The 484,361-nt window shown below is 41.5% G+C and overlaps 41 protein-coding genes, 4 long non-coding RNA genes, 3 other non-coding genes and 3 pseudogenes across 77 annotated transcripts; 18 read left to right on the forward strand and 33 right to left on the reverse strand.

The window, feature by feature from the left end:
• Positions 1–4,129: 4,129 nt before the first annotated feature.
• nectin1a (nectin cell adhesion molecule 1a) lies at positions 4,130–34,751 on the reverse strand. Its single transcript, XM_004564072.5, has 10 exons — positions 34,321–34,751; positions 19,786–19,898; positions 12,277–12,535; positions 10,828–10,945; positions 10,088–10,269; positions 9,869–9,986; positions 8,857–9,008; positions 8,528–8,660; positions 8,364–8,424; positions 4,130–5,186 (listed from the first exon to the last, which is right to left on the reverse strand). The coding sequence occupies exons 1-10, from the start codon at positions 34,376–34,378 to the stop codon at positions 4,872–4,874; spliced, it is 1,509 nt and encodes a 502-aa protein (XP_004564129.3). The 5' UTR covers positions 34,379–34,751; the 3' UTR covers positions 4,130–4,871.
• Positions 34,752–37,723: 2,972 nt separating this feature from the next.
• On the forward strand, positions 37,724–39,490 carry LOC101487592 (uncharacterized). 2 transcript variants are annotated; one of them, XM_004564074.5, is made up of 4 exons: positions 37,724–37,870; positions 38,431–38,487; positions 38,597–38,923; positions 39,031–39,490. In XM_004564074.5, exons 2-4 carry the CDS (start codon positions 38,451–38,453, stop codon positions 39,126–39,128), a joined length of 462 nt encoding a protein of 153 aa, XP_004564131.1. In that variant the 5' UTR covers positions 37,724–37,870; positions 38,431–38,450; the 3' UTR covers positions 39,129–39,490. The 2 variants fall into 2 exon arrangements, with proteins under 2 accessions (XP_004564131.1, XP_004564130.1); XM_004564073.6 differs by having other exon boundaries at positions 37,725–37,870; positions 38,399–38,487.
• Positions 39,491–54,196: 14,706 nt separating this feature from the next.
• bud13 (BUD13 homolog) lies at positions 54,197–57,971 on the forward strand. Its single transcript, XM_024803960.2, has 10 exons — positions 54,197–54,372; positions 54,525–54,615; positions 55,026–55,110; positions 55,201–55,800; positions 55,997–56,301; positions 56,400–56,508; positions 56,677–56,815; positions 56,918–57,099; positions 57,251–57,332; positions 57,565–57,971. Exons 1-10 carry the CDS (start codon positions 54,230–54,232, stop codon positions 57,656–57,658), a joined length of 1,830 nt encoding a protein of 609 aa, XP_024659728.2. The 5' UTR covers positions 54,197–54,229; the 3' UTR covers positions 57,659–57,971.
• A 7,999-nt stretch (positions 57,972–65,970) lies between these two features.
• Positions 65,971–66,986, reverse strand: LOC143420818 (uncharacterized). Its single transcript, XR_013100557.1, has 2 exons — positions 66,274–66,986; positions 65,971–66,185 (listed from the first exon to the last, which is right to left on the reverse strand). It is a non-coding gene; the product is annotated as an uncharacterized LOC143420818 (long non-coding RNA).
• A 2,002-nt stretch (positions 66,987–68,988) lies between these two features.
• On the forward strand, positions 68,989–78,269 carry LOC112435433 (uncharacterized). Of its 2 annotated transcripts, none has more exons than XM_076889145.1 (17): positions 68,989–69,220; positions 69,806–70,012; positions 70,115–70,225; positions 70,460–70,559; positions 71,540–71,607; positions 71,707–71,777; positions 71,869–71,951; positions 72,037–72,148; positions 72,265–72,405; positions 72,620–72,720; positions 72,904–73,069; positions 75,495–75,579; positions 75,670–76,893; positions 77,090–77,394; positions 77,488–77,596; positions 77,765–77,903; positions 78,006–78,269. In XM_076889145.1, exons 1-17 carry the CDS (start codon positions 69,004–69,006, stop codon positions 78,175–78,177), a joined length of 3,411 nt encoding a protein of 1,136 aa, XP_076745260.1. In that variant the 5' UTR covers positions 68,989–69,003; the 3' UTR covers positions 78,178–78,269. The 2 variants fall into 2 exon arrangements, with proteins under 2 accessions (XP_076745260.1, XP_076745261.1); XM_076889146.1 differs by lacking the exon at positions 68,989–69,220 and adding an exon at positions 69,711–69,726.
• A 1,161-nt stretch (positions 78,270–79,430) lies between these two features.
• On the forward strand, positions 79,431–83,812 carry LOC112430032 (uncharacterized). The gene is made up of 9 exons (XM_076888827.1): positions 79,431–79,473; positions 79,699–79,997; positions 80,091–80,199; positions 80,699–81,670; positions 81,867–82,171; positions 82,265–82,373; positions 82,542–82,680; positions 82,783–83,178; positions 83,411–83,812. Exons 1-8 carry the CDS (start codon positions 79,431–79,433, stop codon positions 82,952–82,954), a joined length of 2,148 nt encoding a protein of 715 aa, XP_076744942.1. The 3' UTR covers positions 82,955–83,178; positions 83,411–83,812.
• Positions 83,813–86,583: 2,771 nt separating this feature from the next.
• Positions 86,584–88,226, forward strand: LOC143420819 (U11/U12 small nuclear ribonucleoprotein 35 kDa protein pseudogene; annotated as a pseudogene).
• A 3,544-nt stretch (positions 88,227–91,770) lies between these two features.
• On the forward strand, positions 91,771–109,718 carry LOC143420820 (uncharacterized). Its single transcript, XM_076889147.1, has 17 exons — positions 91,771–92,002; positions 92,588–92,794; positions 92,897–93,007; positions 93,242–93,341; positions 94,322–94,389; positions 94,489–94,559; positions 94,651–94,733; positions 94,819–94,930; positions 95,047–95,187; positions 95,402–95,502; positions 95,686–95,851; positions 106,842–106,926; positions 107,017–108,240; positions 108,437–108,741; positions 108,835–108,943; positions 109,112–109,250; positions 109,353–109,718. Exons 1-17 carry the CDS (start codon positions 91,786–91,788, stop codon positions 109,522–109,524), a joined length of 3,411 nt encoding a protein of 1,136 aa, XP_076745262.1. The 5' UTR covers positions 91,771–91,785; the 3' UTR covers positions 109,525–109,718.
• On the forward strand, positions 109,442–112,518 carry LOC143420821 (BUD13 homolog). The gene is made up of 7 exons (XM_076889149.1): positions 109,442–109,916; positions 110,151–110,375; positions 110,572–110,876; positions 110,970–111,078; positions 111,247–111,385; positions 111,488–111,883; positions 112,116–112,518. The coding sequence occupies exons 2-6, from the start codon at positions 110,363–110,365 to the stop codon at positions 111,657–111,659; spliced, it is 738 nt and encodes a 245-aa protein (XP_076745264.1). The 5' UTR covers positions 109,442–109,916; positions 110,151–110,362; the 3' UTR covers positions 111,660–111,883; positions 112,116–112,518.
• Positions 112,519–115,290: 2,772 nt separating this feature from the next.
• LOC143420825 (U11/U12 small nuclear ribonucleoprotein 35 kDa protein pseudogene) lies at positions 115,291–116,936 on the forward strand (annotated as a pseudogene).
• A 564-nt stretch (positions 116,937–117,500) lies between these two features.
• Positions 117,501–127,366, reverse strand: LOC143420826 (uncharacterized). Its single transcript, XR_013100558.1, has 4 exons — positions 127,268–127,366; positions 118,693–118,828; positions 117,804–118,014; positions 117,501–117,715 (listed from the first exon to the last, which is right to left on the reverse strand). It is a non-coding gene; the product is annotated as an uncharacterized LOC143420826 (long non-coding RNA).
• On the forward strand, positions 120,497–129,795 carry LOC112435435 (uncharacterized). Its single transcript, XM_076889150.1, has 17 exons — positions 120,497–120,728; positions 121,314–121,520; positions 121,623–121,733; positions 121,968–122,067; positions 123,048–123,115; positions 123,215–123,285; positions 123,377–123,459; positions 123,545–123,656; positions 123,773–123,913; positions 124,128–124,228; positions 124,412–124,577; positions 127,003–127,087; positions 127,178–128,401; positions 128,598–128,902; positions 128,996–129,104; positions 129,273–129,411; positions 129,514–129,795. The coding sequence occupies exons 1-17, from the start codon at positions 120,512–120,514 to the stop codon at positions 129,683–129,685; spliced, it is 3,411 nt and encodes a 1,136-aa protein (XP_076745265.1). The 5' UTR covers positions 120,497–120,511; the 3' UTR covers positions 129,686–129,795.
• A 4,074-nt stretch (positions 129,796–133,869) lies between these two features.
• snrnp35 (small nuclear ribonucleoprotein 35 (U11/U12)) lies at positions 133,870–135,599 on the forward strand. The gene has a single exon (XM_024803963.2). It carries the CDS (start codon positions 134,115–134,117, stop codon positions 134,817–134,819), a length of 705 nt encoding a protein of 234 aa, XP_024659731.1. The 5' UTR covers positions 133,870–134,114; the 3' UTR covers positions 134,820–135,599.
• Positions 135,600–136,163: 564 nt separating this feature from the next.
• On the reverse strand, positions 136,164–138,771 carry LOC143420824 (uncharacterized). 2 transcript variants are annotated; one of them, XM_076889152.1, is made up of 5 exons: positions 138,585–138,771; positions 138,289–138,447; positions 137,368–137,490; positions 136,467–136,677; positions 136,164–136,378 (listed from the first exon to the last, which is right to left on the reverse strand). In XM_076889152.1, the coding sequence occupies exons 2-5, from the start codon at positions 138,413–138,415 to the stop codon at positions 136,279–136,281; spliced, it is 561 nt and encodes a 186-aa protein (XP_076745267.1). In that variant the 5' UTR covers positions 138,416–138,447; positions 138,585–138,771; the 3' UTR covers positions 136,164–136,278. The 2 variants fall into 2 exon arrangements, with proteins under 2 accessions (XP_076745267.1, XP_076745269.1); XM_076889154.1 differs by having other exon boundaries at positions 137,395–137,490; positions 138,585–138,757.
• An 8,339-nt stretch (positions 138,772–147,110) lies between these two features.
• LOC112435438 (uncharacterized) lies at positions 147,111–153,822 on the reverse strand. The gene is made up of 12 exons (XM_076888828.1): positions 153,780–153,822; positions 153,256–153,554; positions 153,084–153,162; positions 152,747–152,885; positions 152,511–152,644; positions 151,004–151,302; positions 150,802–150,910; positions 149,253–150,302; positions 148,752–149,056; positions 148,550–148,658; positions 147,745–147,826; positions 147,111–147,512 (listed from the first exon to the last, which is right to left on the reverse strand). The coding sequence occupies exons 1-12, from the start codon at positions 153,820–153,822 to the stop codon at positions 147,419–147,421; spliced, it is 2,742 nt and encodes a 913-aa protein (XP_076744943.1). The 3' UTR covers positions 147,111–147,418.
• LOC143420718 (uncharacterized) lies at positions 151,969–157,434 on the reverse strand. The gene is made up of 9 exons (XM_076888829.1): positions 157,368–157,434; positions 155,970–157,175; positions 155,469–155,773; positions 155,267–155,375; positions 154,960–155,098; positions 153,757–154,857; positions 153,256–153,560; positions 152,747–153,162; positions 151,969–152,644 (listed from the first exon to the last, which is right to left on the reverse strand). Exons 1-6 carry the CDS (start codon positions 157,432–157,434, stop codon positions 154,686–154,688), a joined length of 1,998 nt encoding a protein of 665 aa, XP_076744944.1. The 3' UTR covers positions 151,969–152,644; positions 152,747–153,162; positions 153,256–153,560; positions 153,757–154,685.
• A 382-nt stretch (positions 157,435–157,816) lies between these two features.
• LOC143420823 (uncharacterized) lies at positions 157,817–165,825 on the reverse strand. The gene is made up of 14 exons (XM_076889151.1): positions 165,600–165,825; positions 164,808–165,014; positions 164,595–164,705; positions 164,261–164,360; positions 163,213–163,280; positions 163,043–163,113; positions 162,869–162,951; positions 162,672–162,783; positions 162,415–162,555; positions 162,100–162,200; positions 161,751–161,916; positions 159,380–159,464; positions 158,378–159,289; positions 157,817–158,181 (listed from the first exon to the last, which is right to left on the reverse strand). Exons 1-14 carry the CDS (start codon positions 165,814–165,816, stop codon positions 157,847–157,849), a joined length of 2,709 nt encoding a protein of 902 aa, XP_076745266.1. The 5' UTR covers positions 165,817–165,825; the 3' UTR covers positions 157,817–157,846.
• A 4,159-nt stretch (positions 165,826–169,984) lies between these two features.
• LOC143412444 (rho GTPase-activating protein 42-like) lies at positions 169,985–180,544 on the forward strand. 4 transcript variants are annotated; one of them, XM_076889156.1, is made up of 8 exons: positions 169,985–170,589; positions 173,182–173,277; positions 173,372–173,433; positions 177,574–177,645; positions 179,282–179,395; positions 179,498–179,678; positions 179,829–179,910; positions 180,143–180,544. In XM_076889156.1, exons 1-5 carry the CDS (start codon positions 170,436–170,438, stop codon positions 179,342–179,344), a joined length of 447 nt encoding a protein of 148 aa, XP_076745271.1. In that variant the 5' UTR covers positions 169,985–170,435; the 3' UTR covers positions 179,345–179,395; positions 179,498–179,678; positions 179,829–179,910; positions 180,143–180,544. The 4 variants fall into 4 exon arrangements, with proteins under 4 accessions (XP_076745271.1, XP_076745270.1, XP_076745273.1 ...); XM_076889155.1 differs by having other exon boundaries at positions 179,282–179,678; XM_076889158.1 differs by having other exon boundaries at positions 169,986–170,589; positions 177,574–179,395.
• Positions 179,597–184,960, forward strand: LOC112435436 (uncharacterized; annotated as a pseudogene). The gene is made up of 4 exons (XR_013100437.1): positions 179,597–179,678; positions 179,829–179,910; positions 180,143–180,232; positions 183,320–184,960. The product of XR_013100437.1 is annotated as an uncharacterized LOC112435436 (transcript).
• Positions 184,961–196,810: 11,850 nt separating this feature from the next.
• LOC143420828 (BUD13 homolog) lies at positions 196,811–198,577 on the reverse strand. The gene is made up of 4 exons (XM_076889160.1): positions 198,445–198,577; positions 198,243–198,351; positions 197,438–197,519; positions 196,811–197,205 (listed from the first exon to the last, which is right to left on the reverse strand). The coding sequence occupies exons 2-4, from the start codon at positions 198,340–198,342 to the stop codon at positions 197,082–197,084; spliced, it is 306 nt and encodes a 101-aa protein (XP_076745275.1). The 5' UTR covers positions 198,343–198,351; positions 198,445–198,577; the 3' UTR covers positions 196,811–197,081.
• Positions 198,578–198,610: 33 nt separating this feature from the next.
• Positions 198,611–201,380, reverse strand: LOC112435409 (uncharacterized). The gene is made up of 5 exons (XM_076888830.1): positions 201,338–201,380; positions 200,814–201,112; positions 200,642–200,720; positions 198,946–200,112; positions 198,611–198,749 (listed from the first exon to the last, which is right to left on the reverse strand). The coding sequence occupies exons 1-5, from the start codon at positions 201,378–201,380 to the stop codon at positions 198,655–198,657; spliced, it is 1,683 nt and encodes a 560-aa protein (XP_076744945.1). The 3' UTR covers positions 198,611–198,654.
• Positions 201,381–202,049: 669 nt separating this feature from the next.
• On the reverse strand, positions 202,050–206,825 carry LOC143420719 (uncharacterized). Its single transcript, XM_076888831.1, has 8 exons — positions 206,708–206,825; positions 205,318–205,616; positions 205,116–205,224; positions 203,528–204,616; positions 203,027–203,331; positions 202,825–202,933; positions 202,518–202,656; positions 202,050–202,415 (listed from the first exon to the last, which is right to left on the reverse strand). Exons 1-8 carry the CDS (start codon positions 206,823–206,825, stop codon positions 202,244–202,246), a joined length of 2,340 nt encoding a protein of 779 aa, XP_076744946.1. The 3' UTR covers positions 202,050–202,243.
• On the reverse strand, positions 204,613–209,334 carry LOC112435411 (uncharacterized). The gene is made up of 9 exons (XM_076888832.1): positions 209,196–209,334; positions 207,954–209,003; positions 207,453–207,757; positions 206,944–207,359; positions 205,819–206,841; positions 205,318–205,622; positions 205,116–205,224; positions 204,809–204,947; positions 204,613–204,706 (listed from the first exon to the last, which is right to left on the reverse strand). The coding sequence occupies exons 1-4, from the start codon at positions 209,332–209,334 to the stop codon at positions 207,207–207,209; spliced, it is 1,647 nt and encodes a 548-aa protein (XP_076744947.1). The 3' UTR covers positions 204,613–204,706; positions 204,809–204,947; positions 205,116–205,224; positions 205,318–205,622; positions 205,819–206,841; positions 206,944–207,206.
• On the reverse strand, positions 209,000–211,290 carry LOC143420720 (uncharacterized). Its single transcript, XM_076888833.1, has 5 exons — positions 211,260–211,290; positions 210,206–211,216; positions 209,705–210,009; positions 209,196–209,611; positions 209,000–209,093 (listed from the first exon to the last, which is right to left on the reverse strand). The coding sequence occupies exons 1-4, from the start codon at positions 211,288–211,290 to the stop codon at positions 209,459–209,461; spliced, it is 1,500 nt and encodes a 499-aa protein (XP_076744948.1). The 3' UTR covers positions 209,000–209,093; positions 209,196–209,458.
• Positions 211,291–211,404: 114 nt separating this feature from the next.
• LOC112435413 (uncharacterized) lies at positions 211,405–213,337 on the reverse strand (the record flags this gene model as incomplete). The annotated part of the gene is made up of 4 exons (XM_076888834.1): positions 211,405–211,547; positions 211,716–211,824; positions 211,918–212,222; positions 212,419–213,337. Coding segments are annotated over 4 exons (1,476 nt in total), but the record flags the coding sequence as incomplete, so codon positions are not given.
• Positions 213,193–222,361, reverse strand: LOC112435439 (uncharacterized). Its single transcript, XM_076889159.1, has 17 exons — positions 222,136–222,361; positions 221,344–221,550; positions 221,131–221,241; positions 220,797–220,896; positions 219,749–219,816; positions 219,579–219,649; positions 219,405–219,487; positions 219,208–219,319; positions 218,951–219,091; positions 218,636–218,736; positions 218,287–218,452; positions 215,907–215,991; positions 214,671–215,816; positions 214,170–214,474; positions 213,968–214,076; positions 213,661–213,799; positions 213,193–213,558 (listed from the first exon to the last, which is right to left on the reverse strand). Exons 1-17 carry the CDS (start codon positions 222,350–222,352, stop codon positions 213,387–213,389), a joined length of 3,333 nt encoding a protein of 1,110 aa, XP_076745274.1. The 5' UTR covers positions 222,353–222,361; the 3' UTR covers positions 213,193–213,386.
• A 4,162-nt stretch (positions 222,362–226,523) lies between these two features.
• LOC101483356 (rho GTPase-activating protein 42) lies at positions 226,524–246,396 on the forward strand. Its single transcript, XM_004549963.2, has 24 exons — positions 226,524–227,131; positions 229,722–229,817; positions 229,912–229,973; positions 234,171–234,242; positions 236,588–236,689; positions 236,781–236,891; positions 237,461–237,565; positions 238,125–238,254; positions 238,377–238,477; positions 239,129–239,238; positions 239,339–239,417; positions 239,544–239,583; positions 239,691–239,753; positions 239,838–239,912; positions 240,002–240,086; positions 240,165–240,223; positions 240,376–240,481; positions 240,581–240,740; positions 240,833–240,983; positions 241,745–242,440; positions 242,564–242,717; positions 243,816–243,887; positions 243,992–244,071; positions 245,278–246,396. The coding sequence occupies exons 1-24, from the start codon at positions 226,978–226,980 to the stop codon at positions 245,364–245,366; spliced, it is 2,952 nt and encodes a 983-aa protein (XP_004550020.1). The 5' UTR covers positions 226,524–226,977; the 3' UTR covers positions 245,367–246,396.
• A 1,129-nt stretch (positions 246,397–247,525) lies between these two features.
• trpc6a (transient receptor potential cation channel, subfamily C, member 6a) lies at positions 247,526–260,589 on the reverse strand. Its single transcript, XM_004549962.5, has 14 exons — positions 260,313–260,589; positions 259,116–259,444; positions 257,041–257,173; positions 255,649–255,949; positions 254,362–254,547; positions 252,502–252,666; positions 252,187–252,418; positions 251,857–252,084; positions 250,782–251,046; positions 249,792–249,987; positions 248,321–248,521; positions 248,086–248,142; positions 247,892–247,967; positions 247,526–247,802 (listed from the first exon to the last, which is right to left on the reverse strand). Exons 1-14 carry the CDS (start codon positions 260,450–260,452, stop codon positions 247,672–247,674), a joined length of 2,640 nt encoding a protein of 879 aa, XP_004550019.1. The 5' UTR covers positions 260,453–260,589; the 3' UTR covers positions 247,526–247,671.
• A 2,521-nt stretch (positions 260,590–263,110) lies between these two features.
• Positions 263,111–267,608, reverse strand: angptl5 (angiopoietin-like 5). 2 transcript variants are annotated; one of them, XM_024803965.2, is made up of 8 exons: positions 267,316–267,608; positions 266,202–266,373; positions 265,940–266,043; positions 265,764–265,857; positions 264,760–264,863; positions 264,555–264,675; positions 263,713–263,889; positions 263,111–263,558 (listed from the first exon to the last, which is right to left on the reverse strand). In XM_024803965.2, exons 1-8 carry the CDS (start codon positions 267,370–267,372, stop codon positions 263,239–263,241), a joined length of 1,149 nt encoding a protein of 382 aa, XP_024659733.2. In that variant the 5' UTR covers positions 267,373–267,608; the 3' UTR covers positions 263,111–263,238. The 2 variants fall into 2 exon arrangements, with proteins under 2 accessions (XP_024659733.2, XP_004550021.3); XM_004549964.4 differs by having other exon boundaries at positions 263,704–263,889; positions 267,316–267,606.
• A 3,318-nt stretch (positions 267,609–270,926) lies between these two features.
• Positions 270,927–276,123, forward strand: LOC143420830 (uncharacterized). Its single transcript, XR_013100560.1, has 3 exons — positions 270,927–271,368; positions 271,906–274,228; positions 274,647–276,123. It is a non-coding gene; the product is annotated as an uncharacterized LOC143420830 (long non-coding RNA).
• A 5,418-nt stretch (positions 276,124–281,541) lies between these two features.
• On the forward strand, positions 281,542–293,617 carry LOC101485529 (transcriptional coactivator YAP1). Of its 2 annotated transcripts, XM_004549972.3 has the most exons (9): positions 281,542–282,120; positions 282,450–282,679; positions 284,438–284,637; positions 285,380–285,534; positions 288,025–288,126; positions 288,366–288,469; positions 288,665–288,783; positions 289,152–289,252; positions 289,544–293,617. In XM_004549972.3, exons 2-9 carry the CDS (start codon positions 282,479–282,481, stop codon positions 289,720–289,722), a joined length of 1,161 nt encoding a protein of 386 aa, XP_004550029.1. In that variant the 5' UTR covers positions 281,542–282,120; positions 282,450–282,478; the 3' UTR covers positions 289,723–293,617. The 2 variants fall into 2 exon arrangements, with proteins under 2 accessions (XP_004550029.1, XP_004550030.1); XM_004549973.3 differs by lacking the exon at positions 288,025–288,126 and having other exon boundaries at positions 281,544–282,120.
• LOC105940891 (uncharacterized) lies at positions 282,696–299,806 on the reverse strand. The gene is made up of 3 exons (XR_013100561.1): positions 299,668–299,806; positions 285,384–285,498; positions 282,696–284,890 (listed from the first exon to the last, which is right to left on the reverse strand). It is a non-coding gene; the product is annotated as an uncharacterized LOC105940891 (long non-coding RNA).
• On the forward strand, positions 297,363–305,065 carry birc2 (baculoviral IAP repeat containing 2). Of its 4 annotated transcripts, none has more exons than XM_076889164.1 (13): positions 297,363–297,447; positions 298,811–299,623; positions 299,703–299,983; positions 301,000–301,302; positions 301,464–301,752; positions 302,410–302,509; positions 302,656–302,734; positions 302,831–302,879; positions 303,271–303,513; positions 303,624–303,722; positions 304,099–304,254; positions 304,361–304,402; positions 304,535–305,065. In XM_076889164.1, the coding sequence occupies exons 2-13, from the start codon at positions 299,530–299,532 to the stop codon at positions 304,726–304,728; spliced, it is 1,929 nt and encodes a 642-aa protein (XP_076745279.1). In that variant the 5' UTR covers positions 297,363–297,447; positions 298,811–299,529; the 3' UTR covers positions 304,729–305,065. The 4 variants fall into 4 exon arrangements, with proteins under 4 accessions (XP_076745279.1, XP_012774352.1, XP_076745277.1 ...); XM_012918898.5 differs by lacking the exon at positions 297,363–297,447 and adding an exon at positions 297,830–297,969; XM_076889162.1 differs by lacking the exon at positions 297,363–297,447 and adding an exon at positions 298,218–298,534.
• Positions 305,066–307,305: 2,240 nt separating this feature from the next.
• Positions 307,306–309,862, reverse strand: rpl23a (ribosomal protein L23a). Its single transcript, XM_004549975.2, has 5 exons — positions 309,759–309,862; positions 308,633–308,813; positions 308,210–308,386; positions 307,562–307,631; positions 307,306–307,370 (listed from the first exon to the last, which is right to left on the reverse strand). The coding sequence occupies exons 1-5, from the start codon at positions 309,826–309,828 to the stop codon at positions 307,356–307,358; spliced, it is 513 nt and encodes a 170-aa protein (XP_004550032.1). The 5' UTR covers positions 309,829–309,862; the 3' UTR covers positions 307,306–307,355.
• LOC111500888 (small nucleolar RNA SNORD42) lies at positions 307,447–307,515 on the reverse strand. The gene has a single exon (XR_002721292.3). It is a non-coding gene; the product is annotated as a small nucleolar RNA SNORD42 (small nucleolar RNA).
• Positions 307,704–307,775, reverse strand: LOC111500889 (small nucleolar RNA Z17). The gene has a single exon (XR_002721293.1). It is a non-coding gene; the product is annotated as a small nucleolar RNA Z17 (small nucleolar RNA).
• On the reverse strand, positions 308,518–308,590 carry LOC111500890 (small nucleolar RNA Z17). The gene has a single exon (XR_002721294.1). It is a non-coding gene; the product is annotated as a small nucleolar RNA Z17 (small nucleolar RNA).
• Positions 309,863–310,381: 519 nt separating the features above from the next.
• ddx52 (DEAD (Asp-Glu-Ala-Asp) box polypeptide 52) lies at positions 310,382–314,775 on the reverse strand. The gene is made up of 15 exons (XM_004549976.3): positions 314,616–314,775; positions 314,134–314,380; positions 313,853–313,992; positions 313,517–313,702; positions 313,275–313,418; positions 313,010–313,121; positions 312,858–312,930; positions 312,529–312,732; positions 312,347–312,437; positions 312,083–312,205; positions 311,839–311,989; positions 311,680–311,755; positions 311,324–311,395; positions 310,911–311,207; positions 310,382–310,621 (listed from the first exon to the last, which is right to left on the reverse strand). Exons 1-15 carry the CDS (start codon positions 314,700–314,702, stop codon positions 310,585–310,587), a joined length of 2,040 nt encoding a protein of 679 aa, XP_004550033.3. The 5' UTR covers positions 314,703–314,775; the 3' UTR covers positions 310,382–310,584.
• A 132-nt stretch (positions 314,776–314,907) lies between these two features.
• heatr6 (HEAT repeat containing 6) lies at positions 314,908–323,854 on the reverse strand. The gene is made up of 20 exons (XM_004549977.3): positions 323,539–323,854; positions 323,188–323,295; positions 322,311–322,451; positions 322,111–322,226; positions 321,798–321,912; positions 321,613–321,714; positions 321,353–321,517; positions 321,046–321,263; positions 320,753–320,927; positions 320,468–320,674; positions 319,590–319,689; positions 319,108–319,496; positions 318,904–319,026; positions 318,709–318,795; positions 317,960–318,094; positions 317,751–317,873; positions 317,512–317,636; positions 317,296–317,392; positions 316,975–317,179; positions 314,908–316,822 (listed from the first exon to the last, which is right to left on the reverse strand). The coding sequence occupies exons 1-20, from the start codon at positions 323,830–323,832 to the stop codon at positions 316,212–316,214; spliced, it is 3,636 nt and encodes a 1,211-aa protein (XP_004550034.1). The 5' UTR covers positions 323,833–323,854; the 3' UTR covers positions 314,908–316,211.
• A 775-nt stretch (positions 323,855–324,629) lies between these two features.
• dynll2b (dynein, light chain, LC8-type 2b) lies at positions 324,630–326,297 on the reverse strand. 2 transcript variants are annotated; one of them, XM_004549978.2, is made up of 3 exons: positions 326,142–326,297; positions 325,444–325,588; positions 324,630–325,350 (listed from the first exon to the last, which is right to left on the reverse strand). In XM_004549978.2, the coding sequence occupies exons 2-3, from the start codon at positions 325,573–325,575 to the stop codon at positions 325,213–325,215; spliced, it is 270 nt and encodes an 89-aa protein (XP_004550035.1). In that variant the 5' UTR covers positions 325,576–325,588; positions 326,142–326,297; the 3' UTR covers positions 324,630–325,212. The 2 variants fall into 2 exon arrangements, with proteins under 2 accessions (XP_004550035.1, XP_004550036.1); XM_004549979.4 differs by having other exon boundaries at positions 325,444–325,584; positions 326,142–326,281.
• A 1,664-nt stretch (positions 326,298–327,961) lies between these two features.
• Positions 327,962–334,505, reverse strand: LOC101466036 (serine/arginine-rich splicing factor 1). The gene is given in 6 exon segments (XM_014409914.4): positions 327,962–329,458; positions 329,460–329,533; positions 329,818–329,990; positions 330,081–330,256; positions 332,551–332,645; positions 334,455–334,505. Coding segments are annotated over 6 exon segments (783 nt in total). The 3' UTR covers positions 327,962–329,244.
• LOC101487543 (serine/arginine-rich splicing factor 1B) lies at positions 334,204–338,623 on the reverse strand. 4 transcript variants are annotated; one of them, XR_013100565.1, is made up of 6 exons: positions 338,187–338,623; positions 337,517–337,722; positions 337,241–337,413; positions 335,577–335,892; positions 335,165–335,253; positions 334,204–334,820 (listed from the first exon to the last, which is right to left on the reverse strand). XR_013100565.1 is itself a non-coding variant. In XM_076889165.1 (4 exons), exons 1-4 carry the CDS (start codon positions 338,375–338,377, stop codon positions 335,680–335,682), a joined length of 783 nt encoding a protein of 260 aa, XP_076745280.1. In that variant the 5' UTR covers positions 338,378–338,623; the 3' UTR covers positions 334,204–335,679. The 4 variants fall into 4 exon arrangements, 1 of the variants encoding a protein (XP_076745280.1); XR_013100564.1 differs by having other exon boundaries at positions 334,204–335,253; XR_013100563.1 differs by having other exon boundaries at positions 335,165–335,892.
• Positions 338,624–341,446: 2,823 nt separating this feature from the next.
• On the reverse strand, positions 341,447–347,361 carry pigs (phosphatidylinositol glycan anchor biosynthesis, class S). Its single transcript, XM_004549982.5, has 12 exons — positions 347,229–347,361; positions 345,872–346,011; positions 345,664–345,775; positions 345,490–345,579; positions 345,290–345,381; positions 344,839–345,079; positions 344,619–344,761; positions 344,420–344,534; positions 344,172–344,317; positions 343,979–344,079; positions 343,689–343,899; positions 341,447–341,967 (listed from the first exon to the last, which is right to left on the reverse strand). The coding sequence occupies exons 1-12, from the start codon at positions 347,245–347,247 to the stop codon at positions 341,689–341,691; spliced, it is 1,689 nt and encodes a 562-aa protein (XP_004550039.2). The 5' UTR covers positions 347,248–347,361; the 3' UTR covers positions 341,447–341,688.
• A 2,736-nt stretch (positions 347,362–350,097) lies between these two features.
• aldocb (aldolase C, fructose-bisphosphate, b) lies at positions 350,098–359,892 on the reverse strand. 3 transcript variants are annotated; one of them, XM_004549985.4, is made up of 9 exons: positions 359,772–359,892; positions 353,728–353,844; positions 353,207–353,418; positions 352,697–352,751; positions 352,438–352,598; positions 352,230–352,313; positions 351,960–352,134; positions 351,355–351,554; positions 350,098–351,244 (listed from the first exon to the last, which is right to left on the reverse strand). In XM_004549985.4, exons 2-9 carry the CDS (start codon positions 353,837–353,839, stop codon positions 351,152–351,154), a joined length of 1,092 nt encoding a protein of 363 aa, XP_004550042.3. In that variant the 5' UTR covers positions 353,840–353,844; positions 359,772–359,892; the 3' UTR covers positions 350,098–351,151. The 3 variants fall into 3 exon arrangements, with proteins under 3 accessions (XP_004550042.3, XP_076745281.1, XP_076745282.1); XM_076889166.1 differs by lacking the exon at positions 359,772–359,892 and adding an exon at positions 358,444–358,875; XM_076889167.1 differs by lacking the exon at positions 359,772–359,892 and adding an exon at positions 358,087–358,351.
• A 1,126-nt stretch (positions 359,893–361,018) lies between these two features.
• Positions 361,019–369,266, reverse strand: rskrb (ribosomal protein S6 kinase related b). Of its 2 annotated transcripts, XM_004549986.5 has the most exons (14): positions 369,004–369,266; positions 367,012–367,302; positions 366,785–366,868; positions 366,554–366,622; positions 366,122–366,191; positions 365,158–365,265; positions 364,843–364,883; positions 363,643–363,693; positions 363,541–363,568; positions 363,222–363,311; positions 362,976–363,064; positions 362,705–362,815; positions 362,513–362,626; positions 361,019–362,420 (listed from the first exon to the last, which is right to left on the reverse strand). In XM_004549986.5, the coding sequence occupies exons 1-14, from the start codon at positions 369,031–369,033 to the stop codon at positions 362,184–362,186; spliced, it is 1,413 nt and encodes a 470-aa protein (XP_004550043.4). In that variant the 5' UTR covers positions 369,034–369,266; the 3' UTR covers positions 361,019–362,183. The 2 variants fall into 2 exon arrangements, with proteins under 2 accessions (XP_004550043.4, XP_012774310.3); XM_012918856.4 differs by lacking the exon at positions 363,643–363,693.
• A 1,038-nt stretch (positions 369,267–370,304) lies between these two features.
• Positions 370,305–378,135, reverse strand: cct8 (chaperonin containing TCP1, subunit 8 (theta)). Of its 2 annotated transcripts, XM_004549988.5 has the most exons (16): positions 377,958–378,135; positions 377,363–377,453; positions 377,196–377,275; positions 376,952–377,101; positions 376,672–376,852; positions 376,513–376,574; positions 376,298–376,435; positions 376,031–376,209; positions 374,215–374,281; positions 374,043–374,130; positions 373,847–373,962; positions 373,356–373,427; positions 373,082–373,246; positions 371,934–372,053; positions 371,370–371,510; positions 370,305–370,586 (listed from the first exon to the last, which is right to left on the reverse strand). In XM_004549988.5, exons 1-15 carry the CDS (start codon positions 378,015–378,017, stop codon positions 371,403–371,405), a joined length of 1,677 nt encoding a protein of 558 aa, XP_004550045.1. In that variant the 5' UTR covers positions 378,018–378,135; the 3' UTR covers positions 370,305–370,586; positions 371,370–371,402. The 2 variants fall into 2 exon arrangements, with proteins under 2 accessions (XP_004550045.1, XP_004550047.1); XM_004549990.4 differs by lacking the exon at positions 371,370–371,510 and having other exon boundaries at positions 377,958–378,133.
• A 1,392-nt stretch (positions 378,136–379,527) lies between these two features.
• Positions 379,528–383,707, reverse strand: pimreg (PICALM interacting mitotic regulator). 2 transcript variants are annotated; one of them, XM_004549992.4, is made up of 6 exons: positions 383,568–383,707; positions 382,556–382,873; positions 382,107–382,408; positions 381,759–381,854; positions 381,050–381,088; positions 379,528–380,599 (listed from the first exon to the last, which is right to left on the reverse strand). In XM_004549992.4, exons 2-5 carry the CDS (start codon positions 382,847–382,849, stop codon positions 381,058–381,060), a joined length of 723 nt encoding a protein of 240 aa, XP_004550049.2. In that variant the 5' UTR covers positions 382,850–382,873; positions 383,568–383,707; the 3' UTR covers positions 379,528–380,599; positions 381,050–381,057. The 2 variants fall into 2 exon arrangements, with proteins under 2 accessions (XP_004550049.2, XP_004550048.2); XM_004549991.3 differs by lacking the exon at positions 381,050–381,088.
• A 1,772-nt stretch (positions 383,708–385,479) lies between these two features.
• Positions 385,480–405,285, reverse strand: tmigd1 (transmembrane and immunoglobulin domain containing 1). Of its 5 annotated transcripts, none has more exons than XM_076889169.1 (6): positions 405,262–405,285; positions 395,448–395,532; positions 395,040–395,318; positions 388,290–388,577; positions 388,054–388,157; positions 385,480–387,969 (listed from the first exon to the last, which is right to left on the reverse strand). In XM_076889169.1, the coding sequence occupies exons 2-6, from the start codon at positions 395,509–395,511 to the stop codon at positions 387,958–387,960; spliced, it is 747 nt and encodes a 248-aa protein (XP_076745284.1). In that variant the 5' UTR covers positions 395,512–395,532; positions 405,262–405,285; the 3' UTR covers positions 385,480–387,957. The 5 variants fall into 5 exon arrangements, with proteins under 5 accessions (XP_076745284.1, XP_004550051.1, XP_004550053.1 ...); XM_004549994.3 differs by lacking the exon at positions 405,262–405,285 and adding an exon at positions 396,278–396,363; XM_004549996.5 differs by lacking the exon at positions 405,262–405,285 and adding an exon at positions 395,879–395,920.
• Positions 398,437–420,150, forward strand: slc47a1 (solute carrier family 47 member 1). Its single transcript, XM_004549997.6, has 17 exons — positions 398,437–398,732; positions 399,088–399,189; positions 409,319–409,387; positions 409,505–409,653; positions 410,012–410,054; positions 410,304–410,348; positions 412,299–412,396; positions 412,959–413,056; positions 413,146–413,259; positions 414,245–414,312; positions 414,413–414,521; positions 414,616–414,691; positions 414,776–414,845; positions 414,975–415,107; positions 417,440–417,534; positions 418,870–418,974; positions 419,069–420,150. Exons 1-17 carry the CDS (start codon positions 398,520–398,522, stop codon positions 419,432–419,434), a joined length of 1,953 nt encoding a protein of 650 aa, XP_004550054.2. The 5' UTR covers positions 398,437–398,519; the 3' UTR covers positions 419,435–420,150.
• LOC101467276 (multidrug and toxin extrusion protein 1) lies at positions 417,952–438,265 on the reverse strand. Of its 4 annotated transcripts, none has more exons than XM_076889168.1 (18): positions 438,149–438,265; positions 437,917–438,047; positions 437,614–437,803; positions 432,837–432,938; positions 432,595–432,663; positions 432,317–432,465; positions 432,154–432,196; positions 432,000–432,044; positions 431,724–431,821; positions 431,459–431,556; positions 430,497–430,678; positions 429,874–429,982; positions 429,609–429,684; positions 428,430–428,499; positions 428,197–428,329; positions 428,006–428,100; positions 426,798–426,843; positions 417,952–418,080 (listed from the first exon to the last, which is right to left on the reverse strand). In XM_076889168.1, exons 3-18 carry the CDS (start codon positions 437,800–437,802, stop codon positions 418,025–418,027), a joined length of 1,560 nt encoding a protein of 519 aa, XP_076745283.1. In that variant the 5' UTR covers position 437,803; positions 437,917–438,047; positions 438,149–438,265; the 3' UTR covers positions 417,952–418,024. The 4 variants fall into 4 exon arrangements, with proteins under 4 accessions (XP_076745283.1, XP_023009250.2, XP_004550055.2 ...); XM_023153482.3 differs by lacking the exon at positions 417,952–418,080 and adding an exon at positions 424,517–426,655; XM_004550000.4 differs by lacking the exon at positions 417,952–418,080 and adding an exon at positions 426,551–426,724.
• A 38,066-nt stretch (positions 438,266–476,331) lies between these two features.
• Positions 476,332–482,480, forward strand: si:dkey-175g6.2 (uncharacterized). 2 transcript variants are annotated; one of them, XM_004550001.3, is made up of 2 exons: positions 476,332–476,582; positions 478,776–482,480. In XM_004550001.3, the coding sequence occupies exon 2, from the start codon at positions 478,805–478,807 to the stop codon at positions 480,833–480,835; it is 2,031 nt and encodes a 676-aa protein (XP_004550058.3). In that variant the 5' UTR covers positions 476,332–476,582; positions 478,776–478,804; the 3' UTR covers positions 480,836–482,480. The 2 variants fall into 2 exon arrangements, with proteins under 2 accessions (XP_004550058.3, XP_004550059.3); XM_004550002.3 differs by lacking the exon at positions 476,332–476,582 and adding an exon at positions 477,536–477,898.
• The last annotated feature ends 1,881 nt before the right edge of the window (positions 482,481–484,361 follow it).

Genomic DNA, 484,361 nt, shown 5'->3' on the forward strand with positions numbered 1-484,361 from the left:
AGATGGACATAGTAGTAGTAGACTTTGGCCTCCTGTGCTATGTCATAGAAGGCCTGGCAGGTGAATAAGCCATGTGATGCCAGAGGGAGCTTCTCGATCTTTAAAGCTGAGCTGTTTGAGATGACTGTTGGTTGGCCGAGTGTCTCAGCCAACTTCTGGGTCTTTATTCCTTGACCCACATTATACACCACAGCCTTTATTGCTTCAGTGCCGGGTTTGGTGAAGCTCCATATATACATGTCAGGCACGGTGGTACCACACTCCAGGGTCACCGCGTTGTCCACCACCCCATACACACTGGTGTCCTGGTACACCACCTCCCCTTTATGATTGATCTGCACATCTGGAGGAGGCAGAGGATACAATGGCCAATGTGTGTGGGTACAATGTGTGTGGGTCCATAAAATAATGGACCCACACACAAACACTTTGTTTGTGAGTGTCTATTAAGCAACAGGAGACGGTGGTGTCAAATGCCTGGTCAGTGTTCAGTTGCAGGATTGATTACACAGTCAGTTTCAGAGGCAGTGTAATGTTATAAAAAGCAATTCTAATATTTTTTTAATGCCAGATTCAGTTTTCAAACACATTTTCTTTCTTCTTTGTTTTTAATTTCATCTGCAAGGTTCTGTATATCATCATTTGATCCATGTGAGACAAATACAAACAGATTTATCCGTTTTTCTGTTTAAAAAACATTCCAAAATCTCAAATTTTTTTGAGCATAACGAATTTTGAAATGTGACAGAGAGTAAAAAATACCATAGAAATTGTAATAAGTCTTTACTAGTTTGTCTGTTATGCAATAATTCCAACAGAATTGCAGGTACTGAAGTACCTACTTAGGTGATGTTATAATAATCAGTGTCTGATGTTATGTAGACAATAACAATAAAAGTGTAAATTAATCCACGGACACTGGAAAACTCTTACCATTTGCCCCCAAAGTGACCAGACTGGTAGTTAGAAACAGAACAGCCAGTTCTAGCAGTGGTGCCACCATGGTATCATGATGATCTTGAGTCCAACAACTTCTTTACTCCAAAAAAATGTGTTTGAGATTGAAAGGTGAATATTTCGTGGCCCTGAAAATAGCACGTTATTGCCTGCCCTCAGGTGCCTGAGGCTTTCGTCGTTCTGTCTTTCTGATGCACGAGTTTCTCGGGGAATCCAGTTGCAGAGACTGACTTCACAAGACTGAGAGCAGGAAGGGACGGAGGATCGGTAAACTGATTTAGACCGAAGTATTAATGGGTTTTTCCTTTCTCTCTGTCCGTCTTTGTTTCTCCTGCTGGTTTAGAATATCAGTTATACCAAAATCATCTATTATGCAAGATATATGCATGAGTGGATGGGTTAGCCTTTCACGCAACTACTCATACAGCCAAGGCTGCACTGGATGAAGCTGACATTCCTCTACACGTCTTTCACATGTGAAAATCTCACAAAGGTTTTACTGTAATGAAATCCTTTTTTTTTCATATTCATAGAGTGCAGTTTTTCTTTTATTTTCTTACATCATCCTCTTCAAGCTGTGACCAAAGTGGGAATGCTGATCAATGTTATCAACAGTCATTTTCATATAGCCTCGCAGAGGATGCACTCAAAGCTCAGGGATAAAAAAAAAAAAGGGGGGGGGGATTAAAAGAGATTAATATCTTCTTATGTTTTCTTTGTCCTTTGTTTTTCTTTTAGTGTCAGCTTAAATACAAAAATATCTTGTGCAAAAAACAAGAGGTTTTAATGATTTAGTAGGTGAGGATCTCAGCAAAAATATTCATTTGTATAGTCAAAGTATGATCAAACAATGTTTTTTTTATTGTATCTTTGTTTTGTTAGGTAAACAGTGAAATCAAAGGCTTCAGATTTCTTCATCGGATCATATGAGGAGCAAATGGGAAGCTTAACCTGTACTGATGGGATTAGTGTTGAAATTGATTTAGATATCTGGCATCATGCAGTCATTTGCCGTGTTTCCTCGTAGCATGGTCTTTATCATTGCACATACTAAGATGTATATTTCCAGTTAATAAAAAACGGATCCTGCATGTATGCACGGTCTTGGGGTCCATTTTTCCTAATCCTTCTTTTTAAAGAAAGTTTTTATCTTTGTAGAGGAGCAGGAGGGACTTTTAGGTAGCATGTAATGTGAGATGAGATCAGTTTTAGCTTCAGTTCATCAAATCCCAACAAGATATTAAGGTTCATAATAAATCAGAAAATGAATCCAAAAGAAAATAATCTGAGCCTGGTGCCACTCGGAGCAGTTTTGTTTTATGGAAGTACAACGTATGCATTTATATACTTATTGTCTGAGAGCTTAATAGTAAATCTGATCAGATTTATGCAGAGGAACAAGGCGTTCCCTTGGTACAATCAGAAACTGATTACAATATTCATCAACTTTAAAGCCCAGCGGCAGCAGCAGCAGACTCAAGAGTGAGTCGATGCACTCGCTTTCACTATAAAAACTGCACATTTGAAAGTAGCAGCTGACAAGGAGAGAGAGGGAGCTATGAGCCAGACATAGAATCCATAATAGATCTGTTTTTTTAAACATCTAGATTGTAAATATAATGGCAATTATAATCTTCTGGGAAATAACATTAAATCAAAACACACAAATTAAGCATTAAAAATGTTTTAATTAACATGGTTTAGGTAGTCAGTCAGTTAATGATAGTTAATGATACCAGTGTCATAATGGTGAAGATTTAAGTGATTTAAGTATTCATGTTTAAAGCTGTAACATTGATGTTATTACTAAGCTAATATCCTCTTCCTTTCAGTGCTAAGCCTTGTTGGCCCAAATCCACATTTTAAATAAACAGGACTTCAGCATTAGGAAGCTAAAGTGTCATTTCTGGTTGTTCTTACAATTAGTGGGGCTGACACTTCTTGATCCCGCTGTTAATCTGCTTCTTTGAAATAATTAGCTAAATCCCTGAGGGATTTAAATCACAGAGTAAGTGTATAGTTGTGTACATGGGAGAGTTTGTTTGTGTGTGAAACTATCACACACAAACAAATTCAGTTACCCTTTCAGCATTGACAGGTTAAATTTTAATAACTTTTTATTCAGTCTCACTAGTTAAAAAGTAAATTGGTCACTAATGTTAGAGATTTTTTTTTTTATCCAAAATGAAAGAAAGCCATTGCAGACTTCAGTGTTTGTAACACAATTATTTAAATGGGCCGCCTACTTATAGAAACTTGATTAGGTAGATCTGTTCTATTGGTTAACTCAAAGATCTAATCAGCCAATCACATGGCAGCAACTCACTGTCGAGATGACCTGCATTACAATGGAGTTGTAGGGTGAATAAAGTGACTTTGAACTTGGCACGTTTATTGGCTAGATGGACTGTTCTAAATATTTTAAGAAACTGCTGATCTTCCCGCACAACCATCTTTCTGTTTTACAGAGAATGACTAGAAAAAGAGAAAACATCCAGTGAGCAGCTGTTCTCCGAATGAAAATGCCTTATTGACGCCAGAGGTCAGAGGAGAAAGGCCTGACTGGTTTGAGCTGTTAGGTAGGCAAGAGTAACTTTAATAACCACTTGTTACAGCCAAGGTATGCAGAAGAGCGTCTCAGACTCACCAAACAGGACAACTGAAAATTTGAAAGATGTTGCCCGGTCAGAAGGGTCTCAGATGGTAGGGTCAGAGTTTAGTGTAGATAACGTAAAAGCATGACTCCATCCTGGATTTTATTAATGACTCAGACTGGTGGTGTGATGGTGGGGGATTTTTCTTTTTTGGGCCCTTAAGTGCCAACTGAGCGTCCTTGAAACACCGCAGGTTGTCTTTATAACCACAGTGTATCCATCGTCTTGAGGCTCCTGATTCCAGCAGGATAACACACCATTATTAGATTAATTAATTAAATAGAGCAGCTTTGGGATGGGTTGGAACCGGATATTCCCATCCTGGACCTGCAGCAAATCTGCAGCAACTGTGTGATGCTGCCATGTCGGTATTAACCAAAATCTCTGAGGAGTGTTTACAGCACCTTGTTGAATCTGTGCCACGAAGATCTCAAACAGATCTGAATGTCAAAAGAGGGTCCTACCATCACAGCCATGTTGCGGTGAGTTTGTTTTACCCAGCTACTAGACTGTTGAAGCACATTTATGTGATCATTTTTATTTAACAAAATAACAACCAGTGTCAATGAATGCTAAAACCCACAGATACCACAAATAAAAACATCAACTTTACAAATCATCACATAATCTCCTCAGTAAATAAAAACATTTTTCTTTACATAGAAAAAAAGGTAGATTATACAAAATACAAGCACAGCAGTAGTATTACATTAAACCAAGAGGTAAAATCAAAAGGTAATATCTGTTGTTCCACGGGATGAAGACAATGGGAATCAAATATCAAGTAGGAAACTGTATTTTCTTTTTTCTTTTTGTTTCCATTTACTTTTTCCTCTTTTCTTTTCTTTATTTTTTTCCTTTTTTTTTCTTTTTTTTTCCTTTTTTTTTTTTTTTTTTTTTACAAAATGATGCTATAGAGGATAAAGTAAGTAATCAACCACATCAAGAGATAACCCCATCCATTCAGTTTGATATAATCAAAATCTAATACAACCATGAAATAGACATTTTTCAAAAGAAATTCAATTCACCTTTAAGGGTCACAGCCTTCCTTTTTTCATTGAACAAGTAGAGCACAATAAATCAGGACAAAGAGAGAAAATGTTTCCAAACTGGCCTTAATTCAAAGTCCAATAGCCAAACCTTTATTGTCCTTATCCTCAGTGGTGCAGAGACACTGCCCCATAGTCCAGTCAGGTTAAATATGTTTGGGGTTTTTTTTTGTTTTTTTTTCATTCGTGTCGTTTCGCTGATGTCGTTTCAGACATACTGCTCTTTGGGAAAAGTGTACGCTGCTACTCCTGGGGGAGGAGAGGACAGACCTGGTACAGAGGGGTATTTAAAGATGGCAGTGGTGTGTGAAGGAGGAGAGAAGGTGTTTCCTGATGCGGCGGTGCTGCTGATGGTCGTTGCAGGGTTTGGAGGAGTAGAGTGGTAGGGGTGCTGGGGAAGAAATGTAAGAGGAGGGTTGATTGGAGGGGAGTAGGGCTCTGGGTAATCCTCTTTGTTACAGGCCAGTCTGTAGCTCACATAGTCAGCTGTGCTTGGAAGCTCTTCGTAAAACCGTGCTGAATGCTGTGAAGAAAGGAGGCGTGTTTATTAAAGATCTACAGTATTGTGAGTCGTGAATCATCTGTGGGGGGGTTTAAATTTCACTACACTGAAAAAAAGGGATTGCCCATCTCTTGGATTTATGTAAGCATCTTGCGTGTATTCAACACAATTGCCTGATGCTTTAAAGTGAAGTGTAGATACAGTATAGTGTAGAAACTGCATTATATGCAGAGATGGTATATTAAATTGTTCATATCATGTTCGAGTGAGTAAGTAAGTCAATAATATAGCAATGTTAAATCTCGCGACACTGCATGTGATTTCATCTCGACGGCTTTGGATCGTCGTGGTTTGAGGAAGGCATCCATCTCAGTCAAGTCGAGCAGCCGCTGAAGGCTGGGTGATTGTTACATTTACAAAAGTCTAACTTGTAATTTGAACAAAATAATTTCATGTTTCTATGGTGAACGCAATTAAATCATGTAGGATTTGTATGAAATTCAACACCTTAATTTGTTCTTGTTGAGATGACATGATACAATCTAGTAAGAGTGGCTAGTTGCTGGACTTATGAAATTCACAAGATCACATGAGATTTCAAACTTTTGTCAATTTTGTTGTCTCACAGCAAGAAGGTCCTGGGTTCAAATCTGCAATCTGGCTAGTTTGCACTGGGTTCTCTCTGGGTATTCTGGTTTCCTCCCACAGTTAAAAATCATGCAATTATTAGAGTTAGGTTAATTCCAAATTGCCCATGAATGGTTGTTTGTCTCTACTTGATAGACTGGTGAGCTGTCCAAGGTGTACCCTGCCTCTTAATCTATCACTTCAGGGTTATGCCCCAGCCACCCCTCCAACTTGTATAAAGATAGGAGGAAGGTAATTGCTGTAAATCCATCCATCCATCCATCCATCCATCCATTCGCTTCCGCTTATCCTTTTCAGGGTCGCGGGGGGCGCTGGAGCCTATCCCAGCTGTCATAGGGCGAGAGGCAGGGTACACCCTGGACAGGTCGCCAGTCTGTCGCAGGGCCAACACACATTAAATCCATTTAATGTTTATGTTAACCAGACTCTAGACTTTGTTGAACATTATATAATATGAAGATAACATGTAGTATTTAAGTGACCACATAGTACTGGGGTAAAAGCTATTGAATAGTTTTGGAATAAAATGACAAAATTGTGAACGATTAAAATATTCCAGGAGTTCAACTTACTTCATCTACACATGTTTCAATCCTGTTTAATCAACACAAAATGCACAGGTTTATTGAATATGAATAAGTTATGTTGATTTAACTAAGTTGTTTAAGTTTCTGCCAAAGGAAAACAACTGTGTGCCACCAATGTCCACTATTGAATTAAGTAAATCCAACATGGTCTTTTTTTCAGTGAAGGAAGATGGGAAACAGGTACAAACTTACATGGAAATACATAAATAAGGCATATAAGGCAAAAACAGAGTTTGTACAATTCTAATAAGATTTACAGTCAGTATTTAGTATGACTGCCTTTACTCTTCAACATAGCCTGAACACTCTCAGTCAAACTTTATTGTAATTTCCTTAATTAGTCTTCAGGAATAATTCTTTAAGCTTCTTGAAGGGTACTCAAAGCTCTTCTTTGGATGTCGGCTGGCTTTTCCTCCGTTCTCTGTCAGGATGACCCCACGCGGCTAATGCTGATGTCCAGGGTCTGGGGAGGACAATCCATGACTGATAGTGCTCCGCTGTGTTTTTCTATCCAGGTATGCTTTTGATAGAATTGGAAGTGTGTTTGTGGTCATTTGCTATGTTCATGTTTTTCTATCTACTATAATCTATGTTCACCACTGGCTGAAATGCAGCTTTGAACCGTGACAGAACCTCCACAATGTTTTACAGATGGCTGAAGACAGTCACTGTACCTCTATCCTGACCTGATATCTAATGACATTTTTAAATTTGACACTGATTTTCAGGCCAGTTCTTGTGTAATGTGGCATACCGCCACCCTTTTCTCCCTGTTTCCCTTCATTAAGAATAGCTTCTTAACATCCACACTTCCACTGAGACCAATCCTGATGAGGCGTCAGTGAACAGAAAACTATTCAAGAGAGGGGCCAGATGCATCTCCCAGCTCCTGTGTCATGTTTTTGCTGGATTTTTCTTCCTGTTTCTTAAGAAAGCGGCGTCAGATACTGTTTATCTGCTGTAAATAGTTTTCAGGTCTTCTGTTGTCTTCCACTTGTCCAGTTACTTGAAATTTCCTGAGAACATACTGCACACCAATCAAAGTTTTTGGCTAAAACCTATTTGGGGATCATCTAGATGCCAAATTACTATTTTATGCCTGTCAAACTGTGTTAAGGTTGACATTCAAATAACTAAATTGAGGGGGGGCTGCTGGTAATAAAGTGTCTAACAGTACAATTTAAAATTGGTTCTTTCTTTTGAACCAGTGTGTACACTCAACACTGGTTTATCCCTTGAGTTAAGTGACTTTTTTTAAGCTTGAATGACTCAGTCGGTGTTAAGTGGTTTAACAAACAAACAAATAATTCCTCTAAAAATGGTCATGAACAGTGGAAAAAGCAGCAAAGAAAAGCTTTAAAAGGCCTTTATGAACCTGGAAAACTTGCTCAAGCCCACTGGCTGTGGAACAGTTTACCACTACAATTACGTTTGCTTGACTCTGTGGATTCTTTTAAAAAACAGTTAAAAACTCTTCTGTTCAAACAAGCCTTTTGTTGATCTACATATTTTATATTTTTTACATTTTTTACATTTGATCTTTTACATTGTATATAATGTCTATTGAATTTATTGTTTATTTTAATATTTGTGTACAGCGCTTTGTGATTGTCTGTCTGTGAAAAGCGCTTAATAAATAAAGTTTACTTACTTACTTACTTACTTACTTACTTACTTACTTACTTACTTACTTACTTACTTACTTAAAAAAACAAGTCTGTCTTCTTGGAAGGAAAACATGACGAAATAAGGGGTAATTGTATCTAAGCTAGTACAAATCCTGAACTATAGGTACATACTTCACGACATAAAAGTCCTCACTGAAGTTTCTGTCCTCTCAGTAGTGGCCCGGAACAATTTTATTTTTATTTCTATTTTATTAGTGGATTAGCCAAATCCCTGTGGACATTTTACAAACTTTTTAAATATGTGCTATCTAAATTCCACTCAGTGCAAACGTTACCTGGACGTCATCTGCTGGCCTTTTTCTTATTGGCTGGGACAATTTTCTGGATGGAGAGTCACTGATCAAGCAGAAAACAAAATAAGTGATGTATTAAAGGTTTTAAACCGTGTCGTAAAAAACAGGCACGTGTGAAGCAAAAAGATGGAGAGCTGTTTACGTACGAGGCGTCGTACTTTCTACTTCTTATTTTAAGCACCAGGACTGTGATAGTAATGCCCAGGAGCACTCCAGCAGCCAATAATAAGGCGATTACGCTGATGACATCACTCGTTGCGATCTGCGGTAATGGTTTTTCTGCAGAAAAAAAAACCCAACAACACACTTTTAAGGAAAAGCTCCAAAAACTGTGCAGCACGGAAAATTTGAGTGTAAAGCAGTAAGCAAAACCTTGTTTCTGAAGGAGTGTTATATATTACTATTATTAATAGTAAAGCATTAACAATATCAGAAGTAGCAATGTTGAATTTCAGACAAATTCATGTAATCTTACCTAAAACGCTGACCTCCACGGAGCCCGATCTTGTCCCAATGCTGTTCGTTGCATCGCACACGTAGATTCCCTGCAGGTTATATGTGACCGGCCCTTTAAAGGTAAGGACGTTGTCTCGGATCTCAGCATTGCTCGGGATGGTGCCATTAATCCTGAACAGTACACAGTGGTGTGAAATCAAAGTTTACAAACCCAGGAGTACACCACAAAACAGAAGCTACAAAAATATATAAAGCCGTTAGGAATAATAGACTCCTGTGTAACTGATAAAGTACGACCAGATATTACAATGTTTCTTAGACACTCAGCAGCAGCTGTTAGGCTTTAACTTTTTAATTATGAAGCGGATTCTGATCTCCCTATGTGGAAGCTAAATTATAAAAACACCTTCTGTTCTTATAAGCCTCACTACCACTATTTGCCACTGGATATGAAATCTCCCAGGAAAATGAAGACTTGTTGAATCAAAACAGGTTTCTCCTGGAGCTATCTGGAGCTAAAACGGTGACTAGTAGGACAACAGAGACCACTACGTAAACTCTCCCCAGAAAAGGAAGAAAGAATGCTTTTATCGTAGGAAGCTAAAAGGGAAAGAAATAAAACCAAGAGGGAACCTCACTTCAGGGCTCGCAAGAGTTTAAAAGTTACATTCAGTCTATATTATTTGAACTGGTTCTTTATATAAAAGCCTGCTTACATCGCTGTGGGACAGGGTTTCTGTGACAACTAAAAATATAGCTCTTGAATGAGCTGTTAGGTCGGCCATTACACCCAAGATGGCATAAAAATGAGCTAAACTGAATTAAATTGACACTATTGTAATTTGGTCAATAGTATAAAGAGTTTACATGGTGTTTGTGACTATTAATCAGTCAAATGGCAGTTTAATATAATGCATAAGCAGAAGCTGGAATCACACTCAGACACCACGCTGGTGAAGCCAGTGAAAATGATCTGCTCTCTGCTGCATGAGTGCTGAAAGTAAGAAAATAAATGTTAGAGCTATACTCACACTCTCCACTGATACAGAGAGACGGCCGGGTTGGCATCAGCTATGCAGCTCAGCTGAACATTGTCTCGGTTCAGGTACCAGTTTCCATCAAACCCATCCACTAAAACATCTGGCTCATCTGTCGCACACATGCACAAACATTTAGCTGGCAATACTATCACAACAAAAGCTCTCAGTGCCTGTACTGTCATGTGGTTGTTAGGTTTAAAAGAGGCCTACACTGAATATCGAGGGTGACGCTGTCAGTGTAGACTTCCTCGTTGTAGGTGGTGACGCAGGTGAGTGTCTCTTTGTGCGTTTCTTTGCTGGGCACCAAAATGTAGTCGCTCTGAACCGTGAATGTCCCGTCTGAGTTCCTGTACTCTCGGGTGGTCACTTCTCCAGGTACCCTGGTCTCCCACCTGCTCACATCAGTGAGGACTTAATGGAGATGCACAAATACATGTGTATGCAGTAAATGTAACCTAAATGTTTATTTTAGTGGACAAAAAGTAGAAGTTTTTAAAAAGAGGAAAGCATGGAGATGAGACAGATTTAGCAGTAACACTCTCATTATCTGGGGCGATCGTGGCTCAAGAGTTGGGAGTTCGCCTTGCAATCGGAAGGTTGCCGGTTTGAGCCCCGGCTTGGACAGTCTCGGTCGTTGTGTCCTTGGGCAAGACACTTCACCCGTTGCCTACTGGTGGTGGTCAGAGGGCCCGGTGGCGCCAGTGTCCGGCAGCCTCGCCTCTGTCAGTGCGCCCCAGGGTGGCTGTGGCTACAATGTAGCTTGCCATCACCAGTGTGCGAATGTGTGTGTGAATGGGTGGATGACTGGATATGTAAAGCGCTTTGGGGTCCTTAGGGACTAGTAAAGCGCTATATAAATACAGGCTATTTACCATTATCTGAAGATGACAAAGGCAAACCTTAATCAGAGGACAGCACGCTGTGAAAAGGAAAAGTGAATTCCCACACACCTGATTGTACCGGGTGGCTTTCCATTGGAAGAGACGCAGGTAGCCACTGGAGTTTTTAGGTTGGATGAACGAGCCACCAGTGTTGGTGTGGACAGACTCATCTGAGTTGTTGGGCGAACTGTGAAAATGTAATACAACACAATGTTTGATGAAAGTGCTGATAAGTAAAACTATGGCTTTGACCTTATATAAACTGTATAGACAAAAGTACCGGGCCACACGTTACATGTACAGGAGCCATGAAGCTCCCAGCACACAGTTTTTGTGCTGATGTCAATGTAAGAGGAGGTTTGGAGCTCTGGAGTTACTGAGTCAGCAACTTTTATGCACTATGGAGCTCAATACTCAGCGACTTGTGATTCTTTACGTCACAGGTGTCAAACTCCAGGCCTCGAGGGCCGGTGTCCTGCAGGTTTTAGATGTGGCCTTGATCCAACACAGCTGATTCAAATGGCTAAATGACCTCCTCAACATGTCTTGAAGTTCTCCAGATGCCTGCTAATGAATGAAGTAATCATTTGATTCAGGTGTGTTGACCCAGGGTGAGATCTAAAACCTGCAGGACACCGGCCCTCGAGGCCTGGAGTTCGACACCCCTGCTTTACGTGGTCTGGCTCTTTTTTTCCAGAGTTGCTGTGTTTCCTTAACACCTTAAGAACAACCGATTCTTTCACAAATGTTTGCAGAGGCTAAGTGTATGGATGAAAACACCTGAATTTAACGATTAAGCGAAAGCTTTTGTTCATATAGCGTATCGACAGCAGTCACCTGAAAGCTGGTTTACACTGTATATTTAGGAAAGTAACAAAATCAATCAAGAAAACTTCTGTTATATGAATGAAGAAATGAGTGCAACAGTGCATTCTCGACCTTGAAAAAAACTAAACTTGTTACAGATGAATAAAGAACCGCCTAGTAAAACAGGATTTTTTTTTTTTAAACGGTGCACTGATGATACTTTTTTTATTTTATTTAGGCCAAACAAAATTATGAAATAGTTGGGTTGTTTCTTGATTTGAATATGATGTCTTCAAATGTCCTGGCATGTCTGACTGTGAGTGTTCAGATAATCAAAAAACTCTGTAATAAGCAGCTTAAAGGACGGTGGGACTGTTGATATTTTTAAGAGAGCAATACACTGGCACTCTAAATATTCAAATAACCAAACACATCATCTCTGACATTCATATTGGTTTTCCTGCTGGCAGATAAATGATGACAGCGATTGATGTTGTCTGTTAAAATTAGAGAAATATGAGGAGTAGATGCATTTGAATATGGACCTCACGTTACAAGTTTTTGTTCATGAGTCTACAGTTTCTAAAGTCCTGAACCTTTTATGCTTATCATAACTCTAACAATTTTACGTCCAGCATCTCCTGTCAAGGAGGGAGGATGGCAATCCACCTGTGCTACACCGACAGATCATCCATCAAAGGTCTGCCTTACCGTAGACAGTCAGGTTCACTGTGTTCTCTCGGTTTCCTGCGGGGAAGGTGGTGTATTCGCAGATGTAGGTGGCCTCATCAGAGAGGCGAAGTGAAGAGAAAGTGATGGTGGTGTCTTCAAGAGTGGGAGTTCGTCGCCTCACCGCTGCGTTCTTGAAGGTAACGCGGTACCTGTAGGGCAGGGCCACAGACACACCCAGGGATGGATTTGCTATTGCCACGTTCTGCTTTGTGCCGTTCACCAGTTTCTGCCATGTTACCTAAAGAAAGAAGGATGATTCACGATGGAGAAAAGATGCCTGACATGACGGAGAACATCATACTGCTCAAGTTTGAAAGATCTTAGATGAGCCACAGATGTCACACAACAAATATGATTTGAGGCAACATTCCTATTGTAGGAAATGAGTTTATCCCACTTGGGTCAGGCCCATCATTTTTTAGACAGTGGCACAAGTTTTGTAATTGTATCCCTGTACATCATAACGTATTTAAAATTAAATCAAATCAGAAAAGATAGATTAAAAAATCTTTATTTGCCACATACTAGAGACATTGAGCAGCGATTAGAGTCAAAGCTAAATAAAACAAAGATCAATTAAGGGGCAATATTTCAAGTTATTCCAAGTTTAAGGAACAGCAAGTCACTGTAAATTACTATAAACACTTAAATAACTATAGTATGAAAACATATTGCATGCTATGGAAATGTTTATTACACTTGTGTGTATTTTAGTCAGTCCTTATTTTGTTTCTTGCCATCATTCTGATTGTGGCAGGAGCGAAGCTGTAGTGGAAGTGTGCTGTGTCTGCTGTGCTGCGTCTCAGGCTGTGTGCTGATTGTTTTTTTATTGTTATTAAGGATGGGGATGTCTCTGATGATATGAAGTGCTCTTATCTTACAGTGGTTTGTTTCATTGATGGAAGATGAAGCCTTATAATCCCTCTGCAGTCTTTATGACTCTCTGGAGAGCCTTCCTCTCGGCCTGGGTGGTGTTTCTGTACCAGACAGTAATGCCAGGAGTCAGGATGCTGTCCATCAGTTCTCTGTAAGCTTGAGTGAGGGCATGAATGCTCACTTCTGCCTTCCTGAGCAGCATGATGAAATAAAGCTGCTGCTGCTGGAGCTTTTTCACTGTTGCTGTGATGTTTACAGTCATAGTCAATGTCACATGAAAACCAAAGAACTTGTGGCTGTCGGCTCTCATTACCTCAGTCCTATTGATGGCTATAGAAGCGGGGGGTGTTTTCTGAAGTCTGCAATTATTTGATGTTTTTTTTATGTTAAGGAGGAGGAGGTTATTCTCCTCTCTGTAGACATTGTTTTTAACCAAGTCCCTATATGCAGACTCATCCCCCACCTTTTATGAGCCCGAGGATGGTGATGCCATTAGCGTACTTGATGATGACAGTGTTGTGAAGAGTTTAGTGCTGAGACAACAGCCCTGTGGTGATCCTGTGCTGATTGTTAGCTCAGAGGAGACTCTGCTCCCCATCCTCACCACGTGGTCAGTCTGTTAGGAGGTCCAAAATCCAGTTAATAATCTGGATCCAAATAATCAGGATGTGATCAAAATATTCAATAACATTACATTAACTGTTAACTAAACCCATTTTACATAGTGCCCCATTTTTCCAGGAACAACACCCACTGAACAACTTAGCGGTAAGAAGTAGGGCTGGGCGATATGACCCAAAATTCATATCTTGATATTTTTTTAAAGCCATAAAGTAAGAACAAAAAGAGAGTTCTTAGTCAAAGCTGTGTCCCAGATGTCACACGGGCACTTTTATTAACATACAGCATAGATGTGCATGAAAAGAATTACTCAAAAATAAATTGTGAGCATTTATTAAATAATAAGGCTCCATAAATAAAAGAAAACTATGTTGGTTTTGTGTATAACAAAGAGCTCACAATTGTGCAGTCAAAATATAAACTAAAAGACGCTGAGCATAATAACAAAGAGACAGATTTCACAGCTGCTCTGTTCCCAACTTCTACTGCATGACTGACAGCCTGGAGTTTGAAATCCGCTTCGTAAGCATGTCTCTTAACAGGTGCCATTTATGGTCCTTATACACACACAATACGGTAATATTACGTTGAAGCAGAGTACGTATTAGTGATGTGCGATGCCACTGATTTCCTTTCCGATCCGATACGAAGTAGAATTCAGGGTGGTATCGACGATACTGATCCGATACCGATACTTTGTACAAAAACTTATTTTATTTACTGTATCTCAAATTTAAGTGTCATAATGATTAAAGGACAACAGATTACTTGTTCTTATCACTTAATAATGCAGAGTTAATCATATAGAAATAAAAAAACTGAAGTTATGCGCTATTTGAACACCTTGCCTGCCTGCAGCACTAAAGGACTCCATGAGACGTCTGTCTCGCCCTAGCAGCACATGTCCCTCTCCTCCTCTTCAGTTCGCCTCAACATACGCTTGTCATATTCTGTGATATGATTTACTCTGAGGTGTTTGACAAGGTTAGTGGTGTTGCCACAACACCTCACTTTTTTGCCACATGTATCGCAAACCAGCTCAGCTGTTTGTGGAGGTAAAATAGTCCGCACATGACTCCAATTACGCTCAGCCATTGTTGTGAGTGCGCACGCCAAGGGGCTGCAGACATTTATGCACCCGTATTTTGCACATGACTATGAAAGGTGGAAGAGGAAGTAGTTCCTTCGAATGTAGACAATCTGAATGATATAGTTACTTTCCACTGTGTTCATGTTAATGGTAAACTACAAATTTACCCTAAATTACTAAAATATCGATATTTTAATGTGAGAATCGATTCTAAAACTGGTATCGGAGGAATCGATATTTCAGGATCGATCCGCACATCACTAGTTCGTATTACTACGCGAGGCTCCTCGGTAGCCATAATGCTCCGACAATCCATCAAGCGGTGCAGGTCCGTAGCTTACCAAAGTCGTACTAAAACATTTTTTGACAGATTGCTGAGCGCTGTGTACCACATAAAATCGGTTCGCGGTCATCAAGCACAACCAGAATTCATACAAAAGGCGCACTGTCAACTTTTAAAGAGAATGAAAGGATTTTAGGCCGTGCAGCCCCTGTGGGCTTCATGGCGTTAGCGTGGTTAGCTCGTTAACACGTTGACGCCGTCCAGCCCCACGCACGGAGCGATGCGCAGTAACTCGTTAAAACCCTCAGAGGTCCTTAGGGACATTTATTGTTTTTTGCATTTTTAATTTTAAACCATTTTCACTGTGTTGAGTGGAATATAGCCAAATTTGTCAAAGAATTTTCTTTTTAATTATATTTTATAATTGTGGTGTAAATTCATTGAATTAGCCTAAAATGGCTAAGCTACAGAAATGCATCCACCTTAGTCCCTTTGGACAAAAATGTCAACATTGAAACCCATTATAAACGCTATTTTTCACGCCAGAAAAATTACGGTCAAAGGGATCGTCAGGTTTCCAGCTTAGGTTTCGTTTTGGACTACAGGCCTTAGAGTTGTAATTTTTTTATTTGTCCACCGGGTGGCGCCCTTGCTTCACATTTGACCTCTGCTGGAAAACAGCCGGCTGCTTGGACAGACCTGCCGGAAATGAAGCCTCATCTCCGGCGTGCAGCAGCGGCTTCGCCCGCTGATCGGGCGGGACCATTTTTTGGTCCCTAGGACCATGAGAGGGTGCATTTTTTTTTTAGTCAACAGGAAATGACGTATTTGTTGTCACGTGGTATCGCACGTGTCTGCTGGAGAAAGGAGTCCCACGCAACATGCCCCGGTTCTTCGTCGCGACTTACCCCGGGAAGAAGCACTATTTTCGGCCTAGAAGAGCAGCATTGACCGCCTGGAGACCGTTTTGGGCTCCGGAAAAAAAAATTAAAAGTAGATCGAAATTAATTTTGGTGCCAATCTTTGGACCATCTAAAGGCCTAATTATAATAACAATCAAATATTACTTCAAATGTTTTTTGGGAAAATATTTAGTTTTTTAGTTTTTTTTTTAGTTTTTTTGTAATTTAAAGGGTTAAAACAACGAAAATATAATTAAAACTTTATATGAATATTTCAGGGAGAAGTAGTTTTAAAAGACTGACCAATTTAAAGTGAAAAAAAAATTAATATTTAATATTTTTATTGCACTTTTTGGGGAATTGTCCTTAGGCATGCATTTTTTAATGTGCTCCTGCAAAAAAAATAATGGCAGGTCAAAATGAATTTTGGTGCCAATCTTTGACCCATCTAAAGGCCTAATTATAATAACAATCAAATATTACTTCAAATGTTTTTTCTGGAAAATATTTAGTTTTTTTGTTTTTTGGGGCTAAAAAAACAGGGCGCTCATGTAATACAACTGGGATTTAAAGGGTTAAAACAACGAAAATATAATTAAAACTTTATATGAATATTTCAGGGAGAAGTAGTTTTAAAAGACTGACCAATTTAAAGTGGAAAAAAATATTAATACATAATATTTTTATTGCACTTTTTGGGGAATGGACATTTATGTCCATTAGGGACCAAGGTGGATGCATTTTTTAAGGATCTCCAAACGGAGATTTGCCGTGTCCATTTTGTCGCTGCCTGCAGGTGAAGCGATGGGGAAGGAGGGGGAGTTGTGTTCAGTGAAGGAGAGGCGAGGCCGAGTAACGTTGCGTAAAGACAAAAGTTGACGAAAGAGAGGCAAACTTGTGGCTCCACAACTATAATTATAACGTAACATAGACTATATCGATATAAAGGATATTGTCACATCTTATCTCGTATAAAAATATATCGATATTTTTAAACAACTCCCAGCCCTACTAAGAAGTACTAATAAATTCAGGAGACTAAAGGTCTGAAGTTAATTTCAATATGCTCTCAATATGAGGTCCAAAGAGACGCTAATGGGGTGAAATTAGGCAGGAAAGACAAAAGACAGGAGAGAAACTTAAGAAGTGTCTAAAATTAGCTATTTGAAAGACACTGGCCAATTCAGTAACACCAAACAGGAACACAAGTGACCTGGATGACTGTAGAGTTGTTTTCCTGTTTATTACAAAGTCAAGAACAATCTCAAGGTGGTATGCTTATTACAGTCAAACTCTATGAACTAGAGTCACCTTTCAGGATGTCTGCAACGCTCATTGGACAGATTAAACTAAGACTGGCTTTAACCAGAATAATGGGAAAAGAAAAGCAGGGAGAAGGAAAGAAAGAGCTCATTATCCGAAGCACACGAGATTCTCACACACCTGCTAGGTCAGTGTGTGAGGTTGTGGGCAGGTATGGCTGCCAAACGGACAGCTTCACTGGTGTTTATTTATAATGTGACTGCTGGCAGAAGTAGCAGGATGAATTTCGAAATGACACTTTCTGATTTAATCAAATGCAGTGCAAAAAGATAATGACCCCAAAATGACTGAGCCAATTAGCCCATATGGAAAAGAAATAGTAAAAACATATATGATTTGCTCATGAAAGTGGCCACTTTCATGAGTAAATCATATATAAATCATTTAAGGCTTACATGATTTACTCATGAAAGTGGCCACTTTCATGAGTAAATCATATATAAATCATTTAAGGCTTACATGATTTACTCATGAAAGTGGCCACTTTCTCATTACTTTCATATATTTTTTAGTAAGTATACAAAACATACAAGTTTCATTATATAATTTTTCAAGGGATCTTATATGTGTTTTCACTCTTGTATGCTTTTCATACAAGTTTCATACAAGACAGATAAAAACTTTATAAGATTTATATATATGTTTTCCATATGGGAGAAAAGATATATTGTTTTTAACCAAGATACGCTCCACTAAGCATGTCTGTCACTTACTAGCAATAAAACTGAATTTAGAAATACACATAAACAAGCAGCAACCTGATAAAGCATCTCAGAGGAAGAAAATCAGCATTTGGTTTCAGTCATGGGCTGCAAATGATTTACCTTCACGTGATTACAAAAATCCATCCATCCATCCGCTTATCCTTTTCAGGGTCACGGGGGGCACTGGAGCCTATCCCAGCTGTCATAGGGCAAAAGGCGGGGTACATCCTGGACAGGTCGCCAGTCTGTCGCAGGGCTAACACATAGGGACAGACAACCATTCACACTCCCACCTAGTGGCAATTTGGATTATCCAATTAACCTATCCCCACAAGCTGCATGTCTTTGGACGGTGGGAGGAAGCCGCGCAAACACGGGGAGAACATGCAAACTCTACACAGAAAGACCCCGGCCTGATGGTGGAATTGAACTCAGGACCTTCTTGCTGTGCGGCAACAGTGCTAACCACCGTGCCACCGTGCTGCCTTGATTACAAAAATCCATGAGCGTAATTATGACAGTTTGCTCAGTTAACTTTGAACGTGGGGTTAAAAAAATGTCTGTAATTCTTAACTGTACCTCAAATGCATCTTGACTTATTCATTTAAATATAACTATGATGGAGAAGAGACGGAAAGTTGTGAAAACTCCACCACTTTCCAAATACCTATGGAACAGACTGCATTTAGCAGTGTTTATTTATTTGTTTTATTCAACCAAATACAGATTTCAAATACAGATTTAGATTGACTTCTTACTACAGAGACAATGTTGTAAGGATAAAAAGCAGTTTACAAAACTGACATCTTATCTTATTGTTAAATGTTAGTGCATTTCTACTATTTGTGAAAACCACCACTGAGAAATCCATGTAAGAACCTGTTCTGTGTCGTAATAAATACTTGTACTGGTGAGTTTAAATTAGCTATAGGTGAGGATGTGAGAGTAAGTGGCTGACGAGGGTGTTACTTTGGTGCTTGCTTAATGTCAGCTGGAATAGACTCCAGCCTCTCATGACCCTGGTTGGATAACCGGTTTAGAAAATAGATCGAGGTTTACTATTATTATTATATCCACCACGCTTGCATGCAAAGGCGAATTACTCCAGGTTTTACTGGATTTGTGTCCCATTTACTAAAATGTTTAAGAGGCTGTTTCTAAAAACCTTATTTTAAGAGTTTATTATACCTCTGCTAACTCTACTTTTAGCCTTAGTTTTGCGAATATAGTTGTGGTTTTGTCATCTCAGTGATAATTATTATTTGTCTGTTATATCCATCCATCCATTTATCGATCCATTTTTAGTGTCACAGGGGGGACTGGAGCCAATCCCACCTGTCAAAGTCTTTAATTCAATTTTGAAGACTGCCAATAATAGTCATTTAATAGTCATTTAAAGGTGCTCTATTTGGAAGGTAAACACCCTCCAATAATAGAAGGAAAACGCTAACAACCAGACGATCAACACTGAGTAAGCATTTAGTGACAGCTGGAAGGAAAAAGTAGCTTTTCACCGGAAGAAACCTGCAGTAGAACCAGGCCCAAGTAGAGGCAGCCATCTGCCATCCTTGATGGGAGGGTGACAAATGAGGCACCCCCTGGACCAGATATACTGTGTTTTTGTGATTTAGTACGTTTTGGACCATATACACTTGGCATAGTACATTCATTTAGGTGAGCAATTAATACCTGGGAGATTTTGACAGGCGGAGAGCTGTTAATGAACCGGCACAGCAGATCCACCCTTGAGCCAACATACCCTGACTTCCCATCATCCATTTCCACAGTCTGTCCATTTATTCCTAGAGGAGAAGCAGAAGAGGTTAAAGACACACAAACACTCCCATGAACAAACACACAAACATACACGCTGACAGCGTTAGACTGGTGTGCTTTAAGTTGTTCACACTCAGAAAATATGCTGAGCTCATAAAGTGAGCTGAGCTGTGAGAGGTGATTTCAGCAGCGTAACGGGTCAGCTGAGGTCGAAGGTTGTGGATTAGAGAGAGATAAAAATAAGCGTGATTTGTTACTTTTCCCACTGACTTACTGATCTCCTTCAACAAATCCAACACAGAGCCACACCCACCACATACACAAGTACAAGTTAGTTAGTGGAACTTACTAACTAACCAAACCATCATTGTACATTAGACACCGTAGACATAATTTGCACATGGAGGGGTTTCCGTGTTTGAAATAATTAAAAGAAGAAGAAAACAAACAAGATCACGAGGTGCCATATTTCATTCTGCAGGCCATTATTTTCATGTTATGAATAGAGCCCATTAGATGCTTTAGTTTAATTTTTACCATAGAAAATAAATTAATTAATAAATCAGTTCTTGGAGTGTATACAGTACTGTATGAATATATGGTTATGGACTTGTAGTCTAAAGCACTTTGAGTAGTATCATTAGAAAAATAATTAGAACTTTAAATAAAATCTATCTTCATCAGTTCCCTGCCTTTGGTTATCTTAGTCTAGTTAGTTTTGGTTTCCTTATTTACTTTGGACGTATTATCAGCTTAGCTTGGTGACTCCTTAAGAATAACCATTTACAAATTCACCTAATAAGTGAAACATCCCCAGGCATGCAAAAATAGGCGTGCAGTGTAAAAATCCAAAATAAATATGCAGCGCTATCAGCTGCATATTTACCAGCTTTTGAATAAGGGAGCAGCGCAGAATAGGATCTAATAACTTTCGTATTTGCTTGTAAGTTCCTATCATTGTTTTATTAAAAGCTTACTTTCTGTTTGTTCTATTCTTGCCAGTCTCAGAGTGTGTGCATTTGGATCTATTGAAGTAGTAGAACTGAGGTTTAATTTCAACTGTCTGTTTATGATTAAAGAGGTGGCTGTGAATTAGGAAGTAGAGCTGTATCTCTAATTTAATTCCAGAGATCTTGCTGATGTAGACACAGTTCATTACCAACATAAAGTGAACTCCAGAGCATTGTTCAAAACTAAATTGCCTCAATCAGGACTGTTAAGAATCTTTTCAAATAGTTTTACCACTCTCTGAACTTTAAGCATCATGGGAAATCACTCACTTAGCACTGAAAATCTCCAGCAAAGCAAAATTGCAAGGGCTCAGATTTAAGGCCTAAGACCAAGATAACCAGAAAACTGATTTGCAAAACTTTTAACCCCTATAATTTGTTGGACATATCTTCATATGTATTAAAATGCTGCAACTGAATTTGTTGGGTTTTGAAAAGCACATACTAAGGACTGATTTTTTTAAAAATGGGATATGGAAAAAGTTGCTGGTATAAACCTCAGTTTGTTTGTTTTTTCATAGGCTGTTACATTATCCATCTATTCGCTTCCACTTATCCTTTTCAGGGATGCTGGGGGCGCTGGAGCCTATCCCAGCTGTCGTAGGGCAAGAGACAGGGTACACCCTGGACAGGTCGCCAGTCTGTTGCATGATAAAGTGTGTAACAAGACTAAAAAATATCAGAGCTGAGCGAAGCTGAGTCTTTCTGAAGTAAAGATGGGGAGGCGTTTCTACCACTCTGGGTAAGAGTTTGCGACCAAATGCTTCAACGACTGATGAATAGCATTTCTCAACATAACATCAGAGCTGGTTTGGGAATTTCATTTTACTGTGCATAAAATCATCAAAGGACTCAGAAAATCCAGAGATCACCAGAGTCTGCAATGGAAATCACTGCACAGACTCTTTAACGGCTCACAGTTCAAAAGCCAGCAAACGCGATGGTATGGAGGAACATGGTTGTTTGTTGGCTCACTGTCATCCAGTGAAAACATTTGGAGCATCATGAACAAGAAAATACAACGAAGGAGACAAACTGAGCAGCTACAATCCCACAGGCACTCACTGGATTTTGTTAGGCACACCTGTTCGTCTAACAGATGATTATGCAATACAAAGGGGAGAATTTGTAATTAAAGAATAGATAGTAGCATCTCTACTACATCTGGTTTCTGGCAAATCAAATGGTAACATTAAGGGCAATAATTCAATAATTCTGTTCTATTTATTTAATGCTAATTCACAACAACTGTCACCTAGTGGCACACAAAAGTCACTTTATTATGTACTGCTTGTTAACTCAAATATCTAACAGCCAATGAAATTGCAGCAGTTAAATACACTGACGTATGATTAAGACCACCCGAAGTTCAAATCGAGCATCAGAATGGGAATGAAATTTGATTGGTCTAAGTATTTCAAAAATATATTGGGATTTTCCCACGCCACCATCTCTAAGGATTATAGAGAATGGTCTAGAAAAAAGAAAATATCTAGTGGGAAAAGGCGTTGTTGATGTCAGAGGTCAGATGGGTCAGGAGAGTAGCCAGACTAACTTGAGGTGATAGAAAGATAAGATAAGATGACCTTTATTAGTCCCACAGGTGGGAAATTTGTTTTGTTACAGCAAAAGTGCAAAGTTATGTAGCAGAAATTAGAAAACACTGGAATGCAATAAAATACTATATACAATAGAATAAAATAGAATAGAATAGAATAGAATAGAATAATATATACAATAGAATAAAATAGAAATACAAATGCTATATACAACTGAGTAAGAAAAAACAAAAGTACAACTTTGTCAGAAGAAGAATTGTACAAGAATTGCACATATAGCAGTCTTATTGCACGTGTGAGGGTTTGATCAGCTGAAAAAGTCTTTGTTGTGGAGTCTGACAGCAGTGGGGAGGAAAGACCTGCGAAATCTCTCCGTCCCACACCGTGGGTGCCACAGTCTCCCACTGAAGTAGCTGCTCAGTGCTGTCAGAGTCTCCTGCATGGGGTGGGAGATGTCGTCCAACAGGGATGACAGCTTAGCCGCCATTCTCCTGTCACTCACCACCTCCACTGGGTCCAGAGGGCATCCTAGAACAGAGCTGGCCCTTCGGATCAGCCTGTTCAGTTTCTTCCTATCCCCAGCAGAGATGCTGCCGCCCCAGCAGACCACACCATAGAAGATGGCTGAGGCCACCACAGAGTCATAGAAGGTCTTCAGGAGTGGGCCCTCTACTCCAAACGACCTGAGTCTCCGCAGCAGGTACAGCCTGCTCTGCCCTTTCCTGTAGAGGGCTTCTGAATTATGAGTGCAGTCCAGTTTGTTGTTCAGATGAACACCAAGGTACCTGTAGCTGTCCACAGCCTCAATGTCCATACCTTGGATGTTCAGTGGTTGCAGTGGAGGATGCTTGTGCCTGCGGAAGTCTACCACCAGCTCCTTGGTTTTACTGGCATTGATCTGGAGGTAGTTCAGCTGGCACCAGTCCACAAAGTCCTGAGTCAGTCCTCTGTACTCCTTGTCGTCCCCATCAATGATGAGGCCGACTATTGCAGAGTCATCAGAGAACTTCTGCAGGAAGCACTGGGTGGAGTTGTGGGAGAAATCTGCAGTGTAGATGGTGAAGAGGAACGGAGCCAGAACCGTTCCCTGTGGGGCCCCCGTACTGCAGATGACCCTGTCCGACACACAGCCCTGAGTCCTCACATACTGTGGTCGGTCGGTGAGGTAGTCCAAAATCACAGTGCTCCCAGCAGTCTCCAGGTGAGCGAGGGAACGATGTAGGAGGTGGATGATGGCATCATCCACTCCAATGTCAGGTTGGTAGGCAAACTGAAGTGGGTCCAGTGATGAGCTCACCAGGCAACAGTAACTCAAATAAGCACTTGTTACAACTAAAGTATGCAGAAGAGCACCCCTGAATGCACATCAAGCCTTGATGCAGATGGGCTACAGCAGCTTTAGACCACATGGGATGCCACTCCTAACAGCTAAGAACAGGAAAATGAGGCCATAATTCTTGTGTGCTCACCAAAACTTGGATAATAGAACAAAAACGTTGTCTGGTCTCATGAATCCCAATCTCATCTGCAACATCTGGATATTAGCATCAAAAATTTTGCATAAATGAGCACCACATGAGTCATTTAAACACCCCAGCCTGCTTGAGTAATGTTGCTGACCATGTCATCCCTTTATGACCTCAGTGTAGCCATCTTCCAGCACCTTGCTGAATCAGTGCGATCAGGAACTAAGACAGTTGATAAAGCAAAGGTATTTTGCTGTCTAATTTCACCGTCCTCTCTTAGCTATTTAATCAGTACCTCATTCAAATGTTCAATTTCAGCCGTTGCCAGACTGAATTTTGATTGTGAACACTGATTTGTGGGACACAAAATCACACAGATTTACAGAGAAAAGGCTGTTGTCATTTTCCTGTCACGTTACAGAAACCAATTATGAAAAAGTGTATAAACTCAGTACTTGAATAGATTTGTTTGGTCTCATCATATACATCTGCAGAGAATTTAATAGGCTTTTGTGCATTTGCATGCAAACATGCACTCAAGAGCTTGGACAGATCTCTTAGGAGGACCCAACTGCACAATATGAACAGAATCTTTCCATGGTCAAACACAGCTGTGTGTTTTATGATATTAGCAAGTTTTGTATTAATGCTGGGGTTCACTGCGCTTTGCAAGGTCATTTTCATTAATGCATTGTGTGCTTTTGTGGGGGGTCTGTAGGAGGGGGGAAGGCCAGCAATGTCAGATTACAGCATTCAGGATATTAAAGTGCGTTTGCATTACATAATTTATGACCCATTTACTACTGTACATATAGACAGCTCATCTTTATAACCTGCTTTGGTTGAAGTAATGCATAGTTATTTTCAGAGTCTGCTCTAAACTAACCATTTAGTCAAGACAAGAGTTATCTGGATGGTTTTACAGTAACTGGAGTCTCACTTTTTATAAAAAAAAAACACCCAGCACGCCCATGCGGGCGGTTTATCCTTCAAGCTCGGGTCCTCTACCAGAGGCCTGGGAGCTTGAGGGTCCTGCGCAGTATCTTAGCTGTTCCCAGGACTGCGCTCTTCTGGACAGAGATCTCCGATGTTGTTCCCGGGATCTGCTGGAGCCACTCGCCTAGCTTGGGAGTCACCGCACCTAGTGCTCCGATTACCACGGGGACCACCGTTACCTTCACCCTCCACATCCTCTCCAGCTCTTCTCTGAGCCCTTGGTATTTCTCCAGCTTCTCGTGTTCCTTCTTCCTGATATTGCTGTCATTCGGAACCGCTACATCGATCACTACGGCCGTCTTCTTCTGTTTGTCTACCACCACTATGTCCGGTTGGTTAGCCACCACCATTTTGTCCGTCTGTATCTGGAAGTCCCACAGGATCTTAGCTCGGTCATTCTCCACCACCCTTGGGGGCATCTCCCATTTTGACCTCGGGACTTCCAGGTTATACTCGGCACAGATGTTCCTGTACACTATGCCGGCCACTTGGTTATGGCGTTCCATGTATGCCTTGCCTGCTAGCATCTTGCACCCTGCTGTTATGTGCTGGATTGTCTCTGGGGCATCTTTACACAGCCTGCACCTGGGGTCTTGCCTGGTGTGATAGACCCCAGCCTCTATGGATCTTGTGCTCAGAGCTTGTTCTTGTGCTGCCATGATTAGTGCCTCTGTGCTGTCTTTCAGTCCAGCTTTGTCCAGCCACTGGTAGGATTTCTGGATATCAGCCACCTCCTCTATCTGCCGGTGGTACATACCGTGCAGGGGCCTGTCCTTCCATGATGGTTCCTCGTCTCCCTCCTCTTTCTTGGGTTTCTGCTGCCTGAGGTATTCACTGAGCACTCGGTCAGTTGGGGCCATCTTCCCAATGTATTCTTGGATGTTCCTTGTCTCATCCTGGACTGTGGTGCTGACACTCACCAGTCCCCGGCCCCCTTCCTTCCGCTTAGCGTACAGCCTCAGGGTGCTGGACTTGGGGTGAAACCCTCCATGCATGGTAAGGAGCTTTCTTGTCTTTATGTCAGTGGCTTCTATCTCCTCCTTTGGCCAGCCTATTACCCCAGCAGGGTACCTGATCACGGGCAGGGCGTACGTGTTGATAGCCCGGATCTTGTTCTTACCATTCAGCTGACTCCTCAGGACTTGCCTGACCCTCTGCAGGTACTTGGTGGTTGCAGCCTTTCTAGCGGCCTCTTCATGGTTCCCATTTGCCTGCGGGATCCCCAGGTACTTGTAACTGTCCTCTATGTCTGCAATGTTGCCTTCTGGTAGTTCAATCCCCTCAGTTCTGACTACCTTCCCTCTCTTTGATACCATCCGACTACACTTCTCCAGTCCGAACGACATTCCAATGTCATTGCTGTATAGCCTGGTAGTGTGGATCAGTGAATCGATGTCTCGTTCACTCTTGGCATACAGCTTGATGTCATCCATGTACAGGAGGTGGCTGACAACTGCTCCTTCCGTAGTCGGTATCCGTAGCCAGTCTTGTTAATGATCTCACTGAGGGGGTTCAGGCCTATGCAGAACAGCAGTGGGGACAGAGCATCTCCTTGGTAGATCCCGCACTTGATGGTGACTTGTGCTATGGGCTTGGAGTTGGCTTCTAGTGTTGTACGCCACATCCCCATTGAGTTCCTGATGAAGGCTCTTAGGGTCCCATTGATCTTGTACAATTCTAGGCATTCCAGTATCCAGCTGTGGGGCATTGAGTCATAGGCCTTCTTATAATCAATCCAGGCAGTGCACAGGTTGGTCAGTCTGGTCTTGCAGTCTCGGCTGATTGTTCTGTCTACCAGTAGCTGGTGTTTTGCGCCTCTGGTATTCTTGCCAATTCCTTTCTGTGTCCCGCTCATGAATTGACCCATGTGCCTGTTCATCTTAGCCGATATGATGCCTGACAGGAGCTTCCATGTAGTACTGAGGCAGGTTATTGGTCGGTAGTTGGAGGGGACCGGTCCCTTCTTGGGGTCCTTGGGGATCAGGACCGTCCGGCCTTCAGTTAGCCATTCCGGGTGTCTCTCGTTAACTAGCAGCTGGTTCATTTGTGCTGCCAGACGCTCGTGGAGTGCAGTCAGCTTCTTCAGCCAGTAGGCGTGAACCATGTCGGGCCCTGGTGCTGTCCAACTCTTCATACTGGAGACCCTTTCTTGGATATCTGCCACTGTGATGGTTACTGGACCCTGTTCAGGGAGGTCGCTGTGGTCTGCCCTCAGATCCTCTAGCCACTGAGCATTGCCGTTATGGGTTGCATCCTTCTCCCATATGCTCTTCCAGTATTGCGCCGTCTCCAGCCTTGGTGGTGCTGTTCTCTTATTGTTCCCTTGCCACTGAGAGTACACCTTTGCTGGTTCTGTGGAGAACAGCTGGTTTATTCTCCTGCCTTCTATCTCTCTGGTGTACCTCCTCAGGCGGCTGGCCAAGGCTGTGAGTCTTTGCTTGGCAGTTTCCAAGGCCTCAGGTATGGACAGCTTGCTGTATTTCTTAGGCTCCTTATTTGTCGCACCTTTCTGCAACTCCGTTAGTTGGCTAACCTCCCTCCGTGCTACTTTGATCTTGCCCTCTAGCCTCCTTCTCCATGGAGGGTACTGCCCCTTGTCGCTGTTCAACTTGTGGCCAAGCATCTCACTGATCACTGCTGCCGTATTGTAGATCAGCTTGTTAGTGTCGGTAATCGTGGTTGTAGGTATTGCCCGTAGTGCTGCATTAACATCATCTAGCAGACCTTCTGAGGGTACTTCACGTAATCTTGGTAAGCGGCTACGGGGGATCCAGGTTTCAAGCTTGGCCATGATCCTATTTTTCAGGTCAGTTCCTCTCGCACTCAACGATCCTTCTCCTATCGCACTTGGGGCTATGTACCCAATCTCGGGTGGGGGTGATGATATCGCCCCCCTGACCTGGCGTCCTGACTCCTCCTCGCCGTAGCATTTGTGTTGTACCTCGTCAATCTCTAGCTGTGAGAGCAGTCCCTTCTTTCGAATGTTGGAACACTGAGCTACTAGTTGTTTCGCCGTCATTGTGGATGTTGGGTATCGAAGAATCCATAGGTCCCTCATCCTATTCATGTAGCCCCTTCCGCCGGGGTTACTTGCGTAGTAGCATTCCAACAATGCCCTGTTTTCATCTCTTGCCCACAGATGCCTTCTTGTTCCAGTAGCCCACTTATATATATATATATATATATATATATATATATATATATATATATATATATATATATATATATATATATATATATATATATAATTATTAACCTGAAGCATGATTCTTGTTCTAAATATGGAAATATGTAATATTTCAGCCATCACCTCCTATTCAATTTTAACAAAAGTGTTGCCAGTGAATGAATCAAGGTAATCAACATATTGAAACACAGCTGGTGGAAGATGAACATCAGAAATAAAGAAGCTGTGTGTTTGCAGAATGAAATATCTGTATCACTATGATACAACACTGGCTGTCCAGTTTTTAGGTAAATGAAAAACAAATCATTATTAGAACTGCTGTTTCTTTGATTTACTGTTGACAAGAATTTGATCATGACAATATTAAGAATGTGTCTACGACAGCCCTTAATTTTTATTTAATTTTTTTTGTGGCCTGACAGCACGACAAGAATAAGTACAGGTTATGGAGTACATTTACTTGATGTAATTCTATGATATAGCACCTCAGAAAGGTAACAATGGAGCATTTGTCTTCAACTTCAAGTCAAAGTTTTTTAAAAGTAACAAATAACAGCTTGTCGCAAAAAAAATGCCACTAATGGCTAAAGAATTATAAACAAATATGTAAATGGCATTTAAAAGGATCCTAAAGTGACTCACTAATGCCACAGCATTTATCTTTTGGTGTGCTCAATCATATGTTAGCGCTTTAAACTCACACTTAAAACTTTGAAAAAGCCTGCAAAATCATGAAGAATGAAATGTGTGGTGACATTTATGTGAGCCAGACAGTTCAGGAAATATACTGTACCATAACTACCAGTGGGGCTGGGAAGCCAGCTATATAAGCCAGGAAAACTCTTGCACCCTGTTTCCAGTCATTATGCTAAGGTATGCTAAATACATTTAGGACTGGAAACGAATGTGGCAGCGGAAACACATTTCGAGTAGCTGTGACAAGAAATTATTCATGCCAAAGATAACAAGGAGTCTTTGCCTTAACTATACACTGCTTAACACATTTATTAGACCAACTGTCAAAAAAACAAACAAATATTTTAGAAATCTGTCACAAACTTGACTTTTAAGAAAGCCGAATTATGAATAAAGCACTTGCTAATACCTTAATAGCACTTAATGGTGTGACACTATTATAAAGTTTTACCCAGTAATTCTATTTTAGCATTAAAAATATAATTTTGATTAAAGAGGTTGTGCATACTGGTAGGTTAACCTGTGGCATATACACTGGTGGTGGTGCCATGAAAAAGCCTGTGTCATGTCTGTGTGTAGACAGGCAGGAAGAGAGGACCCAAAATGCAGGACTCACTGAGGCGGAAGTAACTCAAAACACAGCTTTATTGCTGGTAAGAAGCAGAACAGAAAAACACTAACTAAACTGGAAGAACAGAATAACTAGGCAGGCAGGCAGGCAGGCAGGCAGGCAGGTAGGTAGGTAGGTAGGTAGGTAGGTAGGTAGGTAGGTAGGTAGGTAGGCTGGCTGGCTGGCTGGCTGGCTGGCTGGCTGGCTGGCTGGCTAACGGAACACACAGAGGAAGCGAGGGTGAACAGACGTTAACGACGCGACACCGAGTAGGGGAAGACAGACACTAAATACAAGAGGTGAACGAAGCGAAGAGGAAACAGCTGGGAGACACGGCTGACGCTGATTACACTGACGAGACAGGGAGAGCACAAAGCTGAACGCACTGACATAGGACACAGACCTACAAAATAAAACAGGAAGCACACGACAGACAGAGACACAGACTCGTAAACAGGCATAATGATGTCATGGACAGACAGAGGGACATACGGGCAGAGAAGACTAAGCACAGGCAACCTAAACCAAACATGAGGGCAAGATAACAAAACCTAAACCAGAAATAATCATCATCGTCATCATCAACATCATCATCATCGGATAACTAAAGAATCAGAATATAATTATAATCAAAACAGTATCACCAGAGAATAAGAACTAATCCATAATGCAAAAATAAACCAAAACATAAGAAACTCAAAATACTGGGTCGAACCGACATATAGTTTGCAGCTCCATGCATGAAAATGACTCCTTTTAGAGAAAAGGTTCCTGACCCCACAGATCTGCTTAATGTACCTATTATTCCTGCTTCTAACCCCAAAGATGTCGAGCAGTGAGTTTTAACCTGCTGCTTATCCCACCGCTTAAGATTTGCTCTTGCAGTTCACTTAACCGGGCAATTTTCTTTCACTGTTAATCAGATCTGGTTAATATGAGACAACACGGCGAGTAACACTGAAAAGTGTAATTGTAACTTCATCCATGGCGTGACCCACTTTCACTTATGTGGGGTTTTTTTTTAACACACACACCTCCCATTGATAGCACCCCCTACTGAGCTGAGCAGCTGAGCTCATTATGGGCTTAAGGTAAGAACCGATAGACCAACTTGACACACACACACACACACACACACACACACACACACACACACACACACACACACACACACACACACACACACACACACCACACTCATATCTCATTTGCCCTACATCTCTCCCACGTTCCTCTTTCCTATTGCGTCCATTCACATTCTTCCATTGTTTAGAGTATGGGAAATGACCTCACAGCTCCACATGGCAATACTCCATAAACAGCACTGCATGGGCAACAGAAGAGCATGGGAAAAGCACAAAACAATACCAATATTGTTTCACACTTGAATGTGCAACGTGCAGCCAGACCATGCTGGACCTTTCCCTCGCATCCTGAGTGGATATCCCCATCTTTCTGCGCCATTACGTGAGAGGCTAATTTGAACATTTTCTTGTATGTGTGACAATTCAAAATAGAGGTGCCTGCAGGTGTTGTAGAAGGCTTTTAAAAAATAAGGAAGAAAGGAAGAGTATTATCACGATCAATCTCTTAATTAACAGTTCAAGCATGAGTTTTATTATTGTACAAGTTGTTGCTGTAATTACTTTAAGTTCCTGTAAAAATGCTGATCTCTGTTTTCTTTAGAGCTGCCTTTTTTCCCCGTTGTTCCCTTGTCACAAGGGGTCGCCCAAACAGGTCGCTCTCCATGTTTGATCTGACAGCAGTTTAAACCGGATGCCCTTCCTGACACAACCCCAAAGGGGATTTGTGTCTCCGGCTGGAAGTGACCCACCAACCTTTTGTAAGCAACCAGTAAAATACAGCCCTAAAGAGATTGCTAATTATTGAAACTCTAATTAAAACAACTCCTAAAGTCTGTCTGAAACCACAAAACCAATGAAAAACAATGACCTAATGTGACAATACATTAAATTTAAAGTACCTCTGCAGCAACCAGTAGCCATAAATCTGTAGTTATGGTAGCAGTAAATTATTTTACAATTTTGGTCAAGTTAAACATTCAATTGCAGTTAAACAACTTTCTGACTTATGGTTAACTCATGAAATTATCTCTGTGAATGACTGGTTCACAGAGATCAAACTCAATACCAAAGAGATAAAGTAACTACAAACATGTGTCTGAGAGTTTAAAAAAAACTCAGACTGATCTCATCACCTGCCGTGGTTCTGTTAATAAAGATTTCTGCAGTAAGCTGCAGTGTTTTGCTACCCAGAAGAAAAAAACTGACCTGATGTGACAGAGGAAGAGGACAGATTAGCAGTTTAATCTTTAGGCCATCAAATCTGTGATTGATCGGGGATTATACACTCTATTTGTGTCTCTTTTTTATTATTGTATATTCACATTGTAAAATCATTTGACTGATTAAACTGGCAAAAGAGGAAAACCAAACTATTTCCCTCTCTCTTTTTGGGGGTTTGACTGACACTAAGTCCATTTTTTATGCCAAAATTTACTATAAAAAGTTCAAAATTTCAAGTCAATCAGATATTAAAAAACTAATATAGTGAGACTTTTAAAGAGGCCCTCTTTAAAAGGTAGAGTGCTCATGCACAAAAACACACAACACTCACACCGAAGCCTGCCTTGTGCATACTACAGGTGGCCTGACAGTAACATATATGATATGATATATGCCACTATATGTAAATTCACACAGCAGCACCAACAAAAAGGTTGCACAGCATCAAACTGACTTGTAGACCTCCATTTACTCCATTTACTAAACTGTGTGAGCTCCAGCCCATTTCTGTCTAATATGAAATGAAAAAACAACAACTTCTCTTTAATTTCCCCCCAGATCGATTATAAGCTCTCATTGTGTTTGTTTGGAATTTGTGTGCACGTGTGTTTGTGCGCGTGTAATACACACCCACACATGTTTGTGTCTATGCGAGTGTGTAATCCCTGTGGCAGCGCAGGAACGTGGAGAGTACGCTTGGCCGGTGTTCAGCGGGCAGTTCATGAAGGATTATGATGGCTGCTGCATCTGTGTTTGAGACATGAAAGGAGAACACAGAGCCAAGAGGGGGAGGTAGATGCTGAGAAATGAGGAAAATATCTGTGAAGGAAGAGCAAATGTTTGAGAGACAATGGGGGACGGCGGGGGGGAGCCGTAATATTTGCAGACTCTAATGAGAAAGGGGTACACAGAAGAGAAAGGAAAAAAAACTGGAGGGAACAGACGGGCTGTGTGTTTGTGATGGATTATTTTTGTGGGGTAGCGTCTGTGTGTTCCAGCTGTGGACAGTGGATTATGCTAGAATTCATGAGGATGTCTATTTGTTGGTCTCACTCAGCCTTTTTTTGTGTCAGTCCGCAGACACGGATTTCAAACTTTTATATTCCAAAAGGGGGGGACAGTGTGGCGACAGCACTCACATCAGCCTGGTGACACCCTACACCATCTGACAGACCTGCAGAGGTGCTCTGAGTCTGCATGAGCCCAGAGAAAAGACAGATACACTGCAGCAACAGTCAGCCGGCTGGGACTTGGCAGCAATCAACTTGTTACACCCTTCTGCTCCCTGCTCTAATCCACAGCTCTGGCCTTCAGCATGACAATCCTGCACACATGCACCAGCCTCATACTCACTAATAACACATGTATGCACACAGGCAAACTACTGCTCAGCTCACACAGGAGTTGGGGGGTTTATCACTGAACGAGCGAAAAAAGCAATCACAGTAGATGTCCAAGCAGCTCAGCGTCCATATGCAGCCACAATAGCTTTTGCCATTACGCAATATATATACCTCGGTCCCACCCACCCACCCTCTGCTTCAATATTACAAGACCACAACTCTTATGACAGCTGTATGTTTGGCCCTGGCTTAGTGTGATTACACCGCTGCACCTGTTACAGTAAAGCAAGAGTTACTCCATTCATCCAAACACATACACACATTTATATGTGGCACACTTTCTCCGCTGGCACCTGTGTTTTTAGTGTGATTGCAGCAGCGCACCTGCTGACATTGTGTACAACTTCCTGTGGAGTTGATCACTGCTGATTGTAGTTTGACAGATGAAAAGACTTAAACGGGCAGATGAGAGTGGAGTTTCAGGCTGTGAACGTGTCAATCACAGTGGGGAAAAAAAGATCTGCCTTTAATGCAACATGCAAACTCTTTATGATGCTAGAATTAATGGTAATGGGTATTAATATATCCACCTGGTGTATACGCATACAAAAATGCACTAATATTTAGCAGAAGTAATAACCATCCACAACCTGGCAACCCAAAATAAGAGTGCATTAATAAAACAACAGAGATGTGTTAATTCTCTGTTTTATAAAGGGTTTATAAATATCATAAAGCTCTGAAAATCATGTTAGTTCTCTATCTTTTGGGTTAACCTGTTTATATTAAATGAGTTTGTTTTTTTGACTTCATCCCATTCACTGGGATCGCCATAGAGCGGAGAAATCATGATTTTCACCTCGAGTTGGGCAGATCAATCCAAAAATCGGCAGTATCGAAACCAATGCTAGTATTGGTACTGAATTGATATTAGCATGATCAGTCCAGTACTTTATGAACCCTTTTATGTTGACTGTGATGTACATGAACCTGAAATGTGTGCTTTTATGCTGTTAACTAATTATCGTAGAAAGTAAAAATCACAGTGATTTAGTAGTCATTAAATTGTGTTCAGAATTAGCAAACTGACTGATTCATCTCTTAAATTACAGCTGCCTCTACAGGTTCAAAGTATAGGTTTTGGTGTCGGCAATACAGGTAGCGGATCGACATCAAAATTCGCATGATCACACAGCACTTCTTTCACCTGGTTGAGCAGAACCGGGCTCACATTAACATTAATTAACGGGCTTTTGTAAAAGCAGAGTAGCTCACCTGGATTAAAAAAAGCTGTTATCAGGAATATCCACACTCCAGCCTTTTCCATGCCCATGCCACCCTTGCCAGCGTCTGGCTGTGGCTATTAAATTCCCTCTGTTAACTTGTTTTACGCCTCCTGCCTCCCAGACAGCAGTAGGTTCGACTTCAGGAGCGTCTGTCTGAGTCCAGTCATGTATCCGAGCAAACAGCAGCGCACACTTCTGATTCACACAGTTATCCTGAAAAAAGAAAACGATTTCTCAAACTTGCTCCGCACCTTTGGTCACTTTTCCTTTCTCTGCCCCCCTCTTCTAATTGAGGCTGTGACTGCGAGCGGAGCTGCGGCGTCTCTGTCCGACCGAGGCTTGGCGGGGATAAAGCAGCTTAACGCGTGGGCAGATTATTTCCGAGAGAGCCTACCCCCAGTCCCGCCTGACAGATATCTGCCACTGTGTGAGGGCTGAGCAGCGTAAACTGTTAGTGTGTACATCCTATTTTAAATGAGCACTCTCAGTTGACGCAATTAAGCGCTCGGACAGAAGCAGAGCTTCAGCAATTGTGGTCCGGGGGGACTTACCCCTGCCAACCCTCCTTTAACAGTGAGCTGAAACCGCACACATTGATACAGCCACAGTTACATTTGTAGTCTATACTGTATGCTACCTTTTGAATTAAGCAATCAGTTAATAATAATGGAGCCTAGGTTTTGCAGGAAAAAAATGTTCCAACTGATTTGTGCTGTCTCTTTATTTTACTTTATATTTTCCTGTATGTATATAAATATATATTTATATTTTAAGAAGGCAGACTTCTTCTAAAGTCTTTCTTCTTTTTCACCCATTTTAATCCAGTCCGTGTACTGTACAATGAATCGTTCAACCATACAAAAGCACCTAACTCAGGGGATGAACCAGCGTTGTGTCCACACATAACAGGCAACTTAGCAAAGAACCAACTTTATGCATTTTGTTACTAACTGTCTGTCAAAAACACATCATTTGTTTCTCATTTCTTTAGTCAAGTCTACAAAAAAATGCCAAGATATCATAGTTTAACAGACACAAAATTGTATTTTCACATCAATAAGTTTAGACGAGCTATTAGCCAAAAACTTGGTACATCTCAACATGCAACGTGTCCTTACAAATTGGATGCATCTGGACCTTAAGCAGATCCATTTTCTGTTCACTGAAGCCTCGTCAGAAATGATCTTAAGGCAACTGTCAAGAAATCATTCTTAAAGAAGGGAAACAGGGAGAAAAAACAGGTGTGCTAAGTTCCACAAGGACTTATCTGAAAATCAGTGGTAGCAGGTCTTATTGAGTGATTAATCCAAATTTGAAACTCTCAGTTTAAATCATCATCAGTTACTGAGGAGGTCAGGAGGGAGGTACAACAGTGAATGTCTGCAGCCATCTGTAAAGCATAGTGGAGACTCTGTCATTGTTTGAGTCTGGATGTAGTGTTGGATATCATGTCAAAATTGGTGGAATTATCCATGTACAAAAGTACTCCTAGAGTTTGTGGGATCATCTTGACAGAGAAGAAGACAAAAGGAACCAAATATCCAAAGAAGCTTTGAATGTCCTTCAAGAAGTTTTTTAAAACTGTGCAATAATAAATAAATGATGGGTGGCTTAAGAGTTTTGCACAGCATTATATCAGACAAGATCAAAAAATAAACTGCTTTAAATCCTAGTAATTCATGGCGAGAATGTGAAAGACTAAATGACTCAATAGTTTCCTGTCATATGTGAATATGCTGAAATACCCATCCCTGCATTATAGAAAATGACATAAACTAATTTTAACAAATTTTATTTAATGATAACATTAATTGTATGAACGAGTCTGCATCACGGTGAAATGATTACAAAATGAAGTATTAAACCCTTGCCTGTATGTCCAGGGTGACTGCTGCAGAGGGCAGCTCCAGAAAGGCACCCGAAATTGAATCTACAACATTACAGCATATAAGGAAGCAAGACTGAGAATGCAATTGAAAATTTAAGGGAAAGAGGCAGCACTGTCCTGTGAGGTCAATGCTTTCAGCTCATGCAGCTGTAAGTGGACTATAGCTATAGTATGAATTTTAATAATCTGCCAGTGTTATCATCTGAGCAACAAGCAACCTGTCCAGATGTGTTCTTACAGCCTGGGAACTGCACAATCCCATGTGATCATGAAAACAGGCGAAGAGAGTAAAAAAGTATCGAAAAAAAAAATGTTCATATTAGAAGTTTGATTAGAAGTTTCCTTATGTTTTTACTCTCTGAATATCAGACTGTGGATGATGCAGATGGTTTCCATATTGTCATTTTTACACAGTACTTTTGATATTTGATATGTACACAGATGATTAAATGAACATGGGAACCAAAAACGACTGAGGACACCCACACTTAAAGAGTTATGTTTCACATTGTGTATTTGTTCACGTTTTGTGTAACCTTGGGATCATTTTACATCTCTTTAAACTTATTTTTGTACTCTAATATTAATTTGATGTCTTCGTAGTTACTTTGTTACTTGCTTTTAATTGCTTTCCATCTCTGCTCATTTTGCATCACAGTTTTTGTCTCACTTCGGTTATTCTGCATCTGTAACAAATCTTTGTAGCTTTGTGGTCATTTGCACCTATTTTTTGTCCCACTTTTATCACTTTTTGTTTCATTTGGATCATTTTTACTCTTTTCTTTGTTGTTTTGTGTGTTTTGCCAGTGTTTTGTATGACATTATGTGTCTAATATCAGTTGTTTTACATTTCTTTGTAGCTACTTTGTGGCAATTTAATATAGCGTGCCCAGCAGGGCCCTTCACAAATCAGTCTCTATATCAGTCCATATACAGGAAACCCAGCACAGTCACGTTAGAAGCGCACTATATAAAATCTGCATCAGTCTGTGCAATTCCTTGAATTGGCCTCTGGATGGAGACCCTGAGTCACTGTAACTGGTGCTAGAAATTTCTAGCCTGTGTGTGTGTGTGTGTGTGTGTGTGTGTGTGTGTGTGTGTGTGTGTGTGTGTGTGTGTGTGTGTGTGTTCTCTCTATACTGCAAAATAATTTGTGTCATACCTCTGATCAGTACAGTAAGGTTATAGTCATATTCTTGTTACATAAAACGCATTAAAAGAATTATTCATCATGTTGAAAGTCATTAATGTTGCAGAAGAGTAAATCAGACAGAGAGTACAAGATAACAAAATGAAGGACAAATTAGGAGGAGAGGACTCAGAATGTACGAGAAAAGTGAGATGACCAGAGGAGGAGACTCACTGTCTTCACACTGTGCTGGTAAAAATGATGACTGAGTTTTTCCTTTCCATGCATAGACAGCCTGCCCACTGATGTCCTTCGTCAGGCACTGCAGAGGAGAAAGACGAATCAGCACTCTCTCTTCAACCATCATCCCTCCCACTCTCCCTCCACATTTCTGTGCTGCTCCATCTCTTCTCAGACTTGTCGGGCTTTGCGGTGCAGCACATTGAGGTGACCTCCTGCAGCTCCACAGCCAGACGAGACCACGCAGGAAGAAGCTGCTGCATCATTCAGCCTTGGCAGGAGGTAAGACCCCAAGAAGATGTTCATCTGCACCTTCAGGGACTATATGTGAGGACTGGGTCACTGGATGGTACTAGATGAGCAAGACTGTGGAAATACCCAGATTATGATAGGAGGCAAAAGCTGCGAGCAGAGATAAACAGGCTTTAACCTTTAAGATTAAAATGATAATGCTTGTGATAATGATAAATATGAAGTGTTTCAATGTAATTGGAAAGGCATGAGAAACAGTTTAGCTAAACAAACAAGGGAAAACCAGAACCGTGTCATCCTCTTTTTATTCTGCATCATCATTAGATTTTGCCACAGGTGGATCAAGTTGTGGATGTAGGCAGAGGACAGAGCATTTTAACCTTGTTTTGTTTTTGTTTTTTAAATCAAAATCCATACTAGAAATATTGTTATGACCTCACCCAACCTGACCTCATATGTACCCAGAGAGCCCAACCCACAGAGATCATAATACAATTTGATGCGTCACTGCAAGCTTGTTTACAATTTATGTGTTGCTCTTTCTTTCTTTGTCCTCAGGTTTCCTCTTTCTTCTTTTTTTTTGTTTAAAGGTGGATGGGACTTTTTCAACATGCTTAAGTCTCTATTTGTATATGGAGTGTTGGGAGGTGAGAAACATTTTTAGGAAATATTACTGTCGAGGAGGGAAAAAAGCACTTGAATGCTTAGGTTTGAAACTGCTTCACAAAGTATGTAATTTTGTGTTTTTTGTCCCAGTGATGCTCATTCCAGTAAAATCTAAGCGTATGACCGTGTGCGTGGAAGATGATGAGGAACTGAGAGTAGACTGTCTGATCGAGCCCAAGCCTAATAAAATCAACACCTATCAGTTCTCGTGGTCTATCGGACCCAGGCAGGAGACCATTAACACCAATGTGTCCGGTGAATCAGCAAATAACTTGTTCAAAGACAAAAGCAGAGTGGAGGAGCTGGAGCCCGTCGGCTACAGAATGACGCTGTCCGACTTCAGAGATAAACTCTCAGACAACACCACCTTCCTGTGCAAAATATCTGGGCAGGGTGAAAACATCACTGTTCAGAAGGGTAAGTGTACTGGCAATTGCGCATGTATGGGTGGATCTGAAGCAGTGGGCATGAGGGGAAGACAAATATTAAGAGGTCTGTGTGAACCCACTTTTCTTCTTTGGCAGATAATATTCTCAGCTGCTCAGCTGTAAGCCTGCTTCTGAAGAACTCCTGGTCATGGATGGTCTACCTGCTGCTTTTCTTCTATCATACACACAGCTAAGAAAGCTATGTTACAGAAAACATACAGGCTAGTGCACGAGCACACACATCTAACCCATCTCTGCTTTTTGTCTACGTCCACAAACACCCCTTGCATAAAAAACGCTGAACAACATGCTGCACAGATGTAACCGTCTCTCTCTGTCTAATCTTTTCTTCCAAGAAGCACTGAAACAATATTGGAATGTTTCCGGTAATAATGATGACTCAGATATGGTTCAACATAAATATTTAGCGATTTGCTATTTGTATGCATAAACACAACTGTACTCTGGGTAAATATTAATATTATTGTAAATATTACTTTGGAAGATGCTGCATTTGTTTCCTGTGTTTTCAATAAAGATACAACTTAAAACCTGATTCTAATTTACTGTGAAGTCAGAGCTCACTGGACTGAGATAGAGTTTGAGATGAAGAAAATGGAACATGTGTGTGTGTGTGTGTGTGTGTGGGGGGGGGTTCTAATTATAAAATCAGTCTTACCTTCATCTTGACACTAAATAATGATTTAAAGGGGTCATGTCTTGGCATGATTTAAAAAGAGAAAAAAACCTCAAGTGGTGTCTTTAAAGACTCCTAAAAGAAAAAGCTAAGGATTCATAAGAAGCTTGTCTTTTTACTCTAAGGAGCTTGGAAAGAAAAGCGTCTGGACTTCTTTAAGTTCCTCGAAGACGTTTCACCTCTCATCTGAGAAGCTTCTTCAGTTCTAGGGTCCAATGGTGGAGAGTCCCAGATTTAAGATCTGTGGGAGTAACCCACCGAGAGGGACAATGGACCCCCTAATGATCCTCTACCTAATCACATGAGCCAAGGTGTGAAAATGGGTGTAGGTCACAATCAGCCAAGGTTTCGGGTGAGCTCATTGTGAAACCTAGCCCCACCCTATCATGTGATTTCCTGAGGTCAGATGGCCCAGGATGTGAGTGGGCGTTAAGGCGTCTGGGAAGGGATATCAAAACTGGATTATAGATGGCAGACGGTGTCGTAAACCACCGCCTCTATTAAAAAATGGTCGCTCACAGTGGACATACATGGCTTCTTTAACTCCTCTTTCAACCACCAATCTCTTAACAATAGCTGCTACCCTGAACTGTTCTCAGATCACTTGCAAAAGGTTTACTTTCTGCTCCAAGAGTCAAGACTAAACATACAGAAGTTACATTTGAATTTTATGCTCCACTTTTCTGCAACGCCCTTCCAGGTAATGTGAGCTTTGCTTCATACTGTAGTGATTTAAAATAAACAGAACAGAACCTTTCTGCTTGATCTGTTTTGCCACTGTTATTCTAAGCTGTTACTATTTATTTATTGATACTATTTATTGGTGTTCAGTACTGTGCTTCAACTGCAGTATACATTTGGCGATCCTGTTATTGTTATGTTGGGGCTTTGTTTGTTTGTTTCTATTTTTTGTGAATTTTCTGAGTCACATTTTTAGTAACTTTATGTTTGTAATGCGCTTTTCTGAATTAAAGGGCATGACTTTGGAAAATGTTTCATTGCTTTCTACACCAAAGCAAAGCAGATAAAATTGGGCTTTTTCCTAAATCAGACTTCAAAGCTTTGAAGGAGATATAGTGACAGAAAGAGGCCACAAGATGGCGCGTTTGTTCAGGTAGTGCAGGGGTGCCCAATCCCAGTCCTCGAGAGCTACTATCCTGCAGCTTTTAGATGCATCCCTACTCCAACACAGCTGAATCAAATGAATGGCTTGTTATCAGGCCTTTGCCAAACACGATGGCATGCTGAAGAGGTAATCAAACCATTTGATTCAGCTGTGTTGGGGTAGGGATGCATCTAAAAGCTACAGGACGGTAGCTCTCGAGGACCGGGATTGGGCACCCCTGAGGTAGTGGATACCATTTGTTGGCTGTTTGGTTTATGTCAGGATAGGCAACTCCAGGCCTCGAGTGCCGGTGTCCTGCAGGTTTTAGATGTGTCCTTGATCCAACACAGCTGATTCAAATGGCTAAATTACCTCTCCAACATGTCTTGAAGTTCTCCAGAGGCCTGGGAATGAACTAATCATCTGACTCAAGTGTGTTGACACCCCTGCTCTAGATGCTCAGGGATGGTGTAGGCAACTCTAGGCCTCGAGTGCCGGTCCTTGAGGCCTGGAGTTGGACACCCCTGATCTAGGGAAACACACTTCTACTCCCACAATATACCTCGATATAAAGGCCCAGCTCCAGCTCCAAAATGGTTCAATATTCCACTGGGGTACCACTGGGACGGAGTTGACCGGTAGAGTTTATGCATCGGTGTCAGAGGAAAACTACTGAGGACAGAGTTGCAGTTTAATATTCAATGTTTTTAATACACACATCAGTTTTTCATTCATTCTATTAAATCACATTTGGTGCCATTAACTCTAACTCAAACTATATTTTATGAATACATTCCTGCATTTCATGGCAAGGATCTATCCCTTCATTGAAGTCAGCAGAATCCAGACCAGATCAGTGGACCAAAAATCCATCTTAAACTGGCGCTGTAATGAGGTTCAAAACTTTGTGCACGGTGTACCCTTTCACTCTTTCCGTCTAACCATTTGTTTCCTGGATTTGTCCTTGCTGCTTTTATCAGATGCAAGCTCCTCTGGAGAAAGAAACAGAATGTATATTATATTCTAATAAACAGTGAATCAGTCTGAAACAAGTTATTACAATCATAGGTGATATCACTGTAAGGTATAATGATCAGTCAAAGCAACATACCTGAAGCTGGTTGCTGATGAGTTTGATTGACACTGATGAGTTCAGTGTCGGCTCCAGTGTGAGCCGTCCTCGTTCTTGGGTAATATTGAAAAGCTAATCCATTTGTATGCACAATCATATTGTGCCACGGGTAAAAAGGTCCCTGGTGGCAGGGAATTAAATCAGTGGGTCAGAGGAGGCCAGCCAAGATTCAGTCTCTTAGGAGTTACAAGACGGACAATGGGATTGGAAGATGGGGTGCAATGCTGAGTGTCCAGCAGCAAAATTCAGCATTTGAAATGTTTTCTGTCTCTCCCATCTTCCTCTTCATCATCCTCCTCTTCTCTTGGTCTCCTCCTGGAACCCCCCGGTACTGGGCTGGGGGGCAATAACACAGGGGCAGCCTGTCCACTGTCTGAGTCTTCATTGTCACTGTTATCAGGGTCACTGTCATCATTGTCATTTTCAGGGACACTTTCGTTGTCACTATCAGACCCTTCGTCTTCCCAGAACCATCTCATTTCTTCCACTATCGGATCTACTGCTTGCTGGGCCAGGTTTAATTCAATTTCTTCTGCTGGGATCTCTGCTATGATATTTTCCCAGGGTCCTTCTTCTTCCTGAGGTGGATTAATTTCAATTCCTCCTGCAAGAATATCAGCCTCTTCTTCATTGTTAGAAAGATTGTCGTCAATTTCATCTTGCGACACTTGAAGAATCACTTGACTCAAAACAACGAGGCTTTCTTCAGTCAAGACACCACGTGAAAGACCGACTTGCAGCCAGCGGATCATCGGGCGAATTGCAATTGCAACCCTAACAAACTGTCAGATAATCCATCTGAAAACTGAAAAGAGAAATCACGCTCTTACTTCGAATGGGGTCGTTATGCTCTCTGTCTCCTGTCTCCATTTGATTTATGAAAACAGTCTGAAGGAAACTGGTCGGTACAGTTGTCCAACTTTTAAGCTGACTGGTTTAAAACTTTCAGACTGTCGAAAGTCGTTTAAAATTGTCTGAAAACGTTTTAGCAAGCTTTTTAAAAACACGATGTAAATGTAGAGTAAGCCAAGTGAATGCTGTGAGGAACGCTGCTAAGTGTTAACTGATATTTCTCCACCAATTACATCCAAATATAATGATGCAGAGATGAACGTTATAGGTTTCCTTGCTAGTTTTGCGTTCTGACTCTCGTGTGACGTCATCGACTGAAGCCGCTCAACGTTCTGCAGGTGAACAAAACTGTCAGCGGGGACAGTTTTGTTCACAAAGCTTTGAAGGAATTACGGGGACAGATAGAGGCCACAAGATGGTGCCATTTTTCAGGTTGTGGACACCATTTGTTGGCTTTTTGGTTTATGTTCACACCACAGTGAATTTTTTTCCCTTTCTTGCTGAATTTAAATAAATTAACTCAGGTAAACTAGAGTGAGTCTTCCGTCATTAATTAATTATTTAAAACACTTTTCTACCTTTAGTGTATTTTTGCTGCGTTACATGTTTGCTGAACTGCTTCATGGGTTAAAAACCTTTTGATTAGTTAGACGCAGACTCTGTTGTTCAAATAAAATCTATACTTTGTATTTTCCATTTGGCTTTCCTGGATTGAAAAGTTTGAAAATAAAAGCATTCAACAGTCTGGGTGTCGAAATGTGCTGTGTAATGTATTTATAAATATTTTGATGGTAGGAAAACAGGTTAAAATGACTGTGTTTGGGCCTTGAGGTTAAATTTTAATTTTATCTAAAAATGAACTTGTATTCCATTTTTCTGGAGACTGTGGGTCCAGAGAGGGATACTTGTTCTCGGAGACCTGTATCAGGGGTAGGGATGGGTATCGAAAACCGGCTCTTGTTGAGAACCGGTTTCCACTGTTTCAATTCCTTGGAATTGTTTGCCATTTTTGCAAACGATTCCCTTATCGATTCCAGTCGCCCCGAATGACGTCACCATGTTGCGGAGCTTCATTTACCTGGCAGGAAACACGGCGCCTAAGCGGCTCAAACGCTCAAAAGTTTGTTTATACTTTACGAGAATGGATGACAACAGGGCGACTTGCAATACTTGAAAAGTAGATATTTCATTTAAGGGAGGAAACACTACGAATATGCAAAAGCATTTGCTCACAAAACACGTGATAACCTTAAATGAATGTCGTGTTTTTAATTCCGCTCCGGACTCGTGAATCTCAACCCAGAAGCAGCGGTAATGTTTGCCCATCCTCTCCCGTTAATGCGGCAGGTAAATAATCAACTAACAGTGCATATTAGCATATTAGCAGTGACTAAGTTTGTGGTCAAAGGCTTGCACCCATTTGCCACAGCATATGGCCCCGATTTTCGGTAAGTGAATGTGATTAATTGTAGGCAGGGACATTACTGGATATTCTTGTGTAATTGCTACAGAATAATTTATGTTACACTTTATATTTATTATATTATTTTACATTTACAATTTTTTTTCCTGGGGACCCTGTGACCCATTGAAGAGCCGTAGGCTGTGGATCTCTTAAGATCTCACTGTTGGGTTTGTAAGGCCATGTTACTCCTAAATTTCTATCTTGTTCAAAGAGAAGATATAAAACAAAGTTCTAAGCTAAGCGACCTTAGTGTTCTCTCTTTTTAAAAAGAATAAAGAATCGAATCGTTAAACAGAATCGAAAATGGAATCGGAATCGTGAAAATCTTATCAATACTCATCTCTAATCAGGGGAGAACTCTCAAGTCCTTCAACGACCTTAAAGAACAGTTTCAGTTGCCACAGAGTCAGTTTTGGAGGTACCTGCAGCTCCGGCACTTATTGCTGAAAACCTTTGGTTCCTCCTCCACACCACCTCCAACTATTGAATATCTCAGCTACATCAAAATAAATCTTTGGGGGAGGTCGTGAAGTCTCTAAATATTACTCAGTGCTTGTTAAGGGCACGAGTAAAGGGCTACCCACCCTCCGGTTAGCTTGGGAATCTGACCTTGATGTGGTTTTTACAGATCAGGAATGGACTACAATTTTGGAGAATAGTAAAAAGGTGTCCAGGGAACTTAGAACGAGACTAATCCAATTCATATTACTACACTGAATTTACTGGTCGCCACATAGACTGTATAGGACAAACCTCATGCAGTCCCCTGAATGCTGGAAATGTTAGACTGGGGTGGGCACATTGACCCATATGATTTGGCCCTTTCCTAAAACCCAAATCTTTTGGACTGAGATACATGACTTTATCAAATCAACCATACGATGGGATATTCCTTTTTCACCAAGACTATATTTGTTTTGGGGGACCCATCACTCCTTAAATATGCTCCGCCTAAAGCTGCTGAGTGGGTACAGACTGCATTGATGCTGGGGCGTAAACTCATTATCTCCCAGTGGAAGGCCCCTTCCACCCCACCTGTCTCTGTATGGCATATTCAACTAGGGAGACTCGCTGCACTAGAACAACTCTCATACAGGCTTCTGAACACAGTGGAGAGTTTCCATCTGAAGTGGGATCCATATCTGTCCAGAATAAAAGGATCAGACTAGAACTTAGAGTGGGACAGACATTGGAATTCTGACAAAGCACTCTCAGGGATGTCAGAGTGTGGCATGCAGTGAGACCCACATAGTCAAAGGCTGGCTGTTTTTGTTTCTTTTTTGTTGTTGTTTTTGTTGTTGTTTTTTTTGGTTTGTTTGTTGTTGTTTTTTTGTTTCTCTTGCTTTGTTTGTCCCCCCTCATTTTGGTTTTGTATTCTCTACTGTTCTGCTGCTATGCTGATGTTTTTTTTTATGTGATGTAACCTGTCTCTGCAGTGGACTGTAGTGTTCTAAAAGCACAATAAAATATTAATCACAAAAAAAATGAACTTGTAGAAGTCGGAAAAAGATACAAGCTTGAGTGCAGTACTCTGGTAGAACTTCGTAAAGGGGGTATTTAGACCCAACATCTTGGATGGTATCTACAGAATATATTTTAGTACATCCTTTGGGAACTTGGTTTTGTCTTGGAATAAGTAGTTGATCATAGATATCAATGACATACTGTTGTTGCAAAATGAAACACTCTCTGAACCTGCAGTTTGGTTCTTCCAAAAATGTAACAAAATAAAACAAGGACACAACCCCATTTAACAGAGTGACCAACACAGCACTTGGTCACACACTGGCTGAGTTGCAGTGTGTGGCCAACCTGGTGACCAGCATGAGGCTGAGATACCAGGCTGTTGTGGCTGCGTATTGTTCTTCCACATGTTATTGATGCCCCTATTTGTTAAAAGAATAAAATCTTAAATTGTGGATGTGGCTTGTTTTTTCAGAATTCTATAAATGACACCCAACAAGTGTCAATAGCAAAATAAACTGTTTGTTATTGGCAAATTTTTCATGGCCGCAACCCACATACTCAACTCTGGTGCTCAACTCACATTTTCCTTACAAATTTGACACCATTTAAGGGCAAAAGGTGATGCAAGTCTGTGTTACACAGGCTAGGACAGGTACCAGGGAGGTTAGACTAGAGCAGGGGTCTCAAACTCCAGTCCTCGAGGACCGGTGTCCGGAAACTTTTCCATGTGTCCCTGTTGCAATACGCCTGAATAAAATTAGTAGGTTATTAGCAAGAGTATAGAATTTCACTGCATGCTGAAGTGGCAACCCCTAACCCTACTCCAGTAAATTTAAGTACATGTAAGAGTTTGGAAAAATTTACTTTTAAAAGTACTTTTATTGCACCATGTTCATTCACTCATGAGTTGCTGTAACATGAATAAACAGTACCCTTGCACAATGACCGAAACTAACTGTTCTGGATGTAATGTTTAGAGTTGCCTACCAACGGGTTGAGGATCAAAGCCAGAAACTTTAAGGTGTTATAGGTGACTGAGTTTTAGGACAATTGGTCCTAAAGGTACACAATATAGACTGTCCCTGGGTATAGCCTGTGGTATGGACTTCAATCACATCTCGGTTGTTTTTTTTTGTTTGCTTTGTTTTTTAATTATATATCGTGCAGAGAGGGGAAATTTTAAAAGGTCTGTCATTGTCCAACAACTTGTTGACCTTACTGAAAATCTGCATGTCTGAAACTGCGAGGTGACAAAGCACACCACTTCATCTGTCAGACATGGTGGAGTCAGTGTTATGGCATGAGAATATATGGCTGCCAGTGGAACCGGTTCACTAGTGTTTATTAATGATGTGACTGCTGATAGAAGTAGCAGGATGAACTGTGAATTGTACAGCGCAATACTCTGCGCTCATATTCAGCCAAATGCTGTAAAATTGATCAAATGGTGGCTCACAGTGCAAATGTATAATGACCCAAAGCTTACTGTAAAAGCAACCCAAGAGTTTCTTGAGGTAAAGAAATGAGATATTTTTCACTAGCTAAGCCATTCACCTGATCTCAGCCCAACAGAACATGTGTTTACTGAAGTTACTGAGAAATATGAAGACAGAGAGAGACTTCAGTCATTGACTTTTCTTATATTTAATGCTAATTTGTTCAATTACTTCTAAGCCTCTGAAAATTTGTGTCTGTGTATAACAATGGCTGAAGCAGTTGTTCTAACTGCTTCAGACAATCTATCACCCTCTTCCTGTTACCACTTCCTGGGCTTGTTTCAGGGGCTCATAAGTATTTCTGTCACTGAGCAGTGACAGTCATAAATGGTTAATGATCAAGAAACTACCTCACAACCCACTGTTTGCCAGTGGTGCTAGTTTTAGTAATTCTGCAAAGGCACGGTTTTTGAGATTGAGGAAACCTGCAGACAGTTGAGACTGAAGAAGTCACTTGGATGAGTTACGAAGTGTTTCTCCCACTCAAAATGTTACATCCAAATGAACAGAATCCATTTTTTGGGATTTCATTACCTGGATGACTGAGCATGCATCAAGACAAAAGATCAGCAGTTTAGTAACTTAATCTGTAATCTATAATGTTGCACTGTGTGTTTATCACTCTCATGACAGAGGTATTTGTAAGAGGTATTGTCTTTTATGTTGAGGCCATGGCATGACTCTGGCATGCTGTTTTTCATGATGAGTGACAGTGTATCTGATGTCCTTGTGTTGGTGTTGCATCCGTATAATAATGCTAATCCAGGATCAACATTGGTACTGACCAATCATTTTGTTGTAATGTCATAACGTTGCAATGTCCTCAAATATGTGCTTGTTTATATAAAACTCTCTCCTAGAACAAATAGTCAGTATAAGTTTTTTCTTTATTAATTTATAGAATATAGTAAATACATTTTTAAGTTAGGTTTGCTATTTAGTTTAGCCAGATTAGTTTACAGTTTACTCACATTGGTTTGCCAGTGATAGTATTTAGTATTTAGTATTTATTTATTTATTGTCATTGTCAAGAACAATGAAATTGCGTTTGGGGCTTCCATACAACCCCCAAAAAAGAAGAAAATAATAAATACCCCTTAAAACCCAAGTGTACATATTTAACCCAGTGTGACTCCAATGCAATAAGACAATCCTTAGCAATAATGTTCGTAGAAATTCAGACAAAGACCTGAGAAACATGACAAAATACAACAATGCAACCCATTCAATATTATTGTACTGTGAGATATGATATCAGATATGATAGTTATCTATTTAAGAAAGAGGGGGGGGGGGGGGGGGGGCAGGAGGGGGAAGAGAATAAAGATATGATGCACCAATGCAGACCAGTTCATTGCTATTAAGAAGTTGGATATGGTTATTGTCCGTGAGAGGGGGGCAGAGAGTTCAGGAGCCTCACAGCCTGTGGATACAGGCTGTTGGCCAGTCTGGATGTTCTGGCCTGTATAGACCTGTACCTTCTCCCTGAGGGCAGCAGATGGAAAAGGTGGCGCGCAGGGTGATGTTGGTCCCGCAGGATACTGTGCACCCTCCTCAGACAGCGAGTGGGGAAGATATTACTGATCTCTGGCAGACTTGTTCCAATAATTCTGCCAGCTTCTTTCACCACCCGCTGGAGTGCTTGCTGATCGGCCTTGGTGCAGCTGGGGAACCACACTAGAAATCCATACGTCAGAACGCTGCTGATGGCACAGTTGTAGAAGTTCAACATCAGAGATCTGGGAATGTGTGCGCTCCGCAGTCTCCTCAGGTAGTAGAGGCGCTGTTGGGCCTTCCGTACAACTGAGGTGATATGGTTGCCCCAGGACAGGTCCTCGGTCACAGTTACCCCCAAGAATTTAAAACTGCTCACCCTCTCCACCGCCTCACTGCCAATGAAGAGAGGCAGATGGTTGTTATGACCCCTCTTCCGGAAATCTACAATGATCTCCTTGGTCTTTTTGGTGTTTAAGACCAAGTTATTGTCGTGGCACCATGACTCTAGTTGTTGCACCTCTGTCCTATAGTTTGTCTCATCATTGTTGGATATAAGTCCGAGCACTGTAGTGTCATCTGCAAACTTAACAATGAGATTGGACGCGCAGGAGGAAATACAGTCATGGGTGAAGAGAGTGTATAGCAGAGGGCTCAGAACACACCCCTGAGGGGCACCGGTGTTGACCACAAGGGTGGAAGAGGTGTTCTTACCCACTCTGACACTCTGTCTACGGTTAGTGAGGAAGTCCACAATCCAGTTGCACAGAGAAGAGTTAAGTCCCAGTTGGTGGAGTTTGGGACGGAGTTTGTATGGCTGGATGGTATTAAAAGCCGAGCTGTAGTCTACAAAGAGGAGCCGTGCATAGGTGTTCCTGTGTTCCAAGTGCTTCAGTAATGTGTGCAGCACTGTGGCGATCGCATCCTCGGTTGACCGGTTCTCCCTGTATGCAAACTGGTGCGAGTCCAGGGATGGTGGAAAAGCAGCTCTGATGTGTTTAATGAATTAGCCAACTTCTTGGATGCTCAGACATTATCACAGGTCAGTCGCAATGCTGATTCAAGGATCCAAGGAAGCTTTATTGTCATTTGCATCACAAGTTTACATGAGGTGGAATGAAAATTACGTACAGAGAGCGAAAAGCGAAAAGAAACAGAATAATGAAGAAACAGAATTAAAAAAAAAAAAAACAGATTTAAAAAACAGAATAACAAGTAATAAAGTAATACAAATAAATACAGTGCAACAACCTGGGTACCAGTATGGAGTATAGTAGGGGTGCAACGATACACAAAATTCACGGTTCGGTTTGATACTTTGGTGTCACGGTTCGATATTTTTTCGATACAAAAAAAAATGTTCATGCCTTTTTAATTTGTCATTTATTAAAATTATATATATATATATTTTAACTCAAAAGAACAGTTTCTTCTCCTCTGCTGTTGAACACATGAACAATAACCGTATGACTGTTCCCACCACTAATACATGACCCTACGCTGTGTTCACTGCATCATTCCATGTTTGGCACTGATCACCACCTGCACTCATGTATATATCATGTATATATCTATCTATCTACTTAGCACTTTTAATTCTTATTCCCATTTTTATTTTCATGTCTATTTAAGCTTAATTTATAACAATATGTCTGCACTGAAGCACCGCAGCAATTTCCTAATGTTGTAAACCCGCTCAACATTTGGCAATAAAACCCTTTCTGATTCTGATTCTGATTCTGAATGAGGGTGGGGAAGGTTCAATTTGCCATGTTGCAAGGAGAGTTTAACTTCTGTCTCGCTAGCTTGCCCTGCGCTCAGTGAATCTGCGTTCGACTACTCCGCCTAGGCTGCACTGTCGAGCGCAGATCCCCTGAGCGCTCAACACAGACAGCATCGTCAGAAGGAAAGTTGATAAAATAAATTAAAAATTGTGTATTGTTCGATACTGCCTGGGAGGGATGTGAGGTGGGCAAATGAACTGAATCATTTCTTCAACAGATTTGATTCAGCCATGAGGCAGTCTGCAACATCGGCTGCAGACTCACCCACCCCCACTGCTGCTGTTCCACCTCAGACACTTCACACCTCCTCTATTCACCCTGCTCACTCCCCCCCACCCCCAACTGCAGCATCCAATACACACTCAACACAAGGCTCCAGCCTGTCTCTCTCAACCACCCAGGTTAGGAGGGAACTGAGGAGGATTAATGGCAAGAAGGCAGCGGGTCCAGATGGCATCAGCTCGAGGGTCGTCAGGTCCTGCGCGGACCAACTGTGTGGGGTGATGGAGCACCTCTTCAACCTGAGCCTGAGGTTGGGAAGAGTCCCACAGCTCTGGAAAACCTCCTGTGTTGTACCAGTGCCAAAGACTTCACACCCCAAGGACCTCAACAGCTACAGGCCGGTGGCTCTGACATCCCACCTGATGAAGACCCTGGAGCGGTTGGTCCTGGCTCAGCTTCGGCGCCTAATAAGCTCATCACTGGACCCACTTCAGTTTGCCTACCAGCCTGGCATTGGAGCGGATGATGCCGTCATTCACCTCCTACATCGTTCCCTCGCTCACCTGGAGACCGCTGGAAGCACTGTGAGAATCATGTTCTTTGATTTCTCCAGTGCCTTCAACACCATTCTTCCCTCGGTTCTAAAGGACAAGCTGGAGAACTCTGGAGTGGACCATCACCTCACTACCTGGATCCTGGACTACCTCACCGACCGACCACAGTATGTGAGGACTCAGGGCTGTGTGTCGGACAGGGTCGTCTGCAGTACGGGGGCCCCACAGGGAACGGTTCTGGCTCCGTTCCTCTTCACCATCTACACTGCAGACTTCTCCCACAATTCCACCCAGTGCTTCCTGCAGAAGTTCTCTGATGACTCTGCAATAGTCGGCCTCATCACTGATGGGGACGACAAGGAGTACAGAGGTCTGACCCAAGACTTTGTGGACTGGTGCCAGCTGAACTACCTCCAGATCAACGCCAGTAAAACCAAGGAACTGGTGGTAGACTTCCGCAGGCACAAGCATTCTCCACTGCAACCACTGAACATCCAAGGTATGGACATTGAGGCTGTGGACAGCTACAGGTACCTTGGTGTTCATCTGAACAATAGACTGGACTGGACTCATAACTCAGTCTCATACAGGAAATCATATCTGATATCATATCTCACAGTACATACTCATACAGGAAAGGGCAGAGCAGGCTGTACCTGCTGCGGAGACTCAGGTCGTTTGGAGTGGAGGGCCCACTCCTGAAGACCTTCTATGACTCTGTTGTGGCTTCTGCTATCTTTTATGGTGTGGTCTGCTGGGGCGGCAGCATCTCTGCTGGGGACAGGAAGAGACTGAACAGGGTGATCCGAAGGGCCAGCTCTGTTCTAGGATGCCCTCTGAACCCAGTGGAGGTGGTGAGTGACAGGAGAACGGCGGCTAAGCTGTCATCCCTGTTGGACAACATCTCCCACCCCATGCAGCAGACTGTGACAGCACTGAGCAGCTCCTTCAGTGGGAGACTGCGGCACCCACGGTGTGGGACGGAGAGATTTCGCAGGTCTTTCCTCCCCACTGCTGTCAGACTCCATAATAAAGACTTTAACTGATTAAGCACACACATCCATACATATGCAATAATACTAAGTGCAATAATCCTTTCTGTCATCGTTGTATTTTTACTCAGTTGTATATAGTATTTGTATTTGTATTCTATTTTTATCTTATTGTATATTTATTTTATTTTATTCTACTGTATATAGTATTTTATTCTATTCTGTACAGTTGTGTACTGTATTTATTCTTATTGTATTCTAATTTTTGCCTCACAACTTTTGCACTGTCCACTTCCTGCTGTGACAAAACAAATTTCCCACGTGTGGGACTAATAAAAGTTATCTTATCTTATATGCGTACCGAACCAAAAGCACTGTATCGAACGGTTCAATATCGATACGAGTATCGTTGCACCCCTAGAGTATAGGTATAGAAAAGTAGGTGCTCGGACTTATATCCAACAATGATGAGACAAACTATAGGACAGAGGTGCAACAACTAGAGTCATGGTGCCACGACAATAACTTGGTCTTAAACACCAAAAAGACCAAGGAGATCATTGTAGATTTCCGGAAGAGGGGTCATAACAACCATCTGCCTCTCTTCATTGGCAGTGAGGCGGTGGAGAGGGTGAGCAGTTTTAAATTCTTGGGGGTAACTGTGACCGAGGACCTGTCCTGGGGCAACCATATCACCTCAGTTGTACGGAAGGCCCAACAGCGCCTCTACTACCTGAGGAGACTGCGGAGCGCACACATTCCCAGATCTCTGATGTTGAACTTCTACAACTGTGCCATCAGCAGCGTTCTGACGTATGGATTTCTAGTGTGGTTCCCCAGCTGCACCAAGGCCGATCAGCAAGCACTCCAGCGGGTGGTGAAAGAAGCTGGCAGAATTATTGGAACAAGTCTGCCAGAGATCAGTAATATCTTCCCCACTCGCTGTCTGAGGAGGGTGCACAGTATCCTGCGGGACCAACATCACCCTGCGCGCCACCTTTTCCATCTGCTGCCCTCAGGGAGAAGGTACAGGTCTATACAGGCCAGAACATCCAGACTGGCCAACAGCCTGTATCCACAGGCTGTGAGACTCCTGAACTCTCTGCCCCCCTCTCACGGACAATAACCATATCCAACTTCTTAATAGCAATGAACTGGTCTGCATTGGTGCATCATATCTTTATTCTCTTCCCCCTCCTGCCCACCCCCCCCCCCCCCCCCCTCTTTCTTAAATAGATAACTATCATATCTGATATCATATCTCACAGTACAATAATATTGAATGGGTTGCATTGTTGTATTTTGTCATGTTTCTCAGGTCTTTGTCTGAATTTCTACGAACATTATTGCTAAGGATTGTCTTATTGCATTGGAGTCACACTGGGTTAAATATGTACACTTGGGTTTTAAGGGGTATTTATTATTTTCTTCTTTTTTGGGGGGTTGTATGGAAGCCCCAAACGCAATTTCATTGTTCTTGACAATGACAATAAATAAATAAATACTAAATACTAAATACTAAATACTTTAGCAGCAAAAGGGCATGATGACCAGCATTGATAAAGTGATGGTGTCAGTAAGTGTCAGTAATCCTGGACCAACATTGTTTTGATGACATAGAAACAATACCAACACATGACTGACAATTTTTTGGTGATAGTTTAACTTCCTCTTACTGATATCAATTAAAACTATATAACTACACAGTTGGTGTTCACTTATTTCACTCTCGCTTTTGCACCTCAGCAAAAAATGTGGTTTATCACACAAATACTTTCACAGCACTGCACCTGGAGTGAAATTGGATTTAACAATGGTAAATTCCTCAAAACCCTTTCATGATTTATTTGTATTAATTTATTTGTATTATTATATTTGCTAACTATACTGCCCTTATTTCGAATTTATTAATAATATTATTGTTTACAATTTAGGCATGCTTGCTTGGCTGCCTCAATCTCAGTCTATCCTTTGCATCCTCTATCCGAACTGGCATTCTTGAACCTCAGCGCCACCCGTAGTTTCTAACAACACAATGATGGCTGCTTCCACATGCAGTAAGAAAGGACAGGAACTCTCCAAGGCTGAGTACCTAAAACGTTATTTATCAGCCGACGATGATTCCCTGAAATCTAAAGGAAAGGCAAAAAAGAAGCGGCGCAAGGTTCCCGAGAAGGGGTGAGCCGGTGGCGACGGTTTAGTCGACTTTTGCCGCAGATTTAGCTGTATTTGTTAGCCGTTAAGCTAGTTAACGACTCTGTTGTTGTGCAGCGCTGTTTTCCTCACTGCCTAATGTAATAACTTACTCGTGTTTACTTCTTTGATTCAAGACTTAAAATAGTGGACGATGACATAGATTGGAAACAGATGGTCACACAGCAGACGGAGATTGAGGAAGAGGATGAAGAAGAAGCTCCGGTGGTAAGATGACGTTAGCTAGCTACCTGGCTAACCTGTCCATTCATTCAGTTGAAATGATTACGGAAACATATGCTATATACGCTCCTGTATATGAAGGGTTCTTTTAAACAATAAAAATGCGCCTGATGATTTGGGACACCACTGGTCAGAGGGCCCGGTGGCGCCAGTGTCCGGCAGCCTCGCCTCTGTCAGTGCGCCCCAGGGCGGCTGTGGCTACAATTTAGCTTGTCATCACCAGTGTGTGTGTGAATGGGTGGATGACTGAACGTGTAAAGCGCTATACAAATACAGGCCGTTTACTTAATGCTGAAATCTAATCTATTGTATTAAATGGGTATGCTTGTAGTTTGGGTAATTTTGTTATGTCAACAAGTTCTGTTTTAAAACTTAATCTTTTGTTAACTGTTCAGATTGCTGAGGTGATTGATGATCGACCTGAGGAAGTGAAACAGATGGAAGTTTTTAGGACCAGCAACAGATGGAAAGTAATTGGAGGTAAATAAGAAGTCACAGAAGTAGGAGGGGATTTGTGCAATATTAAGTTAAGACTGTTGTTTACTATAGTTTTACTTCCTCTCCTAAAAGTGGACCAAAATGATGACACAGAGGAAGGAAATGGAAAAGAACATCAAAGTACAGAGGCTGGCTCATTAAGCAGAGGTCTACATGACTCACCCGAGTTGTCTTCAAAGAGAAGAGGACAGGATTCTCCTGTCAAAAAGACCCGGCATGACTCTCCAGATGTCTCACCTCTGAGGAGACGCCGGCATGACTCTCCAGACATCTCTCCACCAAAGAGAAGTCGGAAGTACTCTCCGGATGTCTCTCCTCACAGGACAAGACATCACGACTCTCCTGATGTCTCTCATCCCAGGAGAAGACATCATGACTCTCCAGATGTCTCTCCTCCCAAGAGAAGACATCACAACTCTCCAGATGTCTCTCCTCCCAAGAGAAGACGTCACGACTCTCCTGATGTCTCTCCTCCCAGGAGAAGACGTCACGACTCTCCTGATGTCTCTCCTCCCAGGAGAAGACGTCATGACTCTCCAGATGTCTCTCCTCCCAAGAGAAGACGTCACGACTCTCCAGATGTCTCTCCTCCCAGGAGAAGACGCCATGACTCCCCAGACTTGTCACCACCAAGACAGTGTTCAGGAAAGTCAGAAAAAATGCAAAGTAAAGGTGAGTGATCCATTTAAATTGTAAAGTGGAATCTGGTGTGGCATATGAATAAAAGTAAAAAGCAGAGACCCATTTAACATGAGTTTTGAATTGAAATTTATTTTAAAGACATAGCTTGATCTAATAATAAATCTTTAATTTTTGTTCAAAAGGCATTACAAAATGAAAATTAACAAATTAACTGTGTCTTTGTCAGATTCAGCCTCCAACAAAAGCAAGCTCAGCTCATCCTTGTTAAGTAAAAAACGCTCACCGGATCCTCATCGGTCAGCGGTGGCTAAGAAGGGTCAGAATAGACATGATTCAGACTCGGATCCGTCTCCCCCGAGGAAAAGGCCCCTGAAGGGAAACGCCTCAGACTCCGACCAATCTCCCCCAAGGAGGCCCTCAAAAACTAAACGGGGCTCAGACTCTGACCAGTCTCCACCCAGGGGGCAGCCACCGAGTGGAAGGGACTCGGATGGAGATTTGTCACCACCTCGTAGGCCAGGCCAGTCACAGGTAAGCAGACTGTGTTGGAACAAAGATTAATGTCAAATCTGATTTCACTCAAATGTTATTATATTTTTCAATTGTCTTTTTTTTTTTTTTATAACCAGGGCCAAAGGATGCTATCTGGTGGAAAGGCAGGCCTGGTTTCTGTGGACATTCTAAGGAAAGAGCAAGAGGAGAACAGACGCAGAGAAAAACACAATCAGCCACTTGAAGGTTTCATCAACTTTTCTCTCTTAAGATATTTTTACACCCATTGATTGAAGAGCTTCATACAGCTTTGCATCTCATTTCAGCTTATCATCTATATTGTTGTATTTTATTTAGTCCTAAAATTAAATAATGAAGTTTCTACATACTTACCCATTCATCCCCTTTGACCAGATGAATCGCGTAACGCTCAGACGATTTTCAGAGACAAAAGTGGCAAAAGGAGGGATCTGGATTCAGAGAGAAATGAACAGAAAAAGAAAGCTGGTGAAAAAGCGGCAAGAGACGAGAAATACGCTCAGTGGGGAAAAGGGTAAATGTGCATGATCATTTCAAATATCACAGTTTATGTGATTATATCCACATAAAAAATTATAAAAGTGGTTCAATGGTTTATGTTAAAATGTATGTATAGGTTGGCACAGAGCCAGATGCATCAGCAGAAACTTGAGGACGCGCTGCACGAAGCCCAGAAGCCACTGGCACGTCACCGTGACGATGAGGATCTTGACCGCATGTTGAGAGAACAGGAAAGAGAAGGCGATCCTATGGCTGCAATGCTCAGGCGTAAAAAGGACCGTGGCACAAAAACACAAGGTGTTTAACATTATATATTTTTTATTTTATTTATGACTTTATTTTATTTCACCAGGTCAATCCTTGTAAGAAGCTTTTAAATAGCAGCAGTTTTGCTTTTGCTACTGTTTGTATTTTTATTTATTTGTATGTTTGTTTTGATTTTTTGTAGAGAAACCTCGATATAAAGGCCCTGCTCCACCTCCAAACCGGTTCAATATTCCACCGGGGTACCGCTGGGACGGAGTTGACAGGTAGAGTTTGTGCATCGGTGACAGAGGAAAACTGTTGAGGACAGAACTGTAGTTTAATATTGAATGTTTTTAATACACACATCAGTTTGTCATTTTGCACATTAATGGTAAAGAAATTGTGATCATTTTTTTCCACGTCTATATTAAATTTGCGCCTAATTGAATGGATTGTCTTTGGCCTTTTAGCTTGTCGTATCATAATTAATAGGGTTATTTTATTTGTGTCTTGCAGGTCAAATGGTTTTGAACAGAAACGCTACCAGAGGATGGCAGATAAAAAGGCTGTGCAGGAAGCGGCCTATAAATGGAGTGTGGAGGATATGTAAAGGCTTTCAGAAAATGATGAATCTGGAGCAGAGCTAAAGAGCACACCTGCTCAACCTTTATGTATAATTGTTATGCTGTTAGAACAACAAGACTAGATGCATCTACGCAGCAAAAGTTCTTTTTTTAAATAAACTACATAGAAGAATTTGTTTCACCTTTCCAAACCCTTTTGATACTGTACCATGTGTATCAGATGGAACTGTACAGAAAAATGAAGTGAAGCATGTTCACAATTTTTGTAAGAAGTTATTCACCGTGGAGCAGAAGCTGTTGTGGTTTCAGCGTTTTATTAAAGAATGTTTTTGTAATGCATTGTCCCAAGAGTGTTCAGGCACCTGTAACTTGGATAGCATTTGACATTCAGTCTTTTTAGATAATTTTATACACTTACCACCCATTTTATTAGGCAACAGTAACTCAAATAACCGCTTGTTACAACCAACATATTTTGGTCCTGGACATAGAAATAGAGACATGTCCCTCATGACTCCAAAATGAAACGTAGTGCACAGCAACCAAATGCTGAAAGAGAGTGTCCACAGCTGACTGTCGATGGTATGGTATAGCTGTGAGGGTTTTGTGTACAAGATAAATGCACATTTGAGAGTTCTGTGGTGTAGCTAAAAAAGACTGACCTACAGAGATGTGAAAAAAGCGGCATTCAAATAAGTCATTCCTTGCCATATTAATCAGGGAGTGCATACACTGACAGGATGCTGTGACTCTCACAGTGAGGGAATCAGGTTGGGCTCTAATATTTTTTCTAGCAATGTCCGTGTTCTGAAGGCAGGACTGTGATGCAGTTTTCTGCCTCGCCACTAGAGGGCGCGGCCGTTTTGTGAGTAATGTTTGACTGGGATGGAAAATGGTGTTCATGAAGGCAGTGTGAATCACAAGTTATGCTCGGGAGCAGTTTATGTGGGTTCAATGAGAGTGTGCGTCCATAAGACTGAACCACACACACACACATACCCACACCCACGCTAAATCTGCCATTAAAGAGCTGAACGATCATCCCCTGTCCTCGTTAATTTCTGGAGGGTCATAGTGGCACTTGACCTGTGCACACCCTGCGATCACCACCGTAGAACTGAACCTCATATCAGAAATCATCATAACAAAATTGGTCCTTCGAGCCAGATAGGTGATTACAGAGTGAAGATGGATTATGACCCCCAGAGAGCAGGTGCACGTCCACGGAGGGCTGTGCGACCACCAGGATGGATGACTCAGTATGAAGGCTACACACTGCCACCCACTGCTACATTGGAGCAACAGCAGACTAGAGAGGGATACGCCAAGATGACGCCCCTCACCCAGACTCCTGGTTCTATTGGAGCTGCAGGACAGACTCCAGTGTCATCCAGCATCCCTCAGGAGTTCATGAACATTGTGCAGCAACTGCAGAAGGACAACAGGCAACTTCAGATGATGGTAGGAGACATGAGGAGGCAGATGGATCGTAATGTCAGCACGTTGGAATCCACCCGCTTACGTTCTGCCCAGCAACCAGGGGGCTACATTTCAGCTGATAACACTTGGGTCTCCACACCTCTAACTACACAGCCTTTTCCCCTGAGACCAGAGCAGCACAATATATCCTACACACAGGATGCAGCTGAAGAATGGCCAGTACCACCACCTCCAGTTTTTCTCCCAAGAGATCATCCTGATCTACCAGAGGTACAGTCTGTTCCACCTCCACCGCTACCAGCCATTGCACAAGAGCTTAGCCAACGCTTACAAGAGCTACAGTTACAGCAACCCTCAGCCACTGAAGCTCCTGAGTTTCAGCCTCGTGCGCCACAGTCCACCCCCTTATCTCAATCACTAGCTGGACCTAGTTTCGACGCGAACATGCTCCCCCCAGAACAAGTGCTGGCTCCCACTACAGCCATAGGTGTAAAGGAGAAGACCTACAGAGGACCATCGCCCTCCATCCCAGAGTTCACGCAGGGTGATCCCAGGCAGTTTGCTAGATTAAGGCTTGCCCTAGACAATATTCTCCCCTTTGATGCAACGGAGAGGTTCAAATATCAGGTCTTATGTGACCACCTTAAATTTGAGGAAGCTCTTTTAATTGCTGACTCCTACAGTAACTCACCTCACCCCTACTCTGACACGATGGCCTCGCTCATTAAACATTACGGTCAGCCGCACCAGCTGTCACTGCAGAGGATAGCAGAGCTTATGGATGAGCCCAGCATCCGCCCAGGTGACACAACTGGATTCAGAAGGTTTGCACTGAGAGTCCGTGCTCTGGTCGGCATGTTAGAGCAACTTGGGGAAGATGGACACATAGAGCTGCAATGCGGGTCTCATGTTGCTAGACTGACACGAAAGCTACCCCAAGACCTACGTGCTGCTTTCCGCCGCTACCTTTACCCACAGAAAGATGGAATACCATCATTGAGAGACTTTGCAGAGTGGCTGGAGTATGAGCTGGTCATTCAAGAGGGCGGAGATCACACAGAGAAGGTAGAGGAGAGCTCGAGAGCCAGGAGCAGCATGAAAAGAGATAAACGAGCCACCAAAAGGACTACCACCGTGCTGCATGGTGCAACACACAACACTGCCCCCCAAAGGTCCTCAGCCACAACCCCTTCCACTTCTGAGGTCCAAGACAAGCACACAGCTTATTGTCCATATTGTAATAACACTCTGCACTTCCTAGATCAATGTGTCAACTTCAAGATGCTGACTAAGGAGCAGAAATCAACTTGGATTAAGTCCAACAATCGCTGCTGGCGTTGTGGGCGGCACCACCAGGCCGCTCAGTGTCGACTTAAAGTGCAGTGTAAGACATGCAGGGGAAAACACCTAGAGGCCCTGCATGAAGTGAATCTCAGACCTGCTGCACCCAATCCACCAATGGAACACGTCGCTGAGCTGGGGAGTAAACCATCTACTGAGGTACTTTATCTAGACCGGCGTGCTGGCTGTAGCCAAGTACTTCTGAAGATAACCAAAGTGCTGCTGCAGAACGGTGAGCACACCCTGGAGACATTCGCCATATTGGATGATGGATCTGAGAGGACGATCCTTCTCCCTGAGGCCACTCAAAGACTGCAGTTACAGGGCACGGCAGAGAGTCTTACTCTACGTACGGTGAGACAAGGATTGAGAACCTTGCATGGCGCATCAGTGACAGTCAAAGTCTCCCCTGCCAGCCAACCATCCAGAACATTCACCATTGAGAGAGCCTTCACAGCAGATGACCTAGGCTTGGCTGAACATTCCTACCCTGTGAAGGCACTTCAACAGAAATATAGACACTTGAGAAGGCTTCCCTTGCAGCCCTTCACAAATGCCCAGCCACTCCTTCTGATCGGCTCTGACTGTCCTCACCTAGTAACGCCCATCAAACCTGTGCGCCTAGGCTTACCTGGAGGACCAGCTGCAGTCAAGACTAGACTTGGTTGGGTACTACAGGGACCAATCCCCTCCCTTAAGCACTCTGCTCAACCACAACAGTGCCTCTTCCTCTCAACTGCCTCTCCTCAATCAGAGCTTCATAGTCAAGTAGAGAGGCTTTGGCAACTTGACACTCTCCCATATCGAAGTGAGAAACTAGTGACACGGTCTCGGAGGGAAGAGCAAGCTATGAGGCTTTTGGAGGCAAAGACGACAAGACTGAATGTCGAGGGAGTAAACAGATGTTCAACTCCCCTTCTGCGTGTCAGTGATATGCCTACACTCCGGGTGCCACCTGAAGCAGTACTCCCCAATCTACGTGGCACGGAGAAGCGCCTCAGTCGAGACCCAGAGAAGGCTAAAGCTTATCAAGCGGAGATGGCAAAGTTGATAGCAGCAGGCTATGTCAGAGAAATCAGTGAGGAGGAAATGAGGGCCTCCACAGAATCATGGTTCATCCCCCACCACATGGTGACACACAACGGAAAGAACCGTGTGGTGTTTAATTGCTCATTCACCTATAGGGATCAGAACCTCAACGAGCTGCTTTTACCAGGCCCGAACCTGGGGGCCTCTCTTCTTGGTGTGCTGCTACGCTTCAGAGAACGCTCCATCGCAGTTAGCAGTGATATCAAGGGGATGTTCCACCAGGTGAGACTACTGCCTGAGGACCGGCCACTACTACGTTTCCTCTGGCGCGATCTGCAACGAGACACCCATCCCAAGGTGTATGAATGGCAGGTGCTCCCCTTTGGGACAACATGCTCACCGTGCTGTGCAATTTATGCACTCCAGCGACACGTCCATGACCCCAGTGACCAGGGAGATGACGTGCGTGACTCCATTGAGAAGAATTTTTATGTTGACAACTGGTTACAGAGCTTCTCTTCTCCAGATGTGGCCACAGAGGTTGTGGACAAACTACGGTCACTATTATCGGAGGGAGGATTTGAGCTCAGACAGTGGGCCAGCAGCACCCCAGATCTCATCAGCCATCTACCAAAGGAAATAAGATCAGAGAGCAGCGTACAGTGGCTGAATCAAACTGATATGGACCCTCAAGAACCTGCTCTAGGTTTGCGCTGGATGTGCTGCTCTGACACTCTGCACTACAAGTCCATGCAGTTGGAGAGGAATCCTCCTACCATGAGAAACATCTACCGGGTTCTGGCGAGTCAGTATGACCCACTAGGGTTTCTCGTCCCCTTCACAACGAGGGCGAAGGTACTAGTCCAGCAGCTGTGGGACAAAAAGCGTGAGTGGGATGACCCCCTGTTACCAAGTGACCTGCTCTCGGCATGGAACGAATGGGAGGGTGAGCTGCAACATCTGGACGACATTAGTCTACAACGTTGTTATGTAAGCCCAGAGCTGGACAAATCTGACAGTAGGCGTGAGTTGCACATCTTCTGCGATGCATCTCAACAAGCATATGGAAGCGTTGCCTACCTACGGACGGAAGATGCTGCTGGAAAGGTGGAAGTTGCTTTCCTGACTGCCCGCTCTAGGGTGGCCCCTAAACGGCAGATGTCCATGCCACGTCTGGAACTATGTGCAGCCTTGACTGGAGCTCAACTTGCTAGCCTGCTGACCAAAGAGCTCACCCTACCACTATGCAGAGTGGTGTTATGGACAGACTCCACCACTGTCCTAACATGGATCCAGTCAGAGTCCTGTCATTTCAAGGTGTTCGTGGGAACTCGGATAGCTGAAATCCAGGAACTGACAGACAGCCAGTCTTGGCGTTATGTGACAACATATGACAATCCGGCAGATGATCTAACTAGGGGTAAAAGGCTACAAGACCTCACAGTCCAGTCCCGGTGGGCATGTGGGCCCCCGTTTCTGCAGCTACATCGAGACCAGTGGCCAGAGCACCCAGCCACACCATGTACAGACTTTGCTGAGGAGCAGCGTAAACCAATAACTTGCTTAGCTGTGTCTACTGACTCTATCTCCCTGCCTGATGCACAGCAGTTTACCAGTTTTAGCAAGCTTTTGGAAGAAACAGCCAGGTGCCTTCACGGGGCGGCTGGTGACAATCTCACATCAGAGAACTACAAGGAGGCTGAGCTTATTCTGCTGAGAGCTGCTCAGAAAGACAGTTTCCCTGATGAGATCCAGTGCCTGACCACTGGGAAACCAGTTCTCTCATCCAGCCGTCTGTTTTGCCTAGACCCGGAATTTGATAAGTCGCTTCAACTCATAAGAGTAGGTGGTCGTCTCAGACGATGCCATGATTTGGAAGCTGCTGTGATACATCCAGTAGTATTGGACCCTAAACATCCAGTCACCAGACTACTCATCCGACAGGCTGACAGTGATTTGAAACACCCAGGAGCAGAGAGATTGTTTGCAGAGTTGAGAAGGAAATACTGGATTCTTCGCGGCCGTGAAGCCGTAAGAAGCGAACAGCGCTCCTGCCCTGAGTGCCAAAAATGGAGAGCCCAACCTGCCAACCCAAAGATGGCTGACCTTCCCCTTGCACGCCTACGATTACATCAGCCAGCCTTCTTCTCAACAGGCATCGACTGCTTTGGGCCAATGCAGGTGAAAGTTGGTCGGAGAAATGAAAAACGCTGGGGCCTGCTCTTCAAATGCTTGACGACTCGTGCCATTCATATTGAGGTGTTGTCTAGTATCAACACCGACTCATTTCTAATGGCATTAAGAAGATTTGTCTCTCGTCGTGGGAAACCAGCTGAGATACTGTGTGACCAGGGAACAAATTTCCGAGGTGGGGATCGGGAGCTCCAGGAAACTTTCAAAGCCCTGCATCCCTCTTTACAAGGCAAGTTAGCAGAGCAGCAGATCAAGTTTCGATTTAACCCTCCCAGTTCTCCCCACTTTGGAGGATCCTGGGAGCGAGAGATCAGGTCCATAAAGGCAGCTCTGGCCTCCACATTGGGCTCACAGGTTGTAAAAGAGGAAATACTCCAAACAGTGTTGATCGAGATCGAGGGAATACTCAACTCGAAACCTTTGGGGTACGTGTCATCAGACGTGGCTGACCCAGACCCCATTACCCCAAATTTGTTGCTGATGGGGCGGCTAGACCCTTCCCTACCCCAAGTGATATACCACGACTCAGAGCTCATTGGACGACGATCATGGAGGACCTGTCAGGTGTTATCCGATCGCTTCTGGACACAGTTCATACGCCACTACCTGCCTACACTGCAGACACGGTCAAAGTGGCAGAAAGACACTGCTCCGATCCAGCTGGGCACTGTGGTGATGATAGTGGATCCCCATCTTCCCAGAGCATCATGGCCTGTTGGGAAGATCAACAGGGTATTCCCCGGAGCTGATGGTTTGATCCGATCTGCAGAAGTGGACGTAAAGGACCGTACCTACGTACGCCCAGTGAGCCGCCTTATTCGACTACCTGCAGTACCAGAACAAAATGGACAGTAAATGACATTCTGCAAACTTGCGAGGGCAAGTTTGGGGGCGGCTGTTCTGAAGGCAGGACTGTGATGCAGTTTTCTGCCTCGCCACTAGAGGGCGCGGCCGTTTTGTGAGTAATGTTTGACTGGGATGGAAAATGGTGTTCATGAAGGCAGTGTGAATCACAAGTTATGCTCGGGAGCAGTTTATGTGGGTTCAATGAGAGTGTGCGTCCATAAGACTGAACCACACACACACACATACCCACACCCACGCTAAATCTGCCATTAAAGAGCTGAACGATCATCCCCTGTCCTCGTTAATTTCTGGAGGGTCATAGTGGCACTTGACCTGTGCACACCCTGCGATCACCACCGTAGAACTGAACCTCATATCAGAAATCATCATAACAGTCCGATTCAGTCTAACATCTGTAAAAGTTTTAAGGCACTTTCCACCAGCACTATCAAAACATGGGCCAGCAGCCAGAATCACTGCTTAAGAGTCCAATTGGATTGCTTTGGGAAATCGGAACTGTATTTTTATACAGTTATCATAAATATTATTACCCCACATATACAATTCAAATTTTATTTCTTGCAATTTAAGTCCCAACAGACTTTTTTCCCCATTTACTACAGAATGTTGTTTATCATTTAGATAAACTGAGACAAACAAAACTGCATTTCTTTTTCTGATATTAAGATATTCCAGGGATTAAATGTGTAGTTAAACTTCTTTTCACTGACAGAAAGGGAAGTTTCGCTGGTCCGGCCCACTCAAGGTCAAAGGCTATATGTGACTCACAATGTAAAATGAGTTTGCAGTTTTGTTTTGTTTTTAAAAAAGCATAAGTTTAAGAGCACATTGTCAGCCCCATTTCTTTTTAAAAAATGTAAATCAGATTATATCATAAACAATAAAATTCGTCATTGTTTTGAAATCTAAGGTGTTACTGTTTGTCAAAGTGTTGCAACATGTTTAAGATTTCCCAAGTTGGGTAGTTTTCCAGTGTAGCCTCATGTGACCCCTGTTTTCAGAGTTGGTAATGATGTGTTGTGCAAGATTTATACTTGAGGGAAGAAAACTCAGTATTCAAACACATTTACTCCTTTTTCCATATACATGCAACTCAGGAATTTGAATCAAATGCTTACTCAGCTCTTACTCAGCCATCTGATCCTCGGTCCTGCCCAGTGAGGTCAATCAGCTTTCGGTTATGGGTCACTGGGTGGATTCTTAAACTGTGCACAAGTATTTCTGAAGTCATCAATATGAAAGATGACGGGAAATGAATCTCTTATTTCATTAAAAGGTAATTCTCTAATGTACCAGAAAAAAACAAGAGGTAGAACTGACTTTTATTTCCAAGTATGTTCTGAGTAGTAAGCTGTCAATTGTAGTGTTATTTATACGAAGAGACAATGAAGTTAGTGCAAACACATATACGTCAAACACACTGAAAACTGAGGCTTTTTTCCACTGGTTTGTGTTTATTACTGTATGATTATTGGGAATACATGCTGGGACAAGACAAATTTCAAGCATTTGTTAAATATGACTTTGACATTTAATATTAATCATGCATGTATGCAAACATGCAAGATGATTTCCACTGCCGCTTAGAAGTCATGCTTAGCTGGTCTTTGCCTTCCACCGTACCCGACATTCACGATGGGCCAGCCTGGGTAAGTCTCTCTTTGGACCGTGCTGAAGTTGATCCTGTGAATCAGAAGAATCAGAGCACGCAGACACAGAGTAGCTGCTCCCTACATGAAGGACACTGTGATGATGATAAACCTGCTCTCACCTGAACGCAGGGTTAATGCCAATGTTGTCAGGCTGCGGGAAAGCAGGTGTCCGCCTCCTGTGGCAGGAGGATGGGGGAGGGAAGTCTTTCTGATACTGAGACTGCATCTGGGCTGTTTCCTGTTCGTTTTTTGCTGCTGCTGACATGTGATCACGGTTGCCTTCTTGCTCATTCCCTCTCACTTCTCTGTCCTCGCGTCTGTTTCCTCTTCCTGTTTATCATGAGGATGCAGGAGGAGAATGGTGAGATTCCTGTTGTGTGTTACAGCCTGCTGAAGGGTAATCAGAACTTTGCTAAAGGCAGAATTTCATCAACAGTAATCACACTTTCCATAAATAAACTTTCTTACTTTCTTGATCATACTACATGTATTACACTATTTGCTTTTTTCATTTTAATCTTGAGAGAATAATACTTTATACATAAATGAGATGAAATGTTCTTATGAATATAAATCATTTGCTTTGGATGTCGCAGAGCTGTGTGAAGGACACGGGAACACATACACAAATAATTACTGCTGAGGGCAATCCAATCCTGTGTCTGTGAGTAAGAGTGGCAGGAATTTCACTGCACAGCAGAGAAAACAATATCACTCCTCCAGATGCTCTGTGTCTATAACAGCATTTTCACATTTAACCTTATATGGTCTTTCTTATGTTCTATTTGAGGTATTAAATACTTTATTACAGTGTTTTTCAGTTTAATGGCAGTGTAGGTTTTTTTTTAATCTAAGCTTTAATCACAAAATCACCTTTATAATCTCTACCATCTCTGCCTTCTCACTCATAGCACACTGCCCAAACCATTTCCAAGACACACACATGCACTGAACAGAAAGCCACAGCCTTGCGTGCCATCATAAATGAGTCTTATCTTTATACAGACATGATGAGTTTACTCTCTAGGGTGAGCCAAGTCTGTTGACCTTTGCCTGGATCTTGGTCTGGGATAGGCCTGAAGCAGAAAGCCTCACGTGATGTGGTCTCCATCTTAGCAGGTGTGTCCGGGTAGAGGAGGAATCCTAAAAAGGGTGAAATGTAGACTGTTGACTCTTGTTCCCCTTTTTTAACCCACTACTTTGGAGTGATTCCAGTTAAATCAAATCAAATCAAATCAAATCACTTTTATTGTCACATCACATGTGCAGGTACATTGGTACAGCACATGTGAGTGAAATTCTTGTGTGCGAGCTTCACAAGCAACAGAGTTGTGCAAAATACAATAATGTAAACAAGCAAAACACAAGAATGGCTACATCTGAAACTAATAAATATATGTACAATATATAATAGTATATGCATTTCTGGATGTGTATACTAAATATTTTCCTACGTGTGTGTGTGTGTGTGTGTGTGTGTGTGTGTGTGTGTGTGTGTGTGTGTGTGTGTGTGTGTGTGTGTACACATATTTTACAAGTTTCACAGTTTCTGAAATCTTTCCAGTTAGGTCTCTTTTTCACAGCTTGTTTACTTTGCATATAAATTCTATAAAATATGCGTAATGGCAGTGACAATTAATCATTCACACAGACCTGATTTTTGTGACAACAAAACAAAGTTTTATTTCTGTCTGTTTATTTAGTGATGTGCACCGAGATTAAAGCGAGATCAGAAATAATGACGGTAATTTTGAATCCTTTTGTTATTTCTTGACTAGGACATTGTTTCTATTTCTGTTTTACTCTTTTCAGTGTTTATAACTTTTCAGTGTTTATAACAGTGTTTATAACAATTGTTGATTTGTTCTGTTCTCATTGTATGACGAATTATGATGGCTGTTTGGTAGCCGTTTGCATACTATGCATACTCTCTCTCTCTCTTCATATGTGTGTGTGTGTGTGTGTGCAACAGCTTTATGTTAATGTACAAATATGTTTATGTGGTTTCCATGGTTTTTGCATCTTCTTTAAGTGCGCGTCAGTCCATCTCGGAAATCGACAAGACTGGTAAGCTCTCAACTTGCTCTCCGTCTGATATGATCAGGGTTTTTTGTGTGTTTTCTTGAGGTTTTGCGACGCTGCGTGTTAAAGGCCTAGCAGCCGTCATTTAGCCAATGTGAGCCACTCTGTAAGAGCAGGTGGGAGGGAACAGCTGCTTCTGTTGTAAACGTGCTTCCGACTTAGAAATTTCCTCGGTCGAGTGGGTTATCTGGCATTTCCCCTCTTGAGTTTTCTAAACACTAATTTTTGTCGATATTTTAAGTTTGTTAGTTGGACAGAGTTAAATTAGATGTCGAAAGTTACTCTTGTCTACTGGTGTTTGTTATTTAAAAGGAATCTGACAAGATGATTCAAATAAAAACAAACGGTCAAAAACTAATATTTGGCTCTCACTTATGCTAGTCTGTTTTTGAATGTAAACAAATCATCCAATCTAACACAATTTCTGATACTTGTTTGCTGAAAGTTTAGGCGATGGTATGAGGGCAGTGTTTAATATAGCGTTATTTAACTATAAGCTATAAGAGACTTAGAGCTTTTTATTGTCATTGTGCAGTTTTTTGCACAACGAAATTGGGTATAATCTGTTAATGTGGCTTTTGTATTTAGTTGTTGTTGTCCAAACTCACTGTACTGCTACCTAACCAGTGTAGGATTGATGTAGTATTTAAGTTTTCTTTCCCTTTCCCTTTTTCCAAAATAACAATGAGTTGTTGTTGTTTTTTTTGTTTTGTTTTGTTTTCAGTTCATAAACGTATGTGTCTATGTTCCTAATGCAGCTATGAACAATGACCATAGTTGACAGATCTTCAGAAAAGTCTGACCACGAGTCAGCCGGACTCGGACCTGGAGCTGCTGTGTACAACAGTACACCCTCCTCTGAGGACCAGCCCAAGGACCAAGGGGCTGGTCCTCAGAGTACACCCTCCTCTGAGGACCAGCCCAAGGACCAAGGGGCTGGTCCTCAGAGTACACCCTCCTCTGAGGACCAGCCCAAGGACCAAGGTCAGAGCAAAGCCTGGCTTTTTTTCAAAATGTCTTTTTAAGCTGTTTGAAGATTTTTATTGTCAGACAGAATAGTTTTCCAACCAGTTTTAGCAAATATGGAACCACACTTTTTAGCCATTATTTACCCATATTTGTCAGAATTGGTTTTAGTAACGTACAGCTAATCTTTTTGCTTCTGCTTTCACACAAGTTTGACAACTGCTTTTGTGGGTGTTGTGTTGCTGCTTCCCTTCTCCGTTCATTCATCCAGTTATGTAATGCATCCAGCTTTGCATGATCAGTCACTTCAGCTCGTGATGCAATTGCTGTTTTTATATAAAGACCGGCAGCCCAACTTGTTTAGCAGAAACAAAGGAGAAGGCAAATTGTCCTATCTTTCTTCCTGAGGCTGTTTAGGAGTTTTTCACAGTGGCCAGAATCACATTATATAACTGTTAATAGTTGTAGCTATTACTGTGATGTCCTGACATGACTTTGCCATGTGCCAGTGTGTGGTTGTATAAGTAAGGTGGCATTAAATTATCTCCTTTTTAAAATGTATTGAAACAGATTTTTAGTAATAATTGTGGCTCTGTGTGTCAGTGATCAGCAGTGGCGATGGAATTGACTTGCCCCAGAAGGTGCTGTTCTCACCAGATCGGCTCAGCCTAAATTGGGCCCAGGTTCACCTCATTGGTGCAGGCCTCCAGAACATGGGGAACACCTGCTTCCTCAACTCAGCCCTGCAGTGTCTCAGCTACACCCCTCCTTTAGCAAACTACATGCTGACGCGGGAGCACTCCAAAACATGTACGTTTATTTCACCAACAGTGGTGTTACGCAGTCCTGCGCTGATTCTCACATTGTATCACTCCTTACTCACTCAGTATTTTGTCTCTGTCTCTGCTGCAGGTCATGAGCCAGGGTTCTGTATGATGTGTACCATGCAAAACCACATCATTCAGGTTTTTACCAACTCTGGGAATGTCATTAAGCCCATTGGTGTACTCAATGAGCTTGGGTGTAAGTGGATGACTGTTGTTGCTGTGCTCTGTGCAAAGTGTTTACCTATATTTTAATGATAGGAGGCGCTGTGTGACTGTTTACCTTTTGTAATTTTGGAGGGAAATAATCTGGAGGGATTTTGAATTCTGTTTTTAAATAAGTGTAAACTTGCATTTAACTGTGGTATCCTTTACAATAATTCACCTCCTGCTTTGTTTTTTGGTTCTGTTTTTCCTCGTTCCCCTCACACAGGGATTGCAAACCACTTCCGCTATGGAAGCCAGGAAGATGCTCATGAATTCCTGCGGTGCACAGTGGATGCTATGCAAAGGTCCTGCTTACCTGGAACCAAGTGAGTGTCATTTTACATTGCATGCATTCTAAACAAGTTAAACACACAAAAATATTTTTACTTGGGCTTGACAGTGTTTGCACTTTATTATGTAGTAAGATCCATAATTAGCTACGTAGAGGTAACACCGTGACAGTAGGAGAATATGAAATAAATCCTTTATCCTGTTTTTCAGGAAGTGCAGTTTATACTAGTTCCTTTTAACTATTAATGCTTCAATTGCTGAGAGTATTTTTCAGAAATGCAGATTCCTCAGTCTCTTGCCTGACTGACACCTCAGTTTACATACTAGGCAAGCCACTTGATATAATACCTCATTATTATATCAAGTTTTTTAATGAACTTGACTGCTCCAACACAGAAAGTATTCTTACACTGGGTGTGGTAGCTTGTTTTGGTAACAGGGCTTGAAAAGATCAGAAGCGGCTTAAACGTGTAGTAAAACAGGTGTCTGGGATTATGGCAGAGAGCTGCCAGACTTAGTGTCTAGTATAGATTTCTTCTGAGGCAACAGGGTAAGCAGTGTGAGCAGGAGCACTCAACCCCTCAGGTCATCTCTTATTCACCCTAATGGCATTAGTGCTATTATTGCAGCAGCAAAATTCAGAAAATCCAGGTTTTTCTATGTGTTACTATAGAGCTTCGAAGTCTATGTGCACTTTTAACCAAAACTACACGTTTAACAGATGCACTGGGCTGAGTGTTGTGCTTCTTGTTAGACTCCTAAAAATAATTTATTAATTCATTTCTTTTTTTAAGAACCTAAAGTGTCAATTCTCATCAAATCAATTCTTCCCGTGTAGCAGCAGATGGCCTCTTAAGTAATTAATCGTGCTCCAATTCCTCCTATTGTCTTTTCTGCTACTTGAATACTGTAAAGTGATTGTCTGGTTCCAAAATGCTAAAAAATAAATGGTCAGTCAGTTAATTGTTGCACTGTCCTTATTAGTTAACTTTTGTGCTTTATCTTTTTATTATAGATTGGACAGGCAAACGCAGGCAACCTCTTTCATCCATCAAGTGTTTGGCGGGTACCTAAGATCCAGAGGTAAGTCACTGTTTTTTAAGGTTTGATTTATTTTTCTTTTATTTGCCTTTTTATGTCTTACAGCTTGTGTGATACTCATAGCACTGATTTCTGTTTCAGTTAAATGTTTAAACTGCAAAGCTGTCTCAGATACATTTGACCCTTTTCTGGATGTCACTCTGGAAATTAAGGTAATTGGACAACATTCAAAGTGACGTTGCTACTATGTATTCTCTGCATTATGGAGTGTGAGGTTTTTCCTCTCTCTCTCTGTTCATATAGACTGCTCCAAATGTCTCCAAAGCTCTGGAGCAGTTTGTCAAGCCAGAACAGCTGGGTGGTGAAAATGCTTATAAATGCACCAAGTAAGTCAAAGAGATGCCAAACCATGATGAGTTTTAGTGTTTAGGTGTGATTTTTGTCAACAAGCTGAATGTTTGTTTCCTTCAGGTGCAACAAAATGGTAACGGCCTCAAAAAGATTTACAATCCATCGCAGCGCCAATGTGCTCACCATCTCACTCAAACGCTTTGCAGACTTCAGTGGAGGCAAAATCACAAAGGCAAATGGCCAATAGTGTCTGCTTAAGTCATAAAGATACATGACAGATGCTTTGTTTTATTATAAAACAGGATATTTGCATGTAATGTTTGAATTTTTTTGTTTGGTGGTCATCAGGATGTGAAGTATTTGGAGCATCTGGATCTGCGGCCCTTCATGTCGCAGTCCCACGGGGAGCCCCAGCTCTACAGGCTGTATGCTGTGCTGGTTCACTCTGGATTGAGTTGTCATACTGGACACTATTTCTGCTATATTAAGGTACTGGCTGTGCCCGAATCTGTTTGAATGCTGCTGTTGCGTAGTACAAACAAACAAACACCATAAACAACACATTTCAGCAGAAAACTACTTTGTATGCATTGAAAGAAAGAAAAAAAAGACCCCTATATAACCATAAGATTCTTCTTTTTAGCTCAAATTCAATTCAGAAACTGAATCTGCTGTGTCACATCTCTCTCATTCTGTCTCACAGGCCAGCAATGAGCAGTGGTTTCAGATGAATGACTCGTCCGTGTCAGTCAGTGACATTAGCACTGTTCTCAACCAGCAGGCCTATGTCCTCTTCTACATCAAGTGAGTAAACATCGGTATTTTTAAACATTCTAGGCTTATTCCTTCAGTAGAACTTTTCCCATCATTATTTAATAATGTAGACATGTTTATTCTCACTTTTCTTGTAGAAAATGTATTATTATAACCTAATGTTATAATGTTGATGCTTTGTCATGGTTAATATTCTTTTTTCCATGTCATCAGGTGCACAGATGTGGGAAAAACTGGGGACTACAGCCACTTGAACCATAACGCTGGCATATCTGGTCAGGCATCTCCCCAGCCGGTGGTGAGCCCAGGCACCATCGCCACCATGCCTCACAACAGTGTTGGCTTCATAGGTCCCCAGCTGCCACCACACATGAACAAGGTACTTCCTCACCTGAGGGTACTGATAATGTTGTTGTTTTTGTTAAACCCAGTGTTTCATGCAAAACACATTTGTACCTTTCAATTGTGTCTGTTTGAAAAGAATGAAATGATATCATATATTCCTTATTGGCCTACATTTGTACAAAATTCCAAATTATATACACAAAGTCATAGAAATCACTGCTCCAATTGGTCATCATGATTTTAATATTCTCTTTTTCCATAACAATGAAATACGCCTTGGACAAATATGACACGTCAATATTTCATTAGTGTTGTCACATCACATCCTGTAAGCATCGTCTGTCTGTGTCCTTTCTCTGGAAATTAATATTTCCAGCCAATATAGGCAATCCATCAACATGGCTGGAGAGTTGGTAGTTATATGCAGTCTGTATAAGTGTGGTTAATCCAATGAAGATTTGTAAGGAGATGGCAGTTACTGTGAATTTACAGCAGTTACACAGTGATTAGTAATAAACAGAGCCAGTGAGAGTGAGTGGATATAAGAAAGTCAGTGACTCAGGTGTGTCGATTGGTTCTGTTTGTGAGACTGGAGGAGACGTAGAAATCTTTTGTTTTAAATCTTAGTTAGGAAGATTCCTGTTTGAAAACAAGCACTTTTTGTGAGAAATACAAGAAGTACATCTGCAGAAAGCACACAGTTACATTCTGTCCATCATGTGGACAAAATCGAAAATGTTGAGCATTGAAAAACTGAGAACGTTGGGCAAGTTCAAAATACGTGTTTGTAAGAACGAAAAACCAAATTGTTCCTAAAATAGTTATGGAAAGTCACTGTTGTATGTCTGTGTTCTACATGTTTATCTGATGGAAAATAAAGGTGCTATTGTTTTATTGCAGTTTCTTGACAATTCTGAGTGGATTTACACAGTATGGGTCAAAATGACCCGCAACAAAATCAATGTCACTTTTTTGTTTTTCAACATAATACAAGGGTTAATTTCCAAAACTTCCATATGATCTTCAATTTGTAGCAGATCCACTATCACACAGCAGCTGGAGCAGTTTCAAATGGAGGTCAGTCCACTGCTGCCACCTGTGGCCAAATACCATAGCCCACTACTAGATTAACTTGCTATGATGACATTGAGTAGAGGCTGAGTGGCTGCACTTACCCCTGGTACATCCAAATCTACCCACAAACATGTTGAAAGATGCAATGGCAGCAATGTGGCTTGTCAACACTGAAAACAATCAGTAAGCAAAGACATCAGGGATCACTTTTTTCTGTTTATTTAACATGCACAACATTTGTAGTCGCCTTCTGCACAGGGGAAGTCCACACACACTGTGTGGTACCACTTTCCACAGAAGGTGCATTCAATCTACAAGACTGAATGAGAAAGTCAGGGTCATTGTCTGACTGTTTATTACTAATCACTGTGTAACTGCTGTACATTCACAGTAACTGCCATCTCCTTACAAATGTTTATTAGATTAACCACACTTATACAGACTGTATATAACAACCAACTCTAAAATGTTTGTTCGCAGAGAAAAGACACAGACTACGGTAACGACATGTGATGTTACAAAACTAGTGAAATATTAGTGTCATTTCATTCATTTCAAAGGTTTATTTGCATGACGCACAAACAGACACAATTGAAAGGTACAAATGTATTGTGCATGAAACGAATTCAGACGTGCTGCAGATGTGTGTCACAAGTTGATCTGGCTGTAGGCTGTGGCACTTGGCCAGTGGTGGCACTGGTTGACTCGAGTCCATGTTAGTGCACACAAAGTAAACTGCTCGCTTTAGTTGTGAAGCAAAAACGCTGAATTCGGAGAAACAAACCGTGTGAGGGGAACGATAACGACAACAAGAGTCTCCCGATCGTTTACTCTTGTTGTCCTGTGAACAACATCGGCATGGTGTTAATTGTTTGCTGTTTTCGCGATCGCGTCGCGCATGAGGATAACCCTAGGTAAACTCGCCACATTTTTAAACATTTTGTTGTTCAACAGCATCAAGACTGACGGAGTGTGTTTGAGATAACCTCACAAGTGTCACAGATGACACATTTGGCGTTTTTTTGCTAGTCTGTAGGTAGCAGCTCCTGAAACGGAAGTCTGCCACACATCTGTTCGACTAACGCCAGTTGATCTAAACGCCAGTAGATCTGGAACACCGGCAGCCTCGCCTCTGTCAGTGCGCCTCAGGGCGGCTGTGGCTACAATTTAGCTTGCCATCACCAGTGTGTGTGAATGGGTGGATGACTGAACGTGTAAAGTGCTTTGGGGTCCTTAGGGACTAAGTAAAGCGCTATACAAATACAGGCCATTTACTTAATGCTGAAATCTAATCTATTGTATTAAATGGGTATGCTTGTAGTTTGGGTAATTTTGTTATGTCAACAAGTTCTGTTTTAAAACTTAATCTCTTGTTAACTGTTCAGATTGCTGAGGTGATTGATGATCGACCTGAGGAAGTGAAACAGATGGAAGTTTTTAGGACCAGCAACAGATGGAAAGCAATTGGAGGTAAATAAGAAGTCACAGAAGTAGGGGGGGATTTGTGCAATATTAAGTTAAGACTGTTGTTTACTATAGTTTTACTTCCTCTCCTAAAAGTGGATCAAAATGATGACACAGATGAAGGAAATGGAAAAGAACATCAAAATACAGAGGCTGGCTCATTAAGCAGAGGTCGACATGACTCACCCGAGTTGTCTTCAAAGAGAAGAGGACAGGATTCTCCTGTCAAAAAGACCCGGCATGACTCTCCAGACATCTCTCCACCAAAGAGAAGTCGGAAGTACTCTCCGGATGTCTCTCCTCCCAGGACAAGACGTCACGACTCTCCAGATGTCTCTCCTCCCAGGACTAGACCTCACGACTCTCCAGATGTCTCTCCTCCCAGGAGAAGACGTCATGACTCTCCAGATGTGTCTCCTCCCAGGACTAGACCTCATGACTCTCCAGATGTCTCTCCTCCCAAGAGAAGACGCCACGACTCTCCAGATGTCTCTCCTCCCAGGAGAAGACGTCATGACTCTCCAGATGTCTCTCCTCCCAGGACTAGACCTCATGACTCTCCAGATGTCTCTCCTCCCAGGAGAAGACGTCATGACTCTCCAGATGTCTCTCCTCCCAGGACAAGACGTCACGACTCTCCTGATGTCTCTCCTCCCAGGACTAGACCTCACGACTCTCCAGATGTCTCTCCTCCCAAGAGAAGACGCCACGACTCTCCAGATGTCTCTCCTCCCAGGAGAAGACGTCATGACTCTCCAGATGTCTCTCCTCCCAGGACAAGACGTCACGACTCTCCTGATGTCTCTCCTCCCAGGACTAGACCTCATGACTCTCCAGATGTCTCTCCTCCCAAGAGAAGACGTCATGACTCTCCAGATGTCTCTCCTCACAGGACTAGACCTCACGACTCTCCAGATGTCTCTCCTCCCAGGAGAAGACGTCACGACTCTCCTGATGTCTCTCCTCACAGGACTAGACCTCACGACTCTCCAGATGTCTCTCCTCCCAGGAGAAGAAGTCATGACTCTCCAGATCTCTCTCCTCCCAGGACTAGACATCACAACTCTCCAGATGTCTCTCCTCCCAAGAGAAGACGTCACGACTCTCCTGATGTCTCTCCTCCCAGGAGAAGACGTCACGACTCTCCTGATGTCTCTCCTCCCAGGAGAAGACGTCATGACTCTCCAGATGTCTCTCCTCCCAAGAGAAGACGTCACGACTCTCCAGATGTCTCTCCTCCCAGGAGAAGACGCCATGACTCCCCAGACTTGTCACCACCAAGACAGTGTTCAGGAAAGTCAGAAAAAATGCAAAGTAAAGGTCAGTGATCCATTTAAATTGTAAAGTGGAATCTGGTGTGGCATATGAATAAAAGTAAAAAGCAGAGACCCATTTAACATGAGTTTTGAATTGAAATTTATTTTAAAGACATAGCTTGATCTAATAATAAATCTTTAATTTTTGTTCAAAAGGCATTACAAAATGAAAATTAACAAATTAACTGTGTCTTTGTCAGATTCAGCCTCCAACAAAAGCAAGCTCAGCTCATCCTTGTTAAGTAAAAAACGCTCACCGGATCCTCATCGGTCAGCGGTGGCTAAGAAGGGTCAGAATAGACATGATTCAGACTCGGATCCGTCTCCCCCGAGGAAAAGGCCCCTGAAGGGAAACGCCTCAGACTCCAACCAATCTCCCCCAAGGAGGCCCTCAAAAACTAAACGGGGCTCAGACTCTGACCAGTCTCCACCCAGGGGGCAGCCACCGAGTGGAAGGGACTCGGATGGAGATTTGTCACCACCTCGTAGGCCAGGCCAGTCACAGGTAAGCAGACTGTGTTGGAACAAAGATTAATGTCAAATCTGATTTCACTCAAATGTTATATTTTTCAATTGTCTTTTTTTTTTTTATAACCAGGGCCAAAGGATGCTATCTGGTGGAAAGGCAGGCCTGGTTTCTGTGGACATTCTAAGGAAAGAGCAAAAGGAGAACAGACGCAGAGAAAAACACAATCAGCCACTTGAAGGTTTCATCAACTTTTCTCTCTTAAGATTTTTTTACACCCATTGATTGAAGAGCTTCATACAGCTTTGCATCTCATTTCAGCTTATCATCTATATTGTCGTATTTTATTTAGTCCTAAAATTAAATAATGAAGTTTCTACATACTTACCCATTCATCCCCTTTGACCAGATGAATCGCGTAACGCTCAGGCGATTTTCAGAGACAAAAGTGGCAAAAGCAGGGATCTGAATTCAGAGAGAAATGAACAGAAAAAGAAAGCTGGTGAAAAAGCGGCAAGAGACGAGAAATACGCTCAGTGGGGAAAACGGTAAATGTGCATGATCATTTCAAATATCACAGTTTATGTGATTATATCCACATAAAAAATTATAAAAGTGGTTCAATGGTTTATGTTAAAATGTATGTATAGGTTGGCACAGATCCAGATGCATCACCAGAAACTTAAGGAAGCGCTGCGCGAAGCCCTTAAGCCACTTGAGGATCTTGACCGCATGTTGAGAGAACAGGAAAGAGAAGGCGATCCTATGGCTGCAATGCGCAGGCGTAAAAAGGACCGTGGCACAAAAACACAAGATATTTAACTCAAAGAGAAGAGGACAGGATTCTCCTGTCAAAAAGACCCGGCATGACTCTCCAGACATCTCTCCACCAAAGAGAAGTCGGAAGTACTCTCCGGATGACTCTCCTCCCAGGACAAGACGTCACGACTCTCCTGATGTCTCTCCTCCCAGGACTAGACCTCACGACTCTCCAGATGTCTCTCCTCCCAGGACTAGACCTCATGACTCTCCAGATGTCTCTCCTCCCAAGAGAAGACGCCACGACTCTCCAGATGTCTCTCCTCCCAGGAGAAGACGTCATGACTCTCCAGATGTCTCTCCTCCCAGGACAAGACGTCACGACTCTCCAGATGTCTCTCCTCCCAGGACTAGACCTCACGACTCTCCAGATGTCTCTCCTCCCAGGAGAAGACGTCATGACTCTCCAGATGTCTCTCCTCCCAGGACTAGACCTCATGACTCTCCAGATGTCTCTCCTCCCAAGAGAAGACGCCACGACTCTCCAGATGTCTCTCCTCCCAGGAGAAGACGTCATGACTCTCCAGATGTCTCTCCTCCCAGGACTAGACCTCATGACTCTCCAGATGTCTCTCCTCCCAGGAGAAGACGTCATGACTCTCCAGATGTCTCTCCTCCCAGGACAAGACGTCACGACTCTCCTGATGTCTCTCCTCCCAGGACTAGACCTCACGACTCTCCAGATGTCTCTCCTCCCAAGAGAAGACGCCACGACTCTCCAGATGTCTCTCCTCCCAGGAGAAGACGTCATGACTCTCCAGATGTCTCTCCTCCCAGGACAAGACGTCACGACTCTCCTGATGTCTCTCCTCCCAGGACTAGACCTCATGACTCTCCAGATGTCTCTCCTCCCAAGAGAAGACGTCATGACTCTCCAGATGTCTCTCCTCACAGGACTAGACCTCACGACTCTCCAGATGTCTCTCCTCCCAGGAGAAGACGTCACGACTCTCCTGATGTCTCTCCTCACAGGACTAGACCTCACGACTCTCCAGATGTCTCTCCTCCCAGGAGAAGAAGTCATGACTCTCCAGATCTCTCTCCTCCCAGGACTAGACATCACAACTCTCCAGATGTCTCTCCTCCCAAGAGAAGACGTCACGACTCTCCTGATGTCTCTCCTCCCAGGAGAAGACGTCACGACTCTCCTGATGTCTCTCCTCCCAGGAGAAGACGTCATGACTCTCCAGATGTCTCTCCTCCCAAGAGAAGACGTCACGACTCTCCAGATGTCTCTCCTCCCAGGAGAAGACGCCATGACTCCCCAGACTTGTCACCACCAAGACAGTGTTCAGGAAAGTCAGAAAAAATGCAAAGTAAAGGTGAGTGATCCATTTAAATTGTAAAGTGGAATCTGGTGTGGCATATGAATAAAAGTAAAAAGCAGAGACCCATTTAACATGAGTTTTGAATTGAAATTTATTTTAAAGACATAGCTTGATCTAATAATAAATCTTTAATTTTTGTTCAAAAGGCATTACAAAATGAAAATTAACAAATTAACTGTGTCTTTGTCAGATTCAGCCTCCAACAAAAGCAAGCTCAGCTCATCCTTGTTAAGTAAAAAACGCTCACCGGATCCTCATCGGTCAGCGGTGGCTAAGAAGGGTCAGAATAGACATGATTCAGACTCGGATCCGTCTCCCCCGAGGAAAAGGCCCCTGAAGGGAAACGCCTCAGACTCCGACCAATCTCCCCCAAGGAGGCCCTCAAAAACTAAACGGGGCTCAGACTCTGACCAGTCTCCACCCAGGGGGCAGCCACCGAGTGGAAGGGACTCGGATGGAGATTTGTCACCACCTCGTAGGCCAGGCCAGTCACAGGTAAGCAGACTGTGTTGGAACAAAGATTAATGTCAAATCTGATTTCACTCAAATGTTATATTTTTCAATTGTCTTTTTTTTTTTTATAACCAGTGCCAAAGGATGCTATCTGGTGGAAAGGCAGGCCTGGTTTCTGTGGACATTCTAAGGAAAGAGCAAAAGGAGAACAGACGCAGAGAAAAACACAATCAGCCACTTGAAGGTTTCATCAACTTTTCTCTCTTAAGATTTTTTTACACCCATTGATTGAAGAGCTTCATACAGCTTTGCATCTCATTTCAGCTTATCATCTATATTGTCGTATTTTATTTAGTCCTAAAATTAAATAATGAAGTTTCTACATACTTACCCATTCATCCCCTTTGACCAGATGAATCGCGTAACGCTCAGGCGATTTTCAGAGACAAAAGTGGCAAAAGCAGGGATCTGAATTCAGAGAGAAATGAACAGAAAAAGAAAGCTGGTGAAAAAGCGGCAACAGACGAGAAATACGCTCAGTGGGGAAAACGGTAAATGTGCATGATCATTTCAAATATCACAGTTTATGTGATTATATCCACATAAAAAATTATAAAAGTGGTTCAATGGTTTATGTTAAAATGTATGTATAGGTTGGCACAGATCCAGATGCATCACCAGAAACTTAAGGAAGCGCTGCGCGAAGCCCTTAAGCCACTTGAGGATCTTGACCGCATGTTGAGAGAACAGGAAAGAGAAGGCGATCCTATGGCTGCAATGCGCAGGCGTAAAAAGGACCGTGGCACAAAAACACAAGATATTTAACTCAAAGAGAAGAGGACAGGATTCTCCTGTCAAAAAGACCCGGCATGACTCTCCAGACATCTCTCCACCAAAGAGAAGTCGGAAGTACTCTCCGGATGTCTCTCCTCACAGGACAAGACGTCACGACTCTCCTGATGTCTCTCCTCCCAGGACTAGACCTCACGACTCTCCAGATGTCTCTCCTCCCAGGAGAAGACGTCATGACTCTCCAGATGTCTCTCCTCCCAGGACTAGACCTCACGACTCTCCAGATGTCTCTCCTCCCAGGAGAAGACGTCATGACTCTCCTGATGTCTCTCCTCCCAGGACTAGACCTCACGACTCTCCAGATGTCTCTCCTCCCAGGAGAAGACGTCATGACTCTCCAGATGTCTCTCCTCCCAGGACTAGACCTCATGACTCTCCAGATGTCTCTCCTCCCAAGAGAAGACGTCACGACTCTCCTGTTGTCTCTCCTCCCAAGAGAAGACGTCACGACTCTCCTGTTGTCTCTCCTCCCAAGAGAAGACGTCATGACTCTCCAGATGTCTCTCCTCACAGGACTAGACCTCACGACTCTCCAGATGTCTCTCCTCCCAGGAGAAGACGTCACGACTCTCCTGATGTCTCTCCTCACAGGACTAGACCTCACGACTCTCCAGATGTCTCTCCTCCCAGGACTAGACATCACAACTCTCCAGATGTCTCTCCTCCCAAGAGAAGACGTCACGACTCTCCTGATGTCTCTCCTCCCAGGAGAAGACGTCATGACTCTCCAGATGTCTCTCCTCCCAAGAGAAGACGTCACGACTCTCCAGATGTCTCTCCTCCCAGGAGAAGACGCCATGACTCCCCAGACTTGTCACCACCAAGACAGTGTTCAGGAAAGTCAGAAAAAATGCAAAGTAAAGGTGAGTGATCCATTTAAATTGTAAAGTGGAATCTGGTGTGGCATATGAATAAAAGTAAAAAGCAGAGACCCATTTAACATGAGTTTTGAATTGAAATTTATTTTAAAGACATAGCTTGATCTAATAATAAATCTTTAATTTTTGTTCAAAAGGCATTACAAAATGAAAATTAACAAATTAACTGTGTCTTTGTCAGATTCAGCCTCCAACAAAAGCAAGCTCAGCTCATCCTTGTTAAGTAAAAAACGCTCACCGGATCCTCATCGGTCAGCGGTGGCTAAGAAGGGTCAGAATAGACATGATTCAGACTCGGATCCGTCTCCCCCGAGGAAAAGGCCCCTGAAGGGAAACGCCTCAGACTCCGACCAATCTCCCCCAAGGAGGCCCTCAAAAACTAAACGGGGCTCAGACTCTGACCAGTCTCCACCCAGGGGGCAGCCACCGAGTGGAAGGGACTCGGATGGAGATTTGTCACCACCTCGTAGGCCAGGCCAGTCACAGGTAAGCAGACTGTGTTGGAACAAAGATTAATGTCAAATCTGATTTCACTCAAATGTTATATTTTTCAATTGTCTTTTTTTTTTTTATAACCAGGGCCAAAGGATGCTATCTGGTGGAAAGGCAGGCCTGGTTTCTGTGGACATTTTAAGGAAAGAGCAAAAGGAGAACAGACGCAGAGAAAAACACAATCAGCCACTTGAAGGTTTCATCAACTTTTCTCTCTTAAGATTTTTTTACACCCATTGATTGAAGAGCTTCATACAGCTTTGCATCTCATTTCAGCTTATCATCTATATTGTCGTATTTTATTTAGTCCTAAAATTAAATAATGAAGTTTCTACATACTTACCCATTCATCCCCTTTGACCAGATGAATCGCGTAACGCTCAGGCGATTTTCAGAGACAAAAGTGGCAAAAGCAGGGATCTGAATTCAGAGAGAAATGAACAGAAAAAGAAAGCTGGTGAAAAAGCGGCAACAGACGAGAAATACGCTCAGTGGGGAAAAGGGTAAATGTGCATGATCATTTCAAATATCACAGTTTATGTGATTATATCCACATAAAAAATTATAAAAGTGGTTCAATGGTTTATGTTAAAATGTATGTATAGGTTGGCACAGATCCAGATGCATCACCAGAAACTTAAGGAAGCGCTGCGCGAAGCCCTTAAGCCACTTGAGGATCTTGACCGCATGTTGAGAGAACAGGAAAGAGAAGGCGATCCTATGGCTGCAATGCGCAGGCGTAAAAAGGACCGTGGCACAAAAACACAAGATATTTAACATTACATATGTTTTATTTTATTTATGACTTTATTTTATTTCACCAGGTCAATCCTTGTAAGAAGCTTTTAAATAGCAGCAGTTTTGCTTTTGCTACTGTTTGTATTTTTATTTATTTGTATGTTTGTTTTGATTTTTGTAGAGAAACCTCGATATAAAGGCCCTGCTCCACCTCCAAACCGGTTCAATATTCCACCGGGGTACCGCTGGGACGGAGTTGACAGGTAGAGTTTGTGCATCGGTGACAGAGGAAAACTGTTGAGGACAGAACTGTAGTTTAATATTGAATGTTTTTAATACACACATCAGTTTGTCATTTTGCACATTAATGGTAAAGAAATTGTGATCATTTTTTTCCACGTCTATATTAAATTTGCGCCTAATTGAATGGATTGTCTTTGGCCTTTTAGCTTGTCGTATCATAATTAATAGGGTTATTTTATTTGTGTCTTGCAGGTCAAATGGTTTTGAACAGAAACGCTACCAGAGGATGGCAGATAAAAAGGCTGTGCAGGAAGCGGCCTATAAATGGAGTGTGGAGGATATGTAAAGGCTTTCAGAAAATGATGAATCTGGAGCAGAGCTAAAGAGCACACCTTCTCAACCTTTATGTATAATTGTTATGCTGTTAGAACAACAAGACTAGATGCATCTACGCAGCAAAAGTTCTTTTTTAAATAAACTACATAGAAGAATTTGTTTCACCTTTCCAAACCCTTTTGATACTGTACCATGTGTATCAGATGGAACTGTACAGAAAAATGAAGTGAAGCATGTTCACAATTTTTGTAAGAAGTTATTCACCGTGGAGCAGAAGCTGTTGTGGTTTCAGTGTTTTATTAAAGAATGTTTTTGTAATGCATTGTCCCAAGAGTGTTCAGGCACCTGTAACTTGGATAGCATTTGACATTCAGTCTTTTTAGATAATTTTATACACTTACCACCCATTTTATTAGGCAACAGTAACTCAAATAACCGCTTGTTACAACCAACATATTTTGGTCCTGGACATAGAAATAGAGACATGTCCCTCATGACTCCAAAATGAAACATAGTGCACAGCAACCAAATGCTGAAAGAGAGTGTCCACAGCTGACTGTCGATGGTATGGTATAGCTGTGAGGGTTTTGTGTACAAGATAAATGCACATTTGAGAGTTCTGTGGTGTAGCTAAAAAAGACTGACCTACAGAGATGTGAAAAAAGCGGCATTCAAATAAGTCATTCCTTGCCATATTAATCAGGGAGTACATACACTGACAGGATGCTGTGACTCTCACAGTGAGGGAATCAGGTTGGGCTCTAATATTTTTTCTAGCAATGTCCGATTCAGTCTAACATCTGTAAAAGTTTTAAGGCACTTTCCACCAGCACTGTCAAAAAGAATTATGGAAGAATGATTTGTAGAATCAAGGAATCGGTGTCCTGGTTGCACATGCTAGACCAATGGCTTAATAACACAACAATGCTATTGCCTTTAATCTGTCACTATCTATGCTATTGATTATGGTGTAACTATATAAAAAAAATTTTTTTTAAAGTGACAGTATTGTGCAATGAATAAAAAGTTTTATTTATAAACTTTTTATTTTTATAAAAAGTATTATTTATTATTAATAATAATTAACCTTACTTCATACTTGCAAATTTGTCGACTGATGCTATAATTAATCTACGTTATCTATTTTTAATTTAAGTTTTAAGTTGGTCTAAGTATCTTAGCACAGCGGAACTCTAGTATCCTTAGTCGGGCGAGTAGGGGGACTTTAAAATGTGACACACTGGACCCCGTTTCATTACGGAATGTTTTTGTTGATGCACTTGGAAGAGTGAATAGATTCAGCGGTACTGGTGTGGTTTAACGCGTAATTGGCGACTAATGCAGAGAAATATTAGCCCTGAAAACTGTTTGTAAAGCCCGCCAGTCTCCTGTGTAGTGATGGCCAAATGAAGCTTTCCGAAGCACTGAAGCTTGTATTGAAAAACGGTTCATTACTCGAAGCTTTTCAACACAGTCCTCTCCGGTGACATCTGGTGGTGAAAATTTTGAAGAGCAGCTTGAATCTGCAAAATAAAACGGACTGCTCAATTATCACTGCTCACTCAAGAGTGGAGTTCTCTCTGATATTGGGCCACCGTTCCGTTGCTTTGAACATGTAATTGGTTTTGTTTTCTCGATTGGGGGGCTGAAAAAAATGTAATGCGTATTTGCGTAATACATTTTGATCAATAAACTTTCCCTATTTAAACATGCACTATGGTGGCCTTTCTTTGCCCATAACTCCTTGATGTTGGTAAATACAATAAGTGAGCAATATATATAATATACATATGATAATGCACAGCACATTATGGAGTATGCCCCTGCTGTGAAGTCCTGCCTCCATCTACTTGTCGTTTAATCAGCTGGACAGGTTCATACAAAATATTAGATTAGGCCAATTCCTATACATATTTTTGACCTAGGGGTGGGATTGATTGTGAACTGGAAAGGGAAAATGCTTAGGAAGCTGAGTAGGGCTGCATCGTCACTGATTTGTAGAATCATTTTGATTCGATACAGGATCCGATTCAATTTGATTGGAATCTGGAAAGTTTTGCCTCAGTCAGAAATATTACAAGTCTGATCATTTAACAGTATATATCCATAATTTCGTATCTATTAAAAGAAAGCTGACACATGTGAGACTTAATTAGAGATGTAAACAGAGAGTTATGAAACCTGCAGCTGCAGAAGCCAGCGGGGAAAAAAAGAGGCAAACACAGCGCGGACCCGCCGACACATCAAAATCTGACTCTGACGCGTCGGGTCCGCGCTCTGTGTTCACGTTTGTATGCAGAATCCGTAAACCTGCTCCCAGTTACTGTTTTAGCTGCATGGTGTTTGACGACATGTTGTGAGGTTTAACCTGAGATGCTGGCGTTTCAGGCATAATAACGTTAATTTACAAATCGACACGGGATTTTAATGAATCAATATCACTTTATTCAATTTAGCATGGATTGTAATCAGAAAGGCGATAATCAAAACCCACCCCTAATCAAGAACTTGCAAAGTAAAAACATGATCAATGTAAGGTAGCCCTTTTGTTATTTACAGTTAACAAGAGGATTAGTGTTACTGTGCGCTGGCTGAGTCTGTTTCTTTTCTTAGAAATAGTTTCTCCTGCCCTGAAGAAAATCCACTTGCATGGAACAGAAGAGGCTGTGGAGTGCAGGAACTACACTGCAAGCTGGTAGATATGCAGGTATTCCTGGGTCCTGCAGACTATCACCTAAAAACAATAAACAAAATGATTTTCTAAACTGTGTAGCAATGTCATGTACGTATAGTGTCAAATACATTTTTGTAGTCTTCATCAGCTTTAATTCACATGGAAGTGTTCCTAAAGTCATATGCTGTAATGATATTTACATTATGAAAACATGATTTTGGACATTTCAAGTTTTTCACTTCGGCAGATAAAATGAATTGAGCAAAATCAACTCAAAATATTCCCACACGCCAGAATGTCCTCTCTTCCTCGCTGGCTCCATATCTGTCAGTGGAATGATCACCTCTTCGCTCTCTGTCACCATCAACACACTCCACGAATCCCGTGGATGATTCACTTCCTTATATCTGTTTGAATCAGGTACCGAAGCAGTTACGTGCGTAATGAAGCTTCGGACGTCACTGGTCACGTGACTTTTGCCAAACGAAGCAAGCCTCGACACGGTGCTTCTGAACCAGTGTGTTGTTTTTTTCGACACACGCTCCGGAGCGTCAGCTTCAAGCGGGCCATCACTACTGACTGGAGTCCGATAGCGAAGGTGTACGACCCGCTGAAAGCTGGTAGCATCGACGGCACAGACGTGGAACCCCATGATCGAGCGGTCTGGAGGGCCATGGGTGCCCGGTACAAGCCCAACAAAGGCGTCGTTGGAGACCCACTGCTCACGCTTTTGTGTCCCGCTTGAACCCACAGACCACCGAAGATAAACTACACAAAGTGTTCTCTAAGTACGGAGACATCCAGCGGCTCCGGCTGGTCCGGGACATTGTCACGGGTTTCTCCAAAGGATATGCCTTCATTGAGTACAAAGAGGAGCGATCTGTGGTCCGGGCCCGCCGGGACGCCAACAAGCTGGTGGTCGACCAGCATGAAGTGTTCGTGGATTTTGAGCAAGAGAGGACTCTTAAAGGATGGGTGCCGCGGCGGCTCGGCGGCGGGCTTGGAGGGAAAAAGGAATCCGGACAGCTGCGGTTCGGCGGCAGGGACAGGCCTTTCCGTAAACCCATCAATCTCGGGGTAGACCCGGTGCAGGAACGAGGTGGTGGTGGTGGTGGAGGGAGGGAGTGGGACAGACCAAGCGGGAGAGCCAGAGACGATCGGGACCGACACAGAACAGCAGAGTGGGGCAACAGAGGAAGGAGAGATGACCGGGACAGAGGCCGAGAGTGGGATGACCGCAGGCACGGAGACAGGAGCAGGCACCGGGACCGGAGATGAAGCATGTGGCTGCACTTCAGCACTTCAGCTTTCAAAGGAGGACAGTGAATGAGTGTGTGACTTGGATAACTGTTTGTGTGAAAGGTTACTTTTTTGTATGCTGATATTCTTCAGATTGTACTGTATGGTAATCAGGACTCTGCCTGTGGCTGTCATATTCAGTTCTTCTCAGGGAAGTCTCAGGAATGACAAAGTAGGGTTGTTGTGTTTTGTTGGGGTTTTTTTTTTTTACAAGTCTTTATTCTAGCGAAAAAATTACAATACGGGTGGTGTCCAGCCAAATGAGACTTACATCCATCATGTCAAACATGAGCGCCAGCAGCCAGAATCACTGCTTAAGAGTCCAATTGGATTGCTTTGGGAAATCGGAACTGTACTTTTATACAGTTATCATAAATATTATTACCCCACATATACAATTCAAATTTTATTTCTTGCAATTTAAGTCTCAACAGACTTTTTTCCCCATTTACTACAGAATGTTGTTTATCATTTAGATAAACTGAGACAAACAAAACTGCATTTCTTTTTCTGATATTAAGATATTCCAGGGATTAAATGCATAGTTAAACTTCTTTTCACTGACAGAAAGGGAAGTTTCGCTGGTCCGGCCCACTCAAGGTCAAAGGCTATATGTGACTCACAATGTAAAATGAGTTTGCAGTTTTGTTTTGTTTTTAAAAAAGCATAAGTTTAAGAGCACATTGTCAGCCCCATTTCTTTTTAAAAAATGTAAATCAGATTATATCATAAACAATAAAATTCGTCATTGTTTTGAAATCTAAGGTGTTACTGTTTGTCAAAGTGTTGCAACATGTTTAAGATTTCCCAAGTTGGGTAGTTTTCCAGTGTAGCCTCATGTGACCCCTGTTTTCAGAGTTGGTAATGATGTGTTGTGCAAGATTTATACTTGAGGGAAGAAAACTCAGTATTCAAACACATTTACTCCTTTTTCCATATACATGCAACTCAGGAATTTGAATCAAATGCTTACTCAGCTCTTACTCAGCCATCTGATCCTCGGTCCTGCCCAGTGAGGTCAATCAGCTTTCGGTTATGGGTCACTGGGTGGATTCTTAAACTGTGCACAAGTATTTCTGAAGTCATCAATATGAAAGATGACGGGAAATGAATCTCTTATTTCATTAAAAGGTAATTCTCTAATGTACCAGAAAAAAACAAGAGGCAGAACTGACTTTTATTTCCAAGTATGTTCTGAGTAGTAAGCTGTCAATTGTAGTGTTATTTATACAAAGAGACAATGAAGTTAGTGCAAACACATATACGTCAAACACACTGAAAACTGAGGCTTTTTTCCACTGGTTTGTGTTTATTACTGTATGATTATTGGGAATACATGCTGGGACAAGACAAATTTCAAGCATTTGTTAAATATGACTTTGACATTTAATATTAATCATGCATGTATGCAAACATGCAAGATGATTTCCACTGCCGCTTAGAAGTCATGCTTAGCTGGTCTTTGCCTTCCACCGTACCCGACATTCACGATGGGCCAGCCTGGGTAAGTCTCTCTTTGGACCGTGCTGAAGTTGATCCTGTGAATCAGAAGAATCAGAGCACGCAGACACAGAGTAGCTGCTCCCTACATGAAGGACACTGTGATGATGATAAACCTGCTCTCACCTGAACGCAGGGTTAATGCCAATGTTGTCAGGCTGCGGGAAAGCAGGTGTCCGCCTCCTGTGGCAGGAGGATGGGGGAGGGAAGTCTTTCTGATACTGAGACTGCATCTGGGCTGTTTCCTGTTCGTTTTTTGCTGCTGCTGACATGTGATCACGGTTGCCTTCTTGCTCATTCCCTCTCACTTCTCTGTCCTCGCGTCTGTTTCCTCTTCCTGTTTATCATGAGGATGCAGGAGGAGAATGGTGAGATTCCTGTTGTGTGTTACAGCCTGCTGAAGGGTAATCAGAACTTTGCTAAAGGCAGAATTTCATCAACAGTAATCACACTTTCCATAAATAAACTTTCTTACTTTCTTGATCATACTACATGTATTACACTATTTGCTTTTTTCATTTTAATCTTGAGAGAATAATACTTTATACATAAATGAGATGAAATGTTCTTATGAATATAAATCATTTGCTTTGGATGTCGCAGAGCTGTGTGAAGGACACGGGAACACATACACAAATAATTACTGCTGAGGGCAATCCAATCCTGTGTCTGTGAGTAAGAGTGGCAGGAATTTCACTGCACAGCAGAGAAAACAATATCACTCCTCCAGATGCTCTGTGTCTATAACAGCATTTTCACATTTAACCTTATATGGTCTTTCTTATGTTCTATTTGAGGTATTAAATACTTTATTACAGTGTTTTTCAGTTTAATGGCAGTGTAGGGTTTTTTTTTAATCTAAGCTTTAATCACAAAATCACCTTTATAATCTCTACCATCTCTGCCTTCTCACTCATAGCACACTGCCCAAACCATTTCCAAGACACACACATGCACTGAACAGAAAGCCACAGCCTTGCGTGCCATCATAAATGAGTCTTATCTTTATGCAGACATGATGAGTTTACTCTCTAGGGTGAGCCAAGTCTGTTGACCTTTGCCTGGATCTTGGTCTGGGATAGGCCTGAAGCAGAAAGCCTCACGTGATGTGGTCTCCATCTTAGCAGGTGTGTCCGGGTAGAGGAGGAATCCTAAAAAGGGTGAAATGTAGACTGTTGACTCTTGTTCCCCTTTTTTAACCCACTACTTTGGAGTGATTCCAGTTAAATCAAATCAAATCAAATCACTTTTATTGTCACATCACATGTGCAGGTACATTGGTACAGCACATGTGAGTGAAATTCTTGTGTGCGAGCTTCACAAGCAACAGAGTTGTGCAAAATTCAATAATGTAAACAAGCAAAACACAAGAATGGCTACATCTGAAACTAATAAATATATGTACAATATATAATAGTATATGCATTTCTGGATGTGTATACTAAATATTTTCCTACGTGTGTGTGTGTGTGTGTGTGTGTGTGTGTGTGTACACATATTTTACAAGTTTCACAGTTTCTGAAATCTTTCCAGTTAGGTCTCTTTTTCACAGCTTGTTTACTTTGCATATAAATTCTATAAAATATGCTTAATGACAGTGACAATTAATCATTCACACAGACCTGATTTTTGTGACAACAAAACAAAGTTTTATTTCTGTCTGTTTATTTAGAGATGTGCACCGAGATTAAAGCGAGATCAGAAATAATGACGGTAATTTTGAATCCTTTTGTTATTTCTTGACTAGGACATTGTTTCTATTTCTGTTTTACTCTTTTCAGTGTTTATAACTTTTCAGTGTTTATAACAGTGTTTATAACAATTGTTGATTTGTTCTGTTCTCATTGTATGACGAATTATGATGGCTGTTTGGTAGCCGTTTGCATACTATGCATACTCTCTCTCTCTCTTCATATGTGTGTGTGTGTGTGTGTACAACAGCTTTATGTTAATGTACAAATATGTTTATGTGGTTTCCATGGTTTTTGCATCTTCTTTAAGTGCGCGTCAGTCCATCTCGGAAATCGACAAGACTGGTAAGCTCTCAACTTGCTCTCCGTCTGATATGATCAGGGTTTTTTGTGTGTTTTCTTGAGGTTTTGCGACGCTGCGTGTTAAAGGCCTAGCAGCCGTCATTTAGCCAATGTGAGCCACTCTGTAAGAGCAGGTGGGAGGGAACAGCTGCTTCTGTTGTAAACGTGCTTCCGACTTGGAAATTTCCTCGGTCGAGTGGGTTATCTGGCATTTCCCCTCTTGAGTTTTCTAAACACTAATTTTTGTCGATATTTTAAGTTTGTTAGTTGGACAGAGTTAAATTAGATGTCGAAAGTTACTCTTGTCTACTGGTGTTTGTTATTTAAAAGGAATCTGACAAGATGATTCAAATAAAAACAAACGGTCAAAAACTAATATTTGGCTCTCACTTATGCTAGTCTGTTTTTGAATGTAAACAAATCATCCAATCTAACACAATTTCTGATACTTGTTTGCTGAAAGTTTAGGCGATGGTATGAGGGCAGTGTTTAATATAGCGTTATTTAACTATAAGCTATAAGAGACTTAGAGCTTTTTATTGTCATTGTGCAGTTTTTTGCACAGCGAAATTGGGTATAATCTGTTAATGTGGCTTTTGTATTTAGTTGTTGTTGTCCAAACTCACTGTACTGCTACCTAACCAGTGTAGGATTGATGTAGTATTTAAGTTTTCTTTCCCTTTCCCTTTTTCCAAAATAACAATGAGTTGTTGTTGATTTTTTTGTTTTGTTTTGTTTTCAGTTCATAAACGTATGTGTCTATGTTCCTAATGCAGCTATGAACAATGACCATAGTTGACAGATCTTCAGAAAAGTCTGACCACGAGTCAGCCGGACTCGGACCTGGAGCTGCTGTGTACAACAGTACACCCTCCTCTGAGGACCAGCCCAAGGACCAAGGGGCTGGTCCTCAGAGTACACCCTCCTCTGAGGACCAGCCCAAGGACCAAGGGGCTGGTCCTCAGAGTACACCCTCCTCTGAGGACCAGCCCAAGGACCAAGGTCAGAGCAAAGCCTGGCTTTTTTTCAAAATGTCTTTTTAAGCTGTTTGAAGATTTTTATTGTCAGACAGAATAGTTTTCCAACCAGTTTTAGCAAATATGGAACCACACTTTTTAGCCATTATTTACCCATATTTGTCAGAATTGGTTTTAGTAACGTACAGCTAATCTTTTTGCTTCTGCTTTCACACAAGTTTGACAACTGCTTTTGTGGGTGTTGTGTTGCTGCTTCCCTTCTCCGTTCATTCATCCAGTTATGTAATGCATCCAGCTTTGCATGATCAGTCACTTCAGCTCGTGATGCAATTGCTGTTTTTATATAAAGACCGGCAGCCCAACTTGTTTAGCAGAAACAAAGGAGAAGGCAAATTGTCCTATCTTTCTTCCTGAGGCTGTTTAGGAGTTTTTCACAGTGGCCAGAATCACATTATATAACTGTTAATAGTTGTAGCTATTACTGTGATGTCCTGACATGACTTTGCCATGTGCCAGTGTGTGGTTGTATAAGTAAGGTGGCATTAAATTATCTCCTTTTTAAAATGTATTGAAACAGATTTTTAGTAATAATTGTGGCTCTGTGTGTCAGTGATCAGCAGTGGCGATGGAATTGACTTGCCCCAGAAGGTGCTGTTCTCACCAGATCGGCTCAGCCTAAATTGGGCCCAGGTTCACCTCATTGGTGCAGGCCTCCAGAACATGGGGAACACCTGCTTCCTCAACTCAGCCCTGCAGTGTCTCAGCTACACCCCTCCTTTAGCAAACTACATGCTGACGCGGGAGCACTCCAAAACATGTACGTTTATTTCACCAACAGTGGTGTTACGCAGTCCTGCGCTGATTCTCACATTGTATCACTCCTTACTCACTCAGTATTTTGTCTCTGTCTCTGCTGCAGGTCATGAGCCAGGGTTCTGTATGATGTGTACCATGCAAAACCACATCATTCAGGTTTTTACCAACTCTGGGAATGTCATTAAGCCCATTGGTGTACTCAATGAGCTTGGGTGTAAGTGGATGACTGTTGTTGCTGTGCTCTGTGCAAAGTGTTTACCTATATTTTAATGATAGGAGGCGCTGTGTGACTGTTTACCTTTTGTAATTTTGGAGGGAAATAATCTGGAGGGATTTTGAATTCTGTTTTTAAATAAGTGTAAACTTGCATTTAACTGTGGTATCCTTTACAATAATTCACCTCCTGCTTTGTTTTTTGGTTCTGTTTTTCCTCGTTCCCCTCACACAGGGATTGCAAACCACTTCCGCTATGGAAGCCAGGAAGATGCTCATGAATTCCTGCGGTGCACAGTGGATGCTATGCAAAGGTCCTGCTTACCTGGAACCAAGTGAGTGTCATTTTACATTGCATGCATTCTAAACAAGTTAAACACACAAAAATATTTTTACTTGGGCTTGACAGTGTTTGCACTTTATTATGTAGTAAGATCCATAATTAGCTACGTAGAGGTAACACCGTGACAGTAGGAGAATATGAAATAAATCCTTTATCCTGTTTTTCAGGAAGTGCAGTTTATACTAGTTCCTTTTAACTATTAATGCTTCAATTGCTGAGAGTATTTTTCAGAAATGCAGATTCCTCAGTCTCTTGCCTGACTGACACCTCAGTTTACATACTAGGCAAGCCACTTGATATAATACCTCATTATTATATCAAGTTTTTTAATGAACTTGACTGCTCCAACACAGAAAGTATTCTTACACTGGGTGTGGTAGCTTGTTTTGGTAACAGGGCTTGAAAAGATCAGAAGCGGCTTAAACGTGTAGTAAAACAGGTGTCTGGGATTATGGCAGAGAGCTGCCAGACTTAGTGTCTAGTATAGATTTCTTCTGAGGCAACAGGGTAAGCAGTGTGAGCAGGAGCACTCAACCCCTCAGGTCATCTCTTATTCACCCTAATGGCATTAGTGCTATTATTGCAGCAGCAAAATTCAGAAAATCCAGGTTTTTCTATGTGTTACTATAGAGCTTCGAAGTCTATGTGCACATTTAACCAAAACTACACGTTTAACAGATGCACTGGGCTGAGTGTTGTGCTTCTTGTTAGACTCCTAAAAATAATTTATTAATTCATTTCTTTTTTTAAGAACCTAAAGTGTCAATTCTCATCAAATCAATTCTTCCCGTGTAGCAGCAGATGGCCTCTTAAGTAATTAATCGTGCTCCAATTCCTCCTATTGTCTTTTCTGCTACTTGAATACTGTAAAGTGATTGTCTGGTTCCAAAATGCTAAAAAATAAATGGTCAGTCAGTTAATTGTTGCACTGTCCTTATTAGTTAACTTTTGTGCTTTATCTTTTTATTATAGATTGGACAGGCAAACGCAGGCAACCTCTTTCATCCATCAAGTGTTTGGCGGGTACCTAAGATCCAGAGGTAAGTCACTGTTTTTTAAGGTTTGATTTATTTTTCTTTTATTTGCCTTTTTATGTCTTACAGCTTGTGCGATACTCATAGCACTGATTTCTGTTTCAGTTAAATGTTTAAACTGCAAAGCTGTCTCAGATACATTTGACCCTTTTCTGGATGTCACTCTGGAAATTAAGGTAATTGGACAACATTCAAAGTGACGTTGCTACTATGTATTCTCTGCATTATGGAGTGTGAGGTTTTTCCTCTCTCTCTCTGTTCATATAGACTGCTCCAAATGTCTCCAAAGCTCTGGAGCAGTTTGTCAAGCCAGAACAGCTGGGTGGTGAAAATGCTTATAAATGCACCAAGTAAGTCAAAGAGATGCCAAACCATGATGAGTTTTAGTGTTTAGGTGTGATTTTTGTCAACAAGCTGAATGTTTGTTTCCTTCAGGTGCAACAAAATGGTAACGGCCTCAAAAAGATTTACAATCCATCGCAGCGCCAATGTGCTCACCATCTCACTCAAACGCTTTGCAGACTTCAGTGGAGGCAAAATCACAAAGGCAAATGGCCAATAGTGTCTGCTTAAGTCATAAAGATACATGACAGATGCTTTGTTTTATTATAAAACAGGATATTTGCATGTAATGTTTGAATTTTTTTGTTTGGTGGTCATCAGGATGTGAAGTATTTGGAGCATCTGGATCTGCGGCCCTTCATGTCGCAGTCCCACGGGGAGCCCCAGCTCTACAGGCTGTATGCTGTGCTGGTTCACTCTGGATTGAGTTGTCATACTGGACACTATTTCTGCTATATTAAGGTACTGGCTGTGCCCGAATCTGTTTGAATGCTGCTGTTGCGTAGTACAAACAAACAAACACCATAAACAACACATTTCAGCAGAAAACTACTTTGTATGCATTGAAAGAAAGAAAAAAAAGACCCCTATATAACCATAAGATTCTTCTTTTTAGCTCAAATTCAATTCAGAAACTGAATCTGCTGTGTCACATCTCTCTCATTCTGTCTCACAGGCCAGCAATGAGCAGTGGTTTCAGATGAATGACTCGTCCGTGTCAGTCAGTGACATTAGCACTGTTCTCAACCAGCAGGCCTATGTCCTCTTCTACATCAAGTGAGTAAACATCGGTATTTTTAAACATTCTAGGCTTATTCCTTCAGTAGAACTTTTCCCATCATTATTTAATAATGTAGACATGTTTATTCTCACTTTTCTTGTAGAAAATGTATTATTATAACCTAATGTTATAATGTTGATGCTTTGTCATGGTTAATATTCTTTTTTCCATGTCATCAGGTGCACAGATGTGGGAAAAACTGGGGACTACAGCCACTTGAACCATAACGCTGGCATATCTGGTCAGGCATCTCCCCAGCCGGTGGTGAGCCCACGCACCATCACCACCATGCCTCACAACAGTGTTGGCTTCATAGGTCCCCAGCTGCCACCACACATGAACAAGGTACTTCCTCACCTGAGGGTACTGATAATGTTGTTGTTTTTGTTAAACCCAGTGTTTCATGCAAAACACATTTGTACCTTTCAATTGTGTCTGTTTGAAAAGAATGAAATGATATCATATATTCCTTATTGGCCTACATTTGTACAAAATTCCAAATTATATACACAAAGTCATAGAAATCACTGCTCCAATTGGTCATCATGATTTTAATATTCTCTTTTTCCATAACAATGAAATACGCCTTGGACAAATATGACACGTCAATATTTCATTAGTGTTGTCACATCACATCCTGTAAGCATCGTCTGTCTGTGTCCTTTCTCTGGAAATTAATATTTCCAGCCAATATAGGCAATCCATCAACATGGCTGGAGAGTTGGTAGTTATATGCAGTCTGTATAAGTGTGGTTAATCCAATGAAGATTTGTAAGGAGATGGCAGTTACTGTGAATTTACAGCAGTTACACAGTGATTAGTAATAAACAGAGCCAGTGAGAGTGAGTGGATATAAGAAAGTCAGTGACTCAGGTGTGTCGATTGGTTCTGTTTGTGAGACTGGAGGAGACGTAGAAATCTTTTGTTTTAAATCTTAGTTAGGAAGATTCCTGTTTGAAAACAAGCACTTTTTGTGAGAAATACAAGAAGTACATCTGCAGAAAGCACACAGTTACATTCTGTCCATCATGTGGACAAAATCGAAAATGTTGAGCATTGAAAAACTGAGAACGTTGGGCAAGTTCAAAATACGTGTTTGTAAGAACGAAAAACCAAATTGTTCCTAAAATAGTTATGGAAAGTCACTGTTGTATGTCTGTGTTCTACATATTTATCTGATGGAAAATAAAGGTGCTATTGTTTTATTGCAGTTTCTTGACAATTCTGAGTGGATTTACACAGTATGGGTCAAAATGACCCGCAACAAAATCAATGTCACTTTTTTGTTTTTCAACATAATACAAGGGTTAATTTCCAAAACTTCCATATGATCTTCAATTTGTAGCAGATCCACTATCACACAGCAGCTGGAGCAGTTTCAAATGGAGGTCAGTCCACTGCTGCCACCTGTGGCCAAATACCATAGCCCACTACTAGATTAACTTGCTATGATGACATTGAGTAGAGGCTGAGTGGCTGCACTTACCCCTGGTACATCCAAATCTACCCACAAACATGTTGAAAGATGCAATGGCAGCAATGTGGCTTGTCAACACTGAAAACAATCAGTAAGCAAAGACATCAGGGATCACTTTTTTCTGTTTATTTAACATGCACAACATTTGTAGTCGCCTTCTGCACAGGGGAAGTCCACACACACTGTGTGGTACCACTTTCCACAGAAGGTGCATTCAATCTACAAGACTGAATGAGAAAGTCAGGGTCATTGTCTGACTGTTTATTACTAATCACTGTGTAACTGCTGTACATTCACAGTAACTGCCATCTCCTTACAAATGTTTATTAGATTAACCACACTTATACAGACTGTATATAACAACCAACTCTAAAATGTTTGTTCGCAGAGAAAAGACACAGACTACGGTAACGACATGTGATGTTACAAAACTAGTGAAATATTAGTGTCATTTCATTCATTTCAAAGGTTTATTTGCATGACGCACAAACAGACACAATTGAAAGGTACAAATGTATTGTGCATGAAACGAATTCAGACGTGCTGCAGATGTGTGTCACAAGTTGATCTGGCTGTAGGCTGTGGCACTTGGCCAGTGGTGGTGTAACCCAGTGTTAATTTGGTTATCTAGCGGGAGGGGCTATGAGCTCACGTGGCTTGTAGCTGTGCCAGAGAGCAAGCTGGGGTGAGCTAGCGGGGAATATCGCCTTCTGCAGTAGCCTTGAAAAGGACTATTGTTCGTTCTCCTGCCAGGTAAAAATCTGTTTCGTATGTATATTATACTATTCCATGTGTTATCATGTGTTTGCTATGATGTGATGTGTAGTAATGGTTATTAAGGTGCTAATCGCTAATCGAGGCTAAGCTAGCAAGCTCGACAATTAGCCGCCATGCTAAGCGGACGTTGGTAGCCAAGTTCGTATGTCACTATAGGGTTATAAGCTCACGTGGCTTGTAGCTGTGCCAGAGAGCAAGCTGGGTGAGCTAGCGGGGAATATCGCCTTCTGCAGTAGCCTTGAAAAGGACTATTGTTCGTTCTCCTGCCAGACGCTTCGCTGCTGTGCTGCCTTACTGCTGTGCTGCCTCGCTGCTGTGCTGCCTTACTACTGTGCTGCCTTACTGGTGCCATTAAAGGACAAGCGGCCGCCATCCCTTCATCCATCCGGACCTTGATTATTTGGACCGAAGTACTCACACACACGCCCGCACTCAGTGCCATACACTCTCTTTATTTTGCTGGCCAGCTAATATCATTTGTTTTTTTTTGTTTTGTTTTGTTTGCATTCACAAAGACTATCCAAAGACATTTTGGTTATTGTCAAATAGACACTCTTTGATTACGGACTGAGGAGGTTGTGGCGTTACAACCCCAGGACTGAGAAAAAAGACTCTTTACATAATATATTCACTTGTCTCCTGGTTAGGAAAAGTGACTATTGATGGAAATATTTTTTTCTTCTTCTTGTCTTTGTTTACATTGTATCCCAGAGAAGTTTTAAGTTGTTCAGGTTGAAACATTTGCACTTAAAGTCGGTTAAGTTTCCTTTGATATATCAGTGTCAAGCTGATGTTTAAGAGGGTATGTTAAGGACAGATGTGCTCCAGTCCATCAATCCTTTAAAGTGCTGGACACCGATGGTAAATTGCCATCAGACCCTAAATAAATTGTCCTCTGCTGTTATCCATATTGCTTCACTCATTCTGTGAGTAGACGTATTGGTTACAACTAAGAGTAGTAGGAAAAAATTGGCGCCCGAACAGGGACTGGAGCGCATCACTAACTTTATCCTGAAGCACATGCTCAGACATCTGTGAATTCATCTACTGCTTTGCAGAGAGAGACAATGGAGTTTTGTGACAGGTATGGTTTTGATCCAGAGTACACTGTTTTGTTAAAAGGGGCTAAAGCCGGGATTAAACTGCAAGAGGTGCAAAGAGCATTCGCTTTGCTGGATCACGTTGTCAAAATTCAACAAATAGATAGTCTCCCTGACACTATTTTGTGTCAGTTCATGGAGTGCATTACCCCAATGCTCTTAGATGGAGAACATTCAGCAGATGGGGAGTGTTGGGAGGTTATTCAGATAGATGAGTACTGTCCTCAGGGACCTGACAGTTTTCACCTGGCGCATGATGTGGTCCCCCTCGCTCGAGCAATTGATGATGTGACTGCTAGTTTCAGAGAACAAGTAAACGAACTGGCATTAGCATATAATGTGAGCCCCATGACTTTAAATCAGGCTGCAGTGAGCCACATGTGTGGGAAAAATGATACATATAAGGGGTTAGCTACCTCAACTCCTGCCTTGGGAGTTAAAACTCAGTCCACACCAGGTCCCAGGTCAACTGCCGCCTGTGATGATGGCCATGTGCCCAAGGCTAAACAGGCACTTGATGCGGACTCCCTGCTTGTTGATCCTTTGCCAGCGGAGGTTCAGAGAGTCATTGTGGAGCACATTGTAAAACATGACTCGCCCATGCACACTCCCTCTGGTTTTGAGCTCCGCTCATTTTCAGGAAACTCTCCAAAACCCCCTAATGAGGTAGAGTACAGGGTATGGCGACTTAGAGCTAAACAGGTACTAAATGACTCTACCCTTTCCGAAGGGCAGCAGCGCCGTGTTTTCCTCGATAGCTTGGCTAGCCCTGCTTTGAATGTGGCCCTTTCTATTGGGTCTCAAGCATCACCAAAACACTATCTCGATGAGCTTGACAAGGCTTATGGCAATGTCACTGGAGGTGAAGAGCTGTATATCCAGTACCTAGAGACTCATCAGAATAGTGGAGAAAAGGCATCTGATTACTTGCGCCGACTCCAGACGTTGCTGCAGGAGGTAGTTGACGGTAATGGCATACCTAGAAGTGATTTTGATGTTCAGCTACTAAAGCAGTTCCTCAGAGGTTGCTGGGATGACTCTCTAATTGCCACTCTGCATCTAAAAGAAATAGTGGGATCTGCACATCATGCTATTCCCACTTTCTCAGAGCTGCTTTTTAAAATCAGAACGCATGAGAAAGAGAGTCAGTTAAAAGAAATGCGCAGGAGACGTTACATGAGCGGCACCTCAACTAAAGTGCAGGCTCGAACACTCGTAGCCACAGATGACGGCAGGCATTCTGGCACACCTCCCACAGCGCTGGATGCTTGTACCAGAGAGCAACTGGAGGAAAGAATCAGGCAGCTAGAAGCAGAGCTAATGAACAGCTCATCTGCAGCAAATTCTCAGTGTCCCAAAAGTGATAAAACTAGGCAGAAGCTATCGCACAGAACCAAAATCCACAATCCAGCTCCACCAACTCCTGCTAGGCTACCTGGTGATCATAAAAGGGTTGGGAAATTTTGCTATAATTGTGGGGAGGATTCACATATGTTGCCACAATGTTCAAACCCAACCAATGCCATATTAGTGCAAAAGAAATTGTGTGAGAGGCACAGTGCTGGGCAAAGCCAGTGTTCAATGGCTCAGCGACAGAATAGTCCACAGTCCAACTTGCCTTTAAACCAGTAGGAGCTCCTGCTGTGGAACGAGCAGGAGCTGATGGTCAGAGCAGTTCCAAGCCTTCAAGCCAGTGCATGTACGAAGCCCCAGCTCCAACGGTGCCTCCCCAGTTTCCTCAGGGTCTAATTGGGGAGCCTTGTGATGGTTTAGCATGGTTAGATCAAGTTCCATGTCGGTGTTTAATTGACACCGGGTCCCAAGTGTCAATAATATCAGAGTCATTCTATTCTCGCTATCTTTCTCATAGAGAACTGTTCTCTATAAAAGAGGTACTGGACATCGAAGGTGCGGCTGGACAAAAGGTACCATATGTGGGGTACATTGAGGCTAAAGTTCAGTTCCCTGAAAGTGCTTGTGGCACAGACAAGTGTTTCAACATCTTAGCATTAGTTAGTCCAGATCAATCGTACAATGATAAGTTTTCTCTTCTTGTGGGCACAAATGTGTTAGGTCCCATGCTACAAGACTGTCAAAAAAAGGGTGGAGCAAAGTTTCTGCAGACTCTACCCATTGACACTAACTGGGTCATGGCATATACCAAATGTTTCAAGCAGGCTGACCCCCAAGCAGACGAGGTCAAAGCCCTCCGTGTTGCACTCTCCAGCAAGGTACCGGTGCATTTGAAACCAGGTGAGGTGTATACTTTGAAAGCCATCTGCCACACTAAACCTGGGAGCGATAAATTTCAGGCTCTTGTGTGTAGCTCGGAGGACACACCTACACCAGGGGGGTTTATCATCTATGACCAGATAGTTGATATAAAACCTATGTCTCACTGTAAGTTTAAAGTTGCGGTCAAAAATGCCTCTCGGCGGGGCATCACACTGTATCCTGGAACAGCTATTGCTGAGTGCTCCCCCATTGATTGGGCGGTTCCTGTTGCACTCCCTGATCTGAACCCCCAGCCCGAAGATGCTCCTCTGCAGGCACAGTCCCTGCTAGCTTCTCATAGCGAGGACAGTAACCAATCTGCCGTGCTTCTTGGCCTTGATTTTGGGGACAGCCCGATATCACCACAATTCAAAGAGCACATACAGGCTAGAATTGTCAAAGAAGCATCAGATGCTTTCTCGAAACATGATCTTGACGTTGGTAGTGTGACGGGGGTCAGTCACCGCATTGAGTTAGAACCTCATGTCCCATTCAAAGAGCGGACAAGACGTGTTTCGCCCGCTGATTTCAATGATTTGAAAAGACACCTCCAAGACCTTTTGGCAACAGGCATTATAGAGGAGTCACATAGCCCCTATGCCTCTCCAGTAGTGCTTGTAAGGAAAAAGAATGGGGAACTGCGAATGGTTGTAGATTACCGGAGACTAAACAACCTCACCAAAAAGGACGCATACCCATTGCCTCGTATAGAGGAGACGTTCACTCTGCTCTCTGGTTCAAAATGGTTCACTGTTTTAGATCTCAAGAGCGGGTACTATCAACTTGAAGTTGAGCCATGTGATCGACCCAAGACAGCATTTACAACGCCGTTTGGAACATGGCAATTTCGGAGGATGCCTCAAGGCTTGACTAACTCCCCTGCCACGTTTCAACGGACAATGGAGAAAGTGATGGAGGGAATTAACCTCCAGGAGGTTGTTGCATTTCTAGATGACCTCATAATCTTCTCCAACTCACTGGAAGAGCATGAAGAGCGGGTGATGAAGGTCCTTAAGCGCATTGCTGAGTTTGGTCTGAAGTTATCCCCTTCTAAATGCAAGTTCTTCCAAACCTCCGTGAAATATCTGGGGCATGTAATATCTGCCCAGGGGATCCAGCCTGACCCAGACAAAATTACTGCTGTGAAAGACTGGCCATGCCCACAAACTGCCAAAGAGCTTCGGTCATTCCTAGGTTTCACGGGGTATTACAGGCGGTTTGTGAGGGATTATTCTTGCATTGTCAGGCCTCTCAATGACTTGTTAAAGGGAGAACTAGCCCCCAGGCATAAAGGCCAAAAACATTGGCCACGAACAAAGTCACCCTCACTTGGGGCAAAATGGACCCCTGCCTGCCAGGCTGCTTTTGACCTTATCGTTGAAAAACTGATTTCAGCACCTGTTCTGGCTTTCGCCAACTGGCAGCTCCCGTACGTAGTACACACAGATGCCAGTATGTCAGGCCTGGGAGCAGCGTTGTATCAGGTTCAAGACGGCCAGACTCGAGTAGTAGCTTATGCTAGTCGTGGCCTCTCCAAAAGCGAAAAGAATTATCCTGTACATAAATTAGAATTTCTCGCCCTCAAGTGGGCAGTAAGTGAGAAGTTCCATGATTATTTGTATGGGGCTAATTTCAAGGTGCTGACTGATAACAACCCTTTGACGTATGTGTTGACCAGTGCGAAGCTTGATGCTGCAAGTCACAGATGGCTTGCTTCTCTGTCGATTTACAACTTTGACATACACTACAAATCTGGCCAACATAACACTGATGCTGACGGGCTCTCTAGGAGGCCTCATGGACCCTCAGAGGAGGACGAGGAGTCCCTGGAGACAGACAGAAGAATCTCCAGCATGCTGGACTGTGCTAGTTTGTCCCCTGAGGAGTTTAAAGTTCTCGATGGGGAGGCAATGAGTACTGTGTGTAAGCGTCATAGTGTCAATGTCAACACGATCTTAGGTGAAGGCACACAGACAGTCGACACTGTAATCCCTGCCGTGGAAACACTCTTGTGCAATGACAGTGCGGTTCCTGATGACCTTGAGGATCCGGTCCCCCTACCTGGCCAGTCAGCCCTACCGGGAATGTCTATGGTGGACTGGTATCAGTTACAGAGAAATGACAGCTCTTTAGCCCGCATCATAGGCATTTTAGAGACTGGGGATGAGACTTTTGACAGAAAGTCTGAGGAACCTGAGGTGGTTCTGTTTTTACGGGAGAAATCAAAGTTACTTCTAGTTGATGGGGTGCTATACCGTAGAGTTTTTGATCAAAAGGGGAAGGCCTTCCATCAACTTGTCATCCCTAATAGCCATCGAGAGAGAGCTTTCCAAGGTGTTCATGACGAGACAGGTCACATGGGTATTGAGAGAACCTTAGAACTGGCTAGAGCGAGGTTTTACTGGCCAAAAATGGCTAGCTACATTGAGAACAAGTGTAAAACATGTGAGAGGTGTGTGAAACGAAAGGCACGAGTGCAGAAAGCCTCTAAACTTGTCAACATCAAAGTCAGTGGTCCCCTCGAGTTAGTGTGCATAGATTTTCTGACAATAGAACCCGATTCGAGAGACACCAGGAACATCCTAGTACTAACTGATCATTTTACAAAATATGCACAGGCATATCCCACGAGAGATCAGACAGCGAAAACGGTGTCCACAGTGTTATGGGAGAACTTCATCAGTCACTACGGGTTTCCTCGCAGAATCCATAGTGATCAAGGTGCTTGTTTTGAATCTGAAATAGTGGCAGAGCTTTGTAAACTAGCAGGGATTACAAAGTCCCGTACGACACCCTACCATCCACGTGGAAATCCAGTGGAAAGATTCAACAGGACTCTGTTGGACCTCCTCGGAACTCTGGAGGATAAGAAAAAAGAGGAGTGGAGGAAGTATGTTCGCCCCCTTGTACATGCTTATAACTGTACAAAACATGACGCAACTGGAGAAGCGCCCTTCCTTCTGATGTTTGGTAGAGAGCCACGCCTTCCGATTGATCTCTGTTTTGGACATAGTCCACGTGGCCACAGCACCAGAACACATATTCAGTATGTACGAGAACTAAAGAGTAGGCTGAAGTATGCATACGACCTAGCCTCAAGAAATGCTGAGAAGAGACAATTGTTGAACAAAAGACGCTGGGATGCTAAGGTTACTGCCCTTCCATTGGAAGTGGGTGACAGAGTCCTGGTAAGGAATCTGAGCCTAAGAAAGAAACACAAAATCTCTGATAAGTGGGAGCCTATTGTGCACATCGTTGTTAAGCAGACGGATGAGTCTATCCCGGTTTATGTGATTAGGCCAGAGGATGCAGAGGGCAGAGAGCGAGTTCTGCATCGTGACATGCTTCTTCCCTGTGGGTTCCTACCGGTTAACCTGCAATGTGACAGTCAGGATGTGCTAACCAGTTCGGTTCAACCTCTCATGAGAGTGGATGCAGGGAGCAACACAGAAGAAACTCGGCTGGAGGAGGAGTTTGGGCAAGACGAGGAAATAAACTTTACATCCAGCCAATTTCCTGACAATGACTTGTTGGCGGATCAAAGGGATGTTCTGGGAGAACAGGAGGCGTCCCAGCCACAGTATCCTCTGAATCCTGGGGCACCTGAATTCATTGTAGATCTGACAGGATCGGAGACAGCAAACGATGAGGAGGTGCTCAGCCCAGCCCCAACATGTGGTAGGCCACAAAGGAGGAGAGTGCCACCGGCTTATCTCAGTGACTATCAGGTCGGCTACAAAGTCGATTGTAAGCATCACAGTTCCAATGTGCCGATGACACTTGCATTGCTCAATAACTTTTTCCTGTCATTACAACAACAGATTGCTGGGTTAGTGCAATCTCTGTCGGGTGATAGTGACGGGGACGTCACACTTTAAGCAGGGGTGGATGTAACCCAGTGTTAATTTGGTTATCTAGCGGGAGGGGCTATGAGCTCACGTGGCTTGTAGCTGTGCCAGAGAGCAAGCTGGGGTGAGCTAGCGGGGAATATCGCCTTCTGCAGTAGCCTTGAAAAGGACTATTGTTCGTTCTCCTGCCAGGTAAAAATCTGTTTCGTATGTATATTATACTATTCCATGTGTTATCATGTGTTTGCTATGATGTGATGTGTAGTAATGGTTATTAAGGTGCTAATCGCTAATCGAGGCTAAGCTAGCAAGCTCGACAATTAGCCGCCATGCTAAGCGGACGTTGGTAGCCAAGTTCGTATGTCACTATAGGGTTATAAGCTCACGTGGCTTGTAGCTGTGCCAGAGAGCAAGCTGGGTGAGCTAGCGGGGAATATCGCCTTCTGCAGTAGCCTTGAAAAGGACTATTGTTCGTTCTCCTGCCAGACGCTTCGCTGCTGTGCTGCCTTACTGCTGTGCTGCCTCGCTGCTGTGCTGCCTTACTACTGTGCTGCCTTACTGGTGCCATTAAAGGACAAGCGGCCGCCATCCCTTCATCCATCCGGACCTTGATTATTTGGACCGAAGTACTCACACACACGCCCGCACTCAGTGCCATACACTCTCTTTATTTTGCTGGCCAGCTAATATCATTTGTTTTTTTTTGTTTTGTTTTGTTTGCATTCACAAAGACTATCCAAAGACATTTTGGTTATTGTCAAATAGACACTCTTTGATTACGGACTGAGGAGGTTGTGGCGTTACAACCCCAGGACTGAGAAAAAAGACTCTTTACATAATATATTCACTTGTCTCCTGGTTAGGAAAAGTGACTATTGATGGAAATATTTTTTTCTTCTTCTTGTCTTTGTTTACATTGTATCCCAGAGAAGTTTTAAGTTGTTCAGGTTGAAACATTTGCACTTAAAGTCGGTTAAGTTTCCTTTGATATATCAGTGTCAAGCTGATGTTTAAGAGGGTATGTTAAGGACAGATGTGCTCCAGTCCATCAATCCTTTAAAGTGCTGGACACCGATGGTAAATTGCCATCAGACCCTAAATAAATTGTCCTCTGCTGTTATCCATATTGCTTCACTCATTCTGTGAGTAGACGTATTGGTTACAGTGGCACTGGTTGACTCGAGTCCATGTTAGTGCACACAAAGTAAACTGCTCGCTTTAGTTGTGAAGCAAAAACGCTGAATTCGGAGAAACAAACCGTGTGAGGGGAACGATAACGACAACAAGAGTCTCCCGATCGTTTACTCTTGTTGTCCTGTGAACAACATCGGCATGGTGTTAATTGTTTGCTGTTTTCGCGATCGCGTCGCGCATGAGGATAACCCTAGGTAAACTCGCCACATTTTTAAACATTTTGTTGTTCAACAGCATCAAGACTGACGGAGTGTGTTTGAGATAACCTCACAAGTGTCACAGATGACACATTTGGCGTTTTTTTGCTAGTCTGTAGGTAGCAGCTCCTGAAACGGAAGTCTGCCACACATCTGTTCGACTAACGCCAGTTGATCTAAACGCCAGTAGATCTGGAACACCGGCAGCCTCGCCTCTGTCAGTGCGCCTCAGGGCGGCTGTGGCTACAATTTAGCTTGCCATCACCAGTGTGTGTGAATGGGTGGATGACTGAACGTGTAAAGTGCTTTGGGGTCCTTAGGGACTAAGTAAAGCGCTATACAAATACAGGCCATTTACTTAATGCTGAAATCTAATCTATTGTATTAAATGGGTATGCTTGTAGTTTGGGTAATTTTGTTATGTCAACAAGTTCTGTTTTAAAACTTAATCTCTTGTTAACTGTTCAGATTGCTGAGGTGATTGATGATCGACCTGAGGAAGTGAAACAGATGGAAGTTTTTAGGACCAGCAACAGATGGAAAGCAATTGGAGGTAAATAAGAAGTCACAGAAGTAGGGGGGGATTTGTGCAATATTAAGTTAAGACTGTTGTTTACTATAGTTTTACTTCCTCTCCTAAAAGTGGATCAAAATGATGACACAGAGGAAGGAAATGGAAAAGAACATCAAAATACAGAGGCTGGCTCATTAAGCAGAGGTCGACATGACTCACCCGAGTTGTCTTCAAAGAGAAGAGGACAGGATTCTCCTGTCAAAAAGACCCGGCATGACTCTCCAGACATCTCTCCACCAAAGAGAAGTCGGAAGTACTCTCCGGATGTCTCTCCTCCCAGGACAAGACGTCACGACTCTCCAGATGTCTCTCCTCCCAGGACTAGACCTCACGACTCTCCAGATGTCTCTCCTCCCAGGAGAAGACGTCATGACTCTCCAGATGTCTCTCCTCCCAGGACTAGACCTCATGACTCTCCAGATGTCTCTCCTCCCAAGAGAAGACGCCACGACTCTCCAGATGTCTCTCCTCCCAGGAGAAGACGTCATGACTCTCCAGATGTCTCTCCTCCCAGGACTAGACCTCATGACTCTCCAGATGTCTCTCCTCCCAGGAGAAGACGTCATGACTCTCCAGATGTCTCTCCTCCCAGGACAAGACGTCACGACTCTCCTGATGTCTCTCCTCCCAGGACTAGACCTCACGACTCTCCAGATGTCTCTCCTCCCAAGAGAAGACGCCACGACTCTCCAGATGTCTCTCCTCCCAGGAGAAGACGTCATGACTCTCCAGATGTCTCTCCTCCCAGGACAAGACGTCACGACTCTCCTGATGTCTCTCCTCCCAGGACTAGACCTCATGACTCTCCAGATGTCTCTCCTCCCAAGAGAAGACGTCATGACTCTCCAGATGTCTCTCCTCACAGGACTAGACCTCACGACTCTCCAGATGTCTCTCCTCCCAGGAGAAGACGTCACGACTCTCCTGATGTCTCTCCTCACAGGACTAGACCTCACGACTCTCCAGATGTCTCTCCTCCCAGGAGAAGAAGTCATGACTCTCCAGATCTCTCTCCTCCCAGGACTAGACATCACAACTCTCCAGATGTCTCTCCTCCCAAGAGAAGACGTCACGACTCTCCTGATGTCTCTCCTCCCAGGAGAAGACGTCACGACTCTCCTGATGTCTCTCCTCCCAGGAGAAGACGTCATGACTCTCCAGATGTCTCTCCTCCCAAGAGAAGACGTCACGACTCTCCAGATGTCTCTCCTCCCAGGAGAAGACGCCATGACTCCCCAGACTTGTCACCACCAAGACAGTGTTCAGGAAAGTCAGAAAAAATGCAAAGTAAAGGTGAGTGATCCATTTAAATTGTAAAGTGGAATCTGGTGTGGCATATGAATAAAAGTAAAAAGCAGAGACCCATTTAACATGAGTTTTGAATTGAAATTTATTTTAAAGACATAGCTTGATCTAATAATAAATCTTTAATTTTTGTTCAAAAGGCATTACAAAATGAAAATTAACAAATTAACTGTGTCTTTGTCAGATTCAGCCTCCAACAAAAGCAAGCTCAGCTCATCCTTGTTAAGTAAAAAACGCTCACCGGATCCTCATCGGTCAGCGGTGGCTAAGAAGGGTCAGAATAGACATGATTCAGACTCGGATCCGTCTCCCCCGAGGAAAAGGCCCCTGAAGGGAAACGCCTCAGACTCCGACCAATCTCCCCCAAGGAGGCCCTCAAAAACTAAACGGGGCTCAGACTCTGACCAGTCTCCACCCAGGGGGCAGCCACCGAGTGGAAGGGACTTGGATGGAGATTTGTCACCACCTCGTAGGCCAGGCCAGTCACAGGTAAGCAGACTGTGTTGGAACAAAGATTAATGTCAAATCTGATTTCACTCAAATGTTATATTTTTCAATTGTCTTTTTTTTTTTTATAACCAGGGCCAAAGGATGCTATCTGGTGGAAAGGCAGGCCTGGTTTCTGTGGACATTCTAAGGAAAGAGCAAAAGGAGAACAGACGCAGAGAAAAACACAATCAGCCACTTGAAGGTTTCATCAACTTTTCTCTCTTAAGATTTTTTTACACCCATTGATTGAAGAGCTTCATACAGCTTTGCATCTCATTTCAGCTTATCATCTATATTGTCGTATTTTATTTAGTCCTAAAATTAAATAATGAAGTTTCTACATACGTACCCATTCATCCCCTTTGACCAGATGAATCGCGTAACGCTCAGGCGATTTTCAGAGACAAAAGTGGCAAAAGCAGGGATCTGAATTCAGAGAGAAATGAACAGAAAAAGAAAGCTGGTGAAAAAGCGGCAACAGACGAGAAATACGCTCAGTGGGGAAAACGGTAAATGTGCATGATCATTTCAAATATCACAGTTTATGTGATTATATCCACATAAAAAATTATAAAAGTGGTTCAATGGTTTATGTTAAAATGTATGTATAGGTTGGCACAGATCCAGATGCATCACCAGAAACTTAAGGAAGCGCTGCGCGAAGCCCTTAAGCCACTTGAAGATCTTGACCGCATGTTGAGAGAACAGGAAAGAGAAGGCGATCCTATGGCTGCAATGCGCAGGCGTAAAAAGGACCGTGGCACAAAAACACAAGATATTTAACTCAAAGAGAAGAGGACAGGATTCTCCTGTCAAAAAGACCCGGCATGACTCTCCAGACATCTCTCCACCAAAGAGAAGTCGGAAGTACTCTCCGGATGTCTCTCCTCACAGGACAAGACGTCACGACTCTCCTGATGTCTCTCCTCCCAGGACTAGACCTCACGACTCTCCAGATGTCTCTCCTCCCAGGAGAAGACGTCATGACTCTCCAGATGTCTCTCCTCCCAGGACTAGACCTCACGACTCTCCAGATGTCTCTCCTCCCAGGAGAAGACGTCATGACTCTCCTGATGTCTCTCCTCCCAGGACTAGACCTCACGACTCTCCAGATGTCTCTCCTCCCAGGAGAAGACGTCATGACTCTCCAGATGTCTCTCCTCCCAGGACTAGACCTCATGACTCTCCAGATGTCTCTCCTCCCAAGAGAAGACGTCACGACTCTCCTGTTGTCTCTCCTCCCAAGAGAAGACGTCACGACTCTCCTGTTGTCTCTCCTCCCAAGAGAAGACCTCACGACTCTCCAGATGTCTCTCCTCCCAGGAGAAGACGTCACGACTCTCCTGATGTCTCTCCTCACAGGACTAGACCTCACGACTCTCCAGATGTCTCTCCTCCCAGGACTAGACATCACAACTCTCCAGATGTCTCTCCTCCCAAGAGAAGACGTCACGACTCTCCTGATGTCTCTCCTCCCAGGAGAAGACGTCATGACTCTCCAGATGTCTCTCCTCCCAAGAGAAGACGTCACGACTCTCCAGATGTCTCTCCTCCCAGGAGAAGACGCCATGACTCCCCAGACTTGTCACCACCAAGACAGTGTTCAGGAAAGTCAGAAAAAATGCAAAGTAAAGGTGAGTGATCCATTTAAATTGTAAAGTGGAATCTGGTGTGGCATATGAATAAAAGTAAAAAGCAGAGACCCATTTAACATGAGTTTTGAATTGAAATTTATTTTAAAGACATAGCTTGATCTAATAATAAATCTTTAATTTTTGTTCAAAAGGCATTACAAAATGAAAATTAACAAATTAACTGTGTCTTTGTCAGATTCAGCCTCCAACAAAAGCAAGCTCAGCTCATCCTTGTTAAGTAAAAAACGCTCACCGGATCCTCATCGGTCAGCGGTGGCTAAGAAGGGTCAGAATAGACATGATTCAGACTCGGATCCGTCTCCCCCGAGGAAAAGGCCCCTGAAGGGAAACGCCTCAGACTCCGACCAATCTCCCCCAAGGAGGCCCTCAAAAACTAAACGGGGCTCAGACTCTGACCAGTCTCCACCCAGGGGGCAGCCACCGAGTGGAAGGGACTCGGATGGAGATTTGTCACCACCTCGTAGGCCAGGCCAGTCACAGGTAAGCAGACTGTGTTGGAACAAAGATTAATGTCAAATCTGATTTCACTCAAATGTTATATTTTTCAATTGTCTTTTTTTTTTTTATAACCAGGGCCAAAGGATGCTATCTGGTGGAAAGGCAGGCCTGGTTTCTGTGGACATTTTAAGGAAAGAGCAAAAGGAGAACAGACGCAGAGAAAAACACAATCAGCCACTTGAAGGTTTCATCAACTTTTCTCTCTTAAGATTTTTTTACACCCATTGATTGAAGAGCTTCATACAGCTTTGCATCTCATTTCAGCTTATCATCTATATTGTCGTATTTTATTTAGTCCTAAAATTAAATAATGAAGTTTCTACATACTTACCCATTCATCCCCTTTGACCAGATGAATCGCGTAACGCTCAGGCGATTTTCAGAGACAAAAGTGGCAAAAGCAGGGATCTGAATTCAGAGAGAAATGAACAGAAAAAGAAAGCTGGTGAAAAAGCGGCAACAGACGAGAAATACGCTCAGTGGGGAAAACGGTAAATGTGCATGATCATTTCAAATATCACAGTTTATGTGATTATATCCACATAAAAAATTATAAAAGTGGTTCAATGGTTTATGTTAAAATGTATGTATAGGTTGGCACAGATCCAGATGCATCACCAGAAACTTAAGGAAGCGCTGCGCGAAGCCCTTAAGCCACTTGAGGATCTTGACCGCATGTTGAGAGAACAGGAAAGAGAAGGCGATCCTATGGCTGCAATGCGCAGGCGTAAAAAGGACCGTGGCACAAAAACACAAGATATTTAACATTACATATGTTTTATTTTATTTATGACTTTATTTTATTTCACCAGGTCAATCCTTGTAAGAAGCTTTTAAATAGCAGCAGTTTTGCTTTTGCTACTGTTTGTATTTTTATTTATTTGTATGTTTGTTTTGATTTTTGTAGAGAAACCTCGATATAAAGGCCCTGCTCCACCTCCAAACCGGTTCAATATTCCACCGGGGTACCGCTGGGACGGAGTTGACAGGTAGAGTTTGTGCATCGGTGACAGAGGAAAACTGTTGAGGACAGAACTGTAGTTTAATATTGAATGTTTTTAATACACACATCAGTTTGTCATTTTGCACATTAATGGTAAAGAAATTGTGATCATTTTTTTCCACGTCTATATTAAATTTGCGCCTAATTGAATGGATTGTCTTTGGCCTTTTAGCTTGTCGTATCATAATTAATAGGGTTATTTTATTTGTGTCTTGCAGGTCAAATGGTTTTGAACAGAAACGCTACCAGAGGATGGCAGATAAAAAGGCTGTGCAGGAAGCGGCCTATAAATGGAGTGTGGAGGATATGTAAAGGCTTTCAGAAAATGATGAATCTGGAGCAGAGCTAAAGAGCACACCTTCTCAACCTTTATGTATAATTGTTATGCTGTTAGAACAACAAGACTAGATGCATCTACGCAGCAAAAGTTCTTTTTTTAAATAAACTACATAGAAGAATTTGTTTCACCTTTCCAAACCCTTTTGATACTGTACCATGTGTATCAGATGGAACTGTACAGAAAAATGAAGTGAAGCATGTTCACAATTTTTGTAAGAAGTTATTCACCGTGGAGCAGAAGCTGTTGTGGTTTCAGTGTTTTATTAAAGAATGTTTTTGTAATGCATTGTCCCAAGAGTGTTCAGGCACCTGTAACTTGGATAGCATTTGACATTCAGTCTTTTTAGATCATTTTATACACTTACCACCCATTTTATTAGGCAACAGTAACTCAAATAACCGCTTGTTACAACCAACATATTTTGGTCCTGGACATAGAAATAGAGACATGTCCCTCATGACTCCAAAATGAAACATAGTGCACAGCAACCAAATGCTGAAAGAGAGTGTCCACAGCTGACTGTCGATGGTATGGTATAGCTGTGAGGGTTTTGTGTACAAGATAAATGCACATTTGAGAGTTCTGTGGTGTAGCTAAAAAAGACTGACCTACAGAGATGTGAAAAAAGCGGCATTCAAATAAGTCATTCCTTGCCATATTAATCAGGGAGTACATACACTGACAGGATGCTGTGACTCTCACAGTGAGGGAATCAGGTTGGGCTCTAATATTTTTTCTAGCAATGTCCGATTCAGTCTAACATCTGTAAAAGTTTTAAGGCACTTTCCACCAGCACTGTCAAAAAGAATTATGGAAGAATGATTTGTAGAATCAAGGAATCGGTGTCCTGGTTGCACATGCTAGACCAATGGCTTAATAACACAACAATGCTATTGCCTTTAATCTGTCACTATCTATGCTATTGATTATGGTGTAATTATATAAAAAAAATTTTTTTTTAAAGTGACAGTATTGTGCAATGAATAAAAAGTTTTATTTATAAACTTTTTATTTTTATAAAAAGTATTATTTATTATTAATAATAATTAACCTTACTTCATACTTGCAAATTTGTCGACTGATGCTATAATTAATCTACGTTATCTATTTTTAATTTAAGTTTTAAGTTGGTCTAAGTATCTTAGCACAGCGGAACTCTAGTATCCTTAGTCGGGCGAGTAGGGGGACTTTAAAATGTGACACACTGGACCCCGTTTCATTACGGAATGTTTTTGTTGATGCACTTGGAAGAGTGAATAGATTCAGCGGTACTGGTGTGGTTTAACGCGTAATTGGCGACTAATGCAGAGAAATATTAGCCCTGAAAACTGTTTGTAAAGCCCGCCAGTCTCCTGTGTAGTGATGGCCAAATGAAGCTTTCCGAAGCACTGAAGCTTGTATTGAAAAACGGTTCATTACTCGAAGCTTTTCAACACAGTCCTCTCCGGTGACATCTGGTGGTGAAAATTTTGAAGAGCAGCTTGAATCTGCAAAATAAAACGGACTGCTCAATTATCACTGCTCACTCAAGAGTGGAGTTCTCTCTGATATTGGGCCACCGTTCCGTTGCTTTGAACATGTAATTGGTTTTGTTTTCTCGATTGGGGGGCTGAAAAAAATGTAATGCGTATTTGCGTAATACATTTTGATCAATAAACTTTCCCTATTTAAACATGCACTATGGTGGCCTTTCTTTGCCCATAACTCCTTGATGTTGGTAAATACAATAAGTGAGCAATATATATAATATACATATGATAATGCACAGCACATTATGGAGTATGCCCCTGCTGTGAAGTCCTGCCTCCATCTACTTGTCGTTTAATCAGCTGGACAGGTTCATACAAAATATTAGATTAGGCCAATTCCTATACATATTTTTGACCTAGGGGTGGGATTGATTGTGAACTGGAAAGGGAAAATGCTTAGGAAGCTGAGTAGGGCTGCATCGTCACTGATTTGTAGAATCATTTTGATTCGATACAGGATCCGATTCAATTTGATTGGAATCTGGAAAGTTTTGCCTCAGTCAGAAATATTACAAGTCTGATCATTTAACAGTATATATCCATAATTTCGTATCTATTAAAAGAAAGCTGACACATGTGAGACTTAATTAGAGATGTAAACAGAGAGTTATGAAACCTGCAGCTGCAGAAGCCAGCGGGGAAAAAAAGAGGCAAACACAGCGCGGACCCGCCGACACATCAAAATCTGACTCTGACGCGTCGGGTCCGCGCTCTGTGTTCACGTTTGTATGCAGAATCCGTAAACCTGCTCCCAGTTACTGTTTTAGCTGCATGGTGTTTGACGACATGTTGTGAGGTTTAACCTGAGATGCTGGCGTTTCAGGCATAATAACGTTAATTTACAAATCGACACGGGATTTTAATGAATCAATATCACTTTATTCAATTTAGCATGGATTGTAATCAGAAAGGCGATAATCAAAACCCACCCCTAATCAAGAACTTGCAAAGTAAAAACATGATCAATGTAAGGTAGCCCTTTTGTTATTTACAGTTAACAAGAGGATTAGTGTTACTGTGCGCTGGCTGAGTCTGTTTCTTTTCTTAGAAATAGTTTCTCCTGCCCTGAAGAAAATCCACTTGCATGGAACAGAAGAGGCTGTGGAGTGCAGGAACTACACTGCAAGCTGGTAGATATGCAGGTATTCCTGGGTCCTGCAGACTATCACCTAAAAACAATAAACAAAATGATTTTCTAAACTGTGTAGCAATGTCATGTACGTATAGTGTCAAATACATTTTTGTAGTCTTCATCAGCTTTAATTCACATGGAAGTGTTCCTAAAGTCATATGCTGTAATGATATTTACATTATGAAAACATGATTTTGGACATTTCAAGTTTTTCACTTCGGCAGATAAAATGAATTGAGCAAAATCAACTCAAAATATTCCCACACGCCAGAATGTCCTCTCTTCCTCGCTGGCTCCATATCTGTCAGTGGAATGATCACCTCTTCGCTCTCTGTCACCATCAACACACTCCACGAATCCCGTGGATGATTCACTTCCTTATATCTGTTTGAATCAGGTACCGAAGCAGTTACGTGCGTAATGAAGCTTCGGACGTCACTGGTCACGTGACTTTTGCCAAACGAAGCAAGCCTCGACACGGTGCTTCTGAACCAGTGTGTTGTTTTTTTCGACACACGCTCCGGAGCGTCAGCTTCAAGCGGGCCATCACTACTGACTGGAGTCCGATAGCGAAGGTGTACGACCCGCTGAAAGCTGGTAGCATCGACGGCACAGACGTGGAACCCCATGATCGAGCGGTCTGGAGGGCCATGGGTGCCCGGTACAAGCCCAACAAAGGCGTCGTTGGAGACCCACTGCTCACGCTTTTGTGTCCCGCTTGAACCCACAGACCACCGAAGATAAACTACACAAAGTGTTCTCTAAGTACGGAGACATCCAGCGGCTCCGGCTGGTCCGGGACATTGTCACGGGTTTCTCCAAAGGATATGCCTTCATTGAGTACAAAGAGGAGCGATCTGTGGTCCGGGCCCGCCGGGACGCCAACAAGCTGGTGGTCGACCAGCATGAAGTGTTCGTGGATTTTGAGCAAGAGAGGACTCTTAAAGGATGGGTGCCGCGGCGGCTCGGCGGCGGGCTTGGAGGGAAAAAGGAATCCGGACAGCTGCGGTTCGGCGGCAGGGACAGGCCTTTCCGTAAACCCATCAATCTCGGGGTAGACCCGGTGCAGGAACGAGGTGGTGGTGGTGGTGGAGGGAGGGAGTGGGACAGACCAAGCGGGAGAGCCAGAGACGATCGGGACCGACACAGAACAGCAGAGTGGGGCAACAGAGGAAGGAGAGATGACCGGGACAGAGGCCGAGAGTGGGATGACCGCAGGCACGGAGACAGGAGCAGGCACCGGGACCGGAGATGAAGCATGTGGCTGCACTTCAGCACTTCAGCTTTCAAAGGAGGACAGTGAATGAGTGTGTGACTTGGATAACTGTTTGTGTGAAAGGTTACTTTTTTGTATGCTGATATTCTTCAGATTGTACTGTATGGTAATCAGGACTCTGCCTGTGGCTGTCATATTCAGTTCTTCTCAGGGAAGTCTCAGGAATGACAAAGTAGGGTTGTTGTGTTTTGTTGGGGTTTTTTTTTTTTTTTACAAGTCTTTATTCTAGCGAAAAAATTACAATACGGGTGGTGTCCAGCCAAATGAGACTTACATCCATCATGTCAAACATGAGCGCCAGCAGCCAGAATCACTGCTTAAGAGTCCAATTGGATTGCTTTGGGAAATCGGAACTGTACTTTTATACAGTTATCATAAATATTATTACCCCACATATACAATTCAAATTTTATTTCTTGCAATTTAAGTCTCAACAGACTTTTTTCCCCATTTACTACAGAATGTTGTTTATCATTTAGATAAACTGAGACAAACAAAACTGCATTTCTTTTTCTGATATTAAGATATTCCAGGGATTAAATGCATAGTTAAACTTCTTTTCACTGACAGAAAGGGAAGTTTCGCTGGTCCGGCCCACTCAAGGTCAAAGGCTATATGTGACTCACAATGTAAAATGAGTTTGCAGTTTTGTTTTGTTTTTAAAAAAGCATAAGTTTAAGAGCACATTGTCAGCCCCATTTCTTTTTAAAAAATGTAAATCAGATTATATCATAAACAATAAAATTCGTCATTGTTTTGAAATCTAAGGTGTTACTGTTTGTCAAAGTGTTGCAACATGTTTAAGATTTCCCAAGTTGGGTAGTTTTCCAGTGTAGCCTCATGTGACCCCTGTTTTCAGAGTTGGTAATGATGTGTTGTGCAAGATTTATACTTGAGGGAAGAAAACTCAGTATTCAAACACATTTACTCCTTTTTCCATATACATGCAACTCAGGAATTTGAATCAAATGCTTACTCAGCTCTTACTCAGCCATCTGATCCTCGGTCCTGCCCAGTGAGGTCAATCAGCTTTCGGTTATGGGTCACTGGGTGGATTCTTAAACTGTGCACAAGTATTTCTGAAGTCATCAATATGAAAGATGACGGGAAATGAATCTCTTATTTCATTAAAAGGTAATTCTCTAATGTACCAGAAAAAAACAAGAGGCAGAACTGACTTTTATTTCCAAGTATGTTCTGAGTAGTAAGCTGTCAATTGTAGTGTTATTTATACGAAGAGACAATGAAGTTAGTGCAAACACATATACGTCAAACACACTGAAAACTGAGGCTTTTTTCCACTGGTTTGTGTTTATTACTGTATGATTATTGGGAATACATGCTGGGACAAGACAAATTTCAAGCATTTGTTAAATATGACTTTGACATTTAATATTAATCATGCATGTATGCAAACATGCAAGATGATTTCCACTGCCACTTAGAAGTCATGCTTAGCTGGTCTTTGCCTTCCACCGTACCCGACATTCACGATGGGCCAGCCTGGGTAAGTCTCTCTTTGGACCGTGCTGAAGTTGATCCTGTGAATCAGAAGAATCAGAGCACGCAGACACAGAGTAGCTGCTCCCTACATGAAGGACACTGTGATGATGATAAACCTGCTCTCACCTGAACGCAGGGTTAATGCCAATGTTGTCAGGCTGCGGGAAAGCAGGTGTCCGCCTCCTGTGGCAGGAGGATGGGGGAGGGAAGTCTTTCTGATACTGAGACTGCATCTGGGCTGTTTCCTGTTCGTTTTTTGCTGCTGCTGACATGTGATCACGGTTGCCTTCTTGCTCATTCCCTCTCACTTCTCTGTCCTCGCGTCTGTTTCCTCTTCCTGTTTATCATGAGGATGCAGGAGGAGAATGGTGAGATTCCTGTTGTGTGTTACAGCCTGCTGAAGGGTAATCAGAACTTTGCTAAAGGCAGAATTTCATCAACAGTAATCACACTTTCCATAAATAAACTTTCTTACTTTCTTGATCATACTACATGTATTACACTATTTGCTTTTTTCATTTTAATCTTGAGAGAATAATACTTTATACATAAATGAGATGAAATGTTCTTATGAATATAAATCATTTGCTTTGGATGTCGCAGAGCTGTGTGAAGGACACGGGAACACATACACAAATAATTACTGCTGAGGGCAATCCAATCCTGTGTCTGTGAGTAAGAGTGGCAGGAATTTCACTGCACAGCAGAGAAAACAATATCACTCCTCCAGATGCTCTGTGTCTATAACAGCATTTTCACATTTAACCTTATATGGTCTTTCTTATGTTCTATTTGAGGTATTAAATACTTTATTACAGTGTTTTTCAGTTTAATGGCAGTGTAGGGTTTTTTTTTAATCTAAGCTTTAATCACAAAATCACCTTTATAATCTCTACCATCTCTGCCTTCTCACTCATAGCACACTGCCCAAACCATTTCCAAGACACACACATGCACTGAACAGAAAGCCACAGCCTTGCGTGCCATCATAAATGAGTCTTATCTTTATACAGACATGATGAGTTTACTCTCTAGGGTGAGCCAAGTCTGTTGACCTTTGCCTGGATCTTGGTCTGGGATAGGCCTGAAGCAGAAAGCCTCACGTGATGTGGTCTCCATCTTAGCAGGTGTGTCCGGGTAGAGGAGGAATCCTAAAAAGGGTGAAATGTAGACTGTTGACTCTTGTTCCCCTTTTTTAACCCACTACTTTGGAGTGATTCCAGTTAAATCAAATCAAATCAAATCACTTTTATTGTCACATCACATGTGCAGGTACATTGGTACAGCACATGTGAGTGAAATTCTTGTGTGCGAGCTTCACAAGCAACAGAGTTGTGCAAAATTCAATAATGTAAACAAGCAAAACACAAGAATGGCTACATCTGAAACTAATAAATATATGTACAATATATAATAGTATATGCATTTCTGGATGTGTATACTAAATATTTTCCTACGTGTGTGTGTGTGTGTGTGTGTGTGTGTGTGTGTGTGTGTGTGTGTGTACACATATTTTACAAGTTTCACAGTTTCTGAAATCTTTCCAGTTAGGTCTCTTTTTCACAGCTTGTTTACTTTGCATATAAATTCTATAAAATATGCTTAATGACAGTGACAATTAATCATTCACACAGACCTGATTTTTGTGACAACAAAACAAAGTTTTATTTCTGTCTGTTTATTTAGAGATGTGCACCGAGATTAAAGCGAGATCAGAAATAATGACGGTAATTTTGAATCCTTTTGTTATTTCTTGACTAGGACATTGTTTCTATTTCTGTTTTACTCTTTTCAGTGTTTATAACTTTTCAGTGTTTATAACAGTGTTTATAACAATTGTTGATTTGTTCTGTTCTCATTGTATGACGAATTATGATGGCTGTTTGGTAGCCGTTTGCATACTATGCATACTCTCTCTCTCTCTTCATATGTGTGTGTGTGTGTGTGTGTACAACAGCTTTATGTTAATGTACAAATATGTTTATGTGGTTTCCATGGTTTTTGCATCTTCTTTAAGTGCGCGTCAGTCCATCTCGGAAATCGACAAGACTGGTAAGCTCTCAACTTGCTCTCCGTCTGATATGATCAGGGTTTTTTGTGTGTTTTCTTGAGGTTTTGCGACGCTGCGTGTTAAAGGCCTAGCAGCCGTCATTTAGCCAATGTGAGCCACTCTGTAAGAGCAGGTGGGAGGGAACAGCTGCTTCTGTTGTAAACGTGCTTCCGACTTGGAAATTTCCTCGGTCGAGTGGGTTATCTGGCATTTCCCCTCTTGAGTTTTCTAAACACTAATTTTTGTCGATATTTTAAGTTTGTTAGTTGGACAGAGTTAAATTAGATGTCGAAAGTTACTCTTGTCTACTGGTGTTTGTTATTTAAAAGGAATCTGACAAGATGATTCAAATAAAAACAAACGGTCAAAAACTAATATTTGGCTCTCACTTATGCTAGTCTGTTTTTGAATGTAAACAAATCATCCAATCTAACACAATTTCTGATACTTGTTTGCTGAAAGTTTAGGCGATGGTATGAGGGCAGTGTTTAATATAGCGTTATTTAACTATAAGCTATAAGAGACTTAGAGCTTTTTATTGTCATTGTGCAGTTTTTTGCACAGCGAAATTGGGTATAATCTGTTAATGTGGCTTTTGTATTTAGTTGTTGTTGTCCAAACTCACTGTACTGCTACCTAACCAGTGTAGGATTGATGTAGTATTTAAGTTTTCTTTCCCTTTCCCTTTTTCCAAAATAACAATGAGTTGTTGTTGATTTTTTTGTTTTGTTTTGTTTTCAGTTCATAAACGTATGTGTCTATGTTCCTAATGCAGCTATGAACAATGACCATAGTTGACAGATCTTCAGAAAAGTCTGACCACGAGTCAGCCGGACTCGGACCTGGAGCTGCTGTGTACAACAGTACACCCTCCTCTGAGGACCAGCCCAAGGACCAAGGGGCTGGTCCTCAGAGTACACCCTCCTCTGAGGACCAGCCCAAGGACCAAGGGGCTGGTCCTCAGAGTACACCCTCCTCTGAGGACCAGCCCAAGGACCAAGGTCAGAGCAAAGCCTGGCTTTTTTTCAAAATGTCTTTTTAAGCTGTTTGAAGATTTTTATTGTCAGACAGAATAGTTTTCCAACCAGTTTTAGCAAATATGGAACCACACTTTTTAGCCATTATTTACCCATATTTGTCAGAATTGGTTTTAGTAACGTACAGCTAATCTTTTTGCTTCTGCTTTCACACAAGTTTGACAACTGCTTTTGTGGGTGTTGTGTTGCTGCTTCCCTTCTCCGTTCATTCATCCAGTTATGTAATGCATCCAGCTTTGCATGATCAGTCACTTCAGCTCGTGATGCAATTGCTGTTTTTATATAAAGACCGGCAGCCCAACTTGTTTAGCAGAAACAAAGGAGAAGGCAAATTGTCCTATCTTTCTTCCTGAGGCTGTTTAGGAGTTTTTCACAGTGGCCAGAATCACATTATATAACTGTTAATAGTTGTAGCTATTACTGTGATGTCCTGACATGACTTTGCCATGTGCCAGTGTGTGGTTGTATAAGTAAGGTGGCATTAAATTATCTCCTTTTTAAAATGTATTGAAACAGATTTTTAGTAATAATTGTGGCTCTGTGTGTCAGTGATCAGCAGTGGCGATGGAATTGACTTGCCCCAGAAGGTGCTGTTCTCACCAGATCGGCTCAGCCTAAATTGGGCCCAGGTTCACCTCATTGGTGCAGGCCTCCAGAACATGGGGAACACCTGCTTCCTCAACTCAGCCCTGCAGTGTCTCAGCTACACCCCTCCTTTAGCAAACTACATGCTGACGCGGGAGCACTCCAAAACATGTAAGTTTATTTCACCAACAGTGGTGTTACGCAGTCCTGCGCTGATTCTCACATTGTATCACTCCTTACTCACTCAGTATTTTGTCTCTGTCTCTGCTGCAGGTCATGAGCCAGGGTTCTGTATGATGTGTACCATGCAAAACCACATCATTCAGGTTTTTACCAACTCTGGGAATGTCATTAAGCCCATTGGTGTACTCAATGAGCTTGGGTGTAAGTGGATGACTGTTGTTGCTGTGCTCTGTGCAAAGTGTTTACCTATATTTTAATGATAGGAGGCGCTGTGTGACTGTTTACCTTTTGTAATTTTGGAGGGAAATAATCTGGAGGGATTTTGAATTCTGTTTTTAAATAAGTGTAAACTTGCATTTAACTGTGGTATCCTTTACAATAATTCACCTCCTGCTTTGTTTTTTGGTTCTGTTTTTCCTCGTTCCCCTCACACAGGGATTGCAAACCACTTCCGCTATGGAAGCCAGGAAGATGCTCATGAATTCCTGCGGTGCACAGTGGATGCTATGCAAAGGTCCTGCTTACCTGGAACCAAGTGAGTGTCATTTTACATTGCATGCATTCTAAACAAGTTAAACACACAAAAATATTTTTACTTGGGCTTGACAGTGTTTGCACTTTATTATGTAGTAAGATCCATAATTAGCTACGTAGAGGTAACACCGTGACAGTAGGAGAATATGAAATAAATCCTTTATCCTGTTTTTCAGGAAGTGCAGTTTATACTAGTTCCTTTTAACTATTAATGCTTCAATTGCTGAGAGTATTTTTCAGAAATGCAGATTCCTCAGTCTCTTGCCTGACTGACACCTCAGTTTACATACTAGGCAAGCCACTTGATATAATACCTCATTATTATATCAAGTTTTTTAATGAACTTGACTGCTCCAACACAGAAAGTATTCTTACACTGGGTGTGGTAGCTTGTTTTGGTAACAGGGCTTGAAAAGATCAGAAGCGGCTTAAACGTGTAGTAAAACAGGTGTCTGGGATTATGGCAGAGAGCTGCCAGACTTAGTGTCTAGTATAGATTTCTTCTGAGGCAACAGGGTAAGCAGTGTGAGCAGGAGCACTCAACCCCTCAGGTCATCTCTTATTCACCCTAATGGCATTAGTGCTATTATTGCAGCAGCAAAATTCAGAAAATCCAGGTTTTTCTATGTGTTACTATAGAGCTTCGAAGTCTATGTGCACATTTAACCAAAACTACACGTTTAACAGATGCACTGGGCTGAGTGTTGTGCTTCTTGTTAGACTCCTAAAAATAATTTATTAATTCATTTCTTTTTTTAAGAACCTAAAGTGTCAATTCTCATCAAATCAATTCTTCCCGTGTAGCAGCAGATGGCCTCTTAAGTAATTAATCGTGCTCCAATTCCTCCTATTGTCTTTTCTGCTACTTGAATACTGTAAAGTGATTGTCTGGTTCCAAAATGCTAAAAAATAAATGGTCAGTCAGTTAATTGTTGCACTGTCCTTATTAGTTAACTTTTGTGCTTTATCTTTTTATTATAGATTGGACAGGCAAACGCAGGCAACCTCTTTCATCCATCAAGTGTTTGGCGGGTACCTAAGATCCAGAGGTAAGTCACTGTTTTTTAAGGTTTGATTTATTTTTCTTTTATTTGTCTTTTTATGTCTTACAGCTTGTGTGATACTCATAGCACTGATTTCTGTTTCAGTTAAATGTTTAAACTGCAAAGCTGTCTCAGATACATTTGACCCTTTTCTGGATGTCACTCTGGAAATTAAGGTAATTGGACAACATTCAAAGTGACGTTGCTACTATGTATTCTCTGCATTATGGAGTGTGAGGTTTTTCCTCTCTCTCTCTGTTCATATAGACTGCTCCAAATGTCTCCAAAGCTCTGGAGCAGTTTGTCAAGCCAGAACAGCTGGGTGGTGAAAATGCTTATAAATGCACCAAGTAAGTCAAAGAGATGCCAAACCATGATGAGTTTTAGTGTTTAGGTGTGATTTTTGTCAACAAGCTGAATGTTTGTTTCCTTCAGGTGCAACAAAATGGTAACGGCCTCAAAAAGATTTACAATCCATCGCAGCGCCAATGTGCTCACCATCTCACTCAAACGCTTTGCAGACTTCAGTGGAGGCAAAATCACAAAGGCAAATGGCCAATAGTGTCTGCTTAAGTCATAAAGATACATGACAGATGCTTTGTTTTATTATAAAACAGGATATTTGCATGTAATGTTTGAATTTTTTTGTTTGGTGGTCATCAGGATGTGAAGTATTTGGAGCATCTGGATCTGCGGCCCTTCATGTCGCAGTCCCACGGGGAGCCCCAGCTCTACAGGCTGTATGCTGTGCTGGTTCACTCTGGATTGAGTTGTCATACTGGACACTATTTCTGCTATATTAAGGTACTGGCTGTGCCCGAATCTGTTTGAATGCTGCTGTTGCGTAGTACAAACAAACAAACACCATAAACAACACATTTCAGCAGAAAACTACTTTGTATGCATTGAAAGAAAGAAAAAAAAGACCCCTATATAACCATAAGATTCTTCTTTTTAGCTCAAATTCAATTCAGAAACTGAATCTGCTGTGTCACATCTCTCTCATTCTGTCTCACAGGCCAGCAATGAGCAGTGGTTTCAGATGAATGACTCGTCCGTGTCAGTCAGTGACATTAGCACTGTTCTCAACCAGCAGGCCTATGTCCTCTTCTACATCAAGTGAGTAAACATCGGTATTTTTAAACATTCTAGGCTTATTCCTTCAGTAGAACTTTTCCCATCATTATTTAATAATGTAGACATGTTTATTCTCACTTTTCTTGTAGAAAATGTATTATTATAACCTAATGTTATAATGTTGATGCTTTGTCATGGTTAATATTCTTTTTTCCATGTCATCAGGTGCACAGATGTGGGAAAAACTGGGGACTACAGCCACTTGAACCATAACGCTGGCATATCTGGTCAGGCATCTCCCCAGCCGGTGGTGAGCCCAGGCACCATCGCCACCATGCCTCACAACAGTGTTGGCTTCATAGGTCCCCAGCTGCCACCACACATGAACAAGGTACTTCCTCACCTGAGGGTACTGATAATGTTGTTGTTTTTGTTAAACCCAGTGTTTCATGCAAAACACATTTGTACCTTTCAATTGTGTCTGTTTGAAAAGAATGAAATGATATCATATATTCCTTATTGGCCTACATTTGTACAAAATTCCAAATTATATACACAAAGTCATAGAAATCACTGCTCCAATTGGTCATCATGATTTTAATATTCTCTTTTTCCATAACAATGAAATACGCCTTGGACAAATATGACACGTCAATATTTCATTAGTGTTGTCACATCACATCCTGTAAGCATCGTCTGTCTGTGTCCTTTCTCTGGAAATTAATATTTCCAGCCAATATAGGCAATCCATCAACATGGCTGGAGAGTTGGTAGTTATATGCAGTCTGTATAAGTGTGGTTAATCCAATGAAGATTTGTAAGGAGATGGCAGTTACTGTGAATTTACAGCAGTTACACAGTGATTAGTAATAAACAGAGCCAGTGAGAGTGAGTGGATATAAGAAAGTCAGTGACTCAGGTGTGTCGATTGGTTCTGTTTGTGAGACTGGAGGAGACGTAGAAATCTTTTGTTTTAAATCTTAGTTAGGAAGATTCCTGTTTGAAAACAAGCACTTTTTGTGAGAAATACAAGAAGTACATCTGCAGAAAGCACACAGTTACATTCTGTCCATCATGTGGACAAAATCGAAAATGTTGAGCATTGAAAAACTGAGAACGTTGGGCAAGTTCAAAATACGTGTTTGTAAGAACGAAAAACCAAATTGTTCCTAAAATAGTTATGGAAAGTCACTGTTGTATGTCTGTGTTCTACATGTTTATCTGATGGAAAATAAAGGTGCTATTGTTTTATTGCAGTTTCTTGACAATTCTGAGTGGATTTACACAGTATGGGTCAAAATGACCCGCAACAAAATCAATGTCACTTTTTTGTTTTTCAACATAATACAAGGGTTAATTTCCAAAACTTCCATATGATCTTCAATTTGTAGCAGATCCACTATCACACAGCAGCTGGAGCAGTTTCAAATGGAGGTCAGTCCACTGCTGCCACCTGTGGCCAAATACCATAGCCCACTACTAGATTAACTTGCTATGATGACATTGAGTAGAGGCTGAGTGGCTGCACTTACCCCTGGTACATCCAAATCTACCCACAAACATGTTGAAAGATGCAATGGCAGCAATGTGGCTTGTCAACACTGAAAACAATCAGTAAGCAAAGACATCAGGGATCACTTTTTTCTGTTTATTTAACATGCACAACATTTGTAGTCGCCTTCTGCACAGGGGAAGTCCACACACACTGTGTGGTACCACTTTCCACAGAAGGTGCATTCAATCTACAAGACTGAATGAGAAAGTCAGGGTCATTGTCTGACTGTTTATTACTAATCACTGTGTAACTGCTGTACATTCACAGTAACTGCCATCTCCTTACAAATGTTTATTAGATTAACCACACTTATACAGACTGTATATAACAACCAACTCTAAAATGTTTGTTCGCAGAGAAAAGACACAGACTACGGTAACGACATGTGATGTTACAAAACTAGTGAAATATTAGTGTCATTTCATTCATTTCAAAGGTTTATTTGCATGACGCACAAACAGACACAATTGAAAGGTACAAATGTATTGTGCATGAAACGAATTCAGACGTGCTGCAGATGTGTGTCACAAGTTGATCTGGCTGTAGGCTGTGGCACTTGGCCAGTGGTGGCACTGGTTGACTCGAGTCCATGTTAGTGCACACAAAGTAAACTGCTCGCTTTAGTTGTGAAGCAAAAACGCTGAATTCGGAGAAACAAACCGTGTGAGGGGAACGATAACGACAACAAGAGTCTCCCGATCGTTTACTCTTGTTGTCCTGTGAACAACATCGGCATGGTGTTAATTGTTTGCTGTTTTCGCGATCGCGTCGCGCATGAGGATAACCCTAGGTAAACTCGCCACATTTTTAAACATTTTGTTGTTCAACAGCATCAAGACTGACGGAGTGTGTTTGAGATAACCTCACAAGTGTCACAGATGACACATTTGGCGTTTTTTTGCTAGTCTGTAGGTAGCAGCTCCTGAAACGGAAGTCTGCCACACATCTGTTCGACTAACGCCAGTTGATCTAAACGCCAGTAGATCTGGAACACCGGCAGCCTCGCCTCTGTCAGTGCGCCTCAGGGCGGCTGTGGCTACAATTTAGCTTGCCATCACCAGTGTGTGTGAATGGGTGGATGACTGAACGTGTAAAGTGCTTTGGGGTCCTTAGGGACTAAGTAAAGCGCTATACAAATACAGGCCATTTACTTAATGCTGAAATCTAATCTATTGTATTAAATGGGTATGCTTGTAGTTTGGGTAATTTTGTTATGTCAACAAGTTCTGTTTTAAAACTTAATCTCTTGTTAACTGTTCAGATTGCTGAGGTGATTGATGATCGACCTGAGGAAGTGAAACAGATGGAAGTTTTTAGGACCAGCAACAGATGGAAAGCAATTGGAGGTAAATAAGAAGTCACAGAAGTAGGGGGGGATTTGTGCAATATTAAGTTAAGACTGTTGTTTACTATAGTTTTACTTCCTCTCCTAAAAGTGGATCAAAATGATGACACAGAGGAAGGAAATGGAAAAGAACATCAAAATACAGAGGCTGGCTCATTAAGCAGAGGTCGACATGACTCACCCGAGTTGTCTTCAAAGAGAAGAGGACAGGATTCTCCTGTCAAAAAGACCCGGCATGACTCTCCAGACATCTCTCCACCAAAGAGAAGTCGGAAGTACTCTCCGGATGTCTCTCCTCCCAGGACAAGACGTCACGACTCTCCAGATGTCTCTCCTCCCAGGACTAGACCTCACGACTCTCCAGATGTCTCTCCTCCCAGGAGAAGACGTCATGACTCTCCAGATGTCTCTCCTCCCAGGACTAGACCTCATGACTCTCCAGATGTCTCTCCTCCCAAGAGAAGACGCCACGACTCTCCAGATGTCTCTCCTCCCAGGAGAAGACGTCATGACTCTCCAGATGTCTCTCCTCCCAGGACTAGACCTCATGACTCTCCAGATGTCTCTCCTCCCAGGAGAAGACGTCATGACTCTCCAGATGTCTCTCCTCCCAGGACAAGACGTCACGACTCTCCTGATGTCTCTCCTCCCAGGACTAGACCTCACGACTCTCCAGATGTCTCTCCTCCCAAGAGAAGACGCCACGACTCTCCAGATGTCTCTCCTCCCAGGAGAAGACGTCATGACTCTCCAGATGTCTCTCCTCCCAGGACAAGACGTCACGACTCTCCTGATGTCTCTCCTCCCAGGACTAGACCTCATGACTCTCCAGATGTCTCTCCTCCCAAGAGAAGACGTCATGACTCTCCAGATGTCTCTCCTCACAGGACTAGACCTCACGACTCTCCAGATGTCTCTCCTCCCAGGAGAAGACGTCACGACTCTCCTGATGTCTCTCCTCACAGGACTAGACCTCACGACTCTCCAGATGTCTCTCCTCCCAGGAGAAGAAGTCATGACTCTCCAGATCTCTCTCCTCCCAGGACTAGACATCACAACTCTCCAGATGTCTCTCCTCCCAAGAGAAGACGTCACGACTCTCCTGATGTCTCTCCTCCCAGGAGAAGACGTCACGACTCTCCTGATGTCTCTCCTCCCAGGAGAAGACGTCATGACTCTCCAGATGTCTCTCCTCCCAAGAGAAGACGTCATGACTCTCCAGATGTCTCTCCTCCCAGGAGAAGACGCCATGACTCCCCAGACTTGTCACCACCAAGACAGTGTTCAGGAAAGTCAGAAAAAATGCAAAGTAAAGGTCAGTGATCCATTTAAATTGTAAAGTGGAATCTGGTGTGGCATATGAATAAAAGTAAAAAGCAGAGACCCATTTAACATGAGTTTTGAATTGAAATTTATTTTAAAGACATAGCTTGATCTAATAATAAATCTTTAATTTTTGTTCAAAAGGCATTACAAAATGAAAATTAACAAATTAACTGTGTCTTTGTCAGATTCAGCCTCCAACAAAAGCAAGCTCAGCTCATCCTTGTTAAGTAAAAAACGCTCACCGGATCCTCATCGGTCAGCGGTGGCTAAGAAGGGTCAGAATAGACATGATTCAGACTCGGATCCGTCTCCCCCGAGGAAAAGGCCCCTGAAGGGAAACGCCTCAGACTCCGACCAATCTCCCCCAAGGAGGCCCTCAAAAACTAAACGGGGCTCAGACTCTGACCAGTCTCCACCCAGGGGGCAGCCACCGAGTGGAAGGGACTCGGATGGAGATTTGTCACCACCTCGTAGGCCAGGCCAGTCACAGGTAAGCAGACTGTGTTGGAACAAAGATTAATGTCAAATCTGATTTCACTCAAATGTTATATTTTTCAATTGTCTTTTTTTTTTTTATAACCAGGGCCAAAGGATGCTATCTGGTGGAAAGGCAGGCCTGGTTTCTGTGGACATTCTAAGGAAAGAGCAAAAGGAGAACAGACGCAGAGAAAAACACAATCAGCCACTTGAAGGTTTCATCAACTTTTCTCTCTTAAGATTTTTTTACACCCATTGATTGAAGAGCTTCATACAGCTTTGCATCTCATTTCAGCTTATCATCTATATTGTCGTATTTTATTTAGTCCTAAAATTAAATAATGAAGTTTCTACATACTTACCCATTCATCCCCTTTGACCAGATGAATCGCGTAACGCTCAGGCGATTTTCAGAGACAAAAGTGGCAAAAGCAGGGATCTGAATTCAGAGAGAAATGAACAGAAAAAGAAAGCTGGTGAAAAAGCGGCAACAGACGAGAAATACGCTCAGTGGGGAAAACGGTAAATGTGCATGATCATTTCAAATATCACAGTTTATGTGATTATATCCACATAAAAAATTATAAAAGTGGTTCAATGGTTTATGTTAAAATGTATGTATAGGTTGGCACAGATCCAGATGCATCACCAGAAACTTAAGGAAGCGCTGCGCGAAGCCCTTAAGCCACTTGAGGATCTTGACCGCATGTTGAGAGAACAGGAAAGAGAAGGCGATCCTATGGCTGCAATGCGCAGGCGTAAAAAGGACCGTGGCACAAAAACACAAGATATTTAACTCAAAGAGAAGAGGACAGGATTCTCCTGTCAAAAAGACCCGGCATGACTCTCCAGACATCTCTCCACCAAAGAGAAGTCGGAAGTACTCTCCGGATGTCTCTCCTCCCAGGACAAGACGTCACGACTCTCCAGATGTCTCTCCTCCCAGGACTAGACCTCACGACTCTCCAGATGTCTCTCCTCCCAGGAGAAGACGTCATGACTCTCCAGATGTCTCTCCTCCCAGGACTAGACCTCATGACTCTCCAGATGTCTCTCCTCCCAAGAGAAGACGCCACGACTCTCCAGATGTCTCTCCTCCCAGGAGAAGACGTCATGACTCTCCAGATGTCTCTCCTCCCAGGACTAGACCTCATGACTCTCCAGATGTCTCTCCTCCCAAGAGAAGACGCCACGACTCTCCAGATGTCTCTCCTCCCAGGAGAAGACGTCATGACTCTCCAGATGTCTCTCCTCCCAGGACTAGACCTCATGACTCTCCAGATGTCTCTCCTCCCAGGAGAAGATGTCATGACTCTCCAGATGTCTCTCCTCCCAGGACAAGACGTCACGACTCTCCTGATGTCTCTCCTCCCAGGACTAGACCTCACGACTCTCCAGATGTCTCTCCTCCCAAGAGAAGACGCCACGACTCTCCAGATGTCTCTCCTCCCAGGAGAAGACGTCATGACTCTCCAGATGTCTCTCCTCCCAGGACAAGACGTCACGACTCTCCTGATGTCTCTCCTCCCAGGACTAGACCTCATGACTCTCCAGATGTCTCTCCTCCCAAGAGAAGACGTCATGACTCTCCAGATGTCTCTCCTCCCAGGAGAAGACGTCACGACTCTCCTGATGTCTCTCCTCACAGGACTAGACCTCACGACTCTCCAGATGTCTCTCCTCCCAGGAGAAGAAGTCATGACTCTCCAGATCTCTCTCCTCCCAGGACTAGACATCACAACTCTCCAGATGTCTCTCCTCCCAAGAGAAGACGTCACGACTCTCCTGATGTCTCTCCTCCCAGGAGAAGACGTCACGACTCTCCTGATGTCTCTCCTCCCAGGAGAAGACGTCATGACTCTCCAGATGTCTCTCCTCCCAAGAGAAGACGTCACGACTCTCCAGATGTCTCTCCTCCCAGGAGAAGACGCCATGACTCCCCAGACTTGTCACCACCAAGACAGTGTTCAGGAAAGTCAGAAAAAATGCAAAGTAAAGGTGAGTGATCCATTTAAATTGTAAAGTGGAATCTGGTGTGGCATATGAATAAAAGTAAAAAGCAGAGACCCATTTAACATGAGTTTTGAATTGAAATTTATTTTAAAGACATAGCTTGATCTAATAATAAATCTTTAATTTTTGTTCAAAAGGCATTACAAAATGAAAATTAACAAATTAACTGTGTCTTTGTCAGATTCAGCCTCCAACAAAAGCAAGCTCAGCTCATCCTTGTTAAGTAAAAAACGCTCACCGGATCCTCATCGGTCAGCGGTGGCTAAGAAGGGTCAGAATAGACATGATTCAGACTCGGATCCGTCTCCCCCGAGGAAAAGGCCCCTGAAGGGAAACGCCTCAGACTCCGACCAATCTCCCCCAAGGAGGCCCTCAAAAACTAAACGGGGCTCAGACTCTGACCAGTCTCCACCCAGGGGGCAGCCACCGAGTGGAAGGGACTCGGATGGAGATTTGTCACCACCTCGTAGGCCAGGCCAGTCACAGGTAAGCAGACTGTGTTGGAACAAAGATTAATGTCAAATCTGATTTCACTCAAATGTTATATTTTTCAATTGTCTTTTTTTTTTTATAACCAGGGCCAAAGGATGCTATCTGGTGGAAAGGCAGGCCTGGTTTCTGTGGACATTCTAAGGAAAGAGCAAAAGGAGAACAGACGCAGAGAAAAACACAATCAGCCACTTGAAGGTTTCATCAACTTTTCTCTCTTAAGATTTTTTTACACCCATTGATTGAAGAGCTTCATACAGCTTTGCATCTCATTTCAGCTTATCATCTATATTGTCGTATTTTATTTAGTCCTAAAATTAAATAATGAAGTTTCTACATACTTACCCATTCATCCCCTTTGACCAGATGAATCGCGTAACGCTCAGGCGATTTTCAGAGACAAAAGTGGCAAAAGCAGGGATCTGAATTCAGAGAGAAATGAACAGAAAAAGAAAGCTGGTGAAAAAGCGGCAAGAGACGAGAAATACGCTCAGTGGGGAAAACGGTAAATGTGCATGATCATTTCAAATATCACAGTTTATGTGATTATATCCACATAAAAAATTATAAAAGTGGTTCAATGGTTTATGTTAAAATGTATGTATAGGTTGGCACAGATCCAGATGCATCACCAGAAACTTAAGGAAGCGCTGCGCGAAGCCCTTAAGCCACTTGAGGATCTTGACCGCATGTTGAGAGAACAGGAAAGAGAAGGCGATCCTATGGCTGCAATGCGCAGGCGTAAAAAGGACCGTGGCACAAAAACACAAGATATTTAACATTACATATGTTTTATTTTATTTATGACTTTATTTTATTTCACCAGGTCAATCCTTGTAAGAAGCTTTTAAATAGCAGCAGTTTTGCTTTTGCTACTGTTTGTATTTTTATTTATTTGTATGTTTGTTTTGATTTTTTGTAGAGAAACCTCAATATAAAGGCCCTGCTCCACCTCCAAACCGGTTCAATATTCCACCGGGGTACCGCTGGGACGGAGTTGACAGGTAGAGTTTGTGCATCGGTGACAGAGGAAAACTGTTGAGGACAGAACTGTAGTTTAATATTGAATGTTTTTAATACACACATCAGTTTGTCATTTTGCACATTAATGGTAAAGAAATTGTGATCATTTTTTTCCACGTCTATATTAAATTTGCGCCTAATTGAATGGATTGTCTTTGGCCTTTTAGCTTGTTGTATCATAATTAATAGGGTTATTTTATTTGTGTCTTGCAGGTCAAATGGTTTTGAACAGAAACGCTACCAGAGGATAAAAAGGCTGTGCAGGAAGCGGCCTATAAATGGAGTGTGGAGGATATGTAAAGGCTTTCAGAAAATGATGAATCTGGAGCAGAGCTAAAGAGCACACCTGCTCAACCTTTATGTATAATTTTTATGCTGTTAGAACAACAAGACTAGATGCATCTACGCAGCAAAAGTTCTTTTTTAAATAAACTACATAGAAGAATTTGTTTCACCTTTCCAAACCCTTTTGATACTGTACCATGTGTATCAGATGGAACTGTACAGAAAAATGAAGTGAAGCATGTTCACAATTTTTGTAAGAAGTTATTCACCGTGGAGCAGAAGCTGTTGTGGTTTCAGTGTTTTATTAAAGAATGTTTTTGTAATGCATTGTCCCAAGAGTGTTCAGGCACCTGTAACTTGGATAGCATTTGACATTCAGTCTTTTTAGATAATTTTATACACTTACCACCCATTTTATTAGGCAACAGTAACTCAAATAACCGCTTGTTACAACCAACATATTTTGGTCCTGGACATAGAAATAGAGACATGTCCCTCATGACTCCAAAATGAAACGTAGTGCACAGCAACCAAATGCTGAAAGAGAGTGTCCACAGCTGACTGTCGATGGTATGGTATAGCTGTGAGGGTTTTGTGTACAAGATAAATGCACATTTGAGAGTTCTGTGGTGTAGCTAAAAAAGACTGACCTACAGAGATGTGAAAAAAGCGGCATTCAAATAAGCCATTCCTTGCCATATTAATCAGGGAGTACATACACTGACAGGATGCTGTGACTCTCACAGTGAGGGAATCAGGTTGGGCTCTAATATTTTTTCTAGCAATGTCCGATTCAGTCTAACATCTGTAAAAGTTTTAAGGCACTTTCCACCAGCACTGTCAAAAAGAATTATGGAAGAATGATTTGTAGAATCAAGGAATCGGTGTCCTGGTTGCACATGCTAGACCAATGGCTTAATAACACAACAATGCTATTGCCTTTAATCTGTCACTATCTATGCTATTGATTATGGTGTAATTATATAAAAAAAATAATTTTAAAGTGACAGTATTGTGCAATGAATAAAAAGTTTTATTTATAAACTTTTTATTTTTATAAAAAGTATTATTTATTATTAATAATAATTAACCTTACTTCATACTTGCAAATTTGTCGACTGATGCTATAATTAATCTACGTTATCTATTTTTAATTTAAGTTTTAAGTTGGTCTAAGTATCTTAGCACAGCGGAACTCTAGTATCCTTAGTCGGGCGAGTAGGGGGACTTTAAAATGTGACACACTGGACCCCGTTTCATTACGGAATGTTTTTGTTGATGCACTTGGAAGAGTGAATAGATTCAGCGGTACTGGTGTGGTTTAACGCGTAATTGGCGACTAATGCAGAGAAATATTAGCCCTGAAAACTGTTTGTAAAGCCCGCCAGTCTCCTGTGCCATCGTTCTAGTTTAAAATGGCTGACTGGAGTCCGATAGCGAAGGTGTACGACCCGCTGAAAGCTGGTAGCATCGACGGCACAGACGTGGAACCCCATGATCGAGCGGTCTGGAGGGCCATGGGTGCCCGGTACAAGCCCAACAAAGGCGTCGTTGGAGACCCACTGCTCACGCTTTTTGTGTCCCGCTTGAACCCACAGACCACCGAAGATAAACTACACAAAGTGTTCTCTAAGTACGGAGACATCCAGCGGCTCCGGCTGGTCCGGGACATTGTCACGGGTTTCTCCAAAGGATATGCCTTCATTGAGTACAAAGAGGAGCGATCTGTGGTCCGGGCCCGCCGGGACGCCAACAAGCTGGTGGTCGACCAGCATGAAGTGTTCGTGGATTTTGAGCAAGAGAGGACTCTTAAAGGATGGGTGCCGCGGCGGCTCGGCGGCGGGCTTGGAGGGAAAAAGGAATCCGGACAGCTGCGGTTCGGCGGCAGGGACAGGCCTTTCCGTAAACCCATCAATCTCGGGGTAGACCCGGTGCAGGAACGAGGTGGTGGTGGTGGAGGGAGGGAGTGGGACAGACCAAGCGGGAGAGCCAGAGACGATCGGGACCGACACAGAACAGCAGAGTGGGGCAACAGAGGAAGGAGAGATGACCGGGACAGAGGCCGAGAGTGGGATGACCGCAGGCACGGAGACAGGAGCAGGCACCGGGACCGGAGATGAAGCATGTGGCTGCACTTCAGCACTTCAGCTTTCAAAGGAGGACAGTGAATGAGTGTGTGACTTGGATAACTGTTTGTGTGAAAGGTTACTTTTTTGTATGCTGATATTCTTCAGATTGTACTGTATGGTAATCAGGACTCTGCCTGTGGCTGTCATATTCAGTTCTTCTCAGGGAAGTCTCAGGAATGACAAAGTAGGGTTGTTGTGTTTTGTTGGGGTTTTTTTTTTTTACAAGTCTTTATTCTAGCGAAAAAATTACAATACGGGTGGTGTCCAGCCAAATGAGACTTACATCCATCATGTCAAACATGAGCGCCAGCAGCCAGAATCACTGCTTAAGAGTCCAATTGGATTGCTTTGGGAAATCGGAACTGTACTTTTATACAGTTATCATAAATATTATTACCCCACATATACAATTCAAATTTTATTTCTTGCAATTTAAGTCTCAACAGACTTTTTTCCCCATTTACTACAGAATGTTGTTTATCATTTAGATAAACTGAGACAAACAAAACTGCATTTCTTTTTCTGATATTAAGATATTCCAGGGATTAAATGCATAGTTAAACTTCTTTTCACTGACAGAAAGGGAAGTTTCGCTGGTCCGGCCCACTCAAGGTCAAAGGCTATATGTGACTCACAATGTAAAATGAGTTTGCAGTTTTGTTTTGTTTTTAAAAAAGCATAAGTTTAAGAGCACATTGTCAGCCCCATTTCTTTTTAAAAAATGTAAATCAGATTATATCATAAACAATAAAATTCGTCATTGTTTTGAAATCTAAGGTGTTACTGTTTGTCAAAGTGTTGCAACATGTTTAAGATTTCCCAAGTTGGGTAGTTTTCCAGTGTAGCCTCATGTGACCCCTGTTTTCAGAGTTGGTAATGATGTGTTGTGCAAGATTTATACTTGAGGGAAGAAAACTCAGTATTCAAACACATTTACTCCTTTTTCCATATACATGCAACTCAGGAATTTGAATCAAATGCTTACTCAGCTCTTACTCAGCCATCTGATCCTCGGTCCTGCCCAGTGAGGTCAATCAGCTTTCGGTTATGGGTCACTGGGTGGATTCTTAAACTGTGCACAAGTATTTCTGAAGTCATCAATATGAAAGATGACGGGAAATGAATCTCTTATTTCATTAAAAGGTAATTCTCTAATGTACCAGAAAAAAACAAGAGGCAGAACTGACTTTTATTTCCAAGTATGTTCTGAGTAGTAAGCTGTCAATTGTAGTGTTATTTATACGAAGAGACAATGAAGTTAGTGCAAACACATATACGTCAAACACACTGAAAACTGAGGCTTTTTTCCACTGGTTTGTGTTTATTACTGTATGATTATTGGGAATACATGCTGGGACAAGACAAATTTCAAGCATTTGTTAAATATGACTTTGACATTTAATATTAATCATGCATGTATGCAAACATGCAAGATGATTTCCACTGCCACTTAGAAGTCATGCTTAGCTGGTCTTTGCCTTCCACCGTACCCGACATTCACGATGGGCCAGCCTGGGTAAGTCTCTCTTTGGACCGTGCTGAAGTTGATCCTGTGAATCAGAAGAATCAGAGCACGCAGACACAGAGTAGCTGCTCCCTACATGAAGGACACTGTGATGATGATAAACCTGCTCTCACCTGAACGCAGGGTTGATGCCAATGTTGTCAGGCTGCGGGAAAGCAGGTGTCCGCCTCCTGTGGCAGGAGGATGGGGGAGGGAAGTCTTTCTGATACTGAGACTGCATCTGGGCTGTTTCCTGTTCGTTTTTTGCTGCTGCTGACATGTGATCACGGTTGCCTTCTTGCTCATTCCCTCTCACTTCTCTGTCCTCGCGTCTGTTTCCTCTTCCTGTTTATCATGAGGATGCAGGAGGAGAATGGTGAGATTCCTGTTGTGTGTTACAGCCTGCTGAAGGGTAATCAGAACTTTGCTAAAGGCAGAATTTCATCAACAGTAATCACACTTTCCATAAATAAACTTTCTTACTTTCTTGATCATACTACATGTATTACACTATTTGCTTTTTTCATTTTAATCTTGAGAGAATAATACTTTATACATAAATGAGATGAAATGTTCTTATGAATATAAATCATTTGCTTTGGATGTCGCAGAGCTGTGTGAAGGACACGGGAACACATACACAAATAATTACTGCTGAGGGCAATCCAATCCTGTGTCTGTGAGTAAGAGTGGCAGGAATTTCACTGCACAGCAGAGAAAACAATATCACTCCTCCAGATGCTCTGTGTCTATAACAGCATTTTCACATTTAACCTTATATGGTCTTTCTTATGTTCTATTTGAGGTATTAAATACTTTATTACAGTGTTTTTCAGTTTAATGGCAGTGTAGGGTTTTTTTTAATCTAAGCTTTAATCACAAAATCACCTTTATAATCTCTACCATCTCTGCCTTCTCACTCATAGCACACTGCCCAAACCATTTCCAAGACACACACATGCACTGAACAGAAAGCCACAGCCTTGCGTGCCATCATAAATGAGTCTTATCTTTATACAGACATGATGAGTTTACTCTCTAGGGTGAGCCAAGTCTGTTGACCTTTGCCTGGATCTTGGTCTGGGATAGGCCTGAAGCAGAAAGCCTCACGTGATGTGGTCTCCATCTTAGCAGGTGTGTCCGGGTAGAGGAGGAATCCTAAAAAGGGTGAAATGTAGACTGTTGACTCTTGTTCCCCTTTTTTAACCCACTACTTTGGAGTGATTCCAGTTAAATCAAATCAAATCAAATCAAATCACTTTTATTGTCACATCACATGTGCAGGTACATTGGTACAGCACATGTGAGTGAAATTCTTGTGTGCGAGCTTCACAAGCAACAGAGTTGTGCAAAATACAATAATGTAAACAAGCAAAACACAAGAATGGCTACATCTGAAACTAATAAATATATGTACAATATATAATAGTATATGCATTTCTGGATGTGTATACTAAATATTTTCCTACGTGTGTGTGTGTGTGTGTGTGTGTGTGTGTGTGTGTGTGTGTGTGTGTGTGTGTACACATATTTTACAAGTTTCACAGTTTCTGAAATCTTTCCAGTTAGGTCTCTTTTTCACAGCTTGTTTACTTTGCATATAAATTCTATAAAATATGCATAATGGCAGTGCCAATTAATCATTCACACAGACCTGATTTTTGTGACAACAAAACAAAGTTTTATTTCTGTCTGTTTATTTAGTGATGTGCACCGAGATTAAAGTGAGATCAGAAATAATGACGGTAATTTTGAATCCTTTTGTTATTTCTTGACTAGGACATTGTTTCTATTTCTGTTTTACTCTTTTCAGTGTTTGAACTTTCTTTCTTTTTTTCCTTTGCCACTGAGCTTTTTTTACAAACACTAATTTAGATGATTAAAGCTGACAGTGGAGGATTTGAGAGCATAAGTAACTTTATCTGTTGCTGGTATGAAGGAGCAGCAGGACTTTACCTGCCACTGTTGGTGGTTCGCCCCTGTAGGGTCTACTGCGCAGAAAGAATTCGTGGTGGCGACGTGGTTGCTGCAGGCTGGCATTTTCAAAGAACATTTTGTCTGCTGGTTCCTGGATCACTGGCATCACCCGATGTTCTAAATCTTTGGTGTCTGCTCCTAAAAAAGTTTTAGAAAAGATGCATTAAAAAGTAAGACAAAAAAACTATCAGAATTTAATTAAAAAAAAAACTACCAAATCCAAGAATAATAACTATGAAATTTAAAATGGAGGGCATTGTGACTGTAATGCTTACCTTCCTTTAAAAAAACACATAAGCTTTCTGCCGTGTTACCCTCTACTTCCTATATTTCTCTGCACTGTGAGTGTTTGTGTGCCCGCTTATACAAAGAGCTTCTTAAAGCTTGTTTACTGCAGTAGTCATGGTGTTCTGTTGTTCACCGGTGGCTGGCAGATAGAGCAGTAACCAGCTGGGACAATAAAGCAGATGAAGTACCAGAATCCTGAAACTTTGGTCCGTGAGTTCAGTCAGACAGGTTTAAAAGGGAATATGCTCCAAAATGAGAATTTTTATAAGTAATATTATTAAAATAAAGGCTGGATGACCATTTTTTAAAAACTGATTCAACTAGGTAATAAGTAAACTAGAAAGTTGGCCAGAGACTCCATTCTCCACTAAAGCCAACGATCTGTTTTTGAATTTAAAATAAAAGTGATCTGGATTCGCTTCACCTGTCCACCAAGCTTGACTTGGTAGTTTGTCTTGCTGACAGACAGGCATAAAATATCACCACCCGTAAGCTAGAAGTGCCGAGCTAAGCCTTGTTTCCAAAGTTAATGCGTTTAAATGTCTTGCAAGGGTGGCTGCACAGTACCAAGTGTGATGATGGCAAAATAAATTTGACCACAGCAGTGTTAAGTGACACACCAAGCCAAGAAAGGAATGGGAAAAAAGAAGGGGGGAAGAGAAAATGACAAGTTTCCCATTCAGTAGTTACCCTGGGGCATTTGGCTAGAACTCAGCAATGTTCCCTGCGTCTTTGACATGAATCCAGCATTACTTTTTTCACATTAGAGGGCTTGTTTGAGCCTGCACTTTTCAGCAGGTAGTCTTATATTTATGGAAAAACTCTTAAGTGATGCAATCCTTTTTAAGGTATTTTTTTGTTTATTGTAAATTCCTCACAAGCTTGCAAATCACTTACTATAATATATGACAACAATAATCTGAGGTGTTGGCGGAAGATGTCATTTTAAACCCTATTTGTCTGAGACTTTTACCACTATGTTGTGCATTTTCAGTATGTGAGTGTTATTTTTTTTATCCTTTTTATCCAATTTCCCCCAATTTTTATCCGTTGTTCTCCTAACCCACATACTGAGTATGTCTCGGTACAAGGTCTACCGAACCTCTGAATCTCGTGGTGCTTCTTTTTGTTTTTCGAATGTTTTTTTTTTTTTAAAGGGAGAGAGCGGCATGACAAAACTAATTTCAAAAAACAAAAACCCTCTGCATCTGGTGAAGAAAGTTAAAATTACAGAGTGAATCTTAGGCTTCACAAATGGGAACGAAGATGAAAATGAAAGCTGGGAAATGTTCTCAAGTCTTTCCAGGGTTAACATGGAGGTATCAGTCAGCAAAGCTCTGTTCCCACCACTGCACTCATCACCCCCCACACCACCCTCCCTCCCTCCCCTTGCACAAATAACTCCATTAGTTTCACGGCTCCCAGTGGGATCAAAGAAAGAAATACAGTAAAACATTGCATCGTTTTTTTCAAAAATGAAAGAAAGTTCAAACACTGAAAAGAGTAAAACAGAAATAGAAACAATGTCCTAGTCAAGAAATAACAAAAGGATTCAAAATTACCGTCATTATTTCTGATCTCGCTTTAATCTCGGTGCACATCACTAAATAAACAGACAGAAATAAAACTTTGTTTTGTTGTCACAAAAATCAGGTCTGTGTGAATGATTTATTGTCACTGCCATTACGCATATTTTATAGAATTTATATGCAAAGTAAACAAGCTGTGAAAAAGAGACCTAACTGGAAAGATTTCAGAAACTGTGAACAGCGTTGGGCTACATGTTCTGTGCTAACTGGAATCACTCCAAAGTAGTGGGTTTAAAAAAGGGGAACAAGAGTCAACAGTCTACGTTTCACCCTTTTTAGGATTCCTCCTCTACCCGGACACACCTGCTAAGATGGAGACCACATCACGTGAGGCTTTCTGCTTCAGGCCTATCCCAGACCAAGATCCAGGCAAAGGTCAACAGACTTGGCTCACCCTAGAGAGTAAACTCATCATGTCTGTATAAAGATAAGACTCATTTATGATGGCACAGTGCACGCAAGGCTGTGGCTTTCTGTTCAGTGCATGTGTGTGTCTTGGAAATGGTTTGGGCAGTGTGCTATGAGTGAGAAGGCAGAGATGGTAGAGATTATAAAGGTGATTTTGTGATTAAAGCTTAGATTAAAAAAAAACCCTACACTGCCATTAAACTGAAAAACACTGTAATAAAGTATTTAATACCTCAAATAGAACATAAGAAAGACCATATAAGGTTAAATGTGAAAATGCTGTTATAGACACAGAGCATCTGGAGGAGTGATATTGTTTTCTCTGCTGTGCAGTGAAATTCCTGCCACTCTTACTCACAGACACAGGATTGGATTGCCCTCAGCAGTAATTATTTGTGTATGTGTTCCCGTGTCCTTCACACAGCTCTGCGACATCCAAAGCAAATGATTTATATTCATAAGAACATTTCATCTCATTTATGTATAAAGTATTATTCTCTCAAGATTAAAATGAAAAAAGCAAATAGTGTAATACATGTAGTATGATCAAGAAAGTAAGAAAGTTTATTTATGGAAAGTGTGATTACTGTTGATGAAATTCTGCCTTTAGCAAAGTTCTGATTACCCTTCAGCAGGCTGTAACACACAACAGGAATCTCACCATTCTCCTCCTGCATCCTCATGATAAACAGGAAGAGGAAACAGACGCGAGGACAGAGAAGTGAGAGGGAATGAGCAAGAAGGCAACCGTGATCACATGTCAGCAGCAGCAAAAAACGAACAGGAAACAGCCCAGATGCAGTCTCAGTATCAGAAAGACTTCCCTCCCCCATCCTCCTGCCACAGGAGGCGGACACCTGCTTTCCCGCAGCCTGACAACATTGGCATTAACCCTGCGTTCAGGTGAGAGCAGGTTTATCATCATCACAGTGTCCTTCATGTAGGGAGCAGCTACTCTGTGTCTGCGTGCTCTGATTCTTCTGATTCACAGGATCAACTTCAGCACGGTCCAAAGAGAGACTTACCCAGGCTGGCCCATCGTGAATGTCGGGTACGGTGGAAGGCAAAGACCAGCTAAGCATGACTTCTAAGTGGCAGTGGAAATCATCTTGCATGTTTGCATACATGCATGATTAATATTAAATGTCAAAGTCATATTTAACAAATGCTTGAAATTTGTCTTGTCCCAGCATGTATTCCCAATAATCATACAGTAATAAACACAAACCAGTGGAAAAAAGCCTCAGTTTTCAGTGTGTTTGACGTATATGTGTTTGCACTAACTTCATTGTCTCTTCGTATAAATAACACTACAATTGACAGCTTACTACTCAGAACATACTTGGAAATAAAAGTTGGTTCTACCTCTTGTTTTTTTCTGGTACATTAGAGAATTACCTTTTAATGAAATAAGAGATTCATTTCCCGTCATCTTTCATATTGATGACTTCAGAAATACTTGTGCACAGTTTAAGTGTCATGGTCTACGGCGGGTGGCTGGAGTTTCCATTAGGCTCCTGAACTGACCTGGGATCCGCCCCTGGGCAGGGCCAACTCCAGCTCCTGCACACCTGGAGCCTATTGCAGGCTATCAAGCCAGAGGGATTTAAACCACACATCGATGTTCACTCACTGCCAGTTCGTCATCAACCCATGTTGGTAACAGGTCTTGTGTCTCAAGTTCTTGCTGTGATTCATCTTACTAACTAAGACTCTTTTGTGCTACAGTCGCTGTACCCACCCTGGCTCACTCCACCTCCGGACTCGGAATATCTAGTGATCATTTTGGAAATCCCTCTGTGCCTCACCTGCCTGCCCTCCTGCCATCACACTCCATCTGGAGCCCCGGATCTCAGGTCAGCCTTTCCACGCCACTCAGCCTCCCCTGGATCTTCATCACCCCCCTCTCAAACACTCCAGGTCCCTAACTGCAAAGTAAGAATTGCTGCTCTTATTCTGGCCACTTCTGAGCTGCCTTCACTACCTGCTTAACTTCTATATCCTCTCCCCTCAGTGTGACTGTTCCCCACTCAGCTCCGTTCCACTTCCCAGGCCTCGTTCCCTCGCCCTAGCCACGTTCCCCTGGGCACGCCACACCAAGGCTCCACGTCTCGTCATTTTCTGTCTTTGCCACGTTTCCCTTTGTTTTGTTCCCCTTGCACTTAACCGTAATAAACTATTAAATCATCTACCGTCTCCGCTCTGGGTTCCTGCACCTGGGTCCTATTCAGTACCGGCCATCCGTCGCCGTGACATTAAGAATCCACCCAGTGACCCATAACCGAAAGCTGATTGACCTCACTGGGCAGGACCGAGGATCAGATGGCTGAGTAAGAGCTGAGTAGCTGGTCAGGGACTTCATCTGCTCTGCACTACCCGACTCACTGGACCCTCTACAGTTTGCATACCGCCACAACAGGTCCACTGATGATGCCATAGCCCTGACACTACACACTGCCCTGTCACACCTGGAGAAGAGAGACACGTATGTGAGGATGCTGTTTGTAGATTACAGCTCAGCATTCAATACCATCGTTCCCTCGAAGCTGGACAGGAAACTGCAGGATCTAGGACTGAGCAGCTCCCTCTGCAGCTGGATCCTTAGCTTCCTGTCTGACAGACAGGGGTGTGTACTGAGCCCTCTCCTGTACTCACTCTACACCTACGACTGCACAGCCACTAACAGCTCCAACATCATTGTGAAGTTTGCGGACGACACTACAGTGGTGGGTCTTATCACCAACGGTGATGAGACGGCTTACAGGGAGGAGGTCAGCGCCCTGACCCACTGGTGTCAAGACAACCATCTCACCCTCAACGTCGCAAAGACAAAGGAGTTGATAGTGGACTTCCGGAGGTGCAGAGAAGTACACACCCCCATCACCATCAACGGCGCTGCTGTGGAGAGAGTGAGCAGCTTCCGGTTCCTTGGAGTACATCTGGCTGAGGATCTTACGTGGTCAGTACACACAAACAAAACAGTGAAGAAGGCGCAGCAGCGCCTCTTCTTTCTCAGGAGACTGAAAAGATTCGGCATGAGCCCCCGCATCCTCAGGACCTTCTATCACTGTGCCATTGAGAGCATCCTCACTGGATGCATCACCACCTGGTATGGCAACAGCACCGCCTACAACTGCAAAGCTCTCCAGCGAGTAGTGCGGTGCTCTGAACGGATAATTGGAGGTGAGCTTCCCTCCCTCCAAGACATCTACAGGAAGCGCTGCCTGAGGAAAGCGGGGAGGATCATCAAGGACTCCAGTCACCCCAGCCATAAACTGTTCAGACTACTTCCATCAGGAAGGAGGTTCTGCAGCATCCGGTCCCGTACCAGCAGACTGAGAGACAGCTTCTTCCACCAGGCCATCAGACTGCTGAACACGTCATAGACACCTCAGCTTCACTACTGGAACTTCAACATTATGCACTCCACACTGTATATAAATGCCACTTGTTTTGCACATATTCAACTCTGTATATTTTATATATTTTATTATTATTATTATTATTATTATTATTATTTTATTTTATTTTTTTACTATTTAATTTGTAAAAATGTGTATACACACACACACACACACACACACACACACACACACACACGTAGGAAAATATTTAGTATACACATCCAGAAATGCATACACTATTATATATTGTACATATATTTATTAGTTTCAGGTTGGCCATTCTTGTATTTTGCTCGTTTGTGTTGTTGTGTTTGCACATCTCTGTTGCTTGTGGGGCTCGCACACAAGAATTTCACTCGCATGTGCTGTGCCAGTGTGCCTGCACATGTGATGTGACAATAAAAGTGATTTGATTTGATTTTGATTTGATTTGAGTAAGCATTTGATTCAAATTCCTGAGTTGCATGTATATGGAAAAAGGAGTAAATGTGTTTGAATACTGAGTTTTCTTCCCTCAAGTATAAATCTTGCACAACACATCATTACCAACTCTGAAAACAGGGGTCACATGAGGCTACACTGGAAAACTACCCAACTTGGGAAATCTTAAACATGTTGCAACACTTTGACAAACAGTAACACCTTAGATTTCAAAACAATGACGAATTTTATTGTTTATGATATAATCTGATTTACTTTTTTTTTTTAAAGAAATGGGGCTGACAATGTGCTCTTAAACTTATGCTTTTTTAAAAACAAAACAAAACTGCAAACTCATTTTACATTGCGAGTCACATATAGCCTTTGACCTTGAGTGGGCCGGACCAGCGAAACTTCCCTTTCTGTCAGTGAAAAGAAGTTTAACTATGCATTTAATCCCTGGAATATCTTAATATCAGAAAAAGAAATGCAGTTTTGTTTGTCTCAGTTTATCTAAATGATAAACAACATTCTGTAGTAAATGGGGAAAAAAGTCTGTTGGGACTTAAATTGCAAGAAATAAAATTTGAATTGTATATGTGGGGTAATAATATTTATGATAACTGTATAAAAGTACAGTTCCGATTTCCCAAAGCAATCCAATTGGACTCTTAAGCAGTGATTCTGGCTGCTGGCGCTCATGTTTGACATCCGGGATGTAAGCCTCATTTGGCTGGACACCACCCGTATTGTAATTTTTTCGCTAGAATAAAGACTTGTAAAAAAAAAAAAACCCCAACAAAACACAATTTCAATTCAATTCAATTCAATTTTATTTATATAGCGCCAAATCACAACAAAAGTCGCCTCAAGGCGCTTCATAGAGAAAAACCCAACAATCATATGACCCCCTATGAGCAAGCACTTTGGCGACAGTGGGAAGGAAAAACTCCCTTTTAACAGGAAGAAACCTCCGGCAGAACCAGGCTCAGGGAGGGGCGGGGCCATCTGCTGCGACCGGTTGGGGTGAGAGAAGGAAGACAGGATAAAGACATGCTGTGGAAGAGAGACAGAGGTTAATAACAGATATGATTCAATGCAGAGAGGTCTATTAATACATAGTGAGTGAGAAAGGTGACTGGAAAGGAAAAACTCAATGCATCACAACAACCCTACTTTGTCATTCCTGAGACTTCCCTGAGAAGAACTGAATATGACAGCCACAGGCAGAGTCCTGATTACCATACAGTACAATCTGAAGAATATCAGCATACAAAAAAGTAACCTTTCACACAAACAGTTATCCAAGTCACACACTCATTCACTGTCCTCCTTTGAAAGCCTTCAGCTGTGCTTTGAACCATCCGTCAGTCTTGCAGTACCGCTGAAGTGCAGCCACATGCTTCATCTCCGGTCCCGGTGCCTGCTCCTGTCTCCGTGCCTGCGGTCATCCCACTCTCGGCCTCTGTCCCGGTCATCTCTCCTTCCTCTGTTGCCCCACTCTTCTGTTCTGTGTCGGTCCCGATCGTCTCTGGCTCTCCCGCTTGGTCTGCCCCACTCCCTCCCTCCACCACCACCACCACCACCTCGTTCCTGCACCGGGTCTACCCCGAGATTGATGGGTTTACGGAAAGGCCTGTCCCTGCCGCCGAACCGCAGCTGTCCGGATTCCTTTTTCCCTCCAAGCCCGCCGCCGAGCCGCCGCGGCACCCATCCTTTAAGAGTCCTCTCTTGCTCAAAATCCACGAACACTTCATGCTGGTCGACCACCAGCTTGTTAGCTGTCCCGACCACAGATCGCTCCTCTTTGTACTCAATGAAGGCATATCTTTTGGAGAAACCCGTGACAATGTCCCGGACCAGCCGGAGCCGCTGGATGTCTCCGTACTTAGAGAACACTTTGTGTAGTTTATATGAAGTAAGGTTTATTATAATAATAAATAATACTTTTTATAAAAATAAAAAGTTTATAAATAAAACTTTTTATTCATTGCACAATACTGTCACTTTTTTAAAAAAAATAATAATTTTATATAATTACACCATAATCAATAGCATAGATAGTGACAGATTAAAGGCAATAGCATTGTTGTGTTATTAAGCCATTGGTCCAGCATGTGCAACCAGGACACCGATTCCTTGATTCTACAAATCATTCTTCCATAATTCTTTTTGACAGTGCTGGTGGAAAGTGCCTTAAAACTTTTACAGATGTTAGACTGAATCGGACATTGCTAGAAAAAATATTAGAGCCCAACCTGATTCCCTCACTGTGAGAGTCACAGCATCCTGTCAGTGTATGTACTCCCTGATTAATATGGCAAGGAATGACTTATTTGAATGCCGCTTTTTTCACATCTCTGTAGGCCAGTCTTTTTTAGCTACACCACAGAACTCTCAAATGTGCATTTATCTTGTACACAAACGCCTCACAGCTATACCATACCATCGACAGTCAGCTGTGGACACTCTCTTTCAGCATTTGGTTGCTGTGCACTACGTTTCATTTGGAGTCATGAGGGACATGTCTCTATTTCTATGTCCAGGACCAAAATATGTTGGTTGTAACAAGCGGTTATTTGAGTTACTGTTGCCTAATAAAATGGGTGGTAAGTGTATAAAATTATCTAAAAAGACTGAATGTCAAATGCTATCCAAGTTACAGGTGCCTGAACACTCTTGGGACAATGCATTACAAAAACATTCTTTAATAAAACACTGAAACCACAACAGCTTCTGCTCCACGGTGAATAACTTCTTACAAAAATTGTGAACATGCTTCACTTCATTTTTCTGTACAGTTCCATCTGATACACATGGTACAGTATCAAAAGGGTTTGGAAAGGTGAAACAAATTCTTCTATGTAGTTTATTTAAAAAAGAACTTTTGCTGCGTAGATGCATCTAGTCTTGTTGTTCTAACAGCATAACAATTATACATAAAGGTTGAGAAGGTGTGCTCTTTAGCTCTGCTCCAGATTCATCATTTTCTGAAAGCCTTTACATATCCTCCACACTCCATTTATAGGCCGCTTCCTGCACAGCCTTTTTATCTGCCATCCTCTGGTAGCGTTTCTGTTCAAAACCATTTGACCTGCAAGACACAAATAAAATAACCCTATTAATTATGATACGACAAGCTAAAAGGCCAAAGACAATCCATTCAATTAGGCGCAAATTTAATATAGACGTGGAAAAAAATGATCACAATTTCTTTACCATTAATGTGCAAAATGACAAACTGATGTGTGTATTAAAAACATTCAATATTAAACTACAGTTCTGTCCTCAACAGTTTTCCTCTGTCACCGATGCACAAACTCTACCTGTCAACTCCGTCCCAGCGGTACCCCGGTGGAATATTGAACCGGTTTGGAGGTGGAGCAGGGCCTTTATATCGAGGTTTCTCTACAAAAATCAAAACAAACATACAAATAAATAAAAATACAAACAGTAGCAAAAGCAAAACTGCTGCTATTTAAAAGCTTCTTACAAGGATTGACCTGGTGAAATAAAATAAAGTCATAAATAAAATAAAACATATGTAATGTTAAATATCTTGTGTTTTTGTGCCACGGTCCTTTTTACGCCTGCGCATTGCAGCCATAGGATCGCCTTCTCTTTCCTGTTCTCTCAACATGCGGTCAAGATCCTCAAGTGGCTTAAGGGCTTCGCGCAGCGCTTCCTTAAGTTTCTGGTGATGCATCTGGATCTGTGCCAACCTATACATACATTTTAACATAAACCATTGAACCACTTTTATAATTTTTTATGTGGATATAATCACATAAACTGTGATATTTGAAATGATCATGCACATTTACCCTTTTCCCCACTGAGCGTATTTCTCGTCTCTTGCCGCTTTTTCACCAGCTTTCTTTTTCTGTTCATTTCTCTCTGAATCCAGATCCCTGCTTTTGCCACTTTTGTCTCTGAAAATCGTCTGAGCCTTACGCGATTCATCTGGTCAAAGGGGATGAATGGGTAAGTATGTAGAAACTTCATTATTTAATTTTAGGACTAAATAAAATACGACAATATAGATGATAAGCTGAAATGAGATGCAAAGCTGTATGAAGCTCTTCAATCAATGGGTGTAAAAAAATCTTAAGAGAGAAAAGTTGATGAAACCTTCAAGTGGCTGATTGTGTTTTTCTCTGCGTCTGTTCTCCTTTTGCTCTTTCCTTAAAATGTCCACAGAAACCAGGCCTGCCTTTCCACCAGATAGCATCCTTTGGCCCTGGTTATAAAAAAAAAAAAGACAATTGAAAAATATAACATTTGAGTGAAATCAGATTTGACATTAATCTTTGTTCCAACACAGTCTGCTTACCTGTGACTGGCCTGGCCTACGAGGTGGTGACAAATCTCCATCCGAGTCCCTTCCACTCGGTGGCTGCCCCCTGGGTGGAGACTGGTCAGAGTCTGAGCCCCGTTTAGTTTTTGAGGGCCTCCTTGGGGGAGATTGGTCGGAGTCTGAGGCGTTTCCCTTCAGGGGCCTTTTCCTCGGGGGAGACGGATCCGAGTCTGAATCATGTCTATTCTGACCCTTCTTAGCCACCGCTGACCGATGAGGATCCGGTGAGCGTTTTTTACTTAACAAGGATGAGCTGAGCTTGCTTTTGTTGGAGGCTGAATCTGACAAAGACACAGTTAATTTGTTAATTTTCATTTTGTAATGCCTTTTGGACAAAAATTAAAGATTTATTATTAGATCAAGCTATGTCTTTAAAATAAATTTCAATTCAAAACTCATGTTAAATGGGTCTCTGCTTTTTACTTTTATTCATATGCCACACCAGATTCCACTTTACAATTTAAATGGATCACTCACCTTTACTTTGCATTTTTTCTGACTTTCCTGAACACTGTCTTGGTGGTGACAAGTCTGGGGAGTCATGGCGTCTTCTCCTGGGAGGAGAGACATCTGGAGAGTCGTGACGTCTTCTCTTGGGAGGAGAGACATCTGGAGAGTCATGACGTCTTCTCCTGGGAGGAGAGACATCAGGAGAGTCGTGACGTCTTCTCCTGGGAGGAGAGACATCTGGAGAGTTGTGATGTCTAGTCCTGGGAGGAGAGACATCTGGAGAGTCATGACGTCTTCTCCTGGGAGGAGAGACATCTGGAGAGTCGTGAGGTCTAGTCCTGTGAGGAGAGACATCAGGAGAGTCGTGACGTCTTCTCCTGGGAGGAGAGACATCTGGAGAGTCGTGAGGTCTAGTCCTGTGAGGAGAGACATCTGGAGAGTCATGACGTCTTCTCTTGGGAGGAGAGACAACAGGAGAGTCGTGACGTCTTCTCTTGGGAGGAGAGACATCTGGAGAGTCATGAGGTCTAGTCCTGGGAGGAGAGACATCTGGAGAGTCATGACGTCTTCTCCTGGGAGGAGAGACATCTGGAGAGTCGTGAGGTCTAGTCCTGGGAGGAGAGACATCTGGAGAGTCATGACGTCTTCTCCTGGGAGGAGAGACATCTGGAGAGTCGTGAGGTCTAGTCCTGGGAGGAGAGACATCAGGAGAGTCATGACGTCTTCTCCTGGGAGGAGAGACATCTGGAGAGTCGTGAGGTCTAGTCCTGGGAGGAGAGACATCTGGAGAGTCATGACGTCTTCTCCTGGGAGGAGAGACATCTGGAGAGTCGTGAGGTCTAGTCCTGGGAGGAGAGACATCAGGAGAGTCGTGACGTCTTGTCCTGTGAGGAGAGACATCCGGAGAGTACTTCCGACTTCTCTTTGGTGGAGAGATGTCTGGAGAGTCATGCCGGGTCTTTTTGACAGGAGAATCCTGTCCTCTTCTCTTTGAGTTAAATATCTTGTGTTTTTGTGCCACGGTCCTTTTTACGCCTGCGCATTGCAGCCATAGGATCGCCTTCTCTTTCCTGTTCTCTCAACATGCGGTCAAGATCCTCAAGTGGCTTAAGGGCTTCGCGCAGCGCTTCCTTAAGTTTCTGCTGATGCATCTGGATCTGTGCCAACCTATACATACATTTTAACATAAACCATTGAACCACTTTTATAATTTTTTATGTGGATATAATCACATAAACTGTGATATTTGAAATGATCATGCACATTTACCCTTTTCCCCACTGAGCGTATTTCTCGTCTCTTGCCGCTTTTTCACCAGCTTTCTTTTTCTGTTCATTTCTCTCTGAATTCAGATCCCTCCTTTTGCCACTTTTGTCTCTGAAAATCGTCTGAGCCTTACGCGATTCATCTGGTCAAAGGGGATGAATGGGTAAGTATGTAGAAACTTCATTATTTAATTTTAGGACTAAATAAAATACGACAATATAGATGATAAGCTGAAATGAGATGCAAAGCTGTATGAAGCTCTTCAATCAATGGGTGTAAAAAAATCTTAAGAGAGAAAAGTTGATGAAACCTTCAAGTGGCTGATTGTGTTTTTCTCTGCGTCTGTTCTCCTTTTGCTCTTTCCTTAAAATGTCCACAGAAACCAGGCCTGCCTTTCCACCAGATAGCATCCTTTGGCCCTGGTTATAAAAAAAAAAAAGACAATTGAAAAATATAACATTTGAGTGAAATCGGATTTGACATTAATCTTTGTTCCAACACAGTCTGCTTACCTGTGACTGGCCTGGCCTACGAGGTGGTGACAAATCTCCATCCGAGTCCCTTCCACTCGGTGGCTGCCCCCTGGGTGGAGACTGGTCAGAGTCTGAGCCCCGTTTAGTTTTTGAGGGCCTCCTTGGGGGAGATTGGTCGGAGTCTGAGGCGTTTCCCTTCAGGGGCCTTTTCCTCGGGGGAGACGGATCCGAGTCTGAATCATGTCTATTCTGACCCTTCTTAGCCACCGCTGACCGATGAGGATCCGGTGAGCGTTTTTTACTTAACAAGGATGAGCTGAGCTTGCTTTTGTTGGAGGCTGAATCTGACAAAGACACAGTTAATTTGTTAATTTTCATTTTGTAATGCCTTTTGGACAAAAATTAAAGATTTATTATTAGATCAAGCTATGTCTTTAAAATAAATTTCAATTCAAAACTCATGTTAAATGGGTCTCTGCTTTTTACTTTTATTCATATGCCACACCAGATTCCACTTTACAATTTAAATGGATCACTCACCTTTACTTTGCATTTTTTCTGACTTTCCTGAACACTGTCTTGGTGGTGACAAGTCTGGGGAGTCATGGCGTCTTCTCCTGGGAGGAGAGACATCTGGAGAGTCGTGACGTCTTCTCTTGGGAGGAGAGACATCTGGAGAGTCATGACGTCTTCTCCTGGGAGGAGAGACATCAGGAGAGTCGTGACGTCTTCTCCTGGGAGGAGAGACATCTGGAGAGTTGTGATGTCTAGTCCTGGGAGGAGAGACATCTGGAGAGTCATGACGTCTTCTCCTGGGAGGAGAGACATCTGGAGAGTCGTGAGGTCTAGTCCTGTGAGGAGAGACATCAGGAGAGTCGTGACGTCTTCTCCTGGGAGGAGAGACATCTGGAGAGTCGTGAGGTCTAGTCCTGTGAGGAGAGACATCTGGAGAGTCATGACGTCTTCTCTTGGGAGGAGAGACAACAGGAGAGTCGTGACGTCTTCTCTTGGGAGGAGAGACATCTGGAGAGTCATGAGGTCTAGTCCTGGGAGGAGAGACATCTGGAGAGTCATGACGTCTTCTCCTGGGAGGAGAGACATCTGGAGAGTCGTGAGGTCTAGTCCTGGGAGGAGAGACATCTGGAGAGTCATGACGTCTTCTCCTGGGAGGAGAGACATCTGGAGAGTCGTGAGGTCTAGTCCTGGGAGGAGAGACATCAGGAGAGTCATGACGTCTTCTCCTGGGAGGAGAGACATCTGGAGAGTCGTGAGGTCTAGTCCTGGGAGGAGAGACATCTGGAGAGTCATGACGTCTTCTCCTGGGAGGAGAGACATCTGGAGAGTCGTGAGGTCTAGTCCTGGGAGGAGAGACATCAGGAGAGTCGTGACGTCTTGTCCTGTGAGGAGAGACATCCGGAGAGTACTTCCGACTTCTCTTTGGTGGAGAGATGTCTGGAGAGTCATGCCGGGTCTTTTTGACAGGAGAATCCTGTCCTCTTCTCTTTGAGTTAAATATCTTGTGTTTTTGTGCCACGGTCCTTTTTACGCCTGCGCATTGCAGCCATAGGATCGCCTTCTCTTTCCTGTTCTCTCAACATGCGGTCAAGATCCTCAAGTGGCTTAAGGGCTTCGCGCAGCGCTTCCTTAAGTTTCTGCTGATGCATCTGGATCTGTGCCAACCTATACATACATTTTAACATAAACCATTGAACCACTTTTATAATTTTTTATGTGGATATAATCACATAAACTGTGATATTTGAAATGATCATGCACATTTACCCTTTTCCCCACTGAGCGTATTTCTCGTCTCTTGCCGCTTTTTCACCAGCTTTCTTTTTCTGTTCATTTCTCTCTGAATCCAGATCCCTCCTTTTGCCACTTTTGTCTCTGAAAATCGTCTGAGCCTTACGCGATTCATCTGGTCAAAGGGGATGAATGGGTAAGTATGTAGAAACTTCATTATTTAATTTTAGGACTAAATAAAATACGACAATATAGATGATAAGCTGAAATGAGATGCAAAGCTGTATGAAGCTCTTCAATCAATGGGTGTAAAAAAATCTTAAGAGAGAAAAGTTGATGAAATCTTCAAGTGGCTGATTGTGTTTTTCTCTGCGTCTGTTCTCCTTTTGCTCTTTCCTTAAAATGTCCACAGAAACCAGGCCTGCCTTTCCACCAGATAGCATCCTTTGGCCCTGGTTATAAAAAAAAAAAAGACAATTGAAAAATATAACATTTGAGTGAAATCAGATTTGACATTAATCTTTGTTCCAACACAGTCTGCTTACCTGTGACTGGCCTGGCCTACGAGGTGGTGACAAATCTCCATCCGAGTCCCTTCCACTCGGTGGCTGCCCCCTGGGTGGAGACTGGTCAGAGTCTGAGCCCCGTTTAGTTTTTGAGGGCCTCCTTGGGGGAGATTGGTCGGAGTCTGAGGCGTTTCCCTTCAGGGGCCTTTTCCTCGGGGGAGACGGATCCGAGTCTGAATCATGTCTATTCTGACCCTTCTTAGCCACCGCTGACCGATGAGGATCCGGTGAGCGTTTTTTACTTAACAAGGATGAGCTGAGCTTGCTTTTGTTGGAGGCTGAATCTGACAAAGACACAGTTAATTTGTTAATTTTCATTTTGTAATGCCTTTTGGACAAAAATTAAAGATTTAGTATTAGATCAAGCTATGTCTTTAAAATAAATTTCAATTCAAAACTCATGTTAAATGGGTCTCTGCTTTTTACTTTTATTCATATGCCACACCAGATTCCACTTTACAATTTAAATGGATCACTGACCTTTACTTTGCATTTTTTCTGACTTTCCTGAACACTGTCTTGGTGGTGACAAGCCTGGGGAGTCATGGCGTCTTCTCCTGGGAGGAGAGACATCTGGAGAGTCATGACGTCTTCTCCTGGGAGGAGAGACATCAGGAGAGTCGTGACGTCTTCTCTTGGGAGGAGAGACATCTGGAGAGTTGTGATGTCTAGTCCTGGGAGGAGAGACATCTGGAGAGTCATGACGTCTTCTCCTGGGAGGAGAGACATCTGGAGAGTCGTGAGGTCTAGTCCTGTGAGGAGAGACATCAGGAGAGTCGTGACGTCTTCTCCTGGGAGGAGAGACATCTGGAGAGTCGTGAGGTCTAGTCCTGTGAGGAGAGACATCTGGAGAGTCATGACGTCTTCTCTTGGGAGGAGAGACAACAGGAGAGTCGTGACGTCTTCTCTTGGGAGGAGAGACATCTGGAGAGTCATGAGGTCTAGTCCTGGGAGGAGAGACATCTGGAGAGTCATGACGTCTTCTCCTGGGAGGAGAGACATCTGGAGAGTCGTGAGGTCTAGTCCTGGGAGGAGAGACATCTGGAGAGTCATGACGTCTTCTCCTGGGAGGAGAGACATCTGGAGAGTCGTGAGGTCTAGTCCTGGGAGGAGAGACATCTGGAGAGTCATGACGTCTTCTCCTGGGAGGAGAGACATCTGGAGAGTCGTGAGGTCTAGTCCTGGGAGGAGAGACATCTGGAGAGTCATGACGTCTTCTCCTGGGAGGAGAGACATCTGGAGAGTCGTGAGGTCTAGTCCTGGGAGGAGAGACATCAGGAGAGTCGTGACGTCTTGTCCTGTGAGGAGAGACATCCGGAGAGTACTTCCGACTTCTCTTTGGTGGAGAGATGTCTGGAGAGTCATGCCGGGTCTTTTTGACAGGAGAATCCTGTCCTCTTCTCTTTGAGTTAAATATCTTGTGTTTTTGTGCCACGGTCCTTTTTACGCCTGCGCATTGCAGCCATAGGATCGCCTTCTCTTTCCTGTTCTCTCAACATGCGGTCAAGATCCTCAAGTGGCTTAAGGGCTTCGCGCAGCGCTTCCTTAAGTTTCTGCTGATGCATCTGGATCTGTGCCAACCTATACATACATTTTAACATAAACCATTGAACCACTTTTATAATTTTTTATGTGGATATAATCACATAAACTGTGATATTTGAAATGATCATGCACATTTACCCTTTTCCCCACTGAGCGTATTTCTCGTCTCTTGCCGCTTTTTCACCAGCTTTCTTTTTCTGTTCATTTCTCTCTGAATCCAGATCCCTCCTTTTGCCACTTTTGTCTCTGAAAATCGTCTGAGCCTTACGCGATTCATCTGGTCAAAGGGGATGAATGGGTAAGTATGTAGAAACTTCATTATTTAATTTTAGGACTAAATAAAATACGACAATATAGATGATAAGCTGAAATGAGATGCAAAGCTGTATGAAGCTCTTCAATCAATGGGTGTAAAAAAATCTTAAGAGAGAAAAGTTGATGAAACCTTCAAGTGGCTGATTGTGTTTTTCTCTGCGTCTGTTCTCCTTTTGCTCTTTCCTTAAAATGTCCACAGAAACCAGGCCTGCCTTTCCACCAGATAGCATCCTTTGGCCCTGGTTATAAAAAAAAAAAAGACAATTGAAAAATATAACATTTGAGTGAAATCGGATTTGACATTAATCTTTGTTCCAACACAGTCTGCTTACCTGTGACTGGCCTGGCCTACGAGGTGGTGACAAATCTCCATCCGAGTCCCTTCCACTCGGTGGCTGCCCCCTGGGTGGAGACTGGTCAGAGTCTGAGCCCCGTTTAGTTTTTGAGGGCCTCCTTGGGGGAGATTGGTCGGAGTCTGAGGCGTTTCCCTTCAGGGGCCTTTTCCTCGGGGGAGACGGATCCGAGTCTGAATCATGTCTATTCTGACCCTTCTTAGCCACCGCTGACCGATGAGGATCCGGTGAGCGTTTTTTACTTAACAAGGATGAGCTGAGCTTGCTTTTGTTGGAGGCTGAATCTGACAAAGACACAGTTAATTTGTTAATTTTCAATTTGTAATGCCTTTTGGACAAAAATTAAAGATTTATTATTAGATCAAGCTATGTCTTTAAAATAAATTTCAATTCAAAACTCATGTTAAATGGGTCTCTGCTTTTTACTTTTATTCATATGCCACACCAGATTCCACTTTACAATTTAAATGGATCACTGACCTTTACTTTGCATTTTTTCTGACTTTCCTGAACACTGTCTTGGTGGTGACAAGTCTGGGGAGTCATGGCGTCTTCTCCTGGGAGGAGAGACATCTGGAGAGTCGTGACGTCTTCTCTTGGGAGGAGAGACATCTGGAGAGTCATGACGTCTTCTCCTGGGAGGAGAGACATCAGGAGAGTCGTGACGTCTTCTCTTGGGAGGAGAGACATCTGGAGAGTTGTGATGTCTAGTCCTGGGAGGAGAGACATCTGGAGAGTCATGACGTCTTCTCCTGGGAGGAGAGACATCTGGAGAGTCGTGAGGTCTAGTCCTGTGAGGAGAGACATCAGGAGAGTCGTGACGTCTTCTCCTGGGAGGAGAGACATCTGGAGAGTCGTGAGGTCTAGTCCTGTGAGGAGAGACATCTGGAGAGTCATGACGTCTTCTCTTGGGAGGAGAGACAACAGGAGAGTCGTGACGTCTTCTCTTGGGAGGAGAGACATCTGGAGAGTCATGAGGTCTAGTCCTGGGAGGAGAGACATCTGGAGAGTCATGACGTCTTCTCCTGGGAGGAGAGACATCTGGAGAGTCGTGAGGTCTAGTCCTGGGAGGAGAGACATCTGGAGAGTCATGACGTCTTCTCCTGGGAGGAGAGACATCTGGAGAGTCGTGAGGTCTAGTCCTGGGAGGAGAGACATCTGGAGAGTCATGACGTCTTCTCTTGGGAGGAGAGACATCTGGAGAGTCATGAGGTCTAGTCCTGGGAGGAGAGACATCAGGAGAGTCATGACGTCTTCTCCTGGGAGGAGAGACATCTGGAGAGTCGTGAGGTCTAGTCCTGGGAGGAGAGACATCTGGAGAGTCATGACGTCTTCTCCTGGGAGGAGAGACATCTGGAGAGTCATGAGGTCTAGTCCTGGGAGGAGAGACATCTGGAGAGTCATGACGTCTTCTCCTGGGAGGAGAGACATCTGGAGAGTCGTGAGGTCTAGTCCTGGGAGGAGAGACATCAGGAGAGTCGTGACGTCTTGTCCTGTGAGGAGAGACATCCGGAGAGTACTTCCGACTTCTCTTTGGTGGAGAGATGTCTGGAGAGTCATGCCGGGTCTTTTTGACAGGAGAATCCTGTCCTCTTCTCTTTGAGTTAAATATCTTGTGTTTTTGTGCCACGGTCCTTTTTACGCCTGCGCATTGCAGCCATAGGATCGCCTTCTCTTTCCTGTTCTCTCAACATGCGGTCAAGATCCCCAAGTGGCTTAAGGGCTTCGCGCAGCGCTTCCTTAAGTTTCTGGTGATGCATCTGGATCTGTGCCAACCTATACATACATTTTAACATAAACCATTGAACCACTTTTATAATTTTTTATGTGGATATAATCACATAAACTGTGATATTTGAAATGATCATGCACATTTACCGTTTTCCCCACTGAGCGTATTTCTCGTCTGTTGCCGCTTTTTCACCAGCTTTCTTTTTCTGTTCATTTCTCTCTGAATCCAGATCCCTCCTTTTGCCACTTTTGTCTCTGAAAATCGTCTGAGCCTTACGCGATTCATCTGGTCAAAGGGGATGAATGGGTAAGTATGTAGAAACTTCATTATTTAATTTTAGGACTAAATAAAATACGACAATATAGATGATAAGCTGAAATGAGATGCAAAGCTGTATGAAGCTCTTCAATCAATGGGTGTAAAAAAATCTTAAGAGAGAAAAGTTGATGAAACCTTCAAGTGGCTGATTGTGTTTTTCTCTGCGTCTGTTCTCCTTTTGCTCTTTCCTTAAAATGTCCACAGAAACCAGGCCTGCCTTTCCACCAGATAGCATCCTTTGGCACTGGTTATAAAAAAAAAAAAGACAATTGAAAAATATAACATTTGAGTGAAATCAGATTTGACATTAATCTTTGTTCCAACACAGTCTGCTTACCTGTGACTGGCCTGGCCTACGAGGTGGTGACAAATCTCCATCCGAGTCCCTTCCACTCGGTGGCTGCCCCCTGGGTGGAGACTGGTCAGAGTCTGAGCCCCGTTTAGTTTTTGAGGGCCTCCTTGGGGGAGATTGGTCGGAGTCTGAGGCGTTTCCCTTCAGGGGCCTTTTCCTCGGGGGAGACGGATCCGAGTCTGAATCATGTCTATTCTGACCCTTCTTAGCCACCGCTGACCGATGAGGATCCGGTGAGCGTTTTTTACTTAACAAGGATGAGCTGAGCTTGCTTTTGTTGGAGGCTGAATCTGACAAAGACACAGTTAATTTGTTAATTTTCATTTTGTAATGCCTTTTGGACAAAAATTAATGATTTATTATTAGATCAAGCTATGTCTTTAAAATAAATTTCAATTCAAAACTCATGTTAAATGGGTCTCTGCTTTTTACTTTTATTCATATGCCACACCAGATTCCACTTTACAATTTAAATGGATCACTGACCTTTACTTTGCATTTTTTCTGACTTTCCTGAACACTGTCTTGGTGGTGACAAGTCTGGGGAGTCATGGCGTCTTCTCCTGGGAGGAGAGACATCTGGAGAGTCATGACGTCTTCTCCTGGGAGGAGAGACATCAGGAGAGTCGTGACGTCTTCTCTTGGGAGGAGAGACATCTGGAGAGTTGTGATGTCTAGTCCTGGGAGGAGAGACATCTGGAGAGTCATGACGTCTTCTCCTGGGAGGAGAGACATCTGGAGAGTCGTGAGGTCTAGTCCTGTGAGGAGAGACATCAGGAGAGTCGTGACGTCTTCTCCTGGGAGGAGAGACATCTGGAGAGTCGTGAGGTCTAGTCCTGTGAGGAGAGACATCTGGAGAGTCATGACGTCTTCTCTTGGGAGGAGAGACAACAGGAGAGTCGTGACGTCTTCTCTTGGGAGGAGAGACATCTGGAGAGTCGTGAGGTCTAGTCCTGGGAGGAGAGACATCTGGAGAGTCGTGAGGTCTAGTCCTGGGAGGAGAGACATCTGGAGAGTCATGAGGTCTAGTCCTGGGAGGAGAGACATCTGGAGAGTCATGACGTCTTCTCCTGGGAGGAGAGACATCTGGAGAGTCGTGAGGTCTAGTCCTGGGAGGAGAGACATCTGGAGAGTCATGACGTCTTCTCCTGGGAGGAGAGACATCAGGAGAGTCGTGACGTCTTGTCCTGTGAGGAGAGACATCCGGAGAGTACTTCCGACTTCTCTTTGGTGGAGAGATGTCTGGAGAGTCATGCCGGGTCTTTTTGACAGGAGAATCCTGTCCTCTTCTCTTTGAAGACAACTCGGGTGAGTCATGTAGACCTCTGCTTAATGAGCCAGCCTCTGTATTTTGATGTTCTTTTCCATTTCCTTCCTCTGTGTCATCATTTTGATCCACTTTTAGGAGAGGAAGTAAAACTATAGTAAACAACAGTCTTAACTTAATATTGCACAAATCCCCCCCTACTTCTGTGACTTCTTATTTACCTCCAATTGCTTTCCATCTGTTGCTGGTCCTAAAAACTTCCATCTGTTTCACTTCCTCAGGTCGATCATCAATCACCTCAGCAATCTGAACAGTTAACAAGAGATTAAGTTTTAAAACAGAACTTGTTGACATAACAAAATTACCCAAACTATAAGCATACCCATTTAATACAATAGATTAGATTTCAGCATTAAGTAAATGGCCTGTATTTGTATAGCGCTTTACTTAGTCCCTAAGGACCCCAAAGCACTTTACACGTTCAGTCATCCACCCATTCACACACACTGGTGATGGCAAGCTAAATTGTAGCCACAGCCGCCCTGAGGCGCACTGACAGAGGCGAGGCTGCCGGTGTTCCAGATCTACTGGCGTTTAGATCAACTGGCGTTAGTCGAACAGATGTGTGGCAGACTTCCGTTTCAGGAGCTGCTACCTACAGACTAGCAAAAAAACGCCAAATGTGTCATCTGTGACACTTGTGAGGTTATCTCAAACACACTCCGTCAGTCTTGATGCTGTTGAACAACAAAATGTTTAAAAATGTGGCGAGTTTACCTAGGGTTATCCTCATGCGCGACGCGATCGCGAAAACAGCAAACAATTAACACCATGCCGATGTTGTTCACAGGACAACAAGAGTAAACGATCGGGAGACTCTTGTTGTCGTTATCGTTCCCCTCACACGGTTTGTTTCTCCGAATTCAGCGTTTTTGCTTCACAACTAAAGCGAGCAGTTTACTTTGTGTGCACTAACATGGACTCGAGTCAACCAGTGCCACCACTGGCCAAGTGCCACAGCCTACAGCCAGATCAACTTGTGACACACATCTGCAGCACGTCTGAATTCGTTTCATGCACAAACATTTTAGAGTTGGTTGTTATATACAGTCTGTATAAGTGTGGTTAATCTAATAAACATTTGTAAGGAGATGGCAGTTACTGTGAATGTACAGCAGTTACACAGTGATTAGTAATAAACAGTCAGACAATGACCCTGACTTTCTCATTCAGTCTTGTAGATTGAATGCACCTTCTGTGGAAAGTGGTACCACACAGTGTGTGTGGACTTCCCCTGTGCAGAAGGCGACTACAAATGTTGTGCATGTTAAATAAACAGAAAAAAGTGATCCCTGTTGTCTTTGCTTACTGATTGTTTTCAGTGTTGACAAGCCACATTGCTGCCATTGCATCTTTCAACATGTTTGTGGGTAGATTTGGATGTACCAGGGGTAAGTGCAGCCACTCAGCCTCTACTCAATGTCATCATAGCAAGTTAATCTAGTAGTGGGCTATGGTATTTGGCCACAGGTGGCAGCAGTGGACTGACCTCCATTTGAAACTGCTCCAGCTGCTGTGTGATAGTGGATCTGCTACAAATTGAAGATCATATGGAAGTTTTGGAAATTAACCCTTGTATTATGTTGAAAAACAAAAAAGTGACATTGATTTTGTTGCGGGTCATTTTGACCCATACTGTGTAAATCCACTCAGAATTGTCAAGAAACTGCAATAAAACAATAGCACCTTTATTTTCCATCAGATAAACATGTAGAACACAGACATACAACAGTGACTTTCCATAACTATTTTAGGAACAATTTGGTTTTTCGTTCTTACAAACACGTATTTTGAACTTGCCCAACGTTCTCAGTTTTTCAATGCTCAACATTTTCGATTTTGTCCACATGATGGACAGAATGTAACTGTGTGCTTTCTGCAGATGTACTTCTTGTATTTCTCACAAAAAGTGCTTGTTTTCAAACAGGAATCTTCCTAACTAAGATTTAAAACAAAAGATTTCTACGTCTCCTCCAGTCTCACAAACAGAACCAATCGACACACCTGAGTCACTGACTTTCTTATATCCACTCACTCTCACTGGCTCTGTTTATTACTAATCACTGTGTAACTGCTGTAAATTCACAGTAACTGCCATCTCCTTACAAATCTTCATTGGATTAACCACACTTATACAGACTGCATATAACTACCAACTCTCCAGCCATGTTGATGGATTGCCTATATTGGCTGGAAATATTAATTTCCAGAGAAAGGACACAGACAGACGATGCTTACAGGATGTGATGTGACAACACTAATGAAATATTGACGTGTCATATTTGTCCAAGGCGTATTTCATTGTTATGGAAAAAGAGAATATTAAAATCATGATGACCAATTGGAGCAGTGATTTCTATGACTTTGTGTATATAATTTGGAATTTTGTACAAATGTAGGCCAATAAGGAATATATGATATCATTTCATTCTTTTCAAACAGACACAATTGAAAGGTACAAATGTATTTTGCATGAAACACTGGGTTTAACAAAAACAACAACATTATCAGTACCCTCAGGTGAGGAAGTACCTTGTTCATGTGTGGTGGCAGCTGGGGACCTATGAAGCCAACACTGTTGTGAGGCATGGTGGCGATGGTGCGTGGGCTCACCACCGGCTGGGGAGATGCCTGACCAGATATGCCAGCGTTATGGTTCAAGTGGCTGTAGTCCCCAGTTTTTCCCACATCTGTGCACCTGATGACATGGAAAAAAGAATATTAACCATGACAAAGCATCAACATTATAACATTAGGTTATAATAATACATTTTCTACAAGAAAAGTGAGAATAAACATGTCTACATTATTAAATAATGATGGGAAAAGTTCTACTGAAGGAATAAGCCTAGAATGTTTAAAAATACCGATGTTTACTCACTTGATGTAGAAGAGGACATAGGCCTGCTGGTTGAGAACAGTGCTAATGTCACTGACTGACACGGACGAGTCATTCATCTGAAACCACTGCTCATTGCTGGCCTGTGAGACAGAATGAGAGAGATGTGACACAGCAGATTCAGTTTCTGAATTGAATTTGAGCTAAAAAGAAGAATCTTATGGTTATATAGGGGTCTTTTTTTTCTTTCTTTCAATGCATACAAAGTAGTTTTCTGCTGAAATGTGTTGTTTATGGTGTTTGTTTGTTTGTACTACGCAACAGCAGCATTCAAACAGATTCGGGCACAGCCAGTACCTTAATATAGCAGAAATAGTGTCCAGTATGACAACTCAATCCAGAGTGAACCAGCACAGCATACAGCCTGTAGAGCTGGGGCTCCCCGTGGGACTGCGACATGAAGGGCCGCAGATCCAGATGCTCCAAATACTTCACATCCTGATGACCACCAAACAAAAAAATTCAAACATTACATGCAAATATCCTGTTTTATAATAAAACAAAGCATCTGTCATGTATCTTTATGACTTAAGCAGACACTATTGGCCATTTGCCTTTGTGATTTTGCCTCCACTGAAGTCTGCAAAGCGTTTGAGTGAGATGGTGAGCACATTGGCGCTGCGATGGATTGTAAATCTTTTTGAGGCCGTTACCATTTTGTTGCACCTGAAGGAAACAAACATTCAGCTTGTTGACAAAAATCACACCTAAACACTAAAACTCATCATGGTTTGGCATCTCTTTGACTTACTTGGTGCATTTATAAGCATTTTCACCACCCAGCTGTTCTGGCTTGACAAACTGCTCCAGAGCTTTGGAGACATTTGGAGCAGTCTATATGAACAGAGAGAGAGAGGAAAAACCTCACACTCCATAATGCAGAGAATACATAGTAGCAACGTCACTTTGAATGTTGTCCAATTACCTTAATTTCCAGAGTGACATCCAGAAAAGGGTCAAATGTATCTGAGACAGCTTTGCAGTTTAAACATTTAACTGAAACAGAAATCAGTGCTATGAGTATCACACAAGCTGTAAGACATAAAAAGACAAATAAAAGAAAAATAAATCAAACCTTAAAAAACAGTGACTTACCTCTGGATCTTAGGTACCCGCCAAACACTTGATGGATGAAAGAGGTTGCCTGCGTTTGCCTGTCCAATCTATAATAAAAAGATAAAGCACAAAAGTTAACTAATAAGGACAGTGCAACAATTAACTGACTGACCATTTATTTTTTAGCATTTTGGAACCAGACAATCACTTTACAGTATTCAAGTAGCAGAAAAGACAATAGGAGGAATTGGAGCACGATTAATTACTTAAGAGGCCATCTGCTGCTACACGGGAAGAATTGATTTGATGAGAATTGACACTTTAGGTTCTTAAAAAAAGAAATGAATTAATAAATTATTTTTAGGAGTCTAACAAGAAGCACAACACTCAGCCCAGTGCATCTGTTAAACGTGTAGTTTTGGTTAAATGTGCACATAGACTTCGAAGCTCTATAGTAACACATAGAAAAACCTGGATTTTCTGAATTTTGCTGCTGCAATAATAGCACTAATGCCATTAGGGTGAATAAGAGATGACCTGAGGGGTTGAGTGCTCCTGCTCACACTGCTTACCCTGTTGCCTCAGAAGAAATCTATACTAGACACTAAGTCTGGCAGCTCTCTGCCATAATCCCAGACACCTGTTTTACTACACGTTTAAGCCGCTTCTGATCTTTTCAAGCCCTGTTACCAAAACAAGCTACCACACCCAGTGTAAGAATACTTTCTGTGTTGGAGCAGTCAAGTTCATTAAAAAACTTGATATAATAATGAGGTATTATATCAAGTGGCTTGCCTAGTATGTAAACTGAGGTGTCAGTCAGGCAAGAGACTGAGGAATCTGCATTTCTGAAAAATACTCTCAGCAATTGAAGCATTAATAGTTAAAAGGAACTAGTATAAACTGCACTTCCTGAAAAACAGGATAAAGGATTTATTTCATATTCTCCTACTGTCACGGTGTTACCTCTACGTAGCTAATTATGGATCTTACTACATAATAAAGTGCAAACACTGTCAAGCCCAAGTAAAAATATTTTTGTGTGTTTAACTTGTTTAGAATGCATGCAATGTAAAATGACACTCACTTGGTTCCAGGTAAGCAGGACCTTTGCATAGCATCCACTGTGCACCGCAGGAATTCATGAGCATCTTCCTGGCTTCCATAGCGGAAGTGGTTTGCAATCCCTGTGTGAGGGGAACGAGGAAAAACAGAACCAAAAAACAAAGCAGGAGGTGAATTATTGTAAAGGATACCACAGTTAAATGCAAGTTTACACTTATTTAAAAACAGAATTCAAAATCCCTCCAGATTATTTCCCTCCAAAATTACAAAAGGTAAACAGTCACACAGCGCCTCCTATCATTAAAATATAGGTAAACACTTTGCACAGAGCACAGCAACAACAGTCATCCACTTACACCCAAGCTCATTGAGTACACCAATGGGCTTAATGACATTCCCAGAGTTGGTAAAAACCTGAATGATGTGGTTTTGCATGGTACACATCATACAGAACCCTGGCTCATGACCTGCAGCAGAGACAGAGACAAAATACTGAGTGAGTAAGGAGTGATACAATGTGAGAATCAGCGCAGGACTGCGTAACACCACTGTTGGTGAAATAAACTTACATGTTTTGGAGTGCTCCCGCGTCAGCATGTAGTTTGCTAAAGGAGGGGTGTAGCTGAGACACTGCAGGGCTGAGTTGAGGAAGCAGGTGTTCCCCATGTTCTGGAGGCCTGCACCAATGAGGTGAACCTGGGCCCAATTTAGGCTGAGCCGATCTGGTGAGAACAGCACCTTCTGGGGCAAGTCAATTCCATCGCCACTGCTGATCACTGACACACAGAGCCACAATTATTACTAAAAATCTGTTTCAATACATTTTAAAAAGGAGATAATTTAATGCCACCTTACTTATACAACCACACACTGGCACATGGCAAAGTCATGTCAGGACATCACAGTAATAGCTACAACTATTAACAGTTATATAATGTGATTCTGGCCACTGTGAAAAACTCCTAAACAGCCTCAGGAAGAAAGATAGGACAATTTGCCTTCTCCTTTGTTTCTGCTAAACAAGTTGGGCTGCCGGTCTTTATATAAAAACAGCAATTGCATCACGAGCTGAAGTGACTGATCATGCAAAGCTGGATGCATTACATAACTGGATGAATGAACGGAGAAGGGAAGCAGCAACACAACACCCACAAAAGCAGTTGTCAAACTTGTGTGAAAGCAGAAGCAAAAAGATTAGCTGTACGTTACTAAAACCAATTCTGACAAATATGGGTAAATAATGGCTAAAAAGTGTGGTTCCATATTTGCTAAAACTGGTTGGAAAACTATTCTGTCTGACAATAAAAATCTTCAAACAGCTTAAAAAGACATTTTGAAAAAAAGCCAGGCTTTGCTCTGACCTTGGTCCTTGGGCTGGTCCTCAGAGGAGGGTGTACTCTGAGGACCAGCCCCTTGGTCCTTGGGCTGGTCCTCAGAGGAGGGTGTACTCTGAGGACCAGCCCCTTGGTCCTTGGGCTGGTCCTCAGAGGAGGGTGTACTGTTGTACACAGCAGCTCCAGGTCCGAGTCCGGCTGACTCGTGGTCAGACTTTTCTGAAGATCTGTCAACTATGGTCATTGTTCATAGCTGCATTAGGAACATAGACACATATGTTTATGAACTGAAAACAAAACAAAACAAAAAAAACAACAACAACTCATTGTTATTTTGGAAAAAGGGAAAGGGAAAGAAAACTTAAATACTACATCAATCCTACACTGGTTAGGTAGCAGTACAGTGAGTTTGGACAACAACAACTAAATACAAAAGCCACATTAACAGATTATACCCAATTTCGCTGTGCAAAAAACTGCACAATGACAATAAAAAGCTCTAAGTCTCTTATAGCTTATAGTTAAATAACGCTATATTAAACACTGCCCTCATACCATCGCCTAAACTTTCAGCAAACAAGTATCAGAAATTGTGTTAGATTGGATGATTTGTTTACATTCAAAAACAGACTAGCATAAGTGAGAGCCAAATATTAGTTTTTGACCGTTTGTTTTTATTTGAATCATCTTGTCAGATTCCTTTTAAATAACAAACACCAGTAGACAAGAGTAACTTTCGACATCTAATTTAACTCTGTCCAACTAACAAACTTAAAATATCGACAAAAATTAGTGTTTAGAAAACTCAAGAGGGGAAATGCCAGATAACCCACTCGACCGAGGAAATTTCCAAGTCGGAAGCACGTTTACAACAGAAGCAGCTGTTCCCTCCCACCTGCTCTTACAGAGTGGCTCACATTGGCTAAATGACGGCTGCTAGGCCTTTAACACGCAGCGTCGCAAAACCTCAAGAAAACACACAAAAAACCCTGATCATATCAGACGGAGAGCAAGTTGAGAGCTTACCAGTCTTGTCCAAATCCGAGATGGAATGACGCGCACTTAAAGAAGATGCAAAAACCATGGAAACCACATAAACATATTTGTACATTAACATAAAGCTGTTGTACACACACACACATATGAAGAGAGAGAGAGAGTATGCATAGTATGCAAACGGCTACCAAACAGCCATCATAATTCGTCATACAATGAGAACAGAACAAATCAACAATTGACAATGACTAATTAATATTAAAATCTGTAATATAATGTATTGTTTGGAGTTTAGTCCGTTACTGTTACTATTTTTACCATTTCTTCTTGGAGCAACTGTAATCCACATAATTTCCTTAGGGATTAATAAAGTATTTTGATTCTGATTGTTTCAGGATGACCTGCCATTATCCAATGACACATCTGCTTACCTGTATCTTTTGCTCGTTTCTCCTCCTCTTCTTTTCTCTTTTTTCTAAACTGAGGACCTGATGGCTTTGAACTTTTCTTGTCCATCTTCCATTGGTTTTAATTTTGCACTGCAGTATGAACACCCATCCCTCAACCCAAGGATCACCACAACATGATCTAACACACCTTTCACAGATTCACTTTGTCTAGGGTGCATTTCTGAGATTTCACACAACCCAGGATTCAAATCATGAATACATAATGGGCTTGGATTTACATCATTATGAATGAAATGCGCTCTATTTGGAAGCAGCCGCCCCCTCCTCCCCTTTCGGTTGTGTGTGAGACTTTAAATCATCAAACTGTAAATTTTAAATTGTTATTGATCCCTTTATCCCTAGTCCTAAAGTGTATATTTATTTTCTTACTCTTCTTATATATATTGTTTGTTTACTTGCACTGATGTAACTGGAGCTTAGTCGTCTCCTTGTTCAGTCTGAGGTCACTAGCCTGTCTGGACCTAAACTCTGCTGCAGGTCCATATATCAAACGTTAACTATGGCATTACTAAGCGTTGAAAAACTGTCTAAAGTCTTTCATCTTTAATAAAATGATCAGCGTTCTGCTCTACCAGGTGTAACAATTGAGTTTAACATCCAGGCATCCATGAAAACGGAATTTATGACATTTAACGGAGTTAGAAGTTAGCAGGGAGTTAGCTCGCTAGCTTCTATCTAAATACAATATAGCATGTCCTGACTGCCGGGTTTTGGAAACAAATGAAAACGTACAGCTCTGCTATCACTTCCAACATAAATGAAGACAGAAAGCTAAACAGCAGTGACGTTTGTAGGGTTACTGAAGTTGGGCTAGCTGGTATATAATGATGTGCTATGTGACCGCTAGCAACACAGCTATGTTAGCATAATATAAACAAGCTAACTTTTTTCCCACTCGATAAAAGTTAACGTGAGTGTTCTCGGTGGTCAGGAACAAATGTAATCGCATGGCAGGATGCTGTAAAAGGACCAAACTTCAGCCAGGAGAACAACTGAGATAATCCATCCACAATACGAGGTTAGTCATTCATATACTGCTGCATGGGCTGGGCTGCAGTTACATTCTAAGGTTTTAAAAACTGAGCTTAAATAAATGATTAGCGGTAATAAAAGCAGAGGGAGGTCAACAGTGATCACTGACTGTTTTAGGAGCTTTTTGAGATTAAATAGAAGAAAATACAAAACATTAAACATGTTAACAACACAAAAGCCATATTAAACGCAGACTACTTTAGGCCCGGAAGTAGGATTTGTCACGTCATCACTTAACCATCGGATAGCATGTGAAATAGATGACACTTTCAACAGTTATGTCCAGATTAAGGGGGACTACAGAAGTGTGTATACTAAAAAAAAAGAGAGAGAAAGAAATTTAAATAAATACAGCATATTTGTGCTTCACAGTCAATTCAATTTTATTGATATACCGCCAGATCACAAGAACAACCTCCTCAAGGTGCTTTATACTGTAAGGTAAGAACCCTACAATAACACATAGAAAACCCCAACAATTAGCACTTGGCGACAGTGGGAAGGAAAAGCTCTCCTTTTACAGGAAGAAACCTCCAGCAGAACCAAGTTCACGGAGGGGCAGCCACTTGAACTGACCCTGTGTGTGTGTGTGAATGACTGGAGGGAGACAGGACAAAGACAGGCTGTGGGAGAGAGACAGAAAGTATTAATATTTAATGATGCAGAGTAGTGTACAAATACAAGGAGAGCGAAAAAAGATGAGTGAAGAAGAAACACTCTGTGTATCATGGAAAGCCCCCAGAACCATAAACCTATTGCAGGGTAACAAAATCTCCCGAATCCAAACTGGGAGCTGGTTCCATAGAAGAGAGGCTTGAAAGCCAAAGACTCTGCCTCCCTTTCTACTTTCAAATGCCCAAGGAACCATGAGTAAGCCAGCATTCTGAGACTGAAGTGGTCTGTTGGGGTTATATGGCGATACGGAGTGGTTGATTCTCAAGCTTTAGCTTACATATTGTGTGTGTGTTTGAGTCAGATATAGCACATTTTTAACCCATTGCTCAGTACGAGTAACATGTCCATGTCATTCTCCCTTATAGTCACTGCACTTTGTCCCACATTTATTTGGTCCTACGTTTATTTGGATCTGGTCACATTAGTTGTCATGCATTGGGGGTACTGAAATACAGTAGGACGTGTTCTCCTGGAGTCTACCACTGGGATGTTAACAGTGGATTGGTTTCTAGGTCCTGTTGGCTGCCTGGGACCTCCATAGATCAGGTGTGCTCTGGATTCTCAGTGGGCTTGTTTTGTTGGGGAAAGTAGCTTAATACCTTTGTTGAGCAGTTTTTGTGGTCTGGTTTTCATCCACTTGTAGAGGCTGCTGTTACTGGGGAGTGTAACTGCGATGGGATGCATGACTGGTCTGCAACAATGTCCAGGTGGGTTGGTAAGTGTCAAAACACCACCCAGTGCCAGCACCCAAAGTATCCCAGATGAACACTGCATTGTAACAGGCAATCAGTGTTAGTTACCCTGTAGTTATGTAGTTAATGAGGTGGCTCATCGATGTACAGTACATCTAGGCGTCTCTAGTTGTCTGTGAGGAAAACGGGGTTTAAAAAAAAGAGAAAAAAAAGGGAAAAACGGCAGGGTACTTTTTAATCCTTTAACACATCAGCTGACATACTCAGTTCCTTGTAACGCTTTCACTTCACCCGGAATATACTGACAATTAGCGCTGAAATGAAACAGATTTTCAGGACTTTAATTTGAGCTGTTGTGTTATTTAAGTATTTATTCATAGGAAAATAATTTATTTAAAAATTTGCTCGAGTATTTTCTATTATTAAAATTATTGTTGTTGTTGCTGCCGCTGGTGTTCATATTGTTAAAAACCTGTGGATCACAGAGTTATCGGCCCATTTGTATTCTTTGCCAAGTTTTCCACCAATTTCAGCACGCGCCAGCAGGAGTCTCCCGTTCCCATAGTAACAAGACTAGGATCCGTCCGTAGACAAAGTTAGCCAGTCTTTGCCGACTTCTTTCTTTGGTGCGACCAACATTAAGCCCTGTTAGTTACTCTGCACGGCCGTACGTCCGCTTTGCTTCACCTAATAAGTAAATAAGAAGTCAGCGCGACGCCTTATATGAAAGTAGCGACAGTAAGAAGGCTGGAGAGAAGCTGCATGGAGCTCGTTGTATAGCTTAGCCAAGCCTTCTCTATCAGAGACTCTGTTGTGTTCTTGTGTCCGGAAGTTCTGCTGGGAAAAAAGTAAGAAAGGCATGAAAAAGAGTAGCTGGAGGAAATTTCTGAGAAATTTGCTCGGAGCACACTGAAACACCGTTTGGTGTCTCGCCGAGGAGGCAGAGAAGGCGTCGTGCTGTTGTTCTCTCGTAATTAGCGGCGTGTATTAATCTAGCGATGGGTCTGCCGACGCTGGAGTTCAGTGATTCTTTCCTGGACAGCCCGGATTTCAGAGAGCGGCTGCAGTGCCATGAAATAGAGTTGGAGCGAACCAACAGGTTCATAAAAGACCTCATCAAAGATGGAAACATGCTCATATCTGCCCTTAAAAGTAAGTACGCGCTGATTAATAGCTGATTCTTGGGAGCGAATGTGCTTTACAGTTTGCAGTGATTTATGCAACCTGATCCAAAGGGAAGTCCTCTGGGTATCATTCCAAACAGAACCACTGTAGGGACTTGAACCTTGAGTGTCTCATTTTTCATTTGTGTGTGTAGTATGAGCAGGACAGTTTGGAAGGTAGTTACAGTGTTATGCACAGTGTAGGTCTGTGATATACACAGCAGCTATTGCGCGAGTTAATAATTAATAATATTTGTTCACCTTAATTTGTTGATGTAGGTCACCGTTACAATATTGTAGTCTGCTGTTACATACAGGTTTTAACTAGCAGAAAGCAGCAAACAGCTGACAACTGCCTTGAGGGCCCAAAACAGCAGGACCACCGCCTAACCTCCACCCACCAAGCTACTATTGGGTGTTACCTGATTTCGGCTAGATTACTGAAAATATATAAAAAGACCATGTCCACATTAACTATATCAGTGATGTTTTTGATTTTTTTTTTCTATAAACAGTGGGTATTTTTTTTAAAAGTGGCAGAAGAATGTTAATTTAGCTTGTTTTGCTTGGGTATTAGTACTAAACCTAAAGGCACTAAACTCTCAATTTCTTTAAAACAGAGGAAAACTGGAAATATTCACATTTTTGCACATATGAATCTTTATTATTATCACATTTGGGGTTTTTCCTGAATACAATTTTTTTTTAAACGCCAGCCCCAGAATACCTTGTATTTATTAAATGGTTGGAAATAACTGGAACACGCAAATGCTATGCAAAGAAAGTCTTAAAGAAGGTTGCTCAGTCTCATGGCATTCACCATCAAATAACCTTACATAGTACAGGTCAGCCCCCAAAGATCGCGTTAATGACTGTGTGTTTATTAATTTTGACACCTTCATTTGACAGTATAAAGGCACATGGCTGGGTTACTGACTGGGTGCCATATTCTTGTCCTGATGACAGCTTTCAAACAGCATATACCTCCTTGTTGTTTGTAGTGTTTGATTAAGGTGGGGGGGTGGGGTTTTTGGCTCACCTGTTGGCTGAGGTCATCACCTGCCGCTGCCAGCTGTATACACACAAGGTCAAAACAAGGCAGAGGTTTGTCAGAAAACCTTACCTACTTCCGAACTGGATGAAGAAGAACATGAAGTCTAAAGAGGCTGAAGCTTCAATTTTATTGTTTGATCACCACATTTCAGCTTGCAGCTTTCACCAGGGTGAAGCAATAATACCACAAGTGTTGCTGGAGTTTTAACCTCTGTTAAAAGAAGCATGACCAGACTTCAAAAACAGTAAATATAGGACAAGAAGTATGCTTGTGAGGGACAATGTGGGACATATTACCAATGCTGAGAGTAAATCAGTGAAAGAGAGATATATTTTATTTGAATGTTTTCCAAATCTCTTGCTAAGTAAATATGTGTACTTTTTCGCATTAGATGTCTTACTCTCATGCATCCTCTCTCTCTTAAAAAAAAAAATCCCAGCAGCCTTTAAAACTGTTGTTAACTGTTCAGAGGATGATTTCTCTGATAATAATCTAGGTTTTAGTTCATCCATGAAATGGCACATCTCATTTTGAGCTGAAAAAAAAAACCTCTTGAGAATCACCTACCACTAGTTTTACACAGTTATTAAGGGTTTTCGAGTCTTTATTGTAGTTGTATATTTTATTGTGTTTATACTTCACAAAAGTCTCCAATGTTTGTGTTATTGTGGTGATTTCCACATGTTAACTTCAGGAGAACCTTGATGAAATGATGTCTTTTGGTGCAGCCTCTAAGTAAAAAGCCATACTTTGGAAAAAGTGTGTGCCTAACAGTGTTGAATTGTAAGATTGAGGGAACACGAGGGGGTCACCTTAAACACACAAGGTGTTTGACTGCTCTGTGACCACACAGATGTGAAATAACCTGAAAACCAGTCAAAAGCAAGTTATTTGACACCAAACAAACCCTCATCAGAATAAGCACATTAAGCACATTTTTCTGCACGAATGCAGTCTAGGACATAAACAGTCCTGGACACCAAATCGAGTGCAGAATGAAGTGGTTGTTTTGTTGTTTTCATACATTCAACCTGAACAAAGTTTTTGCAGTAATCTGGTGTACACTGATAGAAATATAAATGACAGTTTAATGGTTTTATTACCAGTTTGCAGTGGAGTGGTATGATTAAGATGTTTTCTCAGCGGCTGCCCTGCACAACAATCTCAGGGTGTGTTAATGACAGAATGCAGCCAAGTATTTTGTGTGCCTTAGAGAATAAACTGTGGTATTAAACTCTATTATTGGAGTGTTGTTTGGACACGTAAACACACAGGAGATTGTTGCAGGGTGTGGCACTTCATTTACATCACACTTGAAGAGACTTGTAGGAAAATATATTAATGGTTTATTACAGGATGGAATAAGTGATTTTTCCCTGCAACCTGTAGAACAAAGGGAGCATTTCAGGTGGCCGCTGATGGCAACTTGTGCAAAAAGCTAAACAGGCTAAGTTAAAGATGTTACCCGTAATCCAGCTGTTAACAATGCTTTAGTTGACGTAATGAACTTCTACCTGTCTTCCTCAGGTCTTTCTCTTGCTGTACAGCGATTCTCACAGTCTCTGCAGGAGTTTCAGTTTGAATGCATTGGAGATGCAGAGACTGATGATGAGGTCAATATAGGTGAGACAGAAATGCCACTTTTTACACAAGCTTGCACAATATTTAAGATATGCAAAGCCTTTTACAGCAGTGGGATGTGTTATTTATTTTGCAGCCCAGTCTTTAAAGGAGTTCTCTCAGCTCTTAAGCACCATGGAAGAGGAGAGAAAACGTCTGGTAAGAAAATGTGTGATTGTATTTGAGTGTGGGTGCGTAGAAATACAGACTTGGTAGCAGTTTGATACATTGATAACTAACTGTAGGATGTTTGTTCTTGTAGATATTTATACCTGTCATCTTTCTCTGGCTGACTATGCTCATCTCTTAAAAAAATTAACCAAACTTCTATCACCAAAGTCTAAACCAACCAGAAATGTGTTCGCACTCTATGTCTCCTGTTGAGCAGCAGAAAGCAGCAAGTGCATCCCATCTTTAAGCACCTGTAATTTTTTTTTTAATAGTAAGAATTTGAAAATACTGTGGCAGCATGAAAGGGAAAAAATACCACTTGAATCTGAGGCTTCCTTCAGGTCTGCAGAACTTTATCACGAGCCGAGCTGAAACCATCTCACTGTACATTACCTTACTAACTACTATACACTGACCAAAAAAGGAGTAAATATTAAAAATAGGATCACCAGGAGGCTAGAAAGCAATTTCAAATGAATGCTAATGATCAACCCAATATGTGACTGTAAATGTGTTCACAACTTTTTCACCAGCCCAAGTGGACAAAAAAAAAACATGTTTATTCACCATTACTGATTAAGATTTAAGTCATTAGTTACTAGGGCTGCTCGATTATGGCAAAAATGATAATCACGATTATTTTCACTGAAATTGAGATCTCGATTATTTGACGATATTTATTTAACCCTTTAAGACCTACCATAGAACTAAGTCCGCCAGAGCTTATATTATTTTTTTACATGTTGTAGTGCCATTTGTGGGAGCATTTCAAGTTGCTATACAACTGATATGGCCCATATTTTAATAATATGTATGCATTAAGTCCATAGTAACTACATTAATTGCAAAAAAGTGCAATAAACTACAAAAAAATTGAAAATAGTTTTTGTTTTGTTTTTTACATATATTTCTACTTGGAGAAATTTAAGAGGTTTATCCCTTAAAACTTTAAATACAAAAAAGTTGCAAAAAATAGTTTACAACAACAGGAAATTTATTTTGAGTGTCTTCATAGTTTTATTTTTGAGATACACCAATTTTTATATACACTGCAGAAAAAACAAAAAAACAATCCTATGATGCAAATTTGCAAAGAAAACAGCAGGTGCATCAAAATAAACTATTTCCAGCAGTGCAATTTGAGTTCTAAGCATCTCAGAAACTATTCAGAAAAGTCAAACATGACCAGTATAGGTTTTTAAGGCCTACAAGTAAAAAACTACATTTCCGCGAAAATGACGTCACTTCCAGTTTCGGCCAGGAAATGGCGGACATGCGATAGTTCGCGCTGATGTCTGTTTCACTGTGGGAAGTGTTACTAACAGCTGATCGGATCGGCAAAGCATGTTTCTGGAATATTATGTTTTTGTTCCTGCAAGCGCTTTTTATGCAATTTTTGCAAAGCTATATGTGGAAGGAAACCGTGACCGAGGACAAGCTGATGGCATAAGATGTAAGTACAACTCCTCCGGTTTCATATACAAAACAAATTATTGCGCTAGCTTACACGGTTCAGGTTCTACAGGGATTTAAAAATCGTTACACAAAACGGAGCGTGCTGCTCTGACCGGATTTAAAGGGTTAACAATGAATTTAAAAAATAATATAAAATAGTGTGCAACACCACTGAAGTTTTTTTTAACCTCTCTTTTCAACCAACGGCAGTCAGTCTCCTCTCCAAATAACTTCTGCTTAGCTTTCCGAGCTTCCCTCGGGTCCTCTTAATCAGCGGTCTCCAACCTTTTTTGCGCCATGGACCAGTTTATGCCCGACAATACTTTTTACGGACCGGCCTTTAAGGTGTCGCGGATAAATGAGGGAGGGGCTAATAATCGGCTCAGTCATTTTTAAGGATCGTTGAAAGCCCAGATCGTAATCGTGATTAAAATTCGATTAATTGAGCAGCCCTATTAGTTACTATGTACAGGATTTCTGTTTAAAAGCTGAACTCATTCTTAGCCACTGTCACTTCCTCGAGCTCCTACTTCAGTCCAGTTCCCACAAGTCTGATTCACACCTTCTTTTTTTTTAGTGAATACGTTTTACCGACAGCACTTTGTGCACCATGGCAATTTGGGAAATGTCTTTGACTCAGAGAACCTCCATCAGTCAGAGGTCTTTGTTTCAGGGTGACTCGAGTCTGGCACAGTCTGTGTGAAGGCAAACCTGTGCGCATGTGCAATGTATGTGCATAGTATGCAACCTCATGTGTGTGTCTTTGTGGTTGTGAGCACGGTCTGGTTACAGAGGCACCATGTGGAACCTATTCTGCCAATTCCCCTGTGAGCGTGAGCACAGCCCCAGTGCCTGGGAAAGTCCATATAAGGGTCCTGTGTGTGTGTGTTTGACTGCCCATTTCTCTTTGTGAGTGTGTATGTGTGTGCACGCATTTCGATTGCATGCTTTTCCACTTAATGTGGCACTACTCCAACCCTTCTAACAACATCATTATTATCATTATTATGTTTAAGGGAAATTCCAGCAAATGAGTTCCTCTGAAATACCTACCCGTCCAACCTGAAAAGACCATTATTGTGACCTGACAATGGACTTCAGTCTCTTAGATTCCACTTTCATCCAGCTGAATGTAATAAGAAACCAGATCTCTTTTGGGGTATTAGGGCAGCACGAAAGTCAAAGTGAAAGTGGAGTCATGATGTGGGAGTGGGGGTATATTTATAGTCTGATGCTTAAATCAACTGAGACAGAACAAAGTAAGATTTGACCGACATTTGCAATATATAGACTCCTGACTAAAGAGGGCAGAGACCTAATGTAAACACCAGAGTCCTCAGTTCTGATAACCCCTCTGTACCACAGCCTCTCACTCACAAGTTTCTCATACATACTGCAGCAACTCAACCAGCAGAAATGTTACAGCAGTTTTACTGTAATTTTTCTGATGAAACAGGCCAGTGTTGGCCAATATTTTGTGAAATACTTTGCATCAGAGCTCTTTGGTTTGCAGTATTTCAATGACTACTGGCAAAAAAACAGTTTTATGTCTAGTGTTTTTAAATAGAGTGATGTGCAAAAGTCTTGAGCCACCCCTCATGTCTTTATCTTTTTCTAGGACAACAGGAATACATTGTATAAAGCAAAAAAAAAAAAAAAAAAAGGGCATTTCTGACAAACCTTATAGTCAAAATTGGATATCACCACCGAGCAACTTTATTCTTCAACAAGACCTGAACTCTCTTTGGCAAGCTTTCTTTCTTCAAGTAGTCTTCAGGAACAATTCTACAGGCTTCTCGAAGGACAATCAGATTTTTTCTTTTTATCCTTTGGATGTTGGCTGCCTTTTGTTCCATTCTAATCTCACACTGTTGTTGTTGATGTTGAAGTCCAGGTTCAACATTATTGTGGGGAGGCCAATCCATGACTAATAGTGTTTCATTGTGTGTTTTCTATCCAGGTATGCAGTTTGTTTGGGATAATTGTCATTTTGCAAATGGTCAGATACAAAGACTGGATAGCAAATGTGTGAAAAAGGAGCCGATGTCAAAAGAAAAGCTTTAAAAGACCTTCAGAAAGTCTGGCTTTGGCACAATATAAAGGAATGTGAGATGGCTTGAGGCTTTGGCAGAGTACTGTATGTGCCAAGCATGACGAAATCATAACTAAATGTTTGTGCTGGGTGTTACTGTGATGTTTGAACAGCTCTTCAAGGTGATGAAGCTTAAGCTTTGTTTTTTTTTTGTTATGTCAGCAGCAGGTAAAGTGTAGGCATTAAAAGGTGTTTGATTATTCAGATCATTTGCTTTGCTCAAATATACATACCTTGCTACCTCTGTTCTCAATAATTTCCATTTAAATAGTTTACAATTGACAAGGTAAATAGAGTAAATCTCAACCAGAAATTTGCTTTTATACAACAATTTGGTGAAGTTTTCGATAGATTGTCTTGTTAGCATATTGATTTGAAATATTTTGAATTAAATTTTCCTGTTTTAAGGTAAAACTCTCAGAATAATAAAAGGCAAGCCTCTGCTGACCAGTTGATAAAAGCTATTTTGAGTGAGACGCTAAAGCCCTCATGGGAGCTGTTGCTTTATTTATGTTGCTTGTCTCGATATTTACTCGATATGACACACTGAGCTGACTGCATTTTCTGTTTTCATCTCTTAGATCCAAAATGCTGATGATGTTTTGATCTCACCACTCGAGAAGTTTCGGAAGGAACAGATTGGAGCTGTAAAGGTATACCTCCTCTTCTTATAGTCGAAGGGTCACTGCTGAGTAGATTATGAACATGGATGTTGCTTTCATTTGGTATGCAGCACTCTGGGTGGTGATCAGACAGATCACTCTGCTTCTTTCTGGTCCCGCTCGGGTTGTTAGTCAGCGATCAGAGAATCCAATTTGTCGAGATAAATGATGGATCACAGTCCAGTGTCAGCAACAAGGTCATGGGAACGGACGCTGGGAGGGCAAGAAAAGGAGCACGTCACAGACAGAGGGATGGTTGAACTCAGACAGACAGTGTAAACAAAAAATGAGTTTGGTGTCTGGTTTCAGCAGCTGTCTCGAGTTGTATAATCCAGTTTTATCTATTTTTTGGTTTCCTCTTTTCTTTTTCAGTGAAAAATAAGGATGTAGATAGCAGCATCACGTGGTCGATTACTAGTCCTGAAAATGAAATCAAAGCTCACTTCTTTGTATTACTGGAAGTAACTCCTCAGCCTGAAATGTTGCAGGTGTTTGCGTGAGAAATGCCAGTAGTCACTTCTCAGAGAATAGAGATACACGTGTGGCATTGAGAGCTACAGCTGTTTTTGTAAAAGAGATGTTATCGTAACTATTTTTAGTGTGTCTCTTCCAAAAAATGTGCTACTGAAACTCACAGTTCCAGCAGGATAAACTCAAAACTTTAGTGACTGCCTAACTTTTATCTGTAGAATAAAACAAATTACATAAGAAGTTAGGACGATGTGAGAAATTGAAACAAAAAATGGAACGCAGTGATTTGCAAATATAACCAGTTAAAGCTGCTCAACAGCCCCATATTTTTTTATTTCATAATGTCCAAATGTTTTCAGCTGCTGAAAGGTCTGGACTGCAAGACTTTTCTACTGTGAAGCCATACTGGTTGAGTAGTTGGCATTGTCTTGCTGAAATATCCAAGGCCTTCACTGAAAAGACAATCTGGGAGCACAAGTTGCTGTAAAACCTTCAGCATTGACGGCCCCTTTTAAGATGTGTAAGCTGTTAATTTCACAGGCACTGACGCACCCCAGGAGATTCAAACTTTTGAGCTGAGCACTGATAACAAACCAGATAAAGGTGTGTCTCCGCTTTAGTCTGACCACAGAGCAGTTTTCTGCTTTGCCTCAGTCCATTTCAAATAAGCGTTAGCCCAGAGAAGATGGTGGTGTTTCTGGAATATGTTCATATATAGCTTCTACTTTGTATGATAAAGTTTTAGCCTGTGGTGTCAAGAGAAAAAGTTTAAATATAATTACAAAAGACTGATTTTTAAAAAAAGGAGATGTGGGGGCCCACCGTAACCCTTTGTGTACGGTTTGTCAGAAAGTCCTTAATCCATAGACAGGTGGAATATGGGACTCCTAGGGTTAACAGCTTGCACACCAGCTGTGAGGAAGGATGGTGTTAAAGGCAGAGCTAAAGTCAATAAAGAGGAGGCGTGTGTAGCTCCCCTGGTGCTCCAGGTGCGACAGGGTAGCATGGAGAGATGTAGATGATGAGATATTTTAAAGCCTCGATTATACACGGACCACTGGAGACCCAACGACTGAGTAATCATTCCAGTTATACTTCTTTAAACTGCACTGCCTACGCGCATATGTAGTTGGTGCATTGTAATTGAAATTCACAGACACCCAAGAAGATTCGCAGATGTGGAAAGTATAAAACCCACTTAAGTCTGAACAACACTTAAGTCTGGTGAAAAAGCGGCAAGAGACGAGAAATACGCTCAGTGGGGAAAAGGGTAAATGTGCATGATCATTTCAAATATCACAGTTTATGTGATTATATCCACATAAAAAATTATAAAAGTGGTTCAATGGTTTATGTTAAAATGTATGTATAGGTTGGCACAGAGCCAGATGCATCAGCAGAAACTTGAGGACGCGCTGCACGAAGCCAGAAGCCACTGGCACGTCACCATGACGATGAGGATCTTGACCGCATGTTGAGAGAACAGGAAAGAGAAGGCGATCCTATGGCTGCAATGCTCAGGCGTAAAAAGGACCGTGGCACAAAAACACAAGGTGTTTAACATTATATATGTTTTATTTTATTTATGACTTTATTTTATTTCACCAGGTCAATCCTTGTAAGAAGCTTTTAAATAGCAGCAGTTTTGTTTTTGCTACTGTTTGTATTTTTATTTATTTGTATGTTTGTTTTGATTTTTGTAGAGAAACCTCGATATAAAGGCCCTGCTCCACCTCCAAACCGGTTCAATATTCCACCGGGGTACCGCTGGGACGGAGTTGACAGGTAGAGTTTGTGCATCGGTGACAGAGGAAAACTGTTGAGGACAGAACTGTAGTTTAATATTGAATGTTTTTAATACACACATCAGTTTGTCATTTTGCACATTAATGGTAAAGAAATTGTGATCATTTTTTTCCACGTCTATATTAAATTTGCGCCTAATTGAATGGATTGTCTTTGGCCTTTTAGCTTGTCGTATCATAATTAATAGGGTTATTTTATTTGTGTCTTGCAGGTCAAATGGTTTTGAACAGAAACGCTACCAGAGGATGGCAGATAAAAAGGCTGTGCAGGAAGCGGCCTATAAATGGAGTGTGGAGGATATGTAAAGGCTTTCAGAAAATGATGAATCTGGAGCAGAGCTAAAGAGCACACCTTCTCAACCTTTATGTATAATTTTTATGCTGTTAGAACAACAAGACTAGATGCATCTACGCAGCAAAAGTTCTTTTTTAAATAAACTACATAGAAGAATTTGTTTCACCTTTCCAAACCCTTTTGATACTGTACCATGTGTATCAGATGGAACTGTACAGAAAAATGAAGTGAAGCATGTTCACAATTTTTGTAAGAAGTTATTCACCGTGGAGCAGAAGCTGTTGTGGTTTCAGTGTTTTATTAAAGAATGTTTTTGTAATGCATTGTCCCAAGAGTGTTCAGGCACCTGGATCTTGGATAGCATTTGACATTCAGTCTTTTTAGATAATTTTATACACTTACCACCCATTTTATTAGGCAACAGTAACTCAAATAACCGCTTGTTACAACCAACATATTTTGGTCCTGGACATAGAAATAGAGACATGTCCCTCATGACTCCAAAATGAAACGTAGTGCACAGCAACCAAATGCTGAAAGAGAGTGTCCACAGCTGACTGTCGATGGTATGGTATAGCTGTGAGGGTTTTGTGTACAAGATAAATGCACATTTGAGAGTTCTGTGGTGTAGCTAAAAAAGACTGACCTACAGAGATGTGAAAAAAGCGGCATTCAAATAAGCCATTCCTTGCCATATTAATCAGGGAGTACATACACTGACAGGATGCTGTGACTCTCACAGTGAGGGAATCAGGTTGGGCTCTAATATTTTTTCTAGCAATGTCCGATTCAGTCTAACATCTGTAAAAGTTTTAAGGCACTTTCCACCAGCACTATCAAAAAGAATTATGGAAGAATGATTTGTAGAATCAAGGAATCGGTGTCCTGGTTGCACATGCTAGACCAATGGCTTAATAACACAACAATGCTATTGCCTTTAATCTGTCACTATCTATGCTATTGATTATGGTGTAATTATATAAAAATAATAATTTTAAAGTGACAGTATTGTGCAATGAATAAAAAGTTTTATTTATAAACTTTTTATTTTTATAAAAAATATTATTTATTATTAATAATAATTAACCTTACTTCATACTTGCAAATTTGTCGACTGATGCTATAATTAATCTACGTTATCTATTTTTAATTTAAGTTTTAAGTTGGTCTAAGTATCTTAGCACAGCGGAACTCTAGTATCCTTAGTCGGGCGAGTAGGGGGACTTTAAAATGTGACACACTGGACCCCGTTTCATTACGGAATGTTTTTGTTGATGCACTTGGAAGAGTGAATAGATTCAGCGGTACTGGTGTGGTTTAACGCGTAATTGGCGACTAATGCAGAGAAATATTAGCCCTGAAAACTGTTTGTAAAGCCCGCCAGTCTCCTGTGTAGTGATGGCCAAATGAAGCTTTCCGAAGCACTGAAGCTTGTATTGAAAAACGGTTCATTACTCGAAGCTTTTCAACACAGTCCTCTCCGGTGACATCTGGTGGTGAAAATTTTGAAGAGCAGCTTGAATCTGCAAAATAAAACGGACTGCTCAATTATCACTGCTCACTCAAGAGTGGAGTTCTCTCTGATATTGGGCCACCGTTCCGTTGCTTTGAACATGTAATTGGTTTTGTTTTCTCGATTGGGGGGCTGAAAAAAATGTAATGCGTATTTGCGTAATACATTTTGATCAATAAACTTTCCCTATTTAAACATGCACTATGGTGGCCTTTCTTTGCTCATAACTCCTTGATGTTGGTAAATACAATAAGTGAGCAATATATATAATATACATATGATAATGCACAGCACATTATGGAGTATGCCCCTGCTGTGAAGTCCTGCCTCCATCTACTTGTCGTTTAATCAGCTGGACAGGTTCATACAAAATATTAGATTAGGCCAATTCCTATACATATTTTTGACCTAGGGGTGGGATTGATTGTGAACTGGAAAGGGAAAATGCTTAGGAAGCTGAGTACGGCTGCATCGTCACTGATTTGTAGAATCATTTTGATTCGATACAGGATCCGATTCAATTTGATTGGAATCTGGAAAGTTTTGCCTCAGTCAGAAATATTACAAGTCTGATCATTTAACAGTATATATCCATAATTTCGTATCTATTAAAAGAAAGCTGACACATGTGAGACTTAATTAGAGATGTAAACAGAGAGTTATGAAACCTGCAGCTGCAGAAGCCAGCGGGGAAAAAAAGAGGCAAACACAGCGCGGACCCGCCGACACATCAAAATCTGACTCTGACGCGTCGGGTCCGCGCTCTGTGTTCACGTTTGTATGCAGAATCCGTAAACCTGCTCCCAGTTACTGTTTTAGCTGCATGGTGTTTGACGACATGTTGTGAGGTTTAACCTGAGATGCTGGCGTTTCAGGCATAATAACGTTAATTTACAAATCGACACGGGATTTTAATGAATCAATATCACTTTATTCAATTTAGCATGGATTGTAATCAGAAAGGCGATAATCAAAACCCACCCCTAATCAAGAACTTGCAAAGTAAAAACATGATCAATGTAAGGTAGCCCTTTTGTTATTTACAGTTAACAAGAGGATTAGTGTTACTGTGCGCTGGCTGAGTCTGTTTCTTTTCTTAGAAATAGTTTCTCCTGCCCTGAAGAAAATCCACTTGCATGGAACAGAAGAGGCTGTGGAGTGCAGGAACTACACTGCAAGCTGGTAGATATGCAGGTATTCCTGGGTCCTGCAGACTATCACCTAAAAACAATAAACAAAATGATTTTCTAAACTGTGTAGCAATGTCATGTACGTATAGTGTCAAATACATTTTTGTAGTCTTCATCAGCTTTAATTCACATGGAAGTGTTCCTAAAGTCATATGCTGTAATGATATTTACATTATGAAAACATGATTTTGGACATTTCAAGTTTTTCACTTCGGCAGATAAAATGAATTGAGCAAAATCAACTCAAAATATTCCCACACGCCAGAATGTCCTCTCTTCCTCGCTGGCTCCATATCTGTCAGTGGAATGATCACCTCTTCGCTCTCTGTCACCATCAACACACTCCACGAATCCCGTGGATGATTCACTTCCTTATATCCGTTTGAATCAGGTACCGAAGCAGTTACGTGCGTAATGAAGCTTCGGACGTCACTGGTCACGTGACTTTTGCCAAACGAAGCAAGCCTCGACACAGTGCTTCTGAATCAGTGTGTTGTTTTTTTCGACACACGCTCCGGAGCGTCAGCTTCAAGCGGGCCATCACTACTGACTGGAGTCCGATAGCGAAGGTGTACGACCCGCTGAAAGCTGGTAGCATCGACGGCACAGACGTGGAACCCCATGATCGAGCGGTCTGGAGGGCCATGGGTGCCCGGTACAAGCCCAACAAAGGCGTCGTTGGAGACCCACTGCTCACGCTTTTGTGTCCCGCTTGAACCCACAGACCACCGAAGATAAACTACACAAAGTGTTCTCTAAGTACGGAGACATCCAGCGGCTCCGGCTGGTCCGGGACATTGTCACGGGTTTCTCCAAAGGATATGCCTTCATTGAGTACAAAGAGGAGCGATCTGTGGTCCGGGCCCGCCGGGACGCCAACAAGCTGGTGGTCGACCAGCATGAAGTGTTCGTGGATTTTGAGCAAGAGAGGACTCTTAAAGGATGGGTGCCGCGGCGGCTCGGCGGCGGGCTTGGAGGGAAAAAGGAATCCGGACAGCTGCGGTTCGGCGGCAGGGACAGGCCTTTCCGTAAACCCATCAATCTCGGGGTAGACCCGGTGCAGGAACGAGGTGGTGGTGGTGGTGGAGGGAGGGAGTGGGACAGACCAAGCGGGAGAGCCAGAGACGATCGGGACCGACACAGAACAGCAGAGTGGGGCAACAGAGGAAGGAGAGATGACCGGGACAGAGGCCGAGAGTGGGATGACCGCAGGCACGGAGACAGGAGCAGGCACCGGGACCGGAGATGAAGCATGTGGCTGCACTTCAGCACTTCAGCTTTCAAAGGAGGACAGTGAATGAGTGTGTGACTTGGATAACTGTTTGTGTGAAAGGTTACTTTTTTGTATGCTGATATTCTTCAGATTGTACTGTATGGTAATCAGGACTCTGCCTGTGGCTGTCATATTCAGTTCTTCTCAGGGAAGTCTCAGGAATGACAAAGTAGGGTTGTTGTGTTTTGTTGGGGTTTTTTTTTTTTTTTACAAGTCTTTATTCTAGCGAAAAAATTACAATACGGGTGGTGTCCAGCCAAATGAGACTTACATCCATCATGTCAAACATGAGCGCCAGCAGCCAGAATCACTGCTTAAGAGTCCAATTGGATTGCTTTGGGAAATCGGAACTGTACTTTTATACAGTTATCATAAATATTATTACCCCACATATACAATTCAAATTTTATTTCTTGCAATTTAAGTCCCAACAGACTTTTTTCCCCATTTACTACAGAATGTTGTTTATCATGTAGATAAACTGAGACAAACAAAACTGCATTTCTTTTTCTGATATTAAGATATTCCAGGGATTAAATGCATAGTTAAACTTCTTTTCACTGACAGAAAGGGAAGTTTCGCTGGTCCGGCCCACTCAAGGTCAAAGGCTATATGTGACTCACAATGTAAAATGAGTTTGCAGTTTTGTTTTGTTTTTAAAAAAGCATAAGTTTAAGAGCACATTGTCAGCCCCATTTCTTTTAAAAAAATGTAAATCAGATTATATCATAAACAATAAAATTCGTCATTGTTTTGAAATCTAAGGTGTTACTGTTTGTCAAAGTGTTGCAACATGTTTAAGATTTCCCAAGTTGGGTAGTTTTCCAGTGTAGCCTCATGTGACCCCTGTTTTCAGAGTTGGTAATGATGTGTTGTGCAAGATTTATACTTGAGGGAAGAAAACTCAGTATTCAAACACATTTACTCCTTTTTCCATATACATGCAACTCAGGAATTTGAATCAAATGCTTACTCAAATCAAAATCAAATCAAATCACTTTTTATTGTCACATCACATGTGCAGGCACACTGGCACAGCACATGCGAGTGAAATTCTTGTGTGCGAGCCCCACAAGCAACAGAGATGTGCAAACACAACAACACAAACGAGCAAAATACAAGAATGGCCAACCTGAAACTAATAAATATATGTACAATATATAATAGTGTATGCATTTCTGGATGTGTATACTAAATATTTTCCTACGTGTGTGTGTGTGTGTGTGTTGTGCAAGATTTATACTTGAGGGAAGAAAACTCAGTATTCAAACACATTTACTCCTTTTTCCATATACATGCAACTCAGGAATTTGAATCAAATGCTTACTCAGCTCTTACTCAGCCATCTGATCCTCGGTCCTGCCCAGTGAGGTCAATCAGCTTTCGGTTATGGGTCACTGGGTGGATTCTTAAACTGTGCACAAGTATTTCTGAAGTCATCAATATGAAAGATGACGGGAAATGAATCTCTTATTTCATTAAAAGGTAATTCTCTAATGTACCAGAAAAAAACAAGAGGCAGAACTGACTTTTATTTCCAAGTATGTTCTGAGTAGTAAGCTGTCAATTGTAGTGTTATTTATACGAAGAGACAATGAAGTTAGTGCAAACACATATACGTCAAACACACTGAAAACTGAGGCTTTTTTCCACTGGTTTGTGTTTATTACTGTATGATTATTGGGAATACATGCTGGGACAAGACAAATTTCAAGCATTTGTTAAATATGACTTTGACATTTAATATTAATCATGCATGTATGCAAACATGCAAGATGATTTCCACTGCCACTTAGAAGTCATGCTTAGCTGGTCTTTGCCTTCCACCGTACCCGACATTCACGATGGGCCAGCCTGGGTAAGTCTCTCTTTGGACCGTGCTGAAGTTGATCCTGTGAATCAGAAGAATCAGAGCACGCAGACACAGAGTAGCTGCTCCCTACATGAAGGACACTGTGATGATGATAAACCTGCTCTCACCTGAACGCAGGGTTGATGCCAATGTTGTCAGGCTGCGGGAAAGCAGGTGTCCGCCTCCTGTGGCAGGAGGATGGGGGAGGGAAGTCTTTCTGATACTGAGACTGCATCTGGGCTGTTTCCTGTTCGTTTTTTGCTGCTGCTGACATGTGATCACGGTTGCCTTCTTGCTCATTCCCTCTCACTTCTCTGTCCTCGCGTCTGTTTCCTCTTCCTGTTTATCATGAGGATGCAGGAGGAGAATGGTGAGATTCCTGTTGTGTGTTACAGCCTGCTGAAGGGTAATCAGAACTTTGCTAAAGGCAGAATTTCATCAACAGTAATCACACTTTCCATAAATAAACTTTCTTACTTTCTTGATCATACTACATGTATTACACTATTTGCTTTTTTCATTTTAATCTTGAGAGAATAATACTTTATACATAAATGAGATGAAATGTTCTTATGAATATAAATCATTTGCTTTGGATGTCGCAGAGCTGTGTGAAGGACACGGGAACACATACACAAATAATTACTGCTGAGGGCAATCCAATCCTGTGTCTGTGAGTAAGAGTGGCAGGAATTTCACTGCACAGCAGAGAAAACAATATCACTCCTCCAGATGCTCTGTGTCTATAACAGCATTTTCACATTTAACCTTATATGGTCTTTCTTATGTTCTATTTGAGGTATTAAATACTTTATTACAGTGTTTTTCAGTTTAATGGCAGTGTAGGGTTTTTTTTAATCTAAGCTTTAATCACAAAATCACCTTTATAATCTCTACCATCTCTGCCTTCTCACTCATAGCACACTGCCCAAACCATTTCCAAGACACACACATGCACTGAACAGAAAGCCACAGCCTTGCGTGCCATCATAAATGAGTCTTATCTTTATACAGACATGATGAGTTTACTCTCTAGGGTGAGCCAAGTCTGTTTACCTTTGCCTGGATCTTGGTCTGGGATAGGCCTGAAGCAGAAAGCCTCACGTGATGTGGTCTCCATCTTAGCAGGTGTGTCCGGGTAGAGGAGGAATCCTAAAAAGGGTGAAATGTAGACTGTTGACTCTTGTTCCCCTTTTTTAACCCACTACTTTGGAGTGATTCCAGTTAAATCAAATCAAATCAAATCAAATCACTTTTATTGTCACATCACATGTGCAGGTACATTGGTACAGCACATGTGAGTGAAATTCTTGTGTGCGAGCTTCACAAGCAACAGAGTTGTGCAAAATACAATAATGTAAACAAGCAAAACACAAGAATGGCTACATCTGAAACTAATAAATATATGTACAATATATAATAGTATATGCATTTCTGGATGTGTATACTAAATATTTTCCTACGTGTGTGTGTGTGTGTGTGTGTGTGTGTGTGTGTGTACACATATTTTACAAGTTTCACAGTTTCTGAAATCTTTCCAGTTAGGTCTCTTTTTCACAGCTTGTTTACTTTGCATATAAATTCTATAAAATATGCGTAATGGCAGTGACAATTAATCATTCACACAGACCTGATTTTTGTGACAACAAAACAAAGTTTTATTTCTGTCTGTTTATTTAGTGATGTGCACCGAGATTAAAGCGAGATCAGAAATAATGACGGTAATTTTGAATCCTTTTGTTATTTCTTGACTAGGACATTGTTTCTATTTCTGTTTTACTCTTTTCAGTGTTTGAACTTTCTTTCTTTTTTTCCTTTGCCACTGAGCTTTTTTTACAAACACTAATTTAGATGATTAAAGCTGACAGTGGAGGATTTGAGAGCATAAGTAACTTTATCTGTTGCTGGTATGAAGGAGCAGCAGGACTTTACCTGCCACTGTTGGTGGTTCGCCCCTGTAGGGTCTACTGCGCAGAAAGAATTCGTGGTGGCGACGTGGTTGCTGCAGGCTGGCATTTTCAAAGAACATTTTGTCTGCTGGTTCCTGGATCACTGGCATCACCCGATGTTCTAAATCTTTGGTGTCTGCTCCTAAAAAAGTTTTAGAAAAGATGCATTAAAAAGTAAGACAAAAAAACTATCAGAATTTAATTAAAAAAAAAACTACCAAATCCAAGAATAATAACTATGAAATTTAAAATGGAGGGCATTGTGACTGTAATGCTTACCTTCCTTTAAAAAAACACATAAGCTTTCTGCCGTGTTACCCTCTACTTCCTATATTTCTCTGCACTGTGAGTGTTTGTGTGCCCGCTTATACAAAGAGCTTCTTAAAGCTTGTTTACTGCAGTAGTCATGGTGTTCTGTTGTTCACCGGTGGCTGGCAGATAGAGCAGTAACCAGCTGGGACAATAAAGCAGATGAAGTACCAGAATCCTGAAACTTTGGTCCGTGAGTTCAGTCAGACAGGTTTAAAAGGGAATATGCTCCAAAATGAGAATTTTTATAAGTAATATTATTAAAATAAAGGCTGGATGACCATTTTTTAAAAACTGATTCAACTAGGTAATAAGTAAACTAGAAAGTTGGCCAGAGACTCCATTCTCCACTAAAGCCAACGATCTGTTTTTGAATTTAAAATAAAAGTGATCTGGATTCGCTTCACCTGTCCACCAAGCTTGACTTGGTAGTTTGTCTTGCTGACAGACAGGCATAAAATATCAGCACCCGTAAGCTAGAAGTGCCGAGCTAAGCCTTGTTTCCAAAGTTAATGCGTTTAAATGTCTTGCAAGGGTGGCTGCACAGTACCAAGTGTGATGATGGCAAAATAAATTTGACCACAGCAGTGTTAAGTGACACACCAAGCCAAGAAAGGAATGGGAAAAAAGAAGGGGGGAAGAGAAAATGACAAGTTTCCCATTCAGTAGTTACCCTGGGGCATTTGGCTAGAACTCAGCAATGTTCCCTGCGTCTTTGACATGAATCCAGCATTACTTTTTTCACATTAGAGGGCTTGTTTGAGCCTGCACTTTTCAGCAGGTAGTCTTATATTTATGGAAAAACTCTTAAGTGATGCAATCCTTTTTAAGGTATTTTTTTGTTTATTGTAAATTCCTCACAAGCTTGCAAATCACTTACTATAATATATGACAACAATAATCTGAGGTGTTGGCGGAAGATGTCATTTTAAACCCTATTTGTCTGAGACTTTTACCACTATGTTGTGCATTTTCAGTATGTGAGTGTTCTTTTTTTTTATCCTTTTTATCCAATTTCCCCCAATTTTTATCCGTTGTTCTCCTAACCCACATACTGAGTATGTCTCGGTACAAGGTCTACCGAACCTCTGAATCTCGTGGTGCTTCTTTTTGTTTTTCGAATGTTTTTTTTTTTAAAGGGAGAGAGCGGCATGACAAAACTAATTTCAAAAAACAAAAACCCTCTGCATCTGGTGAAGAAAGTTAAAATTACAGAGTGAATCTTAGGCTTCACAAATGGGAACGAGGATGAAAATGAAAGCTGGGAAATGTTCTCAAGTCTTTCCAGGGTTAACATGGAGGTATCAGTCAGCAAAGCTCTGTTCCCACCACTGCACTCATCACCCCCCACACCACCCTCCCTCCCTCCCCTTGCACAAATAACTCCATTAGTTTCACGGCTCCCAGTGGGATCAAAGAAAGAAATACAGTAAAACATTGCATCGTTTTTTTCAAAAATGAAAGAAAGTTCAAACACTGAAAAGAGTAAAACAGAAATAGAAACAATGTCCTAGTCAAGAAATAACAAAAGGATTCAAAATTACCGTCATTATTTCTGATCTCGCTTTAATCTCGGTGCACATCACTAAATAAACAGACAGAAATAAAACTTTGTTTTGTTGTCACAAAAATCAGGTCTGTGTGAATGATTTATTGTCACTGCCATTACGCATATTTTATAGAATTTATATGCAAAGTAAACAAGCTGTGAAAAAGAGACCTAACTGGAAAGATTTCAGAAACTGTGAACAGCGTTGGGCTACATGTTCTGTGCTAACTGGAATCACTCCAAAGTAGTGGGTTTAAAAAAGGGGAACAAGAGTCAACAGTCTACGTTTCACCCTTTTTAGGATTCCTCCTCTACCCGGACACACCTGCTAAGATGGAGACCACATCACGTGAGGCTTTCTGCTTCAGGCCTATCCCAGACCAAGATCCAGGCAAAGGTCAACAGACTTGGCTCACCCTAGAGAGTAAACTCATCATGTCTGTATAAAGATAAGACTCATTTATGATGGCACAGTGCACGCAAGGCTGTGGCTTTCTGTTCAGTGCATGTGTGTGTCTTGGAAATGGTTTGGGCAGTGTGCTATGAGTGAGAAGGCAGAGATGGTAGAGATTATAAAGGTGATTTTGTGATTAAAGCTTAGATTAAAAAAAAACCCTACACTGCCATTAAACTGAAAAACACTGTAATAAAGTATTTAATACCTCAAATAGAACATAAGAAAGACCATATAAGGTTAAATGTGAAAATGCTGTTATAGACACAGAGCATCTGGAGGAGTGATATTGTTTTCTCTGCTGTGCAGTGAAATTCCTGCCACTCTTACTCACAGACACAGGATTGGATTGCCCTCAGCAGTAATTATTTGTGTATGTGTTCCCGTGTCCTTCACACAGCTCTGCGACATCCAAAGCAAATGATTTATATTCATAAGAACATTTCATCTCATTTATGTATAAAGTATTATTCTCTCAAGATTAAAATGAAAAAAGCAAATAGTGTAATACATGTAGTATGATCAAGAAAGTAAGAAAGTTTATTTATGGAAAGTGTGATTACTGTTGATGAAATTCTGCCTTTAGCAAAGTTCTGATTACCCTTCAGCAGGCTGTAACACACAACAGGAATCTCACCATTCTCCTCCTGCATCCTCATGATAAACAGGAAGAGGAAACAGACGCGAGGACAGAGAAGTGAGAGGGAATGAGCAAGAAGGCAACCGTGATCACATGTCAGCAGCAGCAAAAAACGAACAGGAAACAGCCCAGATGCAGTCTCAGTATCAGAAAGACTTCCCTCCCCCATCCTCCTGCCACAGGAGGCGGACACCTGCTTTCCCGCAGCCTGACAACATTGGCATTAACCCTGCGTTCAGGTGAGAGCAGGTTTATCATCATCACAGTGTCCTTCATGTAGGGAGCAGCTACTCTGTGTCTGCGTGCTCTGATTCTTCTGATTCACAGGATCAACTTCAGCACGGTCCAAAGAGAGACTTACCCAGGCTGGCCCATCGTGAATGTCGGGTACGGTGGAAGGCAAAGACCAGCTAAGCATGACTTCTAAGTGGCAGTGGAAATCATCTTGCATGTTTGCATACATGCATGATTAATATTAAATGTCAAAGTCATATTTAACAAATGCTTGAAATTTGTCTTGTCCCAGCATGTATTCCCAATAATCATACAGTAATAAACACAAACCAGTGGAAAAAAGCCTCAGTTTTCAGTGTGTTTGACGTATATGTGTTTGCACTAACTTCATTGTCTCTTCGTATAAATAACACTACAATTGACAGCTTACTACTCAGAACATACTTGGAAATAAAAGTTGGTTCTACCTCTTGTTTTTTTCTGGTACATTAGAGAATTACCTTTTAATGAAATAAGAGATTCATTTCCCGTCATCTTTCATATTGATGACTTCAGAAATACTTGTGCACAGTTTAAGTGTCATGGTCTACGGCGGGTGGCTGGAGTTTCCATTAGGCTCCTGAACTGACCTGGGATCCGCCCCTGGGCAGGGCCAACTCCAGCTCCTGCACACCTGGAGCCTATTGCAGGCTATCAAGCCAGAGGGATTTAAACCACACATCGATGTTCACTCACTGCCAGTTCGTCATCAACCCATGTTGGTAACAGGTCTTGTGTCTCAAGTTCTTGCTGTGATTCATCTTACTAACTAAGACTCTTTTGTGCTACAGTCGCTGTACCCACCCTGGCTCACTCCACCTCCGGACTCGGAATATCTAGTGATCATTTTGGAAATCCCTCTGTGCCTCACCTGCCTGCCCTCCTGCCATCACACTCCATCTGGAGCCCCGGATCTCAGGTCAGCCTTTCCACGCCACTCAGCCTCCCCTGGATCTTCATCACCCCCCTCTCAAACACTCCAGGTCCCTAACTGCAAAGTAAGAATTGCTGCTCTTATTCTGGCCACTTCTGAGCTGCCTTCACTACCTGCTTAACTTCTATATCCTCTCCCCTCAGTGTGACTGTTCCCCACTCAGCTCCGTTCCACTTCCCAGGCCTCGTTCCCTCGCCCTAGCCACGTTCCCCTGGGCACGCCACACCAAGGCTCCACGTCTCGTCATTTTCTGTCTTTGCCACGTTTCCCTTTGTTTTGTTCCCCTTGCACTTAACCGTAATAAACTATTAAATCATCTACCGTCTCCGCTCTGGGTTCCTGCACCTGGGTCCTATTCAGTACCGGCCATCCGTCGCCGTGACATTAAGAATCCACCCAGTGACCCATAACCGAAAGCTGATTGACCTCACTGGGCAGGACCGAGGATCAGATGGCTGAGTAAGAGCTGAGTAGCTGGTCAGGGACTTCATCTGCTCTGCACTACCCGACTCACTGGACCCTCTACAGTTTGCATACCGCCACAACAGGTCCACTGATGATGCCATAGCCCTGACACTACACACTGCCCTGTCACACCTGGAGAAGAGAGACACGTATGTGAGGATGCTGTTTGTAGATTACAGCTCAGCATTCAATACCATCGTTCCCTCGAAGCTGGACAGGAAACTGCAGGATCTAGGACTGAGCAGCTCCCTCTGCAGCTGGATCCTTAGCTTCCTGTCTGACAGACAGGGGTGTGTACTGAGCCCTCTCCTGTACTCACTCTACACCTACGACTGCACAGCCACTAACAGCTCCAACATCATTGTGAAGTTTGCGGACGACACTACAGTGGTGGGTCTTATCACCAACGGTGATGAGACGGCTTACAGGGAGGAGGTCAGCGCCCTGACCCACTGGTGTCAAGACAACCATCTCACCCTCAACGTCGCAAAGACAAAGGAGTTGATAGTGGACTTCCGGAGGTGCAGAGAAGTACACACCCCCATCACCATCAACGGCGCTGCTGTGGAGAGAGTGAGCAGCTTCCGGTTCCTTGGAGTACATCTGGCTGAGGATCTTACGTGGTCAGTACACACAAACAAAACAGTGAAGAAGGCGCAGCAGCGCCTCTTCTTTCTCAGGAGACTGAAAAGATTCGGCATGAGCCCCCGCATCCTCAGGACCTTCTATCACTGTGCCATTGAGAGCATCCTCACTGGATGCATCACCACCTGGTATGGCAACAGCACCGCCTACAACTGCAAAGCTCTCCAGCGAGTAGTGCGGTGCTCTGAACGGATAATTGGAGGTGAGCTTCCCTCCCTCCAAGACATCTACAGGAAGCGCTGCCTGAGGAAAGCGGGGAGGATCATCAAGGACTCCAGTCACCCCAGCCATAAACTGTTCAGACTACTTCCATCAGGAAGGAGGTTCTGCAGCATCCGGTCCCGTACCAGCAGACTGAGAGACAGCTTCTTCCACCAGGCCATCAGACTGCTGAACACGTCATAGACACCTCAGCTTCACTACTGGAACTTCAACATTATGCACTCCACACTGTATATAAATGCCACTTGTTTTGCACATATTCAACTCTGTATATTTTATATATTTTATTATTATTATTATTATTATTATTTTATTTTATTTTTTTACTATTTAATTTGTAAAAATGTGTATATACACACACACACACACACACACACACACACACACACACACACACACGTAGGAAAATATTTAGTATACACATCCAGAAATGCATACACTATTATATATTGTACATATATTTATTAGTTTCAGGTTGGCCATTCTTGTATTTTGCTCGTTTGTGTTGTTGTGTTTGCACATCTCTGTTGCTTGTGGGGCTCGCACACAAGAATTTCACTCGCATGTGCTGTGCCAGTGTGCCTGCACATGTGATGTGACAATAAAAGTGATTTGATTTGATTTTGATTTGATTTGAGTAAGCATTTGATTCAAATTCCTGAGTTGCATGTATATGGAAAAAGGAGTAAATGTGTTTGAATACTGAGTTTTCTTCCCTCAAGTATAAATCTTGCACAACACATCATTACCAACTCTGAAAACAGGGGTCACATGAGGCTACACTGGAAAACTACCCAACTTGGGAAATCTTAAACATGTTGCAACACTTTGACAAACAGTAACACCTTAGATTTCAAAACAATGACGAATTTTATTGTTTATGATATAATCTGATTTACTTTTTTTTTTTTAAAGAAATGGGGCTGACAATGTGCTCTTAAACTTATGCTTTTTTAAAAACAAAACAAAACTGCAAACTCATTTTACATTGCGAGTCACATATAGCCTTTGACCTTGAGTGGGCCGGACCAGCGAAACTTCCCTTTCTGTCAGTGAAAAGAAGTTTAACTATGCATTTAATCCCTGGAATATCTTAATATCAGAAAAAGAAATGCAGTTTTGTTTGTCTCAGTTTATCTACATGATAAACAACATTCTGTAGTAAATGGGGAAAAAAGTCTGTTGGGACTTAAATTGCAAGAAATAAAATTTGAATTGTATATGTGGGGTAATAATATTTATGATAACTGTATAAAAGTACAGTTCCGATTTCCCAAAGCAATCCAATTGGACTCTTAAGCAGTGATTCTGGCTGCTGGCGCTCATGTTTGACATCCGGGATGTAAGCCTCATTTGGCTGGACACCACCCGTATTGTAATTTTTTCGCTAGAATAAAGACTTGTAAAAAAAAAAAAACCCCAACAAAACACAATTTCAATTCAATTCAATTCAATTTTATTTATATAGCGCCAAATCACAACAAAAGTCGCCTCAAGGCGCTTCATAGAGAAAAACCCAACAATCATATGACCCCCTATGAGCAAGCACTTTGGCGACAGTGGGAAGGAAAAACTCCCTTTTAACAGGAAGAAACCTCCGGCAGAACCAGGCTCAGGGAGGGGCGGGGCCATCTGCTGCGACCGGTTGGGGTGAGAGAAGGAAGACAGGATAAAGACATGCTGTGGAAGAGAGACAGAGGTTAATAACAGATATGATTCAATGCAGAGAGGTCTATTAATACATAGTGAGTGAGAAAGGTGACTGGAAAGGAAAAACTCAATGCATCACAACAACCCTACTTTGTCATTCCTGAGACTTCCCTGAGAAGAACTGAATATGACAGCCACAGGCAGAGTCCTGATTACCATACAGTACAATCTGAAGAATATCAGCATACAAAAAAGTAACCTTTCACACAAACAGTTATCCAAGTCACACACTCATTCACTGTCCTCCTTTGAAAGCCTTCAGCTGTGCTTTGAACCATCCGTCAGTCTTGCAGTACCGCTGAAGTGCAGCCACATGCTTCATCTCCGGTCCCGGTGCCTGCTCCTGTCTCCGTGCCTGCGGTCATCCCACTCTCGGCCTCTGTCCCGGTCATCTCTCCTTCCTCTGTTGCCCCACTCTTCTGTTCTGTGTCGGTCCCGATCCTCTCTGGCTCTCCCGCTTGGTCTGCCCCACTCCCTCCCTCCACCACCACCACCACCACCTCGTTCCTGCACCGGGTCTACCCCGAGATTGATGGGTTTACGGAAAGGCCTGTCCCTGCCGCCGAACCGCAGCTGTCCGGATTCCTTTTTCCCTCCAAGCCCGCCGCCGAGCCGCCGCGGCACCCATCCTTTAAGAGTCCTCTCTTGCTCAAAATCCACGAACACTTCATGCTGGTCGACCACCAGCTTGTTAGCTGTCCCGACCACAGATCGCTCCTCTTTGTACTCAATGAAGGCATATCTTTTGGAGAAACCCGTGACAATGTCCCGGACCAGCCGGAGCCGCTGGATGTCTCCGTACTTAGAGAACACTTTGTGTAGTTTATATGAAGTAAGGTTTATTATAATAATAAATAATACTTTTTATAAAAATAAAAAGTTTATAAATAAAACTTTTTATTCATTGCACAATACTGTCACTTTTTTAAAAAAAATAATAATTTTATATAATTACACCATAATCAATAGCATAGATAGTGACAGATTAAAGGCAATAGCATTGTTGTGTTATTAAGCCATTGGTCCAGCATGTGCAACCAGGACACCGATTCCTTGATTCTACAAATCATTCTTCCATAATTCTTTTTGACAGTGCTGGTGGAAAGTGCCTTAAAACTTTTACAGATGTTAGACTGAATCGGACATTGCTAGAAAAAATATTAGAGCCCAACCTGATTCCCTCACTGTGAGAGTCACAGCATCCTGTCAGTGTATGTACTCCCTGATTAATATGGCAAGGAATGACTTATTTGAATGCCGCTTTTTTCACATCTCTGTAGGCCAGTCTTTTTTAGCTACACCACAGAACTCTCAAATGTGCATTTATCTTGTACACAAACGCCTCACAGCTATACCATACCATCGACAGTCAGCTGTGGACACTCTCTTTCAGCATTTGGTTGCTGTGCACTACGTTTCATTTGGAGTCATGAGGGACATGTCTCTATTTCTATGTCCAGGACCAAAATATGTTGGTTGTAACAAGCGGTTATTTGAGTTACTGTTGCCTAATAAAATGGGTGGTAAGTGTATAAAATGATCTAAAAAAGACTGAATGTCAAATGCTATCCAAGTTACAGGTGCCTGAACACTCTTGGGACAATGCATTACAAAAACATTCTTTAATAAAACACTGAAACCACAACAGCTTCTGCTCCACGGTGAATAACTTCTTACAAAAATTGTGAACATGCTTCACTTCATTTTTCTGTACAGTTCCATCTGATACACATGGTACAGTATCAAAAGGGTTTGGAAAGGTGAAACAAATTCTTCTATGTAGTTTATTTAAAAAAGAACTTTTGCTGCGTAGATGCATCTAGTCTTGTTGTTCTAACAGCATAAAAATTATACATAAAGGTTGAGAAGGTGTGCTCTTTAGCTCTGCTCCAGATTCATCATTTTCTGAAAGCCTTTACATATCCTCCACACTCCATTTATAGGCCGCTTCCTGCACAGCCTTTTTATCCTCTGGTAGCGTTTCTGTTCAAAACCATTTGACCTGCAAGACACAAATAAAATAACCCTATTAATTATGATACGACAAGCTAAAAGGCCAAAGACAATCCATTCAATTAGGCGCAAATTTAATATAGACGTGGAAAAAAATGATCACAATTTCTTTACCATTAATGTGCAAAATGACAAACTGATGTGTGTATTAAAAACATTCAATATTAAACTACAGTTCTGTCCTCAACAGTTTTCCTCTGTCACCGATGCACAAACTCTACCTGTCAACTCCGTCCCAGCGGTACCCCGGTGGAATATTGAACCGGTTTGGAGGTGGAGCAGGGCCTTTATATCGAGGTTTCTCTACAAAAATCAAAACAAACATACAAATAAATAAAAATACAAACAGTAGCAAAAGCAAAACTGCTGCTATTTAAAAGCTTCTTACAAGGATTGACCTGGTGAAATAAAATAAAGTCATAAATAAAATAAAACATATGTAATGTTAAATATCTTGTGTTTTTGTGCCACGGTCCTTTTTACGCCTGCGCATTGCAGCCATAGGATCGCCTTCTCTTTCCTGTTCTCTCAACATGCGGTCAAGATCCTCAAGTGGCTTAAGGGCTTCGCGCAGCGCTTCCTTAAGTTTCTGGTGATGCATCTGGATCTGTGCCAACCTATACATACATTTTAACATAAACCATTGAACCACTTTTATAATTTTTTATGTGGATATAATCACATAAACTGTGATATTTGAAATGATCATGCACATTTACCCTTTTCCCCACTGAGCGTATTTCTCGTCTCTTGCCGCTTTTTCACCAGCTTTCTTTTTCTGTTCATTTCTCTCTGAATTCAGATCCCTCCTTTTGCCACTTTTGTCTCTGAAAATCGTCTGAGCCTTACGCGATTCATCTGGTCAAAGGGGATGAATGGGTAAGTATGTAGAAACTTCATTATTTAATTTTAGGACTAAATAAAATACGACAATATAGATGATAAGCTGAAATGAGATGCAAAGCTGTATGAAGCTCTTCAATCAATGGGTGTAAAAAAATCTTAAGAGAGAAAAGTTGATGAAACCTTCAAGTGGCTGATTGTGTTTTTCTCTGCGTCTGTTCTCCTTTTGCTCTTTCCTTAAAATGTCCACAGAAACCAGGCCTGCCTTTCCACCAGATAGCATCCTTTGGCCCTGGTTATAAAAAAAAAAAAGACAATTGAAAAATATAACATTTGAGTGAAATCAGATTTGACATTAATCTTTGTTCCAACACAGTCTGCTTACCTGTGACTGGCCTGGCCTACGAGGTGGTGACAAATCTCCATCCGAGTCCCTTCCACTCGGTGGCTGCCCCCTGGGTGGAGACTGGTCAGAGTCTGAGCCCCGTTTAGTTTTTGAGGGCCTCCTTGGGGGAGATTGGTCGGAGTCTGAGGCGTTTCCCTTCAGGGGCCTTTTCCTCGGGGGAGACGGATCCGAGTCTGAATCATGTCTATTCTAACCCTTCTTAGCCACCGCTGACCGATGAGGATCCGGTGAGCGTTTTTTACTTAACAAGGATGAGCTGAGCTTGCTTTTGTTGGAGGCTGAATCTGACAAAGACACAGTTAATTTGTTAATTTTCATTTTGTAATGCCTTTTGGACAAAAATTAAAGATTTATTATTAGATCAAGCTATGTCTTTAAAATAAATTTCAATTCAAAACTCATGTTAAATGGGTCTCTGCTTTTTACTTTTATTCATATGCCACACCAGATTCCACTTTACAATTTAAATGGATCACTGACCTTTACTTTGCATTTTTTCTGACTTTCCTGAACACTGTCTTGGTGGTGACAAGTCTGGGGAGTCATGGCGTCTTCTCCTGGGAGGAGAGACATCTGGAGAGTCATGGCGTCTTCTCCTGGGAGGAGAGACATCTGGAGAGTCGTGACGTCTTCTCTTGGGAGGAGAGACATCTGGAGAGTCATGACGTCTTCTCCTGGGAGGAGAGACATCAGGAGAGTCGTGACGTCTTCTCCTGGGAGGAGAGACATCTGGAGAGTTGTGATGTCTAGTCCTGGGAGGAGAGACATCTGGAGAGTCATGACGTCTTCTCCTGGGAGGAGAGACATCTGGAGAGTCGTGAGGTCTAGTCCTGTGAGGAGAGACATCAGGAGAGTCGTGACGTCTTCTCCTGGGAGGAGAGACATCTGGAGAGTCGTGAGGTCTAGTCCTGTGAGGAGAGACATCTGGAGAGTCATGACGTCTTCTCTTGGGAGGAGAGACAACAGGAGAGTCGTGACGTCTTCTCTTGGGAGGAGAGACATCTGGAGAGTCATGAGGTCTAGTCCTGGGAGGAGAGACATCTGGAGAGTCATGACGTCTTCTCCTGGGAGGAGAGACATCTGGAGAGTCGTGAGGTCTAGTCCTGGGAGGAGAGACATCTGGAGAGTCATGACGTCTTCTCCTGGGAGGAGAGACATCTGGAGAGTCGTGAGGTCTAGTCCTGGGAGGAGAGACATCAGGAGAGTCATGAAGTCTTCTCCTGGGAGGAGAGACATCTGGAGAGTCGTGAGGTCTAGTCCTGGGAGGAGAGACATCTGGAGAGTCATGACGTCTTCTCCTGGGAGGAGAGACATCTGGAGAGTCATGAGGTCTAGTCCTGGGAGGAGAGACATCTGGAGAGTCATGACGTCTTCTCCTGGGAGGAGAGACATCTGGAGAGTCGTGAGGTCTAGTCCTGGGAGGAGAGACATCAGGAGAGTCGTGACGTCTTGTCCTGTGAGGAGAGACATCCGGAGAGTACTTCCGACTTCTCTTTGGTGGAGAGATGTCTGGAGAGTCATGCCGGGTCTTTTTGACAGGAGAATCCTGTCCTCTTCTCTTTGAGTTAAATATCTTGTGTTTTTGTGCCACGGTCCTTTTTACGCCTGCGCATTGCAGCCATAGGATCGCCTTCTCTTTCCTGTTCTCTCAACATGCGGTCAAGATCCTCAAGTGGCTTAAGGGCTTCGCGCAGCGCTTCCTTAAGTTTCTGCTGATGCATCTGGATCTGTGCCAACCTATACATACATTTTAACATAAACCATTGAACCACTTTTATAATTTTTTATGTGGATATAATCACATAAACTGTGATATTTGAAATGATCATGCACATTTACCCTTTTCCCCACTGAGCGTATTTCTCGTCTCTTGCCGCTTTTTCACCAGCTTTCTTTTTCTGTTCATTTCTCTCTGAATCCAGATCCCTCCTTTTGCCACTTTTGTCTCTGAAAATCGTCTGAGCCTTACGCGATTCATCTGGTCAAAGGGGATGAATGGGTAAGTATGTAGAAACTTCATTATTTAATTTTAGGACTAAATAAAATACGACAATATAGATGATAAGCTGAAATGAGATGCAAAGCTGTATGAAGCTCTTCAATCAATGGGTGTAAAAAAATCTTAAGAGAGAAAAGTTGATGAAATCTTCAAGTGGCTGATTGTGTTTTTCTCTGCGTCTGTTCTCCTTTTGCTCTTTCCTTAGAATGTCCACAGAAACCAGGCCTGCCTTTCCACCAGATAGCATCCTTTGGCCCTGGTTATAAAAAAAAAAAAGACAATTGAAAAATATAACATTTGAGTGAAATCAGATTTGACATTAATCTTTGTTCCAACACAGTCTGCTTACCTGTGACTGGCCTGGCCTACGAGGTGGTGACAAATCTCCATCCGAGTCCCTTCCACTCGGTGGCTGCCCCCTGGGTGGAGACTGGTCAGAGTCTGAGCCCCGTTTAGTTTTTGAGGGCCTCCTTGGGGGAGATTGGTCGGAGTCTGAGGCGTTTCCCTTCAGGGGCCTTTTCCTCGGGGGAGACGGATCCGAGTCTGAATCATGTCTATTCTGACCCTTCTTAGCCACCGCTGACCGATGAGGATCCGGTGAGCGTTTTTTACTTAACAAGGATGAGCTGAGCTTGCTTTTGTTGGAGGCTGAATCTGACAAAGACACAGTTAATTTGTTAATTTTCATTTTGTAATGCCTTTTGGACAAAAATTAAAGATTTATTATTAGATCAAGCTATGTCTTTAAAATAAATTTCAATTCAAAACTCATGTTAAATGGGTCTCTGCTTTTTACTTTTATTCATATGCCACACCAGATTCCACTTTACAATTTAAATGGATCACTGACCTTTACTTTGCATTTTTTCTGACTTTCCTGAACACTGTCTTGGTGGTGACAAGCCTGGGGAGTCATGGCGTCTTCTCCTGGGAGGAGAGACATCTGGAGAGTCGTGACGTCTTCTCTTGGGAGGAGAGACATCTGGAGAGTCATGACGTCTTCTCCTGGGAGGAGAGACATCAGGAGAGTCGTGACGTCTTCTCTTGGGAGGAGAGACATCTGGAGAGTTGTGATGTCTAGTCCTGGGAGGAGAGACATCTGGAGAGTCATGACGTCTTCTCCTGTGAGGAGAGACATCAGGAGAGTCGTGACGTCTTCTCCTGGGAGGAGAGACATCTGGAGAGTCGTGAGGTCTAGTCCTGTGAGGAGAGACATCTGGAGAGTCATGACGTCTTCTCTTGGGAGGAGAGACAACAGGAGAGTCGTGACGTCTTCTCTTGGGAGGAGAGACATCTGGAGAGTCATGAGGTCTAGTCCTGGGAGGAGAGACATCTGGAGAGTCATGACGTCTTCTCCTGGGAGGAGAGACATCTGGAGAGTCGTGAGGTCTAGTCCTGGGAGGAGAGACATCTGGAGAGTCATGACGTCTTCTCCTGGGAGGAGAGACATCTGGAGAGTCGTGAGGTCTAGTCCTGGGAGGAGAGACATCAGGAGAGTCATGACGTCTTCTCCTGGGAGGAGAGACATCTGGAGAGTCGTGAGGTCTAGTCCTGGGAGGAGAGACATCTGGAGAGTCATGACGTCTTCTCCTGGGAGGAGAGACATCTGGAGAGTCGTGAGGTCTAGTCCTGGGAGGAGAGACATCAGGAGAGTCGTGACGTCTTGTCCTGTGAGGAGAGACATCCGGAGAGTACTTCCGACTTCTCTTTGGTGGAGAGATGTCTGGAGAGTCATGCCGGGTCTTTTTGACAGGAGAATCCTGTCCTCTTCTCTTTGAGTTAAATATCTTGTGTTTTTGTGCCACGGTCCTTTTTACGCCTGCGCATTGCAGCCATAGGATCGCCTTCTCTTTCCTGTTCTCTCAACATGCGGTCAAGATCCTCAAGTGGCTTAAGGGCTTCGCGCAGCGCTTCCTTAAGTTTCTGCTGATGCATCTGGATCTGTGCCAACCTATACATACATTTTAACATAAACCATTGAACCACTTTTATAATTTTTTATGTGGATATAATCACATAAACTGTGATATTTGAAATGATCATGCACATTTACCCTTTTCCCCACTGAGCGTATTTCTCGTCTCTTGCCGCTTTTTCACCAGCTTTCTTTTTCTGTTCATTTCTCTCTGAATCCAGATCCCTCCTTTTGCCACTTTTGTCTCTGAAAATCGTCTGAGCCTTACGCGATTCATCTGGTCAAAGGGGATGAATGGGTAAGTATGTAGAAACTTCATTATTTAATTTTAGGACTAAATAAAATACGACAATATAGATGATAAGCTGAAATGAGATGCAAAGCTGTATGAAGCTCTTCAATCAATGGGTGTAAAAAAATCTTAAGAGAGAAAAGTTGATGAAACCTTCAAGTGGCTGATTGTGTTTTTCTCTGCGTCTGTTCTCCTTTTGCTCTTTCCTTAAAATGTCCACAGAAACCAGGCCTGCCTTTCCACCAGATAGCATCCTTTGGCCCTGGTTATAAAAAAAAAAAAGACAATTGAAAAATATAACATTTGAGTGAAATCAGATTTGACATTAATCTTTGTTCCAACACAGTCTGCTTACCTGTGACTGGCCTGGCCTACGAGGTGGTGACAAATCTCCATCCGAGTCCCTTCCACTCGGTGGCTGCCCCCTGGGTGGAGACTGGTCAGAGTCTGAGCCCCGTTTAGTTTTTGAGGGCCTCCTTGGGGGAGATTGGTCGGAGTCTGAGGCGTTTCCCTTCAGGGGCCTTTTCCTCGGGGGAGACGGATCCGAGTCTGAATCATGTCTATTCTGACCCTTCTTAGCCACCGCTGACCGATGAGGATCCGGTGAGCGTTTTTTACTTAACAAGGATGAGCTGAGCTTGCTTTTGTTGGAGGCTGAATCTGACAAAGACACAGTTAATTTGTTAATTTTCATTTTGTAATGCCTTTTGGACAAAAATTAAAGATTTATTATTAGATCAAGCTATGTCTTTAAAATAAATTTCAATTCAAAACTCATGTTAAATGGGTCTCTGCTTTTTACTTTTATTCATATGCCACACCAGATTCCACTTTACAATTTAAATGGATCACTCACCTTTACTTTGCATTTTTTCTGACTTTCCTGAACACTGTCTTGGTGGTGACAAGCCTGGGGAGTCATGGCGTCTTCTCCTGGGAGGAGAGACATCTGGAGAGTCGTGACGTCTTCTCTTGGGAGGAGAGACATCTGGAGAGTCATGACGTCTTCTCCTGGGAGGAGAGACATCAGGAGAGTCGTGACGTCTTCTCTTGGGAGGAGAGACATCTGGAGAGTTGTGATGTCTAGTCCTGGGAGGAGAGACATCTGGAGAGTCATGACGTCTTCTCCTGGGAGGAGAGACATCTGGAGAGTCGTGAGGTCTAGTCCTGTGAGGAGAGACATCAGGAGAGTCGTGACGTCTTCTCCTGGGAGGAGAGACATCTGGAGAGTCGTGAGGTCTAGTCCTGTGAGGAGAGACATCTGGAGAGTCATGACGTCTTCTCTTGGGAGGAGAGACAACAGGAGAGTCGTGACGTCTTCTCTTGGGAGGAGAGACATCTGGAGAGTCATGAGGTCTAGTCCTGGGAGGAGAGACATCTGGAGAGTCATGACGTCTTCTCCTGGGAGGAGAGACATCTGGAGAGTCATGACGTCTTCTCCTGGGAGGAGAGACATCTGGAGAGTCGTGAGGTCTAGTCCTGGGAGGAGAGACATCTGGAGAGTCATGACGTCTTCTCCTGGGAGGAGAGACATCTGGAGAGTCGTGAGGTCTAGTCCTGGGAGGAGAGACATCAGGAGAGTCATGACGTCTTCTCCTGGGAGGAGAGACATCTGGAGAGTCGTGAGGTCTAGTCCTGGGAGGAGAGACATCTGGAGAGTCATGACGTCTTCTCCTGGGAGGAGAGACATCTGGAGAGTCGTGAGGTCTAGTCCTGGGAGGAGAGACATCAGGAGAGTCGTGACGTCTTGTCCTGTGAGGAGAGACATTCGGAGAGTACTTCCGACTTCTCTTTGGTGGAGAGATGTCTGGAGAGTCATGCCGGGTCTTTTTGACAGGAGAATCCTGTCCTCTTCTCTTTGAGTTAAATATCTTGTGTTTTTGTGCCACGGTCCTTTTTACGCCTGCGCATTGCAGCCATAGGATCGCCTTCTCTTTCCTGTTCTCTCAACATGCGGTCAAGATCCTCAAGTGGCTTAAGGGCTTCGCGCAGCGCTTCCTTAAGTTTCTGGTGATGCATCTGGATCTGTGCCAACCTATACATACATTTTAACATAAACCATTGAACCACTTTTATAATTTTTTATGTGGATATAATCACATAAACTGTGATATTTGAAATGATCATGCACATTTACCCTTTTCCCCACTGAGCGTATTTCTCGTCTCTTGCCGCTTTTTCACCAGCTTTCTTTTTCTGTTCATTTCTCTCTGAATCCAGATCCCTCCTTTTGCCACTTTTGTCTCTGAAAATCGTCTGAGCCTTACGCGATTCATCTGGTCAAAGGGGATGAATGGGTAAGTATGTAGAAACTTCATTATTTAATTTTAGGACTAAATAAAATACGACAATATAGATGATAAGCTGAAATGAGATGCAAAGCTGTATGAAGCTCTTCAATCAATGGGTGTAAAAAAATCTTAAGAGAGAAAAGTTGATGAAACCTTCAAGTGGCTGATTGTGTTTTTCTCTGCGTCTGTTCTCCTTTTGCTCTTTCCTTAGAATGTCCACAGAAACCAGGCCTGCCTTTCCACCAGATAGCATCCTTTGGCCCTGGTTATAAAAAAAAAAAAGACAATTGAAAAATATAACATTTGAGTGAAATCAGATTTGACATTAATCTTTGTTCCAACACAGTCTGCTTACCTGTGACTGGCCTGGCCTACGAGGTGGTGACAAATCTCCATCCGAGTCCCTTCCACTCGGTGGCTGCCCCCTGGGTGGAGACTGGTCAGAGTCTGAGCCCCGTTTAGTTTTTGAGGGCCTCCTTGGGGGAGATTGGTCGGAGTCTGAGGCGTTTCCCTTCAGGGGCCTTTTCCTCGGGGGAGACGGATCCGAGTCTGAATCATGTCTATTCTGACCCTTCTTAGCCACCGCTGACCGATGAGGATCCGGTGAGCGTTTTTTACTTAACAAGGATGAGCTGAGCTTGCTTTTGTTGGAGGCTGAATCTGACAAAGACACAGTTAATTTGTTAATTTTCATTTTGTAATGCCTTTTGGACAAAAATTAAAGATTTATTATTAGATCAAGCTATGTCTTTAAAATAAATTTCAATTCAAAACTCATGTTAAATGGGTCTCTGCTTTTTACTTTTATTCATATGCCACACCAGATTCCACTTTACAATTTAAATGGATCACTGACCTTTACTTTGCATTTTTTCTGACTTTCCTGAACACTGTCTTGGTGGTGACAAGCCTGGGGAGTCATGGCGTCTTCTCCTGGGAGGAGAGACATCTGGAGAGTCGTGACGTCTTCTCTTGGGAGGAGAGACATCTGGAGAGTCATGACGTCTTCTCCTGGGAGGAGAGACATCAGGAGAGTCGTGACGTCTTCTCTTGGGAGGAGAGACATCTGGAGAGTTGTGATGTCTAGTCCTGGGAGGAGAGACATCTGGAGAGTCATGACGTCTTCTCCTGTGAGGAGAGACATCTGGAGAGTCATGACGTCTTCTCCTGGGAGGAGAGACATCTGGAGAGTCGTGAGGTCTAGTCCTGTGAGGAGAGACATCAGGAGAGTCGTGACGTCTTCTCCTGGGAGGAGAGACATCTGGAGAGTCGTGAGGTCTAGTCCTGTGAGGAGAGACATCTGGAGAGTCATGACGTCTTCTCTTGGGAGGAGAGACAACAGGAGAGTCGTGACGTCTTCTCTTGGGAGGAGAGACATCTGGAGAGTCATGAGGTCTAGTCCTGGGAGGAGAGACATCTGGAGAGTCATGACGTCTTCTCCTGGGAGGAGAGACATCTGGAGAGTCGTGAGGTCTAGTCCTGGGAGGAGAGACATCTGGAGAGTCATGACGTCTTCTCCTGGGAGGAGAGACATCTGGAGAGTCGTGAGGTCTAGTCCTGGGAGGAGAGACATCAGGAGAGTCGTGACGTCTTGTCCTGTGAGGAGAGTCATCCGGAGAGTACTTCCGACTTCTCTTTGGTGGAGAGATGTCTGGAGAGTCATGCCGGGTCTTTTTGACAGGAGAATCCTGTCCTCTTCTCTTTGAGTTAAATATCTTGTGTTTTTGTGCCACGGTCCTTTTTACGCCTGCGCATTGCAGCCATAGGATCGCCTTCTCTTTCCTGTTCTCTCAACATGCGGTCAAGATCCTCAAGTGGCTTAAGGGCTTCGCGCAGCGCTTCCTTAAGTTTCTGGTGATGCATCTGGATCTGTGCCAACCTATACATACATTTTAACATAAACCATTGAACCACTTTTATAATTTTTTATGTGGATATAATCACATAAACTGTGATATTTGAAATGATCATGCACATTTACCCTTTTCCCCACTGAGCGTATTTCTCGTCTGTTGCCGCTTTTTCACCAGCTTTCTTTTTCTGTTCATTTCTCTCTGAATCCAGATCCCTCCTTTTGCCACTTTTGTCTCTGAAAATCGTCTGAGCCTTACGCGATTCATCTGGTCAAAGGGGATGAATGGGTAAGTATGTAGAAACTTCATTATTTAATTTTAGGACTAAATAAAATACGACAATATAGATGATAAGCTGAAATGAGATGCAAAGCTGTATGAAGCTCTTCAATCAATGGGTGTAAAAAAATCTTAAGAGAGAAAAGTTGATGAAATCTTCAAGTGGCTGATTGTGTTTTTCTCTGCGTCTGTTCTCCTTTTGCTCTTTCCTTAAAATGTCCACAGAAACCAGGCCTGCCTTTCCACCAGATAGCATCCTTTGGCCCTGGTTATAAAAAAAAAAAAGACAATTGAAAAATATAACATTTGAGTGAAATCAGATTTGACATTAATCTTTGTTCCAACACAGTCTGCTTACCTGTGACTGGCCTGGCCTACGAGGTGGTGACAAATCTCCATCCGAGTCCCTTCCACTCGGTGGCTGCCCCCTGGGTGGAGACTGGTCAGAGTCTGAGCCCCGTTTAGTTTTTGAGGGCCTCCTTGGGGGAGATTGGTCGGAGTCTGAGGCGTTTCCCTTCAGGGGCCTTTTCCTCGGGGGAGACGGATCCGAGTCTGAATCATGTCTATTCTGACCCTTCTTAGCCACCGCTGACCGATGAGGATCCGGTGAGCGTTTTTTACTTAACAAGGATGAGCTGAGCTTGCTTTTGTTGGAGGCTGAATCTGACAAAGACACAGTTAATTTGTTAATTTTCATTTTGTAATGCCTTTTGGACAAAAATTAAAGATTTATTATTAGATCAAGCTATGTCTTTAAAATAAATTTCAATTCAAAACTCATGTTAAATGGGTCTCTGCTTTTTACTTTTATTCATATGCCACACCAGATTCCACTTTACAATTTAAATGGATCACTGACCTTTACTTTGCATTTTTTCTGACTTTCCTGAACACTGTCTTGGTGGTGACAAGTCTGGGGAGTCATGGCGTCTTCTCCTGGGAGGAGAGACATCAGGAGAGTCGTGACGTCTTCTCTTGGGAGGAGAGACATCTGGAGAGTCATGACGTCTTCTCCTGGGAGGAGAGACATCAGGAGAGTCGTGACGTCTTCTCTTGGGAGGAGAGACATCTGGAGAGTTGTGATGTCTAGTCCTGGGAGGAGAGACATCTGGAGAGTCATGACGTCTTCTCCTGGGAGGAGAGACATCTGGAGAGTCGTGAGGTCTAGTCCTGTGAGGAGAGACATCAGGAGAGTCGTGACGTCTTCTCCTGGGAGGAGAGACATCTGGAGAGTCGTGAGGTCTAGTCCTGTGAGGAGAGACATCTGGAGAGTCATGACGTCTTCTCTTGGGAGGAGAGACAACAGGAGAGTCGTGACGTCTTCTCTTGGGAGGAGAGACATCTGGAGAGTCATGAGGTCTAGTCCTGGGAGGAGAGACATCTGGAGAGTCATGACGTCTTCTCCTGGGAGGAGAGACATCTGGAGAGTCGTGAGGTCTAGTCCTGGGAGGAGAGACATCTGGAGAGTCATGACGTCTTCTCCTGGGAGGAGAGACATCTGGAGAGTCGTGAGGTCTAGTCCTGGGAGGAGAGACATCAGGAGAGTCATGACGTCTTCTCCTGGGAGGAGAGACATCTGGAGAGTCGTGAGGTCTAGTCCTGGGAGGAGAGACATCTGGAGAGTCATGACGTCTTCTCCTGGGAGGAGAGACATCTGGAGAGTCGTGAGGTCTAGTCCTGGGAGGAGAGACATCTGGAGAGTCGTGACGTCTTGTCCTGTGAGGAGAGACATCCGGAGAGTACTTCCGACTTCTCTTTGGTGGAGAGATGTCTGGAGAGTCATGCCGGGTCTTTTTGACAGGAGAATCCTGTCCTCTTCTCTTTGAGTTAAATATCTTGTGTTTTTGTGCCACGGTCCTTTTTACGCCTGCGCATTGCAGCCATAGGATCGCCTTCTCTTTCCTGTTCTCTCAACATGCGGTCAAGATCCTCAAGTGGCTTAAGGGCTTCGCGCAGCGCTTCCTTAAGTTTCTGGTGATGCATCTGGATCTGTGCCAACCTATACATACATTTTAACATAAACCATTGAACCACTTTTATAATTTTTTATGTGGATATAATCACATAAACTGTGATATTTGAAATGATCATGCACATTTACCCTTTTCCCCACTGAGCGTATTTCTCGTCTCTTGCCGCTTTTTCACCAGCTTTCTTTTTCTGTTCATTTCTCTCTGAATCCAGATCCCTCCTTTTGCCACTTTTGTCTCTGAAAATCGTCTGAGCCTTACGCGATTCATCTGGTCAAAGGGGATGAATGGGTAAGTATGTAGAAACTTCATTATTTAATTTTAGGACTAAATAAAATACGACAATATAGATGATAAGCTGAAATGAGATGCAAAGCTGTATGAAGCTCTTCAATCAATGGGTGTAAAAAAATCTTAAGAGAGAAAAGTTGATGAAATCTTCAAGTGGCTGATTGTGTTTTTCTCTGCGTCTGTTCTCCTTTTGCTCTTTCCTTAAAATGTCCACAGAAACCAGGCCTGCCTTTCCACCAGATAGCATCCTTTGGCCCTGGTTATAAAAAAAAAAAAGACAATTGAAAAATATAACATTTGAGTGAAATCAGATTTGACATTAATCTTTGTTCCAACACAGTCTGCTTACCTGTGACTGGCCTGGCCTACGAGGTGGTGACAAATCTCCATCCGAGTCCCTTCCACTCGGTGGCTGCCCCCTGGGTGGAGACTGGTCAGAGTCTGAGCCCCGTTTAGTTTTTGAGGGCCTCCTTGGGGGAGATTGGTCGGAGTCTGAGGCGTTTCCCTTCAGGGGCCTTTTCCTCGGGGGAGACGGATCCGAGTCTGAATCATGTCTATTCTGACCCTTCTTAGCCACCGCTGACCGATGAGGATCCGGTGAGCGTTTTTTACTTAACAAGGATGAGCTGAGCTTGCTTTTGTTGGAGGCTGAATCTGACAAAGACACAGTTAATTTGTTAATTTTCATTTTGTAATGCCTTTTGAACAAAAATTAAAGATTTATTATTAGATCAAGCTATGTCTTTAAAATAAATTTCAATTCAAAACTCATGTTAAATGGGTCTCTGCTTTTTACTTTTATTCATATGCCACACCAGATTCCACTTTACAATTTAAATGGATCACTCACCTTTACTTTGCATTTTTTCTGACTTTCCTGAACACTGTCTTGGTGGTGACAAGCCTGGGGAGTCATGGCGTCTTCTCCTGGGAGGAGAGACATCTGGAGAGTCGTGACGTCTTCTCTTGGGAGGAGAGACATCTGGAGAGTCATGACGTCTTCTCCTGGGAGGAGAGACATCAGGAGAGTCGTGACGTCTTCTCTTGGGAGGAGAGACATCTGGAGAGTTGTGATGTCTAGTCCTGGGAGGAGAGACATCTGGAGAGTCATGACGTCTTCTCCTGGGAGGAGAGACATCTGGAGAGTCGTGAGGTCTAGTCCTGTGAGGAGAGACATCAGGAGAGTCGTGACGTCTTCTCCTGGGAGGAGAGACATCTGGAGAGTCGTGAGGTCTAGTCCTGTGAGGAGAGACATCTGGAGAGTCATGACGTCTTCTCTTGGGAGGAGAGACAACAGGAGAGTCGTGACGTCTTCTCTTGGGAGGAGAGACATCTGGAGAGTCATGAGGTCTAGTCCTGGGAGGAGAGACATCTGGAGAGTCATGACGTCTTCTCCTGGGAGGAGAGACATCTGGAGAGTCGTGAGGTCTAGTCCTGGGAGGAGAGACATCTGGAGAGTCATGACGTCTTCTCCTGGGAGGAGAGACATCTGGAGAGTCGTGAGGTCTAGTCCTGGGAGGAGAGACATCAGGAGAGTCATGACGTCTTCTCCTGGGAGGAGAGACATCTGGAGAGTCGTGAGGTCTAGTCCTGGGAGGAGAGACATCTGGAGAGTCATGACGTCTTCTCCTGGGAGGAGAGACATCTGGAGAGTCGTGAGGTCTAGTCCTGGGAGGAGAGACATTCGGAGAGTACTTCCGACTTCTCTTTGGTGGAGAGATGTCTGGAGAGTCATGCCGGGTCTTTTTGACAGGAGAATCCTGTCCTCTTCTCTTTGAGTTAAATATCTTGTGTTTTTGTGCCACGGTCCTTTTTACGCCTGCGCATTGCAGCCATAGGATCGCCTTCTCTTTCCTGTTCTCTCAACATGCGGTCAAGATCCTCAAGTGGCTTAAGGGCTTCGCGCAGCGCTTCCTTAAGTTTCTGGTGATGCATCTGGATCTGTGCCAACCTATACATACATTTTAACATAAACCATTGAACCACTTTTATAATTTTTTATGTGGATATAATCACATAAACTGTGATATTTGAAATGATCATGCACATTTACCCTTTTCCCCACTGAGCGTATTTCTCATCTCTTGCCGCTTTTTCACCAGCTTTCTTTTTCTGTTCATTTCTCTCTGAATCCAGATCCCTCCTTTTGCCACTTTTGTCTCTGAAAATCGTCTGAGCCTTACGCGATTCATCTGGTCAAAGGGGATGAATGGGTAAGTATGTAGAAACTTCATTATTTAATTTTAGGACTAAATAAAATACGACAATATAGATGATAAGCTGAAATGAGATGCAAAGCTGTATGAAGCTCTTCAATCAATGGGTGTAAAAAAATCTTAAGAGAGAAAAGTTGATGAAACCTTCAAGTGGCTGATTGTGTTTTTCTCTGCGTCTGTTCTCCTTTTGCTCTTTCCTTAAAATGTCCACAGAAACCAGGCCTGCCTTTCCACCAGATAGCATCCTTTGGCCCTGGTTATAAAAAAAAAAAAGACAATTGAAAAATATAACATTTGAGTGAAATCGGATTTGACATTAATCTTTGTTCCAACACAGTCTGCTTACCTGTGACTGGCCTGGCCTACGAGGTGGTGACAAATCTCCATCCGAGTCCCTTCCACTCGGTGGCTGCCCCCTGGGTGGAGACTGGTCAGAGTCTGAGCCCCGTTTAGTTTTTGAGGGCCTCCTTGGGGGAGATTGGTCGGAGTCTGAGGCGTTTCCCTTCAGGGGCCTTTTCCTCGGGGGAGACGGATCCGAGTCTGAATCATGTCTATTCTGACCCTTCTTAGCCACCGCTGACCGATGAGGATCCGGTGAGCGTTTTTTACTTAACAAGGATGAGCTGAGCTTGCTTTTGTTGGAGGCTGAATCTGACAAAGACACAGTTAATTTGTTAATTTTCATTTTGTAATGCCTTTTGGACAAAAATTAAAGATTTATTATTAGATCAAGCTATGTCTTTAAAATAAATTTCAATTCAAAACTCATGTTAAATGGGTCTCTGCTTTTTACTTTTATTCATATGCCACACCAGATTCCACTTTACAATTTAAATGGATCACTCACCTTTACTTTGCATTTTTTCTGACTTTCCTGAACACTGTCTTGGTGGTGACAAGTCTGGGGAGTCATGGCGTCTTCTCCTGGGAGGAGAGACATCTGGAGAGTCGTGACGTCTTCTCTTGGGAGGAGAGACATCTGGAGAGTCATGACGTCTTCTCCTGGGAGGAGAGACATCAGGAGAGTCGTGACGTCTTCTCTTGGGAGGAGAGACATCTGGAGAGTTGTGATGTCTAGTCCTGGGAGGAGAGACATCTGGAGAGTCATGACGTCTTCTCCTGGGAGGAGAGACATCTGGAGAGTCGTGAGGTCTAGTCCTGTGAGGAGAGACATCAGGAGAGTCGTGACGTCTTCTCCTGGGAGGAGAGACATCTGGAGAGTCGTGAGGTCTAGTCCTGTGAGGAGAGACATCTGGAGAGTCATGACGTCTTCTCTTGGGAGGAGAGACAACAGGAGAGTCGTGACGTCTTCTCTTGGGAGGAGAGACATCTGGAGAGTCATGAGGTCTAGTCCTGGGAGGAGAGACATCTGGAGAGTCATGACGTCTTCTCCTGGGAGGAGAGACATCTGGAGAGTCGTGAGGTCTAGTCCTGGGAGGAGAGACATCTGGAGAGTCATGACGTCTTCTCCTGGGAGGAGAGACATCTGGAGAGTCGTGAGGTCTAGTCCTGGGAGGAGAGACATCAGGAGAGTCATGACGTCTTCTCCTGGGAGGAGAGACATCTGGAGAGTCGTGAGGTCTAGTCCTGGGAGGAGAGACATCTGGAGAGTCATGACGTCTTCTCCTGGGAGGAGAGACATCTGGAGAGTCGTGAGGTCTAGTCCTGGGAGGAGAGACATCAGGAGAGTCGTGACGTCTTGTCCTGTGAGGAGAGTCATCCGGAGAGTACTTCCGACTTCTCTTTGGTGGAGAGATGTCTGGAGAGTCATGCCGGGTCTTTTTGACAGGAGAATCCTGTCCTCTTCTCTTTGAGTTAAATATCTTGTGTTTTTGTGCCACGGTCCTTTTTACGCCTGCGCATTGCAGCCATAGGATCGCCTTCTCTTTCCTGTTCTCTCAACATGCGGTCAAGATCCTCAAGTGGCTTAAGGGCTTCGCGCAGCGCTTCCTTAAGTTTCTGGTGATGCATCTGGATCTGTGCCAACCTATACATACATTTTAACATAAACCATTGAACCACTTTTATAATTTTTTATGTGGATATAATCACATAAACTGTGATATTTGAAATGATCATGCACATTTACCGTTTTCCCCACTGAGCGTATTTCTCGTCTGTTGCCGCTTTTTCACCAGCTTTCTTTTTCTGTTCATTTCTCTCTGAATCCAGATCCCTCCTTTTGCCACTTTTGTCTCTGAAAATCGTCTGAGCCTTACGCGATTCATCTGGTCAAAGGGGATGAATGGGTAAGTATGTAGAAACTTCATTATTTAATTTTAGGACTAAATAAAATACGACAATATAGATGATAAGCTGAAATGAGATGCAAAGCTGTATGAAGCTCTTCAATCAATGGGTGTAAAAAAATCTTAAGAGAGAAAAGTTGATGAAACCTTCAAGTGGCTGATTGTGTTTTTCTCTGCGTCTGTTCTCCTTTTGCTCTTTCCTTAAAATGTCCACAGAAACCAGGCCTGCCTTTCCACCAGATAGCATCCTTTGGCCCTGGTTATAAAAAAAAAAAAGACAATTGAAAAATATAACATTTGAGTGAAATCAGATTTGACATTAATCTTTGTTCCAACACAGTCTGCTTACCTGTGACTGGCCTGGCCTACGAGGTGGTGACAAATCTCCATCCGAGTCCCTTCCACTCGGTGGCTGCCCCCTGGGTGGAGACTGGTCAGAGTCTGAGCCCCGTTTAGTTTTTGAGGGCCTCCTTGGGGGAGATTGGTCGGAGTCTGAGGCGTTTCCCTTCAGGGGCCTTTTCCTCGGGGGAGACGGATCCGAGTCTGAATCATGTCTATTCTGACCCTTCTTAGCCACCGCTGACCGATGAGGATCCGGTGAGCGTTTTTTACTTAACAAGGATGAGCTGAGCTTGCTTTTGTTGGAGGCTGAATCTGACAAAGACACAGTTAATTTGTTAATTTTCATTTTGTAATGCCTTTTGGACAAAAATTAAAGATTTATTATTAGATCAAGCTATGTCTTTAAAATAAATTTCAATTCAAAACTCATGTTAAATGGGTCTCTGCTTTTTACTTTTATTCATATGCCACACCAGATTCCACTTTACAATTTAAATGGATCACTCACCTTTACTTTGCATTTTTTCTGACTTTCCTGAACACTGTCTTGGTGGTGACAAGTCTGGGGAGTCATGGCGTCTTCTCCTGGGAGGAGAGACATCTGGAGAGTCATGACGTCTTCTCCTGGGAGGAGAGACATCAGGAGAGTCGTGACGTCTTCTCTTGGGAGGAGAGACATCTGGAGAGTTGTGATGTCTAGTCCTGGGAGGAGAGACATCTGGAGAGTCATGACGTCTTCTCCTGGGAGGAGAGACATCTGGAGAGTCGTGAGGTCTAGTCCTGTGAGGAGAGACATCAGGAGAGTCGTGACGTCTTCTCCTGGGAGGAGAGACATCTGGAGAGTCGTGACGTCTTCTCTTGGGAGGAGAGACAACAGGAGAGTCGTGACGTCTTCTCTTGGGAGGAGAGACATCTGGAGAGTCGTGAGGTCTAGTCCTGGGAGGAGAGACATCTGGAGAGTCGTGAGGTCTAGTCCTGTGAGGAGAGACATCAGGAGAGTCGTGACGTCTTCTCCTGGGAGGAGAGACATCTGGAGAGTCGTGACGTCTTCTCTTGGGAGGAGAGACAACAGGAGAGTCGTGACGTCTTCTCTTGGGAGGAGAGACATCTGGAGAGTCGTGAGGTCTAGTCCTGGGAGGAGAGACATCTGGAGAGTCGTGAGGTCTAGTCCTGGGAGGAGAGACATCTGGAGAGTCATGAGGTCTAGTCCTGGGAGGAGAGACATCTGGAGAGTCATGACGTCTTCTCCTGGGAGGAGAGACATCTGGAGAGTCGTGAGGTCTAGTCCTGGGAGGAGAGACATCTGGAGAGTCATGACGTCTTCTCCTGGGAGGAGAGACATCTGGAGAGTCGTGAGGTCTAGTCCTGGGAGGAGAGACATCTGGAGAGTCATGACGTCTTCTCCTGGGAGGAGAGACATCAGGAGAGTCGTGACGTCTTGTCCTGTGAGGAGAGACATCCGGAGAGTACTTCCGACTTCTCTTTGGTGGAGAGATGTCTGGAGAGTCATGCCGGGTCTTTTTGACAGGAGAATCCTGTCCTCTTCTCTTTGAAGACAACTCGGGTGAGTCATGTAGACCTCTGCTTAATGAGCCAGCCTCTGTATTTTGATGTTCTTTTCCATTTCCTTCCTCTGTGTCATCATTTTGATCCACTTTTAGGAGAGGAAGTAAAACTATAGTAAACAACAGTCTTAACTTAATATTGCACAAATCCCCCCCTACTTCTGTGACTTCTTATTTACCTCCAATTGCTTTCCATCTGTTGCTGGTCCTAAAAACTTCCATCTGTTTCACTTCCTCAGGTCGATCATCAATCACCTCAGCAATCTGAACAGTCAACAAGAGATTAAGTTTTAAAACAGAACTTGTTGACATAACAAAATTACCCAAACTATAAGCATACCCATTTAATACAATAGATTAGATTTCAGCATTAAGTAAATGGCCTGTATTTGTATAGCGCTTTACTTAGTCCCTAAGGACCCCAAAGCACTTTACACGTTCAGTCATCCACCCATTCACACACACTGGTGATGGCAAGCTAAATTGTAGCCACAGCCGCCCTGAGGCGCACTGACAGAGGCGAGGCTGCCGGTGTTCCAGATCTACTGGCGTTTAGATCAACTGGCGTTAGTCGAACAGATGTGTGGCAGACTTCTGTTTCAGGAGCTGCTACCTACAGACTAGCAAAAAAACGCCAAATGTGTCATCTGTGACACTTGTGAGGTTATCTCAAACACACTCCGTCAGTCTTGATGCTGTTGAACAACAAAATGTTTAAAAATGTGGCGAGTTTACCTAGGGTTATCCTCATGCGCGACGCGATCGCGAAAACAGCAAACAATTAACACCATGCCGATGTTGTTCACAGGACAACAAGAGTAAACGATCGGGAGACTCTTGTTGTCGTTATCGTTCCCCTCACACGGTTTGTTTCTCCGAATTCAGCGTTTTTGCTTCACAACTAAAGCGAGCAGTTTACTTTGTGTGCACTAACATGGACTCGAGTCAACCAGTGCCACCACTGGCCAAGTGCCACAGCCTACAGCCAGATCAACTTGTGACACACATCTGCAGCACGTCTGAATTCGTTTCATGCACAAACATTTTAGAGTTGGTTGTTATATACAGTCTGTATAAGTGTGGTTAATCTAATAAACATTTGTAAGGAGATGGCAGTTACTGTGAATGTACAGCAGTTACACAGTGATTAGTAATAAACAGTCAGACAATGACCCTGACTTTCTCATTCAGTCTTGTAGATTGAATGCACCTTCTGTGGAAAGTGGTACCACACAGTGTGTGTGGACTTCCCCTGTGCAGAAGGCGACTACAAATGTTGTGCATGTTAAATAAACAGAAAAAAGTGATCCCTGTTGTCTTTGCTTACTGATTGTTTTCAGTGTTGACAAGCCACATTGCTGCCATTGCATCTTTCAACATGTTTGTGGGTAGATTTGGATGTACCAGGGGTAAGTGCAGCCACTCAGCCTCTACTCAATGTCATCATAGCAAGTTAATCTAGTAGTAGGCTATGGTAGGCTTGGTACTTGGCCACAGGTGGCAGCAGTGGACTGACCTCCATTTGAAACTGCTCCAGCTGCTGTGTGATAGTGGATCTGCTACAAATTGAAGATCATATGGAAGTTTTGGAAATTAACCCTTGTATTATGTTGAAAAACAAAAAAGTGACATTGATTTTGTTGCGGGTCATTTTGACCCATACTGTGTAAATCCACTCAGAATTGTCAAGAAACTGCAATAAAACAATAGCACCTTTATTTTCCATCAGATAAACATGTAGAACACAGACATACAACAGTGACTTTCCATAACTATTTTAGGAACAATTTGGTTTTTCGTTCTTACAAACACGTATTTTGAACTTGCCCAACGTTCTCAGTTTTTCAATGCTCAACATTTTCGATTTTGTCCACATGATGGACAGAATGTAACTGTGTGCTTTCTGCAGATGTACTTCTTGTATTTCTCACAAAAAGTGCTTGTTTTCAAACAGGAATCTTCCTAACTAAGATTTAAAACAAAAGATTTCTACGTCTCCTCCAGTCTCACAAACAGAACCAATCGACACACCTGAGTCACTGACTTTCTTATATCCACTCACTCTCACTGGCTCTGTTTATTACTAATCACTGTGTAACTGCTGTAAATTCACAGTAACTGCCATCTCCTTACAAATCTTCATTGGATTAACCACACTTATACAGACTGCATATAACTACCAACTCTCCAGCCATGTTGATGGATTGCCTATATTGGCTGGAAATATTAATTTCCAGAGAAAGGACACAGACAGACGATGCTTACAGGATGTGATGTGACAACACTAATGAAATATTGACGTGTCATATTTGTCCAAGGCGTATTTCATTGTTATGGAAAAAGAGAATATTAAAATCATGATGACCAATTGGAGCAGTGATTTCTATGACTTTGTGTATATAATTTGGAATTTTGTACAAATGTAGGCCAATAAGGAATATATGATATCATTTCATTCTTTTCAAACAGACACAATTGAAAGGTACAAATGTATTTTGCATGAAACACTGGGTTTAACAAAAACAACAACATTATCAGTACCCTCAGGTGAGGAAGTACCTTGTTCATGTGTGGTGGCAGCTGGGGACCTATGAAGCCAACACTGTTGTGAGGCATGGTGGCGATGGTGCGTGGGCTCACCACCGGCTGGGGAGATGCCTGACCAGATATGCCAGCGTTATGGTTCAAGTGGCTGTAGTCCCCAGTTTTTCCCACATCTGTGCACCTGATGACATGGAAAAAAGAATATTAACCATGACAAAGCATCAACATTATAACATTAGGTTATAATAATACATTTTCTACAAGAAAAGTGAGAATAAACATGTCTACATTATTAAATAATGATGGGAAAAGTTCTACTGAAGGAATAAGCCTAGAATGTTTAAAAATACCGATGTTTACTCACTTGATGTAGAAGAGGACATAGGCCTGCTGGTTGAGAACAGTGCTAATGTCACTGACTGACACGGACGAGTCATTCATCTGAAACCACTGCTCATTGCTGGCCTGTGAGACAGAATGAGAGAGATGTGACACAGCAGATTCAGTTTCTGAATTGAATTTGAGCTAAAAAGAAGAATCTTATGGTTATATAGGGGTCTTTTTTTTCTTTCTTTCAATGCATACAAAGTAGTTTTCTGCTGAAATGTGTTGTTTATGGTGTTTGTTTGTTTGTACTACGCAACAGCAGCATTCAAACAGATTCGGGCACAGCCAGTACCTTAATATAGCAGAAATAGTGTCCAGTATGACAACTCAATCCAGAGTGAACCAGCACAGCATACAGCCTGTAGAGCTGGGGCTCCCCGTGGGACTGCGACATGAAGGGCCGCAGATCCAGATGCTCCAAATACTTCACATCCTGATGACCACCAAACAAAAAAATTCAAACATTACATGCAAATATCCTGTTTTATAATAAAACAAAGCATCTGTCATGTATCTTTATGACTTAAGCAGACACTATTGGCCATTTGCCTTTGTGATTTTGCCTCCACTGAAGTCTGCAAAGCGTTTGAGTGAGATGGTGAGCACATTGGCGCTGCGATGGATTGTAAATCTTTTTGAGGCCGTTACCATTTTGTTGCACCTGAAGGAAACAAACATTCAGCTTGTTGACAAAAATCACACCTAAACACTAAAACTCATCATGGTTTGGCATCTCTTTGACTTACTTGGTGCATTTATAAGCATTTTCACCACCCAGCTGTTCTGGCTTGACAAACTGCTCCAGAGCTTTGGAGACATTTGGAGCAGTCTATATGAACAGAGAGAGAGAGGAAAAACCTCACACTCCATAATGCAGAGAATACATAGTAGCAACGTCACTTTGAATGTTGTCCAATTACCTTAATTTCCAGAGTGACATCCAGAAAAGGGTCAAATGTATCTGAGACAGCTTTGCAGTTTAAACATTTAACTGAAACAGAAATCAGTGCTATGAGTATCACACAAGCTGTAAGACATAAAAAGACAAATAAAAGAAAAATAAATCAAACCTTAAAAAACAGTGACTTACCTCTGGATCTTAGGTACCCGCCAAACACTTGATGGATGAAAGAGGTTGCCTGCGTTTGCCTGTCCAATCTATAATAAAAAGATAAAGCACAAAAGTTAACTAATAAGGACAGTGCAACAATTAACTGACTGACCATTTATTTTTTAGCATTTTGGAACCAGACAATCACTTTACAGTATTCAAGTAGCAGAAAAGACAATAGGAGGAATTGGAGCACGATTAATTACTTAAGAGGCCATCTGCTGCTACACGGGAAGAATTGATTTGATGAGAATTGACACTTTAGGTTCTTAAAAAAAGAAATGAATTAATAAATTATTTTTAGGAGTCTAACAAGAAGCACAACACTCAGCCCAGTGCATCTGTTAAACGTGTAGTTTTGGTTAAATGTGCACATAGACTTCGAAGCTCTATAGTAACACATAGAAAAACCTGGATTTTCTGAATTTTGCTGCTGCAATAATAGCACTAATGCCATTAGGGTGAATAAGAGATGACCTGAGGGGTTGAGTGCTCCTGCTCACACTGCTTACCCTGTTGCCTCAGAAGAAATCTATACTAGACACTAAGTCTGGCAGCTCTCTGCCATAATCCCAGACACCTGTTTTACTACACGTTTAAGCCGCTTCTGATCTTTTCAAGCCCTGTTACCAAAACAAGCTACCACACCCAGTGTAAGAATACTTTCTGTGTTGGAGCAGTCAAGTTCATTAAAAAACTTGATATAATAATGAGGTATTATATCAAGTGGCTTGCCTAGTATGTAAACTGAGGTGTCAGTCAGGCAAGAGACTGAGGAATCTGCATTTCTGAAAAATACTCTCAGCAATTGAAGCATTAATAGTTAAAAGGAACTAGTATAAACTGCACTTCCTGAAAAACAGGATAAAGGATTTATTTCATATTCTCCTACTGTCACGGTGTTACCTCTACGTAGCTAATTATGGATCTTACTACATAATAAAGTGCAAACACTGTCAAGCCCAAGTAAAAATATTTTTGTGTGTTTAACTTGTTTAGAATGCATGCAATGTAAAATGACACTCACTTGGTTCCAGGTAAGCAGGACCTTTGCATAGCATCCACTGTGCACCGCAGGAATTCATGAGCATCTTCCTGGCTTCCATAGCGGAAGTGGTTTGCAATCCCTGTGTGAGGGGAACGAGGAAAAACAGAACCAAAAAACAAAGCAGGAGGTGAATTATTGTAAAGGATACCACAGTTAAATGCAAGTTTACACTTATTTAAAAACAGAATTCAAAATCCCTCCAGATTATTTCCCTCCAAAATTACAAAAGGTAAACAGTCACACAGCGCCTCCTATCATTAAAATATAGGTAAACACTTTGCACAGAGCACAGCAACAACAGTCATCCACTTACACCCAAGCTCATTGAGTACACCAATGGGCTTAATGACATTCCCAGAGTTGGTAAAAACCTGAATGATGTGGTTTTGCATGGTACACATCATACAGAACCCTGGCTCATGACCTGCAGCAGAGACAGAGACAAAATACTGAGTGAGTAAGGAGTGATACAATGTGAGAATCAGCGCAGGACTGCGTAACACCACTGTTGGTGAAATAAACTTACATGTTTTGGAGTGCTCCCGCGTCAGCATGTAGTTTGCTAAAGGAGGGGTGTAGCTGAGACACTGCAGGGCTGAGTTGAGGAAGCAGGTGTTCCCCATGTTCTGGAGGCCTGCACCAATGAGGTGAACCTGGGCCCAATTTAGGCTGAGCCGATCTGGTGAGAACAGCACCTTCTGGGGCAAGTCAATTCCATCGCCACTGTTGATCACTGACACACAGAGCCACAATTATTACTAAAAATCTGTTTCAATACATTTTAAAAAGGAGATAATTTAATGCCACCTTACTTATACAACCACACACTGGCACATGGCAAAGTCATGTCAGGACATCACAGTAATAGCTACAACTATTAACAGTTATATAATGTGATTCTGGCCACTGTGAAAAACTCCTAAACAGCCTCAGGAAGAAAGATAGGACAATTTGCCTTCTCCTTTGTTTCTGCTAAACAAGTTGGGCTGCCGGTCTTTATATAAAAACAGCAATTGCATCACGAGCTGAAGTGACTGATCATGCAAAGCTGGATGCATTACATAACTGGATGAATGAACGGAGAAGGGAAGCAGCAACACAACACCCACAAAAGCAGTTGTCAAACTTGTGTGAAAGCAGAAGCAAAAAGATTAGCTGTACGTTACTAAAACCAATTCTGACAAATATGGGTAAATAATGGCTAAAAAGTGTGGTTCCATATTTGCTAAAACTGGTTGGAAAACTATTCTGTCTGACAATAAAAATCTTCAAACAGCTTAAAAAGACATTTTGAAAAAAAGCCAGGCTTTGCTCTGACCTTGGTCCTTGGGCTGGTCCTCAGAGGAGGGTGTACTCTGAGGACCAGCCCCTTGGTCCTTGGGCTGGTCCTCAGAGGAGGGTGTACTCTGAGGACCAGCCCCTTGGTCCTTGGGCTGGTCCTCAGAGGAGGGTGTACTGTTGTACACAGCAGCTCCAGGTCCGAGTCCGGCTGACTCGTGGTCAGACTTTTCTGAAGATCTGTCAACTATGGTCATTGTTCATAGCTGCATTGGGAACATAGACACATACGTTTATGAACTGAAAACAAAACAAAACAAAAAAAACAACAACAACTCATTGTTATTTTGGAAAAAGGGAAAGGGAAAGAAAACTTAAATACTACATCAATCCTACACTGGTTAGGTAGCAGTACAGTGAGTTTGGACAACAACAACTAAATACAAAAGCCACATTAACAGATTATACCCAATTTCGCTGTGCAAAAAACTGCACAATGACAATAAAAAGCTCTAAGTCTCTTATAGCTTATAGTTAAATAACGCTATATTAAACACTGCCCTCATACCATCGCCTAAACTTTCAGCAAACAAGTATCAGAAATTGTGTTAGATTGGATGATTTGTTTACATTCAAAAACAGACTAGCATAAGTGAGAGCCAAATATTAGTTTTTGACCGTTTGTTTTTATTTGAATCATCTTGTCAGATTCCTTTTAAATAACAAACACCAGTAGACAAGAGTAACTTTCGACATCTAATTTAACTCTGTCCAACTAACAAACTTAAAATATCGACAAAAATTAGTGTTTAGAAAACTCAAGAGGGGAAATGCCAGATAACCCACTCGACCGAGGAAATTTCCAAGTCGGAAGCACGTTTACAACAGAAGCAGCTGTCCCCTCCCACCTGCTCTTACAGAGTGGCTCACATTGGCTAAATGACGGCTGCTAGGCCTTTAACACGCAGCGTCGCAAAACCTCAAGAAAACACACAAAAAACCCTGATCATATCAGACGGAGAGCAAGTTGAGAGCTTACCAGTCTTGTCCAAATCCGAGATGGAATGACGCGCACTTAAAGAAGATGCAAAAACCATGGAAACCACATAAACATATTTGTACATTAACATAAAGCTGTTGTACACACACACACACACACATATGAAGAGAGAGAGAGAGTATGCATAGTATGCAAACGGCTACCAAACAGCCATCATAATTCGTCATACAATGAGAACAGAACAAATCAACAATTGACAATGACTAATTAATATTAAAATCTGTAATATAATGTATTGTTTGGAGTTTAGTCCGTTACTGTTACTATTTTTACCATTTCTTCTTGGAGCAACTGTAATCCACATAATTTCCTTAGGGATTAATAAAGTATTTTGATTCTGATTGTTTCAGGATGACCTGCCATTATCCAATGACACATCTGCTTACCTGTATCTTTTGCTCGTTTCTCCTCCTCTTCTTTTCTCTTTTTTCTAAACTGAGGACCTGATGGCTTTGAACTTTTCTTGTCCATCTTCCATTGGTTTTAATTTTGCACTGCAGTATGAACACCCATCCCTCAACCCAAGGATCACCACAACATGATCTAACACACCTTTCACAGATTCACTTTGTCTAGGGTGCATTTCTGAGATTTCACACAACCCAGGATTCAAATCATGAATACATAATGGGCTTGGATTTACATCATTATGAATGAAATGCGCTCTATTTGGAAGCAGCCGCCCCCTCCTCCCCTTTCGGTTGTGTGTGAGACTTTAAATCATCAAACTGTAAATTTTAAATTGTTATTGATCCCTTTATCCCTAGTCCTAAAGTGTATATTTATTTTCTTACTCTTCTTATATATATTGTTTGTTTACTTGCACTGATGTAACTGGAGCTTAGTCGTCTCCTTGTTCAGTCTGACGTCACTAGCCGTGTCTGGACCTAAACTCTGCTGCAGGTCCATATATCAAACGTTAACTATGGCATTACTAAGCGTTGAAAAACTGTCTAAAGTCTTTCATCTTTAATAAAATGATCAGCGTTCTGCTCTACCAGGTGTAACAATTGAGTTTAACATCCAGGCATCCATGAAAACGGAATTTATGACATTTAACGGAGTTAGAAGTTAGCAGGGAGTTAGCTCGCTAGCTTCTATCTAAATACAATATAGCATGTCCTGACTGCCGGGTTTTGGAAACAAATGAAAACGTACAGCTCTGCTATCACTTCCAACATAAATGAAGACAGAAAGCTAAACAGCAGTGACGTTTGTAGGGTTACTGAAGTTGGGCTAGCTGGTATATAATGATGTGCTATGTGACCGCTAGCAACACAGCTATGTTAGCATAATATAAACAAGCTAACTTTTTTCCCACTCGATAAAAGTTAACGTGAGTGTTCTCGGTGGTCAGGAACAAATGTAATCGCATGGCAGGATGCTGTAAAAGGACCAAACTTCAGCCAGGAGAACAACTGAGATAATCCATCCACAATACGAGGTTAGTCATTCATATACTGCTGCATGGGCTGGGCTGCAGTTACATTCTAAGGTTTTAAAAACTGAGCTTAAATAAATGATTAGCGGTAATAAAAGCCGAGGGAGGTCAACAGTGATCACTGACTGTTTTAGGAGCTTTTTGAGATTAAATAGAAGAAAATACAAAACATTAAACATGTTAACAACACAAAAGCCATATTAAACGCAGACTACTTTAGGCCCGGAAGTAGGATTTGTCACGTCATCACTTAACCATCGGATAGCATGTGAAATAGATGACACTTTCAACAGTTATGTCCAGATTAAGGGGGACTACAGAAGTGTGTATACTAAAAAAAAAGAGAGAGAAAGAAATTTAAATAAATACAGCATATTTGTGCTTCACAGTCAATTCAATTTTATTGATATACCGCCAGATCACAAGAACAACCTCCTCAAGGTGCTTTATACTGTAAGGTAAGAACCCTACAATAACACATAGAAAACCCCAACAATTAGCACTTGGCGACAGTGGGAAGGAAAAGCTCTCCTTTTACAGGAAGAAACCTCCAGCAGAACCAAGTTCACGGAGGGGCAGCCACTTGAACTGACCCTGTGTGTGTGTGTGAATGACTGGAGGGAGACAGGACAAAGACAGGCTGTGGGAGAGAGACAGAAAGTATTAATATTTAATGATGCAGAGTAGTGTACAAATACAAGGAGAGCGAAAAAAGATGAGTGAAGAAGAAACACTCTGTGTATCATGGAAAGCCCCCAGAACCATAAACCTATTGCAGGGTAACAAAATCTCCCGAATCCAAACTGGGAGCTGGTTCCATAGAAGAGAGGCTTGAAAGCCAAAGACTCTGCCTCCCTTTCTACTTTCAAATGCCCAAGGAACCATGAGTAAGCCAGCATTCTGTGACTGAAGTGGTCTGTTGGGGTTATATGGCGATACGGAGTGGTTGATTCTCAAGCTTTAGCTTACATATTGTGTGTGTGTTTGAGTCAGATATAGCACATTTTTAACCCATTGCTCAGTACGAGTAACATGTCCATGTCATTCTCCCTTATAGTCACTGCACTTTGTCCCACATTTATTTGGTCCTACGTTTATTTGGATCTGGTCACATTAGTTGTCATGCATTGGGGGTACTGAAATACAGTAGGACGTGTTCTCCTGGAGTCTACCACTGGGATGTTAACAGTGGATTGGTTTCTAGGTCCTGTTGGCTGCCTGGGACCTCCATAGATCAGGTGTGCTCTGGATTCTCAGTGGGCTTGTTTTGTTGGGGAAAGTAGCTTAATACCTTTGTTGAGCAGTTTTTGTGGTCTGGTTTTCATCCACTTGTAGAGGCTGCTGTTACTGGGGAGTGTAACTGCGATGGGATGCATGACTGGTCTGCAACAATGTCCAGGTGGGTTGGTAAGTGTCAAAACACCACCCAGTGCCAGCACCCAAAGTATCCCAGATGAACACTGCATTGTAACAGGCAATCAGTGTTAGTTACCCTGTAGTTATGTAGTTAATGAGGTGGCTCATCGATGTACAGTACATCTAGGCGTCTCTAGTTGTCTGTGAGGAAAACGGGGTTTAAAAAAAAGAGAAAAAAAGGGAAAAACGGCAGGGTACTTTTTAATCCTTTAACACATCAGCTGACATACTCAGTTCCTTGTAACGCTTTCACTTCACCCGGAATATACTGACAATTAGCGCTGAAATGAAACAGATTTTCAGGACTTTAATTTGAGCTGTTGTGTTATTTAAGTATTTATTCATAGGAAAATAATTTATTTAAAAATTTGCTCGAGTATTTTCTATTATTAAAATTATTGTTGTTGTTGCTGCCGCTGGTGTTCATATTGTTAAAAACCTGTGGATCACAGAGTTATCGGCCCATTTGTATTCTTTGCCAAGTTTTCCACCAATTTCAGCACGCGCCAGCAGGAGTCTCCCGTTCCCATAGTAACAAGACTAGGATCCGTCCGTAGACAAAGTTAGCCAGTCTTTGCCGACTTCTTTCTTTGGTGCGACCAACATTAAGCCCTGTTAGTTACTCTGCACGGCCGTACGTCCGCTTTGCTTCACCTAATAAGTAAATAAGAAGTCAGCGCGACGCCTTATATGAAAGTAGCGACAGTAAGAAGGCTGGAGAGAAGCTGCATGGAGCTCGTTGTATAGCTTAGCCAAGCCTTCTCTATCAGAGACTCTGTTGTGTTCTTGTGTCCGGAAGTTCTGCTGGGAAAAAAGTAAGAAAGGCATGAAAAAGAGTAGCTGGAGGAAATTTCTGAGAAATTTGCTCGGAGCACACTGAAACACCGTTTGGTGTCTCGCCGAGGAGGCAGAGAAGGCGTCGTGCTGTTGTTCTCTCGTAATTAGCGGCGTGTATTAATCTAGCGATGGGTCTGCCGACGCTGGAGTTCAGTGATTCTTTCCTGGACAGCCCGGATTTCAGAGAGCGGCTGCAGTGCCATGAAATAGAGTTGGAGCGAACCAACAGGTTCATAAAAGACCTCATCAAAGATGGAAACATGCTCATATCTGCCCTTAAAAGTAAGTACGCGCTGATTAATAGCTGATTCTTGGGAGCGAATGTGCTTTACAGTTTGCAGTGATTTATGCAACCTGATCCAAAGGGAAGTCCTCTGGGTATCATTCCAAACAGAACCACTGTAGGGACTTGAACCTTGAGTGTCTCATTTTTCATTTGTGTGTGTAGTATGAGCAGGACAGTTTGGAAGGTAGTTACAGTGTTATGCACAGTGTAGGTCTGTGATATACACAGCAGCTATTGCGCGAGTTAATAATTAATAATATTTGTTCACCTTAATTTGTTGATGTAGGTCACCGTTACAATATTGTAGTCTGCTGTTACATACAGGTTTTAACTAGCAGAAAGCAGCAAACAGCTGACAACTGCCTTGAGGGCCCAAAACAGCAGGACCACCGCCTAACCTCCACCCACCAAGCTACTATTGGGTGTTACCTGATTTCGGCTAGATTACTGAAAATATATAAAAAGACCATGTCCACATTAACTATATCAGTGATGTTTTTGATTTTTTTTTCTATAAACAGTGGGTATTTTTTTTAAAAGTGGCAGAAGAATGTTAATTTAGCTTGTTTTGCTTGGGTATTAGTACTAAACCTAAAGGCACTAAACTCTCAATTTCTTTAAAACAGAGGAAAACTGGAAATATTCACATTTTTGCACATATGAATCTTTATTATTATCACATTTGGGGTTTTTCCTGAATACAATTTTTTTTAAACGCCAGCCCCAGAATACCTTGTATTTATTAAATGGTTGGAAATAACTGGAACACGCAAATGCTATGCAAAGAAAGTCTTAAAGAAGGTTGCTCAGTCTCATGGCATTCACCATCAAATAACCTTACATAGTACAGGTCAGCCCCCAAAGATCGCGTTAATGACTGTGTGTTTATTAATTTTGACACCTTCATTTGACAGTATAAAGGCACATGGCTGGGTTACTGACTGGGTGCCATATTCTTGTCCTGATGACAGCTTTCAAACAGCATATACCTCCTTGTTGTTTGTAGTGTTTGATTAAGGTGGGGGGGTGGGGTTTTTGGCTCACCTGTTGGCTGAGGTCATCACCTGCCGCTGCCAGCTGTATACACACAAGGTCAAAACAAGGCAGAGGTTTGTCAGAAAACCTTACCTACTTCCGAACTGGATGAAGAAGAACATGAAGTCTAAAGAGGCTGAAGCTTCAATTTTATTGTTTGATCACCACATTTCAGCTTGCAGCTTTCACCAGGGTGAAGCAATAATACCACAAGTGTTGCTGGAGTTTTAACCTCTGTTAAAAGAAGCATGACCAGACTTCAAAAACAGTAAATATAGGACAAGAAGTATGCTTGTGAGGGACAATGTGGGACATATTACCAATGCTGAGAGTAAATCAGTGAAAGAGAGATATATTTTATTTGAATGTTTTCCAAATCTCTTGCTAAGTAAATATGTGTACTTTTTCGCATTAGATGTCTTACTCTCATGCATCCTCTCTCTCTTAAAAAAAAAAATCCCAGCAGCCTTTAAAACTGTTGTTAACTGTTCAGAGGATGATTTCTCTGATAATAATCTAGGTTTTAGTTCATCCATGAAATGGCACATCTCATTTTGAGCTGAAAAAAAAAACCTCTTGAGAATCACCTACCACTAGTTTTACACAGTTATTAAGGGTTTTCGAGTCTTTATTGTAGTTGTATATTTTATTGTGTTTATACTTCACAAAAGTCTCCAATGTTTGTGTTATTGTGGTGATTTCCACATGTTAACTTCAGGAGAACCTTGATGAAATGATGTCTTTTGGTGCAGCCTCTAAGTAAAAAGCCATACTTTGGAAAAAGTGTGTGCCTAACAGTGTTGAATTGTAAGATTGAGGGAACACAAGGGGGTCACCTTAAACACACAAGGTGTTTGACTGCTCTGTGACCACACAGATGTGAAATAACCTGAAAACCAGTCAAAAGCAAGTTATTTGACACCAAACAAACCCTCATCAGAATAAGCACATTAAGCACATTTTTCTGCACGAATGCAGTCTAGGACATAAACAGTCCTGGACACCAAATCGAGTGCAGAATGAAGTGGTTGTTTTGTTGTTTTCATACATTCAACCTGAACAAAGTTTTTGCAGTAATCTGGTGTACACTGATAGAAATATAAATGACAGTTTAATGGTTTTATTACCAATTTGCAGTGGAGTGGTATGATTAAGATGTTTTCTCAGCGGCTGCCCTGCACAACAATCTCAGGGTGTGTTAATGACAGAATGCAGCCAAGTATTTTGTGTGCCTTAGAGAATAAACTGTGGTATTAAACTCTATTATTGGAGTGTTGTTTGGACACGTAAACACACAGGAGATTGTTGCAGGGTGTGGCACTTCATTTACATCACACTTGAAGAGACTTGTAGGAAAATATATTAATGGTTTATTACAGGATGGAATAAGTGATTTTTCCCTGCAACCTGTAGAACAAAGGGAGCATTTCAGGTGGCCGCTGATGGCAACTTGTGCAAAAAGCTAAACAGGCTAAGTTAAAGATGTTACCCGTAATCCAGCTGTTAACAATGCTTTAGTTGACGTAATGAACTTCTACCTGTCTTCCTCAGGTCTTTCTCTTGCTGTACAGCGATTCTCACAGTCTCTGCAGGAGTTTCAGTTTGAATGCATTGGAGATGCAGAGACTGATGATGAGGTCAATATAGGTGAGACAGAAATGCCCCTTTTTACACAAGCTTGCACAATATTTAAGATATGCAAAGCCTTTTACAGCAGTGGGATGTGTTATTTATTTTGCAGCCCAGTCTTTAAAGGAGTTCTCTCAGCTCTTAAGCACCATGGAAGAGGAGAGAAAACGTCTGGTAAGAAAATGTGTGATTGTATTTGAGTGTGGGTGCGTAGAAATACAGACTTGGTAGCAGTTTGATACATTGATAACTAACTGTAGGATGTTTGTTCTTGTAGATATTTATACCTGTCATCTTTCTCTGGCTGACTATGCTCATCTCTTAAAAAAATTAACCAAACTGCTATCATCAAAGTCTAAACCAACCAGAAATGTGTTCGCACTCTATGTCTCCTGTTGAGCAGCAGAAAGCAGCAAGTGCATCCCATCTTTAAGCACCTGTAATTTTTTTTTTAATAGTAAGAATTTGAAAATACTGTGGCAGCATGAAAGGGAAAAAATACCACTTGAATCTGAGGCTTCCTTCAGGTCTGCAGAACTTTATCACGAGAGAACTGAAACTAGCCTGTTTTGGTTCCCTCTCAGTTCTTTCTCAGTGTCATTTTGGCCGAGCTGAAACCATCTCACTGTACATTACCTTACTAACTACTATACACTGACCAAAAAAGGAGTAAATATTAAAAATAGGATCACCAGGAGGCTAGAAAGCAATTTCAAATGAATGCTAATGATCAACCCAATATGTGACTGTAAATGTGTTCACAACTTTTTCACCAGCCCAAGTGGACAAAAAAAAAACATGTTTATTCACCATTACTGATTAAGATTTAAGTCATTAGTTACTAGGGCTGCTCGATTATGGCAAAAATGATAATCACGATTATTTTCACTGAAATTGAGATCTCGATTATTTGACGATATTTATTTAACCCTTTAAGACCTACCATAGAACTAAGTCCGCCAGAGCTTATATTATTTTTTTACATGTTGTAGTGCCATTTGTGGGAGCATTTCAAGTTGCTATACAACTGATATGGCCCATATTTTAATAATATGTATGCATTAAGTCCATAGTAACTACATTAATTGCAAAAAAGTGCAATAAACTACAAAAAAATTGAAAATAGTTTTTGTTTTGTTTTTTACATATATTTCTACTTGGAGAAATTTAAGAGGTTTATCCCTTAAAACTTTAAATACAAAAAAGTTGCAAAAAATAGTTTACAACAACAGGAAATTTATTTTGAGTGTCTTCATAGTTTTATTTTTGAGATACACCAATTTTTATATACACTGCAGAAAAAACAAAAAAACAATCCTATGATGCAAATTTGCAAAGAAAACAGCAGGTGCATCAAAATAAACTATTTCCAGCAGTGCAATTTGAGTTCTAAGCATCTCAGAAACTATTCAGAAAAGTCAAACATGACCAGTATAGGTTTTTAAGGCCTACAAGTAAAAAACTACATTTCCGCGAAAATGACGTCACTTCCGGTTTCGGCCAGGAAATGGCGGACATGCGATAGTTCGCGCTGATGTCTGTTTCACTGTGGGAAGTGTTACTAACAGCTGATCGGATCGGCAAAGCATGTTTCTGGAATATTATGTTTTTGTTCCTGCAAGCGCTTTTTATGCAATTTTTGCAAAGCTATATGTGGAAGGAAACCGTGACCGAGGACAAGCTGATGGCATAAGATGTAAGTACAACTCCTCCGGTTTCATATACAAAACAAATTATTGCGCTAGCTTACACGGTTCAGGTTCTACAGGGATTTAAAAATCGTTACACAAAACGGAGCGTGCTGCTCTGACCGGATTTAAAGGGTTAACAATGAATTTAAAAAATAATATAAAATAGTGTGCAACACCACTGAAGTTTTTTTTAACCTCTCTTTTCAACCAACGGCAGTCAGTCTCCTCTCCAAATAACTTCTGCTTAGCTTTCCGAGCTTCCCTCGGGTCCTCTTAATCAGCGGTCTCCAACCTTTTTTGCGCCACGGACCAGTTTATGCCCGACAATACTTTTTACGGACCGGCCTTTAAGGTGTCGCGGATAAATGAGGGAGGGGCTAATAATCGGCTCAGTCATTTTTAAGGATCGTTGAAAGCCCAGATCGTAATCGTGATTAAAATTCGATTAATTGAGCAGCCCTATTAGTTACTATGTACAGGATTTCTGTTTAAAAGCTGAACTCATTCTTAGCCACTGTCACTTCCTCGAGCTCCTACTTCAGTCCAGTTCCCACAAGTCTGATTCACACCTTCTTTTTTTTTAGTGAATACGTTTTACCGACAGCACTTTGTGCACCATGGCAATTTGGGAAATGTCTTTGACTCAGAGAACCTCCATCAGTCAGAGGTCTTTGTTTCAGGGTGACTCGAGTCTGGCACAGTCTGTGTGAAGGCAAACCTGTGCGCATGTGCAATGTATGTGCATAGTATGCAACCTCATGTGTGTGTCTTTGTGGTTGTGAGCACGGTCTGGTTACAGAGGCACCATGTGGAACCTATTCTGCCAATTCCCCTGTGAGCGTGAGCACAGCCCCAGTGCCTGGGAAAGTCCATATAAGGGTCCTGTGTGTGTGTGTTTGACTGCCCATTTCTCTTTGTGAGTGTGTATGTGTGTGCACGCATTTCGATTGCATGCTTTTCCACTTAATGTGGCACTACTCCAACCCTTCTAACAACATCATTATTATCATTATTATGTTTAAGGGAAATTCCAGCAAATGAGTTCCTCTGAAATACCTACCCGTCCAACCTGAAAAGACCATTATTGTGACCTGACAATGGACTTCAGTCTCTTAGATTCCACTTTCATCCAGCTGAATGTAATAAGAAACCAGATCTCTTTTGGGGTATTAGGGCAGCACGAAAGTCAAAGTGAAAGTGGAGTCATGATGTGGGAGTGGGGGTATATTTATAGTCTGATGCTTAAATCAACTGAGACAGAACAAAGTAAGATTTGACCGACATTTGCAATATATAGACTCCTGACTAAAGAGGGCAGAGACCTAATGTAAACACCAGAGTCCTCAGTTCTGATAACCCCTCTGTACCACAGCCTCTCACTCACAAGTTTCTCATACATACTGCAGCAACTCAACCAGCAGAAATGTTACAGCAGTTTTACTGTAATTTTTCTGATGAAACAGGCCAGTGTTGGCCAATATTTTGTGAAATACTTTGCATCAGAGCTCTTTGGTTTGCAGTATTTCAATGACTACTGGCAAAAAAACAGTTTTATGTCTAGTGTTTTTAAATAGAGTGATGTGCAAAAGTCTTGAGCCACCCCTCATGTCTTTATCTTTTTCTAGGACAACAGGAATACATTGTATAAAGCAAAAAAAAAAAAAAAAAAGGGCATTTCTGACAAACCTTATAGTCAAAATTGGATATCACCACCGAGCAACTTTATTCTTCAACAAGACCTGAACTCTCTTTGGCAAGCTTTCTTTCTTCAAGTAGTCTTCAGGAACAATTCTACAGGCTTCTCGAAGGACAATCAGATTTTTTCTTTTTATCCTTTGGATGTTGGCTGCCTTTTGTTCCATTCTAATCTCACACTGTTGTTGTTGATGTTGAAGTCCAGGTTCAACATTATTGTGGGGAGGCCAATCCATGACTAATAGTGTTTCATTGTGTGTTTTCTATCCAGGTATGCAGTTTGTTTGGGATAATTGTCATTTTGCAAATGGTCAGATACAAAGACTGGATAGCAAATGTGTGAAAAAGGAGCCGATGTCAAAAGAAAAGCTTTAAAAGACCTTCAGAAAGTCTGGCTTTGGCACAATATAAAGGAATGTGAGATGGCTTGAGGCTTTGGCAGAGTACTGTATGTGCCAAGCATGACGAAATCATAACTAAATGTTTGTGCTGGGTGTTACTGTGATGTTTGAACAGCTCTTCAAGGTGATGAAGCTTAAGCTTTGTTTTTTTTTTTGTTATGTCAGCAGCAGGTAAAGTGTAGGCATTAAAAGGTGTTTGATTATTCAGATCATTTGCTTTGCTCAAATATACATACCTTGCTACCTCTGTTCTCAATAATTTCCATTTAAATAGTTTACAATTGACAAGGTAAATAGAGTAAATCTCAACCAGAAATTTGCTTTTATACAACAATTTGGTGAAGTTTTCGATAGATTGTCTTGTTAGCATATTGATTTGAAATATTTTGAATTAAATTTTCCTGTTTTAAGGTAAAACTCTCAGAATAATAAAAGGCAAGCCTCTGCTGACCAGTTGATAAAAGCTATTTTGAGTGAGACGCTAAAGCCCTCATGGGAGCTGTTGCTTTATTTATGTTGCTTGTCTCGATATTTACTCGATATGACACACTGAGCTGACTGCATTTTCTGTTTTCATCTCTTAGATCCAAAATGCTGATGATGTTTTGATCTCACCACTCGAGAAGTTTCGGAAGGAACAGATTGGAGCTGTAAAGGTATACCTCCTCTTCTTATAGTCGAAGGGTCACTGCTGAGTAGATTATGAACATGGATGTTGCTTTCATTTGGTATGCAGCACTCTGGGTGGTGATCAGACAGATCACTCTGCTTCTTTCTGGTCCCGCTCGGGTTGTTAGTCAGCGATCAGAGAATCCAATTTGTCGAGATAAATGATGGATCACAGTCCAGTGTCAGCAACAAGGTCATGGGAACGGACGCTGGGAGGGCAAGAAAAGGAGCACGTCACAGACAGAGGGATGGTTGAACTCAGACAGACAGTGTAAACAAAAAATGAGTTTGGTGTCTGGTTTCAGCAGCTGTCTCGAGTTGTATAATCCAGTTTTATCTATTTTTTGGTTTCCTCTTTTCTTTTTCAGTGAAAAATAAGGATGTAGATAGCAGCATCACGTGGTCGATTACTAGTCCTGAAAATGAAATCAAAGCTCACTTCTTTGTATTACTGGAAGTAACTCCTCAGCCTGAAATGTTGCAGGTGTTTGCGTGAGAAATGCCAGTAGTCACTTCTCAGAGAATAGAGATACACGTGTGGCATTGAGAGCTACAGCTGTTTTTGTAAAAGAGATGTTATCGTAACTATTTTTAGTGTGTCTCTTCCAAAAAATGTGCTACTGAAACTCACAGTTCCAGCAGGATAAACTCAAAACTTTAGTGACTGCCTAACTTTTATCTGTAGAATAAAACAAATTACATAAGAAGTTAGGACGATGTGAGAAATTGAAACAAAAAATGGAACGCAGTGATTTGCAAATATAACCAGTTAAAGCTGCTCAACAGCCCCATATTTTTTTATTTCATAATGTCCAAATGTTTTCAGCTGCTGAAAGGTCTGGACTGCAAGACTTTTCTACTGTGAAGCCATACTGGTTGAGTAGTTGGCATTGTCTTGCTGAAATATCCAAGGCCTTCACTGAAAAGACAATCTGGGAGCACAAGTTGCTGTAAAACCTTCAGCATTGACGGCCCCTTTTAAGATGTGTAAGCTGTTAATTTCACAGGCACTGACGCACCCCAGGAGATTCAAACTTTTGAGCTGAGCACTGATAACAAACCAGATAAAGGTGTGTCTCCGCTTTAGTCTGACCACAGAGCAGTTTTCTGCTTTGCCTCAGTCCATTTCAAATAAGCGTTAGCCCAGAGAAGATGGTGGTGTTTCTGGAATATGTTCATATATAGCTTCTACTTTGTATGATAAAGTTTTAGCCTGTGGTGTCAAGAGAAAAAGTTTAAATATAATTACAAAAGACTGATTTTTAAAAAAAGGAGATGTGGGGGCCCACCGTAACCCTTTGTGTACGGTTTGTCAGAAAGTCCTTAATCCATAGACAGGTGGAATATGGGACTCCTAGGGTTAACAGCTTGCACACCAGCTGTGAGGAAGGATGGTGTTAAAGGCAGAGCTAAAGTCAATAAAGAGGAGGCGTGTGTAGCTCCCCTGGTGCTCCAGGTGCGACAGGGTAGCATGGAGAGATGTAGATGATGAGATATTTTAAAGCCTCGATTATACACGGACCACTGGAGACCCAACGACTGAGTAATCATTCCAGTTATACTTCTTTAAACTGCACTGCCTACGCGCATATGTAGTTGGTGCATTGTAATTGAAATTCACAGACACCCAAGAAGATTCGCAGATGTGGAAAGTATAAAACCCACTTAAGTCTGAACAACACTTAAGTCTGTTCAGTTCCTCAATTTGAACAACTGAACAGACATTCTTTATTTACATTTTACAGCAAAAAGTCACAAATTACATTGGAAATTACATTTATAAAAAAAACTATATTTTAATTACTTGCAAAAAAATAATTTTGCATTATTCTTGTTTCCATTTTGTATGCTGTGTATCAGCTTTATGGCATTTCTGAATTCAGTCAAAAGCGGTGTATTTGTGCAGTACTTATGCAGTGCATGTGCTTGCTTTTCATGCAGTGTCAGTGGGAATAGGCTCCAGCATCCTTGTGCTGCCGATCTGGATATCTAGCAAACAGTCTAAACCTCAAAATGACCAAGATAATCTTCTTGTTAACTTTATACAATTATACAATTACAATTAAAATTAATACAATTAAAATAGTAGTTTATGGTTTAAGTGAAAAAAAACATTAAAAGAATAAAATACTGTAACTTATGCTTGTTTCGTCACTGGCCACGGCACATCTGTTATGTGTTATGTTAAGACTTTCAGCCCTGCTAACAGAGATGTAAAAGTCCATGTGTGACACATTTGTGTTACCTAAAATGTAAACTGTATGCATTTTATTGGCAGATTTAAATGTATTTATTTATTTATTTAAGTCTGTGGATCCCTCACTCTTTTCAGGAGGAAAAGAAGCAATTTGACAAAGAAACAGAACGGTACTACTCTGTCCTGGAGAAACACCTCAGTCTGTCTTCCAAAAAGAAGGAGTCCCAGCTGCAAGAGGTAAAACTCTACATAAGTTGTTACATATAAATAAAGCGTAAACATTAAATACACTAAACACTGTGTGGTGTTTCTGCTGTATCTGTTGCAGGCTGACTCACAGATGAGTAAAGACAGGCAGATTTTTTATGATGCGTCTCTCCAGTATGTCTTCAAGATCCAAGAAGTGCAGGAGAGAAAGAAGTTTGAATTTGTAGAGCCGGTGAGTTCACATAACACAAGTGCCATAGAAATTTCACTTTTCGTAACACGAAACACGATGAAATCATTATCAGGTATTTGCTTCCTGTGTCGAGTTGCCAGTTCACACTTTACTTTTTGCTCTGATCAGTAGAGGGAAAACCTAGTCACCAGTGCGACATCGCAGGAAAATATTAAGTAATGAGTCTCTTCTGTGTCATAAACATCAAGTAATAAAATTTCAGTTTTAAAGTAAAAAGAAAGTCGTTTTCTGAAAAGTATACATTACACGGAGTGTTTGCCCAGTGATAAACATGTTTAATGATACATATCAGTAGAGCCCACTTCCTGTTGCTGTAACAGCACTTCCTGCACTGAGATTTTTCTGGCAGACAGAAAAGGAAACTCTTTGTTGTAAGGTAAACAAGGGCAGCAAACCAAACAACAGACAGAGATAGAGAGGTTTTCTCCAGCTGAAGTTATTTTGGATTGATTGAGCCGATGACTGACAATCATTCTTTTGTAATCCTCTCATTATACTCTTCACTCCCAAGCCCCCAGCTAACATTTTCCTGTGCCTCTACTCTCCAGCTTTTAGCCTTCCTTCAGGGGTTGTTTACATTTTACCATGAGGGATACGAGTTGGCCTCTGAGTTTGAACCCTATAAGCAGCAGCTTCAGTTTAATCTGCAAAATGTAAGTGATTGTTAACTGCATATGTTTTGAATAACATCTGGAGCCTTTAATGCTTACTTGTTTATGATGTGTTTTGTCTGATTTATTTACATTTTAGGCATTAATTAAATTATATTACAGACAAGGTTTAGATCCATCTGGCACTATATAACTATTATGAAAGTGAAAGTGATCTAAATAGGCTCTCTTTAATCAATTATTTCCAGACTGCAAAAATGTACTGGGCCCCGTAAACTTTTTTAGACTTTTAAGTTTGTTTGTAAGGTCTTTTAAATTATATCTACTGCTACTTCTCTATCAGGTGAAAACCTGTGTGTCTTTTTTATTTTTTAAAGCTGGATTTTTTTTAAATGCAAATATAAAGTCAGTCCACTGCTTTGAATAATATATAAGAGAAAATGAGCTCAGATTAACAAAGAAACTCTTGTAGTAATGTAGACTAGATGAAGAAACCATTTCCTGACTACATTGTTTAAAGATTTGTATACTTAATGACCATCAAGCAAGTCTCATTCTATTGTGGTTTCCTGTACAAATTATGCATGTGTTTGTTATTAAGGCTCGCAATAACTTTGAAAGTACACGCGCCGAGGTTGAGAGGTTGATGAAGAGGATCAGATCTGCAGAAGAGGACTTCAAAGCGCCCAGCTGCTTTACCATGGAGGGATATCTGTATATACAGGAGAAACGTAAGACATGCAACTCTTATACTTTGTCCTCTCCCTTATTCTTAGAAGATCCTAGACTCACATTCAAACTGAAAACATTCACGTTCAGCTCCATGAAAATGTGTATTCTATCTATTATGTAGGTCCACTGGGAAGTGTGTGGACCAGATACTACTGTACTTATGAAAGGAGCTCCAAGATGTTCACCATGAGCAACACAGAGATCAGACCAGCCAGCAGACAGGTGAGGAAACCCACACCGTGTTTTTACACGTTTTAGCCCATTTACTACCAAACATGGTCATCAGACGCTTCTGCACTGGGCTCACTTTCCAATTTTGAAACTACTTCGGTGTGGTCTGTGATTTCTGACAGCTCAGCTCTGACATATAAGGTTTAGGCATCACAGCTCTTTACTTGAATGTCCACCAGCACTGCTTTGAAAACATCCTTCCTCCTGCACACACCAAGATAAGATATACTTTATTTATCCCAAAAGTTAGGAAATGCCTTTGTTATAACAGACAAAAATTAAAAATAAGTGTGTACTAAAATAGCTTAAGTTGAATAAATACAGCCAAAAAGAATGTTAAAAAATTAAAGGAGCCAAATAATTAAAACGAAATAAAACAAGCAGGGAACTCAATAATTTGAAATCTGTGTAATAAAACTAAAATAATTTGTTACTAAAACATTTACAAAAACATGAAGCTGTGAAAGCTACTTATTTGTAGTATTTTGGCAAAGACTGAAAAGTAGGACTTGCAAAAGCACAAATATGGTACTAAAAGGATTGAGCAGTAATATTTATTGACTATACCAAAAGCTCAAACTTTGTCAGATGCATTATTAGGCTATAATAGCACATACTGAAAGCACATTTCCTTGTTAACAGAACGGCGTGGTGCACAATACACCAGAGATGTTTAGGCTGCGCTCGTGCGTTCGAAGGAAGACCGATTCAATAGACAAACGCTTCTGCTTCGACATCGAGGTGGTGGAGAGGTGAGATGAAAACAAAACCAAGAGATTATTTGTGAACTGAATAAACAGAGATTTTGCTGCCGGAGTTTTCTTAGCTAAAATAACCTCCCTTTCACTGCAGACAGGGTGTGATCACCCTGCAGGCGCTTTCAGAGGCCAACAGACGGCTGTGGATGGAGGCAATGGATGGGAAGGAGCCTGTATGAAAATATCCACTATTAATAACTTACCAATGGAAGGGGTTTCAAGGATAGCTCACCTAGATATATTATTATACTCATATTCTTGCTCTTGCACTAAATAACCTTTTGTCCTTCTTTGTTCAGATATACACTCTGCCATCATTGCTCAGTAAAAAAGAAGAGAGTAAGTGCTGAAAAGCTTTGTATTCAATTCTCTGTTTATTACCATCTTAGAGCATGTGTGTCGGAGTGCCTCAGAGATTTACTTGATCTTGTGTTTGTGATTTACAGCATTTCTAAATGAGGCAGGCTTCAAATTTGTTAAGAAGTGTATCGAGCTGGTTGAAGCGAGAGGTATTCCTCATCCTTAAAATGTTCATGTGGGAAAAATTGAATTCTTTTGAGAGCTTATTGTGAAATATATGTTAAAACCTGCAGGCATTACAACTCTTGGACTCTACAGGACAGGAGGAGTGAATTCTAAGGTCCAGCGGTTGATGACGAGTGTGTTTGGTGAGATACGCCCTGTTATTCCTGTGCATAGGGAAGATTTATTCCACTCCAAAGATTATCAGGTATATTTAAAAGTCTGTTATTCACAGCTTCTACAGCTGCCTCTGACATGCAGCTGGAGGCAGATGCCTGGGACACCAAGACCATAACTAGTGGCCTCAAGGATTACTTCAGGTAGCAAAAAGCTCCTTTTTATTAGTTATGCACCTCATGAATTATACATTTCTCATTTCTATCATTCTGTGTGTGCAGGTGCCTGGCAGAACCACTGCTGACTTACAGGCTGCATAAAGACTTCATCAGGGCTGCAAGTAAAATCTTACCGCCTCTTTATATTACAGAGTACAGCCTGAGAGACAACATTTTAGAAGTATTTAGATTGAAACTGTCACTTCACGTATTGTATGTGATGTAAACAGAAGCAAATCACATCCCTCCCTGTGTACCCTGTGCTTGTTTAAAGGATATGATGAGCTGAACCACAGAGTGAGAGCCATTCATGCTCTTGTACACAAGTTACCAGAAAAAAACAGAACAATGTTGGACCTCTTAACCAACCATCTCCTTAAGTATGCACATTTTGATTTCATAATGCTTTGTTTGATATTTTTTCTGTTTGTTTGCCATAAATAAAACTGCCCACTGTTTGCGTGTCTGTGTGTGTGCAGGGTGTCCTCTCACAGCAACGAAAATATGATGACTGTGTCCAACCTGGGAATGATCTTCGGTCCCACTTTGATGAGGTCCCAGGAGGAGACAGTGGCTGCTATGATGAACATCAAGTTTCAGAACATTGTGGTGGAGATTATTATTGAAAACCATGACAAGGTGCGCTTACAGAGACGTACACCAACGCTTTAATGCACACACACACACAAACACACACACACACTTAATGTAAGTGTATACTCTGCACTTAGATCTTCAGTGAGGCCCCAGACCTGTCAGTGCCGTTGCCTCAGGCTCCATCCTCTCGGTCGACTCCCCGCAGGAGCAAGGCCATCTGTCTGTCATCTGGAAAGAGACGAGCCCGCCTTTACCCTCCTGCTCTCTGCCTGGCAGACAATGACAGTGAGTCTCAGTATCTAAACACATGAAGTCAAACATTTTGCTCAAATACAAATGGAAGCAACTACATATCCATTTTCTGCTGCTTCGAGAGAAGATAATAGAAGAATGCCTCTCATTTTGATGGATCCAATCAGCTGTTTGCAGTGTTTGCAAATTATTTTGTTTTTAAAAGACCATATCTGTAAGTTGACACCCGTTCTCCTAAAAACTGCATCTCATTAATGCCAAAATATCTCCACAGAATTAAATGTAACCTTTAAAGTCCAAATGAAATAATTGCCAGAAAATTGTGCTTTTTTTAAACAAAAAAGGAGTGTTTATTTAAACTTCTGATGAGATAAAAACAAACAGTAATTATTAATTGCATATATGAGTTTTAGTTTGTGTCATATTTGCAGTTTATTTCTTAAAATGTACAGTGCAATTTATTGCTCTTTTTCAGGGGTGGAGGAGTAGTGTCATTGATAAGTGGGTGACCATCAGTTTCCTCTCACTTTAAATTATAAACCACTTAATATCTCATTTAAAAAGTGCTATATGAATAACATAAATACACACATTATTAAATTATGGCTGATGTCGAAAACATTTTGAGCGTTCTTACTGGTAAATCTGGTATTAAAGCATGAACCAAGAAATTTTTTTTCAAAGAGTTTTAGCTGCATTACTAGAATAAGTCAGTGAGAAAGTGAGATGACAGGCTAATGCATTAATATTTCGAAAGTCTTATTTGAAGGGTTTGTTTCCATTTCTCCTTCTAGGTGATACATTCAGTAGCAGCTCCAGCACGACTCCGATGGGCAGCCAGGAGTCTCTGTCCTCACACTCCTCTGAAAAGAACGGATTGTCTCAAACTTCACCTCCGTCCTCTCCTGCTGCTGAGCCCAGCTCACCCTCGTCAAAACAATCCTCTCCTGCTGCAGCTTCCTCTTGCTCACTGCCACAAAACGGTAAAGGTCAGAAACCCCCGACAGACAGTGCCTCCTCCCCCCACCTCCTGCCTTCTGCATCCTGGACATCCACTCAGCTCACTCCAACTCAGCAGACGTCCTCTGTCTCCTCCTCCACATCCTCTTTACTTTCTGCTGTGGAGAAGTCTATCAAAAGGAACTCAGTTGACTCCTTGGCTTCTGGGAAAGAGTCAAGATCTCCCTCCAGAGCCTCCACATCCACCTCCTCCGCCCAGAACTCGTCAGTAGAGCGCGCCTCCTCGCTCAGGGAGGCTGGACCAGTTCAGAGGGTGGCGTCTGTCTCCTCTCTGAAAAGCACCCATTCGGTGGATGGAAGAAATGCACCCAGTGTCACTGTCACAGACACCAAAGTGTCCGATTCTACCTCTCCTCGGCAGCTTAGAACTGCTTACAGAACTGCCTCCTCCTCATCGTCCTCCTCCTCTTCACTGTTTCCCTACCGGCTTTCCACGTCTTCCTCTCTCACCTCCCTACACATCTCTGAGGGTGCGTAACTCTGTTCACCTGCTCAGCCTTTTGCAGAAATGCAAAATCGAAGCTGTAGTTTAAAGATAAACTATAAATACGAGTCCCTTGTTTGCTTCTGATTTCTTGTGTGGCTTGTCGCAGATTACAAAAGCTGTCACGGATCGGTGCAGAGTCTCATGTCGCTGGACCCACAGGAGGCTACGCACATGCGTAAAAGTTCACGCATCCGCTGTGGCTCTGATCTGACCTCGAAACACTCTGTGTCCAGCAATGGTTATCAGAGACCTGGATCACTGTGAGTGCCTGTAAAATGATTTAATATCAAGGTGGTCTAACCGCACAGTTTTACCTTTGAACCAAAAGCTCAGGAGAAAATCAGGCTGCATGGCTGACTGAAGAAACAGCTGCTGGCTTAACCCTCCTGCCATCCTTTAAAAAACTCACACCCATCACCCTAGGGACCATTCTCAGCCACGCCATAAAAAGACCATATATCCATATTTTATTCCACTTTAAATTAGCCAACCTTGTAAAACTACTTCTCCCTGAAATATTCATGTAAAGTTTTAATTATATTTTCGTTGTTTTAACCCTTCAAATCCCAGTGTTATTACATGAGCGCCCTGTGTTATAAGCCCCAAAAACCAAAAAACGAAACTAAATATTTCCACAAAAAACCAGTTGAAGTAATATGTGATTGTCATTATAAGTAGGCCTTTAGATGGACCAAAGATTGGCACCAACATACATTTTGACCTGCCATTATTTTTTTTGCATTTTTTTTGCAATTTAAAAATTAAAACTTCAAGGCCCTGAGTCTTCATTGACATCCAAGAAAAGAAGAAAAAATAAAATCATATGATGATAATTTGGGGTTGAAAAATAGCGTTTATAATGGAAGTCAATGGGCAGAAAATGGTCCCCAGGGTGATGGGTGTGGGGATTTCTGCTGCTCAGCCATTTTAGGCTGATTTAAGGAATTCACACTGGAATATTAACATTGACAGGTAAAAACTATCCTGTGGCAAGTTTGGTTATATTCCACTGAACACAGTGGAAATGGCAGCCATTTAACACATAGCAGTGGCACAAAAAGGTCCCAAGAAGGCAGGAAGGTTAAAGAATATTTCAAAGTAACAATCAATGCTGTGGATTGCGCTTGTTGGCTTTAAATTAAAGTTTCTTAGAGTATTTTCTTTCTTGTCTGGGCTGAGGAACAGCCTGAATCATTTATTAAAATTATTAAAATGACAGTTTAGCTGCTTGTTATTAGATGGTGCTCTCAACCCAGACCTGGTCACTTATTGACCCTCAATTAAAGATGGAAATTATCTCAGGAAATGTTTTTCAAGTTACGTACCGCAGATGATAGTTTTGTGTTTGTGTGTGACAGATTATCAGCGAGACTGCCGCAGCGCGAAAGTTCAATATTCTCCTCAGCGTTAGACGTGTGTTCCACTGGAAGGTATATTAACTTTGAGGTTTCTCTACTTTTTAAGCTGCCACATCTTTGCACACAAAAACTCCCCTTTACTGACTTTGACTTTAAATTATTTTTTGTTTTCTTAGGGACGCTAAAGCTCTTTACTCCTGTGAAGCAGAACACAGCCATGAACTCAGTTTTCCACAGGGGGCGCTGTTCTCAAATGGTAAGATTAAATCCGCTGAGGGAGCACTGGCTCTGTTTACTACTAGTATAACAATGATATCGGTACCTGGATAACATGTGGCATCTGCTCCACGGGCCAGCTGGTATTGAGATGTTTTTGTGTTTTCTCGAGTGTGCATACACTGTGATGTCATTTCATGCAACAAATCAGTTAGGTGAGACTGGGTAAGGCCTAGTTTAAGGTTCATTTATGTGTCTCTTCACCTACACATAGAGAAGGATTATGGCAGGGGTGTCGAACTCCAGGCCTCGAGGGCCGGTGTCCTGCAGGTTTTAGATATCACCCTAGGTCAACACACCTGAATCAAGTGATCAGTTCATCACCAGGCTTCTGGAGAACTTCAGGACACATTGAGGAGGTAATTTAGCCATTTAAATCAGCTGTGTTGGATCAAGGAAACATCTAAAACCTGCAGGACACCGGCCCTTGAGGCCTGGAGTTCGACACCTGTGGATTATGGGAATCCAACCAACAGGTTGATAAAGCTGTGTTTAGGTCAAAAGCTAAGCAGTTATGTTTGACAGGTACAAGAAGACTGGTTGAAAGACTTGCACGTTATTTAAAAAAGCCTGAACAACATTAGCCTCAAGCTTCTTTATACTGCCATCAAATGGCAGCAGGCAGCTTTAACATGTACAGCTACAAAGCTCTGCATAGCGGCTAGGAACACTTACGTATTACTAAACTTGCCTCTTAAAGGCTCCTGTTCCATTGGCGAGCTAACATCACTGCTTCTACCTGAAGCTTCTGTTGGACTTGTTCGTTTGTTCTTGCTCATCTCTACACAGACTGAATCTCAGTATCAGGTGTTCAGGGGTGTTTTAAGCTGTGTTTTGTTCATTCATAAAACTAGCTCAGACAATTGACCTACATTACAGCATTGTAGCTCATTGAACTTTAATTACATATCTTTGCTGTTTTGTGAGTATTAAAAAGCATTACTCATTGTTCATTGTTGAAAGGTTCATTAGAAACGTCATGATCTGGACTAAAATTTAGCATGAGGGTCACTGGATCTTGTAAAGTTTGTGCCATCCTAACATAACAGCAGTTCTTCAGCTTGAGTTGTAGGTTGTAGAGAGCAAGGTTATGGGTGTCTGTGTAAGTCATCATATGAAATGTGAGTGGTTTACGAGGGTCTTTGTCTCGACTTGCTGAGTTTAACGGATCTGTTTGTGTCTGCAGTGTGCCCGTCGGTGGAACCAGGATGGCTTCAAGCAACATACAATGGCAGAACAGGCCTGGTACCTGAAAACTACATCACGTACATGTGATGTTCCTGATCATGTCACCACATCACTGAAACATGGATTTTACTTGGACTTTGCTGATCTCCAGTGCATAAAGTTCTGCTTTGTGCTGCTGATTAAAGATATAATATATTTATCATGTAACTGTGACTCTTATCACTGACTACTGTGGCAGGATATGAACAATATGTATACTGTATGTAACCATGTTATGCTTTATTAACCATCTTATCATACACTAGATGGTAATATTTGACTAATGTCTGATCGTTTCTACTAATCGCCATTATCAGCTCCTTTTTTGAGGATGCCACCTTTAGATTAAATGTGTCAAATAGGTACATGGAAACAGTGTTTTTCTATCAGTTTTGGTAATTTATATGTTTAATTAAAACTACGTTAAGATTAGAAATGAAGTGTTCACACCACTGTGCCTTAAAACTGTATGAACTGCTGGTCTGAATCCTGCCAAAACATCTTTTTTTCCTGCTGGCTCAGTCAGTTTGCTGTTTTAATAAATACTTTTGCTAAAAAATAAGGTTTAATCTGTAGATTGAGGTGACACTTATTATTACAATGCATGTTTCTTATTTTGCATTTTCAGTTTACCAGGTTTTGATTATGTACTACTTTTAATAACTATTGTCTTGATAGCTTTAAGTATATTTTTAATAAATGTGTAGGAAATAAGAAATGTAAATTATATCGACACAAAAGGAAACTTGTGTATCTGCAACACTGTGCAAAAGTCTTGAGCCATCCTTCAGTTCTTTATATTTTACTGGGAAAAATAGGAATAGGTTCGATGAGATGTGTGCAAACTTGCATGTAAATATTGAGTCATTGGCAAAAACAGAGTTTGTACTAATAAGCTTGAAAGTTAATATTTGGTACAGACACCTTTATTCTTCAACATAGCCTGACCTCTTGTATTCTTCAGGAATAGAAGACTGCTTAAATAGCCAAAGCTTGTCTTCGGATGTTGCTGCCTTTTGTTCCATTCTCTGTCATGATGATCCCACAGTAGTTCAATAATGCACCATCACTGATAGTGTTCCATTGTGTGTGTTTTTATTCAAGTATGATTTTTCTGCATTTCTAGTGTGTTTGTCATGTCATTCTAATCTAGTCAGATGCTTTCCAGATGGTACTGCATTGTGGATCAAATGATGATGATGACCTTTCTGTGTTCATGTTTCAGTCAGTGCTGACAAGATCTCGAACACCTATGGCTGAAATGCAATCAGAAACCATGACAGAGTATCAACCATGTGCAACAGATGGCTGTAGACACTCAATGGTGTGCCCCTCTCCTGATATCCTCAAACATAGTGAATCAAAAACTTCCAATTTGAATTCATCACTTCATAAGACCTGTTCCCGCTGATTTTCCGTTCAGTTCTTGTGCAACTTGGCATACCTCAGCCTTTTCTCCCTTATTTCCCTTCCTTAAGAATGGCTTCTTGACAGCCACCCTTACACTGAGACCATTTTCCTCTACTTCATTGAACAGTAATAGATTGACTGAAAGGCCAGATGCATCACTCAGGTCCTGTCAGGTCTTTGCTGATTTTATTTTTCATTTGTGCTGTCGATAATTTATAGATCTGCCACTTCTTCTTTTGACCCTCACCTGTCCGGTTTCCTGCCCATTGGAGATTTTGAGGATATACTGCACACCATGCCAAGATATCCCAGTTTTTTTTACGAATATATCTTTTAGGAATCACATTGTTGGTGCAAAAGTACCATTTCATGCCTGTCAAACTGTTATCGTTGGCTTTTTTTGTAGATTTGATTAAGGAAAACAATTGACTGCTACTAACAAAATGCCTAAATGTACAATTTAAATGTATTCTTTGCTATGTTGAATTAGATTTATAACTCATAGATCAGGGTTAAATGGCATGAAAATGGTCATGTACAAGGACTGGACTGAAAAATTAGTGAAATGAAATGAAAAACTTTGAAAGAGCTTCAGAAAGCTGGAGAACTATTGATTAAGACCAGCTTAAAAATTACAATAAGGTCTGACCACCTGGAAGCAAAATATGAAGAAATGATAGGTAGTGAGTTTTGGACAGTACTCCGTGTGTGTGTGTGTGTGTGTGTGCAGATAAGTATAGAATATTTAAATTGAGTCTGTACTTTACAAAAAAATGTGTATCACACTGTCGGTCACATACATTTGACCTTTTATATTTAATGTTTATATTCACATACGTGCATTGTCATTTATCGTTAGTAATGTTGTGTCACTATGTATACAGCATCTTTTGACAATGAATAGGCACTTAATCTTTGCGCTCTTCACTTATGACAGACATTGCTATGATGAAGGCGTACTGATCTCTCCCAGCCTCTTCAGCAGCCCATCGAGCGTCTCCAGGTTTTGTGCTTTTTCTTCTAGCAGCTCATATCGCAAACTGGAAATGTCCTGCTTGATTTCTTTCAGCTCTCCTGGATTAAAAAAAAAAATAGATGCAAAGCTATCAAAGAAAATGTTGATGCCAGCATGGGAGGACAAATGGTGCTCTTTATTATTTTACCTTCAGTGATCTCATCGCTCTCTCTGTCTGCTTGTGCTTTGATGATGTACCGCTTTATTAGCCGCTTCATGATCTTCTGTAACCAGTAAAGGGAAAGGGGTTCGAATTATGAACAAAATGTTCTGTGCAAAAATAACACATTAAAACAAGTAATAAAATTATGTTTTAAAACAGTGAAATACACAAACACGTGCCTGATATCTGGTTCGGCTGGTAGAAGCACCATATCCTGAGTTTTTGCTTACTCCAAGCTGGAAAATTGAGCTCAAATTAGCTGAACAGAATTGTGACATTTCTGTGGTGTGGCAGTAATACCACTGGGAGGTGCTAAGGCTCTGCCACTAACGCTGAACTATCATGTTACCTTTCAAGCTGCGTAAGGATAAACATTGGATATATTAGGGAATTAATCGCCATACTGTGTGGTACCTGGTTGAGTTGTGTCTCATTTTTCTCTTTGCTGTGTCCTTCAACTAACTGCAGGAGCAAGGACTTGATGCCTGTGGCCAGTCCGAGCATAGATTTTGGGCTGGGGACTAGGTTGAAGGGCACAGGGAGTGTCCTTCCCTCCTCAAAGTAGGAGAACCAAAGTTTTGCACGAGCAAACTTCCACTCGACGTCAGCATCATCCTAAAAAAAATTAAAAATCACGACGAAAACGGGGAAATGTATCAGGGAAGGGAAATATACATGTTTGACAGTACAGAAGGGGGAAAAGCCTGTGGTGCATTACAACCACCACTTGGTATGAAGTGTGGACCAGCCACTCCTTTATTCACAAGGGGTCTCCACATATTGACATAGCAGATTCTAACAACAGTCCTTCCTCACACAACTCCAAATACATTTATGTCTCCTCCCAAAGTTAAAACCAAGGATCTCTTGCTTGTTAAGCAAACATGTCAATTACTATGGAGCCACTTGCCCTCAAAGAAAAAAAAGAAGGAAAACTCAAATCCTAACTCCGGTTAATACTACCTCTGACAAAGTAATAAAATATGTTCAACAGTTTCGTCTTCTCCACAATAATCACGTTTCCCTATATAGGCTCGCCTTTTTATAAACAATGTGTCAGCAAACATACCCGCATGGGCACACAGTGGGTAGGTATGGGTGAAGTGTGGACCTGAGTAAGCAGTGAGCAGGGTAAATTCACTATGGGTTACCCACAGAAAACACCTATGGGTTAGCCCAGGGGGTAAAACTAATGTGGGGCCTTAATGGGCTAACCCATAGGTGTTTTAGTGAGGGTTTTCTATGGGTAAGCTCACTATATGAAAATCCTCACAGGAATCCAAAAGGAAAAAATTACTATGGGCACTACATTAGATGCATCCACTGTGGAGCACCCACAGAATTACTTCTTGGGAGGGCAAAGGGATAAAACTGCTATGGGCCCCTCATGGGCTAGCCTACATGGGGCTCACGTAGGTTTTCTGTGGGCAACCCACAGCGGCTTACAGAAAACTCTTATAGAGACTCCAAGGCCAACACTGCTGTCAACCCTGTGTGGGCTCACCTAATTGGGGCTCAGATGGGATAAGTGGGGGTTTACCAAGTCCACACAGCAGGACACTTTACCCACAGGTGGGTCTATACAGGCATAATTGCTGGGTAAAGGAAAAGGCCCTGATTTAATTTAGTTGTATTCACATTCTGTGACACAAATAAATTAAAGTAATTTGCTTCTCTTTATATCTTAATTTAAATGACATTATTTCTCTTTATGAATGTGTGTGTGCTTGGGTGAATGAACCTTGTAGTGAATCTTTGTTAGAGTTAGTGCTATATAAGTACCAGTTCAACGTGCGCTACATGTGGGGCTGCTTTTTCAGCCCATGCTTCATATTTTCAAGCATGCATCTGGGGCACAGAATGATTTACCGTCTTAATGACCTACCTCAATCTCCTGGAAGGAACTATTAATCATGGCAATGAGCATGTTGAGCAGCACTATCACCATGGTAACATTGTAAACTCCGTACAGGACGTAACCAGTGTTCTCGATGAATTTGTGTCCGTTGTTGATCACTACGGATCTGACCTCAGACAGTCCAAATATAGCCCAGAACAATGTCTTGAAGCTCTCCTCCAGGCTGGACGGATGCACAGACGAATAAAGGGACAGAGGGAGAACAGAGGGAAGTTATTTTTGAATTCAAACCAGCCGTACACCATCAACGTCAGAGATACTCTTTTAGTAAATCAACAGAAGGACAAAATGTTTTTTGGAGTTAAAATTACAGAATAATTCAGAATAGTGTTGACATTATTGCACAAACATGCAAGTTTAGCATGAATTTATTTGGCACAATGAATCTGATTTTGAGGCAACATGTCATATTTTTATAATACTCTATTATGACTGTGTAAAGGTTTAGCTGTAACTATTTGTGCTAATGGGTCCCAAGATAAATGCAAGATTCTTTTCATTGCTGCCACATAATTTTGCTCTTTGTTTTGAAATCCAAGATACTTTAACTTTTTCTGGACTCAAAACTTCTTCAGCTGTAGGGAGATCAAATCCCTCCTGGGTGCACTGATGATAAGTTTTGCCCACACTATAACCACAACCAGTGATAAGGGTCCCAAGGGCTTGGTTTTAAATGGTGACAAGCCACAAAAATGTTGGGGCTTCTTTTAACTGTAATAACCACAAAATGAGTGGGTCTACCAAAGAAACAGCTCTCAGATCTTGGATAAGAATAGTTAGAAAGGATCAGGATATAAAATATCTGTGAACCCTTGTGGTGATATCCTTGGTTTGGATTGGTAATCCATTGTTGATCAAGAATTGAATCAAGTTTCATGATGAATTCGTCTGTGCAAGTTGATGAAAAAAATAAATAGATAAAAAAACAAATTCAGATGTTCACTGGTATTGACTTACGTTGTGAAGGCATCATTTTGTTTTGCACCCAGGTAATAAGAGTACAGGTTGAACATGCCGATCATGAACGCCAGAAAGACCAAGATGAAAATGACCATGAACTTAAAAATGTCCTTTACTGTCCTTCCCAAAGAGATTTGCAGGGGACCGAAGCTTTCGTTGGCCGGGAGGATATAAGCAATCCGAGAGAAGCTCAGCACCACTGCGACCGCGTACAGGCCCTCTGATACCAACTGGGGATCTGACGCCACCCACTCGATACGAGCTACAAAAGAACACAAGCGTAAGTCAGAAAATCACCTTTGATTAAAGCTTGCAATTATTGTTTTAAGGCACACTGAAGATTATTTTGATAAATGAGCACAAGCCGGGCACTAAAAAGGCTATTTAACAAAGGATGTGTTAGCCACGCGGCTTAATTTCATCTTGTTCTCTTTAAAGAGAAGGAAAAAACAAAAGTTAATTTGCCAATAAGCACAGGAAAATCTAGGGCGACAGTGATACTTTTTACTTTTTACATCTATAGACTGACAGCTACAACAGATACAACATTAAAGCCATGAACAAGTGAAGTGAATCTTTTCCTTATAAATCAATCTTCAGCTCTGAAACCTTGGGTTCTGGCATTTCTGCCGATGTTACTTTGATGCTTGCAACCTGCCTAAAAGTTGTTTCCAGCCAATCACATCACCTCATGGCAGTGTCTCCCAGCAGGAAGGAAACATGTGTCTTTTGTTCTGTTTCAATTCAATCTTATGTATACAGTGCCAAATTACAACAACGGTCACTTCAAGGTGCTTAATATTGTAAAGTAAAGGCTCTACTATAACACAGATTGTCCTGTAAAGACTCTCCCCTCACCCCCAATCGGTCATGGCGCATGGCTACCCCTCTCTGCTAGAGGTTTCTTCCTGTTAGAAAGGAGTCTTTACTTCCCACTGTCACCAAGTACTTGTTTATAGGGGGTTGTCTGGTTGTTGGGGGTTCTTTTCAAGTGATTTGCTGCTGTATAAATCAAGCACATCATGGTATTTGAATTAGTTCATGCGATGTGTGAAAATGTGAAACTGCTCACCCATAGTGAAGTAGCGTATCTCCTTAGGCAGTGTGACATTAATCAGCGTTGTGTATTTTGCATACACAGAGGTCTGTGCTAAGTTAGCATGTCTCAGCGCAGAGAAGCGGCAGCTAAAGGAAGCCAGGAAGATGGCGAGCATCCCAAAATCCAAGAAGTTCCACGGCTCAACCAGGTACTCCCCTGGTCCTTGACTCCAGATCTCCTTTACCTCTGCCCAAATCATACCTGCAGCAGGAGCACAAGAACACAAATGACATGATTCGGCAGATGTTCAGTTGTTTTTTTAATTGTTTGCTTTTTTATTATCTATCATCATCTTATGCTCACCTATGACCCATGAGATGATAAGGATCTCCATCCAAGTGAAGGGTGTTGTAGTCATGCGGTAGAGCAGCAGAGGGTCAGAGCTGCCCGGGAGCTGATGGTGTGTCATGTTTGGCAGCAGGGTGGTGCCTGCAAAGCGGTCAGCAGCATTCAGGATGAGAAGACCCAGGAAAATTGTAAAGGATGAGGCATGAGCCACAAACTTCATGAAGGGGCTACGCATCACTTTTCCCACCTGAGAATGAGAGATGGAATAACGGAAGGGTGAGAGGAAAGCTTGTACTGTGAATGATCTTTATGGATGTAAATATTACTTACTCTGGTGCATGGGGCAATCCAGTAAGCCACAGCCAGTCCAGGCAGTCCTATAGCCACCGCCAGCACCACCAGCAGTTTGATGGCAGTGGTTTGTTGTCTCAGGCCAGGCAGGTTCTCATACCAGATACTCAGCAGCTGCTGCTGGCAGTTAGGATGAGCCACAAACTGAAAGGCACAGATGAAAGAAGTAGGACAGAAGAGTTAAGGAGAAGGAAACGGGAAAATAAAGTGTCATGGTCCTGCGACCATGACTCAGTGACTTTATGTTTATGTTCTTTATTGTTATTACTTTCATTATTATTCATGGCTGTTTTGGGATGGTTTGTGTTTGGGATTTTAGACACTGGGTTCTGGGTTTGTGCTCCCTCTGTTGGTCCCTGGTGTTAGTGTTCCCCTGTCTCGTCAGGTTAATCAGGTCCAGCTGTTTCCCCCACCTGTGTGTGATTTCCCAGTGTCTCTTTGTGTATTTATAGTGTGTGATTTCCTCTGCTCCTCGTCGCGTCGTCTGTGTTCATACCCTGTGAAATCCCCTGCGTGCTCTCCCTGCTGTTCTCCCTTCATGTTCAGGTTTGCCACTCCTTTGTGTAGTTTCACCCAGTTTAGTTCATCCTTAGTTCTGTTTTGCCATCTCCACTTTATGTTTGATATTGTCAATAAATCGCCTTTACATCTGAGTAAGTGCTGCATTTGAGTCCTCCTTTCCACTCTTCACACGGCCGCTGCCCCGGACCGTGACATAAAGGCTACTGGAAGCTTAAGGTAGAATCCTTAAAGTGTGATTCTATTTTTATTTATTTGACACAGAGAAAAGCAGAAATCCATTACACCTGAGAGCTGAAACTAGAGCAGATTTATTTTTGTTTTTATTGATCTGAACATTTAATCGATTTATGAAGAGTAATTTTCTGGCATTTTACAAACTGATTAATGATTTAAACCACACAAATTGGCTTCTAAAACGATTACATCAGACAGCTGCAATTAGAAATGAAGACAGATGAGTTCAGACTCAGCTCAACGTGACTAAGTGCTACAAATATCTTTATATTAAAAACACTTGTCGACAGCATTTTGATGTTTCACACTATAAATTCCATTTTTCATTTCTATTTTTTTAAATTGATCTTAAAATTAGGCATTGTTTCCCAGCATCCATAGCTGTTGTTGTTGTTGTTGTTTTTTTTCTCACCTTTGGATATTTGTCTGATTTTAAAAGTTTGTTACCCTCATGCAGTAATGTTACGGACAGTCCAACTCATATAGAATTTTTTAGACAGACACCATTACTGATATTTGGTGATTTAAAAATCTGATATATTAGCCGATTTTTTTTTTTTTCTTTCAGGCACACTAGAAAAAAAAATTCCCCAAAATGTGTTATGTGTAGTTACTTTTTACTAAGATAGTATAACAAAGCAGTTTAAAAATAAACTTGTTTTATTGTCACATGACTCGTTTACACTCTGCCCAACTCTGCTCAGATCAGCTGGTTGTTCTGAATACTTTTCCAACACGGGAGCTGCAGAGCACCTTCTAGTGGAAAACTTATGTAATAACCTTCGCAACACAGTTGAGCGATGTTTCTTCGTTCTCTTCTTTAGTTTTCATTTATCAACCTAAAAATGGAAATTATTTGCCAATACTGATATATCGGCAAATAGCTGTTATCGGCCAACATATCAGTTTGGCTCTATGTCGTCCACAACTGGAATGACAATGACAGTTTTTAGTAGGATATCAATCTAAATGGGTTATGCTGCTCCCATAGCACAGATAAATGTTTGCAATACTTCTAACTTGCTCAGAAAACCCATGTTTTATCCTGCTGCTGTGTCATTGCCTGTTTGAGAACACACTGACCTTTTTGAGCTCGTATTTGATGGCTAATTTGAGCCGTGTGAGGGAGGGGCGACCTGGTACATCATAGCTATCGTCCGAGTCAGTTTCTCCATTTAATATGGCCTCAACTTCCTCCGTGCTGCGACACAGGTCCAGAAGGCCCACCACGTAATCCTTGCACTGGCTCGAAAGGCGGGAGTAGTCATTCTAGAAACATGATGGAGGAAATGTGCATCAGGAGTGAAACATTTGAGATGATTTGGTAAGATGCTAGTAAGATGCAAGTAAATGCAAAAGGTAGTTTTTAAATGATGTTTTCATTTATTGAGAGCAAAAAGCTATCCACACTTGCCCCTAAACCTAATAACTGTTTGTGCTATTTCTAGTAGCAAAAACAGCAATCATGCATTTCTGAAAGCTGACAGTGAGTCTTTCACAACGCTGTGGAGGAATTTTTAGCCTACTCTTCCATGCAGTATTGTTGTCATTCAGTCACATTGGAGGGTGTTTGAGCCTGAACAGTCTGTTTACGGTGATGTCAAAGCATCTCCGTCTAGTCAAAGTCAAAGTCTGAGACCAGACTTTGACTAGGCCACTCCATGTCATTGCTGCTTAACCTGAGTGCTCTTGAGCTTCAGGGAATGAATGGACATTCTCCTTCAGGATTTCCTGTTAGAGAGCAGAATTCATGAATATATCAAGTCAACAGCAAGTCATCCAGGTCTTGAAGCAGCAAAGCAGCCTCTGACCATCACACTACATCACCACCACCGTGTTTGGCTGTTGTCATGTTTTCGTTATGGAATGCTTTGCTAGTTTTATGCCACATGTAACAGGATACAAAGCTTCTAAAAAGTTCAACTTCTGTCTCATCAGCCCACAGAATATTTCCCAAAAGTCTTGGCAATGTTAGCAAGCCTTTGTGTTCTTCCACGTGTGACAAATATGGAAACGAATAAGAAATCGGGAAGGGGGCAAATACTTTTCACAGCATGAACATCAAGAAAAAAATGTGTAGGCTGTATTTGGACATCTCTGCTCAGGCATCCTGTTGTTTATTTATTGTACAGTACCCACAGCATACTTTGGTACTCTGAGCCCAGCAATAATTACAGCTGTTGTTTATGTGTCAAACCAAAAATCTGAACAGTGACCACAGGATCTAGACCCTCGTCTGTTCTTCTCTTAAGGTTTATAAAATGTTCATGGGTATGTTTTAGGGTATGTGTACAGCAGTGATAACAGACAGTGCACATTAGTTCTGCCGGACTTGTGTTTGCATTTTTGTTCTTGTCGTTGTATTTGTACCTTAAATTCTTTCTCAATATTAGCTAGCATGGCCAGTTCATTGCTGAGCTCCAGTGCTGCCAGCACTGGATCCTCATTAGACAAGGAGAGGTAAGCAGGACTGGCGAGTCCTCTGTAGGCATTGATCCTCGATCGGGAGTGGCTGAAGGAGTCAAACTGCTGCTGGTAGTTGCACGAGTCACAGCCACAGAAGTAGTCATGAGGCGGATCGATGCGAGCCCCTTTACTTAGCAGGGTGTAAACAATTTCATATTCCTGACAGTGTGCAGCCAGTATCACTGGAGTCACGTCATGAGAAAACCTGCAGGAATTTACACACAGAGAAACATGCAGATAGTACGCAGTATCAGCATTCGCCTTAGCTTCGTTTCTGCAAACGAGGTTTAAGTTTCAACATTTTTATGAATGTTATGAATTTATTTAATGAACTTTTCTGCAAACTAACTGCAAAAAAGCAAAAAAAATAAAAAAATAGCAGCAGCTGGAGCAGTCAGTGCATCCATCATAGTTACATTGCGTCACCAAGCATGGACATTTCCATTTATACCTCACTACCCCCCTATTGTCAGCTTCTTGTTGTTGACTCGTGTGAGACTATGACAGTTGTGGAACATATTTAACTGCTTTCTTGTTCAGAGATAGATTAGATATAATATCTCCAATCAGCACATATGAAGCTACTGCCAGAACTAGCTTAGCTTAGCACAAAGACTGTAAACAGGAAAATGATTTGCTGCTAAATCCATCTGCCAGGACTTCTAAACTTAGTTTCTTTAATGCAAACAAACTTAGTTGCCAGTGGAAAAAAAAAAAAAGCTGCATGTAGCTGCATGATGAAAGCAAAAACGAGCCTTGAAACCAAATATTAAGGAGAGATCTGCATGTCAGGAACTTGTTTTTATAAAACACAAGTTTTGCTATTTTATTTATTGAAGCTTTAATTTGCAAACTTCACACAACAGCTTTATGAAGCAGCAATAGCAAAAGAAAGAGTCTGCTGCTGCTGATAAGCCACACCTTGCTCATAACATGCTCATCCCCCACCCCACTTCCTTCTTTCCATCAGCACCCATGTTCATGATTATCGCATAAATACACTACCCACACTTCTCTTAACCACACAATAACTGGATACATTTGTGGCTAATACTGTCTCTTTATCTTACAGCATCTGCCCACCATAAACTGAGTAGCTGCTCAAGTGTCTGAAAGACAGAATCACACAAACCATTGAGGTGTTTAATAAATACTCAATACATATCTAAAAAAGTTTCATGTTTATGCATGTTCCAAATGTTTTCCTGAAATGCAAATGTGCCTAATAAAGTGTCCGCTATTACCTTAAACAAATATACAAATGTAAGTAATGAAACACCTCTTCCTCACACATACCTTGTCCCGTCCTCATCATAAGCATAGAAGTCATCCAACATGTCTGCCTGAACGGGGCTTGCTGTTAGACGACGGGCGTCTCTAAATGAAGGGTGGCCCAGCAAAGTCTCTGTGATGCGAACATAACCTTTACCTAAAACAAAAACGGAGCAAACTTGTTGGTGGTACAACTTCATTTACACTGCTGTTGCTAAAATTGCTGAATCTTAACGATAACTCTAAAATGTTAGCTTACATAGCATTTGGTAGTTTGCTGGAGTTTGTGATCATTATTGCAGTTTTTTGGGGGGGCTGGTTTAAAGTATTTTTAACCATTACTGAAGTAGTTGTTAAATTTCCTAATCATTTGTTAGCATGCCATAATGGCTCAAACAGAATAGCTCAACTTGAAAGAAAATGGTCCTTTGAACTCATATTTTACTACCTTAAAACATAAACTGTGGAGAAATTAAATGTATATTTTCCTTCCAATGCCTGCAGTGCATAATAGATTTTGATAAGGACCGCCGTTATCCCACAGGCCATACTTGGAGAACCCCTGATATAGGCTATCTACTCAGGTTGGTCACAGTTTTTCAATACTACATCGCCTGTATTTTTTTTTTTTTTAAATGATGACTTACTAAAGAAGAAAACATACATCCTCAGCCTTCCTGAACAATGGAACCAACCTTTAATATTGTCTTTTTTAAAGCAACAATCTTTTAAATCTTGTAACTGCTAACAGAAGAGGCTAAAAGTCTAGTCTTTTGTACTCGTGCTAAATTAGCATGTTGGCAACTTAGCTAGACAGGATTTTGCAAAAGCCAAAGTTTAGTCGTCTTGGGCAGTAGTTCTCCAGGATTTCTCAGGGCCTTTCAAAGGTTTTTCTTTAGGCATTGGCTTCTTTTCCCCTCATTTTTAGTCCAGACCTGAGAGACGCATCTGAACCTTCAGCTGATCCATTTACTGTTCACTGGCCTCATTGGAAGGGTGGCTGTCAAGAAGACCTTCTTAAAGAAGGAAAACAGGAAAACTGAGGTTTGCCAAATTTCCCAATAAGTGGACTGAAAATCTCTAGCAACAGGTCATATTGAGCACTGAATCCAAATATGAACATTCTGGTTCAAATCATCATTATTATATATGAAGGAGGTCAGCAGAGACGTACAACAGTAAGTTGGTGGAGAGTCTTTAAAGGTTTCAGGCATCATAGACAGTGGTGTTGAAGATGTTGTTAAAACCAATGAAATTACGAACACAGAAAAGTAAACTTTTTAATTTTGATCCGTCGTGCAATACCATCTGAAAAGCATCTGATTGTCAGTGGCTTCATTATTCAGCATGACAGTCATCCCAAACACACTGCCAATGATTAGTAAAAGCATACCTGTATAGAAAAACACACACTTGCATACTATCAGTGATGGACTGGCCTCCCCAGAGCTCGGACATCAGCATTATTTAAGCAGTATGAGATCTTGACGAGAACAGAAGGCAGCCAACATCCAAAGTAAAACTTTGAATTTCCTTCAACAGACCAGAGAATGAAGCTACAAGAGCTGAAACTATGTTAAAGAATAAAGGTGGTGATACCAAACATTGATTTTGAAGTTTGTTAGAATTGCACTCTTTTTGCTTTATACACTACATTCCCATTGTCCTAGCAAAATATAAAGAAATAAGTAAAATGTAAAAACGTAGTCATCAACAATCTCCTCAAACTAAACACAAAGTATTTCACCAGAAATGGTCCAAGTCTGGCCCGTTTGAGCAGAAAAATGCCAATGCAACTGTGGTAACATTTTTGCAGGCGGCTGAGTGGCTGCAGGATGTATGAGAAACTTGACTCAGAGGCTGTGGTACAGAGGGGTTAACAGTACTGAGGCAATTAATCATTATTATTAAGCAATGTCACTAGACTCATAAAGAGACACAGCTATGTAAGGACACAGATTAACGGATAAACGGTTACATAACTGTGGTTCCATCCAGTCAAGCAATGTGTTGTGTCTGACATCTTTGGAACTTTTGAGTGATATAGAGATTTTGCCATATTATGTGTTTTTGGCCATACATAAATAATCAGGTCTTACTGATGGCTAAAAGGAGAGCGTCGCCCACTCTGGCCAAGTCTGCCCTCCCCAGCAGCAGCTCTGTCACCTCCAGATGTTCGTTGGCCACTGCCAGCTGCAGTGCATTTTGGCCCATGTAGTCAACAGCGTTGACGTTCAAGTTGGGTACATGCAGCAGCATACGCCGCACCTCTGGTATGTTCCCGTATTCAGCTGCTTCCAGGAAACGCTGCTCAACCTCTGACAGGCTGACTGAGGGAGCTGAGAACATGTAGGCAGGTCCACGGAGAGCCTGGCGTCGTTTAGCAGCAGTGAGACGAGCCATAAGCTGTCGCTCAGAGTTACTGTGGCTGCCAGAAACACAAAAAACACTCGGTGTATGGTCCACACATGAATTTACACACAATGTAGTTCTCAACCAGAACGGTGCAGGTGTGCTATCCACACAAGTAATGAGAGAGAGACCCACACACCTGTGAGAGAGCACTGAATCACAGTTAACCTCATTCATATACTTGCCTACCATAATCTGCAATTAGTAGATGTAAGTTAACTTTTACCTAGAGAACAGATGAAATAGTATCAAGTTACAACATTTTCCTGGTTCTGTATTTCTTTCTTAATATTCTTTTAAGATGCATTATCTAACATTCTGTTCTGCTACATCATATGAGGTTTGTTGTTTATGCCATGATGGCTTACAAGGTTTGCACATAAAAACGAAGTACTCAGTGCATCAGAACGACCAAAAAGATTCCCAAGCAGGCATCAGTGTGTGACGAGAGGAGTATAAGAAGAGGTTGAGAAATCCTGTAGCACTGAGCACTGAGGCTAATGTAAATAACGAGGCAGGAAATGCAAAAAAAATGGTTTACATTATAAGCATTATGTTACTCATAAGTTAAATTACGTTTACTAATGGATCATGGGTTCTGAAGTACACTCTCTAATGTACATCAGTCTCCCTCCCTCCATCCCAGAGCGCTGACCTAGAGTTAAACCCAATGAGCACCTGTGGCTGTTTTGCTGGTTCCAAGTTAAAGAATGCAAACTGAAGAACATTGTGCTTGCAATATTTAGTGAAAATTACCATCAGGCGTCCAAATACGTTTTATCTTCTCCTTCAAACTTTTTAAAATCTGTCAGTCTTATCCATGATTTTAACAAAAAGATGCAGAGGATGAGCATATATGCCTGCTACACCTCTGGCAGACTTACCCAAGGCATCGTCCGGAGCAACACGTTTCCTCTCCAAAATCATCGTACATGAGCAGGTTATCACGGCTCCTGGCTCTGGGGCTGTCGCTGTAACCTGCAGTCCGGCTGGCATGATGAACTGCAAGCGGTCTGTGGTTCATCCTGGAGGTGATCGACAGCAGAGGCTGCGCTCCCGTTTCATGTGAAAGACTAATCAAGTGTCTGTGGCACGTCTCTCTCTCTCCGTCTCTCTGTCGCCCTCCCCCTCTGGTTTTTTCTGTGTTCTTGAGAAAGAATGCATCCTTCTGGGTCCCACAACACTTTTCCTTACGTGACGCATTGAACTTTACAGATGTGGGAGGAAGCTCAGGGTTGCGACTGAACAGGCTCAGAGTTACTACAGATGTAGGTTCATATTTGTCTCAGCGGTTTCACCAAGTCCTTCATCTCTTTCTTTGATATTACTCAGTATTAGTCGTGGCAATAAAGGTGGATTTGTTACAAAAATAATAGGAGTAAAGAAATGAAATATTCTCATGATATAGTGTCTTACCAATAGTTGTATTTTTGACTCGTAAGATGCTATTTTAAACTGCATTGTTTAGAGTACGTGTTGAGAGTTTTAGTGTGTGTGTACATGCGTGCAGAAGTGACTGATGGCTGATGAACAGCAGATGAGATTCCTCAGGGTTTAAATTCCCTGTAGACTTTGCTTCCTGTGTGCTCCCACTCTCAGCTGATCCTGGTCCAGTGTGGGAAAACTCTGTACCCAATCACATGTGTTCATGTGTTTACAACTGTCCAGCTTTTAGTAGCTCTTTGCAGTAATATTGTGATCATCTTCTGCTTTATTGTCCCATAATTCTTTTATTTGTTTTGTTGCTACCTATGTCAGCTGAGAGCACTTTTTGTCTGCTTTCAAGCTGAATTTCACATGAAAAAACCCCTTACAGTCTGTAAAAAGTCTCAGCGTGAAATCAGCCTGATAAAGCAGGATCTCCAATGCACAATTGTGGCAGAGAGAATTGCCTTTTAAGGACCTGATTGCTGAAGATTAGCCAGTTTGGATGTGTCGTGGCGTAGGGGCGTCACATTTCAGTGGCAATGGGGGTAAAGTCTGACAAATGTCACCATTGTGGGTTTTTGTTAAGATTTGCTCGTCTGAACAGAACAGACCTGAGATCTGGATGTAAACACTGTCAGCCTAAACATACACACTCTTACTGAGGGGCACTGAGTGGACAAGTACCTGGACAGTCCTTTGTGTGTCCTCCTCATGTGTGGGTGTGCGTATTGATTAACTGCGGTGATATGTAGGCATACCAGACCACACATAGAGCAGGCGCTCCTTCAGTGTTATCACCTGAATCACTGACGCTAAAACACACAAGCACAAACACACACATATCACACACACACAGACAAACTTTGGCACCAACAGGACACCGTACATGTAAGCCCCACAATGCTGCAGCTAACTGGAGTAGAGTTACCAAAGCCGTATACTTTAAAGACGTCACTTGAAATGATGAAGCCACCTGAGTTCAAGATATTTCGCTCATAGTTCATGTTTTGTTGGGCTGAACTCTGAAGAAGGAGGGGAGGAAGAACAAGAAAAACACACACGCACACAAAGGCCCAGACCAAATTGTTTCCTGTGTGGAAGCAGCTGTTCTGCAGCCTGTGCATCTGTTCTTTGTCCAATAAACCAACCTGAACCTGCAGCTCCTTCCTTCACCCAATCCCACCATTTTCTCGCTCTTCTTTACTTCTACTTCTCCTTATTTTTTATGTAACAGGTAAAACTTAGACACACTCCAGACTCTCCCGAGTTTGTTTTTTATTCTGTGTTTTCTTTCTCTAATGTGTGAATAATAAGAAATCAGTATCACCGCTGGTTTGTTGGACAACTGCGAGATTAGAATACACCAGTTTCTGTGATTTTCTGGCGAAACTAAACAGTCTGAGGTCCTGCCAGCGTGCTCAAGAGGCTGCGGTTTTCATTACAGCTGCAAAGTGTCTAGTGCTCATCCGGAGAAACGATAATAACAGCGTCTGATTCTTGGAGCGCTCAAAAGTTCTGATGCGCATGAAACTTTCCTGATTGAATCATCATTTGGTAAAAGATTTACTGAAACAAGAAGTCTTTAACACCACGACCTTAAGACAGGTATGAGCTACTGTTGGTCGTTACTGTCTTACAGGATTACCAAACTTGATTGCTTTTAATCAATGACTATCATGTGATGCACCTGAAGGGGTGAAACCACAAGGTTTCTGCAGACTGTTTCAACACGGTGGTTATACTGAGATGAATCAGGGGGCTGATTCAGTTTCACACGTCAGTGTGAATGTGACCTCGGGGAAGAAGAAGCCCCAGTTTTCAGCTGTAGCCTCGGTAACCTTTTCTCTCTAATCCAGTGATTTGATTGTGGAGCAGGGAGGGTACTCTGGGTGTCTGAAGCAACAGAGGTCCTCTGGCTTGCTAACGTATTTATTTGGGGAGGTCGCATTTAGTTTCTGTTTGATCAGACCTTTGCAGGGTTTTTCTTTTTTACTAATCAGGCTTGGATTTCATGGTTGCGGATTATTTCTGCTGCAATAGTGACAGAAATAATCTGGTCAATACTAATAAACTGCATGTGATGTAGGTCTCAATCGGTACACTTTGCTGAGATTCACAGCACCACCTACTGGACTGGATCAGTTTAAGTTCTCCTCCCTTACCTTGGTGTGTATGTTAGCTGAACCAAGATCAGTTGAAACTGACAGGAATGCAGCAGAGTTTGCAATTAGTGTAAAAGAAGAAGAACACCATAAGTAATTGGCTGATTTTATTTTTATTTTATGTTGGTCACAGTGAAAATAGTAATCCAGAAGAACTATATTCTGTTTTAATGAAGCTTTTAGTCATGCATTGAAATGATCCATTTCTTCCCATCATCTCTCAATTATTGGTTGCAATCCTCCTGATCTTCATGGTGACAGATTTGATGGTGTAGGGGACTCCGTTGTGTCTCCAGGTGTCCCACACGATGTGCGTCCTCTGCCCCTGGTTTCGCTCTGTGTCTTCGGGAGAGCCGTTGAGATTTGCCAGACCGCACTGATTGAACCACCACCCCGTGTGGTTGTGGTGAATGCTGCAGCTCTCCACCGTGCAATTGCCAATGGAGCAGAAAGGGTTGCAGCCATCATTGTCGACATCTGAGGCACTGAACGGTGCCGTGTCCTGGTTCTGTTCCTGGTTGTAGCCTCGAAACGCATCACCTGCACCAGAGCACGCAGAAATCCATGCAGACATGCAGGAGACACAAAATAACCAAGTGGACCGGTCGCCGGTGTTTTAATTTGCACTTTAGCAATTTTTAAAAAATAACATTTGTTTTGTGAAGTTTAACTTATTAAGCCATACCTGCACTACCTGCATATCTGCCCAGGTGTATGCTGAAGAACTGCGTTTCACTGTCAAGGCGGAAGTCATCATACGATGCATAAGAGGTGACATCGTCATGGGAGACTAGAGCAATGTGAAGCTGGAATCGAGTATCCTTCTGGTTTACTATGTGAAACACCTTCCTCAAGCCCAACCAGTGTTCTCCTAAACACAAGACGAGAGATTTAGTGGTGAAGTGAAAGGTATAGTTCTCAATATGTGTAGACTGATAAAAATGAGACGGTGTGACAACTTTGAGGAAATGCTATGATACCTCACTAGGTGATGGCTAGCTAACCTTGGTATAAATACTGGGAACAGAATCAAAATGCTAGCCTGCCATCCATACACCGATAGTCCTATATATACAGCAGCAGCCTATTAAAACTTATCCTCTTCATGCTTTGCTAACGTTTCCTCTGTGCTAGTTGTTATGCTAGCACAACTTTATGTGCTGCTCAAGCAAAAACCATTGATAAAAAATGAAAGTTCCTCCTAGACTGCAGTTCCTCCAATGGCTGCTTTAGACTGGATCAACAAGAAAGTCGATTCCAAAAGTAAAATACTCTGTAACGCACACCTTTAGACTGTATTAAGCCTTAAAGTGATGGATAATTATGGTTGTTGTGGCAAATGAATTCACTCACAATGGAAACCTACGAATCACACAACCTCAGGTCCAGCAGATAATGAACATTATGTTGGTCAGTGGTTCCCAAAACATTCTTTAGCTGATACTATAAAGTATATTTTGAGCATCTAGCTTACCACCATCTAATGTTATTTTTAACAGTTCAACCTCAAAGAGGATCTCTTTGATAATGTACAACCTGCAAGGTGTCCAAAGCCATTGACATAGCCATCCCAGGATCTTTTGAAGTCAGTTAAACCGTCACTCCTCCTCTGCATCACCGTCCATCCGCCTCCCATATAGTCCATCTCACAGAAAACCTGCAGGACAAGCTTTGCTTTGAGTGTCGGCCACAGAGTGAATAAATCACTGAAGGAGTGAATGAATGAATTATATACATGTACCTCAAATGAAGAGTCAGTGTTCTCTGGGTGGACTATGTAAATGCCACTGGGGATCTTGGGGACGACTGACACGAGGTTGTCCTTGATGTCGCTGCAGTCTCGTCCTAATCAATGCAACAAACACTCTGTTTGGTCACCAGGAGAGTAATTTAATCAAATTTATGGTGAAGCAACTTTTTTGATTTATAGCCACTAATGACTTGAAGGACTGTGCACTTCATGTAATAATTAGTCACTGAGCTTAATATAAATGGCATCAATTTATTCTCTGCCTTCGCCGCACAATCATTATATATTTGTCAGAGCTGTTTTTCTCTCTGTTTTTCTCCGTCAGAGCTGTTTAGTTACTCAAATGAGGCACAAACTATTGAGTTATGATAGACTGTACAAGTTAGTGGTGCAGTTCAGCATCTAGTGGAAAATATGTACCTCCAAATTTGCAGATTTTGAAGATTTCTGATGTACTAAAGGTTTAAATACCTTCTGGTGTGGCTTTGTGGGTCAGAAAAAAAAAACTTTTACGAACCTCAGATTTTGAAAAAATGCTGTTCTGTTGATTCTATTTAAACCTTTATCTAAAACTGATATACTGGTGATTTCATTTTTAAATAATGGACAAAATTATGCACCAAGTTTAAAGATATCCTCAAAGGGAGGCCATAGTGTTTATATCCACATTATCTTTTATTTATATGCTGTTATAAACATAGATCACATTAAACTCAGCTCTTGGCTCTATATGATGTTTAAACAGGGGATGTCATTAATATGGTGATCTCTGGATTGAACCTACTGTTTAAACCTTATGTTTGTAAGGGGTAGCCTATTAGAAGAAAAACAGGAAGGGGAAGGAACTTCAGTAGCTTCTTAAATAATGATTCACAACTTAAATCACCAAAGGTACAGTACTTTTCATAATTCACCATGTCACTGGGTGTTACTAGTTAGCGTTTATGTCTTTCAAGCTCTATAATCACAATCGTATGTGTTTGTGTGTGTGTTACCATGAGATTGTACAGGTTTCATGGAGTACATCTCAGTGTTGCTTCTCTGAACTTCCAAGCTGAGCGTTTGCACTTTGGTCATCAACTCTGTGACCTGGAAATATGACATCACTGTAAATACATTCAGCCAGTCTGACGATCACAAACACTTAACAGATGTTTAACAGATGTTTAACCTGACTGCTTAGGATGTCCAGAGCTCTCTGTTGCGCCTCCATCACATCCCTCATCAGTTTTCTGTTGCTGCGTCCAAACGCAAGCAAAGACTGCTGCAGCTGACCTGAACACACACACACACACACACACACACACACACACACACACACACACACACACACACACACACACACACACACACACACACAAAAGTACACACACTGAACAACACATGAAGGTAATGGGGCTAACAACAGCACAACAAATCAGAAAAGGCTTTACCACAAATGGATTGTTTCTCATCTCGCAGGAGTTTGACAGTGATGTCACACGGGATGGTGCATGAGTCCTGACCTTTGACTTCACCAAGAGGTCTCTGATCTTTGACAGGAACATCAGCGAAATCTCGATTGTCTAATTCCGATTGGTTTATATTACCTCTGTTCTCTTTGTCCTGGAAATCAGGAGAAAAGGACAATGAGAGAGTTCAATCTATAAGTCAGCACTTATGTGTAACTAGCCTGGAAAGTATGACTCCTGTGGCTCATTAGAGACTGAATAATGTCAGCGTTGTGTTTGTTTTCTGCCTTTTATATATCACATGGTTTCTTATTTCAAATGTACTACAGAAAATGTAGTTTGTAGTCTACTTCCTGACTCAAGTCCCCTGAGTCAGGAAGTAGACACTCTGTTAGTGTTTTAACCTGATTAGCTGTTGTGTTTTAACTTCTCCACCACCACAAGGAAAAAAAGACTTTCATCGTGGGATCAGCAGTGCTGTAGGTCAAATATCGCACTTGGCTGAGAGTAACTCCAATAAACCGAAAAAAGATTTGTAACCGACAGTAAAATATGGCTTTTGAGGTATTTCACTTTATCGTTCCACTACAGCACATTTTGGATGGAAATTGTGCACAGTCCTTTGAAACCAAGTAGGTTTCACGTGACTGAACCTACTTGGAAAGATTGCTCAGCTCTAATAAGGAGTTAAACTCCACCTAAGAAAACGTTTTGGAAACGTGCTGCTTACACATTATTGCATCAGCAAAATAAATTAAAAAATCTACTTACAATATGTGGATATATATGCATAACAGATACTTTTACCTGTATATTTTGTTAAAAAATACTTATTTTCTTTCATTTAAAACACAAACTCATAACATGATCATTTTAAAGATGATATAACTAATTTAAAAAAACAAGAATTTGTGGCTAACCTCTAAATCTCTGTGATTATATAGGCATTTCTTGAAGCACTTTAACACCTTTAAATGAGCTCCCTCACAAGTCATAATTTATAGCTTCCTGCTGTATCTCCTGATGGAGGAGTGATATTGATCAATAAGACAGATGACAAGTTAAAAACATTCATAGCATGCAGTGCGGTACATACTGCGTAGGAAAGAAGCGAAGGCAAAAGCAGCAGGAGGACAGCTGCTGTCCACATCATCTCAGTCTTTTCTGACTGTGATTATTTCCACCAGGAGCTGAAGGAGCTGAATTCGGTCCGCCAGCAGACACGCCTTCATATGTTCTTATTTTTCCACAAATTCTATACTTTTCTAATCGTCTTCTCTGCTCATCTACGAAGTATTTCTGCATCTTCCTTTCATTTTTTAAACTACTTTTTTTTCTCTACACTTCCTGTCCAACTGCTCTTTCTCCACCTCCATCAGTCACTCCTACTTTCTCTTGTTACATTCCCATGACAGCATACCCTTTAAAAGAGGAGGTCACATTTGTTGATAAAACTCTGGCAAGTAGCTGAATCTGCTGATTCAGAGCCATTACCTTCCCCCTCAGTGTGTCTATTACTGAGCATTGTTGTTTTACAGGTTATATCCTGCCATCAGCATGAGAAACAGATGTGGAAAAGGGAAATGGGCAGCTTGTTTTAATGTAGGAACCTTCTCCCTCTGCTTGTGTCTCTGCGTGGGAGCTACAGCTGAAGGTAGGGAGGAGTGAAGGCAGGGTGTCTTTGCTGCTCGTATTTCCCCCCACTTACTCTGTTTGAAAACAGTCTCACCCTCCTTGACAGTCAGAACAATTACTTCAGTTAACTTGGCACTGAAGCAGTAAAGAAAGCGTTCCACTCAGACTCCAGCCTGTCATTTCCCTGGAAAACTGTCCTGCAACTGCCAAACTGAAGATTTGCTGCTGTTCTTAACCTGTGTGAGTTTACAGCCATGGTCAGTGACAGGAATGTGAAAAAGCCACATGCTGCAGCCTCTGGGCCCCCACATCTGTCCCACGTTACATGCTCTTGTAAAACAGTCTGTACAAGTAAATGAGAGCTGAGATAATGAGTATATTTAGACATGACTGCGTGATTAATCAAGCAATTAATCAAACATACGGTACATTAAAATCTGTTTGTGTTACCAGGGAGGATTGATACTCTCCTATTCCAGCACAGTAAATGTGACAGAGCTGGGAGAGAGTTAGCCTAACATAAAAGAGTAAGTACGGATCTGGCCTGGGTAAAGCCTGAATATTAGCCATCCATCCATTCTCTTCTGCACATCCTTATCAAGGTCGCAATTGGGCTGGAGCCCATTCCAGCTCCTGAATATTATAAGTTGGCCAATTCTATCATTTAAAAATTCTCTGGTAAGCTGTGGTAAGCCTTGGTGTTCACCTGGACAAGCTGGAGGAAGTGGCCGGGGAGAGGGAGGGGCTAGGCTTCTCTGCGTAGGCTGCCCCCATGACCAGGACCCAGATAAGCGGAACAAGATGGATGGATGGATGGATGGATGGATGGTAAGCTGGGGTGTTTAAGCATGCTCTGTTGGTACTAAAGAAAATATCACCACCAGCACCAACCTGAATGGTTGATACAAGGTCAGCTGGAACTAAGCTTTCAGGCTATTTTTTGCAAATTTTTTTTACTGCAAACACCTGAGAGTGGTGAAGGCTGCCTACTGTCAGAGAGTCCACTGGATACCCGCATCCATCCTCTTGGAGGCTATCCACCCCCAACACGTACTGCTCACACTTTCAACCTCAGACCGGAGGTACAGAAGTGTGAAATGGAGGATCTCCAGACTGAAGAACTCTTTCTTCCCTGCTGCCATTAGACTCAAACACTTGACAGGAGTTCATAACCTACTGCATTTCATACATGCTGATTTATAGTTATGAGATTTTTTATTGTCTTTAAATTATTATCTATTCCATCCATCCATTCGCTTCCGTTTGTCCTTTTCAGGGTTGCGGGGGGCGCTGGAGCTTATCCCAGCTGTCAGGGCGAGAGGCAGGGTACACCCTGGACAGGTCGCCAGTCTGTCACAGGGCTAACAGACAGGGACAACCATTCACACTCACATTCACATCTATGGGCAATTTGGATTAATCAATTAACCTATCCCCACCAACTGCATGTCTTTTGGATGGTGGGAGGAAGCAGAGTACCCGGAGGGAAACCGCACAAACACGGGGAGAACATGCAAACTCCAGAAAGACCCCGGCCTGAGTGCTAACCACCATGCTGCCCATTATTATCTATTTTACATGTGAATTTATTTCTGTTTGGCATCTATTGTGGACAGCAAAGGAAGAATTTTATATTACAGGAGAATATGTTTCTTTACTGTGCTTATGACAATAAAACATAGTTGGGATGTCACAGCAGAAATCAAGACTCATCAGAGCAGTCAATGTTTTCCATTCTTCTACTGTCCAATTCTGGTGAGCAAATTGTAACTGTAGAAAACCCCTGTGATTTGTGTATATAGACTGTTCCACGGACCCCCTCTAACCACTGCTAAGATGGTACATTCCTCCCATCCTTTGTTTGTGTTTGCGCTGGTTCATAGTGATGTGCGATACCACTGATTTCCTTTCCGATCCGATACCAAGTAATATTCAGGGTGGTATCGACGATACTGATCCGATACCGATACTTTGTACAAAACGGATTTTATTTATTGTATCTCAAATTATAGCGTCATAATGATTACAGGACATCAGAATACCTTCTTCTTATCACTTAATAATGCAGAGTTCATCATATAGAAATAAAAAAACTAAAGTTGTGTGCTATTTGAACACCTTGCCTGCCTGGAGGACTAAAGGACTCCGTGAGAGACTCTCACCCTAGCAGCACCTGTCCCTCTCCTCCTCTTCAGTTCGCCTCAACATATGCTCGTCATATTTTGTGATATGATTTACTCTGAGGTGTTTGACAAGGTTAGTGATGTTGCCACAACCATACATGCCAACCCTCCCGATTTTTCCGGGAGAATCCCACCTTTCTCCAGATTTTCCACCCGGACAACAAAGTTGAAAAACCATATCGCAGAATTCATAGCGCGGCCCAGCCAATTCCAGTTTCCAACAATGACGGCAGCGACTTAGTTTTAATATCACTCTTATTTCTCTTTCTGGGTCGCAAAAAAACTTTTAACATATTTTCAGGTGAGAATGTAGCTGTGTAAACTTCAAATATCTGAGCCGACCGACACATCGTCTTCAAACCCCCGCGGTCTTTCACCACTCGGGTTAAACATGATGTACAAGTCACTTTGATAACTTAAAAATGTTCTTGTTTGGCTTTTTCAGTGTTTTATTTGTTCGTGAGTAAATCGGTTTGGCTGAGATTAAAGTTATTAGATTAGATTAAATTAAATTAAACTTTATTATTCCCTCGGGAGGGTTCCTCCGGGGTTTTCACACAGCTGAATAAACGTCAAACAGAAAACTGATTAAACAGAAGAGTTTACGTCAGTGTCCGGTTATATTTTAGACAGCAAGGAGCAGACGGCAGAGTTTCACTCCACCGAGGGAGCTCGTGACGTACTACCCGGCTTTCTTTAGACCGCGAAGGCCGGTCCTCAGGTGGAAGCAGCCTCTGAATTTGGACACCCCCGCTGTTTCCGGGCCGGCCAATAATAACGGTGACATTTAACGTATTTTATCCGATAAATAAACCCTGTAAAATATATTTATCCGCCCAAACAGCCCTTTCGAATGTCTCCCTAATTCTGAGGTCTCAAGGTTGGCAAGTATGGCCACAACACCTCACTTTTTTTGCCACATTTATTGCAAACCACGGCTCAGCTGTTTGTGGAGGTAAAATACATCCGCACAATTACGCTCAGCCATTGTTGTGAGTGCGCACGCCAAGGGGCTGCGAGACATTTATACAGCCGTATTTCGCACATGACTATGAAAGGCGGAAGAGGAAGTAGTTCCTTTGAATGTAGGCAATCCGAATGTTATAGTTTCTTTCCACTGTGTTCCTGTTAATGATAAACTACAAATTTACTCTAAATTACTAAAATATCGATATTTTAATGTGAGAATCGATTCTAGAACATAAATGATTGGTATCGGAGGAATCGATATTTCAGGATCGATCCGCACATCACTACTGGTTCACCGTGATAGCGCTGGTGGAGCTGGGCTGTTGTGCTGAACATGTGTCGTGCGTGTGCGTGAATGATAAGTAAGTGCCTTGTATTTGTTTGTTCTATGGTTGTAACTTATCATACACTTGCCTATGTACATTGTGTGATGCCTTTATAGAGTTTTCCAGCGGTTTGTGTAGCCACGAGACACTGTATATTCACGCTGATTTGACCAAAATGGCGCTACCCTTGTGAACTGAGCTGCCCAAAGTAAAGATGGAGTCTATCCCTGTGCAGCAGCACATTTGTGTCCACCAGGGGGTGGTGTTTAGTCATTTCTGTTCAACCCTTTCTGTATTATTTAGACCAGCTTGGTTGACTTTAATTGTTTGCTAATTGTAATTTCTGTTATTTTACAGAACCACACACACATATACATATACTCACACGAATTCACTTCTGGAGATGTTTGGATTAAAGGAACCCTAATTCTCATTGCTGTGGACCCTCTCTTTCATCATATAAGTCACCTGTGCCTTCTGACCGAGGATAGGAAAATCCTGCTGTAATTTGCCAGTTTATTAAGCACACACATGTCCAGTTCAGTAACCTCAGTTTCTGTTTTTTGCTGACAGGAGTGGCTCTGGTGTGGTCTTCTCCTGCTGTCGCCCATCTGCTTGAAGATTCAAAGTGTTGTACATTCAGAGATGTTCTTCTGCATACATTGGTTGTAATGGATGAGGTGCTGCAACTGAGACCCGCCGTTTGTCTTTTCTGGTCGGCGAGTGGAGAATCGCACAGGCTGGTCTGCAAAGAGAGCTTTAGGATGCTTCCTCCCACTGTCCACTGCATCGTCCATCCACAGGGTTTGCAGGGCTGGCTCAACCCATGGCTGCCACACCACTAAGATGTTTTCAGAAATATGCAAGAATGCAACAATCATGTTTTACAGTCCTGTGGTCTCAGCCTCAGATACTTATTAAATCACACAAAGCTCATGTAGAAACAAACAAATGAGCAAAATATGTTCTCCTTAATTTCTGTCAACCACACGTTTCCAGCTATCATGGTTGCTAGGCAACCTGGGCAGCGCGACGGAGGCTAGACCGTCCCATTTCACAAGCCTCGCACTTCCGGCCTTAGCGGTCTTTGAGTACGCGGCCCTTGAGGACCATTGAAGCTGCGTACTTTAAGGCTGCAGACCCTGAATTGGGATACAGCCATAAAAACCATGAAAAAATATTGCCGTAATATGAAGCGATAGACTTTTTCATATCGTCATCCATATGTGTCGTTATATCGAACAGCCCTATTTTGAACTCTCCTCGTCCTTTGAGTGCGCAGTCGCCTTTGTTATATAGCAAGGTATTTAAAATGAATAAATAAATATCCCGTTCGTTTCAATACACATGATCTGAGCATGCGCGGAATGACACGGAGCTATTCTTTGATCCTTTGATCTTCTCAAACGGGAGACTGTGACGTGACGGTCGACCGCACGTCACAGTCTCCCGTGACGGTTGACGTCATCATCTCTGCCACATGAGTCTATAAATAGAGGTGCTTTAACACAGTTTACCTTGATGCGTCTTCAGTAACAGCCAGTTGTTTTTGCAAAGCAGCAGTCTTTGACAAAGGTAATACCTTTACATTTAAATAATTCAGGGAACATTCTTTTTCTTTTGACACTTGTCCCTGCAGCAGTTCCAAAGTGAGTCAATGGAGAGAATAGCTCGGCGTTTAGAGTTGCTCATAGAGCAAAATAGAATGATTAATGCCAGGATCGGCAACATTGAATGGGATTTGAGTGTACTAAAGGAACAGAATGCGATTGTTAGACGTGAGAAAGTACCACAGAGTGCTCTTGCCAACCTCGCAAATAACCTAGGTCTAGGTATAGGTCTAGGTCTTGCCATAACGGGCGGTATTTTCGGTGCAGTTTGCCTGTCCACCTTGACTGGTTAATTATGACATAATAACTATACTGTGCTCTCATTTATGTTCAGTTTTATTTTGCCCTCACCTCCCAACCAGTCATGACAGAAGACTGCCCCACACTGAGCCTGGTTCTGTCACAGGTTTCTTCCTGTTAAAAGGGAGTTTTCCCTGTCCACCGTTGCTCACAGGGAATCACTTGATTGTTGGGATTGAATTTTTGGATTTAATTTAATTGCTTTAAACTGAAAATCAAAAATTCAAGTGAGGGGTTGACCAGGGCTCGTGAGGTGGGTTGGGTTTTTTTTATTTGTAATTTGATAATTAAAATAAAGAAAATTATATTTAAAAATATATATTAATTGCTCTGTGTGTTTACTTCAATGAAGACGTGTATTTTTTGTGATAGAAAAATATAAATTGTCCAAAATATTTGAGAGTTTTTAAATTAGCACTGCATGAGTTTAACTGTGGCACAGACAGCTGTCAATCCTGGTGAGTGAGAGTTCAACCTCCAAACTGAACCCAGTGTGTTACTCGCAGAATCACAGATTTACTCACATTTACTGATTGTTCTGTAGGGTCTTTACAATTTTCAGCCCCTTCAGGTGACTGTTGCAATATGCAAGCAGGAGATGGTGGATGCTATATTACTACTAGTACAATACTTTTAACTCTGTAGCAGACAACAGTTTGATAAAATGCTATGAAAAAAAAGAAACCAAAAGATTAGATTCTATAAGTTTCAAAAAGATTTAATTTATATATTTTATGTGCAAATTCCCTGCTGACTCGGCCTCAGGATGTCTAGAGGCAAGAACCAAGCGCACCCAAATGAGCGCACCAGTGATCATGTGCGCATCACGCAGAGGGAGAGTGAGGGACGAAAAGCAGCAGCAGAGCATGGCAGTTGTATGGAAGAAATAAATTCAATGTCTAAAAATACTTGAATTCTGATGATACTATATTTCTTCCATACAGTTGCATCGCAGTTTGTGTGATTCCGTGTGCGTTAATGAGACTGTAAGTGTTATTACCTTTGACAGGTTAACTGGTATGATAATAGTTATAGTTGTTTGTGTATGTTTAAGCTAAAGTTATGCCTCAGTACACTGCTACCACGTTAGTAGGTTTATTTAATTATTTAATTAACTAGCACTAAGTTAATACCAGTGGCCAGAATCTCCCCCAATGATTATATCCCGCGGTTAAAGGATTTTTCTGTTGTTTATTGTTTAGTTTAGCTGTTGTTAGCTTGCCACATGCTTGCCTTAGTACTAGCAACTGGGAAGATATGTGCTATTTAGCCAACTTCTGGTCTTACGGCGACCCCTTGTGGACATTGTAAAATATTGCTGTGTCTGAGTAAATGATGTGTTCTGATTGTTGCTTAGTTATCTTTGACCCTGCTAATTATAGTATTACCTGTTTCTGTTTCCAGACAACCATGCTTATAGTCACCGATACTGCACCTGCCACAATTATAAGTGCATATCTTCTGTGAAGCTTCATTAAAGACGGTGAACTAAACTCCTGGACTGCTGCAGTCTTTCTGACCGAAGACTTAGGCCAGACTTGTATACCCAGCACTTCCAGTATATATATATTCTACATTTTATATAATAAAGTAAATGTACGAATGACCGGCAATAATTCAGTCACTGAAATTACAGTTGTCTAGATACGATTGTCTCTGATGAGCCTGAGGTACAAAGCATCGCAGCGACTACAACCATTATCATCTGCCGGGTGACAGTCATAGCACAGAGATGAAGCACTTTTGAAATATGGGGAAAGCCAAACATTGCGCTTCCTCCACTTCCGTAACATTAATTCATTAATGTTGAATTCTCTCGCAGCTGTTCTATTCCCATATTTTTGCAGTATATTAATAACTAACCTTGTATTGTGGATGAATAATCTCAGTTGTTCTCCTGACTGAAGTTTAGCCCGTGTACAGCATCCTGCTATGCGATTGCATTTGTCCCTGACCACAGGAATCCAAACCAACTTTTTTTCCACTCGATAAATGTTAACCTCACGTTAACATTTATCGAGTGGAAAAAAAGTTGGCGTTTATCCTCCAGCTTCAATTGAGAAAATTAAAGGATTTTAAGTGTGCCTTATAGTGTGGAAAATACGTTATACAGAAGAAAAGAATATATCGCGATATATATCGTTACCGCACATGCTTCAAATTATATCGCAATAATTTAGGCCATATCGCCCAGCCCTATTTATAAGTTACACTTGCAGCTTATCACACATTTGATTTCCATGTGTGACAACTGCAAGTGTCCAGAGTGAGGACAGACTGAGGGACCCACTGCTGCACATCATCTGTGAGGCTTTGCACCCCTGATGATCCACCAGGACAAACTCAGCAGTGTGTGAGGAAGAGGAGGAAGAGCCAGCAGCAGCTGACAGATGGAGAGAATAGACAGACTGTTCCCTGTTTGTGAAGGACTGCTAGAAAAGTTTAAAATAACTAATTGTCTGTCCTGAATCAGTCTTATTAGGTAATGTTCAAATCATTTTATCATTCCAATGTTTTCAGTGTGGGAGAAAGTACTCAGGGCCTTCAAGTTACACACTATGAAAGGCAGCAACAAGTGTAATATTCAGAAACCTAAAGTATGTATCAGCAGCAGAATGGACCTAAAAATAAATGTTTGTTTCAGTTCTATGAAGCTTTGAGTATTTTGGATTAGTTGCACTGCTGTGTTTGTTGCATCATATTGCTGTAATTGTTTATATGCTTTATATATTCAGAGGTAAGTTGATCTATAGTGTTACATAAGGATGTTATGTGTTTGTATACTTTCTTCCCAGTTTGACCCATTTAGCAGAAGTCAGCCTGTTTAAGGCTCTGATATCTATTCTGTATGACTTAATGCAGTTATGACATGGTCTGATTTTCTCACCCAATAAAGGATTATTTAATATATCAGTCTACTCTTCATTCTATCAGACACAGTTATCACAGCTTGTACATTTTCTTTTTATACATATATGTAAGCATTGAGCCAAATTTAGTAATGCCAACATATTAAACGAACAATATTTGTCTCTTATATATAATACATCTATATATACACTGTCAAAGATACTTGTCTTTGAGTTAGGGCTGGGCGATATGACCCAAAATTCATATCTCGATATTTTTTAGCTGGATGGCGATATAAGATATATATCTCAATATTTTTTTTTAAAGCAATAAGTTAATAACAAAAAGAGAGTTCTTAGTCACACTGTGTCCCAGATGTCACACGGGCACTTTTATTTACATACAGCGTAGATGTACATGAAAAAATTACTCAAAAATAAATTATCAGCATTTATTAAATAATCATGGTCCATAAATAAAAGAAAACTATGTTCTTTTTGGCATAAGAAAAAGCTCACAATTGTGCAGTCAAAATGTAAACTAACAGACGCTGAGCATAATAACAAAGAGACAGATTTGTAGCATCCCCGGTTGAAAAGATGGTCTCTCAAACTGATGGTTCACAATCCTTTTATTAAACAGCCGTGTATGTGAACACACCGTAAGAGCTACAACATACAGAATAAAAGACTATTAGTAAATCAAACAGTGTGTTACCTTTAACCTTTTGACTTATTCATTAATCACAAATTAATTCTCCTTACCTTACATAACAAATAACACTAAAACTTGTAAATTATTGCATATAACAGGGAAATCGTTGCATCGCTGCCTAAACATGACGAGGTACGTTAGCGCCCTCTAGTGGGTGAAAACTTAACCTTTATGCTTAGTAGCGGTCAGCAGCTATATGCTCCGTAAAACAACAAAATACATATCTACAGGACAAACTTTGTTACAAACCTTGTTCCCTCATCAACCAGGTGCTAAGAAACTGCTTTCGACTCAGTGTTGCACCTTAATAGCCGTTCTTTTTCCCATTCCCGTCCATTAACCATAGAGCACACCTTCTCTCTGTGCATTAAAACTCGCGCTTCTGCCATATGGTTTACGCCACTTGATTTACGGCACCTTGTCGCTCTGTGACTTTCAAAATAAAAGCATTCACTCCAACAATATAATAGCCACTCATAAGTTTACAAAACACTTTACCAAATATTAATGAGGTCATTTACAAGATTTCACAGCTGCACCACGTCTCTGAACAGGTGCCATTTGTGGTCCTTATACACACACAGTATGGTAATATTACGTTGAAGCACAGTACGTATCACTCCGCGAGGCTCCTCCTCGGTAGCCGTAATCATCCGGTAATCCATCAAGCGGTGCAGCTCCGTAGCTTAGCAAAGTCATATTAAAACATTTTTTGACAGATTGCTGAGAGCTGTGTACCACATAAAATCGGTTCGCGGTCAGTAAGCACAACCAGAATCCATACATAGGGCGCACTGTCGAGTTTTGAGAAAATGAAAGGATTTTAGGCCGTGCAGCCCGGTTAGCTCGCTAACACGTTGACGCCGTCCAGCCCCACGCACGGGGCGATCCGCGGTAACTCGCTAACGGAGATTTTCCGCTTTCATCTTGTCATTGCCTGCAGATGAAGCTATGGCGGAGGGGCAGTTGTGTTCAGTGAAGGAGAGGCGAGGCCGAGTAACGCAGCATAGAGACAAAAGTGGACGAAAGAGAGGCAAACCTGCGGCTCCACAAGTATAATTATAACGTAACATAGACTATATCGATATAAACGATATTGTCACATCTTATATCTCGCATGAAAATATATCGATATTTTTAAAAAAAACTCGATATATCGCCCTGCCCTAATTCCAGCCATGTGTTGCAGCCCTAAACCTAACCTTATCCCTAACTATAACCTTATTCCTAACCTTTACTAGCAGTTAAATGACGTAAAATAGTGTTTTCCAAAGCGATTTTTAGAAAATGAAAGAACATGCGTAGATTGAGTCCAAATGGTTCTCACGTGCTCTCCTTTTTCCGATGCCTAATTTAGGAACTTGTTGGGTACCCGAAAGCATAAAATGTTGACAATTTGTCACCTAGCGAAAATTATTACGCTTTGGGAGTGAGAACGTGTCTGACCACTACCGGCACACTTTTGCATCGGAGGTTTTCGGAATGCTTTTATTTTGGTATTTCCGCTGATCCGTGCAATAAATTTGCATGTTAGCCTAAACATTTAGATTTAACATTTAACATTTAGCATTTAGATTTAACATTTAGATTTAGATTTAAATATAATATTTAGATTTAACATTTAACATTTAGATTTAAATATAATATTTAGATTTAACATTTAGATTGAATATTTAACATTTAGATTGAATATTTAACATTTAGATTTAACATTTAAAATTCTGTTTTAAATATGAAAAGTTACAAATATTTTACTAAATGTTGTAAAAAATGACTTGTTTTGAGCTAAATGTGGAAAAGTGTTGCCGTTAATTTTAGCATGTTTCACTTTACAAACGGCGCCCCATATCATAACAGCCAAAATGTAAACATGCACTCTGTGGCTTTACTGGTTTGTGTGGCCAGACTGACTGATTATCTGGCTTGTTGCCTTTGAAAGGCCAACCAGCTGTAGCATGATATTTATCCGACATGAGATGTATGAGAATAATAATTGTGTTTAACAAGCTCCAGAGGGAAATAGCTACCCTGGCTGTGTCTGTAACAAAATCCACCTAAAACCAACTGTTTTACCTCCTTTGTTCCAGCGCACGACTTCCCATAAAACGCAGCTGTTTAACATTCTGGAGGTGAACCAGCGACAAAATGTGTTTCCCAGAATATTCCCTAAATAATCAAAAATAAACCAACAGCTGTCACCACATAGGTTTTATATTGCTTTCGTTTCACACTTTTTTTTTTATTCTGGTTTCAATCTTAACCATTTTTAACGTTTTTGAATACTCTCCAAAGCCAAGTCCTGTCTTTCCAAACCAGTTTGTGTCTCTGAGAGCAATTCTTTACCCGCTTTGTTTGTGGCGTGAATAGGCACCTGATAAGTTGCCTGTGCGTGACCGCTGTAGTCATGCCCGCTGATTTGGCAGAGAAACGCTGCGGATTAAAAACCGCATGTGGAGATGATTTGATCTGAGACAGCAATCAAAAGACTGGAGAAACGATCCTCGAATCTTCGCTCCTCCTTTTGTACATTCCGTCTAGTAATGAGACGTGAAACCCAACGCGCTGCACGTTTCAGGTGTCAAGGTGAGACACTGCCATCTAATGCGTAGTGCTGTGTATTACATTGCATTTATGGTAAGGTCCACTGATCTGAATGTTTTAAGCATCCTGCTTTGAAACCTCAGACACATAAAACAATCGAAAACATCTTAATGTATGAATTAAAAAAAATAATCAGACACTGGACTGAAAACAATCCTGTAACTTTATTCTTGCTTAGAACAGTTCATGAATTTGATTTTATGAAAATTCAATATGAGTGACAGTGATGTCCTAAGCCTGACATTTAAAACATTTAAAAACAGTCTGTGCAGTGCTGTGAAAAAGTAAGAACACAATCTTTAGCAGCAATACCTTGAGGCTTTCGGTGTGACAGTCTCTCACATTGCTTGGAGGGAATTTTCATCCATTATTTGCTTCTGTTCATTGAGGTTTGCAGATATTTGTATATGCACAGCTGTCTTAAAGTCCTACCACAGCATTTTAATGAAAATGAGGTCTGGACTTTGCAGCAGCACTTTGATAATTTTCTTTTTCAGCCATTTGCTGCTGTACTTGGGATTATTGTCCTGTTTTCTGACCTAATTTAGCTGTCAAAAAGATGGCTTCACGTGATCTATAGAGCTCATGATTGACTCAATGAGGTGTCCAGGTGCTGCGGCATCACCCTTCCACCACCGCGCTTGACCTTTAATATGAAGTGTTTGTGCTAATGTGCAAATATCTCTATTTTAGGCTAATTTGTACAAAGGACGTCTTATTGTTTGTTCAGATCCAGCTTTGTAAAACCTAAGCTGTGCTACCATACTCTTTTAAACAGAAGACGATTTTTCCTTGCAAACCCTCGAAAAAGTCATGCTTGTTCAGCCTTTTTCAGTCATACCTTCATGAACTTTAACATTTAACCTACTAACTGAGGTCTGTAGAGTGTGAGATGTAGCTCTAGGGGTTTTTTACCCTTCCTCTGAGCCTTTCACTGTCTGACCTTGGAGTGAATTTGCTGGGGCGTCCACTCCTGGGAAGATAGCAGCGTAGTGTTAAAACATACCTGAATGGTCCAGACCAGCAAACTGTCAAAAACATCTGCTTTTTTTAGAGTTGCCCGCACTTACTGGTTATCAGTGAATCAAGTGCATTTAATTCGCCTGGCTAATACTTACACTTCTTACACTTTTATTTCACATGGAAGCAGTGCAGGTCACTCAGTTTAGCCAGCAAAGTGGGACTCGCAGATATTTGAGCCTGTGAGTGTCTGTGAGAGGGCAGAGTGTCTGAAAAGTGTCTGCTGACCTTTTCTTCACCTTCAGCTTATGCAACTTGCCCATGTATACAGACAGGAGGCCGTCACAGCACTTTAGTGCTCACAGTGGTAAACGTATGTGTTACACCATGCTGCTATCTTTGTACTTCACTGGTAAAATAATGGGCCTCAAATTGTATACACTTCTCTAAAGTAATGACTAAACGGGGGGGGACACACACACACAATATATAAGCCAAACTATATATTTTGATAATATATAACTTTACACAGCCTAATAACTCCATCAGTGTTTTAATCAGACTGGATTGAAGGTAAACAAACTGGTTTCTAAAAGGTGATCGATGCAGAAAAAACCTAAAACATCTCCAGTGCTTGACTGTAAAACATTATGAAGTAAATAAAAATGTGCTTACAGAAACAATCAGAATGGAAAAATACTTTATTTGTTTTAACTTTTTTTTTTTTTTTTAAAGCTCAATCAGGTAATTGGCCTACATTTTTCATGAGGCATGAGTTCAAACTAACTTTTTCACTATTTTAAAATTAAAAAGTCAAGCATTTATTCAGATCAATAAGTCGTCAAGTCAAAGTTTATTAGCTAATATAAGACTCGGGCGCCCCCCGTGTGAGCTGCTGCCTTTGGTGGGTTATACTGAACTGAATTAGTGGACGCACTGCAGTCCAGAAAGACATTTTTCTTGAATTCAATCTGTTGGCCAGCTGAGCTCTGAGCTCACTGTAGCGCGTGTTTTCCACTAGAGGCAGGCGCTGTGTCCTGCGTGCCTGCACGGGACAAACAGGCTCCGGCTGGCTTGGCCTCATCAGGGGCGGATGTTTTCTCAGTACAACTTCCCAATTTCCCCACCCAACCCCCAAACCAGACGAGACCCAGGCCCGGACTCAAGAAGTGATCCCCCACCCACCTATCCCCTGAAAGTATATTATTGCGCTTGTCTCTTTCCCACCTCCCTCCTTATCCGCATTTGGCGCTGTGCTACTTTCATCAGCTGCACTGGAAAACCGCACAAACTGGAATCAAAAATCTAGGCAGAAAGTAGAATGACGCTCATTTCCGTCCATTGTAAGGGCTGAAAGTGACTCACATGATCCAAGTGGAGGTGTTAAAAAAACTCAAAGTCGTTTTTTGTTCCTTCTTATTGATAGTTCACACGTCTGTCCTAGGAGTGAAGTATTTCCCCTGCAACTGCGGCAGCTTTAAAGCCTGCAACCCCGCCCCTTCGCACTATCACGGGAATCTAGACTGAAAGCTGGATGTGAAAAAAAAAAAGTTTGGAGGTCTCGCAGAAACCACTCTTCTCCTACCAGCTTCCATTTATGCGTTTATTCTTTTACTTTGGGAGGTTTTCGGCTGAGACTTTGCGTCAAACCTGGGTGTCTTCCTGACTGTTTTCCCGGCTGAGATTTCTCCGACTTATTTTTTTCCTCTGCAGGAATACAGAGAGAGGGGGGAAACGGTCTGGCTGCTTAAAGGTATGTGGGAGGCATGTTGTCCACCGCTAAGACTGAGTTTGCTCTGAGATCCGTGCTTTAAAATGCGATCTTTCGACTTCTTTACAGAATGATTGGCAATCTGTTCACATCTGATTTACTTCCGAGACATTAGAGATTGGAAAAGAGCCACAACGACGCAAAAGTTCAAATGGGGTGGTGTTGGTGGTGATTGGGGAGGGGGGGTTTGGTGGGCAAAAAGTGTAAACAAATCCGATCATAACTCCAGCACTTTGACGGATCTAGTCTCAGCGGGCCCGGTGGGGGGGTTTCTCTCCTTGTTTGTTTACGTTATTTCACTTTTTCGACAGATTTGTTTCGACAGTAAACTTTTGGCGACATGGACGCGCACCGTGGCGCGCCTCCGGCCGGGCAGCAGATCGTGCACGTCCGCGGGGACTCGCAGACGGAGCTGGAGGCCCTCTTCACGGCGGTGATGAACCCCAACGCGGCCAAACAGCCTTCATCTCTCCCCATGAGGATGAGAAAGCTGCCGGACTCCTTCTTCAGACAGCCGGATCCCCGGGGCCACTCCAGACAAGTACTAAAAACAGCCGCTGTTCTCTCACCATGCAGGCTTACAGAGCCGACTCTGCATTACACTCTTACACTCATGGCAAATCACAGCTGTGCAGTGACCACAGTGATGCAGAGCAATCCAAAAAACCTGCAGTCCGACAGAGTGGGGACACGACATGTTCTGTATGAGCAGGCAGGAGGAGGGGTGAATACTTTAGAAACACATGGAGCTGATGCATTACATTCTGATCCTTTAGGTTTTCCCTTGTTTACACATGCAAAACAAATATTAGAAATATAAAAAAGTAAGTAAAATGGAGCGGTTTTGTGGGTAAATAACAGCTTAACATGTACGTTTTATAAGACCTGGGGAATCTTGTTGCTTTCCTCCCTGCTTCCACATGGGTGGTAAATGGTTGCAGCTTATGGTTTAAAGGGAAGTTGTTTACTTTAAGAGAATTTATTGTGCAAAAACACCAAACACTTCCTGCTGCTTCCATCTTCCTGATGCTTTCATCTGTTTATCTAAGTGTCAAAACGAGACGTCTTAGAAATGTCAGCCAGCTATCGCAGACTGCCGCTTCATAATACAAGTGTAAAATATTGCTCTTTAAAAAAAGAAGGGTTCAAAACAGTGTCTGTCCTGACTGACTGTCTTACTGAGGTTATTGGATTGTTTTCCCATTTTTCTCATTGCCGAATGCCTGCCGAGTTCAGTATTTTGTGTTGAGACTAAGAAAATGATATGAGTTGACTGATGATTGTATGATTCCTACTCTTACACAGAGTTTTAACCTGTTGTGTTAGCTGTCTTATATTTGTAGTCCTTCTGGCCACAGTAAACAGTTCAGCTGTGCTGCAAAATGATGCACGGCTCCCTATGTCTGACCTGCTCGACGTTTTCAGGTTTATGCAAAAGTGGCTGCTTTTTTTTTTTTTTTTTAGATTGTAAGTTACACTGCAAAATTATCAAAGGTAGGAATTTACCAACTTTGAATCTATAACTGTAAGTTGACCAGGATTTCACTTTATGCATAAAACCTTAAATGACTGTATCTGTTAAAGATTCGCCTTGTTTTTGTATATTTAAAGTGTTTCAGATATGTCCTTAACTCTACCATGTTAGTTTGCTGGAGGTGGCAGAAGTGAAGATGCTAAGATTTTCTTTGGGAGTGACCAGGATGGAGAAGATTAGAAATGAGTGGAGAAATAGAGACAAAGTTAGAGAGGCAAGGCTGAGATGTTGATGGAGATGCCAGGCAGGAGGAAAAGAGGAAGTTTGTAGATGCATTGAAGGAGGAGTTCCAGAGGGCTGGTGTGACAGAGGAACAGGGTGAGATGGAGCAGCTGTAAGAAGATTGTTATATGTTATAAAGGTATTGGTGAGATTCACAGAAGCCACAGGGAGAAACATTTGGATTTTTCTTGTGACTACAAAGCACCTGTCATCTTTATCATTTAAAATTGCATAACACTCTGATTTATTTCACAATCATCAGTCATACCTCCTTAAACGGTTTCTTATATTTGTAGATGTGACTCAAACATGAGAATTCTTGCAGTGTGTCAGACTTGATCAGCAGTAACATCGGGACAACTGTGTGGAAAGCAACACTAGTACTGTGCACAGCACTGCGTAGCACTTGAGTTTAAATCTTCTTCCTCTTAGTGCTCACTCTGGTTTCCTTCCAGATCTTGTTGTCCATCCGGTCGGTTTATGTTTCTGATTGCCGTTTGTGGTTTCGTGACAGAGTTGTTAACCCTGCTTGTTTCTCGTCAGGCCAGTTCAGATGGAGGTGTGTGCGGCTCCCAGGCTCCTCATCACGTCCGCGCCCATTCCTCCCCTGCTTCCCTTCCTGTCAACTCCCTCTCCACTCAAGCAGCAGATGTAGCAGCAACACCAATCATACCCGATGACATGCCACTCCCCCGAGGTTGGGAAATGGCCAAAACACCGACTGGCCAGCGTTACTTCCTCAAGTAAGGTTAACCTCCAGTTTATCTGTGTTGCATCTCTTCTGCTCTGCAGGTTATTAGAAAGGTTGTGTAGGAGGAGCCCCGTTCATCTTGTTCCAATCCTCTCTGTTGTGCACTGGCACTCATCCTGTGTTGCAACAAGTGGTTTTCACAATTTTCCAAATCTCAAGGTGGCATCTTATAAGAATTTGATCACACTGATTGTTCAAGTGATTAATTTACAGTCACATTTGCTGCACTTTTGCTTGACAGCTTCCTGTAAAAATATGATAAAAATCATCAATAGTAGTTCAGGTTACGTGGATCATCAAACCGACCCATTTCAAAGCTAATTATATTTGCACCAAGAAACGTTTCTTTAGATTTTTCACTAGATTTTTTTCCTGCAACAGAAAGCAGTGCAAACAATGTGATTAAAAAGTGATGGGAAACAGTGAGGAGAGGCATGCAGGAGTGCTGCTGTAACCAAGGCCTGAAACAAATTAGCTGCATGCAGCCAGAAAATGTTCTGACTAGTTTTGCAACCAGTGCGGTTGTAACTTCACAGGAGCACATGGCCTGGCAGCTGACACTCCTGACAAAGGTCATTGTAGTTTACAGCAGCACAAATGTTGTCATTTGTCTGTGTGAATGTGATTGTGTGAGCGTCTGGTCGTACAGGTAAAGCAGGTCCGAGGCTCCTTATCCAGCAGGTTACAGTAGTTTAACAGTCACAGATACGTTTAGACTTGTTGTGTTTTTTCAGTCACCTGGATAAGACAACCACTTGGCATGACCCTCGCCTGGCACAGCTTCAGTCAGCTGCGGCTCAGCATCCCATCTCTGGCCCTCCGGTCCATGCCCACTCCCTCAGCAACCCAGCACCTACAACGCAACCACAAAACATCAACCCAGAGAAAGGTATCACTCTGCTAGCTCCTACAAACCCTCAGCTCGCCGTCCAGTTTCTTTGAAAAGCACAGACCTGCTTCTGATAATAACTCCACCTCCGGTGGATCAGGTCTTTGCTGGGTGGGATTTCTTTATCCTTTTGGTGGCTCTGGTGATTTTGGTGGGAGCAAAATCACAGAGACGGGACTCTTGGATTTCATCTGAGAGAAATCAGGAGTTTTCCTTACTTAGATGCAGGTTTTCCAGTTAACTGGACCGTCTTATCTTTAAATAAATTAAAATCTAAAGGTCAGTTCACCCAAATTGCAATTATTTATATATTTTCTTTGGGGGTTTTTTGACGGGTCAAATGACAGACTGACTGTAAATGTGCGTGGAGACAGCATGGGGGACTGCATGAAACAAAGTACACTGCTGCGTTTTGATGCAGCTGCACAATAAGAGATTTCTGTGTACATTCTTACAACCGGTCTTAAAATTAGTTAAATACAACGTCAGATAAACAACAACAAAACATGACATATTACATCGTGTCACTGCTTTAAAAAAATAACATAAAAAATTCAAATGTAGAAGCAGTGTGTGGGGAACAAGCTAAGTGGACCCTGACTGTTTCCTTAGGAAATTCGAGGTGAAGTAATAGCAAATGCACTTGATTAATTGATCAACACCATGTTTGAGCACCTATGAGTGAGTATTTATTGAGCAAAGACGACCACAATGATCTTAGATAAGCTGATGTTTCTGGCCATCGATCTGCAAAGGATTATAAAGTTATACAAGGTTATATAAGGTCTTCATTGTACAGTGAGAATTATTCACACGTGGAAAATATTCAAGAGAGTTGCCAGTCTTCTCAGGAGTGGATGTCCCAACAATGGTCAGATTATGCAATGCTTAGAGAAACTGCAACAAAAGGAGCTGCGTATCAGACTTGACAGGCTTCAGTTGGTTATTAAATGTTAAAGGTCATAGCATTACAGTTAGAAAAAGACTGAACAGGTAAGGCTTGTTTGGAAAGGTTGCCAGGAGAAAGCCTGTATGGCTCGGCTTTGCCAAGGTGGATCTGGACAAACCAAAAGACTTCTGGAGCAATGTCCTTTGGACAGGTGAGACCAAAGTAGAGATATTTGTCTGTGATGCACAATCACGTTTCACAAAAGCCAAACGCAGCATATCAGCACAAACGCCTCACGTTAACTGTCAAGCACGGCAGTGGAGGAGTGATGATTTGGGCTCATTTTGCAGCCACAGAACCACAGAATGTGTTACTTCAGCATTGTAACAGTGAGTCAGACTTCCTCCAATCATGCTCACACACTGCTTCTGCATTTGCTTTTCTCATTCATATATATATATATACACACACACATACATACATACATATATACACACACACACATACAGACACATATATACACATACATACATACAGACACATATATATATACACATACATACATACAGACACATATATATATACACATACATACATACAGACACATATATATATACACATACATACATACAGACACATATATATATACACATACATACATACAGACACATATATATATACACATACATACATACAGACACATATATATATACACATACATACATACAGACACATATATATATACACATACATACATACAGACACATATATATATACACATACATACATACAGACACATATATATATACACATACATACATACAGACACATATATATATATATACACACACACATATATATATATATACACACACGTATATATATATATATATATATATATATATATATATACACACGTATATATATATATATATATATATATATATATATATACACACGTATATATATATATATATATACACACGTATATATATATATATATATATATACACACGTATATATATATATATATATACACACGTATATATATATATATATATATATACACACGTATATATATATATATATATATATACACACGTATATATATATATATATATACACATATATATATATATATATATATATATATATATATATATATATACATATATATATATATATATACACACGTGTGTGTGTATATATATACACACACACACATATATATATATACACACACACACATATATATATATACACACACACACATATATATATATACACACACACACATATATATATATACACACACACACATATATATATATACACACACACACATATATATATATACACACACACACATATATATATATATATACACACACACACACACACACACACACACACACACACACACACACACACACATATACATATATATACAAACTAGAGACAACACAGAAATTAAAGGACGTGGGCCATATTCTACTCTTTTTTTTTTTCTTTAATTTTTTTTTTTATTATTTTTTCTCTCAGTACTCCATGCTCTCCATCTACCATTTGCCTTCTCACTGTGTACTTTCACTGCTGTTCAGGTCCACTGCCTGAAGGCTGGGAGCAGGCTGTGACTGCAGATGGAGAGATGTACTACATCGATCACATAAATAAGAACACCACATGGGTCGACCCGCGTCTAGGTAGCACACTATCAAATTTGTGTCTCCTAAATTGACAATTCTTGTTTGTCAATGAGAACTATTTTGTTCCAATGTCCACCATCACAAGTTGCTTTGTGGCAGCCATAAAAAAAATTTAAAAAAAGAAAGATCGCAAAGTTTTGAAAAGTTTTCCTCATAACTGTAAATGCTAAAATGTTGTGAAAAATATTCAGGTAATTCTCAAAAAGCATCTCTTCCTGTCGTTTTCTGTGTTACAGCTCAGAAGATGAACCCAAGCATCCTTGGCATGGCAATGCAGCAAAGTCAGGAAAAGGACAGGCTCAGATGCAAGCAAGGCATCCCTCAGCAAATCGCACCACAGGTCAGGGGTCAAACTGCGCCCAAACTCTTGCGCTTCATTTTAAGTTGCACAGTTGTGTCCATAAGCTGCTGCATAGAGAAGTTTTTTTTTAGCTTACTTAGTTATCCTGTGCTGTATATCAGGTGTTCAGTTCAGTTTCAGTTTGAGTGTAACACAAAGTCATACAAGTAGGTGTGTGTGCGTCTTGCGTTTCAGGATGTAGGAGGAAGGAGCCAGATGCCCGGTGGGATGGACCACGACAGGAGCGCACAGACACTCGTCCCGTCTCTGGATGTCAGGATCAGAGCATCGAACCACGAACCTACACTTAATGGGTGAGTGGTGATCATTGAAGTCATGGGTGTTGACTCATAAGAAATTTAGAAGTGTTTACCCCCGCCCAAAAAAATAAAAAAATAATCAACTTGATCTTCACAGCATAACAAAAGCCTTTTAAATTTCAGGGAGATCAATCTGTCCAGTGAAACGTAAACCATCGTAATTCCATGTCCACTAAGTGGGAAGCCAACAAAAAGATCTGTGGTCACCACCTGCAAACAAATATTACATAAATTAATATTTCCAGAAGGCACTGGCAGTTCAGTCACCAGAAGAAGTTGATGTATCTGTAATCTCTTTAAAGTCTACTGTGAGCTGAGATGCTAAAACAAGGTAACTGTGGTTTGCATGTTTCTTTGTGCAGCGCTCACTCTCGCAATGAGAGCACTGACAGCGGTCTGAGCGTCAGCAGCCTACCCCGCACGACGGACCACATGCTGAGCTCTGTGGAGCACATGGACACTGGTAATGTACCTAAACACACAACATCCATGACACAAAAACACAGACTTGGGTTTCTGTGGTGGGGAAATAAGGCTTTTGATTAATCATCCATCCACACTCTAGCGAAACCAAATTAATGATTAACACAGTGTAAAGATCTTATCCTAGCATCCTTTGTTTTTAGTTGGGGTTATTTTGTGAGAGTAAATGTGTCGAAACTTAAGCCACTGACAGTGAAACTGAAATTCAGTGCAGTTTGAAATCTTTTGAACCTTTTGTTGATTTAAAGCAACATTTTTCTGATTCGTTCAGGTGACTCGGAGCCCCCCTCGATGGCCTTGCAGGACTCGATGCCCGTGCTCCCAATGTCCGAGGGCGAGGAACTGATGCCCTGTATCCCAGAGGGTCTGAGTTCAGACCTGCTGATGGACATGGAGACCGTTCTATCCGGCTCGCACATGGACAGAGACAGCCTGCTCACCTGGCTATAGACACGACCAGCCACTGGTCCAAATGTAATTTGGCATCAAATTTCCATAACGTGACTGAGAATTCTGGTGGATTTTTGGCTCCAAAGGTGGTACAGAACAACATTACAGAGAGAATATGCTACCGTTGTGTGATGGATAACCTAACACTACTCACATCCTGAGGAAGAAGGTGGTAAGCTGCTGGTATTTTACTCTTTTTGGCCCTGGTTTTAAAGAGAAGCACGACAGAACATCCATGTTTTCATTTTTCTAATAACACTCCATTCTTTTTAGTCTTTACTTGGTAGCTGGTTTGGAACAAACTTTTAAAGTGCCCCGTTATACTCATTTACAGGTTCAGAATTTTATTTTAAATGTTTACTAGAAAAATCTATAAATGATTTTTTTAATGCTGGTTTTCTCAAACTGTACATTTAAAAATGCCTTGTCATTTACACTCCTGTCTCTTTAAGATGGTCACTAAAAGGCTGCTCTGTTTGGTTGGTTGAAATGACAAAAGCAAGGAAACACTGAAGAGGTTATGAAGTTAACAGGTTTTTAACAGTCTAAGAGGCGTTGGGTGCAAGCAGAAAAACATTATTCACATTAGGATTAAATTCAATAGTTGATTATTTTCTCTCACAGAGAGCATTTTGCATGTAATTAAGGCTAAAATCACAGCACTCCTATAGTTTTTAACATATGTCAATGATGTTTCTGTCTGGTCGAGGAACTCTAACGTTAGGTACATTTATAATTACCAACTCTGTTGGTGATACAAGGGTGGCCTGCATCTGGATTTAACTAGTTCCTCGTGCTTGCTTTTGGGCTCTGCAAAACTGCCAAGTGGGTAATATGTGTTACATAGTGAGTTAGATGAGTAACGGAGGAAAAGCCTGAACTGCTTAGAAAGCCCCTCAAACTGTTTAGCAATATCATGAAGTCCAGTACATGGTGTGGCATGCAAAAATTAATTGTAAAACACTTTAACCAAAAGGTGGCAGTGTTTTACAATAAAATTTTAGTGTAGTTGTCCACGCAACAAAATGGAAGTTTGTTTCTGCCACTTGAAAGAAAGATCTGCAAATTCTTTCTAAGTTGAAATTTATCTCAAAATTTAGATTTTTAAATTTTTAAAGTTCCAAGTTAAGTTAAAAGTTTGAGATAATTAAAAATTTTAGGAAGTATGTTTAATTATCACCTACAAACCCCCCCCCCCCCCAAAACTGTGCCATTAACAAACTTTCTTACACCCAGAAATGCATTATTTTATGTGTTTCTATCCAAACATATGAACTTTAATATTTCTTTTTTAAAAATTATACTTTTTTTTTTACCCAAATTATTAGGCTTAATATGATAGTAGCATGAATTCTGTACACATGTCACACTAACACTAACTTTTATCATGTTTGAACATCTCATGCTGATCTCAGCAGATTAGCTCACACAGAGTAGAGACTACACTGACACAGTGCGCCGCCTTGTGGTTCAAAGTGGTATTACAGAAGAGTACAGGCCAGCCCCATTTACTCTTCAGCTGATATCATGTTTGCAACACACAGACATCATCGCTACAATAAGATCCTTTCAACATTCACAGAAATAACAACAGCATATTAAGGGTACTTTAAAAAAAACAGAGTGAATTCACAAAAAGAGCATTTCAAAAGAATAAAAGTGGTACAGAAGCGATACGACGTTTTGTTACACACACTTTTAGTGGGTTACTACGTCAAAACAGCCTCTAAATTCAGATTTTTAAATGTACATGTGTGCTAAAAACAACAACAACAACAAAACATTCCTAGCAAGGGTCAGAACTAAGCAATCAAACTCAAGAACTAACACTAGGTGCGTTATACCTGACTAAAGACCTCCTGCTGAAAAGCTGCCACTTTTCTGGTTTAGGGACTTGATGCACTCTTGTGGTGTGACTCTATAGAATTTGTCATGAATGAAGATGCTAAAAGGAGTCGCATTTACTTCCAAACCTTAAAAGCAGTTGTTTGAAATCCTCACAAGCAGAAGTATTAAAACTTGGTCTAAAGACCTGACAATTCAAAGTCTGCCATTAAATAAAAATAATAAAAAGAGCTACAGAGTGATGCCACCATACAAAGGAGTCTTAGTTTGAAGACTAAAACTAGAATATAATCTGCTTTCAGGAGTCCTCCTCACACAGAGAGGAACTGTTACAGAGAACATCTTCAGTGAATGATCTCATGATCACTGTAACGCAATGTCTCCCAATACAGGATTTTCCCCCGGCAAACGGTAATCCCAACTCATCTGGTGATTTGATGAAGTTTATTAATTAATTAGCCCATCTCTGTTCTAAAAAGAAACCCTCACACCGCTCTGATGTAAAATCTCTGCATATACAGTTACTAACATACAGGTTTTACTTGTCTTGTTGCCATGTTAGGTTGCATTTTATTCCCATGATTTTGTGCACACAGAACTGGATTGAAACTTCACAAGTATGTGTTAGAGATTTGTTATACTGGATTGCGTAGCGTGTGGCTGCTTTGTCCACTCCTTTTCTTTGTTGGGGTTTTTTTCTAACATAAATTAAATCATCTGCCAGCATTCCTCCAGCTTTGATAATTAAACTGGTTTATTCCCTTTTTTGGCTTGAGGCAATCCTAATGATTCTCCTCGTATAACACCAAAGCACCACCTCCACACAGAAAAAACGTGCAAGCCAAGTTTGAACTTCTCAACTGCAAATCAGCTACAATTTTTATCATTGCTGTTTATTTTTCAGATGCACTTTTCTACTATTTCAGGCATCCAGTCTTACCCCTTAGTTTCCTAAATTGCAAATGCATCAAAATTAATGGGGAGGATGTCAAAGGCTAATTGATTTTCTCATATTCAATGAAACGATAAGTCATGTGTCTGATTTACATTATATTATTTTTAGAATATCTTGTAGAAGATGCAGTCTTTCATTTGGGCTTGTTGTTTATTAACCAGTAAAATTTACTGCAACAACTAACCTGTTTCACAGTCTACAGCTACTTGATGTAGATTAGATGGTTTTACAGGAAAGCAGCATCATACCAGCAGTTTTGCATGGATAGGAATGCATTAGATGCCTGGAATAGTAGGAAAAATACAATATTATCATAGAGAAATAATCTTTTTTTAGTGCTAATAAGATATTGATTTGCTGCCACACTGTAGAGTTAGAATTGTTTGTGGATCAAGCGAAACGTGTCGTGCTTCATAAAAGGACTTCAGCATAAATCAAAGATCCTGTTCTGACTTCTCCAAAAAGAAAAATACTAAATGCGGATGCTGTGTTTGTAGTATATATTGTACTCTAACTGAAAAGGCTATCTGAAGTTGCAATGCAGGAGGCAAACATCAGCTGGGGAGCAGTTTAATTCTCCCTTATTAGTAAAGCTATGTAAGAAGTGTATAATCTGTTTGGTTTTTTTGTTGTTTTTTAACTGCTCGGTTGTTTCTGCAGTGTGTGTTTGTATATTTTATCTAAAGTTGAAGCTTTTAATTGTTGGTGAAAGAATTTTCTCTAACCAGCATTGTTAAATATATCTATTAGTATACAGTATAGAGTAAAAAGGTATAATTAACCCTCCCCCACAGTCAACGTTTTGTGATGTTTCCTAAAATTTAAGTACCAAACTTACTGAGCGGCTTACTGCTCGTACACATAGTGCAACACACTACCTAGCCTAATATTTATCTGAGGATGCATGACACTTGCTATGTATGTTACATATAATGACTTTTGTTATCCTATTTACAGAAAGTTTGGATGCAGTCAGACTTATTTTATACCTTTTTATGCATGCGATTTATATAAATGTTCTTTGTAATCATTTTAAAGGAGTTTCTGTTTAACAAACTTTTATGTACCCCTAAATAAAAACATTGTTTCTTGTGATGTGCTGAGTTTGTATTGTACTTTTCGTACCAAACAAAATACTCTCCCTTACAGTTCTGAGGTTTTTATGTATTAAAAAACAATAAATGTAATAAACTTACTGCTTCCATAGGAATTAAGAGGGTATGAAATTCACTAGATTAACTGATCATCAGCAGGTGTGGGCACCTCTATAAAAGCAGACGTTTTGGAGCATTCAGGTGTGTATTAACACAATGCCTAGAAGGAAAGACATCAGCAACGATCTTAAAGAAGCGGTTGTTGCTGCGCATCCATCTTAGACCGCCTTTATTTCTTGTTTTCAGTAGCAATCAATGCCTATGATTGTCCCAGAGCACATTTTGAACAACACCATGGGCATTTCACATTTCACACAGGTGGCTAGTTGTTACACTCTGGAAATGAAATGAAGGTGAGTGTTATTAACTCTCTGGGGTTGTATAAGCGGTTATAAATCATTTTGTAATGACATTATGAAAAAAGAGAAAAAACCCTCCTTTCTATTGGTGGAAAAATGTACCATGTCAACCAGTTTAACATGGTTGTTTAGGAAGAGGGGAGATTTTTGGGAGTGATGGCAGAGACGCATAGAGAGAGCAAGTTTCGAGATGTGACAGATTTGTGACGTTTAGCATGGAGTGTACAGTTAGTGTGTTGTGTTGTCTTGTGTAGTTAGTATATTCGTTGTTTCGTTTTGTGTGTCAGTAAGGCACTAATGAATGTCACAAAGGTAGATTGCAATGTAAACACTGTCCCCAGGTGGATGCTGGAGACAGTGTCTGCTGCTGCCTGCATGCCTGCTGCTGTCAGGCCTGCAGGTTTTAGGCCAGATGCATTTTTAGATAAATAATTTTATATACAGTGGGGCAAAAAAGTATTTAGTCAGCCACCGATTGTGCAAGTTCCCCCACCTAAAATGATGACAGAGGTCAGTAATTTGCACCAGAGGTACACTTCAACTGTGAGAGACAGAATGTGGAAAAAAAAAAAAAAAAAAAAAATCCATGAATCCACATGGTAGGATTTGTAAAGAATTTATTCGTAAATCAGGGTGGAAAATAAGTATTTGGTCACCTCAAACAAGGAAAATCTCTGGCTCTCACAGACCTGTAACGTCTTCTGTAAGAAGCTTTTCTGTCCCCCACTCGTTACCTGTATGAATGGCACCTGTTTGAACTCATCATCTGTATAAAAGACACCTGTCCACAGCCTCAAACAGTCAGACTCCAAACTCCGCCATGGCCAAGACCAAAGAGCTTTCGAAGGACACCAGGAAAAGTATTGTAGACCTGCACCAGACTGGGAAGAGTGAATCTACAATAGGCAAGCAGCTTGGTGTGAAAAAAATCAACTGTGGGAGCAATCATCAGAAAATGGAAGACATACAAGACCACTGATAACCTCCCTCGATCTGGGGCTCCACGCAAGATCTCATCCCGTGGGGTCAAAATGATCATGAGAACGGTGAGCAAAGATCCCAGAACCACACGGGGGGACCTGGTGAATGACCTGCAGAGAGCTGGGACCAAAGTAACAAAGGTCACCATCAGTAACACACTACAACGGCAGGGAATCAAATCCCGCAGTGCCAGACGTGTTCCGCTGCTGAAGCCAGTGCATGTCCAGGCCCGTCTGAAGTTTGCCAGAGAGCACATGGATGATACAGCAGAGGATTGGGAGAATGTCATGTGGTCAGATGAAACCAAAGTAGAACTTTTTGGTATAAACTCAACTCGTCGTGTTTGGAGGACGAAGAATACTGAGTTGCATCCCAAGAACACCATACCTACTGTGAAGCATGGGGGTGGAAACATCATGCTATGGGGCTGTTTTTCTGCCAAGGGGACAGGACGACTGATCCGTGTTAAGGACAGAATGAATGGGGCCATGTATCGTGAGATTTTGAGCCAAAACCTCCTTCCATCAGTGAGAACTTTGAAGATGAAACGAGGCTGGGTCTTCCAACATGACAATGATCCAAAACACACCGCCCGGGCAACAAAGGAGTGGCTCCGTAAGAAGCATTTGAAAGTCCTGGAGTGGCCTAGCCAGTCTCCAGACCTCAACCCCATAGAAAATCTGTGGCGGGAGTTGAAAGTCCGTGTTGCTCGGCGACAGCCCCAAAACATCACTGCGCTCGAGAAGATCTGCATGGAGGAATGGGCCAAAATACCAGCTACTGTGTGTGCAAACCTGGTAAAGACCTATAGTAAACGTTTGACCTCTGTTATTGCCAACAAAGGTTATGTTACAAAGTATTGAGTTGTATTTTTGTTATTGACCAAATACTTATTTTCCACCCTGATTTACGAATAAATTCTTTACAAATCCTACCATGTGGATTCATGGATTTTTTTTTTTTCCACATTCTGTCTCTCACAGTTGAAGTGTACCTCTGGTGCAAATTACTGACCTCTGTCATCATTTTAGGTGGGGGAACTTGCACAATCGGTGGCTGACTAAATACTTTTTTGCCCCACTGTAACTTTGTTTACAAAATGTGTACATAGGTTTTCATAATTTATTATTTATTATTGCATTTCAAGTTATGAAAATAATTTGCTAACTATTACTAGGATTTGTTTTTTGTGTGATTTCAGATCAGTTGGGATAATACAGTATGTCAATGGAAAAATAACTGTAAATTCAGACATGTGAGATTGAGCTGAAAACAATGATACCAAGCAAGGCAAGGTAAAATAAATAAATAAATACATAAATAGAGAAAACAATTTGAAGATAAAAATACAAATGTAAAACCAAAAGTAGCCAAAAATCACCAATTATACCCTGGACCTCAGAAGGTTAACTCAAAAAAAATAAATCATCGGGTATAAATTGTTGTTCATGACTTGTGCAGGTTTCTGACATTTTGTGTAAAATTACACATGTAACAATCTGATTTTATTTTTTTTAACAAACAAAGTATGAAACTTAAGTTAGAATTGTTTTTTGACTTGTATTTGTAAATGAACCGCCCCATGTTGTGGAGCTTTCTGGATTTTACATTTATTGGGCTACATATTTATTTATTATACAGGCTATACGATACATATCACATGTGAATTTGGATTTTATGTCACTGAAATGTTTAATTATGTGGGCTACAGAAAATAATTACATTATGGACTATATTTACCACCCAATTTGATTTCCATGCCATCCTCATGCCACCCTAAGAACATTTCTCCAGGTCTGCCCTTGTGAAACATTGGAGTTGACAAAGGGTTTTGTTTCTTTCTTTCTTTCTTTTTTTAACCATAAAAGACACATTAATGGCAACTCATTCCACTTCATAACAACTGGCAACACAGATGCTATCAACCATCTAACCCACAGCCATGAGCATTGTGCATGCTCCTCTTGTGCTTACATGGGTGGGCACTCCAGCTTCTTCCTACAGCCTAAAGAGGTAGGGGTGTGTGTGTGTGTGTTTTTTTTATGTATAAATACTTAAATGGTGATTTTAAGCTGCTTGATCACTCAGTTATTGAATCAACACCACTGTCAAGTGTACTTGCTTTGTCTCAGACAGCATTTGGGGCTGTCTCGATTCTCGGTACATTAATGTGTTAAGCAAATTTCCCCCAAGGGGGGGGGGGGATTTGCAGAACAGTGAAACCTTTATTCATACTGAAATTTTAAATTATTCAGAAAAACAAAGACTTTGCCGTTGAAGGGAAATTTGACGAAATTTTAAGAACTTCACGCTGTGACTTGTGGGGGCGTGGTGTGAAGGGAAAGCCCGAGCCACATGCATTCAGTCATTCACGGGTTTAAAATGATTCACTGCATCGAAACGACTGCCTTGTGTTCACCAAGCCCTCTATGTAAGTATCTCATTTAATGGAATTTTTAAAAATGATTTTTATTTTAATCTAATAATCCTAAAATGTGACAAGATTTAAACTTGTGTCAGACTGTTGTTGGATTACGGAATCTCCTGTAAATGTAAGAACATTTCTATATTTTTAATTCATCCACGAAGTCTTACATAAAAAGGTGAGTAGTATTAATAAGCTAGCTCATGTAATGTGGCTCTTTTTGTGTTGTTTAATGTGAGCTGACACAAAAACTGATTACTGTAGGGTCTGTTAGTGTATCAGTGGATTTTTAGTGGATTTTATCAGTGAAATACGAGCGAGAACATTTTTGACACAAAACATGCCGTTTTTAGTTTGTTATCCATCCAACGTGGCGACCTTTGGGACCCCAAGCACGACTTTCGGATGTAGGGACTTACCTGTGGGATATCTTATCGATTCATTCATATTTTGGTTCGTTTTAACCGGAAGTAAACTCGTGGGGGCGTGACCAGAATTTTCGGGACTTTCCGAGCATATTGGAAAGCGGTGAGTTAGCACAACAGTGGAAAGGACATATCACGCCACGTTGCTAATAACGTACCGTCTGGCGTTTTGCGTCACGGACATCAGCTAGTTTTTATTTCCCTTCCTCAGTGTTGTGGCCCCGCGCGTTAACGAAGCGGAAAGTGACTGCAATTCATGTTAGCAGCCGTTAGCATTAGCAAGCTAACGCCCGTTGCAAAGCTTATAATCATATCTTTCTTTAGCTGCTTGCTAACCGTGCGTTTTGGTTCATACTTTGATTGTGCGAAAAAAAAATGTAAATAAACCAAGTGCCCTCCTAACCTGACATGTTAATTGTTAGGACACATTAAATGGCTAAGACAGGAACTCTGTTGCGTAATTACAGACAGCTGGTGTGGAAAGTACCTGGCGGAAATACCGTACCTGCCACTGCAGTTTACAGCAAGTCTTATCCCTTTTCTCCAAGAATGAGAGCCCACGTTTGAATGCGGGCTCTCCTTGTCAATCTTCGCACTTTCAGTTTTGATTTATTAAGAAGTCAGTGTCAGGTGGGTTATAGGATCGCTCCAGCGGTTTTCACATGAAGGTCAGTAGATCTGTCACAAGGTCTAGCTGCCATTTGTTGTGTAATGGTTTTGCTCCGAAACTGCTCTCGAAAGTGACAGGAATCGATCCTAATTTTATGTTTCAAATATATCACTTTGGAGACTTAAGCTTTAGCATCAAAACAGTTTGACATTTGTTTCTGTGACCTGCCGTGTAATTTTATATCAACTGAGCCTGCAAGATTTTCACTGTTGAAATGGCCATGAAACATAACTACAGCATGTCTTATGTATGTTTTTTTTCTTGTCATTTACAGATTCTGCTGATATAAAGGAGGCACTCGTGTTACCCCTGGAGGATTAATTTTTTTTAGTGTTTTGTTTTTATTGAATTATGAACCCTTAAACACCCCCAAAAAGGGATGTCCAAGATGGGGGGAGGGGTTTGAGAGCAGGAATTCCTTGGTCTGTGTGTGTGTGTGTACATCTGCTAGAGGCAAATTTTTAACATGTTTTGTTTGTTCGCATAACCATATGCTATATGTTTGAGTTGGAGCGGTTTGGTGGCATGTCAGATATGTGTTTCCTAAGCGTGCATAACGATCCTGGGTGATGTCATGTTTACGTGTGCATTTTACTCACCCTGTGTCATTACTGCAGAGGATGGATTTTGTTTGACGTTCATCTGCGTTAACTGTGGCTAAAAGAGAGATGCTGACATTTAGGCAGTTAAATGTTTAGGTTCAGGTGTACCTCTTTGCTAGGCATAGGTAATATGCATGCAAGTAAAGATTGCATCATGGTTGTGGTGAAACTAAGATTTTTTTTTTTTTTTTTGCACAAGAGCTCTTAAGCTTTAATTATCTTGATCTCGCTAAGAGCTCCCTCCTCTTTTGCATCCTTATCCATTCGTCTGCTTACCTCTTCGGCATTACTGAGTGTGTTTGTGTGAGAGAGCAAGACCTTGGGTTTTCTCAAACCCCTCTCCCTCAGAGGGACATCTCTTTTTCCTTATCTACTGCACTAAATTCCCAAAATGGAAACTCTTCTTCAGCTTAAAAACAATCAGTTTTTAATGGGTCTGTTTCGCAATGGGCCTCCACCTGAACTGCAATATGATAACTCCTCAGGTATATATGTACATTTTTTTCTTTTGAATTTATTTGTATCTTACCTTTGAAACTCAAACAATTTGTTTTTAATCTCTAGAGCTCTTCCGCATCTCAACCTTTGCTCGATTCCCAACATCTGCGGTCACCGAACGAAGTCTGGCGAGAGCAGGTTGGTTCTACACCGGCGTGGGTGACCGCGTGCAGTGTTTCAGATGTAACGTGACAGCTGAGGGCTGGCAGCCCGGCGACTGTCCAACAGAGAAACACAGACAGCTCTCTCCTTCCTGCTCCTTCATCCAGAGCCTCCCATCTACAGCCAACCTCCTCTCCTCTTCTCATTCCGCCTTCTCCCCTCTCCGCATTGTCCCAGCGATACCAGTAAGATCATCAATGCATGCTTCTTCAAATAAGAGTTATTACCACTCAAATTTTGGAGTCACTTAGAAATGGCTTTTTTCAAACCTGTGGTCTAGAGCAGGGGTAGGGAACTCGAGAGCTGGTGGCCAGCAGGTTTTACATGTGTCCTTGATCCAACACAGCTGATTTAAATGGCTAAATTAGCTCCTCAACATGTCTTGAAGTTCTCCAGAGGCCTGGTAATGAATTAATCATTTGATTCAGGTGTGGTAGATCTAAAACCTGCAGGACACCGGCTCTCGAGGACTAACGTTTCATACCCCTGGTCTAGAGGATCATCCTTTGTGGATTTGATCAGTCTAAAAGTTTTCTATAAAAATATAAATTATAGTAAAGAACTTGCCAGAATATTCTTGAGTCAAGAAATTAGTTATTCCATCAAGTAATTTCCAAAAACATTGAGAACTTTAACACAACTCTGTGTACTGCTACTTTCACAAACGAGCTCAGTCAGCCTTTTAGCGGTATCATTTAATGAGACTCCAATGTGGGTGGTACACCATCTTCCACATTTTCCTATTCTAATTAGAGGTAGTTTTTGGTTTTCAGTTGGTGGTAGTGGTATGCATTATTAGAACAAGAACCTTTGAGGAAGTGGGAATTTTGAGGCTCAGCTGGGCAAATTTATTGTTCTATTATCAGAACAGTTCTCAGCTGTGCTAGTATAATTGACAAAGGGTTTTTCTAATAATCAGTCACCTTTTTAACATGATGACTCACAGGCAACACAATGCCTTGTTCAAAGATGGATAGATTAGATTAAATTAATCATTTACAAGTGTTATAATCCCTTTGATGTTAGATTAAAGTAACCAGCTTTTTTTTATTTTTAAAGTTTTTCTTATTGATATGTTACATTTCTCTCAATTTCTTTTAAACAGTTATTCTTAATAGTTCTTCACAGTAAGATTAATAGATTAGTGCCCAGAGGCACTGAGCTGTCTAAGTTTTTTTTTATTTTCTTTTTTTTTATCTAGCTTTCTGGTCCCGGCCCAGCTGCTGCTAACACAGCAGTAAGCCAAGGTGAAGAGCCTGTTGGCTACCTGAATATGGCCTTCTCTGCTCCTCCGCCCTCCAGCCCACTGAGCTCGCGAGGTGTTGAGGACATGTCCCACCAGAGACCAACATGCCACAACCCAACCATGCGCAGAGAGCAAGACCGCCTGGACACCTTCCATTCCTGGACGCTCTCAATCATCATGCCTGCTGAACTCGCCAAAGCTGGCTTCTATTACCTAGGGCAGGGCGATCGAGTGGCCTGCTTCAGTTGTGGAGGACAGGTGTGTGTGTTGTTGTTTGTACTGGGTTTATTCTGCTTAAAGCCCTTTGTTAAAACAGTTATTTTACAATATAAAAATATGAGGCAGTATTATAAAGATGGGCAACATCATTCAGACACCAAACTGATGAAGTTTGGTTTTGTCTTTCTTCCCCTTTGCAGCTAAGTAACTGGGAGCCAGGGGACAGAGCATTATCTGAACACCAGAGGCATTATCCAAACTGTCGCTTTGTCCGAGGTGACAGGGCTGACAACGTGTCGCTAGCTGGTGCAGCAGCAACTGCATCCTTAGCTGCGAATTCCCAGATGTCTTCAGGAGCCACAGTCCTCACCAATGTGTCCAACCCTGCCATGCAGCAGAGTGAGGAGAGGCTGCTCACTTTTGTTAACTGGCCATCACGTATCCCCGTCCGCCCAGAGCAGCTGGCTAAAGCTGGCTTCTACTACGTAGGTATGGATGCTGTCAAAGAGGCACACCTGTTCAGTGACCTTGACTGATTTACCTTCATTAATTGACGTGTGGAACTTTTTATTGGGAGGTTATGCTACTCATTGGCTGCTGTCTGTAAATAAGGTGCTGTATTCTTCTAAAGTGGCCAAAAAGGCAGTTAATGCTAGTTTCAATATAAAAAATTAATATGGTTGAAAAACCATATTAATTTGTATGTTTTTAGTGCCAAAGTCAGACCCTTGCACGTGTAAATCACAGATGAAAAAGTTTCGTTTGACTTTGGTCATTATAAGAAATGCTTACTAGGTGATAATGTTCCTGGAAATTTACTCAGAATCTTTCCCTTACATGAAGTGGTTGTAATGCCAGTAACTTCGGAGGGTTTTCCTGCTGTTTTTGAGGGAGTTCCACTGAAGAGTTTTTCTTATAGAGTTTCTCTGATTTCACTGGAAAGTCCTCAAATAAAATATATCAAGGGGGACACCTGGTTATAAACTCAAGTGTCATAACGAAACTAAAGTGTGTGTGTGTGTGTGTGTGTGTGTGTGTGTGTGTGTGTGTGTGTGTGTGTGTGTGTGTGTTTTTCTTCCCCCCTTTCTTAAATTTGCCCAAAGCTTCTTACTGAAACTGAAAGCTCTTTGTTTGCCCCTCCTGAAGGTCGTAATGATGACGTCAAGTGTTTCTGTTGCGATGGAGGCCTGCGATGCTGGGAGTCTGGAGATGATCCATGGGTGGAACATGCTAAGTGGTTTCCTCGGTAAATACTGCTGTTGTAAAGTCGATTTGTCGTCAGTTTTATCCAGAACACAGTGTGCTGTAGAAAAGCGCTGCTTAGGCAAATGGTGTGCGTACCTGCGGTGGTTCATGAATGTTTGTATTCTTGTACCTCTTTTTTAACTGCAGGTGTGAATATTTGCTCCAGGAGAAAGGACAAGACTTTGTTCACCAGATCCAAGCTCGATTTCCTCGGCTTTTTGAGCAAGTTAGTAAAGACAAACACATCTGAGATTTAGTTCAAACATGTGGTTTGGAATGAGTCATTAAAAAAATGCTGTTTTCTCCCTTTTTTCCACAATAGCTTTTAACAAATGGAGACAATAACTCCAGAGAGTTTGTGGATCCACCAGGTGAGTTTGGAAAATGAAATTCTTTACATTTTTGAAAGGTTTGTTAAAATCTCCCCAAAAAGAATATTTAAGAAAAGAATAAACTTTGTCCCACATAGGATCTTTAACCAGCAAAATAAGACAAGATAAAAATGAATTCTACCATAATATACTTGCAGCAAACATTCGAGTGCACAACAATGTGATTCCGGACCTTTTAAACTGAGCAGAGTCCTTATTTAAAAGTGAAATAGATGTTGGGAGGACTGAGAGCAGAGAAACGATATAGGATTGTTAACAATTTTATGAGTCTGATGAATAAAAATGTTCTCATATTCTGATCGGAGAGACTGGTGCTCTTTGTTTTCTGTTAAAACTGAAATCCATAAATGTCTGCTTTCTCTTCACTCAGTGGTTCACCTCGGTCCTGGAGAGGAGCGGTCTGAGGATGCCGTCATGATGAACACCCCCGTGATAAAGTCTGCTTTAGAGATGGGCTTTGAGCGAAGTCTAGTCAAGCAAACGGTCCAGAGCAAAATCCTGACCAGTGGAGAGAACTACAGGACAGTCCAGGAGCTGGTCTCAGACCTGCTGAGTGCAGAAGATCAGAAAAGAGAAGAGGAGCGAGAGATGCTGGCAGAGGCGATGGCATCAGGTGGAGTTGACATTGATACTGTTCTCACTCCCTTAATTTATGGAAATGTAAAATCAAATCGGTTTAGGTGTTCCGTTGCAGTGAAATGATAATCTTTCCTTTCCTTTCAGATGGCTTCACCTTTGTGAAGAGACACCAGGCAGCTTTGATCCAACGACTAAAGAGTGTAGAGCCACTGTTTGAGCATTTAAGAGATCAGAATGTGTTGAGTATGTACATTTTTCAGCCCTCATATCTCAACAAACACAATTTTTGTCTGAATTCACATCCGTTCTTGGTTAAATAACAAATGAAAATCGGAAACATAATTTTGTCAGCAAAACCCTAATCATAGAGCCAGGGTTACATTTTTGTGATTTAAAAACATGGAGACGAAAGACCTGCACCTGGTGCCGATGCACAAACCTAGAGTGTTTGGTGTCAGGGGCAAATACTGTTAAATCAGATGGTGGATTTCTGGGTAGCCTCTGTTCTCAGTTTTAAATAAAGGTACAACATAACTTGAGGTGCAACAGTGTAATATTTTGTTGCATCTTTTATTTCAGCTGCTTAAAGTGTTTCACGTGTGCCCTTCTTTACCTGCAGGTGCTGAGGAGTATAGCGGTCTTCTGGCTCAGACATCTGCTCAGCAGCAGACTGCCAGGTTGATAGAGCTCATCCTCACAAAGGGAAATGCGGCAGCTGAGGTCTTCCGCAACTGGATTCAGAAAAATGACGTCCACCTGCTCAGAGATCTCATGGGTATGTGTGTAAGCAGTTCAAATACAGACGGGTTTGCACTGGAAACCATGACGGTGATCAAACTGTAGCTCAGTGGTTAAGTGCGTGCTGTCTTTTCTGCTTGTAGCTCAGTCGAACGAAGCTGCATCGCCAAGCCAGGATCTTTCAGGTATGTAGCCTGAAGCAGAGCTCACTGTCCTGTTAAATTGTTTTGTGTTCAACTCACTTTATTGTTTAATTACCATCTCTTCATTTACCTAATTTTTTTTTTTCTTTTTTAAAAATCTCCTTTGTATTACAGACCTCCCAATGGAGGAGCAGCTGCGGCGCCTACAGGAGGAGCGTACATGCAAGGTGTGTATGGATAAAGAGGTCAACATCGTCTTCATCCCCTGTGGACACCTGGTGGTGTGTAAAGAGTGTGCGCCATCACTGCGAAAGTGCCCGATCTGCAGAGGCCTTGTTAAAGGCACAGTTCGAACCTTTCTCTCATAAGCAGGAGATCTGCTGTCACAGTTTTATCATGTAAATCTAATTAATAGGCTACAGTTTATATTTATTGGAAAGGGTGGCAGGGTAATTGCACACCTTATTTTGTTTTTTTTTTCTTTTTCCAACTTGTATGACTCACAAGTTTGTAGATTTATCTACATAACGAGATGAAGCTCGCAGACTAACCGTATCTGAAAGTGATGTAGAGTTGTAATGCTCATGCTTTTACTTATACTTTACCCTAAACTTAACAAGTCAGAAAATAGATGAAAACACAATGTTCAGTGCGATCTGTCTACAAATGACATGCTTGCATTTTAATAAAACAATCACTTTCAGAGTTGCATCTGTTATTGTGGTCTTTTCATTCATGCAGTAGATGTGTTTGCTACTGAGATAAAAAGGCACCTTTCTTTTAAATCATGGATTCTATCAAGCCCGATGATGATAGCTGTTAAACAACGATCATGACTGTAGTGGCATTGCTTTCACTGCTGTTGATATATTAATTGTCCTAGTTTGTCAAACATTAACCTGCATGTGCCAAAGAAAGTGTCAGTGCAAGCTGAGTGCCATATGTTCACTCTTTAAATTAAGCCACAAAGAGAAACTGCATCAGATGATTACAGGGGAGTCATGTACAGTAGGTTGATGCTTTCAATACAGAAGTAAAGAAAGTACTGTGATTGTCTGGTGACAGGAACAATTACAGAGGGCATAGATCAAAATGTCCTCAGTCTCTTCAGCAGCATGACAAAACAATAACAAATAATGCAACAAATCAAATAATTGATTAAAAACTAAATACTGTCAAATTCATGGCTAAAGAAAGTGTAATTGTTCAAATAGCATATTGTCCTGTTTAGACATAGAAAGAAATTGTCACCATGATGTGTTTTTCAAGTGTAACATTTCTGTATAGACCAGACACAGACTGATTCCCAGAGTGAGTCTGCAGCACTTTGGCTCTGCACACATGCTTCTGGGATTCATGGCGTTCACTGAGCGTGCTGCTCATGGTGAAGTTCACACTCCCAAGAATCCTGTCATCTGTAGTCAAATTTATTATTAAAAACAAGCACAGCTGTGACAGCAAGGTATAAATGATGAACCATTCAGCTAGCTACAATTAAAGATTTTCTACATAGTGTACATAACACTATGTACACTATATATGCGATGTTTGGGTTACAGGAAGCATTGTGGGGGTGTGTACAAGGGCATCGTAATAAAATATAATAAATAATTAAGGGTGGAAGGGCTATGGTCGTTGAATGATGGAAATTGCACATCTGCCAAAATATTGCACGGAAACAAAAAGAAACACACACAAAACAACATAATAAATAGCAAGTAGCAGCAACAGAATGATTGTAAAAAAAACCTCTTAATTTGCATTTATGGTTCTGAGAGCCCATGGGTAAAAGTTGTACTTGAGTCTGTTGGTTTTGCACCTAATGAATCGGAACCTTTTTCCAGAGGGCAGGATGTTGAAGAGGTGGTGGTTAGGATGGAGGTGGTCTTTTATAATTGCCCAGGCTCTGGAGAGACATCTAGAGCCAACAATGGAGTCCAGGGTGGAGAGTGGACAGCCAATCATCTTCTCTGCAGTTCTGATGACCCTCTTTATTCTCTTTTTATCGGCTGTTGTACAAGCAGTGTACCACACGGGGATAGTGTGCACCAGCACACTTTCGATTGTGGCTCAATAGAAATACCGTATTAGGTCAGTCTGCAGCCTTTCAAATCTCAGAACCCTCAGGAAATGGGAAGCGCTGTTGGGCTTTCTTCACCAGGGCTGATGTGTTTGTGGTCCTCAAATATGTGGGTACCAAGGAACTTAAAGGAGGATACCCTCTCCATGCAGTCACCCTTTATGGATAGGGGAGGGAGATCGGCTTTTGGGATGCAGTCGCTGGTGCAGATGGTGTATAGGAGAGGACTCGGCACACATCCCTGTGGTGAGCCATTGCTGAGTGAAAGGGTGGTTGACTGATTGTGATACTTCTGTGTGTACCGCCACAATGTGCAACAATGCCTTGTCACACTCTTTTGCTGTGGAGTGAACCAGGAATGGGTGAGCACTGCTAATATTATGTATAACTGACAAATATTTAAACTGAAAATAGAGCAAGCAGATGTTTAAATCACAAATTTCCCCTCTTCTTACTGTTCTTTTGTGCTCCAAAAATATCATTAACATGTATAAACTTTTATAAAATGCGTAAATACAGTCAGTAATCTCAAACTCGCTATCAGGAGAGCTTAAACTAATAAATTTAGCAGGTTCTCATCGTCATCAAAGCAGATTTGTACTAAAAAAACTAAAATTAGAAACTGCTATCAAATGTAAGTGTTGGCATAAAAAAGGGATCACAGCCAATCGCTCACAGGTTGATAATTAAATGTAAGTGCTTAGATAAGCACTGATTATTTCCTATGCTGGAGAAATGTGCATGCATTTCACTTTCAGGATGGAGCAGTATTTCCACAGCTTAACTGAATCATAATTACAATAACTCAAGTGTTTGTCAAAGGTGTAAATTACACTCCAAAAAACACACAAGATGACTGAAGAGCTTGTTTATACAAATATTTATTTTTATTCCACAAGTCTCTTCGACTGCTGTTTAGATGATGCCAATCTGCAAATAAAATAAAAAAGGATATTAATTACACAATGTTCATCAACAGAGTCGTCACATCTGTATCTGCACTGTTTTGCATCAGTGGTTCCTTTGAATGCATCACAGACATTCAGAGCAAATATAAAGTTTACATCACATGCACATGACTGATATGGCTTCAGAAAGTCAACAGCGGAATAAAGGCTCACCTTGTTTGCAACATCCAACGCATCGTAATCAGGTGCGAGACGGACGTACGCCTTCTTCTCACCATCAGGCCTGCACATAAAGGCATGTTTATTCACTACTGCTCACTACAAACATGTTTAGAATGTTTTTTGTTTTTAGATTGGTGCATCAGAAGTTTAAAAAACTGGAATCATGCTTTTTCATACTTTGATCGCTATTACCATCATGTGCACCAAATTGGCTGTTATTGGCTGTCAGATGTGGCAAATTCAAATTCATTACTGGGACATAGATGGACAGATATCAGGCAAATCATTTACCAGAAGGCTAAAACAAATTATACACACACACACACACACACACACACACACACACACACACACACACACACACACACAGTCATTTCAATGCTATACAAAATTAATGGGTAAAAAAGGGTCCCATGACCCCCTCCACAATAACATCGGTTGGAAATCTTCCTGTAATATCCTGATGTGTTGGTTTGTCTTGTTTTCAGCACATCCACTTAAATGTCATATTTATCCAGATACTTGCACAGCGTATGATGAGTATATATGAAGTCAATGCTTCCTTCATGGGAAAGTGTAAAGGACTGAAAAGGTCTGTATGAAGTTGGCTTTCGGCTCAGCCTGTGTGAGGATTTCTACCTGATGAGTGTGTTGACTTTGGCGACGTCAATGTCGTACAGCTTCTTGACAGCGTGCTTGATCTGATGTTTGTTGGCCTTGACATCCACAATGAACACAAGTGTGTTGTTATCTTCAATTTTCTTCATAGCAGACTCTGTTGTCAAGGGGAACTTGATGATGGCATAGTGATCCAACCTATAAAATAAAATGCATAAGTTCTTTGGTCAGAGGTCCTCACTTAATTTCAAAGTCTCTACAATATAATTAAAGGTTAACTGCTTATTAACTATTGCTCACTACAAACATGTTATAAAAAATTTAAGATTGGTGCATCAGAAGTTTAAAAAAACTGGAATCATGCTTTTTCATGCTTTGATCGCTATTACCATCATGTGCACCAAGGTCCATGTTTGTGACCTGCGTGAACTGTTTGTAACTCACTTGTTCCTGCGAGGAGCACTCTTGCGGGGATATTTGGGCTGTCTGCGGAGACGGAGGGTTTTAGGGCGACGGAAGGTGGGAGAAGTCCTGACTTTCTTCTTCCTGTGGCTGTGTACGCCTTTCAGCACAGCCTTCTTGGCCTTCAGAGCCTTTGACTTGGCCTCAGTCTTGGCAGGGACAGCTATGATTGGGAGAAAAGAAAGTTACCACTATTAGACAGTGGTTCATTATTCTAGGCTTTGTCAATATGGCAAAGAACACTTTGGAAAATATCACAGCACTGTCAAGTCAACCTGTGGCCCACATACCACATACAATGTACACAGCAGGTCATCTACTGAATACTGTAATGATTTGTAGCTGATCCAGTGAAAGCCACATTTACACTGACACAAATACTAAAACAAGCATTATATACAAATGAAGCTGAATGGATCTGCCTCACAGCTATTTCAAAGTTAGACAGTACTTGCATTGAATCATGATCTTAAGATACATGTGCTTAAAAGACATGGGAGTTTACTTCTTACTGCTCAGTATGCACACAACCATATCTGCCGTCCACACAGTATTAACACCCAGAAGGCAGATTACTAGCACACCAACACGCTCTCAGGGTTTTTTACGTTACAGGAAGTATCGCTGACTACAACAGCTAAAACTTCAACAGTCAAATTTTCAATAACATCAAAGAAATTTAGAGATGCTCTCACGCGCTGCTAATGCAACGTTTTAAAGCCTGCTCAGGCCATTGCTAACATGAGCTAAAACACCTAATCCGCAGACATATCTGAGTTAATGAAGCCATAATGAGATGAACTAGCTAAGCCGTGTCCATAAGAGACAACTTAACAAGAAAACATTAGATAAATGTAACTGTAAACACATGCGATTTCATCAACAGCGGCTTGATTTAGCTTAGCTTAGCCAGCATCACGTTACAGTCTACATGCCGGACCCACACTCTTGAGATATCCACATATTTACAGCTCTGACAGCAATAACTTGAGCTCAAACAAAACAATTTCACTATATTCCTTTATACCGTACACATACGGTATAAATAGAGGCACCAAGTCAACTAAAATATACGATTTATTCATTCAAAACTGGTAGATTCACGAACCTTCCTTCTTCACCTTCGGTGCCATGTTGAGAAAGGAAGACTGAACGGGGTTTCCTGCGGTATATTGCATGGGCGAGATCTCATAGCAAATGTATCGCGATAGTTCGGAAATTTGCTTTTTTGCTATCACATTGATGAAAAGTTGCTCCGAAAATACTTTGTTTGCATGACTCTCAAATTTATTACAATAATCTTTTCTTTCTTTATATAAATTCATGAAAAAATAATTATGTAATTAGATAAACATATCTCCCCTCTCTTTAAGCACCAGACTGTTGTTACAGTGCTGTATGTGTAATTATTGAAGGAAAATAGGTTTCAGTTAGGTTTCAACAGTTTGGACTGGCAAGAAATATATTTCAAATTTTATATATAAAGACATTTATATTTATAAAGAAATTTCGCCTGATTTAATAACAGTTATTATATCTGTGTGTATGAATACCCATTTTTTTTTAAGTTACCCTTAAAGTATTAATCGAACACTAAAAAAAAGTCTGGTGAAGGGTTGAACAGAAATGGTACATTTTAGGGCACCGTCTGTTATAGCTGGCCCTCAAGAGTACAATAACTTACAGTTTATAGTTTATTTCTAATCAAAAATACCCAGTTGCTATTTAATGTACTTTCACAGTCATCATCTTTATTAACAAATATACAAAATTCTGTTCAGTCAGGTGAACAAATGTAATAAAATGCCAAAAAAAGTTTATACACATATAAAAGTTTATTTTATACTCTCATATTACAAAGCAGAAATGTAAAGGTTGGCAATAAATCAGACTGCAAATGCATCTTCTCATCAGTCCATCTGCATCGCACTCCTCTAGTCTGCCTTCAGCTTAGTTTTCTTCCCCTTTTTCCTGTTGAAGAAGAAAGAATGAATATTAGAAATATTTTTATTCAAGTGGGTTCAATTTCTGGCTCCATACAGGCCTCTGTGATATATTTGACAATAATGTTTCCTACTTTCAACTTTTCACAGATTTTCACTTTAATGGTATGCTAAGGAAATTGGTTTATGTTGTGTACAGAGTCATTTATCATATATGTATGGGTTTTGTTTTTGTTTTTTTTACATAACAGAGTTTGATAAGATTGCAGTTTGTAGTTTATTGGACTGGATAAATGTCCATGAAAGTCCTTCCCCACCTTTGTAACTTGGTTCCTGAAGTGTCTGTTGTTGTTTTCTGAGACACTTTCTTGTGTTTTTCTTTTCCTTCTTTCTGTGTTTTATTTCCTTTCTTCAGCCCCTGTCCTTTTGTCTTCTTTTCCTCTTTCTCCTGGTGTGATGTTGTTTGAGCTCCGTTTTCTCCTTTCTGCTCTCCTCTCGCTGCTCGCTTGTTTCCTTTTTTCTGATCTTTGCCTTTGGTCTTCATTAAGAAGCGAGGAGTTGTGCAAATGGTGCTTCTCTTGGGAGGTTTCTTCTCAAGTCTCCGCTTTACTTTGCTAAACAAAAAGATAACGACCAGACCGCTCTTACCAAAACTCAACAGGGAGCAATTAAGCATTAAATCAAAGGAAACATTTCTGTAAATGTGCAGGCAATCATGGAGCTTTCTTACCTGTGTATTTTCTTGAAACCAACCATGTAGTCTGGTACAGGACAGCCCGCTTGTTTTATAACATTAGCAATGCTGTTAAAGAGAAGCATAGGGGAAAAAAAGGAAAAACTACAGGCTCAGTATTTAAATTCAAGGTGCTTTAAAAATAAATTAATGGCAAGAAGTGACCTAAACTTGCAATCATTGTGCTGCAGTGAAATTATTTTATTAAAAAAAGCAACACCAACGATAGAGACCAAGAACCAAATAGGATGGTCCATGGAAAATCCAGAAAATCCTTTTAAATTGTGTGTTAACAGCTGGATATGGGTTTGAATGAAGAAAAAAAAAACTAACTCAGTTTGCTCTTTTCCTACCTGCGCAACAGAGGTTTGTCATTCTCTGTGAAGAAGGTGACGGCCTTCCCCTGATGTCCAGCTCTCCCAGTACGACCTGACAGACACAGAGTGTGATACGCGTCAAAGACAAAGTGGAAACATCAGGCTGATTATTTGTGGATCACTGTCCAAACCAACCAATGCGATGGATGTACTCCACAGCGCTGGTAGGGAAGTCGTAGTTGAGTACGAGGTTTACGCCTTTGAAGTCGATTCCTCTGGCGAGCAGAGCGGTGCAGATCAACACCCAAATCTTCCCGGAGCGGAAACTGTTCACCACGTTGTCTCTCTGACACATAGGAGCAAACGATGAGGACGAGAGCACTCAATAAATAAACTGAAATGGAAATAAATGACAGGAGTGGTAGGTGTGTTGATGTACCTGCTGCTGTGTGCGGTCTGCGTGGATTACATCCACGTTGATGCCTTCATACACCAGCTCATGGAAAAGCTCCCGTGCCCTTTCTATAGTCTGAACAAACACCAGCATGGGCGGCAGGAAGCCCTGAAACACAGAAAAGAGGACTCTTTTATTTTATCTTAGCTTGTAAGATAAAATAATCAGAAATTAGAAATGATTTAAACGGGTGTTTATGCAATAACCACTAATAAATCTGTTCTATTTGAAATCAAGTAAGCTCCTTACTTTTTTGATGATATCCCTCATTGCCACAAGCTTGCCATTCTCTGTCCCGACAAACAGCAGCTGCTGATCTACTGTATCCACAGCTGTATTTCTAAAAAAGATGAAACACCCATGTTTCTATTGTGACAAAAAAAGAAGGCATGAATTTGCTGCAGTAAGCAGTTCTTCAGCTAGAGCCGTACCTGTGCCCGATGTTTACAGAAACCAGGTTGTCGAGGTTCAGGCGGCACCACTGTTCTACATCTGCCGTGCAAGTGGCGCTGAAGAAAGCCCTGCGCACCTTTGGACCGGAGCAGGCCAGAAAAATGGTGGCCAGCTGCTCTCTGAAGCCCGTCTTGCCGTCTTCAAACAGCTTATCGGACTCATCAACAATCAGCCACTCCACACTGAAAAGCAACACCCAAAACATCATCGATCTGTCTTCTTTTTTATTTTTTTTTAAGTAATAAAGAGACAAATAGAGTGGGTACGACACACAAAAACCATCAGATTTGAGCAGATCAAATGTCACCTGCTGAGATCGACAGCTGGAGGATCCTGCTTGAGAAGGAAGATGAGTCTGTTTGGAGTACTGACGAGTATATCTGCACACAGAAACGTCAGGAGTTAAAAGCCAGTGAGATTTACTTATTTTTCTTCCCCTATGAACCAACGATCTCTTACCGTATTTTTTGTTTGACTGTGGTCCGTATTTCTTAGCCGCTAGTGACGCTTTGTCTATGATGTGAACTCTAAACCCGACTCCCTCTGACAGACGGAGCAGCTCTCTGTAGGTCTGAACACAATTCAACAACAATGACCAAATACTGCTGAAAACACAGGAAGTCAGTCACTTATCATCCTTTATCTATCACCAGCTGCTGTTGTTCACATCAGGAAAGGCCTCCTTACTTTTTAAACAGATCACTTTCTAATTTATGGTGCATACCTGGCTGGCCAGCTCTCTGGTTGGGGAGATGATCACACCTCTGAAGCCCTGATTGGCTGGCTGCTGCAGCTGAGCGAGCAGTGGGAGGCAGAAAGCCAAAGTCTTCCCAGATCCCGTGGGAGCGCAGGCCAGCAGCTCCCGACCCTGACAGACAAACCAAACCAAGAGTGAAACCCTCAGAAAAATCACCGTCTGTGCACTAATCCCAAATCAAAGAAATGAGGACGAGCATGCGTGCTTACATGCATCATGAGGGGCATCGCCTGCATCTGTATCGGCGTTGGGGAACTGAGCCCGGCGTCTCTGAGGTTCTGAAGGACACGCGGGTTGAGGCGATACTCGGACAGCAGCTCCTCGAATGTGCACACAGGGTCAGGTATGTCACAGCCGTGCACATTTATGCGGTTTTGGGCGCGAATACGATTGACCTAGAATGAAAGAGAAATACCTTTTTCGATGGCGGATAGGGGGACAGCAGTAGTTCTGCACAGCATTTCACCACTAAGAAGAAGTTTTAAAATGTATCAGAATCTCTTTATTTTACTTCTTTGTGCTATAAAATGTAGCCCAGTAAGGACCTTTTCCTGATGAAGATGCTTCAGCCTCTTCAACGAAGATTTCTCCTTCCCATCACTCGGCAGGTTTTGGATCTTTCTGTCCAAAGAAGAGGTCCAGGTGATGCCAGTTCCCTGCGTCTCTTTCAGCAGTTCACCGCCAGCTTCAGCCAGACAGAAGACATCAAACAGGAGTGAACAGCTAGATCATGTTCATTCTAAACGTCACTCGAAATTTTTGTAATAACAAGGTTTCCATAGTGAACACTTTAAAACTGCAACCTTTACTACTACAACTTCTTTACCTTTCACCTCCGCTTGGTTGCTTTTGGTCTTTTTCTTCTTCTTTTTGGTCCTCACTTCTCTCTCCTCCTCTTTGCGCTTTCTTTTGCCTCCTATGTCGGAATCTCCGTCTTCACTTCCCTCATATTCTTCCCTGCCCTCCTCTTCCTCCTGTGCCTGGGTCCAGCTCTGGGCTCCATTGGCAGTGGCAAAATAATCAATCGCAGAGAGAGGATCGGGAGAAGCTTCTTCTGAGTGACTCCTCACGGGCTACAAAATAAAACGATACACAAGCGTGTGTGTACATGTATGTGTGAGTGTTACGGTTGTACAATTCTTCAAATACATGTATTAAGCACAACAACTTGCCTAAAACGTTATACTCCTACACAAGCAGGACAGCAAAACTCGAGGTTAGCTAAAATGCATTAAACCATAGCGATTCGTTAACAGCAGCATGAACTGTTTTCATCCAGTACGTCATCAGCTACACTATAAAGCTTACCTTAAACCGAGCGGCGTCCTGACCAAACCTCTTCAGGTCAAATCTAGCCCCAACTCCGAGTTTCCGAAACAACTCGAACGCGTCCATTTCTACAACAGCGTGGTGTGCCCCGATCAGGCATCACTAATCAACATCCGGATCATCCACCTCTCGCGCCCCCTATTGGGGGCTGTGAGTGTTACAGCGAGTGAGGCAACTTTACACTAATTATTCTCGTGTGTGTGTGTGTGTATATATATATATAAACCATATTATCCAAATTCTGGCCGATTTAGAAGAAAATTGTGTAAGAGTTGCTTCTTCAAGGATTTTCTTTATTTGTTACAATTCATAATCATACAATCACAGGTCAACCACGTGACCTGTGAAAGTGACACTAACAGATGAACATGATTCAACAATCTGAAAGTACTAACTTTACTGTTTTACTTCCATGGTGTTGTGAACAGCTGTTCAAAGCAACTGCCACTCATTCTGAGGACTATAATAAAGATGCTCTCCTGATATCTTGAAGTGGACTAAAAACTAACACTTCTGCACAGGACTGTATTTGATGAAACTTTAGAGTAGAGCGTATCTCATACATTCTGATTTTTGCAGTAGCAACCTTTAAGGTTGGATAGTGACCCAAAGTAGCAATTTTTTTTTTTTTTTTTTTTTATGTAACATCAAATCACAATTTTTTTATACACTTTAAATTTTAAGGTATCAAATGGTAAGCTCTCAAAGGATGCCCCGATGAGTAAGCACTTGGCAACAGTAGGAAAAGCTCCCTTTTAACAGTAAGAAACCTCCAGCAGAATCAGGCTCAGGAAAGGGCAGCCATCTGCTGCAACAGGCTGGGGGTGAGGGGCAGGGAGACAAAACAAAAAGTACACTATGGAAGAGAGCCAGATTAATAATTAAATATACAGTGTAAAGAAGAAATGCTTAGTGCATCATGGTAAATCCCCCAGCAGCCTGATCCAGCCCGAATCTTAAAAGCAGAGAGGATGCCTGTCTCCTGAATCCAAACTGGGAGCTGGTTCCACAGAAGAGGGGCCTGAAAGCTGAAGACTGCCTCCCATTCTACTTTTAAATATCCTAAGAACCACAAGTAAGCCTGCATTCTCAGAACTAAGCGCTCTATTGGAGCATTATAGGTCTGTAAAATGGGCCCGATTATTTAAGACCTAGTATGTGAGGAGAAGAACTCTAAATTTGAATCTGGATTTAACAGGGAGCCAGTGAAGAGAAGCCAATATGGGAGAAATGTGCTCTCCCTCCCTCCCTCTCCGGAGCATTTTGGATCAACTGAAGGCTTCAGTTCAGTACATTTCTTGGCAACATGTTTCAAAAGAACGTTTTTATAGTTTAACAAATCCAGACTGCAGGGAAGTACATGCTTACACTTAAAAATCTTTAATCATATTAGTAAAATTAAAAAGACACAATCATCCTCTAACTAAGAATGACCAAAGTGGTATAAATGCATGAGATCAATACATAGGATTCAATTTATTCTTTTTCTTCCTGAAAATATTTGTATTTTTTCAGATTTCAAATATCTTTGAACAGATGTTCAACATTATCAGTCATAAATCACTGCCCAGCAGTTCATACATGATCCGCTTTGCTTTCAGTCACCTCTCTGTTAGTTTGGGTGTTTTCCCAAGTCTCTTCACAAATCTTTATTAAATCCTCCAGGAAATGACTCACCATCTCCTTACCCCTCTCCTCCTCCCCTTCCACCTTTAACCCCTTTATCCTGATCAAAATCTGCTCCACACTTCCAATTCTCTCCCGAGGGTGCAAACTTTCCCCCCTTATATCCTTCTCTGCCTCCTCTCCTCCTCCTTCCTCTGCTCGGAGGTACTTCATCAAATGCTCTCTGATGCCCGTCCCCTCCTCGCTGGCCAGTGACGTGCCGAGCCCGAGCATGTCCTGTGACTGGCTTACGCTGAGCAGGTGTAAGAGAGCCTGAGAGAGTGTGTGTCGCAGGCTGGCGCTGTAGCGGTACTCCAAGAAGTCGTTGGTGTCTTCGCTGTTCTCAAGGGCTGTTGCGAGGGAGCACCACACACGGGTGAACCGCTCTGTGTCTCCATAGCAGCCGCGGTGGGCGGGAACTGCAAGGGCAGCGGCAGATTTGATCCGCACTTTAAAGTTCTTACAGGAAGTAACAACATGGCAGAGCGCAGAGAACGCTTCGTGAGACCAGGCAGCTGAGTCTGATGAAGAGATGGACATGAGCAGCTTTTCAAAAAAACTGAAATCCAAATGAATCACTGCTGGAGACATTTTGCACAGCAGCCTCCTTCAAATGTAATGCATAACACTGACAATGTATGATGCTTTTACAGCCCTGTGGTTAAACACTTACCTAGCGGCAAGGCAGGGTTTCTGAAAGCATTTCCCAAAGCATAACAGGCGTTCCATCTGACCTTCATCGTAGCCTCTGATTGGACCGTTTTAACCAGAGCACGCACTGCATCTTCCAGTGGCTGCTGGAACGCGGGCCTGGTCATCTGACTCTGCCGCAGGAAATGAAGCAGATTCCCGAGAGCGCGCACTGCATTAGACTTCACCTGGTAGGGATCGAGGGAGGACGTAAGTACACTCTACAAGATCTAACAGATGAATTCGGGGGCGTTTTAAAATAACCTGCATGTTTGTGTGAGTGTGAAAGCGTAGCTGCTCGCACCCTGTCTTTGTCTGCTGCTGCTCGCGTGGCTGCCTGCAGCATCTTGAGCAGCAACATGTCTGATAACTCTTCCTGGAAGTCCACACCTACACTCTCCCTGGTTAAAGAGAAACAAGATCAACTGTTTATAGGCATTCGGTATATTTTATTCTACCCTTTTAATATGATTTCAGTCTGTTCTGAGATTATATGTGTGGTACATCCATGCTGTCTTACATATTAACAATAAGAGTGTCTGTGAGGTTCCCAAGGGACCAGGCAGCCTTGGCACGCACATTTGTAGATCGATCATCGAGCGCAGCTAGGATAGTGTTTGCAGTATCAGCCACAAACATGACATCCTGAAAAGAAGAACATAATTGTTCTATTTTTTTCCAGAGGTTTACATATCTTGGATTCAAAATATCTGATTTAAATTGTAAATTGTGGTCATAGCTGGTGATCAGCACACCTACCTCTCTCAAGCAGGGGAACAGTACGTAGATCCCCAAAGCCCTGACGGCTGCCGTCTTCACCAGGTAGTTTTCAATATAGGTGAGTCCCAGCAGCACAGTGATGCACATCAGCTGGGTCTTGTCCTTAAAAACAACAGTACACATACAGCGCCGTGAAGCTCGGCAGCACTAGTGCAGAAAAACAAGTCCAATAAAAGGGGATAACTCACAGGCAGCTGTGCAAAGGCCTGCGGCAGAATGGAGGAGAGCGTGTCACAGGCGCTCGCCTGCAGCGTGGGATGTTGCTCATTCTGCAGCGCTCGGTTTAACGGGCCGCTCAACACTTCTGACCAAAACTGCACCACCTGTATTGTACACACATTGATTAAATTACCACACATTAATGTGGATTAGAGAGATTTTTTTTTTAAAATATAACCTGTTCTTAATGCCTCCTTTTACTGTTGCTAAAGCCTGCACAGAAATTATCTGTACCTCAGTGGCAGCAGCTTAACTCTCAGTCTGTGCTCGACCTGTAGCTCATATGAAATCATGCTCCTACCCCTGTAAGTATAAGTATTTCAGGAAACTGTGGTTATCTTTATAATTACAAAGAGATTTTCCATCTAAGATCTCTGGGCTCTTTGAACTCAGGTTTTACACTTCTGAAAAATTATTTTACAATCTCTTAGAAATGCACATCAGTGTGTGAGGACAGAAAACATGACATTAGTGTCAAAGTCTGAGAAAAGTTTGCTTAAATGCTCTAAAACGTTACATAAATATATACTTTAAACCTGTCTGTTACATATGGATATTAAGAATAGCACTTACACTTAGATTTTAACCCTAAATTTGCTGAATCCATCTTTGAAACAGGCGAATGAGGATTTGTCCAAAAAGAACGAAGTGCATTTGTTTAAACCTCTGTAATCGTATGCTGTGTGTAATGCACTGTGTAGAAATGATCTGCATTTACCTGGCTTATGGGGACCCTTGAGCTCTCAGGCACGTTGTTTTCTGCTCTGTACTGTTGAATTATTCCCGAACCAAACTCCTCTAGCAACTAAATAAAAGACAGATGTTATTTCTAAATATCTGATACTTGTTTTATTGTGTACTGTTGCAGGATCAGTATTCAATTCATACTACTATATTATATAGAGGGCATTACTTTTGCTCCGTGCAGCTGTATGGAGGTGTCCGTCTCCCCAAGACAGCGTGCGCTCACTTGCCCAATCTCACACAGGTAGTGTTGAGTTAGAGGGAAGTAGCCACGCACCAGGTGAGACAAGACCTGAAACACAAGAGATTAAAAACATCTTCAGACTTTAGAAATGCCTGTTTGGAACTTCCTGTCTGGCTCATTATTGCTCACCTGCAGAGCTTCAAGTCGAACAGGAGGTGGCTCTAAAGCAGCACCCCCTCCCACTCCTTCGCTGTCTGATTGGTCCTCTCTGGGTTGAGTCACTAGTGTCACACAGAGCTGCAGCAGCCACAGTCGCCGGCTGTCCTCTTCCCCTGGTGTGTGAGGAATGTGTGGGGAGTGTGTGCTAGAGCTCCGCTGGGAATGTTTGACTGGTGTACGAGAGGGTGAGGACACCCCGTCTCTTTGTCTCCAGCTGAGGCCCGAGTCCTGTGGCGTGAACACACCCATGCTGCTGCTGTGATCTGGCTGCTGGAGGAGCAGCTGCACCTCAGGGAGAGGAGCCTGCGTGGTCACCAGAGCGCCATAAAGTGTCAGGACTGACACACGCACATTCACATCTAAAGAAGGACAGATAGTTGTGTGGACGGTAACAGACTTCAGTGTCTTACATCCTATTGGCAGTTATTTCAGCGTGCCGACAACATACAGACCTCTGTGGCGCACATACGGACGAATCTGCTTCCAGAGCTGAGTGAGCAGGCCAGGTCTGAGGCGGTGATAGGGAGCGTTGGCTACCAAGTAGGCCAGACACTAACAGACGGAGCAGACGGATATTTACAGTGTGGATAACAAAGATGCATGTCAGAATTCAGCACTCTCTCAGCTCATTTCACATGAAACTCATATTGTAATTTACATCCTGATAAACACCACAAAAAAGACAAACAGTGACTAATCCTCTTATTTATATGCACACACAGACTGCAAACATGTGACCTTACACAGTAAAGGTATGTGAAGTTATTCAAAGTGTTAGCAGGCAATATGCAACCATCTAGCTAAACTGCTAATTGTCACAACAAATTCTGTTTATTTTTCGCTTCAATACTGAAAAACAACAACAACACTAATACTGCCCAGACTTATTCTTAATTCTATTTTTATGTCCGAATTTGAAAAGCGCAACTTTTAAAGACTATTCCAGAGTCTTTTCAGAACTTTTTAACACTATAAAAATCACTTAGCATACTTGTTTACTTTTGCATTATAGCGCATTTCATTACTGGAACCTGAACATATCGCATGTAATGAAATAAATGTAATTAAACCCTAATGGATTCATTAAGTTATCAGTTTTCGTCATACTTTATGAGACTGAGGGTGTAATTCCGCTGAAATTAAATGGAGTTTAAATTTAATTATGTTTACCTAATGAGTTTTTACAGCAAAGAAAAAAAAATCATTATGCTATAGTCTGTAACATCCGGGTTTATATTAAAGTTCAACAAAGAAATATTGACAGTAGCTGTAACCCAAAAGAGAAAGAGATGAAAGATAAAAAGTGTTCGTGGAGAGCAAATAATCGTACCTTTATGACCTGTGTGAGAGTCTGAGGGGAGGTCTCGGCCAGCAGAGCCAGACTGAGGGTGCGGTGCAGCTCTCTGATAGCAGTCGCCAGCGTGAAGGAGAAAGGGGTGTAAGATGTTCGAGGAGACGCCGTATCTTCAGCCACAGCCAGGAACTGCCGGGAGCTATCCAGCATGGCTGACAACACCTGAAGTGCACACAACCTCACCTGGAAGGGGGGTCAAGAGAGAGATGTTACAATCGTATCGGTCCAGAACTGCACAGTGTATGTGTGCGTGTGTTGTACCTTTGGAGAGAGGTCCTTCAGAATAATTGTGACGAGAGTAAGAGGCGGTGATCCCCCGATGGGAGAGTCGGGGATGAAGGAAGACCAGTAACCGTACAGAGTTCTCTTCTCTACTGCTTTCACCACAACTAACAAACAGTGCAGCGCCCCCTGACGCACACGACCGTGGTTCACTCTGAAAGAGTGTAAACAGTAAAAAAAAAAAAAAAAAAAAAAATTAAAAACATCTATTGATACTTTTAAAAGATACACATGCATGGGAGAAAAATATTTAATTAAGGGTCTTTCTGTACCTTAATTTGCTCTGTGCGTTGCCCTCTAGGTCGGAAAATTCAGAATCAGAACTGTTTAGTTTCCAGGACGGGTAGAGAAATGAGGCAGGCTGTTTTTCCTCCGCCCTGCCTTTCAGAAGTGCAGGCACAGTCTCTGCATCTCCTTCCTCTCGTTCATCCCCTCTGCTCTCCTCAGTTTTCGTCTTCTTTCCCTTACCTTTAGATTTCCTCTTTTTACTCTTTGGAGAGAGAAATACATTCAATTAAAAATCAGAGTTTCCTCAGTGTTTTTAAATATGGCCATTGCTGGTATCAACACTCTTCTTACCCCTGAAGCTTTTCCTGGCACAGCGACATCCTTTGGTGGCTCTAATGATTTTGGTGATTCTGCAGTTTTTGCTGCGGAGAGACTCTCGTACTGCGGTAAAGGTGCTGGATAAAGTACAGCCGGCCACTCCACAATCACACCTGGAGCCCCCTGGAACATGAGTCGCTGCAGAATACATGAGCAGGACTCCATATTAATACTCAACTCAACAAAAATTAATCAATTAATAATAACTGTGCACATGTGGTGAGATTTTACACCTTAAGTGCAGCCAGTACAGACCCGAGCTCCTCCCCTCCACCAAATTTCCACTTCCCACCTGAGAGACAACACTGAAGTCCCTTTAGAGCTGCTTGGATCACCTGCGCAGATTACACAATTTTATATAAGCAGGATTGAATTAATCTGTTTCTCGTTTAAATGTTTGTTGTTGAGTATCCAGTACCATGCAGTAGAAGAGCTCATCAGTGTCGGGAGGTTTGGTTGACTGCAGCGTTTTCAGGAAGGCTTGGAAGCACACACTTCTGTACTGATCATCCAAAGGCGGCTGACCAGGTATCCTGCAGGGACAGATGCAGACGATTAGAGCGACAAATACAAGCTTAAAGATGGAGAAACTGGCACTGCGTCTCATTCGAGTTCCAGATTCGAAGCAGCTCTTCAGAAATCAGATTATAGACACTACATCCAGGCTTTCATATAGCCTGCAGTTTACACAGATAAAAATGGCTACTGGCTCAAGCATGTTGTAGCAGTACCTGAGACAGATGTTGGCCATGCAGGTAAGAGCAACGCGGCGCAACTCCATGTTTGACTGAGATGGAGAACTATACTGCAGGAGGAATCCCTCTTCACCCAGTAAGTCGCTGAGGTGCTACAAATATATATACAAAAAAAATCTTGACGTAAATAGTCAACAGTTAGGGCACACTTTTCGGAAAGTGCACTAAATATCTACCTGGTGGCACTGAGGTCCATTCCCATAGACTACAGTGGAGAGTGCCAGGAGGACGTCTGTGTGGGTCCACGTACTGCATACTTTCAGTGCACCTGCAGTATAGTTCACCAGTACATCCAGCGTGTGCTCATACATTATTACCTTAAAAATAAAAGACAAATGTGGCTGTAAGTGCAGTATATCCCAACAACTACACAAGCTTTTATGACATCCCATTCTGTTAGTATGGAGTTGGTTGTCGTGATATAAGAGTTTCCACTAAGAGAATCCTCTACAGGCTTGTAAATTTCGTCCTCTCATCCAGAAGAGCATTTATGAAGCCTGATGCTGATGCTGGAATCTCTGTTCTAGTTCATCCCAAAAGGTGTTTGACGGTTGGATCAGTTTGGCATATTCTTCCGCATCAAACTAATCCTAGCACATCTTTAAGGAGCTTGCTTTGTGCACTGGGGCAGACCCAAGTTGGCACAGTTTCCCTAAAGCATTAAGATATGCCTTTACTGGAACCATCAACCCAGACCAAACAAACTTTATAGATGGCCCACTGCTGTCCGATATTTGGTGATGCAAAGCTGCTTGGCCATAGAAACCATGCCACGAAGCTCTCTATATATGGTTTTAATGCCTATTGAGGTCTGGATGTCTGTGGTTATTGATTTATTGCTTCCACTTCGCAATAATACCACTTAGTTGGCATCGGTCATCCTGTTATAGTACCACACTCGACTTCACCGATTTTGTTCATCTGTGGCAACGAGACTGAACGAAACACCTCAGTTCAGTGACAACTCAGTACTTTTGTCCATATAGTGTAAATGCGACAAAAGCAGTCCTAACAATACATAAGTGTACATGTGGCACAAGCATGACCTGTTACCTTCAGCTGGTTGAGCAGATGATGGACAACCTGGCAGAGTTTGATGACTAGATGCTCCTGAGTCAGGGGCACAAGACAGCTGGCATGTTTCAGCAGAGAACACACGTCCTGAAATGGAAATAATACACCAATACAGAAAAGAAACAAAATGCTGATGTCACAGTTGTTGGTTTAGTTTAGAGCTAGTCTCTTATTGGTTATATGGTTATCCTCGGGGCTCTGAAGTGCGTGGGTTTATGGCTATTTCAGTGTTTATTCATCCCAGCTCTGCTTCTAAATACAGAGGCGGCAGACTTTTATAGAGTTTGTGTCGCTGAAAACAGACTACAGGTCCAAAGCGAGTGTCCGTACCTCTGGACGGATGTTGACAGCGGGCTCGAAGGTCCTGTTGTAGTTTTCGGACAAGAGTTGGTCAAAGAGCAGGTTGAGCTCCTCTTTGAGTTGGACCGAGTCTGCTCGCAGGGCTCTCAGTTTTATGGCGCAGTTGGAAAACAGTTTCTCGGCCTCCGACTGTGAGCCGGGCCCCCAACCGGACGGCTCCATGGGAGTGAACGGAGCGGCCTCAGCGGACAGAGGCACCGGGGGGAAAACAGACACACCACCGCGGACAAGAGCCGGGTGTGACAACCCGCTCTGAGCCGCCATTACTTCTACTATCTCCTCGGTGGTTATTGGGCTTTCTTTAAAGCATCATATCCAAGAGTTCAGCTCATTACCGCCCCCCTGCGGTGAAAACCAGAAAAACAAAACTATCCATTTTACAGCGTTTACCGCTGTTGTGCCAAAAAGTGATTGTCTGCCAAAAACTGTTTTCCAATGTTTCTGTGTGTTTTTTATGTGTAATATCTTTACGTATGTATGGAGGCTTGTTTCTTCCACTGAAAAAATACAATAAAATAATTAATTTTTTATTTTTTCTGCTATCCAAAAGCAGAAAATTTCACATTAGGCAACTCAAAATTTTGAATTAGTTAAAGTAAACTTTTGCCTGCATGCGTAGTCAACTTTATTTCACTGGCAGACATTAGCTTCCACGTAGTTTGATTTGCCATTTATTTTTTCTAAAACTGTGCTTAACTTTACTGTAATTTTTTTTCACAGGAAAGCAAACGGTGAGAAAAGGCTGCAGTACACCACATTACACAAGAACTTAAGTGTTGAATAAAGGTGTTCATACCAAATACTAGCTTTTAAGATCATTTGAAACTGTACAAATTCGGTTTTTGCCTTACACACCGCATTGTAAATGCACAAAAAAAAATTTCTGCATTTCCAAACAAGAGGTACTCTATATCTGCCTATTTGCAGTTATGTCAGAGCACCTAAAGTTTAGATGCATCACAATGCTTCAGAATACACGGGAGATAAAGTGCTCGACAGCCCAACAGGGTGCCAAGCCATTAATAGCTCATGGAAGTGAAATGAATTTAAAGCACACAAAGCATTTTGAACCAATTTACTGTCGTCAAAGTTTTTTCTGGTCAATATGATGAAAATATCACAATGACTACTCACTGAATTACATTCCCAAAGATCTACAACAACACTACAAGTGTCAACAGGAATGTTTAGGCATGTACAAAACCCTTAAAATCTCAGTATTTTGCATCCTTTATTTCATGTAAGCAACAGTCTCAGCATGGTTTGTCAGTGAAAATCAAAAGGATAACAAAAAAGGCTGTTGCTCATTTTAATTCAATGAAAATAAATTATACAGTCATGTGAACTAACATACAAAGTCTGTGCCACCACAACACAGCAAATTACTGGGAAGTCATGAGCCACAATGAGTCTGTTAGAAGTGCAGAGGCTGACTGAGTGCTGTCACCATAAGTCATTTTATATTGGCATTTTCTATGAATGACACATCACCAGTCCAGGCATTACACAAGCTCAAAGCACCAGCCACTGTTGGTAGTGTTGCAGGAGACAAAAATAATAACAGGCTGAAGACGGCAAGAAATTAGGAGGTAGTCATGTAGCAAATGGGAGAAGAAATGCTGAAATAGTTTAGGAGCCCACGTCTCAGCCAGACTTGAACAGCAGAATAGCCACTTGACCCAGGTAGAAGTAGATGAAATGCTTCGTCTCATGTGTCACATAGCTGCCAAAGTTCCTCCCAACAATGCAGTGCCATGTGGGGTTGTACTTCTTGTCAAACTCCTGCAGGGGAAGACACAAGTTAGCATCTTCTTGGCAAAAATGCATGCAACAAGTTTGCGCTACTCATTTTACTTTGAAGCAACAGCAACATACCTTTTTGACATAGGCGGCGATATCCTTCTCAATGTTATACTTCTCCATGGCCTGCATGGCACAGTCCACTGCATCCTGCTGCATTTCATCAGACATGTCTGCGTTCTTGATCACAGCCTTCTTGTCACCCATGTTGGCTTTCTGACTGCAGGAGACAAAGCAATCTTTACCGTGTCCGCTCAGCTCTTACCTTCTCATGACATCACTGTTATCACACAATGTGCCTAAGGAAGCGGTCACTGGCTGCAGGGGTGCCTTTTATTTACTTTCATTTTGAATAGATGATTTACATGATTTGCAAGTGAGAGCTAAATGAAACCAGGACACTATCCAAAACAGCTGATGGAGATAGGCGTCCCTTTTATTGAGGTCCCTCGTGTAATTTAAGACATTAACATAAAGGGCCCTTTATGTTAGGATCACAAGAAATAGAAGCCATGCGTCGCTGGCATCATTATTTGGTAAATGTTGCTCGAATAGCCCAGTTTAACCATTGCAACACGCAGTATCGCTAATTTAACCCAACAACGGTGTAAGTGCTCCGATTACCAGGTTTGCAAATAATGTGCAGCAAGTAAGGTAAGAGCCTGAGAGCGTGGATGAGCACGCGGGGTACAGAAACCTCAACCCTCGCGCTGACCTGCTCACTGTGACAATTCGCAGCAAAGGTTAGAACCAAACGTGCATTTTACTCTTACCGTCTTTCAAGAAAGTCTTAACGTGCAACGGAGTGCGATGAAGGGACCGCGCAGGTTTTTCCTTTATTTATGCAAGGAAGTGTGCCCCCGTGCGGAACGCCCTCCACTTCACATTCACCACGTGATTGGCTCGAGCGAAGCCTCCACCCTGCCAATGGCGTGGTTTTACTTGCGGACAGCACCCCGCATCTTATTTCCACCCAGAATGCAACGTTTCACCCGTTCCCTCCCCCAACTTGCCCCATTGATCCAGGTGATTGATGTGCAACCCCCCTCGGGCCCAAAATATGCACATTCATAACTAATAAAATAGTTATGAACAAGATTTTAGTTTTTTCAAATCATATAACAAACACAGGTTCAAATTGTCCTGGTTTGCTTTTTCTCTTTTTTCTCCCTTTTCCACAGTCCTCAGTACCTCACAGTAACATTAAATTATACCCGTTATGATCATTTTCAACTTCATATGTTTTATTCTTGGGCTCCCATTGCATGACTCATAATCATCCTTATTTATTCATGCTGGTATGACTGTAATTTTATTTGGTGTCCATTTCTACCCTCTTTCAGAAAGGTAGTGTAGATAACCAAGACCCTAAACTGAGGCATTGCAAATGTGCCCAGAAGTTTACTTTCACTTATCACAAGCATAAACATCACAGTCCTTTTGTGTGTTAATGATTTCTTTGAACTGTTCTTTTTCCACAGTGTAGTGATTTTACAGCATACATCTTTAATGATTTTAAAGAAACAAGTTGGAATTATTTTGGATTCTCTATAATCCACAGAGAGTCAATTTTGTGCACACACTCGCTTAAATCATTTAAGTTGTGCTGAAAGTTCTACAGTGTTTTTTTAACTTGATAAGACCTATTAACTTCTCATTGATTGTCACAATTGACTATAAATGGTAGTTTCTTTGCCAACACATAAAGTATTTATTTGACAGCAGTTGGTGGATTGACCAATGGGGAAGTCCAATGGGAAAGTCCAAGGAACTCTTCGGTGAAGATCTAAGGAAGAGGATTGTAGATCTACACAAGTTGAGAAGGTCTCTTGGAGTGATTTCTAAACAACTGCAGGCTCCAAGATCATGAGTTCAAAGTACATAAGTACAAGTCATTCAGATGTGTCACCACTTTTCCAGTGTCTGGAAGAAGACCCAAACTGTCACTGAAATTGGTTAGTACGTTCAAGGGAACCTCCAAGGCTCAAGCAGGCCATTAACTGGAACTGCTGGAACACCATGGTGACCCTGCAGGGTCACTGTCCACTGTCACCATTAACTGAGATGTCAAGCTTGACTGAAATTTCCAGCCATGAACAAACCAAATGCCTGGAGATCCTTCATACCCCGTGAACATACCCCACGGTATGACACGGTATGGCCAACCATAGTGATGGTAGCATCATGTTCTGGGGTTGTTTAGCTGCCACTGGTACTGGTACACTGCACAAAGTGGATGGAATCATAACGAAAGAGGGCTACCTCCAGATTCTTTAACTTCACCTCAAATTAAGAGCTAGATGTTTGGAACTTGGACCCAACTGGATGCTTCAACAAAAAAATGAACGCAAATACACGTGAAAACAGGCTAACATTAATTTTCTGGAATAGCCTTCCAAAGTCATGACCTCAACCTCAGTGAAAATTTGTGGGATATGCTTAAAAGCTGAGTCCATGCCAGAAACCAACCAACAGAAGAGCAGTCAAATATCAGGCCAGAAATATGTCAGAAACTTGTAGACGTACTGTGTAATCTGATAAATCTGCAGAAATTGTACAAAAAAGAAAAACAGGAAAACAGGAAACTGTAAACTGATTTTTTATTGAAGCTTTTCAATGTACTGGAGATTATATTTATCCTAATGAATATGCATCTTCTGCAGAAAAGCGCTGACCTAAGAGAAATGTGACATACATAAAGTCACATTCTCCTGTAACCTCCCAGTCTCCCCACCCTCCGTAAGTGTGTTCATGTTTAGCTTTACCACTCTCCTTATGTGCGTGGATCCATCCTGCACCTCCCAGCCCTCCTCCTGGATTACACCAAGCTTTGATCATGTTAATTTAAAAAAGAAAAATAATTCTCATCAGGAAGCCTTCCCGTGTGGAAAGAAATTTTCTTTCTGCTGTTTGAAGGCCAATTTAAAGTTTGAATATTTCTACAAAATGTTTCCACTTTGATGGGGTTATGTGGACAGGGTCAGGGGTGGGGATCCTCTCCCGGTAAATTGCTCCCATGCTCCTGCTCCATGTATCCATCCTGAAGCCTAATCCTAATCCGGCTCCGGAATGGGGAGACAATGAGCCCAGTCCAGACCTTCAGAATACCAGCAGAACCAAAGAGAAGGAGGCAAGTTAGAATCACACCTTCAGGAAAATGCTTAAAGAAATGTCAACAAATACAGCTACCAGGGACAGAACCATCACAGGACTTTATAATGTTTTAGAAAAATCTGCAGGGACTACTGAGAAGAATCACTGGACTTTAGGGGCTTGTCTAACCTTGCCGGTATGAACTTTAGAATGTGAGCATGCAACAAACAAAACCTTTACTACAACCACAAACATCTCATTACAGTAATCAGCTATGTTCAAGCATATATTTATGGCTAAAATGGACTAAAGCCTTATCTTATGCAGATTTCAGATATAGAGACCACAGCCATTGGTGCCATATCTGACTCCTCCTCCTGCTTATCCTAATATGAACAGTCTCCTCTGTTCCCATCCTATCCTGCTCCTCTGAACTCTGAACAGAGAAACACGGGAAAGGGTCAAAATACAATTTTATAAGCAATGCTGGTAACAAATATATGTATATTAATATATATACATCCATAACAACCCCAGTATAAAAACCAAAACACAAAGCATACAATCCACACACAGGTTGGAACTGGAAGAGGAGGAGTACACACATAGGAAGGGACAAGTTTGCAGGAAAAAGGTTTAGATCATTGTGCGTGAAAAGGGTGAGAAAAGGATATAAGTAAAGGGGACATACATAAACCAGGAAAATTCAGCTGGTCTAAAGCAAAATAAATCCCGCAACAGAAATCTGGGGGAAAAGAAACACACAAGAGATGCAGGAAACAGTTAACACAGCAAATGGTCCATGGAGATCTGTTCTGTGAAGTCTGTCGTCTCCACTCTGAGACGAGCTGGTGGGATGAGCTGGTGGTTTATGTCATAGGAGGGGCGTCTAGGTGCGAGAGCGAGAGCGGGAGCGTCGGGGAGAGTAGTGAGGAGATCCTCTGCTGCGATGTGGGGAGTAGCTGCGTGACCCGCTGTTGCTCCGGCTTCGACTATGGCTACGAGAACGTGAGCAACCGTAGCTGGGGCTGCGAGGGCCGTCCATCTTTATGCGAATGTAGGGCGTCTCACCCTGAACATACAAACAGAAGAGCGGGAATGGCAAAAGAGCTGCTTGATTACATTAATTGTGGTTAAAAACATTTGGAAAAGATTGCTGCCCTCTTACAAAGAATCTCCACGAAAGAAATTAAAAATGGTCTTAACATTGTACACCATCTGATTAGTGTCATTAATGTAGAATTTCACCATTTTCCTCACTCTCCCTGCTCGAAATTTTGTATCAGGACTTACCTTGGAAAATTTAAATCCTAAAATTTACTCCCAGAGCTATTCATTGCAGCGACTCTAACCTACCTCATGGGAGCAAAACTTGGTGTTATCCAATTTACGGATGGCGTAGGTCATGTCTTCCTTGCGTACAAACTCCACCACGCCAGTGCCATCACGGTACACGTCAGCATAACATACATCACCTGCCTCCCGCATGTGATCCTTCAGGTCCTGCCAACTCCCGCTGGGGGGAAGGCCTGACGTGAAGAATAGGGATGTTATAGGAAATGTAACACATTAAGGTGGGGAGGTAATAAGATGCGAGGTGACAAGATGCACGCGCCTACCTGAGACTATAACCCTGTACTCGGAGCGCCGTGACAGGGGACCATACCGTCCCCTTGGGGCTCCTAAAGCTCTGCCACCACCTCCCCTTCCACCTCCACTTCAAGGGAATTCAACACGCAGACGGTAGCCATCATAGTCGTAACCATCACGTCCATAAACAGCATCCTCTGCATCCCTGAAGAGTGATACTGACACTCACGCACTCCTCGGAACATGACAGAGGGTACCGACTTTTGACTTTTGGACTACTGAAGACTCAACATATCACTTTAATGTGTTAACGTAAAACTGAGCCAATCTAACAACAAGCATACAACTTTTTCTTAAGATTCAGAGAGGCAATTTGATGGTCTGTTTTCATTATCTCATTTGTAGTGCAGACGAATTAGAGTAGTCTTGTTGTCCAGTTTACCCTCAATGATAAAAAAATGGTAAGGACAAAACAGTATGCAACCACAGACAGTATAAAATGTGTTGCCACCTACTGGCTTCTGAAGTCTGGGTTAAAAAGCTTGGAGGTGGGGATTTTTGCGCAGTCAAGCTGGTGCTTTGAAATAGGATGTGAGGAAAGAAGCTTCTCTTTGTGAAACCACATGCTTAAGTGGTTAGCCAATGAGCATTACCTTTGTGAAACTTAGTATGAGAAAGATTTAAAACCGTGACTCAATTTTTTAAATTCGGTATTACCCCAAATGAGTGACTGAACCCATAAACTCAGCAAAAAATTGCTTAGAAAGGTTAAGTAAGAAAGCCAGTTTCCCGTAGATTTACATAGGAACCCAAGTATTTTGAAACTGCAGTTATTGCCCCCTAGTTGGCAATCAAATAGAATGCAGATTTAATTGCTTTCACTTTTCAGACTTGCAAAGCACATCTGTGTTTTATATTAAACCCATAAATAACCGAAGGCATTAAAAATATTGCTTCACCCAAAATAAAATTGCAACATTGGTCTTAATTTACTTTTACAACATTATCTAAAATTGGCATAATTTTCTGAGGACACTTCTTACATGGAGAGACCAATACAGCTGTGTAAATAAATCACAGTGCACATTAATTAGACATGGGAAGTGTTTTTAGAGAAACGTCATTTCTTTATTAAAACACTCAGACCCCATCAGTCCCAGTGTCACTCTCCATGGTGCTGAAACAGCAAACTATGTTCTGTCTGTTCAATCATTTTTTAATTGAAACACACACTTTTACAGAAAAGCTGGAAATAGAGCTGACTGCCTACTTCCAGTGGTATGAAGGATTTCATTAAATACAAATGGGAAATATCAGGGGGACTTACAGGGACGTTTTCAATGAGGTTTCAAGATATCTTGCTCATCTTACTTCATAATTGCTTTATTTTACTTTTAATATAGTGTTTACTTAATTAAAAAAATTATTTAACTGTTTTAGCTAAATTCTAGTTACAGATGTTTATTTTTCTACTGATAAGTTCAAAGAACAACTCTCCTGTAAATCATTTTGAAGATAAATAGTTTAATTTGGTCAAACTTTGTGAAGCAAGTGCCAGGGATACTACTTTAAAAGGCTTTGCAAGGTTTACTGTTCAAATTAATCTGTTTATTATAATCTATATAATAGGGTCTTTGTGCAGACCTTTGAAAACATCTCTGGATAATACAGGTGGGAGTAGACCTGTGTACCTGAGATGACCATATTACAAATATCTGGTCACTATGGCATAATACAGAGCCAATAAAATGAAAACATCTGAAACCCAGCAGTCTGTATCCGGAACCTGTGAAACTAGTTGGTTAAAATCTATGGAAACTCATTTCTGCCACTTTCTAACTCATATTTTGGAGAAATAATACCAGAAACTGAAAAAGAATAAGGACATTTTGAGGTATTAAGTTGGAGTTTTGACTTATGAATGGCATATGTCAAAACTCTTTGTTTCTTCCTCCTTAGTGGTAGAAATAAGATTTCATAAAAAAACTGAGCTTATAATTTAAAACCAATATTATCTTATTAACACCAGGGGCAAATCTACAGGGGGGGGGGAGGGTTCAAATGTCCCCCTGGTGTAGAGCATTGCCCCTCAGCTTTTATATCCTTAAAATACTTGTAAAAACTAATTGCTTATTTATTTATTTATTGGGAGGGGGTTTTGTTGTCTCATTTATACCTAAAACTGTCTGTTTTCTTAGAAGAGATAATGATACAATATATAGTTTTAAAGTGTTTTTTGTGGATATTTTGTTGACTCCATACACATACATTGCCCCAAAAGTGATAAATACAAATAAAAAACAAAACATTTTTAAGCACAATTACCTACAATTGTCACCCAAATTAACAATGACAACCATTTCAATATACATGCTTATTCTGAAGTACAATTCTAAAGTGTGGGCATTAACATGAATCTCTTTGGCGTTAAAATCACCTTTAAAGTCTGTTCTGATATTTCGGTGTAAACATGAGTTAAAATGTGGCACTGCAGCCCACCTCGGGTCCTCAAATTCTACGAAGGCAAACGGCGGACCTCCTCTCCGGTTTTTCAGGTCAATATCGCGAATGATTCCGTATTTATAAAACACGTCCTAGCGTGCTAGCGCTAGCAGCGAGCTAGGGTGACAGTTAAACGTCTGCGGCCCGAACAAGCAGTTAGGGGGAAAATAGATAAATAAAGACACAGCTTTTATCTGTAAAAACAAAATATGTGCTCACAGTTTGACTGGACTGGTGACATGAGTGCCAATACTGAGGAAGACCATCATGACGCTACTGAATGGAGACCAGGGACAGCGTACGTCACACGCACACGTAATAAAGCGGCAGACCGCTTCTACAAGTGCGAGACAAAACGTGATCTTAGATAAGAGAGCGAGAGACAAAATAGTTCTAGTATTTATACAAGTCGTGTTTCAGCACCCACTAGATTTTCAGCCATCACAGTTTAAACGTGCTGGCACAGACACAATCAAATACTTGCATTTTTTTTCTTTTAAAGAAATGCCTTTATTTAAATAGGTATGTGATGATGAGACAAGAAAGCAGGAAAGACTGAAGCTGAATACGAACCCAGTTGCTATAAATGACCCTGAGGCTCAACTACTTAAGTAAACCAACACCTGAGGAAGTTATTGAATAATAATGAATATCGTTAACCCCACTCTCAGACCTGGACAAACGGGAAGAGTTCTGTCAGGAAAGCCATTTGGCATAAAATCTGTCCAAGACCAGATTACCAACAACTGCCTCCAGAGCTGTTGCACAATAATGTGCCTGAAGATGACAGAAGAGTGGGGGAAGATGTTAATCTTTTCTTCTCTCACTGCCTCCTAACACTAACAAGAGACAGCACAAGCAAAGAAGACAGAAGGCAAAGATGGAGGTGGCAAAGTTGAAGTTAAGAATGTCATTGAAAATTACCAGAATGGACAAAATTAGAAAGTAGTAGATCAGAGGGACGGCTTAATTTGAAGACAAAGTTAGGGAGACAAGGCAGAGATGGTTTGGACATGTGCAGAGGATGCATAGTGGGACGATTGTAGTTCAGGGGGTTGAGAAGCTTATCTGTAACCGGAAGGTTGCCAGTTCGATCCCCAGCTCTGTCCTGGTTGTTGTGTCCTTGGGCAAGACACTTTACCCTACCACCTACTGGTATTGGCCAGAGGGGCCGAGGGCACGATATGGCAACCTCGCCATTCAGTGACTGAATTGTGAAGCGCTTTGGGTGCCTAGAAAAGCGCTATATAAATGCAATCCATTATTATACTAGACAAATGAAGATGGAGTTGCCAGGCAGGAGTAAAAGAAGACCTCAGAGAAGATTCATGGATGTAGTGTAGGATATACAGAGGACTGATGTCATAGAGGACAGGGTGAGATGGAGGCAGATGATCCATTGTGGAGACGTCAAAGTGGACCAGGCAAGAGGAAGAAGAATGAGGCAAATCTGGCTTCATCATAAGAGACAAAGAAGTGTAGAGTGCGGGACTGAAAGATCTGAAAGAGGTAGCACCTTGGCAAACAGTGCTCCTGCTAAGCTATGAGATTTTTAAGACAATGAAATTAACAGCAGCCACCTAGAGGAATATGTTCAAATACTCTGTACACACCATTTTTAATGCAGTGAAAGAAAAAAGTCAGTTCATCTAATGTTGTAGAACGTTTTATTAAAAGAGAATAAAGCTTTGAGATAATCGAGATCATGTGTAAGAAAACCAGAAGTCAGCCACCGCTAGAAAAAAAAAAAAAAAACTGGACCAAAAAGAAAAACAAAAGAAAAGAAAAAAAGATACAAACCACATTAAAGTTACGATCCCTTGTCTCCTCCCAGACTTCCCTCTTCACCCCTCCCTCCCTCCTCCACTGGTAACGGTTTTCCACTATTTACCACTCCTTACGCGTGTGGATCCATCCTGCACCTCCCAGCCCTCCTCCTGGATTTGATCCATGCTTTTCTCTTCTTTTTAATTATTTAAAAAATAAAAATAAACGGTGCGGCACTGTGTAGCCAGTAAGTCTGTCTGTGAGGTCCCACACAAAAAGGGAAATTTTGGAAAATTCGAAAGCCAATTTTCTCTGAATATCGCACTACAATGGTTCCGGTTTGATGGGTTTATGTGGACAGGGCCAGGGGGTCGGGATCTTCTCCCGGTAAAAACGCTCCTATGATCCTGCTCCATGTATCCATCCTGAAGCCTAATCCTAAACTGATCCTGAATCCTGATCCAGCTCCGGAATGGTGAGACAATGAGCCCAGTCCAAACCTTCAGAATACCAGCAGAACCAAAGAGAAGGAGGCGAGTTAGAATCACACCTTCAGGAAAATGCTTGAAGTAATGTAAATAAATGCAGCTACCAGGGAGTTTACTTTGAGAAAAAAGGAGAAAACCATCTATAATCAAGCCCAAAATACAAAGATTTACTTTGTATGATAAAGGATGATAAAAAGCACCAAACCCCCCCCCCAAAAAAAAACCAAAAAAAAAAAAAAAAAACTTAACTACTGAAAACATTCAAACTGGGCCCTATTGTCAGATTTATGCTTTTTGAAAAAAGAAAAAATGAACAGCCTTATAATTTCACAGTTGACAAGGCACAGCCATCATACCATTGGTGCCACATTTGACTCCTCCTCCTCCTGTTTATCCTAATATGAACTGTTTCCTCTGTTCCCATCCTATCCTGTTCCTCTGAACTCTGAACAGAGAAACACAAGAAGGTCAAAAAGACAGCAGTATTTCGCCTGAAGGAAGTAAAAAAAAAAAAAAAAAAAAAAAAAAAAAAAAAAGAATCTTTGCAAATGAAGCAAAAAACATTCAACACTCAACCAGGACAATCAGGAGAAGAGAGGTACACAGATGAATTAGAGATGACACAGCAGAAGCAGAACACGTTTTGAGAGAAGAGAAGAAATAATGGAGCAAAACTCGGTCATGTGCACGCTCAACTGGTCTGCAAAAATTAGAATGGAAAATAAAACTGCAGGTGGGTTGGTGTCGGTTAGGGAAGGAAGCACACACCATGACAGCATACATAGGTGACACACGAGATGATCCTTGATGAATACACAGGATTCGTTGAGTAATGTGAAGATTTCCACTCTGGCTCTTAGGTCAGGCTTGCCTAGGTGCGAGAGCGGGAGCGAGAGCGGGAATGGGACCGGGAGCGGGAGCGAGAGCGGCGGGGAGAATATCGGGGAGATCCTCTGTTGCGGCGTGGGGAGTAGCTGCGTGATCCACTCTTGCTCCTGCTTCGACTGCGGCTACGAGAGCGAGAGCGACCGTAGCTGGGGCTCCGAGGGCCGTCCATCTTCACACGGATATAAGCCGTCTCACCCTGAACACAAACATGAGCACACATCACCGACCATTCCTTTTCCTGTTATATGAAACCCACATACAGAAATAGCTAACCACATTTTTTCCTGGTTGATGTATTAGTCATAAATAAACAGACATACTGCTGCACAACAACCCCAATCCACACATCAGAATTTTAAATTGCATTCATAATCAGCCAATTCATCATTCAGTAAGATCGTTTCTGTTAATATAAAACAGATAAGCCAATTATTGATTCTTATCACCAGGAAATCTTTACAGTTGAGCATTTTGCTTTACTTACTGCAAATTAACTGTCACATTCCTTACAATGTTTAAGTAAGCTTTTCAATGTCTGTGTTGGCTCTCAGTCATCTGGGTAATGGTAGTCTTAACAGCTTTAAGAGATTGGAGATAAAGGAGGAAGAAAAAAAAAAAAAAAAAAAAAAGGCATCAAGACTTCTTTAGGTTTGCAAAGACGTTTCACTTTGCAGCCAACAGGCTCCTTCAGTTCTAAGTGATCCTGAAGGTCTCCTACCCATCTGTGGTAGCAATAAGGAGCAAGAAAAAGCATCAGTGCCAACTGATTCACAAGGTTGGAACGATGATTGGCCAGAATTTGGAGGACGCTCAAATTGCTCTCCATCTTGGACAATCCATCTCACCCACTCCACAATTCTGAGGTAAAAGAGTTAGTTCTCCCTCAGGCCGACATTCCTGACATTTTCTGTGAAACTGTAACTAACTGTCTTTCTGTAACAGGCTAATTTTTATTCTTTATCCTGCCACTGTAACAAAACAATTTCCCTTGTGAGATCAATAAATGATATAAAACAAATGGTGGAGAGTCCCGGGTAATTAAAGTGTAGCAGCATTTGTTCCCTTTGGCAGCGGCTCCAAGTATCATTGACCCATTACTGATCATGTGAGTCAGCACATGAGCCAAGGTGGGTTAATGCTACATTTTGTTGTCAAGGTATGCTGCCTATGAATTATTTAGTTCCTGGGTCTCGTCTGACTTTACAAGTGGCACATCCAAGTTCAGGGGGTGCTCCAGATTAAATTTCTGACTGGAAAACAGAAATTCTGACTTATTCAGGAACACACCATAAATATCTGTAACTATTTGTTTTCCGTTTGATTAAAGGTGAAACCTCTTTGCAAGCCTAAAGAAGTCCAGTTGTCACCTTTTTTTCGTCTTCTTAAGACTAAGCTTTTCAAGTTAGTCCTTATTAACTCATTCACTGCCAGCCATTGGCAGTGAATGAGTTAAACCCATTGACTCATTCACTGCCATTGACGGCTATAGACGTCAATGGCAGTGAATGAGTTAAGAGAGTCTGACAATGTGAGGATTTACATACCTCATGGGAGCGAAACTTTGTGTTGTCCAGTTTACGGACGGCGTAGGTCATGTCTTCTTTGCGTACAAACTCCACCACACCAGTGCCATCACGGAACACATCAGCATAACATACATCACCTGCTTCCCGCATGTGATCCTTCAGGTCCTGCCAGCTCCCGCTGGGGGGAAGGCCTAACAAGTAAATAACAACAAAAGTTTTGTAAGCTTTACACATACAACTACACACTTTTAAACTAGAGACCACAACCTTCAGATAGAAAAATACACCACTCACCTGAGACAACCACCCTGTTCTCCGAGCGTCGGGATGGGGGACCATACCTTCCCCTTGGGGGTCCCATTCCCCCTCCTCCTCCTCCCCCTCCTCCAGCACCACCACCACCACCACCTCCTCCTCTTCCACTTCTAGGGAACTCCACACGCAGACGGTAGCCATCGTAGTCATATCCATCACGCCCATAAACAGCATCTTCAGCATCCCTGTGAAATCGAACAGTGAAATGAATAATCTAATACCAATAATGCAAACAAACATGCAGTTTTACTCGCATCTCAGTCTTTGTCATAGACCATTTAAAAATGGGGAGGAAATTAGCCTCTTATAGTGGACTTATAGATGATAGATAGTTTGTTAAATCGTTTAATTGGTATCTTGATCATTACCCATCAGCTAAAAAGTGGTTTGGTAGTAGCCCATTTGCAAGCACATTCACAGGTACTTAACGGGGTAAACCGCCAATTAACGTGGCCTCCTGCAGGCCTCAACAACACATTTCACGACAATCCAAAAAGAGCTCCAATTACTCGACTCAAACCTTCTCCTAAACCAAATTCTTGCTACAGGTTATATCCCGTCAACTCGCACGTTGTGTCCCCTTATTTGGGTGTAGCTGGCTAACTGTGGAGATAACAGGCAGACGTGGCGGCGGGACAATGCGGCTCACCTCGGGTCGTCGAACTGCACGAAAGCAAACGGTGGTCCTCCTCTTCGGTTCTTCAGATCTATATCACGAATACTTCCGTACTTGTAAAATAAGTCTTCCACGTCTTTTGAACGTATGTCGGGAGGGAGATTTCCCACATATATCCGACAGTCGTTACTCCCCGCGGGTCCTCGAATAAGACCGCCAGACATGATGGCGCAACGCGAGGGAAGTTAGCAAGCCGGCTAATAGATCAACTTTTGGTAAAAAAATGACTAGAGTGGCGCCTAGATAGTAAGCGGCATGTACGAACTACGCGTTAGAGATTCGGTTTAAGCTACACCTTAATAAAAATTGAAACACTTCGAAGCGGAATTCAAACAGCGAGATAAGCAAGGGCTAAAAGTTGCAAGCAGAAGCTACCGATAACGGATTCTTCTTCACAGGGTACGTCTAGCTTTAAAAGGCGTATACCGCCACCTATCGGAGAGTGGGGTTACAGTTTAAAGCGTAACCCGTAACCTGAGCCACTATGGAACGCCAGAACTGCCATAATGAATTAATTAAATACACCATTAAATAATTAATTAAATGTGTCAATAATTAATTAAAATTGGAATTAATTAATTAAATAAATAGTTATGACACATGTAATTAATTAATTATTGACACATTTAATTAATTATTTATGTATTTCACATTTTAATTAATTATTGACACATTTAATTAATTAATTATTTGTGTATTTCACATTTTAATTAATTATTGACACATTTAATTAATTATTTAATGATATATTTATTTATTTCATTTTGGCAGTCCTGGCGCCTGGCTCTCATCATGAAATAATTTTATCTGTCAGCCTCACCCATCAAACTCAGGGGGCGGGGTTAACGCTGATCGAGTCAAAACCATTGCTTTGGCCTGGTGGCCATTGTTTCTAGCACACAACAACCGGCATGTGGAAGCTAACAGAACTGAGCTTTGAAAAACCCTGTTTGTGTGTCACCAAATACCGTTTTAATATTTTTTTAGCCGAGAATGTAGTGGTTTAATCTTCATGTGTCTGGTCGGTTTGTCAAGATACAGCCTCTTTGCAAAAGTGTTTCGATGATTTCGGAGTTTGTATTCCCTCAGCTGCAGACTCGCTGCTGTTTAAATGTTTGAAAAGGAAGATTAGATATAAAAAACGTCAAACATAGACTCAGTCTGCCTTCACATTTGATATGAGGCCAGCACGTATAGTGGCCTCAGCAGGCTATTACTGAAATACACGTGCTATATCATAAACTATGATATAAATAGGGAGGTCCTATTAACATGTTTTAAAGGACACCTTCCTGCCTTTAGTCTCATTCATGAGCAGTATTAGTTTTCTTCTAACATCCAGAAGTCTGCACGATGTGTTTCATAGTTTGTAACAAGCCTTTGCCAGGTAAACATAACATGACCGAAAAAGCAAAAAAAAAAAAAAAAAAAAAAAAAAAAGGAGAGAGAGAGAGTGTTGACGTAAGAAGAGAAAATGCTCTCAATTATGGAGACAGGCAAATGGTTCATTTATGTTTGATGTGTGTTTATTCCTCCCTAAATATCGTCGCTGAAGTTTGCCATGCACGTCAGATTTTCCTGCGCATTTTTATACCTCTGCCAACAGAGAGAGAGAAAAAAATCACATTCTAACAGACAGCTGGTGCTTAGAATACAGTTGAATAACTATTAAAAAACAGATGATATTTAGATGATAGTTCAGTCTAACACATGTGCCAGTGAACCATTAAACGTCTGTGAAACTATGCAGTTATGAAACGTAACTTTAACCTCAGCCAAACCGATTTGCTCAGTTGTAAATAAAACAGCGAAGTAAACGTGACCCGACAGACAGAACCTGAGTGAATGAAGTCCAGCGTTTAACCACTGAGAGCTAAAACTCAGCTGAGGTTTGAAAGCTGTGTGCCGGTGATTGGACATCAGCCGCCGATGAAGCTGTTCGCCTATAAAGTGCTCTGTAAGGAAACAAGCTCCAGCAGCTCTGCGCTCGGGGAAAACACTATATTTACTTATCTTGTGCAGAAAAATGCGCTGACATTGCGTTATATCGAGCACCGGCTGCCCAGTTAAACTGTGACTATCACCAGGTAACTAGGCGTGTTTCTTGAATTAGCAGCAGGTGTTAAACAGCTGACAGATGAGGAGGAGGATGCATGCAGGTAAACTGAGGGTCTGTTGAGCTGATCGCTGGTTTCGTGAGAAAAATGTCAGCTCGTTCTTTATGTTACCGAAGCACAGAGACACAAGACCAGGCGGAAAGAGACGATCGTTCGGTGAAAATGAGAATCTGCGAATGCAACATGTGGAACACGGAGAGTGGAATATGTAAACAAACCGGTTAACGTAACCCCCTCGGTGCACTCTGCATGCTAATTGTTAGCAGAGCTAGTGAAATCTCTGAAAACATCTGAGCACTTTTGCAAACATGTTCTATGTTGACAACCTGACCAGACATACGGCGCGACATTCGCGGCTAAAACACTGTTAAAAGTGTAGCTGGTGACAGAAAAACGGGGTATTTTAAAACTACACCACCACCATTGCTGCCTGTGATTTGATCTGCATTCTGGGATACCTGGCTGCCCCAAGTCTACACAAGCAATCGATTATCTAGGATCGACCTGTTTTGACTTACTTTGCACGGCAACCAATCAAATGTTAGAGAAGCTGCATGGGCAGCGTTAACCCCGCCTCCTGAGTTTGATGGGTGAGGCTGACAGATAAAATTATTTCATGATGAGAGCCAGGCGCCAGGACTGCCAAAATGAAATAAATAAATATATCATTAAATAATTAATTAAATGTGTCAATAATTAATTAAAAAGTGAAATACATAAATAATTAATTAAATGTGTCAATAATTAATTAATTACATGTGTCATAACTATTTATTTAATTAATTAATTCCAATTTTAATTAATTATTGCCACATTTAATTAATTATTTAATGGTGTATTTAATTAATTCATTATGGCAGTCCTGGCGTTCCATAAGCCACAGCTGTTCAGATGGTAGGGTTATCTACCAGTCTGAAGCTCAGTGGATTGATCTATAAATCCTCGAGGAAGATCCTAAACCCAATTGATTAGAGTGTGAGTGAACGTGTTAATGTTAGAAGGCGTTTAGGTATAAATACCGAGTGTATGAACAACTGTATAATTGGTAAATGTGCTCTGATTGCTCAGGCGCCCAGCCCATTGTACCAGCCCATTAGGTATTGTGCAACAACAAAAGACGGAACTTTAGTTTTTATTTCTTAATAACATGAGAAATAAAATAAATAAACTGAAGCTTTCAGCCATGCAGTGTCAAACAGTCGCTGCAATCACTCAGTACATCAGGCATAAATCCTTGTACAAAACAATAGGAGTTGTAAACCCCAAACCACAATGGTTCACATGAGCCTTTTCAGGCCACTAACGAAATGGTTTGTTCATACAGTTTCTTTGTTCTTCTTCTCCTGCTTGAGTGCCTCTTATTCCTTTTTGGCTTGCTTTTCTCTGCGTCTCTGCCTGGCCTCCGACACTATTTTCAGCATTGAGAGCAGAATAGGCACGCACATGGGCAAGAAGAGTGGTATGTAGATAGCAAACTTCTGATCGTCTGGAAAGTAGAGCAGGTGAAGGAGCGAAGGGTCGAAGAATGCTTTCTCCGAAGCCAAGATGGCCTCTTTGCTGTACTGCAGAGCAAAGCCGAGGTTTCCGACCTCCAGCTCAGCCATGGCCAGCTGCAGGGACGTGACAGCACTGGACACCTGCATATTAGCAAATTAGATCACAGGTTATGTATTATTATTGTTATTATTATGAAATTAGAGGAGACTACCTAATTGTTAGCCGTAAGATACCACTCTGATACCGAGACTGAAATGGCCTTTTGTTTTATTTGGGTTCATTCGGTTTGTCTTTGTGTTCATATATGCAGTCTTCGTGTGATATGAAAGTGTTATTTTTTGGTTTTCCATAGGGCGATTTTTTTGTGTATCTTTTCTTTAAAAAAAAAAAGAGGCATTGACAAAATTTAGAGTCAGAATTTCTAGGTGTGCACCCAAGTGGCAAAAAGCTTCTAATTTTGTGGCTTCAGGTCCTCATCTTTGGTTTTTGCATATGATGTGGTTCATCAGGTGGTCGCCTCCAGTTCACTTTGGAGCAGTTCACAGCTGCATGTGATGCAGCAAGAATGAGAACTAGCACTTCTATGTCTGAGACCACAGATCTATGCCAGGTGGAGTGCCCAGTCAGGGTTAAGCTCAAGTTGCTGCCCCAAATGGGGGATTTTTCAGTATATCGGGCTCTTGTTGAGTGAGATGCAGACAGAAGCAGACAGAGGGACAGGTCTGCAACTTTGTCCACTAGCTTCTCGGTACTAACTCAAAAGAATGAGAGCATGGATATAAGCAATATAAATGAGCTTTCTCCGAATGTTGGCTGACCTCTCCCTAGAGACAGGCAAGGGTTTCAGTCATCTAGGAGGGGCTCAGAGTAGAGGAGCTGCTCCTCCACATTGCAAAGAGCCAGCCAAGGTGGCTCAGCCATCTGACTAGGATCCCTCCTGGGCATGTCCTGTTCCTGGCCTGTCCTTCTGGGAGGATGCACCAGGGCAAACCCAAGACATGCTGTAGAGATTACATTTCTTGGATGGCCGAGAGACCGAGGGTATGCCTCTGTGTTCCCCGGGCTGCTGCAATGGCGATCTGGACACGGATAAGTGGCAGAAGATGCATGAATGGGTTTTATTATTCTATTAGTTTAGGGAGAGAGGTTCTGGGTCCCACAGCCTCCTGTGTGGCTGGCCTGGACTCCTTCCATGTTTATCTTACCGTCTTCCAGGCCTCCAGACCTTCATTCTGTTTAAATAAAATAAGTATTGCTGACAAATTCAAACTCTGGTGTGGCATCCTCTTTATATGTTGCAGTCACTGAGATTAATTGAGCTTTTTGGGTTTTTTTTTACTTTTTGAGCTGGCTGTGACAACAGAAATAGTTTCTGATTTTGTTTTTTATGTTTCTAATTTCAGCTTATGTAGTGAGATTGCTGATGTTGTTCCTGACTTCCCCCAGCTAGGATCTGATTGTACTACATTAAACAGATGCTCTTCTGGCCAATCTTTGTTACCTGCCAGTGCAAATGAACCAGAAGCCCCTCAGAGTAGAAGCTTACTAACTAACTTTAGTTTGCGTCCTCACTACTATGTCGCTAGTACAATAATACAATTATTAAAAGAAGGATGAATTTTGGATTTTTGTCTTCAGGTGATGAGCAGGAAGTAGCTTGTTTATTGTTGATTAACTGACAATAACAAAGTATTTAACAACAAAATAAAGTCACATATGACAGTTTTAAATTTAAACTGAGAAACCAAAACAATGACATAAATCTCCAGAATCAAAGTTAAGATGTGTTAAGAAATCTACGCACATGCACAATTTTGCTACATGGAGCAAACGCATAACTACTAAAACACCTTCACCTTACCTGCTGTGCAATGTTGTCATTGATAACAATGTTGCCTATCTGGTCCAGCAACTGCGCCAGAGAGGTGATGGTGGTGGTTGCTGTTGCAATGTTTTCCACACTACGACTCCACATGAGGCGATCCAGCTCCCAGTCAGCTAGTCCTGTGCTACCACACGGTGCCACGAGGAAGCCAGGTGGGGGGCTTAATGACTGCACGCCCAGCAACAACCTGACAGGACACGGCACATGAAGGTTACTTTGTGTCGAGAGGAAAGAAAACGACTGCCGCACTGCGGGTTAACACTTACCGAAGCTGGGTGAGGAAGACTCCCATCACTTTAGCCATGTTAATGTTGACGTGAACAGGGAACTCCGTCTCCGACCTATAGAAACCATTCACGTTATAAACCTGCAAAAACATGGATAAATATAGGTTACAATACCCAACATAACAAAATAAACATGCAGCTCTCCCTCAGCGTTGCTCTTCGTTCTTCTTACCATGATTCCACCCCACCGTGGAGAGTGAAACGCATTGGAAGGGACTTCCTGTTTCCTGTGATCGTGGATGTAAAGGGGTGAATGACGAATATCCGGGACATACAGCAGAAAATTTAACACAGGGTTAGAAGATGCCGCATTAGAGCCTGGAAGTCAAACGCAAAAAAAAAAAAAAGAATTAAAACATATTGTATTTAAATACAGCAGAAAAAGCTAAACCATGATCATTTAAAAAAGCAGACTTTTACCAAGTCTAGCCTCCACCGGGTTGATGACATGTGCAAGGCTGTCAGCATTGAGCGTGTAAGCCTCGAAGCTGCTGTCAAAGCGTGGGGTCACTCCGAGCATGGTGTAGTACAAGGTCTATAAAAAAGGAAAGGTAAACCTTAACTTCCAATAATTGAGCATCTTTTCTTTGTCATAATAGGGACTGTGCATTAACAGCACCTGAGAGTCCATGCTAAAGTTAGCCAGAGGGGACAGTTTTGTAAGCAAAGGCTGGATGTATGTCTGCACGGCACCCTCAATGTCCCAGTGCAGCTGGTGTGACTTTGGATCAGGGTTTAGCAGACTGAATGTGATCTCATAACCTGACAGGAAGATAAGAACAATCAAAGAAAAGACACAAACGTGTTCTCAGAGTTAAACCTGGAGCCAAATTACCAACCTGGGCTAGATTTGAAGGCTCTCATGCTGTCAGCAATGCTCTCTTTGTTGCCAGGTCTAAAACGGACTCTGTCGCTGAGTGCAACAGTGATGTCAGTGTGGCTAAAAGACATCACTTGGAGCACCTGCTTGATCTGGGGCTCCAACTGAGCCAGCAATTGCTCTAGTGTCTTGCCCACTCTCATCTGGGCGCTGATACGCACCAGGGCTGTCCTTCGCTGACCGATATACACATTCACATCCTGAAAGGCATGAAGGTGCAATGCATACTTTATTATCTTTGTCTTACCTGGAATATAACAAATAATTAATTGTGTTTCAAGCTCTGCAGAAGGTACTCTATTTACAATCTGTGACAGTAAATTATATTTTCTTCATTATCCTTTTTTCTAATAGTAATTAGCATGGAGTGATCACACTCATGAAATACAATAAAAAAGCTTCAGTTTTACCTCAGGCAGCAAAGAAGAGGACTCCGGGATCACATACACAACTAAAGAACCGCACGGACTCTCACTGAGCATGTGCAGAGACAGATCTGCTTCTAAAGCAGAAAAATTATCGTGATTATCAGCTGTGCTTTCTTTGAGAAAAAATGTCAAATGTCAACATCTGAAGTACCACAAGTTGGATTTGACAGGCTGCTGCTCACCTGCAGCAGTCGGCTTTTTCAGGGCATCTTCCTCCATGATTGTAGCTGTGCGGTGCTTTGTTTCATACCTGTACCTCAATGTTGTGTCCTCTGGAAAGAAAGTTTGAGAGTCAAACGACCTTGCAGGCTTCATATTCTGTGACCGCAGAATCATAAACTGCATGAGCAAATCACCATCCACTGTATGTTCCTCATCCTGCGTCTGCGTCAACGGGACCTTTTTCTGCTGTTCTGGCGTGACGGTGCCGCGTGCAAACACAACCTCGACATCAGCGCTCAAGTGCAGCTGCAAAATAAGAAATAACGTAGAGATAAGAATGTATTACACAAGGAAGATCAATCAACTACAAGGCATGAGAGATAAATGGAAACACTAAAAAACCTGCAGTTTAGCCAGATCTTTGATCTGACTGACAGGTAACCAGGCACGGTATGTCTCAGTTGTTCGCCACCACAAAGGGACTCCCACAATGATGACAACGGCTGCTATGGATAGAGCAGCAAGCTGACCTCGTCGACGCTCTGGGAGACAAACACACAGTATTGTTGTTTGAAAGATTTTCACTGATGATAAATCTGCTAATTATCTATCAGTTAAAAATGGAGTACAGTAGAAATTAAAGTATACATTTGAAATACACCCATTTTAAATTAAATAACAGCTTAGTTAAAATAAACACTGTTTCACATTAAAATGACTAACTGTAACAATCGATCTATTACCAAAATAACTGCAGTAAAACTTCATTTAAACAGATAACTGACCAATTATTTCAGCTCTAAATGCCGACATTCAAACCTAACTTGGGATTCAGGCTAAAACAAAATCAGATCATTTATATAAGCACCAGCAAACATAATCAGAGTTTACCATGGTGTTTAAACTAAAAATACTCAATTGTTAAAAAATGAAATAGTTTTGGGGTTGTTTTTTTTTTTTGCTTCTGGAAATCATTGAACAATATGTTAAATATAATATTTTAAAATAGGTTACACGCACTCACTGGCCACTTTTTTAGTCACAATTTGACATCAACAGCATAAAGGTAGGGATCCACCTTGTCTTGTATCAACAGTACAGGCATCTGGTGGTGTAACTGGTGTGGGGGATATGCTCTTGGCCCCTTAGCACCAACTGAGCCTCGTTTAAATACCATACTTGAGTTTTCTTGCTGACCATGTCCACCCCTTTGTGACTACAGTGTGGGATCGAACTCAGTAGTCTCACGGTGTGCCTACTAAAATATCCGGTGACTGTATATTATGACAGAGGATTTTATCCCAATCCTTGACCCCTACGTACCCTCGATATGTCCAGACTGGTGACCACTGACTGAGTAAGACATTTGTGTCTATCATGCTGCATCAACTACAGTGTCTTACATGGTTGTAAACGAGGCTCAGTGTAAACATTAGGCATATTACTGCCCTTTGTGGAAGCTTTACTATCGTAAGTATTCCTTTAATTAAAAATATATATTTAAAAACACAAAACAAAAACAAATCATGTAGTAAACAGCAGGTGTTCTTGCAGTGGCAGGGCATCACCCCTGCAACTGGGGCTAGCTAGCCATTAGCTTCAAAGGGTCATAACATGGAGAAAACGGCTCCTGTTAGTCCGCTATGGTTGCACTCTGTACAAAGGTTCATGTTTAATAAATCTAACGTAAACCAATGAAAATGAAACACTTAATAAGAATTAAATCATTTACACTCATTTCAGTTACGAATCTACTCACCCACTTCCGTGATAGCCATTTCTTCCAATGAACTGGGAGGGAGCACTCGTGGATGCCAAGCAGCCAGCAGCACCGATCACATGACCAATTTTTAAACGTATCTAAGCGGTTCTTCGCGTGAGGACGAAAACAGAACCGTGGTTCATACAGATAGCTTACATTAAATTAAATAGGATCAAATATTTGCATAGACATCTGTCTGCCCGTATAGTTCTAAAAAGGTGTTAGGGCTGTACGTTGTTGTGCAAAGGATTGCAGGAGTGAAAATGACCGTCGGCGCAACCTGTAAAAGAATTAAACGCACAAACACACTGTGATAAATGTGGGTATTCAGCGCCATCTGTGGTAGCTTTAATTACGACAGGCTCAATTCATCTTTGTGAATGCATAAATTCCTTGAGCAACCAACAAAAGTGAGTATGCTTAGTGTTATTTACACAATTAACACATATGATCCTTAGTCTGCTGCCCCAGCAGCATGCCCGCAACATGTGGAAAAACAAGTCCACCACAGCCCTGTACTCTATCTCATCACTCTCGCTATTGCATCCAACCACCACAGACTCATTATAAAACTGATGAAGATACCAGGTCTCTGTGCAGTGGCTGAAGTCCGTGGTGTAGAGGGTGAATAGAAAAAGGGAGAGGACAGTTCCTTGTGGTGCCCTGGTGTTGATGACCACTTGTCAGACACCGAAGATGCACATATTGTGGTCGTTCTGTCAGGTAAGGACACTAGAGGGACATCCACCTGCATCACTGCCATCTTCCTCAAGCTGTCCAGTAAAACCCAAATCTGATCTGATAACCCTGGGATGATATATGGAAGTTAGCCAGGGTGCTCAAGGACACCCAGAATAGGCAATAAGGGAGGAAACAGCTGCTCTCTCAGTTATGTATTTACCCTGCTCTGATTTGTCCAGCTGGTCCTGGTGTTAAACAGGTGACCTCATTACTTTTAGGTCAGCTTTGTTAAATTTGGGTGATTTGTGTGGTGACCCTTGGACTCTACTGGACACCACAGATACCCTTTCATAAAGTGCATATTTCATCTAAATAATTTTAAGAAACTGGTAGCATCAGTAATGCTAGTGAAAATGGTGATACACAGCTTGGACCCAACATAAGGTACACTTTAGACCTCATGTTAGCACACGACTGAATGCTCTGTCCTGCCTCTCCATGACGGCCTTATTGACATCAGGAGATGGATGGTGATAAATCACTTGAATTTTAATGAGAACAAGATAGAAGTCACGTTGTTTAGATTCAGCGGCACCAGCAGCAGCCCCTGTATTGACCTTTCCTCATTGGCCCCAAATGAGAAATCCATTATCACTAATTTAGGAGTGAAAATGGATCCTTCTCTAAAGCTCAAAGCTTATGTGAACACTGTAGCAAAAGCCTGCTTTTTCCAGTTGAGATGACTGCCAAAGGTCAAGCCACTCTAGTCCAACCTTGAAACATTAATACTTCTGTTTTAAAACCTCTTGTGTCAATTACTGCAATGCACTTTTCATTGGAATTGGCCAGGCCAGTTGGTCACCTACAGCGCCGCTCGATTTTTTTCTGGTGCAAGGATGCAAGAGCACATCACTCCAATTTTAGCTTCCAGTTAGTTTACGAATCCATTTTAAAAATCCTTTTATTTGTCTTTAAGTCTCTTAATGATTCTACATAATTTTATCTGTCTGAGCTATTGCACTCTTATGTCCCACCTCGTTCTCAGGTCAGCAGACCAGAGACTTTTGCTGGTTCCAAAGACACAACATAAACTCAGAGGTGATGGGGCTTTCGAAGTTGCAGCTGCAAAATTGTGGAGCGATTTTCTATATTTTTTACCTTTTGGCCCAAGTTTGTCTTTTACATTTGGTGAAGGAGACCCCGTAGTTGTTTTTAAAAAGGCTTTATAAATTCACACAGACTCACTGTCCACTGAAAGAAATTTTAGCTGGTGTGGTCTTCTGCTGCGGTAGCACATCTCCTTTAAGCCACATGATGTGTAGTGCATTCATAGATGCTCTTCTGCATATCTTAGTCAATGGTGCAATAGACCTCAATACTTGAAATGTGCAATTCACTTGTATTTTTATTTTTATTCCTATTTATTCTATTTATCCCCTTCGTATATTTTATTTATATTTGTCTCTGTATTTATATGTGTGTGTGTATATATATATATATATATATATATATAATATTCTGTAACTGTAACTTCTGTCGGTGCTGTGCTTTTGGAAACCGAATTTCCCAGAGGAACCCACCCGAGGGATTAATAAAGTTTTATCTTATCTTAGCTATTGAGTGGTTATTTGAGTTACTGCTGCCTCTCTATCAGCTCAAAGCAGTCTGGCCAGTCACCTCTGCCATCAAAGCATTATCATCCAGAGAAATACTGCTCACTGGATATTTTTTCCCTTTTTTTGGACCAGTTTCCGTAAACCCTGACCAAAGTAATATCCTACGTGTTACATTCTGATCTTTAGCTTTAACTTCAGCAGGTCATGCCTACACACCCTGAGCTGCTTCCATGCGACTGTCTATCCAATCTGCAAGATTGAGCGCAAAACACATAACTTTGACTCAGAAAGGGGGTGCATGTAGGCATATATACACCTCCAGGAAACTGAAAATAAAGTTTAAATATGCAGATTAGTGTTGGCCATTTAATTTCAAATCACAATAAGCTGATTGTGTAAAGGTAATGATATCAGCCAACTAAATATAATTAAATACTCAACATTGATTTCTAAAATGTAGAGGCAGTAAAGATTCTAAATAATAAAGTAGCAATATTTGACTAACATGCATAACTCTGTCATCGCCAGTATCAGGACAGGTGTAGAAAATTCCATCACACAAAAGCATCTGATGTTTTAAGGTTTTAGTTTATTTTTCTCCACTATTTGACACACCAAGTGCTTAAAGAACAATATTAACACCACAAACGGCACAGTACTCCAACACAGCAGCGACCGTTTCCCCGCTGCTGACCCCACGCCATTGGTCCATTGGATGTGAATGTCGATAGAAACTAGTCTGGTCGTTCGGTAGGGCAGGCGGGGGGAAATCAGGTGGGAGGATGACACACTAGCATCACATAATATTGACACCTTCACACAACTGAATACATTGATTACTGCATGTAATGTTAAGCTAATGAACAGACACACAAGATGGTTGTTTGTTTTAAAATTCAATAATGGTGATAAGGAGCACAAGAACAAAAAAAAAGAAAAAAAAAAAAAAAAAAAGGAAGAATCCTGGTGTGTAGTGGCTTATTACAGTATAATGTGCCTGCTAACATCTACTAGATATACATCTGTCTGAAAGCACAACAGAGCACTCCACACTTTTGTTCAAAAGATCAACTCGGCTCAACATTTTCACCTCGTCTGCCATCTTGCTCCTTAACGCATGTTCTGATGCCACTAATAAGCAGTTGGTCCCACTTGGTGTCAGTGCGGATGTTAGTAGAGCGTTTCAACAATGAACAAATGCCGTTCTGACAGAAGCGAAACACTGACACAAACATGCTGATCTGGCCTGCTTGGGAGTGATTTGATATTTTGTGTGAAGTGGGCAGAGACAGCTGCGTGAAAGAAGGAATGTGGAATGAATACTGACTAAACATTTTTGATTATCCTCCAACCGTTTAACTTCAAATTGTCTCAAAACTAACCATTTGTTGAAACTGGGGGGAATTAAAAAAAAAAAAAAAAAAGACAGATGACCCATGTCTGTTTCCTTTTGTACTGTGATGTCACATGATGGTTTCAAATACACATATCTAATAATGTAAATTTAAGAACTCTAAAGTAAAGCAGACAGCACAGGCCTGTGATTGATGGAGGAGTGAAGAGGGGAGACAGCAGAGCAGATAGACTATAACTATGCCACAGCTCAACGTGGTAGTTTGCTGTTTAATAGGCGTGATTAGCCACGTAGAGGGACTGGGCTGCGGCGGTGCCACTTCCGGAAGACTCGTACTTGCCGAGTGCAGCCAGACCGTTAGCCTGGAGAAGAAAAAAAACAAAACAGACATAAGCAAAAGAGCAAAGAAAGTTTTGCTTTTTTAAATTAGCAGTACAAAGGACACATCTGATGTCCCTTCCTGTGGTCTGACCTCGGCGCGCTTGACGAACTCCTCGGTGGCGGCCTTCTCGTTGTTCAGCTGTCCTTTCCAGGCGTTAAGAGCTGAGGCCTGCAGGGCACGGCCGTAGGAGAAAGTCAGGGCCCAGGGCTTGGGGAGTGGGCAGTTGTTAATGGCATTAAGGTTCACGCTGGCCTCTTCCTCAGACTGGCCACCAGACAAGAATGTCACCCCTGTTTATACAAAAGAAACATGAGTTACCGATCTGCTCATACCTGATGTCGAGGAAGATTTTAAAGGTTTTCGAAAGCATCTTTTCCTGCATGTTTGCACTCTGCAGTTAGATATAAACGAGTGAAAGAATCTAGAGATTTAAGTATTACTATTAGGAAATCAAAGCAATCTGAAAAATGCCAAGACTGCCAATTTACTAGTCAACTCATCCAAATTCCAAGGGATGATCTAACTGATTTTATACATTCACAAAAGCATGTTTCAGCTAGCAGTTTATCCATGATAACATATAATGGTTTAACTTTTAAATATGCTGCTCTATTAAGTCACTTTGAGCCCTGCTGTTGCACACAGATACTGTCCCACTCCCTGAATTTTTCCTATTATATACACAAGTATCTTGCCTGGGACAGCAGGAGGCACTGTGCGGCGCAGAGCAGTAACAGTAGCCATGGCGATTTCTTCACTGCTGTACTTAGTTGGGCAGGAGTGTCCAGCTGTGACCATGTTGGGCTTCAGCAGTGTCCCCTCGAGGTACACGTGGTGGTCCGACAGAGCCTTGTACACTGCAGCAAGGACCTAACAGCAGGAGACAAACGATAGCACGCAAGTCCAAACTTGAACTCTCCAGAACAGATAAAGGTGGCAGAGTTCCACATTCTGCAACATGTTACCTTCTCGGTGACGTACTGGCAACGCTTCAGGTCATGATCTCCATCGGGAAGGATCTCAGGCTCCACAATTGGAACAATACCATTCTGAAAGAGATTACAGAGTGTAAATTTAACACCAGTATTTTAGAAATATACAATACTACCATTTGATGATCACTAGTGTCCTTTCCAAAAAAAGGAAAGGAATCCTCTATAGTACCACACTAACCTGTTGGCAGATGCTAGCATATCGTGCCAGCACGTTGGCGTTCTCAAAGATGGCCAGCTCAGACGGCGTGGTTTCGCTGATCTTCAGCACACAACGCCACTTGGCGAAATCTGCGCCGTCTTTCTTATACTGCGCGCATCGCTCGGACAGCCCATCCAGACCTGCACTCAAACAACGCACAGAACCAGCCATGAGAAACACACAGGGCTTCCGTGAAGTTCATTTCAGTTCTCAAACTTGTGCGTCTACTGTCTCCTACCCTGAGTGGTGGTCTCTCCATTTGTTCCAGCGAGGGGTACAACACCCTTGTCAACCTGTAAAGACAAACAGAAAATGTTCTGAATTTGACCTGAAATAACTTTAGCCCAGTTGGTCCTAACAACATGATCTGCTGTTATGTGTGGGTCTGAGTGTATGTAAACACACTGAAAGCGTGTTTTTTTTTGGTTTAAGAAAAAAAAAAGGAACACCTTTCAGGTTTTACCTGCTAAACGATGAGGGTTTACACTGCCTGCTAAGCTGAGTCACTTGACTGCATTATATCAACAGCGAAGTGATGATGACATTCAAAACAAAAGGAGGTTGAGATTTTCAGCACTCAGGCTCTTGTGTTTTAAGGTAGACTCTGAGCACAACAAACTATGTAAACTAACACGTAATGGCACAAACCAGGCAATGCAGCAGAAGCATAATGAAACTGAGCTAAAACTAATTTTCAAGAATGCACCAGGGTAAACTGATTACCCAGCAACGGCAATCCCCTGCCTACCTTGATGCCAACGACAATGCCGCGGTCTTTGATGAGCTTGGCGAAGTTGACGCCATCGTCAGTGTTCTGGTAGAGGGTTTCATGGAAGAAGATCACACCTCCGATACAGCTGTCGATGCGCTGGTCGGCTGTGAAGAGCAACTGGCGGTAGCGGCGCCTGTTCTCCTCAGTGTTCTCGACCCCAATGGGGTTCAAACGCTTTGCCATGCTGCCTAAAGAGCAAAAAACAAGGACATGGATTTAATAAAATACACACAGACGACACAAATGCCATTTATTTAGCATCATTTACAGTATAAAATGGCCTACAGCAGAAGACTAAAACTGCTTGTTTGCAGTAATCTTATAGAAACAATAACATGCATCTTTATTTTATGATCTCTTTAAATAAACGCACAGCAATTCTAATTTCACATGCAACTCACTGCATGTTCAGTGTACTGTATGTTGGTATTCAACCATGTTTAATGTTGCGTTTCAATCAGCCACCTTTGCTGAAACACCGACACACCAACACATACCGGTGGACTCATCAGCTGCGAGGATGCCTTTGCCTGGAGCTACTATCCTGTGAGCAATGTCCTGCAGCTCCTTCTTCTGCTCAGGGGTCAGTGCGGGATACTGGTGAGTCATGGTGGCTGAAAGAGAGCGAAACACACATACTGCTTCACTATGTGCAAACCTGGATGACTGCCCAGGGCTGGCCTCATTTAATGTCTCCATTGTCTGCAGCTCAACTATACTGTTATACCAATGAGCTTTTCTAAGTTAAGTGCAGCCAGATTGGTGAAAATGGGCAAACTCCTACACGATGGCACTTAATCACACCATACAAGAACATGACATGTGTGCAAGATGCGAGCAGTACATTTCCTGTTTCCTGAGAGTTGAAGGGGGGGGGGGGGGAGAAAAAAGAAAAGGAAATAGAAAAAAAGTAATTCAGTAAAATCACTTATTGTGACTAGAAGCAAACACCCCATCTTGTTGACATTCATTTTCATGCATCATCTGGTGTCAGTCATTAAAAACAGAAAGCTTGGTGGCAGTGACCAAACTCCATAAACAGCCTTCAAACCAGATTATTTAATTCCCCTTTCCCTTCCTCACTCTTCCATAAATTAGCAGTTACGTAACCCCTCACCTCCCCCATGTGAACCACACCAGACGGATGGAGGGAGGGGGAAGGGGTTGTGTAATAACGCTCCTATAGACTCTGCTGCCAGTCCTCATTATAGCTGCAGGCCTGGATGCAACACGGCTCGTTTCCCCCTCCTCAGCAACACTCTTTGTTTTCCTCTGTCATTATACACCTCTCTGCCAGTTACACCTTTAGTTCTTCGCCTGGAGTGACACGTCACGCATCCATTTAAGCGCTGCTGTTCTCAGACTACAAATTATTTCTACTGGAGCCATGCGATATGAGTGCATCAAGGATTTGTAAATTTCCGTTCTCACTCCAGCTAATGCACTGTGTGCCTGAGAACAAGCTGTGACTTGTCTGTTTGGCTATATTGGTATCCGAGGCGCTCCCGCTGAACACAAGGCTGTAGCTTTGTGCACAACGCTGCCGGGTGTGGGCCACAATAGCAGGTCATCCATTGGAGAATTCGATAGACTATTCATTTATTCTACTAAATGTTCCTCCACAGCAAGCAGTGTCAACTAAAAGCTGGAATTGTCAGTATATTGTAAAGGCACACATTCATAGGAGGCTGTAATACAGCTTAATGATAAAGTCAGGGAGGCTGGTTTATTGTGAGAGCACACCGTCTGATATACTCCCTGTACCCTCTGTGTTAATCCTCAGCTTAAAGCTATGAGATAACCTTTACAGTACACACAGGCCTCTCAATGAAATCAGTGTGCAACTCTTATCACACACACTCACACGGCCAGGCCTGCAGGGCATATCGTGTCCCCGAGGAGAATAGCTTCAGCAGGGGTACAAGCTGCATACTTCACATCTCCAGTGAATAAAAGGAAGTATTTACACGTGATAAAAGCCAACCTAAGGGCAAAGGCATGTGTGCCCTCAGCTCTGCTCCACTGTCTGTACCAGCCAAAAACCATGCTCAGCAAATACCTGCCCTCCTTTGTGAAGCAGTACAACTCCACCGTGGTGGAGTTTCGCTAAGGAAACATTGCACAACAAGCTAACTCAATAGGAAATCTACAGTTTATGCAACAACTGGACAAAAAAAAAAAAAATAACGGAAAATTACTAAAGATGACAACTTTACATTGACTGGAGGCTTACGCTGAAATCACGGCTCAGCCCCAGCAGCCTATGGAGGCCTGCTTACCCACAGAGAGCGTCGGTGGAGGGAGTGTACCAGTATACTACACAACTATGTAGTATAACTGGTCTGCGGGCTACTCCTGGTTATTCTGTTATTGGTCCATCAGCTCAGGACAGAGTAGAGGGAAGTTACAACATGAAAAGAGCTGAAGTGAAACAAAGTGTCAAACACATTGAGAAGTGACCACCACAGTCACTGCCTGTGCTTCTCCCAGTCCCTGTGAATGTCGCCACGTGTCAACCAATCGGCATTAAACTGACACATAGGTCATCCGCAACCAGGGACATGCATCCGGGATTTTGGACGAGTGCACAGGAGCACGTTTGCAATGGGTGAAACCATGTCTTTTTACACCGTCCATAGGGAATTGCATACACAAATTAATACAACCCCCTTAAAAGAACAATATGAGGCAGGACTCTAGCACATTATCAGCTGGGGCAAGTTTGGTAGTAGTGCACTAGAGTTTATGCTTGGAGGGTTATTAGCTTTAAAAAAAAAAAAAAAAAAAAAAGATATTGGCTAAATGTGCAAGTATAAAGTTTTAGAATCACTACTATGCATCAATGCAACAACCACAGAGAGAGAGTGTGTGGTGTCAAGGACATTTCTCTCTTTGGTAAAGTAACCTGGGAAAATATTTGTCACATAGGATTATCCTTCGGTCTCTCTTAATCTACGATGGCTCCCAAATCAAAAAATGGGAGATTGTCAGAAGGCTGTGGCTGAACTGCTTTAGACATAATCAGGTGATGACAACTCAGCTTATGTTACTCACAGCCAAAGGAGGTACTAATCTTATGTTTTCCATTTTTGGGTTTGCTTCTTGAACGTCTCCAGGAAACAGTCCCAGAGGAGGCCATTAGAACAAAGACAACTACCTCACTCTGTGCCACACAAGCACCACTGCAGGGCCTTGCACCACAGATGTGACACACTTAAAACAAACAAGCCCAAAAGGTTAAAAAGACAAAAAAAAAAAAAAAAAAAAAAGTCCATTATTCAGAGCATAGGATGTTAGGGAAATGGCCTGATCAAGAGAATTAAAAGGAAGGCTTTTCATTGGTGTTTGAGTTTAAATATTTCTGCTTTGCATATTCCTTTAGCTTCATGATCTATTCATGAAGTCAAGTGATTATTTGAAACCATTTTGTTTTGTTTTTTGAGTTAATATTAAAATACAGAAATTTTTTTGAGTTCGGTAGAAGCCTCAACTACCCAACTGTAGCAGATTTAAAGAAACTATAGCACATCCTATAAAAACTGCAGGACATTACAATTGGGTGAACCTGCGTCTTCATTTGTATTGACTACCCTGAGCTACAGTATTAGGCTAAGAACTCTTTAAGCCTGGAGAACCCATGGAGTCAGATCCGTCCCCATTGGTTTACTAGGGAAACCATAGGGTCAAATTTGACCCCATGGGTTCTCCAGGGTTAAAAAGATCTTCCTGTGTTTCCAAAAAAAAAATAAAAATAAAAATAGGAAGCTAAAACTAGAGCAGCGTAAGCGCTATCAGAATCAAGTAGAGACCTTCCAGTAGCGTTATCATCAACACTGGTGATAACCGTTATCTTCCAGACAGTCACATACACATAAAGTTACCAATAACATACACTGTTCAGTGATCATGTTGCCCCAGTGGCCAAGGACATTTATCTAATGCGGCTTTCAAATATTTTATAAATTATGTGCACAAGGTTCTAAGGCTGTTTGTGTGTGTTCGTGTTCCTGTTTAGCCATCTTTGTGAGGACCGAAAGCTGCATTCTACTATACTTGTAAGAACCAACAGTCACTTGTGAGGACACACACACACTGGTCCTCACAAGTTTGAAGGCCTTTTTGAGGCTCAAAATGTGGTTTTAGTGTCAGGGTTACAATTAGGTTATGGTTAGGTTTAGGATAAGGGTTCGGTTGAGGCATTCATTTTTAACGGTTAGGGAAACCATTATGTCAATGAAGGTCCTCAATAAGATAGTTGAACGGGCGTGTGTGTAGTAAATTCGAGTGCATCCTATTGATTGTCATTCGTGAGATTTATTGATTTGGTAACTGCAATTAGAAATTCTGCTTGGAGGTCAGATTCTTCATCGATTCCTGATCAATTTCCTGTGTGGCTAAAGCAGCTCAAAAGAATAAAAAACAAAAAATAAACAAAAAAAACCCAAAACAAAACCATACCATCACTAAAAACTGATAAGCCTGAAGTGATATGACTGAACAGTTTAAAGCTGGTTCACTGTTGTGAGTAGACTGCATATGCAGGCTTTCATGACACGTAGCCCAGCTCTCTATATTTTCTGATCTTTGATCCAGCCTGTTGAAGTGGTCTGCTTCAACAACACTTCTGCAATGCGACATGAAGATCAACTCCCTGCTGAGTCACAGAGAACCACTTGAAAAAACAAGAAGACCGGACTCACACACACACACGCTCTTTAGTTGTTGTTAGATGGAAAATGACACATCTAGATTTGTACCAGGCTGATTTAACTGTGATGCTGTCTGATTTCGATTGAATTTCAGGTTAACAGAAGAAAAAACAAAAACAAACAGAGGGGCCATCCAATGCTTCTCACCTTAAAACAGGAGCAGCCCGGCATGCAGTGAGAAATCACAAATACAAGAAAAACATCAGAGTCCACATTTACAGCCATCACGCTGCAGCTGGTCTTCTTTTAAGCATTGCTGCAAGCATTCAACTACAAGGTCTTGAGCTTGCATGCTAGATTTACTGCCTATGTTCATAAGCATGTAGGGGGAGGATGAGGATTTTTTTGCCGTTTTGTCTAGATCATCAGAACCCTCTGGAGGGTGCCACTTTTTTTTTTTTTTTTTTAAATTCTATTTTCAAGTTGCATGAGCTTTGCGATGAAATGGCTCCTGCAGGACAGCACTAAAATAAAAAGCCTGCTTTCAGTGCTGTGCTTTGTTACCAGACGGGCCTCTGGCCTTGGCGTCGCATCTATCTTCAGGCCTTGATGCTGCAGCGGTAGCAGGAGCACTGTTACCCATGCAGCTCAATGGGAGCCTATTACAGACCTCGAGGCTGCGAGGGTGTTGCAGTTCAAAGAAAGGTGGACATTGATGAAAATGTGCAGGTTAGACTTCAGAAACATGTCCATAACAAACGTCAGTAAGGAAACCACTCATAATTAAGAACACCTGGTGTATGATTGTAAAAATACTTTCTGGACTGGAAACTATTAGTTTATCAATGGAGAATTATTTAGCAACAGCAGTTATTGATTAAGGGTTTCGATTTGTTCATTGATCCATTGCCTCATTTGTTTTTTTTAAAATTCATTTTACACGTGAAGTAGTAGCGTACAAATCAACAATGAAAACACTTATTTAAGAATTACACTCGTTAATAATGCAAGAGAATAGTAAAAAATATAATTACTAAGTGGAAACTGCCGTTTGTTTTGGTTTTTTAATTATAAACACTTCTGCAATCCAACCCTCATCAATTACATCCCCACGTGATAAGGGCTAAAACATATTTGTTATATATTATCATGATTATTGTTGATATTAGTATTTATTTTACATTCTGAACTAATTTGCTTAAGTTGGTTAATTTTACGCCACTTTTCTACAAAACTAGCGCATATAATATATATATATATATATACATATACATACACACACACACACGCAGGCCTTGCTTCCAAAATTCAGGCCGCTATATGACTTCATTAACACGTGTAGCTTTTTCACGTACTCTGCGGCTCCGCCTCTCGATGTCTACGTGCTTCGGGACAGCTACACCCTGACGGGAAACAACCTCGTCACAGCCCTCACCCATCACCGCTGCCACCCACGTTTGTACCCGACAAATCACGCATAATCAAGCACATGTAAAAACTGATAGCGTCGATCTGAAGCGAAGGAAGGCGCAACAGGCTCGTCTCCTCCACTTCCATCCTTGAAGGTCATCACTTCTGCGCCCTTCCTGTTGCGTACTTCGATGATGGGGCCGAAATGCGCAACTCTAAAACGACTGTTTTTGAGAAGGTGATAGACTTTTAGGAGTTGTCTGTCAAATTGAGATGACATAGCATCAGTGATACAGCTAATGACGCTGTTTGTTCATTTATGGCTAACAGGCTAGCTTTTGGAAGATACAGCTAGCTGTAGGTTCAGTCAACAGCATCACATCCGCATCACCATCAGAATGACAGCCATCATGGCTGACGCGCTCAGTAACACACAATAAACGTTTAAAATTTAAACAATTTTTGGATGAGGTGACTCTTACCTGCTGATAGAGGTGTGCGCAGAGGATGCGGAACGGTCTCCTGTTTCACTGCTGCAGCGCGACGTGACCTTTTAGAAAGCCTGGGCGGAGCTTAAACCAGGCGTCACGGCACGAAGCGACGGGGCGCATGCGCCGCAGAGCTCCAGAGTGATTGTGCATCTTTTTTTCTTCTTTGTGGAGACAGTTTGTCCTCTGTTTTCTAAAAGTACCAAGGTATTTATAGATGATGATGGTAAAATTGACAAAGCGATTGTGAACAAAGGCGGAACTTCGCCTCCTACAGTGCAAACTGTTCAATAAGATAAAAATAATTTACTTTAATTAAATATACTCTGTATTTGGTAAGTCTTTTTTCGTCCTAGTGTTAAATAACCTCTGAAAATGATTAATACTCATGTTTTGCGGCCTAGTTATAGACAAAGCTGAGTGAACTTTTATGACTTTCACATATGTTAGATTTCAATTCATATTATTGTTTATGGTATGTTCTGATACTTCGGTAATGTAATTTGTTGAGAGGTTTCTGTAAGGCATTTGAATTGAGCATTAACAATAATATGACCTTAAAAGGAATTTGTTTTCATAAGTTTTTCTGAGATGCTGAGCTCCCCCTGGTCAAATGCAGATCTGCACTTGGTGATTTGCCCGCATACCTCTATTTTAGTTGTGGCCTAATATACATGCTCCATTTATAGTGCATTTTGTACATGTGTGTTGTTTCTTTCTTCTCACTTTGTGTAAAGATGACACTGTTGGTGCTAATGCCAACTTTCTATTTTGTGGTCATAGAGGGATGGACACTGTCAGAGTCAATGCTCAGCTAGGCTGGGCTGTTTAAATTATGCTCAGTTGGTACTAATTTTTCTTTTGCTAGCACATGGTGTGTCTTCTGCCCATCCGCTTCAAGGTTCAGTGTGTTGTGCGTTCAGAAATGCTCTTCTGCATACTTTGGTTGTAATGAGTGGTTATTTGAGTTGCCAATGCCATTCCGTCAGGTCTGATGTCAACACTGCATTTTTACCCCAGAGAAGTGCCGCTCATTGGATATTTTCTCATTTTTCTGTAAAACGTAGAGATGGCTGTGTGGAAAAGTCCCAGCAGATCAGCAGTTTCCAAATTACTCAGACCAGCACGTCTAGCACCACCAACCACACCACGTTCAAAGTCACTTTAATAACTTTCTTCCTCATTTTGATGCTTGGTTTGAACTTCAACAGGTTCCACCCTGACAGAACAAACCAGCAGAACTTTGTACAGTCAGAGTTTAATATTCCATCTGTGCTACATGGCAATTACAAAAATACATCATAACATAACATATCAAACATCAAAGAGTATTAAAAAAAAAGTCATATAAACTTTAGAAACAGGAATATATACACATCAGCATTCGGTGACCAGAAATAAAGAAAGGTCAAGGATCACACACGAGGCATTCTGGGCACACATTAGGGCATACTTTACAAAAATAAATAAATAAATAAATTACACTATAATCAGATGAGCAGGTAAGTGCATAAAGGTGAGATCACTGGCAAGGGCTTACCACATCCACAGACCGTAGAAAAAGCCCTGTATCGATCAAAATGTTAAGTGGAGGTAAACGGTACTGCTGTTCCAGTCCCAGCTCTGATCTGCACACTTTTGTACAGCTCTTGGAGTCAAAAATCAAGGCTGAATGGGAAAACCACCAAGCGCTCCCCTGAGACGTAGGTTATAAATGATGAAGCTAAATAAGGTGTTGAAGGCATACACATTTGAACCTGATACTGTGTCACTTGCTCGAGGAGATGATGTAGCCAAGGTCAGGTTTGGGAAAGGTCAGATTGTGGCATGAGCAAAGGTACAGACTATGTTTCAAAGTAAAAGTTGCACAGATTGAGGCAACGAGTCTTCCATCCGCTTCTGCTAAAATAACTGCAACATCTTGCAACATGAAAATAACAGCAGAGATTTTGAAATCAACTAACCTAGCTGAAAGGATAACTATGGTTTGCACACTTAAAACAAAAAAGAAAAAAATATTATGATCTATAATATTATGATCAACAAGCATGACATTTCCACAAGGGGTAAATTTCACAGCATTTGTCCACTATGTATTAACACGGCAGCCATGATGGTTTACTGGAAAGTGGATGCACAATAGTGCAATCTTTCTTGCACAACTGTTGGGCAAACAAGTGTGCAAGAAACTGTGCAGCGGAGAAAGGCAAACACATAAAGGAAGAATAACTTGTATTAAGCACGTCACAAAACATAAAAGTCATTGAAATATGCGTGGAGAAAAAAAAAAAAGGTGATTTCCATTAAGTCAGTAATTTTAAAGTTTAGAAAAATTTTAAAGGCGCACCAATTCAAGGGTGAACAAATGTGCACAAGTGTGCCTTTACACTGTAAACTCAGTGTCTGTCAAACAAACACTTCTCTGCGTGGACCTTTTTCCTGAGCAGGATGCAGTGGGAGTGCTGGGCCAGGCAGCGGTACAGCTGTGTGAGTGTTTGCGCTGGGATCCTGCTGCGAGTGTGGCGTGGCGGGTGGGCTGAGGAGCGAGTCGTAGTCGAAGCCTTTGAGAGGCTGTAGGGACAAAGTGAGGCCTCGTCGAGCTTTGGCCGCTCGGTCCGGTCTCTCCCGCAGCTCCAGAATCACCTGACAGCAACAGAGAGGAGAAGTCAAGACTCATGCTTCAGCTTACAGAGGAAACAACCAAACCGAGGACATTCAGACGTCTCGTCTGTTACCTCCATGGGCTGACGCTGCAGTAGGTCGAGGTCAAAGGTTGATCCGCGGAAGAAGGTTTGCCGCTGGAAACGATCAAGCGTCCTCAAGCGACGCGAGGGAGTCTTGCATAAAAGCTGGACAGGAAAATGTGCAGATGATGATCTGACCGTTCAACTGGCTCGCTGCTTAGCAGATATACAATAAATGATTACCTCTGTTATTAGCAAGGCCAGTGGGGAGCTGAGGCTGAGGGGCATCTCATAGGGGAAGCTCCTCACTTTCCTCAACATGCTGCAGTGGTCTGGTTCAGGAGCCACGGGGAACTGACAGAGGGAAAATTCAGGGGATGATTCATCTTTTGCTACTTTGATAGATTAATACTTCAGCATGCCAGAACATTAAATGAACACAGTCTTTCATGCTCATGTGTCACTGAGAGATTAATCGAACTGCTGACCGTGCAAACAGGCAACAATAGCTAACCTTCCCAGTAGCCAGTGAGAAAAGCAGAATTCCCAGTGACCACCAATCAGCTGCATGGTTGTAGGGCCCACCACTCAGCACCTCAGGAGCTGCAGAGGACAGAGAACCCTCACAATGTTTTTCCATTCATAAATTCACCTCCCAGTAAAACATAATTAGATACGCTCTAAATGCTTCCAAATCCCAGCATCTGCAGCTGTGGTGGGATGAGCTGCAGGGGAGGTTAAGAGTGGATGTTTTCCTCACCCATATATTGGATGGTTCCACAGATGGTAAAGGCTCTTCCCCCTCTCTCCAGGCGACGAGACAAACCAAAGTCAGCTAGCCGGATGTGTCCTAGAAAAGATCATTTTCTCTATGTTATGATGAGTATGAAATCCCAGGCTATTTTTTTTTTTTTTAACTGACACAGGCTGGATTTTTAATTGTATCATAATGCTCCCTCATAGTTTGCAGTGATAGGTATTGATTGATAGACGTGCACAGCTCTGTTTTCTAGAAGCTTCTGTGCTTTTCCCTCATACCAAAGCTATGCTGCTCTCTGCTGGGGACAAGATTTACTTACCATTGTCTGTCAGCAGGATATTTTCCATCTGCAACAACAGAGCAAAATAAATAAATAGGTGGATGAGATTACACTCTTGCACTGAATTCTTATGCCACACACCGTGTCTGCCATCGGATTACTGCGAAACACTGATGAAAGGAAACCTGTAGCCTGTAACAAAATATTAAAACAAAACAAAACTCTAAATACGGTATCTGATAAAAACACAAAGTATCAAACAAATTCTACTTCAATAAAATATTTTGTGGCAATTTAAACATTTTTAATGCATTGTACACATTGTTGTGTTCATGCATTGACTAAAAAACAGGAATGAGCAGTTTAGAAACTTTTTAGTAAGTATTCAGTATTCAGCCTTACAAAACCAAAAACAGCCTTTGTACGTGTGCATGATGGAAAAGGAAGCTGAGCTTGCTGTTCTTATATGAGACGCAAAAGTAGGACATCCAGCTGGAAAGGTTTCAGAGTTAAGACAAAAACTCTTCATGATAAATGTTAGGCTTGCAGCATTTGATATCCTTTATTCTAGCCTATGGTATTCCTATGGATACCTTACTCCATCCATGGGAATGAAGCAGCTAAGTAACAGCCTGATAATCAAGTGCACTTGATTAGCTGATATGCAATGCTCGGAGAATTTCCCAAAAACCCATTTCAGACTCTACAGGCCTCAGTTAGTATGTTAAATGTTAAAGTTAATGACAGCACACTTAGAAAATAACTGAACAAGTATTTGGAAGGATTGCTAGGAAAAAGCTTCTTCTCTAAAATAAAGAAGCATTGCTTAGTTTTGCAAAATTCCATCAAAACAACGCTTTCTCAGCTTTCAAGATTTCTCAAACAATGCCTGGAGTGACCGAAGTGGAATATCAGCTGTAAAATATCAACTGTCAAACACTGCGGTGACAGAGGGCTGATTTGGGCTTGTTTTGTAGTTATTGAATCAATAATGAATTCATCTGTATACCAAAGTATTCTAGACACAAATGTGAGACCACATGTCTTACAGCAAATCTACAGCAGAATGGCTGAAAAAAAAAGAACCAATGAGCAATGTCAATGTCCAAGGTGGTGGGACCTTAAGAGAGCTGCTGTGAACAACTTCCCACAAACATCATTAAACTCAAACAAAGTTGTAAAGAACAGTGGGACAAATTTCCTTTCACAATGATGTAAAAGACTGAGGACTGCAGAGAGTCCTGTGAAAAACCTTGATATGAATATGTGTTGCCTGAAATGATCTAGATGCCTGTGCTTAACATAGGTTTTGTGTCATTGTACAATTTTTTTGGTTTTTACCTTCACATCTCTGTGGATCACCCCAAAATCGTGCAGAAAGCCTGTAAAAAAACAACAACTAGTAAGCAAACAGGTTTCAAATCCATGTCTTCGTACTGGCAAACTGAACCATTCTGACTTTGCTGTGTTGCTGGTGGAGATCCTTAGAGAGCTCATCTGTTTTTAATAAGACCACCTCTGATAATTACTTCCAGTTAAATAACTATGGAAACGACGCTTTGAGCTAATTAAGATTTCTGAAGGGAAAAGTCAGGCTTACAGTACGGATGAGGGTTCACATCTTTCATTTAATTAGTAATGTAATAGCATACACACCAAGCGCACATCCCAACTCTGCAGCAAACACTCGCACCGTGTCCTCTGGGAACTGACCAATCATCTGCCAGTAGGTGTAGAGGTCTCCTGTGCTGCAGTAGTCGCACACTGTTGGAGAAGAAACAGGATCAAAGCATGCCTCTGTGCAGCGGTGCGAGATGTGACTGGGAAGTGAAGGTCAGCGGGAGGTGGAACACAACACTGCTCAAGTTAGGGAAGAGACAAGAGTGAAAACTGTCTTTCTCTAGGAAGCAAGCAAGGTGGAATTTTAAGGCTGGCTGCCTTAATGGAGCATGACTTTAAACTTCATGTGTGTGCGTTTGTAATAATGAATCACCACACTGTAACTGAGGATAGCCATATTTATTTAACACTGTTACATAAGGCAACATAACAATTAAGCAACTGTTTAACCTTAATTGCTTTAAAATATCTGCAGAGATCTTCATCGGTTTGTTGTGGTGACTTCCATGTACTCTACATTTCAGGCTCAAAAAATATGTGACTCAGTGATGATTCACAGTATGTTCAGCATCTGGTTTTCGGGGGCTAACTCGTTCTCTTTTTGCAGGGGGTGGAGAGGCAAACAAAGTGGGTCACACTTTCTGAGTCAGTGGCTAATTTGGAAAAAGAGGGTAAATGCTCAGGAGGAAAGAGGAAAGAAGTCGAAGAAGCTACACGATGCAGAGGGAGTGGTAGACTGGGGTTGCAGGGCTGGAGGGTGTTTGATAAAGGTGCGATTAAACGTGGGGTACAAGCTCAAAAGACCCTGAATTTTAAAGTCTCGACGGGAACCTCTTTGCCTTTTTTTTTTTTTGTTCATCGTGTTGTAGGAGCTGGGTTTGGGTGGGGCTGTGGGTAGATCTTGGACCTAGCTGCCAGTTTTGAGGTGAGAAAAGGTGAGGTGAAGTAAAGGGAGAGTGGATCTGGGTTGGATTGGGTCACCGGTCTCTGTCTGACTCACTAATGTAGACGTGGCGCTGTGTCTGCCAGCAGTCCTGGAGGTCATGGACAAATGGGTGGCGCACCTGACGCTGCAGGCAAAGGTCAAAGGTCAGCCTGGAAAAGCTCAACCGACCATTGTTTCTGAGAGATCACGTCACTCAGAATCGCATTAACTTCAGACTTTACAGGCACACGCCATTTTTGTGAGAAGGCAAATAAACATAAATGGTTCATCACCATCACAGCAGATTTTTTCTACCTTCTATCAACATTTCTAAAGTTAAGAAATCAAAGAATAGCACAATATTTACATGAGATCTTATCACTTATTAACTGTTAGCAGTAATTATCACTCACTGACTATTATGTGTACTTTAGAAAGCCTTGGTTTGTTGAGTGCTAACTGTATGAAATGCAAATATAGTGCCTTCGAAGTTAACACAAAACCCACCTGGACTACAACTTCTTCCTTTGACTGCTCCAAAACCCCGAGTCTTAAAATCTCTGCTTTAGGTATGACCTGTGGGCAGACACAAGATGAAATCAGGCCACTGTAATTATAAATGAACCATGAACACAATTATCTCACAGCTTCAGTTTCCTGCAACAGCCTGATTGGTATTTATGTTAGAATTTAAACGCAGAAAACCTATATGTTAAAACCCAGATAATCAACACTCACTTTAACAGCATATGTCTTCTGTTTGACCTTGTCCTTCACTTTCAGGATGGGTCCAAATGAACCTTTGGCGATGTAGCCCAACACCTAGTGAGGCGAGAACAATGCAGACACAGATACAATGGGATGGTGTCTAGTTAAAAAAAAAAAAAAGTAAAAGCAGAACATGAGAAAGCTTTGTTCAATCATAAGACGCATGATGTGGCGCTGGCGTTCAAAATGACCCTCACCTGAAAGTGTTCGTGGCCAGGCACAGTTCTGTGGGGGAATTCGGGGAGGAACATGGTAATAAACCCCGGCAGGCTCCACTCCGCTCTCAGCTTGTGGGGGCCAACTCCTGCCAGCCTCAAGACGTGGTCAGGGATCTCGGGGGCTTTGCCCTGGAGCATTCGACGCTGGCCCAGATGAAGGGCAGACGGGGCAAGGCGACACAGGCCTGCTGGGACAGACAGGCCAATGTTTGAGAGGAAGCCACGCCATCCAGAAGATAAGTGCTCATTCTCCTGCCCTTCGGAAGGCCTCTGTTGGGGAAACAAAAGATAAAGACACAGTTTTGTAGATGCTACAGAAGAAACAGGATAAAAAAAACCATTTAGATTGTCTGTTTTTATTACACAAACTCCTGGAGAACAAAAATGAATAGACTGTTCATTCAGAGAGTGTTTTACGCAAGGTTAAGTACCAACACTTATCAAGGCAGGCGTGCACTGCTGAAAGCGCCCTTCTGCTTTCACTTGACCTTTTGGAAACTAGAACACACAAAGAAAGTTGGCACAGGACAACCTGTACTGAAAAATGCTTTGTAAAAATACAGAAGAGAATTGCCTAAATGCTGCTCTAAATTTACAGACTAAGTCCAAACACAACTTACTGTAGCAATAACTTGAATTAGTCGTATTCTGTATGACTTTATCAGTCTCACACGTTGCTGTGGAGGAATTTTTGCGACTTTTTCTTTGTATCGTTGCTTCAGTTCATTGAGATTTGCAGGCATTCATTTATGAACAGCACTTTTAAGGTCCCACCAAAGCATTTCAATCAGGTTAAAGTCTGGATTTTGACTGGGTATTGACACCTTGACCTCAAATTAGACTGTAATAAACTTGGGTATAAGAGGACTTTGTGGTCAACTCAGCGACTGCAAAACAAGCTCAAATCATCACCCCTCCACCGACGTGTTTGGCAGTCGGTATGACGTGTTTGTGATGTTACGCTGGGTTTGGTTTTCATCTGTCTAAAGGACATTGTTCTAGAAGTCTTGTGGTTTACTGAGATTCAGCTTTGCGAGCCTTAGCCATACTTGCAAAAATGTTTTTTGTAGAGAAGTTTTTTTTTCTTAGTAACCCTCGCAACAACTTCGTTCAGTCTTTTTTTCTAACTTTTCCTCCTTTATTTGTACTCTTTGTTTAACATCTACAGCTCTTTTGTGATTCTGTATCTTTTATAGTCTCTCTCTCTCTCTCTCTCTCTCTCTCTCAAACACACACACACACAGCACTTGTGAATTTTATCTTAGTGTTTGTTAAAAAAAACAAAAACAATGACACATGTATCTGGGGTTGTATTTAAATAATTTTACAACCTGCCATAGATTTGAAAGACAGTACACAGTATATACTTGATTTAATTTATAAAAGGTTGCTTTCCTAACGATTGTGGCTTACTGTACAAGACATCAGACTTTGCTATAATACAGCCCCATCTTCATCCCTCAAATGCCTAAGTGGAGCCGAGTGGTACAGCATTTTCATGTAACCATTCCTGCTCTCATATATAAAAACACTCCCTGGTCTGCATCCAAAGTGCAGTCACCGGGTCAACAAGCCCCCTCCCCGTGGGGCTCCTGCTGCACATCTCTGCAGCTATGTAATGCAAGATGCGCGTAATCAGCCATGCAGAGTGTCATTATCATCCGAGCAAAATAAAGGGGCACATCTACTCCGCTGTCACTCTGCTAAACAGCTTCGACCAGTGACCGCAATCTGGGGAGTGTCAGACTTTTGTTTGAAAAGTGACGAATTTGCATTCAAAGTGAATGGTCTCACCCCATATATCGTAACGTGGGAATAACACATTGTAATACTAATTGGCGACTTTTCACCGTTACGCAACTTCAGCACACTTTTCAGGTCCCAAGAGATTGCGGAACCCCGTCACACAGGGAACCCCCACCCCCACCAAAGCACGTGCCTTACACCTTAGCAACCAGATATCCAACTCACCTTCCTGTTCTTACTGCCGTCGGCCCCCATCTGTGTGACAGGACATCAGCGCAGTGTCCTCATACCGACGTCTGCTCTTCATTTAGCCATCCGCGCTGTTCCGCAACCTCTCCACGAACAACGGTGTCGGGCTGCACGAACACAACGCTTACCTTTCGCTAACAATCTGCAGCTGATCGGGCTACGCGGTGTAAAACGTGACAGATATGGCGATATAAAGAAAACAAGTTAATCCCGCGTATGGGCAACGTCAGCGTAAATCCGCCCCCATCACTACCGTCCAATGAGAGGCACGCTTCAGATCCCTGTGCTGCTGCTTGCGGTAATCAGAGCCGCACACATCAATTATACACGTCGGTGACAGTTTCTGTTAGGTTTGCATCATTTGCATTGGCGTGACTTGTGTGCACAAAAGCAAACGTGTAACAGAAAAGCCTCCTGTATCTCCCGATACATTTTTCAACCCCCCATTCACTTGTTCTAAAAATAAACCCATGCATGCATAATATGTGCTGTCTTAGCATGTTTGGAGGAAATGTGAATGCTGAATGCAATTCATTTAATTAAAAATGCTACAGCGGGAGCACTGATACAGAAAAGGAGTGCATCTTTCTCCCATACTGGCTTCTCTTCACTGATTCCCTGTTAAATCCAGAATCAAATTTAAAAGCTGTATCCTCACAAACTAGAACCTCACAGTAAGATCTCACAGTATCTTATCACCCCAATTTCTTCCAGTGTGTTTTTTGCCGTGTTCCTCTCCTACCCTGCAACCCATTACAGCAGATGGCGACCACTTCCTCAGCCTGGTTCTGATGGAGGGTTTTTCTTTCCCACTGTCACCAAGTGCTTGCTCTTTGGGGATCCTTTATTTCTGTTCATATTTTGAGTTTGTTTTTAGGAATTTTGTAATGTTCTTTAAACACTTGGAAGCATCTGGTAGGTTAATTAATTGTGCATATGTCCTATATTAGATTAGATGCTGATCTGACTACAACACATGGGGTTTTCTCTCTATTATTATATCTTTAGTGTAGAATATGAAGCCCTTGAGGAGACTGTTGTGATTTGGCACTATATAAGTAAAACTGAATTTAATGCATGTTTGTATCATATCAAGAAGCAATGTACAATGTTGGCCATTAAATATCATGGGAAACACAGCAATTTGAAGCGTGGTAACAGTACATTTTCTCGTTCTTTTTGAGTCTCAATATGTGATGAAACAAAGTTAGTGATCATATGAAGTACCAAAGAAGTTTATAAAGCAACGCTGGGCAAAAAGTAAAAAACAAACCAAATAGTGACAGCACAGGTGCCTTTTATTTGGGACTGAGAACATAAAAAGCAAAACAGAGCCATTGGTATGATTTTTTTTTTTAAACTTCTGTTACCAATGTATGGTCATTTCTACAAAATAAACCAATAAACAGGTAAGCTTTAAATAAGTAGAAAAGTTTGGGAATCCATGTCAGAGCGTTCAGGGTTAAAAGGAGCATCTGCTGGACATTTTAGTCGTCCTCATCAAAGTCTTTCTTTCCCTGGGGAGGTTTGGGTCCTCCTGCTGGTTTGGCCATGATGATCTATAAAGGAAGAAAACAATCATTTCATCATAAGATCCATGCAGCTGAGTGAGTGGGCTTTATGGCAGAGTGGAAGCACATCACCTCTGACCTTCATAAAATAATTGATAGACAAACATTAACCACAGCATCCAAAATGTGTTCAATCTTAAACTGCTGTGCTTATTTATAAATGAGGGGACTATATTTTCAAAGTAAAAAAAAGACCATTTAAATCCCTACAGATATTCCAGAAGTCCATTTATAGTGATTAAACATTCATGAGCACACGTGGGAGTACCGTATGTTGTGCTTTAAGAGAAATTCTCTACACAGGAAAATGTACTTGTGCACAAAACGTGAACACTTAAAATCAAATAAATAATTAAAGAAAAAAAATGAGCTGAAGAAATAATAATTAAACTCTGGGTCAGTTACTTAAGGCACTTCATGTTTCACAAAACATCTTCAACTACGTCTAAACTGAATTAATCTTCTCTTAAAATAGATTAAAAAACAAAACAGTGTTTGATTTGGTACTTGCACTCACAAACTGCTTGCGCATGCAGCATGCTATCACACCACACACACTATCTGCTCTGTGCAGGTTTAGGCAGTGGCACATCTGGGTTTGTGTAAAACACCTGCGATGTGGTTGAATCCAGTCAGTAACGCAACATTTCTCCAGTATTAGTAGTGACAGGTAACACATACATATTTCAACCTCCTGTGAGTGACTGAGCACACTGGTGCAGATTTTTGTTTTGTTTTTAGTTAAAAGCGCACACACATTCCAAAACCTACTGACTGAGCGACTGAGGGTTTTGTGTGTGCCCTCTAATGGTGAGTTTCAAAATTATCAGGCTCTTCATCCCAACCGTCCTTGTCCCAATGGCCTCTCTGCTTGGGAGCCTTGGGTCCCCCTGCAGCCTTAGCCATGATGATCTGGATCGTACATATATGCACACTTAATTTATCCACCAGTTGCTTTAAAGAACATAAAAAAAAAATCCTAAAAAGAATAATACAAAACTCAAAATATAAACAGAAAGCAAACATCTGTGAGATGTGATTTGATGCGGTCTGTCGGATCTCTGGAGTGTGGCATTACGTTTGTTGATTTGCCTCAAAGCCTAAATTATTCAGTTAAAAACCAAACCGATACATTAAAAGCCGTCTAATAGATGAAGTTTTGTAAACAGGTGAAAAATAGTCCTAAAGGCTCTTACTGTCTGACTGATTGAAGCAGTTTTCTGTCTCAATCAAAAACAAAAAACACAATTTCAAAAGTTCATAAAATATTCTGTATGAGGCTGGCTTTCATTACATGTAGAGTTTGTGTGTTAAGAATGTTTTGTTTGTACCCACCTGGTCCACCCTCAGCACTGTGATAGCGGAATTGGTAGCCAGTTTTATGCCCCAGTATTTGACCAGGTAGGGATCCAGAATGCCGGCTTCGAGCATGTCCTTCACAGCAGGACCATCACTCTGCAAACAACATGACAACCGCACCGTCAGTCAAGAATATGAGACGCTTCAATAGAAACGGGTATTAAAAAAAATAATTTCAAATTTTGGATTTAAGGGGGAAAAAAGGATGCCACAACACAAATTTTAAGATGTCTTTTATAGACCTAGTCTGCTCAACTTAACTCGACTGTTTCTAGGGTTTCTCATACTCAGAAAACGAGACGTCAACAGACTGCATGTCACCGATTGGCTAGTCAGTGGCGTTCCTCAATTAGTCATGAGGGCGTCTCCTTCACGAAAATCAAAAGCATAATTTTTGAAACCCGGAAATTAGGGACCTGGCTATGCAAAAAAAAAAAAAAAAAAAAAGGAGGCAGCAGGTATAGCATCACCTCAACCTCCTCCATCGTCGTGGTGTTTGAGTCGCCATTACTTCGTACTCGACTGTAAAAGAAACCGTCCGAAACCGAGTTGAGCCAAGATGAGTAGGTACAGGTGGGAAAAAGGACTGTTAGTGTTAAGCTGTGTACCCTAATCTAAAAAGTGGTGTGCATCTACCCAAGTTAACTGGAAGCCAAAAAAAATAAATAAATCTAAACTGTGATTCGCCTGCTTGGTAATTACATACGATGTGAACATCATATTATTTAGCTTAAAGATCATGTGGAACAGGCTGTATCTGTCTCCATAGCGCAGACAACACAAATGGACTCGGTGGGAGCTCAAGTCCTTCCAGCATTTCAGTCAAGGTAACTGTTTTTCTCTCAAAGGCCAACACATGAGCCAAGTTTCTCTTGTGATGACAGAATGATGTAGTGCATGTTTTTAGTGCAAACAGCAGTGTTAGCTCCTCCGGCATTCACTGTCACGTTTTGGACACCACTGGTAATGCGTTAAGGACCAGTGTGTAAGGTTTAGGTGCCTCTTGCAGTGCCGTTGTAGATTGTAACCAAGGAAAACACAGGCTGAATATTTTAAACGATTCACATCTGAAATCAAACTATATCAAAGCCATCCACACATTCTTCTCATGCATCCATACATACCTCAATGTCAAAGCCCATGTTTTTGTTTCCCTCATGATGCGCAGAATACAGCTTTGAAATAAGCTCGCTCCCCTTCACGCCGGAGTTCTCAGCGAGGGCACGTGGCAACGCCTCGAAAGCTTCGGCAAACTTTTTAATGGCATACTGCTCGAGACCAGGGCAGGACTGCAGAAAGGCAGGAAAATGGTGTATCAGTCAAAATAGGACAAAACGAAGACGAGAGATAAGTGTGTGGACTTGGAATATGTTAATTAATTCACTTGAATGTGCATACCTCTCCATATGAGGTGATCTGTTTGGCCAGCTCAATCTCAGTGGCTCCTCCTCCAGGTACCAGCCTGTTGTCCTAAAGATAATGAATGACAGAGAGACTGTAGCTGTTGTGCAAACTAAGTAGTACATAAAAAGAAAACCCCTTGAAATTTGTGAACTGTAAGATTCTCAATAACAATGTTTAAAGGGAAAGTTTTGCTCATAGTGAACACTGATAGCATAGTTTTAGTTTTTCAGTTCCTAATTCTATTTTAATATTATTATTATTATTATTATTATTATTATTATTATTATTATTATTAAGTAAACAGGTGCTCAACACCGATGAGAAAAAAGATAAACATCAGCCTGAGTTGCTTTACAATAAAGACAATAATAATCTTTAAAATATAATTTGTGCATCCATTTGTTAAAACTTGTGATTCATCTAAAAGTAAGAAAAAAATCCCAACAACAACAAAATAACCCCAGTGACTTATAATGTCTACTTACCCTGACCAGAACTTTAAAGGTGTTGACTCCATCATCTACAGCCCTCTCAATATCATCCATCAGGTTGTCAGTGGAGCCTCTGATCACCACGGTTGAGATGGCACCATCCTCTTTATCTGTGTCAACACCAACCAACATGTTAACTCAGAAAGGTTTAAAATTAAGATTCACAAGCCTGAAGAATGGAGTCATTTACCATGTTTGAAGACCACCACCTGAGTGTCTCCCACCTCAGTCAGATATACATCATCACAGTGACCCATCTCATCCGGAGTCGGAGCCGTCTAAGGATGACAAAAATGTATTTATAGTTAAAAATGGACGGCTCTTTCGAATACCTGATCTGATAAAAACAAGTGTACACTCACCATCTTGGGCAGAGCTACAGCTCCCACAGTCTTGCATAATCTCCTGAGGTCCCACTTGGAGTTAAGCCTGACGAGAAGGAAAAAAAGAACGTTTACGGCTGGGAAGCACACAATGCCAAAGATATACTAGAGCTGGGCGATAGAACGATAACGATATGTATCGCGATATAACTTTTACTCGATAGAGAAATTAAGCTATCGCGATAGACCTCGCCGCTCTTGTCCTCTTAAAAAAAAAAAAAAAAAGGTCAGCCGATCCAAATTCAGTAGCGCAGAGCCGAACCAATCACAGCCGCAGCGTCACGTCGCGTGACTTGTTACGTACAGCACAAGTGCCAAGCCGCACGTGTGTTTGTTTGGGAAGCAGCCAGCGGGTAATGGAGCCAGCGCATAATGGAGGAAATGAGTGTGCCGACTAGAAAAATCAACCGAGCGTGACCGAAGAGAAAACAGATGATGGTTCCAATGCCGGAGAGATTGTCGAACGGAAGAGCCATAGAAGTTCCGTAGTGTGAAGGTATTTCGGCTATTTCAAGTCTGACAAAAAACAGAGTAGCGTGCACTGTAAATTGTGCCGAAAGCAAGTCTGGAAATGCAATAAACTGGTGCATGCGTCACACTGTGCGCCACGTTATTGTTTCGGTGAAATGAATTTCTACAATACTGTTAATTCTACTCTCTGCAGTGTTTAAATGCTTACATATACACACAGTTACTGTCCCTCCACACATACGACTCGGTTCTGCTTCTATGCCCCAGCTTTGTTTACTTTTTCCCACCGAGGCTTCTAGACTTCTGATTGGCCAACATTTCTGCACGGTTAGGAATCTAGCGCCACCTGCTGCTTTGGCATGTTCATAGCAGCGTTTTCTTTCATTTCTCCCTTTATGTGTGGACGGGATTATTTTTTAAAACGAAAACGGAAAATCTCCGTTTTCAAAAATACCCGTGTACATGTGGACGTAGCCTCAGTCTCTGACTGGAAGCGCTAATTCATCATTCGGCTTTTGTCAGACTAAAGTAACTGTTAAAACTGTTTGAAAAGCTCAGCTATACAACAAGGAGAGATTGAGAATTTCCTTTTAGTTCTCAGTTTATTTGATATTGACAAAAGTTAGTCAGTTTTGTCTGTTCTTCTGTAAAACAAACTAAGATTTATTTTTAGAATTAATACTTTATTTCTAAGTGGAATTGACAATTTAGTCTGTTTCGTTTGTTCTATTTTGAAACTTAAACGCTTTAGCGGCTGCCTTTTGTGTAGTTTGCAATATTTGCCTTTATTTATCTGAAAAAGTCTCATGTTCCTTAAGTACATCTACCCTGTTGAACTTATTATGGGAAATAAATATTTAAAAACAAGCTGCTGATTATTTCACATTTTACTTGTGAGCAATGGCACATTTAAATCTTACAAATATAGTTATTTGGCTTATATCGTGATAGATATCGTTATCGCCTGAAATGAAAAAAACATATCGTGATATGAAAAAATCTCATATCGCCCAGCTCTAAGATATACTATTATATATCATGTAATATTTAACATACGGCCATCATATATTTATTTAAATGTCCCAAAAAATGCAGACACAGTTACATCTTGCACCTTCAAAATAAAAGTTTTAGTCCTAGGCCATGAAAGGACCATCTGTATTAGCAAAAAGATCAATCTTTACTTGGGAGAAATGTGATCTCTTAAGCGAGTTACATGAAACAGTAAGCTCAACTAGAAGAAACTCAGGCTGAATTTGCCGTAAATGTCTAGCTCTTTGTATATGATACGTTCCCTGCTCACTTAAGGTTTTGTAGTTCTTACCTGACCACCATGAGTTTGTACTTGTTGGCGTAGTGCAGCGCCATGTCAGCCACTTTCCCCCCAGTTACCACCACAGTGGCACCAGCCTCCTTGATAGCCTTCACGTTAGCTTCCATCAAATCCTCCTCTCCTTTACTGAAGTCCATGAGCTCCTGTGCATTATTTATCAACACTGTGCCCTGTGGAACAGACGGGACTATTGTCAGCACCGAGAGCAATGTCAGCATCATCTTCATTAAACTTAATATATCGGTCACCTCCACTTACCTTAGTCTCTGTCACCATGCAGTCGAAGGGGCAGGAGAAAACGGCGATCTTGGCGTCTTTCACTGATGAGATGTCTCCCTCTGCCTCCTTCTTAAAAACCATGCCATGAAGCATAGAGGATGCCGTCACCCCACAACCCTAAAATGACCACAAATGTTAATAGAGGCCAAACTGCATACGCACACAAAATAAAACCAACAGAAGATGCTGCTTACCAAAATCTTGCATACTCTGACGTTATCAACATTGAAATTGCCGGTCTCTGGGAAGATCGATACTGCACGAAGAGGGGAGAAAAAGGAAGTCAGAAAAATACCAAGGCAATGCTAAAATCGAGACAATCAACTCTGAGATAGTGTGCACTTCTGACTCACCACAGGCCTCTGCAATGAGGTTCGCAAGGAAGTCTTCATTGCCGTACTGTTTACTCATGACTGCTGTACGGATGAGCGACTTGGCTTCATTAATGTCATGGAGGTTCTTGGCTGAGGAGCAAACGCAGTCTGACAGGATCTCCAGAGTCTTCTTACAAGCCTTCTCGTAGCCTTCAATCACCTGTGGCAAAGAAGAAAAAGCAGGCACTGAGAAAATGCACCAATCATAGCACATGTTTGACATCAAGCCATGCTACTTTACCAATATTATCTTGTTTACCTCTGAAACAGACAAGCCCATTCTAAGGAGCTCTTCAGCCAGCTCCAGCAGAGCTCCAGCAAAGACCAGGACAAAGTTGGTACCATCGCCGACTTCCTGTTCTTGCATGTGGGACGCCATTACAATCATTTTGGCTGCGGGATGCTGCACCTATAAAACAAACAATTTACATAAATAGTTAAATTCATACATTTATTATGCACTCAGCTGAATTTCAGTGAGGTGCACAACAACATCTCCTCACCTCAAGCTCTCTGAGAATTGTTGCAGCGTCATTGGTGACAAACAGCTTCTCTAAATGGTTGATGACCATTTTGTTCATGCCTAAAAGAAAACACTTCATTTAACGGGTGCTGCTTTGATATCTTTACAGAGCACAACCCTAATAGGCTGTAGGCAGACCAAACTTACCGTTGGGCCCATAGGCAGTGCGGGTGGTTTGAGAAAGTTCCTTACAAGCTCTGATATTACGGAAGACAGCCTCTTCAAGACCTGAAAAGTGCTGTAACAGACAAGAAATCAACTTTTCAAGACAGGTGCATTACCGTTCATTTCCATGTCAGACTAATATATTTAGCTTACTACCTAACAATGAATATGTTAAAAGCAAATAACTGGATATAATATGGATAGTCTGAGAATGTAAACATTTCATTAAGCATCAGCATCACTTTAAGCTGACAGTACTGACAGTTAGCTGAATGCTAGCTGGGTGTGACTGCAGTATGGCATCCCGTTATAACAGCAGCTCAACTTCTGCTGCTGCTATATTTAGCACGGTTTAGACTGAAGGGAGACAGTGAAATATCAAAAATAAGCATTTCATCTTCCCTAACAGACCTTCGTCCAGCAGCCGGCTGGGCGGCCTGGCTGCTGCTTTCTAGAACTATCCCTCATGACTCTGAATGAACATGCTAACTTAGCGGCTAACGTTAGCTAGCACGCTTCTTCACAACTACTCAGTCAAAGCTCATCTACGAGCCCAATATTCCTAATTTAACCCCACCTTGGCGCCATCCTTTAACATCTGGGCGAAGCCCGGAGCTTTTGGGACGTGGAGGGCCATTTTCAAATTTTTAGCAGCCCCGGTATCCTAGAGAAGGTAGCCGCGGCGTGGGTTCAGCTCTGGGTACAAAGCCGGAGAGGCAGAGGTGGAGCGACTTCAGCGAGGCAGCGAGCTACAGACGGGTGACAACAAAGGACAAACAGAGCAATTCTCGTTTCACCGCGCAGTGATCGTAAAACACCACGCGGGGGCAGTCTTACCGACGTGTTACTATAACGAAATCCAAGTCTATACTAAGTGACTGACTTTTCAGTGAATTCCAAATAATTTAAGCTATCTCACCAAAGAAACACAAGTAAAGTACGACAGATGGCATTTCTGATTTCCTGTTGTTTACTTGCTTTGTCAAATTTCTATCATTAGTCATGAAATATTACAAATATAATGAATTATTGTCTTAAATGTGTAGTTGTTTTAAATTAAAAATGTATTGCCTTTACCAGTTAGTTTTCTATAGACTGTGCCTTGCATATTATACAAATATAATATATACAAATATAACCATGCTATCCCAAATGATTTACCCACTAAAAGAATTACACAAATTTTCTACATACAAATTAAAGTAGTACTAATCTCATATAAAGTACTTAATCACAAATGTGTAACATAATTTAATTTTAGGTCAGCGGTTTGGCAACCTATCCAGGGTGTGCCCTCCACTTGCCCTATGTTAGCTGGGATAGCCCCCCCACCCCATAACAATAAGCAGAAGAGTACGGATGTATGAATATTACAATTATTCTAAGTTAAAACACAAATTATAGTACCAGAAGAAGTTCAAACTAAGCATCAGAAAGAGGAAGAAAGGAGATTTAAATGACTTTGAACATGACATGGTGGTTGATGTGAATATTTCAGAAACTGCTGATCTACTAAAATTTTCCCACATAACCATCACTGTGATCTGAAAGAGGCATGAGTTGCAGTGTCGCACAGATAAAATTGGGCTGGAAAAATGTTGCCTGGTTTTTATTAATCTCAATTTCTGCTGCAACATTCAAGTGATAGGGTCAAAATTTAATGCAAACAGCATCAAAGCATGGATCAATCCTTCCTTGGACTGATCACTGGTTCAGGTTTGACGGTGTTCATTTAATGGCGTGGGAGTGTTTTATTGCCATAAATTGGGCCTCTTATTACAAACTGAGTGCCTTCCAGCACCATGGTGGATCTGTGCCATTAGGCAAGCATTAAGGCAGTACTAGCAAGGTATACCTAATGAAGTGGGAAGTTAGTATACTGGCATATATAGATTTCAATACCTGAAAATGATCTGAACAGAAAGAAAAATAGTGATATAAACACATTTTTCCACTCCGTTTCTAAAATCTTCAGTTAGTTTAATGAACAAATGTGCTGTAAAACTGACACCAAATGATAACCACCATCATCAACATCATGATGTTGAGGAAAATATTATTTTAACCCCCCCCCCCAAAAAAATGAAGAAAAGAAAAAGAAAACACCCAACAAAAATGATGTGAAGAGAAAACATGAAACGGATATATATATGCATAAAAAGGGCAAAGTTTTATTTTTTCACATTTGGACAGTTGTTCTCCTTTAAAAAAAATAATAATGCAGAAAAAGAAAGTATCAAAAACAGAAAAACAAAACAACAACAACACACCCACAGAAGAGCTTTGCTTAATTTGAGGCTGGTAACTTGAGAGTCACTAATAAGACTCGGGATATCTCTTTATAACATCATCATTATAGCCATCAACTGGTAATGAGCCACTAAATCTTTTTCCCCATCACATTATCAGATGATTTGTGTGTACAATATCGATGCATGAATCATCCACAGGCCATTAGAAGTGCCAACCTCTGCCTCAAGGAATGTTCACATTTAAATACTGTTTTAGAAAATACACTTGATAATTTGGTATAATCAAATGATATTTAAAAATAGTGTAACAAGTGTTAGAAACATTATTGCATACATATAAAAATAGTGGAAAAAAAAAAAAGATTTCCCCTCTGTCAGAAAATTTAGTGTTCGTTCAGCAGATAACTGCAGCTCTTGTTCGCGATCCCTTTAGAGTACATTTCATTAACTTTCTATGCAGAGAATGAGAACACAAAGTACAATATTAGTATTTTGAAAATGTAACTAAATGTAACATTTTGGTTGGAGCAGCTACGACAGATGCAAAGAAAATTCCTCTGGAAGCTACAGTGAGGATATTTTACCCACAACAAGCTAACCTGAGACATGTAAACACACAAGAGTCACACAGATGCTCACAAAGATGCAGAGCACACATAAAAAAAGACAAGCTGTAGCATAATAGTCTCCCAGTATCATAACGCCACTGTGAATATGTAACAGTGACACCACAATAATAATGAGTATAATAAGTGTAAAACATGGCTACAATAGGTCCTGCATTATACACACAGACATGCATGTAGTTCAGTTGGGTTTGCGAATAGTGTTCACAGCTGTGTGGGCCCAACTGCCCAGCGTGTCTGAGACGCGTGTGGCTCTGCGTGTGACATTTGAGCGGCTGAGTTTACCGCTGGGATCCAGCTTTCTCATCATCGCTCCCCCAGAACGTTCCTTTGGGCCAGATCTGCAGAGACAGAGAGACACTACTCAGTGCAAAAAGAGACTGCCATTAAAACCATATAGGTTTACAACTGTAACATCAGTTAGTTATTTAAAAAGAAAAAGGCAAGTGTTAAGCCATCAGGCAACAAATGAAAATTTTCAGTAACTCATTTCCTGATCTACAATTTGAATTTTATTACTTATCATTTTAATGTGTAAATGGCCTTGTAGACATTCAGGTAATATCAGAAAAGGTATTTGGGAAAGTTTGGTGTCAAGGAAAATTTAAAGCAGGAGCTGTAAAGTCAGCAAGAAAAAGTGTGAGCAACATTTGTTCAGACAGCGAGTTATTAATCTGTTTTTCTTCCAGATTGCATGCATCCGAGAAGCTCTGCCATGCACCTTTGTGTTTACACTGAAAGCTATGTTCTCAAAACTCAACTAGTTTTACTCTTTGGAAAGGGGATTTTACCTTCTGTATTACTCCACAATTTGGGAATAGTTGAACTGCCTGTTGCAAGTAAAAAACAAAACAAAAAACTGATCTCAATTAAATAAGAAGACGTCTATACTCAGTGAGGAAAGCCTCTGGGAGCATGTAATGTGCGCAAATAACAGGCAAGATCACCATTACCGAGTGCTCGCTTTCCGCACTGAATATCATCGTTTACAGGACACAAATATTTTAAATGACAACACAGGAAGTGACGCAAATTTTCAAATGCATTCTGTCATGTCATCTGGCTCCAATTCCCACATCCACCTCCTTTCCCCCTTACTCCCTCCTTATCTGAATACCAGAAACACAGGCCCTGTTTCAAACTGAGGCGGGAGGAATGTCTGGAGGGAGGGGGAGGAAGTCTGGGGACCCACAAGCTGGGATTCTTTGGGTGAGAGGGCAAGGAGGACAGAGACTCCCTTCCTCAATACAGAATATGCATGAATACAAGGAAATGGACTAATGGCTTCTTCAGTTACACAAAACTTTAATTTACCAACAAAACACTTCTTTAGTTGTGATTATAGAAAAAGGTAACAAAACATGTCCTTTTTCTGTTAATTACCCAATCTGGGAGAAACTAATAACACACATAATGCAAACACTTTTTACAATTTTAGAATTTACCACCCAGTCAATGATCAAGATATCAAAAGAATTCACTAAAATAAAAAAATGTTACCTGCTGTCTCTCCCAATGATGTCATCAAAAGCCTTCGACAGATGTTTGAGCCTCCTGAGTCCACTGGAAACTGACTCCAAATCTTGGTCAAATTTCCTATTATAGATCATAAAAACAAAATATTTGGCAGAAAAAGATAACCACCAAAATTCAAGTGAGCTACTCTCAGCTGCTCCACATATTTGGTTGAGGTTTTTTTTTTTTTTTTTTTTTTTTAAAATAAATAAATGGTGTATGATCGTCCTGACACATCCTCAGAGGGATCCAATGAAATAAAAGCACTCAACAAACTTATAAACTAACAAAGTCCTAAAAAGCAAAGTTGCATAAAGAGTGAATCAAACTCACTTCCTCTGGTTTTGCGTATTTGGAGAGGCAAAGGGACTTCGTACAGCAGCCATGCGGACCAGTTGCCTCCTGCCACCTCCTGTTTTCACTCCTCTTACGGATGCTTCAGGAGTCCTGCGTCCTCTGGAGCCTGGAGTACGCCCAGGTGTACCTGTTGCTCTGAGTGTGCGTCTGGGTGTTGCAGCCCGATGAGGTGTACGTCCTGGGGTGCAAGAATTCAATGCTCCAGCATTTTCTCCATCACGACCCGGGGTCGCTACCAAACACTCTTCACGGGAAAATTCTCTGGTCCTCTGCAACCTCTGAGAGAGAGAGAGAGAGAGAGAGAGAGAGAGAGAGAGAGAGAGAGAGAGAAAGAAAATAACAACTCTAGAATAACTGACTGGTGGCTTTTGTTGAGACTGATAATAATAAAAAATAGGCAATTTCACACATAACAGTTAATCTACCTGATACACTCCGGTGATAGAGTTACGAGCACTACGAGTAAGTTTGTGGACTGTGCTGGTCTTTGGTTGCTCCTTCATGGTTTCCCAGGTCGGATTCTCAGGGAGGGAGTTGGTCTGGACAGATCGCAGTGGGAGTCGCTTCCTCAGTGACATTCTCAGAGAGTTGAGTGAAGATGAGGACCGAAGTTTGCGGAAACGGTCCGGGGCTTCTGGGGAGCTCTCTGCTCCATCAGACTCATCCAGGACTGTGTGTGCCCGCCAGACTCCAACCACAGCTTTACCAACACCATCCATGACTAAACAGGCTATATGACCGAGCTGAGAAAAAAAGTGATCTGTATGAATAAGTTTTATGAAAATAACATTTTTAATACTACAGTTTCAAAATCTCACAATATAAAAAAAACCTATATTCTAATCTGGCTCAGCATGCTATGAAATTTGAATATTTCTTTGGACTGATAGACCAAAATAAGAAAAAGTTACAAGTTAAGACAAATCTTTCTTTTTTTAATCCTCGAATTTGAGGAAATTATTTCAGAGTCCCTTTGTCACTGTCAAAAAATTTGAAAAATGTCAATGAACAAAGGACGGAAAAAGTGAAAAATGAGCCGTAACAACCATACAATCAAGCAGCAGTAATCGTGTTAGTAAAAGCTCCGTGGCTTTTGTTAGATAGGGACAATGCTCCTGGTCAAGTGTCCAACTTAACCCAGGAATGGCTTGCCCTGAGGAGGGAATAACAGCCTTAAGCAACAAATGAGAATTAAAGTTTACCTTTCACTTGCCGTTATATAAAAACGCTGTCAAATTGTGCCACTGTTGTCAAATGCTGCCTTTTCCCATAAAATTCAGTGAATATCATTAACAAAACAAAAGAGGGCTGTGCCCCCGAAGCCACGGTTAGCTAGGAAAAAAAATTACTATTTACACGACAAAACATCTACTCAAATAAGTATAAAAACTTAAAAGAAGAACGTCTGCTGGGACACCTGCTGTACAGAGAGCTTACCTAAAAGTATCAGTTGTAAAAGTAGCCGATTCTCTGTGGCTTTTAGGCGGCTGTAGCTCCCGTTTCTTCTTTCGCTATTTGAATTTGGCGGCGGACCACAGAATCCACAAAGGCACGCGTCACCACGCCCTACGCAGTGTTACGTGACGTAAAACGATGCGTCACTACGTACAGTTTTACGTTAATGGGATTCACGTTGAAATGTGACTAGGATTATCGTGTCCGAATAAGATTCCAAGATGTTTCTTCTTGAAATATATATTTTAAAATGATCTGTTAAGGTCTGTATTTTCAAAATAGTTGTAAAAAATACTTAGGATCACAAGTTTGTAATACTAGATTCCTCTATGGCTTGTTGATGCCTACCAAAAGTCGTGTTGTGACTTGCAAAGGGACATTTAGCTAAGTATTATTGGGGGTCTATGTTTATATTTGAGCCTGTATGTGTAATTGTGATCCTGTGTGGATTAGGGAAAATCCAAAATAAATTTAACATGTGCACCTAATTCTTTTTTTAAAAAGTCATTAAAGATTTATGTTGCACAATCATTTCACCCTGGAAAAATAACAGCTTAAAGAAATCATCAAAAGCCCCAAATTACCATGGCATTTATGCCCATGATGAGTGTTTGTAAACTGTCTCTCAAACACCGTCACATTTTCTAGTAAAGAAAAATTACGAAATGTTTAGCAATAAACCTTATCTTTTCCAGGTAATATGTCCAGTTTTTATTGACTTGGCATGAGATTGGTGTTGAAGCAACTAACAGGGGTGTTAGTAACGCTCTTCTATTGCAATACTGTTTTACCACCCAATTTACAGATAAAGGAATACATACAAATACACGTAAGAAACACTTTACAAAGCTAAGTATAACAGTGCCTTTGGACTTGGTGATGTATATCAAATATATTTAGCTGCTGGGAAATGCTAGATAGTTTGCACAGTTTTTTCCACCAACAGCACAATTATAACAGGTCACTAAATACTGTTGCTCATTTATCAAACACCATAAGGTTTTTCTTTGCTTTTGGTTGCACGTGTACACAAAAATCCACCATTGTGGCTACAAAGGGCTTGGTGACCAGCAGATGTCACTGCACACCTGCACATGAAATGCTTTCAGTATTTTGAAATCTTTGTCTTGTCCACCTCTGTAGTGATTTAGTAAAGGCATTAACAAGGCTGTAGAATAATTTATCTTTAACTTTGAATCCATTTGTCCTTCACTGATATCACTCTGTTTTATGTGTTTTAAAGTGTTTCTTTCTTTATTGGAAAGAACATAAAGAGGAGACCTTGACCCTAACAACCTAGCAGCCACTGTCCTTTTGTCTCATTAAAAGTAAATGTATAACATCATTTTAATGAGCTATGGCTGTATAGTTGAGTCAGGAGGTAAAGTTCAGAGCAAATGCAAGAATTAGATTCTGAAGCATTTATAAACATTTCACAGACATGTTTATTTCTCTGGTTTGACAGCAGTATGATAGTTTTACACTGGGTATTATCAAAGCATCAGCTTCAGCATTGAGTTACTCTCTTTTAAGCAGCTTTTTGGTTTTTAACACAATTAGTCTGACAATTATCTGTCTCTTTATTGTTTTAAAAAGCACACTGATTAATATGCAGAAGCCAGCATGAGCTATATATCAGAGTAAGTGCATGCATTTCTCATACAATAGCAGTTAAATGTGACAGTGTGAATGGTGGTTTCTGTCTGTGTCTGGTAATATATATACAGTGGGGCAAAAAAGTATTTAGTCAGCCACCGATTGTGCAAGTTCCCCCACCTAAAATGATGACAGAGGTCAGTAATTTGCACCAGAGGTACACTTCAACTGTGAGAGACAGAATGTGAAAAAAAAATCCATGAATTCACATGGTAGGATTTGTAAAGAATTTATTCGTAAATTAGGGTGGAAAATAACTATTTGGTCACCTCAAACATGGAAAATCTCTGGCTCTCACAGACCTGTAACGTCTTCTGTAAGAAGCTTTTCTGTCCCCCACTCGTTACCTGTATGAATGGCACCTGTTTGAACTCATCATCTGTATAAAAGACACCTGTCCACAGCCTCAAACAGTCAGACTCCAAACTCCGCCATGGCCAAGACCAAAGAGCTTTCGAAGGACACCAGGAAAAGTATTGTAGACCTGCACCAGACTGGGAAGAGTGAATCTACAATAGGCAAGCAGCTTGGTGTGAAAAAATCAACTGTGGGAGCAATCATCAGAAAATGGAAGACATACAAGACCACTGATAATCTCCCTCGATCTGGGGCTCCACGCAAGATCTCATCCCGTGGGGTCAAAATGATCATGAGAACGGTGAGCAAAGATCCCAGAACCACACGGGGGGACCTGGTGAATGACCTGCAGAGAGCTGGGACCAAAGTAACAAAAGTCACCATCAGTAACACACTACAACGGCAGGGAATCAAATCCCGCAGTGCCAGACGTGTTCCGCTGCTGAAGCCAGTGCATGTCCAGGCCCGTCTGAAGTTTGCCAGAGAGCACATGGATGATACAGCAGAGGATTGGGAGAATGTCATGTGGTCAGATGAAACCAAAGTAGAACTTTTTGGTATAAACTCAACTCGTCGTGTTTGGAAGAAGAAAAATACTGAGTTGCATCCCAAGGACACCATACCTACTGTGAAGCATGGGGGTGGAAACATCATGCTATGGGGCTGTTTTTCTGCCAGGGGGACAGGACGACTGATCCGTGTTAAGGACAGAATGAATGGGGCCATGTATCGTGAGATTTTGAGCCAAAACCTCCTTCCATCAGTGAGAACTTTGAAGATGAAACGAGGCTGGGTCTTCCAACATGACAATGATCCAAAACACACCGCCCGGGCAACAAAGGAGTGGCTCCGTAAGAAGCATTTGAAAGTCCTGGAGTGGCCTAGCCAGTCTCCAGACCTCAACCCCATAGAAAATCTGTGGCGGGAGTTGAAAGTCTGTGTTGCTCGGCGACAGCCCCAAAACATCACTGCTCTCGAGAAGATCTGCATGGAGGAATGGGCCAAAATACCAGCTACTGTGTGTGCAAACCTGGTAAAGACCTATAGTAAACGTTTGACCTCTGTTATTGCCAACAAAGGTTATGTTACAAAGTATTGAGTTGTATTGTTGTTATTGACCAAATAGTTATTTTCCACCCTAATTTACGAATAAATTCTTTACAAATCCTACCATGTGAATTCATGGATTTTTTTTTCACATTCTGTCTCTCACAGTTGAAGTGTACCTCTGGTGCAAATTACTGACCTCTGTCATCATTTTAAGTGGGGGAACTTGCACAATCGGTGGCTGACTAAATACTTTTTTGCCCCACTGTATCTATATTTTATAATAACCAATAAAAATGATCTTACACACAAAGACAGTTTATATTGCATTGATTACATTGGAAAGATGAGCTTTACTAGCTGCATCATTATTGTTATTAATGTTTCTGAACATATGCAGCTACCATTACCAGACAGTTAGCACAGTGTAAGACAGGAAACATGGGAAACACACTAGTCTGGTTTTAACCAAAGGTAACAGGACATTTAACTGATAAGTTATACCCTGATTGTATAACACATAGAAAAACTAACATACTGTGAGTTTTATGAGTTGATTACAGTTAGACTAACACTACCTAAGTGTTTCACTGAAGTTTCACTCTAAGCTAAACTAGCTAGCTGTTTACATAACAGAAATACACTATATGGACAAAAGCTTTAGGCCACACCTATTAATCTTTAAATTCAGGTGTTTTCAGCCCTGCTGTCACAGGTGTATAACATCAAGCACCTAGCCATGCTGTCTCCCATTACAAATATTTGGGAATGAACATGTTGTGCTAAAGAGCTGAATGTGAGTTTGATAGGATATTTCTATTACAGGAAGTCACTTCCTGAAGTTGTTCTCCATCTAGATAGTACACAGTCAGCTGTAGTATTATTGTACAGTGGAAGTGTTCAGGAGCCACACAATGTAGCAGATCATATGAAGTTACAGTGTAGTGCATGAAAGTCGGCAGTGCTCTGCTCGCTCAGTAACTGCAGAGGTCCAAATGTCCTCTGGCATTAACATCAGCACAAGCTGGGAGCTACATAACGTGAGTTTCCATGGCTGTGCAGCTCCTGTAGGTGTAATGTATATGTAGCCCTGCACTTTTGTCCATATAGTATATATGTATATATATTCATTGTTTATACATTGGGAAGAAAACTTAAATGTAGAATAGATGTATCTCTCATCACATCACAAAATTAAATAGAAGGACACAATAATGGATAATCAGAGTCTTTTACACACAGAGTAGTGGCGTTATCTTCATGGCTTGTCTCGTTTGGTGATGTAGAGAAGACTGGTTATTTTGAGCACAACTTACTTGCAGCACTGTTAAAAGAGATTTAAAATATTAGAAGGTCTGGGTTGTAATCAGTCAGTCTCTGTACTCCACACGTGTATTCTGTGCGTTACCTTTACGATTTTCCTCCACCTTGAAACAACAGCAAGAAGAGCAGTGAGGCCCACAACCACCAGCCCAGCTATCATGGGCCCCAGTGGGAACTTCAGGGTTTTGTCTGTAAAAATGAAGATTAAAACATTAATAACCAAGCCATAATATCATGCACTGATTTTTATAATCCACTTAACAACTTAATGTGGAGATGTGGCTTGGGTAGCATTGCAGAGTGCTGATCTAGTGAGCTCACCTGTTATTGTGACTTGGAAATGCCTGCTGCTACTTCCATACATAGGAGAGTCCACTGTGCATGTGTACATGCCTCCATGCAAGGTTTTCTTCACTTTGCTGGATGTCAGCTGACTTGTTAAGCCATTATTGATCACAGAGAGGCCATCTGCTAGTAGATCCACCAGGCTTCCATTTAGTGACCATGTCACAGAGGAGACAAGTGGATTGGCCCTTGTGTCACACTCCAAGACAAGGTCATCCTCTTCTTCAACTGTAACTTCCACTGTTTCAGAGATATTTGGGGCGACTGAAAAATGATCAGTGCAAATATTAATGCTTGTGAGATTATTGAAGTAATTTTTTCCAGATAGATGCACATCAACGTAACCAACCTAGCAGCTACACTGATTCAAACCGAAATATTCCATGACCAGCCTGCCATTAAAATTTGCACAGGTATGTTGGGTGTGTTTGTATGATTCCATCCCTCCCTCCTCTTAAAATGGAAATTCCCTGTTAAAGTGCTGTTGTCATGCAGGAATGTGACCACAGAACAACTAGTTCAAATCTTTTCAAAAACCCAGATGTCAGTTTATTATAAAAACCCAAATGTTGTACTCATGATCACTGATAATCGTGGACAAATCAGGGCTAGAATAAAGATGGGATCGTGGTCAGTTCCTTCCAGTCACGCTTCCTGCAAGTCCACTTGAATGGTCCATGCGTAGTTTGGTGTTCTCCATGGTCGAGACTAGTCACTCCACTCCGAGTGGGCACGAGGACTACTAGTATAATATGTTAAAGATCTACATATTGTGGTGCTGTACTTTTTCCCTGAGATCAGTGAAAAATATATGAACTAACAGGTAACGAACCCTACTTTGGTTGGTCCTTTAGTTTAAAACCTGTTAAATGCTAATGACCCCAGTACTGGGGGCAAGATGGAAAACATCAGGTTTCACGAGATGTGCCGCCACATTTGTTTTTTAAAATATAAACATCTGTGGCATCCACAGAAAAATCAAAATGTTTTGTGAGCTCAAGGCTCAAAAACATTTTCTACGATCACCAAACACAGCTAAAACAACATATAATTAAAGAGCAAGTAGACATGTAGCAAAACTGCATGTTTCATCACGCTCCAACCAAAGTTCTCTGAACCAGCAGCAAAACAAGACCAAAATTATGCATCCCACTTGAAAAACATGATGAATTTTGTCCTACCTTTGCTTTCTTTCTTTCAAAACAAATCCACATAAAAATGCATTTCCTGAATACTTCCATCTTTCAATGTGCTTTGTGTTCTGTCTTATTTGCTTGTTTACACACAGATAAATTACAGCCTATGGCAGCATATTTTCTTCTATATTCTGTTTTATAGAATATAACCCCTCCGTGTCCAGGATGTGCACATCAGCATCACTGACAGGGTGGCTGCTGGCCTGTAGGTCTAAACAGACTGCAGAGTCCTGGCCTGATGAGGTAGCTTTTCTGTGTTGTGTCATCAGCTTAGAGGTTGTTTGATTTCACTGATGTATAATTTTACAAAAATGCTCCTTGTACTTAAACACATAGACTAGATCCTTGGGGTGGAGCAATTTTCTGACGTAGCATGTTTTTTGGTTTGAAAGCCACAGAGACGCATTGTTTAGAGAAAATGTGTCTCAGGATCACCAAAAGGTTTTCGTTTAGGCATGGGTTGTAATTCTCTCCTCAAGTATTCTTTAGGTGGCTTCCTGGCTGGTCAAATGTCCAACTGGGAATGTCACATCTACCCAGGGCCATTTTGATATGATGTTCTTCTGCTGCCCTACCCGGCATGTTTGCGAGGATGTCGTTCGCTCTGTGTTGTAGTGTCCTGATGACAACCTGTTTATGCTCCAGAGTATGATGACAATCCAACCTTGAATACTGATACATATTAAAGATAGTGGTGCAACGGATCCAAAATCTCACGGTTCGGATCGGATCACAGTTTTAAGTCATGGATCGGATAAATTTTCGGATCAGCAAAAAAAGACAAAAAGACAAAACTTTAACTCGCCATTTACTTATTTAAGTATTTTTTGGCTATTAAAAAACATTCAACTCAAGACTCATTCCACGCAATTATATAAAAACAAATTAAGGTGCAATATAGGGCAGTACAGGGCTTTGTATTTACCACTCCACTGTGATATAATGAGCAGTCACGGTCACGAAGCTTTCCGTTGCCCTGGAGGTCCACCCATTTGTAGTTAGGGCAACAGAAGATGCCTGGAACAGTTCAGGCATAACTTTAGACTTTTCCTGCTCATACATGCTTGGAACGATCTTGTCACTGAAGTGGACGCGCAACGGGATATCATAGCGTGGCTCAAGCATGTTCATCATAGTTTAAACCCCCTTTTTTGCACAACGGAATACGGCCTTATAATAGTTTTAGCCCGGTCGGACTGGGCAGCAAAGGGCTGCTTAAATGCTGGAAACTCCTCTGCTCCTCCACTTGGACTGCTAGCGCTGGCCATAACTATGGCTTGACAGACTGACCACGCACACCATACACATACAGTGATCCGTTGCCCCACTATTTAAAGATCATAAAACTGAACTCAGTCAGTCAGTGTGATAGTTTTGGTCATTATGCAGTTATATTGTTTCTGATTCCTAACTTGGCTAAATAATTTCAAATTCATCTAATAGTGATTCAGTATTGGCTGGGAGTATTAATATATAAATACAATAAACAGATCAGATCAGAATTCTTTTTTTTTTTTTGTGTGTCCCGTTTGGATCTTTAGCCATCAGAATTGTTGTCTTAATGCCAAGAAAGATGCCAAGCGGATTTATTTTGCCAAGTGGATCATCATGACCTTGCCATATTGGTCCATTTGATTGACCTTTATTATAATTATGAATTTATTTTATTTTCGGATGCTACAAACAGGACAGACATGACTGGGGGATAGGACAGGGAGAAAGAATGAAAGAAAGAGAGGGAGAAAAACAAAAAAAGAGGGGAGAAGAGAGGGTGAGAAGGGGGGGAAGAAAGAAAGAAAAACAAACAAAACACCTGGATCACCTGTATGGAGAAAAAAAAACAGAAGAGAAAGCAAACAAAAAAAAGAGCAACATCACCATCACAATAAACTAGCTAGCAGTAGATAACAGTAGATACTGAATATTAAACGCTATTGTGCAGCACGCAAGAAAGGCAGCGCACAATGTGCTTTGAGGCAGCAGCCAAGAAGGGTGTAGTCCGCGTCTGTGAACACCCGTGTGTACACCTGTGTGCACACCTGTGTGGATCAGCATGCTTGTATTACAAAGGTTTCTCCATGTAACGATCTGCTAGGGAGTGTGGGGAGCCATAGCCCCGTCCCCCAGGGTATGAAGCAGGTATGGAGGAGATCCAGGCCCCAGATATCCAGAGGCCCCAGAGTACAAGGACCCGAGGAGGACCACCAAAAGGGGGGGAACCGTGCCACCGTCCTGGGAAGAGCTGAGTAGAGCCCCAAACGAGAGGTCACCCAGCAGCTACGGAGCAGAGGCCAGAGGGGGTTGCAGTGGCGTGCCCGCGGGCTCTGCCGGCAGCCAGCTGTGCCAAAGAGGACCGAGCTTCAGGCCCAGAGGCCAGAGGCCTGAGGGCACCCCACCCCCCGGAAGGGGCTCAGCCCAGCCCCAGTTGACAAGAACCACCAACACACCAACGTCTGAGGCCATCAGCCACCGGCAGGGAGTGTGGTGAGGGGAGATAGGCCTCCGTACTTAGGAGGGCCTGAGATGTACCCAGAGAGGTTGAGTCTAAGACCCAACCTGACATATAGACACAGACGAACAGGCGCACGCGGACACAAACGTGCATTCCCAGCCCCATATACACAACCAAATACTCGGCACTCACCCACGTGTAGACAGACACAAATAGACACTGCACAGATAGTCACACTCCCCAAACATACTCTATATCCCAGGTCCAGGTACCCCCGCCCCCAGAGGGGCAAGCCGCACCTAGACCCAGGAGATGTTACCCTTCTCTCTGGGGTGGAGGCAAGTGGACCACCTCCTTATCTGCAGTAGCCGGGAGGCCCCGCATCCCGGACCCCAATCTGATGGCCAGCACCTCCTCCCAGCCCCCCAGCCCTGACGGCTAACAGAACCGGGCTGAGTGAAGACCCCAAACCTCCCTACGCCCGCTCATATGTAGTGTTGCTGTGTGCTGTTCTAAAGTGCATTTAAAACATCAGAGAGCAGCACGGCTCCTCCCGAAAACCTTTAGTGTCTATATGCATTTAAAATTGAGGGTAGGGCACCAGCGCCAGAGGTGGGTTGGAGTACACCGACCATCCTCTGGATGCAGTAAAACGTGCCCACCCCCAAGGCCCTATATGTATGTGTTATGTGAGAGTGTGAGTAATGTGGATGTCTAGGTTGCAGAATAAAATTGAGGCACAGGCGGCCAGAAGGGGACAGAGGGGGAATGCCTCCCCTGCACCCTGGTGACATACCTGCACCCCAAGCCCTACGTGTGTGGGTGGGTGTGGTAGAGCGGGAATAGGGAGGCAGCTGAGGATGGGGAGGGAAGAAAGGGAGGGGCAAGCGGCCCCTCCCTGGGGCCAGCTCCCCTGCTGACCCCAGTAGGCACCCCCACACTCTGGAACCCACCAGGGCAAGGGGGCCCAGGCCCATCCGGACTGGGGCCCGCAGCAGCAGCACCGCCCAGCCCCAAGACAATAGACACCCAGGCTGAGTTCATTCTCTACCTCTCCTATATCTCTCCCCCACCTGCAGTGAGGTGGGGTGCAGTGAGCTCCTGTAGAGAGGAGACCACCTGCAAAGATATAACAACCTCCCCACCAGTTAGAGAGCCCCCTAGTTGGGCCGATGCACCAGAGGTCCCCTGCACTGGGGCTGAGCCCCCCTGCACCCACCCGCCCACAGCTCCGGCAACACAACAGCCAGGACTCAAGCCCCCAAGGCCCAGCCAGCACCCCAGACCGGGGGCGGAGCACCCCCAGACCCCCAAGCCTCCGCGCCCGTCCCGGACCTACCCAGGGGCAGCCAGGCTACCAGGCCAGTAACCAACGTCCGCCAGCACAGACCCTCCCCCATCTCCGCTGTACGCAGCCACAAGGAAAACACCATCTAAGAGCCATCAGGGCCCCTACCCAGGTCATGGCCACATCCCCCGGGTTAGGCCCTCCAGGGAAAACGTCCCTAGGGACTCCCCAGACGCCGTAAGGCCGTCCCTACCACCATATCAACCACAATAGTGAAGGCAGGACCAAACCATGACCCCCCACCCCAACTAGGTGATTAAGTCGATCAAATGAGCCCAAAGGGATTGATCAAATGTGATGGCAGAGGCTGTATCAAGATTAATGTGATCTATTAGATGGTTTTTATATTGGTTAGAATTAAGATTATTTTTATTTTTCCAGTTAATGAGGACCATTTTCTTGGTAATGCATAGGGCCGTAAAAACAACGTGGGCTGTGTTTATTTCTGCAGTGACCTCATCCAAGTTGCCCAGCAAGCATACTAAAGGGGAGGCTGGAATGTTACATTTCAGACACTTTGATAAGTCTTCACATATCTCACGCCAAAACTTCTGAACTGGTGGACAGAACCAAAGAGCGTGGATGTAATTGTCCGGTGTGTTTGCTGTGCAGTGTGAGCAGTTGTTGGAAGGCGTATTCATAATTTACCGTGTTCATAATTTTGCAGGCGAAGTCTTTGTACTGAGAATGTATTCTTTTTATTAATAATTTCATTTAATTCTAGTTTTGTCTTGCATATTTTGTTTAATATTTCTTGATCTTGTTGTGACACATAGGCTTTTTCTAAGAATTTGATGTTTTTTTCTAGTTCCTGAATATTTTTGTTTTCTTCTTTCTTCTTATGTGATGAGAAAGAGATTATTTTACTTCTCATCACGGCTTTCCCTGCTTCCCAGAGGACAGATGCTGATGTTCCTGGAATGTCATTAAAGCCTAAGTATAGAGTCCATTCTTTTTTAAAGTATTTGATAAACTCTTCGTCTTTGGGCAGTGATGTATTAAATCTCCAGTTTTTACTTGGTGTAGTATTATTCTTCTGTATTAGTGTTAAAGATACAGGAGCATGATCACTGACAGCTATAGGATGAATCTCAGTGTCTGAAATGTTACTTAGCAGTGAGCTGCTGACCAGAAAACAATCCAGACGAGAGTAGGAGTGATGGACATGTGAGAAGAAAGAATATTCCTTACTGTTGGGGTGAAGGGAGCGCCATGCATCGCAAAGACCAAAGTCGCTCATATACTGTTTGATTATATTTGTGGACTGCCAATTACGCTGAGTTCCTGCTGTATTGAGCCTATACATTTCTTCATTTAGTCCCAGGTTGAGGTCTCCCCCAAGAACAATTGTGCAGTCTAGGTGTTCGGAGAGTGTACTAAAAAAACCATGGAAGAATGAGGGGTCATCAACATTTGGACCATATATACTTACAATACATAGCTTTTGGTTAAGTATAGATAGTTTGACGATTAGGAATCTGCCCTCTGGATCTATAACTGTATCGAGTACTGTGAAATTAATATTTTTATGTATTAGAATTGCTACTCCTCTTTGTCTAGAATTATAACAGGCTGAGAACACATTAGGAAACTCAGGTGTTTTAAGTTTATTCAAACCTGTGACAGGCATGTGGATCTCTTGTAATAAAACAACGTCTGCCTGTAATTTTTTAAGAATTCTGATCTGTATAAAAAAAAATTACAGATTAGAATTCTTTAAGGGGACTTACATGTGACATTCAGGGTGACAGAGACTTGATCTGTGGAATTGCCTTTTTGGTGGCAAGTGAACTTGGCACCATTATCTTCATAGGTTGGTGTGACACACAGACTGCTGCGATTCTTGTTGTTCCCTTCCTTCAGAAGAACTGCTGCATCATTCCTCAGCCAGACCAGCTCTTCTTCAGCTTTAGTAACACCAAGCGTACAAACCAGCGATACAGGGTCATTGAGCTTTACCTGTATAACACCCTCATCGTTGAATGCAGGTTTAGACTGGATATTAATGCCTTTAGGATGGGGAAGAAAAGGAAGTTGAGTAAGATCGGGGGAGTAAATCTTGACAATATAAATAGTGACAAGAAAACTGATTGAGATACATTCCCTGTGACCAGGTCTTTCTAAAACAACAAACTTACCTAAAACGTGCACTGCATAGAGGACGAGGAAATGGAAAACTGCGGCTCTGAGGATAAACTTCATTTTGCTTTGCCTTCAATGAACCTGGAGGAAAGGAAGAGATCATTAGAAAAAGCACTGGTATGCAATTCATTTACAATTTTAAGCTAAAGCATTACAAGTTTTTTCAGATGTGGCATACCACCAGACACCGCATTCTGTTGTGTTCTTCATCGAGAGCTAGTAAGACCTCTAACCATTTACTTAACAGGACAAACAACAAACCAAAAATACGTTAAACATTAGTCTCTCGGAATTTTAGCCTCAGATTAAATTTACATTCCAGACAAAAGTGCAAACATTTTCTCCTCTGCACTTCTAAAAAAAGAGAAAGCCATCAAAAAACATTCAACTTATTTATCCTTCTGTAACCTTAAAAAAAAATAACTACCTGATCTGAATGACCTGAAAATGTCTGTGTTACACAGGTTTTAAGCAGATGAGCTGCTGTGTTAAACTGTTGACTGGCTGTACATTTACAAACCTGGTTTAAAAATCAGCTAGCATCAAAATATCTCAAAATCCGTCTACAGAAAAAAAAAGGGATTTTTCTGATTTAAGTTTAAATCAGACTATTTCCAACTCTGGCAACCATAACTTTATGACTCAGAAAGGAAACACATTTGTTTAAAAATACTTTTTTTTCAGCATTTGTTAGATATTAAGGACAGCATTAAAAATCCTAAAAAAACCTCTCCGGATTTAAAACTATAAGAAAGATTTTAGGAATTATACTATATATATATATATATAAATGTTTCGCATTCTGAGATGAGTTAGACAAATTTACCTGATGAAGCTCGTATCTTGTCTGTGTTACATGAGGGTATGAATGACTGTTTTAACCTGGATCAGCTCCTAGTCCGTACTTCGCAGGTCCCTTTTTATAACTACCGTCTCGTTCAAAATGCCTTTCTTATAATAGTATTTGCCTTCATGTCAACACCCTTTAAATCCTCCCACCCATGACTTTTTTCCATCTTTTATTGTGGACACTTTTAACACAAGGAAAACCTTTATTGGCTGTAGCCATTACAATGGCACTAAAAGTAAACTGGGTGTGTGTGCCAAGTTAAAAAACACCCTTTTTAATAGTTAAATTTTTATTTTATCACAAACCCTTAAAATCAATGGTTGGAGGGATTCAAAATTAAATTAAAATTCTTTAAAATCAGTGTACTTCTACACATTTATTTATGAAGCAAGTTACAATGGAAGCCCATTAATTATTTCTAATACTATAAAATAATACAAAATATATAAATTACTTATACATTAAATTTGTGTGTGTCCTTGAAAAGGAGCGGAAGGCATTGTTATTTTGCTGTGGGAAAAGGGATAAATGTAACTATAGTGTTTGTGGATTTACTTCCTTGTCAATTTTCCTGCCTTTCCTGTTAATGTCAGATGAGTGACGGTAAACGCAGATCAGTGCAATGGAAGTTTGTGAGTATATAAAAACATGTAAGAATTTTTTTTTTTCTAAAAACCTAACAAATGTTAATGAGACGTGACGTGAAATTTGAACTGTAACAGAAATTTCAAAGACATGGGTTTACTGCTCTGTAACATGCTAATAATTCAGGGTTGCCCTAAGTTTTTTTTTTTTTAAATCAGCATTTCTGAACCAACTGCTGGACCGACAACAACAAAAATGTGCTAATTTAATGAGCATTTGTGAGGAATGCAAATAATGTTACTACCCTTACTGATAGCTTGTGAAATATGCTTGGCTAAACTTTGCTCTATTTCACCACTGCCAATGCTGTACTTTTTAATCTATGACAGATTTCTGCGCTCGCTCTTTAAGAAAGCCTTATGTGATCACACAAAGATCAAAGGTTAGCTGCAATTGCAACACAAACAGAGGTGTAAAAAGACACTCTTTATGATGCTGTTGCACAATTGACTGGATCGCACACTATGGACAGGAAACTCTTTCTATCCATGTGCAGGCACACACACACACACACACACACACACACACACACACACACACACACACACACACACACACACTTTTCAGCTCTACTGTGTAAACTAATTCTTTAACTTCTGACTGAGCCCATGGCCAGGTTAAAATCAGTTTGATCAAGTGGACATGATATGTATTAGGTGTTCATTTCCACACTGTGCCTTTTTGGAGTTTCAGTGATTAAATCACCATCAGTCGTCAGGCAATTCATTAACATATAAATGTAAGTTTATAGGATTTACAGGTCCCCATGTGTTGTGAGAGGTGGTCTATTCTCAATAGTCAGTCGACTATAAAGACTATAAAGTCAAGTTATCTGTAAATGCTTGTGAGTAAATGTTTGAGTTGTAGAGCGGTCGGGTTTTTGTGCTCATGTGACTTTGTTGATTTATGTGACACGAGGAAGGACAACTCCAAAAATCATTAGTCAAAGTCCATTCAGAGGGAGCTACAATCAATGGCTAATACCAGCACACACAAACACAAACAGCGTGACTGCCCTGCACCAATTACTCAAAGCCTGCAGATCAGATGCCATCAAAATTCCTTGTATACACTGAAAAACAAGGCATTCCTCATCAGATTACCACTGAGCCCTGCAAGACCACTCAAACGCGCAAGTAAACCCACACGACAAAATATGCCATGTAACATATTCACAAAGCACGCAGTCGTACACTGCACACAGAGCAAATACTCAAACACGTTGCATTCCCTCCCCCAACTTCAAGACACGTTTGTCAGCCCTGTTTTGATCCTTGTATCAGAAAGGTCTTCTGTTCTTTTCCAAAACCTCTCCAGCCGTCACCTCCCATGTTTATTTTCTCTATTTTGTTTAATCTGTTGTTTCCACCACCACATCCCAAAACCACATAATTTAATCAATAACTTCTAAGAAGTGCATGTGTCGCACTTCTAAACCCAGATAGGCCAATTGCCCCTCTTACCCTTGCACTCTCTTACCCCACTCCCTCCCTGCCACTCTCGCTCCCTCCCACCAGTGCTTTCTAACTTTTCTCTCTCCTCTCTCCCGTCTGTATTCTCTTTCTGGGTTTGAATGGAGAAGCTGGATTCACCGGAACCAGCACACCCCTTGCCCGGTGCAGGGCCCGTTGCTGAGGTTTCTGTTGCTAAGACGGCAGGGGCTGTGGAAGACGAGGGTGCATCATGGGTGAGATCCAAACTCTTTGAGTGTAGTTGCATGAAACGCTTGTTGCCGCAGGCTTACAGAGAAGAACTCTACCAAGTGTTACGACTCACAGGCCCACTGGTAAGTAGCAGAAAGTGGTCTTCTTTTTCTTCTTTTCCTTTTTAGTTGGGGGATCCCATGATTATAATACGCACAGTCAGCACACTCCTGCAGTGCAGAATTACTGTTTTTAGTGCAGGTTTACATAATGTAGTGAAACTAGTCACTATTTCTCAAATAAAACTGAATATACTGCATGCCTAAGAAAAAATGTTGTCTATACTGACTGAATATTAATGCAGACAAGTCTGTGCCTTGTGATTTCACAACACTGCTTTGCCAAGTACTGACAAGTCCCCTGGACACAGTTAATGGCAATAAATCACTGTGCTTTCACCGTATCAGCAAATTATTAAAGTCCTGCTTGTTTCTACAGCTGCTGTCGCGGATTCTGAACTTCCTCCTGTCATTTGTTATCACCATATTCTGTGGTCACATTAGCAATGCAGCACTGGCTGGATATGCACTGGCCTCAGCGGTACGTACTGTACTCCTTTTCAGAACAGTTTATTTTAGCACCACTGCTTTGTCTGCTTCTTGTGGGTTGTTATGGTAGCGCAATAAGACCACTTTCTCTCTAAATTGTTTGTCTTTTTGCATACTGGAGGTGATGCAGGTTTGCCTGAATGTACTGGTATGTGTAAAATACAGTGCAGGTCTACATCTCAGCTGAGTGACATAGCCAAGCAGCAACCTCTGTGGATGAGTAGCCACTATGGATGGCTCCATAAGCAATTCAATTCACCAAAATTAACCAAATTTAAAAACAATATGGTAAAAAAAAACAAAAACAAAACTTTGTAGCTTATGCATCTTTTCAGAACAACTATACAGGAACTTTATTATAACTTATTTGCAAAGCAGAAATTCAACTACTATTTTGTTCATCGAGTGCAACAGAAGAGACAAATCCACGTGGTGAAACAAAGAGCAGCAACATAGCTAATAACTCTTATTACTATAGTGGTTTCTATAGTTAGTTATATGAGAAGTGAGAAAAGAAAAGGAAAATCAGAACCACTGATGCATGCAGTGAAGGGATCCAGTGGCTCTGTTACGCCGTGAGGTCCTGTTACAGGTATGAGTTGGGTCCAGTTGTCACCTCAGAGGGAAGGGACACTGCAAATTAATTTAAAAACAAACAACAAAAAACAAACAAACTGGCGGTTGCCAAGGCTACCCCTCAGCCTCCTAGTAGATGTGACAAGTGGTCTAAATGGTATAAATCTGAAAATCCTAGGAAAGGACCTATAACCTTGAGGTCGAGGTCACCAGGATTCAAAATCATCCAAGATTTTTCGTAGATACGTCTAAGATATGAATTTGAAACTCCTGGTCACCTCATTCTCGAGTTATTGTATTTACAAACTTGGGTGTTGACGCTGCCTTCCCACCTGCCCAGCGAGTGGATAAAAATATCTCATCAGCCTTTTACAGCTGAGGGGTAAAAAATACTGAGTTACTGGGTTTAGCCTGTTAAGCAACATTTCTAGCCTGTTCCTACGTACACAAGGCATGAAGGGTTGATGAATGGTTCCTTAAGGCAAAACTTTAATTTGTGATAGGCTTTAATTGTACTTATTCATAATGTTAATGAACAGCCTACTTACAGTTCTGACTGCACTTAGAGGGCAAACACTTCACTTTAAGCTTTTTGGGGTTCACTTTTTTTTTTTTTTGCCTGTCCTGTTTGGCTCTTTTGCCATCAGAATTATTGTCTAAAGGTGAAGAAAGATGCCCAATGGATTTACTTTACCAAATAGACCATCCCAGCCTTGCCGTAATGGTCTATTTGATTCACCTTTTATTATTTATTTTATTTTATTTTCACTTGCTAAATACGGGACAGACTTGACTGGGGAAAAGAAAGGGGAGAAAGAAAGAGGGAAAGAAAAACAGTGGAGAAGAGGGACGGGGATAAAGTGCAAAAAACAAAAACCAACAAAATAAGCAGACAAAAAATACATATATCAATCACCTGGATCACCTGTTGAGAAAGAAAAAAGAGAAAACAAGCAGAAGAAAAAAAAAGAGCAACACAATAAACAACATCACGATGATCTATGGGAATATAACAGTAAATACTAAATATTAAACACTACTGTGTAGCACGTAAGATCGACAGCGCACAGTGTGCTTAGAGGTAGGAGCCAAAAAGGGTGTAGTTTGTGTGGGTGAGCACCTGTGTGTACACCTGTGAGCATGAGCGCACTTGTATTTAAAAGGTTCCTACATGTAATGATCTGTTAGAGCAGCGGTCCCCAACCCCCGGGCCTCGGGCCGCGAGAGTTGAGGCTCAGGTGTGAAATGTATGGTTTTCAGGGTTTTTATCGGTTTTCAGCGTTATTTTGTTATCGTTTTTATCGTTTACTTGGTTTTCCTGGGTCTTTTCACGTGTGTTATGAATAAATCTTCTTTTTTTCAGTACCGGTACTAGTTTTGTTTTGTTGTATTTATCTGCGACACCTGAAAATATTGTTGGTCATAAACCGGTCCGTGGCGCAAAAAAGGTTGGGGACCGCTGTGTTAGAGGGTGTGGGGAGCCACAGCCCCGTCCTCCAGGGCATGAAGCAGGTATGGAGGAGATCAAAACTCCAGACATCCAGAGGCCCTCAGAACACAAGAGACCAAGGAAGACCAACAGAGGGGCAGCTGCGCCACTATCCCAGAAAGAGCTGAGGAGAGCCCCAGATGAGGGCTCACTCAGCAGCCGCGGAGCAGAAGCCAGGGGGGGGTTGCAGTGACATGCCCGTGAGCTCTGTCGGCAGCCAGCTGTGCCAGAGTGACCGAGCCCCAGGCTGAGAGGCTGAGGGCACCCCACCCCGGAAGTGGCCGAGCGAGCCCCAGGCTCCAGGCCCCGACAAGCAGCCACCCGGAGTGAGCCAGTGTGTACCTGGACGCCCATCCTTGGACACAAACAACCACCAATGCACCGATGTCTGAGGGAGTCCGCCACTGGCAGGGGAAGGGGTGGGGGGAGATAGGCCTCCATACCTTGGAGGTCCTGAGATGTCCCCAGAGAGGTTTCATCTGATACCCAACCTGACATATAGACACAGACATACAGGCACACACAGATACAAACATCCATTCCCACCCTCATGCTCTCATATGCAATTACTCAACACTCACCCAACGTGGAGACAGACATAAAGAGACGCTGTACACACGATCACACTCCCCAAGCGTACTCTATACCCCAGGTCTAGGTACCCTTGCCCCTGGAGGGGGAAACTGCACCCAGACCCAGGTAGTGTTACCCTTTTCCCTGGGGTGGAGAGAAGCAGACTGCCCCGACTCGGCAGCAGCAGGGAGGCCCCACATTCCAGACCCCAATTGGATGACCAGCTCCTCCTCCTAGCCCCCCCGCTCCAGCAGGCTGCAGAGAACGGGGGTGTGTGAAGACTCCAAACCTCCCTCCACCCGCTCATATGTAGTGTTGATGCATGTGTGTTCTAAGGTGCATTTAAAACGCAGGAGGACATGGAGCTACCTGCTAGAGAGCAGCAGGTAAGCGCATAGCCCCTCCTGATAGCCCTCAATGTCTACATGTATTTAAAATTGAGAGGTGTGCAACGACGCCAGGGGTGAGGTGTACACCCTGATGGTAATTTGGAGTCCGTGTAGCGTGCCCACCCCTAAGATCCTATATGTATGTGTAATGAGAGTGTGAGTAATGTGAATGTCTAAGTTGTTGGATAAAACTGAGGCACAGGCAGCCAGAAGGGGACAGATGGGGGGGGGGGGGGGGGGGGGTGCCTCCCCTGCACCCTGGTGACACACCTTTACCCCAAGGCCCTGCATGTGTGGGTGATTGTGGTGGAGCGGGAAGAGGGAGGCAGCTGGAGATGGGGAGGGAAGGAAGGGAGGGGTAAGTGACCCCTCCCTGGGGCCAGCTCCCCCGCTGACCCCAGTAGGCACCCCCATTGTCTGCAACCTGCCAGGGAAAGGGGGCCCAGGCCCATCCGGACCGGGGCCCAGTTCAGCAGCACCGCCTGGCCCCACAGAGCCCGGGACAGCCCACCCGACCCCACCACAGAGAAAACTGCACCCACCCCGTCATCCACTCATCTTCCAGACTACACAAGACAATAGACGCCCAGGCTGAGAGCTTCCTCACCTCTCCTATATCTCCCCCTCCTGCAGAGTGAGTTCCTGAAGAGAGGAGACCTCCTGCAAGATGTAACAGCCTCCCCCACCAGTTGAAGAGCCCCCCAGATGGCTTGATGCACTGGCGGCACCCTGCGCCAGGGCTGGGCCCCCATACACCCACCCGCCCACAACCCCGGCAACACACCAACCAGGACCCAAGCCCCCAAGGCCCAGCCAGGGCCCCAGCCCAGAGACGGGGTTCACTTTAACATGTTAACCATTTTGTAATTTAGAGCACTACCCTGGGCTAAAAGTTGATGTTGGGTTGTTTTGGCTGTCGTGTGCACAACCTTTCTGACTGTAATTGAAACCTTTTCAGTTTGAGATGGCGAGGCACTAGTTGGATATTGAGTTTCTGAATGTGGCTTGTTGCACATTTAACCCTTGTGTGGTGTTCATATTTTTGTTACTCAGCCAGTGTTCATGGGTCTGGTGGACCCACTAGAGTTTTGGCTTTCCAAATTAACACTATCAAACAATTTTATGTTAAATTACTGAACAGATGTTTACTTCATCCCAATTACAAGACATGTGAACAGCAAACATGGTTAATTTTTTCCCTTTACCTTTGTTAGATCACATTTATGAATTAATGTGCTCCTCGTTTTTTTTTAGTTTTTTTTTTTTATAAAATGTTATAAAAAAAATAAATCAGTTATAATCAAGTGGAGTGAGTGGAAAGACACAACACATTTACACGTGAAGCAATATGTTCCACAACTAAATGGGATCAGCTGCTCATCAATGGTGACATTAGGCCCAGGTTTGTAAAACAGGGGGAGGTGGTGCACACACTTATCCCACACTGTCCTGATGGCAGCTAGCTTGTCTCTTTGCCGTCGAGCTGGTCTGTCATCTCGGTTATCAAAACGGATAATCCTGGAGATTTTGTGGAAGTTTTCCAGAGACATTGATGCACGGAAAGGTTCTTGCTGGTTTCTGCATCCCACAGGGATTCTGTCGATTCCCCTTTGGACCTGAAAACTCCTGCAAGGATAAGAACCCCAAAGTAGGCCTTTGGGGTTCTTAGATGAATTTGGTCCATCTCCTTCCACCTCTCTCCAAAAAAACACCTTCCTTCTAGATTACTGCAATCCAGAATAATTTTCTGGATGGAATCTGGGATGAAAAGCTCAAATGAAGACTTGATGTCCTGCACATGAGTAACTGTCAGCCGTGTTGGCCCTGGCTTATCCCAGTAACAGCTCTGCAGGGTGGCTCATTTCTTGGGCAAGAAGACCATTCAATTTCACCAGTTATTGACATCCATGTTTCTTCACTTGCTGTCTGGTGGGCTTGTTCTGGTCCTGGAGCTGGCTGCAGATGGGGTACTCGTCTTCGTTTTGTTACTAAATGGTGCTCAACCTCATCCTCTTCTTCAAAGTCACTGTCAGACTCTGAATTTTCAGAAATGTGAAATATTCTGAAACCTCTTTGTCAACATCATCATCCGAAGCCCCTCTCTCTTCCAAAATCAATTGGATGGCCCTCGCAGCAGATAATCTTTTGCCATCTTGATCAGTTGGGATAAAGAACCACACTGGCAAAATCTTATTTATAGTATTATGCCCCTAATTTGCAGGTGGGACAGGGTATGAGAAAATAAAATTTGGATCCCTCAAGAAAGAGGGTAAAATGTGCGGGAATGTCAGAGCAGACGGTGTTGATTGTTGAAAATTCAACTATGTTGCAACTTTGTGCGAGAGCAGGAGGGGAAGAAAACACTATCAGCAGCACCAGAAAGGAGGAAGACAGCGTGTGGGAACACAGGACCTACACTTTCAACACTTTTATTAGACCTGGGTCCAGTGGACCCAAACACCTTGTATGTAATGTAAATGCGTGGGGGGAGGTACAGTATGAGGTCATTGAAAATTAGTTTGGATTTATGTTCTTCACAGAAAATAAGCCAAAGCCAATGAATTTCAGGTTGAAAAAATAATTAATTGTTTAATTTTTCTTTTGAAAAAAACTGAAAATGGGTCTCACAGACCAGAACACCATACAAGGGTTAAAACACAACTGAATGAAATATTTAGAAAATTCAAACTTCTACTAAGCACTGGTTAATATCAACTAATGAATCATGTACATTCTCTTAGGAGGGGCTGTCGCCTGTACTCTAACTGAAAAACAACGTTGTTAAGGAAACAAGCACAATAGCATACCAAATCTAGTTATTATCAAAAACAAAATCTCATGCGTTTATGAATTTTAAGAATGCACATAAAAGTGATACTGTAAAATATTAGATTGATCTTATTAAAAAAGTGTTTTAAAGTCGACTAACTGCGCTACAAAAACAAAACCCCAGTAGGTCATGTCACTGTCCGAGGTGCTGAAGCGGCAAGGAGATGGGCAAAGAGTAACCAGCCAAGAAAAATATCTACTTACTCACCTGTCCTTGCAGAAGAAGGACTTTGCCTTATCCTTCATTGTAGCTCCAGCTCTCGTGTAACAGAGGATGCCTTTATCAAGTGGACAGGAGACAGGTGTTTCCTTTCTAGCTTTTCGTGCAGGAACAAGTTGTTATCTGGTCCAAAGCAGAAGCAAAACTCAATCATCCACCTCAGTGATAGTGCTGTCCTTTCAGCTCAAATGCTAAAGCTTGTTGAACTTGCTTCGATGAATTAATGAATACTTCCTTGTATTCTCAGGGATGTCAAACTCATTTTACATCATAGGCCAAATACACCACACTTTGATTTTAAGTAGGTCAAACCAGTGACGCTGCACTTTCTTTCAGTGTAAAGACATTTAACTATACATTTAATCCCTGAGATATCCTAATGTAAGAAAAAGAAGTGCAATTTCAACAGTATGTGTCAGTTTTCCTACATAACAGAGAAATGCTGGTGTAGTAAATGAAAGCACAAATTTTTGGATTGAAATGGAAAAAAACAAATGTGTAAAGTTACAGAGAAAGTTCAGGCAGCTTATTGCCCAGGCTGTCCTATAATTATAAAACAGAAATTTCATAGAAAATATTTAAATGTAGAACCACTGTAAAAACTACAGTATACTCTTAAAAAACAGAATCTTTTCTGTCATTTATTTGCTTATCTTCTACTGAATTACTTTGGTGTAGCATGAATGGCAGTAGAGGAGGTCTTTCTCAGTAAGAAATTTTTAAATATTATGTAAAGATAGTTAAAAGTACAAAATCTATAACCTCTAGCTGTCCAGTGGGCCGGATTGGATGTAATTATGTTTGAGACTTGTGGTTTAGTGTTTAAAAGTGAATGAACTGTAGTTGCTCCATCATATCTTTGATATGGTGTTAGCCACTTTAACAGCTCTGAAATGACCCTACACATTTCTCAATATGCCAGGAATGTAGTCGTTAATGCTAAGTGTTCTGTTAGCATTATTTTTAACTTGGTAAAAGTTTACACTACCTGCATAGTAGTCCACCTCCTGCACGGCATGCCTGCTTCTGGCCTGCTATCCCTCTCCTTCACTCGATTATACTGTACCTTGCTGATTGCAACTTGATCCATCCTTGATCCTGCAACATTTCAGTCGGAGCTCCTGTTTATAAATGACTTCCAGACTCCAGACTGGGTGTGCAAGCATCCAGGTAGCTGCCTGACCGGTACAACAAGAGGCAAGTCCGGTTTAGCTTAGTGCTTGAAAGTTTCCATCTAAAAATGACAGAGCTTCTCCTTTACCTTTGCCTGTGAGTGCGGTCCAGTCTCAGGATTTGGTTTTGGTTGAGTTTCAGTTCAAAAGCAATATTTTAAAACTTAAATTTTATACAAACTCTATCCCCTCTGCTAACCTGCTAACTTCCCGCTACTGGCGTGAGGTTAGGTTAGGCTAGCTCCATAGCCTTACTGCAGTGGGGCTTGATTGGTTATAAAGCAGTTTAATCTTTTCTTTTCTTTTCTTTTTTGTTCGTTAACATTAAGCCTAAAAAGTAAACAAGCAAACAAAAACAACAACAACAAAAAAAACTGGTTGAATGATCTATTGCTGCTTGCTTACTAGGTTGTAAGCCTTAGAGCTGTTAAGAAACACCCAAAAGGATCATTTCACTGACTATCAGACAGATCAGAGGAGATCAGCTAAGCACTAGTACAGTGCACTGTGTGAATTGATTTTTGTCCCTTGCCGCCAGCAAAATCAACTCAAAATGTCAAAGGAACAATTAGCAAGGGGACTGCAAAACTCAGTAAGAATTAATATATTGTGTTTTCTGTTAATGGGAGATTAGGTTTCCTTTCCTTTCCAGTAAGAAAAAATCAAACTATATTTTATTGTTTAAAAAAAAAATCAAGATTATTATTATTATTATTATTATTATTATTATTGTTTAACTGAAATGCAACCAGAGGCTGTAGTTACTAGGATCTGCTCCTTTTAGGGGTTGTCTGAGCATATCATCTGCCACTATATTACCTGGTCACTAGCATCCTCTTCTGCACACCAACCCTCTGCATGGCCTCCTTCATTGCATCCATGAATCCTATTTGTGATATTTCTCTTTTCCTCATGCTTTGTCCAGTAGAGTCAATTTTCAATTTTTTAACTATGTCTCTAAACTACTCAGTCTCAGCTCTCCCTCTGATAGATTAATTTCTAATCTTGTCCTGGCCACTCCCTATGAAAATCGTAGCATCTTCTTTGTCTTTTCTTTTCTGTTGGTATCCCTTTCATTTTTGATAACTAAGTACTGACTTCCTGTTAAATTTAGAGTCGATTTTAAGATCCTGGTCTTGACCTACAGAGCTGTGCACGGACTGGCTCCTGCCTACATCTTTGATCTGTTACAGCCCTATGTCCCTAGCAGGTCTTTGAGGTCATCTGATCAGGGCTTACTTGCTATAAAAAATACTAAGAGGAGGACTAAGGGTGACAGAGCTTTTGCCACTGTGGCCCCTAGACTGTGGAACTTTCTCCCCCAAGCATTAAGAACTGTGGACTCAGTAGCTGTTTTTAAAAAACAACTCAAAACTTACCTTTTTAAAACTGCTTTTGGTTAATTTTTTGCCTGTTTTATTTTCTCTTTTTAAATCTTTTATGACTTGTAATCTTATGTGCAGCACTTTGTGATTCTGTCTTGAAAGGTGCTATATAAATAAAAATTTATTTATTTATTATTTATTTATTTATTTATTACTCTGCATGATCTTTTATGTTTGGATTGCTGAACAAATTCAAAGAAATTTCATTCTCCAGGGACAATTTTTTTTAGCACGATTTTAGTACACCTCGTCTGATTCATTTAAAACAATTTGGAAGTAAACAGAACTTTATCTATCAACGCTTTAACGACCTTTGTTTTCATCTGAAAATCACTCCACTGACACGAGGTTGCTCACTGTTGTTTCTGGCCTGTAACTTGAAATTAGGATCATTGAAGTGCAATGTATCAGAGATGAAAACAGCTCTTATTTTCTCTATGTATGGCAGAAAATCTACAAACATTTTTGCTTTTTCATTTGATCAGTAAGAAAGTTTTTAAGCTCTGAGCATATACTCCGAAAACGGTCCAGTGCTCTGTGTTTGCTGAATCACCCTACATCTTTGTGAGGAGCAAATCAAGTTGCACTAACCTCAGTGATGGATGTTTATAATAATAATAATAATAATGGATTGCATTTATATAGCGCTTTTCGGGGCCCTCAAAGCGCTTTACAATTTCACTACTCATTCACTCTCACACACTGGTGGAGGCAAGCTACAGTTGTAGCCACAGCTGCCCTGGGGCAAACTGACAGAGGCGAGGCTGCCATATTGCACCACCGGGCCCTGTGGCCATCACCAGTAGGCGGCAGGTGAAGTGTCTTGCCCAAAGACACAACGACCGAGACTGTCCGAGCCGGGGCTCGAACCGGCAACCTTCCGGTTACAAGACGAACTGCCAACTCTTTGAGCCACGATTCGCCCCTATTGTTTTTATATTGTGAGTCTGTCTCTCTCTCTTTCTGTGTTCGTATGTGTCACCATTTTAAAATAGTGGGAACAGCTCTTGGGTGCTTTTCAGTACCTTTCCAGGTGTTTTCTGTCTGTGGACCAATTTGTCCACTCAGTAGCTTCACAATCATTTAAGACTACTGTATAATGTAAGTAAGCTCAAAGTGAAGTCTGTGTTTGAAGACGGGTGTTGCCAGAATGGATGGTGTGACTCCATCTCAAGATCTGGTCTCATTTTATATTTTATGCTGCTTTGTGGCATAAAATATACAAAGGAATGGAGTACATGACACATTTCAGTTTGATGCAACATTAACCCAACTTTCATCTTGGTGTGCAAAACTGCCTCTCTTTGACTTGATACGTATTTTGATTGTCAAAGGTTGAAGTGTAATACATTTTTAATTTAAGAATAATTTGAAGGTGACAGCAACCCATGATCTTAAATTTATTTATAATACAACTTCAAGTTTTGGACATAATGAATGTATGAACTGTTTACTAAAGTGTGGCTTTTTTTATTCTTCACCTCTCAGACCGTTAATTCGACCACAGTTGCAACAGGCCATGGCCTTGCCTTTGCTTGTGATACACTCATCTCTCAGGTGAGCAAACCACACTGTGCGTGTGTATTATTGTTGCAGCGGTTTTATCCACGGGAAGGTTATAATTTCACTATGGAGTCAAATCCAGTTCCCATTAGCATTGTTTGTGTTTTGCAGACTTTTGGCAGTAAAAACATGAAACGTGTTGGAGTGATTCTTCAAAGGAGTTCACTGATCCTGCTGGCGTTTTGCCTGCCATGTTGGGCTATTATCATGAACTCTTACAGCCTACTGATCCTCATGCACCAAGAGGAAGAGGTGGCGAGGTAAAATCATGGTTTTTAAAGCTGATGTAGCATCTTTGAATATATAACTGGAAAAAAAGGAATACAAATCTATATTTTTAGTTCTGTTGTTGGCATTTTTATCAGCAGTACTAATACTATTCTGTGCTTAGAAAACTTCAGCTTTATATGTGTTTTCAGAGTTTCTGAGTAAATTTGTATGAGATTAAATTAAATTTGATTTCAAGGGACTACGATTGAAAACTGATGTAATGTGAAGACAGTGCTGATGCACTTTCCCACAATGAATGAATTTACAGATGCACTTTTTGCAAACTTGAATGATTGTCTTTATGTTTGCTTCACTAAATGAATATCATTTTGTTTGCTTCCCTTTCAGAATTGCCCAGATATATATGATGGCATTTCTACCAGCTGTTCCAGTGAGTTTAATGAACTGAGACTGAGACTTAGTTCACTTACTTCCTAACCTTGACTGAGATTATTAGTTATTGTGTACTTATCAGCTGCAGTGTTTCAACATCTGCATTTAGTAACACACATGCAGCAGTTTAGTAAGCGCACTAGTATTGAGTTGTTTAACCCTCATGTTTGAGAATTATTACTGCCAATTTAATTTAGTAAAAAACAAACAAACAACTAAATTCATGTTGTCTTTCTTTCTGCTACAGGCTATGTTTCTGTACCAGCTGCAGGTTGCCTACCTGCAAAACCAGGTAGGTTCATGAGATGAAACAAGTATGCTTCTGGTGTGTAGGAGTCAGACACCTTCCAGGGGAAACTAAAACAGAAAGGTCATGTTGTTATGTTGTTAAGTGTGGTATCTACGAAGGAGATATCCTCCTTCTCCTTTTACTAAGAAGTACAGCAAGCACTTGAAGAGGTATACCAGGAGAATAAACCAGAGGTTGCAGACCACAGCAACCTCTCTGAACAGGGGCCAATAACCATCATAGTGCAAACATCCAAGAATGAATCTCCAGTCTGAATAACTGGCAGCACAAATAAATCAGCTGCGAATGAACAAGAGACACCCGTAATGGCTAACTGAAGGCCAGACAGTCCTGATTCCCAAGGATCCCCAAAAGGGACCAATCCCATCCAACTACCGGCCAATAACCTGCCTCAGTACCAAATGGAAGCTCCTGTCAGCCATCATAGCCACGAAGATGAACAGGCATCTTCGTGTTAGAAAAAAAAGGTAGGATTATTATTATTGCACATTTACCAAGATATTGCGCAGGAAATTGTCAATAGCAAAAACAGAATGACTGTATGGGAGAGGTCTGCTTGCACGTGCATACCCACGTCCACACACACCCACCCTCCCATGCACACGTACACACACTCAAGGTTACCATAAGTAAACAAAGGGGAAGACTGCAGAAGTGTGTCAGTGTGGTGTCAGTGTTCTGGTGCATTGAGACTTCTGTCAGCCCACGGGAAGAAGCTGATCTTTAGTCTGTTGGTGTTGCATCTGATGGATCTGAACCTTTCTCCAGAGGGCATGATGTTAAATAGGTGGTGGTTAGGATGGAAGTGGTCTGTTAAAATTGCCCAGGCCCTGGAGCGACATCCAGAGCTGGCAATGCACTCCAGGGAGGGGAGTGGACAACCGATTACCTTCTCTGCAATTCTGGTGACATTTTGGAGTCTCTTCTTATCAGCTGTTGTTCAACCAGCGTACCACATGGCGATGGCGTGCACCAGCACACTCTCAATTGTGGCTCAGTAGGACACTAGTAGGTCAGTCTGCAGCCGGTTCCATCTCAGAATCCTCAAGAAATGGAGGTGCTGCTGGGCTTTCCACCATGATGTACAGCAACAAGATCGGAGTGTCATTCGGACTGGAGAAGTGTAGTCGGATGGAAACAAAGAGAGGGAAAGTAGTTAGAACTGAGGGGTTGGAACTACCAGAAGGGAACACCACATCTTCCTGAGAAGAACTTGAGACAATGTGGATCGTGAAAGTTTCCGTGGTCCCAGTGATTGCCGGAGCACTCGGTGCAGGGACTCAAGCTAGGCAAGTGGCTCCAGCAGTTCCCAGTAACAACATCTGAGATTGGTGTGTAGAAGAGTGCAGTCCTAAGAACAGCAAATATACTGTGCAGGAACTTCCAGCTCCCAGGCCTCTGCTAGAGGACCCGATCTTGAAAAATAAAGACTGCCCACAGGAGCAAGAGGGGAATAATATATAAATATTCAGATATTTATATGTATATTTGTATATATATGCATATATAGACACTGTGCCATGTTGTGCCATTCCAGCTGTTTACCCACACTATCAGCTAATGTTAGCACAATATTATATATAACATCGTAAAGCGCCCTTTTAAGGTTCAGACTTGTGATTTTCTGTGACAGAAATGTAATCATGCACATACTATGAAATTTTTTTGAAATCCTATATTGTCCCCCTTTTGTCTAGTTCAACTGTCAGGTCTATTTTTTTTTTTTTTAGCACCAAATACATCATAAGCAGCTAATGTGCAGTTTCAGTGAGATAATGTCTTATTCTAGTTTCCACCAGTGTGCTACACTTACCTGAATTTGTCTTTGGGAAAATAGTAAAGTAATTTAAGTAAATAAATACTCTTGCCGAAGGAATGGTGGCTCTGCATACTGGATTGCTAATCATGTCTTTTAAAAAAAAAATCTTTCAGGGGATCATATTGCCACAGATGTACACAGCGGGAATAGCGAATGTTTTAAACTTGGGCTTCAACTACGTCTTGATCTTCACCCTCAATTTGGGCATCATGTAAGTGTGTCACACTGCCTCATTTTGCCTTTTCATTTTTTATGTACTTTTTGATGGTGGAATAACAGATACAATCTATGAATAAAACAGAAAAAAGCCCTCTGTCACTGCCATGTTCACTACACTGTTGTCCAAAGAGGGGACTGAGAGGAGAAGAAAATTTGTTTTCTGTTAAATGTGAGTCAGCAGTGCACTGATGTTTATTATTTTTGAAATTTATTTAAGTGAGGGGGGCAGTGTAGGGCAAAGGAAGAAGAAAGTTCTCTGACAGGAGTTATTCCAGCTGGAAAAACATTTGATTCATCAGGCAGATGACTCAACCCAGGCCTCAGTCTGGGCCCTGTTTCTCCTATCCCTCACATTTACCAAGCACTCACTCCTACTAATTGTGAAAAGTCTTTCCTCAGCTCATGAGAAACCTAGTGTGCCAAACCACAGTCTTTCTGTTAGTTTTTTGGTCCATGCCTCCTCAGCGTATTCCTGTGTTTGTTAATGTTGTTTGTTAGTGGTCATTCCTCTGGCAACCACAGGTATAAATACGTTTTATCATCTGTGTTTTCAGTGGATCAGCAATCGCTAACAGCCTCGCTCAGATCACCCTCTGCCTGCTGCTGTACGGCTACATCAGAATAAGGAAGCTCCATCAGAAGACATGGGGAGGTGAGTGCTACACATGAATAACACAAAGTGAATGATACAGCTTTTCAGACATTAGTTTTACTGAATTGAGTTTTCTGTAAACCTTACAGGTTGGTCCACTGAATGTCTGCAGGAATGGGGCTCTTACATGAAGCTGGCTGTTCCAAGTTTACTTATGGTCTACTTTGAATGGTGGCTCTGGGAGATTGGCAGTTTTCTCGCTGGTCAGTGTTATTTGCCAGACAAACAAACATGCACGTAAACGGCCGATTACACACACACTCATTTTACACTTATTTTCTCAAGAAGAAAACAAAAATCAAGCTATTTTTTTCCTTTTAACCTAGCAGTTATCACTATGACAGAACATCTCTGCTGTGCACAAGTCACAAAAATACAGTGATCATGTCTCAAAAACCCAGATTCAGAATTCCAGGGTTTCATATGGAACAAATCTAAAGAAAGAGTGCATAATCTTGCTGGTTTAGGCTAAGTTGTTATAACTGGTTTCTAGGAAAAAGATTTATCTATCATTAGCAGCATATCATTAACTGTGTGATAACTTGACCTTGATATTACTGTTGGTGCTTCTGGTTGTTTTTGTTCTTCTATTAATCCAATATTACACTATGCAGCATAGATTAGAATTAGGGTGACTGAACAGAGATGAGCATGCTCATGCTGGAGGTGAGCAGAGTTGGGGAGGAGTGCATATGCAATACTGATAGATCTACATGTAAAGGAAGCAAAGGGTTAAATATGATAAAATAGTAAATTCTGATGAAGGGGTTATGTTTCAGTGATTTAATAATAACGATTAAATCTTAAACCTTTCTCAAAAATGCACTAAAATGTTTACCAGGGTTGTCTTATCTTTCTGTAAACAAAAATCTATACTCTAATCAGTGGCCTGATATTTCCGGTTAGAATCTGTTCAGTATCAGCGATATTGTAAATTATTACAGTCGAAATGCTGTTAAAATATATTTACTACTTTGCAATTCTCCCATCTTCTTTGAGGTTATCTCCCCAGATAATGTCCTGGTTTTCACTTTTTTTTTTTTGCAAAAAAATCATCATGGAAAATGGAAAAGTTTAATTCACAAGATCTTACCTCACTGTAAAATCTTTGTCTCAAAAGTTTGTGTAAAAATGTCGCATTCGTGCACAGCAGCAAAACCTTTCATGAATCTCTCTAAATCATGTCAGGTTTACTTGGTGAGGTGGATCTTGCTGCTCAGCATGTGCTGAATGAAATAGGAACCATTGCATACATGGTACGGATCAGCCATTTACTTAGTTGAACACAGTCATCTTATTATTTAACAGCACTTCTGCAATTTGGGAAAAATGCTTACTCTGGTCTGGACCTTGTAGATTCCTTTAGGTATCCATGCAGCTGCTTGTGTGCGTGTTGGGAATGCTCTGGGGGCCGGGGACACCACCAGAGCTTTGCTCACCTGCAAAGTGACCCTATTTCTGTCGGGTATTAGGATATTTAAACATTTCTTTGAAAATTCAAACATATGTAATACATGATAAAATAAGGACACATGGACTTATATGCATTTTCTCTATAGGAACGCTTGCTGTTTGCCAGGGTATTGGTTTTGCAAGCTGTAAGTCAGTTGTTGCCTTCATATTTACCTCTGATGTGTGAGTATTACAGCAACACACACATTCAAGCCTGTAAAATATTATCATAACACTGTTTTAATGCTCTTTTTCTGCTCTCTGCAGTGAAATTGTGGCGACCGTGTCTGAAAACCTCACAGTGCACATTTTTGTACAGTTCTTTGATTCACTTCTGGTATGCCTTTACACAACAAAAAACTATGTTCTCATCTCACTTTACAAAGACTAGTTCCGAGAGCTGGTTGTCTGCTTGATCAAATCAAACCCTCAACTTTGTTTCCTTTTATTCTGTGTTCCATTTCAGTGTGTCTGCTCAGGAATTCTTGTAGGATCTGGGATGCAGAAAATTGCTGCCATCTCCAACCTGTTGGGTTACTACCTCATCGGCCTGCCAGTAGGAATAGCTTTGATGTTTTATGCCAACCTGAGGATATTAGGTAATACTTTTATTCTATTGTAGGCATCTTTCTACAGACAAGCTATAAGTTGCTGTAGTGGTGCACACGTTTTCACTTTTGCCTCACAGCAAGAAGGTTTGGTATTCATAGCTCTTTTTTTTTTAATTTTTTTTTTTACAAGTTTGCATGTTCCCTCTTTGCCTGTGAGGGCTTTCGGCTGCCACAGCCTAAAATCTTTCATGTTAGGTCAAGGGTGTAGGTGTGGATGTGACTGTTAGCCCTGTGTTAGCCAGGGTGTACTCAAGCCCCTTTAACAAAGTCACCTGGGATAAGGTGCAGACTCCTGGTGACTGTAGTTGGATAAATGATTAAGAAAATAGATGGGTGGACTGATAAGTCAAAATCAAAGGACTCAACGGCATAACATGAAAAAAAGTTTTGAAATAGGCTTCAAAGCCCCGAGATGCAGTCTTTACTTCAGGCAAGAGACAGTCAGGTGCACTCAGGAAGTTGATCAGAACAGGCAAACCAAGTCTGACAGGGAAGAGCAAGGACAAAAACCAGGATACCAGGTAGGTTCAGACTCACAGATAGAGCTTCATGGAGAAGAAAAGGCAGGAATTCTCAATGCAAAGATAATTTGGCACAGAGACAAGGAACACAAAATACACAATGGAGAATGCACAATTTGACAGAGGTCATATGACATTAGGGTGAGACAAGTAATAAAACAGCCGATAACAATGTCTGATACCAAGATTTTTCACCAGTGGCACTTAAGCCGGCACATAAGAGCCTGTAGGCAGCAACACTGGGTTTCTAAATGTAACTACATGTAACTGGATTTCAATTATTTACGATTAGTTTTGCAGTCTGATCATTTTTAATACTAAGATATCCCATTACCCACAATGCACTTCAGCTGCTGTTGATTTAGGATTTAGTTGTATAACCCAGCCTTTAGTATCAGTCTGATAAAGAGCCAGCTATAGGTCACACTCTTCACCTCAACAGCTGTTTTGTAACATTTTCCACAAGAGCTGAAAAACCTTGATGTGTAAAACTGGATGGATATAGATATGATTAACTTTCAAAAAAATATTATTAATTATTTATGTTTCTTTTTTTTAATCCAAGCTGATTAAATTAAATTCTCATTCACTTAAAAACAGTTGCACACAACACACAATTAAATATTATACAGTATTGTGCAAATTTCTCATTTCTTAATTTTTGCTTTCAAGGAGTGAGACTTGTAATTTTTAAAGTGTTCTTAAACACATCTGATCAAAATTAATGGAATTATGAACGCAAAAAAATGCCATCAGATTATGATTCACAGTGCAGTGCCATCTTGCCAGCAGCTTAATTTTTCAACACGACAATGATCCCAAACACTCTGACAATGCAATAAAAGGATATCTGGACAGAAAAGTACACAGTGAAGCACTATCAGCCCGCAATATTATTAAAGCAGTGTGGGACTCATGACTTTTGCACAGTATTGTAAATAAATCTGATTATCCTAATGTACATCAGGGATGTGAACTTTTAATCAAGTGTGTCTGTTTGTGTACACTAACACTTTTTCACTTTTTTGTGCAGTCTGTAGGATTTTTAAAATTTTTGAAGGAGACTTTTTTTGACCCCAAAAAGTTGATTCTGTTCATCTGGACATAGTGTTTTCAGTGGGAGAAACATTTTGTCACTCAACCAAGTGACTTCTTCAGTCTCAGCTGACTGCAGGTTTCCCCAACCTTATAAACAGTATCTTTGCATACTGACTGAAACTAGCACCACTGAGTGAACAATGAGCTGTGAGGTCAGTTCCTGGATCCTTAATGTGCAAATTGTCATTGACCATTAATCAAAGACACTCTTGACACTCCTGCAATGATGAGGATGTACGCATCCTGGACAGGGAGGAACGCTGGTTTGAGCGCAGAGTCAAGGAGGCCATTTACGTGAAAAGGGAAAGACCATCTCTGAATCGAGGAGGGGGCCTAAGGGTACATCTTTCACCATCTTACAATGCTGTGATTGCAGCCATTCCCCAACTCTCTGTGAATGGTACTCATGGCTTTCATAGTGGTTGTCACAAAAATAAAATAAAACAATTCAAGTACCATGGGATTGCAAAGATAGTTGGAAATTCTGTACACAGGCACAGCATCCGAACATGGAAGCACAGTCTAGGTGTGCTGTCTCTACTTTATACGAGCATATGGACTCATAGTCTACAGCTGTGAATAAGCAGAGTCGACTGTCAGCTTGGCTGTGTCTTTAAAGACCATTGGTATAAGCAGTTTGATAGCTTGATAGCTAGACTATTTCTTGATGTGTTTGTTTGAATTTCTGTTCCTCCTTTCAGGTTTGTGGCTGGGCCTACTTGTATGCCTTTCCCTCGAGACAGTGTTATTTCTGGTTCTGATCTTTAAAATTAACTGGAAAAAAGTCACTCAGAAGGTAAGACGCTCATATCTTTCTCTAAAAGCATAGATATTATTTCAATCTTCCAAAAAAAAAGTATGAATGTAACAGGTGACATTTCTGAGTTAAATCTTTGGAGGTCTGTCAGTAAGTTTTTTTTATCTGTATATCGTTATTTTAGTTTTATTCTTAGAACTTTTTCTTTTTTTTGTTTAGCTTTAATTTTTTCTTACTTTCAAAAAAATAGATAAGACATAAAAGACAATATGTACTCTCACATATCCCACATACTAATACATTTAATTATTTGTGTATAAGCTTGCCACAGTGGACTGAGCGGATTCAAGCGCAGACAGGGAGAAAGGTGCAAAAGGTTTATTTACAACAAACCGGGTGACTATATACAAGTACTGAGGGGAGGAAAGGGGAAGGGCAGCCACAGGGAATGGTGAGGGAAATTCCACACACGCTCCTCTTCTGCCACGCCACTCAACACACTCCTCTTCACTTCTCTCCATGCTTGTAATTAACACTCACACTCAGGTAGTCCAGGGACGCGAAATAAGGATGGAACCAGGGAATCTAGGTACGGAGACAGATGAGAGAATCAACACCAGGAAAGATACGCAGGAAACACTGGAGATCATTTTACAGCTGGGCAACGCTAACGATAGTCGTTTAACGTTCCAGCGACAAGAAACTCCGAGCCACCATCTTGAACGGTGGCTGGGAGAGGCAGGAATAATGAGACACAGGTGAGCAGTCGCTTGCAGGTGTTTTGGCTCACCACACATTGAGCTCCGCCCAGGCGAGCGAGACAGAAGAGAGAGCGAGCTAGGGAGAAAACAACAAACAACAACAAATACCTGTAGCCTGTTTGAGCCGGCTAGGGAGACAAACCTGCCACATCCGGCTGCTTTAGCGAGCAGAGTAAAGATCTTAATGCCCGGTTGTGCCAAACACATTTGTTTGTCAAGAGTAGCTCTATAAACTCTATATAATCTCCTTGTTTTTGTCAGTTTCTTTTTATTTACATTTTTTGTTTTTTTTATTATTATTTTGTTACTTATAACATGTATGTAACTTTGTAATTTTAACATGTTGTCGCCTCTTGGCCAGGACTCCCTTGAAAAAGAGGTTTTTAATCTCAATGAGACTTTTCCTGGTAAAATAAAGGTTAATAATAATTATTATTCATATTATTGTATAACGATGCCAGAGCTGACAGGTGAGTAGTAATGTGTTTGAAAACAGCAGGAAGAAAGCAGAGGACTATATCTGTTTTTAGATTGTGGTTTACTTTTGTGGATTTATACCCAAGAGTTACCAGATTTTTATTTGCTTCTTGAACCTCGCTCTGACATGTTTTAGGCTCAACTGCGAGCTGGGAAGAAGTTATTGGTAGGACCTGGACACCTTCCTGGTACAGGGCTCAATGAAGCGATGCTGCTGGATGGTCCTGTCTGCCCAGACTCAGTAAGTCTTTCAACACAGCGTGTTTTTTTTGTATCTTGTCATATCATAATGGAGCCACTCACACATCCATTAACTGCATCTTTGCACTGTGAAGGCCCAGTCGGATGGTGGAGAAGCTCCAAAAACAGATGGCTACAGTCCTGTCAACACCCTGGATCAGGAGATGAAAGCTGCTCAAGAGCCAGGCATCATCAATACTAATGCAACACCATCTGAGAGGGACACTGAACATAACGAAACCACCAAACCCAAAGTGGTGCTTTCTACAACACAGCTGATTTTCCGTCGGGGAACCGCCTTACTGGTTTCGCTTCTTATTTTGATTATAGGTGTTGCTTGTCATATTGCTTTCCCTGTACCAGAGGAGAGTGCACAGAGCAAGGCCAACTTTACTCTGAACTGGGCCAATGACTCCACTCCCACGCCACTGGCTCCTCTGAACTTTACACCACACTTCTGAGATATTTTTAACTTCCAAATATTGACTTGTCATGGCTGCATATAGTAAGTGTTAAATTCCTTCCTAGTTGCACATCTTCTCATAAACCAGGGGTCTTATTTTCTAAAACTGGTGCTACCTTGTGTAGAGAGAAAAACCCCGTCTCAGTGCTGCACTGCTGAGCAAATCCACAGAAAGCTGGAAGCAATATCAAATGAGAGGGAATCTGGCAGGATTAACAAAGGTCTTGTTACAAAGATCGTGTTTTAACCAGCTCAGAGCTGAGATTTCTTAACTGGAGCAACAAGGTAGGTTACAAATCCTCACAGGAAAATCATGTGGGCATCAAGCAACAGATGTTTTCCCACAGATAGCTTTTTGTTTTTCAACCTGTTCTTGACTTAATTTACATGTTGCACTGTGAGGTGTATATCGCAGCTTACTGACCTCAAATCATTCTCTCATTTTTTTAACTTGAAGATTGACTGTAAATATGTGATGCTAAATTTGACATGTCTGTAAGTGAAATATCATCGTCACATAGTCTTTTACTGTTGCTCTGGCTCTGTTTATTTTCAGGACAGAAGTGAATAATAAATAATAAGCTATGTGTCACTGGAATACATCACAGCCTCTAGTCTGAACTCTTTTTTTTCTTTACAAACAAAACACGAAGACTCATATACTAATATGCAAAAGAACCATAGTTCCTTCTGTTATAGATGCTCTACTAATACCTGCAAAGTGACTATCATCACATGAAAAACAGTGTGGAAATAAATCCTTTAAATAATACACTATATTGCCAAAAGTATTTACTCACCCATTCAAATGATTGAATTCTTGTGTTACAATCACTTTCATGGCCACAGGTGTATAACATCAAGCACCTAGGCATGCAGACTGCTTCTACAAACATTTGTGAAAGAACGGGTCACTCTCAGGAGTTCAATGAATTCCAGCGCGATACCATTATAGGATGCCACTTGTGCAACATGTCCAGTTGTAAAAATATTCAGTCACCAACAGCTGACTGTTGGTTATAATATCACCAACAGCTGATATTATATGGTGATATTATAACAAAGGGTCAATGATTGGGAACAGCAACTCAGTCATGTAAAATCACAGACCCGGGCCAGTGGATACTGAAGCGCAGAGGTCTTTCTGCAGAGTCAATCCAAACTTCCTGTGGCCTTCAGGGTAGCTCAAAAACAGTGTGTAGAAAGCTTAATGGAATGGGTTTCCATGGCCGAGCAGCTGCATCCAAGCCCTACATCACCAAGTGTAATGCAAAACGTCAGATGGACTTATATAAAGCACACTGCTACTGGACTGGAGTGATGAAATACACTTCTCTTTCTGGCATTTCAATGAGTCTGGGTTTGGCAGTTTGCCAGGAGGACAGTACTTTTTTGACTGCATTGTGCCAAGTGTGAATTTTGGTGGAGGGAGGATTATAGTGTCGGGTTGTTTTTCAAGAGTTGGGCTCTGCCCTTCATTTCCAGAGAGAGGAATTCTGAATGAAAAACAGTTTTTACCACCAAGCCATATGACACTTCAACCACAACACTTAAACACACACAACACACAGGACGCACTCAGAAGCTACCTTGCAGCTTCACAAGTACTCTGTTTAATCTGCACTGGTCACTTTATTGTTATTGATATTTATATTTAAAAAGTGCAATACTGTAATTTTCTGCTGCTCATTCCTGTGCAATATCCCATCTGCCCCCCCCCATCATATTTCTTTTCAAGATTTTCTTATTTAATCACTAGTGTACATATATTTATATTTATAGATACATATATATTTAGTTATCTTTTCTCTTTTACCACGTCTCTCTAATATTTTGCTCTTTACTAATTTTCTATTTTTTTTAATTATTTTATTTTATTCTATTATATTTTCTTCTACTGTACCATGCTGCTGAGTGACTGCTGCTCGTCAAACACATTTCATTGCAATGTTGACCCTGTGCTAACTTGCATATGACAGATAAAACTGAATGCTTAATCACACCAAGACATATTGCACAATTTAAATGCTCCCAACTTTGGTGGAACAGTTTGGAGATGGCTTGTTCCTGTTCCAACACGACTGCGCACCAGTGCACAAAGAAAGATCCATAAAGATGTGGAGGAGCGAATTTGGTGTGGAGGAACTTGACTGATGCAGGTAAGACTGAAACAAAGCTCACACCCCAATCAATAACCGCTAATGTCTATTACATATTAAAAAGAAGCTACAATTGTTTCTGGGCCTAACATACCCATTCAACCTCTTAGCACACAGATACTGCACAAGCAGCACAAATGAAGTATTCAAAAGAGTGGCAGTATCGAATAGAGCTTATATGATATGCACTCTACACAAAATAAGACTAGAAAATTGTGTAATCATGGGGACAAATCGCACAGGTAATCAGGTTAATTAGTGACAGGACTGGGTATGAAAAGAGAATCCCAGAGAAAAAGCCTAGAAATAACACAGCAAAAAAAAAAAAAAGTCATTGTCACTGATTATGGTTTGTTTGGAAATAAAAGAAAATAAGAAAAAAGAAAATAGAAGAGTATCAATATCCAGAAGGGCATCGGGGTGAATGAATGCTCATAACTGCAGTACTGTGCAAAAGTCCTGAGACACTCATTTCATTAAATTTTGTTAGGAATATTGGAAACAGGTGCAGAGATTTACTGACATATCCAAACACACATTGAAAGACAGTATATAAAAAACCGAGTTTATACAAGTCAATGTGGTAATCCGGTTGTTCAGTGATGACGCGACGAATCCTACTTCCGGGTCTAAAGTAGTCTGCGTTTAATATGGCTTTTGTGTTGTTAACATGTTTAATGTTATGTATTTTCTTCTATTTGATCTCAAAAAGCTCCTAAAACAGTCAGTGATCCCTGTTGACCTCCCTCGGCTTTTATTACCGCTAATCATTTATTTAAGCTCAGTTTTTAAAACCTTAGGATGTAACTACAGCCCAGCCCATGCAGCAGTATATGAATGACTAACTTTGTATTGTGGATGGATTATCTCAGTTGTTCTCCTGGCTGAAGTTTGGTCCTTTTACAGCATCCTGCCATGCGATTACATTTGTTTCTGACCACCGAGAAAACTCACGTTAACTTTTATCGAGTGGAAAAAAAGTTAGCTTGTTTATATTATGCTAACATAGCTGTGTCGCCAGCGGTCACGTAGCACATCATTATATACCAGCTAGCCCAACTTCAGTAACCCTACAAACGTCACTGCTGTTTAGTTTTCTGCCTTCATTTATGCTGGAAGTGATAAGAAAGCTGTATGTTTTAATTTGTTTCCAAAACCCCGCAGTCAGGACATGCTTTATTGTATTTAGATAGAAGCTAGCGAGCTAACTCCCTGCTAACTTCTAACTCTGTTAAATGTCATAAATTCCGTTTTCATGGATGCCTGGATGTTAAACTCAATTGTTACACCTGGTAGAGCAGAACGCTGATCATTTTATTAAAGATGAAAGACTTTAGACAGTTTTTCAACTCTCAGTAATGCCACAGTGATCGTTTGATATATGGACCTGCAACGGAGTTTAGACCCAGACACGGCTAGTGACGTCAGACTGAACAACCGGATATTTGGTATGACTACCTGTATTCTTCAAGATAGCCTGAACTCTCTTAGCAAAACTTTCTTGTAATTTCTTTAAGTAGTATTCAGGAATACTTCCAGGTTTCTTGAAGGACATTCAAAGTTCTTCGTTGGTTGTTGGCTGCCTTTTATTTCATTCTCTGCCACGATGACACCACACTGCTTCAATAACATTGAGTTTCAGGCTCTGGGGAGGCCAATCCATGACTCTTCCAGTGTGTAGTTCAATGCAGTATGCTTTTACTGCATTTGGGATCATTGTCATACTGAAAAATTAAGCTGCTGCCAATCAGATGCTTTCCAGATTCTTGTATCCTGACTTCATAAGCATTTGAAATTTCAAATTTGGATTTATCACTCCATCAAACCTGTTTCTCCTGATTTTCAGTCAAGTTCTTATGAAATTTGGCATATCAGAGGACATGACTATCAGGTGCTGTTCATCTGCTGTGATAGTTTTTCTATATTGGCCACTACTTATTTTTTCCTCCACTTTTTCACATTACTCAAATATTTTAAGTACAACAAACCGTGCTTTTTACCTCTTTGAGAATCACCTTGTTAGTGCACATAAAATACTTACTGTTATCTTTGTGTTATCCTTGGCATTTGTCATACCGTTGTTCGAACATACAAGAACAAATTATGTGTTTTTTTTGAGAGGCTGCTTGTAACAAAGTGCCAATTTAAATGGTTCTCTTTGCTAAGTTGTCCAATGTACCAGTTTGTCCCTTGATATATGCCTTTCTTGTTAGTTTTTGTGCTTGAATGATTCATAGTGTTAAGTGCCTTAAGAAAAACAAACAAAACCTCTGAAAATGGTGAACATAAGGTCTGGAATGAAAATGAATGAAAAGCAGACAATATCCAAAGAAAAATAGTAAAAGACTTTCATAAAGCCTGGGAAACGATTTATATTTAAACACCACAAATTAGGAGAACGTTTGGTTCCTTGAAAACAAAATATAAAGTAATGAGAGGTGCTTCAAGACTTATGCACAACACTGTACTGTTTTTGCAGGTTTTGGAACAGCACTTGTTGTCCTGCAGATGATGTCTTTTTTTAAGAAAGCCTTGCTTGTGTCTGTGAGATAGTGCCAGACAACATTATGCAGGTAGACCAAGGAGACCACTATGGCAAACTAGTGCAGGTGATAAATGGCCCTGCCTGCAGTCCAAAGCTGTCTCCCCTTGAAACATTTTGTATATTATGAAATGAAAAATACAACAAAGGAGTCCCCGAATTGCTGTGGAGATGAAATTCCAAGCAACAACACAAAATCATTTTGCTTTCAAAGCTACAGCTGCTGGCTTCCTCAGTTATCAAAAGTGTAGTTTAAAAGTACATGTATAGCCACATAATGGGATACATGCCCCCATCCCAACTATTTTAAAGCATGCGAACTGGCATCGCGTTTAAAACGAGAATGTATTTCTTAAAAAACAAAAAACAAGCAAGAAAATGTGTTCGTTTCAACATTTATTACTATTTCTATTTATTTCCATTTAAATTTGAACATTTAAACTCAGTCCCGGCTTTATATTGTTGCATTAATTGGAGTCATAATTTAACTGAGGTTCAAGAATATTATTGTGCTTTGTGGTTACAACACCTGAAAAGTTATTATGAGACTCGTAAAGAGACTAAGTTGCAGTCTAAAGATACTAACAGCAAATCTTTAGACAGTCACTTTTCACTTGTTAATGACGCCGCAGCGTGTTACTGATTGCAGTCTCTGGAGGTGAGCAGACCAAGATTATGGTCTCTGTGAGGAGCCTGTGGCAATACCTCCACTGATGAGCAAGACTGAAGCTCAGATGACGATGTAACCTTGTATGAATCAAACCTGATTTACATGTTGAATAACGATAAATTAATATGCAAGTTTTTTTTTAACCGTACTGTTGCAAACATCAAGCTGTAGCAAGTGCAGGGCCTTGTGTGACCATCCATTAGCTGCTTAACATCAAGGTTTAGCATTAGCACAAGTAAAATAAAAGTAATGTAGTAGGGGAATACGCTTGATGAGAAAAAGCAAAAATAAAGCTAGAGCAACCAAAACCTGTTCCCCTGTTTTCTATTTACTTAACATGTTATGAGCGTAATTTGGGAACTTCTCATGCTGGTTGAGTTCAGATTAAAATCAAATAAAAATCAGATTTCTTATTTACTTGTTCTTGACTTGCTCCAAAAAAAGAATTAATTGAAATCTGGCCCAAACACAATAGCATGTCTTTGCTTTAGGACAGACTGTACAAGGAGGAGCCAGGCTCTGGTATAGTCACTGGTCACAATTGAGTAGATAGTGAGCTTTAGAGGTATTTAAATGCAGATTGTTAGGGGTTGTTATCTTTGAGCAGTGATTCCTCTTTCTAGCCTTTGCGCTAACTGATTCCAGGCTAACCTTAGATATTACAGACAAACAGTCAATTTATTTAATTAATAGCTGTGTACAAACACCACATATTCATGCCAAAATCCCACATGGTTGACTGTTCATTGTTAAGCAGGTTGAATCCTTTATTTATGAGCAGGCTTCAGCTGTGAGCTGGTTATCTGCTCGGGCAGAGGGAACAGGTGGTTGATTTGCTCAGGGTGACATGTCTTTATCCAGCCAGCATGTTACAGTGAGCACATACAGGCCTTTCATTATCATCAAATTTGGCAACACAGATCAAAGGAACGCAAGATAAACCAAGCAAGAGAGTAGCATTTCTGCCTTTTGATGATGAAAGCACCTTTCCACAGATGTGCTGTAGCCTAAATATAACCTTTAATCATGTTAGGTTCTAATTGCGGCACCAATTCAGGCTATGAATTGTAGGATGGGAAATTTTATTTATTTCACAGTCTCGATTGGTGCTCAGCTTACACAGCATGTTCCTATAAAAAAGAACGTCTTGTCTATACAGTAACTATTTTCAGTTTGGCTTTTCATTTACTATATTTTTCCGACTATGGATTAAATTAGATCTAGAAAGAGCTAGAAAACTGACCTCAAATACTACTACTGAAATGGCAAGCAGATAATATTCTGTGGCTTTAAAGACATTTTGATTGTGCAGTAATGTCAGGAAATGAAGCTATAATTCAGCCCCAAGAAGCGTGTTTGACTTTTAGAAAGCTCAGTAATTACTGCTCATTCTAATGCTGCTATTTGCCATCTCATGCACTAAGTGCAGAAAACAAAATGGCCTAAAATTGTGTAAAAGTTGGACTGAATATTTTAAATGATGAATTAGTTGAGATGGGGCAATTCACAGTCTTCACAGTCATCCTAATTACTTCATATTATGGGTGCAGACAGAACTTCACAGCATCCTGTGATAAATATTAAGCTGGTTTATAAGATATGCTTTACTATGATACATGTCACATATACTCCTAAAGGCAGACTTGTTTGTTTGTTTTGTACTGCACACATTATTCAATCACTTTTCAAGGCGTCTGATGAGAATCTCGCTGATGATAACTCCAGCAGCAAGGATGACGAACATTAGCAGCACAGTGGCACCACGTCGTAACACCAGCTGCCTGGTGGATAAGGCCATGGCGCCCAAGGCCCTCTCATCTGAATTGAGTGGCTCTGGCCTTTCTTCTACTGGAATCACAGAACTGGATCAGCTGGTCGTTATGCATTTTTCCCTTGGGTCCAGGGTGCTCAGGGAAACTTTAAAATCACGGTAATCTTATTTCCCAGAAAAATGACCAAAAGCTACTGAAGGAAATTTTTTTTTGCTTACCATTAGTATTCCTCTCTGTAATTTGGACTCCTGCTCTTACAAGTGCCTATTCAGAGATATTAAAAAACAAGAAAAAAAATAAGTATTTTAAAAATAACACAGATCCCAGATTTTACATAGATCGTGTTAACATTACATTAACTACATTTCTTACATTCACACGAAAGAGAAAATGCCCAAAACGCATAAGCTAGGTCTCTGACTACACAGGCCTCAGAACACTGAGAAAAACGCTGAACAAACATGGCTTCTTTGGAAAGGTTCTCAGAAGAATCTCTGTAATAACAACATAGCAACACAGCTTAGGTTTGTAAAGCTGTATCTGAACAAAGCACAAAAACGTCTCTCTTTTGGAGAAAAATGCTCTTATCTCATCTTGAAAGCAGAGGAACATCATATCAGAAAGGCCCTGAGTGAAAGTGGTTATTCCAGCTGGACATGTTGTGAAAGCTGGGAAGTCCCCTAAAGAATGCTCCACACATTCCAGAAGAGAAAGAAGGGCAACCGCTGCCTAAGCAAAGAACTTTGGTCATCCTTTGTGTCAGGCTATTTCAGAATCTTACAATGCTGTTTTTCTAGTCATTCCCTAATTCTCTGTGAATGGCCATTAAGCAATGGTCTTGACAATTTGCATGTTAATGATTAGGAAACTGTGCTCATGGCCCAGTGTTGGTCAGTGGTGTTAGTTGGGGAAACCTGCAGCCACGTGAGGTTGAAGGGGTCATTTGGATGACTAACAAAATGGCTTCTCCCACTTAAAACACTACATCCAGATGAAAAGGATCAACTTTCTGGGACCTCATACCAACTGTCACGCACTTGTCACTGTCACTTGATCCCAAGCACAGCAGCAGATCTACAACAGAAAGGGTAAAAAACAACAACAAAAAACTAAATCCGAATCAAGGTGTTGGAGTGACCCAGTCAAAGTCCAGACCTCAGACTGATTGAAAATGAAATTTGGTGGGACCCTAAGAGAACTGTGCATAAACAAATACCAGCAAGTCTCAAGAAACTGGAGTGCTGTTGTAAAAAAAATCCTCCACAACAACATGAGAGACTGAAACTCCTTCTGATAAAGTCACATTGAAATATATTACTTCTAGTTCTTGCTACTAAAAGTGGCTCTGGAAGCTTTTTTCACAGGACTTAACATGTTCTTTTTTACATGACTGTATCTTCCTCTTCCTCACCCAGGACTTACTCACCTCCTCAGTGGCTTTCGTCCAGTTTAGTTTACACAGGAAAGTTATAAAAAACATGGACTGTAAAGAAGTACTAACTAAAAACCCAGTCCAAAGCCCTGCAACAGAGATAGAAAGTCATCAGTTAGTTGTTAGTGTAAATATAATTTAACTATCTTTTGTATATGCTGCAAAAATATATTGTTGACATTAACCAAAAATTCCCATTTTCACAGGGAACATTAAAGATACTCCAATCGGGAACCCAATGAGGTAGTATCCCACCAAGCTGCACAGCGCACCAATCTTCTGCTTCCCTGCCCCCCTGACAATGCTTCCTGACACACCCTGTGAAGGTAAAAAAGCAAATAAAAGTTTTCTGTCGACACATCAGGCTGGTTTTGCTCAGCAGAGGGAAAAAGTGTTTTTGAACTGGGAAGGATCTCACCGCAATAGTCTCAGCAACATGGATGAAACTGTATATCTTCATGATATTAGCCACCCTCTGTATAATGTCTCTGAAATAGAGGAGTAAGTAGGAGTAAGCCAATTTAATTAGATTCAGTTTCATTTATATAGTGCCAATTCACAACAACAGTCTCCTCAAGGTATTTCATATTGGAACGTAAATATCCCACAACAGTAGAAAAAAACTCCAACCCCAATCACGTGACCCATTATGAGCAAGCAAGTGGCTGAAGCTGGGAAGGGAACAAACTCCCATTTAACAGGAAGAAACCTCCAGCAGAACTGTCTGCTGTGACCGGTCGAGGGTGAAGAGAATGAGAAGACAGCAGAGAGAATCAGGACAAGACACGCATCTAAAAAAAGCCAGAGTTCCATAATTATTATTGATTGAATGCAGAGTGGTATATAAGCACAAAGCACATGGTCAGTGCATCACGGGAACCCCCCAGTAGCCTAGTCGTATTGCAGTGTAATTAATGGATAGCTCAGGGTCATCTGATCCAAACTGGGAGCTGGTTCCACAGAACAGGACTCTGAAAGCAGAAGGCTCTGCCTCCCATTTTACCTTATTTTACCTTCAGCCACAAGTAACCCAATAAAGAGAAGCTAATATGGGAGAAATATTGTCCCCCTTTCTAGTATCAGTTAGTATTCTTGCTGGAACATTTTTTACCAACTGAAGGTTATTCAGGGAGCTTTTAAAGCAAGCTGATAATAATGAATTAAAATAGTCCAGCCTAGAAGTAATACATTCATGAAGTAGCTTTTCAGTATCATTGAGGTAAGCCAAAGAAACGCCTTCTAAAATAAATATCAGGTTATAACCTTAGTTATGTCTGAATTTAGAAGTATGAAATGAGAGGTCACCCAGGCCTTTATGCCATTAAGCTGGATGTCAGCTGCATAGCAATGAAAATGTTATTCAGTGTCAAATAATATAATTCAAATAATATTATATAAGGGGAACATGTATAATGTAAAGTATTGGTTACCACTACAGACCCCTGTGGAACTCCATGACTTACTTTTGTGTATTAAGAAGCACAGATGGATTAGTACTGAAGTTAATACATGACGAATTACTCATGACTGACATATACTCATAGTTTCTGCACCAAGGATAAACACACAAGTTTATTCACCTCTCTGTATTACTCACCTCTCTGTGGTAAATATGTAACCAATCACATCCTTGGCTATACCAATACCGGCTCCAAGGAAACATGAGAAAATCACTGGATTGGATATAAGAAAGGCGTTTTTTAAAATGCGAGCAATAAATTAACTAGGCATATAATTATTTTCTTGCTCTCATTTTTGAGATATTTTTCATTTGACAACAGCATACTAAAACAGGAAATTCTGATTTTGGTGTGACATCCCAATATAATATAATGTAATGTGCATGTAATATAATTTCATACATGCACAGAGAAGGGAGACCTTGCTGGACAGCTTAGCTTGTTCTGTGTTCCCACCACCAAGAGCCTTTCCAACCCTAACACTGGCAGCAGCAGAAAAGCCTACAGGAAACTGTGGAAGAGCAAATGTTAGCAATTACTTCACAGTAACAGAGTAACATTTTGCTCATGAAAATCATTTAGTTACTTTAGAATTTATCAATAACTTTATGTAATGTGTGTAAAATAAACTCAATATACAGGCTCGCCAATGTGGCAAAAGATCTTTTTTTTCACAATTATTCACCACATGAATAAACATGAATCAATAATTTTAAGTAAAATGAAACTGAAATATATAAAAATATTTAAATAATTAATCATTAAGCAAAAAAAGAAGAAGCTTAAATTGAATTTATACCAATCAAGTACATTTCATTTGACACTGCAATAATGTAACAAAACTATGTGGAGAATTTACATGTAATCAAATAACTTATATCAGCATTTTGGGCATAAATATATTTTGAGTGTGTGTGGATTAGTGACACAGTGTTACAGTTATTATCAATAAGCTACTCAGTTATGAGCCCTCTTGCACATACCTTTAAAAAATGTTTAAATAACTATATCAAAAAACGAGTTACCATGAAAATGACAGTAGACACTTCATAAGCTACAGACTGAGCCGCCAACTCTGTTTCACTGATGACACCAGCCAGGAACCCTGCAATCTCATACAACCACCACTGCAGACAGTACATCAGCATACTGGGGAGGGCCAAGTGGAGGAAGGAACCCCATTCTTGCAGGCAATCTCTAGACCAGCCTGAAAGATAACAGAAGGTATGAAAGGTTTAGCTAAATGCTCACATTTGCCTTCTTTACACTGTGCTGCCATTTAAATTACACTTCTTTCAGTATCTACTATGCTACAAGGCGTTTCTAGCAGTGTGTTAGCATGCTAGCATTCCTTAATTTTTAGGAACTTTATGTATCACACTTGCTTTGAAGGACAAAAATATGCCTAAATTATTTAAAATTGTAATTCTTCTACCTCAGCTATGTTGCTCTTTAGCTAGCTTAAGCACGTTAGCTAAACACTGAAACCCAAATGTCAAAAAATTTGACTTTTACATATATAGACAAGTTTTCAACTCAGCACATATTAAGGAATAAAAACTAAATAAAGTAATGATTTAAAAAACAAACAGCTTGTACATGTTCACCGACAGCAAAGCTGATGTAATTTAATGTAACGATCATGCCACAAATTAATAGCAAATCTATAATTAAGGTGTAAATGTGCTTTTTAAAAAAAATAGGTTTTTCAAAAGTATTTGCTGGCTTGTCTTTTAGTATTTTTCGTGTACACTCTGAGGACAATTTAAAAATATAATAGCATCACAAACTAAATCCTCCATAATGATTGTAATGTGGAGTCCAGTCATTTTAAATAGCAACACCCTTAAAGAGTTTATGCACAACTGATTACTATAATTGTAATGAGGAGCAAAGTATTAGTTCCAAGAGAGTGGCTTTGCCCTTTCTCTGATATCCTGTCACTTAATTTGAAAATTTGAAGAAAAAGTATATCTAGTAAACTTGCCATCCCATGTAGGTATGTGCAGCCCTTTGATGTAGATGCATAAAAACAGGAACACAGCCAGGGAGTACTGTGAGATGGCATTGGCAGCTGCGGATCCGCTTGAATGTTAAGCAATAGAAAAGTAGAAAAGGAAAGTTGCACATACAAAGACGTTCCCAGATTAAGCATTCAGCTGACTATCAGTAATCAACATTATATTGCTTTCCAAAGCTGATTAGTGTAAAATATTAACTAAGGGGAGCAGGGAGTGATGGTGTGTACTTACGCAATCCCCAGATCCAGAACACTGAGGAGGATGTAATTGATAACAGCATTTAAAACATTTCCTATGGCTCCGGATATCACCTGGGGCCACATGATGCCCTGTGAGCCAAAGCAAACTGTATGAAAAACACAGGGTTTTGGTGCACCTGCTGTTATTTTTGCTATTTTTCCCCAAAAAATGTCTCTCTAGCAACACACAAAACAATGTCATTGCATACTCCAAGACATCTCATTAATATTTTGTTTCACACCAGTGTTTTGCAGTCATCAAATGCACCTGATTCTGAAGATACCTCCCCTGCAGATAGTACATGAAGGCAGCCTGCCGAACCCAACGTGTTGAATGGGGGTTAATTAGACTGATAATGCAACACATTATGGAAGGAGATACAAAAGACATTTGGGAAAAGCGTGGTGGCAGCTGAACTCACTGGCAGAGCCGGCATAAAGATCTTCACATACAGCTGTGACAGTCTTTATGGCAGAGAGAAAAGGGGAGATTGTAAGTAAGTGCAGAACCCATACTGAATAACTTTGTGAGTAATAAGTGTATATGTGCCATTGATGTCAGTTTGATTTGTGTAAGAAGGTCACCTTGCAACCTGCGTGCTCTGCTTGACAGCCAGTAAAATGGACTGAGTGTTAATAAGGAGAGCCCAGCAGGGGAAACAGGCTAAGAGGAGGATCAAAACTCCTCTTTGGAGGATCACTCCTACACGCTTCAGGTTACCACTTCCATAAGTCTGAAAGCAAAATGGTAAAAAGGAAAATCTCATAGTATTTGCTGAGGTGCAAGAAAAAGGTAACCACAAGTCTGAAAAAGCAGACTGTGTTTAAGACTGACCCGATTAGATGAATAAAGTGAATTGTACCTGGGTTATGAGAGTATCAAATGTTGATATCAAACCATAGCCGATGGAAATACTTGTGATATTTATGACCTGCATTGAAATTAAACTTTATTACATTACAGAAGAACCTCAGGCTCACAAATGAAAAGCTGAATGCGTGAGTATAATACTTATTTAAAGGCAAAAAAGGCTATTGAAGCGATTTTCAACATTTCACAATAGCAAAAAAAGTAGAAACAAAAAAACGCATCGAGATAGCTTACTGCCATTGCTAACATCATCCCTGCCAGCTCCGTCTTTCCCAGGTGACCGCAGAACACCGCGCTGACGAAGCCGATCAGGAAGCTCATCAACTGTGAAATGAACTGAAAAACAAAATCAAGTGCTTTCGTTTTTATAACAATAAAAAGATAAATGAACGTCGCCAAAAATGAATGAAATGTTACACTTAATATTCAACACATAAAGTTGCTGGCTGGGTTCTTATTCATAAAAGAAACATTAATTCAAGAGGCCCTGAGATAAGAAAAAAAAAGTTCTTATTTGCTCTGGCAGCTGACATGTGTCATGCTTTGATTTTGCTGCAGTTCCTTTGTATTTCTAAATGTCTTTTACTACTTCTCCTTTCTTTAGAAAGTAGTTCTTATGATTGCTGGTGTAGGTTTTTGACAGGTTTTTGGCATCAAAAGGTTTGCACAAAGGAAACTAAATGCCCTCATCTATCAAGTTCTGGCTTTGTGCAATGAACAGCACTCAGTGAAAAGTGGATACATGTTGGGGTTATAACAGTTATAATTTTCTGTTGAGGGGGCACTTGTAAATGTGCCTTATTTTCTGTGGAGACTATTGTTTGAAAAATATCTGTGATTCCACATTTGCTATCGTATTGCATTGAATTTGATGGTAGATGCATTGCAAGGTGTTCAGGGTAGTGTTTTAATTTAGATTCATTTACATTTTGTGCATGACCTGGAACTTCTAGAACATTTTTATATACCCGGCCAATGCATCCAAGAAATGTTGCTGTGTTTGTTTTCTACTACAGTGCTAAAAATAAATAAAGGGAACACTTTAGCAGACAAAATCAGTTAGACTTTAGGGATATCAGCAGTGTTGGGACTAACGCGTTATTAAGTAACGCGTTACAGTAACTACGTTATTATTGTGGTAACGAGCACGGTAACTAGTTATTATGCCAAAATCAGGAATGCGTTACTCGTTACTGGGATTTAGATAGGCTCGTTATTCGTGGCTTCCACAGATTCAGTAACATTAGCAAGTGGTGGAGGCCAGCAGGTGGAGGAGAGAAAGGGGAGGCAAGAGGAGAGACCCGAAGCGGCCGCCGGTCCGAGTGTCAGGTGAACTGAACTTCAGGTAAGAAGTTATGACCTGCAGTCTATCTGGGTCAGATATAAACCAAGTTTAGGTGGAGTTTATTTTCGTTGTGCTGACTTTTTCGTACTGCGTGCTAGCTAGCATGACGGGGTTTCTATACAGCTGGGTGGTGCTATGTTACTGATGTTGAACTTCATTTTGTTCATACGGTTAATTATTAGAGTTGCCAACCGTTCCCTAAAAAACGGGATCGTCTCATATTCAGAGAAATTATTATGCGATTTGTATTGAGGTGAAAAGGAACAGTTTGTCCCGGACTTCAGCTACAATGAAAAAGACACAAAGCTGGAGTTATTCTGTCTTTGCTGCACAGCTGCCTCTTCTTCTCTCATTCTCTCCCCTCCCTCTCCTGTTGCTACTTCAATCATGAAACTGTTCAATGATCAGCTGATCGGCTTTTCCCTCTTGTTTATTTATCGTCCACTTTGCGCCAGAAAGAGGAAACCACCGGATGTTGCGTTAAACAACAGCAGCACGTTTGATCAGCTGTTGTTAGAATTTATTTAATATTAATTTCTAGTATCAGCTGATGTTTGCTGGAGCCACAGCTGTAAAGCTGCTGGTCATGATATTGGTTTGTATATCTGGTGAGTGGGAAACATGAAGATGAAACCAGGAGATGTCCTTACTGAATCATCAGAGCTGAACAGGTGATGGAAAAACAGGTTCACCTTTTAGGTGACATGAATGAGTTGAAGGGAAGTTATGAACTGTTTCTGAGAGACAAATAACACCAGGATCCTTTTCTAAGTAGCTGACAGCTGGTAACTGTGCAGGGGCGGATCTAGCAAAGTGTTGCCAGGGGGCCAGGTAGGGCATTAACAGGGAAAGGGGGGCACAAAGAAATACTTTCTTATTCTCATTTCAAATGTCTAGCTTTTAATAAATAATTATCTGAGTCTTACAACAAATGATTGAAAGATTGATACATATATACCATCAAGACAGTGTACATCACTGTCACAACAGTGTTTGTTTTCATTCAAAGGCTTTATGATTTTTCCTATAATGGCGGGCCGGTCTCTAGTCACAATGCCCGGGCTGATTTTTTGTCCCAGTCCAGCCCTGTATGCAGCTCATCTGCAGTCTGGTGTTGCCTACATCTTCCTATTCAGAAGGCAGAATTTCTGAGTACAATCAAAAGCATCACGACTGCAGTTTTTGTGTTGGATGTAAAAAGCGCACATGACGCTGTAACGTAGGCTAGAATCATGGCGGCGGTCAACGACGGTCCAGGCGTGGGATTTCTCTCATGGAAATATGCACATAATTTTTTCCTTTGGTAGGTGGCACAGTGCACTTGTGGCAAGTAAGCAAGCTAGAAGACTGGCAATCTTGCTGGGTATCCAGTTAGCAACACATTAACAAGAGAAGTCTGAGTAAAACCAAAGTTACTTTCCCTAGTAACTAGTTACTTTGAAAGTAACGAGTATCTTGAAGTAACTGGGTTACTTTTGATGGAAGTAACTAGTAATGTAACTAAGTTACTAATTTAAAGTAACTTACCCAACACTGGATATCAGTTATCATATTAGGAAGCACAAACCAATGTGAAGGAGTTTCACCTGTTTTGATGCAAATTAAAATGCAGATGCACTACAGAGGTAACAATAAGACCTCTGAATCGTTTCAAGAAACCATTCCTCTCTCCTTATTCAATTTGTCTCCAGTGTTGCTTTTTTTAGTGTCCTTGTGACTACTGCTAGCAGGGGACAGTAGCTGCAGCTCATTCAGGTTGCACAAGTAGTCCAGCTCCTCCAGGATGACTCATCCATATGTCAAAAACAGGTTTGCTGTGTCTCCCAGGACAGTTTCTATTGTGTGAACGAGATATCAGGAAAGGCCATAGAAAGGCGTCAACCCTGCAATAAGACTGGTTTCTGCTCCTTTGTGTGAAGGGGAACAGCAGGAGCACTGCCAGTGCCCTACAACATCACCATCACAGGGCTATTCATGTGCATTCTTTCTGACTAAACTGTCAGAAAATGAACCATGAGCATGGCACAAGATCCTGATATCCTTTAGTGGGGCAAGCACCATGCAGATTGATTGGCATGTGCCACAGATCCACAGAACTGGCAGGTCCACCAGTGGTACCCATTTTCTTCATCGATGGGAGCAAGCTCACACAAGAGTCAATGCTTTGGCAAGCATTATGATGCATGCATCTTGGAAGAGAACAGGGCGCCAGAGGTGAACCCTCTGTGGCTGCTAATTGAGCTACTTGATTGTGAATGTGTCCCACTAAAAAACATCAAGTCCTCACGACAGTCTAATGGAGGCTATTTCTGACAGTTTTATCAGAAAGATGTACATGAGTAACCTACTGGAGGTTATTTTAGGGCTTTAATAGTGCTACCCTTTCTCCTTCTTGCCCAGAGGAGCAGATACTTGTCCTGCTGGTTCCTTCTGTCCAGCTCTTCTGGCGTAACAACCCAACTCCAGATATCTCTTCCACACTCTTGAGACAGTGTTGAGACATAGCCAGCCTTCTTGTGATGCCACATTAGATGTGCTATCTGGAGGAGCTGGACTACTTGTCCAGCCTGAATGGGGTCCGGTTAGCGTGTTATGCTGTATTGAAAAAGATCCTAACAGAAAGTGAATGTAGAGAGAAATCAGTCAGCAGGGATAAGGAGACAGCACCTGCTTTTTGAGGGTTGTCTTGTTGTTGCCTCTCTGGTGCACCTGCTTTTTGAGCAGCCTATTTATCTGTCTTGTGTTTAAAGTGATCAGTGTAAGACTGCACAAGTTTGAAATAAAACATTTAAATAAAATAAAAAATACATTACTGTGCTGTATATTGCTGCAAGGAGCTTGGAAAGAAAAGCGTTTGGACTTCTTTAAGTTCCCTGAAGCACCAGTTTCTCTTAGAACTGAAGAATCAATCAGATGAGGGTTGAAAGATCTTCAAGAAACTTAAAGAAGTCCAGAAGCTTTTCTTTCCAAGCTCTTTAGACTACGATGACCTGGATGACTGACAAACTTCACAGACATATACAGCATAGCTTCTTTCTAATACCACACAATTTCCATTAGTCATCAACAATAAGAAAAGATCAGTTTAGTAAAATAAAGGTCAACATAATAACAGGAAGGTATTTTTTGGTTTATTTTCCCTAAATAATTCATATTAATTCAACTTAGTTTAACTCCATATTTTATCCCAAGTCTTCTACATCCACCCTGCAGTGATTGTATCCTCCACCAGGGGGCCCACCACACAGCCTGAGAGCCACTTCTCTAAAGCATACAGTATACTATATCTTAGGTCAGTAAAAGGGTGAAATTAGTTTTAGTTAAAGTGCTATCATGATCATACTTTTATCACCATTGGATAATTATTTATCAGTGAGCCTCAGTGGTTTGAAGCAATTAACCTGTTCATTACTGTTTTAATAAAACAGGTGTCACATTAAAAATAATTACTGGTCTAAAACGAACCCCAAGTTAAAGTAACAAACTTCATTCATGACAACTTGTGATCTACACTGCAAACTGCTCAGTATACACTAATAATAACTAGAGAGCTGTTCCAGCATTTACAAAGATTCACATTCAAATTGGAGTACCTTAGTACCGTTAGATTCAGTCATACAGACAGGGTAAAACTTTGTCAGCTGCTTCAGCTAAACACAGTCTTACCACAGGACCTGCAAGTTTTAAAAGCTGAACCATTTCATGCTTGTAGTCCAAAGGCACCCAGCGCTTGATGCTTTTCAGGCAGGATCCGCAGGATGAGTCAACACTGAGAGCAGCAGAAGGAGGCAATTCGTCTGTTCTGGACTGACCAATTACCCCTCTACATCTACTTTCAGATACTAAATCTTCCATCCTGAAATGAGATTTGGCAGAAAACAAAACTCAGTCCCAAACTAAATGATGTTCGCACAGTGCATTCCCTTCAGACAATGTGAAGGAGGCTGAAAGCAATCAATAACCAATTACCAGAGTATTAATCAATAACCAAGGCTCTTCTTGCCCACGTTGCTCCTTGTCTCTGAAAGTGGACATGCACTGTAAATGGCAGCAGGGATCTCACCACCTCTGTCCCACCAAAAAAGCCAGGACACTGCAAGCTGCATCACAAATAAGGTTGATCATTGAAGAATCACTGGTCTTCACCGCATCAACAAAGCAGTCAAAGTGCAAGTTCACAGTTCTATGGTTAAACACTAACAGGTCAAAACAGTGTTCATCCTGTTTCTCCCTGTGCCTTATTGGTTATTACAGGGGTGGATTTCACAACTTGCTATATAGAAGAAGAAGTTAAATCTCCAAGGTGTTACGATTTAGTCTAAAAATAAATGCAGATCAAATAAAGAGAGAGCTTTATTAAAATCTCATAAAGTCTAACAGTTTCAACATAAAAATACAAGAAATGAAAAAAACAAAAACACCCCCCCCCCCAAAAAAAAACCAGACATAACAAAACAGAGGACCTAGGAATCCTGATAACTCACACTAGGGCACACTAGGGAAAGGAAATAACAGGGAGGATTGGACTATTTATACACATGGGATTGATAAGGGAAGTGGAAACAGGTGGGGAAAGTAGACACAAATGCAATCAAGACAGCCGTAGACAAAGAGGTAAAACTCAAAACAAGATACAAGAAACAATTAGCAACAACCATAATTTAAACATATATGAAGTAATACATTGGGTAACATCGGAAGAGGAGAAAGAGTGAGTAGTAGAAAAGGAACTCAAAATATGAACTGAAGCCTAGTAGGAAAAAAACAAGGATTCAAAACCTACACTGGAACAGTAAATCATATTAACACGATTTCGATTCTGCAAACACTAAACAATAACAAGACAACAATGGGAACTAATGCATAAAGTGAAATCAAAACCTTAGCCTGACTATAATCAAAAACCAAAAGCACAAGAACAACGAAGAAAGCCAACAAAAACACAATAATCCAAAAATGCAATAGAAACTGAATCAGGACAAAGGGAGCATTTTGAACACCATCAAAGAAGAATTAAACAGTGCAGGTAAATGACACATTATCCTTGGTGCTAGATATGTATTGAGGGATTAAAAAGACACTGTCACTGGTTCCAAAGATTTAGCCTGCTCTGGATTTGGTCTCTTTTTCTTTTAGGATCCAATGCTGCCATTTGATATAAGCTTTTCTTTTTCTGTTTTCTGTTTTGGCATTGATAAAGCCAATAATAATAATAATAATAATAATGGATTGGATTTATATAGCGCTTTTCAAGGCACCCAAAGCGCTTTACAATGCCACTATTCATTCACTCTCGCATTCACACACTGGTGGAGGCAAGCTACAGTTGTAGCCACAGCTGCCCTGGGGCAAACTGACAGAAGCGAGGCTGCCATATTGCGCCATCGGCCCCTCTGGCCAACACCAGTAGGCAGTAGGGTAAAGTGTCTTGCCCAAGGACACAACGACCAGGACAGAGAGCCCAGGGATCGAACCGGCGACCTTCCGGTTACAGATGCGCTTCCCAACTCCCCGAGCCAAAACAACTAACGGCAAAATACTATTATATTAAGATGCTGATTTTACCATAAAGCTGGGTGATAATATACAGTCACGTGAAAATGAAAGTTATCACATGTGTGAGCAATTTTATAAAAAATGAAGTTTGGGTAGTTTGCAGGACTGGAGCATTCAAGTGTGTTAACATGACACTACAGTCTTCCTAGGAATGGAAATCGTACCACATTCACAAGATCACACTGTCGGATGCTCAGAAAAAATGCAAACATGCAAATATTTCAGTTAGCATATTAAATGTTATATGTATCAGCACAAATACCTCATACCAACTGTCAAGCGCAATGGCGGAGGGGTGATGATTTGGGCTTGTTTTCCACAGTACTTGGGCATCTTACAGTTGTTGATTAAACTTGAAGTTTATATACCAAAGTATTCTAGAGTCAAATGTGAGGCCATCTGCCTGACAGCTAAAGGCTGGCCAAAACTGGATCACGCAAAATGACAATGACAATGACAGCATGAAATCTACACCAGAGAGGAGGCTGATAAAGAGAATCCAGGTGATCCAGTCAAAGTCCAAACCCTTATCTGTTTGAAATTTTGTGGCGGACTTTATTCCTGCCAGAGAATTTGCCCACAAAGCTCAATGAAGCAACATTATAGAGTAACATTTCCTCCACAGTGATATGAAAAACCGATAAAGTTACACTGCATAGTGTCCTGTGAAAATGTTTTTTATACATAACATCTGAGAGATTAAAAACCAATCTCGCCTAGCAATATACCACATTATCTCAATATGTGTGTTTACCAATGTAGCTAAAAGTTTAAAATCAAGACTTTGCTATATTTTTGTGTCTGATGCAATCATGAGACCAATGGTCTTTGAGTGGAAGTTGCTGGACAACAGTGTAAGGTTGCATTGACAACCATGCTGACATTTGCCAATTTGTTCATGAATCTGACCTGAATTACAGTTTTTAAACCTTCTCACTATAGGCTCAACATCTGTGAATCACCATGTTCACTATCAGCTAAGGGCAATAATTGAAAAATCAGCTCACCGATAAAAACTGCACTGTAAAAACTATGTGCCTTTTAGTCAAAGGAGAGACATAAAAAGAACTGGGTCTGTGCTTTTCAGAGACAGACTACATTTTGTTTCCCCCCTCACTGAAGTAAATCACTGAGTCACTGCTGCTGTAAAGCGTCGTGCATGCTTGTATCCTGTCAATTTTGCAGCTCATTGCGTAGTATGTTCATGTTCTTTTCTGCCCTAGTAACACCTCTCAGTGAGGCGTTCCTCTCTCCAGCTGTGGCTATGAAAACCTCCCATTGGGTGGTGCTGTTTTGCTCTTGTGAAAATTCAAATGCACAAAATTTCTGGCACCAGCACCAGACTGCTTAACTGAACTTTGAATGGATTTCTTACCATATAATAAATGTAAAAAAACGCCCATTTGTTTATTCTTCAGCTGCTTTAAATAACTGAATACAGTTAAAGAACCCTGTAACATACTGTCGAACATACCGTCAAACACTTGGATAGTTTTTGCAGTTTTAACTGTTTTTCTTCACCTTGGGGGCCAAAAGGAGATGTGAATTAGAGGAAAAAGGAATGAAAATTAGCGGAGACCAATGAGAGAGGAAGGGGTGACATCTAATGTAGGTTCTCATTCATTTTCCTGGTTCAGTGATGCAGCAAGGCCCAACGGGTCCACCCACTCACCAAATTGTATTCCTCTGTCTCCCCCATCCCATCCACATGCACAGAATCACACACACGTAAATATTCTCCACCAACCAGCGGGGCCGGCGTCCGCCATGACGTCACACTGCAGTTCTTCTCGGGCTCCACTGGATGACAGTGGCAATTCGCCGCTTACACGCGATGAGCCGTCATTCTTAATGGCGACCGCTCAGAGTGTGTGTACGTGAGTCCATTCGTGTATGTGTTTGTGTGCAGTTTGGGTGGGGTTTGTATCGGATGGGTAGCGATGGGGTATTGAGGAGGTGGAGAGGGTTTATTGGAAGGGGGTAGGTGGGTTGATGAAGGTGTAGGAGGCGGGGGGCGGGCCGTAAAAATCGCAAATGAGAGGAAATTGTTTTGAGTCAGAGCAGATTTGGTGGAGGGAGATAAGGGCTGATGACGGTGGCGGTGGTGTGATTAGGATTAGGGTGGGGGGTAGGGGTTTGAAAAGAGTAGAAGGTTGTGGAGGTGGTCGTGGTGGTGTGGGAGGAGGAGGAGGGGGAAGAGGAGGACGGTGGGGTTGGTGGGTGAGAGCATTTGCACGCACGCCCTACGACTGTGTGTGTCTATCTACGTCTAGGTTGTGAAATTTTTCCTCCTGAGCGTCAGCGAGTAGAATTGGGGGGAAAGATGAGGAGATGGGTGGTTTAGGTAATGGCCGCCACGGAGAACGGACGAGGGCAGAGGGTGTCACGCTGAAAGATAGAGTGTGATGGAACAAGAAAGCGTGGACGAGACAAACGTGAACATTCGATAATAGAGAGGTGAAAACCCCCCAATAAACAAAAAACAAAAAACAATAAACACAGAAAGATAGAGTGGAGAGGGTGTATGGGAAGTAGGGTGGTGGTGGTGGGGGGCTTGGAGGCCTGGATGAGAGGAGAGACATTGAAAGAGTGCCAGAGTGATTTTTGTCATGTTCTCCACCCTCCCTCCCTCCCTCCCTTCCATTTGTTGGCTATGTTGTGGGTAGCTTTGGCGGCAAGAGCTTTAGGGGCTTTGGAGTGAACAATGACGTAGAGGGACCCGCTGCGTCTGCTCCAGCTGATAATGATGATGCCTAAAAACGATAACGATAATAAGTAGCTTCTTGTGGAACCCTAAAACCGCCGGCACGTGACGCTATACGTCACAGGCTATCACACGCGACGCGCCGGACACGCAGACATGACTATCTCATGTTGGCAGAGTGTGTGAGGGTGGTCAGAGGGAGCGAGGGAGACACAAAGAGAGACAGAGGTGGAAACAGAGAGAGAGAGGGAGAAAAAAAGGGGCACGAGGAGGGAAAGAGATTAGAGCCTGTCACCTGCATATACTTGACATTCGCGTATGGGACGAACGTGTAGGAGCTGAAATGAAAAAACAAAATGAAAGCATTTATAGCTCCCTCTATTGTATGTGGGCAATCTTGTGTAATTTTGCTTTTATCAGTACAGAGAGAGAAAGAGAAAAAAAACACTCAAAGGCAGCCACTCAGAGAAAGCTGAACCCTACTGGGAAGCATTATTTTGAAACATGGTAAAAGCTGAATGAGATGGTGGGAGGTGTCGGGTGGGTCCGAGGGAGGTGGGGTGTCGGGAGGTGGTAGTGGTGGTAGAGGGGGTTGTCTGACATCACTTTGACCACATTTTCAGTTTAAATCTACACGATGTCAAGCACGTCATTTGAATTTTGGACTTTGCTAAAAATAAAAAAAAGGGAACCCATAATTGAAGCGTGGACTCATCTGACTGAAAAATGATGATACAGATGAAAAGTAATTCAGCCATGACTAAAGCAGAAAAGAAATTTTGCTGTCTGCCTTTTGATGATGTACGAGCCATTGAGTTTCTTTGGTGAGTCATATAGAAATTACTTGAAACAGTCACAGCAATCAAACTGTAAAGTAGGCGCTATAAATACGCTCGGATGTTTTGGGAATTTAAACTCCCGTCAGCTCGGTGAGGACGGACGGCAGAGGATGGCGGAGGATGGCGGTGGTATTCTTCAAAAACAAATTACACTCATGACATGTAACTGCGGAGCCTCTCAGGTAATTAGATTAGACTATGCCTTAATCAATTCCATGTCTGACCCGCTGCAACAGGCATCAAAAGACCACATTATAATTCCGCTCTTGATTTAGCAGTGCTGTCTTAACGCAACGGACGAGCCTTCTCAAAATGCCACCAACCCTGATTTTTCTTCCATGACTCATCCAGCCTCTGAAACAATGCGACACCATGCCACACGCTCCCTCATGACACACTGTCCTTTCCGTAGCACCCCTGATGAAGCTGCAAGGTTTGTCCGCAGGGATAAACGCAAACCGACAGCTCCAAAGGGTATCTCAGGGACTTCTCACATGGGGATGGTCAAGAGCAGGAAAACAACCCAAACCTCCCCCAAAACAAAAAGAAAACACAGGAAGTGATAAGAGGTAAACATGTTTTTGCGGACATCTTGCATTAGTCAGTCAAAAACCTCTCACTGAGCCCACATGTGACTATGTGCATGACAGGGTCGGCATTATTGATGACACATTTATAATAGGAAGTGATTCGGTGCTTTGTGGACTCACAGTCTGAAGAGGCTCATTGACTGTGGCAGCTGGTTGACCTTGGTGAGAAAGCAACCTGTTTCTCTCACTTTCAGTTTGAACCTCTGGAGCTTTCTTGTGCGTGCCTTGTCTGAAGGAGGGAAACAGAAGATATTCGTTCTGACGTGAGAGTCGGAGGTGAGAGGCACCTGGCCTCACCCTACGGTGCATTATATCTAATGCACAGAAGTGATGCCTTACTGATGATCTCAAAGTCTTTCAGCTCTTTAGACTCATGGTAAAGTATGAAGTATGTTTTGTTGAAGAGGGGGGCATTGTCCTTATACTGGCATGGTCCTGATTACCCAGAAAGATAGTCTTTGATTCGGGCTGAATCATAGCACATGTGCAACCTTTAAGCTTGAAACCTTCACTTGTACACTCACATCACACCTGTGAAACAAAGAGTAGGGAGGGCAAACACACTCCACTTTTTGCTTGAGTTTTCGACATTATATCCTGTAACATTTGTTTGCTGCAAAAAACAAAAAACAAAAACAAAAAACAGACAGTGGTACATCTTGAAGTTTCCTGAATGTTACATTTGAAATGCGTCACTAGAATTAAGCAGATGGCAAACAAAATGTGCTCCATAAAAAATAATAATAATATGGAAACTGAAAACGTAATGTGGCCATGCAACATGAAGAGCTCAAAGAAAGGAGATCAGTGACTTGAAAGACGAGCTTTATAGCTCCAACATCATCCATTTCACCCAATAGCTTAAACTTACGTCATAAAAATACATTTCAATTAAACTTAATTGAAACACTAAGTGTCCAGTGCCTTTTTTTAAACATTCCCTGCCTTCTAAGACTATCTACGGTGCAACTACCATCTGTAGGTTACAATTATTTGAGGAAAAGGCGGCTTATAGAACATAATTTATGACAGCATTATCATTACTGTTATTGTTTAGCAAGTTAAACCAAGAACTTTCTAAAAATATCGCCTCGCCTTCGTCTTCATATTCAGACAAAGTTACTCATATAGGAAGCGTGGACACAAACAAACATACTGTGCAGTTCATTGAAGAGGGTGAATCAGAGTCTTCCTTTCTTCCTTTTTTGTGCTTTCATCTTGATCATCTTCATTCTCAGTGACTTTATGTAACACGTTTTTGCATATGACACAAAATTTCAAATCTAAGATGTAATCACATCAATTTTTATTTATTTATTAATCCTTTATTTATCCAGGTAAAAAATCTAATTGAGATTAAAAATCTCATTTCCAAGAGAGACCTGGCAATTACAAATGATGCGCTAAGAAACCAGAGAATAATTCACGTCATTTTAAACCTCTTTTTGTTTCCACACAATTACATTAGAGCGAAGACTAAGAGTTGACATTCAGCAAGTTAAGTATTTCAGTTTTTCAGCGATTTGTCTCTTTTTAGACTTGACTGATTAGGTTTTGGACTAAATCTGTGTGATGAATCTGCTCTCCGGCTTGGGTGAATCTCAGATTTGGTCCAGTGTGGATGTTTGTCCATGTACGCATTGTGTTTGAACAGGGTTCAGCCAAATATGTGGTCAGACTCTAGAGTTAAAGGTCACCACAGACTATAAATAAGAGCCTGCTGCACACAGGTGCAGGACCCGGTGTGTCTTAAGTTTGAAGAGATAGCAAAATAGTAATAATCAATATGTTCGTCTTTGACATTGTATGGTACTGAAAAAGCTAAATCACTGCACTAATGATTACTGTTGTCTTTCTCATCTGAATGTCTCCTGTCTCCTGGAAGCTGCAGAAAGCATGTAACTAAAACATTTCAGAAATGGAAGATGCATTTTTACAAGAGGATAAATTGTGCAAACTGGAGCACAGGCTTTTAGCTGCATGCATGTTTATATATCAGAGTGAGACCACAGCACTGAGGTAATGCTGTGTGAGCGTACAGCAGACAAGGAGCATGAATTTATAATTTTTTTTCCACTGCTGTTAGGGAACCTAAAGGAGCATAAACAGCTCCTGCTAATACAAATGGTCTGAATTAGTCTCATTCTTGTTCAGGAACATGAGTGTGGATGGAGGAAATTGGGGAGGGGAGGGAGGTGGCAGGGCGGAGCGGGGGAAGTGCTGCGTGTTGGTGATGAGGCTTGAAAAGAGATGAAGCCGTGCGGGGGGAGGACTAGAGAGTGAGAGTTAAACGCAAAGAGAATTGGAATGAATGATGACAAGATCTACTCCTTTTTCCCCCACATCTGTTTTGTCCTCATTGTCGGAATTCGATGGGCATCGCCTCACGACCCAAACTTTGCAGCAGTCAGACGTTTCACATTCAAATAACAAGGAAATTTTAACATCTGATGATGGATTGGCAGTTTGGAAATTAGCTAATGTTGCTGGTGAAAGCTCACCTGATTTTCTGTCAGGCAGCAGTATGAATGAATAATGAGCCAGCTCAACATACAGAGTCGTTTAGAACGGAAGGAGACACAGTTCAGAAGATGAAGCGAATATTTGTGATAATCAAACCAAAGCAAATCCAGTGTTGGGCTCCACAAGATTTGATAAAACTGTAGCAGGAATTTGATCAAATCTACAGTGAAAGTCAAATGTTTTTCCCCCCTCTGTTGTTGTCATTTTTTATGAGGATTTTTCCTTTTTGATTATTTGCCATGAAATGTGCTTTCCAGTTTGCCCCGATTTGCTATCACACAGGAGGGCTGAGATATTCTATTAACCCTTTTAAAAGTGTCAAAGTGAGGTTGTCTTTAATTTTAGCAGTGCAGATGGTTACTGTATCATTCTAAAAATAATAACAATAACACTAAATTAATTCTTTTAGTTGACTTTTTTAAAAAAAAGCTAATATCTCCAGATCCTTTAAACAAGATAATCAAATGCTTTTTAAAGCCTTCCATTATCTATTTATGAGTTTTAGGCATTTTCTAGGGTCACCTTGTGTCGTAGGATGTTGCGTTGGTTTTATAGTTTATTATAGACCAAATGATTCATTGAGAAAATAATGGAAAGATTAGTCATTAATGAAAACCATAATTAGCTGCAGCTTTAGTAATTGTCTTTAGTGCATATGTGGTGTGTCTGTAGGTTTGATTATGAGTGAAAAAAAAAAAGAATGGATTAATCACACTGATGACAGCATATTTGATGCAGTTTTTTGTTTCACGCCCTACTCACAAGAAGAGGAGCAGAAGGGGTGCAGAAGGAAATATGTATACAAGATGCAGATGGCTGATTTAATCCACAGATTTGTATTTTAACTAATTACAAGAGCAACAACATCGTTGCTGCAAGTAAACCATGTCTTTTTTTGCTGCCTTTCATTAACATTTTGTTCGGCGGTTGACGTTAATTATCGGGGTGAGATCTCGAATTCGCCAGCAAGGCTGTAAAAGGTCGAATCATTTTGCAGTTTGATTCCATCGTTTCACTTTGGTTCTCACTCTCAGCAGAAGATTGCATTCCAGATTTGACAATGCAAAGCTCTCAGTAGATGCAGCTCATGAAACAATATGGCATTATAAGTACAGAGATGTGGGCTGTGATTGCAAAGCCTGTCTCTTTTGGGTTAGTGCGCATTTGTGTGTGTGTGTATGTGTGTGTGCGTGTTGCCTACAGGTGACTCATCGCACTGCAGATGACCACAATGTTTTTCTGCTGCTTGAGTGTTCGTGGCTCTCTTTCTACCTTTGCCTCTCCTATGATTCTTAGTCCCTTTCTTTACTCTATTTTTGTAGCTTCAGACCTCTTGCTATCTCCTTCCCTTTGGTGCTTTTAAGCAGCTTACAAGCCTCCAGATTACACAATGCGGGATCCCATACAGTTCTGTGTGTGGATACTACAGACATGAAATGCAAATAAAAGAGATAAATAAAAGAAACATTTACATGTTGAGCTAAAGATCTTTGTTTTTTTTTGTGTGTGTCTCTGAGAAGGCTGGCCACTTGCAGCAGACGGTGCAGCCCAGGTATAATGAGCCATAATGTCACGTTACGATCTGATTGGCATGGTGAGCGTCACAGAGAGGGGTGGGACAAGGGGACTGTTGACAGAGCTCGAAAAAAAGGAGCGAGGGAAATAATTATGATGGTGATGATGATGATGAGGGTAATGATGAGGGGCGATGAGCCGAAACAAAGGCAGAGTGAAAAAAAAGAGGTGTATATCTCTTTCTCTCTCTCTGTCTAACCCTCCTAGTGTCAAACTCGCATCAATCATACATTCATTTACCCCGTTCCTCTCTCTGCCTCTCAATAATACTCTCCCCTCCATTTTTTGGTCACCCAATATCACAGATTTCAAGCACTGAAAATAATTTAAAATGTCTATTCTCTCTTGCAGTCTAAACTGTTATGCCTCTGTGATGCCAAATCTGAATGCTTACTGAGCAGAAAAGTAGCTGAGCCTCATTTGGACGGTAAAAAGGCCATCAGAAAGCCAGCATGTGCCCGTATTGACGTTTCCAAACATGACATGTAGCCATTGCTAAACTTTATTGGAAACTTATACTTTGGTAAAAGAGGAATTATCTAAAAAATCTTCTTAAAACCTTTCAAAACAAACCAAATATAGCAGCAGGATTCAAATATACAGTGTACATCTGATATGTTTAAGAAAAGAAATGCACAGAAAGTGAAACTGTCCACACACATGCATGTAAAAAGGTTCAAATAAGTGGCTTTCCCCCCCTTTTTATAAAAAGTGTGATTTTTACCATCAAAATCAAAATGTACAACTATAGATTAGCCTAATCTTGAAAATACAGGCAGGAGGCCCCTCCTTACACACACACTCGCACACACACACCCAAAAGGAGCATTTACATTGTAATTACCCCTGAGCCTCTCTCCAGGTCCCTGTGGGACCTCAGGCTGAAGACGGTCTCAGAAGAGTCCCAGTTGTCCCATTGAGGAGATCATTAGCCTGGTTAGAGTAATCCACAACAGCCTGTGTGTGTGTGTGTGTGTGTGTGTGTGTGTGTGTGTGTGTGTGTGTGTGTGTGTGTGTCACATGTGTGCCCATGCGTTAAGTGGTTGTTAAATGGACTCCATAGCCTTTAATGTCCGTGGACATTAGCTTTATTGGTGTGATCTGAAAAGTTATTTAGTGACAGCTGGGATTTCCCTCCCTCGGGATGTAGCTGCTGACAACTCATGATAGGAGACATGAATGAAAGGGGAAATAGGCGTTAAATTGAAAGACCTGGAAAACTGCCGGGAAGAAAAACACCCTGAATTAATTAAAAACAAAACAAAACCCAAAAAACACACACACAGTAACAGTAAAAAATATTTTTTACAAAAGTTATTTGTGTCAGAGTGCTTTTCTTCCTTTACTTTAAAATTCTGCAGAACAATAAAAATAGTCTGGTTTACCTAAAAATGTGATGATTTTATTATTGTTAATAAAAAATAACATTTTAATAAATGTTTGCTAGATTTAAGCAATTGCAAACCCACATTTTTTCAGACATTGCAGACAAAAGACAGAAATGAAACGCTGGAGAAATACACGTGCATATTTACTAGTATGCAAATGTAAGCTGTTATCTTCTTCTGGTTCTTTGTCCTGGGATCGTTTTAGTAGATGTGATTGTAGCTGTGTCTTTGTATATTTTAGGCTTTATAGACTCTGTGTCAGGGGTTATAGAGCAGCTGTGCATTTGCCTGTCTTGGCTTAGGACAGCAAACATCTGTATGCGTCGTTGTATTGTCAGATGTGCCTCTAGACTCTTTGAACCAACGTGACCTGGCCGATCAGCAGTCCCTCTCTCTGCCTTTATCTCTTTCTACCTCTCCTTTCTCTTCCCTCTGCCATTCTACTCTCACCGCAGTTGTTTGGAAAAAATTATCCTCCCTTTGCACTCGTTGCTGGAAAAGAGAGTGAGTAAAGGGGCACAGAGGGGGAGAGGGAGTGAGGGCAACTGATTGCTCCTATTGTTTAAGAGTGAGGCTTGCTGCCTCTTAGGGGATAATTGGCACACAAGGAGGGTAATGTGTTTGGACAGGAAAGAGGAGTCAAAAAAAAAAAGGAAAAAAAGAGTGGGGAAATTAAAAGGAACGTGGCCCTTATGCCACAATGAGAGGATGCAGTGGATCAGTTAAATCTGAAACATTTGAAATTAAATTTGAACCAGTGAAAGCAGCATATTCTGAAATCGGTATTTCATTTATTCTTTTTTTGCCCTGGAGCTCTTTTCTCTTTCACATGTTTTTTTCTTTAATTTCTTTTTTTTTTACTGCCACATCAAAGTACAAAGAGGCCTTGGAATCAAATTTCCCCACAGTTTCCTGTTGGATGAAATATAACAGAGAAGGAAAATAGTATATTTAATATGTTTAAACCCATGACAAACACAGGAAACCTGGAAATGATAGCTGATAGCAGGATGTTGAAATACAAAAATAACTTCTGCTGCTTTGAGTTGCCTTTGTATTTCTGTGCAAGTCATGGCAATTTTGAAACATTATTTGTTTTTATCTGTAGACACAGAAACTGAAATCATCAGCAGCCTAGTTCTTATTAGCCTAGTTGTTGAACATATAAAAATCACTACTATTTACATTAATTACAATTTTTAATGTTTTTTTTTTACCTGCTTTAAGTCTGTAATAGAGAATCCCTGTAAATCCCTGTAAATCTACTGTATTAATGCTTTATTTACATTTAGCTTCCTCTCTTCTGATGCTTCAACAACACAAAACAAATATTACCAGAAATACATGCAGTGAACGCTGCACGAAGCAGCTGTTGCATTTTCTTCTGTTGCCAACAGCACGCTCTGCACCCATTTCCTAATATTCATGATGTTCTTGTTCTGTGTCTTGCTTCCATTTCTATCTACATGTGTCCTTTGTTTCTCAAAGTGGCTTATGGAAAGCAGGTGTTAAAACTTGACTCGACTATGCAGCAGGGAACTGTGCAAACAGCTCCTTCGATGTAAAGAATGTGATATTTGGAGGGGTTTTTTTCCTCCACAGTTTTATCCTTTTAAAAAATCTCTCAGGTGTGGCATTTAAAAATAACAAGCTCTCCATGTCTTTGTCAAAACCACACAACCATGTATAATACAATGAATAAATAACAGATGATGCAGAAATCCTGCTCTTACGGGGCTGACCTTTAACCAGCAGGACAACTTGTATATCACGCTGCAGCGGCTGTGTGGTGAAAACTCTCAAGCGTGCAGGATTTTTCTGAGAGAAGAGTTTGCTTTACTGCGTCATCAAAGCCAGTCCTGCACGTCCCTCTGTATGTCTCTGTCTCTATTTCATATTCCAGTCACAGGCTGTGTGGTGCAACTGCTCAAAGGGTACGATTTTGTATTTTGGAATTCTTTATTTTTTTGGTGGTGGTGGTGGGGGTGGGATTGATAAGTTTTGTGCCTCAAGGTCTGTCTGGGATGGGGTGGCTGCACACAGTGAACGTGCATGCTCAACACGCCCATGACTGTAATCGTTTTAGCTCGATACCGCTGACAACAAAAAAGGGAATGCAGAAAAAAAAGGGAAGGGATGTAAACATTTTTACATCCAGCTTGCAAGTAAAACCCAACGATGTCATGTTTGAGGCGCTCACAGTGCGCCCTCCATCCACGTATTCCTACGTGTTTGTGTGTCACCAATTAGGGTACTTGCAAGACTATTATTTGTGATATTATTTTGTGCAAGTGTGTGTGTGTGTGTGTAGGTGCGTGTGTGTACAGTGTGTCTAAATTGGAAGGCTGTAATTAAATGCGTAGACCTCTCCACTATCTCCTCCTCCAGCCAGCGCCAGTGACGCACAAACCGCAGCACAGCCATGAGTCATCAGGCCCCCAGGATCACCACCCCTCCTTCTATCTCTCTATCCCTGCCTCCATCCACCTCTACACAGCTCTCTATAACCCTCTCTGCCTCTCACTACACATTCCTATGTCCCACTCTTTCTAAATTACCCACCACCCTCTACTCCCTCCGGCACATGCACGAAACCAGCCGCTTTTTTCCATGAGCACTCCTTGAGATTCGTGCTCAAAATCCACCTTGATCCGACACGCTCCCGTTTATCTCTCCACATCGGGCCATCGATCTCCCTACTGCACCCCCACCACCGTCCTCTCTTCACTCGATCTGTCTTTGCCCTCTTTATCTCCCCTGTTAACCTCTCCACGCCCACCCCTGAACCGATGGGTTATTAAGTTTGCCACAGTTGCAGGCGGTGAGGGGACAGAAGGCGACATTGGGAGGAACAAGAGCGAGAGGGACTTAAACGGGGGTAGACAAAAGAGATGGGCTCAAATTTTGAGGAGAAAGGAGTGGGAATTGGTGAGCAGAAAAGAGCAGCAGCGACAGTTCGTGCGGCGCAGAGAGCAGGGACGGCAAGTGAACAAGTAAAAGGAAACGAGGGAGCGAAAAGGGGGAGAGCGTGATTTGAGGCATTTGCCACCTGGCGTCCTGAATCATTATCTGACTCATGCTAATCTCTTATCTTCTCAGCCAAACACACGCACACAGACACACACAGACGCGCAGATTATTTAAAAAAAAATAAAATAGTGCAAGGAGAGTCAAAGCAGCACTTTTGTGTGTCAGACAGCGAAGAAGAGAAGAGTCAGGGGGCACCGGCGCGTACGGACGAGAAACACTCAAAGGACAGAGAGGAGAGGATCTCTCTCAGCTGTCTGACGAAGTCTCCCGACGCGGGTAAAAAGGAAAAAAAGGGGATGTTTCATTTCCATCCCTCTGAGTGTTTATGATATGGGTAGGAAGGGAGAGCATATTAAATGTATGACTCATAAATGTGCGCGCCTCTGTGCCCCACCAACGCCCTGCAGAGAGGGTTTGCATCCACTGCTGCACGAGGGATAAAAAAAAGGCAATTTCGTGCTTTAGTTGGTGTGGTTATCCAATTAGTTACACAAAACATGTGGCTAAGCGGATGTATGCCAACATGCTTCTGTTCCTGATAGATGTTTTATCCCCAAGAGAAACCTTCACGAATACGTAGCAAAGCTGTCTGATGAAATATTACATTTTGAGTGCAATAGTTTTGTATTCGGCATTAGTTGTTTCAGTTTGACAGAGGGGATCCTGCACTGTTATCCTCTGAGCTGGTTATTCCGCACACGGATGCCGTAAGCTGTGTGTTCATTAACAAAGCCAAGCGGCTTGACTGTATAAGGGTTTCCCACAGACCAGTGTTATTTATTATCTTGCTCCAGCATGTGCACATTAATCTTCTGCACATCCTGGACACTCCTGATAAAGACACCGTCTTTTTTTCACCGTGTGAATGAACCACAAAAATGATGTGTGGAAATCTTCATTTAGAATAGACCTTATCTGCCAAACATGCTCTAATATGGAATAATCCAGGAGTATTTCCTTTAAGAGACAAAAATAACTTGTATGCCACAAAAATCTTCCTGTCAGTTTTCAAAGTTTGGGGATAATACTAGTTGCATATATGTATATATACATGCAGGCAACACTCTCTCCTCAGCATTTATTATTCAGAATCCAAGAGCCAATGACTCAGTGTTATGGCACTACATACTACTCCATCAGAGCATCCCACATTTATTTCAAACATTTGAAATATTTATGACTTGAATTGGAAGTTGCTGAAAGCGTATTTTGAACAATGCAGACTTTTAATAGCCTATGACTGTGGAGATGACAAAAAAAAAAAGAAAAGAAAAAGGAAAAGCTTAGCAAATACTGTGGTGTAGTGATACGATCACTGTGAGTAGGATTTAAAAGATTGCCTCTAGTCTAATTTCTGGCTATATCCCACTGCCAAAGCTACACAAACAAAATGATATACTTGATATAAAGAAAACTATTAAGATTTGCAGGAGCTAAAATAAAATTTTTATACTGAGAAATTCACCATTTCACTCCTGCTAAAGGTTGTTTTGAGGCACAAAGGAACAACATAAATCTGAGTTAGTTTAACTTTAACTGCTTTATACTAGAGTAGATCCAAGATTCTTATTACTACTACTCATCTACTCTATGTAATACTATGATATAGCAGCTCTGAACAAGACCAAGAAGGAATGCAATGTAATTTAACCTCTTCTGTTCTAGTTATATATGATATATAACATTTCTACAATGTTCCTAATGCCAACAAGCTAGAAATATGACCTCACTAAAATGAAAACTGTAACATCAAAGCACAATTCTAAATACCACGTTCAAGACACTAAAAGTGTTGAGATGTGCAAATGTTTTAGACATTTAAAACAGGAATAGGATACCCTGTTATAGGTGCCTATGTCTTAATTGTAAACCAATGACAGCATAAAAGATGGACGCTACCCTGACGTCCTGATTTGAAGCCTTGAGATGAGCATAAACTTGGGCAAAGAAAATACAATGAATCATAATTTTATGATTGAAAACTTAGAACAGAGCATAGCCCAAAATTGTAAAGACTTGATTTTTAAAGATTTCCTTTTATTTGTTTAATATGACCCAAAACGAATGACTGAATCCAGCAAAGTTGGAAAGTGTTTACAGAGGTGATGTCAGAAACATGCTATATTATAAACTTCCATAGGACTCGAAGTCTTTTTTTGCAATCACAGCTATCACCTGATGTATACGCCCATGTTGTATACTGTCTTTGATGGAAACATGATGTGGTGTCACTCATTGGTTTGTGGAACGCTTTTTAAAGACATAAGTTTTCAGCTAACGCTAACAAATTTGGAAAGGAAATGTAATGACTAAACTGGTGCCCAGACTTCGTGATTGACCTGTTTTTACAATTAATCACACATTGTGTCTCTTCATTTCTCAGGTAATAGCCTTAAAATGACAAAGTATCCAGTTTGTCACTCAAAATGGCCAAACCTGCATAACTTAAAGCCTTAAAACCTTAATGCAACCTAAGCAGGGTTTGCGAGTATTTTGGAGTTATTACTACATTATTGCATGAGTATTTAGTCCACATTTGTCAGATAAGCCGACAAAATCTATCCACAGACTAACAAACATACAAAGAGCGGCTACAATACTTAAAATGATGGTTCCTGCAGCAGTGGGTGTCTCTAGCACCATTTCTTTGCCATGATAACACACATACACACAAACACAAAGGTTTTTGTTAGCTTGCTGATAAAGACACGTGTCATAAAACAGCAATATCTGCAGTTTGAATCCAGTTCGAGAACTTTGCTGCAAGTCATTCACATCACTCTTCTAATGTTTCTTTATTCCTCTCCGCTGTCAATAAACTCTCAGATGCTTTCAAAGTTGCATAAGAAAGTATAAAAAAGGCCATTTGATTCATGTGAAAATAAAGCACTAAAACCGAAGTGTTGCATCACCGTTTTTGCTTTTTTTAAAAAAAAAATCTGCTTTTATTTATAATAATAGATGTGGAACACATGAAAAAGTGGTTATTATTGTGATAGCTGGGTTTCACTAAGTGTGTACAACAACTGCTTTGCAAATTCTTAACCAACAATACATAATGAGCCACATTATGTCCATCTTGTCCTCCTGCTGTTTCCCAATTTGTGCTGTTTAGCAGATCCTATTCTACTCCACATGTTGCTGAGCATCCTTGGATCCCATGATGATAGCTACTTATCTACCTGCAGTCAAAATGAAAGCTGCAGGTTTCCCAACTGGTTGTTATTGTCTTTTTAATAGCTGCATGTTTTCCAAGTAGTCTCCAAGGTAGACTCAACTTGTCAAATGTGCCAAATGTTTTGGAAATCATTCCTAAAGCCTCAAAGCTAAACCATTCCTATTTAACCTAATGCTCCATTTTTCTCCACAATACATGTTCATCTGAGAGTTTTTGCCCAATATCATAATTCGTGTCCTATCAGGACATTATACCAGATCATGGAGGCAGGTGGGCATTTGTACCCTTTGTGTCAGGCGGTTGCTGAAGCATTGTGAATTCTGATGTTCCAGCAGTCTTTACAATAGTCTACCGCCTTAAAAACAAGCGTGCATCACCGTTTGCTGGTTTTAGTGTCTAAATGCAGGCTAAAACAACCCTCTGATTGTGTATTAAGTGTGTTTGCCAGTTACAGATTATGGCATCTCTCATTAGAGTGGTGACTTGAATTCACGACCCTGACTGACAAACACCCTGTCCTTGTCGGTCAGGGCAAAGCAGTGTGTTCCTGTCATGACCCAGGGTGTCGGTCATGTGCCGTTGCTTGTTGTTTTCCTGTCCGGAGCTCTAGCCTCACCTCCGGGTGGAGTTCAGGGTTTCCACTTCCACCTGTCTCCACCTGCAGCTCATCATCAGCAATCAGCATGGCAGTCTTAAGGACCGGTTCAGGCCTTAATTCTTCCCCAGATCGTCAGCTAAACCATAGCTGTAAATTGGACTCCATGCTTTGTCTGTTCAAGTTTTTCTTCGTGTAAACTCATGGTCTCATTTCTCCGGTTGCTTGCACCCCTGGTTCATTCTCCACTTACTGCTGTAACTACCTGGATTTCCCCTGACACTGTTCCTTCGCTCCAGTTTACTTCCACCCCAATTCTTCCTCCCAGCTGCCTCCACACCTCCTGTGGAAAATCAGGAAACTCACTGGCCTGCCCTCTTGCTCATTGCAACCATCCACAACTTCTAGTGCCTGGGCATTCTCGTTTCACTCCCTGCTAACTTTGCCATCACCCCCAGTGAACCACCCTACCCTCAATAGCTTCTTTCCTCTACCTGCCAAGTAAGCACTCTTCTTTTATCCACCTCATCATTAAACTCTCCTGTAGTCCACTGCACTGGAAATAATGCCTCTCTCCTCCCGTTGCAGTGGATCCAGCCCCTGTGAAGTTTCCTCTGAGCCCTGCTCTGCCTTTGATAATCCCTGTGTTAAATAAAATCTGTTTAAGTTTGAATTCTTCGTGTATTGAGTCTGCTTTTGGGGCCACCTTCATACCAGCCTCTTAGCCTTTTGACAGTGCATTTTCATGCCAGAAAATGCCAGACTGACGGAACTACCATTGCAGAGGTTTTTTTCAGGAATTCAACAAGTGATTAACAAAAGTGATAGGATTCTTCTGCCTCTTTTCTGTGGTTACAACTGAATATAACTGCAATGAACTCCTCCAACAACAGAAAGATTAGACAAACCTGCTATTCAGCCGTGTTGTTTACTTTTAAAGAGACTTGTTCTGTCAGTAAGCAGTCCGTCCAGATCAGGACAGGCACAGGATATAATGTTTCAATTACAGATAACACTCTCTGTACGAACATAACATTAAATACATCCCTGAAGTAGCTCGGCTCTCTAAGTCTTTGACCAAGACAGCTGAGCAAAGGTCTTTTAATGCCAAGTCACAAAAATATTTATCAGCCTTGTGCATACCAAGTGCAGTGCATTTTGTCTTTTAAGAAACAACACGCGTAGCAGAAAGAAAATATAAAATATTTACGGCTCTTTGATTTATTTATAACAGGTGGAGATTATTACATATTGTGTTAATTGACATGTAAACTTTCAAGTCTGAAATTAAGAGTATGATAAGTATAATAATATGAATTTTAGAATGTTAAAAGTAATGAGATTTAGCAAATAAAGGCCAGAATTATTCCATATCTTTGTGCTTAGACCATCTTCATTTTCTGCTGCAAATGCTGCCTCATGGATGCAGGCAGGCACTCAGAATGTATAGAGAAACACTCTTGGAAAACTGAAATCATAAAAATAAAATGCATGCAGCCAGAATAGAGGAGGTGATGAGCTCAAATGATAAAGGAGAAATGAGTTTATGACAATCAGTTACATACAGAAAGCAGAGCTTTGTTTCAGGAAGATCAGTGTCTGGATTAGCAGAAGTGACAGATAAAGAAATGGAAAATTTCATTGTACACTGCTATCTGGAAAATGGATTTTGTGAATACTGAGCTAGCTGAATATAAGCTTTATTCAGTCCCTCTCTGGCTGAATCCTTTTACACTGACAAGCTCAGGTTTTACCCCTGGCTACAATGAGGCCCTTTTTTCTGTGACACGCTCTACAGCTTGTAAAATAAAGTATGTGTACAAAGTTTAACATGGACCTGCAAAACGTGTTATTTGTCTTTTTCCCAAAGTGTTCCGAGTGGGAGCCAGTGAAATAAATGCCACCTGCTCATGAGGAGGTGCGCTTTGCCAAGATTTCATAATTTACAATGACATTTCGTGTCAAGTAAATAGTCTTTCCGCCTGTGGAGAGAAGCAAACTTTTTCTATAAGACTTCTAGTAAAGGTCTGGGCTGCTCCTGAGTTTTAGAAATTGTCGAATGCCACAAATTTTCTTGAATCAGATGCACACACCACAGAAATGTAATTGTATCTATGTATTGTATGAATGAAGTAAAACAGTGCGGTGGCCACATTGGCGAAGTTGTGTTGTTTAAGGTACCAGTCCAGTTTCATTCAGTTCTCTAACCGGATCAGGCGCCATATGTCTAGAAGTTGTGAGGGCGTTAGCACACCTATAGTTTGTTTACTCTGGTCCAAATCAGTTGAGAAGTTTGAAAAACTGGAGCTTTTTCCTGTGGTTTGGTTTGTCTACATACAGAGAAACGTCCAAGTGAACTGAAAGTAAAACAAAAAGTGTCTCTACAAAGCACATGACAATGTTCACTCTGCTCATTGGCCAGATGTGTCTGGGGCGGGAGCAACAAGAGTAAATGCAGGAAGAATATCCTGAGTTCTGGGCTATTGGAGAAATAAGGAATCTACAGACTAGAGATGGCACGATACCACTTTTTTATGTCCGATACCGATACCGATATCATAAATTTGGATATCTGCCGATACCGATATGAATCCGATGTAGTGTTTTTTAATCAACAACTGTTTTTTTTAAATATCTTGCTGCATTTTGTATATAAGTTCATACTCAAGTTTAAAACAACAACTACACTAAAGCTATTCTATTATACCTGTATGCAAAAAAAAATATTTCATAGTTCAGCAATACTGATCAATCTAATAAACTTAAACCTACACCATCCTCCCTATTCTGGTATTTTAAAGAGTACTTAGCATAAATATTAAGCAACCTAACTAATAGGGTTCCAACTCCCAGCAACAAAAATAAATAAATAAAAAATAGGGAACCACCCCTCACGCTCCACCTCATGATGCTTAATCGACGTAATCAACCTTAATTTGATGCAGTGTGAAAAAAAATGCACAGAAATCAATTATTTTTCAAGAAATATTAAATAGATTCAACATCTTTCTTCAACAAAATTGCAGACTGCACAGATGGTACCTTCCCAAAGGAAAAAGTACTATAGCTTACTAGGGTATATACAGTATATATATATTAGACTTAATAGTCACTATATACAGTAATTGACTTCTATTCATTTTACATCAAATTAAAACTTTGGGTGTCAGATAATTAATTATTAAAAGCTAGACATTTTAAATGAGAATAAGAAAGAAAAGTATGTCTTTGTGCCCCCTTTTCCCTGTTCATGCCCTATCGGCCCCCCTGGCTAAACTTTGCTAGATCCGCCCCTGCACAGTTACCAGCCGTCAGCTACATAGAAAAAGCTCCTCGAATAGAAAGTAATATTAAATACATTCTAACAACAGCTTATCAAGCTTAAACGTGCTGCTGTTGTTTATCCACTGGTTTCCTCTTTCTGGTGCAAAGTGGGCCAAAAACAAACAAGAGAGACGGACTCGTGACAGAAAAGCCGATCAGCTGATCATTAACCAGTTTCATGATTGAAGTAGCAGCAAGAAGAGGCAGTCGCTTGTTAAGCTTAACGCAGGAATGCTTTACAAACATTCAGAGATGGACTTACACACTTTTTTTACTTCTCTCGGGGATAACTTTGTCGGAGATGAAATGCCGGGTTGCTAGTGAAGCTCCAAATGCTATCCAGACCACCGACAGGTCCCGCATGCCACAGCCGCTCTATCACGTGATGCATACTACTCCGACGTGCTAACATTCTGAGGTGAGTTACGGCGTGTTGCAAGTTTTGTGAGGTGCTTTCGTGATATTTAATGGATCGGATTACATTTTTTATTTTTCTCCGATATCCGATCCAGTAATTTAGGTCAGTATCGGACCGATACCGATACGTAATATCGGATCGGTCCATCTCTACTACAGACCTTGAACATCTATAGCATAGGTGTAAAACTCTGGCCCGCGGGCCAAATTTGGCCCGCAGCCTAATTACATTTGGCCCGCAAAGCCATACCAAATTACTATTAGAGCTGGCCTACTGGTATTATACAGCTAATATATATATTGTTTAGTATTAAGCTTTGCTTGTTCCATATTCAGTTTTTCAGCAAAACGTGTTTGAGTCCATAAGAAAAGATTCATTCTTATATCTGGAGGAATAAATATATTTCAATAAATATTAATGTTAGCCTGCGACTTTGTTACAGTTTTGAATTTTGGCCCACTGTGTATTTGAGTTTGACACCCCTGATCTATAGTAACTTCCTGCATTGAGAATACACAGCATACATAACTATGAGACATTTTTTAGTTCATACTTGTAAAGCACACCCAGTAGTTGGTTCGGATCAGGGTCGGATTATGTTCACACCATAAACGAACCACTCATTAGTTCATTTGGGACCGTACCACCACCTCCAAAGGGTCTTGGTGTGGGTGTTTTGGTCCACACTCAAATCTGATTTCTGTCTTCAATCCTGCACAAATGAGGGGAAAACGAACTGAGTTCAATTTAAACTGACTAAACATCCTAAGTGAAAGTAAACAGTTCCACTAAAGACATACACGAGGAGACACAAATATTAGCAACATCATAAAATGTTTGAAAAGCTTGATTAAGACAAGAGGACAAAATAAAAGTGCTGATATAGAGAGTTACTTGGGAACTGGACACAGGTGAAACAAATTCAACACAGGTGAAACTGAAGAAGGTGGGAAGGAGGGAAAACTGACAAAGACAGGAAGTGAAACAACCAGCTGTGGTGCACGCTGTGGGGCACACTGAGGCGTGAACAACAGACCGTGTGCAGAGGATGCCCGGCATTGTTCATAATGTCCATCAGTTTCTTTAAGGTCCTCTTCTCTGCCACTGTCACCAGAGTGTCCAGCTTCATGCCGACCACAGAGCCCGCCTTCCTGATTAGTTTCTCCAGCCTGGATGAGTCCTTCTTTGCTGTGCTGCTCCCCCATTGAAATTGAAACAACTCTTAAGCTGAAACAGGCTGTTTTACAGCTGATCAAAAGTTTAGGACCGCATGCCTTTAAAAGGCCAAATCTGTGCAAAAATGTGGATTCATTGTAATTTTCTGTCAGGTAGTCAGACTGTCATGACGTTCTGATAGCAAAGGCAAAAAGCCATCCCTTTTTGAACATGGTTGGGTTGTTGAACTGCATACGCAGGAAGCAGGGTCTCTTGCAGTGCGCCATCAGTGCTGAGGTGGGACGTGGTCAGACAGTAACTTGGAATTTCTTAAATGATCCTGAGGGTTATTGAACAAAAAAGTCAAGTGGAAGACTCAAAAGAATTGCCCAGCACTGAGCCGGATCTACTTGACTGTCCAACGGCTGCTGGCTGTGTCCAGATGTTGCAGAGAGCATTCTTTATGACTGAGGGCTCTTGTCTGTGTGGTAACGAGTGGGTTTTTTAACAGGACAACGCTATAGTACACAATGCCCGAAGGACAAGGGACTTCTTCCAGGAGAATAACATCATTCTTTTGGACCATCCTGCATGTTCCGCTGATCTAAATCCAATTGAGAACCTTTGGGGATGGATGGCAAGTAAAGTTTAAAAAAATGGACATCCGTTCCAGACAGTAGATGCCCTTCGTGTGGACATCTTCACCACTTGGAGAAATGTTACTACTCACTTCATGGAAAGGCTTGCATCAAGCATGTTCTGTGTTGAAGCTCTACTTGGAACCTTGGTTAAGATCCAACCATGCAAAATGTGATTTTACCCCATTTTTCAAGTGGTCTTAAAGTTTTGATCAGGACTGTATATCCCTCTCATCCTTGCAGCTGTTAAAACAGTTTGTAGGAGATGGTAGAACTATGAAGATAAGCTTAGCTATATTGTAAAAATATCCTTATTTTGCACTGAAATGAACAAATAAATCTTAATAGAGATACAAGAAACACCTTTCATTAATGAATTGTGATTTACAGCTTGTCCTCAACATTGTCCTTTGTGCATGAAAGGGCTCCGGCTTTCCAGCCTACCACACTTTTGGCAGTTCAAATAAATAATATGTACTTTTATTCTTTCTTCTTAAGCAAATGAAAGCAAATTTGAATTTATTACAGAAACAGTAAATTTTTTCTTAATAACTCTGATGGTAACTACTGGTAAAACCAAAGTCTGAGCTTCATCAGCTCACAGGGATTACCTATACAAACAACAGTGGTATTATCCTAAACTTTTGTCTTGTTTAATATGAGAATTCACTATGATAACCACATAAGGAAAGGAATATTGCCTCCACTTACAAAAATAAAAGGTTGCATATGTGCCTGAACATGATCGCATTACTGATGTTGCCCTATAAATCCTTATCGGAGCTTTTGAAGGTGTCCAACCCTGTGGAAGTCATTAATTTCACAGTTTAATTCAGTGATTTAAAAACAAACACAGGTTGGGATGTGAGGATTAAGGTTCCACACTTCAATGCGATTATCAAAGTCAGGCATAAATGAAAAAAAAAAAAAAAAAAAAAAAAAAAAAAAAATTATATATATATATATATATATATATATATACATACATACTTGTACATAAACAATGTATACTTACCCATTTGTCGACTTTTTGCACCAAATTTGGCATTTCACGAGTGCATCATTATTACGTTGTGATATTTTTATCTTTAAATCTCACTCCCACATGTTTCTGAACCATAAATGTTATGCACACTTTTAAGACCCTTATCAGATGAAGATGTTTAACAGTTTGCAGGCTTATCAGATCTCTGAAAACTCTAAAGCCCTTGATACAGCAAGATAATCTAATGCTAATCTCATGGTGTGCAAAATAGAAAGGTTGTTGTGAGAGTGTGTTTAATTTAATTTTTTCATGCACAGCACACTTTTTTGCAAAAAGCCTTCAAGAGTTTCCTTGAGTCACTGAGTGCATTTTCACCACCTTCAGAGAAAACGCCTCTGTTAAACTGCAATCAGCAAGCAGGTGATAATGATTATACTGATTACCTATAATTGGCAGCTTGTACCAGCAGCATTTTGTGGTATCTTCACTGGGTAATGTTAACCTTTTCTTACGCACGGCAACATTTCAGAGACATGTTATAGCATGTCGCCTGTTGCTCTCACTCCTCAGTGATGATCCTTACAGATGTAACAGCAGGGTTGGTTAGCATTAGCCTAGCCAAAAATGCTAACAAAGAGAAACAAATAGAGAAATAAAAACTTAATCCTCTTAAGCTTTCTTCTTTAAAAAGACTAATTTTATTTTCTTTTTGTCATCCAAACCTTGCAGTGTGTTCTGCTTTAGAGCGGTGGATAAATATAAATCAAACAGAGCAGGTGGAGGGGAGCGCTGCACAGCAAGAGCTGAGATGACCGTCAACTGTTGTTAATGTCACACAGATCCATGAGTAGAGAACCAGCTGTTTGAGCTTTTGGCTCAAAGGGATGACTTAAATGTGCAGATTTTTGTTTTATTTAACAGTTTAACAACAAATATACAGGCAGAATTTAATATGCAGAAAAAGGACAAGCACAACAGTTGCTCTCACTTACAACGAAATGTAAATTCTCTAATTTTGTGGTATATTCAATTTAATGGAGAGAGGCACAATACCAACCAAAAATCCTGAGGAAACACATTACATAAAAGTTATAAATTGATTTATATGTCATTGAGTGAAATATGACTTAGACCTTGGTGGAGATAGGAGGTGGGATGTGTTTAATATTACAGTTGACAGATGACAGGAGTAGTACCCAGTGTGGGCTTCTGCTGCTGTGTAGAGAGATGTTCTTCTGCATACCTTGGTTGGAATTTGGTTATTTGAGTTACAGCTCAAAGCAATCTGGTCATTCTCCTCTGAACTTTTAGACAACTGTATGTAAACCCTAGGGATGGTTGTGCAATAAATTCACAGTAGATCAGCAGTTTACTTAAACTAGCAGGTCAAGTGGTAACAACCATGAGACATTCAAAGTCGTTTTAATAACCTCTAATCATAATGTACATGCACTGAGTTGCTACCATCCAATGAGGTGATCTGATATTTCTTGTAATCAGCAGTTGACAGGCTAACCCAGGGGTGGGCAATCTCAGTCCACGAGGGCCGGTGTCCCTGCAGGTTTTAGATGTGTCCTCCAACCAACACAGCTGATTTAAATGGCTAAATTAGCTCCTCAACATGTCCTGGAGTTCTCCAGAGGCCTGGTAACAAACTAATCATGTGATTCAGGTGTGTTGACCCAAGGTGAGATCTAAAACCTGCAGGGACACCGGCCCTCGTGTCCCTGCAGGTTTTAGAGATTGCGCACCCCTGGGCTAACCTAGCAAAGTGTTTGGCGAGTGTAGAATAGAAGTACATGTAATACTGTTGGGAATAACACTGCTCATTGTGTGATTTTCTTCATGCCACCGTGGCACTCAGACATACAATAACAGTATATGAGTTACTCTGTGCTTGATAACTCACTGTTAAAAAATGAGAGAGTGTTGTCAAACCTTTGCAGTGCCTTAGCAATCTTTGAAAAACTTTTATTCTACATGGATCATGCAGTATTGCAATAATATGATAACCACAAATACATTTAAAGGCTTCACTCATGTCCCACTTTGTTGGTTAGCCTGCTGTCCACTTGACAGGATGCTTATAAATTTTCTTTGTTCATTCATTTGTGTGTCGTGTTGGTTTGGCGGGTTGGCTGGAGGGTTCTAGCATCCCTAAAAGGAGAAATAAGCTTAATGCAAAAATGCACCTTATGTTTTTTTAGCTGACAAGCTGGCCACAAATCACCTGGCTTTGTTAGGACTTGAAGTGTTTTTGAACCCGATGGCTTCACAGTGGATACTCGATGCAGTACCTGGGGCTATGCTTACTGTTGATGACAAGTATACTGTATACCTCCTAACTGTAGGCTTTCTATGGTATTAAAGTGTCTCGCTTTTGATTTCAGCACATGTTAAATGCAGGAGACGTGTTCGTATGATTATTAATATTATTACGAGTCGCAAAGTCTAGTGCTTCATGCAGTGAAAGCCTTGTTTAAGGCCTTCGCCCAACACAATGAAGCATGATATCTTATTTTAAATCTTGAGCCAAAATTAATCAGGGAGAGATAATGATTAACAAGTGAGAGACTGATTACATTCTTGCCTAGTCATAACCCAACATTAATCATGATAATTTCCGTCACCCTGACACCTCGAGTGAGCGTGCCCTATTTTCTTTGATGCCATCAGGTTGTCATCAAAATCATATTAACTGGACCCCGGCTTCCTGCCTGATATGGAAATGTAGGCAGTTTATTTTATATCTCAGCCTTGTGATATCATTTAATACCCACAGCAAGCTTGTTCTCCTTTAATGGAAAGTCCCTAAATATTCACAGGACATTTATAAATAGAAAGACGTGTTGACTGTCGGAACAATAAAAGGGTTCGTGATCCTTTTTTGCAGTTGCAGACACAGGAGCTCAAGTGCATTTAATCAATGAAAATCAAAACAAAATAAAACAAAACTTCATGTTTTAATTGCATCAATTAAAGGTTAGCAAGTGGAGCTTGGAGCCGGACATAAAAGATATTTTTTACAATGATGCAGGAAATATGATCCATAATTATTATGATTGAAGGTACATATCTTCTTATAGCTTTCTATCTATTAACCTCAAATGCCAGCTTGCTGGTTTATAACACACACGCACACACACAGTTATGTTACCCCCATTCTTCCTTTAGAGGATCAGAGGTTTTTGTCGCTGTAGGTGTCAGCGATGAGTCACACTGGCAAATTACTGCATTTCAAACGGCTTTCAAATTACTTCCCTTCCAGTCGGGTGGTGCGCTGATAACTGATAACAGTTTTCACTTCAACAAGGAGTTTTGGAGGACTCATCCTTCCTTCTGTTTGTTTGCCTCAAGGTATAGCAGTGGTACAGCTTGTGCCTGTTTGCGTTTGGTCTAGACCAGCAACACACGCAGGCAAGCAGTGAGCTGATGGGAAATGACCGTGTTTCTTTCCCGATCAGTTAGGATTCACAAAGGAGGGTTTTTTTTTACTTTATAATCTAAAATTTGTTGGCCCTGCAGCCGAAACAAAAAAATATCTGTTGTACTATCATAAATGAGATAAGAAAGACAATATTAAAGCTACAGTGGGTAGAAACCTAATGTTACAGCCAGACGGTTGGTGATCTGTGAAAAATGTTTCGCAACGAGATGACGAGGGGTTGCTGGCAGTTTAAAAAGAGTTTTATTGATTGCAAAGAAAATGCTACACCAAGAAACTCCTTGAGATTTCATCAGTCACTGAAGAGGTTGCTATGGTTGCCAATAGTTTGCATGGCTGACTTGTCTGTAAACACTCGCCATTTACTCTTTCAGCTGTAATGAAACTTGAAAAGGTGTGACACAAACTGGAAACAGTGAACATTTGACTTCAAAGTAAACGTTGTAAAAATTTCGAAAGGCACAACTTTTACTGCAGTCAAGTTGGAAATCTTCTAGCAACTAAAGTAATCTCAAATAAGATTTTGGCTCAGCACTTTATACCCCTTAGTGACCAATTTCACACTAGCGACTGCTAGCATTTTTGAAAAACACACTTTTCTCTATCGACTGCTGGTTGCCAGGACATCACTGACCAAATTTAAAACTGTAAAATGACCGTAAAATTTAATCAATACTACATTTTAGTGTTACAGTTGGGTTGAGAAGTCAACACTTTAAATGGTCAAATAAGAAAAGCATCTTCACAATCAGTGACAACACTAACAAGGTCACTTAAAAATGAGCAGTCTAAACAAAACACGAGGAAAGTAAAGACACAAGCACCAGTCTGATAGCTGAAATGCACTTGGTGTATATATGTGTGTATATATGTGCAGTATTAGCAGAGATTATATCAGCATTTTTAAGTAAAGTTTAAAAAAAAAGAGCCAACATAGCTTTAGCTATGCCTTTCACAATTACTAGTAGCCTGAAGTCTAATGCTCTATTTTAATACCAATAGAATGAATAATGTAAAATCGTGCAAACAAACAAATAAACATCTACTGTTTACTAAGCTTCAGAATTCAGTAAAATGACAACTGCAATGGCATCTTTTTTTTCATGAATGTAAATGAGGAACTTCTATGCATCAATATAGCTACAGTAAAAAAATAAAAGCTGCATTTTTAACATTGCATTTTCTTGTTTGTATATTTAAACACAGTGTTTCATTGTTTGACTATTTTGGATCAATGCATAAGGATAAAATTGGCCACATGTTATAGAGAAGTTCTGCAAAACTGCAACTTGCCTGCCTTTAAGACTTCAATTCGTGGCTTTGCCATCTGTGCTTTCTGGTGCAGTGATTACAAATGATGTGGATGCTAGCTATTACTCTAATAAAGTCTCAGGTTCTACTGTATTACATTAGAGGCATTTGGCTGCAGGCCGAGCATCTTGTCATCAGGCTTTGCATTGCCCTGTGTCTGCATGTGTTTTTGTCAGGGTTGGGTTCAATTCACTTTCAGTAGTGTGTTTGCTGATGCATGTGCCAGATGTCTACAGGGAAGAGGCGAAGAGATTGATGGCGAGCACTGATGTCGCGCGCTCCGATATGAGTCGCCTCATCAACCTCAAATTCATTGCCTGCTTCTGGCCTCCAACACCATCCGTCACTGACGCCACCAGTTTCTCAAAGGTTGCAATGCACATTTTACAGCTAATATTCAAGTGGGTAAATGATTTCTGGGTAGCAGACAGTGAGAGAGTAGGACAACAATCACCACAATACGCACACATTATTCACACAGAATCCACTTCCCGAGGGGTCCATGGAGTCCCACCATAACTCTTTTGAAAGGTCTAATAGGTATTTGGCATTCAGTGGCTGCTCGAACTATCATTAATATTGGTTTATAGATTCCAATATTACCCTTAACACATATTCATCAGGGTAGATGCGTTAACCTGTCATGGATTACTTATGGAAGGATGGTGTTCATTCACAGGGCTGCACAGTGTGAACAGAAAGACATTATTCTTTGCAGGGCTGACAGAACCGATTTAGGCACCTGGGAGGATAGATGCAATACAAATATTAGGAATATTTGATTTTTTTTAAAATCCTTTTAAGGTATTTTCTTAAAAGCCACTAACATGACCATATTGATTTTGCTGATTGCTCCATTTCTATTTTATTTATTTACTTTAATATCAGCGTGACATGTCATGTGACAACCAACATCCTTGAGTGCACCCAAATGCAGGACGCCAGAGGCAGATAAAAGTTCAAATATCCAAATCTTTAATACTAGGCTTAGGGCAATGGACATTAAGGCAGTCAGTGAGGCAAGTAAAAGAGGCAAGGGATGGCGAGGTCCAAAAAAACAAAGCAGCCCAGGAATCCAAAAGCACACCATGCATGAAACATTCTGAGTTAAAGGTCAGTAAAACAGTACAAAAAGATATAATAAAAAATAAACAGTCAAAAGAGAAGTGAAGAAAATTCCAGAAATACAAACTTAAGTAAGTCAAAGTTTTGGGTTTGAGGAGTAAGGAACTGGTGCAACTGGATAAAAGACAAATAGGAAGGAGTGCTAACAGAGAGACACAAATTTCACCTATGGGCAAATTAGAATCACCACAATTAACCTAACCCCACTAACTGCACATCTTTGAACTGTGAGAGGAAGCCAAAATATTCAAAGAGAACCCACGCAAACACGGGGAGAACATGCAAGCTCCTCACAGAAAGACCCGGCCAGATGGTACATTTGAACTCAGGACCGTCTTGCTGTGAGGCAACAGTGCTAATACTGATGCATTTTTTCCCAGCATGCATTAGCAGATAAAAAGCAGCATGACACAAGCTGACCAGAAACGTTGGATATTAGCTGCTGTGCCCACTTTGGAAAGGTAAATTCAAAGATGTGCATACTGTAAGAAAACGTAACGCTACAATTACATATGACTACATATGACTTCCTGCATAACATGTTTGCTATGTTGCATGTGCAGTCTCCACAAGCATTTCTGTAACAATGCAAAGGGAAAAGTTGCATCATGTATTACGATGACATTAAGTCTGCAATACGGCACAAACCAGGCTTGACATCGGTGTCATTTAACGCTCGTTAAAGCCGGATTTGGTTGTAATATCACCAATTAATCTGGAGGCTTTTGAGGGCTACCGATGGGACAGGGGTTTTAAAAAATTCCGCTGTCAGGCTCTTCTACCACGTTACTTTCCATATGTAAACACAGCTGCTTAGCTATAAAAGCCAACAATAACAATGCAGCATAACAGCAGTGTGTCACCCAGCCCCAGTAGAACAGATGTTGTTGTGCGACGCTGCGTTGAACCTTCTGACGCGAACGGTATTTGACTCACAGAGAACAACGTGGGAACGACAGGGAGTGATTCAGCTCGGTGGCTGGAAATGGCTGCTTTCTATGAAACTGGGCCATAAAGTGACAGCATCTACTTTCCGTATCCTGAGCACTGACAGAAAACTTTTGATCAATGGATGTAAAAGATTAACCTAATAATCCGCATTATTGTAAGAAGTGTCATCATATGAGTCTCCTGTGACTAAGACACGCAACATGCATATGCAGATATGTGTGTAGGTTAGCATAGCTCGCATAAAATGTTAACTTTAAAGCACGTGAAAAAAACAAAAAGCCTCTGCCTCGATGAAACGGAAGATTATAGTGTGGGCGCCGGGGTCCTGCACACATCATCGAGTCCCAGCTAAGCATTGTGTTGTAGGAACCTTATGGTGCAATTACTTGTCCTTCCCTCCCCTGACAAAATGGCGTGGGCAGAAAAGCTTCTGTTAATCAGGAGCTCTATTTTATCACTTCCAGGTAGAGACCCTTTGCTGTGCGAGGTAGCTGCATTAGCACACTTGCCGAAAGATCCCCAGCCAGCCATTACTATAATTGTGGCCATAATGTCAGCAAAACCTGGGGAATTCACCAATCCGTGTCTGCGACTGTTTGAAGCGTGTCGATTTTTCAGCTCTGCCTCGCAACCCTGCAGCTCTCCTCAGTCCAATACCAACAGTGGAAAGAAAAAGTTAATTAAATGGAACAAAAGGCCAGCCACGTGTTGTCATTGCCTCTTGTCTTAGCGGTTTGTACTGGGAACCATCAGTGACAGCACGCCCCAACCTCCTCCAAAGGTTCGTTTGTCTGTAATGTACATTACAGTAAGAGAGGGGCGAGTGTGTTTGTTTCCCTGCGTGTGTGTGTGTGTGTCTGTGCGAGCGAAAAAGACCACATAAATGGAACTATTACTGCGAGGTGTATGTGTGTGTTCTCCAGTGTGTGTATTCCATTAAATGCAAGCACGGTGTACCAGTGTTAAACTATGTGAGTGGCCAAGCAGGCGGTAGAGTGTGAGTCAGTGCGGGGGTGCGGACATGGAGTGAGGGTAAGGGGCCAACTAATGCTGAGTGGCAGTTGATAATGCCAGACCGTTATATCAGCATCTGCCCTCCGGCTCCATGCTTACCTCTCTGAGCCTGCTGCTGCCGTCAAGCATTTCAACAAAGACACACACACACAGACACACACACGCAGGCGCAACGACACGGCTGCCTTGCGAATGCTTCACATTCTGCAGCAAACAGTCGCTCGCGCAGAATCTAATCAAACAGAGGTTATGTGGTGCCTCAAGCCATTGTAACAAATTACATTTTCATTTGATGTGTGCATATCTCATCTGCAAACACAAAACATATTTCCACACAAAGACGAGTCAAACCTCACTTTAAAACAGAAACAAAGCTCCATTTTATTTTCCAGGTAGGCTGCGCGGGCTATGCGGTTGATGAAAGAGGTTTGTGAATTACCAGATTGAGTCCATCAGTTTCACTGATTTACTCATGCAGCGGGGATCTGATTTTCATCTAAGACACAGTCACGAAACACAATCTGGCTAAACTAATAACACACAAACACTTGTACTTTTCATGCCTTTAATGAATACACTGAGCAATAACTCTCGGTGCAGGCGGGAAAAGATAAGTGAACCTCTGTGCTAATGACTTCTGTCTGGAGTCAGATGTTTCAGTTAGGGAGATGGGATTGGAACTGTGTTTTTCTTGTTAATGAAGACACAAATTGTGATTACTGACAAACTCAAAAAAAAAGATAGGTTGGTGTGAGCGCATCTCAATTTCACCAACTTTTACAGGACATTAGAAAAATCATTATAGACTGCAGCAGCATTTTTTATGGCTGGATGTTCATCACAATAGAAATCTCACTTGGAGTGGGTAACATAGAATAAACAGACTAGGCAGCTGCTTGGGGCCTCCAAACACCCAAAGTGAGTGCATCTTTTTGTGCATGTGATATATTAATCATACAGTAATCATACAAGAGAAAGGGAAATGTTTTAATAAATATGTTCACTGACTGGCAAATTGTTGCTACTGGTTTAATCGTCTTTACTGTGAGAGCTGAGCTGGGGTCACGTTCACGCAAACTGTAAATGTTTGCAAGTAGATTGTAGCAAGTGTGTCTTGAAAAAGGATTTGTCCTTCTGAGGCTTAAAAGAAAATAAAAACAAAAAAGAGCGCAAAGAATAAAGGTCCATGAATAAAGGTCCATGTTAGGTGTTTATCATGAACTTTCACTAACAATAATGTTAAATGAGAAGCTCCAAACAAGCGTTCAGCTCAGGTGAGGTGTGGTGATGTTGATGGAAACCAGAAGCAAACTATTGTTAGCTCTCTAGTTAGTTAGATTCCATTCAAATTAATTAATATTGTCTGTTTTTACATTTGCATTTGTTATGTTAAAAAAAGAAAAATATTCAAGCCTATGTTAAATTCTTTGTGGTCGTTCTGCTCTTTAAATGGACTGATTCTTATAACGTGCTTTCCTGTTCTACCTGAGCGCTCAAAGTGCTTGATACAACATGTCTAACATTCACACACCAACGGATGCATCGGAGAGCAACTTAGGGGTTAGTATTTTGCCCAAGTATGTTTAGGATGCAGTCTGGAGCCTCCAGGGATTGAACCATCAACTTTAATATTAGCAGATGACCTGCTTTACCTTTCAACCCTATTGAACCTGCTTTTAACTTGTTTGTAAGTTCCACTGTCTCCTGGTTTATTGGACACCTTTTCAACACACACACAAATAATCAAGCGTGCTAGTATAGTTGATGTGGCCAACGGGTTTAGCTGGGGGTGGAGGCCCAAAATCAAATTCTGCCCAAGGCCCCATAAAACCATGGGCTGGCCCTGCATGTGAGGAAGCAAAGAAAGACTTGCTGCACAAATTTCATAAATTTCATAAAACACTGCACTTTATACCAGCACCAAAACCTCATCCCAACTGTGAGCATGGTGGTAGCATAATGATCTGGACCTTACTGACTGCCAGGTGTTTGCTACCTTAGGGAAAAAACTCAAAGTGTAACCAAACTGCTTGATATTGTTTTATATAACCTGACCAGAGATGTTTAATGAAGAGATGCTGGGAATATTCAGGAAGTGAAACAGGCTTCTTTTTTTTTTTTTAGTGACGAGTGATTCAAAAGCCCTACTCATAAGTCCCCCTAAGCACATGCAGGAAATGTCAGAGGTTTGGCAAGTTACTAAATTCAAGCGCTGACTTTATTTTTTCCAGCCTTCCCTGTGAGTAATTACTCACTTAGTTAAAAAAAGACATGAAAAGTAAAAATGTTTGTGCCGTATTAGTTTAGATATCTGGAGGAGATCAGGACTAATTTCTGAGTAAGAGCAGAAAATTCAGCTAATTACAGGACTGAAGACTTTCAAGACTCTAAATAATATTTGCAATTCTCTGTCTGTAAAAATAACGAAGACATTTTGAATCAGGAAGCTCGATAATTACTCGATAAAGTTGGCCACATGTGACATCTGCTGCTAATATCCAATTAACCTCAAAACATCAGTGAAAATACCAAACCCCTGTCTGTGATTAACTGAACGTACAGCGCGAGGATGAATCAGACACACATACAAAGAAAACACACCCATAAACACATGCACAAGCCTTAATGCAGTGAAAACCCAACCTGTACGAGGACTGACAGCTGAATTTAGTGGCGCACAAGGCCAGAGCAGGGGCTTGTCAGAGACAAATGAAGTGTATGGAAATGAGGTTGGCTTAACGTTGTGAATCAACTTGTTTCCACGTTATCCGGCACATAAATGCTAGTAATAGCAGTGCAGTGTCTTCCTTTACCTTCAAAACAACAGGAAAACTGAATGCCAGAAATAACTTTATATTTATCTGCCCTTGAGTCATTATGTACAAAAATGCCCCATTACGGCAGACCTTGGGAATGACTGGTTGACAGTGGAAGTGGAAGCTGTTTCTGTAATAAATAAAGTCGAATGGAAGCTGGAAAAAAAGAACAAACATTTCCTCTACCACCTGGAGTTGTTTACCCTAACAGAGCTTTGATTCTTATCCTCATGTTTCAGGCAGAGGTAGTGAGGTTTAAACCTTTTGAGGGACAGTGCTGCAATGCTACGCCTCTTCTTGTTTTAGTATTGATAATGGAAAGCTTTTTTGCTAAGAGTGCAGTGTGCTTAACTAATGCATGAGTCATTATCGTTTAATAAGTCGTGCATTAATGCAGGTTGTCTCATGACACCCTGTTGGTCACTTTTGAGAGGTTTATGCGATTAGTTAACCTTGAATGAATCATCAGTTAATGAATGTTGCTTTATACATATGCCACCAAATTAGCCCGGATCCAGTTACACTTTGAAAAGGCCCCTGTCAGATCTGTGCTCTCGCCTATAGTAGGAAGAGCCCTAAACTGTTTTGGCGCAGAGGCCAAACTGCATCAGTGTAACTTCTGCAGACTTCACATGATTCACAGTGGCCCAAAAAACAAAACAAGTGAGAGTCCTTCAAAGTGTACATCTTTTCAGCTACGTGCGGTCAGTTACCCAGAGTAGGGTGGTCCTCTTCACACCACTTCCTTGTGATTGCCTTCTTGATTGCTGCTAATAGAGTGCGGTATCAGTCCTCGTGTTGTGCATTTTTGTGCCGCAGGTCATCTAAATATAGCAGCGCACACATCTCGAGTTACATTTTTCTCACCACAAGTCCTCCACAATGACAGTTGTGTGGATGAAAATTGTTGCTAGTGGTAAAAAAAACATGTTTATTTTCTGTAGTGTTTAAACTTACTCTGTTTTGACATGATCTTGAGATTTCTGTTGTATGCACAGTGGTTTGGCTTTCTGATTTCTTAGTGTATGTGCATATTTGTCACACTTACAAGTTTCAGATCATCAAACTAATTTTAGGCAGCAAGAACTGCAACCAAGCATTTGCAGTAACTGTGAATGAGTCTATCACATCGCTGTGGAGGAGTCTTTGCTCAGTGTTCTCGGCAGAATTGTTTTAATTCAGCCACACTGGGCCATTTTAGCCTTGTGCATTTCTTACTGTTGAATCATGAACTGTGACCTTAACTGAGGCAAGTCAGGTCTGCAGTCCCTTGGATGTTGTTCTGGGTTCTTTTGTGACCTCCTGGATGTGTCATGGATGCACCCTTGGAGTAATTCTGGTAGGCTGGACACTCTTGGGAATATTCACCATGAATCAGAATCAGAATACATTATTGATCCCGAAGGAAAAGGCTCTCATTACAGATTGCTGAATTCCTAATGGGTTAGAAATGGTTTTGTAACCCTTTCTATACTGATTGGAATGGGAAGTTCCCCAGTTTCTTTCGACCTTGATGTGCTGCTTTCTTGACATCTTTTAGTCTTCTTCACTTTGTCAGAAATGTTCTATTTAAGTGATTTCTTAATTCAGCAGGGCTGGCAGTAATCAGGCCTGGGTGTGGTTAGTAAAAGTGGAAAAAAAAAAGAGAGGGAAAAGTGGTTCATCACAGTTAATTCTTGGTTTAACAAGTATGGAGATGGAATTACTTTTTCGCACAAATCTCTTTCTCTTAAGAAATAAAATCATCATTTAAAAACTGCATTTTGTATTTTCTCACAAACGGAGCACTATGTGTTGTCATGGGGTGTTGTGCTAGTGAGAAATTTGCACATTTATATCTTGCGAATGCCACGAGAAAAACATGCCCATGCAGGACACATCGAGTATAGAAATATCTGTTCTTCTTTTCATCTTTGTCAAACTGCTCTTGTCTTTGTGACGGCTGCACTTTGTAGCCATTTCTGAACTGTACTGAATTCCTGGGACTAAGCAATTTCCTTCCATTCTTTGTAAGATATTGGTCCATCTCACTGAATCATCATCCCAAAAACCAAGTCTGTCCATTCTACAGCGATTTGTCCGCTGGCACTAGCTGTATGTGCTGGAGCAAGCTCCACTTCAACAACAGAAACATATCACGTTAAAACACCTCAGCATCCTGTGACGTGAACAAAGACTGCCGGATCTTACAGCAACGTGTAGGTGTCTTCGCTTCTCAGTGTCACAAAATAGCCTTGTGTTTTTATGAGAATGCATATGGGCTCCACTTTCAGAGGCCCATTGGACGCGTGGGTCTGAAATGCACTTTTTTTGTTGCATGTGACTGCATTCCAGCTAATTTAACGGTATCAACTAAATTAATGTATGAAGTTAATTGCCTGATCACATAAACACACAGCCACTTAATCATTCCTGAAATGGTGAACAGCAGGAATTCATGATACATCCCGCATTCATTCATGCATATAATCATGACATATTGCTTCAGCACGTGTTTGCCCTTATCGTGAAATGTTACTGATTTATGTACAAATGGTCATTGGCTCGTGTCTCCGTGGCGCAAAACAATGCTGATGAGAGGCCACATTAAGAGCACACTGAGCCGCTGACAGATGGAGAGCGGCTAGAAATGACGGGGTGGGTAGAAAATTGTGCAATCCCTGAAAATTGAGAAGAAATCAAGCAGCAAAGTGCGGCTGCTCCCGCCATAGCCCATGAGCTACAGATGATCCGGGGCCACCTAAGACCAAAACCAACAAGCAAACTGCGGCGAGACATCGGCCTCTTGTCATTGATTCTTGGGAGAATGTCACCAAATGACCCTAATTGATAGCCTGTGAAAGAGGTCACTCTATTTTTTCCCCTCCCACTCTTCTCCTGATTCTGAAACAAGCCAGAGCAAAGGAAGGAAGCAACAAGGGAGGAAGATGCAACACACCACCCTTTAATATGTGAGAAGGAAAATGGCTGTGTACCAGCTCTATCTCTACAATTTGCTCCTTTCATTGAGGAAAAGTACTATTTCATTCATGCCATTTCCGTTCATTCATCAGCTGGGGCCAGCCTAGACTCACAGTGCCATCTCCACACCAACATTCTTATCAATGGAAGTGACGTCAGCACTGCCTGCAGCTGGGGGGTGGCGGTGGGGAGGATCACGTGGTCCGCCGAGGGTATATACAATAAAGTTGCGCTGACCGTGGTGCTGAAAACATTCACTCAATTGTACATTAGCACCAGTGCTGCCGCCATACAAACACCTCACAAATAAATAAAGAGACGTTAGATTCTTTTTTGATTGTTATTTTTTTTTCCTTGATGCTGGTCACAGGCTGAAGAGAGAGAGAGAGAGAGAGAAAGAGAGAGGGAGGAAAGCCGAAATTCTCTCAGGTGCTTTCACTATTCATGAAATAATCTTGGCTTTATCCGTGCGTTGCGAGTTTCACCACTTCCCCACCCCCCAGTGGGACTTCAGGTAAGTGGAACGAAATCTGTCTCTGCATCATTCACAAACCATACTAACCAGGTAGATTAGGACAATTTCTGACTGTTATTCAGTTCGTTATAATTCTCTGTTCATAATTACGTTTTTTTTTTTTGTTAAAAAATAACGAGAAATAGTTCGTGTTTTTTTCTTTTAAATTTGCATCTTCATCGTTAGAATTAATCTTTGTGCGACTGTTGCTCGTCTGATTATGAAGTAGACATGAACTGTGGCCGTTTCTATATGGTGCTTAAATTTAGACTAAACTGTGTATGATTTCAATTCTAGGGAATCGAGTAATATATATATATATATATATATATATATATATATATATATATATATATATATATATATATATATATATATATATATATTCTAATTTTCTTTTTTTTTTTTTAAAACAATGTTATTATTGTGACATTTACGAACAAACCCAGTTCTTATGAACGTATAGGCATGATAATAATTATTAAATGCAGTGTAAAAAAATCCCCAGTAAAATATCAAATTTTGTATGTTGTTTATTTCACTCACTCAGTATAAATTAAGAATGAATCTCTGCAATGTGAAGACAATAATATTTAATAAACATTTCTAGCTGCCTCTCAGAAGATCTTGGGAAAATTTTCACGCAAGATTGTTTTTTAAAAACCTTTGAAGAATTCGCACATTTGAAAAAATGTGCACATTTTTACGATTTCAGTATTTTTTCTTTTAACAAGCACGATTTAAACAGACGGTTTTCAGCTATTAATTCGAAATAATTTAGAATCCCAACCATTTGTGAGTAGGTAGTTGGCCCTGATAAGTCGAATAATTTCGTTTCTCTTGATTTAATAAAATGAAAAAAAAATCAAATTGGGTTGTGCTGCCAAAAAATTTGCGCTTATCTGCATTCCACCGCTGCCAGTGAGGAGAAACATGCTCACGCCACACAAGGACAAAGCCCTGCATCCTCACTGGCTGCGCCCTCCTGTCTTTGCGCAAAAAGGCTTTATCCTCTCAAACTTAATGCCCGGTTAATTTACAATTTGGATGGACCACTCAGGAACCGTAGGGTTAAATAACTCAACCGTGGCCACCGGCTTTACGCATGACTTCCCCGAGCTTGCAGCTTTCTGTGCCAGTGTCTTGGTGACATCGCTTTGACGCATGGAATACCAAAATCACAGCAATTACGGACACGCGAGCTCGGACCAGTTTTTGTTCTCAGTATTTCCTTTCTTTCTTTCTTTTTTTTTAAGAACTAGACGTTAGAAAATGGGAGGTGCGCGCGATTTGGATGGGTTGGCTTGGAGGAAGAGGTGAGGCATTTTTAACATATACCAGAAAAAAGACGCAAATCAGTTACCGGATGCGCATTTTCGTTGCTGTTGCAAACAGTTTGCTCAGTTAAATCAAAATGCGCCAGGGAATGTATTATTCCCAACCAGGTGATTCGTGCGGCTTAAAGATAATGAGTAGGTAATGAGTGGGTTAACGCGCGACTCGAGACAAAAAAAAGGCACGATGTTTAGAATCGAAACGCAGTTTCTTTGTGCGGATTATCCCCCATCCCTTCAAAGAAATGCGCAATTTTTTTTCTTTTTCTCGGTTTTTATAGGTTAATTCAACGACTCACGACCTGGTTTCTCAGAGCTTCATCTTCATGTTTTCAGTTGTATCCAAGCTGCACAGCAGTGACACAACTGGAGCTGGAAATGTTAGAAACCACTTTTTTTTTCAGTCAAAAACGCTCTATATCGAAAATAAAAGAGAGGAGAATTTGTTGCATTTTGCTGCTACGTCTGCCTGCTTTTGTCCTCAATGGTTTCTACAATAACTGGAAAACGGTTTTTTGTTTTTTGTTTTTATATGGTGGCCTCTTTGTGGTAAAAATGTTTTGTTTGAAAAACTGGTCATTTTTCCAGGTACATTTTCTTTGAAACTTTATGGCAGGCTGTGGACTTAATGAAATATTTCTTACCAGTCAGTCCTCTCTACATTTTGGCTTTTTCACCAAAGCTGTATGTTATTTAAATGACACCAATGCTCACATTGCCACTGGGAGAAAACAATAAAGAAAATAAAGTAACAACAACACAAAAAAGCAAATTTGTGATTCCAGAGATAAGAAATGATATGTGAATAAATTCTCATCCTTCTTCTGTCCTTCTCTCTCTGCCTTCTCTCCTTCTTCAGGTGCTTAACCTCCCTCCTGCCAGTTCTGCATGGTCATGACCTGTCATCACGCCCCTTCCACAGCCCACCTCATCCTATTGGTCCTGCTCATTGTCATTCCACAGTTAGCTGACACCGCCCCTGTGTGGGGTGAGGCAGGGGAGGGTGGGGTGGAGGGGCGCACCCGGACAGATCGTAAAGAGGACAACCTTGCCCCCTTTCACTCGCCCCAGCCCCAGAGCCTCTCCAGCCCTGACAACGTGTCCCTAGACTGGGGTCGGGGCCCGGGTCAAGACAGCCAATTAGATAAAGTGACGGACCCTGCACAGGTGCTTGCGGTTCTGCTTGAGGCCCTGGACCACCTGGGGGACAGTGAAAAACAGGCTAGCAAAAACAGAGACTGGGAAGGGGATCGGAGTCCGGAGCTGCCCTCTGCTGAAGGCTCTGAGGGTGGTGAGATAAGGAGAACAGAGCAGCCACAGGGAGAGAGGGGGGTGGAGGCGGAGAAGGAGGGGCGAGGGGCCGATAAGGCTATTGAACAGCTAAATGTAGGCCATTTGGCAGCTGCTCAGGGGGATGACTTGAAGGAGAGGGAGGGGGAGGAGGATGACAACACAAGGTCGGAGGATCAAGGGTGGTCTGTGAAGAATGTGGGAACAGATAGCGTAAGGGAGGATGAAAAGAAAGACGAAGGAGAGGGGCAGGAGGAGGGAAAATACTCAGAAAGTTTCTTAGATGAGGCCATGCCAGGCTCCACCTCAGAGGGAGATGACCCTTCCCTGCAGCGCAAAATAAGAGGCTACTTCCAGAACATTGACTTGGGTCTCCAAGATAATGAGATCCTGCCTCCTCTGAAGGGCTACAAAGCATACAACACTCAGTTAGCACGTGCAGGAAAGAAGCAGCACTGGCAGGAGAACCCGTCCCGCAACAGACCTGTGAAGGGGGGCAACTTCATGGATGACTTTGAGGATGAAGGAGAGGAGCTGGAGGAGGAGGTTGAGGAAGAAGAGGAGAGCCTCTCCCACATGGAGGAAGAGGCGAGAGCGCGGGCGGAGAAACAGGAGGTGCTCCGGCAGCAGGAGGAGGCCGAGCGAGCCAGAGAGGAAGAGCAGAGGCTGGCAGACATCGCCTCTGACATGTTGCTGCAGTACATGGGGAGGAAGCAGCAGTCCTACATGAAGCCCCGGCAGAAAAGCAGCATGGGGGCCGCCGGCAACACGGCTGAGGACAAACGCTCAGAGGAGATCCTTCCTGATGAAGATGACCTGGACCAGCAGATGATTGACAGGCTTATTGAGATCAGCAGCAAGCTGCACCTGCCTGCCGATGATGTGATTGAGATTATTAGTGATGTGGAGGAGAAGAAGAAAAAAAGGAAAGAGTTACAACAGCTGCCAACCAACAGCAACCCTGTTGCCCCACGCTTTAGGCCTCTGGTACCTCCTCCTCTGGTTGCCCCACCTGTTTATCACTACACAGCCTCAAAAAACCCCAAGAAAGCCCCTTATAGGTACAACAAGTCCAACAAGAAATGGCACAAGGATAAAGTCAAGTCATACAAGCAGGACTATTGGTATAAGCCTCAGAAGCAGCTTGACTACTGGTATAAGCCCCAGAAACAGTTTTTAGCCTTCCCCTCTTATCCATATTACCAAAAGCCATATCGAGCATACTACCCAGTTTATTTCCCATATCCCAAACCACAATATTATGGGAAGCCCGTCCCCTCCAGAGACCAGACCTTCGGCCCCCAGGAACTTGACCTCCAGGCCCCGAGACGCAGACACAGGGGCGGGGTTAAGAACCGCGGACAAGGCTGGAAGCAGCAGCCACCACCACGCCTGCCTCTTACCCCTTATATCTCTAACTATATCCTTCCTCACCCACGGACCTACCAACCCCTGCCCCCTCCCAAACCGATAACCACACCCAGGAGAGGCAGGCGACCCCCCTACTACTATCCACAAGTCACACCGGGAGATGACTATGAGGAAGATGGGCTGGTGCCTCAGCTGGACAGTGAGGAGGAACTAGAAAACTTTATTGAGAGGATCTACATGAAGCGCAGAATGTATTGAGAGACTTTTTTGGACACTGTCCGCTCAGAGGGACTCACAGATGTGGGATAGTTATACAGTAGTGGGAGAAAAGCTAAAGCAGAGGTGGGGAAAAAAAAGATTCAGAGAAGGTGTGTTTTGAGCCTGATGAGAAATTTCAGAAGTAAAAAGTTAGATTTATGTTGGTTTAATCACTGTATTTTTGTTGATTTTCTCAGTCAGGGAGAGGATGAAGGTGTCCTAGTTTAAGCTCCCTGTAACCATGTTCAGCCTCTTGCTCAGTTTACATTTTGAAACAGAACATACCATGGTGTATGTCTGCCTCCATTCAGGTCAATCTCTGATGTTCTTGCATATTTCAGAGATCTATAGAGGACACACGCAAACACACACACTACACACACACACACACTTACATAGAATCACATTGTGACACATTCACAAGCAGATGTGGCCATTGTAAGAGAATCATGTTTACAACATCACTTTGTATCTTTTGTTTTATATTCTGTATGTCACATTACAAAACTAAAGTAGTTCAATTACTTCTTATCCACACACACACACACACACACACACACACACACACACACACACACACACACACACACACACATGCGTGCACACAGAGAAAAAGAGAAAGAACACGGATATTGTCAAATGTTGACAGTATACTTTTTGTTGTATTTGATGTGTGTAGTTGCCTTTCTCATTTCTGATTGGATCAACCTTAAACAGCTGCAACTTGCAAAGGTGCCAAATACACACATTTCAGTTCGTTTTTTGTTTTTTTTTTCAAACTCAAGATTCAGATTTTTGCCTTACAAAGCACCATGGTTCTATAAGGGAAATATCATATTGCATAATTCTCTCATCATCCCAATGTAGAAACCCTGTGGACTCCAAAAGCACAAAGTTAAACACTAAACACTTCCAACCTGGTGGACTAAGGGGTTTCAAGCATTCTGGGATCCAGAAGTTATTGTGTCAACATATTTACGGCAGATCCACCGTCGCCACATCCATGCAGCGCTCCGTGACTCTGCAGGAGTGCTTCATGTTTTGGATCATTTTCTCATTGTCCATCTCCAGTTCACATTTACTTTGTTTTACACACACGCGTCATATGTATTGTATCTATTTTTTTCCTTTATTTTAAAAAGAAAAAAAAATACTTGAAATCACGCTATCTGTTCTGCAGCCTTTTTTTTTTAAAACAAAACAAAAAAACAACTGATTTCCACCAAGAGGCTACAAAACATTTTGTTCATTTTTCAGAAGAAATTCATTGAAAAGTTTCAGGCCGGGGAGTCAGGGATTGTGCTTAAACCGTTAAATGCACGTCTTTCTACTTGCATCTTAAAAAATGAACAAAAAAAAAGAACAAAAAAAGAGGAAAAAAATAAAACAGTATGGAGAATTCAAAATGGTTGTCTTCTCTGAATAAACTGTGAACATAAAAAAAAAAGAAATCTCAAAGGAAGAGGGCCACTGTGTCCACAGTGAAGCCATCTGTCTTGTAAAAGGAGAGTGTTGTTGTTGATGTCACTTTAGCATTGTAAGATGTACAGTGTGAAATAAATATGCCCGTGCAATGTGTAAATAACAGCATGATGATTACTAGTTTTGCTATATGATAAAAAATAAAAGCAATTATTTTATTAAAGTTCAGTTTTTTCATGGCTTTTTGGCGAGTGCTCTGTTGTATTTGTGCCGAAGCAAAAACAGCACGAACACTTGGTTCTTTAGCTTAAAACAAAAAATAAAACACTAAAGAGAAAGACAGTAAATCTCAGTGACAGCCACATCAATCAAGTAAAGAAAAACCCATAGAGGGACTTTATTCTATCTCAAAAAAATCAAAATGAAGAGTAAAAAACAGGGAGGGAAAAGGCAACAACAGCCAGACGGGAATGAAAGAGAACTAAAGAAAAGGAAAATTTCAGAAGAAGGCAGGGAAATGGTAACTGCAGTGATTGATGAGTCACATGATTGGTGGATGAGTCATCCATCTGTACACTTTACTGCGCAGGACCACACACACATACACACACACACACATACATATTCTCTTTGAGCTGTATAGTAATTTAGCTGCTGGCATTTAAGATAAAGATTGAGTCATGTTTGCTTCTGCCTCGAGGCTGCCAGTCGGCCGGTGGAAAGGTGTTTGGTAGATAGGTTTCCTGCCATATCTTGTTTCCACACCTCCCCCTCACTCTCACATCACACAGGCAATATACCCTTCTGGTATAATCCCTTGAAGTGCTTCTGGTCGCCCGCTTTTTTGGCATCAAAACAAACTTTATGCATGCTGTCAGCGGTACAAACAGTGACAGTGATTAGCAGGTTGTCAATATGTTTTAATCACGTGTTATCTTGTGAGCTTGCGCCTCGGTTTATTTGAACAGTGCCTTTCATGGTGTTTCTTGGACACCATTTCATGAATGCAGACATTGGGTTACAGCTTGTAGTTTCTATCTAGATATTCACAGAATGATTGCAGGAATTATGTTTTCATTTGTCACTTAGCCACTTGCCTTTAGGCAGCAGTGCTAGAGAGACAAAAACCCTTGGACCCTCGATCCTAGCAGTGAGGTGATTTGGTGATCCCGGTGGTGGCGAGAGCGATGTGGGCATGCTGGTTGGTTGGGATGATGTGGGAGGATCAGTGAGTCACTTAATTCTTTGGCAAATATGACAATGAGATTGTAAACCAGTATGTTAGCCAGGCCCTCCACCACCACCACCACTACCACCAAAACAGCAGATGAGAAAACATCTGACTCTTAAAGACTGAAAATCAGGAGTCCCGGAGAATCAATGGCGAGGGCCACTGAAACTGTTCAGCACCTCACTAATGGGCTTCATGGTGCTTTAAGAATATCAAAAGAATAGTTTCACATTTTAAAGAGTTTATTGCCTTTCTAATTTTGGCTAAACATAAAGAAGAAATCACAGTCACTTTTTTTATGATGCATTTTACACGCTATATTTTTATTTACGGGTCACGGGGAATAAAACAAAGCTGTGTGAGATCTGCTATGTCTCTCACCATTTCAGTCAGTTTCTGTTTAGACACATGTGAAAAACATTATTATAGCGATGCTGGTGAAGAATACAAGGAAAAATGACAGTTTGTTTGTTGAGTGCTCTTTTAAGCAACTTTAAGATGGATTAGTTTTATTTAAATGTAAAATGTGATTTGAATGAGTTTAACTCATAGTTTAAAGCAACATGGAAGGAAGTCTGAGATGGTTTTGACAGGGGGGGCGGGGTAGGTGACAAAGGATGATGAATATGGAGCTGCCAGGCACGAGGAAAAGAGCAAGTCCATCAAAGAAGATTCATGGATGTTGGGAAGGAGGATGGTTGGTATGACATAGTCAGGATAGGATAAGATGGAGACAGCCGAAAGAAGAAGAAGCAGGTAGTTTAAGCAGTAAACTACCTGCTTCTTGGAGGCAGCAGAAACAAACACTAAACACAACCTTGACATATTGTCTTTTAAACTGATATTTCCCTATTTATAAGCCCAGATAAACAC

Source organism: Maylandia zebra, linkage group LG10 (assembly GCF_041146795.1).
Source record: "Maylandia zebra isolate NMK-2024a linkage group LG10, Mzebra_GT3a, whole genome shotgun sequence".
NCBI lineage: Eukaryota > Metazoa > Chordata > Actinopteri > Cichliformes > Cichlidae > Maylandia > Maylandia zebra.

Bases quoted from the DNA above. Each gene is read 5' to 3' on its own strand.
- nectin1a (XM_004564072.5), bottom strand. From the start codon at position 34,378: ATGGGCATGGAAAAGGCTGGAGTGTGGATATTCCTGATAACAGCTTTT. The intron at 10,270-10,827 runs GTGTGTGGGAAT...TGATGTGAGCAG, and splicing joins AAGCCACCCGGTACAATCAG to GTGGGAGACCAGGGTACCTG. The intron at 5,187-8,363 runs GTAACGTTTGCA...CTTTCTTCACAG, and splicing joins GGCCAGCAGATGACGTCCAG to CATTCAGCACGGTTTTACGA.
- LOC101487592 (XM_004564074.5), top strand. From the start codon at position 38,451: ATGCTTAAGTCTCTATTTGTATATGGAGTGTTGGGAG. The intron at 38,488-38,596 runs GTGAGAAACATT...TTTTTGTCCCAG, and splicing joins TGTATATGGAGTGTTGGGAG to TGATGCTCATTCCAGTAAAA. The intron at 38,924-39,030 runs GTAAGTGTACTG...CTTCTTTGGCAG, and splicing joins AAACATCACTGTTCAGAAGG to ATAATATTCTCAGCTGCTCA.
- bud13 (XM_024803960.2), top strand. From the start codon at position 54,230: ATGATGGCTGCTTCCACATGCAGTAAGAAAGGACAGGAACTCTCCAAG. The intron at 54,373-54,524 runs GTGAGCCGGTGG...CTTTGATTCAAG, and splicing joins CGCAAGGTTCCCGAGAAGGG to ACTTAAAATAGTGGACGATG. The intron at 56,816-56,917 runs GTAAATGTGCAT...ATGTATGTATAG, and splicing joins TACGCTCAGTGGGGAAAAGG to GTTGGCACAGAGCCAGATGC.
- LOC112435433 (XM_076889145.1), top strand. From the start codon at position 69,004: ATGACCATAGTTGACAGATCTTCAGAAAAGTCTGACCACGAGTCAGCC. The intron at 72,149-72,264 runs GCAAATGGCCAA...GGTGGTCATCAG, and splicing joins GTGGAGGCAAAATCACAAAG to GATGTGAAGTATTTGGAGCA. The intron at 77,597-77,764 runs GTTTCATCAACT...CCCTTTGACCAG, and splicing joins ACACAATCAGCCACTTGAAG to ATGAATCGCGTAACGCTCAG.
- LOC112430032 (XM_076888827.1), top strand. From the start codon at position 79,431: ATGACTCCCCAGACTTGTCACCACCAAGACAGTGTTCAGGAAA. The intron at 80,200-80,698 runs GTTTCATCAACT...CCGCATGTTGAG, and splicing joins ACACAATCAGCCACTTGAAG to AGAACAGGAAAGAGAAGGCG. The intron at 82,172-82,264 runs GTAAGCAGACTG...TTTTATAACCAG, and splicing joins GTAGGCCAGGCCAGTCACAG to GGCCAAAGGATGCTATCTGG.
- LOC143420820 (XM_076889147.1), top strand. From the start codon at position 91,786: ATGACCATAGTTGACAGATCTTCAGAAAAGTCTGACCACGAGTCAGCC. The intron at 108,742-108,834 runs GTAAGCAGACTG...TTTTATAACCAG, and splicing joins GTAGGCCAGGCCAGTCACAG to GGCCAAAGGATGCTATCTGG. The intron at 108,944-109,111 runs GTTTCATCAACT...CCCTTTGACCAG, and splicing joins ACACAATCAGCCACTTGAAG to ATGAATCGCGTAACGCTCAG.
- LOC143420821 (XM_076889149.1), top strand. The intron at 111,079-111,246 runs GTTTCATCAACT...CCCTTTGACCAG, and splicing joins ACACAATCAGCCACTTGAAG to ATGAATCGCGTAACGCTCAG. The intron at 111,386-111,487 runs GTAAATGTGCAT...ATGTATGTATAG, and splicing joins TACGCTCAGTGGGGAAAACG to GTTGGCACAGATCCAGATGC.
- LOC112435435 (XM_076889150.1), top strand. From the start codon at position 120,512: ATGACCATAGTTGACAGATCTTCAGAAAAGTCTGACCACGAGTCAGCC. The intron at 121,734-121,967 runs GTAAGTGGATGA...CCCCTCACACAG, and splicing joins TGTACTCAATGAGCTTGGGT to GGATTGCAAACCACTTCCGC. The intron at 128,402-128,597 runs GTCAGTGATCCA...TGTCTTTGTCAG, and splicing joins AGAAAAAATGCAAAGTAAAG to ATTCAGCCTCCAACAAAAGC.
- snrnp35 (XM_024803963.2), top strand. From the start codon at position 134,115: ATGGCTGACTGGAGTCCGATAGCGAAGGTGTACGACCCGCTGAAAGCT.
- LOC143420824 (XM_076889152.1), bottom strand. From the start codon at position 138,415: ATGCCAGTGATCCAGGAACCAGCAGACAAAATGTTCTTTGAAAATGCC. The intron at 137,491-138,288 runs GTAAAGTCCTGC...CACCCTTTTTAG, and splicing joins CGAACCACCAACAGTGGCAG to GATTCCTCCTCTACCCGGAC. The intron at 136,379-136,466 runs GTGAGAGCAGGT...TCTGATTCACAG, and splicing joins GGCATCAACCCTGCGTTCAG to GATCAACTTCAGCACGGTCC.
- LOC112435438 (XM_076888828.1), bottom strand. From the start codon at position 153,822: ATGACTCCCCAGGCTTGTCACCACCAAGACAGTGTTCAGGAAA. The intron at 152,645-152,746 runs GTAAATGTGCAT...ATGTATGTATAG, and splicing joins TACGCTCAGTGGGGAAAAGG to GTTGGCACAGATCCAGATGC. The intron at 150,911-151,003 runs GTAAGCAGACTG...TTTTATAACCAG, and splicing joins GTAGGCCAGGCCAGTCACAG to GGCCAAAGGATGCTATCTGG.
- LOC143420718 (XM_076888829.1), bottom strand. From the start codon at position 157,434: ATGAACAGAAAAAGAAAGCTGGTGAAAAAGCGGCAACAGACGAGAAAT. The intron at 157,176-157,367 runs GTAAATGTGCAT...CCGCATGTTGAG, and splicing joins TACGCTCAGTGGGGAAAACG to AGAACAGGAAAGAGAAGGCG. The intron at 155,376-155,468 runs GTAAGCAGACTG...TTTTATAACCAG, and splicing joins GTAGGCCAGGCCAGTCACAG to GGCCAAAGGATGCTATCTGG.
- LOC143420823 (XM_076889151.1), bottom strand. From the start codon at position 165,816: ATGACCATAGTTGACAGATCTTCAGAAAAGTCTGACCACGAGTCAGCC. The intron at 162,784-162,868 runs GTAAGTCAAAGA...TGTTTCCTTCAG, and splicing joins AATGCTTATAAATGCACCAA to GTGCAACAAAATGGTAACGG. The intron at 159,465-161,750 runs GTACTTCCTCAC...TTAACTGTTCAG, and splicing joins TGCCACCACACATGAACAAG to ATTGCTGAGGTGATTGATGA.
- LOC143412444 (XM_076889155.1), top strand. From the start codon at position 170,436: ATGGGTCTGCCGACGCTGGAGTTCAGTGATTCTTTCCTGGACAGCCCG. The intron at 173,278-173,371 runs GTGAGACAGAAA...TTTATTTTGCAG, and splicing joins TGATGATGAGGTCAATATAG to CCCAGTCTTTAAAGGAGTTC. The intron at 177,646-179,281 runs GTATACCTCCTC...TGAAATTCACAG, and splicing joins AACAGATTGGAGCTGTAAAG to ACACCCAAGAAGATTCGCAG.
- LOC143420828 (XM_076889160.1), bottom strand. From the start codon at position 198,342: ATGCTATCTGGTGGAAAGGCAGGCCTGGTTTCTGTGGACATTTTAAGG. The intron at 197,520-198,242 runs GTTTCATCAACT...TGATTTTTGTAG, and splicing joins ACACAATCAGCCACTTGAAG to AGAAACCTCGATATAAAGGC. The intron at 197,206-197,437 runs GTAGAGTTTGTG...TGTGTCTTGCAG, and splicing joins CGCTGGGACGGAGTTGACAG to GTCAAATGGTTTTGAACAGA.
- LOC112435409 (XM_076888830.1), bottom strand. From the start codon at position 201,380: ATGACTCCCCAGGCTTGTCACCACCAAGACAGTGTTCAGGAAA. The intron at 201,113-201,337 runs GTCAGAAAAAAT...TGTCAGATTCAG, and splicing joins CCAAGACAGTGTTCAGGAAA to CCTCCAACAAAAGCAAGCTC. The intron at 198,750-198,945 runs GTCAGTGATCCA...TGTCTTTGTCAG, and splicing joins AGAAAAAATGCAAAGTAAAG to ATTCAGCCTCCAACAAAAGC.
- LOC143420719 (XM_076888831.1), bottom strand. From the start codon at position 206,825: ATGCATCACCAGAAACTTAAGGAAGCGCTGCGCGAAGCCCTTAAGCCA. The intron at 205,617-206,707 runs GTAAAAAGGACC...TGTCAGATTCAG, and splicing joins TATGGCTGCAATGCGCAGGC to CCTCCAACAAAAGCAAGCTC. The intron at 205,225-205,317 runs GTAAGCAGACTG...TTTTATAACCAG, and splicing joins GTAGGCCAGGCCAGTCACAG to GGCCAAAGGATGCTATCTGG.
- LOC112435411 (XM_076888832.1), bottom strand. From the start codon at position 209,334: ATGAATCGCGTAAGGCTCAGACGATTTTCAGAGACAAAAGTGGCAAAA. The intron at 209,004-209,195 runs GTAAATGTGCAT...CCGCATGTTGAG, and splicing joins TACGCTCAGTGGGGAAAAGG to AGAACAGGAAAGAGAAGGCG. The intron at 207,758-207,953 runs GTCAGTGATCCA...TGTCTTTGTCAG, and splicing joins AGAAAAAATGCAAAGTAAAG to ATTCAGCCTCCAACAAAAGC.
- LOC143420720 (XM_076888833.1), bottom strand. From the start codon at position 211,290: ATGCATCACCAGAAACTTAAGGAAGCGCTGC. The intron at 211,217-211,259 runs GCGAAGCCCTTA...CCGCATGTTGAG, and splicing joins GAAACTTAAGGAAGCGCTGC to AGAACAGGAAAGAGAAGGCG. The intron at 209,612-209,704 runs GTAAGCAGACTG...TTTTATAACCAG, and splicing joins GTAGGCCAGGCCAGTCACAG to GGCCAAAGGATGCTATCTGG.
- LOC112435439 (XM_076889159.1), bottom strand. From the start codon at position 222,352: ATGACCATAGTTGACAGATCTTCAGAAAAGTCTGACCACGAGTCAGCC. The intron at 219,817-220,796 runs GTGAGTGTCATT...TTTTTATTATAG, and splicing joins TCCTGCTTACCTGGAACCAA to ATTGGACAGGCAAACGCAGG. The intron at 214,077-214,169 runs GTAAGCAGACTG...TTTTATAACCAG, and splicing joins GTAGGCCAGGCCAGTCACAG to GGCCAAAGGATGCTATCTGG.
- LOC101483356 (XM_004549963.2), top strand. From the start codon at position 226,978: ATGGGTCTGCCGACGCTGGAGTTCAGTGATTCTTTCCTGGACAGCCCG. The intron at 237,566-238,124 runs GTAAGTGATTGT...TTTGTTATTAAG, and splicing joins TTCAGTTTAATCTGCAAAAT to GCTCGCAATAACTTTGAAAG. The intron at 238,255-238,376 runs GTAAGACATGCA...TCTATTATGTAG, and splicing joins TCTGTATATACAGGAGAAAC to GTCCACTGGGAAGTGTGTGG.
- trpc6a (XM_004549962.5), bottom strand. From the start codon at position 260,452: ATGAACCACAGACCGCTTGCAGTTCATCATGCCAGCCGGACTGCAGGT. The intron at 252,419-252,501 runs GTAAGTAATATT...TCTCATTCTCAG, and splicing joins GGATTGCCCCATGCACCAGA to GTGGGAAAAGTGATGCGTAG. The intron at 247,803-247,891 runs GTAAAATAATAA...TTTTTAATCCAG, and splicing joins GAGCGATGAGATCACTGAAG to GAGAGCTGAAAGAAATCAAG.
- angptl5 (XM_004549964.4), bottom strand. From the start codon at position 267,372: ATGATGTGGACAGCAGCTGTCCTCCTGCTGCTTTTGCCTTCGCTTCTT. The intron at 265,858-265,939 runs GTTAAACATCTG...TCATATTTCCAG, and splicing joins TGGACATCCTAAGCAGTCAG to GTCACAGAGTTGATGACCAA. The intron at 264,864-265,763 runs GTAACACACACA...TGCATTGATTAG, and splicing joins GAAACCTGTACAATCTCATG to GACGAGACTGCAGCGACATC.
- LOC101485529 (XM_004549972.3), top strand. From the start codon at position 282,479: ATGGACGCGCACCGTGGCGCGCCTCCGGCCGGGCAGCAGATCGTGCAC. The intron at 284,638-285,379 runs GTAAGGTTAACC...GTGTTTTTTCAG, and splicing joins GGCCAGCGTTACTTCCTCAA to TCACCTGGATAAGACAACCA. The intron at 289,253-289,543 runs GTAATGTACCTA...TGATTCGTTCAG, and splicing joins TGTGGAGCACATGGACACTG to GTGACTCGGAGCCCCCCTCG.
- birc2 (XM_076889164.1), top strand. From the start codon at position 299,530: ATGGAAACTCTTCTTCAGCTTAAAAACAATCAGTTTTTAATGGGTCTG. The intron at 301,753-302,409 runs GTATGGATGCTG...CCCCTCCTGAAG, and splicing joins AGCTGGCTTCTACTACGTAG to GTCGTAATGATGACGTCAAG. The intron at 302,735-302,830 runs GTTAGTAAAGAC...TTTCCACAATAG, and splicing joins TTCCTCGGCTTTTTGAGCAA to CTTTTAACAAATGGAGACAA.
- rpl23a (XM_004549975.2), bottom strand. From the start codon at position 309,828: ATGCAATATACCGCAGGAAACCCCGTTCAGTCTTCCTTTCTCAACATG. The intron at 308,814-309,758 runs GTTCGTGAATCT...TCCCAATCATAG, and splicing joins ACCGAAGGTGAAGAAGGAAG to CTGTCCCTGCCAAGACTGAG. The intron at 308,387-308,632 runs GTGAGTTACAAA...TTTATTTTATAG, and splicing joins AGTGCTCCTCGCAGGAACAA to GTTGGATCACTATGCCATCA.
- ddx52 (XM_004549976.3), bottom strand. From the start codon at position 314,702: ATGGACGCGTTCGAGTTGTTTCGGAAACTCGGAGTTGGGGCTAGATTT. The intron at 312,206-312,346 runs GTAAGGAGCTTA...TCTGTGTTTCAG, and splicing joins TGAGGGATATCATCAAAAAA to GGCTTCCTGCCGCCCATGCT. The intron at 311,396-311,679 runs GTAGGAAAAGAG...TCTCTTTAACAG, and splicing joins GACAAACCTCTGTTGCGCAG to CATTGCTAATGTTATAAAAC.
- heatr6 (XM_004549977.3), bottom strand. From the start codon at position 323,832: ATGGCGGCTCAGAGCGGGTTGTCACACCCGGCTCTTGTCCGCGGTGGT. The intron at 322,227-322,310 runs GTAGATATTTAG...ATATATTTGTAG, and splicing joins ATGGACCTCAGTGCCACCAG to CACCTCAGCGACTTACTGGG. The intron at 317,180-317,295 runs GTGCGAGCAGCT...GATCCCTACCAG, and splicing joins CAGCAGCAGACAAAGACAGG to GTGAAGTCTAATGCAGTGCG.
- dynll2b (XM_004549978.2), bottom strand. From the start codon at position 325,575: ATGGGTGACAAGAAGGCTGTGATCAAGAACGCAGACATGTCTGATGAA. The intron at 325,351-325,443 runs GTATGTTGCTGT...CTTCCCCTGCAG, and splicing joins TCGCCGCCTATGTCAAAAAG to GAGTTTGACAAGAAGTACAA.
- LOC101487543 (XM_076889165.1), bottom strand. From the start codon at position 338,377: ATGTCTGGCGGTCTTATTCGAGGACCCGCGGGGAGTAACGACTGTCGG. The intron at 337,723-338,186 runs GTGAGCCGCATT...TCGATTTCACAG, and splicing joins GTGCAGTTCGACGACCCGAG to GGATGCTGAAGATGCTGTTT. The intron at 337,414-337,516 runs GTGAGTGGTGTA...TTTACTTGTTAG, and splicing joins GAACAGGGTGGTTGTCTCAG to GCCTTCCCCCCAGCGGGAGC.
- pigs (XM_004549982.5), bottom strand. The intron at 344,535-344,618 runs GTGCTGTTAATG...CCTTTTTTATAG, and splicing joins ACTTTAGCATGGACTCTCAG to ACCTTGTACTACACCATGCT. The intron at 344,080-344,171 runs GTAAGAAGAACG...ATGTTTTTGCAG, and splicing joins CACGGTGGGGTGGAATCATG to GTTTATAACGTGAATGGTTT.
- aldocb (XM_076889166.1), bottom strand. From the start codon at position 358,522: ATGGGTAACAGTGCTCCTGCTACCGCTGCAGCATCAAGGCCTGAAGAT. The intron at 353,419-353,727 runs GTATGTGTTGGT...TTTGCTCTTTAG, and splicing joins CGCAGCTGATGAGTCCACCG to GCAGCATGGCAAAGCGTTTG. The intron at 352,135-352,229 runs GTAACATGTTGC...TCCTGCTGTTAG, and splicing joins GCCAGTACGTCACCGAGAAG to GTCCTTGCTGCAGTGTACAA.
- rskrb (XM_004549986.5), bottom strand. From the start codon at position 369,033: ATGGGGGCCGACGGCAGTAAGAACAGGAAG. The intron at 364,884-365,157 runs GTGTGTATGCTA...GTTTTTTTACAG, and splicing joins AGAGTTGGGATGTGCGCTTG to GCTTTCTGCACGATTTTGGG. The intron at 362,421-362,512 runs GTAACAGACGAG...TGTTGCTGTCAG, and splicing joins TGCAGCGTCAGCCCATGGAG to GTGATTCTGGAGCTGCGGGA.
- cct8 (XM_004549988.5), bottom strand. From the start codon at position 378,017: ATGGCCCTCCACGTCCCAAAAGCTCCGGGCTTCGCCCAGATGTTAAAG. The intron at 377,102-377,195 runs GTGAGGAGATGT...TTTGTTTTATAG, and splicing joins CAATTCTCAGAGAGCTTGAG to GTGCAGCATCCCGCAGCCAA. The intron at 376,210-376,297 runs GTAAGTGGAGGT...TCTGTTCCACAG, and splicing joins GCATGGTGACAGAGACTAAG to GGCACAGTGTTGATAAATAA.
- pimreg (XM_004549991.3), bottom strand. From the start codon at position 382,849: ATGGATGGTGTTGGTAAAGCTGTGGTTGGAGTCTGGCGGGCACACACA. The intron at 382,409-382,555 runs GTAGATTAACTG...TCTCTCTCTCAG, and splicing joins CTATCACCGGAGTGTATCAG to AGGTTGCAGAGGACCAGAGA. The intron at 381,855-382,106 runs GTGAGTTTGATT...GATCTATAATAG, and splicing joins AATACGCAAAACCAGAGGAA to GAAATTTGACCAAGATTTGG.
- tmigd1 (XM_076889169.1), bottom strand. From the start codon at position 395,511: ATGAAGTTTATCCTCAGAGCCGCAGTTTTCCATTTCCTCGTCCTCTAT. The intron at 395,319-395,447 runs GTAAGTTTGTTG...CCCATCCTAAAG, and splicing joins CTATGCAGTGCACGTTTTAG to GCATTAATATCCAGTCTAAA. The intron at 388,158-388,289 runs GTGAGCTCACTA...TCATTTTTACAG, and splicing joins TTTCCAAGTCACAATAACAG to ACAAAACCCTGAAGTTCCCA.
- slc47a1 (XM_004549997.6), top strand. From the start codon at position 398,520: ATGGAGAAGCTGGATTCACCGGAACCAGCACACCCCTTGCCCGGTGCA. The intron at 412,397-412,958 runs GTAAGTGTGTCA...CTGTGTTTTCAG, and splicing joins ACCCTCAATTTGGGCATCAT to TGGATCAGCAATCGCTAACA. The intron at 413,260-414,244 runs GTCAGTGTTATT...AAATCATGTCAG, and splicing joins GATTGGCAGTTTTCTCGCTG to GTTTACTTGGTGAGGTGGAT.
- LOC101467276 (XM_023153482.3), bottom strand. From the start codon at position 437,802: ATGGAAGATTTAGTATCTGAAAGTAGATGTAGAGGGGTAATTGGTCAG. The intron at 431,557-431,723 runs GTAAGTACACAC...TTAACATTCAAG, and splicing joins GTTCTGGATCTGGGGATTGC to CGGATCCGCAGCTGCCAATG. The intron at 426,656-426,797 runs GTAAGCAAAAAA...CTGTGATTCCAG, and splicing joins TACAGAGAGGAATACTAATG to TAGAAGAAAGGCCAGAGCCA.
- si:dkey-175g6.2 (XM_004550001.3), top strand. From the start codon at position 478,805: ATGGTCATGACCTGTCATCACGCCCCTTCCACAGCCCACCTCATCCTA.